General features: G+C 37.7%; 1 protein-coding gene across 1 annotated transcript; it reads right to left on the reverse strand.

Moving 5' to 3' along the window:
- Positions 1–41,177: 41,177 nt before the first annotated feature.
- On the reverse strand, positions 41,178–402,198 carry TAFA5 (TAFA chemokine like family member 5; the record flags this gene model as incomplete). The annotated part of the gene is made up of 5 exons (XM_082310220.1): positions 41,178–41,360; positions 49,455–49,582; positions 166,800–166,949; positions 296,098–296,184; positions 402,087–402,198. The coding sequence occupies 5 exons, from the start codon at positions 402,196–402,198 to the stop codon at positions 41,178–41,180; spliced, it is 660 nt and encodes a 219-aa protein (XP_082166346.1).
- Between the last annotated feature and the right edge of the window lie 174,518 nt (positions 402,199–576,716).

Genomic DNA, 576,716 nt, shown 5'->3' on the forward strand with positions numbered 1-576,716 from the left:
ACTGCAGGCTTAATTTTTGAAATTTTATTCTCTCGCACCACTATTTCAGTACACATGAGGTACACATAAAGGAAGAGTTATCAAAATGTCTATTGCATAAATGCCTGGCACTCACACTCTGCCATACAGTTTTTATCTCCCCTACATGTGAGATACCATGTTCAAAACAAAATTTTAAACATATTTTATTTGCATAATCTATGTGTCTCTACCAAATTATGACTTTGAGATTATTCAGCATCAAATTTCTCATTTCTTCCAACAATTAAACAGACAATGTCTTTTCTATGGGATGTTCTTTAGTTTTTCTTGATTGCATTACATAATGTAAGAGAAAAATCTTTGTGCAATATGTTTTTTGTCAAAGCTTCATCATTACTGACACAAGGTATCTTAACAATCTTCATGCTTCATAATGAACCTATACCTTCTAACTCTTTTCTTGGCTTGCTTATACCCTTCATTCTCTTGCTATTTCTGACTTGGTCAAACTATTTTTCTAGTTGGAAAATGCAAGCTGTCTAGCACATAGTCCATGTATTACTAGTTTTAGTCCACAACTTGCAAAAAGTCTCAGCAAACTGTTAATACAGAAAAAGTGTTAATTGTAAAAGAAGCTTTCTGGTGAATTTTCTTTGGATCAGGCTGTGATGTTTTGGAGCTTTGCACATTGGAATATCTCTTAAGAAAACATTAACCATTCTGATTGGACTATCATTTCTCTGAAAAGGTCATATACACTTAAAGTAACAGCAAAATCCTCACAGTTGCACTCAGAAGGTGTAAAGACACAATATGCAAACAACATTGCGGAAGAAATAAACTGGAAGTGAATATGTAAAATAATGCAAATTTTAATAGCACTAGCTTTCTGTAATACAAACTGTGAGGTGCTATTAGCAAAACGAGCAAAGATAAAAAGAACAGTAATCTCATAAACACAGAGAAAAAATAGGAGATTATGTAAACAGAGTACTAAGAAAAGAACATAGCCTTTTTTTGAAAGCTCAGGTCATGATTTGTCTAGGAATATTGGTACAGAATACTGGACAATGCTGTGGTTGTGCCTAGTCATGTGGAAATTTGATTACTGCAATGAACATTTACGATTTCTGCCTTGCTAGCTTGACAGTGTCAGCTGTTAAGTGTAGAGGTCCATATATACAGCACTGAGATTTTGACCACACAGCTTTGTTGCTGTTGTTCTTACCCTGCTCCACGGCAACCTCCTGAGCTTTGGCTCTGCAGTATTTTGTACTGTAACATTTCAGGCTGACATTTCTTGTAAGGCACCTGATTCACTGCTCCCACAGACAGTATGCCTGAGCTTCCTCCATGGGCAGAGTCTTTCATGGTGCTGTTTCCCTGTATCAGACCTTGCTGTTTTACCAATTGCTTCTCATTATGTCCTTCTAACAGCTTGTAGGATGCTAGGGATACCAGTCACTCCCAGCTGAACCACCACCAGACCTTATTCCCAACTCAGGATATCGGGTGAAATTGGAAAAAGGTTTTATACTTCTCTGAATGTAAGAACTGTAATTTCACTCAGTCCCTAAAAGGTCCTCGCAGGCTTGGAAAACTCTGTGAGCCCTTCATTTCCCATATGTATCCACACAATATCAAGATACATTCTGGCATGTAAGAATAATTTTCAACTTTTATAGAAGTGGATTTATTAGATATGTATAGGAAGAAACATACTTGGCATGGATTGTCTGTAGTCATTTTTCATACAGAGCTTTCCTGGATTCTAATGTATACATACATACCATCTTGCAAGTTACACAGCCCTATTAGACTGAACAGAAAGTATCTAGGTCTGGGAGTCTGTTTCAGTATAGACTTTGAGCTCTGGGTCAGAGAGCTTGCTTTAAGTACCATCTGTATCATCTCAGCTATCTCCAGACACGGCATAGGACATTTTTCCTTCTTTCTCCAAGGATTGAATGACCTTCTGCCTGACAGTCATTCAAGTTATTCTCTTAATGTTTTAAAGTTAAATACAAACCATTTCTCAGAGTTATTTCCCACTTGATACTATACACATGGCTACATCTGTTATTCTTTCCTTGTATTGCCCCCTGGTACTTGAAGGACAGATGATAAATCTGGGCTAGATTGTATCTGGCTTTGCATGGGCTTGCAGTGAATCAGACAAAAGGGTACAAGGAGCTCTTCCTGCTTCCTTAAGCATCCAGGTAAGGGCAGACACAAGAGACAATCTCAGCCCTGATTTAGTAGAGCTCTGAATGTGCACAATTGGCGTATTTAATATTTATAGAACCACTGAGTGCCAAAAAATGAACTAAGGCCATAGTCTTCTGATTGGGTCAGCAGTGAAGTTAGGTGACATTTTTTCATGAACTTCACTCAGAAACACAGTCCAGAAGAGACCAAAAATACTAGGAAATGTAGCTTGAATTTCTTGACTAGCTTTACCCTGCACTTCAAAACCAAAACAAAACCAAAAACCCAAGTAAAACATTTCCCCTCAAAAAAATGGATACAATGACAATAAAGTTAAATATTCTGTTTCAGTTGACTCTCTGTCTTGATTTTTTCAATTGGATCAGCAAATTAAAAAAAACAACTGTTTTTTACACAGTATAGGCAACGAGAAAGGCCAGCTCTCAAGCAACACAAATTGTACCCTTTAAAAAGAGCAAAGGAATACAGGATTATAAGGGACCATCAGACTCCTGAATATATCAATTTCATCCCTTTCATATACTAATCACACAGATTACACTATACATTGAAATTGGTTATACTGTCTTAGCTTACTTCTCCTATTAAGAGGCTATTCCAAAACCTACTTCCATTGACAATCAGAAACCTTTTAATTTTAAGATCACAGTTGTCCATGGCTACTATTATCATCCAATTGCTCTTGTACCAGTATTGTCTTTAAAACAGTTCATTCTCTATGGTGTTTACTTCCTTGCCTATGTCTAATGTGCAATCATATACCCTCACAGGCTTCAGTTCTCTGGAGTGAGCCACAAAGACCATTTTTTTCAAAAAAGAAAAAAATGAACTTATTTTACAGAAGTCTTTCTTCTGATTATTATGGTAACCCTTTTCTTTACACGTTGTAGTTTGAAATAAACTTGAATGGTGAGTACAACTAACCATAGCATTCTAGATGAAGTTTCATTTGTGTCTTGTGCAATGGCATTAGTGCTTCTTTTTAACTCCAAGATGTGGTTCTCCTGGTGCTTCCAAGGGTAAGTAACATTTACCTTATCACAGCAACTCATATTTCTTGGAAGGCCTGATGCAGAAGTGATGCAGTGAATAACAAAAAAAGCATATGAACAGAGTACAGTCCTGAGGAGTTGGAGGAAACTGTTATAATAAGACTATTAACTTTGGGTTAAAGGAGAAAACAAATAAAAGACAGGTGTTGTTGTTAAAGCTTTGGGTCAGATAAGCTAGGTTAAAATAATATTTGTTTTAGCCGTGGGAAAAGAAAAGTAGCAAACTGGGAAATAGGAGTTATTATTACAGTTAGATAAATATAAATAAGATTAGCTAAGTAGTTTTAACCAAATAACAAAGGATGGAAACAGTCCTGCATTATGACTATGAGGTTACAATTGAAGGCAGGAGTTATGCATTTTTTAAGTTCTTTGCTTACTGTCTCCCAATATGCTGTTGGATTGATTAGCCACCAGTGTTTCTAATAAGGATGTAGTGTCCACTATCCAATTTAACTTCACTTCTCAAATAGAACAATTGAACACATAAAGCTTCCTATTTGGGACACTGAAACTTAGAGCCATGCTACCATTACTGTTCAACATTACTCATACTGAAAACAAAAACAAATCAATTTAAGGGCAATGGTTGTACTACTTTTTATGTCCTTAGCAATCCTTTTTTTCCTTTTCCTTCTTTAATTTTCTGTTTGCATGGTCAATAAACACATTGTCAAGCCTAATGCCCCATAAAAGTTTCATTTCAGTTTGACTTCTGGAAATTCTCATTTTATTCTACAAGATGTAAGGTTTTACATCCTTTGCAGTTTCCCTATTTAATCCTAATGTCTCATTTTTTTCTGCAATGTCTTCTAGCTCTCTGCTTGGGATATATGTTCAAGAACATTTTTGGACATGCAAGACAAAGGACTTCCAGGCCTCTTTCACATTGAAGCGAAATGTTAATCTGAGCTCTGTTGCCTATATGAGTAACTAATTACTTTTGTCTACCTTAGCTTGCCTATTCAAAAGTGATACCCTTCATTACAGGCCTCTATTTACTTTTCCATTTAATTAAAACTCAATTACCTTATGATCATGCAATCTAAGTCTGTTTTCTACAACTGACATTTTGTATAATGTCCTCACTACTTAAGAAAGCCAAGTTTAAAAGCAAATCAGTTTTGTTGGTTCATTGGTGAAGGAACCTGATCATATTCTGAGGGAACTCATTCTTTATGAGTAGCTTTTGGTCAGAAGCTCTAGCCAAGAAATGAAACAACTCTGCTGCACACGATTTTCCCAGGGTACACACTGGCAAGAGTTTGCATACGCAGTCTTAAGAGTGTGGTGGCAAACACTCTTTCATGACAGGTAAGCTTCTTTGAGGCATCCACTTCACTGACCGAGAGCCAAGGTTCTTGAATACTCCAGAGCAATTACCCTGGAGCCTCCTGGGATGCTCAGAGCAGTATCGGTGGGGCTCTTCCTACAGTCTTCCCTCACAACCAGGTGCTGTTTCATTTGTGTTATACTTTGCTTTTTTAGTTTTTGACACTGCAAAGTAAGAATGTCCTCCCTATTGCTTTTATCTTTCTTTTTTTTTCCTTTTTTCTTTTTCTCTCTCACACAATGAAATCCCATATTCTGGAATAAACTATAAAATATAAGCCTGAGTTTTAAATAATAGAGACTATGGACATAATCAACTAACACATATCTTTATCAGGTTTTTACTAGCCATGCTGTTACAAAATAATTTCAAAGCTGTTTTCTTTCCAATTCCCTCACATGCAAGATGAAGCAGGGTACTGAATAAAAGACAGGTATCTGTGAGATGCAGAAGGAGTGGCAGTAATACTTGTCTTACTTATTTTTATACGAGGCTTACACAAAGGAGGTGCTCTAGAATTAATTTAACAAATGTTATGCTCTTTTGCATTGCTATGTAATCTAAAAGGAAAATTTCTGTGTGATGCTCTTTTTCTGAGGGCTTTGGGTTTTCAGCTATGTAATTTTTATTTTTTTTTTTTAAACCATGTCTTTCTTTTTAAAACATTCAGTCAGACTCAGGGAAGATCCCATTATTGTTCCATGGACTGTATGGCTTCACATATTGGTACTGAATGAAAGACTCGATGCATTTCATCAGTATGAGTGCACACCAGTACTTTTTAGCACAACATTGGGAGGTTATACCACAACTTTTGTAGAGGATACTAGCAGAACACTATTAATGTTAAGAAGATTTCAAAATAGATTAAGATCACATAGCCAAAGACTACCTTTTGCACAGAGAGTGCTATCCTTTTCACTATCATGGATGCCTCCGTGCTGACTAAAAAAAAGCATTTAAGCGCATACTTAGTTTTCTGTCAACATGCACGTTCCAGTCTGAAAGCAGGACAGTGAATCACATTTCCCAGAATTAATTGGAGGTGACTGTTCTTTAGGGGTATTGCTTCAATACTACTCCATTTCTTTTCACCCCTCATGTGGGGTCCTGATTTACGCTTGTGTAATTCCAGTGTAGCACTCAGCCTCTGTAATGAGACTGCAGCATGAGTAAAAACACTTACAAGCAGATTTTTATCTTGCTGTAAATTAGCAGTTCTGCAAGAATGTCAAATGGTCCTGCTAAACACATTGAGCTGGCCATGTTTGAAATTAACTTTCTAGTCATTGCTCTAGCCCACGTGGCACTTGACAAGTGCTACAACACTCAGGAAAGACCACGTTAATTATCACATGACTATTATTTATATCTCTATTTCTTGAAACACTATTCAGTCATTAAAGATAGTGAAAAATGGCACTATCCAGAATGAATATGAAATGAATATTCATAACACAGCTAATTGTCACTGACATCTCAAATTTCATTATCATTTCTGTTTTGCTTAGCACTTTCTCATACTTGCAATAAACCCACCACTATGCCATTTAATTACTGACTGTAACAGAAGTCCAGAAAAAATTACATATACACAATAGGAGTATAAATTTCATAACCAGCTATATAGTTAGGATGTTTGGAGAAATGTTTCTTATATAGGTATAGATGTATTTATGTAGCATAACAGATCTTAACGTGCTTAACAGAATCTCCCACTTCTTTTAATAGGCATTGCATGTTTTAATTCACAGCAAATCTAATAATTCAAGAGTTTCTAAACTTGTTAGTGGAACTAAAATAAACTTTTGCCTTCTACTGGGATATTATAATAGGCTTTATTTCTTTGCTCTGTGCATTTCATCATTCCTTTGAAAGTGCAAGTAGGAAAATGCAAGTAAACAAAAAGGCTTGCAAGTGAGCCATTCTAATGTTTATCAAGACCATTATTTTTCTTGCAGGCTTGTTAAGCTCTTAAATATGTATTAGTATCAAGCTAATTTAAGCCCGTGCTTTTTGTGTAGTATCACCTACTTCACATACGCATAGACAATAAGGGAGCTTAATTTAAAAATGGCTACAGTTATAATTCTGGCTATATAAAGCCAAAGGAGGATTATTTTAGCTTTAAAAATTGACTTGGGGAAAATTAACACAGTGAAGAAGCATATTAAACACTAACTGCTTCAAACCATACTGATTCTTGTTGCTTCTAAAGAAAGGGCTATCTAATTTAAAATATTTCTCAGACTTTAAAGAGTACTTCTCTTACAAATACTTACCTTTACAAACACTATTGTTTGAAGTCCATTAAAAAAGGAGCTGTTTATTAGCAGCTGTTTAAAGCTGACATTTTTGAACAGGACACTGTGATGAGGGAGTCTGTCACGGACAGGAAAGCAGTCATTTTGGGAGGAGAAATTATGATGGTTTGATCATGATGTATTTACTGGGGTTCCTGGGACTGTGGGTCAATGGATCCTCCTTTCTGTAAATGGGAAGAAGTTGACCCCTAACTAGAGGGTGGTCAAGCCACACTGAACTGCAGGCCTAGCTGCAGAATGCCCACTGATTTCTGCTTGTAATAAATGTCAGCCTCCGAAGCTGTTATTTACAAGCTCTCTCTGTGGTAGCCCTGAGATTCCCAAGGCATCGTTGGTTGCAGCATTATGCACAACAAGTTCTTTCAATCAGAGCAACCAAGGTGACAGATATTGAAGCTGACAGATCACAACCCCATTACACTTTATAGCGACTGACGTTCTTGTCCTTTAATGGATACTTTAAAAAAGTCTAAACCATTTTAATTTTCCTAAGAAAATGTTTGTGTATCTATAAAATATAGCTTCTCTCAACTTCTCTTTGGCTATCATACTTTCTTTTTCTTTTCTGCTGCAGGATATTCACAGTTGTATATAAGCAGGAATGACAAAAGAGCTGAATGTATGACAAAGTTTTAGCCTGATTGTACATTTTAATTCTCTAAAAAAAGGGGAACAGGCAATATTTGAAAAATTCTTTAAAGGGAAAAATCAGTGCAGACACTCAGTTTAAATCTGATGCTGTCTGTATGGCTCTTAAAGAAGCCATCCATGATTATTCCAACTTAGATAAATAGTGAATGGAAAAAACTCCAACAACCAACTATATGAGAAGCACATCGTACAAAGATTCTTTCTTGGCAAAGAATTGCCTGGTGACACTCACAGGCCTAGTTAGCTGCCCCCCTCCTAAGAGGGACTAACAGCTAATGAGAGTCTGTCAATGAAGTTCTGCTGGAGGTCATATTTGATTTAACAAACATTTAAAACAAGAATGTAGGAAAAAAGATGTTAATACTGGGAAAAGAATGAATTAAGTGGAAAACCACACAAACTTCAGCAGAATTAATTTGTTAATTTTCATTTCTACCTACAATCACCAGTATTTGCTTTACCCCATGAAGCAGCTAGCTGTCTGATGCATCCTTATGCAGGAAGTGTGTTTAAACATGTTAAATATAAAGACATATTTTAAGTGAATTGAATACATTTGTGAGCATGTGTTTAAATGACACTTTACACAAGATTTTAAACAAGTGTTTCCTTGAACTGAGTCCTTCATCATCAGTTAATCAGCTGGGTCAGAACAGCTACACTGTGGGAGTGCAGAAGTGTGTGAAACAGGGCATAAGATTCAATTCATGACTAAAGTACTCCCAAAAATGCTGGAGTCACCGTTAATGGCCTGGATTCTCCAGATAGATCAAAGGCAAAAAAAGCAGACAAGATACCTTGAAAATTCAACTGAACCGTGGAAATTAGAAATGTTCTCAAGTGAGAACAATCAGGTTCTGTAGCACCATGCATTCACTGCATTTTTTCTAATCTTTGTGATTTGGAGATAGCTTTTCAAGTGTGATCTAGTAGTAAACTGGTGTTGTGTTTTCTTCTTCAGTTTGCAATCAGAGAGGTCCAGGAGGACTGTGAAGATATGTTTTAGAGCTTTTAAAAAAACACATGAATTTTAATGAGAATCCCTAAATTTCCCTTTGGTATGGTTGATACTGCTTTTCTGATTGTAGCAAATGTTGAGTGAAGCTGCTATTAAGTTCTTTAGGGCTCCAAACTGACAGTACTAAACTCACTATGGGAAAAAGAAATCGGTTGTCGGAAAAGAAATGGACAAATAAATAAATATACTGGTGGAAGTCAGAGAAAATTATTTTGCAACAGTGTTACTGGAATTGCTGCGAAAAGCATGGCTTTAATCTATTAGAGAAACCCATTCACTGTGAAGACGAGATTTTGAAAAGTACGAAGAGGGGACAATGTGAGAGAAATTATATACCCGTATATAAGAGATTATACTATTAAACTGGCACAGCTGTCATGTTTGACCTCACCTGTAGGGTAGCTTTTTTACAAAATAAGCAACGAAGAGAACAAAACATAGTACCTGTAATAAGCACAATGTAGAGAAAAACTATTTAATTGCAAATTGTGACCAAGGAAAAGAAAGACAACAAAAAGTAAGCCAGGTGGTGAACCCTCCTCCACTAAATGTCCCTTGTTCTACTCAGTACCTACTGGGTATTTTAGTTCAGATAGCAAAATATCACCTCATCTGGTGGTGAGGTTCCTCTCATTCAGCTGTAGACATGGAGGTGAATGAGATTTGACTCACAGATTGAGACACCAAATTTAGGTATCTATATGTGAATTAGACATCCAAGACCCCAGTCTAGTCAGTAAAATGGAGTTTCAGTCAGCTGTCTAACCACAGATGTCTATTGCCTTCCATTTAAAATGTCTTCTTAGGGTATCTGAGACAACCTCATGGGACTGGCAGATATGACAGAGGACTTCAGGGACACTCTTCTGAAGAAGAGGCTGGAGGCTAGGCAGGTATACCTGAGGCATCTCTAATAGCATCAGACATCTATGCATGGACAACTGAAGCAAAGCCTTAGTCCATTTGATCCACGGACCCAGAGAGCTATTCAACCCAATCCAAAGTGGATATCTACAGCAGATCAACTGAACTGTTCCCTACATGCTCTTGTAGAGGACCAGGATGAAATCAGCATTATGAATTCAATGGTGTGCATCTTCTTTCTTCTCTGCATACATATTAAGTGGTTGGTTAAAGGTTCTTCCTCAGTGCACATGTTCTACAAACGAGCCAAGCTTTGGATTCATTTGTTAGCCAAGTGAACTTCCACAGCAGTAAATTTTACAGTCTAGCAGGTAAATCATTGGAGAGAAAGACGATCATCGTCTTGTCTTATGGAGCCACTTTATTTGGAATACTGTGTTCAAATAAAGGAACTGCATTCTTAGAAATAGATTGGCAAAATGGAAGGCATTCTTTAGAGAACAAAAGAGATTAGGAATAAATGCTTAGATCTTTACTTCTTAAATCATTTAAATATTCCAGAGAACTTAGTGCTCTAACTACCATGGACAAGTGATGAAAAGGAGGAATAGTATCAGCTTGCAACAGCGGAACTCCCAAGAAAAGAAGGGAATTATAGTATACAGTACTCTGGGATGCAATTAGAAGCCAGAGTGTGAAACAAAGACAAGAAATATAAAGAGAAACTTCCCAGTCAGTGACACTTTTCTAGTTATTCAGTAACCTCTGAAATGTAGAAATCCCACTCCATGGGATACTGAAATCCAAGCTTGATTTAGTAATAGAAAATGTACTTTAGAAGAGTGTCTTATATCAACAGGGAGATGGATGGGATAATCTGAAAAGCTCGTCTATTAGCAACACCTATGAATTTTTTCACACACCATTAGTTGTCAGATATTTTGTCAGAAAAGCAACTATCCTGATAAAGAAACAAGATTTGTCAAGAGAATACCAAATAACTCTTACACAGAACTCACACTGGTAGGCCCTTAGCAGCACTGCCTTAAATCATATCTACGCACCAATATTTCTGTTTAGCCAATGCTCATTGGCTAGTACTTATTTTGGACTGGCTTTAAAGTAAAAGATTAAAGACACTGAGTATTGATAACTAAATTAAAAGGGCTGGCTGCCAATAGCTATAACAGTAAGTAATGAATAAAGAGCATTGCCTGCTCTGTGTCCTCTTGACCATGCAGAACAATCATTAAGAATTAAATGCTGTGATTCAGTCCCCCTCCTCCCTTTTCCCCAAGAGGCAATGCCTCACACACCACCAAGTACGCAGTACTCCGGGAACAAAGCCAAAAGTAGCAACTCGTTCTCTGAATGAGAACAGCTCAAAAATAGGTCTTACCCAAGAAGGAGCAGTGGGGGAGGGGAATGACAATGTTTCCTACTATTGCTTATAATGCACTTTTTTTCAATGGAATTAAATTTGTATTAACACATCTTTTACTGTCTTTCTTAAATGAAGTTCAGGATTTTGGCTGAGAGGCTACATTAAAAATATGTAATAAAATGATGCTGTTTCCTTTACTCTTAACTTATTCTTTCACTTTTGTAATCATATACACAATGTAGCTAGAGTGACTTTTGTATAGGCAGGTCAGGTAAGTCACAGCAATTGATGATGTGTGAAGTTTTGAAGGAAATACCTTCCACCATTTCACATCCCTCCTTCTCTTTTCCCCACCAATCTCTGCTCCTGGCACATATAAAAAAAAACAGTTGCATGATACATATGACACATATACCAGCTTTATACACGTAGGCTGGCCTATATGTGTATATATAGACATAGACTTGCATTAACCCTTGTGGTTAACCTGAAGAGCTATGGTGATGATTTAAAGAAACTGTTCTACAGAAAACTGAAATGCAACTAAGAATATAGCTGAGAAACAGAGACCCCGCTGTTGGCCTGTTTGCTGTCTTAGACTGATTACACTAAAATAAGGACACTGAATTAATTGTAATTGAAAGTAGGAACAAACTACAACAAAAAATATGTAATGCTTGCATGTCTTTTTAAGTTACTTGATTTATTTTCCATAGAATGCAACACAACTTTTGAATGACTCTCAATTACATTTTCAAAGGGTTTCTTTCCTTTTGCTTACAATCACCTGCTGAATGCTTTAAACTACATGTTATTTTCCATTTGGAAAACATGTTGTGGGGGGGTTTTCTACATGCTTTCATTTCTAATGATGCTCAACATTGATGTCATTTTCCTATTTACTCTGTTTGCATATCGACCTTGATGTCAGCCCAACAGTTGTGCTGGATGTGGTTAGTTGAAATTAGTTCCCTCTGTTTACTGTGTAGCAACAGAGCATAAAATGGGGATGATACCTGAACCCTCCAAAAACAGTGGCTATTGTTTAGTTGGTTTTAGATGTTACGTCTCCATTAATGACTACAAGGTAGAATGGGCTAAACACAAGTGGTACTGAATTCAGTGGGATTATACTGGTGATTCATTTAATCAAGCATGTTCAGCATAAAGAAAACATTAAATACTCTCCAGGCTGTGGCTGGCCACACATGGATGTGCAGATGACAGAAAAAGCTGCTCTTTCAGGTGAGAGCCACAGGAATACTGGGGAGGGCAGTCGAGGTTAGCAGAATTGAGCTGCGTAGCGATAAACAAGCTCTGAACCCTTTCAAACTGTGGCTGAGCTCCTCCTCCAGCATCCCCTCTCCAGAGGTCTGGCACCCTCTGAAAAGGCTTCAGTATGTGACGGATGAATCAGAGAGTATTCCTTGAGGGAATTCCACTGTTGCACAGCTTCTCTTTGTCTCTTGTTCCCTCTAGTGTAACACAGTGCATGCAGTTACCACGTTCATATATTCAAACCCTGGATTTGCACACAAATACAGATGTTTGCATCTGCATAATGAACACACCTCCTTTTTTTAGGGTATGCTTACAATGACTCTAGCCTTTAATGTCTGATGAAATTAGGACGATGTGCATGATGACTTTATATAAACTTCATGGAACAATTCTCAGATCAACAGTGTGTGTATTTTAACCATTAAAATACCAATGTCATTCAGTTGTTCCAACATACACACTGGAATAGGGCATATCTTACATATTTCTAAGTAAGTAAAAAAGTATTACAGTAGGTATATGATAATTAATAAAATAAAGTGAAGATCTGAACATTTTTCTTGACTGAATTCAGTTTTCTTGATATCTGACTTTTAAATACCTTGGAACAAACTGGGCACTGAGCTCACATTGCAGTCACTGGAGATAAAAAAAACAAAAAACACCTCCAGAGAGCAATCTATCTTATTTTCAGATAAGCATCTGAGGTAGGTCAGCACATTACTAAGTGCTCATTTCTCTGTGTAAATTACAGGTAGAGGTTAGGGTGGATATCTCAGACTTGTACGTCTACATGTCTGTGGTTAGAGAAATTAGCACAAACCCAAATGTACAATGCCAGTTAAAAAATGTACCCCTGTGCTCATCCTCCTCCCTTTTTACATAGACTTCATCACAGAATCACAGAATCTCAGGATCACAGAGTGGTTGAGGTTGGTGTGGACATGTAGAACTCCTTTAATCAAACACCTCTGCTCAGAACAGGGTCAGCTAGAGCAGGTTGCCCAGGGCTGTGTTCAGTTGAGTCGTGAATATCTCAAAGGATGGAGACTCCACAACCCCACTGTGTTTGACCATTCTCAAAGTAAAATTTTTTTTTTTCTTATGTATAAGTGAAATTTCCTGTATTTCCATTTGTGCTTATTGTCTCTTCTCCTTTCACTAGGCACCACTGAGGAGAATGTGACTCCCTCTTCTTTATAACCCTTCCATCAAGTACTTAAAGATGTGGATTAAGATCCACCTGAGCTTTCTCATCTCCAGGCTAAATAATCCCAAGATCTCTCAGCCTCTCCTCATATGACAGATGCTCCAAGCCCTTAACAATCTCTGTGATCCTTTGCTGGACTTGCCCTAGTAAGTCCATGTCTCTCCCATACTGGGGAGACCAGCAGTGGACACAGCACTCCTGATGTGACCTACCAGTGCTTAGCAGAGAGAAAGGCACCTCCTTCTTACCTGCTGGTGATGCTCTGTCTAATGCAGCCCAGGAAGCTGTTGCTCTTTGCCGCTAGGGAGCTTTGCTGGCTCATGCACAACTTGCTGTCCATCAAGACTCCCAGGCCTTATTCTGCAAAGCTGTTTTCCAGCCAGTCAGCCCCCAGCCTGTTCTGGAGTATAAGGCTGTTCTTCCTTGGCTGCAAAACTCTGCATTTTCCTTTGTTGAACTTCACAAGATTAATACTTCAACTCATTACAGCCATCAAGAAGTCAATTAATCCAGTCCTTTAAGTCATCCCTACAATCAATTGGAAGAGTGAAACTGCTTCAAAGGGCAATTCATCCCTCTATTCAACCAAGTAATGTCTGAGAGAAGGGGGGACATCTCTCGCCACATGTGTGGCCAGCCACAGACTGGAGAGTATTTGATGTTTTCTTTATACTGAACATGTTCTCTTGCTTCACAAAAATTCACTCGTAATGCCTTATGCTTTCTTATCTCAAGAGAATGTGGATACTAAATCTCTGCTAAATATAGTTGTGATGGTGCTCAGCTCTTCTTTGATCCCTGGTGTCCAAGATGCAAATGCTCCTCCAAGTAGCAACCTTCCTCCTCTCTATGGCATGTTCTTTATTTGCTTTCTTATTTTAGTCTTTAGTTAGCTTATCGAATGTCTCAGAAAGTTTTACTGTTAGTCATAATATTTTAAAGGTATTTCTGGAATATTTTATAAAACCTATGTGGTAAATATTCACTATTCATACATCAAATCAAACTCCCTACCTTTAATCTGCCTTGATTTTTTCACACACATCACATATGTTAGGCTTGATTTTAGTTTGCTTCGTACAAACTACTTTTTCCATCATCCTTTCAGCAGTTTTAAAAGCTCATGTAATGGCAGCTTTCAGCAAAGATAGAACAGAACTGAAGTCAGTAAATTAAATTTTTTTCTGGAGTAAATGCAGAAAAAAGGGTTGTCTTTATCATATGCACAAGTCATTCAATAATGTCTGTGTTGCTATTGGCAGTTTAAAGTCCAATGACAAATTTTACATTAAAATCATAGCATGAAACTCACTTGTAATTAAATTATAGATTCTGTTACAAAACTATGAATTTTGGGGTCTTTTCCAAAAATTGAAAAATAAACATATAGCTATGTTGGTTAAAGGAAAAATTAGGCTAAGTGGAAATTTATATGCAAAAGAAAAAAAAGAAGAACGAACTATTCTTGCACCCGAAGGGTCCTGTAAATTCTTATCTCTAAAGTGAGAATTCTTGCACTACTCATGAAAAGTAGTACTGTTTCAAGGCAGGATTTTATGAGGGAATCCTATTACGTTAGACTCCTTCTGGAGCTCTTGTTCCCAAAAAACTTTGTCATAAGAGTAATTGTTACACAGACTGTTTCATTAGGCCAGGTTCTGAAATTCTCATTCGTTTTTCCATCTACTCAGCTGGTGGCCTTCAATAACCCTTTCAAAAAATGACAGGGTTCCCCCTCTGGCATGCCCTCTCCAGAGGTGTGACTGCCTTTGAAAAGAGATCAGCTTGTGCAATATACACTATATAATGCCAAAAGCAGACTGTTGAGATAGACCAATCATTGTACGTCATGCATGCCTTCCTCCACATTTTTGTCACCTTCCCATCTTAATTTTTTAAGGCTGCTAGGAACCAAAGTGGCCCCTGGCATAAGTAAGGCATTCTTGCTGGGTTTAATTATTGCAGTGATGCAGAAGGGCAGTGCATTTGTTTTAGTACTTTTACTGTCCTTGGTGGAATATTATTGAAGGACAAAGTAGACAATGTAATAAATGTTACAGCATATTACAGAATTTGTATGAGGCCTTAAATCTTTTTTGGAAGCAACTTAAAAAAAGGACTTTACACTTAATAATGTAAATCTCTAAGGAAAAAAAAAACAAAAAACAACCAACCAAACAAACCCACCAAACCCTAACTGGAAGAAAAAGACAGAGGTTGAGGATCTTACTGGATATTAAACAATATTCCTGCTAAGCCATATCCTGCATTCTCATAATAAAAAACAAACAAACAAACAAGCAAACAAACAAACCAACCCACCCAGAACCCCCCAAAAAACCCAAAATGAAAACCAAACACAAAAATCCCTGGTTTACATTCCAACTTAAAAAGAGTTTAGGCACATAAAACCTGGGTTGTACAGGTGTTTCCAAAAGCTCCTCAACTTCCTCCTTGATTTTAAGACACTTCAATTCTTTTTAAAAATTACCATTAACATTTTCACTAAATGACTTTCTCCTATGGTACATTCTTGCTTCCTTCATATGCGTAAACTGTACACTATTTTCCTTACAAGCATGTCCTCAAGCAATCCATGTAAGCACTTGCCTGTCATTGTTTCCACCTGAACAGCACTGATCAGTTAAGTGCATTTTTACATTACTTGTTTCCTTTTTATTTTTTCAATTATAGGAACATAATTTGGTGTCACAGAGGAAGGCTGTTGACATCTACTATTGCTACGATCCTTTGATGAGAGAGCATAGGACAGTACATCATTTTACTTGGACCAAAATGGATTGGTGGGACCAATCTAGAGTCAGATTAGGGTTTGCACTTTTATCGCTGATTAGTAAGTATACTAGGGCATGATGGCCAGTTGTATCCTGAGGCTGCCCATCTAGCACCCACACCCACAGCAGATGCAATGATGTGGGCAGTAGATGCTGCTGTTACTTCGAAATAGCAACTCTTTTTCCAACAACCCTTTTGTTTGGACAAGATATTGAAGCATCAATAACAGAACACCTTTGACTTGTATCTGGAAACCTATATTCTATAAGGGCTGTCTTTACCCCTGATTAACACAGCTGTTCTTCAGCAGTCTATCTCTGAATCATTTCTCTGCTGAGCTTTCCTTCTCTAAACCAAAGCTGCAACTGAAAAATGCAGATTGTAAGAACACGAGAAGGAAGGTTTGATTAGCTTTTATTTCTAACCTTCTAATTGGTTTCTGCCATAATCATGCATATAGTTTACCTATATCTACCTAATTCTAATGTAGGTTTCCATCAGACTGTCTGTTAACAAGTAATCATTTAAAGGGATAACTCCAGTCTAAAATTCACACTTCTGTATGAACTGTTTTAGCTATCATTCTTGAAAAGAACATTTGAGATTATCATCTCAGAGAGAGAAAAAAAAAAATTGTTCTGGGTTTTCAATCTTTGTTTTTTGCATCTAACAGCCGCCTTCTGCATCATTTTTCTGTTCCCGCACTGCCTTCAGTTTAAATCAGACTGTGATTTGGTTTATTTAAGTCCATAAGAAATGACAATATAATAATACATAGGAAAGTTTAAGTCAATTAATAGTATTTTTCTCCTGGAACTACTACTGTTAAAGCTTCACCAAATTCCTGTTTGTTACTCTACCAGAAAAGCAGAAAGCCTGCTTTGCCATCAGCACAGTTTATTCTTAGTGAGGGCCAAAGAATCGTGTCCTGTTTTAATCACAAAGTCAACAAAATGTTTCAGTTTATTTGAAAATATGTCATAAGTGAGAAACTGCAAGAGGTTTTGGTTTTCTTCAAAGTTATTGACATTTTGTCTCTGACTCTTCACAAAGTGGGATCAGTTATTTCATCCTTGTGCTCATCAGCATTAGAATCATTAAGGACAGTGAAATGCAGTTAAACTTTCTAAGACCTGGATATTGATCTAATTAAAAAAACCCCTCTTTTCAGATTTATTTTTATTAGATTACTTACTAAGAAATAAAAAAAGTGCAGGAACTATGCAACGGTCATGCCATTCTTTACTAAGGCTGTCACTTCTGGGAACATGTTCTCTATCAAGCCATGTCATTCAGGGTTGTCATATTTATCCCATGCACTGTTTGCCTATGCAGACTGTGCACTGTAGACTAAATATACATGTGCTGCACTGCGTACATGCTCCTTTTTTTCATCTAAGATTTTTTGGAAGGAATATGGGTGCCTTCTACATGATATATTCTATTATATTTTAACTAAAGTTAGACTTCACCTTACCTATACTGTATTTCCATCCGCAGATAGTCACACTCAGGCTCTCTTTACAGCCAAAAACTTGTAGAAAACTATTAATTTACCCATATACTATAGATACTCTAAGGATGAGAGAAATCACTCCCTGCTAGGGTCTCCTTCTCTCTGTAGAATCTAAATGGGATTCTCAGTGAGTACACTTCGATGAGTCCCATTCCATGTCTGTCTTTTTCATCCACAACTCTCCTAATGTGCAATTAAACCATGCCTTTATCACTCTACAGGAGTCTAGTCAACAACTGAAAACTAAAACCTCTTATCATATTTAATTAGGCAATTTAACCATGCTGATTTCAGAATTGCACTTCTTCCTGATTCACATTTGAAAACAAACCCCAGAATGTTTAGAAAGAAACTGTCACGTTGAACGGCAGCTCAGGGAGCTTTCCAAATCATAGTATCAGTCTTTCTTGATATATCAGCTCTTGAAGAGCCTTCTCCATGGCTGTAGTAAGCTGGGGACAAAGCAGGACCAAGAAATTCTGATGTTGAAGTCCAGGAATGCATGGAACTGGAATTATACTGTAAGCCCTGAGAATCTGAAATGCTAATCTACTTCTCTTGCCTTTCCCACAATAAAGGTGTTTGGTACTGGTTTGGGTTCAATGTAAACAGATTTTTTTAAAGAATCAGTACTGAGAGAGTATAATTTCAAGAAATAAGAAACATCTTCCATATGAGATTTGTTCAGCTTGCAGTTTACAGAGTTGAATGAAGATCAAAGTCAGTATGTAGCCTTACATTGGATATGGATAACTGCATGGCTCACTGATCTTACCAGAAAATAAAAAGCCTGAAATTCTATGACAAAACACTCATGTAATAATGTTCTCAAAAATCATTTTCCAAATGAAGAATACTGAAAAGATATGGCTCCTTCTAACCTCTCGAATCTGCTGTACTCAGGAAGAAGAACAAATGCAAAAGCAAAAATTCAGTGGAGCCAGGATAGATTTCTTGGAAACAATTTACATCAGTCTGTATCTGAGAGAAGATATTGCTGGATGAATACTGATGAAGCAAACCTAGATATAACTCTAGTAATTTTTAAATAAGAGATGCAGTTGATTATCTAACACCAAACCTTCTCTTTCTCCTAAGTCAAATTGTGAAGTTACAAAGAGTTATTAATGGTATGTAGTTAGATTAAAAAAATAATACATGTCATTACGAGAAATTTAGGAAGTTCAATTTTTTTCCACCTTGCACATAAAAACCATAATTTGGACATTTGGAGAGCCATCTAAGTAAATGCAGCCACCAAATAATTTTCTTTTGTTTAGGAGCTGTATGATTGACTGACTCTTAATAAGTGCAAAAATAGCTGTAGGCAAACAACAATACTAAGCTTGCAGTGCACAGAAGTGAGCTAAAAAACAGATGCCAGCCCTCAGCTCTTCCTGTATAAATTGTACGTGGTAAAGATAGTAAAGTGATTCCTTAAGCATATTTTCTAGCTTATTATTCACCACTATCTTATTTCATGTGGCACTTCAAAATGCTCTTTTATACCTGGGTTGCTAGAACAGGATATCAGCAACTTTTTGCTAGTGCATATAATTGAAAGGCTGTTACTTAAAGCAGTCGCCATTAAAAAATCTGAAATTTGCCAACAGTTACAACCCAATTCTATGACTAGAATAGAAAAGTAATTATTGTAAGCTGCTGCATTTGAAAATGTTGGCAAATCTTGATCTTTTAATGGTGGCTCCTGTTCACAATAAGAGGCATACACCCTTAGGCTCTTTCTGTAGTCTATGTATACATATTATAATACAGTGTAGGTAGGTAAGATGGAACTATTTTATCAGGAATTAAACGTTAAACAATAAACTCCATTAACTTTCAAAGGTCCTTTCAAAATTTTAAAAATTTTGTCGGTTCTCTTAATTTCAGTGGTGATGACTAAATTCACCTTCTAGAAATGAGACTAGAATCACATCTGTTTTTTCTCTTTGTGAAAGCACTCCTGGTGTTAGACATGAAGTACTTACTTAATATCACTCTTCAGCTTTAAAACGAATACTGTTAACAACTCCTGACTACACGTTGCTCAAAGGGGATGAAAATCAAGCGACTTTGCATTCTAATTTTGCCAGAACAAAATCCTGCTGCCTCAGGTGAAATCAAAATAAATTCTCAGTACTACAAAGAATATGTGTGTTCTACTATACAGATGTGTCCTAATGGCACTTCACACAGTGCAGCACATTAAGTACACTTACTGTCTGACAGCTTGTGTATTTTGTTAAAACGAGGACATATCTGTCATTTCTGAGGTAGAGTCAAAAGATTAGGAGGTTAAAATTATTAAAGTGCAGTGCCTTTTGTCGCTGAAAATGGGTCTTGAACGTGAAGGCACCAGTGAGCTGACTTAATTCCTATATTGTTGTACATAAGCTGGATTTGCACTAACAGTACAGTACTGATTATACCTTCAAGCAAGATTTACTTTCCTGTAGAAGATCATCCCTCTTTATTTACTGAGCTAAGCACTTCATGTGCATTGCCTTGTCTAGCATAAAATAAAAGGGATGGATAGTTTTTTAAAAGTCTTATGGTGAATGAAGAGTTATGTATGTCTTCATTTATTTCAATTAGTTACCATTTATGCATTGAAAATGATTGTAAGAAATACTGTTTTATGGAAAATTGATACTAATGTTATACAATTACTGTAAGTAGCCTTTGGGAATGTAGTGGCAATGTTTTCTTTCTCTGTGTTATCCCAAACTGGAGCATGGATGAATGTCAGCTCAATCAATCACATTCAAGTGGGTTTTTTTCATCCTAAAAGTTAAAATCACTGTTTTTTTTTTAATACTCACAATTCTCAAACCTTGTATTTTTATCTAAAGAAAGATGGCAATTAACCAGTTCATATAATCTTTGTTAATTCAAGGAATACAAACCATTAAAAAAAAGGCACAACAACAACTTGGAAATGAAAGGTAAAAATATTATCCTTTATTCTGTTTGCTAAAAGTGAGAAAACCAACTTGATGTCGTAACAGAATATAAGGTCACTGGAGATTGACCCATTTGTATAATACAGAGGTTTTTTTAATGTTTTTTTCTTTTATTGCTACAGCAACCTTCATCACAATAATGATATTTCTTTTACTTTGTCAATACTAGGTTTGTATTTGAAATGCAGTTGAGGCCACTTAAGGAGAAATAACTAAGCTAAGACAGGAAATTTTTGAGAACTCAGGAAAAGTGTCTCCACATTAGCCTGAACAGAGCTCATTCTGTTCCCTTTTTAGTGTAATTCCTGTTCTAGGAATTTAAAATACTGTGGAGTCACCAAGCTGGCACACAGAAATCCCACTAGCAGCACAAATCTGGAGAGTACAGCTCAGGTACTTTAAAAATAACACAAACCATAAGAAAGAGAATCCAGGCTCATTCATTTGATTTTAACACACAAAACAAGGACCCGATTCCTAGGAATTTACTTCATTTTTACTTAGCCCTAATTCAGGCCAGTTCCAATGAGCAGTCACATAGTTATTCTGGTTATTTTGGGTCAAAGAATAGAATGAAGAATTTCAGTTTCATGAGTGACCTTACATTCAGAAATCCAATACAGCAGTTCTACGCACATAAGTGGATAGAAATAATGGTAACAATGTTTGTGACTCTGTACTTCATTGGTATAAACCTGAGAGTCTACATAGACGGGCAGACCTTGCAAATGTCATACTTTGATGGTTAACACTCTTAGTAGGACGAGAGAAATATTTCCTCCTGTTCATACCTCTTCGCAAAAGTGACGCTGATCCCCATGAAATGTTGAGCCCCATTGATGAGGTCTTTCAATTCCTTATATCTTAACTGCAAGTTGAATATTTCACACAGTCTAACTTTTGATTTGGTAGATTAACTTACATCTTTTATTGTCTTTCTCATATTCATGGGTAGCTATCTAAAGGAATAGACATTCCTATAATAAAATCAGGATGGACAGGCATAGGACTGTCAAGATCCCCTAAGCAGTCCTCAAGGATTTTGCATAGGTTTTTCCCTACTTTTACTGCAACATTTTAAGCATGTAGAAAATATCTCTTATAGACTAACACTCTATGAGTTTTTCTATTCCTTTCCACAAAAGAAAAGCAGTGTGTGTTAAGTTGTAAAATTGTGCTGTAGGCATGAGATACTCCAACAGCAAAGCCAAATCTTAACTACCTTATCAGTTTTAACGTAGAGGTCTACAAATCTGTTATTTATATTAAAAATAAGAAAATCTAAAGCTAGAATTTTAGTAAAGAATCCACTTTTAGAACTAGAACCTTCTTACTTGTTATATGAAGCACTGCCAAGCTTTTATACAGATCAATGATATCTAAAAACCTCATGGAGAAATTACTAGCAACCAGCATCCAATCATAATTATTCTCTCACATTCTTAGTCACTAAAAGTCATACTATGATTTTTAATTTTACAAAGGAAGAAGTTTCTCCCACTAGCTTCTAAAAAGTATGTCTAAAAAACTATGTCTAAAAGACATGAGATTTTTAATGTAGTATAAATAGAAAGCCCCACTTAACTGTGTTTCTACCCAGCCTAGTGTTAAACTGGAAGATCATAAAGAAAGATACATTTTACATGAACTTTTATTTCATAGCATTTACATTTTCTCTCTGAATGCAAAGGAATTCCCGATTCAATCAAAATGCTGATAACCTTCAGTTTGGAAATTGTGCTTACTTGAAAGACATCTGGATTTTAAAAAGTAATAAAGGTTAAAAAAACCCCAACCCTTATTAAAATCAGCTAGCTGGCTGCCTATCAAATTGCAAATATAAATGGAGAACCTTCACCATCTGTGCTTCTAGAAACCTTAACCTTTTTCTCCTGCAAATAGGTCACTTATTGGCCCTATGATTTTTAACTTATACGTAAGTAACTTGCAACACAACAAACACTCCACATCATCTCCAATAAAATATACAGTAACACAAATAATGTAAGCAGGTAAATGAGCAGGTCTGATCCCTGCTACAGAACAATTGTGATTGCTTGGTAAACTGTGAATATGAAAAAGAGAAAAAAAAAAAAAAGAATATTAGTATGGGCAAAAATAAGATTATATCTACATGAATAAAGAATGATTGGCATTCTTACAGGATCTTATACTAGATTCTGGGCTAAAATAAGTCTGCAAAGTGCTGTGGGACTGTGACTGGGCTGAACATAACCTTCCCGTAAGAGGCTTATCTAATGTGCATATAAAGGGCGAACCTTCACTACTGAGTCAGTAGAGCACTGCTGTCCAAGATAGAACCAATTTTGGAACAGTCTGTTCAGTCCTGCTAAAACTGTCATCTAGAAGATCTCTGATAAAATGGAGGGGTTTCAGAGGACATTTGAGAAAATAATTAAAGGAATGAAAACAGACTTTCTGACCATTTCAGAGAGTCCAACATATCTTATCACAGGAGAAGATTAATGGGGAAGAAGTGACTCAGTCACAGCCTGTAAAGAACTATACTGTTTTTATCATGAATTTTCTCATCCAGCAAACAAAGGTAAAATAAGATCCCATGACTGGCAGTTGACAATAGACAAGTTTGCCCTAGGAGTATAGTGAAATCTTCGAACTGAAGACTATTAGAAGCATTTATCTAGTATTACTTTTGATTCTCATCACTTCATGTTTTAAAATCAATTTTGTAAGTAAGTTTTCCTAAAATTTGCTTTTTAGAGCATTGTTTAATAACATGATGGTCTTTTCTAAACTAATATCTACAGGCAACTTAGCTGATAACTAGTGCTCCTAATATTAGCAGGTAAATTAATTCAGTGAATGAGTCAGAGAAAATACAAGGCTAATTCACCAATACCCTGAGTGAAGAAGATAAGCATTATAAACCTTTATTTCATGAACAGATAAGTGATTCAAACACATTTTTGCAAAACCTCCTAAATGACGATTAATTTCTTTTTTGTCAAGAAGTCTATTTCTTTATTCATGCGTCCACAGTTCTTTAATAAATAGCATCCATTGTAATTTCATCATTTGGGAAGGCAATATTTTAAGCTAAAATCCTGTCTATTCAGGCTTTACTTTTGTTTAAATGTAGTAGGATGTGGACTACAGATAATTTGAACAACAAAATCTTCTATCCTTTGGCAAGCACTCATTCACTTTTAAACTCCAGGTGTCTGTGATTGTGAACTAAAGCACCATAATTAAAACATGGAAAGCTGGATATATTTAACAGGTTCAATTTTGTTTGCTGGTTAAAAATTGAGAGACCAAAAGATGGAGCCTATTAACAATACTGTATGAAGAAAGAGAAATCACTGCAGACGGAAGTAAGTCCCACTGGGGGCCTAACAAGCACCTGCCATTTCCACACGGTGAGAGATCAATCAGTCTCTGTATGCAGCAAGCCGACCTGCCAAAAGCAGAACCACAAGGGGGAGAGAAGAAAAATGATCAATTCCCCAAATTCTGTGCTCTGCAGTAATAAAATGCTGTGCTCTAAACACTTACACTGTCTTTGCAATTGTGGTATCTTAGTAGAGTTCAAAATCTGCAGTGAAACTCCAGTCTGATATACAGACAGAAAGGTATCCAAAGTGTATTAGAAAATGAATCGTCTCTATTGTTACTGTGCAAATTCAGTTGCATTACAAGGAAAATAAGTTTTGGGGTTTTCAAACTTGCATTTGTGAAGTACAAACACCCAAGTTTTTATTCTCATGTACAAGACTGCAGTTTAAATTTTGCAGACTTCAGTTCATTGCTTATTTGATTTCTGCTTGCAGTGGAGGACCGAGTTGGCCAATAGAACAGTAAAACATACTAATATGTACGAAACACAATAGTGGCAACTGGAAATGAAAACAAGAGAATTGGAACTTGGTATTTGTCTATTTGCTAGAAAGTGTAGTTATCAACACCCCTATAAAGTTCATTTATTATCAAGCAGAATAATCATAGAATCGTAGAATAGCAGGTTGGAAGGGACCTCAGGGATCATCTCGTCCAACCTTTCAAGCACAATCTAGACGAGACGGCCCAGCACCGTGTCCAGCTGAGTCTTAAACTTGTTCAGCATAGCAGAGTCAACCACTTCCCTGGGGAGATTATTCCAATGGTTGACTGTTCTCATTGTGAAAAATTTACCTCTCGTGTCCAATCGGAATCTCCCTGGGAGTAACTTGTACCCATTACCCCTTGTCCTCACCATGTGACTCCTTGTAAAAAGGGAGTCTCCATCTTCTTTGTAGCTCCCCTTTAAGTACTGGTACATGGTGATGAGATCACCTCTAAGCCTCCTTTTCTCAAGGCTGAACAAACCCAGCTCTCTCAGCCTGTCCTCATACGGCAGGCTTCCCAGACCCTTGATCATCTTGGTGGCCCTTCTCTGGACCCCCTCCAGCCTGTCCACATCTTTTTTGTACAATGGGGACCAGAACTGTACACAGTATCCCAGGTGTGGCCTGACAAGCGCCGAGCAGAGAAGGATAATGACTTCCGTATCTCTGCTGGCGATGCCCTTGTTGATGCAACCCAGCGTCCTATTGGCCTTCTTGGCCGCAGCAGCATCCTGTTCACTCATGTTGAGCTTCCTGTCCACCAGGCCATAATCAAAGAATAATAATAATCAAAGAATCATAGAATATTGCACATAGTTCTAGGTCCTACCAAAACTCCAGGCTGTTACGGGCTTGGGTCAGTGTCTGGGCACACAGATACAGTTACATGTTAAGGTAAGGAAAATGAACCTCAGTTTGCGAACATCAGAAACCATGAACAAAATCTCTATACCTTGCTGTTCTTTCTTAGGGAATCAAGTACTCAAATACATCCTAAAAGGTGACATGATCAAACAAAATTGTCCGGAATTCTAGGGAAAGCACTGAGGTCATGCACTTCTTATGCAATTAGCCTGGATCTTTTAGTATTTTCATGTTCTTTCTCAAGTGTTCTTAAACCACTTTCCTGGAATATGAAGTGTGATTTTTCATTTCCTGTTACACAGAAGACAGCTGTGGAGCAGTGGTACAGTAGTAAATAATACAGGACGGGAATCTGTTTGGTGTACAGAAAAAACCCAAAGAGCCTTATTAGAGGTATTTATTTGCGTTTACCCTTCACTACTGTTATGAAGAATGATGATTATAATGAAAACTCTCAATTAAAAAAGTCCAAAGCTGTCTTTTGATGTAATGAAAGAAGCCCAGACTGGCAAAAATGAAAAATAAGGAGGACAGCCAAAGAATTCAAAATAATATAGTATTCTTCATTAGTCGACTAGAAAAATACTTGTTTGAAACAAAACAGTGGAAAAAATGGTCTGATCTTCAGAGAAAATTGTTTGTTTCTCATTCACTTGAGAAATTGTTCCAGAACAGTTCATCCTTGCACAAATATTACCTTAGAAATATTACCAAAGTCACTGTCTGCAGAGGTTATCTGCTGAGCAAGTGCCTATAGTGTTAGCTCAGGAGAGATCCAAAGACGGCTATAACTTTTCCATCAGAATTCCAGAAGAAAGAACAGGAGTTTTATAATATACAGTCAGACTTTTAAATAGCTTGTTCAGTTCTGCCAGTTCCTGCTTTAGTCTGTTCTCTGGGACTGCATTTAGGTTTCAGCAAATCCATCTCCCCATTAGTTTTGCTCCTCAAATACCCTTGTTGATATATTTAATTTTAATATCACGTGGTCAGTTGCCTCACAGAGACAAATGCCACATGACACCATGTGGATCGTGCTGCTCTTCAAACTGAGGTGAAGTTCTGACTTCACTGAAGTGAACAGGAAGACTTCCATTGATTTCAGGGGAATCATGGTTTAACACACAGACTTTATAAAACACGCCTCTAGGGTCTGCACCATAAATCCTGTTATCACTCAGTGACCTGAACAAGTTCAGTACATTAACATTCAGTAAATTAACTTGTACATTAAAAAAAAAAAAATCTAATCAATGACAGTTATGTAGGCAATCTTTACGCAAATAATTAAAACAAGCACTTGATACAGATTAAAAAGAAAAAAAGAAAAAAAGATGAAAACACCCATAAAATACCCAACAGAACAGCATATGTGAGGAGGCAAACTGAAAATAATTTCTTTCACACAAAACAGAATACAACTCAAGCTGTTCTGTAATGTGTAGCATACTTGCCTATTAAATAAAACGCAAGAGATTCAGTCTTTTTGGCTTTCAAACGTCACCAAAAATATACCTTGTACTGCGTGAGAGCTAAGTACACAAACGCTAAACAATGCCTCAGTCTTTAGTGATTGCTTCTTTTTCAAAAAACTATTTCAGGATGACATAAACAACTTACTAGCAAGTTCAGCATCTGAATTCTGTGTCACTTGGGCTTACTGTGATACAATCCCTACAGAAGAGATTCAAAGGTATAGCTGTGGAATAGTACTCAGAATACAGACTGAATTATGTCTCTTTCTAGGAATCACTAAAATCACATTAATAGTAGGCTAAATTAAATTATGCCTTAAGTTATATTTAGATACCTTACATCAAGACAGCATTTTTACATCATCTAATATCCAGCTTTACCCAGTCCTGAAGCACTTACACTCTCTACCCATTTCTCAGTTTGATCGCAACTTTTCCCGTGTTGTTATATTAAATATCAATGTGTGTGCATTGATACTGATACACAGGGAAGCAGGTGTTCTGGGAAGAATCTTGTCTTCTGCCTAAGCTTCTCTATGATCTATTGTGTCTAACCTAAATTCCACCTAACTCCCTAGAAAACCTGCAAAAATTTTTATGGTCAGCCACAATCTGGAAAGAAATGGAAAATACAGTGTTTAACTTATAGGTAGCAACCTAATGGGTATCTTCTGTATTCCTTGCAATACATCTATACAACTTCACAGCCTAAAACATATTGAAAAGTTTCCAAGAGCTCAGCTTAGAATTTTCAATAACAAATTGTAAATATTAATTCTCAGATATTTTTAAAGCATGTCAACACATTTTTCCTAGATCATCAGCAAGCACACTGTCCAGTTTAGGCTAAAAATGACTTCTATTATAATTGGGGAATAAATATTTTAAAACACTACTTTGCTAAACAAATTAGAAGGACTCCTCTTAGTATTCATAATACATGTTTACCAACTATTTTAATTAAAACATATATCTCTGTAGTTAACTTGAAACCTATATTTCAATCTGGCTGCTTTATTATGATTTTCAAGTTTCCTGTATCACACGCACATACATTTTGAAAAACAAATATAAATAAAATATGACAGAATAAACACTGATTAGAACATTTTGGAACATCATTAACATACCCAATTTACATGGCATAAATCTGCTAACATCTGCAGTGATATAAAATCCCCCAACATCTTTCACACCATGAAGATGAAAGCAGCCTATTTTTTTTCCTTCATTTGGTACAGTAAGTAAAACAGTGTATTTCTTCTATTTTGCATTTAACGAGAAGCCAATGAGTGTCATTACAGCATGTTAGCACAGAACATTAAAAGGGAGAAGATGGAAATATGATGCTGAGCAGTTCAAGTAATCTGTTAGCCCAGGGCCTAGAACAAGAAATTACCTCTATCAGACAGTAATTCATTGTTCTGGGAGGCTCCAAGATAAATAACCTGGACTACAGCATCACCTCCCTTGGCATTTTTCACGTCCTGTTTTCATCACTGAAACTGAACAGTGGAAATTTAAACAAGGAACAATATATTAAACTGAGGAAAAACATACACTTATGCATATTGATATGCAGAAGGTTCTGAAACCATTGCTGTTGATTATCTGTGACCCGTATTAGATCCTGGTTTACTCAGATGCACATTGTAATTTGGTTATTTTTTAACTGGGGAAAATGTTTTTTTAAAAAAAAAATAATTTGCCAGAAGCTTACATTTATTCTGAAGGTTGCCAACTGCTGGTGTAAAATGCACTTATATTACAATTATATTCATAATGTGCTTGCACAAAGGTGCAATAAGTATCATCCACTTCAGCTCATTCAGGGCCTAAAAATTAAAGCCCAGCCTAATATGCAACTGCCAGATTTCTGCTTCAGTCAAACTCAATGTCCATTTGTATGAATAAATCAAATACTTTATTCAGGCTGAAAAAGCACCTGTAATCTTACCCTACTGAGAGACTGTACAACTTAGCTAATAGTAACAGATTTGTGTTTTGAAATTATAGTATATCCATCTGAATTTTTTTTTAAAACAGACAATTCAGATCCATTCAGGTCTGTAGAGGTTCATCCAACAAAATGTTAAGTCTTTAAAAACCACCCTGCTCTGCAAAATCCTACAGACAAATAACTGTTGACAAACTCTTTAATTTACAGTTCTTTACTTACATAGACCTACTGTGGCAGCAACCTATCACCCACAAAGTTTTTTGCCTCTGCTTTTTTCCCTTGTCCACATCCTTTGCCCCATGCATTCCTCTGCTTCACAAAGAGTTAGGGAAATTCCTGTTTGTATTTCAGAACACCTGAATGCAAAAAGTTATGCATTTGTAAGCTTCCAAAAACAACAAAGCCACTGTACCAGAAATGAGCACTCAGATTCAGGAATCTGCAGCTAAATCACCAAGACCTTCAGCTCCTAACCTATGCAAACTAGTTTTGAAACCAAAAAGACCGGAGACACTTTGTACTAAACCACTTTCCCATGGGCCGCTGCAGCTGTCAGCATTGCAGTGGCAGTCACTGGACTGGATGTTGAGCAGATAATGCTTTTTCTCTTTGTTGCACTGTCTGCCCACTTTCCTCTTCCACTCAGCTGAAACCGTCTCAGCATGCTCCCTCCCCTGCCATCATCTCTGCCCCAGCCACCTCCTCCCCTTTCCATGGGTATATTCCACACTCTACCAGGTGTGGAATCCTGCACCCTATCCCACACATTTCCCAGTTGAAGAACTATTACTATACATTATGGCTACCTACAAAGTAAGTATCTAATCCTCAGATCAGCCTGAAAACCAGCTTATTACTGGCCAAAAATAAGTTCTTTTTGACCACTTATCCTTTGTAACTTAGGGCTTTCTCTTTAGAAGACAAGTTTTAAAATCATGTTTCAGATACATTACCTACTTTTCCAAGGACAAAAAATGAAATGTATGCAAAAACTGATTTAAATGTGAACGTATCATTCCTCACATACAGACTAATGTGAGACCTAGTCTTAGGCTCTTCAAATTCTTGCTTATTTGCCTTTATTACAGAGTATTACCAATGACATATAAGATAGATCCTTCCCTCCTATTTTAACCAGCATTTTTACTAAGATGATGTAATGATGTGTTCTTTATCTTTATTATGTGTTACTTCTTTGAACTTTTTACATCCAAAAATGTTAACAGCAGTACAATCTCCATTGCTAACAGCAGGCCTCTCTCCACCACTAGGCAACAGAAAGATAGCTTCACCAGAGCAAAGAAAGTAGTAAAAATGCTGTTTTTATGAAAGGAACTATAACTGTTGCACTTCTCATATCAGTTATGTATTTCTTGTGTTTTCTGCATTCTTCATGTTTATCCTAATTTTAGAGGGATTGTTTCCACAGGTCTGTAAAAGACAAATCATTCACCCTAGAAGGCTCAAACTGCTACTGTGACCAAGTCAAGTAAGTCAGCTGGCTCAGGCTCTAGGGGAGGCAGAGCACTGGAAGAGCAGCAGGTCCTTAGACTGGGGTCACTGAGTCACTGCCCTATATGAGCATCTAACTCAAATAGCCCAAGTGACTAGCCACACACTGTAGATGAAAACTCTCTGATTAACCCTTACCAGGGCTGTGCTATCTTCAGGGGACTCAAGAGTGTTAATGAGATTACTAATGTTTAAGATGCTGTTCGTGATAAAGCATCAAGGGGCATCTACAGCAAGAGCTTAACTGAAGCAACACTAGATGTCTGTCTGTGGGCCAACAACCATCTCACCTGAAAACTGTCTGAAAGTTGGCAGATGACACTGCAGGGTTTACATTGCTTTAAGGCAGCAGTAAGGCAATCTAAGATTTTTCAGGAAACTTTCACAAAGATTTTTCCAGAAATCTTTTAGGAGGGCATTGGCATGTATGCAGCTGTATTAATACTTTTTGTATTAATGTATTCATACTTTTTGCCCCTTTCCAAACCCTCTCTTCAGTTCCTAATCCTGTCATCTGCACCACAGAGTCCCCTCTAGGGGTCAGGTGCAGGAAAGCATATCATTTCATGGTGGCAATTATATCATAAGCGTTATGTGAAGATTCGTGGAGCTAAGAGGCACAGTTGGACCAAAATATTCAACTGAAACATATACTATAAACACTACAAACACAGACATTAGCCCTGCTTTAGGGGGTTAATAATCTTTGCTGCAGTTATCATATTCTTTCATCTTTTTCTCTTCATTGGCTCCTAATGGAATACCATTTTTAAAAGGGATTGTTCCAGAATTCATAGTATACAAAGATAGTATCAGAGAAGTAAGAAATATAACCTATTAGTTTCTTTCTGCACTGATACTAGGCCATTTAAGAATAACCCACTTGGAAATAACTTGTGAGCAATATTATCTCTATCTTGTGGGCTTTTATAGAGCTCAGTTTTATTTTTATGGATGTTTTTCATTTACTGAAAAGGTTAAAGATCTTCTCAAGTATTTGATTATTCATCAGCAACAGACCTTTTTTACACATACTATGAAGAAAAAAAACCAAAAAAACAACACCTGGAAATCATAACCAGAACATAAAGAAGTAATAGAATGAAGAGAACATCAGACTACCAAATCCCTTGCTGCAATTCAGTTACTGCTGCTATTATATACTAGCAGGGAAAACCCTAGATTTTTCTTACATTATACAGTACAGTTGTTAGTATAAAAGAGTGCAATATGATGAAATATACATACTTAGTGCTGGTCAACAGAAAATTACTGAACCAAGTCCAATAAATTCTGCTCTTCCATATCTAGTAAGACTCAGAGGAAACACCATCACCGTCAGCAAATAAGGTAAGAGAATGAATAAGTCCTGCTCTCACGGAAAAGGACAAAACAAAGGGAAAACATTTCTCAGTAATTGCTACATTATCATCTCATTCACATATGACATGCTTGGCAACTGCTTCCACACTGCTGAGGAAAAAGTCATGCAAAGTCCATGATCACTTCTGCTTCACTTGCTGGCTGCCCTGGAAGCACGGGCCGCACGTAAGGGTCAAGTCTTCTAAGGCCAGACCACAGTGTAGGTCAGACCCAGCTGTGGAGGAGAAGAGGCTGGCTAACTCCTGAGCCTCTCAGGTCTACAGAAGATGCTCTCATGCACAGAAGTATGTGGTTACAGACAAAGGTCTATATTCCTAACACAGTAATTGTCTACCTCTGCATTAGTAAGTAGGCATGAAACTGTCATTGAAAAGGAAATCTCATCTTATGAGAAGGTTTATTTGGGAACATTCTCCTCTCTGAATATGGAATTAGGGGACTAATCTTTACTAATGTACAGAGAATTCAGTGTAATTTTATTAATGCAGCATGCTGACAACTTAGAATTTGTACCAAGAATTCATAGTTGATGCTGTAGTCAATACAGTACAGTATGTCTTCTAGTCTTGTTGATGCTAGCAAAAATCTCACAACCTGTACATGATTTGTGAGTAGGCTGTGCCTGGAACAGGGCCTCATTAAAAATGAAAAAAAGAAAAAGAAAAAAAAAAATAAGAAAGAAAGTGGGAATTATTTATAATACTCTTGGGAGCTTCATTATGTCTTTCCAGTGCATTATTTTTTCAGCAAAGCTGTGACAACTTTGGACTTTAAAAACATATGATACATACAAAATCGATCAATAAAAATCAGTCTGAAAACATCAACAATAACACACTAACTTTATTACTTAACACTCCTAACCTGGTTTCTGATCATGAGGTTTAATAGTCCCTTCTCAAACTACTAACTTTTGAGTCTGCAGACCACTTTCAACTAAATTTGATAGAGATCTCAAAAACCCAGAGTCCCTGAATGTTTGAAAGGTTGGCAATAGGGCAGAGTAAAAAAATTACTAACGACAAATTAATGTTTATTGATGCTCCTAATGTGGGAAGGACTACAGCTGGATGGTCAATCAGCACAAACAGCCTGCTCTTACTGCCAGCAGGCCAAAAATGACAGATAGGGTATCAACAGGATTTTGTAGGAGGGAAGGAGCACAGGACATAGTAGGGAGGGGAGGCAGGGGACACAGAAGAGAACTAGAGGCATTTGTAGGTTCTGAGAAGGGCTGGGGGTCTTGGATTATTGGGTGACATGAAGGAAAACTAGTCAGGATTGCAGGGAATAAAGACTACTGCTTCATTAGTCCCACAGTTCACAGGACAACCTTACAATTAAAATACCACACACTTGAATTTGTAATGTAACGTATATTTAAAAAAATGACTTTTTACATCTTGTAACTGCAAATAAGTGTGGTTTTGTTTGCTGGTTTGTTTTTTTTTTTTTTTTTCTTTCAGATTATATGATTTTGGTTAAGCTTTATAACACTATAATGAAGATTTCCTTCAAAAGTCATATAAACCCTGCTGTGCAGATATTTCACTTTTTACAACCTAGCCACAATGCTCTTCTAAGATATGGTGCCAAGTTTTTATGCATTGCTTGGTTTCATGGCAGAATTCTTTGTATGAATAAAGACATTTATATGGCAGATGTTTCGTGCGTGTTTATTTTTTGTTTTCCTTTCAAAAACTGTGTTATGTCTATGCAAATTCCCTGTACTTCAATAATTTTGTTAAGAGCTGACAAATATGCTCAGCACTGTATCTTCCAATAGGAATAACACTCAAATATAGAATGCCTTGTCAGCAACTTCTGCAACACTTTGGGAGATGCTCCAAAATTTTTTGTTTCATTTTAAAGTTCATTAATTTGACACACTTAAAATATATATGCATTATAAAACCCTGCATTTCTAGCTTTCATTAAAATGTCTATATTGCAGGGAATGTGATTTTGTCAGTTCCCTTTATTTCCTTCAAGTGCACCATTAAAGAGACAACATATCTATTCTTTTATTAGAGTTAGAGTTTGATTTTATATGTTGAATCAAAAACGAATAAAAGCTTGGCACAAAATATACAGTAAAAGGATGTTTTGGCTCAGTTTTCTTTTGATTTTCCTAAATGAAAAATAAAATATTACTTCTAGGGGATAGAATGGGAGTGGATTTCTGCATTACTAAGTATATATATTGATCTCATAATACTCAGATGACAACCCATCAGAACAGTGTGACTATTTCAGTAATGCAGGTAAAGACATTTTCACACTCCCTTGAGCAGAACAGCTGCATAGTATGCTACCGAAGCACTCTTGGCTTGACTTACTAATACAATTTTAAACATCTGCCAGTGGTGTTATATTTTTTATCAGTTATTAAGAAGGATGAAGAGATTACTGATGAAACACAGCCATTTGATAAAGAATTTATATTGTAATTAGAGGACCTACTATCTAGCATTATTATATAAACACAGACATTTTTTGTTGATGTAATACCATTGATTTCAGTAGAGTTAGTTACATCAAGAATGAGAAGAAAGAGAAGACAGCAGTTCACAAATGAAAAAAAAAAAAAGCCTTTGCATTATGTTTAATGTAACACAGCCTACTGAAAAATGTGATGACTCCCTGTCCTGGTTTTGGCTGGGATAGAGTTAATTTTCTTCCTAGTATAGCATATACTATATATATGTAACTATATATATAGTTAATTTTCTTCCTGGTATAGTGCTGTGTTTTGGATTTAGGAAGAGAATGATGTTGATAACACACCAATGTTTTAGTTGTTGAGCAGTGCTTACACTAAGTCAAGGACTTTTCAGCTTCTCATACTGCCCTGCCAGCAAGAAGGCTGGAGGTGCACAAGAAGCTGGGAGGGGACACAGCCAGGACAGCTGACCCCAACTGGCCAAAGGGATATTCCATACCATATCATGTCATGCTGAAGAAAAAACTGGGAGGGCTGGCTAGGGGGGTGCAGCCGCTGCTTGGGAACTGGCTGGGCATTGGTCAGCTGGTGGTGAGCAACTGAATTGTGCATCACTTGTGTTGCATTTTTATCATTATTGTTATTTTCCCTTCCTTTTCTGTCCTATTAAATTGTCTTCATCTCAATGCACGAGCATTACCTTTTTTCCGATTCTCTCCCCCATCCCACTGGGAGGAGAGTGAGTGAACGGCTGTGTGGTGTTTAGCTGCCTGCCGGGTTAAACCACAGCACTCCCATACCTAAAAAGCGCAAGTACGCATTTAATCTCCCTTCCCCAAACAACTAATGAAATGGATGTGAAAGCAAAGCTGTCCTCCTCCAGGTCAAATTGTTTCCTGGAATGAGAACATCAGGGGATGATTTGACTTAAAAATACAGACATAAAATGTGACTATAAAAATAAAGCTAGGCATCAAACTTAAATGTTTGGAATCTGCCTCCCTCAAATGCATTTTGCATCACTCCCCCAGCCTCCACTGAACATGCTTACTCCAGTGCTGTATGGGTAAATCTGATCCTCTGGATTGCCTGCAGTAGCCGAGATATGCCACAGCCTGGGTTCGAATTCCCTAATGGCTCCAAGTTCTTCTTCTTCCACAAATAGCAGCTTATTATGGAAAAATTTCAAAAGTCTGAGTAAAAAACTCTGCAATGATCACTTGACAAGTAACATGAAAGGATAAGGCAAGCCACTGAAAACCTTAGGTTAGGTCATAAACATCTAAACCTGCCAAATCTAATCTTTTAATTTGCTTGTCTTTTAGAATTTATATTTATTAGATACCTCTGAAGTTAGTATGCAATTTGCATTTTAATGAAATTCAAAATTTTCATTGGTGACGCATACTTAGAAGTATTTATTTTGAGGAGATGGACATCTGTCTTTCTAAACTAAGGCCCCTCTGCTATCCAGATTTAGGCAGGCAAGAATGAAGTCTGGCTAAACCACCAGGAAAGACATGGCTGTACCTCAAGTAAGGATGATGACAACAGGGCCATACATCTTTTGCATATCAGCCTAGTAGTTAGATCATCTAGGATGCATCTAGGCCTATTTATCGCCAAGGGGACTGAATCCCCAGTTCCTGCATTCCAGGCAAATGCCATGATCACCAGGCAAATATCTCAAATCAGACTATTTTTCGCTCCTCCACCAAAAGCTAAACAACTGTACAGCAGATCTTGAAGTCCCACGGAGAACAGACAGGATAGTATGTCCAAGCCCAGTAGATGACACTCATCAGGGAACAGAACAGAGGATACAGACCTCCCTCCATGAAACATATATGCATTTTTATATTGACATTGGATAAACAACAGCCTGAAGAGATTTAATTGTCTTCTGGAGATACCTAACCTGTCTACATAGCCACTGGGGACAGAATATTCAGTGTCCTGTTGGAGATCTACATAGGCACCTACTCTGGCTAGATAGTAAAGCTGGGCACATTTGCTCATGTCCTTGGTTCAGATACTTAGGCTGTGCTTAGCTACGGATTCAATGCAAAATTTGCATTTCTTGGAAAGAAATCCCATCGTATAATTGATGTCCTAGTCCAAGCCCCAGGTGTGTCAAGTCTCACAAAGTGAAAAATTCATATAATTGGCTTGTCCCTGATCTTTTCCATGCTAGAGCTGTGTGTCAAACATCTAGAGGATGTTGCAGAAGGAGGATGTTCCCTCTTCACCCAAAGCAGCTCTGTGCACCTTCTCAGCTATAGTAATCCCTGTACCTGAGGTAGTACCATTCCTTAAGACACCACCTAGACCACTAAATGCACCTTCAGTTGTATAACTCACTTCAAATGGAAGACAAGAATTTACCCCAGAAGTCTGCAAAATACCATCCGTCATTAAAATATATCAGTGATTAGGCATAATAAACACCACCATTCAACTCAGCCCACCTAGCCTAAGGTGTCTTTCAAATGGGTGACAAAACTTCTTTAAGGGCTATCTATAGGGAAAAGGATTCAGAAGGCTACCTCTACTGTTATAAGAACTAAATATCAGCCTTCCCACAACCCTGACAATTTTTTTTTTCTTTTTACGTATTTGGCATTGCCACACCACAGAATGCATACTTCTTTTGTGGCTGGAACAATTATAAAAACTGTTCTGTAAGGGGAAAAAAACCTCTCAAAAGAGATTCTCAGGACCTCATGGAGAAAGAGAAAAAGAAAAAGAGGTAGGAAGAAAAAGGAAAAGAACAACAAGAAGAAGAAGCCCTCAGGGATACTGGCCTATGTGGAGATTTACTGATTCTCACTTTATTTCAAAGTAATCAGTTGGTCATTTTATTATTGCTAATGATTTCAAGGATCTAGGAAGCGAGTTCATTGTGCCTTAAGGGAACATCTCCCACACCAGAGTGTATTGTTTCCTGCCATTTAGTGGAGACACTCTCAACTTTCTATTTAAAGGCTTGACTCTGTACATTTTTTACTACTAAGTCCAAACTTGCTGTGATCATAGACTTATTCTACTGAAGGCCTAATTCTGGCTACAGGATGTATAAGACTGATGTAATACTGAAACAAACCCTACCATCTATCCATACCCTTTCAGTCACATCCCCTTCAGTCACATAAAAGAATATTTTATATTTTACTCCACAGCATAATTCAATGACAAGTTTCTGTGACCAGTGTCTGGCTGAACAGACAACTAATCTCTGTGAGAAAAACTAAGTCTGTCTGATGACTCAAAGCAATCTCAGAGTATCACAACTCTTCCCCTCATATGGTTTATGAGTTATTCCACTATGGCTTTTATACAGATGGTTAAAAAATAATCAGAAGAGCTGATTAGAAGCTGGTGAAGAACAATCAGTTAATCTATTTCATATCCTACCAATACAAGACTGACCCCCACAGTACTCTTTCTAGATCTTTGTTCAAGCTAGCTTTGAGCTGAACAATTGTTGGAGTTTCCAGCTCTGAGAAACTATTCCACAGCCTAATAGACTGAACTGCTAATTTTTTTTCTCCTAAATTTTTCTCTATCCACACTTTGGTCTCTGCAGGCCACCTTCTATGCTTCCTCTTGCTCTATGATTTTACAATGTTGAATTAGTCATGGATTGTTACTGGCTTCATCTCTGTCTCCCCTGTTAGCCACCATTTTGGCCAGTTCAACAAATTTTTGTGCTTTTTGTAACTCTACACAGACAATTCTACATGTGTTTGGTTGTTCTTTGATTTTCCTGTGAGATTAGGATGCGTTTTACCTACATTTTCACAGGAGCTATCATCAGTTACATTTTAGCTCCTTCAGGGACTTTTACATTATCTTTCATTCTTTATGAGTATCCTTCTTTTAAATTCCATTTAAGTCTTAACTTAGTCAGACTTTAGTTGCCAAGCTTCCATCCAAAGAAAAATTGAAGTAAAATAATTTTGGGGGCAGACAGAACAGGACACAAAGATTCATAAACACCTGAAGAGAAGTTCCAGAGGTATTCAGAAATGCCTTGGTTTGAGAAGCAAGGTGAATAAGCTCTAACACTATCTGAAATGAGTGTTTCAGCACCTAAAATATGCCTGAGCCCCAGAGGACCCCTAATCTGCTACCAATGCTCAAACCATGCCTAAGTCACCTGTACAGCTCTGAATCCAGCATAAAAACATGATCAAGGGAGAGGAGTACATCTCTCAGATCTAACAAATATTCAATTAAAAAAAAAAACCCACCAGCAGTAGGATCAATACTCAGTGCTTCCTTCTCATTCAGTGGAGTCCTCTTCTTACCAGGACACAAACTCAGGTTCCTTTTTACGTATTTTCGCCATCTGGACCCATCAGTCTTGAATTGCTTTCTGCACAAGAATTTCCAAAAGGACTACAAAGGGGCCTCACCTGGGATATGCCCCAGTCTGGCAAGTCATGTGATCTGTGGAATAGTGTGGTAACCTACTCTGGATGCTCTGTGGATACTCTGTGAATGTCCTTATCTTGTTTCCTTGCTTTCTGCTGGGTTGATATGGATCTCAGGTAGTAAAGGAAACACCTTACTGGGCCTACATGCTTCCTTCCCTCAGTGCATTACCTTCTTAAGTTTGGCCCCCATCACAAGATTTAGGGTCTTAGTTGTTATTTGCATTTGGCCTCCAAAATTTACAACACACTTAAGCCCTGCAGATCTCAGCCAACTGCTTTTTAGCTACTCACAGAGATTAAATACTTAATTTTCACTGACACCATGCTTTTCCCCTCCCTCCCCCTTTTATTTTTATGACTCATTGGTCAGAACTGGCTCCTTGCAAGCTGTTTTTGACTGTATTATCACATGTCCAGCTAGGGCTCAGGAATGTTCCTCCAAAAGAATTTCCCCACAACATCCTGCTTCCATTCCAAACATGAAAATTATTTCCTTAAGGGAATATCTTTCAGTCTTAGGTGAAATCCAGATTTCTTTACTGTACGTAGAGATGTCCAATATCCATCAGGAGGAATAAATATTTCTCCAGAAATCAATCTGTCACCACATTATTCACAGAGGGACAGTGTACAAATTTAGAATTGCGACATATGTCCTTATAAATGCTTTAATGTAAATGGAGAATAGTATTAGAGAGTAGAAAGGCTACCTTTAAAATGCCTGCTCCAGAAAAGTACAGCATCCTCCACAGTTTAGGACATGGGCTTTCAAATATCTTGTCTCCTTCACATAGGGTACACCAGTGCATTTCATATGAGGCATGTATTTCATATGTTTTGTCTGCATCTCAGAGGCAACTTTTAGAATTCTTTGGACAGTGCAAATGGGGAAGAACAGCAACGTTAGCTGAAAAAACTAACTAGATATCCAGCAGCAGTTGTTGATGGCCCAACGGGCATTGGAACCACATAATAAAGGCAGATATACCCCATAGGTTTTGTCCTAGAATAATTTAAACTGCTCCATACCTCGGTTATTCTGGGTTAATCTGCAGTATTGTAATCAGAAGTTGATGTGGCTGAAAACTAGCCTCGCAAAAAGTGATGCCTGTTTGGCATCCCAGACATTTCCACAAATGCTTAGTGCCTGCCCAAAATGGAGATCAGGCATATACAGCCAGAGTGGGGTGGGAGAACGAGACTGGGGCAGTTTGGATTTAGATTGGTTTAGGCTACCATGAAGCTGCACTGTCAGTTGAAAGAAAAGGTCCTATTCTATATTTTGCTGTTTGATTTTACTGTCCCACCCTTGCCTGGTTTTATTTGGATCAAGGATCAGCCAGTTTTGTTCACTTCCAACCTCCTGTCTCAGCCATGTAATGACAGTGATAACCTCTAACGAAGCACAGGAATAGCCCAGTCTTTGGGCTACCCTTCGCTATGACTCTGTAAACTGAATTGTCTTTCTGCTTGCCCTAGCATGCTCATATGCAAGTGAACAGGAGGAGTAGGTAAGAACAAAGTCTCACAGGCAGGAGTTAACTAGATCGAAAAACAGGCAACCTTATCCTTTAGGTCTGCCCCCAAGGTAAAGAAACTTGTGTGCAGACATAATGTTACTAAGTATCGGAGCTCTACTTCAGATGCTTCATGAAAATATAGCAGGGGAATATTGGAAAACAGAAATATCTGTTATGTGTCTACCTTCCACAGATTTTCAATAACATTTAAGAGCTTAACATCTTTTATGCTTTTGAAACCATTCTTAATAAAATAACATTAGAACTTTCACAAATCTGTCACTTCCTGGGCCACCTTGACCTAGATCAATACACTCCTGTTAACTGTTATTATGTGCTGTTCACGGGTCCTCCATCAGTACCTTGTTGAAATGGCAGTTTTCAATGTGACAGGTCTTTCTGAATTAATTTTCAAGTATGACTTTAAGAAATAATGTGTCAAATGGATTATAAAAATCCCTGTACTATAACACCTATTTAATTTTCTTTATTCACTACTTGTTTTGTTCAGTCCAAGAATTCTAGCTTGCTTTGCATGATTTAACAGAAATCTTTAGGGGTATTCTTAAAAAAGAAATGTTCCAAAATGGATATACATGTGCAACAGCTTCATCTTCTAACACTTGTACCATGAACATTCTCACTGTGAGAAATGGGTGTGTAATAATTTTAGCATCATTTTAAATTCTTGATATTGATGTGACATACCAGTTTCCAACCTTCATAGTTTTCCATTACATATGCCGACAAAAACCATGATTTAAACTAGATACTCAAGTTCTCTGTTGTCTTTTCCAGCTTTCTTCCTCGTTTCCATTCCCAAATCTATTTTTTCTTCCACATGTACAATGTATCCTGTAGTCCCCTTCAGTTCAACTACATGGCATATAGCATCTATTGAATTACTTCTTACAAACAGTGTGTTGTACTACTTACAGTGAATCAAGAAATTGCACAAGTAATCTTCAGGGTTGTTTCCTCAGATAGCCTCTCTTTGCAATCACTTATTAAATGAAAATTGATTTTCTCATATTCATGCAAGAAATCAGAACCTTCAGACAATGTCAATCCATTATGAAGCACATACAGTAGGACTGGGCAGCACTGTATCAAATTGTCTGGTTTAGCAGATGAGGAATGAGATTTAGTTGCTTAACACAGGCAGCTAGTGAACTACCATCTCCTGTATGGCTTCCAGCTGCCACCCCACAACGGTACTGGTCTATAGGTTCTATGTCATCTATGCTCACCCTATGCAAGATGTCTTCAATACCCTTAAGTCTCTGAATGCACTAAAATGATAAGTTGAGGAAACGAAATCCCATTTAGAATGTTTATCTGTTATGCTAAGAGTCATCAAAACACAAAAAGACCCAATATTACCATTACTAATATGAATGTGGTTTAAGTCTTCTTGTTCCCTTTCTGTCAATCTCAGTTTACTAACATGGTAATTTCTTAGACCAGTTACAATGCTATGTCAGTATTTGGAAAGGCCTATCTAAAAGTTAATAGTGACTAAGGTGCTAAACAATAGTAACAATATCTAGTATCAGCCTCTTCACATCCAGTCTTTGATGGGCCTGCAACTTACTTTCCCATGCAGAGGCCTGAATCATCCATTATAGATCTCAATTGTCTATGCCCCGGGCCTTCTGCTTTTAAAACTCGGGTTCTTTTTTTGTTTTTGAGGAGATTGATGAGAATCTTACCTCATATAAAAATATAATTTTTACTTATGTACTGCAAAATTATGGAATTTGGAAAGAATTTCAAATTAAAGTTTTTTTGGTTTTTTTTATCAGGACGAATTTAACAATTTCAGCATTCCTTAAAATGCAGCTTTTAAAGTATTGTATACACTTGAACACTTTTAGATGTCCACAATTTATTGTGTGGGTTCATGCTATGACATAGTAGTCAATGAACTCCCCAAGTTACAGATGTGGTTTTATATATACTTCAGAATTCTGGTTTCAGTGTATAGAAAAAAATAAAAACAACCCATGCAGTTTTGGGGGTTTCTTCTACTGAAAACAAAATTCACTCCCCAAAACCATGAAATAGATGATTGGAAACATTATTATTGCGTGGGGTAGAATATGCTTTTCTTTACTTACTCAAAGTGACAGTTCAGGACTCAAATGGATCAGAATGTAGCTCATTTTACAGTGAACTAATTGGTTTTAGATACAGATTAACCCATATCACAAAAAAAAGTTATAATTCCTAAGCATTAATCAGTAAACCAGTTTTACATCACTGAATCTAAATCTGTCCTGTCCCTAAGTTAGCACAGTAAGATGGGACTGAATGCTAGAAGCAAACTCTCAATATGAATATGAGTTAAGAAAAAGGAATCCTGAAAGAAAAGATATATCTAGAAATCTTGCCTATCTGAAAATTGAGTTTATTTATTTTTACAGGAATTGCAATATCTTTAAAATAGACCACACAGACCACGTGAGGCTATTATAATTCCCCATTAAAATCTGAAAATATGTGTTCTGAAAGAGAAGAACAAAATCTATGCTTCCCTATTTTCTTCCATGGAATTATTTGAGATGTTAACAAATTTCAAATTCGACATTTTACTCCAAGTTATTCTCTACGACACTGAACATCAGTAGAACCAGTATTCAGCATTCAGGACAGAGCAAGGCACCCAATCTCTTTAAGGTGGTTCTTCAAGTTTCTGTCAGCTCCTTTCAACATGAAGTCTACAAAAACTGCAAAACCTTTGCTAGCACTTTAGATTTAGGACTTGAAGATCAGTTGTTTGCCACAAAGAAGTGTATTTTGATAAGGATGATGCAGAATAGAATGGATGGGTTTCAGTACACTGGTACCACAAAGGAGTGCACAGCTTTGAAAAGACCGTACGAGTTGAAGCAGTACTAATATGCAAGAGAACTTGCATATTACAAAGCAATAGCATGGCCCCACTCCATTTAGTTACCTCAGCTTCATGAGGATTTTATTTCTATTTAGCTTCCTCAGTGCATGAAAGACTTAAGACATGGGGCCACAAAGACCATCCCACCACTCTACTTCTAAGCTTGTCTTGAGCTCCTATTCTTTTCTAACACAAGAATTAGAAACATGACTTTTAACCTCTTTGAGACTTGAGACATTCAACTCACATGCTAACTTGCTTGGAAATTAACAGAAAGGAATCTAGTTCCAGTACTACAATGATGACCCATTTGTATATTATGACACCTTTTGCAAACAATTAGAGAAATGGAAACTCTGTTTGGAGCATAAAAATCTCTTGAAAGCCATGGAAATAAACAACAGGTTGAATCTAGGTCTTGGCATACAAATCTATAAGGTATACACTGAAGCACATGGCTATGACATGTCAAGAAGTGGTATTTTCTCTCATAATTAATGCTAGTACTACTGGGAAGAATATCAAATTAATAAAAAAAAAATATTAGAAAGCTCAGTTAAAGCACTGGACCATGACTAGAGCTGATCCTGTAGATATGCAGTTACATTAGAATGAGATGTTAATTATGAGCAACCTAGTTCTGGTAGTTCATATGTAGTCACATATCCAAATATTATGACTTTTTGATCCTAACAATATCTGCAGAAGATATTCTGCAGAGTGTGTGCATGTTCTACCCTTTCTCAACTTGGTATATAAATATCAAAGGTAGAACATCTAAACGTTTTGACATATAAAAGATATTTAGGCTAGCTTCCAATTCTGTGGTAGTGGTCTCAGAAAACTTTATTCAAATATCAATTTCAGGACCACCCTACTGAGACCTGAGCTAGTTTTAGAGGACTTTGTGATGCACAATGCTTGATGAAGCAAGGGTCTCAGAGCTCATGAAGCTCTAACTGGCTGACAGCAGGAGTTAAGAATACAGATGGTTCTTAGTGACAATAAGGATAGTGATTTTCTGAAACCAGATTTCTAGAAATCCAACAAGAAATTCAGAGTCAGCATGGCTGAGGATGATCTGCAAGAGAATCAGCCTGAGTTAATGATCTGTTTCACCACATAAGGTTATTCATGAGAGACCTTTCTGCTGCTGCTAAGATCTCTCACGAGGCAGTGGCAAGCATGCCATCAGGAAGAGGGCCACGTAGAAAAAGAGAAGACAGAGAAGACATTGGCACTCACAACTGTGCATGTATATGGACTTTGAAGCAAGGATGTACTCCTGGTCCCATAGCTTAAATATAGCCAAAGATTCTGATTCCCCAAGTCTTGACTGTGAGTAATGGAAAATTCAGGATCATAACTTCCTGCTTGTTTCTAAAAGCTATTCCTTGGACTGGGATGAGGGGATACATCAGCCTCCTGCAAAATACCCTCTGTAATCTTGGTCTGTATGTAGTGTTCCTGTTACAGTTAGGACAATGAGGGAACTTGGTAGACAAACTGCTGACAAGTAGATTTAACGTATCTGTTTCATAAGTTGACCACTTCTGACAAAGGGGAAGAGGGAAACTTAATTTGGCATGGCATGCATGCCTGCCTCATTCCACCGCTCTACTTCGGTGCTGCCTAAAAGCTTATTTTGGTGGGTATTGTGTCCTGGAATGACACAGAACTAGAACTAGCAGGATTTAAAAAACTTCCAAAAACAGCTTCATCAAATAAAATCAGCTGACCTGTGGAGATGTGAAATGCACATTTGGAAACACTCAGAGCTGGAATGTAGGTGAGGCTAAGTACAAGAATGCCAGGGTTATGTGAATATCTAACAACAACATGAATATCACCAATAAAGACATTTATAAATAACAGTATTTTTATTTTTAAGTTATTCTGAATTTCTAAACCTTTTAAAATATTAACTCAGGACTCCCAAATTCACTAAGGTGGGTAGCTAAGGATTGTTAATCTTATTTTTACTGCTGGGGAAACTGAGGCAGAGAGTTTCAGTGACTTACCCAAGGCCACAGAGGGAGTCACTGTCAGAGCCGGGATTAGAGCTCAGGAGTTTCTGGCTCCCAGTCCCAAGCTCAGACCACTAGACCATGGCCTCAGGACATTTCCAGCTGGTCTTCAGTCTAAAAAAAAGTAAATTCTCATGTATGTTACAAATATGTAACATATATATATATTTATTTTTACTTTGAATGTAATAGTATGAATGAGAACACATTGCTTGTAAGTCAGTGATGAAAAGCAAACCAGTACATTTTATCTGAGTTACCTTTGTCATACATATGTGTATGATACAGCTCTGTGTACATACATATCATACATATGTGTATGATAAAGCTCTGAAGAAAAATCTTGATTTAAATTGCAGCCAGTACAAACAGCTATTGTATTTTTCAGGGTAAGGAACAAATTGCCTTTCCAACCCAGCCAGCATGTCATTTATATTAATGGTGAGGAATGCTAAGTTGCCTGTGTGTAAGTAAACTCTATTAAGAAAGTCACGTCCCTTGGTGAAGCTAGATCCTTAGTAAATTTTACTAGCTAAGCACTGAGCTCCATGTCAGAGTAATTACACCTTTTATCCACTGTGAGCTCTCTCTTAGCTTCTTCATACTCTTTAATTTCCCACTTCAGCTAATTTAGCAGTAAAATCGCAAAGGTTTTAAAAGGTTAGCTACCGAGCAACTGGCGCATGAATGTTCTGTTAAGCTCCATGCATTGAAATCACATCATGTAGAAGAAGGAATTAATTAAGTAACAATTAGGTAGTGATGGATCATTGACAACATATATACACTTTGGTGCTAAAATTAATTTCCCCTGTAAATCCAATACTTTGTGTATCTTATCATCTATACACTGGCAAGTTTTATATTTGAAATATAAAATGATCAGGCCCTTCAGCAATATCTTAAAAAAAAAAAGGCATACCTTCTGGCACTATTGAAACTACACACTATTTTAAAAAATCATATAGCTTCATTTTTTTTTAAAGAATTGAAAGAGTAATGAGAATAGCAAAAGGAGAAGAAATTTTTAAGGCAGGTGGTTTTAAAGTGACTGTAAGGACATTTGTTATATGAAAGTACTTAGTATGTTGGAAGTGCTAACAATTCTGTAGTATTCTCTTGCTATCTTCTTTTACATGTTGTCATATTGCTTCCTTGTATTGACAGTCAGCTGCTTAATACATAGATTGGCAGTTAGCCCGGTCAATCCTCAATTCTAAAAGCCTCTTAGCAGATGAAAAATCTTTGGTTCATTCACACCTTGTAGAAAGGATGACAGGGCAGAAGTGACATCCAGATCCATTTAGAGTATACTTTGAGTCTGATTTTCCTTTGCCTTGCACCTTGTGTAGCCATTTATAGCTGTGCAAAGTGAGCACAAAACGGATATAAAACACTGCTACCCATGTGAGGAGAGAATTCTGATTTGGTTGCATTATTTCCAGAGGTGATCACAAAAAGTGCCAGGCAGTGAAAAAATCTGGCTCTGCATAGAAAGTCTAAACAATTTTGATACAAAGCATAAAGTAGCAGCAGCGCTTTCCAAACAATTTACAGAAATTGCACTTTAGCTTTGGATCAATGGGTATTTTCATTTGCTGTTTGCTTGGTATTTTCATAGAAAAAAATACTAAATGTTAAACTCATCTACAGAAAACTAATCCTATTTCTTCCTTTTTCTGGTAGGAACATATTTAACTGTGAGTCCTAAAATATATTCTCACATAAGAAGGAACTCATGTCCTACATAAGATCTCCACTAGTTCTACCTTTCCACATGCTACTTCTAAACCCAGTACTTAAAAAGTTACACCTCTACACAACCTCTTGGAATCAACGCGAAAGCTGGTATTATCACAACAGCTGGTCTCAGTCCATCAGAGTTCAATACTGTTCTGGCTTTAGTATGGGTAGCAAATTATTGTCTCAGCATTTACCAAACAGTAATATCGCTGCTATATGATCTACCACCATGATAGTGCAAGACCTACTGTCAAGTATCTTCAAGATACAAACTAATATTAGCAGAAAAGGTCTGCAAATACTACATTAATAAACGTGTGCTAACAAATTAAGGACCTAATCTGGCTGCATTGGAGATGTGGTCAATAATTATTTCTACTTAATAACAGACATTTGGTGTGTAATAATTAATTCAATATATTTGAACATTTATTTCCCCATACTACTTGGTGGCCATTTTTCTTGCCCTTCCTAGTCAGAAATCCTTCCCGTTACACTTGGATGCCATGATGGGCCTGTCAACTCAGGTGTGTTGATTAGGAGCAGAAATAGAAATTAATTGACTGCATCAGCAGCTGTTGAGTACTGCTACAGTAAATAATGTCTCTTGGTGTTTCTGTTAGAAAATTTCTTTTCTTTTAATCACAGTCATGCACTTCATAGAGTCATCCTAAGACATAGTTTCCAAGCCTATTACCATTGTCCAAAGCTTCCCTTACCCTTCAACCAAGTGGCTAAAGAACAAATGAATATATTTTTTTATTCTTAATGTTTTAGCAATACTGTATTATAGATTGGGGTTTCTTGGGCTTTTTTCTTTTTTTTTTTTCCTTTCTTTTCTTTTTTCCCCCTTCCTCTTCTGGATTCAGAGCTTCTTTAAGTATTCTGAGTTGCTAGTCTGGCTTGACTGAAAATTACTGTGTGTTTGTTGTGTGTCTGCATGTGTGATACCAACTGCTGAAGACTGCTTGATGTTAGATGAGGGTTTATGCTCAGAGCTGTTCTACAGTTGGCTCTCTGGCAGAATCTCTCCTCACCAATGACAATGATGTCTCTGCGTGGGGGAGAGTCTGTTTTATAATATTACACTTTCTATGGCCTTAATTTTACTGATGGGGCATGATTATGATTTCATTTACGTTAATCAAAATATGAGTCATTCCATTCATGTCAATAGCATTAAAGAGCTATACAGACAAGTAAGAGTTCAGAATCGGGCTTCTGGTGTTTAATCTGAAAGGATATCTGAATCACTTCGTTAAAGATACATACTGAAGGATAGATCCTCTGCTTACTTTGCATTACTCAGTCATGCCATTAGCATAAAACATCAAATAAAGAACTATAATGACAGCTGGCAATGTGTCACAGTACGCAGGTTTTCTGTTTACCTTGGCTACAGAAAATACCCCTGAACTAACAAGATTTAAGATAATATTTCAAGTACGACAAAGTTACCATATTAGGCCTCCTTGCCCTTGGAAGTTGGCATTAATGTTTCAAAAAATTATTTCCTTCCTTTGTTTTTTTATGTCACTCTTACGTAACTTGAATGCAAAAGATCTAAAGGTAAACAATATTTAAGTAAGACCTCAGAGACTGCATTAAGTTTTATAGCCCCATCCATAATGAATATTATGTCTGGTAAATACAGGAGCATCAAAACAATGATCACCATTCATAAAGTTTGTTTTGTAGGTAACTCATAAAGTACTATCAAATCTTCATTCTTTTTTATAAAGTGAAAAACATGCTAATTTTCCAAAATACAGTCATTCTAAAACAATAAAAGGTTTTGTACTGCTGTCTGTCTCCTGCTCAGAAAGAGAAATTGTACAGGGGATGATGGGCCTTAATTTAGTCCTCACTGATAAGTACTTTTAAGACTAAATATTCTTGAAATTGCACTTATTTAAATTACACTCATGTAAATCTAAAAAAACATTGAGGCAGGGGGAAATCATTTCAAGAGGTCTAGCAAGCTATCAGAATATTGCTCTACTATACCTCTCCAGATTTTTTCCATTTTTGAAGTCAAAGAATTATTGGCATTTGAGAACATTTTCTATAAATCTGTTTGATATATTACAGGCCCTAGAAACTATTACTGTCGTATATACTCTCAGCTTCACTACAAGCACATGCCCCAACACACCAAATCAGAGAGCTGAGGGTTTTATCAACAAACCAGGACCAAAAGGAAGATGAAAAAAGGGATCTTTTACTATGCTTTCTATAGGTCTCACTGATTGTCTCACTGAAAACTAAAGATCTAGTTGTGCAACTTGCTTCTCCAGTACAGTGGGAATAGCAAAAATATTTTCTCCCCAATTCCCAATGAAAGCTTTCTTTTCACCCTGCTAGACCATGTGTTCAGTTTTATACCCTACACTTCCTCAGCATAAGAAAATTCTTGTACAGTGAAGCAATAAGATCCTGTCTTCAGGCTGAATACAAATGTTAGTTAAACCACTGGTGCCTTTTAAGAAAACCTTGATATAATTTCCACTCTTAGTAACTGTGGGAATTACACATTTTTCCTGTCTTTGTGATAACATTGCTGTGTATTTCAGCAAGCACACTTGGGCACATAGCTTAATTATAAGGCAAGAGACTTTACATATCTGTGCTGAAAAACAATTGGAAATCTCACTCTATGTTTTTCAATAAACTAAAGTGAATGAGAAACTGAAGAAATATAAAACAGAGCAGTGACCTACCGTGGTTGTCTTTATCCGTCCTCCTGGTTGTGTACAGGTCCAGCCTGATTTATTGATTAGCAAATCACAGCCTTCTCCTTCTAAACATGGAAGCATTTCACACCACTGTTTTGTTTTGATAATTCGTGCTATGGAACAGAAAAGAAAAAAAAAAAAACAACCAAAAACAATTGGCAGGAGAATTTACATTTCACTTATCTCTAAATACTTTCTCATTTGAGTTGTCTATTTTCATCATCTGATAATACAGCCATAGGTTATGATGTAGACAGCCCTAGGCAATTTACAAAATTATTTACAACACCTGCTGTGCCAACAAATTTCATAATAAAAATAGAACTTAAAAACCAACAATAAACCAAAAGACAGCCCTGTTGTAAATCAAAAGAACATTTGCTCATTTTCTAATTCCATGCTTCTAACAGTCAAGGAAACATTGTTGGGGGGACTAACAACTGAAGACTTACTATCCTAACTCATTATTAAGGTAGCCTAAAAGTGACCTATGACTGGGATCCATTGTGTTAGATTCTGTATAAACCTGAGCAGACGCTCCTTATCCTGAAGTGTTTACAGTGTAAATAGATATGAGACACACAGTGGAGAGAGAAAAGCTATAATAAATAGGGAGAGGGGTCAACATAATGACAGCAATTGTGAAACTCTGTGATACTTGCAATAGTAGGGGCATAGCTAGGGGCAGGAACTAGGAACATAAGAAGGACAGGTGTTGAATGAAGTAAAGGTTGGTAAATCATGGGGAAGAAGACATTAAGGGAAAAGACTGGAACAAACACCATCTTACCCTATTACTACAAGGGAAAAGAAGTCTAGTCAGGAAGGTCCCTAACTGCCTGAAAGGTGGTGTGTTGTGTGCTTTGTGGCTCCTCTTACTGCTTGCGTCTCTGGTAAGCTGGTTCTGCAAAATTTCCTCAAGGTCACACAGAGCAAGTAGTCTTGGAACAACAGAGCTCTGACTGCATTAAAGTAGATGCAGAGGAGCTGCAGGGAGAAATTTTTCTTCAAGGTAGGGAAAAAATGGGCTTTAATTCCCATAGACTTCTTTCTGGATTATAATATTACTTCTTTTGAGTTCACTTCTGTAGTATCTGGGTTCCTTCTTATGGAATATTAAGCAATATGATTAATATCTAATATTACGTTATTCTTTCACTCTCCCCCATAGGCAAAATTGGTGGAGTGTTAGTTTGGGATAGTTTTTATAAAATACATATACAGAGATGCACTCAGTTGCATGGTGCCATATACTCATGAACAAGGTAAGGCCCCCCAAACAATCTGTCTTTTGCTCAGACTGTAAGGCTCGCAGTCCACAGGAAATGGGCCTCAGCTCCTTCAGAGATCACCTCAACCATCCTGGGCGAGACATAAGAAAGCTTCACCAACTCAATTTGTACGTAAGTGTCCTAGGATTCAAGGGCAGAATGAGTTCCACGTACAGGGACACAATCACATCTTCCTCTATGTTGATGCGTGACACCATTACACGCAATATATCTTCAACAGTCATGAGCCCAACAAAAAGAGAACTACAGGAGAAATACTTAGCAAGATAAGCGTACAAGAAGCTTATGATGCCCCAAATTAATTTTGTGTCCAAGGAGCTTAGAAGTGGGCATTTATACCCAGTGGCAGTTGCAGCTCTTTATGCTCACTTGAACGTGTGATTCAGCCTCCCTACGCCCCGACTTCCTCTGTCTGGAGCTACTTAAGAATACAATTCCCAGTGCCACTGGATCATGGCAAGAAATAGAAGTGTAATTTAAAGTCTTTTAATAAAATCCTTTCCAATATTTTGATGTGAAACAACTTGTGTCCTCAGTCCCGGTACAATTGTTGGTAAGCTCTAGCAATATAACGAACACTGATTTCTTTCAGTGGAAGCTCAGTCTGAAATTCATATTTAGATTTTCATTAAAGAAAACACTTTAGCTCCCAAACATCTATATAGAAATTTGCACTGTTCATTAGGCAATATATATATTGCTGGAGGAATGATTCCCAAACAATTTTCATAACTACAATTTTTTGAAGCAAATCCACTAAGTTTTTATAGCACATAATATGCAGAAATCTGGATTGTGCTTGGGGTCCATAGGTACCCTCTACTGAGAACTGGATCACATCAGTTTTCAAGGCTAACATCTCCAACGTAGCAGATAATAGCCTCATCCTTCCTGAGTGAAGGCATGCATCCAGCTGCAGGTTTTACAGAAAAAGCTTAGTAAAATGTTAACACCAAACCTCACCCACTTGCATGCACATATTTGCAATTCATATATCGAAACGGCTATTTCCATCAATGTTTCAACAATATGAAAGATGACAGAAAGACTGAAGAGTCAGTTAAACTCAAAAATATGTACTAGATTGCCTCCGCTATCTCAGGTGGGAGGATTTACTGGAAACATAATTTGAACTAACCTTTTAAAAAATACTTCTCTCCTCTGTGTATTACTCTTAGTGTTTGCTTGGTTGCTACCTCAGAATGCAGTTATTGGTAATATCACAAATATATGGAGTCCTTGCTCTGGGTATTGGCTATATCCACACAAATTTAGAACACACTAAGAGTATTTTACAGAACATAAAGTCTAAAACATTTCTGTGTTAAGTGTATAGACTAGCTCATGCATTTAGGCCTTGAGAATCGGAACAACTTCTTTTTGTCGGGAAAAACTACTCAGCTTACATAGTTTAAAGCAAATCAGTATCAAAACGGTTTATTAATTTATTAATGACACATAACCAGCAGCAGTGTAGGATCAATACCAGTGATACGAAAAAGTAAACCATAGTACTACGCACGAAATGTTCATAAACACCTGGAAATTGCTAAACGCCCCCTCGGAACTAATCCCAAACGCTTCTAACCCCCACAGGCACCGCGCCCTCCCCACCCCCTCCCCGGCCCGCGGCCGCCCCCTCGCAGCCCCGGGGCAGACGCGGCCGCTCCGCCCCCAGGGCCGCCCCCGCCGCCCCGGAGCCGCCCCCCGCGCTGAGGCAGCCCCGGCGGTGCCGCCTCGCACCGCTGCGGCTCCCCGCCGCGGCGCCCGCCCCGTCCCGCCCCGGGGGGCAGCGCCCCGGGGGAGGCAGCGCCCACCCCCTGCCCACCCCGCTTCCCCCCCCCCGGGGTCCCTGCCCCGTTACAGATCTTCGCAGTTGTTTTATCCAGCTTTTCAACCTGACACTCGCTTTGTTACGAGAGCCTCACGAACACACGGGCTCTCACATTCCCGTCTTAACGGGCCTTGTTTTCTGGGCCACTTGCCAAAAGCAGGCCAGGCGGGCACCCTCACGCTTAGGTATAAATTGAAGTCTATACAGACACATTGTTCTGTTAAACACATGCAGCCACAGTTGCAAAAGGGAGGGCATATTCCTGCCTGCGGGATTACGTCTATTTTTGCATTTTCATTTTTCAGTTTGCCCACTATAGCAGAGTATCACAGTGAAGCTACATATATAATATAAGGAGCAAAGTAGACAACAATTTTATCAGCATAATACCAAGAATTTCTATCAGTAATTGAAACTGAGTTACACTAGTCAAAGCAAAGGAATACAATGTATTTCCTGAGGCAGTATAGTTGCCTTTTTACTGTGTATATTCACCAGGGGTGAAATTCAGCCCTCTGCAGTCAAGGCAGCAAAAAGCTAATCAGATTCTTCAAATCCACTCCAAGATCCATTATAAAGAATTAAGTGGCACTTAAATGGTACATAGGCTTTGTGCAGACCTTCTGCAAAGAACTGAATTTCATCTTAAGAATCTGGGCTGACACTACTTTGCATGTCCTCAGAAGGGCTGTGCCCCTTCACTTAAAACTGAAGTTAATAGGAACTGACGGTGCTCAGCACGTGGTAGAATTGCTTTCCCGGGTACTACCATTTGAACTGGAGAACAAATGGAGTCTATCCAAGGGATTTTCATACGAACGGTTCTGAGGTGTTGCAGGCAAGCAGAGGTTATATGAACACGACGCCAAGCTACCCACCAAAGTGTTTTTAACTGTTTTGTAAGAGAGAGGAATTCGCAATGGATTTCCAGTTATTAGTAAAAATAAATAAACAGAAGTCTCTATTCATGATCAGTATAGTCCAATTTAAGACTGTTCAACTGAGTAGTGTTTCAGAACACCACAGATTATTTTCTGCTAAATACTGCAACTAGATATGTTTTGTCACTAATCTTCTCACCTGGTTTAATATTACATATATTTTTTCCTATAGAAAACCAGCTTTATTTTCTATACTTTCTTTTCACACATTCACTCTACATTCAGGCAGTTATCAATTGCTGCATCTCTAGTCAATCACATAATTAAAAATCATTAATTTTTTGTAATAACAAAAAAGTGAGACAAACCTTGTTCAGCAGCAGTAAATGAAAAAACTTACAACTATATAAAATATGTTAGATTAAAACAGTCAGATTGTTAGTTTCTTTTCTCTCTTTTTTTTTATTTAAATGTTGGAGAATGAACTTGGAAATAAAAGTAAAAATGTTGGGGTTTGGGTTTTTTTTTTTTTCATCAAATAAGAATATTGATTAAAACAGCATTTGGACACTGAGACTTATGATTTCAGAATGCATCGTGCTCCTATACGTAAAAGGTGTTGTGTGAAATGAATATTTACAAATCATAATGAAAACCACGGTACAAGAACCTAAATAAAGTTGAAAAATAGATGGCTTAGTTGATGTTTATCAGTCAATTCCAGATGCCCGAAGTAGCGAATGAAGATTCTGTGTAGTGGGGATCAGGGAAAATTTCTTCTAAGCTGAAGCAGAATATACCATTTTGAAACATGCTTCTTAAATGAAAGCTTAGCTCACCTATACTTTTTATAAAATGATGTTCTCCTTCATGTTATTTTTTTCAGTGATAACTTGTAGCACTTAATGAAAGATGTAAAGTATGTATTGAATAAAATATTTCCTTATTTATTTTCATACATTATTTCACTGTTCTTTTCCTTGAACTTTGAAGAAAGCTGATCAGCAGAGCTGATTCCCAAAGTTCAGAAATGCCTTTGAATTCATCAGTTTAGATGTAGCTAGACAAACACATTTATCCTAGTGTTCCTCTCTTACCCTATTAACTCTGAACAGGACCCGCATCTTTTATTATTAATCACCTCCTACTGATCCCAACTGGTTCCATCATCACACTCCTCTCCCAACCCCCCTGTTCTCTTTACCCTATTTTTCCTTTTTTCTTCTTCCATTTTTTTCAGCTGTAGCCATTTGTCTCCTCTGCCTGATTCAGTACATACACACTATCTACCTATCAAAGATCCCAAAACACTTTGCAGAACTTACTCAGAACTTAGAACTTACTTAGAACTTAGCTAGTTTTACCTATGACTAATAAATGCTGTTCATTGTCCCTATTTTGCACAGAGGTTAATCAACTTGACCAAGGTCACACAAGAAATTTGTTGTAGAGCTGGAAATAAAACCTCTGAATTTTCAGTGGTTGCTAGCCTAGAGACCTTTTTATGTCCCATTTTCCTTCAGAAAAAGAGTGTGCTTTAATACATATATATAAGAAATTAAACAACAACAACAAATATGCAACGTAATAGGCTTTTAAAAACATATATTAGTTAAATTGCAGCAGCAGGAAAGCGACCAGCAGAAACACAGTACTTTAATATGACATTGCAATCATGAACTGTCTTTAGAGCAGCAATTTGACTGTAATAGTGTATAAGCCCCAAACGTTAATCTATTTTACTGTACAACAAGGAAACATCACAAACCTTGGATACCTTTTACAGCAGTCATTCTGCTCCACTTAAAAAATTGGAAGCAGTGCTAATTCACAAAGAGTTAGCTCGTCTCAATTATTTATAGGGCATCTAGACCAAAGACTATTTAGTTCTAAGAACAGCAATATAGCAGTGCTTAGGCACCCGTTTTATCATTTAGCTCTTGCTGTCAAGATTGGGAGGGATACTTGAGCTGAAGTTGAGAAATATATGGAAAACAGTGATCTCCTGCGGGCTGCAGAGAGGCCACAAATGGAGACCAGGTAACTAGATGAAGGGTAAAAGACTGACTGACAGGGCAGAGGCTTTTCCTGCAGCTCACCCCAATCATAGTTCCAGTAAGGGAGAAATCTTATTGCAACCCCAGGGTTGAGAAGAGACCTTCAATATTGACCTGTTCCCCGAAAAAGGATGAAAATCTTGGTAAACAGTGCAGATTGCACTGTGCACAACATATATTGGGGAGGAGCAGGATAACATACAGGAGATATGATCTCCAAATTGTGCAGACATCCATATCATTCTGAGCTAGGACTGCCTAAGAGGCACTCCTGCCAGTTACATGAATGGTCCCTAGGCATTCAGCTGTGGCATAAGAGGTTGCTGGATTAAGCTGTGTGAATATAGGAACTTACTTACTAAACCACAGCAGCATAGGTTTAACTTTAAAACTACTGGATTTAGCAAGGCATCCAGGCATCTGTTTAATTTTAAAAAGGTACCTTTTGCTGAATCTTCATAAGACTCTGTAAAATAAATATATACTGACAGCTTAGGAGGGAGAAAGTCCAAAGGTATTACACAAATCAGAAATAATTATTAATGCATAATAAATCCCACGAACACAAGGCAGAGGATAAAAAACCCAAACAAAAAAACCCTCAAACAATTAAGCAAACAGAAGCTGAAGTAGAATCCAGATTCTAGGAGCACTCTCATGAAATTCAACAGCTCTTATCTTCTTTCCTGTTTGTGTCTCCAAATAGCAGAATTTCCTCATTATGATGCCCCAGACAATAAGTAAATAAACAAACAATGAAAATAAGTATGTGAAAGTAAATGCAAAGGAACAAAAGATATCCGGCCTTTTTGTAGTGTAGAAACAAGCATGTATTTACCTGGCCTCTCTCTTTTCAGTTCTTTGAAAACCTTAATACTATGTTACCAAGTGATAGGTATCTTAGATTTGTCTACAGCCAGATGTGAAGAAATGATGTTCAAATATTTGTATGACAGAAGCATTATCTGGAAATGGAAAGTGTCCTACAAATCAGCTTCACGGTCAACTTATGTTTGTTTCCGTTTTAGTTTTCAAGGGCCAGTTTTCTTCTATTTATAATTGCCCTCATTTGAGATTGTAATATATCTCCACATTTGTTGTCAACCACTTAGCCTTTCTCTGGCAATTACTACAATTGCTCACACAGAAATGTAATACAGCAAATATAACACATATTTTTCAACTGCTTATAAAGCAATATAACAGAAATAGAAAAAAAAAATCCAGTTTCATTTACCAAATCTCACAGGGTCACAACAAGCACCCTGAGAGTCATAATAAATAATAAATACAGATAAAATCTACACGTTGAATTTTATTTAGGTACAATACATGTGCTCCTAGCCTCTTCTAAGTTGGTGGTTTCTGACTATATATTAAAATGCCAATGCTTTAAAAAGGCAGCCTGGCCCACAACTTTGCCCAGGATTTCAGCACTTGCCTGAATATCCACAGATGTACATATTCACTGGTTTTCAATCTGTGAATGATCTAGTGCTTCATTGTCTGTGGGTAGTTAGCGTTTGCTGTCTAATAAGAGATGCTAATTGAACACCTACCCCTAGAGAAAGCTTTTGTCAGGACTCAGTGTCTTCTGTTTCTGTCCCCTGCTGTTCCGCTCTGCTGTATTCAATTAGTGTGCTGGAAGCAAAGTAAAAATTACTAAAAATCTGATCTGTGATATGCCAGCAAAGAACCCTTCAGAGATCAGGTTTTCATCACATTTTGCTTTGCTGCCAGCACACTGAGAACAGCAAATTTAACTGCAGAGGGACAGCAATTTCAGACCCAAAGAAGAGCATCTGAAGACAGCAGTAAAGGATTGAGACAAGAGAGGGATATAATGGAAAGTAACACGAAAACAGATAATAGAAAATAGAAAATAAAGAATAAGGCAAGAAAGGAAGGAAAAAGAGGACAAAGCCCAGCTATATGTAGTAGCTACTGAAGGAGACGGGTAAGGTCAAAACTTGCGCAATTTGTTCAGTGGAGTCAGTAGGACAATATGGGTAAGTGAAGGCTAAAGACCACAACTGTTTGGGTTTTCTTCTCTTAAGTAAGTACACCAATTTCAATCCTCCTGATATGAGCAGAGTACTGCAGTGGAAGATCAGATTTACTGTAGTTAAAAGAAGAACATGAACTGGGCAGATACTCATGACCATCCCTATATTATGCAGGGATGGCTGGGCAGCTGTGGAAGAGGGTGAAGGACCCCAAGAACTCCTAGCTATGAAGCATGTGCACATATCAGAGTAAACACTGAGTAGAACGCAAAACAGGAATTTAAAGGAAGAAGCCACAGTAGGAATAAAATATGCTCTAGGTTATACGGTAGTGAGTGATTAGTGCCATGAAAAGAAGCTGGGAATAGAAGATTATGAGGCTGGTAGTAGAAAGGGAGTGAAGGAAGGGTGGCAGGAAGGTTATAAATCAACCTTACAACAAGTGTCTGAAAACAGACTGAGCCTCAGAGTGTAGCGAGCTATGGATCTGGATTCCTGTGCCCTTCATCCTATCTGCAGCTTCACATCTGACTGCACAGTATCTGATTCTGTACTCATGAAACACAGGCTAAAATGATGGCCAAGGATCAAGGTCCTGCCTGGGACTCTAGCTGTGGAGCGCTCATGTACCCATCCTAGGTATGTTTAACAAACTCTGCACATGGTCAGTAAGGAAAAAAAAGAAAAAAACAAAACAAACAACAACAGCAACAAAAAAACCCAAAGACCACTCCACTTGACAACTGCTTTTGCATGGACAAAGCAGTGAGAATCAGAACATGAGACTCTGTGCGCACAAGAACTGAAATAAGTTCTTCTTTGATCTTTTTAAAGCTATTTCTGAGAATTTTAGTTAATATGTTCTCCATGTGCATTCAAAAGACAAGCATTTAGCTGAGTGTTTCTGCTCTGGCCCTCATTGCCTTTGGTACTTTCCAAGCCCAGTGTCAGCACGTACGCTGCTGCTGTGACATGGTGGTGACATTTTATTGTGCACTGAAACAGAGAATAATTCAGTTGTTCTCAAGTACAATGGGCTTCCTTTGTCAACAACTACAGCAATGGGAAACTTTGCCCTCCTTCTGTCACGTATGTAAGAACAGAACATGCAGGCAAATTGAGTTGAAATGAGCTCAATGACTAGCACAGAAGGAGACGAACAGCTGCCGCTATGAGAACAATTAAAAGTATTAGAAAAGGAAACTCAGCAATGAGGCTGTACTTATCCCATACCCTCTGTGATTTCCCCCTATTCTACGTGGCTAGATGCTGTGTTACAGTAAACTGTATGCTCTTTGGGGTAAGCCTGTGACTTTTTGTTTTGATCAAATAATAAAAATCGGCTATGGTTATGCTGGGGATTTTAACACAAATTAATGCTACGTGAATGGAAATTAAGAAAAAAATTAATAAAATCAGCGAAACAGGTGAAAATAAAGAGAAAGGAAGACAATCATAGGGTATCACCTTTCACAGTGAGAATACAATTAGTACAGCCACTTGTGATCCTTTTGAAACTTGTGTTCATAAATATTATTTTGTCAGTGCCCTAGGAAACTTGCCATAGTGAACGGTAATGTTGACCTTTAGATAGCTTGGAAACTGGCCTTTTCTCATGACTTCTGCTTTCATTAGCCAGTGTTTGACCAATGGAGGAACAAATGTGTTTAAATATAGCAAAGATGTTAGTTTATATAACATGCACTGAACCGGTATGCTGTCCATGGGAAACCCTGTTACAGGTGGATGTGTTATATCTCAACTGCACAGTCAATCACACATGTTGTCAGACAGCAGTCCGACATCATGACTATGCAGAACATCATTGTTTCTGACTGACAGATGAAACCATGTGAATTTTTTAATGTAGCTTTTCATATATATATAAAATACTAATGTTCCTTACACAAAACTTACATGATATGTAACACACATCCTCCTTTTTGTATTTAATTTGGGCAATTACTGTTCTGAAAACTTAGCAAAATTTTCTCTGTTTATACCTCAGTATTAGGTAAAAAATAAAAAAATGGCAAATGACTGCCTTATCTTTATATAAGGTTTTTATTTTTAATTTATTTTTATAATATTGCATGTAATATCAGGAGACAGATACTTTAAAGAGACAAATAATGCAATTCATCTCCAAAACTCAGCTAATGCAAGGATGTTTTTACCTAGTGTACGTAATGCACAGAGGAACTGATTTTCAAAGATCCATCAGATTCTACTAGATAAAAATTCTTCAGATGTTTTACTTAATAAATACACTACAGTTCGGAAAGAGCTCTATAACAGAAATAGTCACTGATTAGAAGGAATAGCCTTTCTTCACCTCACAGGCAATATTTTATTTATTGGAACACATCCAGCAAATCTATGAACAGCCACAGAAGGTATTTTAAGGGCCAATAGTCTCCCTGTCTCCTTCACCATCAGAAAATATAATTCTAAATTTTCCAAATTATTCTGTGAAATCAGACTAGAGGGATTGGTCATAAGGTGAAAAAGGGGGAAATGCTGCCTCTTTCCTAGGGCAGGCAATACACGTGCTCATATGCTATGGCCACTGTGTTTGCAAGCAGGAGTCCTGTCCCCTCTCAGAAGCAGCACAGTGGAGGCTGGTTGGGCCAAAGGACACAGTAATAGCACAGATTTACTTTTTTAAACTATGAACTCTGAAAATAAGGTGTCATAAGCACTTGTGGTTCTGCAGCAACTGCTCACATCATTGTTAAAAATCAGACCATCAGACACAAAGCAGTTGGCCAGGACAGGTCACTGAGAGTTAAAACTACTTTTTTGTATTGCACTCCTTTACAGGATACATGATGGAGTCACACATTTAAGGCACAGAAACAACCAGTTACACTAATCTAATCTGATCTCCAGCTTTATGAAGGCCATAAAATTTAATCCAGCAATTTCTGTAATAATCATCTCAACAATTTCTTGTTGAGATACCACATGTCTTTTAGAAAGACATCCAGTACTGACTATCAGAGAATACTCACATTTCTACAAACTCTTAAGGCAGCTTATACAACTCAATAGCAAGGCAAAACTCCTCGGTTCTATAGATTTTAGTAGTATTTCTATGGGACTCCTATTTAACTCACATAGGAGTATACTTGTCTTCCCCTACTAAGCTCTAAATGACTGAGGAGTCTGCTGACAGCGATAATAAGGCCATGTGCCCGACAAAACACTCGGTGTCCCTAAAGGTTAAAAATATAAAATTTAAATGTCTTGCCTTTTTTTTTTTTTTTTTTTTTTTAAAACATTGAAAAGCATCTTAACCAAAATAAAATAAACCACACATCAACACTGGACACAAACAAAAGTTTAAAACCTCGCAAACTTAGCTTGGTTCAGTGTCTGTAATCTTAGCGTTTAAAGATACTGAGGGAAGCAAACTCCACCTGCAGGAATTTCACTGTTTTCACAGTAACTGCCTGCAAAAGAGCTTTCTCAACCAACTCTTGGTTTACAGAAGCAATGGGGAAGCCTTATTGGAAGTATTTATATTGTGTAACAATACAAACAGTATGAGTTTGCAGTCCTGACTCAGGCAAAACTTGCAATGGGTTTCTTGAGGGTTCCTCTCAACAAAGCACTGCTTGAGTGAGTCTGCAGCTTGGAAATAGCCCCTTGCAGATTAAGAAACCACAACTGCTAGTTCTCTATGCCTCTCTTAAGTACAATACTGAACTACTTAAGTGTTCATATAGTCTCAACATTCTAAACATACCAAAATAAAATAATCCTCAAGAGGTCTTCCCAGGGAAACTTCACAAATTTCCTATAGTTTCACACAGCAGATCTAAAAACAGTCCTTTAAATTATCCCTATATGCATAATTAAACAAGCATGTATGTATGCATGTATCTATGCATCTACTGTATTAGGAATAAAAGTTGCTGTTTTACCTCTGGTCAGCAGAATATCCTGTCTAACCACTGTAGTCATATGGGAAAAATACAAATATTTTTTATTAAATTGTAGAATAATGTGCACACTTTCTACTGTTGGACTGAAAAACCACTTTCATAATTTCATCTGTGTTCAAAAGTTTAGAGCCTAATTACATGGCCTAGTTGCTGGAAAATTAAATAGTGAATTTACAACACACTAGCCACTCTTCACTAACTCTGTTTTTTACAGCTTGAGGTGCACTTTTGTTAGCACATTTCTCCTCAATGTACATTACCTGCTGCTTTTATAGACAGATTTCCATGCCTGAGCAAGTTTGTTTAAAGATAGATCAGGTAGCCCTATCTATAAAATTTGCAGCACGTAGATTAAATCCAAGGAGAGGGCTAGTAAGTGCACTGGCTTTCTGGAAGTAGGGAGGAAAATGGTCACAGAGTTGTTTTAATTCCTCTTTGTTCATGAACAGGATTATGTATATTTTTGTTAGTAAACAGAAGATTATTCAGATACCTTATGCCATTATCAGCATATTCTGTATCCTAGAATAATCTTCAAATTCCTAAATTTTGGCTAGCCAAGTGAAAAGGTAGCTATTTTTGACTGTATCTTACTTCTAAGTTCATCAACTGTAAAATATGCAAGGTAAGGATGAATCATTTAATGAAAACAGACATAATAGTCTGATAATATGGAGACTGGCTATTTCTACCAGATGAACTAGCAGGCACTTCAGCCTGCTGAAAACGTATGCCTCACACTCGTTTCACTTGTGACAGAGGCATGTGTAAAACACACGCATACAAATTTGCCAGCAAATTCTTCATCAGTTTTACTGTAATATGAATGCTTTCTTTTTTTTTTTTTTTTTTTTAACAAATTTGTAGTGGACACTACAGCTTCAGTACTGTGTTTATTATATGTATGGTCTTGACTACTTGAATCTGTGCAACCCATTCAAAAACAGACTGCAAAATGCCAAAGACTTTCTTTCACTTCCAATCCTGCTTAAGTTTTCTTTGTGGCACTGCTCATCTGAATCATTGCCTGTTTCTTGCTTACAAAACATTCATATTCAAAGCACCATTAGCACAATAGCAATTAACAAAGAGCCTTTTATGCCAACATGCTACAACTTCATCTCACACACCCTTTACAGGAAAAAGGTCTTTTCTCTTCTCCCCAGTATCAGTGAAGCACTCATGCCATGTGAAAAGAATGCTCCCTTTCAGTGCAGAGGGGACATGATTGTGCCTTATGTGAATCTACTGTATGTACAACTGAGGGGAGGACTAGGTGACCTAAAAGATCTTTCTCATCTCTAACCTCTATGGAAGTTCATGGTATCGGGAATTGCATATTAACAACCAGATGCAGGATTTTGTGTGCAAACGGCAGAGTGCTTCCACAGGATGTTTTTCTTAATTTTTCCCTGCTGTAAAGGATAAGAAAAACACTTTTAAGTTTGTCACAAGTAAAATTGACAAAATACAGAAAGGACAGCGATTACCCTTGAGTCATTTACAGAAGTAATTCCTAAAAATATTGCTAATATCGAACAGTAAGTGAGGAGGGAGAACCTGCAGCTACATCACACTAGAAATTGGTGGATTTTGTTGCCAGTACTACATCAACTTGCCACATTGGCACTAAGATGAACACTGAGGTTCCCCATGAGGTAAGACTGCTCCTTTATAATATGCTGTAGATGCCACGATCATATTAATTACAGAAGAATAAGAGAAAATGGAAATGTTTTATACTTCCTCTTAATAATGATTTATAAGCAATTCCACAAGGCAAAAATGTGAGTAGCACAGAACTGGTCAGAAAAACACAGAACACAAACCTGTTTCCAATAATGGCATATAAGCAATACCAAGGCATTTTACAGTAATATAAAGATGTAGGATAGATATGAGAATCTTAACTGCCCCAAAAACATCTTCAGTATCAGATAGTCACAATATTTCCAAATACCTGAACTACACAGCCCTGTGACATGTTAATATACTTGATCATTCGGTAACAGCTGTAACATTGTCTAGAATGTTTTACCCCGGGTTCCCACTAGCACAATACACACTGGTAAAACAAGAAACAAAAAAGAAACGACCCCTCAAAGGCTCTTGTGTGCCTTTATTTCACATTGAATAAGCAGGCACAGTACAGCCTGCTGCTAAGCTTTTCCTTACCAGTTGGTCAAAACATGGATAGACTCTTGGTTACAGCTCCTAATGTGTTGATCAACTGACCCAGAATAACAAAGGCTAAGGCTAAGCAACACAGAAATTACTATACTGGATCAGACCTGAATCAGTCTAGTCTAAGATCCTGTCTCTGTGAGTAGCTGGAGGGATGTGTAAGAACCGCGCACCAGCCAGCCGTCTCTATTTCTGTATGTTCCAGCAAGAACTGTTCCAAGAAGAAATAACTTAATATGCCCAGATTTGTTTCTCCACATTTTCTCAGTTACTGCTTTGCAAGCTGTTGATTGAGGGGCAAAGGGTGGAAATTGTACATCTCTGAGGAACAATTAACTTCTTTGTTGATCCCCTGAGGTGTACCATAAGCCATAATACCATAAATTATCCCAAGGAGAATTTGTCAGAATAGATCTAAATTGATAGCATTAAAAAATGTTCATGCATTTGTATTTAAAAGTGCCTCTTTTGATTTTTAAAGGATTTTTCATAGCCAATTTGAGGAAAAAAAAAAGTATCTTTTTTTTCCATAGTAATACAGAAAGCATTGCATTTGCATCATACATTAATCACAGAAAAATTAAGGACACAGAAAAACAAATATGATAAATCACATATCCTTTTGCCTGAGATATAATTCAGCATCAGGCCTGTATACATCATTAACTACTGTGTTTGCCATTAATACTTCACAAAAATGTGTGAACATACAGCTGCATCGCAAAGCTGTTAAGAAAACTGTCATTAATTTTTCCTGCTTCACCTTCCTCTATACATTATATGAAAATCATCCACATTGCATACCTTTACTTGCCTGAAATACATACAAAAATTTGCTATATGATAGAATCTGCGAGGTTTTCTATTCACTGACAGTACTGCTTGCCTGAGAAGAGGTATGTCACACCTATATCACATTATTCTCCCTCCCCCCCCCGATATGAAATCTTCCATAAATAAGCCTGACTTGCTAATACACTGTTCTGTTCGATTCAGCTTCTTACACAGCACTCAGCAGTGCTGGACCTCAGTGCCTCTCGGTAGGCCGTGAGTAACGTGACTCTCATTTATCACGTGCTCTCTCACTCCCCAGGGCAAAAAGTATATGCGGTCAATGCTTTGTTCAACATTTTGTTGTTGTTTTTCTTAATGCACATATATATAAGTTAGGGAAAGCAAGTCAACGAAACAAATCTTGCACTTAGAGTGGAAGGTGCCGAGTCTTGTCCTTAGTTCTTTGGAAAATTTATTTCAGTCTAAGTTAGGCCATTGACTTCTTTCCTTAGCACAGCCACACGCCAAATGAGGCTGCCGAATGCACTCTCATTCCCGCCCACTCTTGTAAATAAATACATGTTTAATTATATTAACTTCAAGACACTTCTCCAAACATCTATCCTCTCAATCACAGCAGCTCTCAAAATAACTCTCAAATTTTGAAAGAAATCACATTTATCTCCTGCAATTCCTAAATATATCCCAGGTTTCAGGCATCTGAAAGCTCTGTCTGCACAGACTATTCTATTTGGCTTCATTGCTTCAGGAGAAAGAGCATGACTGCTCTCATCAGGCTCTCTGGCACTCACACATAATACTAAACAATTTTCAAGACAAAATCACATGTATTCTAATAAAGAAAAGTGTTAACACTGGGAACATGAAAATAAAATAATTTTAAAAATTCTGGATCTTAACATCCAGCTTTGTACTGGGTTACTCCAGTATCTTACCCCACTTGGGGTGCTAGTAGTCTACCACATTATTTAAGAGAGGAACCGCCTTAAGGAACTCTATTTATTTTTTTCTGATTCTGTTAAAAAAAACAACCTGTAAAATGAGGAATTGTATCTCCTCAGCAGACTCTCTGGGAACACACTCATATCCTTTAGTATGTTCTTTTACTTTTAATCTCATAATTTCATATATTTTTGATGCAGTTCATGCATAGATCATGAAAAATATTCATGCATGCAAGCACATGTGTAGCATGCTTATCCTAGAAAGTGTGTAGCCTCTACTTTATATCTCCTAAGCCTGCAGCTCTTCCTTTCTGTTTTCTGAACGCGAGGAGCTCGTGCTGTTTGTGAAGCTAGGGCCTGGAACTCAGAACCTCCTCTAGCTACTCTGACTATACTGGCTATATCACTCAGTTTCTTTAAGATACGGTGTAAAATGTAAATATGACTTAACATTTCCTGGTAAAGTGATATAGGCACTGGAAGACAAGTCTGCCTGTTTGTCTTGCAGTGAAGTATGTTGCCAAAGACACGTATCAGTGGAAGACTTTTTAAAGCACTCCAGGATTCGTGCTTCAGTTAAAGATAGTAAAACTAGCTATGGCCTTAACTCAGACAGTCAACTAAATAAGTAATTTGTCATTATAAAACTGACTAATTAAAACAGTGGGCCAGGATTAACCTTAAAGAAGGATTTTCAAAGATGATTTTTAAGATAAAGAGAAATGTCTGAATATAACAGTGGATAAAAATAAGCCCTGGTTAGGAAAAATCTCTTCACGTTTTTACTGAGTCTGATTTAACATCAAAGGCTTAGCAGAAATGTAATTTTCAATAACTATCCCACAGTAAGAACCACTGAAGTATAATTCCAAACTTCCCGCAACAGTTTTTAAGATCTCTGCTTTTATATCCCTTGTGATTCCTTTTAGCAAGCTACTAGAGCAAGATGCAACTTTATTATTACCAATATAAAGAGTATTTGTGCCTTTTTTTCAACTGGTATAAACCAGAATAATTCCACTGAACAAAAGAAATCCATTTACATCAGTGCTAAACTCAGAACTGCTTGTTATTATTAAGTATTGAGATTTTCCATTCACTAAGATTTTATGTTTAACATACACATGAACATATCTTACAATTAACAAAATTACAGATTTTCTCAGAAACTAGAAAATTCAAAATCTGTGTTACTTGAGAGACAATGCAAGCCTGCAATTCATGTCTTAACTGCAACACTTGATCCTAATACAGCAAATAAAAGCAGAAATCCATTACCTACAAAACTGCATAAATATTCACAATTATTAAAATGTATGAACTTAATTAGGTTAAGAAAGACAAAAAAGAAAATACTTTTATATATGGAAATATAAAAACAATACAAGTTGAGTAAAAAAATATGAAACTGGAAAACACAGGAGCTGCTAATTTCTTTTATGGATGACACTGTAAGACCAGCAAGATCCATTGTAATTCTATATTCTGATCTCCTGTACAATGTTACCCATAGGAATTCCCTGCATTCATCACTCTACCCACCACAGCTAGCAGTAGCTGCAGTAGAACTAGAAGATTGTTTTGGAAAACAAACAGAAAATCCTGAGTTTAAAATTTTCAAACCATGACTTTGGTGACTTGTCCCAAAGAATACTTGTGATTGCTATTAGAAAAATCTTGTGCTTGTTCTGCATTTTTTATAGTCAAAATCACAACATTAGTTCCTTTAACTCTGTATTGCAGAGTTAGGTCTGGAAGAAGCCTCAGGAGATTTCTAGTTCTCTTAATCAATGTCTTACTTAGTACAGAGTCCTGGAGCCTCATACAGCAAAGCATGTTTCTTTCATCATCATCAAGACTGAACTCTCTTCAATTTTTCAATATCTTTCTTGAATTGTGAACATGAGAACTGGACATACTAGTCTATTAAAATCTGCCCCATGTCCCAGATGTGTAGCAATAGGTTTTCCCATATTCACCCAAGGCTGCATTAGTGTTTTCAGGCTGTTGTCTGTAAGATGTTCACCTTTATGAGCATTGTCCCTCTTCCAGATCTTTCATTTCAGTGTATATACTGGATCTGGCTGGGCTGGAGTTAATTTTCTTCATAGCAGCTGGCATGGTGCTGTGCTGTAGATTTGTTACTAAAACAGTGTTGGTAACACACCAGTGCTTTAGCTATTGCTGAGCAGTGCTTGCACAGCATCGAGGCTTCCTCTGTTTTTCACTCTGCCTCTCGCAGTGAGTAGGCTGGGGATGGGCAAGAGGCTGGGAGGGGACACAGTCAGGACAGCTGATCCAAAGTGACCAAATGGATATCGCATGCCGTACAATGTCATGCTCATAAATAAAAAATGGAGGGTAGTTTTTCATGCTGGCTGAACATCGCTCAGCTTGTGGGAGGTGGTGAGTGACTGCCTTTGTGTTGCTCCCTCCCTCTCCTTCCTTCATTTAATAAACTGTCTTTATCTTGACCCAGAAGTTTTTCTTGCTTTTCCTCTTCTCTCCCCTATCCCGTTGCGGGGGCTGGGAGTGGGGGTCAGTGAGCAAGCAGCTGGTGGGTGTTTAAGTTACTGGCCAGGGTCACCCACCACAATATATTAAAAGATACAGTTCACATGACTACATACACTTTACCTTCTGACAATGCCCCCACAGCATTCATGGATACATTTCCTTGTCATTCCCATTTGAAACATTTTGGAGGAAATTGATCTGGGTAGTCTTTACAGCAATCTCGGCTGCATACTTTCTGGATCACCCCATGCTCAGAAGTGACTTCCTAGAGCTGCTTGAGTGCATGGAGGCATAATCCTCCAGTGCAATGCAGCAGATCCCACACAACCGTCTTTCCATATCATTCTTCCACATCCTCATGACTTCACATATGGTTTATCTTTTCACAGGCAGGATGTAGTAAAAATCTTACTTGTAAGAGCCCAGTACTGCATGGCACACCACATGAGACTGCACAGGAAAAGCACTACATGTGCAGCCGCAATTAGAGCCACAGCTATAAGAAGTGCCCATAATGATCACCAAGAATAGAGCAACCTCACACCTTCCAACACTTAGCTTCTACAAATGCTTAGCTTAGCTTCTATAAATGCTAGTCTTTACTTGGGCTCTTGCCCTGACATTGTAGGTTGAGAGCTGAAATGGGGGTTTCCCAGGCAACTAAAATCTGTCTAGCAACCACCCATGACAGCATGCATAACAAGGTCATCACAGTATGTTTGCTATTTCCCATGGCATCATCTTGTTCCTTGGCAGCTACAGAAAACAGATGCACATGGTGCCTGCTCAACCTTGGCTCCTGGTGCCAGCAACCAGAAGCCAGCTGGACCTGCAATCCAACTTTTGACAGCCAGCAGCACTGACCAATGCCGATACAACACACAGTAGAGAAAAGCTAACAAAAATGGTCCTTATTTGGTCTGTACATTAGATGCCCTGTGGACCCACCGCCTGGTGCTGCCTGGTCCTACCCATCTAGGTCTGCCAGCAGGCACTGGTAGACAATAGCACAAATCAGGTATTCAGAGAGGCAAGACAGGGAGAGCTTGAAGCATGCAGGGGAGCTAGTGGAGGGGCAAGTTCTGGAAAGGCCGTGTTGAAATCACAGCAATGGCATTGTGGGGTACCTGTCACTCTTGAAAGCTCTCTTTTGCAGTATGCAGTGACTGGGTTCATCTTAAGGGCTTGCAGTAGGAATTTAAATAGGTACTTTAGTATGTAGTGCCATCACAGGGGTCACATGAAGAAGTTATCCAGCACAGCAGGATGGGTGAGGCCATTATAACTACCATAGCCACTGAGGCTTTTTTTATCTCCTTTTAGTTTGTGAATCATCCACAAACACCGTGAGTGACTTTACATTTTCTTCCAAGTTAAGAACAAAGAATATTAGGCACCACAGATTAAAAGGCAGTTTTTCCATCAAAAATACAGCTGTTTGATGGGATCCTCCATTTACATGTACTTACCAGGACCTACTAATTAATCACTTTTTTCACTTATTACATGGCATGATTATTTTTAATTTCACATTGTTCTTGTTTGTCTCCAATTTTTCTGTCTATAGAGGAAGTAGCACATTATATCAACACTAGCACCTTCGTTACATAAAAATGTAATAGATTTTGGAAAAAAAATTAGGTGGGGAGCAGTATATTAGCTGAAAACCAGCAATTTAACTAGCCCAAAAGATCTGCAAATTGAACTCAACTCATTATCTTAATTTATTTTTGATATACGAATTGAAGCAAATATGCTATTCCACATCTTTTCAGAATCATTTTCACGTTTTTTTTCCCAGTGCAACGAATATTTAGTTATTTAAAGAAGATGAAAGAATTTCCGCAGGACTGATTACGAGAGCCCCCTCACAATAATGACTGACACAAGTAGTCTTTTGACACGTTAAAGATATAGGCATTGTATCACCTGGCATTCCCTTTTCACTTGTTGGAATTACTTATCTAAATGTTTACCAGACATTGCACTGTTTGTCCCAAGCTGCCATTAGATTATCAGGCAAAAATAACCAAGCTCAACCTCCACTCCCATGAATTCTTTCTACCTGTCCCCGGTCTTCTTCCATAATTCTTAGACTTGCTAAATACCATATTGATAGCCAGAGACGACAGTCTTCTACCCCAGTATTTTAAAATTATGAGAAAGAAATTATTTGCTACTACTGCTTCCAAAATAAACAACTCCAGTTGCTGTCGTAACAAGCTATTTCATTGTTATCACCTTCATTTAATATGAGGTTATCTTCTTCCATAATTCTAGACACAAAAGAAAAAGTTTTTGAATGTAAAGGGCTGTTATAATTAGAACTATTAGGTAAACTACAAGAAATACCTTGAGTTTATTCAGTAGTTGAGATAGCATTTATGGTGAAGATCTAATTTGTTAAGAAAAAAAATAAGATAAAACCAAAGTAAAGGCTGCTTGATAATATTAAGTAGACAAATACCATTGTTTATATACCCACAAAGGAAACTATTTCATCTGCCATTCATTGCTGTGACACATGCAAGCAATAAAATTCAAAACAGTGAAGACAAACACACAAAAATGCCTTCCATCTCACTTGACAGGTGCCTTTAAATAGAAGATTATATAAACAAAAATAATTTTGTTTTACATAGACTCAAACAGATCAGTCTGTGTATTTTTTTCTCAAGCAGTCTCTGAAAATAAACCTTTGAGAAAATCTCAGATTACCAAAAGGTTTTGATTTTAGTATTGTTCAATATAATTTTACTTTCAAATTAGGCAACACAGTCCTTTTTAAAACTAGTGAAGTAATAATTTATCTCATCATCTGACATCAAAACAAAGCTCTGGGAAAGTTGTTTAAGAAGAGATATATAATCTTTAGCATAGCAGGCTCATACCAGTTTGGAAAACAAAACGCTAACAAGAAAACAAAGAAAAAAGGCCAAAACTCAGGTTCCCATGTAGAAAATCAACTTTCCATTATATATTTTTTTATTTATTTTGTTTAAAATAGTGCTAATAATTTGGAATACATAAAAATATAATTGACCTACTGCATCACTGAGAGACTGGAATATTGATGAAATATTGATGCCCATTTAGATAAAACAGAGAATGTGCCTCTACATTTGAGGCAGCTATGTTGTTATCAGGATTCTTTCCCCATTGACTGCTGGAGACGGTTTACCGTTTATGAATTATACTGGCAGTCCAGCAGTTTTACTCCATTCACTGCTCCTTTTAGAGGACTGAACAGTAAAGTAATATTCTAGAATGCATTTTACCATTTGTCTTTACTGTACCAGGACTTCATATCCACATAGCCTCAGTTACCTCCACTCAAATCAATGCTTTAACTTTTGATCAATTTAGAAAGTAAATCAGGGCAAAAAGTGCCATTTGGCTTGGGTAATAGTGTTGTACAGTCACAGCGTGGCTCCAGGATTTCATGACCTGCACAGCTTCCACTTTGGTTTTAACTTAAAGTGAGCTTTGATCCAAAAAAGCTCCAAATGTGCTGCATTCCACCTACTTGAAATGATACCACAGCTAATATCAACAGAGAGGCTTAACCTAAATTCCTTCCAGTTTAAAGAAATCTGAGTGTCAATACATTGCTTTTTATGGGAACTTTCTGCTCTATGGGACCCAAATCAACAAGACCCTTGAAGCAGAATTACCTTCGTCTCCCTTGTCTTCTTGAAGTGAGCACATCAAATGATACTTGGCTTTCACTCCCTTAAGGTATGTTTTACTAGAATAATAAAAACCCCAGAACAAAATAACTCTTAAAACACAGAAAAATCTGAACTGCCGGGTGAAACTTGCGATGCTTGTAAATAAATCTATCCCTGCTCGCTGTTCTTAGAGTGAACTGACCTTTCTTCCAGGTCTCCTTTTCAGTGTGATAACTTTAGTGAGTTTTTACCTTGACAGGCTGTAGAAATGGGCTGACAGGAACCTCACGAAGCTCAACAAAGGGAAGTGCAAAGTCCTGCACCTAGGGAGGAACAACGCCATCCACCAGTACATGCTGGGGGCCACCCAGCTGGAAAGGGGCTAGTCAGAAAAGGGTCTGGAAGTCCTGGTAGACAACAGTCTAGAGGGCTAATGGTATCCTAGGCTGCATTAGGAGGACTGTTGCCAGCAGGTCGAGGGACATGGTTCTTCCCCTCTACTCAGTGCTGGTGAGGCCACACCTGGAGCACTGTGTCCAGTTCTGGGCTCCCCAGTACAAGACATGGACATACTGAAGAGAGTCCAGAAAAGAGAACTAAGATGGCTTAGGGACTGAAGCATGTCTCACTTGAGGAAAGCTGAGAGAGCTGGGACTGTTCAGCTTGGAGAAGAGAAGGCTTAGGGTGATCTCATCAATGTATATGAATACCTGAAGGAAGGGTGCAAAGTTGATGGAGCCAGGCCCTTTTCAGTGGTGCTCAGTGACAGGACCAGAGGCAATGGGCAGAAACTGAAACACAGGAGGTTCTGTCTGAATGTCAGGAAACACTGTTTCACTGTGAGGGTGGCTGAGAACTGACACAGGTTGCCCAGGGAGGTTGTGGAGATACCCTTGGAGTTATTCAAAAGCCATCTGGACATGGTCCTGGACAATCTACTCTAGGTAGCCCTGCTTGAGCAGTGGGGTTGGACCAGATGACCCCCAGAGGTTACTTCCAACCTGAATCATTCTTGATTCTGTGATTCTTCAGTTTTCACAAAATCTGCCTATTGCCCCAGAGCAAGGCAGAGATCAGTATTGCTCCCTACTAACCAGCACTTCTCTTTTTAACAAAATACACAATGTATGTGAACACATACTATAAAATAAATGTCAAACAGTTCTATTATTAGTCATAAATATGCTCCCTTGTACCTTTGAACCTTTAGTTCGTACAACAAGATAATATTTATTTTTACATGCTGCTCTAGAAAACATCATTGGTTGGGAGATCTATACGGTGGAGTGAAGTGTGGCGCTTATGAATATTGACTTTGGCTGACTATTTGCTTAAGTGGCTATTTCAGCTTCCTAGTATTTCTTGCAGATCGTGTTTGGAGTCTGGAACAGGTGCTTCTTTTTATTAGTGTTGCAGATAACCAGACACAGATTTTCTAGAGAAACTTAACAGTCCGCATTCACTTTGTATATTGGTACCGATTGGCATGGCATACGTTCCTCCTCACTTGATGGGTCACAGGGCTCCTGGGCAGGCAGAGGCTGTATCTGTGTAGGGTAGTAAGAATTTTATTTTCTGCTTTCTATCTCATTTAAATTACACCACAGATTCCATGGACAGAGGATGGGTACAACTCTTTTTTACCTACTGTAGGACTTGCTACATTGTTTGCTTAGTTCATTATGTAAAGCACACATCTACTACCCTGTTAATTGACAACCTTATTGCATTTCATTTTCACTTCCACAGTCCTTTTCTACCTAGCAGGTTTGAAATGGATATATTCTGCCAACTATGCCTTAACCTAGCAGTGAAAACAGCAAATCCTTTTCTCGCCATGTTTACACATCAGTAACACACATAAAATCATAACATAATTTCGCTGAAATTATGTTATTACATAGCAATAATTATCATCACTTCATAGCAATAGTGTAAATTACACTACTACTGCTACTACAATAAACCAACGTATACAGTATTTTGGTGCTGTATGAGCCAAAGGAATCCCATAGCCAAAATTAGATGATAATAAAATATTTCTTTGGAACTTTTTTTAATTTCAATAAAAGGTTCTCTTTCATTCTTTTTTAATGTGAATGTTCATTTTAAAGGCATCCAATTTAAACACTATAGCATTATGACAGTGCATTACAATAAAACATAAAACTGACAGAATTAATTAATGAACAGTAATTACTGTAATTTACAGTAATTCTGTCTGACAGCATCTAATTACCAACAGAGCATCCCTATGACTACAAAGGTAAGCATTTTATTGCTTCTCATTTTTTAATGGGGAAATTGAGGCAGAAATGTTAATTAAGCCCAGAATACTGAAAAATTAGATGTCCAGAATTTACTCTGGTATGTATCTGTGCTTAGATTTAAAGCTTCTCTCTTTTTATGAGAACGGCTCATTACTCTCTAGATCCCCTTATTGCTTCAGCATATTTTCAGAGAGCTAACAGTCTGATTGGGAGGGGCAAGAAAATTTTGCAGATGATATATTTTGCTAGGGTTTTATTTTTCTCATAAGGGGCCAAATCCCAAATATATAAGTGGAACTACTAGATTTTAGATTAGCTTGGAGGGATTAATTATCAGTAATTTGAGTATAACAGCTTTTAGGCTGTTTATAGAGATTATGCCTCCTTCAAAAAAAATCCACAGTGCTCTTTGGATACTGTTTCCTGAAAAAGTTACCACAGGCATGAGGATTTGCAGCATATTAAACTGCATGTGCCATTATTATGGACTAGTCTAACACCATGTAAATCTACTCCCTTGTTTCCCCATGATAAATAGAAGACATTTTACCTTCAGTAAAAGCAGGCTGAGCAGACACAAAGCCAATTACCTTAGAGTGGTTAATACAGTCTCAAACTAAATCTATCACATGCCATAAGTTGCTTATGACTCCTATCTTAAATCTCATATTTTGTATTATAATCATATATCAACAAATGAAACAACCTAGAAATAATCCAGGATGCTTAACTGGATACAGAGAAGGGTATGCAGAAGACCCTTCTTGATCCCATCTACCCAGACATGGATGTTTCCGTCATATTCAAGAACAAAACATGCAAGCTTGTGAGTGTGGGTGAGAATTAAGTTCAGGTAGTTTCTGATCATGTGCCCTTGGTCTACCCATTTATTATAACTGGGGGAAAAAAAACACAACAGGATGAGTTGTTCAGGCTGATGTACTACTTGTACAGTCATCCCACTCCTATTCTGCTCCTCTCCCCTAGATTATTAGCTTATCCACAGTTTATCCTTTTCTGTCCCAGCTTCATCTTTCTGTCCAGACATGTTTCCCACTACCGTTCCCATATAATACCATGTTATACCATACTTCTATCAATACTATCCTTCCAAGTGCCACTAAGTCTCTTAATTATTGACAATATGAAGTACATTACATTGATAAAAGGATGAATTAGTACATGTCCGTAGAGTTCTATATACATGTTTGAACACAGGGCAAAATATGCTTCTCACAAATGTATTCCTTGGGCAAAGACATGCCAGTGATGGAAGGAATTCTAAGGTTTATGTCTCCCCGCCCTGCTACTTTTACTGTCCGTGATGGTGGTACACATTCCTGCATCACAGGCCAAGGCTGCAACTGTGTTCTTCTTCAGTTCTGTATTTACATAAGAGTCGTACCTTTCTCGTCTCCTTAAAATTACCAGAATGCAACGCAACAAGAAAACAAGCACATTAAAAAAACATTGGAAATATAGCATAGACATAAATACTCCTGAACTGAAAAAATTATGGCTTTCAAAGCAATACCGTATTTCATCGTGCTATGCAAATTGAACCTATCCCCTTGGAGTTCATTGTTTCTTGGTTTCTGTTAACACATGAATCTGCTTACTTTAACCAGCTGGAAAAGATGAATCATCTAGAACAAGACCTGTGAGACTGCACTGAAGTTCTGCACACATCATTCCACAGTCTTAAATTCATACATGTCATAAATGGCAAAACTGCCAGTATTTTTCTGAAAGGCATGGAAAATTTACACACATTGTTAAAACATTCAAAAGTACAAATATTTCCTCTAACTTTGCGAACAGTAGAGCCTATGAAGTCACCCTTGCTATTTTTTTTTTCCTTTTCCTCAGAAAAGTCCAGAAAGTCAAAACAAAAAGCTTACTTTCTATTTTCCAGGACATGGATAGTGCCTAAATGTACAGAATCACCCCTGATTTCTCTCTGACAAAGAAGAGAGAAAACTGAGACAGCATAAACAAGATAGCAGTTTCAATAGTGTCTGGGTTTGGGTATAAAAGACATTTGCCAGGCTTTCTCATTGGCTTTGTTACACAATCCATTTACAGTTATAATCAGGGGTAATTAATAGATCGCCTATGGTCTCTCCTGCATCTTCTTCCCCCTTTTGGTTCACTAGCAGATGTGTTATATATACATGCTGATATTCAAACACACCTATAAGTCTAGGGAACTGCTGAAATTCTTACGATTCATACTCTTTGTGCTATGATACTCTATCTGAACATATAAAGAAAATGATGACACAAAATGACATCAGGATTTGGTATGAATTATCTGCTCACCTGCATGCACCTTTAGTGCAATCTCTTTCTTAGTCAAGTGTAAATTCTGCAGGATCTCCTTTTCATTTGAAAAAAAAAACAAGTATTCTGGGCCTTCTTTGTAGCATCAGCCACCCAAACGTGAACTGTGTGTAAATGGATATAGCTGGGACTCTGTAATCCTCACAACAGCCAGCTCTAGTGCCTCTGCCACTATTCCTAGTTTCACTAAGCCACAGAAGAATAAAACCTGACTTGAATTTTATCACGTTTACTTGCAGATACTGTGAACATTGTGGACAATACAGTCACCTAAGAAAAGTATCATAAAGGCACCTGAAAGCCATGATTTGGCTGCTTACATGCCACAGGTATAATATTTTGTGAAACAGGGACTTGGTTGTCAGCAGCCTAACTACTTAACTGTGCATGTTTGACAGGGAACCCCATCAGCCCCTGCATAAATAAGACGGCAATAAAAGGAGACACCTTTGAAAAGTCTAACAGCTGCTGCAAATTACAGTGTTTCTCTTGTATTACAAGATTATTTCCCATTTTATCTATGCAGAAGAAGGTCACTCCATTTCAGGGGGGAATTTAATATTCCAAAATCTAATTTCAATCTGATTAAGAACAACAACAACAAAATTCAAATACTGAAGTGCTCAGTTAAAAGGGACATACTTATTGGACGTTAAAGCCTGGAGCAGCTTGCATAAAAGTTCCCGGTTACAAGGTCAGCTCCTGAAAGGCTGCAGCCTCTGAAAACCCTGATTTCCTGCAGCTAAGAAGCTGTGTTGGCAATTTGCCAGTATAATTTGTTCTTGATATTTTGGCCAAATTGGACCATTTCTATGAAACATTCCTGTTTAACTATTCACAACATTACAATGAAGTACGCTGAATTTTTTTCCTTCTGACTTTTTCTTTACATTTCTGAGCTCTTCAGTTTCACTGAACTATGTTTCCACCACTCAGGAACCACTCCACTGCTTAAGGACAAAGCAGGCTGCCTGGAATGCCATATAACACTTAAACAAAGCAAGCTTGGTACTGAGAAGCAATACATTCTATTAGCTCTACTGATCAAACTTATCTAGATAAGCTAGCAGACTCAAAACCTCTTCTTTGGGACAATACAGGACGACAAAAAATTACTAATTTGAATTCAACTTGCATTTACAGTAGAGCTTCACTGTATCAGTCTGCTTAGAGGCAGCAGCCTTGGAATGCAGTTCATGCAGTCTTGCAGTAGCTTCGTACTGTGGCAGCTGCAACAGAGCTGCAGTGCAAATAAAATCAGGATTTTCTTTTCCTCACCATTGCAAGGATCGATTTCAAATCAAGACCACCTGTGAAATCAAGAACTTGAAAGCAAAGCAGCAAAGTACAGTGAATTCTAAGGCCTTCTGAAGCTGACACTTTTCCTTTTACCTGCTTTTATAGGTTTTATAAAATAATACAGCATAAAGCCTCAAAGAATTTTCAGAAAATATATTCTGCAGCAATACAAAAGAGCTGCATAATAAAATACAACACACTCATTGCTCAGCAATAACAGACATTTCTTCCAGTGAGGGGTGGATATAACACGGGTCAGGCCATGGATCTCATCTGGTAGCTGTCAATTTAAGCAAAAACATAAGGAATAAAGGGGAAAAAAAATCTTGGCTTACAAGCAACTTGCTAAAGCACTGCGCTTCAAACCTGCATCTTAGATGTCATTTCACTGGCTTTTTTATCCTCTGTAATCCATCAATATAATATGGCACATCAAAGCTAGACTCTAATCTTTTAAATTAATATTTTAAAAAGATTGCAAGTGGTTTTGTTTTGGCTTCTTGGGAATGCTTTTTATTTTAACGAATGGAAGGCAGACCTCAAGATGCATGTTTATAATTTCATTGGTGCACTGCTGACATTGTTTTCTTGACTTAACAAAACCAAGATACTACAACTGCAGTTAGGAGTTTATTTCTCTTATCACTTACTGGCTATCAGTAAACCTCAGATAAGGTTTCTCTGGATTAAAAACTGTCACCAGTGAAGTCCCAATAGCAGTATTCATAAGAAACAATTTTATTAAATTTTTATTCAGTTTGGAGCATTCTTAACAGTATTCTCAATTTATGGGATCGAAACACAACATATAGTACAACAGTGTTCACGAAACAGGCCACAGAAATTTTGTCATTTTCAGATTTGTGACTGCTACATAAAATACTTTGAAATAAGGAGGAAATATAAATTTGTTAGAAAACAATGAATGTGGAGCATTACAAATTTCCTATTTTGTGTTTCGTTGCAAGAAGATTTGTACCTAGGTGAATTTTGCCAAGATTAAAAGTTCAAACTCCCCTGATAAAAGAGAGGTAGTTCAATTCAGCTAAGGCAAGGTCCTTGGGAGCACATAGAGGCTGTATCTATATAAAAAAGTCAGTAATACTCAAGGGATCAAGGTTGCAGAGTAAGACAGTTGGTGCCAAGAGCCCAGTGTTAACCATATATGTATTTTAGGGCTTTACTCCAGACTACATCTATCCCGCCTCAATACACTGAACATCCACTCATAACTGGACCACACTAGATGCAATCATGGAACACATTTTCCAGCTAAGTTTCATCCGAAAAGAATTTAGCTTGTAAGCTCTCAGACTGGTCTGCAATGCAAAGTAAATCACGGTAAATGGGGATGACTGGGAGATTTGCTCTGAAAATGCTTTAGTCCACTATGCATCTCATCCGTGCTTGTTCTGGACACAAATACCCAAAGAATATCTTGATCCTATGACCCTTGCTTGTATTCAGTGATAGGAGGAATGATCCATGGGAAATGCAAGGTTTCTAGACCCACTGAAAGTCTTAAAAATGCCTTTCTATTCCAGTGCATGAGCATTACAGATCTCACCTGTCCCTGTCTGCTCCCCTTCTGGTATTTATGACAGCAGAGCAGCTGAGTTCATAGGGTACAAATAGTAAATGTTTTTACCATCCCACAATGTCCTAGAAACTAGTGAATAGTGCCTTCTCTTCTGACGTCCATTCAAAACTAATACGGCTGAAGAAGACTCTGACTGTGTCCCACTTCTTAGATTAGTGCTCCACCTACTACTAAGTGAATGGTGGGTAAGTGCTGCCGCTGCCTTGTTTTGTAAAACAAGCGCTGCCGCTGCCTTGTTTTGTAAAAGATCCCATCCTGATATTTTGAGCCTTCATTCAGTATGGAGATGAGATTGCAAGAGGACTGAAGTTTCTGTCACTGGTTCCTCATACTGTACAGTGTCCAACTTAGCTAGACACGATCATGGTCTGAAGATGTTCAATGTCTCTCCCTCTACTGGCTTTAAAGAGGACATACAGCATTTATTTTACAAGAACTGAATACAGAGGCTTGACTTACTCCCACCTCTCATGGTTAGTAATTTAAATATAGTGTGCCTTCCTAGATTTATACTAGAAAGAATTGGCTGGTGCTATTCTTTTCATTAAACAGGTAACATTTTTTCTTTCTTTGGTAAAAATCAAAGAAGTTTTGGGAGAAGGAAAAACAAGACAGGTATGTGATTGAGAAAAGGCATGGTCTTAGTAAGCATCGACTTTAACATCTTATAAATTCAGTCTTCACCTAGGTCTTCTAGAGTTCTTCAGGACAGAATTTTCTTTGTTTTGTTGTATAATAACCCAACTTTACCCTTCATTTGTATCATAATGTAGTTTTAGATCTATGCATGTTTTGAATCCTGTTCCACAAGGTGCACCCCCTTTTATTCAGAGGAAGATTCCTGAAAAAGGCAGGTTGAAGAAGAATCACCAGTTCTTACTTTGTAGCTGGTGAATGTTACAGCTCTAAATCACCAATCATGATTTCTTTCTTTTCTACTGTTGACTCATTAGTTGCATCCATATCTTTTCCCACTAAAGTCCCCTAAAATGGTTTCTAATTTGTTGGTACAGTTTCACCACTAACTGTGAGGGAAATAGGAAAGCTTTTCCTACTTGCAATTGAGTGCTACATCAGCTTGTCTTAGCAAATGGCCAAAAATAAATCAATCGTAGTTTGCACTACCTAAAGAGACAAATCATTCTAATCAAAGTGCTGATTTACCAGACTACAAGCTAGTGAGTTGGTTTTTTTTTTTTTCTTTCATTAGACTAACTAAAAAAGATTTTGTTCTTTTAATCTTCATTCATTATGTGATAGAATCCTATATGGCACTAGAATAAATAACAACTTACTCCTTACATTGTTTAACAAAAGTAGAATACTGCCCATTGGTCTTATAAGCTCTTATAAGCCTTCTAATCAAAGGAGTAACTTAGGGTAAAAAACCCCCAAACCTATCAGGTTCTTTTCTTTTGAAACAGCAAAAGACAGAATAGATAGGACTGCTCCAAAGAAGTGACATTTAGTGATGTTTCACAGCAGTTCTAAGAAATCCCTCAAACACATTCATCTGTTTTTCTATCAACACTGAAATAAAAGAAATAGGAAGCAGAATTCTTTTGCAAAGCAAAATATTCTGAAGCATTTTCTTTCATCAAAGTTACAACGTTTCAATGTTTATGGTAGAATTTAAGTTAAGTTAAAGCAGTGAAAAATTTTCAGTACAAGTCTATATGACAGTAAGGTCATTGTGAAGGAGATGATGCTTTCCTATTGAAATGAGTTTATGTATACGTTGGCTATTGCATTGACTTACGTTGTTTGATTAGAATTTGATTATGCTTGATTACACTACTTAAATTTCCTTCCCAACAATTGCCTTTTTGCAATTTTACAAGGTTTTTATTTGCATCTTGATTCTATTTGCAACTGCTTAAAGAATAACTAAGATTATATCATATCAAAGGTAAACAGATGATAAAGCCTCAATAGTTTTTCAAAGATAATTTACTTGAAAGTTGGAAGAATGCTTCTGCACACAGCTCAGGTCACTGGATAAATTATGATATTTTGTGAAAACCAGGCACACTTTTATCTGCAAAGGAGGTTATTCTAGTGTGGATAATACACAAATCTACAAAGACATTTACTAATCACCTTTAGTCTTTTGTGATGGTTATTTATGACAAAAAATATAATTCATAATTATAAAATTTTTTATTAAATGATAGTAAAATCATAACGGGATGCCAATCATACTATTAATGCTATAAGGATCCATCACAAACATATTTTAACTGTTGTTTCCTATAATGTATGAACATTTTCCAAAGCAGCAAGCGAAAGTATTCCTCTTAATTTTTTTTTGTCTGTTTTTGATAGAGTCTAGTCCCTTTGAAGACAATGCCAAAATGACTGTTTACTTAAACGGGTAAAGGATTTTACCCAGAAAGTAAATAAGAAACAGCTCCACACTGTCTTAAAATTTCACTTTTAAAATACGAGTAACTGCTGTCTGATCCCAATCTTCAATATGAAAGTATGCTATTGTTACTGGATACAACAAAACTCCAAGTTGAAGCTATTGCCCATTATATCATTTGGACAATGTTTCCTTAAAAATAAAGGCAAAAAAACAATTCAAACCTCTGAAACCACAAACATTAAAGGAAAGAAGTTCAAAGAAACCGTAATAATGTAAAAACTTAATGGGCCACATTCCCTGGAAACACTGCTCTAGGGCAGTTTCTGCAGAAGTGAATTCAGCCCATTTCTTTGTGTTTCACAACTTCTATTGAAACATGACAGGAATGACAAAGAAGTGAAAAAAAAAATATGTCTCTAATATGAGGCAGACAACAATAACAAGGAGATTTTAAACTGTATTTATGTACAAGTAACAATCATTTCCTTTTGGGCTTCCATCCTACCAAAGTTTATCTTTATATATCCCAGTAGTTTCACTAATGTCGATGGGATAACACATGTCAAAACTACAGACTTGAACCTTGCCTATACCAGAAGACATTTTTGCTTATAAGTATATTGGTATATTTAAACCAATCAGTCTTTTAAACAGTGGTGCTATTATATCGTGCTTTTACCCATCTAGCATATACACCGGAGGTCTGTACAAGCTAGAGGCTCCTTTGACTGGCATAAATTACATCAGTAAAAACCAGACATGTACATACAATTTTGTCTGCAGTGCCAGTTGAAAAATAGAAAGTGTATCCCTAACTAACACAATTGTGCTGGAAAATCACAAGTACACTTAGACTTATTTCTACTTGTTAAGCACTACACAAATATTTACAAATGAGAATATATGCTCCCAGAGGGAAAAAAAAAAAAAAAAAGAGAGAAAAAAATCCATTTTAATTCTGAATGCAAATTGAAAACCAGCGAGTCAGCTGAATAATTCTGGCATCTCACTGTGTCTAACTGTAATACTGAAGAAACTGCTAATAGTTCAAGAACAGACAACTGAGGAAGTAAAGAGCTAGCAGCAGGAGGTGTCTGCAGTAGAGGCAGCATTAGTTTCAGTGATAATCTAGACTTTCCATCCCCACGATATATCCTAAGCCCTTTATCTGATTATAGAATTCAGAAAGATAAGAAAAATGAGGAGTTCTTCAAACAGCAAGGTAAAATTCCTCTGTAAGCAATTGGTAATTCCACCCAGCACTGAACTGACATATATACATAGGATATATTTCAAATTTACCTCAATATCTTTACATTAAAAAACCAAACAAACCTCAGCCTGTGCTGGCCTCCTCCCCAAGCTTTCCTCCCTCAATGTGGAATTCTGTCTGAGATGCTATCTGAGAATATCTGAGCCATCTGAGAATGAGAAATCATTCTGCCTGAACAACTAATTTCCTCTCCCTTCAAAAACCCCCTGCTTATGTTCCGTTGGTTGTGGTGGTATTAATAAACTGATAGCCAAAGTGGTCCAGAAAAAAATACTGTGTGATTCAAAGCAAATTTAAATATCTCAAATTATGATGACCCAAAGTAAGAGCTCTGGATATTTATGAGGTATTCCATAATCTACTATTTTGATAAAATACTTTATTATAACACCTAAACAAAAAATATTCACCTGAAGATTTCCTTAATGCATAATTGCCTAGGGCTGATGGGGTCTGGAAAGTTTTAAAAGATTGTTTCAAGTGTTTCTAAGAGTGAAACTAGGAAAAGAAAAAAATAATGTCATCTGTATTAAGAAAGAAAAATGTCCTCCGTTTGCTTCATTGGGGATTTCTAACAGTTCTGTGCTCCTCAACAGGCAATTGATAGTGGGTTCAAATGTTATAACTATGTCTGCATTGTTCTGTGGGGAAAAACAAACAAACAACAAACAACCCATTCTTGAATTTGAAAAAAAAAGAATCTTTGTTTTTATTTAGTAAATTAAGGAGTTTGGCTGATAAATTCTTTAAAGATAAACTCTTTACTGAACATGTTCCATTTTTTCATGATTCGCCTATGTATTGATCTCTGAGCAGAGCTCTTTCATGGCCCAGGATAGCAGCCCCATTCCAAAGAAGGATTTTCCTCACAATTTACTGTTCTTAATATCGAAACCCCAAAGAGAGAAAACTGGCACAAGGTAGTGGAAGAACTCAGCATAGGAAGGATTCAGATGGGAAACAAGGATCAGGTGGGTTTGTAACCACAGCAGGATATTGCCTTATAAAACTCCTTCCAGTGACAGATAACCTGAAACACCTGAAAAATGTGTCATGTACTTCTTGGGGCTGGTACAAATAACCTAAGACTGTCACCAGTCACTTTGTGGGGAAGCTTGATTAAATGATTTGCAATATCTAGGAATGTTGTAGCACTAGCAGGAAGATCATCCAGTATCCTTTTTCACTGCCTTTGCCTTGAGGCTACTCTTCCCCCACCCTACCCCCCTGAAATCACTTGCTTCATATCAAATGCCTCCTAACATAGAAAAACTGTGGCATAGACCCTATGGGTTCTTCCATCATTTTTAACTTGTACAGAGACCATGTTCTGCTTTTTATAGTGAGTGGGGAAGAGGTGCTGTGGAAAAGGTAATGTGCAATGGCAGCCATCACTTAAAGGATGTACTCACTACCTTTCCTGACATTAGAATGATTGATTCATAATCCTGGCATTTGATGTTGTTTTGGGGGCTGGCTAAATCATTAATGAAAACAAGCTTTGGGAATTTTTAGTAGTTTACCTTGATTCAGAATGGAAGGGCCTCAGTTGACTTCTGTAGTTCATGCATCCTGAAATGAACTCATACATACGGTGTTTTTTGCATGCCTCCACATAGCTGGTGTCAAATCATAGTAGTTATGTAATTTATTTTAAAACTTTGCTTTTGGTCTCCTAAAGAATCTTAATCAAGTAAACAGAATTACTAGCTACTTAAAATACTTTGATATTTTTTTAAAAATTATTAATATACATATTAGTAATTAGTAATAATAAATCACCTAGGTTTTTCTCCAGTTTTTGCAAGTATCACCAAATGTTATTGTCATCTTAATTAAACTGATTTACCTGTGGCTTTCACTCAAAATATAATCTACTTTTGTTCTGATTTACAAATATAGTCATTCCTTTAAGAATAAGACATGTCGTACATCTCAATAGCAAAACAGCAATTGCAGACAATGATGGAAACGATGGAAAGATCTGCCTGGGTGAATGTGCCTGCCAGTGGCCTCAGGCAGGCCATTTCCAGTACCTTGGGAAGACATATCAACATCATGCCTCTAATGTGAACATCCCTTCATACTGAATCAGCTGCTACAACAAGGCAGCAGCTTACCTGCAGGTACACACAACTGCAAGGCTTCCTCCACAATTGATGACCAATATGGTCTTGGCAGCAGCAGCCAGATCAGTGATTATTACAGACCAACATGAGCATGACCTCAAGTAAAAAATAAGCACAGCTGCTTTCCCCAAATAGCCTTTTCTTAGACCATTACTAAATAAGTGCAACTTTGGTGGGACAGGCTTTTTCTCTCCCCATGCCCTTCACAAGTCATAGAAATGTGAATTAAATATAGGGGCAAGCTTTGGAATCGGATGCAGAGGACTTGGGGAGAGTCACTGAAGAAGCAGGTGGAGAGAAGCAAGAAGTGCTGAGGAAATGAGAGGAATAGGAGCTATGGCTGCTGGGGAGTGACTGACTGGACATCCTTGTCTTCAAATTCATGTATGGGTGACTCAAGGGAGGAATGGCACTTCTCACTGCACCAGAGGTTTCTGATAAGGGAAGACAGGAGAAGAGAACAGAAGGCACCTTATACCTTTTTTGGAGCACATAGCCATAAAAATATCCAGCAGCCTGACACAACAGATGACGAAGTATCCTGGGAGCAATCAAAGAGGGAGTAAAGGTCTGCCCTTTTTTGGTTCTCCAGATCTGTCCTAGGTGAGTTGCAGTCAAATTAAATTGCTTCTTTGCATACAAAACTAAAGAGCAATTCAAAGATTTGACTTAACATGTTAAGTAAATAATTTTAGTAACAGGAAGACTAGTTTTTTATAACCCTACCAAATTCTCTGCGGAAAAAGAAGTGTTTTGCTTTCACACACTAGAAAGTGTGTGATTAAAATTACTGGCTATTGGGTGAATAGACAACGCAGTCTCTGAACAGATTATGAACATACAAATATACCCATTAAACATGGTAGAATTTACACATTGTGAGGAACATCCAATAAGACAGAGTACCTACATATTTACATGTAAAGATGCAGGGATACTAACTTCTGTCCTAGTTTCTGAATCCTAATGCATGTGAAATTTGATCCAGAATCCACTGCAACTAATGGAAAAATATGCTTAACTTTTTGTCGACTTTAAACAGGTGATTAATTCTTCCTTGTATTTATTTGAATTGGAAGTTTTTGTCCATGATCTCAGGGAAGCAATGAGATTCAATGAAATGAGATGATGTAGCTTTTGTGAACCATGACTATCACTATACAATTTCAGAGGGAGAGAAAACTAGGGCATATACTGTGAATCCTCGCACTGTGTCACACTGCGGTAATGAAACAGCACAGTAAGACTCCGCTGCTGTGAATAAAGACGGGAAGACTGTTCTCACACTGAGGTGAGTATGGAGTCTTTTTCCAAAATGCACTGTGTTTCATAATGAACACAACACTCCTCATTATATCTTGTTATCACGTCAGGCCTTGACCAAAGCCAGCTAGAAATCTGGTATCAGTAATGGGAATCCTTTCAGGTGTTGAATGCTCGGCAGTGAGGAAGATACAATTCCCCCCTTAGTCAGTTGAGGGGAAATAAGAAATGCCCATTCCAACACGAGGCTCAGGACAACTGTTAGGCTCCCACAAACTGAGCGGCATTGCCACAAAGCAGTTTTCCTAATGACTGATTCATGCATATTCTGCAAACCCCTTCTTAGCTGATGAAGTAAATTCTGTTTCGAAACCATGCCAGCTTTCCTGAATTCTAGATTAAAATGGCCATTTACAGTCAGTATCGCTTTGCCTGAAACCAGCTACAAGGGTGGTCTACTAAATAGGCTGTGCTTTCCAGAAACAATTTAATGAAAAAGTAGATTCATTTAGACAGGCCTAACGTTGAGTCTTTTGCCATGAAATACCATGTGCTAGAGTCACGTTGCATCCAAAACTGATATAATTACATATGATTTTGAACAAGAATGATTTAAACAGTAAGGAAAAGGAAATGCATTGTGCACAGAATTAGATATACCCATTTTAAAATTTAATTTTTTTTTAATGCAAATTGAGTTATTTTTATATATCATGGTATAAATTGTTAGCATAATGAATTAATCTCTACAATCTTGTAAAAGGTAAGAAGGTTCTGTAATTCTTGTGCCATCTGATATGGTCATCTTGCCGGGTCCTGCACTTGGGTCACAACAACCCCATGCAATGCTACAGGCTTGGGGAAGAGTGGCGGGAGAGCTGCCTGGCAGAAAAGGACCTGGGGGTGTTGGTCGACAGCCGCCTGAACATGAGCCAGCAGTGTGCTCAGGTGGCCAAGAAGGCCAATGGCATCTTGGCTTGTATCAGGAATAGTGTGGCCAGCAGGACCAGGGAGGTGATAGTGCCCCTGTACTCAGCACTGGTGAGGCCGCATCTTGAGTACTGTGTTCAGTTTTGGGCCCCTCACTACAACAAGGACATTGAGGTGCTGGAGCATGTCCAAAGAAGGGCAACGAAGTTGGCGAAGGGTCTAGAGCACAAGTCTTCTTATGAGGAGCAGCTGAGGGAGCTGGGGTTGTTTAGTTTGGAGAAGAGGAGGCTGAGGGGAGACCTTCTTGCTCTCTACAACTACCTGAAAGGAGGTTGTAGCGAGGTGGGGGTTGGTCTCTTCTCCCTAGTAACAAGCGATAGGACGAGAGGACATGGCGTCAAGTTGCACCAGGGCAGGTTTAGGTTGGATATTAGGAAAAACTTCTTCACCGAGAGGGTGGTCGAGCATTGGAACAGGCTGCCCAGGGAAGTGGTTGAGTCTCCATCCCTGGATGTATTTAAAGAACGGATAGATGTGGTGCTCGAGGACATGGTATAGTGATGGACTTGGCAGTGCTAGGTTAACGGTTGGACTCGATGATCTTAAGGGTCTTTTCCAACCTTAACGATTCTATGATTATGATTCTATGAGTATGCATATGCATTGGGTTTGCGTGGCAAGGTTTTTGTAGCGGGGGGGCTACAGGGGTGACTTCTGTGAGAAGTTGCTAGAAGCTTCCCCCATGTCCCATAGAGCCAATGCCAGCCAGCTCCAAGACGGACCCGCCAAGGCTGAACCAATCAGCAATGGTGGTAGTGCCCCTGTGATAACATATTTAAGAAGGGGGAAAAAAACCCCCGTGCAATTGCAGCTGGAGAGAGACGAGTGAGAATATGTGAGAGGAACAACTCTGCAGACACCAAGGTCAGGGAAGAAGAAGGGGGTAGAGGTGTTCCAGGCGCCAGAGCAGAGATTCCCCTGCAGCCCATGGTGAAGACCATGGTAAGGCAGGCTGTCTCCCTGCAGCTCATGGAGGTTAACACTGGAGCAGATATCCACCTGCAGCCTGTGGAGGACCCCACACCAGAGCAGGTGCATACCCGAAGAAGACTGTGACCCCGTGGGAAGCCTGCGCTGGAGCAGGCTCCTGGCAGGACCTGTGGACCCGTGGAGAGAGAGGAGCCCACGCTGGAGCAGGTTCGCTGGCAGGACTTGTGACCCCACAGGGGACCCACACTGGAGCAGTGTGTTCCTGAAGGACTGCACCCCATGGAAGGGACCCACACCGGAGCAGTTTGTGAAGAACTGTAGCCTGTGGGAAGGACCCACACTGGAGAAGTTCGTGGAGGACTGCCTCCCATGGGACAGACCCCATGCTGGAGCAGGGGAAGAGTGTGAGGAGTCCTCCCCCTGAGGAGGAAGGAGTGGCAGAAACAACGTTTGATGAACTGACCACAACTCCCATTCCCTGTCTCCCTATGCTGCTGCGGCGGGAGGAGGTAGAGAAATTGGGAGTAAAGTTAAGCCTGGGAAGAAGGGAGGGGTCGGGGGAAGGTGTTTTAAGATTTATTTTTTATTTTCTCATGACCCTACTCTGATTTGATTGGTAATAAATTAAGCTAATTTCCCCAAGTTAAGTCAGTTTTCCCATGACAGTAATTGGTGAATGATTTCTCCCTGTCCCTATCTTGACCCACAAGCTTTTTGTTATATTTTCTCTCCCCTGTCCACTTGAGGAGGAGGAGTGATAGGCTGGCTTTGGTGGGCACCTGCCATGCAGCCAAGGTCAACCCACCACAGCATAAATACATGCTTAAGCTAGAGCAGCTTCTCAGGCAATTGTTTTTCACTAAGGTTTTATGTGTAGCAAAGTTCCTTTATATTTCATATTATAAAATTAACTGATAATTCCAAGATAGACTTTATCAACTTCTCATTGCACTGATATGTGAGAAAATTTGACAGTGAATACTTGTCCAGGTTAGAAATAATTTAAAATAAATCAGTCTATAATTAACTGAAAAAACTCATTTAAACAGGCACCTGTAATTCAATTTGTTGTTTTTACCAAACTGTTTATTAATATTAATATTAACATTAACGTATATACAAATATTACTACTTTTCACTTTTAGTACTTCTTTATAGCACATTATGAGAAAAAATTCCTGAGAATGTTTCCATTGGTAACCTTTACAGTAAGAATTGCATATGCAAATAATTAATTTTGAATATGAGTTGATTGACTGTACAAGCAAATTCCTACTTTCTCATTGTAAATATACTACTTAGTCAGGAAAATCAGCCCAGTAAACATACAAAGTTTTCACATTACATATTTTAAAACTGAGCCAAATACCGAGCCAAAGTGGGTTCCTGAACAGAATCAAGTAAACATCATTGATGATACAGATTCTCAGTGAAGACATAAACTACTCCTGTGTGAATTAGCTTCTTTACCGAACAAAAGAGATGAGACCACCGCTGAAAAGGTCTTTTATAATGCTTACTAATGTATCTATCTGAACATTTATCTAGGTGCAATCAGACAACCTTCTTAGAGGGAAGTTTTGGTTCCAGTATCATCTTTTGTCTCTATGCTAAAACCCTACAGCCAGCCTTTGTCTCTCTGCTGAAACACTCAACAGAAGTACAAATTTGTATTAATAGAAATGGTGTCCTGTGATGTCTTTCAGTGTGGGCTCCAGTGTCTGCTCATGGTTTTTACATATAAAATGGTATTGAAGTCCCCCGAATAATCAGTGGAGATGTAAACAATACAGCCAGGTAGTTCAAGGCAGTTCAGCTTACCTTAAAGCAGACACCTAACATTAGGTAAATTCAATTTCTCCTTGCAGTCCATTGTCTAGAGTAGGGTTTGCTTCATTTTTCACACATAGACATCCTGTGCCTTCTGAAATGGCACAGGGAGTTCTGCCTACCCTCCCTCTGACCTTCCAGAAGGGCACATGTCCTGCACATTTTATCTCCTATCTGCCAGACCAACCCCAATGTTTCAAACACTCAGGTATCCTGGCAAGAAATGCCCATGAGCGCACAACTAAATCAAATGCTAGAGCTCCATCAACCATAATGGGAGGTTAGACACCTGTTGACATGTAGATACTTGAATTTAAATACCTTCGTACAGATGTTTTCAACTGAGAGCTGAAACCTACCCTTGTTTCCTCTTAGCCATTGAACTGACCTCTCATTCTTTCATATCAGTTCAGATGGGTGTGTTTTGAGGCTTACACACGATAACTTGGATTTGAACAGAAGCTGATGACTTACAGAAAGCTCCATGAGCGGTAATAAACTTTTAAATTCAGAGACTTCAGGCATTATGTTTCTTTTTACAAGCATCAAAGGATCTTTTTCAAGAGCAAAAAAATTATACAGAAATGCATGGAGTCTGCAAGCACAAAAACACAAAACAAAACCAACCAAACAAAACACATGGAAGGACAATATCACTTTAAATATTCTGAACACATCAACAGAAATACAATACAATGTCATATGAACAATTTGAGGCTCATATTTACCCAAAACAAATCTGCTGGTCAAATGAGATGGTGATAACATACTTTCTGATAAGAAAGAAAGAAAAAACCATTTTCCTGAGAGGTTTTTCTAACTGACTGTTAGGGCTGTGAAATAAGGCAAAGATATAAAAGAAACTCATGCCTTGAAATAATGCAAAAAAATCGGGGAGGAGGGGGTAGAAGGGATGTGTTTGTTACAAAGATTCCTACATGGTATTTGGGAAACTAGAAAACACTGGTATTTTCCTCATTTTTTCTTTAAATCTGCAGCACTGCATGCTGAAAGTGACCTACATCACTCTCCATACAGTACATCAAATAACCCATTATTTAACAAATCAGTGAAGCACCTCTATTAAATGAAAGGAACCTATAGCTTTAATCCCACTTCGATTAACTTCGTTCTTCTCAGAAAGCAGGCCTTAATTTATATCAATTTGCAGTAATCTTTACAAGAAAATGCTACTTCACTTACACATGCTGTTTGACAGCAAAATGAATTTCTCAGGCATGTGGATACCCTATGATGGTTCCAATAAAAATTGCCCCTAGTAACAATGAGGAAGCTGAACACTTTCTGTCTGCTTAAATGATTTCTTTGGTTAGACAGATGATGAGGTTTAATGATGTATGTTGTGAATTCTCTCCACTAACAAATACAAGTAACACTTTGATCAGTGGGAAGACCTCAAGGACATTTGGTACAGCCATTTAAAGTTTCCTGGACATCTCTGTAGACAGACATTTTGCTACTGTATTCAGATATACAATTACAGATCTCCGTAAAGGACCAATTGAGTTAAATATTTCTGAAGGACAGAAAAACAGCATGTTATTTTTATCAATAGGGAAACCAAGGAAAGGAGTCTTTGAGGATAACGTTTTAAAAGTGGGGCAATCGAAACGTAATCAGTTAATTACATAATTAGGCGCTATATTTAATTTACGTGGCCCAATTTTGTTGAGTACCTATATTTCTCAAGTTGATTGATTATTTTTCAGAAGTCTTATATCTGCCTGCAATTTATCAGGGTCTCTAGACCAGGTCTTCAAAGACAGTCAAACATGTACCTCTTATTTATTTGCTTAAGTATCGTGGGACTTAGAAGATGAAGCAGAAATAGAAGCTTCAGTATAATTTGTGCATGTACTTACTTTTGCAGAATTAAGCCTACATCCACAACAAGATCTGCTCAGATGCCAATGAGATGCTCAAAAGTCCTGTTAAATTATTCTTGAATCCCATAATCATATCAAGCCCAAGAGAAACCAACATTTTTGCTGAATAACGTGTATACAACTAAGTTTTGATATGCCAAAGACATCTGGTGACCGAACGCCAGCAGATCAGCCTGTTCACTTTTGCACCTCAGATGTTATCACACTCAAGTAAGTGTATGTAAAACATACACACTGGAACAGGTTTGGCAGCAGGAACAGACCGCCTGTGAACTTGTTTGTTAGCACACACACAACAGCCAACGGCTCCATGGGATGGACAGTCAAAAAAGAAGTAGGATCCCTGTTTTCAAGTTCCCACGCTAACATGAAGCAGAGCCTGGATCTGTAAGTGCCTTAGCCTTCAAGCTGTAAGACACACATCTGCCTCTTCTCTGTAGCCTTCTTTATTTGAATGACTTTATTTGAATGACTGTCATTTGAATGACATAATTACCAAATGAAACATCTGCATCAGAAAGGACTGGGACAAGCTTACTCCAAAACAATCCCTGTCTGAAGACTGAGGAATTCCTTGCATCCTGAGATGTTGCTTCACTTCAGGCAGAACAAGATTACAAAATGTATGTTTGACCATGAACGGGAGACTGAAGTAACCACAGGGCTTCAGTATATTGCACAGGTGAGGGAATGGCTGCTTATTTTCAATTTGTCAGGACTAACTACTGGACTGTTTTAAAAAACAAACTTCAAGGAAACCAACGATAAGCACGAGCAGAACTAGACACCTCACTACCATCCATATTTAGGCAGTTTTAGAGTTGAATTAAACTCTAGAACAAATTTAAATATCTGAGTCCAGACTTCTATTCAGTTGCTCACACACAGGTATCTAGTGCTTTTTGAAGTGCCCTTAGGTTGTCTGGCCTCCAGCTGGTGATTCAAAAAGGCACAGATCTCCTGCAAGTCTGTTGCCAAAACTGCCAGCCTCAGATTGATGCTTTTGACGTTGTAGAGCATCTCAGGTGTGTTAGGTGCCTATCATGAGGTAACCGAGCAGAGCCCTTTGTCCATACATTCCAAAGAGTCTAGAGAATTATTCACCTGATCAAGTGTAGGCATTTATTTTATGCTGAATGGCTCTCTAGACTTTGTTGACTACAGATTAGGCATTAAGATACCAAAATTTAGGCAGTTTTATCAGAATACTGAACATCATTGCAACATTTAGGTTCCTCAGCAGATTTATCCATGAAATGATATGCCTTACCACAAAATGGTTGCCAAAAAATCAAATAAGTGAACTTGTTTCACAAAGCTGAAAAATCTCACTTCTGGTTTGGAATTCTGTGGTTGACATACGCTCTTAGAGACAGTGGTGAAACTAATACTCGGGAAATATTTTCTTAATGATATTTCTCACAGACTGTTAAGCAAAAGATACTCTCAGAAAAGTCAGCTTAGGATTTGGGATTTCTAACTAAAGAAAAAGATGTCAGTCCTGAAATTCCTTTTTATATCATCTTGGATTATTTCGCACTGTGTTACACTGTGAGCGCATGTATAATTAATGTGGCAGCAACAAATCCAAACATATGGATTTGTATGTTTTGTGTTGGTCTTTGTTAAAAGGATAACAATCTGTACAAACACAAACAGACCCTGTTGCCCTTCACTCTTCTCTCCCTCTGGGGTCAGCATTGTACTAAGAGTAAAGGCAGAGAGTTTACAAAGCTTTTTGATGTTCAAATACGTAGACACTTAAGCAAATGTTATAATTTTGCAGTAAAGTTTTATTTATCCATAACCTTTTACTGACATGTGGTCAATTAATTGAGAAGTGCGTGTCTGACTTAAGTCGGAATAAAATGTTGCTAGAGCAAAAATGGATATTGAGGGTTTTTTTTTAAAAATATCTCTCTATTTCATATATAGCTCAAGAAGAGCTATCTAATTGAGTTTCTATCAGTGCAAGAGATAACAATTCATTGCACTTTTAATTTGTTGTTTAGACATTGATTATTTCCTCTTTAAGATAAATTTGTAAGGAAGATATTTAGGTATCATAATACTCATACTGAAGTGATGATATTTTATCAAGGCCATTAATGACAACAGTACAATCTGGCTTGGATGATACTCAAGATCCAGGTAGAAGTTAATTCAAAAAAAAGCAGTAGCAAACGAACACAACCACAAACACAAACGCAAGCAGGTAACACAGGATTTGGCAGCACAGTTTTTGGCAGCACAGTTTTCGGCAGCACAGTTTTCATGTGTGAAGCCCACTCTGGGGCTCAAGTGTGTTCGTAGCTGAAGTAGAGATGCACCCAAGCAAATTATAGCTTTCCTGAGGACAAAAGGAGGGGGTGGGGGGAGCACCATGTGTTTAAAATTAGAAACTCTTCTCAAAGCTGATGATTACAGTTAAATATAAATGAGGGAATCCAGCCCATGACTGTCAAACAGAAACAGCTCCATAGCCTTAAGGGCCTTTCTTAAAACCATCTGAGTTCTAGCCTGCTGTAAGTTAAGAAAGGTGATCAGTCACGCATTCCACAATCATACAGGGGAAAAAATACTTAATAAGAGTCTTAAGATATTTGACCCAAAAGATTTGATCTAATATTTTTATATAATATAAAATTATCTTGCTTGACTTCATCAGAAGTCCCTGAGGAGCTATTGCATAGTCACTGCTACCCTGTTTTGTTAACTGCCCATTTTTTCCTCAAATGAACCTTGCTGAAGATGCCTATTCATTTCAGCTTTCAGAAAGGTCACTCCTGATTTTGAAAGCATGGATGAAATGCAAAAACTACTGATATTCTTTGTCTGGCTTTTATGATTTACTCATTTCCCTGTTCGCTTGTTCCTTTTCTTCCCTTCACTCCCCCTCTTTTCCCCTTTGGCTCATACTCATTTTGTGCATGGACGCCTGAGGAGAAAAAAAAAAGCCTCAGAGATGCTTTTTCTCTTTTAACAAGTTAATGAAGAAATAATAGTCCAGGATGAAGCTATACTGGAAACACACAGTCTTTTTCTTTATCTGACAGATACAAGCAGCCCGTCTCCTAATCAACAGCAAGATGTCTAGCTAGAAATTCTGCCAACGATACTTCTTTTATTCAATGGATAGTCATTCAATCAATATGAAATGCATCTCAGCCAAGAAGGGAGCTAAAATTTATCAATCTTAAGTGGTCTGAAAAAAACCCATGCAAACAATAGAACAAAAGTCAGGAAGTGTTTTCCTGCTTATTTGCATTTTTTTCCTCTGGTAATACATTATGCCAGTATAAATGAGTGCATGACCAATGCCTCAGATTCACATTTATTTTTCTAAAAACCTACAGGAAATCACTCAAGCTATTGCTCTTGCAACTAAAACATCTGCACTGTCATGGATTTATTTCATATTACACTCTTAATTAGCTCATATGTGCATAAAATTTGAAGATGAAAAATGTCTTTCCTAATACAAGCAGGCAGGGTTTTCAATGCCTCAAATCCCATTTATTTTTCTTTCAGATATGTTACAGCATATAAAAAATCTGGGGGCTGCCTGAAAGACTACATATATTAGAACTGAGGGTTCCTACAATTAAGATTTAATGTCACGAAGTAATAATAAAATCTCCATTGTGCAATTATTTACTTACAAGAATTCTTACTTGAAGTGAGAAACTAAACAATGGCTTAGAAATACCGTGGACACTATCATTGCTTCTACCAACTCTTCAAGCGCATGATGTTATATTTTGGGTTATATTTAAGTTTTGTCTGTTTGTTGTTTTTTTTTTTTTCCTGAAGATTGGACCCCTAAAGAAGCAGAGAAAGCATTTTAGATGATATACCACCAGGTTCTGAAAGACAAGAAACTGAAAAGGCCTTTTTTTTTTTTTCCTCAGATCTTTTGCAGTTGCTATAATCTTAAGTGATCTCTAGTTATTTATTTTCCAGGCAGAAGTGATTTTTTTAAGCCACCACTGACCCTTTAAAATTGCTAAAAGGTTTCCATCTGTTTCCAGATTTTAATGACTTAAAAAAATTCAGCTTCAGTTTAAACTGTCAAAGCTCATTCTCAGCCCAAAAGTAATTTAATCAAAAATCAGAAATGTCTTCCTGACAGTCACTAATTTGACATGACGAGACACAGTGATTGGGAGGGGTGGAAACACATGATTAGCGGAGCTTTATAGTGAAGCAACCACAGGACAGTGTGTGCAGATGGCTCTATACCATAGCTGCATCTCCCTCAACCCCTCAGTATCAGCTTGGCTGATAGGAGACACTGTCCTGATTTAAAAACACATCCACAATGCATCTACCCTATTTTTTTTCCAGAAGAAAAAAATTATCGAAATCAACAAGAGACTGCAACTTGATACTTTGCTTGGCTGACAGGGGAAGAACTGATTTCACCCATCAGTAGAGATGGGAATGCAGGAAATGAAAAATACAATACAAAAATAAAACAGACAGTGACTGAAATTTTACATCTGGACATGCTCAGTGATGATCTCCTAAGATTTTGGCAGAGCATAATGAAGAACCATCTTCTTTGTGACCTCACTGCACATTTTCTCTGCCCAGCTTGGCAGGCACATCTGCTCCTGGAACAATTTGCAAATTTTAATTGAGTCACTGAAACACATAGCCATAGTCCGCAAAAACCAAATAGATGAACCCTGCTTTTGCATCAGACACAGGGAAAAATGCAAGTGTGAGAAAATAATAATTAGTCTCGTAATATTAAAGTATTTCCAATCTTTGCTGTTTTACATATTTTAAAACTTAATCTCTTCCTCTTCCCTTTTCTAAATTTGTCCTTTTCTTTCCTCCTGCAACAATATTTTTATTACAGCATACACGGATATGTTTCTTGCCCTATTAACCTGTTCTTCCAAAGTGAATGAATCTTAGCAATCAAGTTACCCAGCAAAACAACAGCATTAGTAAAAAAGTTGGAACTTCACCCCAACTCCAACCAGTTGTCTCAGTAAAATGATAATTTCATCCCCAATTAAGGATGGTTAAATTCTAAAATAAGCAAAAGAATTTCTATTTCTCTCTTATTTGAAAATAACAAAGAAAATAACAATATAAAAACAATTACATTACAAGAAATGTTCAGCTAACATTTTATTTAAATCTAAATGCTGACACGAAGGTTCCTGCCCAAGTGGCCACACTGTGTATCCTACATCAAAGTTTTTGATCCTTAAACTAAAGTCTCAATCCTGTAAGCTTTCTTTAGGAGTATATATGTATGTTTGTGTGTATATACACACAGAGAGATCACACTGCCCATTAGGTACATAATCACAGAGTTCTCACAGCACTGTCAGTGATCAGCACTGTCTCAAGAAGACAAACAGGTAGCCACATACAGTTCATGAGCAATTCACATCTGGCTCCCATGCTGGGACTGCAGTATGTGGCCAGTCTGTTGACATGAAGATTTTGGGGTAATCCAAATTCTCTGTCAGAGAAAGTGAAGCAGCCAGGCTGTGAGAGCAACACTGCAGTCTGCCCTGGTACTGAGCCAGTCACCTAGCCCAGCCCTACACCACAGCACAGCAGACACTAGGAGCATTTTAATAGCCCACTTAAGAGCTGCTTTCAGAGTAACCCCTCAAAGCAGCCCCAGTAAGCACCCAGTACATAATTCTGGATCTTGTCCAGATGGAGATGTCAAAATGTGGCTCATATAGCCACAAAGGCTGGCCAGCCTAATCCACCCCGCAGCTGAGCTGGTTGACATCAAACAGTGGTCTGAAACTTGGGGAGCTCCCTGGCCAGCTTTGCCTATCCATGCTGACTCATAGAGATGGCCTGAGCTCAGGCAACCTACAAATGCTCTTTGCCCTAGCAACAACAGACACCAGTACCCTTCTAGGAAGGAACTTAGACAAGCTTTCTGGTCACATACCAATACCTCAAAAGCAAATATAATACACAAAAGTGGAGACACCAGACATGACCTATTGGTCTCATACAAGTTTCAAGGAGAGGTGTACTCAGCCTTAAGGTAGATGCAGCATAGAAACCAGTCTTCCTTGTCTGTCCCCCCGATGACATACCATGTATGTATGCAGAATGAGGGTATGCGTTTCTCCCACGGAACCCCCTGTTAGAGGTCCCTTACTGAGGACAGGGAACACCCACTATATCTACAATAGACTGTTACTCCTTTTAAAGAGGAAAAAGGAACTAGCTTCCACAACCAACACTTTTAGAAAGCATCAGCATTCTATTAGTGGTAGAACAATTTCTTTAATAATGAAAATATTTTTCACTGGATATACACAGAGTTTGTTTAACATGAAAATCTAAGTAGAAAAGCAAAACTCAGCAATACATTTAAGAAAAAGGGGTAGGAAAAAAAACCCATAATTGTGAAATGGAGCTGAAAGAATACTGCCATAGGAGTTCTAATTTTTGCTGTTTCTAATTCCATTCATAGTTGTTCAGTTTTATCAGGGTACTGAGGTGCTTAAAAAATGTTTTTATGTTTTGTGTACTATATTCCTTCCAGGCATATCTATAAAGTTCTCCTTAAAATGTGGTTATACACCTAGAAAAGAAGCCACCTATTTTTCATTTTGCTTTATTTAAGTATCCTGACAATTCATTGAAAATATTGCAATATGCACTATGGTTCTCATGCAGTACTGGCTGTAGACCCATTAGGAATAGGAAATTGAGTCAAGAAAGCATGCAGGTATACACAGTGTTTTCTAAATACAGAGATCAGGCCAAAAGCCAGCACACTGTAAAATGGGAAAGCATCCAAAAGAGAGCTTTATGCTGTTCTCAGGCATAAATATTTATCAACCAGTGCAAGAGAATGTGACATTCCTCTGCAAGCAAAGAATTTGCTCAGAAAGCATTCCAGAAGAGACAGAGGGGAGAGAGAAAGAAGAAGAAGGGGAAAAAAAAAAACCACGAAAAACTGTTGCCTTTATGATGTCAAGCTGGGTTATAGCATAGAGCCCCAACTAAGAAGCTGAACTAATCACTGTTACTTTTGTTGTCAGGGAGAATGAAGCCTCTTCCAGAACACCAGCCATCTCCATGACTTGCCAACCACTGAGTGTAGCACAACCAAAATGGCAAAAGATCATTACGCCACATGAAAGCTGAAGATAATTTACAAGTTGATGCATGTGCTAAATGAAAACAAGCAGGCTGTGTGCATGCACCACACTCATCTCATTAAAGCATTACACACCTTTTCTAGCTTTCATTTACCTTCCTCTTAGAGAAACACAATCAGCTTGCTTAGTTTCCTAATGAGTATAATAGACAATCATGTAAAGTAGACTATTGCTTGGTAAAAATGCAGTGGAGAACTGCAGGCAGTCTATTAGATGTAAACTTGCTTAATTCTTTAATTATGTGTCTTTGATCAAAAGCAGCTCACTTGGAAAGATTTTTTAAAAAGCGAAGTAATGAGCACTCACCTTTCATGTACAGCATTGACTGTTAGGCCAACCTGATATAACTGTGGTATCACTGATTGTATGTCAAGCACACCACTAAAAATTGAGATAATAAATGTTACTTACAGCTATTAAAGCTTTTCTTTTTTGGAGACACAGGCCTGTAAGAGCTGTTCTGCACTTTTAGCTTTTCTTTCCATCTCTGTCAAGAATCTCAGGGAATTTTTAAAAGAGATAATTGAGGCCATTTATCATTTTTTTTTTCTGCGTTGTCCTCAACCCCTTTCCTTTCCTCATTAACCTCAAAATCTCTACGGAAGATCTCTTTCCTATTACTTCCAACACCTTATTCTGTTCCTTGGACTTCGCCTTCTGACAACCCTTAATCTAGACACAATCTCTTCAAGCCTCTCCTACCTGGCAGCTATTTATCACATATGGCTATTTCCTTCTCATCTCCTTCCTTCCTGGTCCCTCAAATAATCTTCTCTGTTCAGGCTTGGTGTTGTTTTGTGAAAGGCACAAAAGAGTTGCAAACAAAGTTAATGTCATTTGCTATTTAGTTTTTACAGTCACACTAAATTATTGCCCTGGAAGTGGCATGACAACTGGAAAAGTTTCAGAAACCACTGCTCCAACTGTTTGCCTACTGAGCATAAACTAGTTTCTATCATCTTTGACTGGCCAAGGCTCCAGCCCACATTGTTAGGGACTGGCAATGAAATCAGCGGCCACACAACAAAAACAGAGAATTGAACATCAAATGGCTTTGATCCGAGCCTGAAACATGTCATGGCAAGTCGGGTCTAGAAGGGAGTAAAAAACCTTTTAAAAGCTGTAAAGCTGGGAGTTAAATTAATTTACCTAGATGTTTTGAATAAAGAATCGGAACTGTTTATCAGCCTATCAATCAAGTATATTTCTGCAAACATACCTAGCCATGAGAGAGTAAACTTACTAGATGTTTGTTATTATTTCTCCTTTATACTGAAGTATCATCAAACTTATGACTGATATCAATGCCAAGACTAATCCACGCTGCCTACTTCAATCTAACCTCCTTGTGGGAAAAAAAAAAAAAAAAAAAAAGCAGCTAAGAGACTGAAATTAGGGGGAAACTAAAGTACAGGAATGCATAGGAATGTTCTGTGCAGCATTCCTGGAGCTTACTGCACATTAGGAAAATCCGTAGCTACCGATGCATGGTCCTTTACAGAAATTGCTATTCCTCTCCTGCAAGTGTATCTTATACACAGAAGCCCGTGAGAATATTAAGTACCGCAACTTGAACTCCTTTTAATTGATCATTAACGTAATTTTTCTTTTCTATAAATGAAAACAAATATTTCTCATAAAAATCTTCTGCTGTATTCAGTTTCAATCCAAGATGTATCTAAATACTCCTCATGCCCTACACAACTGCATGATTTGCCTCCACAGTTCAGGTCTGCATTATAAGGTTTCTGTAAAAAAAAGAACTTACCTACACATTGGACGGAAAGTTCCTGATTTGTCTTACTTCTTAATACAGATAGAGTTTGTGCAGATTATTGTTTTATAAAAATAAGTGCTTAACAGTATTGTAGGAGGGCTTACCAAAACAAAAAATGCCAAAATGGAAAAAAAAAAAAAAGATATATACAATTCTGAAAACATGTTTCAACTCCATGTGTTCACTTATTGAAATTCTACGGTCCAGAATCTATTCCAGCTCCTAGAAATAACAGCCTATACTGTTATACTGTTTCTATTTGCAGTTTCTTCTCTATGCCAAACATAATGACCTAATTCTCTGATGCCCTTGTTAGGACACATATAAATCAATATCATATTTTACCAGACACTGCCTCAAAGTTTCCTTTTTGGGTAAACACATACATACAATTACTAGACCATCAAGATTTACTTGGATTTTAGAGTCAAGGAAATTTTCCTTGACTTGCATGAAATGTTGATCTTGTTCTTTTTTTAAGATAGATTTTTGGACAGTTTTCAGAAACATTTCCAAGACATTACTGGTTTCTGACTGTGATGACTGTTCATCATATAATTTACATTAATGTTAACTTTCAGAAAAACAAACAGGTTTTTATAAAAGATGAGAATGTTTCAAATATTCTCCTAATTCAAATTCCACTTGCTTCTCAGAATCATAAATTACATCATTAAAAATCAGCCCAAGTGCAAATACTGATATGTTAAAGAATAAGATTGACAAGAGTAAGAATTGCAATTATGACATGCACTAAGCAACTGTGTTCCAACGCAAATGAAAAAAAAAATTAAATTTATCACTGCAAATTGATAGTATTCAAAAAGTAAGACTATAGTTTCATATAATTTCTAATTGCCTCTAACTAGGATCTCTAGGAAATGGATCCTGTTCTATCTATTTTAAAATCCTAAAATTAGCACAGCTCTCCTGCCCCATATCTGTTTAGTTTCATATTTCTTCTTCTGACTAAGCTGAGTTTCATCAGTTGTTAGCTGCCTGTAGCAAAGTGAAGCAAATAGTTTTCACTAAATGAACAAGCACATTCCATTCCAGCTTGTTCTGTACTGAAATACCTGTGGTGTTTCAATTAATGACACATGTGCAAATCTACTGAAGGCAGTAGGAAGAGCAAAGAGTTACTAATATAAATTAAAGGCCAGGGTACAGATCCAAAGGAAAGGTATACTCTCTATTTTTTTCCTTTTCTTCATGTTTTTAATGAGGTGCAAACCACAGAATTTGTCTCTTGAGATTCCAGACTGTTTCCAGGGATGATAGTTAAGAGAAAATGTTTCTAACAGTAATCTAAGCACCTTTGATTACACAGCCCTCAAAGATAATATACAATTGTAACTGTATTTTAAGTTTAGAGTAAAATATTACATGGGAAAGCAGTGCTTTCTTCTACTCTGAAAAGTGACTAAAAGTATTACTAATATGAGATTGCAGAGTTACTGTTCAAAAGGTAGGTAAACAACAGTGTTTCTGCATTTTCTTTGAGTCACTAATGTATCCCAGAAATCTAATTTACCGGTGTCTTAGCAATTTTACAGAAGCAGTGCTACCCCATGATTTTTCTCACTTCATGATTTACTCATCTGTTGATTTCTGCACATCTTCCTGCTCTTCCGCAATGCTGTTTTTTGCTTCATCCTATGCATCAGAGTTAAAAAAGAAAACTTAAGAGCCTGATGTAATTCAGCTAGTCATTTCCTCCCTGCAAACAAAGTTAACCTGTATATGTAGGAAAAACTTCTATTATTTTATACATGCGTTCACGAAATATAGGGTTTTATAGCAGGAAGATGCTACATACCCACACTAACATAGTGGCAGATTCGCTTCCACTGTGGAAAGACCAGCTCAGACTTAGTCTTCATTGCATGTACCAGAAAGTTTTGCTTGCACATTCATTCAGTTCTCTGCACTAAATCCCTGCTGCAGCCTCTCGCCTTTCGCTGACTACCCTAAATGAGGAGCATGGTCAATCAAGTTTCCTTTGTTGTGCATGGAGAGAGACCCTTTTCTCCATAGAAAGTAACTCAGCACAACTCAGAACTTCTCTTTGGCGGTTCTTATTTCTCTCCACTGATGATAAAGGGTATTTAAAGAGACGAAGATCCTAACACTGGGACTTCTGAAAAACACCTGAAGTTAGGTGGGATCAACCTTGGCCCTAAGCACTGCTGAGATGCTGAAAGGGCTGCATGTAGCCATTGCATGGATGGTCATCTCATGAAATTTCATACAGATTGTCCAATCCATCTGAAAGAGTTCATAGCACACTACAAGTATCTTAAGTCTTCCAGTTCTAAAAGGCTGCCTGTTCAACCTATTCTTTTAAGTAGGTTTTAGAAGAAAGAAAGCTTTGAAGAAAGTGAGAAAGAGAGAAAGACAGAAAGATGGGGGGGGGGGGGGCGGACACAGACACAGAGAGAGAGAGAAAGAAAGAAAAAGAAAGCAAGCGAGAAAGAAAGAAAGAGAGAGAGAAGGAAAGAAAGTGAGAAAGACTGACAGACGTGCATCTATTTACGGGATTTCAGCACCCAAGTTTTTTTAAGTCTTCCCCTCACCCCCTTCTTTTTCCACTGACTTCTGCCTTAACCAGTTGAGTAGGGACAGTAACATAGATTACTAGAGAAGGATAACCTTTACTTAATAATGGGATGAGAAGGGTATGGGAAAACATTGCTTACCTAAGCTAGAACAGCAGAGAAAAGGGGTTAAGCTTCCTCTCTTTGAGGAAAAGTCATGACCTAGTGGTCAAAACGAAAGACTAAGAATATGGGGTTTGTCCCCTTTCTTTCTCCAAATAAGCTGTCTGAACTTATTTATCTGTTATCTTCTCTATGCCGCTGTTTCCACGTCTGTGTAATAAAGATCATAACACTTCCTCATAAGGTTACTGGAAATTTTAATTCATTAATGTGTGTGAAGTCCCGAATAATTCTTACAATGGTACTGTAGAAATGTGAAATATTATTAGACTGTCAGTTATTTTCCTATAAAATTAGACCCTTTTGTCTAAGTAAAAATAATTGGTATGACAAGAAGATTGAAAACTTTTAAGTATAACATAAAAGCTTGCTTATAATGATGAGATTGTCAATTGACACCACATACTGAAGAAACTGTGGTTCAAAGACTGTAGCACGACAATAAAGAATTATTTTGGCTAGTTTAGTTCACATTTATACATAGCCCAGTATTATAATCACACAAAAAAAAAGAAAGTACAAGGGACAAAGAAACACAGGCACCTCTGAGAAATCTTTACCAGCTTGACAGTTAAAAATATACAGCTCCACTGCTAGAGTTTTTGATGGGTATTATAGGAGTTAGACTTCGTAGTTCTTTAACAGACATTCAAAACTATTAAAGCACAAGTTTCAAGGAACTGCACCCAGAGAGATGAACAATCAGAATTACAGAAGATTATTAAAGAGATATTTGATACCAGTAAAAGAACGATAAGGTTTTATTTCACGAGAATTCTGGCAAGCAGTGTGCCTATGTGTTATAATAAGGAATGACTATGAGAAAAGCAGCATGCTGGGAATAAGCAGAAAGTCGACAAAGATGATGAAGGGCAGATTTTGACAAGGACTTTTTCAGTCAGGCTGAGTTCCTTATAACAGAAAGTGTGTTTGAAGAGCAGGTTATGAGCCAAAGAGTGGTAACATTAATGAATAATCCAGACAGGCAGAAAAAGTACCAAGTGTTCTTTTAACCACCCCACTTTAAACAGGAGCCATGGCAGAAACTCAGTCTGCCTCCTACCTTTCTAATCCTTAAATGTGAACGCAGAAGTTTGGCAACACCATTTCTTCCCTAGCAGTGAATCGTACTGTGTACTGAGGGACAAGCTAGTGTGTGAATGAGTAGTTAAAATTCCTCTCACCACATCTCTTACCTTCAAGGGAGTAAAGACCAGATGTTACCTTTAACATAGATGTATTGCCACTGAGTCTCAGCCACTGTTTGGTTCTGCAGCTCCCATAGCAACTGCTATTAAGTGCTAATAATATGATTAGGAGAAAAGAAAGAACTGCTTGAATGACTAAAAAGTAATAAAAACATTTTACACCAACCCTGATAAGGGTGCATCTCTTTACACCTGATGTTCTAGGAAATGCAACTGAAAACACTGTTGATGACATGAAGAAAAAAGGAATGAAGTACATCAAATAACACATGGTGGAATAAATACTGCTATCTCATATTTGCTGCAAGGTAGCAGTGTGCTAGATAGCAGAGTGACGAGTGTGCCTTAAAAAGTATAGATCGGCTGATAGATAAGAGAACTGAATGACTTGCAAACCAAGTGATCCTATCTACAAGCAAAAGAAATGGAATTCCTGTATAAAAAGTTCAAGCTGGGATATTTTATGATCGTACTAAAAAGGAAGAAACAGTGACAGCACAAGGAAAATAATACATGGTTGCAAAACAAAATTCAAGACTGTAATTCAGCTGAGGTCTGCTGATTCCACAAAGCACAAAAGCACAACTCAAACAACTCCTGAATGACAATGAATGAATGAATTCCAGCCTCAGTATTTCCGCTAAAATCAGGATGCAACATAAAACAGCAGCACAAGACTCTTAAATCTGTTTCTTACAGTCTGCAGGTGAAAAAAGTCAAAAAGCCAAAATGGCAGCAGCTACCATTTGTGAATTTTAAACAGGTAATTAAACGAAAGAAAGGCTCATGTACACAGACAGGAGATTTAAAAGGTTAATGAAGGTATAATAAAGATGGAGATCTGACTATGAATGCAATAGTGACTTGAAAAAACAAATGTTAATGACGGGCAGAAAAGAAAGCTGATTAAAATAATTTCTGTTGAACTCTTGCCTTCCCACTTCCATTGCACTTTTTCTGGTCATTTATTATACATATGTACATACATAAAATATAACTACATATAAAATTGATGTCTAAATACAAAGACGCATATCTAAAGACATTTTTTCACCACAAAAGATTGCTGAGCTGAAAATCCAGTCAGAATGTAGATATCTTTCAAAGAGAGAGTAATGTGGGATCTCAGACTGTGACCACCTCCCACGACCCATTCTGAATCAGTAAAGCCACTAAGAGAGCATACGCTTGTTTATCAAAAAACTAACAAATAGTTTTTATTTCAGCTCTTCTACTTCACCTTGCCAAGTGTCCATAACAAGCTGAAAGTTTATGTAGCTTTCAGTAGCTATTTTATCTTTTCTCAGTATTTTGAAACTATCTAAATGTATGGATGGCAGAAACAACTTCCACGTTATTATGATGTTTCACTTTTCCAGTCAGGTAACTTGGGTGGTAAGACTGCAGGTAAATACAAACTTCCTCTCACTGACTTTCAATTTGCTCAAGGTGGATGGAGCAAAGGTATTTTTTTCTCCATAGTAAGATGTACAAAAGGTATGACACAGTGTTTGGGTTAACATGATAGGTATTTGGGATAGTATCTTTGGGCAAACACCATCTTAGGCAATACTTTTCATTCTTCAGAGCTCTTGCATAAATAAATGCAACATATTTTGACAGTGTCACATTATCCTTGCGTTTCTCATTTTCCATAAAAGTATTTCTGTGATAAAGCACACCCTGTTTCCTACTCCTGGAATATCTCAAAAGATCCAAAAAGTCTCTAAACTTTTCTCTAAAGCTCTCAAAACTTACATTGGACTTAATGCCTCTAAGAAGTTATTTAAAACAATTTCAACTGCAATCTGGATTAATTACAAACACATAAAATGAGGACAAAAATACATATATATTTGGTTGTATACAACTTGTTTATGGTATTACTGTTCTCCCTCAGGCTATATCTTACAAAGTAAGCTTTGAAAGAATGAAAGCTCTTCCGAATCTAAAGTACCACAGTGTCTTCATGTGTCTTCATGTAGACCCTAATGTAACAAGTATTTATCCTGCATACTGTATACAGCTGTAATACTATTCTTAACCAGTGTAAATAATAGTTGCTTAAATCTACCTTCTTTCAGCAGAAAATAACCTCAGTGATGTTCCTGGAAAAGGAAAGAGAAGTAAGGACCTTTATAAAATAGTTTTACTGACAGAATAGCCAAAACACAGGGTTTATCTGAAAGATCCTCTGGCTTCAAATCCAAGTGGCACTATCTCAGGGGACCTGAAAGTCCTAAAATGTATGTTTAATTACATAAAACTTTTCATCAACACAAAGAGATACAAGTCAGCAAAACCTGCCTGGAATTAATGCATTGGGCCCAGAAGCTGAAATGTGTCTGCTCACAGAAAAGTGAATTTAAGACTTTTTTGCATATCCATCTTCTTTCTAAGAGTATCTGTTTACCAAATTGGACTCCAAATAGGTTAGAAAGGACTCAAGGTGTTAACATTTATGTCTCCTTGCCAAAGCATCAGACTGACTAAAATGACCACTAGCAATGGCTCCTCTTTCTAACCATGCCCCTTTACCAATGAATAGGAAAGCAGTAGTGTAGAAAATGTAGGAGTGGTTTTAATCCTCTGAATGCTTTCTGCATAGGAGGAGTTTAGGATTGTGGTAGTGTAGTATATATTACAGGAGGAGTGCAGAGCATCCTCAATAAATTTCAGCTTTGGCAAGCATATTCTCACTGATTTTGTAATTGCTGACAGTTGTTAGTTGGCTGGGACCAAGCTACAAGATGACTGGAGTTGAGAGTAAGCAAAGTAGAGAAACTGCTTAAAAAGGGAAAAGGAAAAGAAAGGAGTGCTCTGACATCAACCATGAAACAAGTCAGTAAAAAAGCAGGATCCCAATACTGGTGATTGAAATAACAGTGGAATAACCTATAATACATCACTCTGCAATGTCTAGATGTGGAAGAAAAGGGGCAGTCCCCAAGGGAGCATCCCAGTCAATCAAGCAACATACAGAGTGCATATGTGATCTATACACAAACACATAGAGTGAGCTTGTTATGGCATGCAGATGTCCTGGCCTGAGATTTAGCTAACTCAGTAGGCCACAAGAAACTACTGAACACAACACAAGAAAATGTTGGAGATGATAGTAAATAACAGTGTGAGAAGGTGACAAAAGAGACACAGAGGTGGTGAAGGGGAGTCCTGTGAGAAAGACCAAACTGTATAGTTACTCACAGAGGAGAACTGGGGACCTTTTGTGGAGGGAAGAGCCTTGCAATGCCATATCAAGTAATGCCTTAAAAGGCCAAGATTACCTAGGTAATGGTGTCAGAAATACCAAGTTTGGGTATGGATGTAGGACAGGAGCACTGAGGCCAGCAACTGGGGAAACAGGGATCTGGGTCTGGCCCCTGGATAGACTACATGTGTGGGGCCAGTTCCTGATCTGTTTGCTGCATGTGTGTGAGTGTCACCGCGTGACCACCAGCAAGCTCTTATCAGCTGGACAAGAGTGCTGTGGGTGTTCACGGGGGTGCCGTTTTGGGTACAGCTGTCTTTGTTGGTCCATGGGGCCGGTTGTGCCTCACGGTGTGTGTGTGCGTGTACACGTACACCTCTGGAGTACATGCTCTCCTCGCCACAGGCTGGACCTCCAAATGGGAATGGCAGCAAACAGACTGAGAAGAGAAATCACGTGGGCTGGGAAGTCCACCAGATTAGGTTTGCTATAACAGAGCTTATCTCTGGAAGTCCTCTGTTCCCACTCAATAACTGTGGGGTTTACACTTGGAGACAGAGAACTTGTGTTGATATAATAAAACTAAAAATCAAACTGTAAGTTTAAAGGAGTTGCAGAAGTGAAATATATGTGCTCTGTCTAGCTAAGAAAATAAAATCCTTTCTTTCTCTCTCTCACCTGCCTCACCTACCATATATGCATGCTTATGTATGCTCACGTGTGTGCGTGTAAGTAGGTAGATAAATCAATACATAGACTGACATGTATAAGAATCAATACATTTTTGTTCAAACATTTTTGTTCAGCTTGAATTTCTTGCTTAAACTTTACAGATGGGCAGGATATATTTCTTTGGGAAAGGGCAAAAGCCTCATGCTACAGGTGTCACTGAATGTACCACACATGCATAAAGTTTGTTTTTGCCAGACAGATAAAAGATTAATTTGTATTTCTCTGAGGGTGCATACGGTGGTGATTTTTGGGGGGGGGGTTGTTTGGTTGGTTGCTTTTGCTTTGTGGGTGTTTTTTTGATGAATCATTTCTTACTAATGTAGGCAGGAAGGACATGAACAATCTGAATAGATCCACAGCCATGCCTCTTCCTAGTTTTTGACACTGTTTTCAAATATGTCACTCAAAACAAGAGTAATTTAATGGTGATAATGTATAGAAACACATGAATACAAATACTTCGTGATTAACACCAGTTTTATCTCAAAGATGGGTTATCAATAGTACAACCTTGTCAGGAGAATATCCAGGGAAATCTACTGATATCAGCATACCAAAATAATTAGGCCATTATTACTTATTTCCTGCATCTGTGCTCTTATTTCTGGTTTTGCCTATGTGATTAGACAGAAATAGCACTGTAATGCCCAATAACACCATTCAGTTAGGAACTATATTTGTACAATTCATAGCATGTAGTTTTACATGAGAATCAAGTAAGTAAATGCCCTTAGATGGACACCCTGGGTGTCACCCTATTATAAAATAAATCAGAGGACTCAATCCACTGAAACAACTTCCTTCAGACCACATATATCTCAGCACACAGTGGCTACTTAGTGGACAAAGCTGTCACAGCTGGATGCCCAATTAGAGATCTCTGAGGCTGGCCTCCTAAAACTAATTTTTAATTCTGTTTCAAATACCTGTGGGATGTTTGCTTTGCTTCCTTTCTACATATTACAGCCTTTTCATGGAAATTTATATTACACTGTACAATTAAAGGAGATGATAAATAAATGGTACATTTGAAGATACATTGAAGCAATCTTGATTTTTTTTTTCATTTTCATAGTATTAATTTCAGATGTGCCTCTTATTTAAAACAGCAAAAAATGATTTCAGAAACATTCCACCTTGAATTTAAAACTAAAATGTCTTTATGGTATTTATAGTGGAATAAAATAGAGACTATGGACTCCAATATTAAATGTATATACTTCAAACCTAGGTTTTCCATTTTTCAGATGCTTGCAGACAGAAGTTTATCTGAGCATGGAACAGCATTTGTGGGGGAGGTAGTAACCGTATCTGTCAGTCATGATGCCACCACTGCACTGCTGCTATAGTCAACATTAAATCCTAGTGCTGGATGCTTCACAAAGCACTAAGCAATAAAGCACAAAAGAAGTCAAGAAAAAAACAAGTTTGCTTGTTATCCCTGTTGGCCAGAATCTCAGCTGGCATAAATCAGTACATCTTCACTAACCTCAGCATAACTATGGTGAGTGATATTACCCATTTCTTTAGAGATGTCATTCATGATGTCCTTCCATTCAGGAATACATCATCAGGTACACATGTATTTCCTAAAGCTGCATGAACTATAAAAATACACATACACATACGTATCAGAAGTATCCTATCTTCAGAATACAATTACTAAAGCTAAAGAAAGTGTAGAGACAGACGAGATGATAGTATTCAGACTGTATAATTTGAAACCAAAAGTCTGACTATGAAATTGGTTGGATCTGTAGACAAATGTGAGCTCTGTGCCCTATTAAAGTTGCTATTGTTTTAAAAGGACATATCAGTGAGCCCTGAGATTTTGAATAAATGTTAATTGGAAGTCAAAAAAATATCATGAGTAAAATAAAATACGCAAAGAAAAAGCACTTTCAATCTACAACACAGTAACAGCGGGATCCAAGAAAGAAAAACATTGCCAAATAGTCAGGTTCCATCATAGAATCATAGAATTGCTAAGGTTGGAAAAGACCCTTAAGATCATCGAGTCCAACTGTTAACCCAGCACTGCCAAGTCCACCACTAAACCATGTCCTCGAGCACCACGTCTACCCTTCTTTTAAACACCTCCAGGGATGGAGACTCAAACATCTTAACACAAGACAAGACAGATACTGGAAGATAGTTTAATTTTAATGAGCATAATCCTGATTTTTTTTTTTTAAGTAGCTACTATGAAAATATATTACTTTTCAAGATTTAATTGCATGATTACATTGATTGTTGAGCTACTTATTAGCTATCCTACATATGCTTAGCAGTGTAAAAATGCGTGGGATTTATGATTGCTATACCATAGTGTACCCAGGTAAAGCATTAAAGATTTGTATAATCTAATTAGAATGAGGAAATAACAATTTGTAATGTTCTACCTTTTTATTATTCGTCCAAGACTAAGTATTATGAATGATTTTTTTAAAGTACTTCAATCATTCTTCTTTGGAACATTTGTACAGTTTGACAGCAGCAATTTAAAAATGAAGACAGAAGAGGGATTTGATTTTTATTTTTAATTATGGAAATGCAATCTTCTTCACATCTACTTTCAAAATGATGACTAGAGGCTATTTGCTTAAGTGAATGGTGAATGGTATGAGGAGTGAATAATCACGCTTACTGCAGGTACTATATAACTTATGAAATTATACTAAAAGGCTGATAGATATAATACTAAAGGGAAAAACCATCAGAACACGGTATTGTATATCCTACTCGAGTAAAAATAGCATTTTGTTGGAATGCAATAATCACATCTTGTTGTGGGACAGCAGTCATGAATTTTATGGGTATACTCTTTTCTAAATCCTGCTACGAATTTTGTATCTTGGCAAAATATTTTAAAATATTTTAACCTTAATAATGAAACAAAACCTGATTATTTAAATGCATGTAGTATTACCAATCTAGTGCAATCTTTAAAAAAACCCAAATGCAGTACTTATTATAATATTGCTGGACAGAAAGAAAAAATCTAATGTCAAATGATACCTTGTTCAAAACAAATTCTGGTAGAATATGCCAACAAATGAAATAAACTGACATTGCCTATTCTGTGAGAAAACAAGACATAAAAGCTTGGTTTCATATGAGTCAGTGAGAAATTTCCCATTGGCACAAGCTGAGCAACTATTTGATTTTAGGCTTTTGTCTTTTTTTGTTAAAAAGGGTATTCACATTTCCAGTTCTGCTAGTCTGACACTTTGATTCTATGTTACTGAATTTTCCCCCTCTCACACTCTTGGAGAAGAAAAGATCTGATAAACCACTTCTGAATTTGTTAACAACAACAAAAAAGGCCCTCTTACTATTCATTTATCTTCAATATACAAGTGCATCTGGAGAATCATCCATGGGAAAGAATATAATATCTATTAAATTGTAATCCTTGGCTCACTACATATACAGACCTAATTCCCATACTCTCCAGAGAAGCTTTGGGTTTAGCCTTGAAATATAACCAACCAACTACAATGGAGTCAGTCAATCAATGTCATGAAGGCAGCTTCAGCAACCTTACCTATGAACTCCACTTATTTTTCACTGGTGGAGAAAAAAGAAGAAGAAAAAAAAAATCCCCCTTTCCATATTCTTTCCATTCTTCTCACTTTGTTAGGCCTTACTTGAGTGATGAAAAGTTTTGGTGTCCTAATGTTTTACTATAGCAAAAGTTTTGGGTTTGGTTTGTTTAAGTATTGATAACAACAATAAGCCTATGCATATTGCATGGAATATGTGCATATGAAAAAAACAAAGCAAAGGAAAAAATAACCCAAACCCCCCAAAAGCCCTCCACAAACAAAAAAACCCCACCCTGCTTAACCTTAAAAAAAAAAAAAGTGACTGTTTGACCTTAAAAAGCAAAGGCTTATGAGGAGTTACAAAAAAGTTTTCTTCTCCTTAGACAGTAATAATAGGATCCCCTGACAGATCTCCCTACATTTCTTGAGGAGTGCAATTCACAAACTGAGTAATCCTCTCGTAAAACTGGGTAACGACAGAGGGAAGAAGAAGAAGAGAGGAAATCGGATATAAGCTTTAGGCTGTTAACTTCAGGTTCCCCTACTGGGGGGCTAATCTCCCTTCCCACCCAAAGGAGAGAAGACCCCCTGCAGAGTATGAACTTGGTCTTCTGAACTACACTCTGAAGAAGCCTATCAGCTACACCGGGACTTTTCACATGAACCTTCAGGAGGCCTCACACTTCCTGTAGCATACAACAACATCCATTAGGGCTATGCATGAAGAGGAGAGTAAATTAGTAGTGGAGTTTCACATAAACATAGTATTATGAGAAAGAACTTGTTAATGATGTAGTTAATTAGTACAGATTGTAGCTTTACAGGAAAATGAAATGCCATGCAAGTAGTTGTCACAGTATGCCCAAGGTTAACATTTTTATTATATTTCAATTTATAGGTTGTACTTTTACATACAGGATAGCTGAGATAATTTGAGATTATATATATTGAAATGTAGATTCCAGGTTAGAGACCTTGAAGGCCTAGTTTTTCATTAGTTCCCCAGGTTATTCTGTTTTCTCATTTTGAGATACTAATACAAAACACCTGTCCATATGGTCAGAAGAACAGTGTCTTCTAACTTACTATATAATAATAATCTCCAAAGCTAGTGTTTTAAATGACAGATTTGGTTGAGCGCTACACAGAGGATTTCTGTAATGAGAAGCAGTGTAGCCAGGAGAAAAAATTCTTAATAAAACATCTTCAAATTGAGAATGCAAGCTCTTCCAGAGAGTGAGGAACAAGCTTAACTGTGTAACACAGGAGTTTACATTGTCCTTCAACTGTTAGCATCCATATATGTGATCAGCATAACACATATAACCAGTGTTTCTTAGTGGCACGAGTTTTAAAAAATCATTATAGAATTATTTCTCACTGCATATATCAATAGACTGCAATGATTGAGGAAAATGTGTCATCTCTGCATATGCTTATTTATGGCATTCTATATCACCTTCTTTTCTATTGTCATTTCAACTTCTATCACTGTTCTTAATCCAAAATAATCCTTATTTGGTGGGATGATCCTGCCACATTTTAGTTTTCAGCTGTCCTATCCTGCTATGCTTCATGGAGTGCATCAGCACTTTAGATCCATCTCCTAGTCTATAGTCATGTATTACTCATCCCATTTCTGTACCTTCCCTCTTTTTTGACTCATTGTCCGTACTGCTGCACATTTATGGGGACAGATAAATCAGAATCTTTTGGGGTTGATGGACTATCAAGGTTCAGTCACCTCTTACTATTATTTATCCCTTCTTATACGTTGATATGGCAGTTATGGAACAGCACCGTTTTCTTCATTTCCCAGAAGGGCGATGCAACAAAGGGGATGGAATATATCCTGTGCAACTTCAGACATTAATCTCATCTAAAAGTGGCTGTCTAAAACAGTTCAGATGAACCAAGTCCAGTAGTGCCCATTTCTCTCCAATGTATAGAGGGAGTTTAGGATGATTAGCTGAGATGCAGTCATTTGAAGTTAAGGGAGATGAATCCAAGTGCACCTGTCCAAGGTCATCCAAGAAATCTGAAAAGACATTTCAACTCAAATCTCAGGTTTATATTTTGTATGATGGAACACCTGAGAAGTACAGTGATAGAATAAATTTGTCAGACTAAGGAGAAAGGGTTAATGATATAATAGCATTCTTAAGAACTGAAAGAAAGCTTTTAATTTATGGATGCCACAATTCAGGAGACAAAAAAACACTGTCTTCAGAATCTCATTTGATATAAATTACTTTTATCCTCTTCAAAATTTTAGAAACTATAGTTATGGTTTATGTTATTAATTCAAATTCTTTAAAATAACCTGCTCCTTAAGAAGGAAGTGAATTTAAAAAATGTTTACAATGTTTACATAGTTTTTAAAATCAAATACACAGATTTGAGATCTCCCTGCATCTAAGCCCATTTATTATTTTAAACATAAACAAAATGAAGAGTCAATTGATGATTATGTGAATACTTGTATTAAGTAAGTGTTGTACAAGAAGAAGGGATCTAAATGCTATTGAAATAATTGAGCTATTGAAGGCTAAGATCTGACTTGTACAGCAATAAAGAATGTTTCTGTTACACTGAATGACACATTCTGTTGACTCAGGTAATGATATTTTATGCAAAGAAGTGTATTAGTGGATCCATATTAAAATCTGATACTGGTTTTACTGATATTTTTTATGTCTTTGTGACATTCCATGATCTAGTCATTTGAAAATGAGTTGAACAGTGCATATGAAAGCACCAAACAATGGATGAAGAAAAGATGTGGCTAGAAGTGAATAAAAGAAGATCGTTCCTCCTTTCATTCACTTTGATGTCCTGTTCTCACACTATTTTTTATAGTACCTACTGTCATTCTCAGTCGAAAATGTGACTCCTATTAGCATAAGGTTGAATTATTAGCCAACACAGAATGGCTTTAAATTCCAGTTCTTACTAGGGAAAGACAATGACAACATTAAAAACTAATTGACATCAAAAACTAATTGTTTTTTAAAGAAATTCTTTTTTTCAAATTAGCCACTTTCTTCGACCATACTGGTCAGGTTCTGGCCTGGCATGACAGTGTAACAGAGTGACTGACTGAAAATTAAAATCTCATATGCTGTTCACATCCACTTTTAAGGACTGAATTTATTTGTGCATATTTTTGAATGGTGTATTGTTTGCTTTGTTTCATCTTATGGATGGTTCTAATGTACTTTTACCTGTTTGCTATAGAAGACAAAGGGCTGCATTTTACTTGTAAACGTTAGGACCACTTAGCCACAAACAAAGCCTAAGCACCTCTTTCCTGCACAGCTGCTTTCTGTGCAGCTTTCATTGCAGGGGCGCAACTTTAACAGTTAGGATTGCTATATTTTGCAAATGAGAATTCACATATGTGCAGTGAAAGCTGAGTATAGACAATCGTGACAAACCCAATCTTGACTTGCACAAGGCATAAATTGGCCAGGACCCCTATAAAGATCAAGTGTCTTGTGTCAGCCATTTAGTTATTTAAACGGTGTTTTTCCTTTAACAATAAATAGCATGTTATGACAATCCTAATAGGGGCTAACTGATATGGCATTACACAGGTAGAGCCCTTGCATCTGTTCTAGCATCAGGTTCTCCAGAATTTCTTAACGGCCATTGCATAACTAACTCTTCCTCTCAACAGAACTTGGTATATGCTGGGGAAGCAAAGATATGACATCACTTTTTTCCTGTCACTTCTGAAATGGTTTTTACTTTAAATATTACTAAAAAGACCAGAAAGGCTGCAACTATGCCCTCTAATAGGGCTAAAAAAGGATGAAAGCTTTTTTAAAATCTTACATGGGAACAATTTAGCTCATAGAAAAGCAACTTAAAGAGGTTGCTCCTACCATCTACCTTATTTTCTCATGAAGCCCACCTGTACTACAATCTGAGAATAGATTTCTGTACCAATTAAATACATGTCTTCTCTAAACTACACTTATCAAAAGAATACTTGCCTACAAAAGGTAATAGAACTAAAAGCTGTAGGTGTATTCATTCTCAGAAAGTCTCCAATTTCCTCAGAAAGAAAAAAAAATATGCAGTCTTTCTGTATACTAAAACACTGGAACTGTTCTGGAATGAATAACATTTTCAGTCCTCATGATTATTTCTAGCAACTCAAAACAGCGTGTTCTGCCTGTATAATGAGTATTTAATTTAGACTCATATGCGCACTCACTTCTATACAAGCTGAACTCCATCATAAGCATCCTCTTCATTTCACTTACCTTGATTTACTCTTAGAATCACTTTGAAGACTGCAATATACAGAAGCGATTAAAAGGGATTAAAAGCAAAAAGGGACCAGGTCAAGAAATACATGTAGAAACAGTAAATAGTATCCTCAGGAAGTCTTTTATAAAACACTTTTTTTCTAGAATGGACATATCACAATATCAGATGCCATATCACAAGATGTGATGGATGGTCTACAATTTGCTAGATGGTCTATAATTTCAGACTTTAATTTTCCTCGTTGTTTTGACAAAAAAATACACCACCACCACCACTCCCCACAAAACCCCCTAAAACCCTAACACTTCAAATTATTAAAAATGGTGACAAGTGTCACTTTTAGTATTACAGGATGACTGGTAATCAACAAGGTCCATAAATCTTAGACTACAATTTCCTTGTTGTTAAATGGATTTTTTTTCTCTCTCCCTTTTAGGTTACAATTCCTAAGCCTCTTTTTCCCCCAAAAGAAAAAGTAAAACAAGAGAGAAAGAGAGAGACAGGAGAGAGAATAAGGATCATTCAACCCTTGTAATTCAGGTGGGAGCATACCAAATTCCTCAGTGTTTACCAGTTCCTATTGCAAGTGAAGTCACCCCTAGAATCGCTGCATATATGCTAACTAACAAAGACTTTTCTGTATTGACCTTCTTGTCTCCAAGTATGGTTTTTCCCATGTATGTCATTGTGATGCAATGATCACTGTTTGGGAATGTACTACCAAACTGACAAACATCTGAATTTGTACTATGATGAAATGTATCCTCAAATGCAAATAGGATATTAGGCATTATGACTATTAATTCTTGACTTCATATAATGACTTACTATGCTGAAGACAGGTAGTAGAGGAATTTGACCTCTGTGACCACAGCTGTGATTTGAACCAGGTTTTTTCAGTGCTAAAGGAAGAACAAGCAGTTTGTTATCTCTGTCATTCTTCTAAGACGTGTTTGGAAGGACTCAAGGATGTGCTCAGTAGATCTAACTACTTTTACTCCGAATTTCTGACTTCCTAATAATGAAAATTTCAAAGGCAAAGAAAAAATAGGAGGGTTATGTTTTCAAACACACACAAAAAAGGTTTTGTTATTCGTTAACTATGTATCATTGATTTCTATTTCAAACTTCTTCCCAGTGTAAAGTAAAATGCAATACATACTTACAAATATGTGAACGATAGGAGGGAGGGCTTGTTTTTTGCTGGTTTTGCCAATCACTGCTAATACAATGGTAAGTAGATTAACAGATGCTGCCAATAGTCTCTGGGGACGTGCAAGTACATTAAGATGACTTTGCAATGCATCACTCCTTCTTACCATGTAATTAAGTTACAGTTTTCAGTATATAATTTCATTAATATGGATTAGTCAAAATATCAATGCACAAATAAATGCAGACTTGCAAAATGTGTATGTCAATAAAATAAACATAGTGTTCTAGTAACAAGGTAGGAGTCTAACTTCCATAAGATGCCTATTCAATACTGCTACTTAGTTGTCATTCACACAGGTAACTGAGGTTATCGGAACTGTGCATTTATGGCCATCTCCTTTTCACAATTCCTCACTATTCTAATATACTGTGAGAAATGTTTTTTTCAGTTCTCTAAAGGTGGACTCTTCTGTTTACTTGAAAAAATTCTTTGGGATAACATCATATAAAAGCAAAGGTGAAAAGAAGCTCTATGCAGGATGAATTAACTGAGGTAAGGTAACTCATAAGTAAGCCAGCAGCCCATCACAACAGACCACAGAGTCAGCAAAGAATCTGTCACATTTATAGTCAAGAGGAAAATGAGATTTGAAGGAATCACTCATAAAAGAAATTGTGAGTGTCTACCTGGTGAGAAACGATGTGTCCAAAATTAATATGGTTTTCATACAGTACTTTGATGTGCACCTTTCTGATACTCAAATATTGTGATCTTTAGACAATTACTGTTCTTCCTTAAATGAACATCTTGCAAATGGGAACTAAATAGTAACTAAGAACTACAGCATCTAGCCACAGTCCTTTAAAGGCAGCAAGCACTGTCTTATGTTGAAAAAGAAATGAGCTACTCTAGGTTTATTTTCTCCCTTCCTCCTTTCCTCTCTCCTTCTTTCTTTTGTCCTTCCATCCTACTTGTCTTTTCCTTTGAAAATTAATTACCCTTATAAGTGTGTACAGTTCTATTTGTCACTTGTCCATGGTTTGCTTTACAGAATATTATTCAGAAAATAAAAATTGCATACAAATTGATGTTTCCATTCTTACCATACTGTCAAAGCCTTTGAGAGGGCAGAATTGTCATAAACTAATCAAGAAAAGGTAAGAGATTTTGATTTACTGACCTTTAGTTTATTATTACAGTTAATGTCACAGCAATAAATAAAAAGCAAACCATAAATGCTGTATAATATAACATGCTTTTAGATCCTTCAGAGAGTTAGGAAAAAAAAAAACAAAAAAAAACCCCACACAGATATGGGCTTCTAGTTATGTATTTTTATCTTGAAATATTATTATCTGTATCTTTTTCAGCCTGAGTTTATACAGAGGAATGACAAATAACATCTCCTAGCTCACTTGTGTTTGCAGATTAGTACTGTTTGAGTCAGAGAGAATTAAGCTCTTTCACCTCCGACAGCAAAGGTAAAGGTGATGAGTTTCTATTAATAAAGCAAATAAAATCCTACACTGCAGTAGACTATCACAAATAAATCATGCATTTCCAGCACCTCGCATTAAGATGTTGTACATTAAAAATAAGACTGATGCAAGGAAAAATGACTCAAATCTAAGTACAAAGACAGAGATTTACAGCATTGTTCTACAGAGAACAAAATGGCTTACAATCCTGTACAGCTGTTTAAGAAAAACAGACAAAACGAAAGCAAGCTGACTGCTGTTTTCTGAAAAGATAGGAGGGTAACACAGTCTTCAAGCATAAAATAAATTAATAACTATGATAATTCATTCATCTGAGCTTATTTTCCAGCAAGTTCCCTGTTGGTTTTTTAATGAGGCTAATAATGTATAATCTTTACAACTGAAAGTCTCAGAGGAAAGTTTACACTTCAGGAAAAAAGAAAAAGAAAAGAACTAGTAAAAGTGCCTTACGAGTAACCTAAAGTCTCACTGGGCTAGATCCAAACAAATGATATTGTAAGCCTTAGGAGAAACTTCTGTCCAAGTTGTGCAGCTCTGTGCAGTTGTGGCATAACTGCATTGACACACTAGAGCTCCTGATGCCCAGAAGCTCTCTTTTTAGATACCTAAACCAGATTGGGATCAATGACTAGGCAGTACACCTCAATACTTTGCCTCACACAATACAGCAGATATTTCCAGCTCAAATCTAAATATTACAAACACACACACATGCAAAAAACAAATACATGTGTATAATCTTACAATATCAGGTGAAATGCAATGTTGATAACACTTTTCTTTTTTAAAAGGGGGATAGTGGGAGACAGCACTTTTCACATGGTCTTGCAACCAGCCAGGTATAGATTCAACACTTGTCTTCCCTGCGATGCTTCACACACACCTCACTTGCTCGTAGGAGCACCTTATAAAACAGCTTCAGTATGTTCTCCATTCCTGTTGTTGATTATCTGTCATCATGATGAAAATAATGCAACTTACATCAAACACCAGAAAAAGTGACCCAATATCCTAAACTTTCCAGTACTACTGCTGTTCTAAAATATACTGGATTATTGGAAGTGCGAAAATGGAAACTAAAGCCCTATTGTGAGACTAGATAAACAAAAAAAAATATTTTATTTAAAATATTCTGACTATTCCTGGCCTGATTCTGATATCTATGATAATGACTACGACCATGACTGTGATTCTGACACTGTCAAGTATCTTGTCCTGAAATGACAATTTGTGAAATAGAGAGACAAGAGGGAGGCAAGGAGAGAGAAAAATGTATCTTTAAATGCATAATTAATAAACATAACCATGAAAGACACTGCGTCATAAACAGGAAAGCTACTAAGTAGGTATTGTTTCCACTAGTATTACTGCAATGTATAGTGTACAGACCCAACAGATGAATTAAATATGCTCTAATGGAAGTTGTTTTTTCCATTTCTACACAAAAACTACTCTCACACAGTCCTGGTGGTATTACTAGGACTGTAAGAAACTATACAGTAACTGAGAACCACCACTCCACATCTAAATGAGGTAGCAAAATTGTGGAGCTGCGAAACGTAAGATTAGAAAGTTTTCTTGCTGTTGCAAAATAGCTACAACCTGGCACCTAACTCTCTTTTTCCCTTCTTTTAACAATAAAAGGAGCTTTGGCCATTCCAGAAACTCAAATAATTAATTTGATCACTCCTCAGTTCTTAGATTTTTCAGCCTTTAGTTCTCTCAACACTGCTAACAAACAATAGGTTGTGGCAAAGCAAAAGACTTTTCTCTGAACAATCAAATGTTGTATGGATCAGGACTCAGTGTTCTGATTCATGGCTGTTGAAAACGTAATAACAATATTAAAAAACCCCTCTTAAACAGAAACAGAACAGGACTAAATACAGAAAAAGGATGTAACTATGATATACCACCAATGTTCTTTTCCAAGAGCGCCAGTGTGTTGCCAATAATTTATTAACATTTTAATGATATACTTAAATGACATATCTGTCCCTCTTGTTAAAGAGCTTGGAACTTCAGCATGTCACCTTTAAAATCAATTCTTACAAATGTAGAAGAGTAGTACTCACAGAAAGCTATCTGTTCAGTCTATAAAAAAAAAGGTTTATAACCTATATGTTTCCCAAAGGAAAGTTGCTGATCTAAAGATGCAGCAACGACAAAGCTATTTCTGACCATGCCTCATTCCAAAAATTATGAAATAAATGGTCTCTTCTCCTTCTGCCAGTCCTATGCCTCGGACAATTATGCAAGATTTTACCACAAAAAGATGTATCTTCATAATACTGGCTGATGATCAGCTTGTGTTTGAAGAAAGGGACTGACAGGCAGTGAAAGGTAGCCACCTGCCTGTAGAAAAGCAAAACTGGACATTCAAAAGTAAGTGCAATCACAGATATCATTTTGGATTAGAGAAAAGATATATAAAACAAAGAGAAGAACATTGATGTAAAAATTAAAATAAAAATACACCCTAACAAGCCCAGAGCACTTTCTCTTCTTTATGTCTAGAATTTTAATTAAAATCTTTAACAAAAATAAGCATGACATCAGACTTGTAGCTATTACAGTAGGGCAAAGGAGAGCGATGCTTGTTTGAAATGATATAAGTAAGTTAATAATGTGATAAATCTACTTATTACTTAGCATTAATCCCAGAAACTATTGAGAAGCACTTGATAAAATCTGCCCTTAGAGAAATTACTTTCTCCTTGTTTGAGGAACACATCTAATTGGGTTTGAAAATGGCGTCTGATCCACTAATCTGACAATTCAGAATGAATTGGTCTCTCAGGTTTTATATACTGATAAATCTACGACTGCTGGGCTTTCGGTAGCATTCTCATTTTTAAGTGTTTTTGAGATGAATCAATGCACATTTGGACAGATCACTCCCTCTCTTTCATCTTGATTAATCCATTAAAGTTAATGCTTTAGACCTCAACTGCAGCAGAATCTCCTTGAAAACCTGGGAAGGTAAGTTAATCATGGAAACAAGGTGATGCCACATCACAGTCCTTAATATCCGCATTCTGATAACCTGATTAGTAGATCTAAAATGTTAGGGAATTATTTTTAAGACCCGAGGATCTGAGTTTCCAATTTAAACTTTGCATTACTGGCTGCAAGAAGTAGATTACTTTTGTCAGCTGTGTGAGAACATAAAAGGAATTCAACTAAATGAGTAGTAGACTTCAGTGCAGTGTACAAGCAGTGAAGAACTTTTTTATTCAAGTAACATTTGTAATATAAATATACATCAGTGACATACAAGTATAAAAACTGAGAGTAGTATCAATGTTGAAGACATTTACTGATACACAATGAACACATATCAAAATAAAGAGCAGAAATACAAGACTATCCCAGTTTTTGTCTCTGCCTTGCCACATAAGAACCTCATTTTTATTCTCCTTCTGAACATGCTCAACTAAAGTTTTCAGTACTGCACAGTAGTAGCAGTTATTTAATATATGACAAAATGATAAAGCAATAATAAAATGTGATTAATAATTAAAATAAGGTATTTATAACACAGGACCCTCTTGCAAAATATAAACCACAGATATCAAAGAAACCCAGAGCAGCCACTTTCTGCATCAAGTAGTGTTTTAAAATTTAGGACACTTCAAAGTACATTTTTAGTCTCCAGAAAATACTCTGTTGAAAAAAGACACTACATTTTTACAAGGAGCTATTCAGGCTTAGGAAAGATGCTGCCCATCTTTATGAAACCAATGATGCACTCAAATGGATATTGTCTTATGTGAAATTTTTATTTCTTCAGATGCTCTCTTTTGGTGAAATCAGTGTCTTGGATAAAGCATAAGCATATATAAACACATGTAACTTGCTAACAAGTTATAATTAGAACAAGAAAGAATACAGGAAAGATCGTTCAAATTCTAACTAACTCAGCAGTTGTTTTAAGAAACTTTATTCCTTAACAGTAGATGGAACAGATGAAAGACATATCACACTCACAGGAATTTCAGAAGTCTCAATTATATAACTATATATTATATATATATACTATATATTATATAGATATATTTTATTATATAACTATATAATTATATAACTACACCTAGTATTCTTAACATTGCTTTGGTTTTCTATTACTAATAGAACTCTCTCCATATGCACACAGGAACGGTGGACTGGCACATCAGTAATAGATGAATGGATGAATTCCACTATTTTGAGAAGTTTTGATGGATGAAGGAATGAAAACCATCATAGACCACAAAAATTCGGAGCATTAAATTCTCGTCATTAAAAAATCCAAAATGTTAAGTCATTGCAGTTGGACCAGGATCTCATCCCTAAATTTAGAAAAGTTTAGAGCCATTCTTGTTCCTTTAAAAAAACAAACCAACCAACCAAACAACAAAAAAAAACCTACAGAAATTCTCATTTACCTCACTACAACCAGGTTGCTTTTTTTAGTCACCTGGATAGTGACTGGCCTCTAAAGCATTTTGTTTACAGCATTTTAAAGCACAATGGCACAGATTGCTGAGGTGTTTCACTGGAAAGAACCATACTATGATCAGCAGCTGAGTCACAATTGTAATGAACAATTATGAGAAGCACTGAGAGGCTTCAAAGTGAAAGAGAGAAAAGACAAACTGTTAAGAAAACCCTTCCTCTGAACAGAAATCAGCAGGACAGAGGAACCCTCAGAGACCTGCAGTAACTTCTCAGTGCATATTGCTGGGATTTACCATTTTGTAACGCTTCTTTTGAAGTTCACCACCTTTTCCACTGATCAAGGAAATTCACGGTAGACAATTCCTGACACGGGGTAACCCTCAGTGAAGTTAGGCTGACATACCAAGAAGTAGCACAACCTCAGATCTCAGGTTCCTCCAGAAAATGAGGAATACCTAAATGAATGATTTGTGTAAAGATTAGTGTGACTTGTCTAGAATGACTTAGAAATTTGTGGCACTGGTAGGAGTAAAATGCAATTTTTCAGGTTATCATTCAAGAAACAAACCTTCCTGCAGATTTTCTGCTGCTTTAATTCACCACTGAAGGTTTAACATCACAGTGAATGAGCTCTGACAACACTGCTTGCTCTGACCACATGATAGTATCTGCTCATATAAGTATAACCTTGCCGAGCCAAATGTACAGACAGCCCTGTCACAATTTTCCAGCTCAACTTTGCCACCTTAATAATATTCTTCTAGCACTTTTTTTTCAGTCTGACTTCCTAAAGACACAATACTGTAGAATAATGCTGACTGAGCATCCCTGCTGTTAACATTCGAAACCAAAAGTTATTTGGCTGATTTCAAAAACAATGTTGGCAAAGACCAACAAATATTTCTATAAATGCTGGGAAAACAGATAACTGGGTGGTTGAAAGAAATGCTATGTGCCCTTATAGAAGGAAAGGTGGCAGCCTGAGACTATCATGAGACATGACTTGATTGGAAACCATGCCCCACAGGTCCATGGCTTGCTTAGTAATTTTACTTTTTTTTGGGGGGAGCAGGAAAGCTAGCAATTAGAAAAATCAGAAATCCCCCTATATGACATCAAACCAACGTGAACACGGAAGAATGATTTTGCATCTTTGTGATAAAGATCTCTGCCTTTTGAATTAACTAACTACCAGCACCAGTCATGTGCATTGTCTACATCAACACTGAAATAAAATAGGCCCAAGGAACGTTTCTTAGTCCTGAAGTCAAATGGCACCAACTTAGATCTTCTCTGAGCCTCATATAGTAAACAGGGCAAAGTTAATATTTCATTCTATTCTTTTTTGTTTGTTTTGTTTTCTGGTTTGAAGTGTCAGAAATAATAGGAGAGTAGACTGCAGCCACTCACAGGGGTATTTTCTTAGCATGCAACTGCTTGTGTGCCATGCCCTGGGATAAGACGTGCCAGGACATGGGAGCATTTGATGGTGAAAAGCGTGCTGAGATAGTGATGGAAAACTGTGGAGGGAATCAAACTTGATTTTATGTTGTTCACACTGCTCCTTCAGGAATGGCCCCTGCCATTTACTCTCTCAGGTACTGTCTCAAAGATCATTAGCTGGCCCAGACCACTGATGTGTCAGGGACCATGCTAGTAAGCAGGATGGATGAGTGCAGGCCAGGGCTCAAGCTGGTGCTCTGGCCCTGTTTTACTTACTATAAAGATCCCTGCTGTAGAGCTAGCAGGACGCAGAGCTGGGAGATGGACAGAGGATCTGGATGTAGATGATAAATTGTCCAATGGGTTTCACTGATGTTGACTAACAGAGAAAGAACAGTAAAGTTTGGAAATAATAAATATATTTATATGGGAATATCCTCCTACCCATTTTCTCCAAATTAAGCCCATATGCCTAATTCTCTTCAATTTGACATCATACCAAATTGTTTTATTAATTTCTAGCACTTCACTGTTGTCCCTTTCTGCTCACTTAGTTCTCATCTTTTCTCCACTGGCCTCTCCCAGTTTAATCCCTTTCCTACCCATTCCTAGTATCATGCTTAACAAAGCAGAACATATTATTTCCCTAGTCTTTTTCTTGGAAACAGATGAACCATATTTAGCCTCAGGCAAGCAGCTGGAATGAAAAATTTCAGTCCAAAAGGATAAAGTTTAGTAAAGTTATAAAAAATCAAAAACAAAGACCCACGTTTGTGTTAGACAAATAATATGCTAAAAAACCTACATATAATACACATAGCCTAATGTATACTCAAAATAAATAAATAAAAAAACAAAACCCAACTATGCCTGACATCCTTTCAGCAGTATAGTCTGGATGGAAGGATTTATACTTTTGAGACTAGAAGTAGCTTAGAAAAACAGTTGCAAACACAGCAACGGGAAGTATATTCCGATCACTTGCAAAAAAAAAAAAAAAAGGCAGAATGAGATAACCTAATCAAAAGTAAAAAAATATTACCTGCTTCACAGGTCACCTAACACTCTGAACCCTGCCCTGCAATTTGTCTGATGCTAAGGGACCTTTGGACACTGGAGAATAAATAACACTCATTTCCTCTCCAGCATGTTGCTAGATGTACCACTAAATAGGAGAGAGATGTGGTACCACTGACATAAGAATTAAGATAACTTACTTCAAAAAAACAAGCAGGAAAAAAAGAAAAAAAAAAAAAAAGAAAAGGATCTAAAAAAGAAAAGGATCTTGTAAGAATCAGAAATCAATGATTCTTTCCTTTTTGGCACACTCAAGTTATATAAAGCAGGGAAAATGGAAGTATATTTTTCCTGAACACATAAGGCCACTCTTCCTAAAATAGTATGAAATCAGGTGGTACTATCACATCCTAAATTCAGTCTCAAATGGCAGCAAAACAAAGATCTGGGAGAAGATTTTTATAATGACTGGAAAATCTTAGAAAAAAATATGAGCTTTTATATCTATGCAATGTGAGACAACAATTTAAGCTCATTAAAGAATGAAAGAAGATTATTACACAAGTAAGGAACTTACTGACTCACTGACTTGCACAAAGCAATGATCTGAGTTTTAATGCACCAAGTTTTGGTTTTAATCCTCTAAATTACCAGCTTTGTGTTACTAGCTAAGGTAAAACTAAAGTGGTGAGCAGTGGCCTGATTACACAGGATAAATACTAAGTTGCTGCACACGAAAAAATGTAAAAAAAGTCAAGAACAAAACTGTCAAAATTAAATAGTTCATCTATAAAGTTATCAAATTAATGGAGCATCTGAAAGCTTAAGCCCTCAAGTGAATGTGATAAATCTGTCTAAGTTAGTGTGAATGCTAAATTCGGTATCTAAGATTCAACAAAAAGAACTTCACAGCTGCATCAGTGCACACAAATGGGTAACAGAAGTGAGAAGAATTAAGGGATGTGTTATTCATTGGATGTTATGAGACAGTGGTTATACTTATATTGCTAAAACAATTCTTTAACTCTGCTATATCGTAAAAAAAGTATCTCTTACTTTTCATAGCATGCCAATGAGACGTGGGATGGAAATGGTCTACATGCTCTGTTTTCATTGTCTCTTTGGCAATCTGCATTTTCATGAATGCACCAAGACTAACTCATAAACCAGATGGCATTACATGGCATTACAATGAAATTGTTTTAAGTTGACTAAAAGATAGGAAAGACTATCTGTAATACTAGAGAAATTCTGTAATAGTGCATAAATGGTAACACTTGGGCAATTGAAGATATTTTATCTCAAAATACTGCCAACTTTGTAATTGTGGCAGTATATGAAAGTACATATAAGAAGCTAAAGGATAAGTAGACGCATTTATGCAGAGAGAAAAATACTACCACCTCTAAGTTGTATTCTTATACTTCTGAGTATCAGACTTAATTTTAAAACTAAATTCAACACCAACAAAATCCCCTTTAAAAACTATAATGCAAAAAAACCTTTCAAAATATAAACCGAATATGTTTCCTGCAACCTAAGTTTGAAAATAAAGCGATGCCATTTGTTATGAGAGGTACGAACTACCCCATTCACCTCCCTACGGCATTATTTCCAATAAACCATTATTATATTTGAATAGCTTGATTCTGAAAATTTTTCCTGCTTGTCAAAGCATGGAATAAAAAAAGCAAACATGGACTACAAGCATCCATTAGTTAGTGTGATAAAAACTGTAATGCTATATGAGTAATTCTTGGAACTACACACAAACCACTAACAGACAGGAAAACAACAACAAAAAAAAAGGTCAAGGGGAAAAAAGTCCCCTCCATGAAGGAGAAGGATCTGAGAAACTGATTGTCTTTCTTCTGTACATTGCTTTAGGTGAGCAATATATACGTAATTATAAGTGGAGCTGCTATTAATTAATTCTTGCATACCATGTTCAAAATAGTTGAATGTCAAATAATGTTCAGACCATTTATTGTTTTAAATACACTCCTGTAATGCCTTGTCCTGATCCACAATTGCTTCACAGATGCTGTTGACTACCCTATTATATGCGCGAAGACAAAGGCACGCAGCAAGTTCCATTTCACACAGTAAACTTGTAAATTGTGCTGTATTTATTCCTTACTATTACATTGATTATTGCTATTTATTAATTATTGCTATAATCTGTTTTGAGTAAGCTCAAGGCAAGCACCAGAAAAGTCAAATAAGGAACGTAAGAAATACTGAATGGAGTTCCAGAAAAATCTCAGAAATACAATTGAGATTTCAAAAAGATAAATGAGTTCATGTCTCCTGCTTTTTTGAAAACATGGAGAAACAAGCTATTATATTAAAGAAATTAAATGTTGAGAGAAACTGTTTTATGAAAAGACAACCTAATTGGAAAATGTTCTGTTTGGTCTGTTGCAGAACAGGGTTTTTCAATCATAAAAAATCCAAATGTTCCTAAAGAGCATTTCTAAGAATCTGTGCTTTTTTTTCCCATCATAACCATAAGGCAATTTAAAAAAGCCAGTGCTTTATATACTGACTGACTGAAATTAATAACTAAAACCTTCATATGCATTTTCTCACGTGGCAGGGATGGTTGGACATAAAACAGTATCTGTGAACTCACATCTGCCTTCTCTGTATACAGACCACCTTTATCTTTCACACTTCCACTTTATAAATTCAAGGGATGAGAGAGTTAGTAGTTTTGAAAGATAAATTCTAAAAGGGCAGAATACTTTGAATTACTTTGAATATATTTTCTATACAGGGAATATACTCTTGATAAACCCAAATCAAAACAATACCCCCCAAAAAGCTCTGAGACTGTTTCTTACCAAATCCCTCATAAAATATATAAACATTTGTCACAGTCACATTTTTTTGTAGCACTAGACAATTTTCCTTTGTCTATGACAGACTTCTGATATAAAAATGCAGTAGAAATAAAGAGTATTAAGTAAAACAGGTCAAGCTTGTTGTTTCTCAATATCTTTTAAACAGAATTCTCACATCTAACATAAGTCTGTTAGTTTGTTCCTTTGTTTCTGTTTTGAAAGCTTATTGGTTGCAAAGATTGGGAAAAAAAATGTAAACAGGAAAACTAACTGGCAAAGACATATTGTCAGTAATCATGTTTTGTTAGTGAATATTCAATTTGTGCCCCAGACTCTCAAGCCACTTTACAAACATTTCCTGTTAAAACATTTTTATCTGCTGTACAGATTTACATGCCAACATGTGCCAACACATATGGCTATTATTAGCCAGTGGTACACATTTGTTTAGTGGTTCCAACACCATTTTTTGTAGACCTACAGATAACTGTCAACTCTCCCTCTCACTGGCATTTTTGGATTACCTTTTCTTGCTGTTCACAGCTCAGGTTCCAATCCTTTTAACAGGAGCACTTTAATTTGTTTAAAGCTTTTTAAAATTAGAAAGAAAGACCACTCCCTGTTAGCAGAACTATGAAAATGACTCTTTGCTCATGTGAAATTGTTTCATTTCTGAGAACAGACCATGATCAGACCTGGTAAATCACCTGAGAACTAAGAAAGACTTGTTTCTGATCCTCCTAATTAATGAAGACCCAAAACAAAAATGAAGTGAATGAAAGCTGAGATGAGCACCAGATCTGTCAAGGGCAAGACAGTCATGTGTGTGAGACAGATCCAAAACAAGCCTTAAAAAAAATATTAAGCATGGACAATCTCAAAACTGCTTAGGGGATCACCTCCTTGTTGCATGCAGTATTCATCTGTTTCATAGCACTTTTGGTCAAAACAGTTTTGAATAGCAAAAAGGAAAAAAGCAGCAAATTTGCATAGATCTAAAACATCTGAGCTTCCTTAGTGGGGAGGACACTTCAGAGTATCAGGCTCTGTTTAACTGAAAATGTGCCCTTTGCTACTACCTGTTGTGGAACTTGCTGTGTCCTCTAATGCACTGTACAAACAGTTACCTACAAACTTGGTATTTCCTTAAAAATAAGGAAAGAGACTATAATGTCTTTTGAAACTAAGATGTCTTAGAAGTGAAGTCCTAGACTCCAAGAAGTATGTTTTTCCTTTACACTAATCCCAGGTTACAACAGCATAGCTGGGCATTGGTACACTTTAACAGAAACGTGTACATACTGCGATTCATCTAAGGACTTCTGCCAGGTATATTCCTCATCATGTAGAGGAAAAAGGTTAAAATGAAATAAATTTCTTGGTTTAGAACTCATTTTTTTAGCTAATGAATTTTTAAAGATACATACTCATAATATAATTCCTGTGCATTTTGCAGTGCCTGCATCAGTGTTACCAGGGTAGTGCAAGGCATTATTATCATGTATTTCCACACAATTCTAAGAACAAAGATCCTCAGGATGATACCTTAGATATATTAGACCCACATTGACATGGCTATATGGCGTCCAGTACCTGAACTCAGTGCTGAGAGCTACTGTGGGTGGCTCAGAAAGAGTAAGGGTCACATAATTAGATATAGGCTGTGACTTTTTCTGAATGAGCATCATGCTTGTTGTTAGTTATGTGTGAAAGAGAGGGCGCTTCTACACTGACTTCTTGTTTTTGTGGGTGTAATAAAAGTTGGTAAAGTTGAAGCCAGCGCAAAACTTTGTGAAGAAACATAAAGACTGGGGGAAAACAAGAAACTCTTCTCCCACTACTCTGCACTTGATTGGACACAATCTGCCACGTGTTGCTTTAGAATAATTTAAACTTTGAGTTTGTACACTCTCTATATCTACACTTCAAGATGTTACTAATAACTGCATTTCACAAAACGTCCTCTCTCTGGGCACATAGTATGTTGTACCTCTCTGATAGGTCTAAAGTTGGCAGGCAGATGTTGCAAATCATCCACATTATGGCCCACCTCTCTAGAGCCTGTGTATGCAACAGCCAGCCATCTGTTTTCTGGACTCTCTGATCTCCCCATTCTTTTAAGGCCAGCCCTATGGAGAGTGGTGGCAGCAGTGGCTTGTCATCCAGTGAACAAATATCACACTAGCTCCTTCACTTTTTTATACTGCCTGGAGAATGTGGAATGGATTATTTTAATTATAAGTCACCTTGTTAATTGCTTTCTGTTTGTTGAGTTAAATCCGTTTAACCTAGAAGTTCTCTAAAGAGATCTAATACATTTGGATTATATAAGTATTTATCAGTTTTCCAGCTACAGATAACATCTGACAGGGAAAAAAAAGAAGGAATAAACCCCTCAAAACCAAAAAAGCCCTTTTCAAGTGATAGGATGGCCTGAACCATTTAATTCTACACTGTGATTCTGTCAAATGTCGCACGCTCAGCAGGTAAGCCCTGATCTGTGAAAACAGCTGGGTTGTAATTGTTCATTAAGAATTTCACTGAGCACCACAAAGCTCAGCATTCGACAGCGTATCCAGGCAGCCACTGCGGTGTAGTATGGATACACTCATGCTAGCTCAGAATATGATCCACGTATTGGAAACATAACAACTATGAGCTCTGCACAAGCAAATATTGCCCTCTATTTTTCAACTTTGCTGATCTGATGTGAGCAAAAATGTTAAGAGATGATTTTTTTTCGATCCTGACATTTCACTGCACTGTGATTTCTTCTTTGTTTCATCCCTCTCTACCACAATCTACTCAAACGTATGTAGCAACTTTTGTCTGCAAAAGGAAATACTGCTATGCAGATAAATGAATTATTCTTTCGATGGAGATTCCTTCATAATCTGGCCTCTAAATATGATCCACGCTTATAATGAGAAAGTAGAAATCAAGGACAGCACTGCTTCTATTAAACAAACTGTTATCATTATTTTGCATTCAACAAGGTAATGAATAAGGACCTGTAAGCAATACAATGATTTCTCTTCTTCTTTTGAACACTCTTTTTCAGTCTCACAGTTATGTTGGAACAGAAATGCTGTGGGGAAAAAAGTTTCTTCTTTCCATAGCAAAAATCAAATTGCCTACTTCCATCTTTTTTTTTTTTTCTTTTAAACTTGCAATTTTTCATGACAAAAGGGAAAATAGAAAGTGAAAAAAACCTCCAAGGAAAATGATAAAAAAAAAATATTTTAATAAAACATTAATCCAAACTTGGGAAATTGGCTTTCATGTATTTCTGTTTTCTAAAGCTGGAAGTTACAGAAAAATGCAAATGTCATATTCTTGGATGGGAAGTCTAACTTTTTTCAGAAAGACAAAGAAAATATAACTTAATTCTGTGTGCTACATTTATTCTTTCAAATGATGGTACCAGAGTAGCACATACCATACAATATTCTTTTTATTGTACGATGATGAGGATAAGATGACCACAATCCTACATGCAGTGCTGGAATTAATCTCAAACTAAACATTCTCTTTTTTTTTTTTTTCTTTTCCCAATGAAAGTCCTTAAAATACTTCTTAGTTACCTCTTTGTTTATGGCAAAGAGTTTATGAGAGTTACCTGGTCAAAAAAATTGGATTACACTGGAACTGAAGATATGCAAAAGTGAAATTTAGTCTTTGCTTTAACAGTCTCTGTTTTGACATTGTCTCTTAAACCAAGACCACAGTTCTCATGCAATCCATATCTATACAGCAACTGACTGTGTCACAGTCCATGGTGATTCTGGGCAATCACAATCTACCTTGCATGCTAGATCCAAACACTGCACATACTCCATTTTGTGCTTTGATGGCAATTCTATATGAATGTCTACAGATGGTGCCTGTTCAGCCATATCCATCCCATGCACTCCTACTGACTTCCACAATATTTTTTAAAAGGAGGTTGTGCTGCCCTATGGCCACTTTTCTGGAGTGCACAGGCAGATAAGTAACCCCATAGTAGCCAGACTTCTCCTGTCAACCTATACTACGCAGTCTTGCCCACTGCCCTTGCTGGCTCCACCTCTCTTTTCCCATGGCAGCCCTGTATTGCAAGAGCAACACAGTGCCAAAGGGCAAGCTGACATGAAGCTCCAAGCAAGCTACGCTGCCTCAACTCCTGACATCAGGGTGAGGCACGGGAGGGCTGTGCAAATGTCGCAACCAGGTCTGGAAGGGGTGTCATGCCTGAGCTGGACCCGCTCCAAATGGGGTACCTTGAACATGGTGTGGTTGCTCTTGTAGGGCTGCAAGAGCCTGCCACGTGGATATAGACAGATTGGTCTTATGGAGGGATCTAATGGAAGTGCAGACATAGCTCTTGATATCAACAGCTACTACAGCTAGAAAATAGGAACACACTTCTTCACTACAAGTTGATCAATGTTATGATAGTATACATTTCTCAGGAATTATGTTTCTAAGAGTAATGGGATGATGTTGTTTCTCAATATATATATAGACTAGTCAATAATTCTTTTAATTAACTTAATTCAGTAAATGAGTAGTGAATTTTTGTGTTTAGATTGTAGCCTTAGAAAACAACTGCTATACCACCACACTAGAGGAGAATCAAGAGTTACCTTCTGCCTAGATTACACTAGTATAAAATTAAAAATATATATACTTTCTCTTATGTAGTAGTTTCTCCTATGTAGGCCAGCACAGAATGGCGCTGAGCCATTACTCCTCTCAGATTGCTTTTCCCTGAGTAGGAGAAGTGTCCTGAGTGTGGACAAGAGGTCTTTTCTAAGAAAGATCTTCTGTGAAGCCTAATGGGGTAACAGGGAGAAAGAAAGGCAGGAAGTCCTGATTACTATGCTCCACACAATCTCTGAATACAGTCTCAAGATACAAACTAGACACTGGTACACAAAATGGAACTTTGCATTTGCACACGTTTCTATTCGGACATATACGTCAATCTCTTTTAATCTGGTTTTACATAAAAATTTTGGAAAATCAAAAACCTTGACAGGTTGCTGTGAGTGGACTCTTGCACTTTCGTTGATCTTTGTCTATATTTTAATAGGTGTTACACAGGTACTTTCTGCAGATGGCAAAGTGAGACTTCTTTTAAGGGAGAGAAAGAAAAACAAAGGATACTTATTAATGAACAGAGAAAAAAAGAATACAGATGTGGTTCCCATTACAACATCATTCTCATTAGACCCAATCTCCTGTATTAGAAACTTCAAATTGCCAATATCAGTTAGCAGCAGAAAATAATCTGAGGTGCTGAAATATATATCGTTTTCTGGGAATTACTTCCTCTTAATATATTAAATAAATACCAATGTTTTCTGACAACACAGTTCCTGGCCACAAAGTAGTTAAACAAACAAATAAATAAATAAATCCTACTGAATAGGGAAAAAATTGGGAGGAATTTAATGTAGTATTATGCACATAATACACTATTATGCACACCTACAGAGTTAAACAGAGAGTGTGCTTCTTAAAGACAGTTAATCTCTGTATAGTATCCTACATTAAAGGTACTTATAATTCCACTTCTTTCACTACTTAGCTAAAGGAGTTAAAAGAGTGTGACAGTACTGCTCAGGACCATTGTGCTAGCACACAGAACAAGGATGTAAACATTCTAGGCTGGGTTACTGGAAAGAGAAAATGTGCTAAGCCAGTAGTTATTTGATCTGATTGCACAGTTTTCAAATGCTACGCACCTCAGATAATCTTCTTGTTGTTGTTATTTTCTATTTAGAATCATAGAAATTTCAGTTGAAAGGGATCTCTTAAGGTCATATGGTTCAATCTCCTGTTTCAAGGAGGACTATTTTCAATTCCAGATCAGATGAGCAGTGGCTTTATCTTAAAGTCTTGAAAACATCTAAGGATAGGTAACCTGTTCCAGCTTCAGTCTACCACTACTGAGGTAAGTTTCATTATGTCATCTCTGTAACTCTCCTTCAAGTACTCATACTCTTTGTTCCACGATATCTATCACACTGCTCCTTAGCCTCCTCAAACTTTCTTCTTAAGTCATGCTCTATTTCTCTAATCATCTTGGTTGCAAGTTTTCTGCAAGTTTGCTAGAAAAATAATTAATATTATATTATTAAATGCAGTAGTTAACATTAACATAATAGAAATGGTTCTGGACACTAAAAAAAGTCACCCATAGAACTTTAGCTTGTTCAGCATCAACCTGCTCTAGCAAGCCTACTTTATAGGGATAGCTCTGTCTCAGGTAAAATCTACCTCATCAGTAAGACCTTGCTCTGATTTACTTTTCACTTCTTCATTCTACGTTACTTCTGAACTTTGGAATAGACCACAGAAATATAAATATTATATATATTTCATAAATTATAAATACCATTCTAAGATTTAAATGTGACACCTTAAAATAGCAAAGTTGTTTGGGATTTACACAGAAACATGTTTTTGTGTCCAAGAGATTGCTCTAAGGCTTTTGTGGACTTCAGTGTTTTCTTTCATCTCTTCTAAACTGTGGCACATAGAGTGGTGATTTGATCAAAACCTCTTACAACTTGATCCCTTATAAAGACAGATGAAGGCAATGTCTTTGAGAGAGACAGAGTGAAGACAAATTGAAGACAGGGAAAACAAACAAACAAGATAGATAGTTAACTGCTTTACTAATAAGAAAACCCTGAATTCTCTTTTTAGGCATGCTTAAGACTTTTATGTTCTTTTAGTTGATAATCTGTAGAACTACTTCATTAGAGACAACAATTAAAAAAGGAAATCTCACACAGGTTTCAAATAAACCTTGTTGCTTTATGATTCGTAAATCTTAAGTAGAAAGTGATCAGCAACCTGCCAGGAGCTTATGAATTTACTTTTAATGAAAGTTAAAAAAATATGAATGTTGGAAACAGAATCTTTTGTTTATCTATATTCTATTCTGCATATAAGAAAGGATAAGCTTTTTCAGTACACTTAATATCGTAACTCCACAGGTGTCCTGAATGCACCTATGAAGTAAATCAGCTTGTCTGCTGGCTGGGAATTAGGCTGTCTTGCCAAAAGTCTGCCAGTTCAACTGAATAATTCATGATGCTTTATGATGTGGACTACTGTCCACAGGAAAGACAAGCAGACTCATTTTCGTTATGTCCTGAAACTGGACTCAAAATGTGAGCCAAAGGAGAGAGGAAAATACGGTTTTACTCCCCCATTTAAATAAGTTTCTCACCTTGTGAGAAATGCACTATATTGCTACTAGTGAGTAATTGTGTCCTATGGTAAAATTGCTCTGATGAAGACGGTGAGGAGTTTGTAAGAATGAGAGTTTTCTGAGGAAAAAATAGTTAAAACCCAGGAGGTAAACTGTAAAGGTACAAGTGACAGAAAGCAGACGAACTTTTGTAACCCGCTATATTTAGAATACTGCTATCCTACTTAATTCATACAATGGAATGGTTATAATGGTTTTTTATTACGCATTACCTGTGTACCCAAAACCTTTCTGCAGGATTGAACCAAGTGCAAAGATTGATTACAGGCCAAAAGGATGTAGCAATGACATTTCTTGGATGACAATCTCTTTCTCAGTAATTATTACTTTTAAATTCTATGACAATTTGTTTTATCAAATGACATATTTTTTGTGCCAGGTATCTGTAACCTTTTACACATGACTGCACTTGGTACAGAATTATTTTGATAAGAGAATGTTAGTATAATGTCAACACCATCAATGTTTTCATCTCTGAAGTGCTCCCATCAGAGATGCGGGGTGACTGGTATAATCTCATTACTAGAAAATAATTTCAAAGATGTCTATAGCACTAATCCACTGAATTCACAGGGAATTTCATTGGGCTAAACCATCAAAAACTCAAATATGGAACTGCATGTAGATGAAAAGTAAGATGAGAAGTAACATTTCTATTTCTAAATATCTTATATTTAATACTTATTACCTGTTTTTCTTTTTTTTTTAAATAAATAACTACTACAGAAGATATATATTTGTATAATTCAATGTTTATAAACTTTAATGCCTTATTGGTATATGCACAAAGGATCCAGAGTTATGAAGTCAAATTGTTCTTTTTCTATTGATTCCAACAAATTAAGCCAGTTATTTTGCCCAGATTTGAGCAACATTTTCCTCAGATCTATAGGCTGTTTAAAAGGGAAATAAAAGTAATAATCATAAAAAATGAAAAATATGTTGCTTAAATGCCTTCAAAATAAAAATCTTTATATTATTCCTTTCATTTTCTGAACTCCAGTGTTCAGATTAAAAAGCAAAAGATGATTTGTCACTTAGCTATACAATAATCAAAGATTAAAAATCTGTCTTCATACTTCTGCATTGCAAATAATTTATGCTGTATTAATAGGTAAAAGGAAAATATCTTAAAATGCTCTAAATGGATTACCCCAGCCTTCTACGTTTCCTTTCCTCATGAGATAAAATGGTATAGGATAGGAAAATTCTTATTCAGAATTAACCTTAAAAATTTTAATGCAACTTTAGTTTCTAGCACTGTTCAAACTCGTGTGAATAATGTGCATTTTCTACAGCCATTCTGATACTTGCATTACCATTACTAATTTACCTATGAATCTATGAAAAAAAAAATCACTATATTTTGTAGGGGTGCATTCTCTTCTCAAATTATATTTCTGCATAAACTCTATTGAGTGGGGTGGGATAGCGGGAAGAGGAAGTGGGGCTAAAGAAAAGCAGGCTGGAAAAGGACTCATCAGACTTCAAAGCTATCCAAAACTTGACACCTAGTCTAAAATACTTTTATCAACTATTTTTATAAGGGCAGCTAAGCTTCTCCAAGGCAAATGTATTACACTCTAAACCACCTTTCTAAGGGAGGTGAGACCAAGAGCCCTCTGGAGGTACTTGATTCTTCCCAGTAAATATTAACAAAGCCTAGATGATGAGCTCAGATGAAGTGCTAAACTTTCTAAAACATAAAGTTAAATTAGACTAATTCTACTAGCCCTAATTGCAGACGAGTGATTGCTGCCTTCAGAAAGTAAGAATGGGATTCATCTCATGCAATAATAGATTTATACAAGTTAACATGCTTAAACCTGAGCTTATCACTCTGGGCTTTCTTAACAATCAAAAAAGACATATAGATAAATGGGTAATATTTCATAGGATCATAGGCTAATTCAGGTTGGAAGGGACCGCAGGGAGCCTCTAGTCCAACCCCCTGCTCAAAGCAGGGGCAGCTCCGTAGTCAGACCAGGCAGCTCTGAGCTTTATCCAGTCAGGTCCTGAAAACCTCCAAGGACGGGGAGACTGCACAATCTCTCTGGGCAACCTGTTCCATTGTCTGACTAGCCTCATGGGGAAAAAAGTTTCTCCTTATCTCTTGTCCTAACCACTGCCATTTTAACTTATGTCCGTCGTACCTTGTCTTCCCACATTGCTCTGTTGTGAAGAGTCTGGCTCCATTCTCTTGACAATCTCCTTGTAGGCTGTTGTTAGCCCCCTTGGTCTCCCCCAGAGCCATCTCTTCACCATACTGAATAAGACCAGCTCCTTCAGACTCTTCTCACAGGGAAAGTGCTCCAGCCCTCAACCACCATGGTAGTCCTCTACTGAACTCCTGTTTATTGTTGTCTGTTTATATTGTGAAGCCAAAACTGGATTTTACATATGGCCTAATAAGTACTAAACAGATTGGGAATAACCACTTCTCTCAATCCAGTGGCTCTGCTCCTGTTAATACAGCAGAGGAGGCTGATGGCTGCCTTTGCTGCCAGGCAGCTGCTGATTCCTGTTCAGCTTGCTGTCTGGCAAGACCAGCAGGGCCTTTTCTTCAGACCCATCAGTCACCAGCCTGTATCACTGCAAAGGACTCTTCCTTCTCAGGTGCAGGACTTTGCACTTGCCTTTGTTGAATTTCATAAGGTTCCTGTCAGCCTGTTCCTCCAGCCCATCTAGGTCCCTCTGGATGGCAGCCCTGCCTTCAAGCATATCAACTGATATGGAAATCAGGGGAAACCTTAACGCTCTCTACAACTACCTGAAAGGAGGTTGTAGCGAGGTGGGTGTCGGTCTCTTCCCCCAAGTAACATGTGATAGGACAAGAGGAAAGGGCCTCAAGTTGTGCCAGGCAAGGTTTAGATTGGATATTAGGAAAAATTTCTTCAGTGAAAGGATTATCAAGCATTGGAACAGGCTGCCCAGGGAAGTGGTTGAGTCCCCATCCCTGGAGGTATTTAAAAGACGGGTAGATGTGGCAATTAGAATCACAGAATCATAGAATGTCCTGAGTTGGAAGGGACCCACAAGGATCATCGAGTCCAACTCCTGTCCCTGCATAGGACAACCCCAAAATTCACACCATAGGTCTGAGGGCGTTGTCCAAATGCTTCTTGAATATTGCCAGGCTTCGTGCCGTGACTACCTCCCTGGGGAGCCTGTTCCAGTGCTCCACTACCCTTTGGGTAAAGAACCTTTTCCTAATATCCAACCTAAACCTCCCTTGGCATATCTTCCAGCCGTTCCCTCGGGTCCTATCATTGGTCATCAGGGAGAAGAGATAAGTACCTGCCCCTCCTCCTTCCCTTGTGAGGAAGCTGCAGACTGTGATGAGGTCTCCCCTCAGTCGTCTCCTCTCCAAGCTGAACAGACCCCGTGACTTCAGCCGCTCCTCATACAGCTTCCCTTCTAAACCCTTCACCATCTCCATGGCTTAGGGACATGGGTTAGTGGTGGACTTGGCAGTGATAGGTTTACAGTTGGACTCGATGATCTTAAAGGTCTTTTCCAACCTAAATGATTCTATGATTCTATGACTGATCCTCTCAGTTTGGTGGCATCTGAAAACTTGACTGTGTGCCATCAGCTCCTCCAGATCATTAATAAAGGCATTAACAAGACTATCCACAGATATTTGCATTTTGTGACCACACCTGGTGTTCTGGTTCCTCCTGCCTGTTTTACAGGTTCAATGCCTTTCTGTACATACACCTGTGGTAGGTATCCCTTTGCTATTTTTTGTCATTTCTGAGTTCTTCCTTCTTCCCGTAACTCAGAAGCCTTTGCTTTCTACCCTCGATTACAGCTTCCTCACTTGTGTCCCAAATTGCTAGTTTAAAGCTCTCCTTCCCTGGTTGGCCAGACTGTTGGCAAGGATGTTCTTGCCTCACTCTGTCAGGTGGATCCTGTCCCTCCCCAGGAGTCCTCAATCCTCAAATTGAATCCCATGGTCATAAAAGCCAAATCCCTATTGTTGGCACCAGCTGTTGAACTAGGTGTTATCCAGCAGGATTCATCTGCTGCCACCTAAGCTTTTCCCTTTTACCAGCAGGATTGAAGGGATAACATCTGGGGTTGTTATGTCCTTCATCCCTAGAGCCCTGTAGTCACTCTTGGTATGCTCCAGTCTTTCCCTGGCAGGGAATTTTAGACAGTTAAATTTAGACAGTTTCCATACTAGCTATTTTCACCTCAGATATCACAGAAAGGCTTTTAATGGGCAGTGATATCTGAGACATTCACTAGCAAGTGGATTTACTATGTGAGTTTTTCCCTTGTCTTCTCCGTTTTCTTTCTAACTTTACTTCTTTGGAATTACTCAAGCTGATCATAAATTATGAGGCTGTTCAGGAAATACTGCTTCCACATATACAAAGTCATAAAACAAAAAGCTGATTAAGATCAGCTTGGTTTGCTGAAGCTAACATTACTTAAATGAATACTTTCACTGAAAACCTCAGTCTGAGTTTACCACCCAGCTATGAGGATATTGCAATGATTTAATCCAATAGTGAATTTCTGTTCACACCATGGAGTGTGATTCCATGGAGAACATATTAATACAATTATGCTAAAAGGCTATTTCATTCCTTTTGGAGGTATGAAATTCAAGATAAATTACTATAATAAAACCTAGCTCTCTGCAACTTGTCTGTAATAATCTGGTTAAGAAACCAGTTGTATCATGGTATATGTAGTTGTTTCACTGGACAATATGTGAAAAGAACCTGAGTAATAAATATTTCTTTGTAGGTTGAGACATAAATGGTAAGGAAAGAAAAACAAATAATAAGCTCATCTGTTTTCCCATAAACACAGCAAATGAAAACTACCTGTTTCACTTTCATTGCATTGGACATGGAAGGAAATATTTTTTGATTCTGATGACAGGAATTCCTACTTTAACTGAATGCTGTATCTGACAATGACTCTGAATAGCCATAATATTATCAATATCATATTATGTTAGAAAATTGTTCAGATATTTTAGTTTCCAATCAGAAGGTGCAGATTTTAGGCATAAGCATTAAACTAAATAGACTCAATATTAAAATGACTAAAGATAACGCTGCATCAAGTCCAATGAAATTGCTGTTTTCTCATGTAATCTATAGTAATCCTGCTCTCATTTAGAAGCACAGTAATTTTTATATTCATGCCTTGTAGCTAATGCTATCAATGCTGTGTAAAAATAATAACGTTTCTGTAGACTTCAGAAATAAATTGTTTAAATTGGATTTTGCCATTCCTCTTATTCTTCCCAATTCTCTTCTGTTTATGGGGCACCTCTGGCAAAGGTTAGATGAGATGCAAATTTGATTAAATGGCTCCAGCTGCCTTGCTGACTTCATTTGTGTTACAGTCCATGGCAGTAGAAGCACCAGGGTGCACTCTGTATTGCATTCAAGCAGTGTAAGAGGTAAGGTGTGTGCTAGTCTGGACAATGCCAGGAGGGGAGGCAGCATGTTGCACAAAGGGACTTCCTTATGCTGCATTTACTGCAACTTCACTTGCCCCTTCCCCCAAACTCCCTTGACTCTTTCTTAAACAACCTGAGCAACATTTCTGAAAATCAATTAAGTTTCAGAGTGCCATTTCAATCTAACCAACAGTTTAGTTGACTAACAGATTCTCCCTATGCCACCTAACAAAATACAGTTCTATTGGTAAATATATTAAACTTAAGGAGACATTTTTAATCACTCATGTCTAGCTGTGACAATTAAAAAAAAAAAAAAATCATTGCCCTTGGTGCCGCCTGTTTTCCAACATACACTAAGTGTTGACACTCCATTTAGACATTAAAGAGCTGAAACAGTATGGCAGGACATGAAACAGGCTTACTATTTTTTGGGTAACAAAAACAAATTGTGCAGGCAGAGCATGTGCTATGGCAGTGTTGAGCACCAGTGCTGCATATATTGCTACTGCAGATAGGTGTTCATGTCTTTCTTCTACACAGACACTGAGATTTGCTAGACATAGTTTTTATTCCTTCATGCTTGTTTGTAATAACTCTGTAGAGAAATGGAAATGGAATATATGACTTCTGCCAAGTGTTTTGAGTTGTTATTCACTCCACCTCCTGCTCCAGAAGTGAGGTATCTGCTCTTGTTAAACATTTTGTCCCAGCATCGTAATACCAGTACTAGTAACCCCAGAAGAACAATGTCTGCTACGAGACACCCAGATTCATCTCAACTACTGTCATCTCAGCTGTTGTAAGCAACTAAGAGCAAAAGAAATTATAATGTTCTGTACTCTCATGTCCTATAAATTGTCAAATTCTAAAACATTGAATTCTAAATCAAAATGTAGCAGCATGAATGAAGGCTGTAAGTGCTGCATATGTACAGATCTAATTTGTACGTGAAGGATTTGAGCACGAAGTTGGCAAATATAGCTACTGTATCCACAGAAACAAATGTTAGATGTGATTGTCCTCTGTTAGGGTGTTTAGCTTGGTTCTCTGTAACAGTGTTACATTTCAGTATGCACTGTGGAGTAAACCATAATTAATGTTTTACACAAAAAATCACAAATGTTGAAAGTCTCTAAAAGAAGGAGAACATATGAAAAACATTAAAGTAACCGTAGCTTTCAAAATTAGTCTTACCTTATCCACAAAAAGCTCTGGTTCATTTTGACTGATGAATCCTCATAACTCATTGACAGATTGCTATGATCTCCCAAACAGTGAAACGTGGTAATGAGAATGCAGTAATCAATATTATCGGCAGATCACAATCTCAGATAGTTACTCTGTGTTGAGATTTAAGGGGATATGATGACATTCCTGCAGCTGACAGCCATACAGATCTTTCTTTTTTTCAAAGGACACACCATTCATCTTTCATATAAAAACATTACAGCTGCCTCTTCAGGAAAGTCCTACAAACTGAGCAAAATTTGGAGAATCCTCAGATCTTTAAGTACTATATTTTTGCATTATTTAAAATTTCTGATTGCTTTTTTTAGCCTATTTTTCATAAAAAGGAATGGAGTGATCTTGCAGAAAACAGTCAAAAATCACCAGTCTAATATTAGAATCACTGCCCAAACAATTTCAGGAATTACTTTTAAAAGAAGAAAATAAGCAGGGATCAGAAAACTAGTCCCTGTTATTCCCACATCTGAATTTTAGATCCCATGGGTATAAGAAAAGACTGAGGTGTTCTACTGCACAGGAAATGGGATTTGCACATAGAAGATCTCTTAATTAATTGTTCATACATACCTATAGGTATGTATGATAGGTAATATGTTCATACATACCTATAGGTATGCATGAACAGGCCCACAGTATTACACAGAATTTCTGTATGTGACTCACTACATCTTATTTTTATGAACACCATCATTTATCTTTATTGACTTAACTACATTTAAAACAGACCACTGCATCTTTTTCCTGTTTTTTTTTTTCCCCATGCTGTATTTCCTCTTCTTTCTGCTTCTAACTTACATTGTCTAAACATAGCATTCCCTTACATTATGCTGTCTACTTCTTCCTCTGCTACTCTCCTTCCGTCTCCAAAATTGACTCCAAATCTCCATTCCTTCCTACTACCTTTTGTAGAAGTTACTTCTTCCACCTTTACCGCTTTTCTTGTGCCTCCCTCAACAGACATTCATCATCTATTCATCATCTTATAAAGAAGTATCTCTAGTCACCTAAAAGACAAAATAAATAAGTCTGCAAACCAAAGAGTTGCTTGAAATCCAGACTAACGTTCAGGCAGAAACCTAACTCTGTCCTGTTCAAATCATCCCCCCTGCTGGAAAATGGGATTGTGAAGGGATTTCTACCAGCACACAGTAGTTGGAAGGAAATTTGGGGGACTAATATTTCTTATCAGCTATAAAAAGTAAGCTATTTTAGTAATGCTTTAAGAGACTCATATTTTCTAACATCATATGTAAAATTAAGGTAAGCTTATAGGGATATATGACTATGTTACTTTGTTAATATGGATAGCAAACGTAAAGCTAACCGTTGAGAAATTAAATCCCTTGGAAATACTTTATAGATCTACTTCTCTAAGTTTCCTTCAAGAGTAGCTTAAACAGAACCAAAAGAAAGTATTTGCATGTGCTGATTGACGTAGCACTGGTCCTGGAGGAGTTTATACTTGAGCATACAAATGTGAAATAAAATCAAATTAGCATGCTAAGGAAATTAACACTAATATAAATACATTCCTGAATAGTCCCAGATAGCTAATCCCTGGGAAGAATAACTTAAATTCTGTTTTTATTTATGAAAATGGATTCTATTACAGTTCCACTTGCTAAAAATGCTTTAAGCCTTAGGCTATGCCTAAAGGCAGAGACATTGTATGTGCTGTAAATGCCAACTATTTCAAGTATTTCTTCTTAAAGTTACCTTAAATGTGGCAAAATTATAATACCATTTAATGAGTTTGACATTCAATTACATTAACAGTATACATATATATGAACTAATTTCCTGTTTGATTTATTTGATAGATCTAATTAAATTATAATTTAAAGTACTATTAATCTTTGTTAATCAGCAGCAGTGAATGAAGATGTGTCAAAAGTAATAGGTTTCATATTCTCTTTCAAAGCTTCAAACAAAGCTAAAACAACTTGTAGCACTAATTCAGTAATGAACATAAAAGCACTTAGCATCTAAAAATCTGAAAAAGGAGTGCAAAAAAACCATTCATAATGAAGAATGAAACACTGGTAATACATTTATAAAACTTGCCCTTTTAAGCTAATAGATTTAAAATAATATTCTTCTACAATACAGATGCAAAAAAGTATAATCTAGTTAAAAAAATAATATAAAAAAAGCACAAAAATAAGCCCAAAAAGTTTTAGGATGCCACAGAAGGAACATTTCTTAAGAATATGAATTCCCCAAATTAACGTTTCTTTTGTCTCTTATCCCGGAATATGTTTTAATGTCTTTCTTACTAATCCAAAAACTTTATTTATATTCAGTACAGATGATCTCCAGAGAGTTGTTGTAAACTCTCACACACAAAACCCAAAATAAACAAACTGACAAAATAACTCTTTATTCTTATCAGGTTGTTTCAAACATGACAACGTGCCTTATTAGAGATACAAGGTCAGAAGTCATTTTGGCGAGAAGCTCAGATTTACAGAGTCAATTATTTTACACAGGCACTTAATAGATTGTGAGATCATTTATAACTTTGCTGATGGTTAAAAATCCTACTGTTCCAGTGTATTTTGATTTAACAGAAAAGAAATAATCTTGACTTGTAAGGTTTTGAACTAGGACTCATGCGGTAACTAAGGAATTGCCAGGTAGAGAATTTTTATTAAGGGTTAAGGGTTCTTGTAAATAAGCAGAGCACATTTTTTGTGTGAATTTGCATGAACTAATATTATAAGTTATAGGCAGCCTCACCTACATTTCCAACCACTTGATAATCATAATAATCTTTCATCTTCCAATAAATTAAAGCTTTCATTATAGAAAAATGACAAGGGAAAAAAAAGTAAAAGTAAAAGCAAAAGTAAAAGCAAAAGCAAAAGTAAAAGCAAAAGCAAAAGTAAAAGTAAAAGTAAAAGTAAAAGTAAAAGTAGAAGTAAAAGTAAAAGGAAGAGGAAGAGGAAGATAAAAAGAGAAAAGAGAATAGGAAAAAAATCATAATGTGGAAAGCAATCAGGTTAAATACTGGTCCACATAGTCAACTGATTATTCTACAATAAAGAGAAATTTTCCAACAGCAATTGACTACTGACACCAGACTGCAAAAAAGACCTGATTTTGGAGCTGCAAGGCTGATATACTGACAACAATTCCCAACCCATCTCAGAAATCCCTGTTTTCAAACAACAGGGGGTGATATTATTTCTTTTTGTTAAATTAACTAAGTTATCACAGGTATGTTCTCTCTGCTTTTAGCATCCTTGCCCTAGAAAGGAACACAGAGATCAGAAAAAGTAAATTAGAAAAAGCCAAGGATAACCTGAAGCCTAATAATCTTTCTTACACTGAGAAAACAGCACAACTGTAAGGCTTGTTTAGTATTAAGTTTACTACCAAACAGGGCAAAGTACAGATGAACAGGGCATCAGAATGCCCAACAACCAGGAAGCTGTGATGCTGCAGCTTTTACTGAGCTGGAACTGTGAGGTGCATATACTGATGGAAATACATTATTCTGAGTGGTAGAAAGAAAACTGTGAAAGCTACAAAGAGATCTTATACTGCTGTGAAACCAGATGATAAAATGTCAACTGAAACCCAACGTCAATAAAAAACAAAGTAAAGCACATAGGAAAAAACAGCTCTAACTATAGATATACAGGAATATACTCTAAATTAGCTATTATCATCTGAGAGAGATATCTGGGAATCAAACTAGAAATGTTTCAAAAGAAACATCAACGCAGCACTCAGTAGCTGTCAGAATTGGAAGCAGAATGATACAAGTTGCTAAGAAAAGAACAGAGAACAAAACAGAAAAAAAAAAAAAAAGCCCACCATTACGAAGCTACATAAGCCATACTACCTAGGCAGTTTTAAAACTAAAAAGATACAGTTGAACTGGAAAGGTTCAAAGAAAGGAACAAAGAGGGTCAAATCACTGGCACACCTGATGAGGACAAATTAAACTGACTAATCTACTAGAACACTACATATATATGCGCCCACACAGAATTATGAGTGCCATAGGAAAAGTGAACCATTGCTTACAACAACACGCAATAAAAGAACTAAGGACATAATATAAAATTTCCTGACACAACCGACTTTGAACTAATTGGCTGAAGATATTATGACGGCCCAACTGTACATCAGTTCAAACAGCAACTATTAGAAAAAGCCCTCAGGGACTACCTAGAAAGGAAGAAAGAAAGAAAGAAAGAAAGAAAGAAAGAAAGAAAGAAAGAAAGAAAGAAAGAAAGAAAGAAAGAAAGAAAGAAAGAAAGAAAGAAAGAAAGAAAGAAAGAAAGAAGAGAAGGAAGGGAGGGAGGGAGGGAGGGAGGGAGGAAGGCAGGAAGGCAGGAAGGCAGGCAGGAAGGCAGGAAGGAGGATGGAACATGCAGCCTCTTCACCACTAAGTGTTTGAGGGTACTTCTTGCTGCCTCTTAGGCTTCCTTCCCTCTGGCACAACAGGATAATGGACTACACAGAGCCACCATCTTCTTACTTTGTCTTATAAGCCAATATAATAATAATAAGCCCTTACTGGACACATCACCCTTCACTCCTCACTGGTAAGGTTTTTGTGAATTTAGTTGAAAACTCCTGACAAGATCACTAGTCCGTACTATGACAGGGGCAGAAGGATGAGTAATAATGGATTTTAGCATTTGATTAACTATTCTAGAGTTATCAGCAAGCAAATACTTACTCTGAAGCAGATGTGAGATGTTACTCCTCTCTCATTATGGCAAAACTGCAAATTAATTTCTATTAAATTACCTGTCTCTCCACACGAGAAATCTAGTATTACATCTTCTGTTTTCCCCATCCTTAAATTCGACATACTTCAGTCTCCTCAACCCTAAACACTCCATCCACTCTCCTTGTCCCATGAAGCTCAGGAGTGATCCACATTTTTTTAAACCAAAAAAATATATAAAATACATATATATAAAGCATACACAGGGGATAAAAAAGGGGGCAAGAAGATCTACGTCTATGGAAACATTATCTACAATGTCCTTGTCCTACTGCCCAAGCAATGAGGAACAGATTTATTCATATAATTCAGAGTAATTTTAGAAATATGATTATCTATTAAGTACTTTGCAACAGAAGAAGGACACCCTGGTCTGAACAGTCTACCCAAGATAAATGGGAGAAACTGAGCTGAAGAAACTTCTGCACAACAGTTACTTGAAAGAAAAAGTTTTTCTCACCAAAATTGTCAAAACTCTTTGTCATCGAACACAAGGTGAAAAGAAATGAAAATAAAAGTCCTGCACCAATTTGGATTTCAAGTAACTCTTTGGTTAGGAGGCACATTTATCTTATGTTTTAGACAACTGGTGGTATTTCCAGGTTGTCTTCATAAGGTGATGAATAATTGATGAATATCTGTTAATGGGTGTGTAAGAAAAGAGCTTAATGGTGAAGAAGTGACTTTTACAAAAGAGGGCCAGAAATGAGGAAACTCTGGAGCTGCACCAACATGACTAAATTAACTAGTTCACTAATATCTTCCTTTAGGAGACTGATTAGTCCAGCTTACTGAAGCATGCATTATGGGTAAAAAGAAACATTATTCTTCTTATACAAAAAAATTGAAAAGCAGCTCAGTGGAAGGCAAAAGTAAGGATATTTTCAGAGACGTATAGTAATACTGACTTCCTCTGTTTCACCTTCCTGGTTCTCCCATCCATCACAAATATGAGAACAAAATGGGCTTCTGTTTCTATCTACAGGTGAATCTATACCTGTTCTTTTTATTTCGGATATATTCAAAGCTAATTACAGCTTTTACTCTCTTGGAAATGTGTGCTATTACCACGGCAATTATTCAGTTCCTCTGTATTGCCTTTTGATTCACCTCATTAGCCAACCTCTAATTTTACTTAACCAGGCCACAATGTTTAGCTTCTTGTCCTTGTCTCCGCCCTCTCCTCATCTTCTATGCCCCTCTATGTCTGTCTTCTTTCTTCTACACTCCTGCTTCTTTTTATAAAAGTACAGTAGTCCAGCATCCACTAATGCTACTAAAAAAAAAAAAAAAAACCCAACAAAAAACCCCCCAAAAGTAAATATCATGAAAACACCACAGTCTAGGATAATATCCTAAAACTAACAGAAGGAAATATATAAACAGCAAAAGAAAAGATCTTTGGACGCCCAAAACAGTTGTTAAAATGTTGCTAGGACTTCCTCTGCTCTATGTTGACTGGCTCCAAAGTCCTTCCCTCTTCCTTCTCTTATGCATGCTTCACTGCATACCCACACTGCTTAGTGTCTTTTCTGTGGTTGTATCCTCTTCACACCTTTTCCCTTCAGAATCTCTTTCCATCACAAATACTTGTCATCTACCTCTACCACCTCTCAGCAGAACTAGTTCCTCTACAGCCCTACAGAAATGAACAAAATTGGAACAAGATTATTTGTCTAGTAAGTTCTGGCCCTTTCCCCATCTTCTTTCTATTTAACTCTTCAGGACAGGGACTAACTACTATTTTGAGTTTCTACAGTGTTCAGCATAATAAAGGACTGTGATTGTTTGTCCTTGTGCACCACCAAGGCAGCCATGAGTAACAATAACAACAAGAATCTTGCCAGTCATTATTTATAAAGCACTCATTTTCTTTCTAACCTTACTAATTTTAACTCACCTAAGAAGTCAAAGCCTTTGCCCTGAACCCGGTCTCATTTCGTTCTACAGGATGTGACATGCTTCTCATGATGGGAGAACAAAACAATGACAGACTAAAATATGAACACATCATTATTCTTCCTAAAATGCATTTATGAAAACTAATGTAAATAGGCTAATGAACACTCCCCCAGTCCAAAAATTTTTTGAGTAAGGGTATGGAAAGTGTTTTCTTGTTACGTTGATGGAGTACTGATACAGATGTATCCAGCAGCAACACTCCATTTGCAGAAAAGATCTGTATTCATGATTATATTTGCAACTGTACTATTGAATGACTACCAGAAAAGGGTAGCTATGCAATCTACACCTGAAACAGAAATCAGTACTGCTCTACTGAAAGCAATGATAAAAAACTTTGGTAGATAAAGAATCCTTATAAAACATAAAAGCATAAGAATTTGGATTCAGCAGCTCCTGAATATTTTACAGAAAACAGGAAAGGCCTTCAAAGATAGTTATGCCTTATTTTTCTCAAAATGTCTACAACTGTTCTTAATGGAACTCTTACAAGCTGCTAGTTATCTCTACTTACTCAGCCACTCTGCCTCTGCAGCATAATGAAATTCTGGTATGAAGATAGTACATCCTATTAATGGAAGTATTATGGACACAGATGGTTATCAAGGCTACAGATTGCCGAACACCAGGGCCCATTTTCTAGCTGTTATTATATAGTATTTAGACTCAACAAATCTGGAACACAAATAGCTTTGTAGAAAGCATACTTCAGTATTCTGCAGAAGCCTTTACTGTTCTAATCTGGGCAGGCGAGGGATAGGGAAAAGAGAGGGAAAGGAGTGTCTACCCCATTCTCAAGAATAACTAAATTTTTTTTTTTTTTAATCAGTAAAATCTTTTAAAGACCATTCAAGTGGTTTCGGCTTTGCATCATAAGGGTACAGTCTAGGAGGAAAAAAAAAAAAAAAGTCTTCATTCCAATGATAAAAAGTGTGCTAATATCAATCCATTTTTTATTTATTATTGTACATGCTTACTAATATTCTCATAATTTTCTTACACCTAATTTTCACAGACATCACAAACATTTTATACTGTAGTAATTTCAATCTGTTTACCTGAATTTTTTCTTTATGCTTATCATGTGTATATATATATACCCTGCTGTATTTTCAAAATAGATATCCTGTGCTTATACTACTATTATACACAACTTTTCTGTAATTTATCATTTAGGCTCAAATATCTTATTCAACTGTTCATCAGTAGAGAAAATCAGGACATTTTATGCTATGGGAAAATAAAAATAAAAAGCAACAACTTCTCTGTGTTAAATATAATACGTAGGTATAGTATGCTTAATAACTGAAAATTGAAATCTTAAATATTGCACAAATTAACATTTCAGTTAAGTTCCATAATTTTGAAAATTCCATAGTTAGTTAGTCAGTTAAGTTCCATAATTTTGAAAAAGACTCAAAAATGGAAGCTAACAGGAGCGCACTAGCAGGATATAACACCTCTAAATCTCATCACAATATGACAGGAACCCCAAGGTCAAAGGCCCAGGAATGCTATTTTTTATTATTTTAATAAGCAAACTCAAAGAAAAAAAAAAAAAAAAAAAAAAAAGCACCTTATGTTAACATTGCACAGTAAAAGTAAAAAATTCCAGAGTAGGGAAAAGAACCCAAGCAAAACTGAAAGGCAATCTGAACTATTATTTTCTCTTCAACCAAAACCAAGTAAGATTTTAGAATACTGTGCAATCTTTGTCAAACCTGACAGCAAATAAATTAAATTCAAAATATATTTTTTATGTTACATATTTTCTTCATATTTTTTTTTAAAACATGAACTGAATCAGAAATATTATTTCAAGTTTTCCTTAGCATTAGAACTGAAAGAGAATGTTTTCAGCTACAACTTCATCTGAGCCAGAATCAAAAGCCTTCTGGCTTGACACCCCACGCAAAGATGAGGATATAACAGAAGCTCCACCCCAAATCTTTCATCTGACCTACAGACATGCTCTGAGAAAACTGTGCATCCAGACTTCAATAGCATGATTCAGAATTACAGTGTAAGCAAGACTATCAACTTTTTTCAAACTAGGATGCTCAAGGTGTAATACTTTCAAGTTAAAAGTGAAGTTGGAAATTCAGCTTTGTAAAGTTGTAAACAGAGAGTGTGTATAATAAAATTACATTATCATTGCTCCTGCAGTATTCACCTTTGCATATTGCATCTTAAAAAAAAGTTACCTTGAGTCTTTTTATATGCTTTTTTTTTTAATTTATGTGCTTGTTTTATGTAACCTCTTTTTACATAAGCCAAGAGATTACAAACTGCCATTTGCAGCATCTCCCACATGCAGTCCATTTCACCTGTATGCCAAAAGCTACTCCATGTGGCTCGTTCCATAGCATTACACAGCCTAAATTACTCCATGAAACACGTATCTGCTATGAAAAGCTAGAAAAAGTGAGAATTTCATGACTTAACTCTGGTGTTTTTCCAGAACAGTCATAAATACACACAATGAGGGAGAAAGAAATAACTTGTCTGAATGAAATATGACTTCAGAAACAAACTATTGTGAACTTGGAAGAGTAAGAAAGCGTGGGTAGGGATCTAGTACTACTGTGGCAGGGATGCAGAGGTGAAAGTCACATCCCTAGAGGAAACAAAGTTTCATTAATCCCACAGTTGAAAGAGCATTTTTTTATAATTTTGGTTTCTGGTTTTCATCCAAATTCATCCAGAACATTAGATCCAGAAGTGATCCAAGGTTCCATAAGTGTGCATACATATTAATGTTTTTCATACAAAACTCGCTATTCCAAATAAAAGCCTGCAGTAGAATATTAGTAGATTACAGTGAAAATTATACTATTTAAAGTAATTGTCATAAAAAGTTAATAAATGGAAACCGTTAATACAAGGAACTTCAGAATTCAAATTATTTTATAAACAAATTCGATCCTCTTCTCCAAATTTCTTTCTTACGGGAAGCTTGTCATTGCATTGATACCATCATTTTTTTATTATATCTATCTATCCAAAAGAGTATTGATCCAGTAAATTCAAATTCAAGGAAACAGGTTCATTAGCTTCAATAGCGTTCTTAATTTGACTAAGAGGTTAAAGTATGTGAACCTTAAATTATAAGAATCTCAAGATAGGAATCATGTCTCTCTGTCTGAGTAGGTTTTCTTATTAATTTATAACAGGATCTAAACTTATGTCCATGTTCCAGATATAGTCATCAACATCTGAAAGAGAAGCAAAAACTACTTCAAGTACAGAAACCTTTCCATAATCTTTGTTTGCACACTGGACACAATGTCATTTTAGAATTTCCTACACAAAGAACTGGCACCACTTAATTCACAATAAATTAGTTTAGCCATTGTAATAGATGGATGGCCTCTTACACTGGTTTAAACCTGACTTGAGTCCTCTGGCTTGTCCCGGAAACTACACTCATGGGTATAATTAACAGCTTAGGACAATTATGACGGATAGGTTACTTTGTACAGTACTGTCTGGTCTCTATCTTAGAGACTTTTTGACTTGCAAAGTCATCCTCGACCAGGCAAGTAATTTTGTAGCAGAAACACTAACTGTTGGGGAAGAGTTTTGTGTTTTGGCCTTTCAGCTCCTAATTTATTCATTCTGATGCCACATAATAGTCGTAATATAAAAAGATTTTATGTTTACTATATATTTATACATAAAACTTTTCTATATATATATAAAATTAATATAGAGGTAAATCTGAAAAACACCATACAATAACTACAGAATATAATCTCATGCTGTGTAAAGTACCTACAGAACTGAAGGCAGCATGATACTCAGCATATACATTTTATTCCTTAATACATAAAACAAAGTGTTCTATAATATGCAAAGAGGTTCAAAACTAGCCAGACACTATGTTACACATAAGAATACATCAAAATGTGCTAGATCAGTACCCAATGCTGCCAACAAATGCAGATAATGCAGTTCATATCACAGGTAAAGGAAGCCAGCACCAACACAGCACTTTTTAGTATATGATGGTGAAATCACAAAATAAAGCCTGATTTGAATCAAAATGAACAAAGGTCAGGTACTTAAAATATTCATACAGACTGAGACTTCCACTTCTGAGGTCTGACAAATGCAGAATTGCAAAACCCAGTTCTTTTGCATAAAAACTCTAAGAATTGCTCTTCAGGAAATCTGGTACTAAAAGTCTAGCAGTATTTTCCTAACAGTGAAGACCCACCCCACTATTCTAAATCCAGATCTCCTCCTGCCCCAAAACTGTAAGGCTACTATGCTTCGGCAGTTTATCTGCCTGCTGCCCACCACTTCAATAGAGAGCTGTCAACATTCAAACTGAAATTACTAACCAAGCTGTCTGCATTTGAAAATCTGAACTTCAGATAGAGACTGTACAAAAATACAGATTAAAAGAGACAAAAAGACACCTGTGGGAGTTTTTGAGGTCCTCTGACATGAAAGGCACAGAGAAAACCTTGATATTAGTAGCTAAAATACAGTACATCCCTGATCCAGTTTCACAAAGTCATATCACATTAAAATTGGGTTCCAGCTGCTTTGTGGGAAGCATTATTAGTCTTACCAAGGAAGCTTACACTCCAGCTGGGCACAAACTGCTGATGCTCTTCAGGCAGGCAAGAGACTCTTCTAGAGGGACCTCATCAGGTATCACCCCCACATGACCACACAGTAAAACAGAGGAAGGAGATGTCAGTGCATGTAAGCAGTTGACACTGAGTCTGGCTCATATACAGTATAGGCAGGGCTATGCTGGGACCTACACTCAGGGCTCCAGTCATCTTTACCACACTCCAAAGTTGGCATTTCCCTTGGCCTTATACTTGTATATAATGATCAGACTTCCAAAACTTATGTCAAAATTGAAGTATTCTGACCAAAGGCTGTTAAAGCATGAATGCAAATACTGAGTCTAGGGTAACTACTTACTTTAAAAAAGCTAGTCAGAATTGGTCAGTATTCTTAGCAAACATTCAATGTTTTATGCTTAACAAAATTAAAAATTCAGTAATTCATGCAAAGCTGAAGCCTGAAGTTTAAAATATGCTTGCTGCTCTATGTAGAAGACATCCATGTTACCAAAAAGAGCCTGTTCTTAAAATCTTTTAATTTGTATTACATATACCCCAGATATTAAACTTTGAAAATATTAAAAAAAATAAGCTGATTATTCTCAAGGTCAGGAGGACTGAGTCTTCCAATTATGTCAGACTGTTAAAGGAGATATTTAAAATCTAAATAGCAAAACAGTAATGAAGGAAAACATTAAAATTATAATTGGATAGAAAACAGGTGATTTTTTTTCCTTTGGCTATTGTTATTGTAATGTCAGTGCTAGTCAGTGCGTCAAAACATCCTATTACAACTGAAGAAAAAACAATTCATAGACTTTTTCTTTTTTTTTTTGAAAACTCAAACTCCAAATCAGTTTATTCGTTATCTGAAACGCCCCAAAAATATTAATTTTTTTTCTACCCCAAATCAGAATTTATTTCTCCATTGTGATGTACAGTCTAGACTGCTACATCTCTTTGTTGAGATGAGGAACTTCTAGGTTTCAGGCTGACTTCATTCTATACTGCCCTCGCCCACTCTCTGCAACCTCTTTGTCTTTTGCTCTTCCCTCTTCCAGCTCTTTCCAACCACTCTATATCAAGTAGCTCTGTGTGGCTATCTCTCTTCCTGCCTTTGCTGTGCTCCATACTAGCAGCGTCTTCCCTGAAACGCCACCTTTTCACTTTGAGAATGCACCACTTCAGCAATACTGCCCCACAGCTCTTCAACTGTTTCCCTTCTGTTGGTCTTCTGATCCACATCTTCCCCTCCACAAGCCACTAAATCAGTGAACATTAGTGGGGAGTTATGTGGGAATACTATGTGTGGCTTGGAGGAGATTTGCATTGTGCAGTGCAACGGATAGAGTCTGTGCCCTGGTGATCATAGAATCATAGAATCGTTAAGGTTGGAAAAGACCCTTAAGATCATCAAGTCCAATTGTTAACCTATCACTGCCAAGTCCATCACTATACCATGTCCTTGAGCACCACGTCTATCCGTCCTTTAAATACCTCCAGGGATGGAGACTCAACCACTTAATATACAGTGATATACAGCAATAGCTGCTTAGTACAGTGTCGGAGAGGCAGAGGAACACCACTGCTGTAGAATAAAGGTACTGAACAAAGTGGACCATGATGTGCAGTAAAGGCACTGGGCACGAAGTTTGGAAAGTCAGTGTGTAACACAGGATGCAGGGAAATACTGAATAACTTCGGAGTATAATATGGAGATAGGGGAGAAGACGGGATGCCTCCTAGTTAACACATAGCCCGTCAAAGCTATTGTCCAATTCTGTTACCCTCAGTGATTAAAAAAAAAATCATTAGTGATTGCTGGCGGGGGGAAGAGGTTCAGGGAAGGAAGTGGGAATTAACTGGCTGGAAGGAGAGTCTGACTCAGGGAGGCTGGTAACTGCCCAGCTTAATTTATTTCTTTATGTAAGATGAATTTACCATGGGAGCTCACAGAATGAACAATAAACAAAAGGTACTTTTCGTATGCTTTAGAAAATATGGAAAGGACAAGAAAATTATCACTTTCAGGCTTACCTGAGTTTTGTACTTCATCTCTTTACTTCATGTATTCTGCTCCCTTCTTGTTATATGTGCCACTCTCCCTTCAAATTAGAGTCCGTTTCACAGTAAATCACCCTGTTTTGCACCAAGTCAAAGTCACATTTGCTTTCAGAATACCACCTTTTTTCTTGCTGACTACAGCCTAGCTCTGATATCTTCTCTCTCCTTTCCTTTAAGGAGAGGCAATTCTTTCCTTCATCCCTTTTCATTGCTCTCCTACCTAATCCTTGGGGTCCCACCTTGACTAGTTGTATAACCTCCTCCTTCATATTCAATTGGGGCTTAACTTTGCCCTCTCAAGAGGGATGAGCAAGTGTAGAGGTCCTCTGTGTATCCCATCCTAGGAAGAATACTAGAGCAAAGACTGAAACTCTCAAAGAAATACTCTGAAATAAGTGGATGGAAATGTCACTTTCCCACTTCCACCTCATCTAACACTACAAAGAAGTTTGGAGGTCTTTCGTCCTTATCCTACTCCCCACACTCTGGGTAATTAACAAAAGGAAGCATCTACATGTCCTTATTTCCTTGTATAGCTGTACCAACAAGGACTCAGTCTGTCATTAGACTGCAAGTGCTTTCAGTCTAGGACTGTATGAAACTTGCTTATGAAGCACCTTGCATGCCTTTACAGCAGTAAGACAAGCAAGACAAATAAGTGAAACAAGTTACGCAAATAAAAAATACAGTCATACCAAAAGTTTACTTATGATACAAAAATGCCAGCTTTAATGCTACAAACTTTTTTTTCTTCCTGCAGGATGACCTCAACTCTTAACAGCAGGAGAAACCCAACTCCTTTCATCACCTTAAATAGGTAGCTTTCTAAGGTTATGTCTTCAAAGAGGGTATTTTCTCTGAATCAGGCCTGTGCAGAGTATTGTGAAAGAGGCATACAGAAGTGCCTAGCATTAACTACTTTGTACCAGGTGCTGGATGTAGTACTGCTGTTCATGTTGTCACTAATTTAGCAATCAATTTTAACATTTTCTAGGAGACTTCTGACACATCATCTATCATCACAGATATTAAATCTAAGGTAAGCTAAAAAGAAAGTGGCATATAGCTTTAAAATGCCATTTCTAATCATATTATAGTCTTTCTTGGTTCACTTTTATGAAACATATTGTTTCTCTGTTTCTAGGTCTCTGTGCTTAATGACATCATCTGGGGTGGGGGAGAAGTACTTCCTGACCATGCTGCTTTCACATAGTGCCAGTGTCATTTAGCTATAGTTTTATCTCACCCATTGATAGTAGGGGTATATACAAAGGCTCATCTCTCTATATTCTCTTGCACACACTGGAGACAAATATGTTGCTCCGACAGTAGCCCACCCTCATACATGAATAGTTTTGAAAGTTTCTCTTTCCCCCTCTTCTGGGAATAACTAGAACCTAGGATGACAAGCAGAGAGGGTAATATAAACATGTTACATGTTTTCCTTGAACTGCCTCTAATCAGTGAAGACAGTGGCTTTTCCAGAAGGCAATGTGAGCAGCTGATGGCCTGAAGTGTTTACATGCATTACATTCAAGCAGAAAACCTACTCTGCTAGTCATCCTATGTTCTCTTCAATCCCATAAGAGAGACAAAGAGAGAAGCTTTCAGAAGGCAATTCCAATATTGACACTACATGACCTCTGACATGCCCATCTCATGTCACTGCCTGCAGAGGGTGCTTACAGTGACCAAACTCCGGAACTTAGGAATGTCACGTTGACCTATTGCCTGAAGTTAGCTAATGAAACAGACTGCAATCAGACTGCTGTTGCTGTTGGTAGTGCTCTGCCACAAGAAATCAAGCACAGAAAACTATCCAGTGATGCAGTGCATACTTATGCTAATGCGTAATATGTTCTCTAGCATTTTGTCCAGTTCAATTTAAAATGTCTGTAGTAATTAGGCTTCTAGCCACTCCCTCAGAAAATTGTTCCACAATCTAATGTCACATAACCTCCAACTATTTTTCTGTGCTGAAACTGCCATCAGAGCATGCAGATGAAAGAGGATTAGACTACATGGGTGACTGCTTAGGAGCATCAAGGAACTAAAGGAAACGAAGCTGTTAGCATTGATGAACTAATGTGTCCAATGAAGCACCAGGAGGCTGAAGGTGTTGTCTTTCAGACGGAATGTGAAAGCAAGGCACTAAGCGTTAGAGGCAATTAAAGTTCTCTCAACAGCCTTTGCAACAGTACCAGTGTTAACCCCTGGTTCCTGGCTACCTTCCAAATCACATAATTAAATTCTGCTTTCCTAAATATTTCCCTGCACTATCATTTAGAAAGACAGCCGTCACTTAACCTGAAATAGTGTACTGATGCCAGGTTTAACCTCAAAGGAGGATGCTTTTGACTGAAACGTAATTCCAGTTTGGTCACTTTGTTATAGGTACAAGGCTTAGAAAAGTATTTTATCTTCAGCTACATTTTATTTACACTTATCCCATACATAATTACTTAAACCTAATTCCTCTACATCCCTGATTTGTTACTCCATAAACATTCTTAGATCATGGAAGGAGATCTATAGATCTATTTGCCATTAGGAAGCAGTTGCTCTCTACCAAAAAAAAAAAAAAAGTACTCAGCCTGAGAACCCATAAACCCATACAAGGCCTGACTTTCAAGCTGTGATCAGTACTCCCTCTCTACTACCTCACTGCTGAAGAGTGAATTATTCTGTGGAAAACACTAGCATTATGCAAAATCTTCATCTGCATCTTTATGTCACATCCAGTCATAGAATCATAGAACCATAGAATATCTCAAGTTGGAAGGGACCCATAAAGATCAACAAGTCCAACTCCCTGCTCCTTGCAGGACTACCTAAAACTAAACCATGTGACTCAGAGCGTCATCCAGATGCTTCTTGAACTCTGACAGGCTTGGTGCCATGACCACATCCCTGGGGAGCCTGTTCCAGTGACTGACCACCCTCCCAGTGAAGAACCTTTTGCCAATGTCCAATCTGAACTTCCCCTGATGCAGCTTCATACCATTTCCTCGTGTCCTATTGCTGGTCACCAGAGAGAGGAGATCAACACCTCCCCCTCTGCTGCCCCCTTGAGGAAGTTGTAGACTGCCATGAGGTCACCCCTCAGCCTTCTCTTCTCCAAGGTGAACAAGCCAAGTGACCTCAGCCTCTCCTCCTAAGTCTTGCTCTTGAGACCTTTCACCACCTTGGTTGCCCTCCTCTAATAGTTTGATGTCCTTCTTATACTCAGGCGCCCAAAACTGCACACAGTACTCGAGGTGGGGCCGCAGTCATTTGAGTTTAGGTACTAAACACTTCATAACATAGTGAAGACCTTAACTCTTGTTCTTGGTGAAAATACTCCTTTAGGGTTGTTACCGATCTGCTTGTTACCCTCCTAAGCAGTCGGGGTTTTTTTCATTGGTTGGTTGCTTTTTTGTCTTGTGTTTGGTTATTCCTGTTGTGTTTTCTCAGTCAGGAGGGGAAACCTAACTTATCTCACTGTATTTCTTATAGACACATCAGTGTTGCCATTGATGCTGCAGCTACTGATATATTTGTTTTGCCTTGTTCACCTTCTGTCTTGGGGTTGAACAGTGGCATTTCTTCCCCAGCAACACTTCAATCTCTAACTGACACTTGACATTCATGACCAAAGAGAATAAATGTATTTTATGTGATCATGTTTATAAGATTTTACTAAGTTTGTGATATTATTTGGATAAGAACTATTACTCAACTTGATTTGGAATGTCACATGTTGTCCTTAACAGTTTGGAGCAGGAAGCAAAGCAACTGGAGTGAAATTCAACTTCCTGTGCATTTCTAAATGAAAAGTGACCCACAAGGTGGAAACTGTCATAATGTGCCAGTACCATGCATAGGATGGGGAAGCTCATGAGTCACAGAAACAATTTTACTTCCATTGTCAGTAACTGGGAAAATCTACAGTTCTGATGGGAGTTGTCCAGAGGCAGCTGAATGAAAATAAAAAGTGTTGTACACGTTTTGGTGCATTGCACAGATGCAATTGTGACTGCATATATGGGAGTTGGTGTGAGGAAAGGGAGAAAGGAATTATTATTTCTTTAAGTCACATTGAAAACTAAGTTGCTGGCAAAGGCATAGTTGCTATCCTTCCCCCACTGCCTAAGCAAAGATATATAGTTAAGGGTACATTTTTTTTTCTTTTATAATTTCTGGGTAGGAGTAAATAGAAATTATTAATATTCTAAGGTACAGTACAAGACAAGTACCCAATGGTTATTTCATAAATGAGCATATACAGTGTTTGGAACACTTCAGGTACATCAAAAAACCACTAAGAGACTGCCAAGGCTCAAGAAGGTATATGAAAACTTAAAATAACGGCATATAAGCAATGACCAAAATATTGTTTATTGCATTCCTTGAAAGATATTCTAATATTGCAGTGCATTATTACATTCTACCAGTAACATATGCAGTATTAAATAGGACCACTGGTTAACAAGTTCTGATATTGTTTAAAAGCCCTGATTATAAACAAAACTGGTTTACTCTTTGGAAATTAAACTCATGACCACAGTCAGAATATTCCCAGGCAAATATTAAACCATCACATGCACATTTCTTTACTATTCCCTGGGCCCTCTGACTCAGTATTAATATTAAGTACTTACAAATTAGGGATTTAATTTTCAGGGGTGCTAGAAATCTGCTAGACAGAAGGTCTTCTGTACACACTGGCCACTCAATGAGTTTAACTGTTCAGTGTACCTGAATCTTCAAAAATGTAAGAAAGTTCTATCTTTTTCTGTGATTCCATAACTGAAATGTTAGTATTGTCAGTATTTTTGATACCCAGGCTCTCTATGCAAATAGAGAAAGGAAAAACAGAAAATGGGTGATATTGTCTTTCAGATCCCAGGGAACTAGCAGACTTTTATTAGGATAATTTTTCCAAAATGTTCATTACAGGCAAAATTTTCTCCAGTTTAAAGTAACTGTCACTCTTTCCAATCTGTTAAGAATAGCAAGGCAAGCTACATACATTCTAACCTGTTTAACTTCATAACTACCTAGCAGAATAGCCAATTGTTTTTCTATGACCATAATGTAATTTGCCCAGGATCAAATAGAATCATAAAATCATAGGATGGCTTGGATTGGAAGTGACTTTTAGAGATCATCTAGTCCAACCCCCCTGCCATGGGCAGGGACATCTTTCAGGTGGCTCAAAGCCCCATCCAACCTGACCTTGAATGCTTCCAGGGATGGGGCATCCACAACTTCTCCATTCTTCATGGAACAACCTGTTCCACAACACCTGTCTCACCACCCTCATTGTAAAAAAAATCTTCCTTACGTCCAATCTAAATCTACCCTCTTTTAGTTTAAAACCATTGTCCCTTGTCCTGTCACTACAGACCTTGGTAAAAAGTTTTTCTCTGTCTTTCTTATAAGCCCCCTTTATATATTGAAAGGCCACAATAAGGTCTCGCCGAAGCCTTCTCCAGGATCAACAACCCCAACTCTGTCAGCCTTTCTTCACAGAAGAGGTGTTCCAGCCCTCTGATCATTTTTATGGCCAAATAGTCCCACTCTCCTCCTAGACTTAAATCTTCCACACTGTACAGTACACCGCTTCAGGTCCAGCAAAATGCCTACATAGTATTGTTCAGTCTCCTTTTAATTTCATATCCACCCTGCTTTGCATTTTGGTTTTATCATATTTACAGTGAGGAAACATTTGCAAGTATCTGCAATAAACCCAGGATAAAATAATATAAATAGCATATTAACAAACATGAAATATTGTAAATGTAAAAGCTAAAATTTCCATTTCTGAAAATCATTATAGTCCTTTTTTTCTTTTTTTTTTTTTCCTTTTTTTTTTCCTTTTTTTCCCCCAGTATGGATAAGATACTTTAGAATGATGAAGCTCTCGACATTAGGCAGTTTTGTTTCAAGTGCATGACCTAGGATTCTATTAATGATCAGTTCTGACCCCTACACCTCCCCGTAGACTCCTAGAGATAATGAGAAGAGCAGGGAATTATTGATCGAAATTAATGTGGCTTCCTTATGGATTCTCAGTTTCTGTGTTAAACAAAATCAATCAATGCCAACTGAAAAGCATGTTAATCATAATGTATGAACAAGTTATACCAAATAAGATTCTATAGAAAATAATATTGTTACAATTCTTGCAAAAGAATTAAAACTTCATTAAAACTTTAAAGCTTAAAAAAAAAAAAAAAAAAAAAAAGACTTTGAATCACAACATAAATTGTCTGAACACTTTGAATTCAGTTACCTGAGCTCCAGCTATTCCAAATTTAGGAATTTTGGATATCAGTATCAATGTCCTGGGATTTCTCATAGCCCTTTGTGGACATAAAAGTAGCCAGAACTCAAATCCAGAGCATGAGAATCTTCTAATCACAGAATTCAGGTAAGCAAATTAAAGATTGCCATCCTAACTTTCTCAAGCAATTAAACCACTTCTCTCATACCACTTTTCCTCTCATCAACTGTTTCTATTTTCTGGAGAAAATTGCTGTTTATTTTTGAGCTATAAATATATATCGGACAGAATTACTGTAATCTATTGAACATTCAAATGTTCATCCCACTCTTCTCAGGTTAGTACACTTGTACTCTATGAAACGCTTTGGCATATCAAATTTTATTTTCAGATAGATACAATACTTTTAAAAGAACTCAAACCATGGGTGCACTGTACACACACTGTTATCAAAGACTTTTTGTCACTTGCTTTAAAACAAGTTTAAATTAGTGAAGGTATTGGACAAAAATAGAGTGTAATTGCTATCTTCCAGTCTCTCACAGGCTCCAGCCTAAAAAACTGATGAAGCTTGACTGACATACAGGGAAATTACTCCGGTGATAAACCAGATGCTATGTTGAAACATAATATCTTATCAAAGTAATGCAACTGAGGTCATTTCTATGGAATTTGCTCTCAAAAAAGGGACTAGGAAATGCTAGTTGTAAATAATAATAATATAAGTAAAACTGCAGGCAAACTACTGTCATAATATCACAAAACCTACATTCATGAATAAAAATTACATCACAACCAAACATACCAAATATACATTATGACTCTGTGGGTCTAGGAATGAAGCAATCAACACTAAATCAAGCTTGAAATCAGGGTGAATATTGATGCCATTTTTTCAGATTACATTAGCAATCTGCCATACTTAAAGACTGCTAGAAAAAAATGAAGAGTAAATCAGCACTCTCCGTCATAGGGAAACATTTCAAGAAAACCTCTGTTCTTCATGCACTGCTCAGACCAAGCCCTAAACACTGCATTTTCATTTTTAAGAATTCCAGTTTTATCTATCTGACATCTACTGTCTTTCAAAGACCTTAGCTGATATAGCAGTGGAAATCGGAGTGGATTCTGGTAATCAACTCAGGACTTACTCTAAGAGCTACATTGACAAGCGCAATCTCAGACAATGCTTGTGAGGTTTAAGAGCCCTTCAATTACTTACTCTTTTTGCTGCAATAATTGACACTTGCATTTCAGAGCTCCAGGAAATCTACAGCATAACTGAATATATTCAAAGTCACTTCTCTCCACTAAACAATGAACAAATGTTAGCCAGGTACAATATGATGCATTTTAAGGTTGTAAAAATTACCACCTTTGGTACTGAATCTTCAAAACAATTTCTTGCCAGAAGCTGTAACACAAATGTTAGCTAATGTTTTCTTGGTAGTAGGTTAGCAGGTCACACTTACTATGCCTGCTTCCTTCACAAATGATTTTGCATTAATTATTAAAGTTCTAAGGTCTAATTCCGCTACTTTTACTTCAAAAACAACCTCATTAAAATCAAGACTATATAAAGAAAAAAACTAAAAGAACCAAATCTTTGGAAAGCAAACTGGCATGAAAAAAAGTACTGCCCAATGAGATTTTCTTTTTTTGATAGCAGACATGAAATGTCAAATAGCAATTACATTCTTAACATCAATTATAATATAAAGAAAATTTGCAAAAGCATACTCTATGTCCTATTTAAGAAAGCTTAGAGAAGGACTTATTTGTTTGTTTGAAAAATGGGATTTATATGAAAAAAGTTAATGGAAATGTCTGCTAGATGGAAGATTTCTGTAGGTGAAAATATCCTTCTTTATAAACAAATCATGTTTGGTTGTTGCATTCATAAAACAGCAGTACGTGACTTAATATTAGAGACAAAATTAGCTTTTCTCAGACATTATTTTATGCAGATTTCATGTTCTGTTCAGAAGAAAGCATTTAGTAGCTGTGTTTGAAGCACTTTATTCTAGAAATTAATATTAACAGTATGGAAAAATTCAGTGCATATTCCTTACACCATGAACGTGGTAAATTCACAGATGGATACTTGTTAGTCAATGGCCAATTTATCTGCCAGCTTTATTTGCAAGTGAAAGATCAGAGAAAAAATAAAGTGCTCATTTATTCTTTCCTATATAATTGTGTTTATGGTATGTAAAACTATTTTTTTAACTTCATTCACAAATAAAACCTACAGATCAAAGATTTGGCTTGTGCCTTCTTTTTAATTTGTGAACTTGGTATACCATTCCAGGTATCATTAACCTTTTTGAGCTTTGATTACAAAACATCCCTAACAGCGTCCAGGAAAGCAAAGTAGCACGTCCTACATGTCTTGCAGTTATCATTCCTAGCAAATGGCTCAGCATCCTAACTATAAACATTTCACAGAATAATAAAGAACCATGTTATTAGATCTTATTAGAACTATGTAGAAAAGCTTTAAAAAATGCATGATAAAACTTGGACAAAAATGTTAATGGGAAGCTCTATTTTTCACCTGATGATCTTCCCACTTATTTTTCAAATGTGGATTACATAAAGAGCCCTCTTATTACACAATACCTAACCATAGATCTTGTCATCCAGTTCTCTGTTTTCATAAAATTATTATCAACTACACTGAAAGCAAAAGCAGAATTTGAAATAGCTCTTCTTTGCGAGTTCCCAATAAATAAACAAACAAATAAATAAATAAATAAAACATTTATTTTTGAATATTAAATGACCTCAAACCTTCCATAGTTGGAGACTAAGCTAATATAGCAATTGGAGGATGAAGTGTAGTCATGTCTTCTTACTGACACATACGTTCTAGCTATCTAAAGTCTCATCACCACAGGTGTCTTAAGGCAAGGCAGAGAAACAGTGAGTACCAGAGAGTGCTACATCTGATTTATCTTAGGCACTTAGGATGAGATAAGTTACTCCGAGAAGGTGCCTTTTGCTCTCCATTTGGTATAAAGAAAAAGTGGAGTTACTAGGTTAGACAACTAACTTTGGATACACAAGTTACAGCAAATGAATCTCACCACAGGCCATAACTGAGGAAAATTTGTGTTTTGTTCCCACCGGATGATGCAAAACTTCTATTTTCCCTTAGAACTTTGCTGCTTTAAAATGGGAAACATGTTGAATTTTTTAATTGCTAAAAAGTATTTTTGCTAAAGTTACAATTATAAATAACACAATAAAACCATTCCTTTCTTAAGCAATTAAGACTTATGATCTTACAATAAAACAGGAAAGAAGAGAATTACTGGATATAATATCACATTACAAAAGAGACAGCTAAGAAACTGTCTTACAGAGTACCAAAAACAGTGAAAGGAAAATGCAAAAATAGAATGTGCATGCTGTTCTATATTTAGTTTTGTGGGTAGGCTCTAAAATCTTTGAGCTGTCTTCTTTGATAATCACTGGTAAGACCAAATTTTGAGGCAACAGTAGGGTGTTCTCAGCAATATTTTTATTCGAGGACTCAAACCAGTCAGTATTCAAAGGCAATCTGTGAATTTATTGTCGTTCTAGACATAAGCATCTTCTTTTTACTTTTGTTAACTGAGCCTAGATCAAAACATAGCATTTTGCATCAACTATTTTCAATACATCTCCAATTTTACTTTTAATATGAATTCTTGCTAATAGCCTTGTACTGGCAGACCTGTCTTGAAGATTGTCCCATTGTTAATGTCTTATTTATCTGTAACACAGAAATTCATTTGTCTCAAAAAATGATTTCAAAGTGAAACATTTTCATACCTCCCTGTATGTCAGCAGTTTTCCAGCTGCATGCTATCACTGCATCTGCAGTGAATCATACAGAATCATCATTTTAAGGAGAGAAGGAATGCTGGACATGTGAGGTATATTCAGATACTATATTCCAACTATAGTATTAGTGTTTTCTTTAACAACATTAACTATCACACAGGAGCAGTCACATTAGCTTCCCAGTGGCACAAAATTTTGAAGCTCTTTTGCACTGTTTTTTTAATGTTATAAGGAATAAAAAGTAGGGGAAAAAAGAATGCCATTTCACTACTGATCCTGTTATCACATGCAAAATATAACAGCACCATGGCCTTAACATTCAACTGCATATCAAGCTAAAACAAAAGTGAAAATGCCAATTAAAAAAATTGTAACTGAAATATCTATACTATTTAGTCAGTAACACCCTTTTGAGGAATTTCAATGGTATTGTCATTGCTAGTTGGGACACATGAAAATTTCTTCTATAGAACTTTTATTTTTTTTATGAGACACTACCAGTTTACACCACTCTTGTATTGGCAGAAACTGATAGAATAGATCTTTGTTTCTTACCATCAACACAGGCTGGCCTTGCTCTTGTTGTACCGGCAATCTGTCCTTTTTTACATGCACAGCGAGCTGTTTGTCGGGCTATAGTCCTTCGGGGCTGACTGCTATCTCTGTCCAAAGTAACAATCTCACATGTACCTGCAGCCAGTTGACCTGGAAAAAGAACCAGCAACAGGTACCAGAGTCACTGAATGCACTACAGGCAATCTATTACAGCCGAATAGAGTCACGGCCCTATGTCACAGCAGACACTCCACAACAAATGGGCAGCCAGCTGATGGATATAATAAAACTGAGATGACACACAATTTTTCTTTGTTGTGGACATATGAAAACCCTGCAAACTGGTTCTGTCAGAAAATGATTATTGTTCCATAAAAGCCAGAGAGCTGAGGTCACACAGGTTACTTTTACTTAGGTCGGCTAAGTAAAGGAATAATCTGCTTTTACAGCAATGAAATTTAAATGGTGTGCTCTTTACGTACTTTCAAAAAAGATATGATAAAGTATATGGAAAACAAAAAACTTCCCCACATGTCCATGAATATAATGAAGTCTTAACTGCTTTGCGTGGTTTTTTGGAAAGAAAAAGTCTTTCAAAGTATGCCCATGTTTGACCAGATTGTCAGTCCTTTGGCTCTTGCTTTATCTAAACTGAACAGTCATTCATTCTCTACCTGACTCATATTTGAAGTAGCTGGTCTTTTTTCTTTTACTAAATTTAGGATGTAACCATTCTGCAAATGATAGTAAAATGACACTGCCCCGTTAGCTCAGTAACATTGTTTGCTTTTTATTGACTTCTCCAATATACATAGCTTTTCCTGAATACTAAGGAAATCCACACCACCTAATTCTGAATGTGGACCATGCTATGAAAAGCAAAACAAAAAAGTTGCCAAAAATTATTTTATATAGAATATTAGTCTGAAGTAAATGTTACACATTTAAAATGATGCACTTCCTCTGGTACAACCAATAGTAGGCTACTAGTATACCAAAATACTACCTTCTACAAGCAAGAAAGATACATTATTGAATTTCAACATGTAGTAAGACTGAAAAAACTCCCAGCTATCACTTTGTATTACATATAATTTCTGGATTTTATGGTACAGTAGTAAATATAATTTCTATTGGATTTTGTCTTTGTAGGCAATCGATTACAGACATTCAAATGAATATTTGCAAAAATATATCTGCAAATCACAAGCTTACTATATTTTGTTTTCATAAAAAAAAGATTGGAGCAAATGTAATATTGTATCTATAAAAACGTTACGCAGTTTAAATAATATTAACAGTAAATTATTTTTATGCTGTTGAAATGTTGAAAAAGAATGATGAGACAAAAAGCAGAAATTTTAAATTTATATTAACATCAAACTTAAAAAAAATGCAAAAACCCCTGAAATACATATGAATGGCATTTAATTTAAGTCTAAAAGTGTAATGATGTTTCTGTATATTGCATTCTTTCCATTCAGAGCACAAGTTTACCCAGTGTATTCTCAGAACCAGCTTACGATGCTTCCCATTGTGTGGATACTGTTTTGAAACTGCCAGAATAGCAAAACATTGTAGGCTGTCAACAGCATTGTGACTGGTTCACTGCTAAGCCACCTAAATTGTATGTTGCTGTGACTCCTACAGTGCAGTGAATTACAACATGGTAAAACTGAGGATCTCAAAGATGAATATGGAACAAGGTACTCTACAAATTCATGCAAATATATGACATATATGTAAGTTACATACATTAAGTATTTATAAATACAGATATGATATTCATGATAGTGAACACTATCACCATAGTGTTTAATGGCTGCTGGCAACTGACTTATGAGCGACAGTCAGTCCTGGGTTTCTATTCTTTTCCACCCACTCTGTTAATAAAAACATCTTAGGATAAACATACTGATTAAAGGATTTTTATCTATTATATGCTGGGTTTTACTTTGTTTCCTCAAAAATCTTGGATTAGACAGCAAAGGTTTCGTAAGAAAGATAGTGGCACATGATTTTCCAGATTGGGACAAGGGAAATCCAGCTACACTGAAACATTTTGAACCAAAAAAAAAAGCATTCTTTTTTCCACCATCGCTAAAATATTTCATTCTGGCTTGCAGGAGACGTATTGCTCCCAAGGAATACAGCTGTCTTAGTAGATCATGTAAAAAAGACATAATCAGAGGTGTATTTAGATCTTGACCCCTTAGGCATTTGAACATCATGATTACAGTCCTGCATTGAGAATAGAAATTGAATGGAAACCAAAGAAAAGGAGGAAGCATAAACATGATATGTGTAAGTGTTCCTGAGAGTATGGGTTTCCATATTCTCCACTATCCGTAAGTCTTTATACTATTGTTACTTTCATTAAAAGATATGGTAAATCATATAATCTAAGTGGATCACTATATAAAACCCCATTTCAGAGGAAAGGAACCAGTTTTACAGCACAGTGAAGGTGAATAAGGACTATACTCAGAGAAAAAGAACAATGAAGCTTTATGTCAAGATAATTTGTGAAAGCAAAAAGCTTTCCAGGGCATGCAAGCAGTGGCTACCAGTATGAATACCTATAGATAATCTTTTCTGCTTTTGGACCTGTCCAGTTTTAGTTCTGCATAGGTTCATTTTGAGCCAGCTGGGCTACTTGTTTTTTATGACTGTTTTTAGCAGTTTATTTTGTTTAGAGATGACAATTTCTTCCAGGCATAGTGACTTTATTTTTTTTATGAACTTCAAAAACTGGGATATCTAAATGAGAGCAATTGCTATACAAAGATAATGTCACACTGCCTTTCAAGGAATTTTGTGCAGCTATTAAAAATAAGGGAAAATTGGAAAGATTTTTAAAACATTTCATAGAATTCTTTTTTTTAAAGATCATTTTTCTGTTGCCATTCTTGTCTCTATAGCATAAGAAAATTAAAAGTTATTGTAGAGCTGCAGCAGCTCTTCCCACATATATGACATAAATATTTCCTGGTTATTGTGTCACAGGGTGCAAAGATTGCAAGTATATTGAGCATTGCAACATAGTGTACATCTACTGTTACTTGGCTTTAGACGGCTATAAAGCATGAAAAGTATTAGTTAAGGTTATGGAGGCCCACCTCCAGAGAGAGAGTCATCATTTTGTAAAGCATGTCCTCTCTGTCTCTCATTAAGTAGAGAGTAAGTCTACAGGAGTACCTTACTTAGATGACACGTATGCTACTTTTACTTTTTAACAATTTAATCTAGAAATGTAAGGTACAAAATGATGGAACAAAAGGAATATACTTCTTCTAAGTACCAAGTTTCAAGAATTAGGATACCCTTCATTTTCAGGGAAGTTGACATAGTGACCTCTTTCAAAGATATTAATGAAGAAAAGCCATTCATCTGTGAGCCTCTGAACACTCTCCACTCCTAAGCACAAAGAAAACTCAAGGCAGCAACAGGTGGAGTTTCACTGGAGCTTTTCCAGCTGAGAGACTAAGAGCCACAGTCTATGGAACAGTCATAAAGACTCCATATTTTAAGTACATTGTATTTATGTACTTGCAGTCCACAAAGCAATTCACCACCTTCCAACCTGAATGAAATAATCTTGGGGAAAAAAAAAAAAAAGGCAAGCATCATCAGAGAACTCTGCTTCATTCTAGCCTTGTCTGAAAGCTTTTCTTCCAAGCAAAAAATGTCATTTTTTATTATTTTATGGACCAAGCATAAAGATTGTTTCAAAGTTACCATCATCCGGTTTTCCAAGTAAATGAGTGGGTATTTCTTTGTTCCTGTTGCTGTTTTAATATTTATTTTATATATACAAATATTTTTATTTTATAAGTTTATTTTAGTAATTAAGACCCCACTGGAAGTTATTTGATTTTGTGTTGTCACCATCTCGTTATGAAACAGAGAAAAGGTTCAGGTTCTTTAATGCTCTTCTATAATGTTGTACCTCATTCTTAAAATGCCGACCGATCTGTCCCCCTCTCTCTCCCACCACAAGCACACATGCCTCTATATGGAATTCTTTCAGAAAAAAGGAAAACTGCAGGATTATGAATTAAAAATGTAAGTAAGTCAAACTAAACCAAAACCAAAACGACCCACAACTGTTAAAATTCCAAATACATATATATATACCCATATATACATATTCCAAATATTTTGGCTTCTAGCTTGCACCCATGGACTTGTTAACAGTAATTGCTGTACTCAGCACCTGTTTTGGTTTTTTCTGAATTAAGTCCCATCGTGATCAGTTCTAAAACTGCTCGCTGTGAGACTTTCATGGAAGTCTGTAGGAATTGGTGAGTTTAGGTACGTATACTTAGCAAATGGCACAGGAAATATCTCAAGGTAAAACTATTATATTCTTAGAAGGTTTTTAGTACTTACATTCTTGAAAGAAAAGAGTTTGTTATTGAAAAGTTTAAAAGTAAATGGCATTTTTTATGTGTATTACTAAAAGCCCTCTGTCAACTATACATCATTGCTGAAAGAATAAAGCTTTTGAAAGATCTGTATTGTCTGTCATAGGTAAAACCCTCAAATAGTAAATATTTTCATATTACATGAAGGGTACCTGGGATAATATTTTAATTTTCTGTGGAGAAAAATATTTCTGTTCTCTAACAGAAAACAAAATCTGCCTAATCTGCACTGATTACAGCAAGCAAGTTATAGATATTATGAATTTTTAATTTATGCATGCTGAAAAGCTAAAGACTTTCCCTCAAATTTGTTTAAAGAAATAAAACCAGATTATGAACTCATGGTATCTGTGGGTAAAATGAAAATAAAAATTGGTCTAAATATACGTTTATAGGGTTTTAGATTTTATGCTCACCCAGAAAATCTACTTCTGAATTGTACATGCAGGCTTATATTATAGTTTCAGTGAACAATTTTTCCATGCATCACCAATTTGATGCCTAGCAACACAAGTTCTTTTAGTTCAAAATGCATAAAGTTAGATGGCATTAAAAATCTTGGCTAGATTCAGATACTCTTTTGTCAGTGAACACAATGCAGGATTTGTTTCAAAATCAGATCATAGGAATACATTCAGTATTTTTCTCTTACAATATTGAAGTTTTTCTGACAACAGAGCCATGCCAGCTCCTGAGCAGAGCTGAATATCAACAATTCCTACTGAAATAAGGAGGAACTTAAGTACTTAGTGTCGCTCATGATTTGCAGTTTGACGTTAACTTGAATAAAAAATATTTAAACATATTTCAATTAAAAAAAAAAAAAGCATATATTTAAGTGGAATTTGAAATTCTTTGTTATATATCCTTCCTCAAAGAAAATGTCCTGAAAGAAGATCTTACACTGAACATCATCCAATTTCAGACAGTCCCTTTACCTTTTCTTTTTCAATTTTAGTTCAGAACGAAAGAGATTATGGCAAGGAATTGTTTGCCCCAAAGAACCACACTCGCTTTTAAGCTACAATAGCAACATTAGTGGAAATCTGACTAGTATAAAATAAGAAAGAGTAACTCCAACAAAGCTTCTGAAAAAATGTATTTAAGTTAAAGTAACACACCAGAATTGGCTCAGCTTCTGTAACTCAGTATGGGAAAAAATTTTCAAATGAATCAGCACAATTTCAGAATAACTATCAAATAAGAACATTGTTTCAATCTTAATTTATGCAATACAAGGGCATTTCAATTTTTCAATAGAATATATTCTTGGAAATACAGTATTTCCCTTTTCTGTTGCTAAAGTCACTGACATTGAAAGTATTTGTTTCCAAGATGCTTTGTGTATCATTTAGGACCTTGTATCTTTCTATTGAAACAAATGTTGTGGCTGTTTAAGTAGCAGACTACACAAAGCAATTGTTCATGCTAGTACAGTTAGACAACCTGTTTAAAATAGTCTTTATCAGTTTTTCTTGAAGGTATGATTAAGCTGTCAGTAGAAGAAGACAGGACAATGTGACTGTCTGAAACAAAAAGTAACAACTAATTTGGATAACCCATAGGTGCCCAGTAAACTAAAAAATAGCATACCAAATTTTTCAAATTTTTCCATAGATTTACTTCATTACAGGTTCAGACCTATATTTGCCTGGAATCAACCTCACCATGTGACCGCTGTAGCTTCCTAATCTTAAAAGTAGTGATTCTGGATTCTAGTGGTATAAAAGAAAAGAATTTGTCCTAAAAGAAATGTTTTTAGTGCTCATTTTATGAAGGAAAACTTATTGTAGAACCCAGTTAAGTAAAACTTATGAATAACAAGAGAAAAATATGATGAATGCCTTCTCCTTTTAAGAGTCAGTTTAAGTATTTTCAGAGTTCCACTGCAACAAAACAGTACATTATGTCCCCTTAGTAATTACTAATCTTATTGCAATTTTCAGACTACCACTTAGCCATCTCAAGCACATAAACAGCACAGACATTAGGAGGATAGGAAAATAGCTTTCAGCCCTTCCATTCTGAGATGAGCAGTAAATTTTAATTAAGATAGATCCTACTCTTTAAATAGTTGCAGAGGAAAGAAAATAGAGTCTGAGGAGATTCAAGATACATTCAGGACCCATTTTGAAATTTCTTTTTTTTCCCAGATAACACTAATGCCCTAACTTATTACACCTGAAACTGCTATTGTACGTAATTGCTTAATATTTTGTTGTATAATTATGAATCATTTCCCCTATATCTTATTATTAAGAACATAACAGAAAGACAAACAAATGTAAAAACAAAATTCAGTAAAAAAAAACTTCAAGATTTAAGCTTCTGAGGGCAATTCTGAAACAGAATTGGTACAAAGGGGAATTCCAGACCAGAAAACGCTTGAAAAATCAAGCAAAGGATGTATAAATAAATGCAGAAGCAAGGCATTTATATATATGAACCTACTTCTAAATAAATTTTCCTATTTGGTACACTACTTTAAAAAGTAATTCATACTGATCTTATGGTTTTAGGACATGGCAATGTCATTTCTCAAATTCCTAAACAGTCGCAGGTCAAAATCGACACATTTGATATGCAGCATTTTACAAAAAAGAAAGAAAAAGAAAATGACGGCTGAAGTAGAGTATTGAGAGAGAAATTTATGTCAGGGCCATGAGGACTACAATAGGCCTCACTGTCCCTGCCCAGCACACCCTGCCCATGGCCCAGGATCCCACTCCAGCCCCCCAGGGCCATCAGCCCCCGCCCCAGCAACGCTGCAGCAGGGCTGGTCTCCAGCTCCCCACAGCCCTGCCCTGCCCGGCCATGGGCCCCATCGAGTCAGGCCCACCTGCGGGCCCACGGCCCGGGCTGTCCCCAGAGAGATGACTGGTGCCTGGGGCAGGGGCTGCCTCGGTGCCCCCCTGGATGCCAAGCCCTGCCCTGCTGGGTATCCTGGGAGGGATCTCACTGATTCTAGCATGGAGACATCAAGCTGCAGCACCAGGGGAGCCAGTGACCCTTGCATTCCTCATCTGAGTGACAGAGATCACAGCTTCTGTCTTTGAGAAACATCTTTAATGCATATTCACACAAAAATCAAGCAAATGAATCCCACTAATGTTGATTTCATTAATATTATAGAATTATCCCCCCTAGCCTAGTAATTTCTGGGGTTCTGTATCGTTTCCATGTCTCTTTTTGGATAGTGACCTAAAAGCAGACCTTACAAATAAGGAAACCATATAACTGATGCTACCAAAAGGAAGTAGTAATGACAAGGCGTTTGAGTCCTTTCTCTTTAAGTAAGTAAGTTCTGCCACTGCGTACGTCAGTGTGAACTGCAAATCTCAGCTACACAGAGCTCCTCCAAGGAGGACCTGTAGCTCTGAGGGCATCCTGTTCACTCCTCTTCATACAGGTTTAGTTAACTGCTTCTGGAGGCCTCTATTGGTTAAAAAAGGAAATAACTGCATGAATTCAGGACTAAACAAAGCTATGTTTATTTGCATAAGTTGGGAAGTGGCTGTCACTCTCTTACTTTCCTAAAAATATTTAAAACTGTTAAAAAAAAGAAAAAGAAAGAAGAAAACCACCCTTCCATGTCTTTACCGGCCTCTACATATAAAGTAAAGCTAGTCTGTTTATAAAACAAACAGAACAGCCACAGGGGGAAAAATGTTATTGGAGGGATGCTGATATTTCTCTTGAGAAAGACAGGAATAAAAAGCACAGGTTTGTCTAAAAGGCTACTGACATTTCTTGGAGCCAGAAGCTGTATGTTGGGAAGGAACAAGTCTGTTGTGTTAGCAAAATATGTCACTGTAGGGAGCAAGAAATCAGTTTGAAGGAACATGCAGATAAAGCCATATATCAGAACGAGATATAATGTAGCAGCACTGGTAAACAGTGTTTTTAACTTCCCTGGTTTTCCTTTTTACAATCAAACTATTTGTTATTCTAGAATGACTTGAAAACCATTTACATATGTAACACAGACTTTAAAAAGTCATCATACAAGTGTCCTTCCTGCTGGTGTCAAGATCTGTACTGCAAGATCCTGGGTTCAAAAGCAGATTTGGGGCAAAATTTGGTCCAGTAGGGGTCATGTGGGAAAAGAGAATCAATATGCTGAAATTTTGTTTTGCTAGATCTTGTCAACATATCTTAGTCCTTAAACTGCAGGAATAATAACCCCAAACTTCTAATTACCATCCACCAGGAAGTAAGTTATATCCTGTGCAACAAGAACTGTGTCATTACTCCGTGCCTGTGGCAGGTTTGAAAACCTGGAGGCCAAAGTATGCAGCTGAAAGCAACTGCTACCTAACAATATCCAGCCTTGTTAACATGCCATATGCTAACTCATACCTATGAATGAATAAAAAATTCAAACGATGGAAATTTTCTGTCATTTTTTTAGGACAAATGCGATCACACTAAACCATCCACTGTACTCCTAGCAGTTCTAAATACTTTCTTTAAAATAAGCCTGTTTATTTTGACTACTGCCTGTAACACTACTCTTCCTTTTTTTCAAAAGCCTATGACACAAAAATCCATTTTCTTTCCAGTGATGGCACTGTGATGCAGTTGTTTTTTTGGTAATCTAGGTGGTAGGTTTATCCTGAAATCACTAGATAACAGAGAAAGTGTTCTAGTAGCTAGTGTCATTCTTTTGCCATTTTTTTTCATGGAAAGAGTCCATAAATATTCTCCATACAAAATATAGTCAGTCAAGACTTCGTACTCTGTGGACTGCACTTACTGAGAACATATAGGTACAACAGCTCACACATAACCACAGGGAAATACAAGCTTGTATCTTAGTAACACTGCAAAAGTAAACACTGAAAAATGGAGGCATTGAAGTAGCATGGTACCCATATCAAAAAAGGAAACAAATTTCAATAATTTTGAATGTCTTATTACACCCGAGAAGAAATAATCCCACTGAATAATATATGACATTAATTAGAAGTATTATGGATGAACCCAAGTCAGGGTTTGATGCTGAGAATCTTGGGCAGACAAAAGATCCTTAGGCTCAAATCTTCAACAGGGAGAATTTGCACCTCTTGAAATGCCTCTCTCTCTGCAGTGACTGTAAAGGAAGTCTATGGTGCATAGGTTCAATTAATCTGGTTGCTAGCATGAATTCTCAAACCAAGCACATCACAAGGACCAGAACAGAATAGCATGTGTCTGATGCATCTACTGTTTCTTCTTGCTTAGCTCTCAGAGTTTCATTACTGAGCACACAAGAACAGTGTAATGTTCCTCAGCAGTACCTGCCTCTCCGTGTTTACTGCATGGAGGAATTAAGTCCCTCATTTAGGTGCTGTGCTGAGCACACGGCTAGATTTAGCACACAAGCCCCACTATTGCAGGTACATCACCAGGGTTTTAGACAATTACATTGTTTTAAAAGTTAAAAAATGCAGATGTAGTATGCTAAACAAATATATCCTTTCTGTTAGACTAATACCGAACTTCAGCAACAACTAGAGGAAGTGAACTTCACAGACTCCTTAACTAATGGATTTGAGTGACGGCTTTCATTTTAAAGGTTTGTCTAGGAACAGTGCTTTACGCAAGCGTGACTGAGAAGCATGAGTATGCTGGCTATTATTCTCAGCTGTTCTACAGACTTGGAGGAGTGATTTTCTATCTGGGCCAGCTTCACTGCTGCATTTTCCATTTTTATCCATTTTGCTCAAAATGACTTATGAAACAGGTGCATGATGAAACTAAAAGTTTTCATGGATGAAATCCATGATTTTTATATCCTCATTTCTAGTCCTCCAAGAAGATAACCATTTATGGGATAAGATTCTCTTCTGCACAACTCAGAGGAGGGTGACAGCAAAAGAAGTTTTAAGTTGCTCACATATATCCAAGGCTGCCCAAAGACAGTGCAGTGAGCAAGGACTACAGTCATCCCACCCACCTTTACAAATCAGTAAATGGCTCAAGATTAGAGACATACTCAATACCTCTTCATGTGTCCCATTTACCAGGAACAATGTCTTCCATTTACACAACTAAGTGTTTAATCACTGCATACTCACAACATCCATTACTTCTCCTCTACACTGTGTAGAGGGGCTTATGCTCAAAGAAGATATGTCATGTATGTTCACACCAGATGTAGAATTAATCTCAAGATACTGAAAAGCTGAAAACATTTTAAGTGTACAAATCCATTCTGTGCTAGACTTAGCAGCTATAAAATAGACACAAACAAAACTATTGACAGAAGCAAAACTTCAAGGTATGCGTTCATAACATAGAAGGCAATGTTAAAAAGTCTTTACACTGATGACCTTTTAAAAAACTTTAAATTAACCTTTTTTATTATTATTATTCCCTCTATAACAAGGTCCATCTTTTTATGTACTGCTTACCAGTTTTACTAGCTAATAAAGTTAAATTATGCTATCAATTTCCCAGTGAATGCCTAATAAATAATACTTCCTCAGATCAAGGTCCTTAATAAAAAGGAACAAAAATGAGGCTTGTCACTGTTTTACTCAGCATTTTGATGAACTAAGTTTACTGTTACTCATGGTGTACCATCCTGAAAAATGCTTCCTAAGACATAGAATAGACTGTAGTTAACAGTTTTCTAAACACAAAAAATGTGTACTTAGATAAACACACACACATATAGGCATGCACACATACTTCACAGAAGAATGTGCTGTACTATACGACCTTGAAGTTGAAGATGATTTGGGATGTATTGCTTCTCATATTGGTCATAAGATATAAGCAATTTGCCAAGATCCTTCACAATAGCTATTACACTAATACCACAGAGTGAATCAGTAAGTATGTTCTTTATGAAACCCTAGTCAGTGGATGCAATATTTTTACTTTACAATACAATTTTTAGTCCAACCCAGAGAAAAATTTCAGAGTAGAAACTACCTGTGTAAGGAGAATTCCCACTGATTTCTAAGGGAATGCCATATGCAAAAAAAAGTCAGGTCCAAGTCTGGCATGGGCTATTCTTTGCACTGTTTGTTCTCACCTACTTGCTAGAACTGTAACACCACAATATTGACTGTAGTAAGTATTTCAGTGTTCTGACTGTGTCTCGTGGATGACGCTAAATCATTTTTTCAAATTTGGGATTAAGTGTATCATAAACCATCATAAACTATATTCCACCTTTCATCAGCTAAGTCTTTAAGAAGAAAAACTAAGAGGATGTGAGATTTGATCAGCTCCATGGGTCACACTAAAGTAGCAACGACCAGAAGTTCTCTGGTGCAGAGGACAACGTGAAAGCTGTCAAGTTAAAGAGCACTGAGCATAACTAAGTGCTGCTCCTCATCCAGAGGAAATGCTGAAGGAGAACCATTAACATTATGGAGAAGCATTAACATTTTCTGCCTTCCTTTTGGTGAATATACTTGTTTTGATACTGATACAGTGTTTCTGCGGTAATGGTATGTAGGCAGGAGAAAGTATAAAATTCATGGACAGGAGAATGATCCCACAGGGATGAGTAAAAAAAGCAGCAAAGAGAGATTTATTGAATGAATGTTTGCACTTACCAGATATAATAAAACTTGAATGATATCAAGCAATTCATGTACATATATGAGATATACATAGTCATGTTGACCACTTATGGCCTGCCCTTCTTATTTTAATTTTCCCAATGGCAATATAACAGCTTGAATGAAAACTGAGGATAAGCTGATAGGAATAAGAACAGAAAAGCTGGCAATAAATATTTCATTAAAAAAGGGTTTCTGAAAGGCCATATAACCTTTTGTCTAAATGCTTCAAATCCAAAATGTATTAGGTTCAAACAAAATAAAGTTATTTTAATTAGTTATAGGTAATCTGAATTTATACAGCAACTGTTAAAAGGAGAGTCATTATGACACTAAGACAAATCCAATCATTCAGATCAAAGATTGGGTAGGGTATCTCTAGAGACAATAGGCCAACACTAGCGTGTATTACCTAAGGGGCAACTAAGGGTAGTCAACTGAATGATTAATCACAGCTGTAACTACACATCACATTATTTGTGTGTATATGTTGATGCACACACACGTGTATTTTGGTCTCATGCTGGGGAGGATAACAGTAGAGGGAGACAGTCATTTTCCAATAAAGAAGAGAACAACACAACCTCACTGCAAGAGAAACGTGAGCCTGGTTATATACAGAAAGTAGTGATTGTGTTATTATCATTAAGAGGAAGGAATGTATTAGGTAACAATTACCCCATCTTAGTTTAAAACAGGAATGACAATCAAAAGACTAGGACTGAGTTTCTGATGTTGCCATATATCTTTTGTACTGGCTAACCGTTTTGCTCTTGTTAACAGGAGGACACAGCACTATTTTCAGTGAAACTACACCACCATCAAACTCACAGTACTCCAGAGCTGAAGCCACGAGAATTGTTGAATTAATCAAAATTCAGTTCTTCTAATCTGCTGAAACCTAATGAATTAAAGAACTACAATCCTTCACTAGTCTTAAATGAAAACAGTTGTACATCTTCTGTACAACATGAATCTTCGCAAAATGACTAATCCTGCTCCCAATAAAATCAATGGAAGTTTTACCAGTAACTTCACAGACAGCAAATTCAATAGAATAATTACAAAGTCTCCACACTCCCAGCACTAGCCCTTTAGCAAATTTGTGTTGCATCTTAAATAAGTGTGATTCTGACCAAGGACATTTGTCAAATGAATTCTTATCCAAGTGAAAGCTTGGATAAAAACCATTCACTTTATATGACTTTGTATGTACCACAAGTCACAGCAGCAGCTCTGAACAAAGGTGCTCTGGGATCAGGAAGCAGAGAGAGATGCAAAGCCAAAGGCACACTCTTTCAGTGTTGTACTCGGCTATGCACTGTATGACAACTCTATGGTCTCTATAGCTTTTTTGGACCAGATGACCTCCAGGCACCCCTTCCAACCTAAATCATTCTATGATTAAATGATCCAAACAATGTACCAGTACACTCTAGTGTACGCTGTGTGTATACACTAGTACACACTGTGTCTATACTCTCGTATACATAGCTGCTTGGTTATGGCTGTTGATGCTTTAGTCTTTAAAATGTGTGAATTTGGTTCACCACTTGTATTCTAGCAATTTCAAGGAGACAGTTCCTCTTTTCTACTGCTTCCCGATTTCATATATTAATATCAATTTGCTGCAACAAAACTGCTCTGTTGATATGAGATAAGCTTATTCCAATACCATTGCATTTAATACCTGAATTCTGGTATCTTCAATCAAACGAAGATGATCACTGCTGGAAAAGCAAATTCAGTAAAAGATCCAAAGACCTTAATAAGAGTAAAGTGTATATGTGAACTATTGCTGACTATGCAAAACTCCTTAAGAGAATATATAACTATATGTATTATAGAAATAGTGTATATATATAGTATCTGTTTGTGTAATGCATAATATAAATTGTGTATACTTTAAAATTGTTAGGGTATATTCCAGACTCAAAAACTTCAGAGATGATGGACTATTGTTTGACAACATAACTGAAATCTGCAGTAGTATCCAACCAGAACGCACTAGTAAAATTATTGCCTGAACAGCAAATATACACGACTTGTGTGTGTATATATATATATGTATGCATATATATGTGTGTGTTTATATATGTTTTATGGATGGATTACAGACGACATCTACTAGGAAAGAAGAGTAAATTATGGATGAAATATATAGATTGTGAAAGGATGTTTTGATGTACATATGTTGCATCAAGTTGACATGTATGCATGGCTCATATAAACCTTATGCACAAAAATGTATATATTGCTACTAATTCACATTTTCCTAATGAGATCAGCAATACTATTTCCCATGCAATATGCCTAGTTGTAAATGGCTATACAAACACAAAGCATTGAAGAACCACGCCTTTCAACTGCAAGGAAGGGGAAATTTGGCTCCACTCTCAACAATGAATATTTAATGCTTCCCTGTTCCACTTAAATCTGACAATCCTTCCTACCAATTATCCTTTTCACCAACCCTAGCAGTACAGACAAGAATAAAAGATTAAGACTGGACTGGTTGTTTAAGCCTTCACATAAACCTCTGCACAGTCAGGCAAATGTTATAAAGTTAGAACACTTCTCCTCTTTTTTAATACAATTACGTAACTGATATGTTGCATCCTCTCCTATGCAGTGAGAGTTTCATAGCGATTACTGAGATTCTATACACAATCTTATACAAATAAATGCATGCCCATACACACAAACACACACAGATGCATAGCATATCCTATCATACCCTAGGAGAAGAAATGTCTCAATTTTTTTTTGCCTTCCTCTTGTTAGAAAAATTCGTTCATAGAAGTTACTGTGTGATCAGTACGCAACTGGGAAAAAAAAAAAAAAAAGCAGTAAAAAAGAGAAAACCCTCAAGATATCTAGGCAACCAATCCTTTCCACATTGTAACAGCTCTCTTGAGTGAAGAGACTTTCTTGGAGTTGGTGAAAAATTAGTCTTTGCCAAAGTCCCTTGGTGACAAAGGACAGAGATTTTTATATTTCAGCCCTAAACACAAAGAAGTAGAACCAGAAACACATAAAAGAGAATAAATCTATTTAATAATCTGATTAGTTTTTACCTTCCATTTTTCCAGTGATGGAGCTGTATCCAGCGACAGTGTAAACATTTTACTTTGCACAATATAAGAACCACAATAGAAGAGTGTAATTAGCACTGGAAAGACATTCTCAAGGAAGTACTTTGATTTCAAAAGACTGTTGGAGTGATTGTCACTCCTGCTGTGCTTGGATTCTCTCTTGATGTGCATAAAGTGTGAATGCAGAACGCATTATTATGAAACTCACTCGTCCTTGCATTTGTGTGCTCATTGCTTTTGCCATCTTGTGGTGACCAAAAATAGAAACCTACAGAGCAGCATATAATTCACACTAGAATAATGTTGCTGCATTTTTTAATGAATTCTTCAGCACACATGCTGAAGACCTACAACTCAAACCATGCTCTGCATTTTGTCATTTATTTAACAAATGTGCATTCATTTTCCTTTTAAGATTGAGCTCACTGAAAAATACAAACCGTAGTCTAAACACTTAAAATAAGCACAAACATGAAATGATTTAATACTACATAAATATCTTCCAAAGAATTTTATCAAAATACACTATGAGATCTTTTTTTAAAGGAAGGAAAGTGCTTCTATTCTCTCAGCACATATAAAGGCAATACCTTTATAAAAATTGCCATGTAGCCCAACTACAGAACAGTTTAATATGTGATAAAAGAAATTGGATTTGAACTTCATAAACCAGTCAATAATTATTTATGGAACAGAGTCATTTGCAGGCTTTAGTTTGTGGTTTCTTCTTTAAATTATCAAGGAAAGCAATGCATATAAAGTATCTATCTACCCCCTCCTAACTTTAACTTTTAAAAGAAGTAGCACATTTTTGAGTTAGTGGTCCCAAGGGAGATAAGATGAGGCCTTCTGTTGCTAAGCAAGAGTTTGCCAGTTATTTCAAGCTTTAGCTGAGTACAAGCAATAATCACTACTGCCTGAAATATATTGGAATGGAAGTACATGGGACCATTCATGACACTTCATCAGCATGCAGGAGGCAAACAGAGTGACTGCAGTGATTGAATACAGGCTCAGACTACTGGCTTTAATCTCCATCTCATTCATTCAGCCTTTACTTTTGGCACAGCTGTATGATAAACACACTGACATTCTTCCTTGCCCACCCTCCTTTGGAATCCCATGATTGCTGTGTGCATGTTTGTTACGTATTTAAGGTGGGGAAGAGAGTCAGGCTTTTTTTTTTTTTTTTTCCCCCAAAAAAAAATTGCAATAAATATTTAGATATGGGTAATCTACAGGTTTACTACTGTTACTATCAAAGCACCATTATTTTACTGAAGGGGAACTAAGTCATATGTTTACTTTGCCTCTGCAGATATCTTAAAACAAAACAAGGCAAATCCATAATTAATACTAATTCTTTCTACTACCTTCTTTGCAAAATTGCATATACACAGTGAATGTATGTGTTTATAACAAATAAAGTACAACTGGCTTACAATGGTATTTCACGGAATTTTAACACTATTGCTGATGTTAACAAAATTCTGATGTTAAAGAAATTACAGTTCATTACTCAGTACTGGGTGTTTTGTTTGTTTTGTTTTGTTTAATTTTTGTTGTATTTCACTCACCTTCTCACCAAGAAGAGCTCATATGCAGTTCCATATAACCAGTTCCCTGAATTTGCCTTGGCTTTACACCCAGAAGGTACTAAGGGTCCCGAATAGCTTAGGGTCTAATTGGTAGCTTAAACATACTATGGTAAAGTTAATGGAGTTACACATGTAAAGCCAGTAAGCAGTAGTAACCTCTGCAACTGGGTAGCAATTGTTTTGTTGATGTGACACTTGTGTAAAAAAAAAAAAAAAAAACAACTTCGATTTTATATGACTCCTTCCTCATATTAAAATACCTAATAGTTTTGCGGAAATCTGTCTGGTCTGCTTCAAGAAGTTAGGATGAATTCTCCTGCTCAGTATGCCTGACATCCCTGAAATCACAAGCCTGCTACATAAAACTATCACAGATTTTCACTCACTTTTTGTATTGAAATTGATGCTGTTTGATCACTACAATGGTTGTAATTTAATAAAAAAGGTAATCTTAAGCCAAACAAAATACTGTAAAAAAGAACCTACTTAATACTCTCTGCTCTGACTAAGACGGGAAACCATTTGCAGTTTAGCTGACTGAAGGCCTGTGGCCATCCCTTAATGTTCAGAGATAAGTGGGACAGAGCCCTGTGGAGGGCTGGTGCTAGTGCCTGTTACTGATGTGAACATGCCATTTCTCTTACACTAGGTTTTATCTGCTGCCAAAGAGTTACTGAGCAGCCAACATAGCAAAAATAAAGAGAGAGAGGAAAATAAAAACCCACACCCTGTTCATGCAACATTCAACACCATCTCTTTCAACTAAGTAAAGAGCAATTGATCGGCTGCATTGAAATCTGGAGACAGCAAACAGATCACTGAGTGAAGGAGACAGAAAAGATGAACTTTGCAGGTTCCCAGGGAGATGCAGAAATATCCTTGGGATAGCTAAAATAAATCTTTTAAAGAAAAAAATACTTAGTCAACTACAATGCCACCTAAAGGAAGGGATCTAAAATCTGTCTCCAGAAAACAAAGCAAATTCTGCATTTTCTACTCTCTCCTTATATTCAACTTGAACTTGCAATAAAGTCACTAGATTTCTAAAGCATATGAAACATTCTGTGATTCAAATGTTACCAAAGACAGCAACAGAGAAGTGGAAAACTAAGTATTTGAAAAGATCCTCTTGAGCTTCTCTGTACTTAAGCAGCTGCAAACAATCCAGCACCTTCCACTCCTAAGTACTCTTACTATATTATGCACTCCTAAGGAACTGGTTTCATTACCTATTTAGTTCAATCAGAAAAAAAAAAAAAACCTTGAATCTGAAAAAAAATCGGCCCATCAATTGTGAGAGATGAAAATCTTCTAAGCAGCAACAACAAAGGAATACAACACACATAGTAAGGCAGACTAATCTTATGACCTGTATATCCTTATGGAAAAGGGAGCTAGGATGACTCCATCTCCACTGTAGTGCAAATCCATTGAACTGTCAGCTAAAGACTGATACCACTATATTTATTCAACATTTTCCTACTGTGACAGTTCTAGCTTTCCTGAAAACAACCACTCACTAGTAGCAATTGGTCAGTAACATTCAATGATGTGACTGTACTATCACATTATGATTTTTTTATTCATTATTTAAAAACAGAGAATGTCATCACCACAAAAACACAACAAGTTTCAGAGCCCACTCCAAAATGTTCGTACTGGCTGCTTAATTCAAATAATTTCTCCTTAATTAAAAACAACAGGTTTCCTTGCCAAGAAGTTAAATGTACTACCAAAAACCAAAAAAAAAGTCACAACTGTTCAACAGGGTGCACAATCTGATTTATTTATGACAGATAGGAAAAAAACATTCTGTTCATGAGACATCTCTCTCTTAAAGTAACTGTTCTATCAACTGTTCATATTTTTAATATAGAAGTAATTTAGGATATATTTTAACTGGTCGGCTAACAGGCTAACAGACTAACAGACCATAGAAAAGGAAAACTGACAAGTGATTGCAGGTAACATGCCAGCTTACTGGAAATATAAATGATGAATATACAGGAGACATTATCAGTACATTGTCACCTGCTTAAAAAAAGAAAAAGTCTTATTTTTTGATTCCAGCAAAGTTAGATATTCCTTTTAACACCATCAGGCAAAGCAGCTTGCTCTCTTTCTTTTTTTCCTCTTACTTCCTTTCCTTATTAAATGTAGGGCAAGAGCAACCTTGCTTCCCAATGTCAGGATTTATGAATTCCCATTCACAGTATCCAAAGATTTGCAAGACACCTGTCCTGACCTTGGTTAAAAAGAAAATCGCTCTGAATTAGTTTAATGAGGATTTGAAGAAATGGTGTAGTTTGAATGAAAATATAATAGTGTCTACATTTTGCCTTGCACCTTAACAGGAGGCATGAAACAAATTATATTTGGCATTTTGCATTTGCTACTTTCAAACCTCACACTAGTTGCTTACATACAACAAAGGAGCTAATAAAAATTGCCCAAATGAGTCATTATTTCTTTCATCTGCAGTATTTCATTCCATTTTTTTCTGTTGACTCCACAAATAATATATTAAGACAACAGAACAGTAAGTCAGTATCACTGTGGGTAAACTTAAAATTTACGTTATCAGATTTCAGAGGCAGCTGATGATTGTTCATGACAGAAATGTTTCTTTTGATTTTAGCTGAAAAGTTTTTTTTTTTTTTATTGCTCTACTAACAAATTGAACAAATTTTTTTGTTTTTAAAATATTTTAGGGAGATTGTGCATTTGTTTTAAAACACATATCACTGCTCCACTGAAATTTAGATACCTAGTCTGCCTTTAAAATAAACTAACTCAGCAACTAAAGGTAGCTAGTGTAGTTTAGTACTTTTCCCCCCTTTAAATACACTTCAGACATGTGGTCTTGTTTGCCATGTCCTCTTTTTGGATGTCCTGGGCTATAAATGCCATCAGTCTGAATTTCAACTGATATTGTAGAAACATGTCAATGTTAATGACAGGAGAGATATTTAGTTCCCTGAATAAAATTGTGTAGCTAACTGCTAGACATAAAGCTAAGTAACTAATTGCGTAAGATACAGCACAACAAAACCACAGGCTTATCAGAGGACAATCAGATCAGATGACATAAAATGAGATTTGGTGAGTAAGATCTCAAAGTCCACAATGCTCTGCAGTATTGCTCAGGAAGACAGCAGGATTTTTCACTGTCTTCAGTAAAAACTGGGTAAAACCCGGTATGATACTATTTTCTGCTCATATAAACTAGTCCAAATTCAGTGTTGAGAGATTCATACCGCTGACACAAATGGTTAAACGTCATTTTCAACATGTGCTTCCATTATACTAATTTACATGTCCCTACAATCAGAGTTTGAAAATTCACCAAAATGGCGCAATTTGAATGTAGTCTTGTTCTCCAACTGTTTGGAGTGCTCTCAACTGCTTCAGCATCCGAGCAGAAGAGGACGAGTGAAAATAAAAATATTTCCACCTCTGTGAAATAAAGCTGGAAAATACAAATATGTATCTGAGGAATGCTAACCTATATTCTGCAGGTACAAGTTTTAAAACTACATGCTAGGAGAAAAACTTTTAAGCAGAAGTCAGTGCCAACCTTAGCTGGAATAACCTGTGTTCTTTAGACTTCACAGCTTGTCTCTTGAAAGTTCTCTGGCAACATGTGCTTTTTCACATTTGTCAGCTAAATCAGAGATCCAAATGCAAAATATAACATTAAGGAACAGTGAGTGCATTTGCGACACTCCTTGAAGAAACCAGGTACACATAAGGCAATGACTATATTACATGGAAGTATAAGTACACTCTAATGTAACTTTGTTAAACTAATTAAGGAAGATCAGTATTCTCTCCTAACATCAGTGCATACTACTAATATTCTCCTTTTCAGAAAACTTAGCTATGCCTAGGTATCCATGAAACAAGATACGTGACAACTTGGCACAATATTTCAAACAACATACTATTACCCTAAGTATTCACAATGCTGTACAAGTACAGACACAGAAGTATAGAAAACTGTCTACTCAAATTGTGTGTCCCTTCATTATGAAATGGAAAACAAGCAACTTATCTACATTTCAACTGTGACACATCAACTGTGACACATCAAAAAAATACTGAAGAACTTAAACCAGTAGTTTCCAGGCTTTTGAGACTAATTTCTCATGGCACTGCAAATTTCTCTGCAAACAATCAGTACAGCTTCAGAGAGGTAAATAGTAAATTTTACAGTATTGTGGTTGAACATACCTGCTGCAGATTGTGGGCCAGTGACAGTCTGTAGACGAAATTTGGGGATCACTGGCTTATGTGGCCTGCCACAAAAAGTTTATTTGGAATATAGTTCAGGTTTTGTGGAATTTGCCATAATGCTAGGCAATCTCTTTGCCAATGAAATAATAATCCAGTACATCATATTGCTGAGATATTAAATCTGGTGTTCAGTTTCAGAAATTAGCTGATGTTGAAGAAAATTTCTGAGGCAAAGGGCTGATGATGCAGCAACATTTATACACGCCTTATACAGAAAAAAAAAATATGCAAAATACATGGTATGATGCCTTAAGCAATAACTTTCCCATCATACTGAGATAGCCCATATGATAATGATTAGGTTTGCATCTAAATGCTGCCAAGGATCACTGAATCCTAGGCAACAAAACTGCTTTTTAGAAAAAACTGTTCTGTGGAGTGATAGCCTTTATAACAGTGAATATCATCAATGAAAAGTACTTTCATCAACAAAAACTACTGCCTATCCCAAATAGTTAAGTCAGAAACAACAAGCACTAAAATGAAGTAAAATTTTACAAAATGTTTGAAGGGCATTGCAGCTGCAAATCCAGCTACATACTTGCCATTCAAACCACAAAGTACTGATACGGACCTCACTGAGTACTTCTCTCCAAATCTCTTCAAAAGCCACATACAGAGTACGAATTTCATAAATACTTTGTGGTTTTATGAGACATAAGGTATATAAAATTTTGCATCAGTCACCTTTTTTTTTTTCTTTTTTTTCTTTCCCCCGACAGCAATTTAATAACATATATACATTAGTCATGCTTACAGAAAAGCTTATATTTCAAACCTGGACTAAATGGGTCTAATCCCATCGCTATTATCCTTTACAGCCTTTTATGGAACGAAGCTTTAAATCTCAGGCTTTAGAAGGAATCTTGATCTTTTCTTTATTATGCTATGACAAAATCAATTATTATTATCATGAGGAGAAAACCACATTTTTCATGAAAGCATTAACTGAATATACCTTATATATGCCTTAAACACATAAATTAAGAAGATTCTCAACAATAAGGTCTTTTATCAGCAGGTACACCACTAACCCTCGTCTTCTCTTCTGGGCAATACATTAGACAAGAATATTTTGAAAACTTTATCTTTCTCCATGTTACTTAAAGATTTGCAGCAGATTTTGAAGATTACTACAGGAAATTGTGACAGATTCCATCTGGTGTAAGTCAGTGCCATTCTGCTAAAATAAAATAAATTACAAACCCAAAAATCTGATCCTTTGAGGGAAAGCTTTAAATCACCTGAAAATATATGTATGTGCTTCGGTATTAATCCTACCTTTGTAAAGATATGGTTTATATCTTCTTCAACTTCTTTAAATACTTGTCGCATTTACATGTCAATCATTTTTGACTAGCAAAAATAGTACTTTAAAAATTCTGTTGAACTAAAAATAAAAATTTCTTTCCAACAGCATCAAATGGTTATTTTGTTTTATAATGATTCTGTTTAAAAAATACATAACTAGAATCTTTGGATAGAATGCAAATATCACTTTTGGCAATTTTTCTTCCTATGTATTATTTACTTTTCTCTGGTAAATCTAGCATACAGCTTCTGAAGGCCTCTAGTGCATTTATTTTTGAGCGCCTACTCTCTAATTTGTATTGAACAAATTCCCTTTTCTTATTTTTCTATCACATAAGTGCATTCCCTAGGACGATTATGCTCAGATTCCATTTGTAGGGTTTTTGTCCCTCTCATTCATTCATCTTGAACATTTTCAAATGATGGAATCTTATCTTCTTAAACATGTATCATTTCATTACATTTTAAATATTACTTTGGGCTTTAACTATTATTATGCATAGCCTAGGCAAGCAAAAAAGTGAAAGGAAACATTTTGACTACGAATTTACCATGCATTAATTAATCACAGGTTTGAGAAGTAAAACAATCTGCATATCTACACAGTTACATATATAGGATTGTCCAGCAAGTAACTGAGGCAATGCTCAGGTAAAGATGTTGTGAACAATATCAACTAGAACAATAAATAAACAGAGATTAATTTATACATAACTGAACTTTAAGAGCTTTGCTTTAAGAGCTTTGAACTTTAAAGCTATTGCTGAACATGAGCTTATTTCAGTAGGAAACATGCCTTCGGGCCCATAAGTGCTCTGAGGTTTTGCATTTGAATCTGTCCCTGTCTTACCTAAGCTAAAAATAAAGGGGGGGGGAGAAAAAAGAAAACCAGCTTTCAGTCCAAGAATGTTACGAATCTCAGATTCCTCTTCCAGTTGCATCAGGTAAAAGAAAGGTATTACACTTTCATAACTGAATTAAAATCTACTGTACACTATATTTTATACAATTCTGGGTATTTTTTAACTTGTACAAGAGAAACTGCTATGGTGAAATACAAACTTTTCTTCCTCAAACTGAAGATTAAATTACTGTATCTGCACATAATTGTTTACAAAACAAACAGATAATGTTTGTAGATATTAATGTTATATGTATACCCATAACATCGTAAGTTACTTTAAGTAAAGATTCAAATGTATTCTGTTTGCTCTTTAATACAAAATTCAATACATGCTCTATATGTTATGGAAGTAATTAAAGGGATTTATGAGGAGGAGAACAATCTTGCCCTTGTCACTTGCCTTTAAATAGTCTATTTTGAAAGAAATAAATTATTTAGGACACAACATTAAACTGTGAACTAAAGCATAATTAATCTGAATCCTGATTTTGCTTAGCTGTAGGAAGGAACAGGAATTGTTTAAACACATATTCTAAACAGTATCAGAGCCTACATGGCCTACAGAGAAACTCAGAGAGTTCATCTTTGAAATATCAAAGTATCTTATAACAACATTATAAGAGCTCTACTGACAAGCGTGATTAGCTGGAGCATATGCTGACCTCTTTCAGTTAACATCACTCCATTCTGCTAGTACACATGAGATGAGACAGACCAAACAGCCCAGAGGATCTCTTCTAACTTTGGAGGAATATGCACATTCCCTTTCTTTTTCATTTATAATCCTGCAGCAAAGTAAAAGAAAGGTTATTCACTCTGTAATTCCTACTTCAAAATATTTTGTCTATATGGGTATTCACAGTGCAGTGTCTATATGCCCATGTTGCTTCAGAAGCACACAGGGCAAATGAGTACTAGTCCCACACCTCTCCACAGTACTGGTAATGAATCAGAACTCCACCCAAGTCTTAGGTTTAAAATGTCCAAGGGGAAGGAGGGAAAGTTGTGAATTTACAGTTAGATAAATCACCTGAGGAAGAACTGCTAGAGACAAGTGATCTTTCTTTCTCTTACGATGTTCTGTTACACAGTGGTGGCTCTAAGCAGTAATCCCCACAGAACATCATATAACTGAAGAACACTCTCAGGATTCAAAGTTGAATAAGGACTGAAAAAGGTCTCCTGCAAAAGCATCATCACCTCAGCAGGTCTGTAAGGTTTGGTGGATTTCAGAATGAAGCTCTAGGTGGCAGCTAGATGTGCAGCCTGCATATGCTAGGGATGGAGGCATTCTGAAGAAAATAAGACAGCTATGTTAATATAAGGTGGCTCCAGTTCAGCAGACAAACTGCTTCCCACACAGTTAGCTATCCAGTAAGACAATCTGTTGAAACAGCTGATTTCTAGCTCACTTTGTTGTCATACGGACAAACAAGGATTCTTCCTGAAAGGCCTCATCCTGGCAATGTAAAAAGAGACAGCTTGCCTGGGAAAAGTGTAAGAAGAACCAGCACATACACTGGGGCAAAGATAGGCAGCCTTGGCTTAAATAAAAACCAGTGCTGTAGTTAGGAAATAAAGGGTGTTTTCTGAGGATAACATATCACAGAAAAATGTGGGGGAAGAGGGTGTAAATATGTATATACATCATATTTGTATATAAAGAATCCATCACAAGAATCCAGATTTCTCCCTCTCTCTTGGTTGGAAAGGAATATCCTTAAGGAAAGATGACAGAGGCTACAGCTGTCTGAAGGTTCAAAGGGCTGGCCCACCACTAATCTAACAATTAGGTTACGGTATGGACTATGTTAACGTACCGGAGGAAATACTGCAGCTTCACAAGTATGTTTTGCAGGACCCCTGAAGCTGGTCTGGCTCTGTCATTTCCTTTTGATGTTCCAGCCAAAAACACTGACTTCAGGATGCACCTCCTCCTTCTTCACCTTCCATTATGTTCCTGTTTGCAATGGCTCACACAGTTTACAATTACTTAACTGTCATTACAAGGGGAAACCCCTGATTAAGTTATTTGGTGACTGATGCAGCATTCCTCAAATCTCCTAGTAGCTTGTAGTGAGCCACACAACCAGAAAGAATTTCATGTTATTTTCCTTCCTCTAGTACAAGTTTGAAAATATGAATTTGGTGCACATTATTTGTAGCTGAGGTCCTTCCTACACATGGACAGAAAGCCTGACACATCTCATTAGTGTGAGCTCCAAGACAGTGATGTATATATTGAATTTCAAGGTCAACTACAAACTCTGATCTCTGAGATCACTGAAGTGAAATACCCATCCAAGGAAAGAGGAATTCGTCACTATTAACTTAAAAAAAGTAAAAGTGGACCTGAGGACCAATCCCTATATCCACTGTGTGCAGGGGGATCTTGCAGAGCTCTCCACTACCCCATCAGGGAAGAAGGATTAGGCAAATAAACCATTAGGAGCTATACAGACACACACTCTATAAACAAATAAGAGTTCACTGTTGTAGAATACAAGCCCCATAAACAGCAAAAAAACAAAAAAACCAAAAAAACCCAGTTAATTTGACAATAAGTTTAGTTGTTTCAGCATTCAAACAGTATATGCAACTAAACAGAAAGGAGGCTCTGGCAAAAAGAAAGCTGAGGAAAGACGATGTTCACTCAAAATTTCGAGTCAAAACTAGAAGGACATTCAGTCTGTTCACTTTGAACCCCAGGGAACTGAAGAAAGGCTGAGAGAGTTGGGGTTGTTCAGCCTGGAGAAGAGACGGCTGCGGGGAGACCTTATTGGGGCCTTTCAAGACTTAAAGGGGGCTTATAAGAAAGATGGGGACAAACTTTTTACTAGGGCCTGTAGCGATAGGACAAGGGGTAATAGTTATAAACTAAAAGAAGGTCAATTCAGACTAGATATAATGAAGACATTTTTTTTACAATGAGGGTGGTGAAACACTGGAACAGGTTGCCCAGAGAGGCGGTAGATGCCCTGTCCCTGGAAACATTCAAGGTCAGGTTTGATGGGGCTCTGAGCAACCTGATCTAGTTGAAGATGTCCCTGCTCATTGCAGGGGGGTTGGACTAGATGACCTTTACAGGTCCCTTCCAACCCAAATCATTCTATGATTCTATGAAATGTACATCAAGACACTTGACATCTTTGCCAGAGTCCATTGTTCGGGAAAGAGCATCACTCCATTTTTACTGGTGGGGAAAGACTGTTATCAGGATTCTTTTTTTTTTTTTTTTTTTTAAAGACATTTGGTGCCAGAGAGGCTCCAGTGTTTGGATCTTGTACTGACATGGTAGAGTCTTCACAGAGGCAATTAATCTCTGCAGAAACAAAGATGCTTTCAGTCTAAAAATGTGATTGAGACCTTGAAGTAAGCACCTTGCTGGTCAAGATACACAGAGCAATGATCCCTTTTAAAGCTGCAGACTGTCAAGGTCACTGTTCTGAACTTGAATTTCTGAGCTTCGTAATAGGTGTTCAGCCTCTTCAATTCCAGGAATACCCTACTGTAAAAAAAAAAACAATTTAGACCAGATCTATTATTCCCTAGTCCAATCTGCCATTGAAACTGCTTATAGTACCTATCACCAATGACCAATTATCAAAATAAAATTGTTGTCAAGTCTCATTGTCATCAAGCAACTATTTTTCACTAATAAATGTATTTTTGCAACATTTTTCCTCTATATAACTCAGCCTAACAACCCCTGTTATAAACAAAGAACCCAAAACACTCTCATGATTATACTTCTGTTCAATTCTTGTCACCATAGATTGATGTCTTCTCACCAATAATCCTAAAAATGTCACTGAAACGGGCTTTTCTACAGCAATATGAAATGACATTTTTGTTTAAAATTTCCTGTCACCATAATTTATTTTCCAATTATGCTTCATTAAGAATGCAGGATATTTTCTGGCTAGGAATTAGTCACATTAAAGACTGGCAAACTATGTATACTGATGGTAGCTGAATAGCCTTTGGGCCATTTATACTACTATTTGCCATGGGATATCAATCTATAAGAATGTAATCTATAAAAAATGTGCCCATCTTACCTTAAAACAAGATTTGAAAAATAACACATCCGTTTACTATATCTGTACTTATTTGTCTTATGACAGACTACAGATTTGGGTACAACGGTCATTGCAATGGGATAGACCAAAAGCATCTAAGCCAAAGGTTGAAAGTATGAAGATCTACAGTAATGCAGAAAAATATTAATAATAATATGATGTTTTAAAAACAGTATGATGCTATAAAAATAGTATGATGCTATAAAAGCTCATTGTTAAAGATCTCTAATAAAGTTTATAGTATAATTTCATGACATAGGCAGTGGTGGCATCTTCCCTGGGGAGATTTAAAAGTAGAAAATATATGGTGGGAAGTTCACTGAAAAAGTAACTTTCATCTTTAATTTCTACAGGGTATGATCTACTTTAAGTTGCCCTGTTGTAAATGACAAAAAAAGAAACCAGAATTGCAAATTCAGATCTTTCTTTAGTACTTCAGTACACCTCTTATAATAACAAGGGCACATCAAGTGATCAAAGACTGGATATTCGTAATTTGGGACACCTTTTGCCCTGCTAGCTGCTCTGCAGAAAGCAGATTCTTTAAAGATCAGTAAATACATTTATCACACTGTAACCGATGCAGTATAAAAGCCTATGATCCAAATAGGAAGAGATTTCTAAAATGTGGGCTCAATGATAGAAAGGTATGTTCAAATTTAATTTTCCTGCATTGTGTTCAATCTGAGGAGCATCATTCCCTAAAAGTGATCTGGAAACTCATGAAACGGGTTATTAAAAATAAATCGTTATTAAAAAATCTTCCAGCAGTAAGTAGGAGGCTGGAAACTTCTTCTAACCCAACAGTAAAGCCAAGAAGTAAAGGAACATACACACACAGGTCTGGAGGAATCTGCATTTCACAACTGGAAGAAAAAAATCTACAACAGATTCTAAAAAAACCCACCAAACCAAAACAAGTAAAAAAGAAAAAGGACTGTGAAAACACATACGGAATCTTTAAGTCATACATTTTCAGTTCTATTCTATTCCCGTTTCCATACACACCTCTTCACTCATGATAATATCTGTCATGCATGTGCACATAATGACATTGTTGACAACATTTCATATCTTGTCCAGCGTGATGCCATCACTGGTAAGAGAACTGCACCATCACTACCATCTTCTGAATGCTAAGAAAATGTGGTCACTGTGGGACTCTGTCTTTAAAATGGTGGGCCAGAAACTCCTTACGCTCTGAGTGGTACTTCATAATCACAGAAAATGTAGTGACTCCATCTTGCCATCAAGATGAGCAGTAGGACCAATCGACAAAGGGAAAAAAAGGTAAAACTGACAGATAAGATAACTTGTGAACATTTGTTGCAGCCTTTCATGTACTGTTAAGTACCTGCGTTTCAGCACTCCTCTCAAGAGGTTGTGTGTGTCTGTGCATGTAATTATGGTATAAAACTGATAATATGAAGACCAGATAGAATTAATAACCTTTACTAATTTTACAGTACAAATAGCAATGTAAATATCATTCAGCTTCAAAATTTATGTCCGATGGTGTCTTGCAAGCCTATCCATTAATTCAAGGAGTGAGTTTATTATTTTTTCTAATAGCTTGGAAAGCACAGGCGTGTGACTGCTAAGGCTGGCAGATGAATCCAATTCACTTTGCATTACTCTCCCTTTGACATGGAACAATACTGTTGCATCTCTGAGACATATAAAACTATATTTGAAATAAGGCACTGAAATGGCTGAGAACTTAAGCCCTGTTATTAAAACCCTTGCAGTGAAACTGAGACACAAACCAGTTTTGCAATGCCTACTGAAGCATCACCGAAGATCAGTCTCCACGGTATTCTGCTCAGGGCACTCCCACCGGATGTCCAGGGACTGCAGACATGAGGCATCTACTAAATCACATGCTTACACTTGGCAACAGACTAATTCAATCTGGAATTTCTCAAGCAACCGCTAATACAATACCATCACCTGCCATTTAAATATTCTTATGCACTTAATAGACACTCCTTCAATGAATCTTTCAAGCAGTTAAAGAGTCTTAACTTACACTGCAGCATTTAGGTGGAAGCACTGAAGAAAATCCAATGAAAATCCAACTGAAATACACATATAATCACAAAAGGAGAGTTGAAAAGAGATTGCAGGATTTCTGCACTAATTGTCTCAATTATTTCTGCATCACATGCTTGCATATTGCAGTAAGATGTGTGCGTCCCTCTCATTTGACCCAGCACACCAGTATTAAATAAATTTTGCTGACTCTCAGTGATTCTGCTCCAATAAGACAGTATTTAGTAATTTTGCAGTGGAGTAAATTACTGACTTTACTTCTAGCGACAAAGCTATTGCATCTTTCCAAACAGTTGCTTCTCCAAGACTTAATTAAGTAAAAACAATAAATAAAAATTTCACCATTGAAACTGGACGCGACCGAGTAGATAACGAGAGCATCTCTTGAATAAGGCATGGGAATATGAATGGGAATATGCCATGAAATAATAATACTCTACCAACTTGAAATTGTACCATGTTGCAATGAAGTTCCTGAGGTGATGATTCAACAAATGGGAGTTAGATAAAATATTCCTTCTGATTGTACATTATAAAACTGAAGAATGATTTGATCTACTATCGCAACCACCTGCTTTAAAATTTCATCTAGTTAACAATGTACTGAGACCAATAATTTGTTCTTGGCAAGAGTCAAATAATTTCCTGAGAGTTATTTAGTTCTAATTTGACAACCTCATGTGATGGAAAAATCACTTGTTTCTCTTGGCAATTTGTCCCAGCAGTTAATCACCTCCCTACTGAAAGTATTTGCCACATATTTAATTTGAATTTCTGGCTTCAGCTTCTACTAACTTGCTTTGCTAAATTAAAAAGCCTTTTATTACTAAGTGTTTTAGACACAGTTAGCAAACCACCTCTCAATCACATCTGTGATAAGCTAAACGTATTCTGATGCATGCGAAACTGTATGTCATTTTCTCCTACCAAAAGCTCAGGTTTAGTATTCTTCTTTTCACCCTCTTTATTTCAATATTAAAAAGAACAGCCACAATCGAGTATTAATTCTGCCACTGCTTTATAGTGAAGTAAAATAACCCCACAATCATTATTTATTACTTTGCTTCACTCCTTCAAATAGCTCATTTACTCTGTTGTCACTGTTGATGTTCATGCTGAACTAATTTGAAGTTCAAAAGAAAAAGCCTCATTTAAAGACTTACTGATACCTTTTTCTCCTTTGTTTCAAATTTCCCTCCCAAAAATGTTTAGTGTCTTATTCAGCAATTGGTTCTGCAATTTAAAAACTATATATGATCAGCAATTGGGTATGGGCTGGCATGAAATGAAACATCTTACAAAGGCTAAAATATGTTATATTTGCATTGCCATTTATTAACCAAACTTGTCATCTCATTAAGAAAACCAAATTCATTGGTGAAAGGACGAGAGTAGGCTGTTGCACCTGGGAAAACATAATCCAGGAGTACAGCTCAGACTGGGATCCACCTGGCTGGAAAGCAGCTCCGTGGGCAGGAAGCTCCACATGAGTGAACAGGGTGCTGCTGCGGCCAAGAAGGCCAATAGGACGCTGGGTTGCATCAAAAAAGGCATCGCCAGCAGAGATAAAGAAGTCATTATCCCACTCGGCTCGGCGCTTGTCAGGCCACACCTGGAATACTGTGTACAGTTCTGGTCCCCATTGTACAAAAAAGATGTGGACAGGCTGGAGGGGGTCCAGAGAAGGGCCACCAGGATGATCGAGGGTCTGGGAAGCCTGCCGTATGAGGACAGACTGAGAGAACTGCGTTTGTTCAGCCTTGAGAAAAGGAGGCTTAGAGGTGATCTCATCACCATGTACCAGTACTTAAAGGGGAGCTACAAAGAAGATGGAGACTCCCTTTTTACAAGGAGTCACATGGTGAGGACAAGGGGTAATGGGTACAAGTTACTCCCAGGGAGATTCCGATTGGACACGAGAGGAAAATTTTTCGCAATGAGAACAGTCAATCATTGGAATAATCTCCCCAGGGGAGTGGTTGACTCCGCTATGCTGAACATGTTTAAGACTCAGCTGGACATGGTGCTGGGCCATCCCATCTAGATTGTGCAAATTCTTGCCTAGAAAGGTTGGACCAGATGATCCTTGAGGTCCCTTCCAACCTGGTATTCTATGAGTCTATGAAATGTTAACTCCCTAGACAAGACTGCTACTCTTTCTTAACCACATCCTTTTCCCTTAATGCTCTGTTAATTGAGTCTCTTATTACACATACTGTTATTTTGCCCATAACGGATACCAAATGAATCAATCATGAAGACACCTCTCATTTGAAATATTCAGAAACATTAAGAGTCCTTCTGTCTTCTGGCATCCCACCGGTGCTCTGAGATCTATTAAACAGGAAAACCATGAGGCTGGAGATACCCTTACCCAAATCACTGAAGAATGATGGCTGCAATCTATCCATTATAAATGTTAAGATACGTATTCCTCAGATTTTATCATCTTCAAGACAAGAAGAAGATAAAAACAATCACAGAGATATGCCAGGTACTTCTATGCTGTTAAATATAAGGACCAGGGAATGATCCATGGCCTTGAAGTCAAATGGAACAGAGTTTTCTACCAATATTTATGGATTTTGCTACCTCTTTCCAGAGCAAATGCACTAGGACACATTACCTAGTATTCCAGCCCGAGCCGCCTCTGGACCTATACGCTGCCCCTGTGACCCCTAAGACATAATTTGTAATTCAACTGGGGGTGCAAAGGGACAGTCACTTCAAAACATCCAGATTAATTTTTTTTTTTTTCTAGTGTCACACTGAAAGAAAATTGCATATTTCCTAGGTGTGATCTGAAAATCTCTTTTTCAGAGGGCAAAGTTTGCCTGGTTAGAGTTAAATGATGATGTGGGTAAAAAGAACTGAAACTGGCACGATTTTGTTTCTGCTGCCTGTTTGGAGTGATCTCTGAAGAAAACTAGGTTATTTATTATTAATATACATAGTTATGTATTGGAAATATCTCCTTCAAATGTGGGTAAAAAGACAGAAGGAAGAGCTGGACAGGGATTATGCACAGCTCTGAGATTCCTTGTATAGAAGATATTACATATATCATCCTAAACAACATATGTAAAGACTCACCAAGGTGATTCAAGGAAAAAGAACACTTAGGAAAACTGAGGATCTTTCTCTTCCTTTAGATAAACACCAGAACAAATGATTAATAAAGCACATGTCACTCCAAACACTTCAAAAATACTGCACATACATACAAAAGATTTACTTCGGACCATCTTATTTAAATGTTCAAAGTCATACTAATGAAAACACCCTATACGTATAAACATATTTGGTGCATGCATAATATTCTATTCTACACTGCAACCTTTTTTGTACTGAAAAAAAAGAGAATTTGTGCACCTCTGTGCAAAAAAATTACCAACTGAATGTTTTTGTATTGAATTAAAATTTGATGTTGATTACAATAAGCACAGCCAAGGGGTAAAAAACCCTATATATGTGATGATTTTTGTTTATTATTTCTGACTTAAAATACTTTTAGAAGTACCTCAAATGAAAGATTAATTTATTTTCTTTTAAACTCAGATAGAGGAGGAACTGTTCAGACAAACATTAAGTAGGTGAACACTTCTGTTTGTAATCTGAAGGATTATGTAGGCTACATGGCAATTTTTATCATCATATCACAGAAGTGCTTCATGATCACAGTATTTCCTGAATGCAAAATTATATCATAAACCAACATTGCTTTCCTGTAAACTATATAACATAACGTACAGAAACCACGTAAATAAAGAAAATAAAATGTTACTTTAATGTTCATGATTATATGCCAGACATCATTAATCTGGCTGCTTGACCTAGATTTGTTATATTGTATACAGAGCAGCTGTGTTCGTCTTCATATGGAAAATGATGGAAAAGAAACTATACAATATGAAATCTGGTTCCAGAAATAATTGCTGACTGTTCACTGAGCTCATTCATAGATACTCCCTATGAAAACAACAAAAAAATAGTTTCCTCTTACAAATCTAGCTTTGCCAGAACAAAAACAAAATTCAGGCATAGATGAAATTAATTTTCCATGGAAGGAAAAAAAAATAGTTTATTTTCCTTGAACAGTAGTTTCCCCGAAAGAGTAGGCTACTAAGAATTCTATTTTATTGATTCTGGTTTGTTGATTTACTTATAATATAAATGATTTAGTAGTTGGCTATTAAGCATGGAAAGGTGATGAAAAATGTGCCCATGCTAGAAGTTTTATGTTTTTAATAAACAACCATTAGATATATTCAGTGCTGTGCATGGAACCACGCAAAAGTAATTGTAGTAATGGCATAAGTACTTAAAACGTACCCAGAAACACAGGTTAAGAATTCTCTCTATAATCATATAATGTCTTAACACTAGCCAGTGCTTATATGTTTGCCTGTATCTTTTATTTCGGAAAGAGCTGTACTTTGCTTTATAAGTAATTCACATCAGAAAGATTCATAGCCTATGAACCAACTTCACAGAAAAATGCAAGAGTTTCTCAATAAATTGTGCCACAATTAAAAAAAGTGTATTTTTCTCCCAAAAGCCGCTGCCCTATAGTTTTAGACAAAGCAACTTTTAATACAATCTTTATCTACATTGCCTGATAAAGTTAATAGCAATAAGTAGCACCTCCCACACTCCATTCCAACAGAATATAAGAATGTCATATTAAATCACCTATTAACAGAACAGGTTTTGCTATCTAAACCCCATTTCAAGATACTAACATAAAACTATGCAAATATGTGTTCATACGAACCACATTATTAAAATATGTAAATGTAATGGAAACTCGAAAATACTGATAGACTACTTTCACAAATTCTTAAAAAAGTGTTTCACAATTGATATAATGACAAAAAAAGTGCACATTTAAATTGCATTTATTGCAATTCTTCATTGTCCTATTTTTTTATTTATTTGGGGATGAAATCACAGACTTGGAAAATAAGTCAGTAATAGTTAAATTGTCAACTGACAATTTGAAAAGAAGTTGTCCTTTTCTACCCACTCCTTTATTTCTTCATCTTAAAATGATGTTATTCTTTCCAGAACAAAAGCATAACTACCTTATCTCTCACAGGAAAAGAGGAAAACAAATTCCAAGAATAAGAACCCAAAAATTAAGAGCAATCATGACTCTCAGTAAAAACATACAAGGGAGCATTTACAAGAGACAGACAGATATATATACACAAATACAAACATCCTCACCCCGCACAGTTGCAGAACAGACATTTTCTTAACCAGATTTTCTTCAGTATGAGCAATAAATGCTCAGCAGTTTAAAAATTAGGTCATTCACAATCAGTTGTTTAAAGAGATTATCATAATATTGGTACAGTAAAAATATTATCAGAAAAATGAATAATAGTGAACAAACAGTATAAACACTGGGCAATTGACAGACACAAGACTGCAAGAGCATTATGTCATGATATAAGCTATTTTTGGAAAGTCCAGTCATTTTCTGGGGTGGGTGTTTTGTTTGTGTTCTGAGGTTTTTATTCATTCATATAGTTAGAATATAAGTCTATCTGAAGAAAAGGCCAATCTTTTAAGCACTGAATCAGGACAGCTACTCATGGGATGAGTAGGAGATAGCAGATGAAAAGCCCACCTTTTTCTCCATGGTACAGATAATCAGGGTCTTTTCTCTCTCCTTTTGTTATTCAAACAAAGTGAGTAGAAATTAGGTTGCTTCTTTAAAACAAACACTAATATTTAGGTTCTGTCTTCAAGGCAATGTCATACAGTGTTTTGAAGGGTACCACTCTCACAAAAGCATAAGGAAATAACATATTTTAAGGAGCTATTTGTCTAGGAGCTATGGAAGAGAAAGTGCTAGGGTAACACCTACTATATTCTTTCTTTCTCAAATGCTGCAACTCCTTTTGATTTCCATGACTCAGCTTTCACTGATGGTTTAGAGGGATACAACATGGCTTGAATAATCCCACCACAGAAGTTAGTGCTGTCTGTGATTCCTGTGAAGAGTCCTTGTGCTGAAGGAGTGATGGGACATGTATCATACCAGGTCTTCACAGGGATGAAGTGATGGAAACAGAGGAAGAAAAGCTTTACATAATCCTTCCAGAGCTTCCCTGGGGATAGGAGAAGTCAGCTCCTCTGACTTCCATGCAAAAAGTCAGGACTTGCACCATAATAACTGATAAGAAATATAACTTTTTCCATTCCTACGAAGTTCTCTCAGGTAACTGCTGACTGAGGATGGTCTAATGAAAGCCAGAGAATGTTATAACAGTAATATACAGCCAGGATAAAAAGCTACTACAATAAAAAACTAGAAATTTATTGTGAAGAGCAAATTTTCTAAGAATTCAACACCTAAATGTTTTCTTATTTTAAACAAAAAAAAAAATTCTGACATAATACATGACAGTACAGGATCTAAGATATATCTAAGATATATATATATATATCTTTAATCCTTGTTTCATTGCACAGAAATGTGCCGTGCACACCATACATTGTGACTTCTTAATCCATTCCACACATATTCAGCATGCAGATTAAGACAGCTACTTTGAATTCATCCAGCCCTGACTATGTTGATGACATAGTAACAGTAGCAGTACTAATGTGCAGTCATATCACAACAACACATTTCTGAAAGAGAGGAGAGCTGAGCATGAAGGCTCTCTCAAAATGTTTCTGCATACTTCAAAATAAGAAAGTCTGTTTCTACTGATTATCAGCAAAAGGAAAACAAACAAACAAACAAAAATATAATAGAAGTATTTTGGATTCTTATGCCGCTAACTCACAAAGTGAACTGGGGCAAATCACCTGAGTTTTTGTGAAAATAAACCAAATCAGAAAACATAAAGTGTTAAAGGAAAATCTAACTTTAAAAAAAAAATGCGGAAAATACCCAACAGATGGTACATCTGAGCTGAAGCTTCTGAGCTGAAGGAATTACAAAAGCAGGAGGAAAATCAGCACCTTTTGGTTTGTTTTCATACTATCTGTACTAAATAGAACTATTTACATCAAGCTGCATGAAATACCAGAGCAAATCTTTTTCAGGAGATTATTCTATTAGTTCTCAAAAATCTAAATTAAAGGAAGCTTTTGTGAAGCCTTAGAACACCACTCAAAGAATAAAAAATAAATTACCAATGACAGTTGGCTGCATCTGAAGGAATAAATTTTGCCCATCAAGTTTTAAAATGCAGCAAAGTCCAACAAAAGTCACTCAAAACTCACAGTGCAGAATTGGATTATCTGTTCTAAAATCACTCTGTTGAAGTTCACTTGTTCTGTATTTAACACAGGAATATTACAGGCCTGTGCGAAGCAAAGGCCTCGATAGATCTATGTAATGAGAACTAGAGGAGCAATAACATCAAATACTTTAGGTGACTATGCCATTCCTACGCTCTAGTATATTATGCTGATAACACTTTATAATGAAAGTGCATAAGGGAGATTACGGTGGAAATTGGTGATAATAAACACAACACTATTACATTGTTTCTCATTTGTTGCAACAGACTTTTTATGTGCAATTATGTAATTATGATTCCTAAAGAAAATTGAGATCTTCATTCCTTTGCTGTTGAGAGGTTTAATTCTTACATAATCCAAAAAGCCAATAATCATAAATTTGTTGTCTCTAGTCCATTATATTCTACAGATACGATGTGATGAAAAGTTCATACAAATTCAGATTTCAAAAATACATTATTCTGAAGATAACTCTGAAACAACTACTAGATGATACACTATAAACTTGAGGTGTTATAGTTAATATATTTTTAAGTACCTCACCACTAAAAGGTAGATTCATACATTTGGTATGAAAAAATGAAACCAATTTGATGGCTAGACACCATCAAATATCTTGGAAACATTAGTGTGAGATCACTTACCTTTGAAATACCTATAAAAATAATGAAAAACACCACCATATGTGATACTTTCCCTGATCTATATCATTTCTTAAAAAAGATGCTGACCAAATAAAGCCTCTGTTCAGATGGATAGCAGTTATTTCCTAAAAGGACGCACTGTTACTTGTAATAAATTGAAAATTGCTGTTGGAGTCCAACTTTTAATGGAATAAAATCAGCTTTTATTTTTGTTTGCTCTTAAAATTTTGATTATAAATGAAACAGGCACAAGAGACCTCAGCTACAATGAACTCTTTGCTCTATTTCCTTCATAAAATTTCAGTCTTGGAATTAATAGCCCTAGCAAACTGGAGAAGCAGAAACTATGAAACCCTCATGTGAACATATCATTTTGTTTGCTAATATGGCAGCATTTACTAAAGGGTATTAAAAGAAAATACGGACACTTTTATTGTTCTCCTTGAGGCAGAAAATACTGCAGTGAAGAGGTTCATTACTAAATACTTTACCACTGTCCAGCTGCCTTACAGTCAATTATGTTCAGTTAATGTGCATCTTAATGAAGATCTTGACATACAGTTATAATCACAAACTGTCTGCTCCAATGTCAGTCTTCAGTTCATGATTGGTACTTTGTTGGCACAATATAACAAACACTTTCTAATTATGTTTCAGTTCATTAAAATTAAAACAGAGTTCAATAAAAGCAACTTGCATGTTATTTATTTTAGCAAAGAGATAATCCTATTCTAGAGAAGAAAACTAAAGAAGTAATAAAAAAATGAAAAATGCACAGACTAAAACTATTAATATTGTGCCTGGTCAGTATCAAGGATCACTTTCAGTTGGCTATTGAAGTTATTATGCAAATATTCCCCATAGCAAATCAACACACTCCAGCAACGTTGTGTTTTGGAAGAGAAGATATATGAAAAAAAGAATACCCCCAAAACACAAAGGTACTCCTGCAGCAGGTTTCTCTTTGATTCAAAGGCCACGGAGGTTGCTATGCATGAAAAACAGACAATCACAGATCTAAAAAGATTAATGTATTCAGGAAATGAGAATACTGGGAAATGACAGAAAATGAGATATGTAGCAAAACATGCTCCATTGTTTCTTATGTAGATTTCCAATCAGAATATATCCTCTAAGTAACCACTCATGAAACCATGAGTACTTCCATGTTGCAGGCTATGGGCACAGTATGAACTAATATCAACACATCTGTATCTCAGTCACCAGGGATGAAGGGGACGGCAGTCCATGCCACAGGAGAGAGAACACTTCTCAGGAAGTATCACTGACTACCATGGCTTGAATACAGATTGTGCACCATACAACCAGCCTGACTTTTATGCCCCTTTTTAGATGAAGGTAATTCCATTAGCTTCACACTGGAAGAGAAGAAAAGAACATATTTTTCAAGGCATTAGGAATAATAGGTATGCTTTGGGGACAGAAATGGGACAAGAAGCCAGTCCTCAGCTTCACTGCTTTATGAGGGTACAACTGAGACTTCAGCATATTGTTACGTCACAATGTTACTGATAGGAGAAAAAAAGCCAGCCTGTAATCAGGAAATGACTGTGGTATGAGGAAATTATATTTCAAAATGCCCTTCCAATGAAAGTCATATCTAGTTACAGCACTATGAATAAAAATATTGTTGCTCCAAGAAGAATATGTGAATTTTACATGAGCATTTTTACCGCAGAAAATCGCTGTTTATCACATGTATTATGCAGTTCTCTAATTTCATCTGTTACCATGGACCTCTTGTATTAAATCTTTCCTAGTTTCCTCATAAATATGTTTCTAATACAGTGGACTCTAATTTTTACAGAAATCCAGGCATTAATACCCCAAGAAAAACAGTTCCAATTTCACAAGAAGACATCATCAATGTGCCAGAATTAACAGATAACCTAATTTTAACTATTCAATATCCAGAAAACAAAACAAAACAAAACACAAAAACAAACAAACAAAAAGAAACTATTAATTCTCTCAAAATACTAAGTAAAACAAAGCTGAAATTCTTCCCTCCCCATCCTCACCTGACCCTAGGTGAAGAGACACAATAAGAGCTTGCTTAGACTCTTTGCAGCCGGGATATATGCATGACAATTGTATTAGCATTGTAGACTTCCAGTCAGTTAAGATTGATCTCAGTAGGCAAAATACAAAAATGCACAAGAATTCAGATCACTGGAGAATTTAGAAAAGCTGGGTCTTGTTCATTCTGCACCTTTCCTGCTTCGAAGAACAAAGTAATAGCAAGATGTGGCCACAGACTTGAAAATCCATTCTCCAACTGAGTGTGACTCAGGTTGTGAAAGAGTTAAAGTTTAATCATTTGAAATACAAAGAAAGCATCAACAGGAAAAGTATATTTTTTAAAACTACACAAAAGGTTGCAAAGGTATGACTGATAGCATTTTCTGATTGTATATTTTTTTATTGTATTCACTGAAAAAAAAAAAGCTTGGCTGGCATGTGTATCCAAAAAGTATCGTTCTTGCTTTAGACATATCACCTGAATGCCTGTAAGTGTTTGCAAGGGTCTTAAATTAACGGGAAATTGATTTTTTTAACCTTTGTGTTATCCCTATGCTAATTTTCTCCCTCTTTTTTCTTCTAAAAGACGAGATGGGATAAATTCCCTTCACCTAATGACGGCAGCATTAAAATGGGTTTGATTCACCTTCCAATTGCAAGTCTCATCATGGTAAATGAAACCAAAGAAAGCAGATTTCTCCCTTCTGCTGATACTTTGGTTCGTACTGTGTTCTCCAAATCTGGCCTACCCAGGCAAGCAGCAGATGCCACTTCCCCTTATCATTGCATGGGGAATAGTTACTTTTGTTTTCTCATTGCAAGTTCAGAATGTAGCCGGTGCTGTAGAATGAAACAAAAGTCTCAAACACATGCTAATGTTTAAATGATTCAACATTTTGTATGCTTCATTCTTCTATTGTTCTGCAAGAAGGATTAGTAAAAAATGTGCTAGTCCTCTCATCCAGAAACTAAAAATCGTTCACAGAAAGCTTTCCTGGCATAAACAGAATACCAAGAAAGAAATACTGGTAGTGGTTAGGCCCTCTCTGCAAAATAAAGCTGTCTTCACACTGAAATATGAAGCTTAATGTGAAGCTCTACTGGGGACCAGCACACCAACTAACACAGAAAAACTGGAAGTTATGAGGCATGTGAGCAGTTGAGTTGACCTCAACTAAGAGGAGAGTACAAATTACCTATGCTCTGCCTCTACTACATAATTTTCAAATCAAGATAGAAAATTCATGAAGGAAACACTGATTTTAGTGGGAAGCTACAGCCTAAAGTATTGTAAGCATTTACCGAGAATCCCCAGGAGCAACTCTAAACTGCTTGAAACATTTTTTTAAATCCAGAAAAGCAGTATCCAATTTCAGTTTGTAATAGACATCAGACATTTTTGCTTCTCTTTTTAGCATGCAAACTTGCAGGCACACACACATGTACACACAAACACACACCTTCTTTCATTAGCAAGGGAAGGAAAAAAATATTTTTAAACAATTCAAGAATAAGCTAACGGTTCACTCAGAATATCTTGTGAACAGAAGAAAAAAAATCAATGAATATTTTCAATAATAAAGATAAACATTTTAAAAGGTTACAAGCTTGTGAAAACAATAAGGGCACCTGCTTTATAAGGTACTACATAAAACCAATGAGAGAACAAAAATCACCTAGTGACACAAAATGTTTTGGCCTCTCTGAGCTGTCTTCATGTACTGCACATACAGGCTGTGTGCCTGAAGCCTGCAGCAGAACCACTGAGCCTCAGGAACCTTCTACAAACCAAGGCTCAACAGGGCTAGGAAATCATTCGATGACATTATGGAATAACCAAAGCCAAGGTTACATACGTTGTTGAGTCCTGAAGTGAACAGCAGTGATGTAGCATTTTTGGTCCATAATTATGAAAAAGACCAAAACTATGCAAAATTTGTCAACAAATAGCTAAACTGATGAAAATTCAAACCCATGCAGAGAAAGAATTTGTTTCGCAACCATGTGATGCACACCAAACACCTGAGGAGAGCCCGCCTTTCTTAATGTTCTCCTGGTCTTCCACATAATACTGGGTAGCAAACAATTACCTCCTTATCCCCAGCCAGCTTTGCTGGCTAAACACATCTGGAATTGTAGCACTGTTTCCTATTGTACAGGGGCAGACCTATCTAAAAATAAAGTGAGTGACCTTAGTCTATGCCATACTACAAAATTTACCAGCAGAGAAACTGTATGAATCAGTTGGCCACTGAAAGCTTTTTTATAGTAAGATACAAAGTGTAAATTTGAAAAACATTTAACCAGCATATTTTAAAACTGAAACTTGAATCATATAAAAAGCTCTTATGAAGCTAGCTGTATCTCTAGATTACCACTTAATGAAGACTCCAATGAGCAATGCAACTCCATAGCATCACTTTATCAACCTGTATTGAAATTTACTTCAATTCATACAGTTCCCAATGAAGCAGCATTATCTACCTTAGCAATTCCAAGATTTTAGAATTTACCTCCTGATTTGAACAGAGAAGTTCTAATAAAAAATTATTTTTTTACTATTTAATGTGCAAATTACAAAAATACGTGTATCAGGCATCTTCTGCTTTGCTACACGGTAAACAATTGTGTTATTAGCAGCGGGCACCCAGAACACAGTATGTTAAAACCTGGCTTGGAGAAGGCAATTCTAGGCTTCCGAGGTTACTTAAGAAAGGGGCTTATTCCATACCAAATGCAATGTGATTTTCAGTTGCTTCAGTTTACTAAGCAATAGACAAAAACAAACCTCCGTCATATAAGTCAATAAACAGGCAAAATAAAATTATTTTTCATCATAGTTGATCTAAACTGCTTTCCTTTAGAAAGCCTGTAATGAAAAATATCTATTCTCTTTGTTAATCTGAGATAATAAAATGTTTTTTTCTTTTCTTTTCTTTTAAAACATAACTAGCAGTTAGGGAACACAGGTATTTGAAGACTATCCTAATTCTGTGGACCAAATGCTTGTAAAGTTTGCAAGTGATTTTGATTCCAAGGTTTTTTTCTAAGCTCAAGAGCATTTCTTTCTCTGGAAAACTACTGCCACTGAAAGCAGAAAACTGTCACTGTGAACCTGTCCTCAAAATAAGACTCTGATAGGGCACTACTAATTTGCTAACTATAGAATATTGTGGGCATCCTGCAAGCCTTAATGAGTGCAATAAACATAGGAGCACAAACAGGCAATTAACCTCCTTTTCTTTGCAAACAATGTTCAGAACTGTCTTTGTGCTGTCATTTACCATGTAATAAAAAAAAAAGTGCTGCTGGGTTTTTAAGATACAAACAATAGGTTTATCTGTCAGCAACATTACTTTTAAATATCACATGCTGCTCTACAAGCTTGAGAAGTGGGCTCATGTGAACGTCATGAGGTTCAACAAGGCCAAGCGCAAGGTCCTGCACACAGGTCGGGGCAACCCCTGGTATCAATACAGGCTGGCACATGAAGGGATTGAGAGCAGCCCTGAGGAGAAGGACTTTGGGGTACTGGTAGACAAAAAGCTGGACATGAGCCGACAATGTGCGCCTGCAGCCCAGAAAGCCAACCGCATCCTGGGCTGCATCAAAAGAAGCATGGCCAGCAGGTCAAAGGAGGTGACTCTGCTCCTCTACTCTGCTCTGGTGAGATGCCACTTGGAGCAGAGGGTCCAGCTCTTGAGTCCTCAGCACAGGAAAGACATGGACCTGTTGGAGCAGGTCCAGAGGAGGACCATGAAAATCATCGGAGATATGGAACATCTGTCCTATAAGGAAAGGCTGAGAGAGTTGGGGTTGTTCAGCCTGGAGAAGCAAAGGCTCCGGGTAAACCTTCCAGTACCTGAAGGGGGCCTACAAGAAAGCTGGAGAGGGACTTTTTACAAGGGCATATAGTGATAGGACAAGGGGTAATGGCTATAAACTAAAAGAAGGTCAATTCAGACTAGATATAATGAAGACATTTTTTTACAATGAGGGTGGTGAAACACTGGAAAGGGTTGCCCAGAGAGGTGGTAGATGCCCTGTCCCTGGAAACATTCAAGGTCAGGTTTGACGGGGCTCTGAGCAACCTGATCTAGTTGAAGATGTCCCTGTTCATTGCAGGGGGGTTGGACTAGATGACCTTTACAGGTCCCTTCCAACCCAAACCATTCTATGATTCCTTGACAGATATAGACAAACCCTAGGCAAATGCCCTTTACCTGGGCAGAAATAACTTCATGCAATATTACAGATGAGGGGCTGATTGCCTAGAAAGCAACTCTGTAGAAAAAGATGCAGGGTCCTGGTGGACAACAAAATGAACATGAGTCAGCAGTGTGCTCTTGAAACAAAGAAGGCCAACAGCCTCCTGAGCTGTATTAGTGAAAGTGTAGCGAGTAGGTAAAAGGAAATGATCCTTGCACTCTATTTACCACTTCTGAGACCACATCTGGAGTGCTGAGCCCAGTTTTGGGCTTCGCAGGACAACAAAGACATGGATGTACTGGAATGAGTCCACTGGGGGTCACCAAGCTGGTCAGGGATTTGGAGCACAGGACCTTCCACGGGAAGCTGAGCACGCTGCATCTGTTCAGCCTGGCAAAGAGAAGGCTCAGGAGACCTTTTGGCTGTCTACAACTACCAAGTTGGAGGATACAGAAAAGACAGAGCCAGACTCTTCTTGAAGGTGCACAGCAATGGGACAAGAGCCAATGAACATGGGAAGTTCCAGTTACATACACAGGGGAAAAAATTATCCTACAAGTGGTCAAACAGTGGAACAGGCACTCAGAGACACTGTGGGATCTCCACGCTTGGACACATTCAAATCCTGGACATGGCCCTGTGTAACCTGCTCTAACTGCACCGGCTTTTTACAAGTAGCTGGACTAGATGGCATACGGAGTTTCCTTCCATCCTACACAATTCTATGATTCTAAGACCATTTTTGGTTTTATAGTGCTCAACATTACCTCTCAGTAGTCACGCGTTAGTTTCTTTGCAGAATATTAACTAAACAAGTATTTTTGCATATAATTTTTTCTTAATAAATCCTGTCCCAGATGATAAGAGAAGTCAAAAAATTACAGGATGCTTTAAAAAAAACCCTATGTATCTCTCATGGCACAGTAATGAAACTGCTTAATTGAATCTTAAGTCAGAATAGATTTTTTTTTAATGCATAAAGTCAGCACTGTAAGTAGTTATCCAAAATATAACACTTCTTATAATCTTAAAAAACTATAAAAAAGGCAATATATAACAAACCTGTAAGTCAGATAAAGAAGGAAAGTTGACTAGTTTCCAAATAAATGTTATATTTGTGTACGTTAAAACCACCTCATGAACTCCCAGATACTACCGCTGTTTCGTAGTTGAGTGTGCAAATATATAAACTCATTCTTCATAACAGAATTTTTTTCTTTCTCTCTTGTTGCTAATTGTGTTTTTAAAAGTATTCTTTTTTCTGTTAAAATTAAAGTCAGTCTCCACATAGTTTATCAGATTGGTTGCAATACACTCAAAAGAACAAAGCCCCTGTCTTTGTTATAATGATATATCATACAGAAGAAGTGAAAACTTCCTAACAGAAATCTCTTACAGTGACTCAGCAGAGAGTTTATTGAACAATAGGTGGATTTGTTTTCATTTGTTTGCAATATCTGGCCTTTCTGATAAAAACTTGGAAGAAAGACAAGAATTAGTAACAAAAGTCCAGAACTTTCTGAAGCATGACTAAATCCAATAATCCTGAGTGACCAAGGAAAGGTTTCAAATTAATTTGACAGAACTAACTAGTCATTAAGCAAATTTTTGATATATATTTATATAATTTAAAAAAAGAAAAGAAAAAAGGTTTGATACAAGGATACATTTGAACTAGTTACATTTTAGTCAGGAATTTGGTGCACAAATGTACAAAAGGCTCTGTATGCCTCAGTAAGTGTCTTATTTTTCAATGTAATGATCTCTGGGCACCTAGGGTTTTACCTCTATCATGCCTACCATTACCTCATGATCTGTGGACACCTAGAGTTTTCTCTCCCTTGTTTCTACTGCTGCTTCAGTGAGAATGTTTCTATCCTTACATTAATACTAATGTAGGACTATACCTAAGCTGTCACTGCTGGAACAGGAATTGAAGCCAGATCTCCCACAGCCCAGGTAAAAACCTTAATCACCAGACGTTGACTCGTGCTGCTTCTCACCCCCCTTGGCTCCACAAATTGGCAGTTCTTGGCTGTGCAAAGGAACAACTGACTTCACATAGCTGCACAGGTGCCGGGACTTCCCACCACATTATACACAACAGCTAGGTGCCAGTCTCTGTCCTTAGAGCTGCAACTGAACCCCCTGAAGGTGAAAAAGAAGCCAAGCCCACTAAAAGCCATAATCTCTAAGATACAGAAAATGTAGGTATCACCCCCTCTCACATTAACATACACACAGATCTCCTCTGCTTCCAGTTCTTTAAGAGCAACAATAAGATTTGATCAGGACTTCAGAAGTGCTGTGGTACCTATCAGGTTGCAGATGGCAGAGGAAGGTGCCATCCGGAACACCCTGCAACAATCTGAACAAGAAGCTTCGTCTCCATGGAGAAGAGGGGTTTCAGACAAACCAGCTGTGCTTATTGTTTCCTACAGGTTACTCGTAAGCAGTCCCAGGCAGGCTAAGCAGGTCGTTATCCCATTTCTTTTAGACCTCATTCCAAGGCACCTATTTTTCCCCAGGAACATACAAGGAGTCAAGAAATCATAATGTAGGTTTCTTACCAAAGGTTCTTTACCAAAGGTTTTTTACCAAAACCTTTTCCTGTACCTTGAAATCAGTATTCACCAATAGTGAACTGTGAAATTTTACTTTACCTTTTTTTTTTTTTTAATTTACCTGGCAACTGCCATGTCCAAAATCTGCAGAAAGATCTTCTACATGCACTAGCTACTGATTTCACAAGTATATTTTTTCTCCTAAAATCTACTTCATCTGTTCAGTCCTGAACCACCACAAAATAGGATTGTTACCCAGCTTTCAAAAAGGAAATGCACAAGTGACTTCAATTTTACTCCAAATGATAATAAAGATACTAGAAAAAAGATAGCGTTCTTTGCCTATGTCAAACAATGAAAATAGAGAATATGTATTACTATAAGCACAACGCAACAGTAGGTCAGTAATTTATTTTTCAGCAACTGCAACGTATTCACTCAGAGGATATCTCAGTAGGGTACTATAAAATCATAACAACAGATATCCCATAATAATCTTTAACATCACAGTGCAAATGTAGAAAACATCACCACATAATTCCACAAGAAGAGGCTTTTAGTGGAGAGAACTGGCTACACAAGCAAGAGTCAGATGACACAGATTCAACCCAGCTCCTCTACTGATTCAGGGCTTATCTACCCAGGGAAAACAACACATAATAGCTTCTCCTACAGACACTCCTATTCCATTAGTCCTAAAATTCCTTTGTTCGGGTAATTTAGTTCACTTTAGAATTTAACTGAAGACAGCACGGAATAGTTACCATGTTCAAATTTCACATCCCAGTTTATTTTGCAACAGGTTCGGTGTGTAAACAGGATTTGATGACAAGGCTCAAAAATCATTTGGTGCTTTGATTTATTCAAAGGATAAATGGCAATAATTTATGTTACATAAATCAGAATAGTACTTTGAATATGCAAATGTTCAAGACCTATGTCTAGATCCTCAAATAATGTCATACATATCTAATACAGACATGTAATTGGCAATTTTTTTTTTCTTAATTGTTTAACGATTATGTAAAACACTATTTTCTGACTTCTGTTCCTCAGCAATTCAAAGAAACATTAGCTATTTCCAGAAACAAAAGAATTTAAAGAGATATTTCTTGAACAAGAAGGCAGAAAATTGGCTTCCCTTATGGGAAAATTAAAGACGCTTCAATTATCTACGCACAAAATTATTTGTTAAATTGCATGTTAGGGTGCAGTCAATTAATACGCTGCATTTAAAAAATCTTTTAGTTCAGATTGCACTTATCTATTTTTATGAAGCATCTTTGAAATGTAATTTAAATTAACAGCAATTCATAAGTGAATATAAAAAAAATTTCTGCTACTTCTATACAATACAAGGAAACAAAAATAGGCAATTACATCTTATTCTTGATCAAAACATAATTTTAACTTATAAAGGTGCTTAATTTCCATCTGAATGAAATGTCTTAAAGCTAGAGGTAGTCTTATGACTTATTCATGTTTTTTATGGAACTGACATGCACTAACTATATATGTTTCTTGGCATCCCTGGCATTTCAGTTATCAAAATGCATACTTGCTTGTTTGTGCAGACTAAAGCTAAGACTACTTAGTCTGAAGAGTTTGTTTTCAATGGAAACTACAAAAGAAAAAGACAGTGGCATTGTCTGATGGAATTAAAACAAAATTTATCTACAACTGAATATCACAAACAAAATAGCACTAATGAAATTATTAAAGATATATATTCCTGTTGAAGACTTGTAATATTCCTGTAAAGAAGTTTGAATCCATAAGTATTATGCATTAAATAAAAGCCCTACTGGTTTTGGCTGGGATAGAGTTAAATTTCTTCATAGTAGCTGGTATGGGGCTATGTTCTAGATTTGTGAAGAACAGTGCTGATAACACAGGGATGATTTACCTATTGCTGAGTAGTGCTTACACAGAGTCAAGGCCTTTTCTGCCTCTCACCCCACCCTGCCAGCAAGAAGGCTGGAGGTGCACAAGAAGCTGGGAGGGGACACAGCCGGGACAGCTGACCCCAACTGACCAAAGGGATATTCCATACCATATGATGTCATGCTCAGCAATAAAAGCTGGGTGAAGAAGGAGGAAGGAGGAGACATTGAGAGTTATGGCGCTTGTCTTCCCAAGTAACCATTACACATGATGAAGCCCTGCCTCTTTGTCAGATGCCTCTGACAAATATGATATGATAAAGCATTGCAAATTGGTAGTTACATTATTTAAAAAATTCTTCATCTATTGTCTTGTAACAGTGAGAGCTTCTCATACTTTTTGCTCATTTCAATAAATGTTATTTTGAATATAAACCAAAAAGTCTAGGTCTGCCTCACAGAATAGCAAATGAGTTTTGCTTTTACATCACATAAAGTTTCAATGCGGGATACTAGAAGGAAAAGGAATCGGGATACTTTTAGGAAACTGACTATTTGTGTCCTGTAAGGATTTCAAACATTTGATAATTAATACCTACTCAATTTCCATTTTATCTAAAATAAATTTAAAATGTGGTGTTGCAAGTGAGTGAACAATCTTTACATTTATGGACTGCCTCCAGGAAGCTACTTCCTCTTCCCTTAACACTGTTCTACAGACATTTTAAAAATTAAGTTCTCACAACAGTCTTTCTCTTCCCCACCAAAATTAGACTGATCACTGTTACCACTTACCGAGAAAAAAAAACATATCTGATTTAGCAATAGTAATATTCACATGTTCAAGTCTGCCTTCACTGAAATAAAATTTGTGGACATCCCCTCTTGTGTTCAAAGTTTGTTTTTTAAAATCCCAAACATGTATGCAGATTCAATGTCTGTTTATTGCTAGAATAAGGCTAATAGCACCAGTATGGCTTTTCCTGACCACAATCTTAGTTCTTCCTTCAAAAGAGGAGGAGGAGGATAAGCAGGAGGAAGAAGCAGCTGTAATTCTGTAGCACCCTAATGCTCTTGGTTCCAACATTATTTCACTTTTTTTCATGTTACCAGATCTTCATTTCATTCACTGACTATTTTACTGGTACTATCGTTAGACCAGGCTATCAAGGCTTTAGACAGTCCTTTCGAATAGTGATGAATGTTCCTGGTATTCCATATGTTTTGTGACATTTGAGACTCCCAAGTACTACATTTAATCAGTGCAATATGCTTCAGTGGTTCTCATCATCACACAGTCTCGAAGTCAAAAAGCAACAAAACAACCTCCCCCCAAATCCTTTTAAATGTGATACTTTATCACAGTTGCCAGCATAAATTTTCCGTTAGTGACAGTTCAGTTTTTCTTCCAAATCCACATATGTACCACTTTAAAATATTCATTCTATTTATGGAACACACAGAATTATGCAGTGAGTTATAGTATGTGAACACTGATAGCCAGATTTAAAACATGTGAATGGATTTCATTGAAATGTGTGGAACACTCCTAACGGATTTCTTTTTTTTTCGTGATCCAAAGATGGTATCTCTTGAGTAGTTTAATAAAATTTCACTTAATTAGCTGATCAGAAGATATATTTGAGTCTTACTGACTAAGTATATTTTACTATTCATGTCAAAAGACTACTTGCTTAACTCTCTCCATTAACAACTCCTATAAATTTCAACTCCAAAGATTAGTTAGGCACATTTGTTTCCAAATCACTTACTGATGATTATTCATTACCTCTTCAATATTATAGGTTTTCTCCTCTTACTTCTATTCTTTACATATATATTACATAAAAATTTAAAAAAATAATAGTCCTGCTAACATGAAGTCTTATTTACTTGAATCACCATGTCAGATAAAAGTTAGGTGTTGCTGTTCAGAAAATATTTAGTGCTGAGGGTTTTTTTAATTTTCTAAAGATCAATATAAAAGCCAAAAATCTTTCAGAAATTATTAAAGAAAAATAAAATCATAACACTTCAATGTTCTTACAGTTTTGGAATTTCTACAAAACACTGGAACCCACATAGATCCTAGAGCACTGTATGATGTAAAACCTGTTTCCCTACCTACACTCACATTTGGAGGTCTCAATCCATTAAATCAGGCACTTCCTGAAACTCAAGGCAAGAATAAGACCATAGAAAACTGAAACAACAACACTCAATCCCTTTGTGTTGTAACTAATGAGTTTCTTGAACTCTGTATCTGTAAAAACAAATAAACAAACAAACAAACAAACAAAAACCAAGAAGGAATTTGTAGTCTACCTTATATATGCATCATCACAGAGGTGCTCTACTGACTGCTAAAGTGAAAATAAGGTAAAATAAGGATCCCTTCCTTCATTCTTAGCATAAAAATGTAGGCATACAAGAAGAAGCACAAGAAAAATAATAAAATAATTTAGTGTGAACATGAAATAATGAGAAATGGTTGCACAAAAATAAACATAAATATCAAATCCTTATTAATTTCCTCTCCAAATGCATCACTGAACCTTTGGAAGTTCTCTTCCATATTCTAAACAGAGAAGAGAATTACTGTGATTCCTTGTTCTAACTGGAAATGTCCATTAATCTTTTGCATGAGCCTTTTTCCAGCAAAGAATGATGGTCCAATACAAGCAAAATGTTATAAACAAATCTATTTATATCTCAAAGCTTAAGACCAGTATCAGGACTATTTCCATCAGCATTGCTGCCAGCTGGTCTGTCTGTCCAGGGTTTCCTTTCTCTGCATAAGGCTGCCAAGAATATTGATGTGAAGCAGAGCTTGTAAGGTTTCTGGGCTACTAAGGAAGAAGGGCAGCCAGACCCCCAACAAGCCTGTTTGCCTGTTCAGCAAATACCTGTTGAACTAAGCCACAGCTGACTCTTTTCCTGAATCACCTAGCTGCCTATCTGGCCATCTCTTCATTTAGGCAACCAGCCCTTGGCCAACAACATGGACACTTACACTACTTCTCCAAGGCAACAAGACTCTGCGGCAGCCTAGGAAGCAGCTCTGGCAGCCATTCCGCTAGGCAAAAAGATTTGTCTTTTTTATTTCTGTCATAATTTGAGGTGGTAAAACATAGAAGTTAAAAACTTAACATGGTCATGAAACTACATCCGGTATTCCAGCAACACTCAATACAATAATTTACCAAAATAAAGAAAACAAAACAAACAAACAAAAAAGCCCCAAATCCACAGCTAGAATAGATAATAGAAACCAGAAATTAAGAGATAGAAAATCATGTATCATAATCAAACCATATAATTTTTTGTGCACCTTGTTGCCTTGTATCTAGGTAATCAACCTCAATCTATACAGGCAGAAACAGAATTCTACTGGCTTCAGGAAGCACAGAGGAGGCCACATGCCATCTCCTTTGGAACAAAAGATCTCTTAAATATCCCATAAAAGCCCTCTTAAACATTGCAGCATACTTACTGTAACTGTTCATATACTATTTTGTCAATATCAGGCCCTCTCAAACGGAAGACCGGATTTTCAAATTGAAATAGAAACCATGGCTGTTTAATGTGTCTCGGACAAGCCCAAAGATTCAAACATACACCTTTGTGTATGTCACAACAACTGGCAGGAACTCTTCTTCCAAAACTTCATTATGCTCTTTGAAACGTAGGCTTAAAACTTTCTTGTTAGGATGCCCTCTCTCTCCCTTTTGCTAACTTAAAACTGTGCTCAACAGAAATACCTACTATTGCCTCTTGAATCATATGACTAATTATTCAACTTCAGAGCAAATTATTTCAGCATGTACTTAGCTTCCGTTTCAGACCTGCCATCCATCTGAAATTCTGGGTTTTTTTTCCAAGGGTATAACTTACTCTAGTAAGAGATACTTTCCCTTCTTTCAACAAAGCACCCAACAAAAGTCAGTAGGCTGTCAATGTGCTGTAACTGTAGCATGTTGCACAGAGTAACGCTATCCTATCTCCTTCATCTCTTCTTCTCTCCTCTTCTCTTACCTTAGACTGTAAGCTCTTTGGGGTGGGAATTCTTTCTTTTTTTTCTGTTTTTGTACAGCACAAAGAGATTTGGGCCCAAGGCTGGGCACTATGGTATTACAAACACTCAGGAATAACATTTAATATGTGACTTTGAGCTGAAGTAAAATTTTATAGAAATATTTATTAATATACATGCATTGCCTGCTATGGATGCAAGAATTTTACTGTTCAGAAGAAAACATCCAGTAAAATTTGCTTTATTATATTTATTAGATCAGATTTATTAGGATTTATTAGATTACCATTATATTATCTATGCAATAAACATGTCCGTGTAAGTAGCAACACAATCTATACTTGGCAGACTTGAAAATAGTAACCATTTGTTTTTAAACACATCTTTTAAAGGACTTGTTCCAGGAGAAATATACTATTTGAATGAGTAAAAACAAAAGAATAAAAACTATGATTATTATTGGATGATACTGTAAAAATAATTGAAGAACATTGTATTGAGCAGTAAACAAACCTTGGCAACATAAGGAAATTAAAACTAGAAAAGTAAAATTGAATACAGCTGGAAGGCTGATTTACAAGTGATTTCGTCTTACAAAGTAACCGCAATACTGCAATAAAAAGCTAGAGGTGCTAGTAAACAGTGAGTCCAATATAACCGTATAACAGAATATAGCAGTCAAAGAGCAAACCACTCCTAAGGGTATCCCATCATCTGCCTCCAATGTGATAGCCTGTCTGTGGTATAATAACCAGTGTAATTTAATTTAAACTATGGCAGGCAGTTTGGGTACCTGAACTCCATAAAAAAAAGATGGAGAGAAATTGGAAGTAATTCAGAGAACAGCTACTAAAACAATGGAAAAGTTGAAGGGACTGAGTTTTGTATAAAGGTCAGGAGAGTTAAAAAGCAGGAGAAGGCAATGTGGCATAACTGAGAAAGGACTTAACTAACACAATAGCTTCACCAGTAATCCAGTGTGTAACCTTAGGCATATTTCCCTCCTCTTCCTTCTCCACCTCCCTTTTCTTTTACTTTTTTGGCAATTTTAATATCTGCACAGATGTGGACAGGCACTGAACTCATTCTGACTGTGTTGCACCACGGCTGAATGGGAATCATCTCCAACCAGAAAGAGATTTAATGACACTGTGGTGGGGTGTCCAAGCTAACAAAGCATGCTGACATCTTCTCTCTGCATTTACATTCTCACTGGCCCAACTGGATCATAATGTTTGGTTTTGTAATGTAAATAAAAATATTTCAGACATCAGCAAAATGACAGCAAAATTAAATTCATCAAAATACCCATATACAGTGATCTTCATCTGTCTACATAGAGGGAGGGTAGCCAAAGAAGCATAACATGTGACAACGCTATCATATCAATAGACATCTTTGGGACAGGCCTAAAACACAGCCCTATTTGCAGTTTAGAAAATGACCCATTGGGGAGTATATTTTCAGATTAGTACCCTCTGTGCCTTCATTTATTTTGGACAGTCCAGCATCCTGCTATAATAGTCCCCGAGACATTACAGGTCCTGTAGACAGAATCAGGCAGTGTTGATACTACCTAACTTAAAACCATAGTGTGCAGCTAAGGCAAAGGGGAGTCCAGTTCAGGCTTCAAAGCTTTTAGGCTCAGGTAATTTTTGTGTCTAGTGAAAGCCAAGCTCCCTGCTGCAGTGGTTATACTTTCACCAGTACTCATACCAGCTGGTTTAAATTAGGTTGAGCATAAGATTTGAGAGGCCTTAGTATCTTGTCTGTATCAAGACCATCATCTTTCCAGTTGTCTCTTTCTGTATCTCTCAAATCTATTTGTTATCTTTTATTAATGACTACTTTCACTCATGTCCTCAAATTACAAAAAATTCAAGGAGTTTCTGTTTCCTTTCATGAACTGGAGAACCTCTGGCCTTACTTCTGCAAATATGGGTTTTGAAATGCAGCGCTTATCTAATAAATCATGTAGAAATTGTTCCTTTGCTAATTAACACAAGTCGGATGGCTAGGAAAATACTAATAGACCGCATGCAAAGCCTTTGCATTACGACAATTATGCTAATGTTCTATGATGCATTTTTCTTATTTTCTTTTTAATTGTAGAGACACAGAACATAATCCTGTGAACACCAGAAACTGATGGCACTTATTATCACACTGAACACTAGGCAATCTCCTTTCTGACTTCTAACATTTTATGCTGCCAGTATTTTTTGTTTTGTTTTGTTTTTTAAACAGTTGTCTCTAGAGACTCACAGGCATGAGCAGCTCTAGAAAAGATCCTCTCTTCCAATACTTGGCTCCGTAATTTAAAAGATGCAGCCAGCATCCTCTCCCTACAGACATTCACTGAGGCAAATGGGAAGACTCCTATGAGTCATGGTACAGTGCAGGCTAAGCCAGCCAGTCTTCCTTCACTTACTTCATAAATTTTGCGATCAGAAATGTAGTTGCCATCTGCACAGCAAGTGGATTACATACAGATTTGCATCATGCGTGCCTATGAAGGGCAGAAGCACAAACTCCCCACAGCTGTCTACGTATGAAATTCATAAAATTTTATAATGTTTGTGCACAATGCTATATATAAACACAATGCCTAAAAATCAGTTCTCAGAAATGGAAACTCACAAAAGAGTGATGATCACGTAACTGCAGAATAATCTACCACTGAAGCTGTTAACTGTTAAGCAATGCATTCCTATTTTCACTCTCTGTGTCAGCATTTCAAGGCTCTGTTCCCATTTCTCCATTTGTATATTTTTCCAGATCTGTAATTCTTAGGGTTTATTTCCATTGCAGAGGTAAATCTGGCTCCTGCTCAGCTGCAGTGCCAGTGTTGTTTGTATTGATCCAACAGCACCTGGGCCAAAGATAGTAAAATACCCAGTCCCAGCAGCCCGTTCTGGGGTACAGGCGAACTCCCGCAGACGGCTGCTTAATAACATGTTAGTCCTAAACTTTTCTCTGTAATTCCCTGCCCATGCCCAGAGAGGCTGGAGAGGCTGCCTAATTCCAACAAGATTTGTGGGGGAAGAACTAGTGGTTACACTTCTCACAATGCTACAGCCTAACGTGAGTGCAGCACTAGTGTGGATGTCACACTTGTCTTTAGAATGCACTTAGTCTTGGTATTTAAATTGCATGTGGCACTGCAGACAGGTAACTGCCTCACTTGCCCTTAAACCAGTTTTTACAGTTTTCACATTAAAACACTTTGAAATTTTGCTGTGCTAGTATAGGATTGCACCCAGCCTGCTCTGCCAGCAGGTACATCAGCCACAGCAGACTCAGCGGGACAGAACCTGTGGGGACATGCCTACCCTTCCAGATCACAATATGCCTTTGCCTTAATGCAAACCTGCCTTCAGTTTGACGTTTTAAGCTAAAATGCTGGGGAAATTGCTGGCATAGTTGAAATACAGCACTGGTGTGATTGGTGTATGTTCTGCGCTGCCAGTTCTGCTGCAGTGAACAGTAACTTCCAAAAGAAGCCTGTTATTACCTGAGAGCTGTAACATTTTACAAGGCTGCAGCCGCATTTACTTCAGCTTGTCTATCAAAGCACGCATTGCCATGAAGGCTTAAGTGCAAACCCTTCTCTCCTTCAGGTGGCCATGACATAGACAAATAGCCTTTTTAAAACCAGTCAGCAAGTGAATCTAGAAGCCTTTTTTCAACAAATCGAACAAAGCATTATAGAAAATTAGTTTAAAATAACAAAAAGCCTACACGCTTACCTAAGCTTATTAATCTTATACTTCAACATAGCCTATGTTATACAGGCTTTCCTTTGAGTTATGGCAATATAAATGATTCAGTCTGAATTTCTGCAGAAAATCTCTATCACTGGAGATTGTTTGCTCGCTCCAAGGGACACCTCCTTTTCAGAAAGACCAATCCTGCCCAGGTAAAGCAGAGCTCACTTTTTATATGCGGCGATGGCTACTATTACTGGGCTTAGACGTGAAGTCCTTTTGTCTCAATGTGGTTTTCCATCAGGCAGTCCACCATGGCCCGAGTGGGTCATTCCCTTTGACTGACAGCTGAACCACTGTAGAATTTACACCTTGCGGTGGTAGCCCTTGTCCTTGCAGCAGGGCATGCGGCAACTACCTTTCCTCTCTCCTTCCATCCTTCGTTTCCAGACATGCTGCTGGCAACATAGCTACACACCTACTCTCAGAACTGATAACAATTTTCAAATGTTCATACAGAAAGCTATTACAGGACCAACCATACCTGCATATTGTCTTTCTCCTATTAACATTATAGTGACTGCTACTATTTTAAGAGCAACATCCTTCTGCCATTTAGCCAGAATGTCCTTTCCATTTATTATGACTAGAAGGGCAAATAATCACGACGTCTGTGTTCCTCAGACTGAAGGTTCCTAATCTATGAATAAAAGACCTTCTGCAACGGATTATAGCTACGTCTTGAAATCATTAATTAGAAATTTTTTTTTTTTTTTATATCTTTAGCTTGGGATTGCTTTAATTTTGCTGTATTGAAATGTGTGTAAAAGCTAATGTTTACTATTGTCAAAAAACGTTATGTTCTTTCAGAAGATGAGAAGGCTTAAACCACTCCTGGGTTAATCATTATGCATTAGTACTTTCAATAACAACTAAACTTGATTTAAAGACTTCATACCTATGAATTTAAGGTCGAATTTTCAAAAATTGAGAGAATGACCTCAGTGCACAAGTCTCATTGAAACTAAAGAGCTAATTAAGAACCCAAACCTCCTCACATGTGCCTAACTTTAAAACAACCCTCCACCTTAGCAGACTCATCATCGAAATTGCCATCAACATACACTGCAGCAAACAAATCTTCCCCAGAATGAAAAATCTAAAATGTGCTACTTCACAACTGGGATAAACACCTGAAATAACAGAGCCATCAAACACATGGATCCTATGCATGCATGCACACGCAGCGTATCAAATACTATTATAATATGTAGGTCAAAGTGAACAGACCTTCCAATACCAGAATGAACTCATATATGAAAAGAGTAAAAGGCAGGACGTGCAGTTAATGGAAGAACAGTTTCCACAAAACATTTATTACATTTCTGATCACTCAGCCTCTTTCTCAGCAGAGACTTACCAAATATCTCCAAAAGATAAGCTTGGGAGTTAAAACTTATGACTTTGCCAGATACTAAAAATCATGGACCTAACAGCGACACATTATTATTTCTCTCACATCCTCTCCCCAGATAACTCCTTCATATTCCACAGGTAATAATTATCTGTCTCTTTTCATCCCACAGAGCTAACAACTTGAATACCTCCAGCCTTGCTAGCAGCTTCTACTGTCCCACAGGTAAAAAAAACCTGCCATTGTTTCTCAAACTGTATATTAAATGAACATAATTAAATTAAACAGAGCAACTATTTTCAACATGTAGTGTTTTATTTCAGTTTTGAAGACATGGTACCCAGGAACTGGTTTATTTTTCCAACATCCCTTGCTTACAAAACTCACACGCGCACACACACATTATCTATTGAATCATATATAATGAAGACTTACAAATATATATTTGCACATTATAATGTATGTATGTACATGCATATTTATATATTTTACATATACATATGTAAAACCTTTTAATACATCTTCATAAAAACCTTGCTGTACAAAACCATTAAAATATTTTCAAAGCTTACATTATCACACCTCACAAACATGTACTGGTTTAATTAGGCAAGAAGAGATAAAAATCATAAAAAATTAGGACTGAGAAAAATAAAGGTCTCATCTCATCCATCCCCCTTAGGCTGGCAGAGGACACCATACCCTGAAACTATTCTTGATACAGTTTTGCCTCACATATTTTAAATCTCCAGAGACCCAGATGCCCTACAGTTTTTTCAAGTATTTAACTGAGTCATATATAAAGAGTTTTCTTGTCCCAAATCCTCAGTGTTATAGAGTATGCTGATTATTTTTGTTCTATTTGTTATGATTTGGGAAACAGAACCATCATTGCTCAAAATTAGAAGGCAAATTTTTTCAATACTATTGACATATATACCTCTCAACCTTTCAATTCAGTACTAATAAACCTTCTTTTGTCCTTATAATATCTAGTGCTGGTTATTGTTTGTCTCCTCTGGACGCTGTCCAATTCATCTATTTCTTTCTTTAGACCTAATGCTCAAGACCAGGCAAAATACTTCTGTGACATCCCACCCACTGAAGGAAGCTCAGTAGCAACTCCCATGTGTTGCAGATGACATTCCTATCTGCATGTCCCAGGGCTATTTGCCCTTTTTTATGCAAAAGAATCACATCATTAATTAGTTTCAATTTGCAGTCTTTTCTAACACCAAGATATATTTACACACTACTGCTGGCTACACATTGATTTCCCATTTTGTACATAAACATTTGATTCCTCATTTCTAAGTTGCAATAGTTAGCATTTGTCTTTATTGAACTTCATCTTACTGATTTCAAAGCATTCCTCCAATTTATCAATCTCATTTAGAATCTGACATGAAGAAGTGCTTAGCACTCTTCCCATCTCCATGTTATCTACAAAACTACAAAAAAGCTTTCTATTCCAAACACAGGACCTTTTTACCATTCTCTACTTGCATCTAATGACACTATGGATCAAATGGAGTAAATTTAATGAATTTTTAATGAATAATGAATTTAATAAATTTTGTGATCACAGTTGAGTTCATGGAACGTACAGTTTCTAAATACGGTACGTATGTTGTAATACACGTATTCAGTCTATTATCAAAAGTGCTTATATAGCACCAGAAAGAGAACTGATAGTAAATACTTTAAAAACCAAAGATAGTTCAGTATACAAAGGAAAAAAGCATTTGTAAAGGAAAGAAAGTAAACAAATTCAGAAAGCACAGATTATGGCAAATAAAATAAACAGTTATGACTTTCTACAACATGGAAACACACTGCAAAACAAAAACTGACAAATAGTCCCCAATAATGACAAAATTCCACAAAAAAAACAAACAAAACAAAACAAAACAAAAAAAAAACACACGAAAACAACAACAACAAGAAAACCAAAATGTTTTCTTCAGGGCATAGTTCCTTGAACATGAAGGAATATGTACCGTCTACAGGAAATTCTACATATCTATCACCAAATCCACAACTAGATGTGAAAACAACCTCCAAAGCAGATTTTTAAAGAACTTTGTATTACCTTCAGGTTTTCAAATAAATAATTAAGAATACATAGATGTGACCTGGTCAGCACAAAATTTCTGGGAAAAAAAAAAAAAATCTAGATAAGCTTTTCCTATTAAGGTAAAACAGACATAAAAAGAAAAAAAAAAAATTACATGATAATTTTGCACAGCCTTGAGTTTCTTTTGTAACTGTACATCTCCAGGTAGTAGAGGGATAGAAGAGGAGATAGGAACAGGAGGAGATAATTCATGAGGGACAACTGTCAATCACATCATCTCTAAGAAAGGGAATGTTGATTCAGGAAGGTCAGCAGGAAAAAGTGGAAGTGTAAAAATTGGAGAAAGAAATTTAGCTGAATAAAAGGGTATGGTAAAAGATTTTTGAACTGCACAGGGCAAGGAACGGAAAACAGATAAGTAGATCTAATACCAAAAGAACGCACATAAATACCCCAAAAATGCAGTCTTCCCAGTGAGTGCAGTATACCGCAATAAACATTCCTCCACCCTAAATCTTATTCAACACCTACAGTAAATGATAGTTTTTTTGGTTCAAATCTCCCAAAACACTATTCAATTACCATTTGTTTATCTTTAATAAATCTCTACAAGGTAACTATAATTTGTATCATTTTACAAATGGATTGACAGAGACAGTGTGACTTGTTCACAGTCTCACACAATGAATGTGGCAGGATGAAACTATTTCAAATCCCAGCCCTCTTCATCACCTATATCATCCTTCCTCTCCACTTTTCCAAGTATTTTCTTAAGATTGGCACTAACACCACCACCTACAGCAGAAAATTCTTTTTTCATGATGTGCCCTCAACTGTGCCACTAGAAATGCAAACACAGTAATACAATCCACATTTTTTGGCATAAAAGACCTGCTGAGAAAATTCATTTATAGGTGCATAACTGAAGCTTGGCAGTATCGAAAATAGATGCATATACGTTCTGCCAGGTTTACTACGCTTAAGCCAAATGGGATTCCAAACACCCCAGCTCATAGTCACAGCAAAACATAAGTTAACTCAATCAACAGTAGAATTAATTGCTTAAGAACAGTTCATTGACACTGATCTTTGGCAGTCATCTTCATACCCTTCCTCCAATAGAAAATTTGTTTACATGCTAAACTGAAAAAGAGGAAGGTTCAAAGGTTTCTATGTTAAGCATTTCAAAATTGCTATAAATGATGCATTCTGTAACCACTGAATGAAACAGTTCTAGAATTAACAGTTCAAGCATTTCACAAGTTAAGAAGCAAAAAATTTATTCCACCATGGGGAGCCATAAAGCAGTTAATACATAGAAATATATCAATACAGAAAAACCTATGCATATGAAGAAGCAGTAAGTAAACTAACAAACAGTTTTCTAGGAAACTCAGGTCCTACATTTGATGGATCATTGATTCTTAATACTTGCCCATAAATCAGCACTTACTAACAAATGAGCAGTAAAGCCCCATCTATTGCCTTTAGAACTGGAAACTGGCATAATAAGCTGACACATGTTTACACCTACACAAACACAAGGATTTTTCCACTGCCACCACGCACTGAGCAGGGTGCAGTGATCAGCTATTGCTGGGAAAGGAGCTGGTACTGCAGTGCAGTGCAGCACAGCAAATGAAAGCTGCCACTTTCATGTTTTGAAGCTGTTGCTTCTGAGGGTAAGGCTGGATTGAGGTATGCTACACCTCTCTCTCAAACCCAGTCTGGGATTCTGGTAAGTCTTCCTAGCTCTCTTGATTGGAAAAAGAAAGAAATTAAAAAAAAAAAAAAGTGTACAGAGTCTAAGTGGTAAAATACCATTTCTGTCTATCTGCAGAAAGCACAACAGAATACTTCCAGAAGAATGTCTCTCCATATTAATTTACCCTCGGGAACTCAGACTGAGGGAAGCACTGCTATTTTCCAGTGCAGAACTAAAGCTAACTTAGGGAGAGATTTCCCAGTTTTGAAAATTTGTGAGATTTCAATATTATTCCAACTTTGAAACAAAACTTCAAATCAAAGCTACCTCTTTACAAACAAGACATAGGGACTACATAAGCATTGGAAAACTGAGGAAAATAGCATGGTTCAGAGAAGCACTTTGGCTTGAAAATCAGCTTCAAGCCATCAGTTAGTGCATTAAGGATATATTTTTTTACATACCAATTTCTTCTTTGCACACTGCTACAATCAAATATTTTTTAAGATCGTATATCCTGCTCTACTTGTCTCCTGATATACAATTATAATGCAAGTCACACCAAGAGTCTTAAGGGTTAATGAGAATAATTTTTCCTGAACCTGGAAAAGTGTTTCAGAATACTATACTTAACAAAAATAATATTGCTATTCAAGACTCCCCCCGAAAAGTCACATATTGCCCCCTACTCCCCCAAAAGACTGACCCCCAGCTCATGACACTTTTCCTTTACAGAAGATAAAATTGTTCCAAGAGAAGGGTTAGTCTACCTCCTGATTTTTTAGCTCTGCTGATCTTCTCTACCACTACGTATGTACAATAACTTAAGGTTGAAAAATCAAATTTTAATGCACTCTAATATGCACATATCTCTGGCTGCTCCACAGGAGACTCCACTGGCCCACTGTTCACCCTCAAGTTCAGAGAAATGCCATTAATTTTCTATTACTGTCCTGACTCTTTGCCATCCTGTATTAGGGCTATTAAACAAAGCTATCATATGATTAAGCAATAAAAAAAAACAAACTGTGGATCTTACATAGGGAAGGAAGCTCATGGGCATCAAGAGGCAGGCAAGCTGTGCTGCTGCATCTGAAACTACAGCTTTTACCCAGCACTCTTTCCATTTCTACACATCTGGAAACAGCATGAGAACTTCTGCTAGTCATCTCTGTTGCAGATTCCCTACACACACACAAATGCAGGCATCAAATCCTGATTCAGTAACAACAGTCTGCACCTGACCCATCCCCAAATACTCATTCCCTTCATTGCTTCAGCAGTGCTGAATTGCTAACCACCCTCTTTCATCCTATACCTGTATCACTGACTTCAGTTCCTCCTTTTCACATACCTAAATCCATGTCCTGTCAGCCACCCACACATCGCTCTTCTCACTTGCCACGCACCTTTCAGAAGGATTTCAGTATTCCTTGCAGTTCCCATCTTCTATTTCATGTTTCTTATGCTGCAGGTAGTGCTTATAGGCAGCTCTTACACCCGAGTTCTGCAGGAAATAAACTGCTGCCATAAATTAAAACTACTCGGCTAATTCCAGCATAAAGAGCTTGTATTTGGAGGGAATGGTGAGACAGACCACGACACAAACTGAAACAAAAAATCCAAAATGTCTTGGAAATATAAACCTGGCTCTCTGAACCAGTGGGGCAGATGTTTTGTTTGAAGTGTAGTTCCATCCTCACCAAAATCAATGTGGCTGACTCTATCCAAAACCACTTCTAAAAATAAATTGTAGCCCAGTAATAACAACTTCTGCCATTCCTAGTAAAGGGCCACAAGCCGTACTCTGAGCTGAGAGCAGCCAGAAGGTAGCAGCCCAGGGCAAGGAAACACATAAAAATAAACCCAAGCAGGTCCCAGGACTGAGGAGGAGGGGAATCCCCCCATGAACATCACACCCTGCCCAGCAAAGACCTCAGGACGGTGATTGTGCAACGGTACTCACTGCGGGCTAGGAGAAGCCACGAACCATCAGCCTGGGGACCTAAAAGGAGGGTGAGCACAGCACCAGAGAACAGACACTAGGGTGGGTTTTTTCTAAAACCATTTCTATAACCATTTTAAGGGTGTTATTAATGAGATAATAAGTGTTTGTATTTTTGTATCTGGATTAATAACTATTTCTTGCATTTTGTTTAGATACAAACATGCTTGTGAAGATATTAATCAGACTAAGAATACGTTCTTATATCTCTCTATGTGGTATGTTCTTTTTTGACAGTAACAGGATTGTATTTTGAACAAACTTCATTACGACAGGAAGCTAGAATGGTTTTCATCTCCTTGACTTTAGCAGGTAATGTGAAGTAGTGATTAATGCAAGCATAAGAAACACTATATGATGGCATCTTTTCATTATGTTTCCAGGAGACACATTTAAAAAAGAAGGAAAGTGGAAAAAACACAATAGCACATATTTTCCCAAACGATGAGTCACAGTAGTTGTAAGATGGTAACATAGGAAAAAAAAATGTAAAAATAATCTTAAAATGTAAGTAACAGAGGTTTCATAAAAGGAATGCAAATAATTAAAATTTAGAAAATACTAATGTTTACAAAGCTGCAGAAGTTAACAGAGATTCAATTCTTGGGTGTTTCTGTCTTGACAACTGCTTGGAAGAAGGAACACATTTGGGTAAATTAGTCTGGCTGAAGAAAAAAAACACAGGAAAGAAAAATTCCTAGATCAGGCTAGGAAAACATGTGAAGATATCTAAATTAGTGTTGTCTTTAATATATCCAGGTCTAAATTCAAGCTTCACATAGCTAAGGTGTTTTAAAGATGCCTTATTTCTAGAGTTGTAATAATGTAGCAATTTATTCCTTGGTGTAATGACTCCACTAAGAAGTGTCTTGATGCCTTCATGAGACAAAATGAACCTCCAGATTAAACCTTTATTTCAGGATAGTATGAGTGCTTTTTGGTCCTCACCTCTGCAAGCTCATTAGAAGACTAAAATGAAGTAAGAATGGTTCTAGCTCCTTCTAGGGTTTGACACTCATCAATTTTAACTTTGGATTTCCTGCAACACTGAAGGTCTGATAGTACAAATATCAATTGCTTGAAACTCCATTGCCTCATATTTTTTGTAGTCTTTGTCATATAAGCATGCCAGGTTTGAAATTACTTTAAATCATGGCAGTATTATATACATTCTCACATAGCTATGAATGACCATGAGAGGTGGCAAGGCAATGGATAATTGGGTCCATAGTGACTACCAAGTCCAAATGAGGACACTTACTTGTTTTCAGCCAGCAGCCAGGTTAGATCTAGACTTCATCAGCATATATGCCTCCCCTGTATACTATAAAGCACATGAGCCGGCTTATAAGTGATAGGCAAAGAGCTACTGTGTCTGTTACTCGGGGTTGCAGAACTTCAGAATACTGCAAGGGTAAGAGACAGCTGATGGAGTTAAATTCATCCTTCAGTGAGATGAAGGCGGTAGCAAGTATAAGTGTATAAACCCTTACTAAGAAAATTATGGGCAACTAAGACGGTACCTGTGCTTTTTTATTGCCACACCACAGACTGTTCCACTGAAAATTAAGTGTCTCCCCTACCAAACAAACTTCAGGGAAGGAAGAAGCGATTTCACCTTCTACAGTGCAAATGATATGCATGTCTACTTAACTATTTCTTCTTGTTTTTCTTTTCTTTTTTTCTTGCTTAAAGCTCTGAATATATTCTTTTGATTGGAAAGCTCTGTCACCAACATTCATTCAGAATAAAGAGAAAATAATTTATGGAGCCAGATGGGATAAAGTATTCCTTTAGTAAATCTTAAAAATAAAGGGGCTTCATAAGACTGTTATATGGACACAGACAAACTGTCAAAGTTCAGAGTTTTTCACACATGAGATTCTGGCTTGAACTATTTGATGTTAAAATGAAAGTTAACCAACAGAAATTACTTCCCCATAGTGAGTGGGGTTTTCCTGGCAGTCGTAGACTATTGTTGAAGGCAGCAGTTATTGCCAGGGACAGCAGCTGTACTGTGCCAGAGCTGTGCTCAATTTTATCATTTTTACTTCATTGTGTTGCTTGTTTTCACACTTCTAAAGGTGTCTTTCTATGCCAGCTACTTTCATAATAAAAGCCTGACTGTGATCAAAATGTTGAGGCAATTTCTTCATGAATTGCTCACAGTGGGCATAGCTTGACATTTGATACACTTTAGAGGTTGCACCAGAACCAAGAGAATACATTTTGGGACTTAGCTTCCTATTTCATTTTCTCTACGTGACAGGAAAAGACAAGTGAGGGAAATGTGGGGGGAAAAAAAAAAAAGATTCAGGAAGAAAGACCTCCTTCCCAACAAATGCTGAATTTAGACAGAAAGACAAACACCCTTATCCCAAAGAAAGTCACGAACTACAAATTCCAAAAGTTTAAAGTACAGAAGCTCAAAATCTTCTCTTTGCCCTCATTGCTTAACATATTTGATCTTATGGGTTTTCGACAGTGAGAGAAAGCAAGAATAATTTAAAAAATTGCTGCTATTAATCCCACAGAACGCAACACATTTTCTGCCATACAAGGAGGTATATTCTCATGTGGACTGAACACATTAAAAAAAGATAGCAGACTGAGGTTCACAATTACATACAGAAGAGAATACATTACCCAGCAGGTCATTATATGAATAGTATAGTCCAGAAATACCTGGGGCATACTTTTCTAAAAAAACAAATATATACTTTCAGTCCACAATCACAAGCAATATAAAAGACAGACACTGGAATGTGTGCCAAGTACTATGCAAAACCCTACGAGTTTTGCAATTTATCACATTAAAAACAACATATGCTTTAAACAGTAACAAGAAACTGACTTTACCTTACATTTGTAGCATTTTTATTACACTTTTGTCCAATAATCCATCTGTGATCCTCCTAATGCTCTGACTACTAGGGTATTCTATCACATAATGCTTTACAAATTTGCCTTTTAAAATTAATTTATAACTCAGGAAGAGTTCTCTAACTCTTATTTAGAAAAAAAAGTTCTATGAAATAAAAATGAAGGGGGAGAAGCTGGTAAGTTTTCTGGCTAGAATCTACTGAATTAAAAAAACAGAAAAAAGTTTGTAACAAAAGTAAATAAAACATTTATTTCAACTAAGTATGTTTCATATATATGTATTATATGTGTATGCATATACATATAACAGACCTGCACACACTTAAAGTAGTAACAGATTAGTTAAAACACTGAGCTCAACTGTACTGTAAAAACAGAATCCACATAATAACTTTTGATTAAAAGACTAACTGTAAATTTACCCCTGCACTTTCTTCCTTATGTTACCCAGCTGTGTTTCCATGGTTACTCAATTTTAGAAATCACTGAGTCTTACTGTAACATGAATAATGAGCATACTTCTTTATCAATACATTTAATGCAAATATCAACCAGGCTAGATTTCTGAGTAGTACAAAGTAATTTTCCCTTACTTTTTTAATTATTATTTAAATACTACATCAGGCATATAAACAAAGCAAACAACTGAAATAAAATGTCAAAGAAATATTGTAATTAAAATTGAGTTTGAACTTCAATTCTAATTCCAAATTTGAGTAATAACTTTCTCAATTTCTTTTTAATGCATGTGTATATTTATTAAAGTAAAGATGATTTTGTTGGTTTCTAGTGCTGACATTAGGGAAAGGAGAGGAAGAGAGAAGTGTTTTATGCTTGATAGAAGTATGGCTTTGCAGTTTACAGAACGTTAATTCAAGCAACTATTCTTGATTGAAACTTCACTCTAGAGGCAAGTTATTATTTTCATTCCATTGCTAAACAGATCACAATAAAAGCAGATTTGTTCAGCTTCTTAGCTGAAATCTATATGTTCTAGCGTGTGCACAGATAGCAAGCTATCTGTAAATCTGGGTTGTCATGATACAGATGCATGGAAAGAATCCTTTTTTCTGAGCCACCATTTTCAAAGCATTACTCATGTAAAAAATTCCTTCCATGCGGAAGGATAGTAGGGATAAAGAAAAAGGGAGAGACTACAGAATCATTGCTTTAAGTAGCTAAAAGACCAGGGTTAATTGCTTCCTCCTTTTCTTTCCCAATGGTATCACCTATAAGAGTGCATTTATTTACACATTATTTTGCAGGCACAAAAAACACCTTTTAAGTGTAGGCTTCCAATGTAAGCCATCTACATATTCCTTTTAAAGAGACAGGCTTATTTACAACTCTAGTGATTGCAATTCATGTATTATTCCCTCACCATGGTTACCAAAATAGATAAATAAGAAGAAAATTATTGATAATTGGCTAGAGAAAAATAAATTAAGAAAAATGTATCTTTTTCAGTATTATGCCAGCAACTGAAATACTGGAAAAAATAGGCCAATGGCAAACCGTTATTAAAACATTATATATTTATTTACATATATATATATATATAGTTTACTGAGTCTTCTAATTCACACTCGCTCTCAAAGGTACTCTATTACCATATCTTTCATATCTACCATGGTGACATTTAAGTACTAAAATAACATAAATTGTCAGTGGTTCAGCTATAGTTATAAAAAAGTGGTGGTTAAATGAAAGAATCATGGAATCATAGAATGGTTTAGGTTGGAAGAGATTTTGAACATCTTCTAGTCCAACCCCACTGCCATGGGCAGGAACATCTTCAACTAGATTGTGTTGCTGAAACCTCTGTCCAACCTGACCTTGAACACTTCCAGGGATGGGGCATCCACAGCTTCTCTGGGCAACCTGTTCCAGTGCCTCACCAGCCTCATCACAAAGAATTTCTTCCTTATGTCCAATCTAAATCTACCTTCTTTCAGTTTAAAACTATCGCCCCTTGTCCTGTCACTGCAGGCCCTGGTAAAAAGTCCCTCTCCACCTTTCTTGTAAGCCCCTTTTAAGTATTGAAAGGCTACAATAAGGTCTTCCTAAAGCCTTCTCTTCTCCAGGCTGAACAACCCCAACTCTCTCAGCCTTTCTTCACAGGGAAGGTGTTCCAGCCCTCTGACCATTTTCGTGGCCCTTCTCTGGACCTTGTCCAACAGATCCACATCCTTCTTATGTTGGGGGCCTCACAGCTGGATGCAGTACTCCAGGTGGCGGTCTCACCAGAGGAGACGGGCAGAATCACCTCCTTCCACTGGCCGGCCACACTTCTTTTGATGAAGCCCAGGATGTGACTGGCTTTCTGGGCTGCGAGAGCACATTGCCAGCACATGTCCAGCTTTTCATCCACTAGTACCCCCAAGTCCTTCTTGGCAGGGCTGCTCTCAATCCCTTCATCCCCCAGTCTGTATTGATATTGGGAATTGCCCCAATCCAGGTGCAGGGCCTTGCACTCGGCCTTGTTGAACTTCATGAGGTTTGTATGGGCCCATTCCTCAAGCCTGTCAAGGTCCCTCTGGATGCCATCCCTTCCCTCAAGTAAATTAACTGCATCACTCAGCTTGCTGTCATCTGCAAACTTTCTGCAGGTGCACTCCATCCCATTGTCTATGTCACTGATAAAGATATTAAATAGTATTGGTCCCAGTACGGACTCTCGAGGGACACCAGTCATTACTGGTTTCCACTTGGACACTGAACCATTGACTATAGCTCTTTGGACATGGCCATTCAGCCAGCTCCTTATCCATCTAACAGTCCAACAGCCAAACCCAAATCTCTCCAATTTAGCAGCAAGAATGTTCGGGGGGACCATATCAAAGGTCTTATAGAAGTCCAGGTAGATGACATCCACAGTTCTTCCCTTGTCCACTGATGCAGTCACCACATTGTAGAAGATAACTAGGTTAGGCATGATTTTCCCCTGGTGAAGCCTTGTTGGCTGTCTCCGATCACCCTCCTGTCTTCCATAGGTTTCAACATGTCTTCCAGAAGGATATGCTCCACAGTCTTACTGGGCACGAAGAGTGAGGCTGACTGGTCAGTAGTTCCCGGAGTCCTCCTTTTTACCTTTTTTAAAAATGGCCATGATGTTTCCTTTTTTCCAGTTAGTGGGGACTTTACTTGACTGCCACAACTTTTGAAATATGATTATGAGTGGCTTGGCAAATAGATCAGCCAGTTCCCTCAGGACCCTGGGATGCACCTTGTTGAGTCCCATGGACTTATGTACATTCAAGTTGGTCTCAAACCAACCAGTTGTTCAAGGTGGTCTCAAACCTGATCTTCTTCTACAATGGGAGGCACTTCATTCCCCCAGTCCCTGCCCTGAGAGTCAGGGGCTTGAGAGATGTGGAAAAAGAGATTACCATTGAAAACTGATGAAAAAAAAAAAAATTAATAAGTGGTCCTCAATTCCATTTACTGTCTACAAAATAAGAGTATATATTACTCACTCTGTTAAGAAAATCAGAATTGGTATCTTTTCAGCTACATGAGACTTAGATACCAAATTCTGAATAAAATTACCAAGAATGTACACAAAATCTCAGCCCCAAGCATTCCAAATAACCCAATAAATAAGGGTCCAGTCTGCTAACTCAATTCCAGATAAACTTTTAATCACCTCCCTACCACCAGATTCAATTTGCAGTGACTACTCACTCTCATTCTAGTTCCCAAAACTTTTAATATATTTGTATAAAAATGCAACATACTCATACAGGCTCAAAATACCATTGAATGAAATGTGTTAGGATTTTATCAACCTGAATCTGCCTCAAGGGTCAAGCTTATGTCCTTCTACGTAAGACAAAAATAAATTCTTACAGAAAGCAGAAATAGCTGACTGGATCAAAAGTCAATTGATACTTCAAGGACTGAGGAGGTTTTTTTGGTTGGTTGGTTTGGGTTTTTTTCTGTTTTTTTTTTCCCCTCTCCTGTGAACGTTTGGTTTGCATTTCAATAAAAGAGCAACTTGAAATTTTATTTCATTAGTTCTCTTCAGAGATGTCAGGACTGGAAACTGTTTATGAATCAGGATGCTCAGTCTTCAGCACAGTGTTACTTCAGTATGTCAAGCAAGAGAGACTCAGCAGCTTTCAAGGCAGCACTACACTTTAGTGGGACGTAACTCCAAGGTCTTTCTGGATAAATTCTTCCAGCACTATCAGCTGATAAACTGTAGAATGAACTTAAGGCTCTACTGTACTCCATGTAGGTTCACATGGAGCATGAGGCTCCCATCACTGTGGTGTTTGAACCACAGTGCCACTGTCATCTCCAGTGGCACAGGAACAAACATCCATCACATGCAAAGCACTGTCCCACCCCTCACTTGGGTAACTGCCTACAAATGTGCATCGGGAACAAAGGAAAGAAGAGAAGGAAAGATGACAAATCACTTACCACAGCTATTGGACAAAATCAGTTCTGGTCCCCTGAACAGGGTTTCTGTGCCCAGGTGCTGGCAGCGGCGGCGGCAGGGCGGCCTCTGTGAGGAGAGGCTGGGGCTGCCCTGTGCCAGACACAGCCGGTTCCAGCCGGTTCCAGACAGCTCCAGCCGACCCAGGGCAGGGCACAGCTGAGCCCCTCAGCCAAGATGGCGGCGCCTCTGGGAAAACGTATTTGAGAATGGTCAAAACCACCAGAGACCAGTGAAGGGGGCGAGGAAAAAAGTGTGAGAAATAGCCCTGCAGACACCAAGGTCAAAGAAGGAGGGGGAGGAGGTGCTCCAGGCCCCAGAGCAGAGATTCTCCTGAAGCCCCTAGAAAGAACCACCGTGAAGCAGGTTGCCCCTCTGCAGCCCAGGGAGAGGACCATGGTGGAGCAGATATCCACTCTGCAGCCCGCGGAAGACCCCCATGCCAGAGCAGGTGGATATTTCCTGAAGGATCTGTGGCCATAGAGAGCCCATGTTGGAATAAGTTTATCCTGAAGGACTGCAGACTATGGGAAGCACCCATGCTGGAGCAGGGGAAAAGTGTGAGGAAAGAACTTGAATTTTAGCTTTCAGCTTCTGGTTAAAAAAAGTTATATATTTTTCTTTAAAAAACACCATGCTGCATGTGACTTCAAAACTTTCCGGAAAAATATATTAGACAATGAAAAAACAGTACATAAAGAAAAACACATGAGATCTCTAAGTAACTTACTGGACCAGCTGCCCTGTATTGGCTTTTTACAAGAAGGGAAGGCAGTAAGGAATTAGAGGCTTTTGTAAAATGAACTTGGTGGAAAGAGCTCATAGCGCAGGAAAGGAAGAAAGTAAGAACCATCAGCAAGTTCAACATACTAGGAAGGGAAAAATAATTTTGCTTCCACACTTATGATTGACTAGACAAGGGAAAGTACATTAAAACTAATTAATGGAAGATGTAATAAGGTCAGCTACAATTCCAACAGGGTACAAAAAGAAGTAAATTCCAAGAAACCAGTAGCTTACCACAAACTTCAAGTGGTCCCTCTAGGAAAATCACATCAAGTATTTCATGTTAAAAAAGGAAAAAAAAAAAAAGAAAAAAAAGAAATAATTCAGTTCAGTAATAAATAGTCTTATGGGAATGATACGGCTAAAATCAAGAGGCTGGGTCTCAGGGCTTTTTGCAAAGTGGTCTTGATATTTTAGAAGGTCTGAGGGCCAAGATGACAGCTGATGACAGCCTCATTTTTCTATTAACTCATTCTTTGATTTACTTTGCTTAAAATAATTTGTATTTTAAATCACTTAAAGGGAGCTAATGACACATTTTATTCATCAGAAGGAGGGTTTTTTGAGGGAAGACATTTTTACAGCATATTATTGAAATATTAAGCCAGGATGACTATTCAACCAAACAACTAAGTCTACAAATTCATAAGAAAAATATTTTGGTTTCTGCACACAGACTCATATTTAAATGCCAGTGAGACCATGACTTTCCAGATCCCATTATAAGTCTATCCTTCTTCAAAATGCTTTGCAAGCATAACTCTTCTGCATCTGGACCTCTGCTCTGGTCTTCCCATATATCTAAAATACCTGCAAGTACTAGTTTGGATGTTTTGCTTCTTCCATTGTGTCTGGAGAATGAGACTATCAATGACAAGCCCTGACTATAAAACAGTGGGCAACCAAAATGTCCGTTCTTTTGGGAAAGCAGGGGTTTTTTTTGTTTGGTTGGTTTTTTTAAAGTAAAAATGGGAAAAAAAGAGCATATAATAATTAAATGGGAAAAGATGTGAAAAATTCCCAAACCATGCATTTAAAAAAATCTCAGTATAGTTCAATAATGAGCAGAAAATTACTTATGCTAAATATGAGAAAGCATTGGCTTTAACATAGTTGATTTCACAGTAGAAGCCTTTTAAAGGTCATGTGAGCCCAAGTATTAATACAGCCTCATCTACAAGAGACGAAACAGTGTACCAGCAAGGACACTTGGTACAATTGCAGTCCTTAGTGCTTACCCTCCTTGCTCTGTAACTCAGCTGGAGGCTAGTAGAAATAAAACGATGCTTTAAAGAGAAACAGTAAATTGAACATCACTCATTTTTAAAAGATAAGTTTCTCTCCATGTTATTACTCTTCTGAATTATTGAAACCACCATAACATTCACTTTTGTCACATTATTGATTGCTATAGTTTTTTGCATTATACATTCATCTTGAATAGTAAGACCTATCTAGCCATTTTCTTTTTATTTTATATCAGTTTTTACTTTGTCCATGAGGCTAGCCAATTTTTGCAGGTGAAATTTTAAGACAAACTAAAAGATATTCCTCAGTTATAACTGACATTTTCTAATCCTTTGGAAACTCCTTGCTGATGTCTGACTCAAGGTGACCGTTTCCCTTCACAGCTTCACTAACCATCGTGATTCCAAACAGCTCTTGATCTGCTCTACAAGTAAACAGACCTAGGTGCAACTGTAGACTAAAAGTTTCTGTATTCTCACTGGTATTTGCTGTATTTATTAACAAGATACATGACAGGTTACTCATCATGTGTCGACTGGTGGAACTTAGTTAATAAAAACAACATGTAAGAGAGCCAAGAATAGCCCTGTTTTCAGTAATAATTAAAGTTATTGATATTTCACCCTGAGATCATTTTATCCAAAGATGACATCTCTTCTTGCAGAGAAATCCCCGTATTTCATGACAAGTATGACAGGTACATACATAATCCATCTAAAAGCAAAGCATATTTGTAACAGTCTATTTTAAACATCAGAGGGTGTGCTTTGTTTATTATAACATGCATGTTTGCAACATGAAGTGTTACTAGAAGAAGGTAACTCCTAACTCAAGGAAACAAGATTACTGACACAAAATGGTTTTGAAACACATGAATTTGCTTTGTTTACCCAAAATGAGCAGCATTAGTATTAACAAATAAATATAAAATCTTATTATTTTCACTTGCTTCAACATCTGCTTGGGCCTCAAGAATAATACTCAGCTATGTTAAATAGCTCGCTAATAGGAGCAGGTTTTCTCATTAACAGTCAATTTCTTCTCACTGACTTTGAGACAGAGCAAAGTTCTAAGTAAAATGTCCTAATTATTAGAATTATGCAAAGATAACTTCCATTCATGAAAATTAAATCATTTAACAACTTGTATATAGTTAATGAAGAGTAATAAATATTAAACTAAGGACACTGTAAGCCCACAGAAGATAATAGGCCAAAGCAATTCACAGCCATCATTTGCTACAAAGACAAGTCTAAATTTTCACAAGTGTAGTCAACTCCCCAACCAGATATGAGAGATTTATTATTACTACCACTATTATTATTATTATTGTTGTTGCTATTGTTATTATTATTGCTAGTGGGGGTTATTTTTTTTCACAAAGTTTTAAGTTTATTACACAGCAATGTTTTAGACACCCTGTGAATAGATAGCAGTATGAAAGGAAAATTGGAAGGCTAATAAAATTTATGATAAAAATTTATTATAAAATCCCATCAAAACATCTGTTTACAGAAGATGAGGGACAAAATGAGTATTTTGAAGAAAACATATATTAGACAGCCTTTAATTTTCTTTTCAGTCTTGTGGAGAAGCTAAGCCATTTTCAACTGGAATTAATAATGTGTTTTATCAGTGTTGGGCACTATTTTATACACAGCAGGAACCATCACCTGTCTACCTACAAATTAAGTACTTCAGTGTGAACCCAAACACTAAAAGCTTTCCCTCGCCTTCTCCTCCTTCCTCAAAGCCAATGAGAATCAAGTCTTGACTGTCAGCTGGGAGACGCAGTGATGTTCTGCCACTTAGGGAAGCAGGTCCCTCATCTTTGCTATCTGCCAAAGGACACAGAAATGCTGCACCAGGTAGGAAAACAAATACCCACCCCAGCTACAAGACACTGCATTCTTGCCAGTGCAGAAAGTGGATCTTTGTTCCATGTGAGCAGGCAGAGGCCATGTGCTCCAAGAACCTACACCATTTCTACCGGCAAGAGGACACTGTGCAGCTCTGGCAGCATCACAGGAGCCCTCGCTGCCTCCAAATGGACCAGCTGCAGCCCGGTCACAGCAGCTGAGAAGACACAGCTGCCAGCCTGCAAGCAACAGGTCTGCAGCAGCCCAAGAGCAGGAGCCAGAGCCCTCATGGCTCAGAGGAAACAGCCTCCAGCAGTGCTCGGAGTAATCAAATCAGGCAATTCCTCGTCAGTGAAACTTCAGTGTTCATGCAGATGAATTCATGAAAGCCTCACAATTTTAATAAAGTTGGCGCATGCTTGAAGTCCTTATCTGGGAAATGGCACTTCTCTTCTGACTCAGGTTATGAGACCAATAACGTAGTTCACATTAGTATACTGATGTTCCTCCACGTGCAGGGTATCCATTTAGTCGTATAATAATAGAAAGAATCAAATAACCTTCTCTTTTGCCATAGGTCATTACACATCAAGCAAAATTAATATTTAAGAGCTACCCTCACATAGGAAGGTTTTCAGATGGTATAAAACTTAGAAAACAAAATACAAAAAAACTTTTTAGTAAGAAGAAGACGACTAAAGAAAGACTTAGGAAGATGCTTAATGTTTATATATGTATAAAAATATGTATATAGATATAGTATTTTATACATGATTGTATGTATATAATTTTTATAAATTATATATCTTATAATTATATGACTGATTTATGGTTATATAATTTATCATAATTATAATTTGTAGGTTTCACAGAACCATAGAATCATACAATCGTTAAGGTTGGAAAAGACCCTTAGGATCATCGAGTCCAACCGTTAACCTAGCACTGCCAAGTCCATCACTATACCATGTCCTCGAGCACCACGTCTATCCATCCTTTAAATACCTCCAGGGATGGAGACTCAACCACTTCCCTGGGCAGCCTGTTCCAATGCTTGACCACCCTTTCGGTGAAGAAGTTTCTCCTAATGTCTAACCTAAGCCTCCCCTGGCGCAGCTTGAGGCCATTTCCTCTCGTCCTATCACTTGTTACTAGGGAGAAGAGACTGACCCCCACCTCACTACAACCTCCTTTCAGGTAGTTGTAGAGAGCAATAAGGTCTCCCCTCAGCCTCCTCTTCTCCAGACTAATAAAGGTATAAAGAAGGTATAGAAGAAGAAGGTATAAACCTTCTCCAGGTTTATACATATATATATATATATATATGTGATTTTTCAATGAATATGTATCTATTCCAAAAAATAGCATGCCCTTTCTGGAATACTAACATCTTATTAAAAATTTCTGTTGCATAGATTTTTTTTTAAAAAAAGAGTTAATGAAGTTTCCTTGTCTTCCCAAATTCCTGTTTTTATAGTATTATACTGGAAGATATCTTGTCAGGAATTATCATGTAAAATCCTCCTTTGAATCACCCAATGGCAGAATGAGCATTACTCCTTTGGTCATCACTTCCACCAATCTAGAAAGGAACCTTACTACAGTGTCCAGATATTAAAATAAAAAAAACCACACCAAATTAGTTAGGCCCAGATCCTGAAAGATACATAACTACATGCACACATACACATATATTCATACAGACTATATTACATGCACTCCCTTCTAACACACAGAGTCAGTCTCTACATCTCTAAATACTTATAGAGAACTTTTTGTCATAGATTGTACTCACTTTCTTTTCAAACCGGCCAGAAAAGGAGAAATTTCAGGAAGGTTCTTGATGTTCTCTGAAATTTGCATACAAGCTCTAGAATCCCCCTGATAAATCCAATGGGACTTTGGTTCAACAAATGTATTCTACTATTGCCTATGAGTACCAAAATTGTGTTTTTAAATATATGCCACTGATATCTCTGACTAAAAAAGCCACTGCTGTGTCCAAGGGACAAGTTTTGTAGTCAGAACCCAAAGAATCCACTGAATTCAAGGAAGGTTTTGAGGAGAATATTTGTGTTCATGTTTGTTTGAAGCACTGAAGGCCTGGAGGATTACTCCATTACTTGAAGGTTTCCTATCTAAGTTTGCCAATGACACAAAATTGGGAGGAGCTGTTGACACTCTCGAGGGCAGAGAGGCCCTGCAGAGAGATCTGGACAAATTAGAGAGCTGGGCAATCACCAACGGTATGAAGTTTAATAACGGCAAGTGCTGGATTTTGCATCTGGGACATGGCAACCCTTGGATGTACGTACAGACTGGGGAACGAGAGGCTGGAGAGCAGCCCCACGGAGAGGGATCTGGGCGTTCTGGTCAACGGCAAGTTGAACATGAGCCAACAGCGTGCCCTGGCAGCCATGAGGGCCAACCGTGTCCTGGGGTGCATCAAGCACTGTATTGCTAGCTGGTCAAGGGAGGTGATTGTCCCGCTCTACTCTGCACTGGTGTGGCCTCATCTTGAGTGCTGTGTGCAGTTTGGGACGTCACAGTACAAAAAGGATACAAAGCTACTAGACACGTGTCCAGAGGAGAGCCACAAAGATGGTGAAAGGTTTAGAGGGGAAGCTGTATGAGGAGCAGCTGAAGTCACGGGGTCTGTTCAGCCTGGAGAGGAGACGACTGAGGAGAGACCTCATCACAGTCTACAGCTTCCTCATGAGGGAAGGAGGAGGGGCAGGTACTTATCTCTTCTCCCTGACGATGAATGATAGGACCTGAGGGAACATCAGGAAGATATGCCAGGGTAGGTTTAGGTTGGATATTAGGAAAAGGTTCTTTACCCAAAGGGTAGTGGAGCACTGGAACAGGCTCCCCAGGGAGGTAGTCATGGCACGAAGCCTGGCAATATTCAAGAAGCATTTGGACAACGCCCTCAGACCTATGGTGTGAATTTTGGGGTTGTCCTGTGCAGGGACAGGAGTTGGACTCGATGATCCTTGTGGGCCCCTTCCAACTCAGGACATTCTATGATTCTGTGTTTGTTTCCTTCTCTTTTCTTGGGAGGAGGGGGGAACAAAATGGCTGAAACTGTTAAAATAAGTAACTCCTGGAGAAATGGTTTCCTCAATAGTATGGCTTCCTTCATGCATGGTAGTCTTTGGCTCTTAGGAGCAGATTGTGAAATCTGTGAATCTACACAGACTGCCAGATTTTCTGCAGCATCGAAAATCTGCTGGATGCAGCAGATCCATGATGGGATGCAGCCAGGAAGTGTTTTCTGTCCCAGGCTCAGAGAATACAAGGGCTACACAAGGAAATGCTTTTACTTGTCACATTCAGGAACGACATCCAGTCATAACACAACTAGGGAGACAGCCAGAGTATGCTGTGCTCCAGCTATTTCCCTGGCATCTCCTTTACAGGAGTAGTAGGGGAGAAGGAGGACTAGCATTGACCTACTATAGCTCTACAGCCACTAGAGAAGTTAAAATAGGGAACTACCCCGTGATTATCATCTCCCCTGCATGGGAGATGCTCAAATGGGGACTTTCATTCTCACTTCTAATCTTGGGATGAACTCACTGAAACAGCTTCCCCAAATGTCTTATATGATGCGCTCCAGTTTTCTTTAGCAGTGCAAATACAAGCACTTCAGAATGGAAAATGAGAGCCGTCTTATGCAGATTTGCAGTGGCAACCTCCTGAGCTAAAAAATATGAATGCCACATTCCTGGCATCAGACATATAAAGTCAGGCCGACTCTGCCAGAAAGGAAGAAAAGAAGTCAAGTAGCTAAAAAAATGTCCGGTTTAAAAATCATATGAGCCTGAAAATGACTTGTTTAGTTCCTGCAGTCACTGGACCATGTCCAGAAGAAAATAGATAGCTGTTTACAGTAATGCAACAACTCTTGAAAGCCTTTCTGAGACTGTCTTCTTTCCTCTTGATCAAAACTCTCGTTATTCTCTCCCCCCTTCCATGAGGATACTTATTCTTTTAGTAATGCTGCCAACAGTTACAAGATGTTGCATTCTTGGCTCTACAGCAAATATATTCACTTATTAATCAAAGGGAACAGTCTCCTTAGCAGTCTGCTTTTCAGATCTACTGATTCTTGAACCAAAAAGATAAGGAGGGGGAAAAACTTCCTAGGAAGCTGTCGGAAGCCAGAAAGTAAGGGGCCACAAAAATGTTCAATAGGTTGCACTAATATTCTGAAAGTTTCCTGTTTGATGCGTGTGGATATGGTTTCCTCAGACTGAATTCCCTTTGATCTCTAAAAAAAAAATGAGTCAGAATATTACTCCTTCTGATGCAGAAATGTCAAGAGGAGTAGGAGGGGGAGGAGGAGTAAAACTGACTCATCTTGAGAGTCAGATTCAACAAACTCTAGATACATTATCCATCAAGAAAACTATAATCAAAAATATGAACAATAGATTGTGCCACGTGGTTGATGAACAAGGAATCCGAACTAGGCTGGATGCAAGGACACTAAACGCACCAGTCTATTGTACTAAGAGAGGTCATTTTGATGTGATTAGAGATTATATGGTTAATATAGCTTTCCATCTCCTATAGTTAGATGAGATGGTAGGATTACAGTACAGTTTCAATACAAGAAAAGCAAAAAGGGAAGCTATTGAAAATGATGATTCATATTCCTAAAGAAAGGAGGGAAAGAATTGGTGGGAGGAATGCAGAAAGTTTACTAGTCAGAAAAAAAAAAAAAAGAAATATTGTATTCTGCCCACCTGCTGCTTAGACTGAGACAAAACATCAATCGACAGCAATACATAAGAAAATTTTAATGTCTGTTGGCCATACCACACCACAACAGGTCTCAGTTTCCTGCAACAGTGCTACAGAGAGAATCAGAAGGATAATGATCACATTTAAAGTAATTAAAAAACTCTGAAGGTCTTGGAGATCCCTAATGACCAAACATTTACTCAAGATCAGGGCACAGTCTATTTGCAAATTATATGATGCCCAGTAGCTTCATATTCAGTCAGAGAAGACTAGTGTAACAGAAACACAAAAGAGCTTTGAAAAGCCACTGGGTCCTCTGACCATGAACATTTTCCATGAATACTTTGCTTTTCTGGACCCAGGAGACAAAGCAGCTAAACCAGGAAGAGGTGTTACTCCCTACGTGTCTCTGACTCCAAATCCTTTACACCTGTCCTCATGAAGAAATAAAGCAAATAAAGTAAAGAAACAGAACAGGAAAAAACATTTAATGAATAACAAACAGGAGCATCTAATAACGGCAGAAAAAAATGAGTTTGTCTTTGAATGTTTGAAACACATCTGTACTGCATCTCACAAACAAGTATCTTTTCCTTTTAATCTTTACACTAAGTTTGCCTCCTAAAACTAGGTGTGCTTGTCACCAAATTCAAATAAAGAAGTTTAATTACTTCTGCTGGCACTAATTTATAGCCTGTAGATTCTTGCTAATTAAGAACCCTAATCACTGTTTCAATCTTCTCCGTCATACCTCTATCACCTGGTGTGATTCATACCTGCTGATTCCCTTCAGGCACTAAAGCCATATATCAGAAAGACATTTCCTAGGATAAAAGTAAACTTTTTAACTATATAAGAGTCAAATGGAGGAGATTTATATGCCAAAATTTTGTCCTTGCAAGTTTTAAACAAAGCATCACGATTCCTATATTCTATAGAAAGTCAACGCTCTGAAAAAGTCTGCAATTCAACTTGAAAAGATTTTTGACTTCTAAAACAAGATGACTTAAAACAACTGTTTTTCATCGATTTGCTAGTTCTTCATTGAAACCAAAAAGTCAATAGCAAAAATCATTAATACCAAGAACACCTGTACCAATAATCAAGAATACCAACTCTTGCCAATGAAGCAAAGGAAAAGTTTAGCAATGAAAAAAAACAAATTTCAAAACTGAAGCTTTTTTTTTCTCTATTTATTCATTCCATTTGTTAGTTTCTAGAAATTTCCAAACTTGCATAGTCCTGTTCAGAGAATTTAGGGTTTTTTAAAAATATCGCCATGATAAGACTTTGATAGTTTCTGCAGTATTTCCCCAAAGTTTTGCCTATATTGAAGCTTAAATGCACACTCATTTAAGCTTTGTATGTATGTTACTGTACTCCTGGAATAGCGTGTACTGTAATTCATCCTTTGTAGCTAAGTTTCCATTTTTTCACAAGCATATCTGCGAGTAAAAAAAAAAATCGGTAATAACAAAAAGACAGTATAATCAATATAGATTTTACAATAAAAATAAAGGATGTCCTAAAAGAGACCAACACCATCTTCTTTTGCTGAAATCCTTACAATGTTATTCTCATTTTTTTTGTGCAATGAAGCATTTTTAACTCTTCTATGCCTTTTTTGATAATACTTTAAATTCAATGTAATATACAGTTCTTCTTACTGATAAGGAGTTTGAAATAAATAAAGGGGTGGTTTAAAACAACTGAGATGTTTAATGTATCTAGCATGATTTGCTACTGTTATCAAGCAAAAGCATAGAAACTTCACCTTGACAAAGTATGCTGAATAGGACAAAATTAACACAAAATCCTTCTTACTTTTGCCAGTCTTGATTTGAAAAAAAAAAAAAAAAAATTTTTTAAGTCTAGGTATTTTATAAAAGCACAGCAATTAAAATGTAAAATTAATAACTTTAAATGTTAATAAACACAGTAAATATAAATTTGATAAATGGAAGTAAGACTGAGTTTGTTTAATTAGAACCAAAAGGTCTTCTGCTGGCAATATTCTGTTGTGTTACAATTTCTTCTAAGACAATATTTTTAAGAATCAAATATAAAAACCTAGATCTTCACGTGTGCTGCAACAGGACTTCCATAACAATCATTCAAAACAAGCTGAATAAGAGATATCCACGTTTAAATAAACATTATTACACTTGGTAGAACTTTACTTTTCTCATTTACAAAATTTACATAATTCTACACTACTACATGTGGGTGGAGTAGGAGTTCAAAACAAATGAGTCAATGTTTTTCTTCAGGAAAAATACCATTAGCAGAGCATTCATGAGCAATCATATAATCACAGGCAACTGTCCCAGACCCATAATATATGACACAAACACGCTTTAAAGAAATAGCTCAGACAGAGAGAAAGCTCTCAGTATGGAAAAGCCAAGATGTTATTCCAAAAACAATGAATTAAAGTAAAGCTTGTCAACTTTCCTGCAACCAATTATAACACAGTCCCCTCAGCTGTAAAGTGAGATTATTAACATTCCCATTCTGCTAATCTTTAAATATTTTGCCTAGCCATACTTGAAGCTGTTCAGTGCAAGAACTTTCTCTTATCCTTTTCACTAAAATCTACCTCAGTGGGTTCTGTCATATTCTGCTGAAGAAGAGGAAAGGCACACTAAAAACACAAATTCCCATTGTAATATGTTGTAAGAGTTAATACTTTAGAACTGATTACATTAAATGATCAACACTACTATTTATTTTTTACCATCTCTTGTATGTAGGCATGTATGCTTAACACTCATAAAAAGGACAGAAAAGTTCAGGTTAAATAGATTATTTTATTCTGTAAAAAGTTACAGAAAACCAATCCACTATAATATTTCTAGCTCACTTTTTGCATGATAAATTTGAACATCATTCTGTCAAAATTATGTGGAACATTTTGCAGTAAATTGCCCCACTGTCTGACAGAAAGTATGCATAACCTCAGCTAGAACAATCACCGAACTGAGTTCCATACAGATTCAGAAGTGGCTGTATTTGTTTCAGTGAAGATACTTTACTACCAGCTTTTAAACAACAAAGTCTTCGTGCCACGGTGTGGCAAACAGGAAACACTCAAAAATGGTAGAACAGTCCGGATATGGGCACTCAAGTAACAGCTTATTCCTACAGCAGAAACAGTGGGCCCTCCTCAAGTCTTACTTCTCTTTGTCATCCTTTCCTTTACAGACTTATCCCTCCCTTTAGACCTCTGCAGCCCTGCAGCCCACTAAACACCATATTGCTGCTGCCAGTAACAAGCCACACTGTCTTTGCAACTACCTTTGCATGGCCTTGGGACTGACGCCTGTCAGACTTGCTTTGTCTGAACTTGCCTTGGTCTGCTTGGAGCTTTGCTTTAACTTTTTTTGGTGGAAACAGCAATTTTCTAAGGCTTAGGTGACTACTGCCTAATTTATATTTGAATAATTGTGTGGTATAATCATAATTTTTGCAGACAGGAGTAACAAGTAGTTATTTTCTGAAGAAGGAAATATTTGGCACCCTAGCATAATGGTGTAACATAGAGGAATACAGGCATGACATGATAACAGAAGCCTCAATAGCGGGGACATAGGATGCAGCGTAGCAGGGTAAAAGCATGAGACGATAAAAAATTGGATCCCTGAAGACCCCAGGACTGTAAAAAAACCACCAATGGTCAGGTAAAGGAATGCAGATCTGGGAACTAGGCAAAACCAGATGCCGGTGTAACAAAGAGCATAAAGAACAGTACCCAATGTGTTAGACACTCTGTATGTAATAGATTTGATTGTAATGTGGGTTTGCAGACTGAAGAGTAAAAACAAGGTGTAATGCATGATAAGGAACATGCAATAGTAGTCCCAAGTGCACACTAGAGTGAGGAAGAAGAAACCATCAACATCAACATCACAGTCCTCCTGGCAGAGGACAAATGAACCCCCACCACAGACATCATACTCTCCCAGCGAAGCACTGGTGATGGTGGTGGCTCACCACAACTGAAGCCAACAGCCTTAGGATGCGGAGAGACATGGGAAGGATGAATGTAACACTATTGAATGGGGTAGATAGCAGGAAGTGTGCATATAATAATAACAGCATTATTTATTACCAAATTTGTTCCTTTACTAGTATTCTTTCCCTTATTTTCTTTACTCTTTTTCTGTGATAATTAGATCTGGACTAAAAAGAATTCTTTGATTAGACTGTTAAGATTTAAAATACACTAAATTTTTCACATAACATTTGTCCTTTTGGGCAATAACAAGAGTAGGAGTACAACACCTTCCCAAATTTATTTTCTGACTTGGTTCACATGATTGCAAGTGTTCCCTTTTTTTTCCTACGCCTTCTCTTGTGCTTCTCACTGTTCAAGTTCCTGACCTCCAAATTACTCCAAAAATAACTAACACAGATTTGGAAGCCAGATGCCACCAAACAACTGACCAGAGTATTCAACTCGTTAAATTCAGGTTACTCTGGCTTCCTTTACTCCTGCTACAGTGCAGTACTAGTCCTACTGAACTCAAAGCAAATTTCTCACTGACCCTTTCAGTGTAGCCTAAGTTCTACCTTGTCAAACCTTATGTTGATGAGCATATAATTGTTGTAATTTTTTAGACAACAGATAATCTCTCTCTTTCAAAACAACCCAGTTACTTGTTCTGTACATCAGTCTCATCACTAATTGGAAGCCAAAAAAATTGACACAGAACATGTCACTCAGAGTCAGAGTCCCCCAGGAACAGACATGTGCAATGCCACTTTGCCACCCACTGTTGTGAATCATAACATGTCATGATTACAAAGAAGCGCTGAAGACATGTGGGATGCCTCTTAACAGTAGGAAAAGTAGAATCTTTTCAATAGCCTCTCTGATTACTTTTATTAGACATTAGTTTGAGAAATTTCCACACAAAAGGATGTCATGCATTCCTGTAAATTACAATTTTAACTTGTGACATCTTTGCTTAAATTTCACCTTCTGGCCTACCCTGCACATCACTGTCCTTTTTGCTAGACTCATGTCAAAAGAGCTAACTAACCTGAGAGGACAGTATACAATATTAAAGGAAAAAAAGGAGACTTGTTAAAAAGAAAAAAATTAAACATGGTCCCAAGACAGGACCACCAGGGAGAGGTACGATTATTACAAATGAAATTACCTATGAACTTTGGCCTATATTTGCATATTGCTTTAAGGCAAGATGCTGAAAGATAGTAGCTTGATTTTCAGGGATGCTCTCGTAACTCAAAGAGAAACGACCCAAGTCAAAATTATGAGTCTCCACAACCTTCAAAGAGTTGACTATTGTCTTAAGCGTCTCTTTCTGGGTATAAGTAATCAGACATAAGTACTTACTTGAAGCATTTGCCTACTGCAGCCCAGTGAATATGATTTTTGCTATTCCTAGTAGTGTCACAGGCTCTGCCCTGAGCTGAAAGCACAGGTCTCAGGGCTGGCCTGGGCTCACCTTAGCTGGAGCTGGGCTGGGCTGGTTTCAGCTCCTGCCTCAGGGCCAAGTGCCTGTTGCCTCCCCTGCCTGAGCTTGAGCTCTGCCAGTGCCTCTGTGGGAAGGGTCTGGAAACACAGTTACTTAGTTGCTGTCCAAGAAACAAGAGCCCACAGGGAGGCTGAGCCTGGGGAGCTGCGCGGCCATGCTCACACTCAGCTGGGAGCAGCCAGAAGGCAGCAGCATGGGAAGCACACTGAAATAATGAAGAGCAAACTCCGCTGCTGAGGAGGAAGGAGTTCAACCAACATTGAAATCCCCCCAGCAAAGGTGAGCATCCTGTGGTCTCCTCGTGATCCCTCCTATCACCCCTCTGCCTGGGGAAAACTGACACCATCAACCCAGAGAGATGCTGGAAACGTGAGCACAGCACCTGGGAAAAAGGCAGAAATTAGCAACTTTTCCCGTATAACAATTTTAAGGGTATTTTTATTAAAAAGGCTTTTCTCTATTAATTTAGACTCACATTTTTGAACCTGCTTGTTGTCTTTTGACTAGATCACTAAGATTTTAAAGAGACCAGTAGTAAATTCTTGGGTGCCTGTATGGTATGTTCCCTTTTGCCCATAATAATACTTTGAGTGTAACATGTCATGTATTTATTTTTGGTACAACAGAAAAAAATCTCAGATTAAATAATTAACATTTATAATTAACATAGGAAATACTTATTAAAAAAAACCTCTAGGCTAAGCTTTATCACAAGATACTGCTTAGATGAAAATAAAAAGGAATACCTAAGTTAGAATTATATCAACAGTAGTTACTAACTTTTACAAGACTATGCAAGAAGTACAAAATGCAACAAAATGAGTTTGGGAAAGCTTTTAATGAATCCCTGCTCTCAGCATAAGCACAGAAGTACTTTTCATTTAACCTTCAGGGAGTAATGTTCTGTATTTGACAGTGAGAGAGAAGGAATGGCCAAAAATCCTCAGATTTCTGGTGAACCTAGCCAGACCTTACATCCATAAGAAAGTATTAGCTATAGTCATGTCCCCAACACCAGGATCTATTGTGCAGAATTTACTGTAACACATTGACCACATCTGTACAGAACTACCATATATGATTATAATTTAGAATGTATAAATGAAAAGTGACAGAAAAAACGGTGCACATTTTATTGGCCCATATATGCTGAAGATATGAGCACACATAAATAATGAAAAACTAGCTTTGCTGTTAGACACTTGGTTCTTGAAGCGCATTAAAAATTAAAGGAATACTATGGATGAAAGAGGGAAATTACATGTTTGCATATGAGCAATGTACAGTATGACACTAACAGGAAAACAATTGAGTTGTCAATTCCAGTAGGTCGTACTTAGTTTAGTGAAAAGGTGTTTTTGTAATTCAGTGGAGTATACTAACTTTTCCTCTGTGCTGCATTTTAGTAACTTTAAATATTAATCCTCTGGACTAGCTAATTTAACTACTTGTCTCTCATTGAAGTAGTTATAAAAGTTTCTATCACAATAGTTTTATTTTCATGCTAAGATATGTACTGTGTTTGTTTCAACAAAGATATTACTATGCAATATGTATAAACTTTGGAATGTAAATATTAAGATTTCTATTAACTGAAACTATTACTTGAAAGCACTAATCAGTAGGAAAGGACACAATGATGCATAGTCACAGTGTCTATATGTGTTCCATCTACCCACAGATAGGAATTCTCCAAACTCTCATCAGCACTAATCCCTGGACAACCTCTGTATTTATGCAATGATTGGTAAGTTGCACATGAACAATGAAGGATCAGGGACCAAAGTTGATTTCAGTCTCTTCAAAAGACTGCTTGAATCACTAGTCTGAGATCTAGTGACCCTTATACAGGCTTTTTCTTTTTCAAAAATGCCTGAATCCCTGGTTCCACTGGGGTTCAGCTTTGACAGGCATGAGGGGTGCCTTTAGGGGTTTAGTCAGTCCTTCACAGGCTGAGAAGTGTGAATAGCAAGTTGCTCTAAGCTAGTGTGCAGAGAGACAGAAACCCTTCCTCCAGAAGCTACCCAAAGGTCTGCTCATGTACCTCAGACAAGTACTGTAGTGCAGGCATTTAAAAAAAGAGAGGTGCCCGATATACAGCCTATGCCTAATATTCTCTTTTGGTCACTTCTGCTGAGGCTTGATGAACTTACACATCTACTTAGTCACTTTCACCACTGACTGTATAGAAATCCTGGTAAACCTAGCTTGCATAAACTACCTGACACCTTCTCTGTAGATGCTAAAGTGCCTAAAGGGGTCTCGTGCTTTCTCTTTCTGATTCACCTTCTTGCTGTTCCCAGATTTTCTTCAATTTGCCAGCACTGAAAACAGACCTGCTATTCAGGGTAAGATTAAATTTATGGATTAAGCTGACCAAATTCAAGTTTCTATTTTAAATTAGTTCTATAGACATACAGACAGCTACATGTCAACACTTAAGATGTCTTACTCTGTGAGCTGAATGGCAAGCCCTACAGAAGAACAGTAAAAGAGTAAAGCTAAGAGCAAAGTTTCCATAAATGTGAACCTCAAACATTATGCCTGAAATCTTTATTCCCTTTCCAGCTGTGAATGAGGAGTAGTACTAGGAGTTCAGCTGACATACTATTCCCCAGATCTTGACTTGCTATTGGACTCCCCCTTACATGTAGTGCACCAAACTCTGCACATCTCACCTAAATCTTTTCATTTCCACAGAAGTAAGGGAACATTTCACTTTTTCTGCAGACATTAAACATTGCTAGAAGAGAAGGATGGAAGAGGTCACCAAATACGTTTTTTCAACATAACTTTCACCACTGCTTTTTCCCTCTTGAATCTTCTTGCTCTATAAATAACTCCAGGTACTACACAGAAATGACAGTAGCAGATGTCCAAAACGTGCAGGTTTCAGTTTTGGAGAGAGATTTCAAAATAGCAAGGAAAAACCAAGAATGAAACAAAGGCAAAAATGTCAATCCTGTGCACATGGGCAAAGATAGGGGCTGTAGCATCAGCACTGGATTTGCATGTCTTCAAACTTGAGAAGATACACTGGTAAAGGTTCATATACATTTCCTATCTGATAACTATAACAGAAGCACTAGGATATTTCTTTACTGAACCTAAATGTTCAAGCCCCTAGAATCTGCAATTCCATAAAAAAAACCAAGGACCTAATACCAGCCTGAAATTAAGTCTTTGTAAGAGGTTTTTATCTAAAGTAAAAAGTTGTCAAATTTATAAAAAAATAAATCTGCTACTTCTTGTGTCTTTTGCGAAATGTATTTTGGAAAAAAAAAAGAGGAAAACCAGTAGAAAAACATCCCAGGAAAATCCTTCTAGACTTTTTTAGATCCTTCGCATAAGCAGACAAAGTTTGCAGTCAGGAAAATTCAATGGTATCTGATTATCACCTCCCACGGCCACACGTATTGTTACTTGTCTATTTTCACTGAGCAAGGTGGGAAATGCAAACATTTGTTTTCATGTGGAAAAAAAACATGATATGCAATTTTTTTTATTTCTATGCAATGAACTAATGACTTCTAAAAGCGAAACTTAACACTGAGAGAGAAAATGCCTTCTAATAAAAAAAAATATTGTAATAGCTTTGTTTTAAAACACCAAAGACCTCCAAGAAGTTTTCCATGATGGCCCAGTGAATTTCTCTACTTCTTTACTAACCAAAGAAAGAAATTAATGTAAAGGCTTTTCTATTTTTCATAGCATCTTTCCAGCCAGTCTTGTTGGCTTTACTAAATTCCATTTCTTTCAATAAAATTTCAAGATGTAATGAATTTTCCAGTCTCAAATTGGGAACAGAACCTTCTGGCTATATCAGCTTCTTCTGAAAGAGAAATTATGCTGCATAAAAAGATCAGTGAAAATTAGAAGTCAAATCATATCTTTAGAGGGATGTTTAGAGAAGGAACCCTGAACTTCTTATGGAGAACTTAAAAAAATTTTCAGTATTGTCTCTATTTTCTATGATTTCTTATGGTTTCCTTTCATAATATGAACTGCTCTAATACCAGTAATATAAAAAATAACTATTTTATGTGCATGTCATAAATTCTTTGTTAGCAAAGTACAGATATAGTAAGTTATTGAATATTTTGACAAGCCCTCAGGAACGTATTCAGACTTTATAAGTACGTGTTTTATTTTGGCAATGTAATGCCTATGCAATTAAGATAAATGAGATAATCATGCACTTATAACATATAACACTGAAACTTTAATTGTAGATATCACACAGCCCAATAACAAGTTCCTACTCCAAATGGAGCATACTAATAGATATATAAGAAGGTTCCCAAAAGCTCAGTAGTGGCGCAGTCATGTGAACAGAAATATTGCAGCTCTTTATTGGTTTCACACTGTGAAAGCCACTAACTTTCAATTTTGTGATGTTATTCAACACAATTTGATCAGCTATTTTATGCCACTGTGCATAACAACAACAAAAGATATAAGACAAGTAATAAAATAAGAATTTGTTAAAGCCAACTGCCTTATCCCATTATAGAGATGATAGGCTGAGAAAAAGAGGCAGTAAGTTAGATTCAGAATTGTCAGGATCTGTTAAGAGAAAGTAATTTTGCTCTGATTTTGCCAATGAGAGCAAAAGAAAGAAAGAATTAAACAAGACAGCATATTTTTCAGTAGTTTAAAAAATACATAGTTACATAAAGAAAAAGAGTCAAAGAATAAATTTTACATCTAAATGATAGTCTCTACAGAAATCTTACTTTTCTATCAAGTGAAAATTCACTTTCCTAATTCATTCATTTTTAGCTCGTTGGGTGTGATTCTGAGGATGCGCTCCATGCTGCTGACATGAACTTTGCTTCCTTTTTACTAATATATATCGGTTTCTGGTATCTCAGATACCAATTTATGTCTTCCTAGCAAAAAAAGAAAAGAAATGAGAAAAATCCTATGGCATAACCTATATGTGTTTTCTGTGTTTTGTAGTTTCTGCTTTTGATTAATAGTTTGGAATATTTTAAATATAACTAAAATTTGCAATTCCATATTGGCTTTAGATATGCACTAAAAGCAAATATCTACGAAATATAATTTCCAACTGTTATGACTGCATTTTTGCAAATCTTTAAAACATCTGGAAAACACACAGGGTAATGCATTTTGATTTTGTTTTTCAGTGAGTTGAAAAAAAAAACCAAAAACACAGCAATCCAAGGTCAGCAAAATGCTAAAAGGTCTCTGTATATAGGTATTACTGCTAAAACTACAATATTTAATGCCTGCAGTAGTGGTCTAACATTATTCACTAACCAGTCTATGTATGAAAAATATCAGAGAAGCAACTTTCTTTCCATAAACTACCCTAACATTGAACTGGCAAAAAATGATTAGCAAGAATCTGGCGTTTTATTTAAAACATTTTAATACCAGTCTTCACCACCAAAACCCTCTAAAGATAGATTAAGTACCTCATGCTTTAAAATGCCTCTGAGAGTCCCCTCAGACATTTACAGAAAGTAGCTCTCATAAAACAGCTTTACAGCTGAAGAGTTCATCTTTTCACAAAGAAAGAGAAACATTCATTATAACATCATATGACACATATAACCAAAAGAAAATTTCAAATACCTAGGCTAAACTACAATTACTGTTGTTACATTACTAGTAATCTCAGAGTTAATGTCAGAAAATTTGTATTAAAAACATGTAACTTCACAAAAGTCAATTTATATCTATCAAATCTACCTTCAAATGCACTCAAACTAGCAAAATAATATCAAAATGAACTTCCTGTATTGGGATTTCACGTGAAAATATGTTACATAATATATTAGCAAAGGTAATGTTTTATTGAGCAGTTTTTAAAAAAAACTTAATTCCTATTGTAGGCAAGTGACCCCAAAAATTTCAAAAGGAAGCAGAAAAAAAGGCCAAACAATCTTGTCAAACCTAAAACGGATCACAGAAATCACAGATCACATACAAAAAACCTTATGAAGAATCCAGTCCATTTCCTTGTCATTCTACAGTTCAAATCAAAACAATATATCAATCATCTCTTCTGGTTTTTAAGGATCTTATTTAATAACAACTCAGCATCCTGCTCATTGTTTTAATGTTAGACAAGTCTTTGTAGAACTGCAACTTCTTTGTCCAGGCACATATGATACTTAAGAAGATTATTTCAAATTTCTGTAACAGAAGTCATACATCTCATTCAATAACATCCATTGATTGCTGTGTGTTCATAAAGCATGCTGTATTTTTGTCTCAGCAGAATCTAATAATTTTCAGTAATGCATTATCAGCAAAAAAACCTTGGTATGTCCCCAGGTGCCTTACAAGGAAAATTATGAAAAATGAGCCTCTAAAAAAAATTCAATATTTCTAAACCATATAGACAAACTGATAGAAGCTAAGTTTGCCAATGTTAATTTGACCTTCTGGTTCCTTAGGAATTTAATACTCCTTTCAGAGAGAAGCAAACATAGCCACTTGGGCTACTCAAAAGGGTCATGTATTTATGTTATGACAGGCATTGATTACACTATTTTGATAAGTCAGCTAATGAATAGCAGTAAAAACTAGCTTGCAGGGGAAGTCTGCCAAGATTCTATTTAGAAAACCACATCCAGATATATCAAAAACTCTTCACAGATTAATGAAAAGCAAAAAAAAAAAATATTGGCAATATATTAGTTATGCTTCAAAATTAAATTTTCCAATTAAGGGAAACAAATGTACTTCTCTTCACCACATATTCTCATTTTAGTTTTAAAAATAACTCCTTGTGTGAAAGGAAGATGGGAGCTAGTAAAATGCCCTTCAGGTGGGAGGGGGGGAAAGGCATTTTTGAATCTTATATTCAGAAGCTTGACTGACTATTCAAAACTTCTGTGTGCATTACAATAGTACAAACATACCAAGTACATGCCATCTAACAAGATGTGTTCCTGTGTTTATGATCCAAATTATCCCAGTGATACCATGTCATCCCAAAACAAATGGAAATAAACTGTGAAAAGACAATTACATATTACCATTAATCCAAGAAGAAATAAAGGCAGCATTCACTGGGGCTAAAGTCTAATCCCAAATTTGGTGTCAAGAACAATTGTTTCTCTGATTTGCTTCTGGAAACAAAAGTCCCATTCACAAGACATCATTTCAAGCTCTGGAACCTTTTATGCCTTTTTCCAGTACAGACTCTACCTCCAGCAGAGACTAGCTACATCTCTAAACCACAAAAAAAAAAAACCAGTCCTGCATGGATGCAGTTTCTTGGCAGATATACAGTGCACCAACTAATTTTGCATCATTGCTCTAGAGACCAAGGTACTTCCTGGGACAGATTCAAAACTGTGAAAAATCTACAAATATAGGCATTACATGCCTCTAGATACACACTTACTAATTTAATAAAGGAATTTCAGTGACTCCTAGGTAATCCCATGTAACTATATGAAAATGTAACACTGAAAGTATTGTCTGCCTCATAAAAATATTAAGTATTCAGTTGTAAAGCAGACTGTATTATAGATGAATTATGGTATCCTTTAACTCTCAAGGGCCACAGAAATAAAAGACTGATTTGGCAGAGCTTTTTATATTAATCTCAAACAATGGCATAATCTTCCTCTTGTTCTTCTTTACCTTCATCCTTATGCATTAATATCCACTTCACTTCTTTCTTTGTTCAGCCCTCCACTTCATACATACTTAGCTCTATGGCCTGCATATCCACTACTCTCTAGGAGCATCTTCAGAGGCAACCACAAGAGCAAATCTACAGCTGTGCATACTGCCTAGCTGCAGAGCATCTGCAGGAGGTTGCCCACCTCCAAGATCCAGCCTTCTCTCCAACTACTGCATCCTTAAAACCAGGGAGAGAACACCATCCATTCACCTGATCTGCTCTCCACCACAGCACGTGCAACTAACACAGTTTTTGGTCTGTACAGGCAAGCTGCATTTATCCATGGCAGAACCTCCCAGTCAATCAAAGCACAAGACCAAACACAGCAAGGAAAGCCAACCCTGCCCCAGGTTTCCTACAGACAATTTTTTCAGATGGGGGACCAGGATTAGCACAGACCACGCTGCCCTTGCTGTCTCTGCACTGGAAGATCACCCAGGATGTGCCGCCACCAGAACATGCAGAACCTGCCTGATATGAAAAGGACTGCTATGAAGCAGACTTCCACCAGGCCCCAGAAAACATCACTGTAGGGAGAACACCGAGGCAGACTACAATTAGAGTAACAGCAGTGCCCATCTAATGAGCAGCTGGGAATACTCCAGCACTTGCAGTGATGCAGCACAGGCAGCCGAGCACTGAAGGGATCTTCACAGTCTCCATGTCGACATCCTGCCTGGGCCATGGTGATTTTTATTTCTTCTCTTATTGCTGACAGTACACCTTCACAAGCTGGCCTGTTGAGAGCCAATGGGACAGGAAAAACACCCAAACAGGCACCGAGGAAGCTCCTTGTATTGGCAATAGCTAAAATAGTCAAAGCAGCAGCAGTGGGAGAGGAGTGGAAGCATTTGCTTGGAAGGTTCTTGTAAGGAGTCACTTTTGTTAACTGTAATAAAAGGGTAGGTATCTTCTCAGGGCAGGATAGGCTGAACAGTTTCTTTGCAAAGCAAACCTTCAGCTATCACAGGCTCTGTCACTGGGCATGCAGTAAGAGCTGAGGAGGTGGCTCAAGGCCTTGTGAACACCGTAATTCTTCAGAACAGACATATCTAAACCATTCTACAGAACCTATGAATCTGAATGATGAACAAATACTCCAGCATGAGACACTATCACTAGCATCACAGACTTTTAGGCTGTACTTCTAAATAAGTAAAACAAGCACAGCCACAAATTCTAGGTGAACCTTAACTGTACATGCATTCCCCATGCTCCAGTGCTCCTTACACTTTCTTTGCTAGAAGTGCATCCATCTGATACTATTAATTTCTCTCCACACAAGTCAAAGCAAAAGAGCAAAATCAGAGGGCGACAGTTTCAACAGGCCTGTGTTCTATTATTAGCTCTGTATAGACCTCCCATGGATAACTCGCATATATTGTAGTTTAATCTCTCAAAGTGTTATAATAAAGAAAAAACACATACACGAACCTCAAAAGGTATTGTGAAAATTAGTTCATTCATTACAAAGTATTCTGAATTCTTCAAAAGAGAAATGCTGCAGAAAGATATTATATTGCTGTGAAACCGTAACAGTCTACACAGGACAAATGTTGACAAAGGACAGAGAGGATTATGGCCTTCAAGTAAATAATTTTTATTTTATATCTTGGCATTTTTATGGACCTTATCACTGTAAGGTCTAAACAGCTCACAAATACTAATTAACTGAGCCTGTTTAATTATTCTCCCTGCTTACACAAGGGAAACCCTAGACCCAGTCCAATCTAAGTTCTCCTTTAACAAGGAATGAGTCAGAAGGAAGGAAGGACAAAGCACAGTATGTAATGTTGATACTCACTGACCTAACACATTTTTCCAAGAAGGCTGTGTGAAGCAGAGCAACCTCTACGTTACCTGAACTCATACACAAGGTCTCATGGTGCCATACGTGAAACATTTATAAGCCTCTCAGCGGTGGGTGCAAATGCTTTATACTGTGTGCATAACCACTAAGGCTTAAACTTGTAAAACAATCAACGCTAATAAATATTCAAGCCCCATTCCCTCAAACCCAAGACTGTTTCTTGAACCATTTGTAATAAATAATCATGGATTTTTTTAAAAAACAAAACAACACAGTATTATAGTTATAAATCCATCTATCAGATAAAGTTATTTCTTGCTAATAGCAAGGTGTACAAATCTGCCTGATTCTTCTTGTACATGCTTCACTGAAACTACAAAGTAAGCACTGGTGCAATCATTCTGTTTCATTAAGCTGCTGAAAAAAAACTGCATATAATATGAAAATTATCAGGTGGACTACAACAATGGTTAAAGTCCTCAACCCTTTTGTTCTAGTCTTTGGGAAAAAAAAACAACAGAGAGATTTAGCTATCTGAAAAATTGAAATTTTTTATCTATAGAGGGAGTTATATTACTCAGGAAAAAATTATATGGTATTTACTCAGCCAGTCAACATGCATCCTCAGTGGTTTGGTTTTGCAACATTTTAAAGCCTAAGTCTCTTTCCCCTTTTCAACAGTGAGGGACTGATCCTGCAAACAAATAACTTTAGTGAAGTGCCAAACTGCAGCTAACATTTCAACTAGGAGTAGGAATCGGTGATGAAATACCAGATACACTCTTTTTCTTTTTAAACACAGAATATACGGGATGGTCTCACCTGTGCCTCTGAACACAGATGCTTCCTTTTCTCTGTTCTTTCTGACATCCTTATTCAGATATCCAAGGCAATAACAGTTTAACTGATCTGCCCATGCCTTGCCTTTGTCTTCCTTTTAGCATGATACGTCCGCCTATTTTTAAGGCAGAGCCTTTGGTGACAGTAACATTGTTCCTATCAATCTGCAGACCATAACTAATGTAAAACATCATGATCATATGAAATAATGTCAGGGAAAGATAGCTATGACAAGCTTGGAATTCAGTACTTACTAGGCCAAAAAAAGAAATATAAGGTTACTGATAGTGTTTTTCTAGATATATTTTCAATTTCAATGCAACACAGAAGTTAAATAAAAGCACTGTTTCTAAGTCCCAGATACAGCTCAACTAATCACAGGAACCGAGGGACTGATGCATGTCCTTGCAATTCAGGAAGAGCTTTGTAGTCATTTTTGTATGAGATGACACAACAGTGAGAATTCAACACTACCTTTGCTAAAGCTCTGAGAAGCATAACTTCCTCCTCCCCTTCCTCTTCACAAGCCCATGTCCATACATAAAAAATGGTACTTCTTCATGAAACAAAAATATCAGCATGCTGGATGCTACTGGGCAGCCTTCTCATATACAAATCCCTATAAACTGGCACCCACCTCCCAACAAAATTAAAAGCCATCTTTTTACCTCGTCCCATGCCCTGGCTTTGGGGTGGGGCTGTGTGCAGTCCTGAAGATACACTCTCAAAGCAGGGGTACCCCCAAGGTAAAGTTACTGGAGTGCTGCAGGGCAGGGTACACAGCCCAAACAAGAAGCTTCCCCATACAGACCCATAGCTATGGCAAACGGTAAACCGATCATTTTCCTGCATTATTCTGGTTATTTTGAGCTGAAAGCTGGACAGGACACTGTCCCTACACCAAACCGTACTGCAGAAAGGTGGCTGTTGTCCCCGTATGTCCACCAGAGACTGTTTCCTGCACTGGATATCCAAGAGAAGAGAAGGGTGACCTGGTTTCGGCTGGGATACAGTTACTTTTTTTTTCTTAGCAGGCAGCTAAACACCACAGAGCCATTTGCTCACTCCCCCCTACTCCAGGTGGGATGGGGGAGAGAATCAGGGAAAAAAAAAGGTAAAATTTGTGGGTTGAGATAAATACAGTTTAATAGGACAGCAGGGGAAGAGAAAATAGTAGTAGTAGTAATAGTAGTAGTAGTAGTAGTAGTAGTAGTAGTAGTAGTAGTTGTTAGTAATAATAATAATAATAATAATAATAATAATAATAAAAGAATATACAAAAAACATGATGCACAATGCAATTGCTCATCACCCGCTGACTGATGCCCAGCCAGTTCCCGAGCAGCAGTTGCTGTTCCCCCGGCCAACTCCCCCAGCTTCTATACTGAGCATGACGCCATACGGTATGGAATAGCCCTTTGGCCAGCCTGGGTCAGCCCCCCCGGCTGTGCCCCTTCCCAGCTTCTCGCTGGCAGAGCATGAGAAGCTGCGAAGGCCTTGACTGGTGTAAGCACTACTTAGCAACAACTAAAACATCAGTGTGTTATCAGCATTATTCTCATACTAAATCCAAAACACAGCACTATACCAGCTACTACGGAAAAAAAAAAAAAAAAAACTCTATCCCAGCCAAAACTAGGACAGGTGAGCAATTACTAAGTTTTGGACAAAAGGCTGTTCCTGCTCCTTGGTAATGACAACATTGCAGTTGTTTGTGATATTACTTCCTCCCTTTTTATTCCAGTTCAGAAAATATTCCATTTCAAATTACAAAACCCATTTACCTAAAATACTGTCCTTACCTTCCATTAAAAACAAACAGGTGCAAACCAAGTTATCTGCTGGTTTAATTTGGTTAGCGAGCATTTTCATCTGGAATTTTTTACTGGAAATTAGTTTTTTAAACAATTTAAAAACAACAGGGCTCCCTCAGTTCTTAGACCGAATACCAATGGTAAAATAAGAAGGTGAAAACTTTGGCAACACTCCATTCCAACAACTTCTAATCTTACTTCCATCTAATGAAAAGATAACTACCATTTCATATGTATACAGTGAAGTTGACTGTGAGCTCTAGTTTAAAAAGATGATGACAAATTCTGCCTCACTCTCTCCAATTGGTTGCATTATATGCAATTAGGATTCCAATCCAACAAGAACCAATTAGATCTTGCTGACGGATAGTATCAGTATCTTCAATATACTTTGTGACATTGAATATCCTTGTTTACAAGGGTACAAGTATCTGACAAGGCAAAGGTAACTAAAAGAAGGCTGACAAGCTTTGTATTTTCATGATAGCACACAAGGACGGATCCTGTTATACCTCATGTGCATGTTCACAGCTGGCACACTGTGAAGGGGCACTGTAATATGAATTAAGGTCAGCATATGAATCACAGTGTCAGTGTGTGCACAGCTGGACTCTTAAAAACAGATGCAAAGGCTCATGTCTTCCTACCACTATATTCACAGATAACTGAATCTACTAGTTCATACTTTCCAAAAATAACTAGCAAAATAGCAAAAATAACACAACAAAGTGTCTTTCTTTGCCTGCTACTGGTCTCTGTGAGTACATTTTTCTCAAAACAAAGAGTAAATAGGTACCCAGATAATCTCAGATTATTCAATTTCAGATCTATATATAGAAAGATCCTTCCCCATGTGCATCATCCTTCCTGTGTAGTGTGGAAGAACCTGGGCTGTCAGCAATTCTTTAAGATTTTCCAGGCAATTGATGGTTTCTTTGCTTACATCTTAGCAGCTGCCCTGCCAGCCTGAGTCCCTGGCAGGAGGAGCACAGAGGCCATGGGAAGTGGACCTCTCTGGTCTAGAGCAATAATCAAGGTCCTTGTCCCCTGTGTGGAAGACCCTGGATACTTGGGTTCACTGGGACTGAAGTCAGCTTTTCTATGACAGTTAAATGAAGAAGGAGGATAATCTCAGTTTAATATCCTGGAGTCAGTTTTTACTGTTTGCCATCAAATAAAAGGAACCCTCCAGGGGAGGTGAATCTCTAACCCTATTGATTTCATAGCAATGAAGCAGACTTACATGAGGTTTTTTCCACCTGCTGATGTTTTGCTGCAGACTATTGGCACAGCAGCACAGGTGCCGCAGAGACCTCAGCAGCCCTTCGCTCCGGCTGCCTGCTTCACTGGGAACGGTGAGGCAGCGTGGGCCAGCCCACCCTGAACCCATCTGTGCTGGGGCAGGGAGGGGGCAGGGACGGGCAGGGGAGAGGGTGATGGCTCACCTCTGCTCTTCCATCAGGTAAAATGGAGCTGCCGAACTGAAGACCATCAGGAAGTTTAGATTAAATTAACCCCCATTTCTGAAGGGCAGCCTTTCCCTCTTTCTGCTTGACGAGCAGCGTTAATATGCCAGCTACATTCCAGACTTATTCAAAGCCTAGTCCTGTACAGACTAAATACACTGAGTATTTGGTAATATTTCTTATTTAAAAACATGTCATTTGTGTTAATATCACTTTCTTCTGACTGGAATTAGTTTACACTACATTGAAAACCCTATTCTATTGACCCAGAAGCAGAATAAATTGAGAAAATTAATGACATGTTGAAATAAATGACTTTTTTCCCTCTATTAAGCACATTGAATTTAGAAAAAAAATTCAGATGTATGACACAAACTTGGAGCATGCTCCTCTTAACAGTAATAGATGAAATAATTGAACAAAACCATGCTAATTCTAAGTGGAAATGGACTTAAATGTTCAAAAAAATGGAAGATAACAGCACAGTAATGATTATATGGAAACGCCTATTTTCATACTTTTCTATTTTTGCATAATCACACCACTTAATAAAGCTCCAGAAAGATACTGTGCACTGCAAATTTTAATTTATGCAGCATGTAATTCAGCTGTAGTTCAAGACAGCCTTACTTCTTAGAGGATTAGAGCACAGTATTATTTTAATGTTGCTCCACAAAGACATTAATTAAACAGTATATAGATAAGTTCAAAGCTGGTTGAATTTCAGGCCAAGAAAGCTTTCTAGCTATCTTTTAAAATGTCTTTTGTAGACATTTATCAAATTCTGCAGGTTTGCTTGCTGAAACTGATAAATCTTATTTACATTTGAGGAATTTTAACCCAGCCTGTTCAGTGACTCAGATGAGCAGTGTTTAGATCAGTTCCACAGCTCTCCAACCTGCGCAAACTTCTTCCTTTGCGAGCTCTTACTACTCCTGCCAGAATTAGTCTATGTATCCATTTTCTATGAGCCATGTTTGTGTTAGAGAAACACAAGCCAGAATCTTGTCAGCTGAACTCGCTACTTGCTGTCTAAGTGCTGCTACTGCTGCAGCCACTGAGCAGAATATTTTGATTCCAAGGATAAGATTTATAGCATCCCAAGTTAGTAAATAATGAAAAAGTCATAGCATATACAAATCACACTTGCAGGGTTTAAATTCTTTAACACTTTTACTTTTTTTTTTTCCTTCAAAGGATTCAATAGAAAAAACTCTATTTGAAAGGCATAAAGATATCTCCAGCTTTTGCTGCAGTATTTGAGAAACATACATTACAGTAAAAAATCACAGCCTAAAATAGAAATCCTTAATCAGCGATTACTGTGAAGCAATGTAAATACTGATGTATTTACAGATGAAAGGAGGTCACACAACTCAGCCAAAATACTCCATTTTCAGAAAATCACAATTCTAGTTTAGCTTGTAGTATTAAAAAAACCCTGTAAATTTACAGTCAGATTATAGGCAGCTAGGGTCTGCTGCCTTCTCCAGTAAAATATGTACTTCCATATAAATCAAGTTTATAGTTTGCACTGTGCTGTAAATGTGTTAAGTCTGTTCCTTTTAAAAGTGTATTAACAATTTTCAAAAGAAGATAGAAGATGCCATTTATAAAGCACATGCCTCTGAAATCCTCCTGAGGGCAAATGATACAGTGAAAGGGCCAGCAGGAGGTAACACTTCCATCACTCTCTTTGACACAAGGAACCAGGACAGAATTTTGAGATCGGTCCATAGGATAAAGGACATACTTCATGAGACAATTAGACATGGAAAACGGCTTACAGAAAAACAATGGTTTTTTCTTTGCTCAGTGTAGTTCATATGAGTTCACAGCCCTAAATTCTGCAGTGAATTTCGGGATTAGACATCTCAGGATCTCAGATCATCCAATGTATGCTAGCATTGAATAAAATCAGAAACCTCTCCTTCATATATGGTTTGGTTCAAAGCTGAGCCATGGTTCACCTAAAAGAATCATGAACTGTTAACTTTTCAGTGAAATTAAGTCAGGCAACTGGTTCCTATAAAAAAAATGGAAACTAGAGTTTCACACCATACAACTGCACTAATCTTCCACTCCAAAGCCAGTAAAATGTTACTATTTGCAGCCATTTATGCTGGTCTGAAAGAGAAAGTTGAGATGTTCCTTCACAAATGACAAAGGTGAGCAATGTGAAACAATCCTCCCTAAGCAACAATATGTATTTGGGAATCTAATTTCACCTATCCAATTGCTAAATATGTTTTGTTTCTTTTTTTTTTTTTAAATCAAGACAAATATTTCATGACCAAAACCCAAAGCTTTTCTGTCTCAATTTATGTTCAATAATTTCCACTTTATTCAGTAGGGTCTTTTGGGGCTCCTAAATTCAAAGGGTTTCTTAAATTTAAAAAAAAGAAACATGAGAAACTCTGAAATTATTCCTCTCCTACACTCTGATCATATGTTTACAGTAAAAATACTTAAAAATACAAAACCAACTTGAAAAGCCCACATCCCTAATACAGTGGAAAATATGCAGTCAAATTCATAAGACCCTAAGCTTTTCTTTGTAGAGGTAAAAGCCGTAGAAATTCCAAACTACATTTCTCAAACAGCAGGTATCAAAAAAAAGAAAAAAAAAAAATTGTTGTGCAACTGTCAGAGAACAAAAAACCCCACTAATTCTTCTGCTGATACTTCTCCTAAACCAACTAAGTGAAAACCATCACACATTTGGAGTGGTTTTATAGCTACAAACAGGAAGACAAAATGCAGAGTATAAAATTAGAGGTGATTCATTGAATATTAATTGCCATAGCTAAACCAACCACTATGAGTTCAGTTCTGTTAAAAAAAAAAAAAAAGAAAAAGAAAGAAAGAAAGAACATGTTTTTCTAATTCAATTATGAAAGCCTGGAATATTGTTTTATGAGATACAAGTCCTAAAAAGGTGAGCTAGCTATACAAGCTTGTATTACTTTTGATTAAGTCTTCAGACTGGTAGGCACCGGTTTTAATTTGGAAATCTAACCTCCAAATGTCAGCTTAAACCTACATCAGATCTTAAATCTTGCTTTTTGGCCCAGTGCTTTTTTATGTGCAAAATAAAATGTTATGGCAAATGTGGTTACTGAATTCTTTTTATTGTACATCTAAATTAGAAGCTCAAAAGAATTCTGAGACACAAATTTCAGAGGCATTGTTAATACAGAAAAAGCTCAAAATACAACATAGGAAGAAACTGAATGCCTTTCTGATGATGGGTTTAACAGAAGTGGGATGAGAACAATGAAGTGGAAAGCCAAGTAGGCAGGAACTAAAAATAATTTATAAGAAAAATTTGGGAATTTACTAGTTGGAAATGACAGAGGAGGAAAAAGGACTAAAATGATGAACTGATGGCAGATTAACTGTACACTATCACCATTATGAGGCTGTGAAAGGACAATTGCTATCCTCACAAATGGGAACAGGAGAGGTGCTGCTAAAAAGAGGGAGGCAAGCATAAACATTAGTGCTCAATGCCACTGCAAGATAGCTAAAATTCAGATTATACCTTTTCAAGCCACTGTAGGGGAAAGAAGCAATGACAAGTGTACTCAAGTACACAATCTGAAGTAATGCTGGAAAAATAACTTTTTTTCTTCAGTATGGCAAAATAAAGGTTAAAAAGGAATATGAGTATATTAATCATTTCAGCAGGGATAAACACTGGAAGGAGGGAAAGTGCAAAATAACAAATGGATACATGTTACAAATAAATTAAGGCTGAAAAAAATCAGATTTCCCATAACAAAAGCAATGAAATTCTGAAACAGCCCATGATAGAAGTAAGGGGGAAAAAAACTTCCCACAAACTCAGTTTCTAGACAGAATATAAGGTAGTTGACTGTTATGGTCGATGATTGAAATTCAGGTGCTTAACTTGAAAAAATTTAATTAGATTAATAAAAGGTGGGAAGGGGAAAAAGAGAGAGCAAAAGGACTTGAGCAACAGAACAGTTGCAGAGCTGATCAAAAGGCAGATAGGACCTACAGTGTTTAACACTATTAACTTTTCATTTATAAAGAAACATGTAATACATATAGTTAGGGCTGAAGCGGCTTTTTGCCAACAAATGCTTCAGTCTGCAAGCTCGGAATTTACCGTTACTAACTGATAGGCAGCAATTGTCTTTGACTAGCTGACAGGGGTATAATTATTCTCCATCTTCCACCTCTTGTTACAAACCTTTGAAAGACAAAGTTCCTTCAAACTAATGACATTTACTAATAAGCACTTAGTCAGAATATTCAAGTCCCTTGCATACCGCATTTATGAAATGTTCTTCACTTCATATTCACGGTATATGTACACCTAATACCACAGAATGCAAACATGCACTTTAAACATGTTTACTCAATTTTCATGATGTTGAACATTAAGGATATATAACTAAGAATGTTTTTGCCTGTACAGCATATGAAAAGCATGGGTTCCAAAATATAAGTAAACCTTTCACCACTTATTTGAACTAAAGATTCAATAAGTATACCATTTATGGGGTCACAACATTTCCTATCTTCATCCAAAATCCAAATTGCAGTCATTATATACAGCTGAAAATCAAAAGCACGTTCCATATATGGAGGTGCAAATGAACATGTATGCAAGCTCTCTTAGAAGTACAGCACATCCACACTGCTGCAAGCAGTCACTCTTGCAGCTAAAACAAAATTTGGTCAGACCACCACCCACGAATGCGCATTTAAGCCTGTCAAGCCTCAGAACTGTACGTAAGCTTCACAAAGCTTCAGGACAGCTGGGATTGTGATACAACCGAAATACAAAGTAAAGCCTTCGTAGCAGAGGGGCGAGGGAAAGACAACTACTGTTTCACCAGCAAAGATTCATTGCACATATCTGTACACAGAGACCTTCTGAGATACTTGCAGAATTTTAAAAGAGTACACACTGTTCTAGCGGGATGGGTTAGAAAAGAGTTCTGGTTACTGATCTACCAGCAGCACATCATAGCGCTGTCAAATGTCATTTGAGAAGAGAAACCATAATTGCAAACTACGGAAATTATCCCACAGAAGGACAATGTGGGTTTCATTGACATAGCAGTCTGTCTTTTGTATACAGGAATACAAAGGTGTCCTGGTTACTGCAGTTTAAATGAATCGGTACGTTTATTTATGATTCAAGCATGACAATATCTAAAATATGAGCTACTCTATCACATTCACAAATACAGTAAAGTATTACTTTACTTGTGGGGATGCAAGTCATATTGTTGTAACATCATAGTAAGCAATACAGAGAAAGGAAAAAGCAATTTAACCACACACAGTTTGCTCCTGATTTCTACAATTTGTTTTAAGATTACTGTGCATAACTACATCTTTTCACTACTTCTGAGCACCTCCTCCTGTGTGATACTACAATGATTCCTAACCTCTGTGTCATGGCAACACAGTCCATTGCTGTAGATCAACTATGATGTCCCATATTCAATGTTACTCAATAGCTGGAAAATCAGGTGGAAGAAAAGACACCGGAAAGGAGACGAGAGTACTAGTTTAAAAGTATCCTGCAGTGGTATAACATTGCCTTTTGAGAAGCATCCCAAGGCACTTCACAAATTCACATCCATGGAAGACAACATTGTGTCTTTCTAAAACTTTCAGGTACTACTAAAACGCAACAAACTTCTTCTTGTACACAGCTTAGAGAAGGAGGACCTAACTGATAATCGGTGATGACTTAGAGAAAGTCCAGTACAGTTCAATTCAGTATTACCTCTACTCTTTTGCATTCCTTTTCTATCTTTCTGAAGAAGTGGTGTTTTCAGAGGCACAGATCCTACTTCCCTGAAGCACTAACATCAAGCAGCGCCATATCCATCATCCTAAGCACAGGACTCGAGTTCTCTTCAGCTGCCAGTCCAGATCAAGCTTGTTCAGGACCCATTACCACATCCATAAAGTAATGTGCATGGTCTTTAAAACACAAGTATATGTCTGCCACATAATATGCAAAATAAATCACTGTGTCAATGCATGCTGGTATTCTCATGCTGCATTTATAATACTTTTAAGTGGCTTTCTTACTGGATCAGTTACAAAAGCAGATACAACGTCAGGGCCCTGCAGGCACTAATGTACCTGCCCAGCACACCCTGCCCACAGCCCAGGACCCCATTCCAGCCCCCCAGGGCCGTCAGCCCCCATCCCAGCAATGCCACAGCAGGGCTGGTCTCCAGCTCCCCGCAGCCCTGCCCTGCCCAGCCATGGGCGCTGCCGAGCCAGGCCCACCCGTGGGCCCACGGCCCAGCCTGGCCTTGTCCTGTCCCTGTCCCCAGGGACGTGCTCAGTGCCAAGGGCTGAGGCTGCCCTGGTGCCCTCCAGCTGCCCTGCTCCTGGCTGGGGTGTGCCAGGCCCTGGCTGCCAGGCCCTGCCCAGACGGGTCTCCTGGGGAGCCCCAATGCCCCCCACACCCCAAGCCCAGGGAGCCACCAGCCCTTACAGCACCCTGACATACAAAAATGCAGAAGATGGATGTTAGTTAGTGTACGAATATTTAGTTAAGCAATGTTTCCTAGTAGATTTTGCACTCTAACATAGTAGATTTTGCACTCTAACATACAATTTAATTACCATCTCTATCATAAAGAAATAAGCTATATATTTGCCAAGACTTTTGAAAACAGAAACACGAAGTTAGACTTTATAGAATAGCAATTAGAGATGGATGATTTTCAAAAATATTCAAGATTGACAATAGCAGCAACTGTGTGTCCTAAATGCTTCCAAGAACCACATATTTACATAAAAATTGATTTAAAACCTGATTTTTTATCCTATGATTTCCCAGTTTTCTCCCATTGGACAGAGGTTTGCCAGTGACCTCCTTCAAAACTGTCAGAAATCGTACTGCTGGAGAGCAAGGTGTGCTTCTTTGAATGCCTTCTCTGCCTCAAACAAAGAGGAACTCATGTATTTTTAAAACACGAAAAAAAAACCAATAAAAATTCTCCCTTACACATTTACCTTTCCATACGAAGCAAAGAAAAACGAGAAAGATATTAGTCGCAATATCGAATGCATTGTTATGAACTGTGTTCAGGAGACATACGTACAGCAAGTCTTGCGCAATCACAGTAGGTGGTCAAGAGCTTCATGGATGCTACTCCTAAACAGCGACATGCATGGACTCTGCATTTAAAAACTCTGAAATATCATTAAATAGCGATCCTTGGCAAACTCTAAAACCATTAGTGGTCTGTTGACCTGCGATATTTTGGAAAAGCAGAGGAAGAGCACTCAGGGCAGTACCAGAAGCCATTTTGATGCTGCAGTGATGTGGAGTAGGGGACCCCCAGGGTGTAAGCACCAGATGATGGCAAAGGCAGTCAGTTACTGGTTACTGAAGGAATGTAGTCTTGGGAGTTCAGCAGACCCAGCATAACAAGGAAAATAAGGAACATGCATCTTACATATGTAAAACATTCTTGTATGAGGTGCAAATACAAAGGTGGCAACGAGCAGGTATAAAAAAATGGCTGCAGCCCTCTCAAGGGCAGGAGCCAAGGAAGAACAGTGAGGGAAAAGAATGGTCCCAGCACTGTCTCCCCAGTTAGGGATGCCACACCTCACTGCTGATCCTCGGTGCCCTCAGCAGGTCCTCCCTCCTCTCCGGCAGGGACTGAACACTGCTTTTTGATTTGCCGTTCACCACATTCTGCAACTGCAACACAGCAATCATACACAAAGTACTATCTTTACAATTTAATTGGGTTAAGTATGTTAGGATTTCAAAGAGCTCTGTGTGTGTGTGTGTGTGTGTGCTTTCTGCTCCAGCCTTCCCACATGACAAAATGATTGATACCGCAGCAACCACTCAGAGTAAATGCAGACATAATAGATGAGTGCAGCATGAAAATCCAGGAAAGCGGTAGAATCTCCATCCTCAAAGGTGTTAAAGCAGGCCAATGGTTTAGGTGTACTCAGTTCTGCTGTGGGCTTTCAACTTATTTTTTATGATTCTGTAGAAAATAACTTAAATGGTACTTAAAAAAAAGATACTGGAAATACATATAATGGAAAAGGAGACTTTGCAATAGAACTGCAGCTGAAAAATGGTGGAATACCTTAGTGCTGTCTAGTGGTAAGTAATTTCTATTATTACATTTAACATATTCAAAAATGAGATCTATTTTTAAATCTAACATACCAGTATGCAAGAATTATTCAGGCTATAACACTCAACTGGACCAGGCATCAGCAAAAACTTCACCTTAAAAAGTTAAATAGCTCAGACATCCCATGAGTCAAAAGGTCACTGGCCATCATCAGCAGAGCTAGATCCAACACAACAATATTTAGAAAGCATTAGCTGATGATTGGGGGCAAAAGTTATTATTTCTTATATAATTCTTAAAACAGTGTAAAATATATAAGTAGCACTGAAAATAAAAACTGGTTGTTTGCTGAGACTTGAGATAGGCAGTAAATTAACTAGTTAAACAACTGATCCTGCAAATTGCTACATAAAAGTAATTTGCTCAGTTTGGCTACACATGGAGTTAGAAAGCTAACAGGGCAGTCCATGGCACTTAGAACTAGAGTTTACAATACTCATAGTGCACAGTACTAAAACTGGCCTCTTAAAATAGCAAAAATGGATCTCAGTATTAACTCTATCTTTTGGTCTGTTTACCAAAGCTCTGTTTCATACAGAAAATATTATTGGTAAGTTTGTTCTAGAAAAAAGAATTCATGAATTAAATGGAATTAAAAAGCAATTAATGAGAAAAGACAGAATATACTGCCCTGCATATTTAAAAATCATCAATATTAAATGTACAATTGCTGAACAACAACAGAGCTGCAACAAATTCTTATACTGAAAAACACCTACATATTTTACTATTTTTTAGGAAAAAAATCCAAACAACAGTTATCTTAGGAACAACATAATTAGAAAGCTGATTGGAAAAGGCTCAGTTTGCATAACTTACCAATGCCTTCATATTTTCTAATGTTTTGTACAAATGTAAACTATTTGAGGCCAAACCCACAAACGCACAGAATTATGTTCTTTCTTGCTCACAAAACTTGAGAAACATGCCATGCAAATTAAGAGTTTCCTCAAGCTAATACATCAGATTTAGAAAATTTTTGCAACCTACGTGTTACTATGGCAACTTTTTGTCTTTTCAAAATGTAAATTAACAGTGAGGCTTCATTACAAACTCTTTATTTCCTTTGTGTTTGTACATAATCTTTTCTCATATATGGATTCACAATAGCTCTTTTTACTTTAAATGGCTACAGTTTATATTAAAAGATGAAGCTACATTGAGAAGTCAGGATTAAATCACAGTTAGTAAGCACATCTCTGCTTAACCTTGACCACTTTTAAACCATAACATAAATAAGTGCAGGAGAAAGCAATCAAACAGATGAGTAGTTCCATGGCAAAGGTTTCTCTGTTTGGCTTTTATAATTATAAACTATTAGAAAATGAAAGTATGCTGCAAATTGCAGTCCTTTTCTTGCTCTTTTTACTGCTAATTCAACTGAAATTTTACTGTGTTCTTTTCTCTTTTTCTAAAAAAACAAATCTGGAGAAGAAAATATGATTGCTCTGTTTTCATAGGAAGAAAATTGTGTTTTGACATGCTGCTCTAGCACTGGACAGCTTTACTGAATTCAAGAACCTGCCTGCCTAAAGATGCACAGGTGTCTGCAGTTCCCATTACAGTGAACAGGAATTATATAAGCCTAGAGATAGATCTGACATCTTCAACATCATGTCAGAAAGTCATAGCATTAGAATGAATCTGAGAGACAAGCTACTCCTTTTAATTTGACTTCCATCATTTGTCTACTGAAAAAGGGAGGTTTGCAAATCTCATCTTGTGAACTGAAAATAATTTTCAAACTACTCATTAAAATACCTGTAACAAATAGAGACTTTACTTTCATTTTACACCATAATACTAATTACTAAACATACATTTCTATGAACCGGGTTTATTATTAAGAATTATTATAAATAATGCATTTTAGCTCTCATTATGATAGAGCTCACAAAACTGAAGAAGAAAACTTAAAAGGGTAACACTACAGTAAAATGCATGTGAAAATACGAGCTTAACTACATATAGACTTGGTCTCCCCAGTGTGGGCATCTAAGCAACCTGATGTAGTGGAAAGTGTCCCTGCCCATGGCAGGGGGGTTGGAACTAGATGATCTTTAAGGTCCCTTCCAACCCAAACCATTCTATGATTCTATGATCTGTACTGGCTTCCTAAGGGAGCAGTTGCCTGGAAGTTTGCAACTGAGTTATCTAGTGAAAAATTCCTATCTAACAAAGAAGAAGCAATTATAAAAAGGGCACAAATTCCTTGTTCATCTTAGTTCTCTGTTAGTACTAGAGAAGAAAATTTGCAGACTGTATTCTAAAAAAACTAAATCAGAATACTGGTAATTCATTAGCTAATACAGAATGCCCTAATGCTCAATGAACTAGATCATATGGCCATATTCTAACCTAAAAATCAGACTGGAAGAATTTTTATCATGGGTAGAGGGAAAGTCAAGGCTATACATATAGAAGCATACAGGAAAAACTAATATGGAATTTATTTCTAAGAGAGACTAGAAACCAGGGAAGAAAAGCACGATGTTCAGAATCATAACAGATCCCTTGACCATCTCCTTTTTTGCCCATGTTCTGACACGTGTGTGCAGGATGAAGCTGCATTCGCCTGGGAGAGCATGCAAGACAGAAGGCAGAAGGAGTGTGCTGGAAGTGGACAAGGACCACTGAAGAAATTGGGCAATTTGAGCTGGAGAGAAGCATTAAGCCTGTGAATAGACACTGAGGAGAAACGATAGTTCGTAACTTCAGTTATTTTAACTACTTGCTCATGTATAATTTAACAATCTTTTTCTTGTACTTCTTCTGTGAACTGCGAGCATCTCTAGATTTGTTAAGTGACTGCAAGGGTACGGTTCTGGCTCTAGGTAAGGCCTCAGTGCATAATTAAACAGAAGCACATCTCTAATTGCAGGCAATGGGAGTTCTCGGGTCTTCAGTCCACTTGAAAATCATGCCACTTATTACCTAAATAACAGGTAAAATACATTTTTAATGTTGTTATAGTCTTTAGGGAAGACATAAAACTTGTTATAATATTAAAATATAGAAAGTTTTACTAAAATGTTAATCAAAATAATGGAAAGGTGAAAAGATTCAATAAAACGGGACTGTTACTATATACTAACAAAAAAATAACACACAGCAAAGGGATTTTTAATCCCCCTTTAAGGGCTTGACTCTAAGACTCATCAGCATCCATTATAATTCTATAAAATAAGTTATGGCAGCATCTGGTACAATCTATATAGTTTTATAGCCAAGCATACAAAAATGCTTACAACAGTTACGAGATCTTCTCACAGTAAATGAAGCTGAAGATTCTTTACTTCATCTACCAGCATGTATTTAGAAAACAAAGGCAAAAGCTAGAAAAAAAGAGGAACCCAGAAGCACATCCATTTTTTAATGACTAAATAATACTTTTAAAGCATTAACAGATAGTGGGAACTGCCGATGCACAGGAAAAGGAAGCATCTCACAGTCATTTTAGTTTAATCTCAATTAGTTCATAGCCGTAAGCAAGGTGATATTCAAGCAGTGACCATTTCAAACAACTGTTTGATTCTCTCGAGGCTAAATCTATTCCCAGATCCACGATGCACATCTCCAGAACATTTACAACTCCAAATAATGGAGCAGTGGTTTGTTTTTTTCTTCCTTAAAGCTAGAAATTTGTATTGAAAGAATCGTGTGGAAAACCGTGTAATTTAATATAATAAAAACTGTAGCAAAGTACAAAAGATATCATATAACATCATTGTCATGATTAATTAGCAGTCACCACAGAACTGCATAAAATGTGAGTGCTTTTTGACAAACTAGTGAAAAGGGGTAAAGAAATTTTAACTTGCAATACAGTAACTTCTTAAAACTTTCTTATTTCCTGTCTTTAAAGAAATGTTAGTGCTGCTCAAGGAAACAATAACTAGTACCCAGCTCTTCTACACCTCTAAGCAGAACAACTTTGTAGTGCATAACTGTTCCAGAGACATGAACAAATTCCAGACAGGACTTGCTCCAAGCACAAGTTTTGGAGTATGACTGTATTGGGTTTGCATGGCAAGGTTTTGGTAGCAGGCGTCTATAGGGGTGGCTTCTGTGAGAAGCTGATAGAAGCTTCCCCCATGTCCCATAGAGCCAATGCCAGCCAGCTCCAAGATGGACCTGCTGCTGGCCAAGGCTGAGCCCATCATTGACAGCGGTGGCACCTCTGGGATAACATATTTATGAAGGGGGGGGGAGGGGAACTGCTGCATGGAACAGCAGCCAGGGTGAGGAGTGAGAATATGTGAGTGAAACAACTGCAGACACCAAGGCCAGGGAAGAAGGAGGGGGAGGAGGTGCTCCAGGCGCCAGAGCAGAGATTCCCCTGCAGCCCATGGTGAAGACCATGGTGAGGCAGGCTGTCTCCCTGCAGCCCATGGAGGTTAACACTGGAGCAGGTATCCACCTGCAGCCTGTGGAGGACCCCACACCAGAGCAGGTGGATGCCCGAAGGAGGCTGTGACCCTGTGGGAAGCCTGTGCTGGAGTAGGCTCCTGGCAGGACCTGTGGACCCATGGAGACAGGAGCCCACACTGGAGCAGGTTTGCTGGCAGGGCTTGTGACCCCACAGGGGACCCACACTGGAGCAGTCTGTTTCTGAAGGACTGCACTCTGTGGAAGGGACCCAGGCTGGAGCAGTTCATGAAGAACTGCAGCCTGTGGGAAGGACCCACATTGGAGAAGCTCATGGAGGCCTGTCTCTCATGGGAGGGACCCCATGCTGGAGAGGGGAAGAGTGTGAGGAGTCCTCCCTATGAGGAGGAAGGAGAGCCAGAGAGAACATGTGACGAACTGACCGCAACCCCCATTCCCCGTCCCCCTGCGGTGCTTGGGGTGGGAGGAGGTAGAGAAAATCAGGAGCAAAGTTGAGCCCAGGAAGAACGGAGGGGTAGCGGGAAGGTGTTTTAAGATTTGTTTTTTTTCTCATGACCCTACTCTGATTTCGATTGGCAATATATTAAATTAATTTCCCCGAGTTGAGTCAGTTTTGCCCATGACAGTAATTGGCGAATGATCTCTCCCTGTCTCTCCACGAGCCTTTCTGTCAGCACAATTTGCTCATTTTCCTTTTGCTACTGGATTTGAAACCATGCAGACACCATAAAAATTGGACAGTATTGCATCAAGGTACACACCATTACAGACAGCAATGAACAGAAAGCTCTTAATCACCCATAGCACCAAATAGGCACAGGTTGAAAGAGAACCACTCTGAAGCCATTTGCAGCTCACCATATTGTGGGGCTGGTTCTGTGCTTCCCATTCCAGAGGTCAGACAAGCCACAGGGCCACCTGAAGATAAGCCCTCCAGGTGCTGGGGTAACAAGAACAGACTGGCAGAGCTCAACAATCCTTAACGCAAATCTTCATCCCATTAGAAATACCAGAAAGTGAATGATACTAATACTCTAATTTCACTGCTCTTTGTATATGAAGAGTGAACAGAGCAAGTCCCTGATTCAGGATGCCTTCAGGTCCTAAAGAACTTGCAACGTAAACAGCACTTAAAAGAGTGATCTTTAACTACATAAATAATGAGATTTTCTGTTCTTTTTTTCTTTTTTTTTTTTAATTACATCTGCAACTCAGTAAGTGGCATGATTTAGATAATAAAATACTTAAAACACTGGTTGTTTTCTTGAGGTTTTATTTGTCCCTCGCATACTTTCAGATCCTAGTGTGTCTTCTCATGAGCCTATTGACTTCAGTCGTCAACAGAAAACTGCCCTAAAGTCAGATGTTTAAATATCTTCCACCTTTTTAAGTAAGTTTCAGGTAAGCACACATTTCGGAGTATAAGACTTGAAGGGACTTCAAGAAGTCACCTAGTCTGCCTGTCTGCTTCAACTTGATGTTACTATTCCCAACAGATAATATTTTAACCCAAAAGTAAAACTCTCCTGTTTCACAACTTCCCAAGAAAATCCATTCCAATGCTTAACTGTTCTTGCCATTGACAAGTCTTCCCTGATGCACAGCACAAATTTGCCTTGCTGCAATCTTTCCTAAATCTCCCTCAAATCAGTTTGCACTCATTGCTTCTTGTAATCTTCCCACTTTGCAGAAAGAACAGTTTGTTACTCTTAAGGCAGAATTTTACCCACTGAAAACTCTTATCATGCTAGTAATCTCTTCTCTAAACTCAATAAGTCTAGTCTCTTCAGTACTTCTTTCTAGGTCATATCTTCTAAAATTGCAGTTATTTCCTTTGTTCTCCTGTGGATCCACTTAATTTGGCCTACATCTTTCCTCATGTGTGACTGCAATTAAACATCTAGACTTTGGAATACCATATAGCCTTGTGGCACATTAGGAATAAGCTGACATCCAGAATATACTGGTCTATTATAAATACAATATTTCACCTGACGAATTAACTCAATCTTCTACTTTGCTCCATACAGTCAAAAATAATAAATCACTTACATGAAAACACACATTAGTACAGCATCTGCTTTTAGAAAATATTTCAATAGGTATTGATCCATTATATTATTTTTTTCTGGTTATTTATATGTTAATTTGCTGTTTGGATATATTTCAAACACGTTACTCATTGCTTTTCACAAGACTAACAACAATTAATAGGAAGATCTATTGTTCTGACTAGCATTTACTTGTGAACTGATGTAGTGCCAAAGGTAAAATATAATGAATAGGCAGATTCATTACATTGTGTTGGATTTCTAGAACAGGCATAAAAAGCACATTTAGGCAAATAATTGGATTTTGTTATTAAACAGAACCTTCTATCACTATGGGTTATAAGTGGCAAGAGGATATAATTTCTGAGCAAAATAAATCTTTGCTAAAAACCAGATACTGGATGGAATAGATCCCTGGCTTGGACTTGTATGAACATACACTACAGTTGGCCAGTCATACTCGGCTGAGCCACCAATTCCAACTGGGATATCTAAATACTACCAGAAAACAAATACTGTTGTTATCATTAGTACAAAAACTTGTGTTGCCTCTTTTCTTCATAGGATTATAGAAAGTTATTTTTAAATACATATGAGAAAATAATATACCTATATTTTGACTAGTGAATTAGACATTTATGGCTTTTCTTACCAATACCATACTGAACTCTTGACCTCTAAATCCATGCTTTTTTTTGCAATGTCCCCTTTTAAATTCAGCTGAAAAAATCTCAATTGTGTGTGTCTGGTTTTTATTCCAGTTTTATATTTGATACAGTGTACGCCTGCTAAGAAACAAGTAAAATAAATAATAGTCAATAGATCTAAAAAGCATGCACTTTTGTATGATGTGACTCACATCAGTCTATAGTACTGCCTTTAAGAACAGGTAGTGCTGATAAATGCTGAGAAAGGTCAATAATTCCTCACTTGTGCTCTTGGGGCATGAAAACAGGCAGTTGTAAAAAGGCTACTGAAAATCTGTTACTAATTCCGTTTTTCAAGTTGCTCAGTCAGGAAAAGTAGGTGGTTTATACCATCTATGGTGCGCTTCCCTGTGAAGACATATGCATCTTTCATTTTCTTCACCCAAAACCAAAGACTACTTCAAAGCTACCTTCCATGGGTAGAGAAACTGTCAGACTCCCCTTCTTGGTATATCCCGGCACAGCAGATGCCAGACAGAGAACATCTTTCTCACCTACCTGAGAAGAAAATTATTGAGAACTTTTGTCTGCATAGCTTCTTCTCACTGCTGTACTTCTCTAACCCTATCTCAAAAAAAAAAACCAAAAAAAACCAAAAAAAACCACCACAAACTCTGAAAATATCAAAAATTTTCAAATACAAAACTATTTTATCTCAAAGCAGGACCTTCTCTCATTTTTGTGCAGTCCCGATGTGCCACACGCTATCAAACAGCCACTGAACTAGGTCTTCTTAATTTTATTTATCTGCCATAAAACTATAAAAAAAATTGCAAACAAAACCCCCAGATTGGCTACCTTTCACAGGTTCTTTCCTTGTGCAGCATTTATTCAAGCTCAGGGCTTTTTAACTGCCAAATCTGTTTCCTGGATGGGAAGAGAAACCTTCCACTTCTGCATTCTGTGCTTCTCTCTAGCCTGATGTGCTGCGCGGATCATCTCATTCATATGTGCCTCTCCACAACCCCCGCCAAAAAAATGTATAGAAGACAAAAAGGAGAAAAGAATTATACTATAGTATGTTAAAAGTAACAAACCCTTCAAAAGCAGGCAAATTTGCAGCTGGGACACACTGTCCTCAACTCAGTTTTACTATATATTGGTAACATATGCAGCACATCTGGTATGCAAGGTTTCTTGCTGTTTTGAGACACAGGTTAAGCATAAAAAGGGCAAACGGGAAAAAAACCAACTCTAACATAAACCCAAACTTTTTTCCCCACGTTCTTAAAAGCAATTCTCTTTCTCACTTTGTTTGTTTCAAGTCTTTATTTTTTTTAATGTTTAAAAGATAAAAGAAAAATAAATTTTAAAGCAATGAAAGGCTGGCAATATTATCTGTCATAATAAGTCATATTCAAATTCTTTCCAGGAAAATTTTGAGGGCCAAAGTCTCAAAAAGTTTTAGAAGATGACAACTCCTTTGCTCAAAATGTTCTACACAGCAGTAAACATTAGTTTTACCAACTTTATAAAGCTACCAGGTTATATGAACAGAAAGCTCTGAAAAAAAATACCTTGGGTATACTGCCAGTAGACATTTTCAAACATTAGCAGAGGAGTAGCAGAGCTGTTTGGGGTTACACAGCTAAATAGAATAATGTTCCTTATTATTGTCAGTGTCAAAAATGTACACCCTAAGAACATAAAAATATGCATAAAGCTTTTTCCATACTTTTAGAGCAGACTAAAATATTTACATCTGTAAAACGTGACAGAATAAAGATATTAAGCATAAACTTAACGAAGTTATTATCTGTAATAAATGCATTCTTTTAAAGAAAGTGCTGCAATATTTTTTGCTATTGTGACACTAATTCCTCTAAATGTGTTTGACAGAGAAGCGCCATCAAGAGTGTAACTAATAATTGCTAACTTTTGCCTAAGGCAGAAAAAAATTATAATTATTTTATAAAAATGTGCTAAACAGATACCCTATTCATATACATAAGTATATTTTAAATCTGCACAAGTGATACTAAAATTCTGGTTTATAGCCATAATTATCTGGTTATAACAGAAGTATCAAAATTCTCTTGTCTCTACTTAATCGCTGCAGAGCATCAACAGAAAATCACCCTATTTTACGCAGCTTACCACCGAACATCTACCCAACAGATTAAGAATGTGATTCTGAGATCTGAATACTCCAATCCTCTATACTTCAAATAAGATTCTTGAGACTGAATCCATGTTTCTGTGTAGTCCCTCTCCAAACAAGGCTCACACCACCCTAATCTCATAAACCATTCAAAATATTAAATTGCCCTTGATAGATAAGACATTCCAGTCTCTTCATGAGCAATCACAGGATAAACAAAGCTTTAAAGTATGTCCAGGGCTGTAACACACCCTGTCTGGGGATAAATACATACCCTTCTGAAGTTACTCCCTAACCGCCCTACTTTCCACGGGGTTCAAAGACACATTTAGAAATTGTATCCTTTACCTTTCCCCATCACTACTGTGTCTGAATGGTTAAAATGTTCTACTAGGTGAAAGGGGTACTTCTCCGGGGGCAAAGGAGTTCCCACAATTAATGTGTGTAACAACAACTCAATGTTTTTTAGTTCTCTTTGAATAAATGTGTTAAACAATAACAAATTATAAATCATTTAAAATCAGACGTGGGTAGTGAATGCAATTCCTTACTTTTAATTCTCAACGGTGTATGCAAAAAGTTTTAGATATTTCAGTTTTTAACATCCCTTCATACTGACTGCAGCTGACTAGAGTATGTTAAACTGCTTTACAGGAAGATCAGACAGGCATGGGACTGCAATTATATATCACAATACCCTGTTCTGGGTTCACAGCTCTATTCATCTTTCAGAAACACTGAAGGACACATTGGACATAGGGGAACGGATTAGCCACAGGACGACCTGTATTTCCACACAAAAGCCTAAGTGTGGAAAAATGGCACCCTGTGTCACCCATTCTTCACTTCCTGAAAAAAACATATTCATGAAAATAGGCATTTAAACAGCTCTTTCCCACTCATCTCAGAACAAGCATTCATTGTTTCTTAACATCATTTAAATGGCAGTAATGTAATGCTACTACTAAACAGCCTTAATTCAAAAATTTATAGAAAAATATTTAAGAATTAAGACAGGGCTACTTAAAGAAAAATCTAAGTTCAGCATAGGAACTAAAATGCAAAATTAACAGTGTGAAAACTCTTAGTTGACTGTTGCAACACACAGTCTCATATTTATGAATGTGACTGAAAGAGGATTTGGTTCTGGTAATAAGTTTCAGCTGGATGTAATGGAAGTTTTACACACTATAGCCATGCAGTACAACTGAAATTATAAAAATATCTTGTGTTAATAGGTGATAAGAGTTTAACATAGCAGATAACATCACTAATTCCAAGCAAGTAAAAGGAAAATGAATACAGAAAAAGACATGTAGTAATTATATCATTTTGAGATGTTGTAAGAGGTGAAGATTATGTCAGTTTTCTATTAAGACATGCCTCTGGAAAAATAATAAGCAGTAAATATTACGAAACATGCAAAAATGGAAAGAGGGTGCATTAATAAATTAAGTCAGACCTTTAATTAATTTTACATGTCAATTGTCTTGCATACAAAAGAGATATTTGGTGTATGAACTTGTACTGTCAAATTGTCTCAGGAGAGATGTGCTATCAGCTAATCTGATCAAGCTAGGCAAACTGGTGGCTTACTTGTTTGTTCTTTGGGACTACAGGAAATTATCCTTCTGCACAAGAAATAAATGACAATGTCCAAGCATTTAACTTAGGAATTCGACCACACAGCTGAGTTACAATGAGGCCATGTAGTTCATTAGGCTCCGATGGGAAATTAATCTTTTTGCCAAGAAATCAACAGTCTAACAACATCATGTGCAATGAGACATACCATTCCTAACTTTTTTTTAAATTTTAATGTAGAGGGCTAACTCTGATATCAGAAAAGGGTTTCAAGTCTTCTGAAGGTAAGGTAACAGCCATCTCACGTGTATTCTTCTTTATACATATTTACTTAATAAACTAATGTGGTAGGCATATGGTTAAATGATTTGCTAGTCCTTTCCTCACACTTCTTTCCCTCATTTTCTTACCGAAAAGCAGGTTTTAAAATGAAAATGAAAGGAAATGTAAATCTTGCTTTTGCAAACTGTTTACAATATGTAGCTTAAATCTTCTGTTATCTAGTCCTCCTTCTCTTAGATACCTGCATTTGAATATATTGTGCTTAAACCAATCGTTTTTTATTGGATACTTTAAAAGTTCTTTGTAAAGAAAAAACTCAGTTATACCACCTAGACTTCCAGTCAATTCCACTAAACTATTCAGTGTCATTATTGAAACTACAGGGAGGAATACATACACTGCTGAAGTAATTAGACGAAAGGGGTCAAAATGCTGTCGTGGAGATTAGCACCCACCACGAAAAGACTGACAACTAGCCCAATACACACAACCTGTATTTACAGTAAGTACTTAGTCCTCAGTGTTAAACAAAGCAGAAATATTTTGTTCACAAATATAAACAAACTGATGCAATTAAGTTATCCGACAAGCCCAAGAGCTTCAGTTTTCTCTCTGCAGTCCACATTAAGAGTGGCTATAAATCCTGGAGGAGAAGCAATGTAAAATGTGTTAAAGTGCTTGGGGTATGGCCATGGTTTCTGTTTTTATATATTAATTTGCCACCTTTCTACTCCTACAATGCAAGAAGAAATATTTTAAGTGAAACAAAATGCTTCTTTCTTTATGGATTATTTACAGTAACGCAGGTCTCAAAATCAAGCAGAAGGAAAAAAAAAAAAAGCATAACGGCAAATACTGACAAAAAATAGCCTGAAATGACTGGCAATATTTCATTCTGCAAAATCTCCTCAAAACGAGTCATCTCATTAGACAGAGATGTACAAATACACTAGTCCAAGCATTTTAAAAGAATGTTAAATAAGTGACTATGTGGGAGGCATTGCACACAATGCAATTAAAGCATGGGTAGGTTTCTTAAAGGAAAAATCTCTGCCACTGGAGATATCCAGCTAATGCTTCTTAATTAACCAAATCAGGCAAATCAGTGTTTATTCATTTCAGAAAAGAGATGTGAAAATGTAGTCTCGTGCTTTTTTTGGACTGACACTAAATTAAAACCAGTAGCGATACTTCAGTGGTTGCAAGGTCTCTGCCCAGTCTCGAGTGAAACTTTGTCCCAGCACATAAAAGTTTTTTTCCATGCTTTGCACAGCCAGCACTCCAAGCTGAGCTGGGCTCCTTCTTCGGGCAGCTATAATCTCAACTATATTACAATGCTAAAAAAGAATAAATGGGTTCACCAAAACCCCCATATTGTTGTGTCATATTTGTTAACACTGTTTAAAGAAGAGCACTGGGCTTTCCCAAACACCACCAAATATATATACATCCCTCAGGATTCACACTTGAATCTCAGACTACAGTTTGCTTTACAAATATGCAGTAGAATCATTATTTTAGTGGGGGGGGGAAGCAATTTCCTGAGGAAAGAAAACAAACAAACAAACAAAAACAAACAAAAAAGAGCAATACGAGGGTTACTCCGCAAGAAAATTCCTCTATCCCGTTAATCAAACATTTTTTTTCACCCAACTCATGTAGGAAAAAAAAGCAGAAAGCCTGCGACACAATCCAAACTATTTTCTCCCGTAAACTGTAATCACAATTTTCTGACCACAAGGTGGAAAAAACAGGAGCCTTGAAACCATGCAAAGGCCTCTTCCAGTTTTGGGGCAGCGAGGAGGAGAAGGAAGACGCCGAATGCCCAGGATTTGCTCTGCCCTGCCCTTTCCATAGAACTTTAGTGCCATCTATTGAAAATGTACTGAATAAGGAAGAGGGAAAGGATGCCTATTGATTTGGTATAAAAATAAGACGTTTACTTGTTAAGGGTTTTTTGGTTTATTAATACTCCCATGATGACTACTGTTCTGTGGTCATCTGATAGCAACAAATATTTTCTATGCACTATACATGCCCCATAAAGAAATGAGACGTTGGCTAAAACATTGAATACAAACATCATACAGATTTTATATATATATACATTTACCAAGAATGTAAGTCTAAAGCTACCTATTATCTAAAGGAACAAAAATGAGAAGGCTTTAACGGAAAGGAAAAATAGCGTGGAAGCACTGCTGTAAATAGAACATACTGGAAACAGTAAAAATAATTAAGGCACCTCGTAAAGACCTTAGTATTAAAGAACAGGGTATGTAGACATGCAGATATAATTACCTTCTTTAAGAAACTGTGAGTGGATGACAAATATAAGAAAACAGCAGATCGCTGCTCCTGCTAGTGCCCATAAAGCTTTCAAGAGCTGCATCTCGGTCTGAAACTCAGTAAATACCCAGAAAGTCACACAATGAATTTCCACAGCGATGCATCAACGGTTCCCTCTGTGCGCCAGGCGCGGCGGCTCCCGGCAGGGACCACACTCCCGAGCAGGGCGGGCGAGCCCGGGGCTGCGGAGGAGGGGCCGGGGCTTCACACCCCGCGCGGGGGCAGCGGCAGCGGCAGCGCCGCGCTCTCCTCGCCGAGGCAGCCGGCGCGGGGCCCCATGAATCAGCGCTCCGTCTCCGCGGGAGCCGCGCCGAGCCGCGCCGCGCCGCGCCGAGCCGGCGGCGGGGGCAGGGAGGCCGGCAGCGCCGGGCAGGGCTGCGCAACAGCGCCCGCTGCGCCGCGGGGGCGCGGGGCCGCCGCCGCCCGCTCAGGGCGCGCCGCCGCCGGGCGGCGCGGGGCGTGCGGGGGCCGGGCCCACCCCGCCGAGGCTCCGCGGGAGCCGCTGCAGCATCGCCGGGCTGCGGGCGCCGCTCGCTCGCTCGCTCCCTCTCTCGCTCCTCCGCTCGCTCCTCCGGCCGCCGCTCCGCTGCGCGCTGCCACGGCTCGGGGAGGAGAGAGCGAGCGGGGAGGGGAGGGAGCGGGGGGAGGGAGGGATCTCTCTTTACTGCAACTTCTCCCGGCTGGCGGCAATTTGTTGCACCCCCCCTCTCCGCCTCCCCCGGCTCGGAGATCCTCTCTGGTGCGGGGGGGGACACACACTCAGTTCATCCCGCCATCCCCGGCAAACGCGGGGCCGCTCGGGGGCTCTTGCAAAGGTCGCTGGCCTCCCCTCGGGCTCGCGCGTCCGCCGCCCGGCTCCGGGAGCTCCCCCGGGCGCCGCGGCCGGCCCCGCTCCCTCGCCCGCCCGCGGGGTCGACCCCGTCCCGGCGCCGGTCCCCGGCGGTGGCACCGCAGAGCGCCCTCCGAGCAGCTGCGCCGGGCTACGGCGAGAGCTCTCTCAGTCTACAGGTTGATGCCTCCGTTGCAGCCATCCCCGCGGAAAACAAGAACGCAAATGAAAGAATGCCATAAATCAAAAAAAAAAAAAAAAAAAAAAAAGACGAAGGCTGTGATTTTCCTGCCGCCCTCCCACTCCAGGGGAAGGACCGAGCCGCGGCGGCCGGCTGCCGTAGAGAAGCCGAGCGGGGGGCGGGAAGGCCGGGGAGGTGCTGCGGTGCGGAGCCGCTCCGCGGGGGCTGCGCGCTCGGCGCCGCCGTTGTGGGACGCGCTGCAGCCCAGGCCGGGGGCAGAGAGGCGGGGGCCGCCCCGACGGACGGGGGCTGCCCGGTAAGGGCACCGAGCTCCGTGCCGCACACGCGGCTCCGGCGGCTCGACGGGGCGGTGCGGGGGCAGGGGGAACAGCTGCGCGCTGAAGCGCTGCCGGGAGCGCGTATTTGGGCGGCAGAGGGGGTTGCCTGGGCCGGGCTGCCGCCCGGGTGCCCCTCTGCCCGCCGACGCGGTGCGGCTCCGCGCCTCTCGCGTTCAAGGCCGCCGGCCGCCCCGCGCAACTCCCGCGATGCGTGCGGGCCTGGCACCGCGGCCTGCGCTGCCTCGCCGGGAGAAACCGCGAGTGCGGCGGAGCGGAGCGGCGCGGGGAGGAGCGCGGACCGAGGCCGGCGGCGGGCGAGCGGGTGTCGGCAGGGTGCGAGCGACGGCCGCGTAACCCGGGGAGAGGCGGGTAAAGCAGAGCAGGACCGGGCAGAGGCAGGTGCGGTTCGCGGCACCGCGGGAGGCTGCGGGCAGGAGGCGGCCGGAGCGCCGGGCGGCCTCGGAGGGGCGGGCGGCACTACACGGCACGGCCGGGCACGGCACGGCACGGCACGGCACGGCATGGCACGGCGGCGGGGCGGCCCCGCCGTGCAGCTCCGCGACAAGCTGAAAGTTGCGGTGCTCCTCAGGCTGGCGGTAGATTTACCGCACTACATGAGCACTGATGGTAACGCACCGATGGCCAATGCGTTACCCCGGGTTATCCGGGATAGACATGAAAGCGCACCCATAGTTTTGAAGATATAAACCAAGTAAGGGAATACTTGCACACTAAGAGCTATGTTTTCATAGCTCTTTGGTTACATGTTTACATTTATGTTATTTTTTGTAATACTTAATATTTAAATATTTTCTTAATTTAAAAAAAAACGGGAGGGTTTCCAGATGCTTGGAAGGACAGATTAATAAAAGATCAATATTGTCATTGGGCAAACATCTCCCTTGTTGTTGATGATGTGTATTAAGTTCATCCCTGTGCTTTTTGGTTTTTCACTGATAGCACAGAGGAACATTAAAAACAACTCTCTTTTGAATTTTAAACTTCACACAAATCCCTATAAACCCATTTATTGAGTTTACTGTATTTGAAGATTACAGCAATGCAATGTTAAAGCAATGTCATAGCTACACTAGAGATATTCCACTGTAAATCTTTCATTCTGAAATGTACACTTTGGTGAGAAATTGGCCATGCTTGGGCGCAGTTCAAGTTGGGTTTTGTTTGTTTATTTGTCTTCTGGGTGAAAGAAAAAAGTGTCAAGTAGCTAAAGAAAATTTGCACATTTTATACTTAAGCAAACGTTAAAAAAAAAAACAACCTGAAATAGCAGCTTTTAAATCCACAGATAAGTGGATTTTAAGTGTCTCAAACTTAAGAGTTTATGCAGTCCAGGAAAAGCAATACATATCTTTCAGTTTGAATATGCTAAGTTTGGAGGGAAATCCTATGAAAAATTTTACACGTTACTTCCTTTTTGACTAAAAGCATGTGAAGACCCCCTGTCAATGGGTGAAAATCCCCAAAGTGCTTGCTCCTTTTGAGGTGCAAGATGATAGCCCTTCTCTCCAAACTAGTCTTACTTCTTTGAGCTTCTGAATTGGACAAATACTCCTGGGCTTCTGTGAGCTTTAGATCAGACCCTTTTGTAAGCCAGACATCTGAATGCGGCACTGTGGTTCCCGGCCACAGGGGAGTCACTCTACGTGCACACTAGTGTAAGTGGGAGCAAAATCTGGTTCAGCGCTCACACTGTGCAGAGATATTTAGTCTCATAGCAACAAGGGATTCCAGAAGACTTCCCATTTGAGAGGACAGTGGTACCTGGCAACGCCACTTACTGTACTAAATATGGTTCACTGTGGTTTTTGTATTTTCTAAATAGCTTTGGACCTTTCAAATACAGTGAGTCCTATTCAAAAATATCCTTCTTCAATTTCTTTACTTGTCACCTGCATAAAGATTTATAAAATATTAAAGATATCTCAAGTTACCAGTGTAGACTTCGCTGGAAAACTTTTCTGAATAAATTTCACTGACAAAAATTCCCCCTTATCTTTCAGCCTATTAAGATTTGCATCCCCAACTAATGGAATAACACCTGTCAAACAACTTCTAAGCTGCTTAGGCCAAGAGAGATTTACAAAACTATCTCACTGTGAATTTTCAGGTTTTTGCCAGAGCTCTGACCTCATACGTCTCCAGCAATACAGAGGCAAAAGGCTGTGGTCCCAGCAGTAGCTCCTGCCAGGGAACCACTCCACAGGAACTTTCCCAGTTGTGTTTTATTGTTAAAGGAGGGATGCTCAGCACCTGAAAGCTGGTAAAGGATGCTGATGGCATTGGAAGACATTTCCAATACAGAAGATAGTTGCAGCTGGAAAAGGTAGTGAGGAAGTGAGGAATGCATTTTCCTGATGATCAAGGAGCAAGAGCAAATGTGTATGAGGTAGAAGTTCTTCTGATTTCTTATGGGAAAGCAGCACAATAATGAAGTGCATAATTTCCAAATGTGCGTTCCCTTTTGGAAATACAGCTCATTTGTTCTTTTTACCAAAACTTCAATCTAGTTCTACAGAATTACTAAAACTGGAACTCTCTAGCAAAGACAGCAGCCTTTGCTCAATTCTAGAGATTTAAAAATATTATCTATACTCTGCATTTAATTCTGTGAAAAGATTCTACCAAACTTTAGAAGACTTATTCTTCACTACTGAGATATTTTATAAATAAAAACATGCTAAAATTCCTGGAAAACAATCATGTTCAGATTGCACTCCATATACCTATTACTAAGCCCCTAGTATTTTCAGTTGTGTTGAACGCCTTTTGCATAATTTATTCCTCTTCATGCAATAAAACCCAAAATTATGCACGGCCAATGCAGATCTAAGTGCAGGAGCACAAGAGATGACGTTAGCCCATTTTCACTAATGAATTTGGAAACTACTACTGGCTTTGAATCACAAAAAATAGAGCAGACGATATCTATTATTAGGTTATCCAGACCAAACCTTTGCCAATGCCCATTGGATTTCATTTTTGTTACTTTTGAGTTACTCAGGCAATAGTCTGTCACCAGTCACTCGAGGCGATTATTCCAGCCCAGTGGTTCTCTCAGCTGGAATGTTTCTCCTGATGCTAAGTTTAACATTTTATTTTGCTGAAATTCACCCAGTTCATCCTTCACATATGCCTGAAGTGGCATTATCACTCTGTTCCATTTTGAATCTAACCAAAACAGATGATATATTGAATATATAGTAATGAATACAAATGGATATATTTCCACCGATTAGTTTTTGCAGCCTTTAAGTATTTTTTTTTCCCCTCTGTTCTCTGCTTGCCAATGGCTCGCTCACATTTCTTTGCTACTAGTCACAACTACAGTAGTCCTCAAAATTGTATCACTGATCTTCAGCTGATGCTGGGCACGTGCCACTGGACTACAAATTAATCTCTAAAGAGATTTTATTAATATCTGTTTTGTGACATGATGCAGCTACCGTAAGAACCACAAATAAATACACATCCATTTGACCATCTCCTTCCATGAACACCTAAAATTTTCACTTGTTTTTCCTTCACTTAGCTAATTAGGTGATATGCTAATGTCTTTAATAATTTTTGACCAAACCCTGCTTCCTGTTCTTTCTCCTAGTGGCAGATTCATAAAAGGGATAGCTCAGCCTAGATAATTTAGAATAACAAATGTGCAATTTCCTTGCTACAGTGCATCATGTCTACTTAGAACTTTGGATGTTTTGAGGTTTTCTTAAGTCATTTTGTTTCCTTTTGCTTTTCAGTTGTATTATTTTGCTGTTCTTGTCTTCTTCCTACCATCTTACTGACTTTCTATTCAGGTGTGATTTTCTTCCTCTTTTCTATTTATAGAGAAAGAACTGTGCCAGCGGTTCATGTGGACAGTTGCCCATTGGGAAGTCATTGCACTTTCTCTGACATAGCAGTCACCAGTTGGTAATAGCTTTTGGCCACTACTGACAAAGGCTGTATAGGAGCTGCCTAAGAAGAAGCGAAAGGTTCTGTAAAACCCCTCTGATCCCTTGAACCGCTGGTAAATTCCCCCAAAACACAAGTCTGAAATGACACAATATGCCCATCACAGGTACTATGGGTGGTATAGTCAAACTATGTTACCATCCATGTGGTACTCATGGATCATCTTCCTCATATCTGCTCATCAAGCAATCTTCCCTTATATAATTCAAACCTTTAAACAGCTCGCTTCTGAAATGTTGCTTTTGTTCTCTTTCATTTTACCTTATACACTCAACCTGTTACAGGGAGCACCTAGCTTTGCAGGAGCTGCTCTGACACATTTAACAGCACAATTATAGATGACTTGGTAACCACCCATTGACTAAAAATAACCTAGCAACTGAAGACACACTTAGGTATTTATACTTAGATATCCCAGAGGAACCCTTCACAGCTCCTGTAGCTGGGGAAAACATATGTATCTCACCAAATGCAGTAGGCTAGGAATCCTCCGGGGTGGGGGCGGGGGGACGTAGGGGAAGCGATAACATTGCACAGCTGAAAGATTTTCCAGACAACACTCTGCCAGCTAATCCAACTCTTATCCAACTAGCTCTGCAATTAAGGTTTCCTACTGAGAACAATGACAGCATTATGACCTGGGAAATCTTCAGAAAAACCCCCAACGCATCCGGGATTACAAAATTTAGAGCCTTAAAAATCCAGTTCCTACACTGATGGTACTTACAACCAGTACAGATCCAAAGGAACTAGTGCCAGTATGCATATGAGAAAATAGATGAGCTGAATGAGCTGCCAATGAGGAGGGAGCGAGGGCAGCATATCCTGTGTGAAGAACCTGCAGTGCTGAAACTCATTCTTGCCTTCCAGAGTATGGCTATTTTTTTTATACGAGATGTACCAAGTTTTCACTCAACCTGTTCAGGAAGAAATATTCTAATGTCTGAAGAAAGAGACATCTCAATGATGTGATTTAATTTCTATGATACATGATTACATATGCTATGGCTGCCTGTAGGTAGTTTTATATATTTGAGGGTAAAAAGAAACTCAGTATTAAATTGACAGAACCACATATGTCTTAACGGAGAACTTGTAATACTACAGTGTCTGTCTGCCCATCCTTTCCTACTCCCATTTTTTTCTGGTTTATTTCTTTATGGCCTTCATCTATACTTGTTTTCAAAATACACCTTCATTCAGCTAAAAAGACCTGAACAGGCAGCAATTTACACCCAGGAGGAGAACTACTAGTCTGAAAAAAACTGAGGAAACCTACATGGTCTCAAGGGCCTTTCTATCTGCCTCCAATTGTAAGACTATTGCCTTGAAATGATAATGAAGTGTTCAAAGTCAGGCTGGACGGGGCTTTGAGCAACCTGATCTAGTGCAAGATGTCCCTGCCCATGGCAGAGGGCTTGGATTAGATGACCTGTGAAGGTCACTTTCAACCCAAACCATTCTGTGATTCTGTGATAACTTAGAGAGAGGATATAACTATTGAAACTCACAGTTAAGACTGGTGGGCAAGGCATAGGCTTGAATGTTCCAACAATTAGAGGGCTATTCACAAAAATCACCATGAAATTGAGAGGGCTTATCCTCATATTTTTACTTTTTATATATTTTAAGATCATCTGGATTTTTTAACACTTCTCAAAATACAATTGTTTACTCCTTTTTTAGAAAAAGGATTTGTATTATAAGCAGGATGATTAAACACATGAAATTAACAGAATTTAGTTATGATCCACAGTTTCTAGTATCAATTCCTGAGGGTCTAGCCTAAATGCACACGACTAAAATGCTGTAAGATTCGATGAATAAGTTCTTAATTGAAAATGAGACCCATGGAGAAAGCCATGCTGAATAAGCAGTGACTCTATGAGTCAAGTCACAGCAAACCTTTATGGAATGGCCAATTGCAGTGTTGTATGGAAAAGTTAATAAACTGATATAATTGAGGTTTTGATGCTTCCTCCCACCTTAGTGGAGGGGAAAAATAAAAAAACCTACAAATTCTACAGGAGTGAATTTTAGTATACAAACTCATACTCACTGGCAACTTAACCAATAAGCTGTTTGACCTATAGCTTGAACTTTAACCAGAGAAGTTTCTTTACATTTATTTAGCTGTTGACTTTCCACCTCAAAACCTGGATATCACAAAAAACGATCAGGAGATGAAGTCAGGCCACAATGGACACTTTTAATTCTTTCCATTAGCGATTCTTACTGTAGTAAGTAGGAAAGGGAGTTGCAGCAAAAATGGAGCATATCCAGAACAAACCAGGCACCTCCACAGTTAGTTAGAACATACGAGGAAGAGACAACGACTGCCTCTGTAATGTTTGAGCACGTTGGGTGATATTACTGAGGGAAGAGGTAATCGTTGGTTGCTAATAAGCTAGTGGAGGGGAAACAAATATTTTTCAGACATGTGAAGTGCAGATGCTTTAAAAATTATTCAAAACCTCAAATAAACAGTTGAAAATTGTTACATGCACAAAATGAACAATTATTACATTTTAAGTATAAATTAAAATGGGTTTACCACTATGGCACTCTTTTTTTATCCTGAAAACTCTCACGTTTTCAAGAGATCTACACCTGCATCAGACTGTGATGTTATAGGAGGCCCAGAACTTTGTATATTGTTTCTTTTGGACTTCATTCCAAAATCTTGAATAAGTAAAGGAGAAGATTATTTTTAAATTTATAATTTTAAATCTTAAAACAAAAACTTGTTTGTCATTCTGAAATATAAACCAATAATTTTACAAGCCATTCATGTATAATATAGTTCACTAGTTCTTGATAGTAAAGAGAAAAAAAAATTATTAGCCAATCTCTAGCTTTTATTAGATATGGCCAGTTAATACTAAATGGTATAAGAAATATTTTGTTCAGTAGGATGAAAATGGATTACTGCAAGCTGATCTGAGATTTATTACTGGACTCTGTGGAATTAGCACACCGGAGGCCCATCTATGTATACCTGGGGTGGGATAATAGCAGGAACTGCAGATTAATATAACCTTCCCTTGCATGCACAACCTATTTATTATTTGCTTGTCTGTTTGTTTTTGTGGGAAGTTTATTTCTTCTATTTACCAGATACATCAAGCAGCCTATAGCTTACTACAGTTAATGAAGTAGCCACTCTATAGCAGCTTCCCACAAAGCTTTTTGTGAAAAGCATATTTTTAAAGGGAAACATCCTCTTTGGTTTTGTTTTGAATTGTGCTGTTCTAATAGGAACCGTTTTTCTGCATGCTTACATTGTTTTAAAATAGAAAGCTTTAATTACAACATGAAATGGAGCATCTAAGATTTTGGCATTTAACAAAAAAGCCAGATATTAAAATAGTACCCTTGGCACATGGGGCAGTGACAGTACGCAGCCTGAACTAACTTCTGTAAAAATCCTGGAGACATTGTAGCTGATTCAGCCAGATTTCAGATGAATTAAACATTACAAAGGGCGTTATACAAACACTGTAAGAGATAGAAGATCCTTCTCCACAGCAGAATATACACTCTCCCTGGGCATTGCTTAACCTTAAATAGAGAAGGAGTGAAGTGGATCATGGACCCCTCTTTGTGCCAGCTCCTGGGAGATTTTAGTATCACACCTGTGCTGGACTGTCCCAGTCATCATACTCATCAGCAGGTTTTTGAACAAGAGACAGAAAGCTTTCTCTGATTACTTCACTTAATGCACACTCAGTGAAAGCCCCACACCAACACCACACATCTGTACTGTCCTTCATGCACAGGTTCAAGTTCAGTAGCCCATATGTGTTTAGTTGCCTGTGTCCATATCCAAAAGGGCAAATGAGTCATGATAACTAATTGCTCCTGACTGAACAAGAGTGTATAAAGTAGTATGTAGATAGTAGAGATGCTCATGGAATTACTGTTTGAATGTGAGCTTAAGTCTTAAACTAGTGTATTGGTTAAGCCATGCCTGCAGAAATTCTTTGACCCTAAAGTCACAGTAAAAAGCTGAGCATGGTTTGCCTCACCAGTATACTAATATACTGGTAATATTATGACACTACATTAGTATAATATTATACATTGAATGGCTACTATAGAAAAAGTAGACACATCAGAAGTGGGTAATGATGAATTAAAGTTTTTGTGTATGAATTACCACATAGATTAGATATTGTATTTAATTTTTTAAAATACTTGTTACTTTTTTTTTTTTTACAAAAAAATGTTTATTTGGTTTTGGTTAACATTTCAGAGGAAACTGGTATAGTCTATTCTGTCAGCAATACACAGAATAGGTCAGTAACACAGTTTATAAACTATATGCTCTCAATCCATGCCATAGTGCTTTGAGAATGTGTCAACACTCGGTGAGTTCCTTACCCAGCTCAAAAGCATCTTGGAAGCACCCCGGGCAATGTCTCATATACAGCCATTGAGGGTTATCCGCTCCAAAATAGCTGTTATAATCTGAATGGAAGAACCATAAATGATTCAATTGAAATCACTTCTGAAAATGCAAAAGGAAATGAATACAGAATAAACTACAACATTAGGGGGTCTAAGAGCCCTCACACCTGAAGACTTAGAATTGACGACTTTGGTGTTTCCCCTTACAATCATCCTACTGTTTGTAACAGCTACTTTGAGATGCTGAGAACAGTATTCATAAGATTGACCTTCACTGATTTTAGAGGAATTGTTTGCATCATTTCAGATATAAGTTGACTAAACGCATCCAACTGCATCTGACATAACTGAAACTTGGTAAAAGAGTCTCTCTCTCCCCGCCCCCCCCTCCTTCTCTCTTTGAAAGAGGTGAAGTATTTATATCTTCCCTATATAGGAGATACAGTATAGTACATAGCACTTATCTAGTTATAGCCTTCATAGTAAAACCATGTTAAATAAAAACTTAAAATCTAATGCCACCAAATGTTGAATCCACAAGCAGCTTGCTTTGTGGGTTTTTTTGTCCTTTATGAAGAAACAATGCCAGAAAAAAAATCTTTTTTCACAGAAAACTAATGGAATTCTATAAAACCAGAGCAAATCAAACTCCCAAAACACATGACAATTACTTCTAGAAACAAGGGACTAGCAAAAGACAGTATGCTAACTAAAATAATTCTTATGGTTAAAAAGTATATTTTAGTTTTATTTTGAATGCCAATCACATTTTGTATTGTTTTCTTCTCTTTGCCTACACAAAACAGATTTTTTTTTCTTCCACTAGGTATGATTAGGTTTTAATTTTTTTTTTTTCATAATCACTTTGGAACAATATAGAGAAGATATGAGAAGCAGGTGTGTACTTTACGTAGTAAACTGAAATATCAGATAGTATGAGCAAGATAACATCTAATTGTATATACTAAGTATTGCCTGAGGGATCACCAAGGGAGAACTTATTCTGTTGATGTAACCATGTGCAACTGGTATCAATCCTAAAGACATGGCATAGCTATGAAGGTGCTCATTAATAATGTTGTCCTACCGAAGTGGATAGAATCAGTATATGACCAATGACCTCCTGCTGTGAGACATAGCTGCAATGTACTTTGCCATAAGGAAAAGGCCTTACTCTTTCCAGATTATGTACCCTGCTGCTTCTCATACAGCAAAACATCCTCAAGAAGGCAGTCATTAAAATATAGCAATGCAACTGTAATAGCTTGAGTAGGTTAAACTGTTTTCCAGATATACTGTCAAAGATGTGTATCTTCCTTTTGACAGACACAACATAGAACAAAAAATTTTTAACAGAAATTTGAATTTTCCACTGTCTGTGGTGCTCACCTTTTTTAATTGGCTGACTATCAGAACTGAGTTTTGCAAACAGGCATCTTTTGTTTTTTTAAACTGCTTTTTCAAACTATATTAATCTTTATCATCCCAATTACTTTTTGTGTGTGATGCATACAGTGTATCAAAGAGGATTAGTTTGACACAAAATGTAAAATACTTCCTATTTTTTAAGAAGATAAAAGTAATCCTTTGAGTTACATTTTTTCCTGAATATTTTGGTAGAGATTTTGTTGTCATTGCAGTAGCCTACTATGAAAATATATTCATACAGGAAGTTTTTGGTAATGAAGGATTTGACTTAAATGATGCCTAATAAACAGAAACATGAATAAACTAAAAGTTGAAAAGAGATGTTATGGTATAAAACAACTGAAAGAAAATAATGTTTCATTAACAGTTGTTAATGATGCTTCCTCTCCTTGACTTTATTGAACCTTTTTATTCAATCCTGAATCAGGTTATATTACAAAATCTGGAATTCTGATTAAGAATCCCCTAATATAGATCTTGCATTTACTGACAAACTGAAAGAAAAGATAGCTGTACTGAGTCTTTACCTAAATCCAGAAAACAGGATACAATACATGAGGTTGGGAGCAGCCTAATGGTTGTGAATCCAAGTTAAAATTAGGAGTTGATGCTCGCAGCTCCTTTTGTAATAAGTTTGTACAACGCTGCAATAGTGTACTTTACTTCTTTCTTTCTTTTTAGTTCTTCTGTCCCGAGTATTGTATGTTACCTATGTGTATTATAGAGGACAATATCAAACCCATTTGATCCCCAATACTCATAGAGAGAAAAAAAAATACTGACAAAGCTCTCTTCCCCTGCATTGTGAGGAAGCCCTAACCATAGCTTAAAACAATATTCATCTGGAGAAGCCATCACCTTGAGAAGCATTTCCACTGTCACTCACATGGGAACTTTATTAAAAGTAATCTCATTCAGTACGTATTCAAATGACAGCAGTGGAGGGATGGACTTCACAGCAAACTGCAAATTAGTAACAAGCAATCCCACGAACCCCAGAACAAATGAGGTGTATTTTCCTATATGTTTACATCTTGTAATTGACTGCAGGCTTTGATTTCCTACAGCTGGATATTTATTAAGACCATGTTGATTCTCTACATTTAATTTGGTAGGAGAGGACATAATATCTGTTCCCACTATTGGGACATTTATAGGGTCTCTGTCTTCTGATGATCACCTATATTCATAAACCTTTTGAAACTTCTATTTGATACTTCCGTCTCTCTGAGAAATTTAGTTGAACTCAGTCCCCAAATTAAAAAGTTTTACATGGATGAACAACAGATATCTTGCTTCCTGAGCCTCAAAAACTGCAGAGCCCTATTCACTGTCCTCGGGGACTGCTCACACTCTTCCAAATCCCTTACTTCCATAATTTGTCTGCTGCCACTAGTTTTGACAAATAAAAACAAAACAAGCCATAGCAAAACAAAATCCTTTATGAAGTCTTTGCAGCACCTGTTCCCCCTATTCTCACCAACAAGTCCTCCACAAAGGCCTTGGGAATATTGGATATTCTTTTCCTTCTCCTTGGCACTAATGTTCTGAGCCCCATATTCAGATTTTAATAGTGTACAGCACTGAGCCAGGCAAATTATCAAATCAAATTACAGTGGCTTACCAATTTACCTCCCATCAGCTCTAAAGCAATACCTTGTTAACCTGCTATAACTGTGTTGTGTGTCTGAACTGAACACGTATGAGTGAAGGTTATTTCAGAAAGAAAGGACAGACTGAAAGAGCAGCTTATATCCACAAGGAAAAAATAGGATAGACATTTGAGCAAACTGTTTAACTTTAAAGGCAATTAGGCAATGGAATGACTTGCCTGAGGAGGTAGTTTAGACAATGTAATGAAAGTGCTTAAAATAGAATAAACTATTTGCGAGACAGATACAGATGTAAATAATCCTCCATGTTTTGAACCAGATGAATCAGGAGAGGTATCTTTTCTATTCAAATGTCTGACTATAAAAATTCTATTCTCTTTCCTTGGGAACAGCTTTCAAACTTATGACTGTTTACACCTGTTCTGAATACTAAAGTGAAACTGCACTCCAAAAGGCAGTTTAACCTCACTGTATCATTATAAAGTAGATTTATTCATAACAAGCATCTATGAAAAACTTCCAGTAAAAAGTCCTTAGTCAGGGAGATGCACATTGTTGCAAAAATGGATTGTTTCTCTAAGTGCTTATATGGCCCCATCGCTATAGTATCCAAGCGCCTTACAAACACTAATGAATGTATTCTCACAACACCCCTGGGAGATAGAGATAGTATTATTAGCTAATGCACAAAGAGTAGCTTGTCCAAAGTCACACAGAAAGTCTGTGGCACAGCCAAGACTCAAAACTGTGATTTCCTGCCCACTGCCGTAACCATGACTATATTCTCCTGGCCATATACAGCATTTCAAAATATGTTACATATAACCTCAGATCTTTATACAATAAGCCTTTCTGTTCAGCTGTAGATCCAACCACTGACTTAATAAATAAAAATAACTTTGTTTATCGGGAAGCTTCATTATGGCAACAAATTTGCAGGTTACTGAAACAATGACAGTTATATGGGCCATAACTGGTTCTGATATACGAGAGCAGTGAAGGAGAATTCCCTGATCGTCACATTCAGAACAGGAGGCATCATATCCAGAACAGGATTTTGATACCGAAATATTTTCCTTCAGATAATGTAAAGTAAGTGTTACATTATAGAAAGAACTCTGGTTTTGAGAAAAAGAAAAGAAAAGGAAAAAAAAAAAGAAAGGCTAGCTGTATTCCCTACATAGTTCCTTTTGGATAAACTATTTCTGTAATAAGGTGTATACAGTATTTTCAGTTTTAGTGAGGTCAAATCTGGAGGCACAACTGCAGTAAGTGTATTTACCCCTGAATATCGGAGAACAGAATTTGGCTTATAAATTTAATATTACAATCATGCAAACATATGATATTTATAAATATGTATAGTTGTGCAGTCATTTAGATTCATTTCAATGAATTCAGAGATCTGATCAAATGATAACACGATTCTTCTGAATCAGGAACACAGCAACTTGTCTTTCATTTTGGCAGCGGGGGAAGCATAGGCACTACATTTTTCCTCAAATGCTAAACAATTTACAAAGAGAAAATAGAGGGCAACTGCATAAATAATGGAAAAGGATATGAAGGTGGAGTAGATCACAAAGTGAATAATGACCAAAAAAATACCGTATTGTTGCAATGAGGTGAAGTATAATTTTGGAATTCATTGGCAGAAACAAAAGACAAGGTAAGTAGTGTTTCCTGAACTTCACTCTTGAAGTTCCAACAACAGCACTTTTCTCAGTCTGTGGCTTCATGTTTTAAGAACGATGTATATGAATTAGACCTGGTTTTAATTAGATCTACCAGTATAGCAAAGGGGATTTACATTAGATGCTAATTGAAAACAGCCCAGCTATCAGGACAGTTAAATGATGGAGCAGATTATCATTAATAGGGAATCCACATCTCAACACGTGTTTAAGAGCAAGTTAAATAAATATCCATTAGGGGTGATCCTAATTCACATAAAGGGATAGGCTAGACTGTGTCCTCAGATCCATTTCAGTCTAACACATACATTTAATCACTGTACAAATAGTAAAAACAGGTATTCAGATCACTTATTCTCCAAGAACCCCTATTTTAGAATGCCGTATTCCCTCCTTTTTCTCTCCCTCTCTCCCCCGACTCTCTCTCTTACTCTCCCTCTCCCTTTCCCTTTTTCTTTCTTCCTCCCTCCCTCCCCCATCAGCTCTATCTCTCCCTTTCTGTTTTTCTCTCTTTCTTCCCTTGCCCCTTCATCCCTCCCCCTGTTCTTTCTATATGCTTTTAAACTGACACATCCCTAGTTGGACTGGAAATTCCTTAGGTGTCCACCTTTAGCAACCTTAGCATGTTAAGGAACATCGTATTCTGAGAGACCAGGCATCTCTTCCCTACAAGACTACATAAAGATCCAAATTTAGATAAAATGTGATTTAAGTTCCTATCATACCTTCACTACAGGACCAGAAAACTGCAATGACTGGGTACTTCTGGGTAATTGTTATTATCATTTTTATTACCACTGAGTAATTGAAAAATTATGAAGATAGACTGTACATTAGCAAAATTATCAGATTAGAGAAACAGAGACTCTTGCTATTAAAGAGCTTAGGTGCTCAGTTAGGTTGCAGGAATAGCTTTTAATTTTCTCTGATTCTCCCAAGTCCAGGGCAAGGTTTTTTTGTCTGTTCTTGTGAGCTACCTGCTTATGTTTGCACATGCAAAAAACATATTCTGATTTAATATGATGAGTATAGATCATTCTGTTTCATAAAAGCCAAACAAATGTCACAAACTGTACCATCAGTTTGTCTCCTTTCATTTCTTTGGAGACTGTTGAAACAGGGACTGGATGGAGATAACTGGAGCTGCACTCAAATAAAAGAATAATAGGATTAAATAGTTCCTAGTTCCAGGTGGGATGCAGTGTTTAAACAGTCAAACAGGATTGGAGGAAATGTTTCTAACAAAAGACTAAAGGAAGACTTTAAACTTGGAGTGCTCTCTTGGAGATATAATCCCCTCTGGGACTGCTTTGTAAAAATGAGATCAGACCATGTTATCTGGTTAGAACAAGTTACTGTATTCTTCATCCTACTTTGTCCCCAGAGATATACAGCTGATTGCAAGAAACTATTCAGTTACCTAAAACTGGACAAAAGCCGTAATAATATCAAGTGTATTTTCACTATGTGAAATGGCAGCCTACATAACTGCCACTAAGAAGGAGTATGGCCCCTTACACAACCAATTTATATTCACTGGAGTACAGCTTATTAGAATGGCTATATTTATGTGCAGTTTAGCAGTTACTGTATAAAGGATTCATTAAAAAAATGCACCATTTGGCAAGTCCAGAAGTGCATACATGGAGCAAAGTCCTCATTCAAGGAGAAAATGAACCTTTGCCTAGAATGTGGAGGAACCTGCAGGATGCTTTTCAGAAAATCTGGAAAGAAAGACTACTGAAGCTAAAAGCGGGTACCAGGAGCCCACTTACAAGATGTTAGCAAGGCCCCTCTGCTGTGAAGTTTGCAGACTGCCTGGCCAAACACTAATGAAGAAAGCCACAGGAATCCCATACTGGAAACTGAAAGTTAAGCTGTTAAATATGAACATATGGACCTAGGCAAGCTGTAGGAGTCCCATCTAGTTGTGATGGTTTAGACAATAGCACCTGTCATTCCTCATAGGAAGATCATATCAACGAAAGAAGTCTGAGAATTGTATCAGTTAAAATGGATGGCTTCACTTAAAATGGACAACCACCATCAACATAACCAGCAAAGGGAATGATGATGACTCAGTGAACAAAAAAATCATAAAATGTTACTTGACATTTGGTCATGAGCAGCATTGTGCTAATTTTACCAGGAGCTAACAGATTGTCAACAACATATAGAGGTAAGATCTTAGAGAACGGAACAAGCCAAGCAAATTCATTCTCTCTTGTGAAAGGTCTCACCTTCATTGCCTACATTAATAATCTCCAGTCTGGCAAATGAATTCTAAAAGATAGTCAGAAATCTAGTTGTGGGGTGGTTTTTTGTTTATTTGCTTGGTTTTTGGTTTTTTTTTGTTGGTTTGGTTTGTTCTGTGTCTGTCCTTGACTACAGGAAAGCACACGGTCTTTCTGACTTTCACTCCGAAAACAAGAGCCCAGTGAATGAGAAAAATCTGGGGAATTACTGGTAATTATCATATAGAAGCTCAAAGTGAAAATATGAGACTGCCTCATGTAGCCTCGTTTCACCAGGAAACACAGATAATTCCCTCTAATTTCATAGTATCTTAGAATCACAGAATAGTTGAGGTTAGAAGGAACCTCCTCTGGAGATCATCTAGTCGAATCTCCCTGCTCAGAGCAGGGTCAACTGGTGATGCAGGTCGCTCAGGACTGTTTCTCTGTCAGGGTGTGGATGGCCACAACCTTGGTGAACAACCTGTTCCAGTGTTCAATCACCCTTACAGTTCAAAAAAAAAAAAAAAAAAAATTCTCATGTTTAAATGGAATTTCTTGTATTTCAATTTATGCTCATTGTCTCTTGTCCTGTCATAATAATTTGCACAAAACTTAACCAAAGCTTTGGCAAAATGGAAGATATCGAAGTTGATGATCAAATGAAGATGGTGCTACTATATCTTGTCAGATACACCCTAAAGAAATCAGTGAGTAATTCAGTCACAAGATGGGAACCCAACTGGAACCCAACAGACACAGAACTATGCATCTTGTATTCATGTGCTAAGCATACAGACTAAACTATTATGACCCAGTTTTCCATCTGCACCACAGTGGATGTGGAATGGCAAATAATTCAAATCGAAGCAAAGAAGTAGGACAAAGGAACAATGCAATAACATGGCCTTTCTTCATTTCACTCCAGTTGCAATAAAAGCTACACCATAACAGTAAGTGAATCCAAAGAAATCATATTAAACCTGCACATAACATATATTTCTGTGAAGTTTTATTGTAGTAGACCCATTTTTCATTATAAGCTGATGGGCTTTGGTAAATTAAAACAAATACTGAAAAAATTAAAATATATTCGAAAGAAGAAACTGAGCCCATAGTTCAGTCTGAGAACCAAAAAAAGTTAGAAATAACCAGGATATTGCAAAATTATGTTATTGGGCTGGTCACCTACTTTCTCAGTTAATTTTGCATTCCTTATATTTGAGTTATCTTTGGTGTATAGGTCTAGTTTTATGATCCTGCCTTTTGTGATTCTGTGAAAAGGTTCAGTATGTGCAGATAAGAATTTTCATAGAAATGCAAGTGACATGCAATGGTAGGGAGCTCCGGGGAATAGGTAAACTGGAATAAAATCTTCTGAAAGATAGACAACTTAGAAAAGTCTGGTGCCTATCTGCTCCCAAACCTACTGTGAGACCACTTGCGAAATGAGGTGAAGATGCTGACACTTTTCTGTCCTACTTGCACTGGAAAAATAAACATTTTTAAGCCTGGAATATGCAACAGCTACATTGTTATAGATTATAGCATATTTAGTTATGGTGAGTATGTATAGTTATAGCATACTTTTTGTATTAAAACACAAGTTGCAGGACCATCTTCAATTTACCTGTTTCTGATACTGCCACTATTAAAGTAAGATTTTTTTTTTGCTCTTTGCCAAAAGTTAATGGCTTGTGTTTACAAGTTTAATAAATATGTTGTATTCAATATGGTAAGAATGAATTATTCAGATTCATAATATCGAAAGTCTCAAATCACATGACAGACAGCATTTCACATATGTTTCTTGCAGTCAGGTAATTTAACTAACTGAAACAGGGCCTTTGATCTGTATTATTTGCACTTGACACTGGCTCAATATTAAACTAGAGAAGAATCATAAAACACCATTCCAGTTCAACTGTGACTGGGATCTGTATTGTTCTTGATCTGCATCTTGGTAAAAAGAGAAAGTGATGGCTATAGCTGTCTGCAAATTAGGAAGGGGTTGCTTCCTTGGAGTTAGTGATGCAGTCACAAATTTCTGGAGAAGTTACTTCAGCAATTAATCATGACTATATAATGGCAACCTTTGAATGACAGACAGAAGGACTTGGTTCTAACAAATAATACTTTTAAGTGGGGTCTTGCTCTTATTTCTGACATAGGAAATGGTTTCTAACAGAAGAGGGTGACAGAAGGTTAACAGTAGCATGCAATGCTAGCTAACACATGTATCTACAGGCCACCATGGCAAAGATGTTTCTTCCATGGGCTTCCATGTCCACAGAAATGATACTGCAGTCAACTCCACATGAATCCTGGCAATAACCTAAGTAGATAATGTGTTCTTGCTCCACAGCTTTATATAGTATTTATGTTATATGTTCAGTATGAAAATGACACCTACCTGACTCTGTCTAAGAATCAGAGATTTTCAAAACACTGACAAAAGCCTGAACTAAGGCAGCTAACAGTGATTATTGCTAAAACTGGAGGTTTAAGGCAACATTTTAAAGCCAGTGGCATCATGGTCCTGTCTCAAACATGACAATTTGACATCTTGTTCATATGCCAGTTCCTAAAAGGCTGATATATTTAAGAGTAACTCTAGATGACATTCTTACCAACAGGGCTATTTCACCATGGTAATTAAGAAGAATTTTTAAAGAAAATACTCAACGTATGGAACCAACCAAACTATGCAAGGATCAGCACTGCTCATTTGTCAGAGAGTTGGAAAATATTGTGTACTTGTAGGATTAATTTTTTTTCTGCTTCTTCTCATTCTCTTATTTAATAAACTCCTTCCTTAAAACTGCATCTGACTTAGAACTCTATGTGCAATTGCTAGCAAAACATAAGCAGTTTCAGCTTTGAAAGCCAATGTGCACAGCTATCCAGGAGTGGTCCACCAAAATAGATAGCTGAAAATGTCAGATTTCTTCTAAATGTACATCCATTTTATGTTGCTTTTAAAGATGATTTCTTAGATCTCTCTCTGCTTAGCCAAAGGTTTTTAAATGGCTAGAAGATGAATAAAATAGAATTCTGTGAAATCTGATTGAGATTTTAGAGTTCTGTAAGTATATTGCCTCATTAAGACTTCTTACACATATAGGTGGCATTTTGCGTAAAAGCAAGTTTAGCTCTCTAGTGAATGATTTTTTTTAGTTTTGTTTTGTTTTTTTTTAATATCAGAGAATTGACTGAGTCTGAATTTAGCTAATGCGTTACTTTATGGACTTGTTAGGAATTGCAGCAATATTTAAAATTTGAAAAGACAGAGACATGAAACTTTCATTTAGAAGGATATAAATATGGCACATGGAAAACAACACACTATTAGAAATATTTCAATAACTAATCCTTAATAAATAGTGATATTAACAGAACTGCAACTTTCATTCAGGAATTTCAAATATAAAAGGCCAAATTTTCTTCTAAAATCTGTTTTTGTACTAGCTTCTGCTTAAGAAAAGTTGGGCCCATATACGAAGCAGAGAACCTGGTCACACAAAGTGTGATAGATACTTATTTTAAATATTTTCAGGACAATTTGAGCTCAGACACTGAACACACTGTGAGTCATTTAAGGCCACAGAGAGAGCTAGTAGCTGAGTTAAATTAGAATTCTTTCTGTCTCTGCCCATCAAGACATCATTCCTGGTCATTAATCAGATCATCTTCTATAATTACAATAAAAAAGCTCTCTTTGTCCCTAATAAGCATATCCTCACATTTATATGTGTTCCACTACTGAATTTAGTATTCATTCACAAGACTATTTCTCATGTTTACCTCCAGAGCAAAGTTTGTTTGTTTGAGGGGTTTGTTTGCTTGTCTTCTAAACTGAGAAACATACCTATAGCATACGAAAAAGAAAAGATCAATAGGTTTTTCAAAGTTTGCCCAAAATATCAGAGATTAAATTCCTAATGACTGAGTAAACGGGTTAAGGAAAATTAGAGCAAAGTGTTAACTGGGTCTCTACAATTCTGCTGGTTTTGTTTTCTTCAATTAAAACTTAATAGTTTGAACTTTTCATCACTACTGAGCAACATAACAGATTAAAATCATATTGTGTGACATCCCAAAACAAGGGATTTGCAGGGAAGCTGAGGGACAATATCACATCATGCTATAAATTAATGCAACAAACTAAAGGGGGGGGGGGGGGGAGAGAGAGAAACGAAATAAAATGATACCCAATATCTTAGTTTGCTTCCTCTCCTAAGCATTAAAGCAGAAACATTTAAAGAAAGGACTTTATCACAGCCCTCCTAAAGAACAGGTTTGCACGACCTCAGAGGATGTAGTGTATTCCATAAGGAACAAGAACACTACAAATAATTGTTTATAATCAATAAGATTTATTCTAAATGCACTTTTAAAAACTTCACCTGATCGTTTCTCTGTAGCCGTTCTATAGCCCTGGGACAGACGCTACCGGGGCAGCAAGGCTGCGTAGCGCGGCCATGAGCTGTCCCTTCAGCACCACCGCCTCCCACAGCACCCGCGGGTCGCGCTGCTCTAACTCCTCCACTTCACTCCAGCACTTAATTACCTTATGAGACAAGAGGACTGCTGCATTCGTTTTCAGACTCTAAAGCTTATATGCCTAAAGACACAAGTTAAACTATTGAAACTGAGATCTGAGTTACACATATGTAAAACTAGTCATTTACAATGAATGAGAAACACTAATAATTTTATAAACCACTATTTTTATAGGAGACAATAAAGAAATTCCTTTAAAACTACATATTTGCTAAATCTATATGTGTTTGAAAATCCTGTCAGAGTTGCAAAGCAAGAAATCATTTCAGCTCAACAACTGAGCATGCATAATAGAATTCCTTTAAACAGCCAACTAATTATATCAAATCCCACATCATAAAAATTCATTGTTTATATAGGTGATAAGTGTAGATGGTGTTTTCCTTCCAGAAACTTTAAGTGTCTATGTGACAGGAAATTCCTTCTCTGTAGGCACTAATAAGATCATCTGCAGCAACATCTTTGATGTGCTGCAGGACTGTGGTTCTTAGTGAATAGAAGAAAATGGAAAAAATACCTTTAGAGAGTAAATCTACTACCTTTTTTTCCTTCTTTTTTTTTTTTTTTGGGGGGGGGCGGGGGGTGGTGGTGGTGTCAACTATGCATGTACATGACAAGAAAAGATTAAAAAGTCCAGGTTTAAAACCAGCACAAACTACACATTAAAAATCTATTTTGACCATAGAAATAGTTCCAGTTACTGCCTTCTTATGTTGAACGTTTATACCTATAAGCACTCCTGCAAATATCAGATATAATTGAAGTATAGTAGTTAGGAAGAAATTATGTTTACTCCCTGTTGATATAATGAAGAGATTGTTCATGCCGGAAAGTTCAGAACTCCACCTTGTGGTGATAATTTTAACTATATGTTGAAAATAACTGGGGAGAAGAAAAGGAACTCGGAGATGCAATCAGGGAAAGCAAGAGAAACTCAGGTCTGAACTATGGTGAATAAATTCTGTGGGGGTTCATTTGGAAAAGTATGCAAATTCACTTAAGAAATGTGAGGCAAACCAAAACCATAGAATGTTCTATTTATTTTGAGAACAAATTTGCAGGACAATGTAATGCATAATATTCACTGTGAAGATAGATAGGGTTCCATCACTGCTCAAATACCTATATTTACAGTGACCACTCTATGGGTTCCTTTATCTTTCTTCTAGCAACAAATGCTAAACTTGCATGGACTGCAAGTCTGCTGGACTTGAATTGTTTAAGGAAATCCAGACTGACCATCTCCCACCACAGACTGCAATAAAGAGCAGATAATCAATAGCACAGATTCCATCACTCAGTGTTCCTCTATGAAAAGCAAATACTCTGCTAGTAAAACATCCATCTCCTTTTATTACTAAAACAATATGAAGGGAAGAGAGGATCTAAGCCCCTGGAAATTTTCTCCAACTTAAAATAAAATGATCATAGAATCAGGCTGATGCACAGAAGCTGAAGAATGCATATGCATATGTAAAAAAATTCTCAGACACTGCCATTTTCTTCTCATGGTTATGAAAAAAAGCAAAAAAATTGATATTTTCATTTATGATGTGATGTTTTAATTTTTCATTAGACTATAGAACAGGAGGCTTAAGGGTGACAAGTTGGCTGAGCAAGTTAATATGCTGAATTCCTACAGTTCTATAGATGCATTGATTTATTTGTTTGTTTATTTGGGGGCAAGCACAACAGATTTTGGGGCTCCCTTCCTTTTGCTATACTGCCAAGTTGTAATTGAGCATCATATGCTCCACTGCTGATGTGTCTTTGTAGAAAACATAAATTGAATTAGCTCAGTTATTAAAAAAATAAACTAAAATTCCACAAATTTCTCTACTAATACTGTTTGTTTGTTTGTTTACAGTGTTAGTTTAATTAATTAATTTATATGGAAAAATCACTATCTTGCCACAGAAAGTCTTTTTTCTGAAGAAAAGGCCACTATTTGAACCTCTCCAGTCACAGAAATGCTTGAGGTAAAAAACAACGAATCTAGGCTGCCAGGGATCTTCAGCTTTTCAGTGTAAGCAGCAAACCCCCATTCCTGGTCAGACATGCCTTCATTTCTGGCAGTACCTGTGTGTTGCAAGATATATGAATAGCTTTACATATCATCACATACAAACTGAAGGAGGAGACATCATTAACTATTCCTTTGTCTGAGCCCTCATACACCACCAGGAGTCTCCTGCAGAAGGAGGATGCAGATAGCAAAGTAAAGACACTCTGCTAATCTTCTTACAGAAGACACTAGAAATAGAGTCTTACAAAAAGTCTTCCTGTGTTTACTGTACATCAATTCATTGTCCCCTAACAGCTCACACTAAAAACAACGTCTGCATGCATCCCTGGAATATCTATTATTTCAGAAGACCACTGTGTAAAGCTTAAAAAACAAGGACCAAACCTTTTCCACAAATAAATTAGTTCACACCTGTCCCTGAAATACACCCTCATGGAACACCGTGTGAATAGATACTTTAAAATGAATCCATTACTATAAATAAATGTACACAAACCAAACATACAACCCACATATACCCTGGTACATATCTATCCTGACATGATACTAGTAGCAAAAGCAATAAATAGCTTGCTTACAAGGGTTGCATACAGCTATAAACAGTCAGGTCATGATAGAAAAAAAGTTATATCCGCCAAAGGAGAGTCAAATGTGTAGAGCAGCTATAAAGAATAGTAAGCTTTTATTAGTTTTTAGCATGGCTGCCTCTTAATGAAATGTTGCTACCATTATTCTGTGCTGCACAAACAAAGCAACAAGAATGAAGGCCTGCCAAACAAATGCATGCAATTGCAGCAGAACTCTGCAAGACAATAAAGGTTTTAGTGGAAGGAATTAAATACTTTTCTTATCTTCCTTTGGCTCCTATAATGACCAATGCACCCTACCTTGAAGCAGTTGATTTAAAATTGAGCTCAGGGTATGACTTATTGAAACATAATAGACATTAGGCAAAATGGGCAGGCACAAAAGCACATCATACCAACACTTCTCCAAACCCCAAACATGTAAATTTGAACTTTTATGTATGTCAGTTACCAGGGTCATAAAAAGTTTCCTAGATCCCCCCTCTTCTCCGTCTCATCTTTTCCCCAGCACAAAGCCTCCCTCTCTCTGCTACCCTCAGATTCCTACGGCCAACCCTGCCCACAGCTCTCCTCACAACAGCAAAGTAGACAGAACTTTCCTTTGGGACTTCCACATCTCTGTATCTTATTTTCTGAATTTCCAAGTTCAAAATACCCATGTATCTTTTCTACATTTTATGTAGCTTTCTCTCTGGTGGTAGAGAATAGCAAGTAAAGCCCTATACTGGGTTATTACCTTCTTGGCTGTGATGGCTTTACATAGCTTGTAAATGCATTATTTTTGTTTCAGTATTTCAAATGCCCGCTCTTAAGGATGGTTTATGTACGCACTGTGTCTATGAAAGTACTTACTTTTTATTACAATTTTTATGGTACAATGAGTTCTAGAGAGGGAATCCACTGGCAATAATTTACAGCCAATTTCTAAGTGAGAAATTCTTTTCTCAACAAACTTAGCCTACATGCCTTTATCACTGCCAAATTCCTACACGATACAATAATCAGAGTTCATATAAGTGGTTGCTTTCATCGGTGTAATTGGGTATGGACTGTCTGTAATTACAGACTTTCTTCAACCCAGCAAGATTTTTTTCAGTTTTGCAGGGATTCCACTCATCCGCTAAGGACCATGGAGCTCAGCTGGGCAGTGCCGAGGCACCTTCTACCACGTTGACCTCAAGTATTGCGCTTGCTCTGGTACTGTCACTTGCTGACTGCAAGATGCTACCCTTTCTCACTCTTTTTGCAAAGCCACCATTTATGCTGTACGCAGCACCATTAGCTGGCATTAGTTACTGACAGTCCCTTGCATTAGGAAAAAATATAAAAGTAGTTAAAGAAAGTATACTTTACAGTAAAAATTCCATTGAAAATTGAAAACAAACCCCTACAAAACTAAACAAAATAGAGTCCTGTAAGCAGAACTTTTTGTTTCTTGAACAAAAGAAATTAAGAAATTCTAAAAAGCAGATATATAAGAAAAGGATCTTAATAAGGCTTGTGCAATAAATTCCAAACACCATTTTTGGTGAAATACATACTGCTTTTACTTTTACATTTTTACAGAAACTATATGGCTTTCTCGATGATCTTAAGTTGCATTGCCTATTAAAGTTCTTCAGTAGTATCCTTGTTAGGATCTGTATATTCTGTTGTGAACTCCAGTGAACCACAAAGTAAGCCCACAATTTAGGACAATTAGCTATGACAATGCATAGGTTATTTGCCCATGGTTATTCACCGTTCTCAGGTAGCCAGGATAACCGTTCACACTGATGAGATTTTAAGTCCAACACTTTCAATTTAATATTTGTAAGCATACCCATGCAAAACTTTTAGAACATATGTGGCACTTCATATATGATGTTCAGTTTCCAAAGATCAAATATTTGAACTTTTCCAATTTATGAAATATTTCTGATATATATGGCTACAGTCATAGGTACCTTTCCTTTCTGTGAAAAAAATACAGGCAATAAAGCACAGCAACACATTAGACTACTATTCCTAAAGCAGCTTCATTCAAAGCCTGGAAACTTAGATGCTTTTCCCTTTAAAAGATGGTACCTCATCAGACCAACATCTCAGTTGGTATGATCTTATTTCCAAGAAGCAATAAGTATTCCTGCTTATGGATGACAACTTTAAAATGACTGATACTGTAGAATGGCTTTATTTAGACTTAAAAGAGCAATCACAGAAACCAACACGCAGGTTAACTATGACTGCATTTTTAAAGTATTTCAGAATTTTACATATATACACTATATATGAATATACAAAGAAGGAGTTTTCTTTATGTTTAAAACCAAGCCAAATTAAGTACCAACTGAATCCAAATATGATAATCAGATAATTTACTTGTTTATTTGGTAGTTTAATGTTGAAATAAATTAAGAAAATAATAATTTCTTTTAAAGATCGTATTTTGATTGCAAATAACATAATTTATGACCAAAAGTATTACCATTCATTTGACTCAAAATCTGGTTTAATCTTATGTCTGGTTTCAGATACATGTTACAGATACGTGAACTGTAATACATTTTTTAAGGAAAAGTAAATATGTCTCAACTGAATTTCAATTTCCAAGAAAAATTAATTGCTCTTTTTCTTACTGGTTTGCTTAAACTAAGAGAATTTATGTGATAAAATTGTGCCAATACTAAGTAGAATGCCTTTTTTTGGTAGAAAATTACTGAGCTTAGTACCACAAAGCCACATGTAATACATAGAAAACATTATTACTTCCAGGAAAGGAGAAGGAGGTACCAGAAAGTCATTTGAAAATGTCATGGGAAAGTGTAGTACTGATCGCTGCATTTATAGTAATTACAAAGGACATGAAAATAAAAGTCAGCAACTACAGCCCTTCTCAAACACTTAAAATATTCAACGTGAAGGATGAATCTACTTCTGCAAAGTTGTTTTCTGGCTTCAGACAAATTCCTATCAGCTTCTCAATTCTTCCCACTACCCTATTATTCCTAACTTCAAGTTATCCAAGATTTGCTCGCAGAATTTTCTTAAGTTCCCAGCTCTGCAGTAAAAATAATTAGGCATAAAAACTCCCATATACTCTGAAGGGTAGTTGTCATCAGTCAGTTGCGCAGGCACAATATAAGCACAACAACTGTTTCCAATTTGGTGCGCCGCTCAAAGCAGATGCAAACATTCCGTTTGTGGTTGTTGGCAGAGGCAGGGTAATAGACAATATCTAACATCTACTGCTGTTAGCAACGTGCCAAAACAGAATTCTGCACAAGAAAATGTTACAATTCTCTTTGGAAATACAGAATCCAAGGGAAATCATGCTAGTAGAAAACAGCACTTACTCATAAAATACATGTACTCATAAAAACTACACTGATTGTTGGGCTTATATTTATGAAAGTGTCATAAACAATGTTTTATTCACACTTCAATCATTTAAAAAAATCAATTTTCCACACTGCTTTAATAGCAGTGATGCTGTGTTGATGTCCAAGAGCCACTACCTAAAATACCCACTTCAAAAGCACAGCATTGAAGTGTAACACAGAGGAAAATATGGAATTTGTATATCAGTGAACTAACAATAGAAGACAACTTGAGAAATAATGGAACATAACTTCCCTGTCTTTATATGCCTTTTACATATTCCTATTATTTAGAAGAGCACTTTAATGTAAAAAAAACCCAAACTTTAGACAGACAATCCTAATTCATATTTTCAGATAAGAAACTACAGGAAACTCAAATTCCTCCCAATACGGTACACAGCTCAGCCATTCAGCTGAATTACTGGAAGACAATTGAGGTTTCCCATCTTAAAATGGGAAGTGGCGGGCTAACTGAAACACTGCCAAAGGTAGAAAGCTTACTGAGCCCTGAACTATACAGCTCAGTATATAAGGTCTTCTCAAGAAAGTTGTACAAGTAGGGTGATGTGAGAATAGAAGTGTACCCAGCTCCTAGGTCAGTACCAGAATATCTCTAGCATAGTTTACAACACTACAAATAGAGTACTCTGTTAATTGAGACCTTTCCCATACGCATTTCTTGCCATTAGCCTATAGGCTCAAACACTGGCTGCTGGTTTATTTGCAAGGCAGACATACAGTACCATTTATCATGCAAACAGTAACTACGCAAACATCAGTAGTTTTTAAAAGCAATTTCTGCTTACACCATCAATACTCCTACCCCATCAATTTATAGAGAACCTGGAAAGCAAGAATAAATAAAAGAAAATATAATTACAACTTATATAGGTGGTTATAAAAAAACAAAGTCTACTTACTTTGTGGTTATTAGCCTGGATACCTTTGCCTAATGTTTTGGGGCAGATGTTTTAACTTGTAGAAATTAAAAAACATATTAATATAACCACCAAAACAGGGATCATTGTTAAGTCACAAAAGACAACATTTCTGAGCGGTAAGGATTTTCAGTCTAGAAGAGGGAAAATTTGGGAGTATGACAGCAGTTGACAAAATCATGGTGACTTGGGGGAAGTAGATAGGGACTAGCTGTTCCTTGTCTCTCCCGGTACAAGAACTTGAGACTATCAAATGAAGCTAGCAGCAGTCATGGTTCTCAACACAGGTAGACCTGTGGAACACCTTGTGATGTTGTGGATGGATTCAAGAGAAGATAGGGCAAGTATGCAGAAGAAAGTTTCTTTGAGAGTTACTAATGTTACAAATCACATCAGCCTCAAGAAAACTCCTAATCTGGGAAAAGCTGGAAGAGTTGTACTGGGAAATACTACATATGCTTGTCTTGTTTTCACTCCCCCTGAGCACTGACCTATGAGTGCTGTTGGAGACAGGATAGAGGAGGAGATGGAGCATTGCACTGAACTCATATGGTCATTCTTAGGTTCTTACATTCTTGCTTAAAAGCATCTATTTTCTTCGCAATAAGTAAGGGAATGAAATAAAAAAAAAAAAACCACAACATTTTCCTTAACACTTTACACTTGCATGTTACCACTTCAGTGGTGTCTATTCAACAGACTACATTTAAAGTACTCCTGCTTATTAATATTGGTTTAGGATGGCCATGGCATTTTGTCGGTGCATTTTCATTTTTATCAGAAATATGATCAGAGTCATAACGGTTCAGGTTGCAAGTCACTGACATACTTCCACACATTTCTTCTCACTATATACTTTAAATAGGTCTCTGATGCCCCTATAGGGAAAGCCTGACTGCCATCAAGGTACAGCAGCATGGAAGCCAATGGTGATTTCATATGGGAGTACTACACTCATATCCTTTTGTGGCCTTTTGCAGTGAGCATCACACTGAAAAAAATTCTTGGCATTTAAAATCCAAGCCAATTTTTTACTGCCACTTTCACTTACCTTTGATAAATTAGAAAAAAATAGAGACCTTAAAGTAGTTGTAGTCCAAGATCAGATGTTGGCTTATGGTATACATCATGTTTAGCTGACTCTTGTTATTATGACTGCAATGAAAGTTCCAGGGTGGTGCACAAAGAGTGTAAATCAGTTCTCCAGTACACAGATAAATCATTTTCTGTAATTTGAGGCATGCAATTTTGTATTATTGGAAATAGCTAACATTGCTGGTATCTGTTCTCTGATTTAACTCTTTGCTGGTTTTGATTTGAATGCAGAAGTCCCTTCTGTGGAAGGCAACTTTTAAAACATGCTATTTTTGCATTTAGACTGTCAGATTATCTACTTTCCGAGTTTTTAGTTATTGCTGAATTTAGGTTGAGACATTACAAAGACAGGCATTTATTTTTTCACCACTGTGTAAGATGCAGCTTTTATTATTAATATTATATTCACATCCTAGATTCCAAGAAATTTTACTTTTTAGTAATACTGAGAAATACAGAATGGGTTTATGATTAGTGAAAGGTCTGTTAAGCAGTTTTAGTTCACTCCTGTGTCCTCAAATTCAACAGATCATTTCCATGACTGAATTGTTTACAGTACATGAAAGAGGATTTATGAAATGTATACTTCACTTTCAAAACATTAACCATACCTATAGATTGTTATTAAAGAGAAAATACATTTCTGACTTCAACAAAAGTCATGTTTTAATATAATAGTTCCAGCATTTAATATGTTATGCTGTTAATATTATTTCAAACATAATGTAAATGCTTTAAAAATGCTGTAAAAGTAATGTAAACAGCATTTATGGAAATTAGAACAAAGTTATGTTTTATGTCATACACTTACAGTAAATACACATTGCAAAGTTAAATGCATAAAGAATTTTCTTTCACAAAATGTCAGCTTTTGTTATTAAAAAGAAAAGGTCATTTGGCATTTAAAATGTTTCTATAGATGGATTCTATACTTTGGATGGACTGAATAAATTCAAATATATGTTTTCTAAAAGTTAGCAAGAATATAAACAAATGTAAATAAATAAACTGATCCATATTTTGCATTTTCCCCAGAGATACAACCCCCAGATAGAGCAGAAAGTTGGCAATCTGAAAATACATTGTTACATATGCCTAATAGTGCTAATCGTAAATGTTAAGTGCTTCAAAAATTGCTATGATTGGAAGTTTGTTGAAGACATTTGGGAATCCTTCTTCTTTGGTAAAATTAATTAAATTAGGAACATTAGACTTTCATAGTACAACAGAGGGAAATTTTATTATAAGAAAGCTCTCTACAATCGGTTTATTTAGGAGTACCATGTGTCAGATGGTACCTATTCAAATCATTTTATTCTTTAAACAGATCATATATATCCTTCCTCTATGGGTCATCATGACTAAGCAATAAATCATTTAAATATGCTTAATTTTTTTATGGTTTTATTTGATTCATTTACACAGAGTGACTCAGAAGAAGAATCCAGAAAAATTCTCCCTAAACCAAGATTTAAACATATACATTTAATTAAATCAATTTATTTTTTAGTAAAGTATACTGTAACCTAACCTCATGAGGATATTTGCCCATACCCATATTTTTAAGGCAATAGATTCCTTTACATCCATTGCTATCCTGGCTTAGGTCCACACTGCCTGTGTGTCTCTGAAGAAGATGAAAATATTAGACTTAGCAGAAATTGTATTTGTTGTCATATAACCCATCTTTATGTTTACAGCATTCATACTGGAATTGTGAGATGGGTTTCCATCTCTACTCAATTCAGAAATATTGAATCTCTGTCTCACAAGACACCCATAGTAATCACCTTGTGTGAAATACTTCCTATCTATTTTCTTGAAACTAGGCTACTGCTAACCAGGAGAGCAAGCAATGCTGATTCTAAAATAGTAGTAGCTAAAACCAGAAATGAGTTCATTTGTTTAATGTCTAATGTTAAATGGATATGCATTCAAGGAACTGTATTTGGGACCGAATCCATAGCTCATGCAAACTCATTGCTCATACCATTAGACTAAAATGAGATCTTTTCTACTTTCTGTCCTGGTACCATGACTGTTGCATCCTTTGTTGGCATATGGGTTCAACTTCAAGAAGAGTCAGTTTAAGTACTCTTATCTGTGACACCTGCAGCCTGGTTATTAGACCACTTGTCAGAAATGCAGAAGACAAAATTTAATCTCCTACCAAACTATTTCAATCATTAGCTATTATGCAAAAGACTAGTGGTGTAAGTACTACCACTCCCAAAGAAAAGTAGGCAGATAGGATCTTCAATGTATGGGAAGATATTTCTGATATTTTCCTATGGACTTGATGAAGAATGAACTAAATAGCCTTCTGGATACACTGTCAAAAGAGAGGTGTCTAACTGAGAAAAACACAAATTCTGCCTACAGATCTTGAAAGTATAGTTAATGTATTTTTGTGTTTTATATTTTTTTTGTGTGTGTTATATTTTATGTGTTTTATATTATGCCATCTTCTAGTACTATTGATTGCAATGAATTCAGGTTGTTCAATGAGGACAATTGTAAATATGAACATGGAAAGTGGAAAGGGATTTGTTAAGTTCCATTTAATTTATTTAAAGAAGGAAAACATCATGAAAGAAAAAGAAAAGAAGAAATAAACCCATAGTTGATTTTAAATGTAACCTACAAGTCCAAGAATTGCAAATACACTGGTGCTATGTGAGAATAGGTTGTCTTTCTAAGTGTTACGTTTCACATACTTAACAAGTTAAAAACAACACAAGAAAGAAATTACACTGTCAAAATTAATTACTTCTCCCAGCTATCCATTGGATAAAATTGGTATCTATTTTCCATATGACCATCTCAGAGAAAAAAAACAACAAAACAAAACAAATATATCTTCAATTATCTGTGAATTTCTCAGGGTCTCGAGTACACTTTCTCCTCCTGGCAGTTCAACCACCTGTGTTGAAGGTGAGTGCTAATATGGCACAGCTGCATAACCTCAGTTCAGACCGCCGTGAGAAGCAGTGGCCTCCCCACTCCTTTGTTGAGAAGCTACATTTGAGCTCAAGCTCTCACCCTTGGTTGCTGCCTGAGTTATAGTACTACCATGCCTGCGCCTGGCCATGTACCCTGCTGATCCAGACGCTGACCCTAACCTGGGGAATTGACTTCTTGGCTTGTGTTTGCAAGGCTTGACCTGCCTTCTCACCCCAGACTTGCCTGGGCATTACTGCAGTGGGGCTAGTCCTGGTTATTGTCACTGGACCCGATCCTGACTTGCTGACTTCACTTCCCAGCTTGACCTGGGACATCCCTCATCACTCATCCCTCACCAGTTTTGCCTGGTGGTCTAGACTCTCCTCTGACTCTGGTTAATGCAACCGGACCTGCTCTGCTCACCTTGTTTGGGTATTGTAGGACTGGGCCCTTGCTGCTAAGGTCACTGCTGCCAAGGTCACTGCTGCCCACCTTCCTGTCACTTGGTTCCCAACTTGCCTCTCCTTATGGAGCAGCACATTCTTCCTGCTCCCTGATGTTACTGATAATCACTGTTTATGAAGCTAAATCAGGGAATGGTCCCATATTCAGTCATTTTCTCTTCCTACAAAGTCAATTTCTTCTCCTGCATTTTAAAAGACATCATAGAAACTAACAGGGTGATTTGTTTTTCAGGTAATGAAATAACTTATTATGATTATTAGAAATAATGAATAGATTAATAACTAAAAGAACAAGTAAATAAGTTACATTAAATTAGAATCAAATGAATGATACAGTGAAGGGATAGTTTAGAAACAATACTCAAATCAGATGTGGAATTCTAGAATTCAAGATGTTTTTGGGGGGGAAAAATAAAAAGAGTATTTCACTCAAATAGTATTTTCGACAGGAAATGTAGCTTGATAAAAGTAATATTAATTCAGTTACTAATGGCACTGGAGCTATATTTCTATTCAGCTAAAGTAGACTAACTGACAAGCAACAACAGCATAATCCAGTAGCCACCTTTAAACACACCGAATAAAAATTCACTGGAAGTAAAGTATGGATAGTATCCTATAATGCAATTCAATACTAAAGTTCTTTTAAAGAAAAAAATGAAAATGCAAACTCCTAAGACAGGCAGGATAATATAATTAAAAGCATTGTTACCATATAAGGTCTAAGCTCACAATTCCTCTTAGTGTTGTCTTAAATGTGAAATATGTCTACAATTTCTAAAATAAGCACAGAATTTAGGAGAAGTTAATGGTTATCTAAACACTCCACCTTGAATTTATACATGGTTGACATACATAACCCTGGCTAACGACTGTAAAAACAACAAATTGAAGGAACTAGCTTTATACATACAGTATGATGGTTCTAAGAGCAATGTAGGGTGTTTCAGCTTTTACTGACTTGATGTGTAGTTAGTAAGAGAGCTTCAAATGGTGTAAGTAAATCATAACTCAATCACATATGATGTAAAAGATGAAATTATAATGAGATAAATTGAAAAAAGTTAGAAATAGAGAGTTATATGCAATTAGGGACCCTGTCATGAAATTGAATTTTTACAGTCAGAGCATTTCTATAAATAAACTTCATAAACTTCAGGAAAGCTAATGTACAAAAAAAGATATAATGCAAAGCATAATGGTTTTTTCTATTCAACTCAGATAAAAGTAAACTGGTACAAACAGGATTAATCTCACCAAACTTTCAGCTTTGAAAAGCCTAGATGCCTGGCCTCAGCAGCTCATCTAGACTCCATCCGACCTTAGGGGGAAGGCAGGCACCCTAGGTGGTTTCACTCTATGTTTGACTCCTACCTGAAGATGCCTACCTCTCCTCCAATTTTAAGTGCAGCCTAGATGTTTAGCTGTGCTGCTGTACCTATCTACCTGTGGTCTAAGAACATAGATGAAACAAAGCTTCTAGGTAGAGACATAATACCTTTATCTTTAGAGGACTAGTATTCTAATGCATTGGTCATTGGTCTAGCATGTCACTATTCTAATATGCTTGACCAATGACCAATGCATTAGAATACTAGTTAGTATTACAGTTGGTTGGTGTTATCATGCTTTCATACATTCTTCAGCTTAAGCTAGATCCTGTTGGGAGCAGCTAAAGATGAGGTGAGTCACACTCAGTGAGCGCACTGGTATGGAACTTCAAAGCACCAGTGCCCATACTTGCAAAGAAAGACTAACTTCTGTAGTTACAGATATATAATACAACCTCAGTTGGAAAAACAACAACAAGAACAAAAAAGCATGCCGGTGTTTAGGGTACACATAAATGAAGGTTAAAGAAGCACTGACTGCAGTACTTGGACAGTGAGAAAGGGCTGCACAACAATAAGCTCCCTAGCCCATTATAAGAAATGTAGGTCCCTGTGGTGGTAATGAGCAGGAAAGAGGATTATAATATCCTCACCTACCCTACCTACCAATCCAACTGTACTGAATACTGAAACAAGGTTTGCTCACAGTCAGGTAGCTGTACAATTTGTACCACAGGAGCCAGAGATCAGATCTGATCTGCTTTCTTTCTGTCTTGCACTTCTGTGCACGCACACACATAAAACTACTTCTGCACTATATACCTAGTTTGACAGATCAGGTGTCACCACCTGTTCTCTAGTCTAATAGGTGGTATCCACACTTCTGAAAAGTTTATCTTTTTGCACAGGGAAGATTTGCCCTAGAGTTATTTTGTTCTTATTTAACACTGGACTAAAATCAGTAGTACAGATGAAATTGGTTCAAGTAAGTCCTTAATTCAGTCATCTTTGTAAATGCCCAGCAGTAATGTGTTCCATATTTTCTGGATTTTTGATCAATTTCATAAAGTTTCCCTTCTGCTAAAATTTAATTTTTAGGATTATTTAACCTCACTTATAGGGAGGTTTCATGCATTATGAAGTTAATATTCTAACTTTAGATTCCAGATCTTGATATAAGATGGAAAAGGGCGGGGGTTGGCCTGATAACAGATGCACAGTATTATTACTTCCATTTCACTTATTTTCTGTTTCTAAGATAGCAAGAGATACTTGAGTATGATTGTCCAATACTGGAAACTTTCTCAAGAGAAAAAAATGTTCTCTTAATTTGGTTGTTTGCGCATGTTTTTGTGGGCTTGTCTAAACAGTTTGGTGTAGAAAGCAGCTCATAAGCACAGCCCACGCTGCAAGGTGTCAGAGTGGGATTGTCCATGATCCAGCAGCTATTAAGTCGTGTTTGCAGGGAACTGTGCCTGTGTTAATGAATCCTTCCTCTTACCTGATTCTCTAGATACCCAAAAGAGTATAAACTATGAGAACTGTGACATGACTGGCTTATTTTAAGATCAGGGAGCTTTCCTTGAAATTGAAACGTCTGCTTACAGAAATAACTGCCCATATTCTTAGTGGCTAAATATGCATTTATCTACAATTGTGTAGAGTAAAATTAATCTTTCTGAATTATATTATTTTAAGCTTATATTTTATTTCCATCAAAGGAATATTATTAGTTGAGCATTAAATATATGCAAACTGTCAAAACAGACACTTAAGCAAAGTAAAAGAGCTAAAACAAAATTTGCTTTTTGGGGTTCTTCTGTTTGGATTTCATGAATGCTTCAGATACAAGGAAGATAATTTTTCTATTTTCCCTCTCAACATTACATTCTGTTCTTGAAAACTATATAGTTGTAGGGATGTAAGTTACAAGGTAGAAAAAGAGTCAAATTAAATTTCAGTTAAGTGATTTTGCCCTAGGAAATTCAGGATTTTATTCAACTTCGTAGAAGTACATCCATGCAACCTATCTATTTTTAATTGAAACAAGTAGTTTACAGTTTCAGCTGAGAATGATAAAAATTGTTTTTTCAGGGAAAACAATGATTCCTTAGGCACAACCAAAACACATTTTTAGAACTCCTTTTAGAAGACCATGCAAAGTCATTTAAAATGTTCATTAAAAAAAAAATCCCTAAATAGAGTATTCTTGAATCTGTAGATAAAAGAGCCAACTTAAACTGAACTGCATGTGTATGAGGACAGCTGGTCAAATTCTAGAGCAATCATAATTTTGTGGTTTAATCTGTTAAGACAACAGTTTTTATTAATACTCATTTGTTACTTGTGAGAAGTTGCTGACATAAATTGATGATTAAGCTGCTGTGACCTTCACTGAACCTTAGTAATTCTCATTTGCATTCTCATTAAAGCTGGGTTTCAGTCTCTGTTTTTTTCAAATCTGTAATACCATCCTACTCAAGTCTTTATAAAGCCTTCCTCAAGAGCAATTAACTGGTCTGATAAAAAATGTTTAATTTATATATATTAATAATGAGAAAATGTTTAAAAAGCTACAGATACCAAGTTAAAATATAGACAATTACATATCCTTACACTGAAGCTTATAGATTTTTTTTTTTTTTCTTTCTAAATCAAGAGAAATTAAGAGTGAAATACTGGAATAGTATTGAAAATGGCCATAGGGTAGTTATTATTTGGGATAATACAAACTAGTTTGGTATTCTTCTGTGAACTCAGTACTCCTGTTTTATATGTACCTTTTAATATGTTTGTTTAAGTATTTTATATGATTTTGTGGTGGACAGTTAAGCTGAGCAGTTTGCCAGAATTAATTTACTGAACCTTTCTTCATAAAGGAATGGATCTCTTCTCAAAAACAGGTCAAAGAAGACACAAGTTTAGTGATAAAGGCCTGGACCCGATAGTTTTCTGCATTTCAGTAAGAATCAGCAATGGTGAGCCTGGTGCAAGTACTGTGCATTTCCTTCTCAAACATAAAGATTAATAGAACTATTTTTAAAGGGTCCTTGATATCAGCATATAACAATTCTTTACAAAGGATGTGATGTCATATATCCATCTGAATAATTTTGGAATCTAAACAGGATTATGGCTCCATATATCTGCAATGCACAAAATTCATCCTCAGAAAAAAAGTGTTTTCAAAAAGGAACAGAAAATTTTGTCTTCATAATCTTAGCCTTTTCCATATATTAAAACAATCTACATCTTATTTCTAGTGGCATGCTGACAAGTGAACTATATGACAAAATATATTCAGAGAGTCTCTGGTGTAGTAAAGAATGTCAATATTCTTAATTTTGATTTTACATTACTTTCGAAGACAGAAAATCTGCAGAGGACTTATATGGACAATCAGTATTTAAACAGAGACAAATGTAATAGCTGTTTACCAAGCCTACTTTAACATTCATCTTTAACTTACTTAAATTCATTTTTAAGAAATAGAAGTATTTCTAGTATCTCTATTAGTTTGAAGGACCTAGAGAAGTCAAATATAAACACCTTATTTTTCGAAAAAAAGATTCTCTCTTTAAGGATTATAAAAATAGGCTGAATTTTTCTTAAGACTCTTTCTTTTATGTCAGTTCCTCTAAGAAAACTGAACCTTGACAAAAATAATAATTAAAAAAAAAAAAAAACAGCACAACCCCCAAATAGGTTCAGTTAATACATATTAGAACATCCTGAAACTATTTTAAGCATCATGTGCTTAGTGAAAGTGCTGATAGGGTATTTGAAATGATTGACCTAATTAAGCACATGTTAAATGTACTCAACAAATTCTAACTAATTCAATATCCATGACTGAGCAGAAAGGAAAGTTAAGAGCTAGATGAGTAAGGCAACAGAAATATGTATACCAATGATGCCTAAACTGGAATACAGTGAAAAGTATTATATTCCAGCCCCACAAACTTAAACAAAATCCCAAACCCAAATGACTAGATATTATGACTTTATGTTGCAACTTTAATTCAGATATACTTTCAGAAGAATTAATAAAGCAATTGAAATCTATGTATGTTCAATGTCTGTGTATATATAATCCAATTTACGTACTTAATTAGGTAAAACTATCATGAAACTGGCTACATTTCTATGCCTAGGATGTATTAAATTTTAATAATTTTTTTTTCTGTCCAACACTGACAGTTTCCGGTTAAGCATGGATGGAGCCATATGAGTTATAATGCCTACATTTAGACCTCAGTTTTCTGCCTGCAACACAGCAATGCATATTGTGCATCCTGACTCTCTACCAGGGCCATTCCAGTAACCAGTTTTATCTTTCCTTTCACATTTGTCTCTTCAGTCTGGGCAGCAGGAAGAAGAAATGTGCTAAGGTAACATCATCGGTAGATATTGTAAAAATTTTCATGATATCCAACTTTTTCCCAGTAGGCACTCAAGAATAAGCATTTACAGTGAACAAAGAACCACCCTTCTGACATTAAAACCAGGAAGAAGAAATATGGCGTGTCTTCTAACTTGCAGTTATTTAGAACATAATAGTTTTCATGAAGATTAAACAACATTTCAAGCCCCTCACCCTCATGTTTTTCAGGGGTGGGAAACGGGGTCTATGTGAGTGTCTACTATGTATGTACCCAGGTATCACACTGAGCAGGACTGCATTCTTATTTAGGTCATAAAAAACTTACCTTGTCTGAAGTTAATAGTACTAATTAGTATCAGTACTAACAGGAGAAAGAAATGAACACTTAAAGACTGATATTATATCACTATTCTGTAACTGTTGTAAAGATCTATGGAATATGAGGCCATTTAGTTTAGGCTGCAGTATTCCTAAATACCTTGTGTCACTTCCATTCTGAATTATTTTCCTATTGTAATTAAATTTATTAGGTTAAGACCTGCATCTATGGGAGTTTGCACATTATAACAAATATATAATTTCTAATTTTTGCATATTCTAATATTAGTTTCGTAGAAAGTCTTCATTTAAAAATAAATTGATTATGCAAGTGACAATATACTGATATTCTGTAGTAATACATTATCATAGAGTATGCTGAATAGTTCAATATAAGACTTCTTTCTCAGATATGAATATGATGCTTTAACAGTACAGAAAAGTGTATGCATATACAGAAAAGTTATGTATAACTGTGCAGCACTAAATTACATTTTGTTGAGATCTTTGCATTCTACATTTTTGTTAAGTTTTACAGCTATAGATGATATTTGCATGATTAAAAGCTGCTAATGGCGAAAATGTTACATGAAAGGTACTTTTCTGAACAACAGAATGAGGGCTAAAGCAAGGACTACTTCCTAAATACAGGCTTGCAGGCAATTATTCTTCAATAAAAGCTAAAAAATAATTTCGCTCAAATATTCAGATGGAATCTGGTCACAATACTTGCAGAGGATATCTATGCATCATTAGAAAAGTGAATGGGGTATATTTATTGTAGAACATTTTTAGTCACACAGTTCATCTTCAAGAACTCATTTCCTTTCATATTTTAAAGTTAAAAGCTTGAGATAGATTGCACATTTACTGATATCCAGGCAATCTTGGTGAGTCAAATGAGTTTGAAACCTTACATTGCTAAGAGCTTTGCAGCTGAATATACCCTATGGTTCAAATATTTTAATGAGAGTTCAGTGTAGTCTGCACTCTGAGGGACCTGGTCTTGCCAGACCAGTGACTGAGACACACCAAGTTTTTAAGCTTGGGCCCAATTACCTCTCTTTTATACCAAGTTTTACTTAAGTTAAAGCCAACAAGAGTAGGAGTAGTAGTGCACTAAGTAAACTGGGCAAACTGATCTCATGTCAGCATTTTTTTAGAGGCAAAGATTACTAGGAAGAAGATTAATAATAATCTCTGAGTAATAAATAGAGTGATAAAACCCTTTAAATAATAAAAAGTGATGACCATATGAATAACCTAGCCCTCATGTTGTGAAAATAATCTAAAACCTTATAAAGTACTATTTTTACAGAATACATCTGTATTGCCAGTAAACAGATTCATCCAACTAGATTTAATGATTACCCAACATGCTGCAATATTTTCTTGATTTTATGTATTTTTACATTGGTGCCAAGTTTTTAATAGTTTAGAATACAGTTTAGTAATCACAGACACAAAATACTACAGGCTTATTTTGTGCTTATAGAATGTTTGTGCACATTTCATATATTATAGAAACTTCAAAAAACAAAACACAGGAAATACAGTTTAAAAATATCAGTTCTGATTTATTCCTAAACTTCATATACTCTAGGCATGATTGTACTAGTTTATCATTTGGAAGATGCCTTTTTTGTTTATTTAATTGCAACCAAGAGGCAAGATACATAACTGAATAGGCATCTAAATAATGTCTGTACCTGATATACAAACCTTACAGGATAAGGCAGTCATTGGAATCTTAAAACAAATAGGGGAAAGGAGAAATAATTTAAAACAGGAAATTCCTCAGACAAATTCATCCCTTCAGTTTTGATTCCACGCCAGTTCTGTACATGCTCATTTTCAAGCCGAGTTGATAGAATTCTCACAGAAACAACCCAGAAGATTCCAGTAGTAACTACTCTGAATACAAATTTTGGACACGATTCAGCATTAATCTCTCATCTAATCTCAAAGTGAATATCCTAATCTAATTTTATGCAATACGTAATTGTAGGAGAATATTATGGAAGCCCATTTTGCCTCTGTAGTTTAAATGAAAATTTTATTTTAATTGGTGGCATTGTAGTTATGTTTGTTATTTTGTAAATTATAAAGAGTAGGATAGCTAACAAATACTAAGGTCTTTAAAGGAACAGAATTCAAAAAAATACTTAAAATACCATTTTTAGAAGATTGTTCCAAAAGCAGAAAGGAAAACTGTCTGTAGCAGTAAAAAAAGAACATTGCTGAAACCCATGGCAATAAAACACAATATATCTCATGACATGTCCTTTTACAGAAAGATAAGAGGGAATTAACGTGGAGTTAAATATAATTAACAATGATTTCTCTTTCTTGCTTTAGTGTTCATTGTAATTAAACTGGAATCTTTCTTTGCAGCAGTTTGTGTACTGAAACCAGGCATCCTTCTTTGTAGGATATTAATGACCGCATAATTACAATAATTTCATGTAGGCTATTAATTAGGTACGGAGTACAATACTAGTAAGTGAACCACTGCTTTCTGCAGGAAAGAATCCTAACTGTTCAAATCGTGTAACTTCTCCCTGTTTTGCAAGAACTATCATCTAACAGTTAGTCATCAATTTCTTACTGACCTTGATGCTTCAAGTCCTTAACATACTCACTGTCCACTCCTCTTTTAATCATTTTAAAATGCTGGTAAGTAAAATAATTTTTCTAGATTATCACCTACTACTATATAATTGTTTTAATTTTATTTACCTTCATTGGATCTCACTTCTACCTTTCAAACCCAGAACTTCTTGGCTTAAATTGCAAAGCTCTCACAAAATTAATTGCACCTTCCCTATCATATTATCTTCCTGCAAGGCGAGCATCTATGTTTTAGCTGCCAGTCACACTAAAGTGAAAAATCAGATTGTTCTACATGTAAAGAATTCCTAGTCAGAATCTATGAAGCCAGCATCTCCTCCACTCTTAAGTTTCTCCCAGGGTCATACACACTGGCAGAAAAGGAGTACTAAAAAGCTTAACAACCAAGTATTTCACACTACTTGTTTGTACTAAAACCTCTAATTATCTTTGTTATCCACTCTCCTTTCTTTCAGCTTATCTGTTATTTGTCATCTTCTAATCTTTTAAGTTATTAGCTCTTTAAGGTACCCTGTTTGAATGGTGTCCTAACAAATGAAGTCTGAACTAATTGAGTTATCCATTACCAGCCATTAATGCAATACATACTAAATATATTATTATTACCACAACCGCGAAAGTTATGTGCATTCCTTTATTGCCATGCCTCTACTTTAGAACCCTCAAGCAACAATTAGGGGATATTTGAGGTAAATGAGGCACAAAATAACTACTGTGCCTTTCTGGCCTTAGCACAGAAATGTTGCAAAGCTGCTTAAAATGAGCTCACTTGAAAGAGGACAAATTCCTGACAGCAATGTCATTTCCCCATCCTCCCTTAGAAAATGGCCCCTCTTTGACTGTTGGTCCAAGCAGCAGTGACTAACCATTTCTAAAATTTGGGGAAGGATGCTTTCTGGAAGCAGCACAAGCAGAAAGGCAACCACTGCCTTCCTACTTAACATAGGGAGAGAGCAGCTTAGGAGGAGGCAAGCCATTCCCTTTGAAGAGCTCCCTGCTGTGTTGACTCAGTTCTAAAAACCACAAACATGAATCAAAACATTAATATCTTGCTGAGAAATTCAGATAATGAAGAAGGTTGGTAAGCTGTTTAGCATTAAACTCAGTAGTGAATAAATACTATATCTCATAAACATAAACACACATGACCCTTTGTCTCCTTCTGATCTTAATGAAAATATTTCCCCTCCCAGTTTCTTGTCTTTTCATCATTAGTTAAACTATTGCTGAATTGTTGATTTTTGCATTTTGGTTTCTGTGATTAATATTTTTTTCTGTTTATGGACATTAATAAAAGAAATTAGCACTTGTAAGCATGATTTCTATTTATGAAGTTTTTCATCTTACAGATAAAGCAGCATTATAAAATGTCACTGGCTATTTAACAATTGTTATCCAAGATACAGTATAACTATGGGTAACTCAAAGCTAAATGTGTATTAACTCAGGATAAGTCCAAAGTTTAAGAAGAAAACCTGAGTATTAAGTTAACTGGAAATAAGAAGATGTTTGATGAAGAACTTGACAGAAACTCTATTTGGAAGTACCAAAATGACACAAGATAAATCTCTTTTTCAGAATTGATCTAAGATACTTCCCGCATTTTAATTACTGAACTCACACAGCTCACAAAGATGTAACCTAGATAACTTCAAACATGGTACAATTAACACAACAGTCTCAGAAGCCAGACCTCAGCATAGACTACATAGCAGATAAATATTTATCCAGCTTTTCAGACTCTGTAGTCTGCTCCAAGCCACATACGGCCATAGCAGAATCAGTAAAAGCTCTTCTCTTAGACAGGTTACAGCTAATTTGTACCTAGATGTAACCATAGGAAAATACGCAGAACCTCATGTGTTTTTTAGGTGATTCAGTGACCTGGTTATGCATCCCACATGACAGTCTCTGGACAGACATTACTTGGAGTAAGGACAGAGTGTGGTTTTCACCTGCTTCTTCTCTGCCCCAAAGACTCTTCAACTCCATTTTGCACAGGGACACCATTACCCCAGAAGAGGTGGAATAGTTCATCCCTCGGCTCTTCCATGAATCCTACTTTACATGCGCCATTGTTTGGAGAGGTTTTAGGTGGGCTTAAAAGCTCTTTTAAAAGCAGAGAAGGACAATGAATGCTATTGGAGAGTTATGCGTTGACAGCATGTTCACATGAAATATTTAAGAAATAAAGTATATATTATTTGGATCAAGGACAGTCATGCAAGTTTACAAATTCATGTACTAATTACCAAATTTACATTTAAAGGAATTTTTACCATCCAGTAAAAAAACAATACAACTGTGAGCCCCGCATAGCTGAAAAGACAGGCTGCAGGCTTGGGTGAAGGTTTAGAGCGGGGCCTACGAGTGCAGAGTGGCACCACTGTGCAATGCTCACCTCTGCCCCAGCATTTTTCATCTCTGTATACTGCCTGTTGGCTGTTAAAAGTCTTGCTCTCACCCTTTTACCAGGAGTATTTTTAGTCCTGATACCAGTAGCTGTGTAAGTATAGTTACACTATAAGAACATAAGAACTTTTCCTCCACCTCCTTATGGAGTAACCTGATATTGAAACGGTAGCATTTCTTATCATGAACCACTACATTTTGAAGTTTAAAGATCTAACAAAGATTTTCTACCAGATTAATAGCTTTGCTTCATGCCAGCTAAATTCTTTTGTTTACCCGGCTAGCCTGAGTAACCTGCCCGCTCAATGCCGACTGCCCCAAGGAATCTGGCTATTTCTGTTTTAAAGAGTTGACTGACTTTTGTGCAAAAGTGTAGCATCAGGTTAGAAAGACCACTTCATGTGACTGATTTGTTACATTTCTAGGTGAGACAGTGCTATGGATTTCATGTAAAGGAAGCTGAGATGGGAATTACTGGAATAAGAAGAGAAATAAACAACTTTGTTTAAATAAATCAGTTCTTTACAATAATGGAACCAGAAGGATCCTTTTCATTTTAAATGAACATCTTAATCATTGGGAAATTTTGCTGCTAGGGCAGTGGGCAAGGAGAGCAGTTTATGTTTTTCAGACCTGTCACTGTGTTATACCTATATAACCTTGAAGGCTACTTTCACTCAGCATCTAAGCAAAAACCACTGTGAACAGCATTAACACAGTCACTACTGTGTATTACACACTTGGAACTCCTCTGTTTCCAAGTGGTTGGGATTTTTCTACAGAGACCACATTAGTGAAAGAGGAAATTCCATGCACTCACAATTCAAAATATTGTAGTTCAGATATCAACTGTTCAAAGCAATAATTATACGTCAAGTATTCCTATATTTTCACATAGTAACAACCTTTTAATACAATATTTAATAGTTGGAGAGATATAAGAAGGAAGCACAAAACCAAGACCTGAGAAATTTAAACTACAGAAAAGGATGAAAAATCACGTCCTAGTAAAGTCCTAATTCAATAGTTCAAATTAAAAATCTAGTCCTAAGCCAGGACTGCAAACATACTAATTTTGTTGCAAATTGCAAGCATATAAATAAATATCAACTCAACAGATCCATATTTTTTCAAATTGTTTTATGCAGACATGTGCATCTGTGCTGTTTACCATGCTTTCACAAGTAAAACATACACAGCAGAAAGAAGGATCAGACAAGACATCTTGTAAATATACTTCAGAAATAAGCAGAACCCTGAAGTTTGAAGGTTGTCAACTGGCAGGTGGTTTAGACATCTCTGATTTTCAGGAGAACATGTGCTACCATTTGCAAATTTGATGCTTTTCTTAGCCCACAAGTAAATATTTCATACGCCATCAATTCATGCCTTATTTCTATTGTGGTTTTACTTAATCTTTTTATATAATCACACTAATAAAATACACTCTGTGTTCCCTAGTGATCAAGTACAGCAAACAGGTCCATACTGCATCCTGCTGGCTACGAACTCTTGTCAGGCCTTCCAGTATGAAATTACGAGTTAGGGACACAGGATTTATTTAGTGCATTCTTAGCATCCCCTATCATTATATACAGCTGAATCACTGGTATCCCGAGGCAGTGAAAAACCTCAGTAACCAACTCTTCATACTGTTGGTGCACGACGTTCTGAAATACACAATGAACTTCTGATTCTCCTTAGCCTCAGGCTAGGCTCGTTACAAAGGTTGTTCTTTCTCTGCCCTACTTTCAGTTCATTTTATCATGCAGAGCTTAAAGCCATTCTTCTAATTTATTTATTGGTCTGAACACCAAAGAAGCTTTCTAATGCTATGTGCAACCATAGCTGCTTTTGAAATAGATTTTAAACTTAATATCCTGCTGAAACTAGTAGGCATAATACTTGAGAGTGTGTGAAAAATACTGACCAAGCCAAGGATTTAAAAATATGTATACTCAACAACAGAAGGTAAAATTAAAGATAAGAGAGCGGCACAGTTGACTTATCTATTGAATTCAGAATTCTATTTGCTTAGTAGCACAGATAGTAAGTTAAGTAATGGAGATGTTAATTACATATTTTCTCACACCACTGGCCCTGCAAGGTAGATGGAGATTGCAATTAGCAGACTTTCTCCCTGTCATCCTGTTGATTGTTCTCAACAAAACTAAAACCAGAGAGAATTAGGGTGACTGCACCACTGAATCCACAGCAGAATCTGAAAATAATAATTCTCCAATAGGGACACCGAAAAGTTCGGCAGTTTTGAAAATGCCAGTAAATGCCTACAACCACTCAAGTACAAGAAAAGAAGCTGCCTTTGCCTCTTAGGAAATGGATTTACGTATATACAGTACTTAGTGTTGTCCAATAAAATGGTTAAACAAAACAAGTCACTTTAGCTGAATTAAAAACGTCTTATTTCCAACAATATTACAGAGAACATTTGTTTGAGGATGAAAGTGTATTAAAACTTGCCGCTTTAAAAGCACAACCTGCAGCACTACTGTCATTGATACTGGAAACACAAAATGTGAGGCTTAAAACTAGTTCCAATTTAAAGTAACTAAGCAAAATCATTAGAAGTTATTAAAAAACCTCATGTGTACTATATTAAAAGCACACATATGTATGCATAAATATATATATACCTAAAAAGCCATAAAAACTCAACACTACTTCCAGTCTTTATGACAGATGTTTAAAAATGACTAAAAGCCCCTCCAAATGGTGTCTTAATAACAATCTCAGATGAAAAACAGTATGAATATTCTCTTAGCTAAATACTGTCTCATGCTCACTCTTAGAGGCATTACTTGACGGTCTATGTGTTGAAATTTATGAACAGTATATTCCAAACATACAGAATGCTTTGGTATAGGAAAAAACGAGTCTTCTAAGAACTGTGGACTGCATTTGGGTGTTTTTCCTATTTCTTAATGACAACAAAGATACAGTAATTCCACTTTTATTAAAGATAATCAAAGTGAAAGACTTTCACATTCCAACCTCCTAGTTCTTGCTAAAAATGCGTATTTAATTTTAAGTTATTCCAGCACCACAGCACTTTGCTAAAACTTTAGTGAAAAATTGAGGTCAAATTTGCAAAACCCATTAGTGAAAAAATTCCGACTTAAAACATTTTAAAAATAAACAATTGCCAAATTTTCGGGTTTCTAGAAGTACTGTATTAGGAAAGATGAAAAAAAGAAAAGATTCAGTAGTCTGAATTAAGTCACCTTTATGAATTTCATATCCTAGTAAGACAACTTTTGTCCTTCCTAAGTGATCTTAGGCAGAAAAATGACCTCCTTTAGGTTTACGCTCTCCCTGTCTGAAGTCTAACACAACTGATTTTTTTATTGCTGAAAGGTTTTGATTGAGCACTGACTGGAGAATCAGATTCCACTTTCAGTTGCAATGGCACAAAAGCAGTCATGACTGCGAGTTTTTCACAGTTCTTTGTGGAATAATGCTGAGAGATACTAAGATTGTTTACAATTCACATATCAAATATATGTTTTAGCCTGTGTTCTTCACATCCTTCCTTAAGCAATTGAAGACAGATGCCACAAACTCAACTCTTAAAATGTTGTGGGCTATCAGAGATGGGTGCTAGAACAGTTGGAAATTTCTGGGTTGTGTTTATAGCATGACTGGGGAATGAAGATGGGATAGGTGTCCACAAGTGAGCAGTACCTGGGAGTGGGTAGGATGGGAAAATTTTGTCTGGGATAATCTCAGAGATTGTGGTTTTAGCAGGACTGTGACCAAAGTGTTTGATATCAAACCAACAGAGAGATCAGCTGAGCTGTTGCCTCTCTGCTCTTCTCATCCAGGAATAGACATAAAATGAAGAGCATGACCATAGTGTCTGAAGTCAAATCCCAAATGGCCAACATCATTAAACCTATTTTCTATCACTTTGTAATTTTTTACTCCTGAAAAATGGTACTGTCCCAATCATCACAATTAGGTAACAGTTTTCCCGTTTGCATAGTACATAGAAAATAATGACCTAAATTATAAAGGAACAGAGGGTCACTGTCAAGAAATAAATTCACCATGTGGTAAGGTGGGTAGGTAGATACTTCATAGTATTGCTGGATGCTGATAAGTAAAAAGAGGATTGGGTTATTCAGGCAGCAAAACAGAACAGAACCTGACCTCTATTGCTTTCATGAAAATTAGTGACATTTGCTTTTTCTCTACTCCAATGTGAGTTGAACTTTAAAGGCAAGTAACTCCGTCTCTTTACCTCACACTCAAACATCAGTTCAGGTTCAACTAGTTTCTTTTTGTGAGTAATAAAACATTTATACTCAGAGAAGTACACTTCAAAGAAATGAAGAACTGAAGTCTTCTAAAGGAGCATGTCAGTGCAAGTCTTTGTTAAAAAGCAATTAAAAAATAGAAACAGGGCACTTTTATTCTATATACTGTTTGTTATTAAATTAACAAAAATGTGGGTTTAATTTGGTTCATCAATTCAGGGTGAGGTAGCCCATAAAAAAGTATAATAGCAGTTACACAGCACATGTGGGACAATATTCTCAACAGCACTTAATACTGGTATAATTCTGCTACCATTAATATTTACTAGGACAAAATCATAGGTGCTTTTGAAACCACGGTTTCATCTCTGATCCTTTCTGCTTTGGACTTCATATCACTTCATAACAGGTAACTTGCACACGGTATAGCTTAATATAATATTTTCTGCTCCTAGATGCATCACAGCCTTTTCACCTTTGAGATCTCACCTACTCCTTAAGATATCTGAACACCACAGTAAAAACTGAACTTTCTCATGTTAGATTCTATGGTAGAAACAGCGGCAAAAGAAAAATCAGGCATATGAAAGAAGTAATACTGATTGCTATTTTCTTGTGCTTGTTTGCACTGTTTATATTTTATGAACCACGTTTCAGTGTTTCTGCTGCTTGCAAGGGTTGAAAATGATCATTTTTCTTGGTTCATTATGTGGCTGTTAGGGACTGCTTTCCCTTGAACCAGTGGGCATTGACTGCTGTGAGAGAGAAAGTAAAGTAGGTTATGCTGGTACTTTTGCAAGTATCAGACTCTCTAAGTACTTGTTTTTTGTGTCTTACATGGTCAGGGCTTAATCACACACAGGATTCTCAATCAGGAAAAGGATTTCCTCTTGTCAGATGGACAGAAAACCTAGGCTCGTCTATTGTCCAGGACACAGTCTACTTTGGCTTCTTATTTGGGAAGTACACCTAATAAAACTCTGGTTTGCATTCCAGGATAAAACTTGACTTTTTAAGAGACTGAGAGCCTTTGCAGTACCTGAATTCCTCTTGCTGTATTCTTAAAGCACATTTTTGTTGTGCTACTTCATCTTTTACCAGGTCTAAAGTTCACTACAAAGTGTTGGGAAATGTTCTACACTTTGCATCTGGTTTCATTGACCCTCCTGAGCTAAATTTTTATGGCATTACTGGCTAAAATTACAGGAGAGTGAACCTGAAAACTGGCTTGGTTCTGTTCCTTTAAATTCTGTATTCATACAACAAAACAATCTGAATTTTTACAGTAAATTCAATGTTTCATTTCATTCTTGTTTCCAAAACATGATATAACATTCCCTTGGCTCAACATCAGTTTGTACTGAAATAGATGTGAATGAACCTACACGCACTGAAGATTCAGAAGAAAAGCTGTCAAGCCTACAGAAGCCCTACAAAGAGACTGAAAAAGAATCTTTAATGTTGGCCACTTGGAACAAACTGCATTGCTATTATTGATCAGGATTGAAACTAAAAGTATTACAATTTAATACTAGCCAGAGAGGACCAAAAAAAAGGAAAACCAGAAAAAAGCTAAAAGCTAAAACTAAAAAGTAAAGCCATGCCAAGAAACTGAATTATTTTCCTGGAAACAATTTAAAACTAATGACTAAAATGAATAAGGCATGGCCCATGACAGGATTTTATTATTTTAATAATATCCTTTTAAAATGCAGTTTCATGATAACGTTAGAGGATATTTTAAAGACCATATAATTTATAAGCCAATGAGACAACATGATCCTACTGTGGCTCCAGATATTTTGTTTCTGAAAAATACGAATTGTAGATTGGCATACAAATTTGTACAGCAGAAATTGAAATTGAATTGCAGAAATCCTAAAAGAAAAACGCTACATTAAAGATAAAAGGAGTTGTGATAGGATATACTCAGCTTTTTCCCAATACTTTTTCCCAATATGGAGAAACGAGGCTACATTTTGGTAATTATAATCCACGAAGCGGTCAGTAAAACTAAAATCCAAACAGCTTGTTGAGACTAATGTTAAATTTATGTGTTATGTATGGCACACCTATGTTCTCTCTCCACAGTTCTGATCCACCAGTAATGACACTGTAAAATATAAGAGGTCAGGCTCAAAAATTATTCAATGTTCCATCAAATTTTTGTTGTATCTTTATAGCAAGTACTTCAATAACTTAGAGATGATAGAATTTTACTCTTCTGGAATTTGAAAGATTAGTCACATTTCCATTTGATCTATGTTGGTTAAGGCACCCTTGTCAGCAAGGTTTCTTTACATCAGATAATTCACAATACAATGAACTTGCAAAACTAGGGAATTATTAACAATTACAGTGACTCTACATAGTCACCATTTCAATTCATTTGCATTGCTTTCTCTGTTTACTGTGAATGAAAAAATCTTGAATCAAGCACTAAAACTGAAAATGGAACAATCAAATACAGTTAGGGCTGAATCTCCAGGCTATCAAGATAACTGGGGTTTCGGTTCAGGAAAAGTAACCGCAAACACCAAAATCAAGGCCACATTAGAAAAACAAAGGACAAACTTTTAGTTTAAATTTTATTTATTTTGGCAGAATATACATATATAATAAAATGGTAATATCACAATCTAGCCCTTACATAGCTTATCTTTCTAGCATATCTCACTTATATAAGTAATGGAACAAGTCCCCTTAGAAACTATCACAAACCAAATGAAGCAGGTGACTGGGAAAAGCCAGCATGTATTTACCAAGACAAATCATGCCTGACTAATTCGATCACCTTCTACAACAAAGTCACATCTTCTGTTAACATGGGGATGTTGTTTACCTGGATTTCAGCAAAGCGTTTGACACTATTTCCCACTATTTCCTAGAAAAACTGGCATGACACAAATTGGCTGGGTGGTCTGCGAGACGGGTAGGAAACTGGCCAACAGGCTCTACTCAGGGTAGTGATCAATGGTTTTTACTCAGGCTGGCAGCCAGTCACAAGTGGGGTCCCCCAGGAATCGATACTGGGCCCCACACTGTTAAACATCTTCATAAATGATCTGGACGATGAGATTGAAAGCACCTTCAGCAAGTTTGCTGATGACACCAAACTGGGTGGTGAGGTGGACATGTCAGAAGGGAGAGCCATCCTACAGAGAGACCTGGACAGGCTGGAAGAGTGTGCTAGCAAGAACAGTATGAAGTTTAACAAAGACAAATGCAAGGTCTTGCACCTGGGACAGAATAACCAAAGAGCCTAGAACAGGCTAGGATCTGTGTGGCTGGGAAGCAGCCTTGCTAAAAGGGACTGGGGGTCTGGTGGGCAACAAGGTCAGCATGAGTCAGCAGTGTACTGCTGCCCCAATAAAGGCAAATCGGATCCTGGGCTGCATCCATAGGGGCATTACTAGCAGAGATACAGATGTGATCAACCCACACAGCGCTTGTCAGGCCACACCTGGAGTACTCTGTCCAGTTCTGGTCCCCACAATTCAAGAAAGATGTGGACAGACTGGAGAGGGTTCAAAGGAGGGCCATGAAGATGATCAAAGGGCTGGAGAACCTGTCCTGTGAGGAAAGACTGAAGGAGTTAGGTCTTTTCTCCCTGGAGAAGAGAAGGCTCTGGGGGACCTCATCACAGTATTCCAGTACTTAAAGGGTGGTTACAAAGAGGACAGAGGCTGTCTCTTCACAAGGAGCCATATGGAGAGGACAAGGGGCAACAGGTGAAAGTTGCACCAGGAGAGGTTTCATCTCAATATAAGAAATACATTTTTCACAGTGAGAACAATCATTCACTGAAACAACTTCCGCAGGGATGTGGGAGAGTCCCCATTGCCAGAGGTTTTCCAGGTGTTGGACTAGGTGCTAGGTAATCTCATCTAGACTCCCTTTTCCATGAAAGGTTGTACCAGAGGATCTTTCGATCCTCTGTTCTGTGGCTCTATGATTCTACATCTCTAGATCTCACCCTCTAATATGGAAGGCAATATCAACGCCTCCACTTTCAGATGGAAAACCTGAGGGAGGAGTGACTTGACTATCTTTCAGTAGGTCACCAGCAGAGTTGGGACTAGAATGTCCCAGCTAAAGAATGTTCAGTAATATTCTTTTCATGTAAATTTTGAAATGTTATTGCGAAGAGACGGTTTCCACCAATTTATTTTCACCTATTTCCAAATTCATTGATTTGGCCAGACCAATGCAGAAAGTCTAAAAAATCTTTTAGATTTCCAGTTCCCTGGGGAATCTGTTTACTAAATAATTTTCTCTGTAGCTGACTCAGCTAAATAGGATCTAAATTTTTCCAGAGCCAATATTTACATGAACAAGTGACAGATTTTAAAAGATTTAAAATGGGAAGAGGAAACAATTTGGTGGGTTTTCAAAATGAGGCAAATGAATCCCCATGTAGTAAGATGGTATTTCAAACAGATGTGGAAAAGAACTTAATATCAAACACGGTGAATCCAAGACATAAACATGTCTGCAAGTAAAAGATAAATTTAAGACTACTGGGGATGATTTTGTAATATGTTTAATCTCAAAAAATGATAGGAATATTAATTTAGAAAAAAATGTCCTTGATACCTCCCCATTTAATTAGAGGTTACTGTACAGGTGGCCATCATTTATGATAAATATTTTTTATTAATTTGTCTATATAGGAAAGTACCACACATAACTACTCCCAGTACAGCAGTCATTTAAAGTCTCTGGAATCTTCACAGTTTTGATTGGAATTATATGAATGTTTACACAAGGCAGGGGCAACAGCCAAGTTGATGTCAGCAAAAATGTATCCCCAGTAAGGGTCTGTAGTCATTTAACTATTTTGAATGAAAAATTGTAAATGAAAAGTTAATAACACAATGTTTATAATGGATGCCATAAATTGTTAAATACAAGAAAAAAGGCAATCTGGTCTTTCAAAATAATTGATGTGAACTGTGCAATTTATGAACAGCATACTTATGGTTCTACTAAAAGCTATTTTTATTGGAAAACTATTTACAATTTTATTCATTTAACAAACGTTACTCACCCATCATTCAAAAATCCCAGACAGATGCTTTCCATTATGTCCAAAAGAGCTGAGAATTATTTTATTACATTATTTCAATTATTGTTTGCGATGCCATGTGTCCCATCTTAGCATCTTTCTTTTAAGGAGTAATTCCACAATTATCTATTACTGAATGTATTATTTCTTCTATTACTGTTATCATTTAAGCCAACAAAATAATTATCAAGCACTAGGTCAAGTGGAAAGTCTTTGCAAAAGCAAGAATTGCCTAGTATGAGGAATGACAGGGATTTACTGTTTTGGATATGTTGCAAGGTTAACAATAGTGACAGCACATGAAATATTTAAAGAGTAAATATATTAATATATTATCTCTCATGTCAACTAATTGTATGAATTCACAGACTATTTAGACTTTGTAGCTACATACAGCTCAGTTAACTGAAGGAAGTGTTTGAAATTAATTCATAAATATTTTAACACTTATGAAGTCTTTCATGTCCCTGATTTTTTTTTTTTTATTTTTTTTTTTTTTTTTTTACTTTTCCAGTCAGTTTTTAATAATAATAAATTATTGGTATAGTCTAGATGATGACTGGACAGGATGCATCGTTGGGCTGGGGCCAACTGTGTGAGATTCAACAAAGCTAAGTGCCGGGTCCTGCACTTGGGTCACAACAACCCCATGCAACGCTACAGGCTGGGGGAGGAGTGGCTGGAGAGCTGCCTGGCAGAAAAGGAGCTGGGGGTGTTGGTTGACAGCCGGATGAACATGAGCCAGCAGTGTGCCCAGGTGGCCAAGAGGGCCAATGGCATCCTGGCCTGTACCAAGAATAGTGTGGCCAGCAGGACCGGGGAGGTGATAGTGCCCCTGTACTTGGCACTGGTGAATAAATAAACTATTTACAACAGTACTAAAGAACAGCAATAACTATATTAACAAAGATTCACAGTCTTTCTTGCAATGTATAAGCTTCACTCACTGCAAGGATAATGGACTATAACTCAAAAGCATTAAAAGTTTAAACTTGTATTTAAATAGTAATTATACTGATTAAACTATTGCACATTGTCTTTAATATCTGCCTTTTTTTTCTTCAGAGCAGCTGAGTATCTTGCATGATTAAATACCAAACTCTGCAAAGAAGTCCACTGTATCTAACCACAAATAACATTTTATAATTGCAGTTATTTTAATTTTGAGACACCATGTAATCTGTTAAACACAAAAGTTGAATAAGATCTTTTGACTTTCAATATGCTGTAGCAAGTCATCTGCACATTAAATTTTGTGAAAACTCTGTAACGTTACCATAAAACATGAAAATTGCCTTTTTAAAATCACATTTGTATGGAGATGTGTCCCTGTGGCTTCCTCACATTGGCTGCCAATGACAGAATGCACACCAGAGGTAAATGGAACTGAGCTGCCTACCTGTGTGCTTTAAACACAGTTGTGTGCCAACAGCTAAGAAGTATACATACAGAGATACACATATAGAAGTATGTAACATCAAGCTGCTTCATCCTGGAAAATACAGTTTGAAAAGTAAAACCACAGTAGCAGCCCATGACTGTCATCTAAGTTAACAATGCATCAGTTGCAGCACCATTTGCAGCTTTGGGACAGAAAGCATTACTATTACATTGCCTCCAAAGCCCTGCCAGGATGAACATGTGTTGTCAAGGCAGACTTCACTGAAGAACAGAGCTTGACAAGCAAGCACCGATTCCACCCTCTTGGTGAGAATTACTTGCCAATTATGCTGTATCAGTGAAAGGAATTTCTGAATTACATACATTAATTGCTAAATGTATAAAAAATTTAAAAAAAGAAATTCATGCTCTTACCTTTTATTGCTTCATTCTAGACTCAAGAGGTAGCTCTTTCCCACAGATTACATTAATACCCAAGGAAGTATGGCCCAGATTAACACAGATTTAGATAGATAATTAAAGCAGTTTTTGATTGTATTCTGCTACAGTAGTGTTCTAATTGTATCTGTAACCTTAATAAGTCAGGAATATTTGCAATTAAAAAGTTGAAAATACTGAAAAAAGCAACTAAAATTTCATTATTTTTTTTTTAGTACTTAATCTCTACTTCTTCATATATTTATTTTTCTTCAATGCCAAGTCTATTTGGCAAGTATCTATAAAAGTACATTTCCTAAATATCAATATAGTCAAGATCCAAATGAGTTTGTTACCCATTGGCCTACTTCCACCAGTTTTTCATATGAGATCTTTCATTATGTATTGTTTAGAGCAAAGGTTTTAAAGTGAAATACTCTTCCTTCTTACATACGGAGAAATACTCTTACCTCTAAATTTAAAGCTATCTTTTGCAAGATATAAAACATCCTTAGCAAGTCACATTCACTTCCTAAAGTGAACAGATCAACACTGACAAAGCACCCCAGCAAGCAAGGGTTTGATGTCTAAACTTCCTCCCTTCACAGCTTTAGATTCACTAGTTTCTCCTAGAAGCTGTTTCACTCTATTTCAAGCTAATTTTCTAATGTCCAAAGAAATCTTAAAACTCATCAAACAAATGATTTCTCAATAACTATAGTACTGTTTTTTTCAATAACTACAGTACTGTTTTTTGTGGTCTGTGTATCATCCCGTTGGCCCATTCATTATCACTTCCCCCCAGAAAAGTTGTTTGACTGTCTTCATGAAAGGTAGTGTTTCACCTCAACTCAGATTGATCCTCCTTCTATGAACTACAAAATACATTTTAAGATCAGGGTACTAGACAGAATATAGCGTACAAGATTTGTGCTAAAGGAAGCATCCTTGTCCCGTCAAACATCTAAAATGCAGTAGTTAACATGGCGCAATACTGAAATACTCTTGTATGCAGGTTGTAGGGCTAATTTTGCAAGTATCATTTACTTTAATGATACTAAGTCAGTATCAAACTGACCAGGTGTAAAACCCAGAGAAGTCCAGGTCTTAAATTATGTAGATAAAGGAAGGCAGAAGACAAACACTGGCAGTTAGCTGGTAATGAGGGGCAATTTCATTCTTCATAGCCAGATCTATGCAAAACACATGGAACAACTGTAAAGACTCTTTACTAGATAAACTGATGCATGCCCACAAGCAGGCTAATCATTGGAAAAGATTAGCACAGCAGCAGAATTTGGAACTCAATGCACAAGGACAGTACCTGACAGGATAGAGGCATCCTTCCTGCCTACACATGACCTGCTGGCTTCACTAGTGCTGCTGTGCATGAACAGCTTTCAGCTTGGCTGTAAGCACACCATGCGTGTCTGACTGCTCTTCTGCCTATTCTGTCTTGCACCTTCACTTCTGGCTATCTCTTAAGTCAGTAGCCCATCTGCCAGCCAAGTGAGGATGATCTTAAGGGTGAAATTGTGACATGCAAATTAAGTTTTCTCACCTAAATTGAAACTTCCATGATACAGATATTTGAATATCTTACCTGCCTAGATTCAACTGATTGATAGCCAATGGAGAGAAATGGATCCTTCCGGAAATGCCACTTACCGCTTCTCATAAGGCATGTCTGGGAAAGGCTATATGTGAATTGCCCTCAGAAGTGCCTGCTTCCTTTCATTAATTATAGAGGAAACCTAGACAACTAGCTCAGATGTAAACATCTCCACTGTGATTGATACGTTAGGTGAGATGAAGCTCATCTGTCCCTACATTTTGTCATTATAGTGTGGATCATATGTTCAGAACTCTGTAAAGAGGCTGAAGAGCCCCACCACCGTATTGAGGATCGTTTTGCCAGTGCAAGTACTACAAAAGACAGTTTTAATAATGCTTGCTAAGGAGTCAGATTAAGGCTTGGCTTACAGAAAGTCCCATATAGAGACAAGCTGACAAGATTCTTGAAACCAGCCAGTCCCTAAAAGAGTATAAGGAGGCTCTGAGGACTTGACAAACAATACTGACAGACCGAAGTTTTAACAGGCCAAAAGAAGGAAGGGATGGAAAGGGCTTCTTTACAGTTGGGTTTTTTTCCTCTCTAGGCAGTAAATTTTGTCTCTCATATGATATGTCTCCATTGAAAAAAGTTTTTTAACTATGTATTTGATCCCATGTTTATAAAATAGCGAAAAAAATATATGGCTTTGTGTATATCAAAATTTTATGGTTATATAATATCTGTGATTAATTATACTCCAGCAAAAATATATCTTTTTTAGTCATGAAGAACAAACCAGTCTTTTATTATTCTACCACACCAGTGAAGTAAGATACTAAATATGAAGAGTGTCTGCAAGAAAGGAGACTACCAATTGAGACTACAAATTGAGTCAACATAGAGCTCTTAATTACCAGAATATAATTCTAGAACTAAATCAGTAACTTGATATCCATGTCATACTGCCAACATTTAAACCGCTTGATCTCCTCATATTAAAAAGTTCTAATATTAGGGCATTAGGCCTGGTTTGCCTGAAAAAAATTACCAGAATTATTCTTAATACAATAACATATTTTCCAGAACAGAAGGTCCATATGGCAATTATTTGGAAATAATTACAGCAGAATAATTTATTCTGGTCTATTTCTCTTTTATAGACAGAACTTTGCTCTAATGTACTTCTACTGATTTCAGAAGAATTAGTCTCAATTTTCCCGAAGTGAAAGATGAGACTCAAGCTCATTGTTTTCTGATCACCTTCATACATTACACCTACAAAATGGTATTTAGTTACTAATCTTTGTTGTCTCTACACTTAGAGGTTCCATTCATCAAACTATAATCATCCAGTAGAGAAATTTTCAAAACATCTCTGGGTCTAAGGACAAGACATGACTTTATCCCTTTATACCCTTCAGGTTTTTTTCCTAAGTATGAAATAATCTCTGCACAGAATATATATGCACTACATTCTTCATTGTCAATTTGGAACATAAATGTGATCATCCCTCTTATCTAAGGGAAAAATAGGACAAGGAATGGATGAATGTCATTTCAGAAAGATACACATTTTTAAGGAAGCAAAAGGAACCATATTTGCTTCAAGGAGCTATTTTTTTTACATATGTTAGTAGGATATAGATTGTCAATCGTTGTCTGCATCCATCTTGATGTCCTCCTTGAAATGCCTGACATTACACCTATCAGGTGTCAAAATCAACCAGATTACATGATGGAGGGCTCAGAAGGTGAGGTATGTAAGAAATGTATTTCCCTCTCAGGCAAGTAGATCAGCTAAATTAGAAGCAATGGCTTAGATGTCACGGTACAAATTGTATCAAATCTGAAATGGTACAGTTGATTTAAACAGTCTAATGTCTGTCCGTGAAAATCTTTACTCCAAAACTCCATTTGATATACAGAAGGCATCATAAATACTTATAGTTAATATTTATTTACATAAAATATAAACAACAACAAATGATAAATTTTACCCCCAAGAAAAGAGGGGGCTTTTTTGGGAAAAATAACTGAAATGGCATGTAAAAATGGCCAATAAGCAGACAGTTAGCTGCCACTTATACTGTTTTTGTCTCACAATGACCTTAACCACATCAGAACTAATATTAGGATTTGCAAACCTTTTATTCCAACTCCCTATATCTACTTATTACAGTGAAACATATTGCCATTCACACAAAAATTATGAAAAAATTCAGCATTCTGTGCTTAAATTCTAAGTAAATCAAACTTAACATAGGTCAGTGCTCCCTATTGATTTCAGTTAGAGTAACCCATTTACATCAGTTAAATGAGAGCAGAAACAAACCCAATCAATAGCTACTAATCTTAAATATCTCTGCAAGAATTACTGGTACTTTAAAAGAAAACACTGCCAGGATTTTTTTTTTTGTGTGTGTGTGTGTGTGTGTGTATGCGCGCATTTAACTGCAAGAACTTGAATTTGGGACTTTGGCATGTGTATGTGAAATCTCAGAGAAATACATAAAACATATTTCAGCAAGTTGCAGTCCTCATAATTACATAAATTCCAGATGCCAATGTAAAATACAGTACGTTATCAAACGGTTAATGCTTTAAAAACGGCATATTCATAAAGTGGTTAAAATCACATTACGGAGACAATCTTAATTCTTATGTTTTCTAATTTCTGAGTAGTTGACATTGAGACATGAATAACATTGATGGAGTATATTTCTAGCTTATTTTTTACAGGAAGAAAATGTTGATCATTGCTTTGAATGTCTGTCTTTCCAACTGGCACTCCTTAACTTTTTAATGTTTTGGACAATTTCTGCCTATCTGAAAAACATAGTCCATTTCTTTCCTAGATGTTTCATAAACATGGGTCGTTAGGTAGAGAGTTTTACTAAAAGTGAGATCCAGGGAGAACAGAGCTCATAACACACTGTTTGACAGCAACCAGCTGGCCAGTCAGATATGTGCATTGGTCAGCTGATCAATATATGAGCAGCTCTAAATGAGCCACAGTATGTGCTGTCTCTTGCCTAGAGGTTTTCCCATAAGGAGAGAGCTATGCGTATTGCAGCAGGAAGGAAGGAAAGATTAGGGATAAAGAATATAAATCCCTAAGAAACCAAGTGTCGTTAGTTCCGCTTCTCATGGAACAAACCATTTTCTATGTACTTTTTATTAACTGTCATCAGAGAAACCAAATCTTAAAGCACTGGTGAAAGAGTTAACAGGTATTTTCAATCTTTTATATTTACATACAAAGCACACACAACCCACAGAGGAAAAATATTTCTCACTCTAATACCACCAAAGTAGGTTCTGAACACATGGGAAATGGTGCTTTGTCTTCACACGGGGGCAATATGGAGTGCCTGCGCATGTGTCTGCATCACCTGCTCAAGGCATTCAGAGTCTGGTGGTAATGTATGCAGTTCTATAGACACATCTGATTTCTTCTCTTGTCTTGCAGAGGGGAGAGTGTAGCAAGCTTGGTGCAGCCCTAAGGCAACAACAGTGACTACAGAGTGAGAACAAATGACACTTTCTCTCTCCCCATTCTCTGTTTTTTTCTGAGCTGGAAGGAGATTGATTACTTCACTGTGATTTTCTCTGGTTATGATAGTGGTAAGAAGTTGGTTTATTTATTTATTAGGAAAGACAGATAGTGTGTGTTTGTACTTTCAAATTCTTTTAAGTGAGACCTGAAGCTGCTCAGCACTATGAAAATTATTCAGTACTTGAAACTAAGCATCCAAAATCAGAAGCACGCAGAAGAACCCAACACTTTTGCTTACGGTTACTCATATCTCACAGTTAAGAACAGAAAATTGACCTCTGTGCTCCTAATCGGGTTATTATATAACCTACTTTAAAACTTTGCTTACCTAATTGTTGACATAAAGTATCATTGAAGCCTGATTATTAATTTAATCAGGCTGATTGCATAAAAAATATGCTGGCCTTAGCAATATAAGATAGTTTAGGTACTATACAATTTACACAGAGCAGTAATTGCAGTTCTGTGAATTTTCTGAAGTGAAGATGAGGCAAATAAGTCTCGTAATGGTTAAACATAAAATAGTCTGCTTGGTAGTTTCATGAATGGCAAAGCTAAATCAAGAAGACAGTGAGAAAGAAGAAAAGCTGTTGGCATGGAAACATAACAGTTAAAAATTTCTCATGCTCTCTCAAAACATGAAATTTTGATAACCAGGTTGGATTCCCTGCTCCTCATAGTAAACTATTTGGTGAAACAAGTGCTGGCATGAATCTTTGACAACACATCATCTTCAGTGGTTGAGCAAAGCCATATGTTTACACTGCACTGTAGTATAACAGCAGAAGTTTCTCAAATTCCTTGGACAGCGTAGTGGGGGGAAAACATCAACATTATCACATAAAACTCAGATTTTGGACATCCTGTCATTTTTGACAAAGGTATCACTTGGGTTTTACAGAAGCTCATCTAGCCTTACAGTGCTCAAACATAAGTTAAATTCAGATCCTTGTTTGCATATGGAATAATGACCATTTAAAATACTTTTCACTCTAAAGTTCCCAGCAGTGCAAATTTCTGCTAGTCACACTTTTTCCTAAAAGGCAGTTATTGTATGAATTGTGGCCCTGAATAATTGGGAAGAAACAAAGTATTCCAACACCTGCACATCCGAATGTACCAGTACTTATTTATTTCAAGAGGAAAAAGGAATAGGAAGCCATTCCAAATAGCCTGCCAGCACTGCTACAAATTGACTTCTGCTTAGCTCAGCTGTTTCTTCTGCTCTCAGTGCTCTCTAGGGTTGGCTCAAATGAATGGAGAGTCCTGTGAAATCAGCCAGAGAAGCATGCTTGCAAGAAGCAGAATATTCTTCCATCAAGTCTTTTATGAATGGCTGCCATAGCAAAATGGAGAATAGTACAATACTTAGATGAGGTCTGGTAATGAACAGATCTAGAGCATACATGCACATTTTCTCCTGCATAACTCTCATCATTTCCAGAATCATCTGTAGGATGAAGCAGCTTGAACTGGAGATCAGTTAACTTTAAAATAGGAAATAACCATTTCATTGTCTCCTCTCCCTCTTACAAGAAAGCAGCAATGGTCTAGACAGAGAAGAGGAGAGGGTTCTGCCACTATAGATTTGGCAGAACTACTAAGGAATTATACATTATTTTAATTTTTAGAGATGGGAAGAAAGTGTCAGAATTTTCACTAGTAGGTAATTTCTGGTTGGATACTGCTGGGTTTGCAAGAGTAGAAATATCTCCAGGACCTCAACATTTTATGATAATTCACAACAAACAGTCTGCTAAAGTACAAATATACTAAAACCCCTTCACATTTATTGCTGAATAATGATTCTTAAAATGCCTTATGCCTTCAGAGTCAAGGACACCCCCCCTTTTTTTTTTTCTTTTGCAAAGCGAAATGTATGCCATGCAGAAGTATTTTATTTTATGACAACTGATTTTCATATGAGGAAAAGATTGTGTCTAGCTCCAAGCCTGGCTGCTGTATTTAAAATTGCGGAAACAGATTCCAAGTATACTCCAAAACTGGGGGGTCCTTCTGCTATGCAGTAGGTCTCTGTGTGAAGGGCCTAAGTATAGAAGGCAACATTTCTCATCACTATCATTTCCCAAGGCTAGCATCATGAACAGTACCATGATACAATAACTGAACAGTAGAAAAAGAAATTATACGATAGTATAATGAATCCCTAAGAGAGGAGCTGCAACCAATCATTGCCTTTGGAAAAGACAGAAAACAACTGCTACACTTAAATGTGAATGACACTAGAACAATACTTTTCTTTCTAACCCAAGGTCCATATATTGTCACACTTACAAGTAATGACAATAGAAATCTATGGACAAACTGCTTAGCAATTCTTATCCTAATCTGTAATCACATCAGAAAGCTAGATCAGAAAAAATATCTTCAGGCTTCCTTAGAATTTTATTCTCTTCTTCAAATGCACATGTAATTCAATCAATAGAAGTAATGTATGCATCATATTATTAAGAGAAAATAGACTCTCAGTAGTTTCAGCAGATGTTTTACTCTAGGAAGGAAGGATCATTTTTGCTAGTTTGGCTGCTTAACATTTAAATGTAGTGTTCCTGCAATGTATCTTGTCTTTACGAAGAAATAAAATACCAGTAGAGCAACATAAAATTGTACTAAACAACATGAGAATAAGATTAAAATGACTGTCAAAATGTCTTTTTTAAAATGTTTATTCTACATAGCCATCTAGCTTAACTCTTTAGAAACTGAAAAATAAGAATCTAGGATGTTGGCATTTATCATCCATATTTGGAAAGACTGACAGATTGGAGCATTTTTCTTTCAGAAGAAGAAAGCTATTTGATTAGATACTTAGTTGGGTGAACCATCAGCTGAAGTTTTGACCTGTAATGTAATTAAAGAACACTGCAAAAGATGGATATTACCTAATCCTGCTGCATGAATCAAATGTAAGTTGACATACAGGACATTCAGCTGATACTTGCATTAGCCACCACTTCACAATTTTCTAGGGATAAATGGTTAAGCCATAGCTGCACTAGACACATGCATGCCTAGGAAAAAAAATCAAAGCAGATAAAATTTAAGGCAAAACAAATATAATTATATGTCCTTTAAAAATTTTGATGCCAAAAAGGACTGTCTTGGTACATAATAGAAGACAACTCACCAACTCACCCAAACAACTGGAGGAAGGCGAATGTTACCCTTGTCTACAAGAAGGGCTTAAGAGAGGATCCGGGTAATTATAGGCCCATCAGTCTTACTTCAATCCCCGGGAAAGTCATGGAATGGATCCTCCTGGGGGCCATCACAAGTCCAATGAAGCACGTGATTGGGAAAAGCCAACACGGCTTCACAAAAGGCAGATCGTGCCTGACAAATCTGGTGGCCTTCTATGATAAAGTGACCTGCTCAGTTGACATGGGGTAAGCGGTCGATGTTATCTACCTGGACTTCTCCAAGGCCTTCAATATGGTTCCCCACGGCCTCCTCCTGGAGAAAATGATGCGTTATGGCCTGGACAAGTGGTCTGTGCAGTGGGTGAGGAATTGGCTGATGGGCCACACCCAAAGAGTGGTGGTAAATGGCTCTTTTTCAAACTGGCAAGCCGTCACAAGTGGGGTCCCCCAGGGATCGATATTGGGCCCAACGCTACTCAATATCTTCATAAGTGATCTGGATAACGGGATCAAGTGTAGCCTGATGAAGTTTGCAGATGACACCAAATTAAGTGGGGAAGTAGACGCTCTGGAAGGCAGAGCCACCCTACAGGAAGACCTGGATAGGCTGGAGGAGTGGGCTAACAAGAACCTTATGAAGTTTAACAAAGACAAGTGTAAGGTCTTGCACCTGGGAAAACATAATCCAGGAGTGCAGCTCAGACTGGGATCCACCTGGCTGGAAAGCAGCTCCATGGAAAGGGACCTGGGGGTCCTGGTGGACAGGAAGCTCCACATGAGTGAACAGGGTGCTGCTGCGGCCAAGAAGGCCAATAGGACGCTGGGTTGTATCAACAAGGGCATCACCAGCAGAGATAAAGAAGTCATTATCCCACTCTGCTCAGCACTTGTCAGGCCACACCTGGAATACTGTGTACAGTTCTGGTCCCCATTGTACAAAAAAGATGTGGACAGGCTGGAGGGGGTCCAGAGAAGGGCCACCAAGATGATCAAGGGTCTGGGAAGCCTGCCGTATGAGGACAGACTGAGAGAACAGGGCTTGTTCACCCTTGAGAAAAGGAGGCTTTGAGGTGATCTCATCACCATGTACCAGTACTTAAAGGGGAGCTACAAAGAAGATGGAGACTCCTCTTTTACAAGGAGTCACATGGTGAGGACAAGGGGTAATGGGTACAAGTTGCTCCCAGGGAGATTCCGATTGGACATGAGAGGTAAATTTTTCGCAATGAGAACAGTCAATCATTGGAATAATCTCCCCAGGGAAGTGGTTGACTCCACTGTGCTGAACACGTTTAAGACTCAGCTGGACATGGTGCTGAGCCATCCCATCTAGATTGTGCAAATTCTTGCCTAGAAAGGTTGTACCAGATGATCCTTGAGGTCCCTTCCAACCTGGTATTCTATGATTCTATGAAAACTTATTTGTTGTCAAAGCTTAAAAATAAGTAAGTAAGCAAAGAGATGTCCAGGTTTACTACTGGCAGAAGAATGCAGAACCTTACTGCAATATGTGATGTTGCATCCATCTTTTTGTAGCAGTAATGAATTTGGCTCACCCAGTTAGTACTGCTGTTAGGTATCAGTATGAAAACTAATATGAAAAAATGTTTTGGGAAGGGAAAGCATCAAGAAGCTCAATTCACGTTCCAACAGAAAAATTAGGGAAACAGCCAGTTTGGGGCAAGTTGTATAGAACATACACTTTGTAGCTGAAGAGTATCCTCTCTTGCAAGGCTTTTCAAAAAGAACACCATTCTAACATGGCTTTACTGAAAACCTCACTATTACTATGCTTTCTTCTTGCCATGATAAGAAACAAAATTTACTGCCTGTTTAAATTGCACATTACCAGGCTCATGCAGCAACAATGATAACTGCTTAGAAATTGGATTGCATGCGACTCTGAAAGTGGGACATATGAGTGAAAGCTTCTGCTTCTCATATGTTTGCAAAACAAGCTTCAGGGCCCAAATATAGAAAAGTAAGGTAGGGAGGTCTGAACATATGTGCTTTGAGAATGTTTAGAAAAAGGATACGCTACATCAATGAACTGCAAGATGGTTTACCTCAAGAGAAAGTAGACAAGCTCACACAACTCTGTGTCTTTTAATTCCCTTGGTTGCCAGCAGGAGAACTATCACATTCTTTTAACTTCATTTTCACCAAACTCTTTATTCACCTTTTTCTTCAAAATAAGAGTTTCAAAAAAGAAAAAAATATGAATAGATGACTGAAAGGAAACAACCAATTTTTTTCAGAAAAAAATGAGCAAGGGACTAGGGGAAGACATTCCACTAAAAAAAAGACTGTTCTTTTAAATGACATTTCAAGATCTAGCCTAATCCAAAAGAGACCACAAGCAATCTGTTTTCAGAAAATTTATTGTCTTCTGTGAAAATCTTTCTGTAAATAAACCTGCCTAAATTATTTAGATTCGTTTGGCAGATTAAAGTTCTATTTTCATGGGATCTCATACAAAGCTTTTACCAGCAAGTGATCACTTCTGGGACAACATTTCAGAAAATCTCCACATAAAAACCTTTAGTACTAAATGCATAATCTTCCTGACAAAAACATCCTCTCTCCGCCTTCTGCCTCCATTCTTCTTAGAAACAGAAAAAAAAAGTTTAAGGAAGCACTTCTCATCTGTTAAGTTTATAGTTGCTATTATTAATCTTTCCTTAAAATTTTTATTTTTAACAATAATTAATTTACTAGCAAAAGATGAAAGACATGAAAATTTGCACATGGTTGCATAGAAGTGTTTAGAAGGTGTCACATCCCACCGGGGGAGGAGCGGGGAGGAGTGACCAAGACTCGCAAATCCTCTCGGTGTGGATTAAGGTGGGCCAACACTCAAGGTCCGTACACAAACACCAGCTTCAGTAGAAAGGTTTTATAGAGACAGAGATGGAGTACAAATATTCAATACCTGCCAACCCTCTCACGATTATCTCTACCCCAGCTATGCGGCTAAGCTATGTGGCTTTATGGAAAATCGAGGCAGGCCATGCAGTACTCTTACCTACAATTTATCAACTTTGACGACTTAATTACCTTAGGAGTAGTGAAAAAGAGAGAGGGGGAGAGATAAACAGGGAAGAAGAGGAGAATCACCAGTCCTCGATCCAGCATTGCACCTGCCAGCTGGGGTATTCTGTGGAGAGAGCCCCTGAGAGACAGCGAGAGTCCCTGTTCATAGATTTCAGTCTGGAACCTTCTCTCTTCCCAGTTCCAGGAGTGGTAGGGATACCAGTTGAATTAAGAGAGGCGACCGGTCAAACCAAGAGGGGTGATACCAGGACCGTTCCCCAGGCAGTAGGTGTGTGGAGGGGGGGAATAAGAGCTTCGCAGACCGCAGGGGATGGGGCCGAGGCAAGGCCGCTCTGTCTCCACAGAGCTCCCTCCCTCACCCTCACTCCAGGTACCGTCCGGTCCTGGGTCCGAGCCACCCTCGCTCTGCATTCTGGTTTTAGCACCAAAGCTGTTTGAGACATCTCGTTGTTTTGCACTAGCAGTTCTCTGCAGAAGGTATAACAAAATGCATAAGAAATCTATATAAAGTACATATCTTAAAATAGAAGAAAAACCGGATAAGTCCTGAATTACTGACTATTTTTCCCCAAGTCTTTTTGAGGCAGAGTTCTCACTGGGGTTTGTTGAACTGTGCACCAGAATCAGAACAAGATGACCTAATTTTATGTTATGCTGAATAATGTGTGATTTCAGAAAAAGTCACTTAATTTCTTACAACTTCAGTTTTCACCTTTGAATAATAGGGGCAGTTTTTTACATTATCAAAAGATGCTCCAGTGAAGTGAAATACATATTATTTCTCTTCTCAGTTTTATGTTTTATACTTCAACTACCTCATCATGGAAAAGGAAAGCCATAATCAATTCCTTGACGAAATAAGTGCTGTATTTTGCTACACACTGGCAACTGAATAAAACACTGCTATTGCCCTCTCCTGCTTCTTCTTCTCTTCCCTCCCCTGAAGGAACAGTTGGATGTCAGGGAAAATCACATTTATCTGTCATTTTTGAAGTTAAAAACATGGTGAGAAAATGGGAAGTATCCTATCCAAAGGGAAGTAAAAAGGCATTAGGATATGTCTAATGGTGAAGCATGAGGACAGAGTGTTGCTAAAGCTACACAGGTAGCAGTACAAACAGAGGTATCACAAGGAAGATCAGTTATTGAGTCATTTTGGTTCAATGACCTAATACAAAAAACTTCCTAACGGATAAAAATGCTAACTCCAAACTGTAAATACAGGTGGTAACCATGTTACAATTTAAATGTCATTATCTTACTTTTTCAACTCTAAAAATAAATATCCAACAATAAATACAAAACAAGAACAGGGCTGACTGACCCTGAGCCATGCAGGAGCACCAGGAGAAAGTGGCAAGTGATAGCAGTGGTGACTCCCTGCTGCAGGGGACAGAGGCCCCCGACTGCTGACCTGACCTATCACCTACAGAAGTTTGCTGCTTGCTGGGCTCCTAGATCTGGATGCTGTGGGAAGACTGCCAAAGCTTGCCTGAGCCTCTGCTGACTGTTTCCCCTTGCTGTTCTTCCATCTGGGCACCAATGAAAGGTGGTGCCAGAGGCCACCTGGAGAGTATCAAAAGTGACTACAGAGCACTGGGGGTAATAGTCAGGGGCATGAGGGCCCAGGTGGTGTTCTCCTCAATCCTGCTGGTGAGGGAAAAGGGTGTGAGGAGGATGGGACTGATACTGCATGTCAACAATTGGTTGCACAGCTGGTGTTAGAAACAGGATTTTAGTTTCTACGACCATGGGACCCTGTTTGAGGATCAATGGCTGCTTGGGATCCACACCACAAAAGTATCTTTGCCAGTGGTATGGCTGACCTTGTAAGAAGGGCTTTCCACTAGTAACAATGGGGGAAGGAGAGACCTTCCAACACCCCTGTGAGGGAGTGATGGGCAGAGTTGACAAGCAGAGGACCTGGCATGACAGGAATGAAAGGGAACATAAAATCAACAGAGCAAGGCTTCAGTGGGGTTACCTTATGCACTTGCATGTAAGCGAGGAAGTGCCTACAAGAATCATTATGGGGAAACTCCCCAAACCCATTCTGGGAAATCAGCATGCTGGGGTGTCTCTCTGAAGCGCCTTTATGCTAATGCACACAGCATGGGGAATAATCATGAGGAATTAGAGGTCCATGTGCAGTGGCAGGGCTGCGACCTTGTTGGGATCACGTAGATGTGATGGGATGGCTCATATGACTGGAGTGCTGCAATGGAGGGATACGGGCTCCTCAGGAAGGCCAGGCTGGGAAGATGAGGTGGAATTGCATTCCAGCTGGTATCCCACAAAGGGCATAGAGCTCTTCCTGGGGATGGACGATGGAGCAACTAAGAGCTTATGGGTAAGGATTAAAGAGCAAAGTAATACTGGTGATATTGTAATGGGTGCCTGTTATAGGCTGCCTGTAAGAAGAACAAGTGAATGAGGCCTTCTACAGACAGCTGAAGTAGCTTCACGTTTTCAGGCCCTGGTCCTCATGGGGGACTTCAACCACCCTGACATCTGCTGAAGGGACTACACAGCAGGCATAAGCAACCCAGGAGGTTCCTGGAGAGCATTAATGACAAATTCCTTACACAAGTGATAGAGGAGCCAATGAGGAGAGGCGTTTGGCTAAATCTCATACTCACAAACAACTAAGTGCTCATTGGGGATGTGAAGGTCAAAGGCAGCCTTGGCTGTCCTGACCATGAGATGGAGCCCAGGATCCTGAAAGGAGAGAGTGGGTCAAAATGCAAGATCACAACCCTGGACTTGAGAACAGACTTTAGCTTCTTTAATTATCTACTTGAAAGAGTCCCATGGAATAAGGCCCTGGTAGAAAGAGGTGGGCCCAAGGAAGCTGGCTGATATTCAAGAATACCCCTGAAGGGCAGTCCATCCCAACAAGCAAAAAAGGCAAAAATGCTAGGTGGCCTGCATGGATGAACAAGGAGCTCCTGGCAAAACTTGAACACAGAAAGGTAGTAAACACAAGGTGGAAGCAGGGCAGGTAAGATAGAGATGTTGTCTGAGCATGCGGAGATGCAGTTAAGAAAGCCAACCTGAAGCTGAATCTGGCAGAGGATGTCAAAGGCAATAAAAAAGGCTTCTGTAAGTACTTGGGTGACAAATGAAAGACTAGGGGAAATGTGGGCCATCCTGAGAGACCTCAATAGGCTGGAGAAATGGGCTGATAGGAACATCACACAGCTCAACTTGCCCCTGGGGAGGAACAACCCCATCCACCAGTACACGCTGGGTGCCAAATAGCTGGAAAGCATCTTGGCAGAAAAGGATCTGGGGATCCTGGTGGACAACAATCTGACCATGAGCCAGCAATGTACCTTTGAGACAAAGAAGGCCAACAGCCTCCTGGGTTGCATTAGGAGGAGTGTTGCCAGCAGGTCAAGAGAGGTGATCCTTCCCCTCTACTCAGCAATGGAGAAGCCACACCTGGAGTACTGCGCTCAGTTCTGTGCTCCCTAATACAAGAGAGACATAGACATATTGGAGAGAGTCCAGCAAAGGGCCATAAAGTTGATTGATAGACTGGAGCATCTCTTCTATGAGGAAAGGCTGAGAGAGCTGGGACTGTTCAGCATGAAGAAGAGACCACTCAGGGGGATGTGTATATACATAACTGAAGGGAGGGTGCGAAAAGGACAGAGCCAGACTTTCTCAGTGGTGCCCAGTGACAGGACAAGAGAGAGGAAACGGGCACAAACTGAAACACAGGAGGTTCCCTCTGAACATCAGGAAGCACTTTTTCACTTTGAGGGTGGTGACCAAGCACTGGCACAGGTTGCCCAGGAGTGGAGTCTCCATCCTTGGAGATACTCAAAAAACATCTGGACATGGTCCTGGGCAACATGCTTTAGGTGGCCCTGCTTGAGCAGGTGTGTTGGACCAGATGACCCCCAGAGGTCCCTTCCAATCTCAACGATCCTGTGATTCTGTTACGTTTACATTCAAAACAGTATATAAAAACCATCATTATCACAGTCCCCGTTTGAGGATAAGAATACTCAGGCACAGAGAAGGGGAAAAAGCTTTTTAACCAAGGTCATTTAGTGGACTACTGCAAAAAAATAAACAAAGGTTTCCTGATACCAATCTAATACAGTGTTCACACTGTCATAATAAAATAAACTTATGACAGTGTCGAGACTACCAGGTGCCTTGTACACACGTCAGTTGAATCCTATTTTAGTTTTTTATCTTTAAGTGTTTCTACAAAACTGTTTAGCCCACACACATTTGAGTTAGAAAGAATTGCTACACCATGATTTTCAAAGGAAGTTCTGTGCATGATGACCAAATCAAGCTTTCTATTGAGAATGTAAATGAAATAAATAACGTAAAGTGCTTATGTGCAAATTAGAACATCAAGTGGATTTAAGGAATTTTGTGTCAAAAATCCTCCTTACCAGGTCAGGATGCAATAATTTCAATTGCGATACAAGATGAGGTCCTTCGGATTAAGGTGGGGGAACTTGAGAACTGAAACCAGGACAGTCTGTTATGCAGTATGGTCACTGCAGAACAGTAAACTACTTCAAATTAAGTACATAGAGTAAACAAACAGAACTAAAAGTAGTGATGCCGAACAACTGGGATATCACAGTTCCTATATGATATAATGTATCCTCTGAAGATGACAAATATTTTTTAGTGTAAGTGAACATTTTAAGATCTGGAATTGTTCTAGACATTTTATTACTCAAAGCCAGTACCTAGTCAGAAAATCAGCAAAACAGTGATATTTTAAAATGTGACTTAAGCCCTGGTGCTTCTGCAGGATAAATTGAGACCTGATGAAGAAAATGGAAAGAACAATACATAATGAGAATAGCAATTGTTCTTGTCCAAGTATTATTTTTATATTTATTCATCTTCCTTCTGTTTATCATGAGACTTTGGTACGTACAAAATGTTTTCTGAAGAGAGATGAGACTGCATTCTGGAGCGTGGAGAGATATTTTTATCTATTTACATATATAAATATCTAAGATACTATATTTGTAGATATCTATAAATATACAAAAATATGGAAAATATTCTGTTCAAGAAATTAAAAATCTTAGGCCAGCTCTGCCATTCTTAATGCTACAAATTTGTCTCCTCTGTAGAAATTACAAGTCAATGAATGCATTTAAAATTCTGACTTTCACTGACCTAAAGTTTCATTTGTAGAGTTAGGTGATTACAACAAAATTAGCAATAATTGAGGCTGGTTGGAAGGAAGAGGAAGGGATTGTCTGTTCTTTTTAAACATATTTCAAAGTTTTAAATACAGTTCTTTAATAAAAAACTTCAGTAGAGTACATGGTGAAATAGAAAATACGTAAATACATTTTGGTACTCCAACGTACGCAGTAGTGAGTCGCTAACAGCTGTATTTCTTAAACCTGTCCCCACATTTCATTGTACCGCAGCACATAAGATTGCCATTAGTAGAGGCAATATTCATAAACCTCTAATAAGAATGAAATGCCAATACATGTTACTATAGCCTTTGACATGATGCATGACAGAGACCTCTGCACAGCTTTAAACTATGCTGAAAGACAATGCCAACTAAAACCGCAGAGTAGTCTCCAAGTGTCCTAAGGTATGTCTCTGCCAGGTATGTCTCAACAGCTTCATGGCATAGGCTCTAGTACTGCTCTGTAGTAATCCCTGGTGGTGAATTGTTAGCCTGCTCCCTGGCATGGTTTCACTTCATGCCAGCTAACACTCCCACACAATGACTTAGGGATTAAAATGTGCCAGAGCACATTGATAGACCAATATGGATGGGACCAGGTATGCAACACATTCCTTTAGTTTAATGCTATAAGCACACTTTTCTGATGAGCTTCACTACAGGCCTTGGATTACTTCAAATACTTTGAATTAAAAATAACCAGTTTAAGATATTATACTTAATATCACAGGACCACAGAGACATCACATGAGGCCAGTAGAGACCCAGGGCTAAGTGTTATATAGTGTGGGTTTGGCCAGTCTGTTTCTTTTAGCCTCTGTTCTCTGTATTATTTAGAGACATAGCCATATATCTAAGTCTTGGAGAACTGGAAAAAGAAGATTTTAGCAAAAGCCAATATGGCCCTTGAACTCTGACAGTCTCTGAGACTTTTCTTGCTTTAATATGACCTTGCTTCCAGCAAATCCTGAGAGCATTTCTTCTCCAGACCAGAAGCATGACTGCATCTTATGCAGATGTACCAGCATTAAACTAGCCAGCTCAAAGCACTAACAGCTGCATGCAATTCAGTGCAAGTTGTAAAACTGTTCCAAGGCTCTGGATACACTCTCAGGTAGTCAGCCTGTTCTGAACTACACAGTCCTTTGGCTGAACTACTAACCTGTCTGGCACCCACAGCCTAACATAACTTTATAAATTATGTTTACAAGTTGCATTCATGTCTGTGGCACATACAACCCATAATTCCCTCCCAACACCACTAGGGCTTGCTGACCATCAACCAAGTACTACAGTTGATCTAGGTCTTGATAGATTAGACAGAGCCACACTACACAAAGACAGGACACAAGTGCTACCGTGTGCTTTAGTAGAGATTGTAAAGCGCTCATTCTCACAAGGAAGACTACAACTTTTTGGAATATGGCAGTAATGAATGAAAGACAAAAATATAAGGCCATGCTTGATGGGTTCTCTCTCCCTTCAGGACTGAAAGACCAGGATGTGCTTCAAGGATGGAAGCCCTTGGCTATGTCTACATCAGCAAATAGTCTGATAGAAAAAGATCTGTATTGCGAAACAGATGGTATTGAATATCTGATCCATATTAAATCTCCTTGAAAAATTTATATTCCTGACCAGATCAAACCTGGTTTCACATCTTCTAATTCCTTTTGAAAGGAATCCAATTCCCAAGCTCCAGGACTACTCTACAATGTAAACAGTAAGTGAGGATTGGGAAACCTTCTGATGTACATTAATGTAGATAAATACCTTTTATCTACAGTATTTACATCTGTATCTTTGTATCTTCATAGTAGTGATAGTGGTTTAGGCATCCCTTCTTTCCCAAGCCTTGTCTTTCCAAAGAAAAGTAATGTTCCATCTTTAAGTACTCACACTGGAGGAGAAAGCAAGTCAATTACTTGTGAGGAACCACCTAGAAAAATATGACAAGAAGCAAAGAAACTCCTTGTTATAGTCTCCATGAAAGCACCACAGAAGTCGCACTTACATAAACTGCAGTTTAGGAAAGCCCTATTAGAGACGTGTAGTGATTAATTCATCCCTACCTGGAACAAACTACAATTTCTCTAATCCTTTGGTCCAGCTTTTTTTTTTTAATCATCACAGATTCTTTCCTTATCATCATAGATTCTTGATGTCATGATCAGAATTCAGACAGCTTACTACAGAAAGCTTGATACATGTAAAGTGTTCTTATTTTTGTTTAAGGGAAAAAGAGATTGTAGTGCGTTGACCCTGACAGGTGCCCACCAAAGTCACTATCAAAGTCACCCACTTATCATTACCCTCCTCAGCTGGACAGGGGAGAAAAAATATAATGAAAGACTCATGAGTCAAGATAAGGACAGGGAGAGATCACTCACCAATTACCATCACAGGCAAAATAGACTCGACTTGAGGAAATTAGTTTAATTTATTACCAAACAAATCAGAGTAGGATAATGAGAAATAAAAACAAATATTAAAAACACCTTCCCTTCTTTCCGGGCTCAACTTCATTCCTGATTTTCTCTACCTCCTCCCTCCCACCTCAAGTGGCACAGGGGAACGGGGAATGGGGGTTGTGGTCAGTTCATCACACGTTCTCTCTGCCTGTCCTTCCTCTGCAGCTGGGGAACTCCTCACACTCTTCCCCTGCTCCAGCACGGGGTCCCTCCCACAGGAGGCAGTCCTCCACAAGCTTCTCCAACGTGGGTCCTTCCCAGGGGCTACAGTTCTTCACGAACTGCTCCAGCATTGATCCCTTCGATGAGGTGCAGTCCTTCAGGAACAGACTGCTCCAGCATGGGCTCCTCTGTCTCCACAGGTCCTACCCGGAGCCTGCTCCAGATCAGGCTTCTCATAGGGTCACAGCCTCCTTCGGGTGCATCCACCTGCTCCAGTGTGGGGTCCTCCATGGGCTGCAGGTGGATACCTGCTCCAGCAGTAACCTCCATGGGCTGCAGGGGCACAGCCTGCCTCACCATGGTCTTCACCATGGGCTGCAGGGGAATCTCTGCTCCGATGCCTGGAGCACCTCCTCCCCCTCCTTCTTCACCAACTTTGGTGTCTGCAGAGTTGTTCCTCTCACATATTCTCACTCCTCTCTCTGGCTGCAGTTGTGCATGTTTTTTTTCCCCCTTCTTAAATATGTTATCACAGAGGTGCTACCACCATTGCTGATTGGCTCAGCCTTGGCCAGTGACAGGTCTGTCTTGGAGCCAGCTGGCATTGGCTCTATCGGACATAGGGGAAGCTTCTAGCAGCTTCTCGCAGAAGCCCCCCCGTAGCCCCCCCGCTACCAAAACCTTGCCATGTAAACAGAATACAGAGATCTTTTAAAAATTACAATCATATTCAAATAGAACTTTATATGAGGAAATTTAAAAATTTTGTATCATTTTGAGTACATCTCTAGGGTAAATATATATTATGGTAATATTTAAAATAATTTCTCTTCTAAACCAAATCAGAAATATTTTCCCAAATTTTTGACCAGAAGCCTATGCATCCTCAACTGCTGATGTATTTGTATTATTGCCCAACAACTGATTGAAACTAAGATAACATGTTTCAAAAAGCATCTGTTGTTACACTTGTTTATCCTATTTCTTTAAACAGGCAAGTAAGTTAGCCATCAAGGTTAATAAAATTTCTCACTTAGAGATGTGCTAAACAGATTACTGATATCCGATTTCAGCAAAATGCTTTAGGGAAAACCCAGCAAACAAACACTATGTTCAGTACACAGGCAATTTGGTGACATTATATGGCCTACTTAACATGAGAAGTGATTAGATACTGTAATAATTCAGTCTGGTCTTCCCTCTATGGACAAGGAGTGTGTTTTCCAAAGAAAAAAGAGGAAAAATACAAAATTTCACACTTGATAAATGTTCCCTACAGACTACATTTGGGTCAACTTTTTCCTCTTCTGCTTCTCTTGCCACTTCTTCCACAGTTGCAGTAGTACTAGTTTGAAATGATTAAGCCAGACCCCCAGTCTCTGATTTACTTGCTGTTCCAAATATACCACCTAGTCCTAAATATTCAAGATGAGAAGCACTGCATTAGTAGTAATGCACTCCTCTCGTAAAACACTAGCAGTGCATGTAGCAGGCCTGAAAGAGCCTCTGCTATCATAAAGTTCTGATTACTGCTGAAAATAGTGACTACTGAGATCTACTGCAGCTAACTTAATGGCTCAAACTAGCAAACAGGTTCTGATCAGCAACAGAATATCGATACGGTGGGAGGAATATGTAACTGTTTAAGATGTGTGGGATGGACAAGTCAAGATATCAAAAAGTTAGTCCAAACCTTCATTCAGGAGAAAAAAATTACTTGGAAAAGTATGCCTGAGTACATGATGATGTTGCTGTCTCCCTGAAAGATCTATTGGTCAGATTAATATTCTAGTGCTTAAGTACTTCAGCACAGTACAAACATTTTATTTTCCATACATTTACAGAATAAATCCAACTATTAGTCACAAATTCCTTGCATATGTCCTGCTCTCTGCTTCCTTTTGCAAAAAGTATTTATTCTTTGGCATGCAATTCATGGTAGGTTTTTTCCAGCATTCAAAGAATATTCTTTAAGTGATTAGTCATCTTCTTATGAAAGGTCATGGCTGAGAAGTTCTCATTATGTAAAAGAAACTAACAGAATGTGAAATGAACATACAGATGACATAATCCATATCATATACTGAAATCCAATTATCTGAAAAGGAGTAGGATGGTTGGGTAAACACCCAATTAAAAAACTGTTTTCCAAACTAGCAGTAAAATGGTCAAGAGTGCAGACTGTCAATCCCTTCTTTGCCATAGGGATTTTTAATTTCCTTCAGCAAAACATTTAGCTGATACTTAACTGCAGCTACTTTAGCAGTCTAAAAGACATTTAGCTGACATTAGTCTTCTTGGTTCCACCAGTGGCCACCACAGAGACATCTCCAAAGAACTATTCATTTTGTCATAAGATATATGCCCAAAATAACAGAATGAATCATAGCTGGTTGTGCCTCTTCTTTTCCATTAACTCTGGAGAAAGTCTAGGGAAATGGCTTAAATTGGACACTTATATTTTTAGATGGCTACAAATTGTCCAAATCCAATAAAATTAATGACAGTTTAATATTTTGGTTGTTTTCAGAATCAAAAACTGTGAGGCCTTCCAGAACAGAAACCAAAAGAGTAAATAAAGCAAAGCCACCTGAGGTACCTACGTAAAGCTAGACACTAGGACAATGATGAAAATGATGAAAAACAGATGCCTCATTCACAGCTGGAATCTCCCGAGGTCATGATCTTTCTCCCAAAGAACAAAGGATGGGGTTATCTTTCAAGAAAAGTCGAAGGGGATATCCATAGCAGTGATCATTGTTCATGCCATGGCTTAGTGCCTGTCAGCAGGAAACAAGCCAATTTCTCATCAGTGAACACTCCAACCAGAAGGCTCTATTGGCTAGGGCTACACCCTTTCTCTGACTTAAGGCAGGCAGGAATTCATCTGGTAAGATTCTGGAAAGACAGAAAGTGTAAATGGCTGCATAAATAATGAGGTAAGACACTTAAAAGGGAGATCCAGTTCCTTCTTCAAGCCATAGGAAGGGATTGAATGCTTGTGTCTCCAAGTACCCTTAAGAGGTGGGACACCACTACAGCTTCCTCCTAACAGCCTGTAGGTTTAGGTACTGCATAATGCTGTGGCTCACTGACCTAAGCAACTTTTATCACCTTTTCAAAAGAAAAACAAGAGGAAATACAACCACTGTGTTTAAATTACACTTAGTTTGAGACGTGCAAGCCCACTGCTCCCAAATTAGAAGTTACCACACAGAAAGTGTGGGCCCTGATCCTTTGCAAACTGTCAGATAAATTCCAAGGTACAGCTTTTGGTCCTCAAGTCACCAAAGAAACAGTAAGAAAAAAGATCAAACTAAAAGAAGACGACCAGAGATTGTTATCTATCAAGCTGACATTTATTTCCATCACTAAGAACGAACTGATGAAAAAGGCAGCCTCAGACAGAACAGGAATTAAGCAGATATGAGAGTCCAGACTTTATCAGAAAGATTCAAACTGAATTTCAAACTGAGCATAAAAAATAGTATTGACTGCTTCTACAACATAACATAATATTTCTTTATGTTATGACTGCACCAAGTGAGCCTTCTAAAATTCCAGAACTGTAACTGTAGCAATCGTAACCAGAAGACCATTGTGCATTGAGGAGTTAGCAATCCACACAACAGTTAACCTGAGTAGGCGCGTGCCTGTGCTGTGCTACAAGTATAGCTGTGCCATCAGGCCTGCACTGTGCTGTGCATATCCCTTGGCTGCAGGATAAGCTTAGCCCATTCACAGTAACAGAGGAGTCTGTAGGCAGCTCCCACTCAGTACCGGTGATTACACCACCTGTGTGTCCTTGCATTTATCTAAAAATGCGGCAAGTTCTCATGTGAACATCTCTTTTTTTTTTTTTGACAGTAGAAATTATTAATAGAACTGTCTTCTTTTAAGAAAATCCTGTAAGAGCTCAAAAGACCTTCTTCTTTACATTGTTAGCTCCAATAAATGGCATTTTAAGCGATGTTTTACAGAGTGTGAGTGCCCTTCTTGTTACAATCATAATGGACCAGCACCTCCAGATGCAACACAGTAACCAAGATACCTTATGCTCCAGTGGAAATACAGTCTTTAGACCTTGAAATAACAGATTTATTTCATCTAACATCTATGGTGTTAATAATACTTTATCCAGAACACACCATTGTAAAGCCATCATTTTGCTTTTTGAAATACACTTAAGATATGTCCTAAAATGAAATGGTGAAAGTAGAAATTTTTGAATAAGTTTCAGGTCCTATCCACACTTCTAACATTCATGACACTTAAAAATCTGCTTAAGAGTGAACTACCTGCCCAGCTTTTTAAAAGTACACAGTCCCTAATATTTCCTTGTTTCTGGCACCATTTTTAGGAGCTTCATACCTAACATACCTAACTCTTTAACAATGTCATCATTTCTTACTTACTCACATGACCAGGAATTACAATCTTCACCTGCTTTTTACATATAGTTAACAGAAGCATATGCCTATGAGGATTACAGACCCTCATCTAAATCATTCCAAGTTTGTTATGAGAGCTCATTTAAAGTGAGGTCCAGGTCAGGGTGAAAATCCCAGAGACCACAGTGCAATTTACTCTCCTTTCAGCCATTCCAAACATAGCTACTTAATTGGATAATAAAAAATACATATGTATTACATTCTTACACACTAACCTCCTTTTCTCAAGGAGTTCCCAAGTCCTAGCAGCTGAAAATGCATGCGTATTTGGAAGGAGTGGCAAAGTGTAAGAGAGTTAAGAAGGTTTGAACATAAAAAGTCTGAAGTAAAATTTGGTTCTTACATCTCTGTAAATTCTGACTAACCCACAGACTCCAGGGAAATACTCCAGATGTCTAGTAAACACAGATCAGGCACTAACACATAAAAATCTTCCCTAATAATTCCAGCGACTTCTATCTTCTCTAAAATATGCAATGACTTAGGGTTTGGGAGAAGACTTGGGCACCTTTTTTTTCCTGGAGCTGTGACTCCCACTGATAATTTTTTTTTTTTAAATTTTTATTTTTACCTGCTCTATAAGCAGGTACAACAAATAATTAGTATTCTTTATCTTAGCTTCTTAAAGATATATGCCCCTATCTTAAGGGAAACCTATAGTCTATGAAAAGGCTCTTCCTTCATCTGCATGGTAACTAAGCACTACTGATGGTGCTATCAGAGAGCTTTCCTTGCCCTACAACAACATGGCTACAAGGCAACATGTCACAATTGCAACTAGGGAACAAGTGCAAGAGAAAAGACCATTATTTAGCTATCTGCACTGGACTGGAAGTTTAATCCTAAGGTTTTTTGTGAGTACTTTTCTGTCCGGTTCAAATTCTTTCACAGATTGTGATACTCACTGAATTCCTAGTTTGTTTTATAAAAGTTGGCCAGTCAAAATACAGAAGTATCAAATAAAGAAGAAAGAAAAACTCACAGAATATAAAAACCACTACAATGCCTTGAGCGCTCACTGTCAGACAAACCACAGTTCCAGCGAACAGTAGATGTCTGTTAATTTTCCTAAATGACACATTCAAGAAACAAAAGCAAAATAAAAGGAATCATCAGTTCAGCATTTAAGAAAAACACATTTCATAGTATATTTTTAAATGAAATCTCCTCGTCCAATAAAAGTGCCATGTTGCAATCTTGTTAAGTCTATTCACAGTATACCAACTTGATCATCTCATTCTTCTCCTGCAAAAAACCCAGAGCACACATAATGACAGTGTAATCAACATTTAAATGAATTCACAAGACATTGTCTAATCTTGTAAAGACCAGGAAAGATGTAACAATAAGCAGCATAGAAACCCTCTTCACTATCCTGTATGGATGAGCTTCCTAAAAGTGACAATCTCAAAGTTTAAAATGAAATTAATGAATAGAGAGATAATGGAGATAAACAGCATTTACAGACTCACCCAGAATGATGCTGAGTCTCCTCATCTTCCATATCATTCGTTATAAGGTAAAGGCACTTAGCAGGATTGGTATGCAAGATGATTATTCACTTTAATGTTTCATACAAATCCTGCTATGTTTATTTCTACCTATCTCATCACATAAGAGAACCTAGAACACACCTACTTTTCATTTTTAATATGAACTGCATTTATTTTTTTTAAAATGCATTTGTTCAGAACAATGAAGTTACAGGTTTTGTAGCCTCATCTTTTTATATGAAAAATGGATATATCAAAACTACTGATATAAGTCATCCATCAAGATCCATGTAACTAAACTCTCCTCTAACCACACAAATAAAAATCCTTTAAGAAAAGGAGTACATTTTGCATCAAAGCCCTGAAAACCCGAAGAGTCTATCTGGTTGCATCAGACAAAAGGATGTTAATCTAGCATTTAGGATCTTTAGTCTTTATCATCCCTCAATGAAATACACAGAGCTCCTAGTTCCATTTAGAAAGCTGCTAACTGCATTGCCTTGGAGGAGCAGTTTCTAGGAAGTCAAGTTTCAAGCTTTCTGGAACTCATAAATCAGTATCAACTCCTTATATTATACACTGTCATAAATGGGAAAAGCCCCCACACTGTCATTCCCCTTCCTTACATTACAAGTCTCTATAAAGAAAATATTCCACTTTAAGAATGTGCATGGTATTCTGTGACTGTCATTCTTCATGCTAACTAACATTATTTCCCTCTGGTCCTCTCAGAATTTATTTTCTTATCTGTAGTCTTACAGCTGAATTATAAATTCTCTGGAAGGAAATGTCTTTACTAACAACTTGTTCAGTACCTAAGATGAAATCAAGTTCCTATCTCATGACTGTTCCAAGCCCACAACAGATTTGGACAAGGCACACTTTTAAATCTTTACCTTAAAGTGACATTTGTCACTTTAGCAACACAAAACAGACAAATATTATTTTTCTTTCATTATAAAGAGAACTAAAGGTTAGGCTGTATGTCATGGCATAACACAAAGGCAATGGATTAGCTTATTCTAGAGAGTTTAGAAGAGAAAGTGTTTCTCTCATGTAGTATTCATTTTGCTTGTTGAAAACACATGGTGGTTAGGGATCCAGGAGAGATGGTTACCGCATCATGTACAGAATATTTCTAGACTGTCCGGAGTGAAGTCTTGTCCTAGGCAATAGCAATTCCCAGTTAACCTTTGGAAGTCTAATCTTTTTGAGGTTCCATCAATTTTACATAATCTTATGAAATTTAACAACAGCGAGTGCCCCACCTGGGACAGGGTAATCCTGGTTACACGTACAAATTGGAGGGCAGCCCCACAGTAAGAGATCTGGGGGTTTGGGTTGATGGCAAGTTGAAAATGGGTGAACCGTGTGCCCTGGCAGCCAAAAGGGCCAGCCGTGTCCTGGGGTGCATCAAGCACAGCATGGCTAGCCAGTTGAGGGAAGTGATTGTCCCACTCTGCACTGCACTGGTGCAGCCCCAACTCAAGTACTGTGTGCAGTTTCAGGCACCTCAGTATAATAAGGACACCAAACTATTAGAGTGTGTCCAGAGGAGGGTGACCACGATGGTGAAAGGTCTCGAGGGCAAGACTTACAAGGAGAGACTGAAGTCACTTGGTCTGTTCAGCCTGGAGAAGAGAAGGCTGAGGGGTGACCTCATGGCAGTCTACAACTTCCTCAAGGGGGCAGCAGAGGGGGAGGTGTTGATCTCCTCTCTCTGGTGACCAGCAATAGGACACGAGGAAATGGAATGAAGCTGCATCAGGGGAAGTTCAGATTGGACACTGGGAAAAGGTTCTTCACTGAGAGGGTGGTCAGTCACTGGAACAGGCTCCCCAGGGAAGTGGTCATGGCACCAAGCCTGTCAGAGTTCAAGGAGCATCTGGACAATGCTCTGAGTCACATGGTTTAGTTTTAGGTAGTCCTGCAAGGAGCAGGGAGTTGGACTCGATCATCCTTATGGGTCACTTCCAACTTGGTTCTATGATTCCCTTTTTTTTTTCCTTTATGCTGCTACTACTACCAACTTCATGCTTTTTCTCCATAAAATGAAAAGCTAATATCCGTAATGAATTATATTATTAAACCAGGAGAGCTATTTGGAGAACAAATACATGTAGTATATGCTTAAGAACCATACTGAAAAAATCATAAATAACAAGCTGCATATTATCATTGTGTAATCTATTGGTTTTATTAAATTCTGCTTAGATGTTGAGAAAGAAGAGGCTAAACTAGCCAAAGAGGATTAACGCCATAAGACAGAAGAAAAAGGATTAATTTAAAAATGCTGGGAAAAAAATTGTTTAAGAAAAGGATATGACTCCATAGTTTGGCGAGCTGGTAGCCTGAATCACGAAAAGAGCAGAAGTAAGGGGCTCCTTGGCTTGGAGTGCTACATCTGTTTAACTGACTATCCTCTTTCCTTCATCCTTGCAAAAATTCTAAACACAGAATTAAATAGTTTCTAGTAGACAGCCAAGCTTATATATTCCTCAGAAGATCTCAGGTAGCTTCATGTATTTTCACAGCTTATGCAGACAAAAAGTGGTGATGCATTTGGTAAAAGACAGCTCTGCACCAAATAATAGGTACTCTCCATCAGTGAATAGACAGGGTCACAGTTAAGGAGAATTCTGCCATACATCAATCAGTCCAGGTGGGATCAGCTTCCCCATTTCCTTTCCTGATTACTGAGTCCCATGAGTACCTAAAATGTTCTTAGAAAGAATCACTGAACTATGTAGCTTCTTCCATGAAGTCCATCCACTACAGCAGTGAGCTGATAGTTTGGTGAAGTTATAAATACATGCTATGCAAGAGTATCAGTGCTAGCTTATATATGCTGGGTTCTTCTAACATTTGTGACTAAGAGTGATTTAATATACAGTATTTCTGATTCTCATATAGTACAGTGATGGATGCATAAATAAGCTCAGATCAGCAGCTACAAAGATTTTTAATACTAACTCTCCACTTAGTTGAGATTGGCCTCATTAACATCTAGATGACTTTCTTATCAAGTCATATTGCAAGACTAATTTATATGTAACAAGTTTATCATGGTATTTATTTTCTCTGTTTCACTGTTTCTCCCATTTGATCTGTTTCTGCTAACTGGATATGATAAGAAAAGTACTTAGCCCTATGCAGTGCTTTTATCAATACCTACAAAATATTTTACAAAGAAGGTTTAGTATTGTGATCTCTATTGCTATCGATGGAGAAACTTAGGCACAGAAAGGTCAAGTGCCTTTTAAAGTATACTCAGCACATAAATCACAGAGCTAAGCTAACAGGACTCTTGAGTCTCAGTCCTATACTATATTAATATAGCTACGTTCCCTCCCCTAGAGAGAGAAAAAGCCAAAATCAGGTGGCTAATTACAAGTAACCACAGACAACCAATAATCCTTGAATAATCCAGTTTCAAAACCCCTGAATTATTAGATTCATAGATCCCTTGTAAGCCTTTGAAGTAATTAAAGCCTGACTGAGGAGCAAAGCGATCTTTAGCTCAAATCCTATGAATAGACTAGCTCGTGAACATAATGTATGCTGGCTATTAATATGCTATTTTGCTGTATAAGCAGCGAGTGTAATTCAGCAAAACCCTACCCAAATTGTACATATAATAGATTCACATCATCTTTACAAAGCTAAAGCTAATGTTAGGAGAAAGCATCAGGAAATGTGATTTTATCTCTTATTATACCAATGGTAACATGAGACACTCTAATTGACAGAACACAGCCAGATACTTCAAGGCTCCAAGGGATGCAGATTTGTGAATCTTTCCATAAATGAAGAAATGGAGCACTGTCTGATGAGGGCAGTCTAGTAAAAGGAGTATGAATTGTTACTCTTCCACCATTTTTAAACATTTGGAAAGAAATCCTACAATTTAAGGTTTTCTAGAATTCTTAAACTACTGTTAATTTTGTATGTTTTAACACAAAGTATCCTGAATTCTCCTCTTGGAAATGTACTATAGTATCTAGAGTAAGTTAAACATACTTGAAGTTACCTGGAATGTCTCCATTGACCATGCAGGGAGCAAAGACCATTCATTAAATAGACTTGTATTTAAACTGCATCCGTTGAGCAACAAAATGCTTAGGAAGCATTTCTTTACCAAGAGGGTGGTCAAACACTGGAACAGGCTTCCTAGAGAGGTGGTCGATGCCCCAAGCCTGTCAATGTTTAAGATGTATTTGGACAATGCCCTTAATAATGTGCTTTAACTTGTAGTCATGCCTGAATTGGTCAGGCAGTTGGACCAGATGATCATTGTAGGTCCCTTCAAACTGAAATATTCTATTCTATTCTATTCTATTAAAAATATTTATATCACAATCATTGGATGCTATTTGAAAGGAATGTTCATTAACTCAACCCTATGTCTGAGCTCATTAAAACCCTCAGCACTTCATCAGAGAATAAGAGATTGGTTTTCTTAAGTGAAATTGGACTGAACCTAAGAACTCATTTTTAATAGTCACAGTCACTGGATTTCTGCCAGTCATTGAGACTAGAGCATCCCTTTGAGCCATTAAGTACAACTCAGCTTAAGTGTGAGTTTGATGTAATGCGAAAAGAACAACATCCATCTCTGCACAAATTCTTGGTCTTTTTTCTATTTTCTGCATCCATTTTCTGTAGGTTTTTAGTGCACATTTGGAAATAAATTACATCTATCTGCATGTCTGTCCAGAAAAGACATCATTTGTAACAAGACTATGAGGCTAGAGCCAATTTGGGCGACAGCATAAACAGACCAGTGTTTGGGTTTCTCACATCCCATCCTCATGAAGAATCGTCTTTGCTGACGATTCATTACAGAGTTTTCACAGTACAGAACCCAGGACCTGAGACATTAATGAGTAGCAGCACCAGCTTACATTACTAACTGCAGTATACACGAGTGCCTTAGGAAAGGTGGGAATGTGTATTGCTCTCTTAAGCTTATCTTCCCACCTGCCCAGATCTGCAGCTTCACACTTCATGCGGACACATCTTCCATATTCCTTCCTCCCCTGACAAGAGAATCTAATGCCAAACAGGAACAACAGAGTTCATCTGCCCAAGAAAGGGGGAATAAAAATAAAAAGCTAAGCCTCACAAAAGTGTAGCAGAAGGCCATCATGGCTACAGATTCTGTTTTGAGCACTTGTTCCACCTCTGTGTTATGATGCCTCTTCAGTGAAATAAACCAGTTACACAAGAAGTTCACTTTACATATTGGCCTTGACGTTCTGACTCCAAATAGCATCATCACTTCTCTATTCTAGTCACAAATGCTATATCTTCTCATGTCTTCTCTTTGCTATTCTAAATACCTCCAACCTTTTTGTTCCTTCTCCATTTGGAGGTCCTGAGGGCATTTCCTAACTCTTGGTAGCATTAAGATTAGTCAGGTGTACGTACATGTTAAGGAAGTTTCTTTAAGCAACCTACCTCCTTTTCTAGAGAGCAAAAGAGGGGAAAAAAAGTCTCATTTCTAAACATACAATGCAAACATTATGTAGTTCAAATTTAAAAAGTGAAAACTCTATTTCATTTATCATAATTGCTCAAAGAGTTCTTCATGCCTATGTAAGAAACTAACACTTCTGACCTAATAGCTGCGGTCCTGAAAATATGTAGGTGATGAAATATTTCTAAATCTCCATTAGAAGCTCAAATCACAAAGGCAGTTTAATGAAAGACTAGAATTAACCTCGCTGAAATGCAAAATTATCCTAGAAGACTCTTTATATTACACTAACAATGAGGTGAGATTATATAAGCTTTTGAGATAGCATACTGTTGGGTCCAATTTTTCAGCCGTGCCTTGCAAAGATGAGAAGAAAAACCTAACTATTGTATCTCTGGTGCACTGCTAAGAAGCACAGCATACATATAGTTAAAGTGAATAGGAACAATAGGTCAGCATGATGGAACTTGTGGAGAAAAAAGCTAGGAAATGTGGAGGTCTACAAAACACTAAAATATATATATGTCATCCCTTAAATGATCTTGGGACTCATGCCTTATATTAAAAAAAAAAAAAAGGGGGAAAAAAAAAGGAAAGCAGATCTTTGGCAAAATAAGAGAGTAACATAAAAGTGCAGATAGAATTTGCAACTGCGCTAATTTGAATCAAACCCTGCAAAGCTTCAAAAGGTTCCAAGAACTAAACTTTACAGAACTTCACTGTAGAAATTCAACAATAATCTGACATCTGCTTCTTTCTTCTGACACTTACTGTTACTCCTTCAGATGTACATCCCATGTATTCAGTTAACACCAAGAGACGAGAGAAAATTTAAGCCAACTGACCTCTATCACCTCTAAAGATCTCTCACCAAGTCATCCTATTATCTCCCAATAATCCCATAAAGCATCTCATGAAAACTGGAAACATCACTCACTTATTTGCAATACAAGAAGCAAGTTACTACACATGATAAGGCTGGTGATTCATCTAGTCTAGCACCATGCTGCTGACAATGGTCAGGTTCACCTTCCTCCAAGAGGAAATTCTGCTTCTAACACATACAGAATATAATGTCTATGTGGAGGCCTCTCCATAGCCATCATAAGCTATGGATAGGCTTATCTTGTAAATCATGAGGTTTTTAAGTGTAATTTTATTTTTATTTTGCCTAGAATTAACTATGTTTACATTTTCCATATAAAGAAATAATCATACTTTCAATTTATCCAGCTTTCAACCTCCTTGATTCCTTGTTGCAGTTAAGTTGAATGGATTCATCATATGCTATCTAAGAAAAAGATGATTTTATTAATTTTGAGTTTGGGGTTTTTTTCATTTTTGTTAAACATTCGTTCATTTTTTAATTATTAGCAAGGAAAGAGGAAGCTACAATACTCCTTCTATACAAAAATTGTTATCTTTATACCACTGTTGTGCATGTAAACTCTCCACAGTATAAGTCTGTCCCTTTTTGGTCAATATGCTTCCCACTTTTTCGCTCCACTTATCTGTAATACATGACAAGCCCAGATCCACAAAAATATACATGCAACTATCATCCTGCGTGGATGCTAAATTCTCATTTATCTAATAGGAAATAGAAAACAAAACATGTAAAGATTTGATTCTTTGTATTTTAGAAGCTCAAGAAAAAAAAATAATAATAATCATATTTGTAATTCATCCCATTGAATGCAATTTGAAACAGATATCTGAGTTACAAACTGTAAATTCAAAGAAATAAATAGAAACCAACTGCTAATAACAATGAACAGCCTGGAGCAATTAACGATTTTTTTAATGACAAATAGAGTGAGTCTAACTATAATTTTAATCCCTCTGTCATATTTTTCTTTCATATTTAATAGATTAGAACCATTTGCTGCTGTTTTTTAGTTACAGCTCTAAAGATGTATTAGGATATGACAGATCCAAGAAGCCATACTTTTAAATAAAACTTCTTCATCTTGTAAATAGTCCTTTAGAATTTCTGGCTTTAATCATCAGTTTAATGAAGTCTAATGGATCTGTTATTATCCTTTCCCTTTAATGTGGTGATAAGAATAAAAATATAATTAAGGGTGTTTGAAATAAAGGAACAAAAGCTGAAGACAAGGGAGAAAAAGAGATAGATACAGCAATACTACATGAATGAGAGGTCGAACAAGCTGCAAATAGCTTTTCTATAGGCAGCCACTCTAAAACATACTCTTCTATGATTCCAAAGCTTTTTCATAAACCTGCAGCCTTCTAAACTTGATACAGAAATGCCTTATGCCCCATTGTGTTATGAACAAAACAAAACAAGTCTGAGTGACTTGGTGCATCAAAATTCATTTTCAAAAGAAAATCAAGCCATATTTTACTAAAAGCAAGTTGTCTGTATGAAGCAATAATTGTCAAGGAGATGATGTGCACTTTTTGCATATTGTGATTGTGTTTTATCTAAATTAGGGTGACTCTACAGGCAAAATAAAGTCTGATTAGTTTCCAGTAAGATGAAGAGAACACTAAATTTATGTTAAATATCTACTTTCAGGGAGCTTCTTGTTTGAATTTTGTTACTTTTTTATAGTTTTGCTATGTTAAAGATGTATTGGGTAGCAGACAAAATCTTAATTTGAAGAAAAATTATTAATAAGATGAGGACACATATGCAGCACGTGCTTTTTAGGCAACAAAATAAATTGTTTGTAGGGTCAGTATTTTCCTTAGAAGTTATCCTAACCTCATAAGTTTCTACATTGTACATTTCAAGGCATTATATCAAAATACTTTTCCTCTTGTCCTAAAAAAAAAAAAAAAAAGAAATAAGCATTTAGTTTTAAATTCATTTTGGATTTTTATGGCAAACGGGAAATAAAATTTCTTGGATCTTAGATCCAAACAACAAAATCTTCAGTTTTATTTTTCACATTCTTGGATAAGGAAAAAGCATAAAAGCTATTTAAAAAATAGCATGATCTTTCTTTACCTTTCTTATCTAACACTAGAAAACACATCATATATCTTGTGTTATACATTTCTCATTAATAAAATAAATAATCAGTTTTATCAGAAGCCTATGACTTCCCATCATAGCAGTACAGTTTAAAAAAACCCTGAAAACTTGTACTATGCCCTCTTTGTTTCTCAATTTAAATATGATAATCAATGGTTTTAAAACTTAACATCCTGCAGCAAAGTTACTTCGCATTCTTTCAGCACACTCAAAAATGAGTATGGGTTTAGAAAACAGTAACAGGAAAAAAACATGGGTTTTGTATATGAAGCAACAAGGCGGACAAGATTAAGTCATTTTACTTTGATAGATGATATGAACCTGTTCAGGAGCTGTGTAGGAAAGCTTATCTTATTGGTCTTCTCCTTCGACACTTTTAGCTGCACTGCTTGTTAAAGAGTAGACAGTATCTGGAGGTAGATCAGGAGGTAGATTCATCTTGGTTATTGTGTTATTTCAACTTATCGATGAGATCAATGAAATGCACAAGAGATTTATTTAGTCTTTTATACTACAAAAAAGCAAAAGCTACCCAACTCCCCACACTATTTCCTCCCTACACCACCACTTGAATCTCTTCCTAGGTTTTTGCAATGCATGCTACTCTTTTAGTTATTAACTCCTTTGGCTTATCATTTCCAGTACAGAGGATCTACACTTTTCCTTGAAGCCTAAGGGAATTTTGCCAGTGGAGTACAACTTAAAGTGCTGAGCAAAATGAGCAATGAACCTACAGTAATCTTCACATACAACTAAGTCACCTCATTTTTTTTCTAAAATGTGTGAGTTTGAAATAAGATAATGCCATTTAGATTTCTACTCCATGTTTCAGAAGCAGTTGAAAACAGCGTATTTTTTGGCAGAAACAGAAAATTAGTATGAAATGAATGCTATTTTTCAGCAAAACATTGCTAAAAATTTTCAACTTGTTTTCCCTTCTAATACACAGACAACTGAATTTCATCCAATTTTTTCCCATTGTCATACATACCTAAGCTCAATATAGTACCAAAATAATTTTTCTATGCCTTTTGCCTATTTCTCCTTTTGATGGAATAGTCGCATAAAGGAGAGCATCAAGGTGGACAATTTTGAATAATTTCTTCATGACTTCTTGGTTCCTGTAAGTTGAATACATGGCATCACAGCATGATTCTTGGGTTGTCCCGTATATGCAAGGATAAGGTAATTAGACATTTTGTAAAGAATAAAAAGTTAAGCAACTCCTCCTTCCCTCCCTTTCACACAACAGTTGGAGCCAAATGGTTGTTCAAGCTTGTTATGCACAATCCTGTTGTTATAGGGAGAACTATTCCATAAGAAGATTAGATATTAGCTTAAGCTGCCTTGGTACAACTGAATAAGCATGAGCCTGCAGATATACAAATGCTAAATCCACTGGCATTATCATTTCTTAAGCATTCAGAAACCTCCGAGCTTTTCTAGATGGTAAAGCATCCTACTACACATAAGTCTATTTCACAGACATACTAAATCTGTTTATTTTGAATAGAAGCAGCATTGTTCAAGTTAAGTTATAGTGTAATAAACAGATTAGGGCATTAGGCAACAGAATTATTAAAAGTGAAAGATCCTCAAGGTGAAGGGAAAGAAATTAATGCCAAATCCTCTTTTTCAAACAAAAATGCAATGAAATTCAAATTAAATCTAGCTCAAAATAATTTACCTTTTGGCATCATACATCAGTATTTTAAGGACCAGTTCAGAAAGTAAATAACACTCCAGGTTGAATGAAAAATTACCCTGTCTCTTTTGATTCAGTGTGAATTTTCAAATTTAAAGTAACCTGTAGTCATTTATTCAAGGCACTTAGTTAAAGTACTGTTTGTTACACCAAAGTAGAGACAGGAACTTCTGAGATTTTAACTTGCTCCTGGAAATCTGACTGCATTTCATCTTTTTTTCTGTTGTCCTCAACGGCTTATCGCAAATTGACAATAATGCAAATGGGCTATATCTAACATTTTCCTTCACCTGCAAGGGTAAAATTCACAGGGAGGTTCATCCACTACCTCTCTCTATCAGAGTTTAACTAATAGGAGGATAGGTCCTATGCTGGACCTTGATACAGAACTCTCTTACTGTTACTACACCAATTGCTATTATAAAGCAAAACTTTGCATCAAAAGTCAAAAAAGTCAGTGATCTTTCCTGAGTAGAAGGTTTCTTTATTATAATATAAAGCTGGCTATAGCTGTGTTTCTGGCAGTATGTATCAGTATTTCCATACCAAAGTACAAAGCCTGAAGACTAAGCACTTCTAAATTGTCTTTGAAGTGGTTCAGTTTTTCATAGGAACAGATTTTGCAGATACCACCAGAAACTGCAGAAAAAAGGTTGGGGGTGGGAATGTGGGTTGCTTTCAAAAAGTTAATAAAATCTAGTTATTTATAGTCTCTTCAAATAAAAGGGACTTTATAGCTGCCCTGCTTAGCTTTAGAATACTATGCCAAATACAAAATAAACAGTAAATTTTCTTACATTCAAACACCATTGACCTAAGTTTTGATCACTTTTTAAACTCTGACCAATATTTAAAATTGAGTTAAATGTTGAGAAACCATAAAATATACAGCTTACAATAGAAGACAATAAACACAAGAAGCTCAGGCATCCTGTCTAAGCTCTTTTAAGAGAATACAGTTTGCTGGCAGGTTTATGTCTCAATAATACATCTATCCCCAACTCTAGTCAACAAATAGCTAAAGAGCAAGCTACCTTTGTGTCAATAGTAGAAGTATCAGACCTTAAGAAATTGAACAAAACAAACCAGTAAATATTCATGGGAAACAAGAACAGGTCTTCTCCTAGTTGCACTATTATGCAAATGTCTTAGAGATATGTGTTCAAACCATATTTTAACTCAAAAGAAGGTCTTTGTTATATTTAGGCTGTGTGCTTGTCCTAAGAGAAATGGGGGAATATCACAGTGTGCTCTTCAGATAGCATGGAAGTCAGAAAACCCAAATACATATGAAAAGTTATTGCCTTGGGTTATCTACTGTGAACACAGATACTCAGTATACATAAATCATGCTAACTGACTCCAGACTGCAGAAAATGGCCAGGCTCGTGTGTGCTCCTGCCATTGTCAGAGACAGAATACTAGACTAGTTGGACCCTTGGTCTCCGTCAGGGGCATTTTTTATATTATTACCTCTGAGTTCAATTTTCAAGTGCTAGATCAAATGAGAACATTATCTTGTAGGTTTGGATACTCTATGGCATTCTATACTATTTAAATATTTCCGGCACCTTTGAAGAAATACAATGAATTGACTGATGATGTTTCAGACAAATCTGGGGAATTTAGAGTTAACTATAGTAGGATTTTTCTGTTCTTTCTTTTTTTTTTATTTTTATTTTTAGTGAGTTCTTTTCTGGAAGACTTCTATGTGGAGTTTTCATTGAACTACTTCTATGTTAGGAAGTCAGGGAGAATGCTTGTCATTCAAGGATTTGCTGTCCCCAGTCCTTCTAATCCAGAGCATCAACAAACACCTTTAGCATTCAATTTGCCACCTCTACCTTATCTTGTACATAAAACAGAATACCTGGAACTGAAGAATGAAATATCTCTATAGTAAGTTGTATTAATTCCTCCTCTTCTTCTGATGCTAGCCCTGTCGTTTCACTGCATTTATTCTTCTCTTTATCTCATTGTTCTGCAAGGTGGGAAACTTCTGCCTACTGTCGAGAGTAATAGTTGCTGGGAAACACACTGCAGCAAACAATTATCCACTTGCTATTTCAGTTTTCAAAAATGGAGTTTGAGAAGAAAATTAGACATCCAAACAGAAAAATATTACTTTGGTCTAGACCCAGATTCCAAAGAGAAGACATATTTATACTAACAGTTGCAGTTGTTCGCTTAAGATTTGTGGATTTGCTTGTTTGGTTTTTGTAACATCAGCAGTGCTTTACCATGCTATTTAATGAAACACAACTAGCAATGTAAAGACCCCTTCAGTGAGAAAGCAGGCTTGGCATAAACATAAGTTCTTAATTTGGCTGTCTATGCAATTTGCTGATATGCTATGAGATTCAGTCTGCTACTGTGCACTACTCTTTTCTCTCTTGCTTACATGTCTGTCATATCATCTTTCAAAAACAACCTTGTTTTTCATAAATCAGGATGGGTCTACTTGAAATCAGCATTGACTTGTTTGTAAAGAACTAGCTTGCACTGATTTTATTAGTTTACATTTGAATTACCTTGAGATAGTATAAAGGGCAGAATCATGCAGTGTTTAATGCTACACGAAATGTTGTGTTATATCTTTCATATGAGTATTTTATCGCAAATCCTTTACAGGGAAAATCAAGTAGAAAGACTAACATAAGTAAGTGAACAGAACTGATAAAAGAAACTAAAAGGTTAAGGCAAGGGAGAAAAAGTAGCTTGGAAAAAAGGTATCTATTTCAGTGGGCAAGTATGCAAGCTCTTGAAGTATAGGCTGGATGAACAGACACTGTGGTGGATTGAAAAGTAGCTGAACAGCCAGGCCCAGAGGGTTGTGATCAGTGTGGCACGAAGCCTAGCTGGGAGCCAGTAACTAGCGGTGTACCCCAGGGGTCAATAGCGGGTCCAGTCCTGTTTAACATCTTCACTAATGATTGGGCAGAGTGCTCCCTCAGCAAGTTTGCAAATGACACAAAAACGGGAGGAGTGGCTGATACACCAGAAGGTCATGCTGCCAAGCAGAGAGACTTCAACAGCCTGGAGAATTGGCCTGACAGGAACCTCATGAAGCTCAACAACGGGAAGTGAAAAGTCCTGCGCCTGGTGAGGACCAACCTCATGCACCAGTACACAGAAGGGGCCAACCAGCTGGAAAGCAGCTTGGCAAAAAGGACCCAGGGCTTCTGGTAGACAACAACCTGACCATAAGCCAGCAACGCACCCTTGCAGCAGAGAGGGCTAATAGTATCCTGAGCTGCATTAGGAGGAGTGCTGCCAGCAGGTCAAGAAAGGTGATCCTTCCCCTCTATGCAGCAATGGAGAGGCCACACCTGGAGTATTGTGTCCAGCTCTGGGTTCCCCAGTATAAGGCATGGACATACTGGAGAGAATCCAACAAAGGGCCACAAAGATGATGAATGGACTGAAGCATCTCTCCTATGAGGAAAGGCTGAGAGGGCTGGGACTGTTCAGCCTGCAGAAGAGAAGGCTCAGGGGGATCTCATCAATGTGTATAAATACCTGAAGGACAGGAGCATAGAAGACAGAGCAAGGCTCTTTTGAGTGGTGCCCAGTGACAGAACCAGAAGCAATAGGCAAACTGAAATACAGGAGATTCCTTCTGAACATCAGGAAACACTTTTTCACTGTGAAGGTGACTGAACACTGGCACAGGTTGCCCAGGGACGTTGTGGAGTCTCCCTCCTTGGAGACATTCAAAGTCATCTGGACATGGGCAACCAGCTCTAGGTGACCCTGCTTGAGAAGCAGTGTCGGACCAGGTGACCTCCAGAGATCCCTTCCAACATCAACCATTCTGTGATTCTATGATGCTGTAACAGAAACTTGTGTCGTATATGACTGAAGCCCAGTGAAGGTACAGAACTTATAAAACAAAAGTGTTTGAAGCAGAATAAGAAGTAAGGTGGCAACATCCTATATGGAATCAAATTGAAATGTTAATTGCATCAGGCTGAGCTTTACCTGATACTATTAATCCTCCACTTAAATGAGCATTAAATCCAATAAAATAAAGTTCTTTGCCATGTACCAATACCAACACACTTACTTGTTGGGCAATACGTTATGTGCAAATTTTGCTGATATAAATGCCATGATATAAACGCTGATATAAATGTCCTGATTGGCGTATTCATAGGAAATTGCTAAACCTGTGAAATATATTGATTTATCTTTTATCACATTGTTTCTACATTTAGACACAAACAAGGGCTCAAGGGTCTTTTCTGTTTAAATTAATCTCTGTACTTTATAACATTAACATTATTAGACTGGTTGACAACTCATACTACTACTATGGACTTCATTATAACTAGAAGAAATTTAGGACTGACGAAAATAACAGACAATTACAGATAACAGATGACAATGATTTTTCTCTCCCACTTCAACCATCTGAAGCTCTCCCAGCAAAAAATCCTAAGTAAGGCTCATCCAGTCACAACAACAGATATTCACTGTTAACTCCACATTCTGCTAGTTGATTGAACAGGTAGTTGTGGCTAAGGAGTAGGTTACACTAGGAAGACAGAAGCATACAAAATCATCAAGCTAATGATAGCTCATTATTCACAATCCCCCACAAAATCGAGATACAGTAAGCTTGATTTTATGAATCTTTTGCAGTGCTTTTAACAGCACTAAGGATAAGAAGCAGATGTGAAGATAAAACATTATTCCATAATGCTTTATGATCATAAATCTCATTTGGGTGTTTTCACTCTCATTTAGTTTTATATCAGTTCAGGCAGTGGGACTACGTATTTCCATGAGCTGCATTCCATTCAGCGGACAATCTTCAGGAGGGAAACACTGTCAGTGTTTGAAAAGACTTATTGGTATGACAAGGGTAATTATAATAGTGCTTTATGCTTTGGGGAATAATGTAACACAGCTCTGGTTCATGGGCAGCAGAGAGACTTTAGTTATAACGTATGTGGTGTGGTGTGTTATTCTGCATTATTAGCCCTGCATGGCGTCGCTAAAGAGAAATGGTGGCAAGTCAGGACTGATATAACAGGAACTAGAGTATTTGTAATTCCCTCCTCAACATCTGTTGCATAAAATGTAATTTGCTCATTTGTGCAAGCTGTGCTTCTTTAGAGGCAATCTCCAAATCCTTTTTTGGATGTACCTGCCCCAATTTGTACAATTTGAATGTGGCCCAAAATAGCCTGCATTTCAATTTCACACAATTTGAGAATGCTGCAGTGAGCAACCTGTTTATTTAAATTACATCAAAAACAAAGTGACAGAGGGGTATAAGTGACCGGAGAGTCAAAAAGGAAGAATTTGAAGAGGGATTGGTTTTTTTGTTTTTTCAAGAGGCAGAGCTCTCAGATCACCAGGAAGAATATTAAGGAAAGCAGTTAATATGTAGTTAAAGGAATCGTAATGCACATGAACATATGCTGTTTTACCTAATTTTGATCAACTTAAAAGTAAAAATGTCTTTATTCCTTCAGTTGGGTTTAACACGCCATCTGGTTTAATTATTCCTTAGGTAGCACACTATAAAGTTAATAGTAACAGTATTGTTAAGCCAATCAGAAAGAACGTTTCTGATGTGATTTTTCACCAAGGATGTTTCTCTTAAACCCATTGACTATGAGGTCAATGTAATAAGCTTTTGCATAAGTATTACGTTACTGCCAGTGCTTGGCAGATGTTAGCTGAGAATTGTCACCTCTAGATTGACTCAAATCTGCTTACTCAGTGAAAGAATTTAGTCATAATCTAAAGTACTCCTTTAATTTAGAGTTTCAGGCAGAATTTTAATTTTAAAATTATTTAAATAATTTTAAAATAGTTGAGAAGATATGATGGTATTAAAAACACAAGATCTTACAGGATTGTATGTTAAAAGGAAATAAACCACAGTTTATAAAAGTCATGTTGATCAAAGAGTCAAAATACTAAAGTCAATCTCAGTCCTCATTTCGGCAAGGAAAGATATGCCCAGTGAGACTTCTGAAATCCACTGCTTTGAACAACTAGGCAAGTGAAATATGGAGTGTTCATTATTCATTGTAATACAAGAGGGAAGGTAGGGATTTAGGGATTCACTTCAACATCTTTGAGTTGAAAAGTGATCTGAAGCAGTTTTGCATAATCCCAATTTTAGAGAGTCCTAGTGAAGTTCACCATTCCACTCCTGCTGACTTTCAACAGGACCTAATTATTGTTTAAAATCCGAGCTAAAAACTACTTTGTGTTGTTTACCTTTAAAACTATTATTCCAAAAAAAATGAATGCTGTAAGAAATTCTTACCGAAATGAACATTTTCCCATGGCCCTAAAAAAATCTGTTTCCCCTGACGGTGTTTCTAAACTGGGCGGGGAACCCAAACAAAAACCCAGAACAGAATTTCATCTTAATGGATGCATAAGAAATACTTTAGGAAACACATAAACACACAACATACTATTCTGAATTTAGCAAAAGAAAGGGAGAATATTTAGAACACATTATTGGTAGGGGAGTGCTTGATATTATCATCATCATAACATACATACTTCTATTCTCAAATGTAGTATTACGTGTTCTCATTCCCTATTCCAGATTTCAGCTATGTATGTGATAAAGAATGTTACGTGATGATCATGAATTAACAGACCAGATACCAGTCATACTGAAAAAAAAATATTAAATCACTTTAAGACAACAGGTGTTTTCCTGATTCTTATGCTTTGTTGCCCATTGCAGCTGGATACAATTTATGGCATAATACTGCTATTCTAAATTACACCAGTTACAGTGTTATCTGGTGACCCCATGAAATACAAGAAGCAAAAAATAACTTCATTTCTCAAGATCCATATTAAATGGAGTTAATGGAAATCATCTGTGGTTTACTAACTGCCTCCAAATCTCATCCAACCCAGGACTCCCGGAGCAGAAAACAGCTGGGGGACAGAAGGGCTTTAGGGACAAGTGTCATATAACCTTGTGCTGTCCTTAGATTTCTCTAGGTATCCTTTTCTGGCTACTGCTGTGATTGTTAGGCTGAATGACTTGTTGATATAACGAAGTAAATTTGTTCCTATGTTTCAGTATAAATAAAGAACCGAACTAAATAGACCTGTAATCCATAAAATGATAAATAAACGGTATCAGACAAGGTTGGGTACTTGAATGTGTTTTATCAACAGGACAAATGTTACCTAAAAGACAGAGATCTCTCCCAGGAATCATTTTGGAAAGTTCTAAGGATAAGTACATTTCCTCTGGACATACAATATTGATAAATAGAAGAGATTCCAGCTGTAACTCGAAACTTGAACTCAAAACACCTTATCAACCAGTCCAAAAGAACTAATCAGCATGTAAGAGATATCAGAAGATGAAGACAGTAATCCATAGGCAATTCCATTATTTTAGTGCAGACTGTTATCAGAAAGGGTAACCTCTCCCTTACCCCAGCCACATGTTTCTACATACCCTTATGCCAGCCATAGCACTCAAGGTCTGTCTGAAAACCAATTTGACCAAAAGAGGAAGAGGAAGGAAAAAAAGAAGAAAAAATGAAAAGGAAAATATGTTGGATGGGGATAATTTCCATGATGTGGTTTTCAATGTGGTAGGAGCTCAAAGTCACAGTGACTTGAAGTGATTGAGAACCACGGGCTTAAGGGCTGTAAAATATTCTTGTTTGGATACTGCAGATTGTTCTAATTTGTACCAAGTAAACAAAAATACCCAGGTATGAGAACATTTAATAAATGTTGCTGGCTGGCTATTCTACTGTATATGATCACCTACACCATGAATCACTGGCAATCAGTACTGGCAGTAGTTTAGAACCTATTACAGCATGTCTTCTGCTTCAAGGGAATGGCACCCTGTTCACGTTCACCTCTCAAATACAAATAATACGTGCCCTAAAAGTAACTTATTCATAGTTTTTCTCCCCCACTGGCTTGTCCACAAGGGGCACAACCCACAGTCTGGGAAACACAGTGTTAGGGAAATCTTCAAAGCTATAGTTCCGATGAGATGCTGCACAACTTTGTCCCATAATAGCTTAAATAAAAAGTCAACAATTGAGTGATATAATGGACTGGTTGTTGGAAAAGAAAAAAAAAAAAAAGCAACACAGAAAAAAGGCAACACAGAAATAAGTTAACAGCTAGATATTACCATCTCACAGATGCCTAACATCAAGAACAGCAATATCATTAGAAGAACAAGTCTTGAAGAGATCTCTTCAAGTCATCAAATCCAGTGCCTTGCTATCACAGACCCCTATGTATTAAAATCCTTTTTCTAAATCAATTCAATCCCACTTCCATTTAATCCTGAGCTAACATTGTCCTTGTTTTTTTTCTTTTTTCTTTTTTCTTTTCTGTTGTTTATTCTTCTGATGTACCTTATTATATCTCTCAGTTGTTGTTTGACTAAACAAGCCAAGCACTTTTAAACTTCATTTCTGGAGTGGACATTCCATTCTTCTGAACATCCAACCACTTTTCCACCTAGTTCAGTATGAGTTTCTGAATAAAGGGAATTATACATAGCTTTGCTGATGAAGTCTCAACAATGCTGTCTATAGCGACATTAATATTTCTCTATTTTCTAATTCACCTTGGGGTCACCCATCTTTTTCACAATCCAAGTAATGATTCATAGCTAACATGCAACTAACCAACATGCCAAGGATCTCTGTTCCTGGACAATGATAGATGAGCTCTCATTTTACTGCAGACATTCATGCTGATAATTAATAAACACATGATGTTGTACTTCATCCAACTCTAGTTCACCCCCTTTCTATTACTTAATTCTTCAATATCATCCACTGGCGTTACACCTTTTCTTATACTCTGACATATCAGTGGGATTTTAAAATGCAAGCTAAATGAGATATGTGCACCCTAAATATATTTCCTTCTTGAAGCATTAGATACAAGGCATTCTTTGATATTATTTAGACCCTTGACTGCAATACAAAATATGCCAGACTTGTATCAAATGATGCCATGGTCGAATCATTTGTTCTAAAACAGTGAAACCAGTCAAACAACAAATTCTACATACAGAGACTACTGCAACAGCTATTTGATTTGCTATGTAAAAGAAAATGATTAATGCTTTTCATTTAGTAGGAAACAGCTGCACTCCTAACTTTACTATCTGGAAAGCAGGAGGAGAAGTAGCTGTTTAAAAAATCATATCATTTTTAGTGAAAAATGGCTTCAACTTTGGGAATAATTGCTGTTGCCAGTAGGTTGTTAGGAAATTACAAGCAAAGCGTTGAAATAAAATGTATTAAGATTCAGAAGATTTTTAAATAATTATCAATGTGAAAATTAATTACAAATATCAACTGTTGGCCTGTTCACACATATCAGCAGTCAAGAATACACAATTCCAGCTTAAAATAATTCTCCTGTCACTCACACACTACAGTAGCTACCTAAATGTGTTGGAAGCTGTTGAATTGGGGAGCCTAAAATATAAACCAAAAGTAACCACTTAGTCCCCTTCTGTCATTCTCCCTCTTTTATTGCAAGTTCTAACAACCTGATCAATTAAACAAGAGATCACGAATTATTACTCTTTTTGCCATAATTTTTCTAAGTGGAGAATTACATAGTTGAGGAACAAAAGATGCACTGGCATTCAGTAAAGATTAACCCTTACCCTGTTCTTTCTGCTCCCATGACAATCAAGTGCAAGAAAATATTGATAGCTTTTCTACCATTTTAATAACTGTACTGTTCTTTAGAAAAGGGGTCAAACCACTGATTTTCCTCTAGAGAATCTGGCACAGTATTTTCTAACTAGCGAAGTAATTGTTTTTCCATAAATGCAGTTACAAGACCTTGATCTTGAGTTTTAATGTGCATGTACAGAAATGTACATCACATTTATTTAGCTCAGAAAAACTGTTCTTTTGATTATGCCTGCTGACCAGGCGCTAAAAGTACTAAACCATGCAACAGTCTGACACATCAGTGCTGGAAGTGTTCCCAGCTGCTGGCCAGAATCTGATCACCTTTTTCTAAGCAAGGTATTCAAGAAAGTAGTAAAAAACGCTGCTGTCTAACACCACCTGTCAGCTGGGCTTCAGCACCTGTGGCTCTGCTGGATGACCTCCGCATTATAGGGAAAAGGAAGACAGTTGTATCAATTCTAACAGACTTGGCAGCTTTGGTATAGCTGATCTCCAAATACTCCTACTTTCATCCCAAAGACAGCTGCAGAGGGCAAACAGTAATAGCCTGAAATGACTTAGGTCATTTTTCTCAGACCACAAATGCAGGATAGTATGGGCATTTCTTTCCCCTACCATCTTCAGACTCTCACATTGATCATACTCCTCCTATTTACTCCTCATCAGGATCTAGATCTAGAGTGCAAGCAGCAGAATGCACATACAGCATTCAACTCTACCCCGTGCCAAGTGTGAACATAATAAACTCTGTAAAAAGCTCCTGTTTAAACAGGAGGCGGTAAGAACTGAATCCAGGAAGGCCAAAATAATGCTGGAAGCTTGACAGAAGTGCTCCAAAAAACAAACTTTCTCTAGAATCACTCCCATTTACAAACATGTTTGTCTTTGGGCCACTAAATAAGGTCACAGCTTAAAGATATCTTTTCTTCCTCATCTTTGGCTCAGACAGCCATGGCAGCAAAAATATCCCCCTGGCTTTCATCTAAGACTTACTGGAATTTACCTGCTTTTCAGGCATGGGTTGGTCCTGGTGAAGCGGTCACTCGTATCTCCAGATTTGCACTGCATGTATGGAAGGAAGAGGATTTTATGTGGAAATGAAGCTCCAAATGAGACAAAATTCAAAAGCCCATGCTCAACAACAGAAGATATCCACAAAGCAGTAAAAATGTGTACAAAGTCCAGTTCAAACTTTCAAAGGCCTACTACTGGTCTGTGAAAGTAACTTCTAATGTCATTGCCATTCCAAGAAAACAATTATGTTTGTCATTCTTGACAATGAAGGGTAAGAAACAAAAATTTTATGATTGTATTAGCATCATTGTGATACTAATTCCCACAAGATTAATGGAATAAAATACAAACCCAATTTATTCAGATTAACTTACCCTCTTTTTCTTCTTTTACATACAAAATGAAGAGACTTCTATAAATTAATTGAGCTATTTACTCTACAAAAGAGAGAGGGACATGCTTGTTGGCAGTGTTTTATGAACCTGAAAGGTAATGGGGCCCATAAAACTCCTTGACACTTGTTTTTGAGCTTCACAAAATTAGAGTCTGTACCTCATACTTGAAGTGTCAAAAAGACTAGTTTCTTTTGCCTGATTCATCTACCAGCCAAATTTGCCACTCACAAGAATTCATTTCATAGATTTTTACTCCCTTCTCTTTAAAAAATAATAGAGTTTAAGTTCCTTGAGGTAATAAGTCTTTTATCAAAGGCAAAACTAACAAATGCATTATGCCTATCCTGCAAAAAAACATGCCACATCCACTCTTTTCAACGTTATTGAAAACATACAAAAGAAATGAATTTATGTTTAGAAACATGTTGTTAGTGTAAGATCAATATTCTTCATGAAAAACTGAGATTCATCTTACATAAATCTGTTTTTTCATATGTATAGAAACTAGTCACGCAATGGAGAAAAAAATCTACTATAAAATGAGGCTTATGCCGTGTATATGTGTACTCTAATCAGTACAGATAGAATCATTCATAGAATCATAGAATGTCCTGAGTTGGAAGGGACCCAGAAGGATCATTGAGTCCAACTCCTGTCCCTGCATAGGATGACCCCAAAAATCACACCATATGTCTGAGGGCGTTGTCCAAATGCTTCTTAAATGTTGTCAGGCTTGGCGCTGTGACTGCCTCCCTGGGGAGCCTGTTCCAGTGCTCTGCCACCCTCTGGGTGAGGAGTTTTTTCTCTAAAAAAGACATTGCAGGAACAAAAGATACTAATTTACAATATTTGTAGAAGTTCCACATATAGATGAAAGTTTTCAAATGTAATAGCGCCCTGAACTGAACAGAAAACTGAAGCACATTTTAAGTGATACCTCAAAACTACCTTTAGAAATCTAGCTGGTTTCAAAAAAAGCTGAATGCTTAATTTCAACAGAAGTAAGAAATATCAAGAGTTTGGTAGATATTTGGATAGCATTTGCATGAATTTCACGTGTGGAAGCTCTTCTTCCTTTGTTAGCTTCACTGGCTCAGACACTCATGCAAATTTCCAATGTGTTGTTTCAACATTAGTCATCTTAAATCCAAGTTCAGGGAAAAAAAAAGAAAGAATGTCTTCTCTTTTCACCATTAATTCTCTTTCATTATCTGCAATTGATTTAAAAGGAGTCTTTTCAACTGTTTACAGACAATAAATCATTCCTCATCTTGTGTATTTAACCCTGCTCAAATTCCTTGTTCTCAGGAAATAAGCATTATGGTAATTTTCCTGGAATAATATCAACTGATAATATATGTAGGTTTTAAATGTATCAAACAACATTCTTTCTGCCTGAGTACAGTCCCAATAACAGCTACTTTCAACGTGAAACAAAATACATTTTTATGGTTATCCCTGTTGTATTTTATAGAGCTAAGCACTGCAACAGTAGATGAACATCCTGGCCAAGATTTGTGTTACCACGCACAGCAACTGAAAGAGTTAGCCAATACATTCTGTAAGATCTTGATTTTCCTGCCTCTCAGCTAAAATATTGTTATTCCCAATGTTGGGAACTAACATTTTGACAGTTTGTTAACAGCTTTAATTCCTCCACTCTGGCAGCGCTTGCATTAAGCAAAGAGACAGAAGCAGATGCTCTCCTTTTCAGCAGGTACAGCTTCCTGACTAGCAGTAACGTTTCAGGCGCAGGTGCCTGTGGAAAACAGAGGCAAGTCTCGACACAGAATCCACTACCTGAAAGCAAGCACTCAACCCAGCTCTCAGCTTTTAAATGATTTGCAGCCATAGACATAGCTCATACCCTATAAACCAATAAAGCTATTTATCTTACAGTTCTAGAAAGAACTGCTGTTATCAATATTTAAATATTTAAGTGTTTTTACATAATTTTGGAGGAAAGACCCACAGAAGAAAAAATATTACATCTATTTACTGATCAAACTACTCCTAAATAAACAAAATTACTCCTCTCAAAAATTCCAGACAAGATATAAATTAACCAATATGATACATTTGTTTCCAATGAAGCAAAACTAAAATGCATGATCCAGAGTATCACGTGGTTTTCTCATATGTGTATCCCTGTGTTTACATATCAGTCACTCCTGGGATGTAGGTAAGAGGAAAAGCAACCAACACATAAACAAGCCTCAGTGTGAATTTACAAGCTTTTATTTTTTAAGAACAGAATTTTCTCCGATGATTGTCCATCACATAGTTGTACCTGATTTGAAAGGTGCTCTGTTGACTTTTAAAGAAATGCTGTCAAAGTCTGCAAATCAAAGTTAATATCCAACTTCCAATTCTTTTCAACATGTCAGCAAGCAAAATTCAAAATTTTATTTCCTCTATTTCTTTAAATTTATACTTTTTTTTTCCTTCTAACTGAGGTTTCCATATTACCTTCCAATTAAAAAAAAAAAACAAAACAAAACAAAAAACAAACAAACAAAAAAACCCACCCACCAAACTCATGGCACTATCTCTGCTCTTCAGGGAAAAAAAAAAATCAATAAATTCAGAGATGTGGGAAAAAAATGTTACATTTTGATCAGTTAAGTTCAGCTACAGTGCTACATCCTGAGAATAAATATATGCATTATGGAAATATACACTGAGAAGAGTAAACCAGAAAGCAAAATAAGAACATGAAATTTATTGAAAGCATACTTTAAAAATGCTGCTCTTTGACTTTACAGTAGAGCTCTGAAATTTTCATTCCATATGCTTTATGTGACCATCCCTTTCAAACAAAGACCAAAACCAACTAGCTCTGGTTTAAGTTCTACCTTCCTGCCACCCACTTTTAAGAGAGCTGTTCCTGTTCCACAACTGGAAAAATGCATATTATCCAGCCAAAACACAGCTGTCCTTTGTCGCACAAAACATACATGATCTGAGTAATATTAACATGCATTTGAAATTTAGACACCTCTGTCATGACAAATGACGTATACCCATCATAGCTAGAAGGGCTCTCCAGCATTTTGGCAAGTTAAAATGTTTGCTCAAATTACATGCACTGAAACTGAAAGCATATTTTTGCTCAACAGTTCAGTTCTAACCCTCTGTGCATAGTCATATCTGTTGCTTTAGTATACTTTTAAAATAATTTAGAATGACAGGAGAAAAATTAAACTCTAATTTAGGATGTATTATATTCTCTGTGCACTGTCAGTTTACTAGTTCTAATAAGGTACATACATGCAAGCCCACAGTATGCCATATCACAGAGTTTATAATTGGGCTCAGAGAACCTGATGCATGTGGATGAAAAACAACCAAGACCAATTCTCAAATCTCTGCAGATCTAGCAGTTGGGAGAAAAAGTCTCTACACATATATCAAGTTAATTTGTCTGGCAAACCGTGATTCACATAGCTGTACTTGTCAGACCTAGTAACAGAAAAGCACTTCAGAAAGTGGCAAGACAAACAGTAGGGTCAATTCACCTGACCTTAGATAAGAAAAATAAGAAAGCAAAACTGAAAAATATAGAAAACTAATATCGGGACTCTATGTCAACATGGAGCACTAAATTCTAAAAGATCAGGAAGGAAATGGACATCAGTTACTACCAGCGGTGAAATGAAAGGCAGTGAAATATACTGGGAATGTGCTCTAATAAGGTAATGTAGGAAATATTTTCATGAGTTCTACAAATTTGGTCTTTGATGGAGACAAAAAATGCCCTATAAATTTCAGGGAATTAACTAAAAAAATGAGATAGGTAGTTGCTTCATTTTATTTTGCATCTGTGCTTATATTAAAATATCAAGAGGAAAAGACTACTTTCACTCTGTGTAATTGAGGATTCTGAAGGACATCCCTTTCCTCTATATAGAGACAAATTATCTGAAAAAACATTAAGCAATTGTTCGTGGTATTACATATGCTCAATACAATGTCAGTCTTATGAAGTCAATGTGATATTTGTGCCAAAGAATATACTGGTTTACCTATATTCCTGTCAAATGTCAAAATGGAAAAAGATAAGCATTAAGCTGTTTCATAGGAATTACTTTTGAAATGCCACCAACTCAAGCATTATAAGTTGCTTTTAAACTAATTCCTTGGAATTGTATCTGAAATACCTCAAATCCATTTATCGTAATTACAAGTGGCAGTACATGCAACTTATCACCCTAAGAGTTCACAGCAGCACTTTACAGAACTCTGCAAAAGCATGGGAAAGGGAGCCCACATAACACCATAAACTGTTAAAAAGTCTCTTGAGTAAGGCATTGTAAAGAAGATTACATTAGAAAATAGTTACATTTATAGACAGAATTAAGGTAGAGATCTCTAGTTATACAGGCAGCACAACCAGATTTGGCCAGCTGTTAGACGAAAAATGTCCATGAAGATATATACCATGGAAAAAGGTGAAATGCAGCAATATATTCCTTGAACAAAAACATATTGATAAAAGAATGAGGTATAGAAGGCAACAAATCTCTCCAGATGAAAAGGACTGTAAAAACAGCACTTACACTGAAGAATGTAGAACTGGAGGAACAACTCAGCTCATAAAGCCCAATACCCTACCAAAAATAACCACGGAACATAAACTTTTTTCATATATAGCTTTTATTTTTGAGCTGAGGGGAGAAGGAATGGCAGGAGGAGCTGAGGGAGTGGCACTTCAATGCTCAGTGCAATTCATATCTGCTCTTATATTCAAGGTAAGCACTCCTAGTCTTCTTCACCCCTGCAGCTTCTTATATATATGTACTCATCGTTCACCTTTAAACCTTTTCCTACCTAAATCACTAGTAGATGAAGGTGATTCAAATGTATTAATCACACTATAATAGGCTGCACAGTGCAAATGTGTTTTGTATGGAAGAGGCTTGAAAAATGAGAAAAAGAATGGTAAAACTGATAACCTTTGGTACGCTCATATAAAATTCACCTAGTTTCCAACTTTGGGGGAAAGACAGTATCTTTAGAGTGCCCAGAGTGTGAAAATACTGGCAATGAAACTGCAGAATTTACAGTAAGACAAAACACATTGCAAAAAATGTTCAGGATACAAGCTGTTTGCAAAGATGTCTTCAGAAAATCCCAGTAATTTATGCCAACTACATCCCTCAATTTGTACAAATCCTTTGCTGCAGTAGTTCAATATCTTGACCTACAATCTTAATTAATCTGTATCACAAGCCTATTTTTCTATGTTTTTTCTTCCCTACAGAAATACCGAACCAGTTACTTGACTTTAAATGTTTAAATATTAAGTGTGGGCCTGGAAAATAAAATAAGCAACATTCTAAAGACACTGTAACGAAGGACTGGATTAACATGATAACATATATGTTAAAATCTTAGCAAGTTGTCTAATCTGCTTTTTAGCCAACAAACACTTCTGCAGCACAATTTACTTCAAACTACACCATGTATGTAAAACAGGTCACATGAACTGCACGGTAAAAATGTCTATGTTTTGTCATTGACTTTAAAAGGAGATTATGGTAAATATAGATGACTACACTGCAGAAATCTAAAGTAAGGAAAGAGCAGTCCTATTCAGATGGAATTGAAACTATTTGTCAGCCATTTCTTTTAACACAATGGGATGTGAGTTCCAGAACATACATGTTTGCTTTTTTCTAGCTGGAGCTGATAACTTAGAAGAAAAACATTTGCAAAAATTCTTTAAAACGATATCTTAGAAGAATCATTATTCCAGGTATTAGGATATACAAAGACGTTAGGTCAAACGCCTTATAGCAGGTAATTTCAGGGAAATTACCACCTTTAAGTAACATGCAGTGAGAACAATTTTTAAAGCCTCTCAGTGTTTTTTACTGAGCACACATATACACAAACACATACATATACTCTCATCTTAAAATGAATGTTCAATAAAGCACTACTGACAGTGTATACTGAAAAAGCTCTGGAACACCTTTCTGATATTTTTCAATAAAATGATCTTGAAGATTAACTCAGATTATTATATTAGTTCAATTCAGAAAGGAATTTTATATTTTTATGATTCCAGCCTATATACGGAACTACTTTGGAATTCATTCACTATACAAAAAATAATAGAAAAAGTCACATTTCTTTTAGGTTGCACAGAAGAAAAGTGTCTATCCAAGGCACAACTAAATATAAAGTCCATTTTGGTTCAAAAAAATGAGAAACTGGTGAACCTTTTCAGTAACACCAGAGAATGCTATCAGTAACAGGTAACCTCTCACAATATGTGTTACGCTTGTATTCAGTTTAATTTAAAGCAAGAGAACAAAAGTCATAGAATGGGTTGGGTTGGAAGGGACCTTTAAAGATCATCTAGTCCAACCCCCCTGCCATGGGCAGGGACATCTTCCACTAGATCAGGTGGCTCAAGGCCCCATCCAACCTGACTTTGAATACTTCCAGGGACAGGGTACCCACAACTTTTCTGGGCAACCTATTCCGGTGCCTCACCACCCTCATTGTAAAAAATTTCTTCCTTTTGTTCAATCTAAAACTACCCTCTCTCAGTTTAAAACCACTGCCCCTTTTTCTGTCACTACAGGCCCTGGTAAAAAGTCTTTCTCCATCTTTCTTCTAAGCCCCCTTTATATATTGAAAGGCTGCAATAAGATCTCTTGTTCTCCAGGCTGAACAACCCCAACTCTCTCAACTGTTCTTCACAGAAGAGGTGTTCCAGCCCTCTGATCACATTCATGGGCCTCCTCTGGATCTGCCAGAAGAAGTGCCAAAGTCACTGTTCCCACAGCATTTCTGCTTCCAATTGAACAATTTAATGAACAGTGCAAGAGTTTAGCTTAAACCCACTTCCATCATCTGGCTAAGCTGTTCTGCCAAACTTTGCACTGGTGTAGTTCAATGGAAAAATTAAATATTCCGCTAAAAGGGATACTGACATCTGAGAGTATCCAAAGTGATACAGGTATTTGGGTTTATCTCATACTGTCAGTATCTCATACTGTCAGTGTATCATCTCTTAGAACACATTTGTCAACATCAGAGTTCTAAGATAATCAGAAAAAAAAAAAAAGGGGGTTCTATAAGCAAAGGCAAAAGCCACCATAAATTAAACTATGATTAAAAAAACACAGTAAGAATTCCCTTTTACTTTTTGATAAACTTCAGAAAAATTTCTTTTTCATAGGTAGTAATTTCTCATTTCTGTAAGAATTAAGGACCCTTTTCTCAGGTGATGCAGCTTTGTCAGCTAACGGAACCAGCGGGTTCTACTGCTGTGCTTGAGTACAGTCAGTCACTACAATTCTTCTGAGCAATAGATGAAAAATCAGGATTAGTCCAAGCAACATAACTTGCAATTTGAAACGTTACCAATCTCCTAGGCATTCTGCTCTGGGCTTTTATTCAGTTTTTGGTACACAAAATACAAACAGAGCACGTCTGTTAACAATGTTCTGGAATTAACCTCTACACAAAACAAAACCAGAGACAGTCCCACTTCTGGACCTTCAAAACACCAAACCGAACAATGGGGTCACAGCTCAAATTGCTACTTTCAGTCAGAGGCAAAGACAGAAGGAAGCTTTATTTTGCCAGCTATGTGATCCTAAAAATATTGGAAGATCCTGCCCTGTTAATACACTTTCTGTTAGAAGAGAAGGAGATGCCAGTGGTGGAGGACTCTTAAAGACAAGGGTCAGCTGAAAGCATGTGTTAACTTGGGCTGCAATGAGGCAGAGAACATCAAAACTAAAAATAAGTCATACCAACCTACAGCCTTGAAGGGAATTGTAACCACAGGAAAAATAGTAGCTAGAGGTGTCTCTAGATACAGTTCATGTTTTCTCCAACAGCAGCATATCGTTTGGCAAAATAAATAACATTTTGTTCTAGAGAAGTAACTTCCTTATTGCTGTACTGGGCCACAGGCACTTAAAAGCGCTAGGAAACGCAAAACCAGGGATGATATTGTGTAACTAGCTCTGGCACAGACTCCTTTGAAAAACAGTCAGTTATGCTCCTCACCCCAGAGTTAGACAAGGTACCTTCCTGTTATCTGAGAGCAATCAAGTGTTTGAAGAAAGGTGTCAAAAGAAGCAGTCCATCCAGAGATCGAAATAACCCATAGGACACAAAGCCTTCAGATGAACAAATCACATGAGTGCAAAAACCTCTACCATTATACTTGTGATTCCTGTAGTATAGCCAAAGTCCATTTGTTGAAAAGCATGCACAAAATCTTTGAAATAAACCTCTACACTAAAAATATTGGAAAACATACTCTAAATACGGTGAAAACATACTCTAAATACGGTTCATATATTTTCAAATCGTCACCGCATAGCATAACATTTTCCTATTTGCGGGGCTAACATAAAAGCATATCCATGAAGAGATGACTTCCCAGAACATCTACAATAAGCAATTTTGCCAGCCATCTGTGCAAAAAAGCAGTGTAACTTCCCTTTAAACAACAAAAAAAAACTAAACAAATCCCCAGCCCAACAGCAGAACAACACACCTGGTCAATACGAGCCTAAGCATGAAAACATTCTGGTTTGAATTTAGCAACAAAGAATACACAGACCAGGAAGACTGTGGTTAACAATGCTATCTAGATTTGCCTATGTATTTGACACTTCTGTACATAATTCAGTATCCAAGTGCATTTTTGAGTTATTGACAACATTCAAGGCATACCTCTAATAAACATTATTTGGCGTGCCAGATGCTAGACTAGCTGTCAATGTGTTTTTTTTCACATAATAGCCTTCTGTTTAAAGCACTCACTAAGAAAGCACTAAATTACATCTAGAAACTGAGAGATTTCATACCCCCAGCTTCTAGCAGAGAAGAACAAGTCGGAAAATACCCACTCATAAGGCTAATCTCAGTGAAGGACTTCCTATTACCTCAACTGAGTCACTAAGCAAAGAGTGAAAAATAAATGGAACCCCAGTAAAAGAAGATACAATCTATCTAGCCCATGTTTACACACTTAGCTGGAGCAGTGGGGCTCTACTGCATGCTCCCAATGCTGTTTTCATAGTATATGGTAAGAACAATACAGTATATTGCATAAACAGAGAAAAAAAAGGCGAGTCAAAGTGGTCTCAATCTCTCTCCTGTCAAACCTGCTGAAAGACATGGAATACTCCTCTGCCACATATTTAATTGAAAATATCCATTTCTTTCTAGTTCCCCCTCCCTACCTGTTTCCCATTATATCCACCTGTATCAGTGGTTATACTTGCAATGGAAGTAAGAGTTACCAGAATTCAAATACATTTGAGAAATTGTAAATGGTGCTTACTTAGCCTTAAAGGGTTGAATTCAACATTAAAAGCAATAAGAAGACATTTCTTATGTTGATGCCAGTGACTTCTATGTAATACATGATCTGGACAGACCACAACATAACTGGTGAGACAATCTCAATGTCAGTTCAGCACCCACATTGACAGGTAGTATGTTGTAGAGGCCATTAAGTTCAAAGCACTGGCTTTAATTCAAAAAATGAACCTTCTTAAAAAGGAGCAGCTGGGATGTTATATAAAGAGACAAAATTCTGATACCTTGCTTTTCTTATTTAATGTCATGAAAGCATTAGTTTTTATATCTATACACAAACTAGACTGAAAAAACTTTGAATAATGGTAGTTGTTCTATATGTCAATTTATTCTGTCTGCAGAGTTTGGGAAAAATACAAGCACAGTAATTCTTGCAGAAAACATAATAAAATTATGGATCAGTTTGGACAGATTAAAAAAATATGTCTTTTTCATTTGTAAAAACCAGAGAAAGTGATTTGAATGATATAGGATCCGTAACAGGAGCTGTAGGCCTTCATTCAGAGGTGACTTGTTTGCATCCAACATAAATCAGCAGTGACCATTTATCATCTAACGGCTGTTCAGTAGCCAATGCATGATGATATGGTAGCTCCTGTTGGAGAGGTGTCCAGGTGACAGTCACAGCCAATTGTCATCCCTGCTGGCAGTCTCAAAGAGCATAAAGGAACAATTAGACCTCGAGACCATAGCAGCCTATGTCTTCTAGACAGAAAGCAATTCCAGAACAGGACAATGAAAACGTGTTTCTCAAATGAGCAGTGTCCACCCAATGTGTAACAACAGGATCTCAGTTTAAGGTGAGGTCAATAAAGTATTTTTCATGGGAATTATCTGCATTTTGTACGGTATCATGCAAAATCTTTGAGACACTTCTGTTATTTATGCTAAGGGCTTGATTTTTCTGCTCAACAAATGCCACAGATTTAAATGGTAGACTGCAGAATCAGTCATTTAATAAAACCTAGCAGTATTTCATCATTACAGTGTTCTTGTTTTGTATTCTGCAAGCAAAAGAAATAATGAATTAGGAGAACATTTCCTCTTTCCATTTCTTATTACTGTGAAAGAACCTGCACTTACAATGCAGAACTGTAGAGTTACGGGAAATATTTTGCATTTTAGACTTTTGAATTCTTTTTTCCTAGTACTATCACCATTTAGTCAGCATAAATGCTGGGCTTCATATTGCTGTCTTCCATACACAATATTTAAAACAAGAAGATGAACTTTCCAAGTACCATTCAGTTCTGATAGTTCTTTTCAAAAAACCCATTTGCTTGCCCTTAGAAGTATTACCTTAACAGGACAGCAAAACCTATAACACCATAGGGGTCTAATGTTCTACTCCTTATGCTTACAAAACAGTATAAAATAAGGAAAGCCAAAAGCTCATAAGCACCACAACTTTGCTAAAACTGAATCATATGTTGTTTTAAAAGTCACCATTTACATTTAAAAAGCACCTCAGTATTTACAGCAAAGCCAACTGAATAAATGCATGAAGAAATAATTCTGAATCAAAACCATGTTATTTTTAGATTTCTGATGTAGCATGCAGCTTTGATGCCACAGAAAATTCCTTTAATTTGACCAAACTTTCTAACATGGAAAAATGTAAATCCCAGTTACAGAAGGAGAAAAAAAACAATTCAATGTACCTTCACAACATAAAAACAGTAACTTAAAGAATTCACTGTAGGTACTTCTCTCTGGTCTACCATTGTTCATTAAACAAGTATGCTGAATGCATGTCTGGGATCCAAAAATGCCACAACTCCTTTAATTCTGAATTGCCATTGAAGGTTGTCACACTTTACCAGGATAGCTTTCTGAGACTGTTTTTACATATACTGATGCTTCTGTTAAGTAAACGAACTCCTTGGTGGTCACACCAAGGACCATAAACAGCCTATTTCTACTACTTCATTTTTGCCTTCTCCTGTTGAGAACCTACCAAATCAGACAATTTTTCTTTGGTTGGAGAATATTACATTATATTTATCACTATAGCAACTAACCTAATTGATTTGATGCAGGTTTCTCTTCCACCATAGGATGGAGCCACTATCCCTAAGTATAATCTAAACATTTAAGAAAGAAAAAACGATCAGTTTATTATTTTACCACGTCAGAGAACATAATTGGGTTTCAGAAATTAAAGTACAAATGAAAGTCTAATGGAATGTACATGTACATCCAGAGCACGCTTTATAAATATGCTTATCTGTCAAGTGGAACTGAGAGTATGGTGTTTACTGGTTGCTCCCAGTAATAGGGAAGACTATCGTACAACAAATACATTCCCAGAAACAAAGATTCACAAAGTAATTAGGGGAAAGGGAGGAAACATTCATATAACTGATTCAGAAGTAAGCTTTGTCAGACCAATAGATTAAAAATTAAAATAAGCAAGGTAGATCTAAAGTTTTATTTATAGTCCCAAAAAAAAAAGGAAATATGCAAAAGTTCTGATTTTATTTTTTTTTTTTGAGCTGCAGGGCTTGATGTAAATGTAGTAAAATGAGAAAGTAACTGATAATCAGATATGAGGTTCCTGTAATTACTTTAATAATGTATTCAACTATATTGTTTTTTTACAGAAGTCTGCTTGATATCAGAGATTTAAGTTGGTATACTTCCATGTACCTGAATATAAGGTGTGTGGAAAAATACAGAACACCTTACATTGTCAAGTTCTTTTCTTTTACTGCCCAAGAAATATGGCAAGGCTGTTATTCTTAAAACATAACTGACACACACACCCTCTCCCCAGTTATGCTTTTCTTCAAAAAATAAAGCATCGGATGAAAAAAAGACTGAATAAACCCTAGATGATTTTTAAAAGGATACATAACATTTGCAGTACTCCTTCACCTAGAAATAGCCTCACATTTTTTTCCTTGATTTTTAAACAAGTTCACCCTTTCCACAGAGCAAAAACATTTTTTGCAGTTTTTCAAATACTACCACTGGAGAAAATGCGCATGGTGCTTCATTAACATTTGGAATTGCAGTTGTCAAATCAGTGAAACATTACATAAATGGTGGAGTGTTTTGACACTGCATATTTTAAGCTGTATGGTGCTTTTCAGCACTATACGGAATGAAGAGCCTACTACATGTTTGAGGAACACCATCTACACTGGCTGAGAGAACTAATTAGAAACTGGTTATTTAAACACACCAGAAATTGCCTTCATATTACCAGCTAACATTTGCATCGTTCAGCATCAGTAAACAATGCAAAAAATAAATAACAAACAATATATAACAATTCAAACATTCCTTTGGATAGAACATTATCAAACCTCTCACTGTTGAATATAAATAATTTTTAAGGTGTCAGAGTTTACAGTTAACTCTTTCTGAGCCTATGCTGATAGAAGATATCTGCACAGAAGAACTCATATCTTCTCATAAAAAGTCTAGGATCCTCCAGACATTTCTAGCACAAACTTAATAAAATATTTCCTATTACTAATATCCAGCTGAATTCCCTTTAAACTTAAACTATTCATCTTGTAATATGCATTTACTGAGTCACTTATCTCACCATATGCACATAAATCCTTTTAAATCTCAGTATGTTGTTTAGTATACCCTCTATATTAGCACATTGACTATAGCATTATGTACAAATTGAAATTATTTAAAAGTGTGGCCTGTTTGATACGATTTTTTATAAGTGTAACGCAAACTGTGCTAAATTACAAAAAAGAATTACAAAATACGTTATTCTTTTTAGAATAAGCCTCTCTCACTGTTGTCAGTATGAAGAATCCCTGTAACATGAAAAAAAGTGAATTAAAGGTTCTCTTAGCTAATTACAATCTTGTTTCAGGGAAAAAAAAAACAACACTCAAAACCAGAGAATTTAATATGGTTGGAGGGAATGGAATAGAGGGTTAAGAAATGCAGCAGGCATGCTCCTGAAAACCAGAATCCATTTCCTATTCATCATAACCTATACCTATTACAGCTCAACAAGACAAGCCTAGTGCAAAGTCTTTTATGCTACAGCTAATGAAAGAAATATGCTCTATGGGCAAATTACAGACCACATTCAGCTCACGTTGGGAAAATACAGTGTAGATTCATTCTGGCAAAGTTGTGCAGGTCCCTCCTGATAAATTACATATTTTTTTATTATTGCATAGAAACTGCTTTTTCTATTCTCTTTGAAAGATTCACACTCTGGTACTATGGACTAACTTGCATGCCCTAGAAGTATGGGCATTAACTGTATTTATATTACATAACTGCTTCAAAATTACTCTTGCCGAGAGCAAAAAAACTAACAAGAAAAAAAAAAAGACCTTTAAACGTACTAATAGTCCAGGCACTTGATTCTTACAGATATCTTATCTGCAACTCAGTGTGATTAATGGACAATCTATCAAGCCTGAAAAAGAATATACAAAACTCTACCAATAACCTGTGATGCAGCTCTAAAACTGATAGCATGGGCTTACTAAACTGCTGAGGATATGCTCAGGAAGTGCCGGGGTGTTCCAATGCAATTTCACAGTCAGAGAATCACATATGATCCTGGTGATGTTAAGACATCTGTCACTTGACTAAAGATGTGCTTCCTAAAGGAATGAACATAAGGAAAATAGTTCCTGTTCATGGAAGGTGGACAGGGGTAGGACAGTGTGTACGCAGAGGGAGCAGTCTGGGAGAGAGCTGGTATCATCTGATAATAAACAGCGAACAGTGGATCACGGTTACTACCACTAAAAAGTTTGTCCTAAAGATCCAAGAGAGGTTTATGTTTGGACTGAAAATGCCACATCCACAACCTAAGGACATCTCACGCTCCCAAGCAGCGGCAGTATTAAAGTGTCAGTCTACCTGCTTTACCATGGGGGAGAGGGGGAGGATGTGTTGAGGTGGCAAGCCTAAGGCACAGTACCTACGCCTGCCAGCTTCAGAGCTTAGCTTTTGCCAGAAGCGTTACCTCAGACGGGAAGGGCGTGGATTTACGTCCAGCAAAAGCACCAGGACAAAGATGTACTTACTGCAGTAAGCGATTAGGAGACTAGCCAGGATCATGATAGCCCAGAAAGTTGAGGACATGCTTGGCAAGGTGCTGGCATCTTTCCTACTGCTTCTCCTGGGAGATGGAGCCATTGAAGCCACTTCCCCGGTGGGGGGGAAAGTCAGAGAGTTTCACCAGCCAGCTCTCCCCTTGACTGATGGCCTGTCTCCACGTTTAATCCCCAAGGAAGGCATCTTCCAAACACCCCGCGGTTCGTCAGCAGCAACACGGTCCTGTTGCAGGAACCATCTTCCAGCCAGAAAGCCGAGGCGACTCTAAAGCCTGCGGGACTTCAGCACAGTGGCCACAGCCAGCTTTCCTCCTGTTACTGTGGCGAGATTCACTAGCGTGGTGGGTTTTACTGGGACTCGGATGCCTGACGTGCTGCTGAGCTTTGAAGGTGTCCCACGAACGAGCCTCTTTTAATTTTTTTCTTTCCTTCTTTAATTTGCAGAAGTTGTTTCGCTTGTTGTCCTTTCCCCTGCCTCCTCCCCCTCCCCCGGGAGGCAGACCTCCGCAGGCAGGGGCCCGGGCCGAGGCGGTGCTAGCGCGGGGGGCCTCCCCCGCCGGCCCGCCCGCCCGCCCGCCGCTCTAGGGCGACCCCGGCTCAGGCCGCCGCCGCCTGCCAGCGCAGGGCAGCATGGCCGCGGGGGCGGCGGGCACGGAGGGGCGAGAGCACCTCGGCGGCCACGGCCGCCCGCCCGCGGGGGAGGGCTCCGCTTGGCAGCTCCGCGGGGCGAGGGCGATCCGCGCCCGAGCCCAGCACCCGCGGGGGAGCGGGGGGCGGCGGTGCCCGCCAACGGCTGAGGACGGCGGCGGAGACGGACAGCCCGGCCCCCCCCTCGGCGAGTCCAGCCTGATCTCCCCTCCCAGCCGGTTCTGCGGGCCCGACGGGGCGGAGGCGCGAAGGGCGGCCGGGTCCGCGGCGGGCGGGACACTTTACAAGGAGGGTCGGCAGCGGCAGGTCTCCTCCTCTCCGTGCGCCGCCAGCTCCGCTCTTAGGCTCTGCCGCTAGAGCAGCGCCGGCCCTTCAAGTAAAAAGAAGGAGGAGGAGGAGGAGGAGGGGGCCGGCGGTCACGCCCACAGGTGAAGAGCGCACGGAGCCGTCCTTCCCCGGCGCCGCGCCACCTGCGCGTCCCCGCCGGCGGAGCGCCCCCGTCCCCCGGGCGCACATCGCCCCCGCACCTGCCCGCCGCCGGCGGCGCCTCGCCCCGCGCCTTCGCTCGCCTCCGCCGGTGCGGCACTGCGACCGGCGGGTTTAACCCTTGGCGGTGGGGAGGGAGGAGCCGCGGGGGGACTCTCCCCGCCGCGGCCGCTCCCAGCCTTGCCGGGGGTGGGGGTCGGAGGGGGCCGTGCGGCGGGCAGGGGCCGAGGGGCGCGGGGCGGCGAGGGACGAGCCCTGTGGCTCTGCAGGGGTAGAGCCAGCGCCGGCCCCCAGCGCCTCCCCAGGGCCTTCCTCGGAGAGGCGGCGCGGAGGAGCCACCGGGCAGGGAAGGGAAGGGAGGCGGCGCCCGCCCGGAGCCTCCTCGGAGAGGCCTCGCTCTTGGCTGAGATGGAGTGTGGGCAGCAGGAGAAGGGGCCCAGAGAAGCACTTCCCGCCCCCTCACCTGCACGGTGCTGCTCGAAGTCTCCACGGTGTGTTCTGCCTAGGCACGGCCTTAGGTGTTAATGGTAACATTCCTCCTTCTGTATTCATCTGCGGTGCTTACAGGGACTGTTGGCACGCAATTTCTGTCACTGTAGGGACAGGAACACATTGATGTGACACCCAATTTAGAGGGCTCCAGTCCAAATGTGCGCCAGTAGCCTTTATGGCAATAATAAAAAAGTGAGATGTTTTAAGAGGGACCAGGTAGTTGAGCGTTTCCATTCGGAGTCTCCATAGCAATGTCCTCAAATTAATATTTTAAGTTCTGCAGAAGGTAGTCACGTTCCAAGTACAGGCAGGATTGGCAGACTAGAAGAGGAGCTTGGTCACAAAATGTCCCAGTCATCTCCTCCTGTGTTTTGCTTGCATAATAAAAATACCATGAAAAAATAGATCCATATTCCTGCAGTAGCCTGAGGTTTGTCTGATTGTTTGCCACTTAGGTATCTGGACTTAAAATTGTATATGAACGATGCATTATTTGCAAGACAGCACTGTAGTGACTTTGTTAGTACAGCTGCACTTCACTAGATAATTGCAACCAAGTTCAGTTTTGCACCACGAGGACATCGTCAATGTAATCTCTTTGATTTCAGATCTGATTTTCCACCAGAGTAGTTTGCATCCTGAACTGGTGGGGCAGTAGGCTGATGTATTTCAGTATGCTTCACAGAGATGAAGCTTTAACTATTGTTTGAGTACATGCACAACATCCCCTTCCAAGACAGGACTTTGTTTTCCCTTATTTTCAGTAGGAATTTCTTTTATATTACATTTAAAAACTAGAATATATCACAACTCAAGCATTAAGGCAACATGCTAAGCTTTATTCTTCTCCCCCACATCATTTAAAAGAGCATTTTATTATTATTTTGTATTTAGAGACTAAATCTTTGTAACACCTTCTATCCCTGACTTATATACTAGATTTTCTTTGTAAGTCAATATAAATTCCATAGCTCCTTTGGTATCCTGAAGTATTAGTTCAATTTGATGTTGTAAAGTACTACTGCATAATGAGATTTTTTAAAAAATAGGACTTTCAAACTTCCTATTCTCAGAACAAATGTAAATAAGTATTAAGCAACAAAAACGCCTCAGCATGATGTGCTGCTGTTCATTGCAATTCCAGGACTAACATGTAAATTAAGCAGTTTTCTGTATGTATGAAAAGAAATTTGATTTCCTTTACAGCTGTGAGTATTGAATGTACAGTTGAATAATATATTTTAACTATTACTAAAAAGAAAAAACACGAGTATCTTGACAAGAAATATATAGTATGCTGTATACATTAAGGGACTTTAAAGCCACAAGGGATAGCTGCAACAGTATTTAGGCTGCTATACCTTTCAGTATAGTCTATAGAATTTTATATAGTAAATCTTATAGTTTATCCATTAAGTTGTGGTTATACAAGAGGATTTCCCTTGAAAATACATCCAGCTTTCAATCTGAGGAGTGGGAGTCATGATTACTGTTCACCTAAAAAAAGCCTGAAGCTTAATGTAGAAACTAAAGTATTGCTTTGCTAGTTCTGAAAATTGACATTGTTCACTTGAGACCAGGTTAATTCTCTTGTCAAACTACTCTGTTACTCAGAAAGTAAGGTACCACTCCCTGAGAACAAGGACCACCAAGCTGGGGCCTTTGTGTTTCTATCCACATCTATCTGCAATAGTTTTACATAAGGCGTTTTATATGAAGAAAGATTTTCAAACATTAAATTATTTGATTGCCAAAGACGAGATAAGACTTAAAACCACTCTTTAAAAATGTAATTTTATATCACTGCTGATTTGTTCTGTAGGTATACGTTGATCCCCAGTAATGGTCTGGCTGTTCTGCATTGTCTTGTATTGAAAAGTACCTCACCCTAGAGTGATGCTACCCACAGAGTAAAATCCTACTCAGTGAAAAAGTGGCAGAATGTGACCTTAAATTAATTTGCTTGCCTCTTTCTTGACATGTCCCCTTCACATTGATTTTCAAGGAAAATGTGTGAAGCCTCTGTCTTTAATGCCTCCCTCATCTCCCAAGAAATTCCCAGTATTCAGACCTTTGTGTGTGCAGAGATGGAGAAACAATGATTAAACTCATGGACAGATGCCTGAAAGCGGGCAAGAAAATAGAAGCCCAAGTTAAAGGCTTTATATCAAAGTGAAATGAGCTTGTCAAAAATCAGATTTATTCCCATACAATCAAAGACACAGATCTCTTGTTCTGCTGTTGCTGCTGGCAGAGTTAATATCTACAAGGAAATTAAAATAATATTTAAGCTATTTGTTGAGATAGGGTGTGCCATTGCTCCAACTGAAATTACAAGCAAAATGTTTCTGTTGACTAGAAACAAGCATAGTTGGAAGCCTGTTGTATGCTGTATCTATGTGTCAGACAGTTTGTCCATGATGTGTATACGCTCTGCTGCTTTCTGCTAGGATGTCAGACCTGTAAAGCCTGTGCAGTCATGTTGACCTCTATTACAGGTGCAGCCTACAGAGGATAAATCCTAATGTTCATTTAGCATCAGGCATGTACATGGTAGAAGGAAGGTAACATTCTTTAGATCTTTACAGAGAGACTTTCCATTCTTTTTGAGTTTGCTTATTTACTTTGAAAAGAGAAGTTTTAAGTAAAAAGTGGGTAAATTCTGTGGCAGTACACTGATTCAGTGTACTTCATGAAGAATTACCAACCAATAATATTCAAGCCAACAAATGAGTTTTGGCTTTAGATAAAGTAAAATGCTTCAGTTGATTCTAAATGTTGATTTTAAAGAAAGAACAAAAAAATCTCTGAATGGACGTTATTGTTTAGATTTGTTAATTTTGAGATAAATATGAGTAAAATATATGTAAAAGAGTAGCGTCAATAAAAACTATTTTTTTTACAATGTTAAAAACATGAGTTACATACAAGAGCTATGTAACATCAGCTTGTTTTATCTCAACAGAATTTTCAGAGGAAGAGCAGCAGAGCTTAATACTAAGAGAGTAAGCTCTTCAACTTTATTTAACCGTTTACATTTTCAACAAATTAGTTAAAAGACTGTATGTCTCTTCATAACAATTTATAGCACCTCTTTAACAACCATAGCAAGTATCAGAAAAAATGCAAGGGAATTGTAATTTTCTTCCATCTTCCTTGAGAAGAAAGGATCAGTGGAGACCGATCAGGTGATACAGATTCATGGTTAAAGTAAAACAACATTTTTAGTTAGCTTTTGTGAGAAGATCTGCTATCTTTGTATTTAGTAATCTTAGCCCATATTTGAAAAAAAGGTTTAAACTAGACACATACCTCAATAATTTTTTTAATACCTTGTTTAGTGCCCATAATATTGACCATCTATTTAATAGGGAAGGTTTTGTTATTGGTTTGCATTAAGCAGAAAATTACTGTATTTGTGAAAAAGAAAGAGGAAGGAAGAGAGACAGAGTGTGTAGATGCATGCTGATTTCATCATTGTCAAATTATAATTTAGAGAGTGAGTTCAGTCCTTCAATAGCAGAAATCATATTTGAGTCTAAATGGCAAAGAACTGCATATATACAAAACTATGCCATCAGGAACTTAGTTCTGACCCAGTATTTCAGTAAAAGTATTTCTTTACAGAGTACTTAAAAAATTCATAGAGATAGATTTTGATACATGTTCATGCAACAGGCTTTTTTAAAGGTCAGTAACAGTAATGTCCTTAAGAACTGTCCACAATTCTCTTAATGCATAGTCAAAATACATTTAGAGGGAAGCTGTTGGCCATTCAGTGACCAAAGCTATGTCATGTTGCTTTATTGCATTATATTGTCTATGTGCCAGGTGCTGTCACCGATGAGTGCTTTTGTTGGTTATTACAAACCTATACTATGATGTGTTATTCGTAGACCGTGCTTTTTCATGGATCTTCTTTTTGTGACAGATTCAAGCTTCCAGTTAGCAGTGTTTTTTTTCTAGCAATTATTAATATAGCTGGGCTTTTTTCTTCTAACTTTAATTGCCTGCTAATGACATTATAGATATAGTTTGATACAGATATAGTTCGAAAAGCTGCATGTGTTTTTGATTTAACATAAAAGCTTTCCTAAGTTATGGGAAATCCTCACCCTATAAAACAAAATACCTAAAGTTGTTCACTGACAGCTGTGTTAACCTATCCAATTATTTGCAAAGCCAAACCTAAAAAAACCAAGAAAGTGACAGTGGAAATACGCTGCCAATACAAAACATTTTTATACCTGTCTGTATAACTGATCTGTTGTCACAACATCCACATTATCATTCTGACCGAATATGATTTACAGACTTTACACTAAAATGCAGAAAAAGCATGAAGGAGCAACACTTAAAGATGCATTTTAGTTCCACTTTGTGTCAAAGGCAAGTTTGCAGTTTTTATAAAAAATTGGCACCAATATAATATCCTATCAGAATATTTCTGCCATTTTTTCTAAGAAATCCTAGCTATAGATGACCAAGAGACTAAATGAACTTTTGTAAAATTACTGCATTCTCACTTAGATCCTTAAATATTGAGATTAAAAAAACACTTTACTGTTGACATGCAAGAAGCCCAAATATCAGAACTAAGGTTGGGTTATAATAAACTACAGCTCTTTATAGCACGTACTAATAAAATGTTTATTTTTATGATGTGGGTGTCTAAGATTGTTTCTTTGCACTGAAATGCCTACAGCTGATGTGGTAGATAAGTACGTTTCTGTCACTTAGCAACCTTCACTTGTTCAGAAAAAAAATTTTGGGGGTATCTGGAATGCTATTATTGAAATTGTCTGGAGTTTAGCAAATTACCAAATCATTCAGAAGTGAGTCATTACCTGAGCTACAGTGATGCAATATACTGGATTTGATAGCAAGAACAGAAATAACTAACTTGCATATATGGATAATTTAGGAAGGTGAGTTATTTTAAAAAATTAGGAAAGAAATCAGAACATGAAACAGCAAACAAACGTGAAATAAATCCAAATATGGCAAATTACTTTCATTACAGTAAATAGATAAAGAATAAGAGGGATATGAAATCATAACTATGAGCAAATTTCTGTCTTAGAGATTACATAAATTATTAATCAGATCTGTTGTGAGTAAGGTCTAGTTTCATTCTGTGTATTCAAGTGAAAGGGACACTGAATAGAGTACCTGTTCCAAAGTGTCCAGAAAAAAATGCTTTTGATACCTAACCAATAACATATGCAATTCTTTTACAATAGATTTAAAGCAAGGAAAGAATAAATGACTTGTTCAGGAATTTATTCCATTTTGTCTTTTTTTGCTCTGATTCCCTTTTATTAGTTTTCCTTCAATGCCATACCACAATTTGATAACTTACATACCATACCGGTGTTAAGAAGTGTACAATCAGAGAGACCTCTTTTTTTTTTTTTTTTTTTTTTTTTTCTTTCCCCACTCCCTGGTCTTTTTCAGTCTTGTATCAGGTAGTTTCCCTGCACTGAGTTCTCTACGAGAGAGAAATCAAGGTATCCTATACATGTCTGTACGTACACTCAGCAACTACCCATTCAAGAGAAAAAGCATCATTACAGGTCTGGCAGCTGCATGATCCTGTCTTTCAGGGAGTGTGCTCCAAAGCCACCTATGGATTTACTATGTAAATCATTTTTTCCTTTGACATTTTATCACACACCAGAGAGGTAAGGGCATATGTGGCTAACTCTGTGTCTTCCTGGCATTTTCTGGAAATCTCTCTTCTTGACAAACCTTGCTGTAGGAGAAGACAGGTGGTATTGTCTGGAGCTAGAGTACAGGTTTACGTTCTGAGAGCTGACTTCTGTTGCTAATGAAGCCAATAAATTTTCTGAGCAGCTCTTTGACAATCATTTCACTGTTTCTTGTTGCCTTAGTTTCTTCTGGAACCATGTATGGTTAATGGTTTTTCTGTAAAGATCTAGAGCTTTTTGATTAAATGTTAGGTTTGAAGGTGAGGCAAGGCACAAACATTTTACAAATACATTGTTAAGAACTTATCTCAATGATAGGGCAGTGAATGCAGTTGTGCTCTGCCTAAGCTGGTGCTTGAATTGTTAAATTCGCCATACAGCAATCTGGTTGATCAGTGAATAGTAGGAAATTTCCGCAGGAAAAAAAGAATCTTGACAAACTAAGCAAAGCTGCAGATTTAAAAGCTAAAATTTTCATCTAGATCTGATAAAACTTACTGACAATGTGGTTTGTTTGCATTCTCCCATTTGCCAGTTCAACTATTGGCTCTTTAGAGTAGAATTAAATGGTAGTTCTGGTATCATTTTGCTGTCTTTCAGAAAGCAGCTAACTTTGTGTAACCAGGAAATCCCTCAAACAGATCATTGCCTTCCTGAATGGAGATTAGAAACTATTGGTTTACTGTAAATGATAGTGTATGAACTGCAGCCTATGAACCTGGTGGACTTTTTTTGAGAAGCAGACGAGCTGTCACTTAAGTGATATGCTGAGGAGCAGACAAGGGATGAAATTTCCAGTGGCTTTTCTGGTCAGCTGAAATGCATAGTTCGTCATCAAATACATTCTGTTTCTGTCTTCTAAAATAGGATTTTATATGTAAAGGGTACGAGAAGAAAAGGTACTAGAAGGTCGAATGGACAACAGTAAATTACAAAAAGGAGCAATTATATTTTCTTCGGAAGGCTCCAAAGGTGAATCAGTGATTTAGTAGAGATCTTGCTGGCAAAATCATTTTTCCTTTGTGACTACCGGCTTTGGGTGCAGTTTTTTGGGGGGCAGTGGGAGGCAGGACAAGAGGTGGTGGGGTGGCAGGGAATTCTGAATTATGGAGGGGCTATTTTTTCATTAGTCAGTGGACCTATTTGATTCTGAAGGTGTCACCTCCATGCGCATCCTGCAAAATTATGTCCATGTTGAAGGACAGCTTTTGTCTTTCACAGAGCAGTATGCTCATGAAGTTCAAAAATCATAGAATCATAGAATGTTGTCAGATGGAAGGGACCTTTAAAGGTCATCTATTCCATCCCCCCTGCAATGGGCAGGGACATCTTCAACTAGATCAGGTTGCTCAGAGCCCCATCTAGCCTGTCCTTCAATGTTTCCAAGGATGGGGCATCTGACACCTCTCTGGGCAGCCCATTCCAGTGTTTCACCACCCTCATCATAAAAAATTTCTTCCTTATATCTAGTCTGAATCTACCCTCTTTTAGTTTAAAAACATCACCCTTTGTCCTATCGCAACAGGCCCTGCTAAAAAGTCTGTTCTCATCTTTCTTGTAGGCTCCCTTTAAGTATTGAAAGGCTGCAATAAGGTCTTCCCGCAGCCTTCTCTTCTCCAGGCTGAACAACCCCAGCTCTTTCAGCCTTTCCTCATAGCAGAGGTGTTTCCTCCCCCTGATCATTTTTGTGGCCCTCCTCTGGACTCGCTCCAACAGGTCCATGTCCTTCCTATGCTGAAGGCTCCAGAGCTGGACGCAGTACTCCAGGTGGGAGTGAGAAGTGCAAAGTCCTACACCTGCAGAGAAATAACTCCATGCATCAGTATGGACTGGGGGCCAACTGTCTAGAAAGCAGCTTTGCAGAAAAGGACCTGAGAGTCCTGGTGCATATAAAGGTGACTATGAACCAGCAATGTGTTCTTGCAGCAAAGAAAGCCAGCAGCCTCCTGGGCTGCATTATGGAGATCATTGCCAGCAGGTTGAGGGAGGTAATCCTTCCCCTCTACTCAGCACTGGTGAGACACATCTGGAGTGCTGCGTCCCATGCTGAACTGCCACAAGATGCAGCACAAGAGAGTATAAGAGATATATGTCCATCTCTCTCTCCGGTACAAGACAGATACAGACATACTGGACACAGTGCAGCAAAGGGACGCGAGGGTGATTAAGGAATTAGAACATCTGTTGTACAAGGGCAGGCTGAGAGAGCTAGGATTGTTTATCCTCAAAAAGAGAAGGATCGGTGTGTCCTGATGGGTGGAGACAGACTCTTCTCAATAACATACAGTGAAAGGACAAAACACAATAGGCACAAATGGAAATACAGGAAATTCCTCTGAAACATAAGAAAAAATATTTTACTGTGAGGACAATCATACACTGCAACATGTTGTTGCAGTGACATTGTGCAGTCTCCATCCTTGGAGATACTCAAAACCTCTCTGGACAAGGTCCTGAGCAGCTTGCTGTAATTGAGCCTGCTTTGAGCAGGGAGGTTGGACTAGACAATCTCCAGAGGTCTTTACCAACTTCAACTATTCTCTAAAAAGTAATTGAATAATGCTAAATAAAAAAAAAAAAAAAAAAGGCAATAAAAGTTAGATGCTGCTTTGCCTCTTTTTAAGCTAACTGACTATTATCTAAGACTTTGAGTAACATTTGTGCTTTCAGGCAGCATGATGAGGGCTAGGTACCTCAGCACAGGATCTGAACATAAAGTCAGCAAATGGGTACAGCTTAAGAAATAACTAGTAGATAGCCACTTGAAAATGCTGAGAATGAGGGTAACTCCTGTCCTCTTATTAGAACTCTAAGTGTTTTTTCTCTCCACCTGGATCTTTATCCCAGACCCTACTTCTGAAGGTTGTCACCTGTAATCCTTCCTTCTAACCAAGTATTGTGTTTAGAGGCGAATGAAGCAGTGGCGATAGGACAGATGCCACACAATGTCCTCAAGGCATCCTAGTCATTATAACATTTGTTCAGGATGCATGGGAGCTCAGTTCAGTTCTCTTCTCTGCCGTGGGCAAATCTGCATCAATCAATGGTTCTATAATGGGGCACTTACAATCCCCTTGTTGAAACAGTGTCACTGTACATATAATAAATCAAGACTTACAGGGCAGAAGGAGAAACTATAAAAGTGAAACTGATTCTGTAGCTAAATATTTCTGTGGGTGCTCACCTTGAGAGGAGACCAATCTTTTCTTGCCTGATCCCAGGACAGTTTCTGTAATCTTAACAATGACTGTGTAATGTGCTTAATTATGAAAAAGGCCATTGAAGCTTTGTCTGTGGATTGGATAATACCTAGTGTAAGGATGTAACTTTAATGGCAAATTTGGTATCAATATAATACAATGAGCATATAATGAGATAACCCATGGCATTGACTTTCTGGCATTGAATCGGTTTCCAACCAACACACAGCTAATTTTGCTGAATAGTTACATCCAGGACAGGTTTCATTAAATGAACCAAAAATAAAATTGTTACATTAGTATTCACAACAGTGTTTTCTGACAAGATCAAAGAAATGTTACAATTAATACACTGCTCTGAACTCTCTCTTTCTTTAGGCTCACATTCTTCTTCATCCTACCCAGACCAAATTTGTTTCTCTTTTATTAACATAGACACTTAATTAGGAAAGTGAGGTTACTGGAAATAATAATTTTCTTACAAAAATAATTTTCAGCTGTCCAAAACTTGTTTGCCTTCTCCCCCACACTTACTCCTACACCTTTTACCCTTCAAAATCTACAAGTTTCAGAATGAGAAGTCAGATGCTTCTTCACTGTATTTGGGATTATTACAATCTGAATTAAGCAGTATTCTGTAGTGTTCATGCCTAGCACTTCTGTATATAAACTGTACTTGCATATAAACTACACTTGCTCTACACAGCACCCACATCTAGTGCTGGAGCCTCTGTGGAGAGCAGGGACATGGACACGCTGTGCTATGCCACACCTGTGGCCCTGCATTACTGGTGCCAGCCCTATTGGGGACCCCCCCCCACCTCTGCCTCACCTTGGTGGGGTCCTGGGTTTTCAGAGCAGAACTTGGTGGGGATGCGGGGTGGGGACCTGGCATGGTGGCAGAAAGGGATGGCAGAGTCAACTGCCTGTGGCTGTTGTGGTGGCAGCTGGCTGGCTGGCTGGCTGTAGGAAGCTGCAGAAGACTATCCTTTGCAAATCTTGCCCAGAAGGGTTGTAGAGTTCTCCATCTGTGGAGATACTCAAAACCCAATTGGACAGGGTCCTGGGCAACCTGCTGTAGCTTACCCTGCTTGAGCAGAGGGCTTGGACTGATGCTCTGGAGAGGTCCCTTCCAGCCTAAACCTGTGATTCTGTGATTCTGTGAATAAACAGCATTATCTTTCTTCATTATAGAAATGTATGTAGTATCATACTGAAACCTGCTGAATATACAGCAGTGTAAGTAGGAAGACAGAATGGCTCAGCTGTGCACGTTAACTTGTCATAGATACATTTGATTCACAAGGCTTTAATAAGTGATAATTCTCCAAGTTGTTCAGCTTATTAGAACTGGTTCCTCAGTACCCTAGAAAGGGCTCTATGCCTAGGGCAGCTTGGTTCTGCTTCCTGTTGGGCACACTAACAAAAGGCTGGGAATACTGATTTTGCAGGTCTCTGAGACGTCGCTTTGTTGCTCCCCTATGGAGCTTCATTGCCTCCATCCTGCCAGTATCCTGCAATACTGTCTCCAGTTGAATAGAACTGCTTTGTGTTGGAATAGGGTGAGCCACACAGTTTGTTAATCCAATTTTAGGTACTGGACTGAAAAAATGGAGTGTAAAATTTTAAAAATATTGAGCTGGCCTTGTCTTAAAATAAGGAAACAGTATACTTGTTTACAAGAACTGATCTGAATCTGAATTCTCTCAGTGCCAGGAGGCACACAAGGCGCGAACATCATTCTTCCACTTTGATCGGTCTGCGGCTGCGTGCTCTGGAATCCCAAGGGCCACAGCGCAGTCTTCTGTTGGTTTTTTCCTCATGACATGACCGATCCAGTTCCATTTCCTCCTCCTCACTTCATTACTGATTTTCTCCATCTCCTCCATTTCGTTTATTTTTTTGAAAGTTGGTGCTCGTCGTTTCTGCTACTTTTTATTTTTTTTTCCAGGAGGAGGTAGTTGGGGCCTCCTGCCCAACCCCCATGACTTGGAGGGCCAGTGGTTGTTCTGTCAGGGTGGCCTTCCCTTAGGCTGCGTTGGTTCGCGGCACCTTCTTCAATTTTATCCGGTGCACCCTCCAGAGAGGGATCCCCTATCCACCACCCAGGGGACGCGCCTTCTAGCCGTGTAGCCCCAGCCGAAGGTGTTTACGAGAACACTAATGAATATTTTAATTCATTTTTATTCTTGTGCTGAGGTTAGCAGGACAATAAAAATGGAACCCAAACACATTTCTGTGTCATCATGAATTAAGGCAATCAGTAGAATTCCTTGACAAGTTGCCAGCCTTCATCGTTAGGGGGTCCTCTGATGCTTATTCCACAATGGATTTTTAAATCTCATCAGCTGTGTGAGCCATCTTTGTCAGGCAGGAAGGACCTTAACAATGTCTCTATTTATTATCTGGACATCGCATGAAACTAACAAGACACTTCAAGTCTGTTGTGAATGTCTGTATGTCCATAGACTCTCTTTCAAACATGCTTAGTGTTGACATCTGGTATGACACAAACTTTCAGTTATCTGTGTTTCTTAAAATTGCACAGAATGGTTCCCCTATCCCCGCCGCAACACCTACTATAACCAGAATCCCCTTTCACACGCAAAAATCTCTGTGCTTTATGTCAGATCTGCACAATATTTTGAGAAAGTCATAAGAAGCATTGACTTTGAGAACAGACTGAGTAAAAATCTTACATATTTTAAAATGCTATTCTGAGAAGTTTTGAGGCATGAGAACTGTACAGGTTTTGACTGACCTGGATGTTCTTCAGGCTTCAGAAGTGATAAAAATTGGAGATAAAAGAATTTTTTTGGACAGGACATTTCAATGGTGTCTTCAGAGGTGATTTCTCCTGCCTTATGATTAACTGTGGTGCTGGATGAAGCTTTTCTACACAGTATTCTTTTCTTTCTGTCTTGTCAGTTTTAGTTCCAATATAATTTTAAGAGATAGCTTTTGAATCATTAGGCTTTCCACCTAATCGCAAAGCCATTACAGGCTTAATATGGCAAGAGCTGAACCTGTCAATGCATACATTTCTTTTAGTTTAATTGCAATCCATCCACCTTAGCTTCTTTCTAAGGTACTTTTAAACTTAGATAACATTCTTTATGAGATTTCCCATAAACTAAAATGTCATTCTCGGAAACTGTGATACTTTCCAAATGTTGCAGAATCATACACGTTTTTCTAAGGTGATTCTGAGGCCAAATGGGAAGCAAAAGAGTAGGTATCTTTTAAATAATGTCATAATAAGTTGTCATCTTGTCTCTTTCAGGAAGACCTGGTGAGAATAATTTTGACGAAACATTTTTCATCAAAAATTTTGACTTGGTGAAACCAAAGCTTTTCACAGAAATGTATATCTTTTCAATAAAAGTTTCATTAAGAAGGTTTTTTTTTTTTTCAAGTCCAGGATATAATTTCTAATCAAATTAGATTTCTAATTTCTAATCAATACGAAGTTGAGATATACGTACCTCATGGTCATGGCAAGTTAGGAGACTGAGGTTTAAATCTCTTACTTTGAGCTGCAGCAGGTAGCTGAGCCTGGGCTTAGCACTTTAAAAGTGATTATCCTCAGTGCTTGAATGCTGTTTTTTAGGGTAAATCTGTCTCAGTCTCCCTTAATATCTCTTGACAACTTTCTAAATATCTTAGGTTTTCCCCTGCATGGAGGTAAAACAAATTAAAAAAATGACAAGTATGTTTACTAAAATAAAATTTTTTTGTTTTCAAGTCAGTCTACTTGTCAGAGTGCAAAAGAAGGTGCTGTTTGAATGTATTTAGATAGGAAGACTCATATTGTATCTTTGAAGCTCTACTTAGAGGTTCAGGTCCCAGCTCTTTGTCGATTCATAACACATAGTTCTCCTTGGTTTAGGTGGAATTATCTCAATTGGTACAGGTAGAAAGCTTGAACATTTCTGGTCATAAGCTTTCACAAAGAAAAAAACCTTTAGTCTTAATACTAAAAAATTATTTGCGCATGTCATTTGAGTAGACAATTTTATGCACATTTTATATAGCAATACAAATTCTCTGCTTACAATACTATTCTGGTTCCTTCTTGGGTAGATTTTAGTTTCTAACATTCCATGTCACAATAATACAAAAGAATTTAGATCAGTCAAGGAATTAACAACATAGTTGAGGACTTAAAGTCCTCAAGTAGGTTCTAAACAATGAAGAAGAGTGTTAACATCGCTGATAGCTTCTGTTACAACAGTGAACTAAACACAAGCTACACAATATCATTTCTTCTAAAGTAATGTGAGGCACTCAAAATTGTGTGAGATGACTAGAGCTGTCAAGTCAGCAATTGTACATATGAAAATATCACGAGATATATGACTTGAACATAATGTTTGTGAAACACCTTAGCTGTTGGGAATGATTTACTAAAAATTAGCTATTTAGAATGAAATTAACTTTAAGAACATACTCTGTGAAAGTCAAATTATTTGTATTTTTACAATTGAAATAAGCTATGATATGATAGATAGTGCTACTAAACATACTTCTTTTGGTATATTTAAATAATCTGAATTCTCTCAGTGCCAGGAGGCACACAAGGCGCGAACATCGTTCTTCCACTTCGATCGGTCTGCAGCTGCGTGCCGTGCCGCTTCCCAAGAGTTCCAGCCTGCACCATTCCTCTCAACCTCCACCATCCGACGCCAGGTCGTTTTTGGGCGACCCCGCTTTCTTCTTCCCTCTGGAGTCCACCCAAGGGCCACAGCGCAGTCTTCTGTTGTTTTTTTCTCAGGACATGACTGATCCACTTCCATCTCCTCCTCCTCACTTCATTACTGATTTTCTCCAACCCCGAATTGATGTTCGTCATTTCTGCAACATTTTTTTTTTTTTTTTTTTTTTTCCCCCCCAGGAGGAGGTAGTTGGCCTCCTGCCCAACCCCCATGACTTGGAGGGCCAGTGGTTTTTCTGTCAGGGTGGCCTTCCCTTAGGCTGCGTTGGTTCGCGGCACCTTCTTCAATTTTATCCGGTGCACCCTCCAGAGAGGGATCCCCTATCCACCACCCAGGGGACGCGCCTTCTAGCCGTGCAGCCCCAGCCGAAGGATATTTAAATAAAGGGAGTATTGTATTTATTTAGAAAATAAAAAAAGTAAAGTAGGAATTGCCTTTTAAACTGGACTAGACATTATTTACACCATGAATAAAATGCTCTTTACTTTTTCATATACCAAAATAAGTAGAGCTTCTTGACAATCAGCTTTTTTAATGCATTATGGCTGAATGGGAACTGACTAGCAGTAGTCGAGATCTGTACATTCTGAAACCTGAGTTACTGAAATAAGGAAAAAGGTGGTTTAGTGTAAAACTGTAACCTTATTAATTACTACTTAGCATCCATCCCAGTATCACTGAACTGCAGTAGGCAAATCGTTGTTTAGCCTACTCCCAATTTTCACTAAGGCTTTAGAGTTCTGCATCTGCACATAACCACAATTCCCTTACTTTGTACAAGCACCTGTCTTCTGCCTGTGCCCTGCTGGAATCCATGATCTGACACAGTCACTTCAGGGTTCAGATCTGCTAAGTGGTCTCACAGCATATCAAATACACATTATCATAAGAGCTATTACAAAGTGTAATCATGTCCACGTTCTTTCTAAAACCTGTGAACACAATGTAGAAGGGTAAGTTGTTAGTTCTCACCTTTGGATAATATACAAAGGATTATGGCCATTCATTCATGAAGCTTGAGATAACTTATATTCTAAATCTTTCTCCAGAAGAGCATCTTCAAATTCACCTTTCTTGCTTCCCTAGAAAATGAGTGAGTTTTACTGCACAGAAAACATTTTAAGCTGAAGAGTAACTCTGTGACCAAACAAAGTATTCTGCAACAAAGAGTAGGTTTAGGTCACTTTCATTTACTGTCAGGGTTGGTTTGTTTGTTTGTTTGTTTTTCTTTCTTCTTTTTTTTCTTTTTTCCTTTTTTCCTTTCTTTTTTTTTTATTTTTTTCTTTTTCCCTTTCTTTCTTTTCTTTTTTCCTTTTTTCCTTTTTTCCTTTTTTTTTTATTTTTTCTTTTTCCCTTTCTTTCTTTTCTTTTTTCCTTTTTTCCTTTTTTTCCTTTCTTTATTTTTTATTAATGGTTGTTTAAGAGAAATTTTATGTGCAGCCTGAGATGCAAGTACTGTGACACTTAACTCCTTTAGTGAATCCATCTCTTAATTTCTCAATTATCAAACGGCTAAAATAATTACACCCTTACCCGAACACTTTCTTAATTATTGATGAAAGACACTATTTAAAAATGCATACATCAAAAGTGCAAGCATCACAGTACTTGATGGCATTTCATTCCAAAATAAATTGATTATGAACATTTTTTGTAACAGTGTTGATCATATTGCCATATAGAGAATTAATTTTTTCACTGTTCTCCAATAGGCAGGCAAAAGGTGACACACTGATTGTTTTATTCTTGCTGGATGTACTGGTTTTGGCTGCAATGGAGTTAAATTTCTTCATAGTAGCTTGTATGGGGCTATGTTTTGGATTTGTGCTGAAAATATTGTTCATAACACAGGGATGTGTTATCACAGTTTTTGCTAAGCATTGCTTATACAGTGTCAAGGACTTTTCTGCTCCTCAGACTGCCCCACCAGCAAGTAGGCTGCGGGTGTACAAGAAGCTGGGAGGGGACACAGCTGGGACAGCTGACCCCAGCTGACCAAAGAGAGATTCCGTACCATATGACATTGTGCTCAGCAATAAAACTGGTGTGGTGGAGGTGGATGGGGGCTGCTGTTGCTCTGGGACTGGCTGAGCATCAGTCAGTTGGTGGTGAGTAATTGTTTTCTTTTGCATCACTTGTTTTTCTTAGGATTTATTTTCCTCCCTCTTTGTTGTTTTTTTCCCCACCTTACTTTTTTCTTTCCCTTAAACTTATTAAACTGTCTTTATCTCAACCCACGAATTTTCTCACTTTTACCCTTCCAATTCTCCCCCATCCCACTGCGGGGGAGTAAACAAGAGGCTGTGTGGTGATTAGTTGCCAGCCGGGGTTAAACCATGACATGGGACTAGGCACTGCCTGTCAGTCTACTCACTTCATTCATGACTGCATGGGAAGGAGGGAGGCAAGAAGGAAGGAGGAAAGGAGAAAAGAAGAGTGAACCAAGTGAAAAGCATTTTCTTCTAAGACACTGACAGCAGTGTGTTAGATTCTGCTGAGACTCTAAGGTGAATTTACATGAAGTTATGAATTCAGCTTTATTTTTTTTGAACACTTAGTAGGACTACACCTTTCACTACAGATTGCAGTATCCATCTGAATGTAAGGGTTCAATGACCCTTGATCATGTTGGTTGTGCCTCTGCTTCTGTGAAAGAACACAATGCCATAGTGGCCGTATTATATTTCTTTCTTGCCTTCCACCTGTATAAATGGCAGCAGGTAAGTTAGTTTGCTAATAAAATTGACTAGTCAGTGACTGAACAATTGGCTTATTTCAGCTTGGTGCTAACTAGTTTTGTGCACACTTGGTCATAGGAAAATCTACATGTTCTAGAAAAAGTATTTATTTGCACTTGTGACTCTACTTTTAGGTTCACAGTTCACATTGTAGGTAGGCCAGATATTAAACATGGCCTTTGGATACCCATACCTACGCTGCCTGAGAAACTACAACAGTTGTCAGTACTGAACAAATCTTAAATGTGTTTTCTAGTCAGCCATTTCTTGACTTTGAATGTTTCCATGTAGAAACTGTTGGATCCTCTCCCTTTCTTGTAGTATATGATTAAAAAAATTTGGGAGGGGGTGTTTCCCTAAGGAAAGGAGAACATTCTTCTAGAAACATGTCAGTCAAACCAAATTCAGAGGGGTTGCCTGGCCTAAAGATTGAGACCCAATTCAAGACTCACAGGGTGAGAGCAGACTGGGATTTTTGCATTTAGGATCCTTTAGTTTATTTTGTAACTTGCTTGTAACGCATACGTGTAAAGAGTTCATTGCTAAGAAAAATTGTTGGTAAACCTGGATTTGTAACCAAGGAGCTAGAGCTTCCTATAACCCAGTGTCATATGGTGGACAGAAACCTGGAACGTGTCTAAGGAACTGGGAAGGACTGGTATGAGTGGGCAGCGTATGGGCTGTACTATGCTATTAGGTCAGAAACAAGGTCCACACACCTGTGGCTATTTAATAGACTCAGAACTCAGGACATTGGGAAGTTATTATTCAGATCAAGAGGTCATTAAAACAAGTGGAAATACATGGTTGGCTTCAGACAAAACAGGTGTTTATTCAGTAAGTGGAACTGGAACACCTTCTGTAAGAAAGTGATGTTTTCTTTTTAAAAGTTTGCTTTGATTTTCTGTGGAGTCACATAAATCCATCTCTGCAGGGATTTCACTTTTCAGTAGTTTTTTCCTGTTCTAATATGATGCTCACTTCACACTTCCAACTCAAATGTTAGAAAGCGAGTGTTTGATTTTGACTTTTTCTATGATACCAAGGGTGGCAGGAAATGGCCCACTGCTATTATACAATAAATTGAATGGGTAGCTGCAGGGTGTTGGCATACCACAGCTTGCGGCAGTGCTGACAAAGAAACAACACACACAGTGGCTGTCTTGGAAAATGTACAAATGAGAGAGAACGAAATGACCCAGAAGGGCGTATAACATTTAATTTGTAAATAGGTGTGTTGGTTTTGGCTGGGATAGAGTTAATTTTCTTCTTAGTAGCTAGTATGACACTATGTTTTGGATTTGTGCTGACAACAGTGTTGATAATACAGAGATGTTTTCATTATTGCTGAGCAGTCCTTTCACAGAGTCAAGGCCTTTTCTGCTTCTCACACCACCCCACCAGCATGTAGGCTGGGGGTGCACAAGAACTTGGGAGGGGACACAGGCAGGACAGCTGACCCCAACTGACCAAAGGGATATTCCATACCACATGGCATCATGCACAGCATATAAAGCTGGGGGAAAGCTGGCGGGGGGAGCTGCTGCTCAGGGACAGGCTGGACATTGGTCGGTGGGTGGTGAGCAATTGTTTTCATTTGCATCACTTGTCTTTCTTGGGTTTTATTTCTCTCTCTTTTTGTTATTTTCCTTTTCATTACAATTTTTAAAATTATTATTATTATTATAATACTTTATTTCAATGATTAAACTGTTCTTATCTCAACCCATGAGTTTTCTCACTTTTACTCTTCTAATTCTCTCCCTCATCCCACCAGGTTGGGGGGAGTGAGCATGCGACTGTGTAGTGCTTAGTTGCTGGCTGAGGTTAAGCCACAACAATAGGATCTAACAGTACAGGCAGTATTGTAAGACACTTGCTTTCTTCTACAACATAGTTTGAAGCACCATGAAAACCTGCCCTGATATTCTTGTTCTGAACTGTTCAATTCTAGATGCCAGCTCTTTTTAGGCCAAAGGTCCAAAAAATATGTTCTGCATGTTATTCACGTGTATCTGCCCAAGCAAAAAGATATCTAATGCACTAGCTGTCAAAGAGCACACCATGGGGGATATGCAAAGTGATGATCTGCCACTGGCTTCTTGCTCCTCCGTTCTCATGCCAAACACCTTTTACAGGTGTCCAAACTGTTCCTTGCAGAAAGGGAGCCTGGATGACCATAACTGCTGGCACATATGAGAAATGAGACATGAAACAGCAACCACCTGTGGCCCAGTTTTACATATAACTTTTCTGATTATATTTTGTTTGCTTAAACCCAGTACTGTAGCTGCTATGAAAAGGCTCAAGAACCTTCATCTTCTGGTTAGTAGTCATATAACAAGGTAATAGGCAAGAAAGAAGGAAAATAGAAAGAAAAATATCATTTAATTGAATAGACTGGGTTAACCTGGAAAGGTTGAAAGATACGATAGAGAAGGAAGAAATGGAATGCAAGAGTATAGCTCTTAGGATAATGAATATAATTAGTTTAAGCTCCATTATGTTTTGTTTCCCTGAAAGGGGAACCCTGGATGAAATGTTGCTTCCATCAACAGCAAGAACTCTTTGAAAAAAAGATCGGATTACAATTTAAATCCTATTAATATAATATATCTATATTATCACTTACAATAGTTGCGTAGTTGTAGCTCAATAGCAAAGAAAATCACCAGGATGTCTATATACTCTCAGAGCATGTAGACTGAACAGTTCAGTGGAAGGCAGTATTTTTTTCTTTGTTTGTATTTAATTAATATTGGTTTATATTCTCAAAGGTAAGTACAAGTAACTTCTTGAGAATGAAACTAACCAATCAAGAGAAGTGACTGAGAACATGTTTGTTTGCCTCCCTCTCCCAAATGTTCTTCAGAAGAACATAAGGCACTCTATTGATTCTGAAGACTAGCAAAGGTAAAGTTAGTTTTGTAAGGACCCCACTAACAGAAAGCAATTTCCTTTCTTGACACTCTGAAGTCTGCTATTCCAATGAGATTCATGCCCAAGAAACTTTCATACTATTACTCATTTTTTGCTTGTCACTGTGTGGCTACTTCAGCTACTTTGGGACAAATCAGAGGAGCTACATTAGGAGTAGAAGTTTGTCAACAGACAGCGCTGGACACTGCTCCAGGCCAGTTCAGAATACTTAAAATTAATTAAATTGGTATTCAACTAGTCACTATAATCAATGGAGACTAAGGCACAGGTTTTATCATGCCTTCTTTAACACTGGTGAGTTCAACTGGGAGCTAAATATTCTTTCTATTGATTACAAAGGTAGCCCACCTGTGACTAGATCAGACATTATAGACATTTAAAGTTAGATGAGATGGACTTCTAAACCTATCTCTTTCCTCATCACAGACAAGCCATAGTCAATACATCAGCTCCTGAATTTGCAGCCAGGGGAGCCCACATTAATATACCCAGGCCTGCCTACATGGATCAGTGTAGGTGACAGCTTTGATCTGTCTGCAGCTGTTCCCCTGCTAAGGAGTTTTAATTTCTCCTTTAGCAAAGGCTTTGATTGCTGTCAGGTCCCTCAACACACATCCATTCTAGTAGTCATTTAGCATAGAACCACAGTGAGAGTTAGAAAATCCAAATCCAGGAAGAGCAGAAATAATAATTGCACTGGGGAAGTGGTATTTGTGGAGACACGATAACCCTGTTCTGCAACTTCATTTGAGAATTTCAGTCTGTCTCATCTCTAAATTCTCAGAGACTTACTCTTTTCCTGGTGCAGTTTGCAGAACTCAGGTTTGGTCCATACCAATAGTTGAACAACCACTTGGACTTTGGACTTAATTCAAACCTTTTAATGAATTTAAATGCTTTCTTGGGAGTAAAAATTGGAATTAATATTCATGTGTCAGTAGAATTTATAAGAAATGATTGCCCTCAAAACCTTAGTTCATCTGTTGTCTCTACTGAGGGTCATATAAAGTCCAAAACCCATATGTAGTTCCTAGTGAAGTACCAACATTAGCTGCTGGTCCTACGTGGAAAGAAAATTAAAAACCTTTTATCCTGTTGTCCTGTTTTCCTGAGGTGATTTAAAAAATAGTTCCGTGAACATTTTGACCACATTGTTCCCATTGGAAAACTGTTCCAGACTCTCACCTGAATTGAATTTGCAATCTCAATATGTTAATGGTAAGTCTGTATTTAACTGCTTATACTTAAGCAGTTTAAAAGAGGTTGTTTTTCCTCATTGTTTACCTCTACCACATATTTACAGAGGGTACGACTATCTCATCTAGGCCTTAAATAAGCCGTGTTTGTATATAATGCCATTTTAACTGTCTCTCCAATTAGGAGGCTTTGCCAATTGAGATCACAGTGGTGTGAAATACTGTAAAAGTTTTTACTTCCATATAATGCTAATCCTATTTATAGGCCTGTGGTATGTTTAGAGCATGATGATAGGGCACATGAATAATTTGTCAATGAAAAGCCATTGTTGACTGTACTGTACTTTAAATCCTGAACTTCATTATTAGCAGGAAGTAAAAATGTTGGAAGTGATGTTCAGAAATGAGGTACACCAGTTTGGAATATAAGAGAAATTATCTAATTGAGAAAGGCACATATGAAGTAGAGTAAATCTGAAAAAGGAATAACTCTGACTTGCTAGAAGTCCAATCGAGTCATTACAGGCATCTTCCTGTTCTAGTGCGAGTTTCATAAGGCTGTTAGCCAGTTTCCCTACAAAGTCTATGTTGATTTAAGTGCCACTTAAGAAGGTTTACCTTTTTACACACACACTTATCATGCTCCTGCCTACTCTGCTGATATATAGAAGAGTCTGAGTGGATGTAACATACAGGCCAACAAGACATGAGGTTTGGGTTAAATACAGTGGAGTCTAGATAGCACACTCACACTGCAGTTTGTAAAAACATGGGATGTTGGATCTGACCTGCCTTGTAAAGCACCTTGAAATGTAAGTGATGTTAGCTCTTGTGTGCTGCTGAGATCTCCTGAAGATTAGACAACCACATAGCTTTATTGGGGTCTGTTGTGAGGAGGCAAACCAACACACACAGTTCCTCCTCCTTCACTGATTTTGTTCTGTTATCGCATGTAACAAAAATAATTGGGGTTGAGAACACTGTTATAGATGAGTTTTTTGAAATCTTTGCTTTGAGAACTTTGCCTCTGGGGAGACAGGAGGAACACAAACCCTCATGAGATTCGTGATTGCACACGTGCGTTATGTCAGGGTGCCGCAAGGACAGGCAGCTGCCTGTAGCTGAGTGCCAGGAGACACAGGGGATCCCCATGGGCCTCACCAGCCAGGGTCCATTCCACAGCCCCCAGCCAGGGAGCAGGGTAGGCCAGGAGGGCAGCCGGGGGCAGCCGCAGACACCATCAGGCACCTCTGTGGGGACAGGGAAGTCAGCCTTTGGGTTGGGCCTGGCTCATCAGGGCCAGGGCCTGGCTGTGGTGGAACTGGAGAGTGGTACTCCTACAGCATCACTGGGACAGGGATTGGCAGATCTGGGCTGAACTGAAATGGGGTCCTAGGCCATGGGGCAGGGTTGGGGGGAGGCCCCAGGGAAGGCTGGATAGGGCCATTGAGGGCCATTATTGCCCTCAGTGCCCTGACATTTAATGACCCATATGTAAAACATAAAGGTCAGTGAGTCTTTGTCAGAAAAAATGGTTACATGCTTCTTGATCTTCTAGGCTGATGACCTTTTTTTTCACATTGTTTCCACAAAGATAAAAGAAACTGGCAAGGAAAAATAAAGAAACATTAATCCGAGGAGCCACTATCCAATGTTTCCTACCTATGCTAGGAAAAAAAAAAAAGGATGAAAATATACTCTGTCATTGATTTTTTTAAAATAAAAAGGTTAATTTCAAAATAAGGCACTATAGATTCTGGTAACTTCAAAAGTCAGAATATCGCACTTCTTCCTTATCTCTTGGTGTTCAATAATCAAATAACCCCCCCTTATTTTATTTAACATGGGGATCTGTTTCTCCTGGATTGTATTGAAGATTGCTTAAAACAATGAGGTATGTTACCCACTGAGTTATCTGTTTCTTACCTTTTCTTTCAGAAGTTCACTGCTATACAAAACCACCTTTTTCTTATCAACAATAGTATATCGAAGTGTCAAGGGTGATCTATATATACTTGTCATGACCGTTATTAGAGAATATCTTTAAAATCTCAGTAATAAAAACCATCTCTTAACCTATTCATGGCATTAGTTGTTCACAAATATAATAAATCAGTATTTTTTGTTTACTTATCTACGAATCTTTTTCATTTATGATTTAATTTCACAGCTGCATAAATGTAACATCAAAAATCAACATATTTAAAACACTCAGGTAAAATGAGGGACAACTTACTACCACAAAATGGCAAAGCGTATGAGAACAGATAAATTTGAATTGTGAGCTGAGCAGTAGAAGAATCTCTCTTAATAAGGAATTACATATCTTTGGAGTTTAATTACAATAGGGCCTGTCACTATAAGATTAATGATGAGCAGTTTTTCACTTCAAACGATTGCAATTGAATTAAGATAGTACCATTATTCTTAGAGAGATAAGGTCAAGCAAATGAGGCAAAAGTGGGGAAAAAAATGGTAAGCCAAACTGTACTGAAATGAGAGAACATTCTAGAATAAGTCAGGACCTTAAAATGCATTACAAGGCTTGTATTTACAAATTTTATAAAATGCTATGTAAAATATTGAAGTAAGATGACAAAACGCTAAGAATTTTTATATACTTTTTTGTTAACCATGCAACACTGTGGGATCTAGTACCTTTTTCAGAACTGTGAATCAGAAATAATTTGTTCATTTACATCTCTCCCTCCTTTCTGGAAACGGGAAAAACTTTTCTAGAACACATGTGTTACTTCCTCAGTTAGATATCATATACCGGCACTCGTAAGCAGGGAGGACATTTGACTTTGTAGTAGGGATAAACTCTAAATTGTTGATTGTGAGGTTATTTTTTAATGCACAGGGTAGCACGGCTTCGGGAGCCACCATCGATTGTCTTTATACCTTGCTATACAAAGGCAGTAGCCATTTCCCTTAGGGAACAGACGTTTAAAGAAAGAAAAACTTTAATCTTTGTTTGTAATCTCTTTTCTGGAGTCTTTGTATTTGAGTGAGCAGATTCTCAAAACTATTGAATCAGGAACCATAGTTTTCACATGCTGTACCATAAACTCTTGGCCATAAAACTAAACCACCTGAGGACACATATAGAGGAAGTGGAAGTGAAATGCTCTATCTGCTAACCCCACTAGTGGAAAATCTTCCGTTAGGCATAGACTGGTTTACTTGAGATTTGTTTCCAAATTCTTTATTCAGTGTTAAAATAGAATTTAACAAGGCCCTAATAAAAGTGTTTAAGGGACCCTGATTTGTAATCACATTTCTTTTTGACATAACTTGTATTTCAGTTTTCTGTATTTGATATCATCAGAGTTCATCCTCTTCTGCTCTTCTTACTAATTCTGGTCTTTCTTTTTTTTTTTCTTTTTTTTTTTTCTTTTTTTTTTTTTTCTTTTCCCTTGGTATTACAATATCTTAAAAATGTATATTTCTATTTGCTTTATGTGGACTTTATGTCAACTTTTGGCCAGTATTGCCCTGACCTCTTTTGATATCCTTGAAGGTCTCTGTTATCTTTATTAATGTAAATATATATTCAAAACCTTGTAAAACATGTGGCGAAATATGCCACGGTTCTTCTTTTAGAAATCACATCAAAGGTTATATATTTTGAGAAGGAATCAAGTTCTTCAGCTCATGAGGATAACTCAAAGAATAATAGTGTAAAGATTGTGATAAATATGTAGAAATATGTTTTCTGTCTTTATTCATACCTCTAGCTAAGAGAAAGTCTCTAGGGAGAGAGCAAAATCTGTCTTAGCTCTAGCTGTATGCAGAAGCAAGCATAGGTAATGTATTAGCAATTTACCTTGTTACCTTTTAATTCAGTACATAACCTCACATTGCTTTCAGCCTATGAACTAAAGAAGCTACTCAATCTTCCTGATTGCTGACAGAATAAATTAATTAATAAACATGATTTTAGGTTTTAATTAAATTAATATAATTTGGTGTAATCTGCATGAGAACAATAGGGCTAGTTTTTCAGCCCACTTTGTTAATGAATTAGTTTGTCTAAGATCTGGTGCTTATTCTGAGCTCTTCTGAATATGAATCACTTATACAGACATTTAAAACAGAATCATCTTTCAAATTCTCATTACTTGGGAATAGCTGTTTCACCCTCTTGTTGAAAATAATGCATACACCTTTTTACATGCAACTGCATATCAGGAAAACACAAACAAACCCTTCTTGTTTGCTAATGTAATCTCCAAGAATAAACTGTGTCTCTCAACAGGTATTATGTAAAATATAATATGTTTCCTTTTACATAAGAAAAAGAATGAACACCTAAACCTTGAGTGATAATGAGCTGAACACTGAATCCCAGAGGATACTTAGATCTGAAGATGTTATAGACTCAATGAACAGTGCCAGGGTAGCACAGAGAACATAGCTCAAAGATCCTGATAAGAGACTAATAACTATATAAAGAATTCAATGCTTATTTATATATCTATAAGAATTTCCACCACGATCCAGCAATGTAAGAATCCAGATAGGAATTTTGTAATATAAACTGGTGCAGAGTTAAATTTGGGATTGTTGCTTTTAAAACTGATCCATTATGTGGCAACATAAATGAGTTTCCTCTATAAATTGCTGTAGTTTGGGTTTGCTGAAAATATTTCCAATTTATATCCTCTCTTGTGATTGTGCTGGAGTACAACAGCTTCTGAAAGGTAATTTCAAAAAACCTTCTTCTTATTGACAATTATAATAAGTATTAAATAATAATTACTATTGCTAGCAAAAAATATTATCAGTAATAATAATCTGTCTGACAGTGTCAAATGTAATGTCAAATACATCAAAAATGTATTTGTCTCATTACCAGAAAGCTGGTAATGAGACAAGAACCGTGATGTTCTCAGCGTGCACATGCAGTTGCTATATTGCATGCTATGTGATGCGACATGTTGCAAATCCCTGTAGAGTCTTAAGAGTTTAAATTAAACTAAGAACATGAACTTGAAAGAGATGTCCAAGAAGATCTGTTAGTCTTTGGCTAGCTCAGGATATATTAAATAAGGAAAATACCTTCCACAGGAGGCTGTCCAGAATGCTGTGGTCCCATTGTGGGGAGACAGAAAGGGAGAATAGGGTTTGCCAGCTATAAAGCAGTTTTAAATGTAAACATAACAGAAGCTTAGGAAAGAGTTTCTTCATTAAAATCTTTCAAATAAAATATAGTACTTCACAGAAAGAATGCATATAGGACCTAAGGAACCCTGTGGTCAATAACAGAAAGCCAAAGATGTGGCAGCAGTTTCTGTTGTCCTTGTTTATAAGGACATGCGCGGTTGGCTGCTTCTGTTTACCGATAGCTTTTCTTATCAGCGCTCCAGGCAATTGTTAGGGGTTTTTTCAATCAATTGGCCAGATTTTCCTGTCTCCTCTGACTGTTTGCTTTAGACATGAATCTGTGATGTGGAATGTTGTCAGGTGTTTCCAAAACTCTAATTTGTACCGACTGCTCTTCAGAGGTCTGATCTGACCAGTTGTTACATGCATAGGATTACTGTCAGTAATAGTATCATGTCATATCTTTTCCTCTTATTTATTTTTTCTTCTGGACTACTGTAGACATATTTGGTTTTGGATTTTTTTTTTTTTTTATTTTCCCCAAATACACATGAAAAATCTTTCATTAACATTTAGATATATTTACACTTAATTTATTTGGTGTCTGCGTTGGATTTGGTTTTGGCCGTATAAAGTTTACCTAAATTATTATTCTGCGGCGTCCCTCATATTTCTTAAGATTCTTTCATATGTGCTGAATCTCCACACACAGAGTTTTCAAACAATATTAGAATTGTTGTATAACATCAGTTTGAACATTTTTCCAGGGAATAGTTAAGATTTCATAGAATCATAGAATCATAGAATCGTTGAGGTTGGAAAAGACCCTTAAGATCATCGAGTCCAACCGTTAACGTAGCACTGCCAAGTCCACCACTAAACCATGTCCTCAAGCACCACATCTACCGTCTTTTAAATACCTCCAGGGATGGAGAGTCAACCACTTCCCTGGGCAGCCTGTTCCAATGCTTAACTACCCTTTCGATGAAGAAGTTTTTCCTAATATCCAACCTAAACCTGCCCTGGTGCAGCTTGAAGCCATTTCCTCTTGTTCTATCACTTGTTACTTGGGAGAAGAGACCGACCCCCACCTTGCTACAACCTCCTTTCAGGCAGTTGTACAGAGCAAGAAGGTCTCCCCTCAGCCTCCTCTTCCCCAAACTAAACAACCCCAGCTCCCTCAGCCTCTCCTCATAAGACTTGTGCTCTAGACCCTTCACCAGCTTTGTTGCCCTTCTCTGGACACGCTCCAGCACCTCAGTGTCTTTCTTGTAGTGAGGGGCCCAAAACTGAACACAGTACTCAAGGTGTGGCCTCACCAGTGCCGAGTACAGGGGCACTATTACCTCCCTGGTCCTGCTGGCCACGCTATTCCTGATACAAGCCAGGTTGCCATTGGCATTTACATTCCTGATAGCTACAGTTTTTACTAGCAACCTCATAATATGGCATATTTGTTTTCTGGGGTAAGATAGGCCATTATTATAATTTTTTACTTAATAAACTATGTAAGAATATGTGTACATTTTAATTTTAGTGATGCCACATCCCTTTGTTTCTGTAATATGCTGAGCTGAATTGCTCATTCAGGGCTTCCTTCAGTGTTAGGTAGAGAATCTTCAGTGGCTGAAGACAGCAATTATTTCAGGATCAGATTCCATCTTTTTATTTGCTTTAGGGTTTTGGTAGCATTACATCACCAATAGCAAAGAACTGAATCAGAGGACTGACAAATAAAAACTAGGAGTGACCCTACTATGGCCTTGTATGTTCTTGCAGATCATGAGGTGTACATGGGTTACTCCCACCATGCCTAGGGAGTTGAAGAGACCAGCATCACCATGGGACTGGCATACTCTGTCCCACACCAGAACGCAGAGGGTAGATAAACAGAATCAGTAGCAAAGAGAGTAGTGAAACCACCTACTTCCAGTGCATAGGAGCAGCTAAGGCAATGCAAACAGCCAGAAGATACTCTTGGTACACAGCTAGCACAAATCAAATCCACTCAAGGAAAATGTGAAACAATTACTCTTTTTCTCTCTTAGACCATAGCTTCTAGTCAGCTCTCGCAGTATACCTAGTTTAGTGCAAATTTATTATTTTAGTATTATATTTAGAAATATGTATCTTTCTTTGCCTCTTGCACATTATCTTGAAACTAAATCTTTTCTATTGTAAAATGGACAGTAAATAATAAACTAATTAAAGACCATGAGAATAGCTTATGTCCTCATGGAGATTGCTTGAAACACATAAACCCCAAAATCCTTTGCAGAAACAGTGTTTGAGGAGGGAATTGGCCTGTAAGTAAATGGGCAAATGATAATGTTCATAATTAAATAGAATACTATATATAAATTTTCTTTAAAAAGGTATAATGCTATTCTGTGATTAATGTTCAATCCAAACTTATTTGTCATGAAATGACAATATAAAAATCTCTGGACGTAGAGTAGAATAAAGAAATTTGGATTCTCATCCCAATATCTCAACTTTGTACCCTGCAAGACAAATAGTTATCAGTTCAAAAGCCTAGCAGAGATCCTTGGCACAAGACACCCTCCAACTCTTTTGGCTGATGAAGCTACGTTATATGTTTCTGTGGATGTAGTGGAGATAAGTTTTAGTAAAGTAGAATAGCTTCTGAGACAGCTAGCATGGCCAGGTGTGTACGTACCCATGCACAGTGTAGATGACCTTGTGTGCATCAGAGAAGCCCTGAGGCCTACAGAGAGGAATGAGCTAGTCTGTGAACTCAGACTTCGAAGTCTAGACAGCACCTAAACACTGCTACTGAGAACACCACAGTTGCAACCTGCATGCTCACAGATCATCTGTGTAAAACAGGTGGTATTCCTATGAGGTCTGACACAGTTCTGTCTTCTTCAATAAGGCTGAGGTATGTTTATGTTTAGACGATATTTGAACTAGGTATTTATTGAGCATATTGCTGCCTTTCTAAAAATGGCCTTACACCCTCATTTTACTTGTATTATTTCGAGGGCAAAAAAACCCAACAGCAAAAGCCCAGTATCCCTGTCCTTTCTATACAATTGACAATAACAGCTAATACTAGTGCATGATAGGTGACAATACCGGTTATGAAGATAGCATTAATCACAGTGTCTTGAAAGAAAATGGAAAAAAATATGCAACAGCATATTGTCTATAAATCAGAAAGCTTCATTTACTAATTTATGTTGAAATATTTTTACTACATACATTGCATTGCTAATGCATACAAACCATATATTTTCTTTGCCTGGGGTGGTGTAAAGCTCTGATGACAATAAATCTGGATATACAGGTAGTACTACTCTCTTTAGCCCATAAATTTAGTAAACAGTAGAGTTTCTGAAAATATATATTGCAGATATAGAACTCCCTCTAGACAGAAAAGCAATATAGTAGAAATGAAGTTCTCCTTTTGCACAGTCCTTTTACGAGAAGGTATATAGCTCCTTTCATTCAATATATTCAAAACTGTGTCTTTCACTCTAAATCATCTGACATGGTATGACCAATATAAGTTATATCAGTTTGAGATTATATTAAATGAAATGCAAACAATAAGATAATCATTACTTTAATATCACTTAGTTTTTGAGGGTCAACTAAAAGTAATTCAGAAATTGAATCCCCAGTTTGAGCATCTATATTGTGTAAACTGTAATTTGTAAGTTTATAAAAAATGAAGGAAAAAGTACAGATTTAAGCAAGGTTGTTTTAAAATACCCTGAAATAAAAATATACCCCATACATAGCAAATTTTCAGTACTTTTTTACTTTCTTTGTGATATAATGGATGTAAAATGTCCTCTGAATTCAAGCTGCCCGAATACCATACTTTTCCCAGTCTTGCCCCAAGTCAAAACCATTAAGCAATCCAAACACAAAATACAGAGAAGAATTTTGATGAATTATGTTTTTTTGGTCTATAAAATAAGACCTATGTTAAACAGACTGTACATTCAACCTTTTTTTCTCCACTCAGCTCCTCCTTTTTCCTTTTTCTTTTATGGAAATACACTGTGAAGTAGGCTAATAATGTACCAAACAGTCTTTCACAGTTGTGTACATACAGTGGTTCCTTACAGCTCATACTGGAGATCAGCATATGGTCTGACTTTCACATCTGTCATGCTTCTGTAGCTCCAAGCAGTGGAACAGGTTGCCCAGAGAGATTGTGCAGTCTCTCTCCATACTTGGAGGCTTTCAAGACCTAGCTGGATAAAGCCCTAAGCAACCTGGTCTGAGTTTGCAGCTGACCCTGCTTTGAGCAGGAGGTTGAACTACAGACCTCTTGAGGTCCCTTCTAGCTTCAATTGTCGCATGCTACTATGATTCTGACTGAAGTTTGGAAGTTATTCTGGTGCAAATTCACATATACACATAGTGTACCTCAATGTCATACAGAGACACTAGAGAGGCATATCTTTGGAGCATTGTATTGTGCCAAGTACCTATGCCATAATGTGCCACTTTTGAGGATATTTGAGCTGCTATTTTTTTAAGCCAATAACAGATGACTTCATAATTTCTGAATGAAGCCTATGATTTTAGCTGCCTTCCTCAAAGAGACCTGGAACACTCAAAACTTGACACTGCTCATGAAAAATTGCTTTTATTTCTTATGTAACAATAACCACTGCTATGGTTGAAGGAGCTGCTCCTGAGGTGGAACTTGGGTGGGTGAAATAAAATTTTATTTAAAAATTCCAGTGTTTCATTTTTTACTTACAGCCTTGGTTTAGATTACTTTAGTACTGTATTACTTAAGTTGCAATGAAAGTAATTTTGCAATTCATGGAAATCTTCATTAAATAAATAACAATTTACTTTTACTCCTGCTTTGACATCTATGGATCACAAACTGCTGTATCTCTTAATGGCATTTGCCCATTCCACCATTTTCCAGCTTCTCATCCTTCTTCCTTTCATGTCCACTGAAGCAGTGCCTTTGGTGACATTCCATCTCCATTCTTCATGCATAACTAAACCAGCTTTCTTTTTCTTACTACTGTTGTGAATCATGACTTTGCTTCCATTGTTTTCATTTAGCTCCTGACCATGTTATTAAAAGAATTGCAACAAATTCCTCTGCTTTCTAATTCAAAATATAATCTGTAGTTGTTTGGGTTTATAGATGCAATTCAACAGTGCTGAAAAGACCTTGAGTAACCTCCTTTTGTTGCCATTACTGTTGTTGCCAAAATAATCTTCTGAACTACCAAACAGTATTCATGGAAGTTTTCAATGGCCAAAGCAAGGTGAAAAATCTGCTATCACATTATAAGGATATAGAAACATCTGTTTCAAGAGTTTTGCCTCTAAATGACTATTTTTTTACTGAAAGTCATGCCAGTTTAGAGTACAGTGATAGTGATATGATCTATCTTTGCATGCTGTTTAGAGATTGCTCATGCTAAAATGAAAATCTCTTTTTGCTAGCTTCTTTTGTCTCATCTTGATCTTTATTCTTGTCAGAATTTGCAGGTAAAACAGGATTAAATACAGTAGTCTTCCCATGAAAGCCTAGGTTGCTGTGCTCTATGCCATTGGTATTTCCAGGAACACCACTTCTGTTTTTAACTCATTACTGAAGCAGTGCATCAACATGGTGATAAACTATTTTTTGTAGTGAAGTTCTTTTCTTACAGAAAAAGGATAAAGCCAGGCTCCTGATTACCCAAGAGCACTGAGAGGTACTTTAAAAAATATAGCCTCCATGATCCAAATGTTTTATCTGAAAGGAATTTTTTAAAGTTTAGTGTAAGCAATTGTACACAATGCTGAAATTTACACTGACAACACTCATTTGAATATGTAAATTTAGAGTTGATATAAGCTATATTTCAGATGTAGTATGTCAGAAAAACAATAATTTCCGTAGAAACCAGACCGTGGATATAGAAAATCACCAAAGCCTTCAAAGAGCTGCATATTTCTAGAGCAAGCTTCTCAAGTCAGTGAAAATAACTGCCACTGTGAAGCTCTTGTTGACTTTATTGCTTGTATGTCCCAGTAAAGAGCTGATTGCCTTAGTATAATTCAAATTAGCTAAAGGCAGTGTGTAATCTATTAAATAGACACCCCGCATTTAACCGACTGGCACTAGTCTAAATAAAGACAAGCCTTAACTTTCATTACATGACCCTATCCATTTTATTTCTAATCAAAAAGTATTGGCTTTCCTACTTTACTTTCCTTATAGCACTGTGATTTCTAAAGGGAAACTAACCATAGTACTTCAGGGTTTTTTCCCCCTATCGCTTTTCCTTTAAATGCACATTATGGGTCTGATTTCAGCTGAATATTTGACACTGCTTGCAAAAATGAGATAACACATGGCATTAACAACATGGGTATCCTGCCATTGCTTTTGTAGATACACTTTTTCTTTGTCACAGGTTTAAATGTTCTTAACTGCATTGTTAACTCCAGATTTCAAGGAAGAAACTTCACAAAACCTGACACGAACAGAAGGATGAGGTGCAGTTTTTTATTTCCATCTCAGTAAGTACTATTGTTCTGTACTGACAATTCAATAACGATCCACTGTTCTCCTAGCAAGAATTGTCCAGTGATAATTTGTTAGCATGAATTCTGCTGTGATCATGTGTAAACATCAGGCTTCAAGCCCACCACAAAATCTTTGCAAAGATTGATTGATTTTATTTCTTTTATGTCTTTTTCTCTTTTAGCTTTTTATTATTTGTATTATTTACTTTTTATTACTGAAAGATATGTGTCCTTGTTCGAGCTTCTTTGAAAATAGTTATTCTTATAAAATATTTCCTGACAAACAATTTCTGACTCATAATTTTATGGAGGCCTAAGAATAAGATCTCAAAGTCTCTAAAAGAACCAAATGAACAAGAAATATGTGTTAACTTCTTCAAAGGAAGTCTAAAACTGAAAGATGAATATCCAGGGATGGTAACTCGCCCTATGAGCACAGAAATCTTTCTCTTATTGGGTATTTAACTATTAACTAAGAAGTGGAAAAGCCACGGATGCTAAGGGTAGTTTCATGTGTTATCAGTTCCCGCTTTGAAACCAGGCACATTTTCTAAATGATAAACACACAGATCATGGAGTATATTTCAATACTAATCCTTAAGTAATCATGAGATTAAACCCTTGAGGGAAGGGTCAGATAGATTGTACACTAGACTAGGTAAAAAACCCTCTTCATCCAATTTCCAAAACTGATTCTGGAATAATAAACCAGAATAAAGTGAAAAGGAAAAAGGCTTTTTTTTTCATCACTGCTGGAGAATATTAGTAACAGAATTGCCTGTATGTTCATTTTAAATTACTTAATATCCTGACAATATAACCTAATACCAGAAGGGCTGTAAAGGAAGCAGATCTCTGAAACAGTGTGAAGCCCATTCTCACAGTATCTCAAGAGCTAGAGTCCACACTGTGGCCATAGATGTTAAATAAAGTCCTTGGGGACATTGGTAGAGGACATTTTATCTTCTGGCTTCCAATCAGTCTTAAGTTCAAGCTATGCTGTACTGTCAAGACATTGACAGTTATATTTTTATTGATTTTTGAGTGACTGATTTTTAGGTTATTTTTCTACCAAGGTCTACCCCTCCCATCAATATAAATCCTTCATTTCTTCAGCCACAACCAGATATTCTGTAAGAATTGTCACTCAGGTTTCCTGACTTCAGACAGTATGGCAATTAGCAAAATGGAGTAAAATTGCATATTACCAGCCAAACTGCAGCCAAGAGCTGTAATAACTGTCCAGGTTCTAAAATCTGAATTTGACTAACTTCCTTCTTATATAATTACATTGTTACACATTGCTCAATTTGCTAATTGGCTACAAAACTTGTCTGACATACATATACACATTAATCAGTAGTCTTGCTATGCCTTTGTCATGGGCATACCTGCAATGTTTGGTAACATCCTGACTTGAAAGGGTATTTTGAACTGCAATTGTGTGTATGCATTTGTATATGTATGTATGTATATATGGTTTTCATCAAGTACAGATAATTCCTTTGAACTGCAGGCCTTTTGTTTTCACCAACCTGTTAGTATCAGCATGACCCAACATTATTCAGCACTCCTCAACACAGAAAAAGTCCCAGCAACTTCCCTGTTGTTGCCATATATCACTTTTATGGTCAGCTGGGCCCACATCTACAGGACAAGATATGTCCCAGAAAAACAAGAAAGTAAAACAATAAAGGCCCTTTGCATTTTAGCTTTCTCCAGGTGCAGAATGCAGTTTTCAGAATTTGAATCAGGCACCTAAATGCCATCTAAATCCCACTTTTTGTACATACTTCCTTTACTGACGCAAGCCCATAGTAAATTTGGCCTGAGATTTGGTCAGCACATTAGAATATTAAGAAATATTCCCAAAAGGATTGTTGAAGGCAAGAAAGGAAGCAGAGAAGGAAAAAGCAGAAGAAGACAGGAGATATGGTTAAAAGCAAGGAATTTTGGGATGCTGAGATTGCATGGCAAATAGTCCACAGGCAATAGGTGACCATGGAGACAAAGGGCGAAGGGAGGCAAGACCAGAAAGGAGACTCACAACAGAGGAGGAGAGTGGCAACAGGAGAGGGGAGACTGTTGCCTATACAGGGTCATGCTTCATTTATTCCAAAAGCTGAAATACATGAAGCCTGATGTTACATTTACAGGAGCTGAATGTTTGTTTGGAAACTAGATTCTGTCTATGCCTCTGCTGTTGACTTTCACTGTATTTGATGAATCACTTCAACTATACTTTCTAAAGGTGCATGTTCATAATAGTCTGTGTATGTTAAACCTCAGTTACATCAATATTGACTGTTCACAGATGTAATTAAAGTTGATTTGCTGTGCTGTGAATATACAAAGATCCATTAATGCTAATACCATGAAAAATGAGGTCATAGGTATTCCAACTAGAGATTTTTTAATCTCAGTCCCTTGGTGTCTCAGTTGTCTCTCTCTAAAATGGTGACAGTACCTATATGTGGAACTGAATTTATTAATGTCTATGAAGCAGTAACACTCTAGTGATAAGTGTGGTAGAAAAGCTTATGGTGAAATTAAGAATTCCTTCTCCACACCAGGCTTTCAGTCTTAAGGAGAAAGTAAGGGGGAGGGCCAGGGGGAGGATCCAGAAAATCCAGAAAATGTACATCTACCATCTTCCCTTCATCCACTAGGCAGGTGACCTTATGATAAAAGGATATCAAATTAGTTAGGACTTTCCCTTTGTGAACCCATGTTGACTGTGCCTGATGATTGCCTTGTCCTTTAAATGCATGTCAATAGTACCCAATACGATCTTCTCCATCATTTTTCCAGGTACTGAGATTAGACTAACAGGTCTGTAGTTTTCTGAGTCTTCCCTCTTGCCCTTTGTGTAAATTGGAAGAATGTTGGCTAGCTTCCAGTCAGTGGGGACCTCCCCAGACTCCCAAGACCTTTTGTAGATAAGTGAGAGTGGTCCTGCTGTAACATCTGCTAATTCCTTGAGTACTCTGGGATGAATCCCCATCAGGCCCCATGGACTTATGAACATTCAACTGATACAACTGGTCCCTTACAATTTTAGTGTCCACAAATGGAAAGTCACTGCACAGTCAAAGAATCATAGAGTCATAGAATAACTCAAGTTGGATGGGACCCATAAGGATCATCGAGTCCAACTCCCTGCTCCTCGCAGGACTACCTAAAACTAAACCATATGACTAAGAGCATTGTCCAGACACTCCTTGAACTTTGACAGGCTTAGTGCCGTGACCATTTCCCTGGGGAGTCTGTTCCAGTGACCAACCACCCTCTCAGTGAAGAACCTTTTCCTAATCATAGAATCATAGAATGCTTTCGAATAGAAGGGACCTTTAAAGGTCATCTAGTCCATCCCCCCTGCAACTGGCAGGGACATCTTCAACTAGATCAGGTTGCTCAGAGCCCCATCCAGTCTGTCCTTGAATGTTTCCAAGGATGGGGCATCTACCACTTCTCTGGGCAACCCATTCCAGTGTTTCGCCACCCTTATTGTAAAAAAATTCTTCCTTCTTATATCTAGTCTGAATCTACCCTCTGTTAGTTTAAAACCATTACCCCTTGTCCTGTCGCTATTGGCCCTGCTAAAAAGTCTGTCCCCATCTTGTAGGCCCCCTTTAAGTATTGAAAGGCTGCAGTAAGGTGTCCCCGCAGCCTTCTCTTCTCCAGGCTGAACAACCCCAGCTCTTTCAACCTTTCCTCATAGGAGAGGTGTTTCCTCCCTCTGATGATTTTTGTGGCCCTCCTCTGGACCTGCTCCAATGGGTCCATGTCCTTCCTGTGCTGAGGACCCCAGAGCTGGACGCAGTACTGCAGATGGGGTCTCACCAGAGCAGAGTAGAGGAGCAGAGTCACCTCCTTTGACCTGCTGGCCATGCTTCTTTTGATGCAGCCCAGGATACGGTTGGCTTTCTGGGCTGCGAGAGCACGTTGCCGGCTCATGTCCAGCTTTTTGTCTACCAGTACCCCAAAGTCCTTCTCCTCAGGGCTGCTCTCAATCCCTTCATCACCCAGCCTGTACTGATAGCTGGGATTGCCCCGACCCAGGTGCAGGACCTTGCACTTGTCCTTGTTGAATCTCATGAAGTTCACACAGGCCCATTTCTCCAGCTTGTCCAGGTCCCTCTGGATGGTGTCCTGTCCCTCAGGTGTGTCAACTGCACCACTCATCATGGTGTCATCTGCAAACTTGCTGAGGGCACGCTCGATCCCGCTATGTCGTTAATGAAGATATTAAACAGCACTGGCCCGAGTACGGACCCCTGAGGGACACCACTAGTCACTGTTCTCTATCTGGACATCAAGCCATTGACCACTACCCTCTGGATGCGACCGTCCAGCCAGTTCCTTATCCACCAAACAGTCCACCCATCAAATCCATATCCTTCCAATTTAGAGAGAAGGATATTGTGGAGGACTGTGTCAAAGGCCTTACAGAAGTCCAGATAGAAGACAATGTCCAATCTGAACTCCTCGATGCAGCTTCATTCCATTTCCTCGTGTCCTATCGCTGGTCACCAGAAAGAGGAGATCAGTACCTCCTCCTTCCCTTGAGGAAGTTGTAGACTGCCATGAGGTCACCCCTCAACCTTCTCTTCTCCAAGCTGAACAGCCAAGTGACCTCAGCCACTCTTTGTAAGTCTTGCCCTCGAGGCCTTTCGCCACCTTGGTCACCCTCCTCTGGACACAGTATAGTTTGATGTCCTTCTTATACTGAGGCACCCAAAACTGCACACAGTACTCGAGGCGAGGCCACGCCAGTGCAGTACAGAGTGGGACAATCACCTTCCTCAACAGGCTAGCTATGCTGTGCTTGGTGCACCCCAGGACCCAGCTGGCCCTTTCAGCTGCGAGGGCATACTGTTAACTGATATTCAACTTGTCATCAACTCAAACTCCCAGATCTCTTTCTGCGGGGCTGCCCTCCAGCCTCTTATCACTCAATTTGTACGTATAATCAGGATTACCCTGTCGCAGGTGGAAAATCCAGCACTTGCTCTTGTTGAATTTCATACAGTTGGTGATTGCCCAGCTCTCTCTGGTCTATCCAGATCTTTCTGTAAGGCCTCTCTACCCTCAAGGGGGTCCACAGCTCCTCCTCGTTTAGTATCATCAGCAAACTTGCTTAATGTACATTTGATTCCTGATTCCAGATCATTCATGAAAACATTAAAGAGCACTGGCCCTAAAATTGAGCCCTGGGGAACGCCACTGGTGACTGCCCACCAGCCTGATGTAACCCTGTATGCTATAGCCCTTTAAGTTCAACCCATCAGCCAATTGCGCACCCAATGTATTATGGACTTGTCTAGCTGTGTGCTGGACAGTTTCTCTGGAAGGATACTGTGAGAGACAGTATCAAAAGCTTTGCTAAAATCTAAAAACCCCAGATCTACTGGCTTCCCTTGGTCCACTTAGATGGGTGACCTTGTCCTAAAAGGAAATTAAGCTGGTTAAGCAGGACTTTCCCATCATGAACCCATGCTGGCTATGACCAATGACTGCATTGTCTCTCAAGTGTTTTTCAATAGCTCCCAGAATAACCTTCTCCATAATTTTACCAGGCACTGAAGTGAGACTGACAGGCCTGTAATTACCAGGGTCTTCCTTCTTACCCTTCCTGAAAACTGGGACAACATTTACCAGCTTCCAGTCAACTCCAGACTCCCAAGACCATTGAAAAATAATGGAGAGAGGTCCCATGAGGACATCGGCCAGCTCTTTCAGTACCCTGGGATGAATCCCATCGCGCCCTGTAAATTTATGCACATCCAGCTGGAGCAGCAAGTCTCAAAGAAGTTCAGAGTTGGCTGGGAGTTTATCATCCCCCCAGTCACGGTCTTCCAACACAGAGCTCCAGGGGTCCCAGGGCACATCATCAGTGTTGAAGACAGAGGCTAAGAAAGCATTAAGCATCTCTGTTTTGTCTACGTCCCTCTTTGTGAGCTGACTGACCTCATCAAGCAACAGACCAATGTTATCTCTGATCCTGCTTTTGCTATTAACCTATTTGAAAAGCCCTTTTTGTTGTCCTTCACGTTGATGGCCAGCTTGAACTCTAATCGAGCTTTGGTCACATGAATTTCCTCCCTACAGTAACAAACAGCATCTCTGTAGTCCTCCTGTGTTGCCTGTCATTGCTGCCAATGTCCATACACTTTCTGTTCCCACCTAAGTTCTAGAACAAGATCCCTGCTCAGCGAAGCCGGCCTTCTGCCCCACTTGCTTGACTTCCAACACTTTGGAATTGCCTGCTCCTGTGCTCTTAAGATGTGGTCCTCCAACTCAGAGGACCAGCCAGCCCAAAGTCTATCATTTATATTAAAGACTGAGGCAAAAAGACGCATTAAATGCCTCCACATTTTCTTCATTCCTACTTGTCAGGTGACCATCTTCGTCAAGTATCAGTCCAATATTTTTCTTAGACCTTCTCTTGCTATTAACATACTTTAGAAAGCGTCTTTTGTCATCTGACACAACACTGGCCAGTTTCAACTCTAGTTGAGCTTTTTCAATATTGTTAATTTAGCATAAATTCTTCAGTTAAAAATAAAAAATCCTTCTTCTCCTTCCTATGTAGTCTATTTTCCAAGACCATATCAGATATGCAGGGAGTTGGGGACACATGGATTTTGATTATATTTTCTAATATAATTGTAATTTGCTAATATAATGATAGCTGAAATGAGTGGCTAAGCTGGTGAGCTCATAAGTGGTAACATAATAGATTTATGTTCTGTTACCAGTTCCATTACTAGGTAACTGATATTTAGTCAATCACTGCTGGTCATTTTGTCTCAAGTGTCCTGTCTGATTGATGGATAAAAATGATGACTTTCTTTGTAAAATACTATGAGAAAAACTATATGAGAGTACACTGTTAAGTAAAATCATATTAAATACATTTTGTTTCCTAAATTCATACTGAAATTAAATGTTCATTCTTTTATATTTTTATTTTTATTTATTCTAATGCAGAAAAACATTAAGTACCTCATCTCCTAACCTCAGCTTCCTTTGTTTTTGCCATGGGTTACACTCAGTCCTACCCAGTTCCTTTGGGGAGGTGACAGGTGGTGCAGAAAGTTGGAATCAGTGTCTCTCTGCTCTTGGCTTCTTGTTCTCTGCTCCAGCATGCGTTGCCCTCAGACCTGAGCCTCAGACCAGGCTGCAGACCCTCAGGCATGTCACTGTGCTGGAGTGGGTCACCCACAGCCACAGACCCTCAGGGGTGTCCATATCCCAGGATGGGTCACCCATGGACCATGGTCCCTCAGGGTTGTCCCTGCTGTGGCATGAAGTGCCTCCTTCCAAGAGTGCATCTCTAGCTGTGTCCTCAGCAATGTCTCCTTCCACCTATGTCCTCCATGTCTCTTTCATGTCTCCTCTGTTTTGTTTATCCTTCCAGCAACTGCCACTCTTAAACATGTTTGAGCAGCAGTGCTAGGTTCTCCTTGGACTGGTGGCAGATTTGGCAGATGATGGGTGGTTGAGGTCTATTTCAGAGCAGCTCCTGGTTCTTTCCACATGGGTGACCCTCCAGCACTCTGTCACCAAGACCCTGCCAGGTATGACCACAAGACAGACAGTCATATAAATGTGTTATTTTTGAACAATACGTCTACAGAAGTTAAAGCTAAAGGAGATTATGAGAATAGTTTTCCTCACCTCACTGGCCCACTTTGTGATACCTTTTCTGAGGAATTGGATTATTTCTATTTGACTGCAGACTGACAGGTTAGACAGCTTATCCACACCTTCATAAAGTATGATTATTAAATGTCTGAATGAATTGTCTCTTGCCAGGTTTCATCTCATTTCTTGCTAACATTACTGTGTTTTTCTCACTTATGATTATTGAAAATGAAATTGAAAATATAAGGTTAAAAAGGGAAATAGTAAATTGCACATACAATAAACATCAGGGAAGTGAGCAGAGGCAGTAAATTAAATATAAACAGATGATACAAGTAACCTGATGGATTAATATGTACGACTGTGCTTCTCTAAAGATGTCCAATATATTCTGGAATGGAAAATCAATCATCTACAAAAATAATACAGTATAAAATTTCTACAATTATGATAAGGGTACTAGACCATTTTTTCCCTGAAAATTGGTGCAAAATTAAAAATATATCCTTTGTACAAATTCCCGATGGATATGTATTATTGGCCAGGAAATGAAAACCAATTCATTAGAGAATAAGAAGGACCCAGTATATTCACAATCAAGAAGCAATTTCTTGTTCCCATGAGTGGAGCCACTTTGCCCATGGTAGGGAAACACTTGCTTTGCTTTATTTCACAAAAGAGAACCATGAAGCAATTAACTGATGTGTCACAAGAACTACCTTGTTAGGACTCTGTAGCAATGTTTTGGTCTTCTATTATCAAATATGTACTCCATAGAAATCTCTTCTAGAGCTTCAGCCTCTAGCGAACTGGAGTTTTCAGATGGCCTTGCAGTGCCCTGATAGATTGAGGGCTCAAACCTGACTACTTGTATCATAAAGACTGGTCTCTGTGCCTCACTTACCTCAATCTCATCTGACTTTAACCCCATGACCAAACCACTTTCTGAAGTTGCTATTCAAATGCTAGTGAAGAGCAATTATGAGCCTAATGTTGGAGCCTGAGTGAGGTACATAAAACTTACACAGAATTAATCTAGGCCTTTCCCTCCTTTGTTGTTGTGTGAAATCCTACCAACCAGACTCGTTGACGGCATATTGGCATAGCAGGCTGCAACCATTCTCACAGAGTTTTTTCAGCTCTGAATAAATTCCTAAATATTTCTTTTTAGAGAAAATCTTCTTACTTGTGCTATCATTTTCTAGTTAGCAGAACAGAATTTCAAGCTGATATATATGGGCTATTGTGTGATAATATTTATTCATAGATTAATAATTTGATATTAAAATCCATAATCTGTTGATTTTATCACATTTTTAAAAAAATATCAGTTCTCCAAAAGATTATGTCAAATTAATATGCATATGAGATCATTAGTGGAAGAATCAGTTTGAGTGGTGAATTATTGATTTGGACCTGTAATTAAGAAATAAATTAAGTAAGTTCTTTACTGTAATTTATTTTTTAAGATTTCCATATTCAAAATGAAAATATGTAATATAAATTACCAGTTTTTTATACCTGAAATATCCTTACATGCACGGTTTGCCTGTATGTTGGCATTCTGTATTTCCTGAAATGTCTGGGTAACTTGGCTAGTGTTCAGATAACTAAGAATGTGTGCAAACCAAGTAAAAATCTATAAAAATATGTGTAACAAGGTGTAAGTGATAAAAATGTGTCTTTTTTTATGTGCTATTATGCTTTAAAATGGATAAAACTAGATACAGGTGCAAAAACAGGAAGAAAATATATGTATTAAAACATAAATTTAAAAAATCATATAATAGTATAATTAATATTCATGGGGAGACAATAAAAGATTGTTAGCCAGGTTCTGCAATTTCTGTTAGATTGAGCATTCAAAAATTATCACAGCCATTCTGTCTACTTTCAGTGTACAAAATTAATTTTTTAGAAATTTTGCAACTGGTGATTAATCCTGATGTAATTAATAAACCTTGAATCATTCATAAATAATGAGTAAATTAGATCAAGCTCTCTCTCATATAGTTACTTAATTCCCTTATTTTAGTGCCATTCCAATCTCCTTACAACCAAGCGTCTAGGGGATTTTCAAGTTATGATTGTCTGTGTTTCTGCAAAGACTAACGGTGTCAGTCATGTCTGTGTTATATGCCATGACATCAGAAGGTGGAAATTAAAGTAGGATAAAGTTAACCATCTTGATTTTCAGTTTTAATGTTTCAAGTCATCAAATTGACCATCATGTTGAGAATGAGATGAAAAACAGTTTTTCTGCCAAGATGGTTCGAGTAACAGCTGTGTTCAGATAAACTGACAATACATGAAGGAAAGAGTAATAACAAGAAGAAACAAAAAGCACATGTCACAACAGTACTTAAACATTATTGGATTTTATTTTTTTTTTAAAGAACAACAAGCACTGGGAGCAGAGATCAGAGCCCATGTCTCTTCTTTCCACAGCAAGGGCTATAACTAGTGGGCAATAGAGTAAAACTCTCTTTTTCAAGTCCAATAAATCTTAAATTGTTTTCTGCAAAGAAACTGCCTTCAGCGAACTAGCTTGATAATGCCACAATAACAGAGCAACTCAAGATAACATTTTCAGGAGCTGGGAGATGTGAATGTTGATCCTTAAAAAGAAGAAAATGGTACCTTGGAATCTGTAGTATTAGACTGGTACGTTATCAGGGAACAATTCTGCTTCTCCAGTATGCTTTTTCTTTTGGTTTGAATATTTATGCTATTGTTACTGCTCTTAAAGGTCAAAGTGGCTCTTCCATGGAAAACTCTGATTTTCTGGCAACTTGGTATTCTATCTTACATCTACAGTCATGTCAGTTCATGGAGTCAGTTCAGTTTCTGTGAAGGCATATGATACACTGGTTGAAGTATATCATGGTATGGAATGCAAATGTATAGAATCCATAGATTTGATAATTCCATGTGTGGGGTATTTGGGTAACTTCATATAGAGTAAAAATTAAAATGTCTTGTCTAAAATATTTACAAATCCATACAGCACGAGGTTTTAAAAATACTACTGTCAATATCCTGCCCTTCAAAACAGAACTCTAAGGTATTGGGCTGAACTGAGTATCTGCATTTTTTTCCACTGCAGTCACTAGAATGAAGATGAGAATGCAACTGGATAAGCATGTGAAAGTGGCAAGCAATTAACAAATTGACAAATGAACAAATTAAGAAACAAAACCTGACAAATAAACCAATTGGTAAACTGGAAAACTGACAAATTGGCAAATAGCTTGGTGAGAAGAGAGACATGCTTGAAGTTTATTACGAAGGGCAGCTTAGGTACTGTAGGCTGGGAAAATTGATCCAAGATCCTTTTAAGCACTGGGTAGTAGTCTTTCACTGACATGTTGTGAATGAGAAAAGGAGGAGTGTAAGACTAGGAATAGGGGCTTGGACATTCTATAATCAAGTCATGTGACAAGTAAATATCAACCAAGAACTTGGTAATCTTTGGACAAAAAGCTACTGCTTTATCTTTACTGCATATAGCATTTTGATAAAGATAAATAACTATCCCACACTTCAGTATGTGATAGCTAAATAGCAGACTGAATATCATGAGTAGCTCCTATGTGGAATATGCAATGGCATTTAGTAAAAGACAGCTTTACAGGAAAAGCTTGCCCTCTGCCAGCAATCCTTGGGCACCATCCTGAGCCCACATGGTAGAGTTTGGGGATAATGTGATTCACATCACCTTTCGTTTTAGGTTGCAAGTTTTAAATTGTTTGATTATTTGTCCATGTGGTGGGTTGACCTTGGCTGACTGCCAGGCACCACCCAGCTGCTCTCTCACTCCTCCTCTTTAACAGGACAGGGAGAGAAAATAAGATGGACAATCTCATGGATTGAGATAAAGACAGGGAGATCGCTTACCAGTTACAATCACTGGCAAAACAGACTCGACTTGGAGAAAATTAATTTAATTTGTTAAAAAAATAAAGAGTAAGATGGTGAGAAATAAAGGGAAAACTAAAACCACCTTCCCCCACTCATCCCTTTTCCCAGGCTCAACTTCACTTCTTAATTCCTGACTCCTCCATCCCTCCTCCCCCTACCCCAAGCAGTGCAGGTGGGATGGGGAATGGGGGTTGCAATCAGATGACAGCAGTTCCTCTCTGCTGCTCCTTCTGCCTTACACTTTTCCTCTCCTCCAGCATGAGGTCCTTCCCACAGAATACAGTCCTTCTCAAACTTCTCCAAAACAGGCCCTCTCATGGGCTGCAGTCCTTCAAGAACTGCTCCAGCATGAGTCCTTTCCATATAGTACAGTCCTTCAGGAACAGACTGCTCCAGTGTGGGTCCCCTACAGGCCACAGTTCCTGCCAGAAAATCTGCTCCTGCATGGGCTCCTCTCCATGGGCCACAGCTCCTGCTAGGAGTCTGCTCCTGTGTGGGCTCTCCATGGGCTGCAGCTTCCATCAGGACATCTCCACCTGCTGTGGCATGGGGTCCTCCACAGACTGTAGTGTGAATTAATCCGCTCCAGCATAGTCCTCCATGGGCTGCAAAGGGCCAGCCTGTGTCACCATGGTCTTTTCCAAAGGCTGCAGGCGAATCTCTGCTCTGGTGCATGGAGCATTTTCTCCCCCTCCTTCTTCACTGACCTTGGTGCTTGCAGGGTTGTTTCTCTCATATTCTTCTTGCTCCCCTCTCTCATAGCTGCTGCATATTATTTTTTACCCTTTCTTAAATATGCTATCACAGAGACACACCACCAGCATTGCTGATGGGCTCAGCTTTGGCCAGTGGCAGGTCCATTTTGGAGCTGGCTGGAACTGGCAGTATCTGGCATGGGGACAACCCCTGGCCTCTTCTCACAGAAGCCAACCCTGCAGCTCCCCCACTACCAAAATCTCGCTATGGAAACCTAATACAGCCTAAAGTCACCCAGCAATCCCACCATAGCTGGGAAAATACTGCATGACTCCCAAGGCAGGTGTTTGCTCCAGGTACTATATCACACCGTGGGCTCTGGGCTTTAATGGCATTAATTATCCTGTCTCTACTGACTTCAAAAACTGCATATCACTATAAACAAACTGAGGAATGTATCTTGAAAAAAAGATATACTCCCTAAGGGAAAGATATGATCTGCAGTTAATGCAGATGACTAGGTTCAGTTTTGTAAGAGAGAGAGATTGTTTAAATATTGCAATGAGCATTATCTAAAAAAGGATAAAATTACCTACAATCATCACTTCATGTATTAATTTTTTCCTTTTTTAAAATTAATTTCAATTATGCCTTGTCATAAAAAAGTCATCATCAAGTATAAAAAATAAAATTAAAATATAAAATATGTAGAGAAAAAAATAGTCACAAGAAGGTATGTCATAAAAAAGGAATGATAGGTGTTCAGAGGAAGAAACTACATCTAAAACTTATGCTTTTTCTGCCACAACCTTGTTAGAACAGTAAGCTAGAAAAAAAGAAACACATCAGAAGGATATACCTCATTTTTCTTTGGAAAGAACAATTTTCATTTGTTCATGAAATAAGGTAAGAGACTCCTTTTGTCACCTCCTGCTAGTGTCACAGTAGCACAAAAGCAAGCAAAAGTAAGAACTATGTAATCCAACATGTTAGGTGAACTCCAGGGCAGTACTGGGAGATATAGCAGATCTGGCCTCACACTTACTAATGTCTGATCTATGTTTGGGTGATTGCAGTAGTTCCTGAGAAGAACACAAATATTCAGTAAAAAATCACGTGGCAAAACTCAGGAATATTATAAAATAGTAAATGGACTACCAAAAAAAAAAAAAAAAAAAAAAAGACATTGATATAAAAAAAAAAGTCTGAAAACACTACTCCAAAACACTACTTCCAGTTTCATGGCTTTTTCATGCCTTGATGATAATTATCTAAACTAGATGGAAATGGAGATACCTACAGTCATGCAAGGTGATACAATACCTTACTTTCAGGGGCCAGACTCCTGCTCTCTAGCCCTTCTGTTGAAAGCATTGGGAGAATAAGACACTTCCAAAAGCAGAAGCAAAAATGCTGGATGGGCAGCTGGTTTATCTTGCCAGTAAGAAAAGCTGAACATGAAGGATAAATCCAGTTGACACAGCCAGGCAAAGTCTATGAATGCTCTTCCTTCATTGTCTCTGCAAGGGAACTTGTATCAAGGTCCTGAGGGCATTAATGGGCTTTAATGTTCCTGAGGAGCCTCAGCTTGGGACCCTCACACCCACATCCATGGGTCTGGGAGCCCTGTTTCAGGTCAGCCTGGGTCCATCAGTCCCTATTGGAGATAGGCTGTACATTTACTAGCCTCCAGCTGCTTTGCAGCTGTCCCTGGGCCTGGCTGTGGCCACTGCTGATCCTGACCCCAACTCATGAGCAAACTTCTGAGCCTGGCCATCCCAGGGCTATGTCTGACACTGGGTACCCTCACCGGGCTGGATCCTGACTTCCATCCGTGGGGTAATATCCCAGCTTGGTCTCTGCATATCCCTGTCCCCAGGGAGGTGCCCCATGCTGGGGCTGCCCTGCTCCTGGCTGGGGGCTGGGACAGGCCCTGGCTGCTCTGCCCTGCCCTACTGGTTGCCTTGTCCCCCTTGGCTGCTCTCTCCCTGCCCTGAGGGAGCAGCTGGCCTATGCTATGCCCTGGCAGTTTGACATCCTCAGTTTCTAAAGCCTGACTAAGCTGAGGTGTTCCCTAAGCTGTTTAGTCAGGGCAGAGCTGGGCATGCGCAGAAGTAGGATTTTAGTAAACTAGACAATGTTAAGTTTTTAAAAGGGTGTTTGTAAAATCCACTTACCATGTGGGTTGGTAGCAAGTGACCCAAAGATAAGTGGAAAATAATTTTAGATTAGGTCCCTCAGTTTCTCTTGAGCCTTTCTTTAGGTGATTAAGTCCTTGACTGGGTCTAAGTACTAGCATATTGCTATCTTTCAATTTTACTTTTTATGAAATTTAAAACCCTTGTTTGGGTTAAAGAAAAAAAAGTGTGGTAAATGAAGAGAAGCCAAGAATCAGATGTGACAACTGGTTTATCTTTTATCAGATATGACACAATTATCAGAATGTGTATGATGATATTTGAGAATTGAATTACTTGATTTCCAAGTTTTACGATTTTGACTTTATTATTGCTTAGAACCAGGTATTTAGAAGTGGGAGTTTCAACTATTCTCTGTTGGGCCATGCTGCTGTATAGATTATATGCTCTGAGGCTACGATGCTGTGTCTAAACTGTGAGAAACCTTCAAGTAAGTAAGTGCTTCACCATTCTTAGGACTAGGTGCATGCCATGCCTGTGACAAGTATGTATTGTGTCATGACCTATGCATGCATCATCCTTCTTGCACCACAGTTTACATGGGAAAAAATGAACGCAGAAGTCAAAAGGATACATGATGAATTCCAACTATTTTCCATTTTGGTACCTGTCTTTCAATAAAAACAGAGTAACACAGAGCCATACTCCTGGCTTATCTGGGTCAAAAAAATCATACCAGATATTAAATGATCAGGAAGTTCTGTGCAGTGAAAAGATAGGGATTGACTCTATTTAATAGTATATAGTTGTCTTCAACACTGATATAAGTTTCAGCAGTATTGCTATAACGTATAAAACTGGTGTGAGTTAAAGAAGAATTGCACCTACAAAACAGGCTGGGATAAGACTGTTTCAGGTTTGCTTTAATGAGTTCTGTCTGTATCAATTGTGAGCTCTGATTTGGCATTGCTATCCAATATCTCTCCTCAAAAGCATACGTATTTGAAATAAATTTAGACTAGAGTAGGATGCATTGTGTTCTTGTCAAGCACTTTATCTCCCAATAAGAAAATAACCCAATAATGAAGTTTAAATGTTCAGCTACTCAAAAAGTGTGACAGTTGAGACAGGGAGGGAAACAATATGATTATTGTTTCATTAGTGCACAACAGAGTGCTGAAAACTGGGATTTGGTCTCTGTATGGGTGCCTGACTGTAATACTTAAATATTTTAGAATGATGCTTGTTGGCAACCTGTCATCCTAAATAAATGACTGTCCTGAGAGTCAGAACCTTATTTCAATTGCTGCAGCAGGTATTTGGATTAATTATATTGAAGCAAATGAAAACATTTTAGTTATTCCTTGTCTAATTGAAGTAAGTGTTCCCTAAGAAACAAGCCATAAATACAAAGAAAATCTATTATATGAAAAAGACCAAAAAAGAATCTAAGTTCCACAAGGGTTTCAGTCTACAGTTGCCCTTCTATACTTTCTACTTTCACACAATCCTCAAAAAAAAAAAAAAAAGCATTTTATTATTAAATACATCTAGAGGAAAAAGCTTGTAGTTTATGTGCATAAATGCTTATCATAGCATTGTCATAGCATCAACTGCAGGTATGAACTCTTCTCAGCTTGAGGAGGAGAAAAACCACAACCGTATTGAAAAATTAACCACCAGCTTATAACTTATCTGAAGAGAGATATCCTCCTTTCGTTTTTTCAAAATCATATCAGTCAGTGGGGAAAAAGCCATCAAATTTAGTGAGCTAGCAAAAGTGCAAACTAGAGCATGTTGACAGAATAATAACCTGCATTTTGTCTTGGTACAGAGTCTTCATACTTCCCTAACAAATCCTTAATGCAAATTATATAAAAACTATTACAGAAAAAAATCTGGAATCTAACATTGTTTTCAGCTGTACAATAACCATTCTGCCTTTCAGAAACTCATAATATTTGTTGAACTGTGACAGAGCTTCAACAAAACTACTCTTTCTGCATATTTTGAGAGAAGAATGAGTACTGTTCACCTCTTTGAAACAACAGATTCATTGCACTTTTACTGAAAAAAGTATCAGAGGGGCAGAGATGCATGACTCTACAGGCTTGTAGGGTAATAACCAGGCCTAAGAAGAGGATGGCACTTCAGAAACATTCTGACCTTCATATGTTCTACTCATAAGTGATTAAAAATACACTGGCATTAACTGCATTAATTGTTGATGCTATGTGTTTCAGACCCCATTCCACATTGGTTCTCAAGTGTAGCGCAGGGAGCGCAGGTGCCTACCACAGCATTCTGGGTTCTCTTCCAGGGTCCTGTTGTCTAAAAGTTTCAGCTTCTGTTAGGTCAACAAGTTCCTTTTTGGGTCTGACTCTTTAGTACAGAATGAACCTTTCTGTCTTTAAAACAAAAAGGCATACCCCATTCTTCATACTTATTTCACTCTTCATCAACGTTAGCAACATCTCTGCAATAACTGAAATCATTGGAATTTTTGCCTTCAACTTCAGTGGGAGAAGAAACATGGTTTTTGTTGCGGTGACATCCAGAATTAAGTAAAACACTTTGCCTTTCAGCCAAATTGTTTCTCTGGGAGATGTCCCAATTAAGCAAATACTCCAATGAAGTGTGTCCCATTTAAATTGGGATGGCAGTACTTCATCCTTCATACAGGGTAAGAGTAACAAAAGCAATACAGAAATAATGTCAAAGAAACTGTTTAGTCTTCTAGATTAGTACAATAGTTTTATTCTCTTATTCAGTTATCTTTTATTAGGTTAATTGGTTCAGAACTGAATATGCATTCCTGATAGAAGCTTGCGTATTTTCCAGTGTTTCCTGGACTGTAAGACCATGTTATTTGCCCTCTCTGCTAACTCTTTTGTGTTAACTGCCAAGCAGTTATTGATGACTTTTTTGAAGCTGCCATTGCAAGAACTGTAATGAATTGCTCTTTTGCAAGGTCATATATCAACTCAAAGATCTCCAGTTATAAAGACTGTTTAAATCTACCATTAACATACTAGGTTGCCTAAGAATCATGCCCTCTGTGCATTCTTACCCTCTGTCCTTTAACTTATGGGCTTTCATTATTGTCAAAAAACATAGGAAAACGCATTTTGAAAAATCAGCCTTGATAACTCCTGGCGATAAATAAAGACAAACAGGTCACAGAAGAAAAGTATGTGGAAACCTCAATTTGCATTATCGACTGCCACTACCTCAGAAGACTCCACTTTAAAGCGACCGACAGCTTTTTTTCTGGTAGCAGTATGTAAATGAGGAGAGTATTGAGGTTATGCACTAGTTTCATCTCACACAAAGTCAAATGTCGTTGTACTGGATGTCAGGAAGAGCAGACAGGTACAAGTTGTCCTTTTCACCTATATACAGTCCTTGAGGATTTATAATTAAAGTGACTTTAGAGCTTGCCAATGGTACTAGTGTATCTACAAGATTTTCCTTGTGATAGGCTTCACCAAGAGGAAAGGTGTTAGATTTGATTATTACTTTATCTAGGGCTTCTCTGATATACTAAATAAACAAAACCAAACAAAAAAGACCTCCCAAAACTTTATCTATCAGAAAGGGTAAATGAAAACACTTTGAGAAATTGCCAGTATTCTTGCTTCAGCAGTGACTCAATGAAAAAACTGTAGAATAATCATGGTAGTATAAAGCCTTTCTATTTTCCCTCATTACTGTTGACTTCTCTGGAAGAAAAAAAGGATGTCAAGATGAAAGAGGCTGTGGTAGGGAAGCAAACAGAATAAGCGGAATCTTTTTAAGGATGAGGGCAAGGAAGAATGGGCTGTTAGATTTCCGTTTCGAAAGACTAGCAAACTGTCATTCATATTGGCAGAAGCTGGTTGTTATAATGTTGATCCCACCCCTGGCGGCCTATGTGCAGTAGCCTCTCCTGTGTTACTGAAAAATTTTGCTTTCTCTTTGCTCTCATAAGACGATATGATTCACATGTCTATGAATGATGGATGAAAGAAGAGGGAAGAATGGTGGGAGTATAACAGAAGAAAAGTTGTTTTGGATTGCAAATGTCCTGGCTCTTGAGACACTGTAGGACCAAATACTCTAAGTGGACACACTGTCTAGCCACAGGCACACCATTAGAAAATACCATTTCCTTACATTAGGAGTCAAAACCATGCGTGTTTCTGGCCCTTACAATTCATCATGTCCATTCAGACCTGACATACCTCCATCCCAAATTGCCAGAACCTATTCTAGAAGCCAAGCTCTTCATGCCAGCCTTATATCCCCAAAGAACTTTTCTCTTCAAAGACTTATCAACAGAGCTGCCTGGTGGAAAAGGACCTGGGGGTGTTGGTTGACAGCTGCCTGAACATGAGCCAGCACTGTGCTCAGGTGGCCAAGAAGGCCAATGGCATCCTGGCTTGTGTCAGGAATAGTGTGGCCAGCAGAACCAGGGAGGTGATAGTGCCCCTGTACTGGGCACTGGTGAGGCTGCACCTTGAGTACTGTGTTCAGTTTTGGGCCCCTCACTACAACAAGGACATTGAGGTGCTGGAGCGTGTCCAGAGAAGGGCAACGAAGTTGGTGAAGGGTCTAGAGCACAAGTCTTATGAGGAGAGGCTGAGGGAGCTGGGGTTGTTTAGCCTGGAGAACAGGAAACTGAGGGGTGACCTTATTGCTCTCTACAACTGCCTGAAAGGAGGTTGTAGCGAGGTGGGGGTCGGTCTCTTCTCCCTAGTAACAAGCGATAGGACGAGAGGAAATGGCTTCAAGTTGCGCCAGGGGAAGTTTAGGTTGGATATTAGGAAAAACTTCTTCATCGAAAGAGTAGTCAGGCACTGGAACAGGCTGCCCAGGGAAGTGGTTGACTCTCCATCCCTGGAGGTATTTAAAAGACGTGTAGATGTGGTACTCGAGGACACGGTATAGTGGTGGACACTATAACTATACTATGTTAAGCTGAGTAGCTCTTGGGTTTACTTTTTCCCTACTGCTGGACTTTGGCTAACAAGTATATGCTCAATTAATGCACCATAATGACAGTTGACTTCATTTCTGATCACAGTACACACATATTCAGAGGCTAGCTTGTGGACTAACTTATTTATTTCTGTGCACAAAGTGAATGTATTGCAGAGGACCAACCTGATAAAGGTGGGCATTCTTGGCCAACATGATTGCTTAGACTGGAATGGAAATATCTTCCCAGAAGGAGAGCAACAGTGTGATCTAATAGCAGCCTGCAGCTACTTGAGGGACAGTTACATGGATGGTTTGCCCAAGCCCTTTCCAACAGAAGCAGGCAATATGATAAGGAACAATGGCCAGAAGTTGCAGCATGGAAGGCTCATCATAGTAACTGGGGAAAACCATTTTCACTAGGAGAGAAATGTAACGTAATAACAGGTTTCCCAGAAGGTTATCCAGAGAGGTTTTATAATCTCTACTCTTGAAGATTTTTCAAGGACACTGCTAGACAAATCTGTGGCTGAACTGATACAGTGTTGGTGACAGTCCTGCTTCTAATATCAGGCTGGACTAGATGTCTTCCAGAGGTCCCTTCCAATGAATACTTCTATGATTTTGCAAGTGTTGAGGCATAGCTTGGAAAAGAACTCACATCATGGAATATTCTTAGCTGACAGTTTAGATGCAGCCACTCTAGGTTTGGTGGCCTATTTTGTTTGTATTTTCTTCTCATGTAGAGTTGGTTTTTTTGAGACAAAGAGATGGTTTATCTGTATGTACATGAGTTGGGTCATGCCTTTAGAGTTGGGTTATGCCATGTGTCTTTAGAAACAGAGGACGCTTCCTGTCATATTTGTTTTAGTTGCTAATAAAGATGTAACCTGTTGAGGTCTTCATCTTTCCCCTACCTTAAGAGAGGCTTTCTGATGAAGGTAGACCACTGTAGTTGTTAAGGAAGGACAAAGTCCTTTATAAAGTGGTTCATGCAAAAAGTGTTCTGAGGGAGGTACAACAAATACTATTATGACAAATGTTTTCATGCATGTGCACTACATGGATCTGTGATGCTCTAGAGATGCCCTAGAACCTGCAATGTAGAGGGAAATGAGCATTCCAGCCAAAGGCAGCCTTCAGGTACCCTACAGTAAAGCATGTTTAGCGTAAATTATAAGATCAAGATTTCTTCTTTTCCACTGCAGTATCTTAACAGTGAAAAAAAAAAAATGCCATGTCCAATTAATGTCAAGAACAGATATGAATTTTAGGGTTTTAAGTAGCCAAAAGAAAATAGCAGGGTTCTCTTTACATAAACAAAATTTCTTAATTGTGATTTATTCTACATACTGTCTATAAATAGAAAGTAAATAGTAAGTTAACATGTAATTGTAAATGTAGTCTCCTGAAATCTCAAAAAGAGCTAAACAAGCATGGGCTAACTTTAAGACCTAGGTAGGAAAGCTTCAGAAAATTTGTAAGTGTCACAGCAAATGAAGTTGGCCATTTAGTGTCATTTCTCTCCAATGCAGTCTCTCCAGCGAACAGGATGGCACTAAGAGACATACCACTTTTTCTGATATGAAACAACATTTTCTAAACCCTTTCAAATTACTAAAGCTCCTAAGATTCATTTCATAAAACTATCAACTTGCATACATTGGCTAAAATCCAATATAAGTAATTATAGTTTTCTTAGGTAATTCTTCCCATAATTTCACTGGATGAGGTATACTCATTACCTGCTCTAGGACAATGTTGACATGCCTTGTTTTAGAATTCTGATAAGAATAAGAAAACATTGATTTTCTGAGGCAGAATTAAACTTTGTGGTAGCTCAGATTAAGTATTATATTTTAGAATTATGCCACAGACTGAAATGCTAGTCAGTTTTGTTCCTATTTTCACAAAGTATACATCAAAGAAAAGAACTATGGAAATGTCAAAGAATATTAAAAAAACACATACGAGCAGCAAATGCTTCTGAACTTTTGTATTTGGAGTGTTGAAGAAGTTCTATTACAGAGATTATTTCCATTTTTTCTTTTTTAAATAAACATCTAGACAACAATTTTTTGAAAAAACTATGGGTTAGCTGACATGAGATTATTTTCATTAAGAACTAAGTAAGCGTATAAATACTTTGTCAACAATGTTTTTTGGAAGATAGATTTTGTCATGTTAAGCTGAAGAGATCACAATATTGCTTAGAATATTACAATGGTCATGGGTTAATCGTTAGTTGCTAGCTAATACATCTTCAGCGAAGATGGGCCCAGTAAAAAGTTTTAATACTTAAATTGTAGCATTACTTTCATTCACTTTTAAAAGTTAACTGTTAGGGTGGAGTCCTGATCTAGTTGGAGATGTCCCTGCTCATTGCAGGAAGGTTGGACTAGATGACCTTTAAAGGTCCCTTCCAACCCAAACCTTTCTATGATTCTAAGTAAACCACTGGGACACTTACAAAAATCATGAAAGAACTGGACACCTCCAAATAAGATCCGCAGCATGCGGAGCAGAAGACCAATACACATTTAGCAAATATGAAGTAAGGAGTGTTGGGATATACATATTGAGAGTAGCCCTGAGGAGAAGGACTTTGGGGTACTGGTAGACAAAAAGCTGGACATGAGCCAACAAGGTGCTCTCGTAGCCCAGAAAGCCAACCGTATCCTGGGCTGCATCAAAAGAAGAGTGGCCAGCAGGTTGAGGGAGGTGATTCTGCCCCTCTACTCCCCTCTGGTGAGACCCCACCTGGAGTACTGCATCCAGCTCTGGGGTCCTCAGCACAGGAAAGACATGGACCTGTTGGAGGTGGTCCAGAGGAGGGCCATGCAAATGATCAGAGGGAGAAAACACCTCTCCTGTGAGGAAAGGTTGAAAGAGCTGGGGTTGTTCAGCCTGGAGAAGAGAAGACTGCGGGGACACCTTACTGCGGCCTTTCAATACTTAAAGGGGGCCTACAAGAAAGATGGGAATAGTCTTTTTAGCAAGGCCTGCTGCGACAGGACAAGGGGTAATGTTTTTCAAACTAAAAGAGGGTAGATTTAGACTGAACACAAAGAAAAAATTTTTCACGATGTGGGTGGTGAAACACTGGAATGGGTTGCCCAGAGAGGTGGTAGATGCCCTATCCTTGGAAACATTCAAGGACAGGCTAGACAGGGCTCTGAGCAACCTGATCTAGTTGAAGATGTCCCTGCCCATTGCAGGGGGGATGGACTAGATGACCTTTAAAGGTCCCTTCCAACCCAAAGCATTCTATGATTCTATAATATCTGGCTGTCCTTGAGGCAGAATTGTTTAACTCAGATGTTAAACAATAAATGTTTCTATTCATGGGGGATCAACAACACATATTGTTTCATCATGGTAGGTCAGAGATAACTACACAAATAAAAGGTTCACTTTTTTCAGATGTGGCTAATGGCAATGATGACACCCATAGAATGAGAACAGGATTTTCTTCTATTTCACAATTGCAATCACCACTAGGCTGTGAAAGTAGGGTTACTACTGTTTGCTTTTCTCCTGAACTTATGAACCTGAATACTTACTTAGCAACATGGATTTGATTCACACGTACAGACGTCTAACTTTGAGGTGTAAAGATTCTGAGCAACTATAACACTTTCCTTTTTGAAGAGTCCATGGAAAATTCAAAGTTTGAAGATTATGAGCTCATTTGAGCATAATACATATGTGGAAAACAGGTATTTGGTAGCAGAGTGCCCTTCAAGGTACTAGACTAAAAATAAACCAAAGTTTAGTATTAGGAAGCATATTTAGATGAGAATTAAGATACTATTTTTAATAGTGACAGCAATTAACTGGTGGAATAACATAGGAAGAATTGCCTCTCTTGATGGCAAATTTTAAATAAAAAAATGGATGTTTCTCAGTCATGATAAAATTTCAATATATTTTATTCAAACAGGGAACAACTGATAAAGCCTGTAATACATGGGAAAAGACTGGATGTCCGTTAGCGTTACCTGAGGATTTGTAGCCTTTGACATCCTCAGAATATTTAATTGAGCTCTATTAGATTGTCTGTCTAGCACAGGAAAAAAGAGATGTCATGTTTTATCGGTTGGAGATCTGAACCAGTGTAGCACTGAAAGTAATTTGAAATTTTGTATTATAGCCAATTAAATGAATGATGGCATTTTTTCTATTATTATAGAAGGACAAACAACTTTTACCTGAAATTTGTCATACATGATTTAAGATAAGGAAAGATAATAATAAGAACAAAGGTTGATTTCAAAAGTATTTGAGTGAGAAAAAGTAGTGATAATGAAATGTATACTTTTCTGTACTAATTTAAAATTCAAAGTGAATTAATGATACAAATAAGAATACTAAGATCTCCGTCACTGCAGGACTTGCATTTTCTTGTTCCTTACCATTCAGGAGATCTTGAATGTATTAGATATCCCAGTGCTTACATTTACAAAGGGTCAGGGTTTCACCTGTCCTGTAAGCCTGTGGGACATGAACCATCTCCAGCTCTGAATCTTTATGGCCATGTTAACATACCACTTATCTCACTTCAGAGACCTGACTAGCTGTTGCAAATAGTAAGTCCTGTAAGGTTATATTTACATTAAAAAGTAGTACAGAAATATAGGAGCATTTTTGTAGAGTAAAACAGTACTATGGACCTGATGTCCATTCTATCTGCCTTTTGGTGAGTTTTACTTCATTTCTAGTCTTGTCTTATGGATTTAGTGTCCACGGTAGTTGGAGTGCACTAGTTGCACTCCAGTAGTCCGTCTTCTAGTTCTGTTTGCTCTGAAAGAAATCCTGCTTTGAATCCTAACCTTTGAAGTTGTTTCTTGCTGTGAACCTGGTAAATGAGGTTGATCAATAAATTCACTTTAAAAATGCATCTAAACCACTAAATGCTAACAAATTAAACACCAATTAATGAAAGCAGAGGTTACAGTTAGTGTTCTAAGTTATACAGCTTTAAGACAAGTACTTGTGAGACTAGAAAATTGAACAGCTGAAGAACTGTCTGCATCTCATCATGTAGGTCTGCAGTGAGTAGGGGTAGGTTTTATTCTAGCTGAGCTACCTATACTAAAACTACATTCTCTGGGTATTTAAATCCTGCTTGAACTGCTTTCCTTTCCTCCACTGGATAATGTTTATCAGGAGAGAAGTCTTTATAGCTAACAGTTAATACAGCCAGATCCTCAATTGCAAAATGATGTGAAACAAATACTGCTTCCTGAGACACCCAAATGGGTACCTGATTGCAAACATCTTGAGTTAACCTGCAATAACATTTGATTTAAATTCATGTTTTTTTCTGAACAGATGCTGTGTCTTATTCTTGCCAAAGTAACTTGTGTTATCACACACAGCACCAATTAAATTTACAGAAGTCTATTCCAGTATAGGGTTAACTTTTTATTACAAAATCAGAATTACTCTTTCCACAAGGAATAATAAAGCCCTACAGTTCCTCTTTACTTGGTCCAGTGACTTAACTAGCTTTGAGGGGAATTGCTCCTTTCTGTCACAGTAAGTCTAGCTCCCCAATGGGGGCTTTGTTTCCCAAGGACAAATCTTGTCTTCCCCTGTGTTTAAGATAGCTTCACAGCATCTCTTACTTACCTGCTTTTATTTTTAACCCAATTAATGCAGTTAAAATGTAGAAGATAGGGCATTTTGTCTCCCAGAGGGCTTCATTGACACATGATCCTATTATTTATGTGTTTAGTTTAGTACATTCTTCTGAGCCTAAATGGCTTTCTTAGCATTCACATTTTCAAGAGTGTCACAGCATTTTATAAATTGAATATCATAGAGAAAGTATTTATTTTACATATATCTGATAAAGTTAACAGGCTGTGGTGTGACATGACACTTAGCAGCAGGACAGTCTTTCCATTCACTCCTTATCAGTTCCTTAATTTTTTTATTGTGTTTGCTTTAAAGTAAAAAATAAACAAAAAACCTACAACTCAAAACCACACAATCCCCCCATATCAAACTACAACAAAGTGATTTTTCTGCTTAATTAAATTTTCCACAGACTGCTATGTCTACTCCTTTTCTGAACAACAATTTTTAAAAGTTTTTTTCTGCATTTTTTCCTACCCCCTCTCCAAATCAAGACAGTTGGCAGCTCTACTGTGATTTGTGCACTGTGACACAGCTCTGCAAAAAACAAACTCTGTGAAAAAAAAACAAATTAAAAACATTATCAATATGAAGTATATTGAGTAAAAATATGATTTTTTAATTAATCAATAAAAAAGAAAAAAGAAGATAAACTATATAGAAACTGGGTGCAGAAACAGAGGGGTCAAGTCCCATATATAGGGTCCATAAAGTCTCATTAGTTTAAAAATAATATATAAGTATTAACTGATGTATTCTATCACTTCATTAAAATCTGGTGATGTACTTAAATGAAAACACTTTCTATACTTATGAATATATGAGTAAATATATACTTACTTTTCTTCTCTTTCCAAAACACTCCTATTTCTATTAAGCAGAGTAGAAACAACTGCTCAATGTACTAGATGTAGCAAGTTCTCTAGTTGTTAAACTTTTAATGAAACCAAAGCATGATCATTCCTTAAGATTTCCTGTAGTCACTTATCTTTTGTGTGAATAAAGTGCTATTAATTGTATTTATATGCTTTAAATGAAGTACATCTGATGCTTTTTACTGATGGTTTGCCAGCCAATTTGCATTATAATTAATAAAATCCCAAGGATCTTACATATGGTGGAGAATTAATGTGGTCAATATGCAAATATACATATGAAGTTCTTGCATCTTAGATATTGCATAATCACACTTTAAAAGACAGACAATGAAGAAAACTGTAAAACTTAATTAAAATTAGCATTTCATTAACCTGAATTCTAGTAAATCCAATGTCAATTAGTGTATTCCACACAACAGGTTTGCTTTTATTTGGCTTTGACCATTTAAATTGGGGGTCACCACATGATCAACTTGAAATCACTTTGAAAAACAGGCACACATTTTCAAACAGTTGTGTTTTGCCATAGCATAACTTGTTCTTTGTTATATAATTTTGTTACATAACTTGTAACACAGGTTTTGCAATAAACTTACCATCTAAGTCAACGACTCAAATGCATACTTATAGTACCCAAAATGGTGCAGCATATAAGTGCTGCTACATTCAAAATGGATGGTATTGTAAGCTGTTGGATGTCTTAGATAATATTTGCTATGTAAAGGAAAACACTGTTTAAACACCACTTTCCTGTGAAGAAAAGCAATGCTGTGTTACAAAATGTCTGAATTCCATATTTGCTATGAACAGATGTTAACAGGAACAGTCATTATATTAAGCTGCATTAATTAAATATTGACAGAACAACCTTAGTAGATGAATTTATTAAAACAGCGTGGGGTCTGATTAGCAATTAGTAGATTGATGTATTCATGATTATTTGCATGTGACAGCAAACAATCACACTGTAGAGAGAATATTTCCCACATTATAATGCATGTTATCCTTTCCTACCGTTTGAACCAGGAAATTCCCCACTGGATTAGCAAACTGAGTTAATGACTCCCTTAAATTGTTCAAAAATTTGTGGTAATTCTTATGACATTCTGTTACCACTGATTCTGTTAACAAGTTTCCTGACAAAAAAAAAAAAAAAAACCAAAAAAACAAACCAACAAATTTGTAATGCAGTTAGAGGTAACAGCCCCAAAATGATACATTGGGAAGAACTGAAAACAACATTTTAAGGAATGCTTTTCCCTCTACAAAGCAGGTAGATAAGTTAGTCAAAGCAAAATAAGATTCCTTTATTATAGGAAGACATTGTTCTCTTAGTATAAGAAAATCAGCACATCCATGAAGTTCCCTTTCTTTTTAATAACTTTAACCTTTCACAAGAAGGTTGAGAGGTTTCTGAATGGTGCTAGCTGTGATTCTAATCAAAATAATTGGATACTAGCTGCTTCATTGATTTAAAGAAGGTAGGTAGTCTTAACATATTGTTTCTTTGAAATAAACTGTTTCTTTCATTTAGAATGTCTCTGGAAGATGAATAATTATCTACTGTTAGTTTAAATTTATTGTCACGACTTCCAAATGTAATAGATGGAATTATTACAATTAGGTCATAGAAAAGTACAGTATAAGCCTGTGATTATATTGTTAAGCAAAACTTTTAAATACCCTTCTTTATTGCTGTGTGCATGCATATACGCAATTATGCTCATATCTTTGTTATCTTCCACAAGTGCCTGTTCAATGGCAAGTAAAGCAGCCAACGCCTACTAGCAATGTGCACCCGAATTGCCAATCCACAATCTAGTGCTGTCTACTGCAGATCTTCTTATTGTGGCTGATAAAGTTGAAAGAAAGGTTGACGTGATACAGAGTCCTAATCTATGGCTGGTTGCATCTGAAGAGAAAAGTGTGAAGAGTAGAACTGACAGAGGTAAAGCACATCCCTCTTCACAGTGCATTGTTCCTAGTTCCCAAAAATGGTATTTATTTAACTGAAGACGCTGGTCTGTGATGATACTTTTGTAGGATTTCAGATCCAAGAATCTAAATGGTTATAAGCTTGTTTCTAGGACAAGGCAGAGGATCAGTACTTTAAAGTAGTTGGTGCTGAAGCCCCTGCAGCTACACTGTATGAAATTCAATAGTTTACTTCAAATCAGTCTGGGTTTATTCTGGTCCCTGACACTGAATGTCTCCGCAATGTACATGGCTCAAATGTAACCAAACGACCAATGAATGCTTGACCCCTATATTCCCTTCAAGTGCTAAAGAGCATTCAGTGTCAACCCAGAGAAAAACTTCTGGTTTAGTTTCTACTTAGAGAAATTTAGCCAGAATACACTAAAACTTCTGCTGAACTGAAATGCTGTAAATGGGGACAGCCAGGGGACTTGCTACAAACTTGTGCTATTGCTCCAAACTGAATTGTTAATGTAGTTGCAGGGTTATTAGCACAAACAAGGCACTCTGGAGAAGCTCCTTTCCCATACTCTATTAATCATTGTTCAAAACAGCTATTTCAGGAGGATTTATGAGAGTTGGGAAGAACCAAATGTTTCCCTGTACACTATGCAGTAGTACAGTGGGATAGTGGAGCCAGGAGACAATTATTCTGTGTCAAGGCCTTGGACAGACCCTTTTTATTTTGAATAGATTTTCTGATTTTTATTTTTTTTTTTTACCTTTCCTGCTGCTTAAATGTGATGCGAATTGTCAAGTTTGTAGCTTTGATTCATCTTTGCTGAGGTGCCCTGTGGAGAAAACTTTCTGAAACTTGTTCTATGAAAACAAACAACTGAAAAGGTTAGCCATGAAGAGGTCTTTAAACATCATCTTTAAAGCGTGTGTGTCTTCATAGAATCATAGAATAGTTTGGGTTGGAAGGAACCTTTAAAGGTCATCTAGTCCAACCCCCCTGCAATGAACAGGGACATCTTCAACTAGATCAGGTTGCTCAGACCCCCGTCCAACCTGACCTTGAACATTTCCAGGGAGGGGGCATCTACCAAAAAAATTTCTTCCTTATATCTAATCTAAATCTACCCTCTTTTAGTTTAAAGCCATTACCCCTGGTCCTATCACTACATGCCCTGGTAAAAAGTCCCTCTCCAGCTTTCTTGTAGGCCCCCTTCAGGTAGTGGAAGGCTGCTATAAGGTCTCCCTGGAGCCTTCTCTTCTCCAGGCTGAACAACCCCAACTCTCTCAGCCTTTCCTTATAGAAGAGGTGTTCTGTCTCTCCGATCATTTTTGTGGCCCTCCTCTGGACCCGCTCTAACAGGTCTATGTCTTTCTTATACTGAGAACTCCAGAGCTGGACGCAATACTCCAGGTGGGGGTCTCACTAGAGCAGAATAGAGGGGCAGAATTACCTCCCTTGACCTGCTGGCCATGCTTCTTTTGATGCAGCCCAGGATACATCTGAAAGTGATGGATTCATAAAGGTCAATAAAGTATTTAATAGTTGTACTAGATGGTCCTAAGATTTAGATGATGACCACTGAATAGAACCTAAACATCTGTTTGAAATGTCATAAATAACAAGGACTTCCAAGGCTCATTTGAGATACAGGAATTCTGAAGAGTCAGTACCTAAAGCTGGCACACCAGATTTAGCCAGAATGGAAACACTGTGGGTAAAAGCAATCTCTAATATGTTCCCAGATGCCTACTTCAGGCTGCTCCAGGGCATCTCCATCTACTTGGGATCTGCAACCTAGACAGCCTTTCAAGGACTGGAGAAGAAGTCAATGTTTTCTGATAAAATGAAGTGAAAGGAGGAGGCTTTCTGCTTGTATAATATTTTTTGTATACAGGCAGAAGCCATTTCATTTCAGGCTCTTCGCTGCTGAAGTAAATGCAAATCCACTTCTCAAACCCCAGCAGTGCCTGCCTGCCAGCATGGGCAGTGGGATGCTCTCCACTTCTCTTATTTATTTTCTGCCCAGTTAGACAACAATTCAAGACATATTGCTTTTGAAAGCAAATTCAAGGCTAAGCATGCCTCTGTTGCCACAAAGGCCACTTGCTTGCTTTGAGAAGACAGAGACCTGGCATCTGTGCTCCAGTGTCTTAACATTAATCAGTCATTGGGAGGGGACTTGATTACATCTAAATTATACTGCAATCAGAAAATAGATACACTTTAGTTAAGTGAACATTAGCGATACATTTTGATTAGCTCTTTGAATGGCAGAGCTATACTGAGACTTAGCTAAAGTTGAACTTAATATTTTTTCTGTAAGTCTCTGTGGCAGAGTATTTGTTCTATTACATCAGAGCCCAACATCTCATTTCCATCTCTGTCTGAAATGATCTTCCGAAAGTTCTTACTTGATCTGTGAGATTATATTAGTACCTTTAACCGGTCACAAAAGAGCTATGAAGGCCACAGGCATATTAATAAGTCAGCAAAATTTCAAGGGGTGGAGCTCTTGGTTTTCATAATTAAAGGCTGCTGTGTCTTTATTCCTGTACGAGTTTTGAAATCCACTAGACTAATGAGTATTACATGAAAAAAATGAATTTTGCTTTCAGTCTTGCTTTGCTATTCAATAATTGTGTGAAGGCTGGAATTCTTTTGTCTCTGTGAGATTGTATGAAGCAGTGAGAGAAAATAAGGTAAATTTGGAACTTAGCACCAGTAAATATAGATGTGTAATTTTAGTGGTTCTGACTAGTAGTTCAAACATAAGTAAGTCTACCCAGGATTAATCATTATATTCTAGAGGAAACATTCTCTTACAAGTGTATACCAAGAAAACAGATAAGAAGTGACACAGTTTAATTTTAAATTATAATTTTTTAAAGGCATAGAATATATAGGCTTTGTCTTAGGAAAAAAGTCTAGCACCAGGGACTGGTGCAATAAGTAAATAAATACAATTAAGTGATCCACTGAATGTTGATGTAGTTCCCAAAAAAGTATGTAATTTGATTTAGTAAGTTTTCAGTGATGACTGTTGTGTTTTTTTAAACAAAACTTGCAAAATTATAAATTTTAATGGAACATTAATATAGTTCCTCTCTTAAATATAGTTTAAAAATAATAAATACAATAGAACAATATATGTAGTTTCTAGCTATGCATATGTTCCAACCGTCAGTAAAATTCAGCTTCATTTTTGACTTTATCATCTGCTTTTCGGGGTGTATGTTAACTGTGATCCTACTTATACTGGTTTTACTTAAGTAAACCTCTGACTCACTTAATTAAGTTTTCTGTTAAAGAGCTCAGGATTTTCCCTTAAATCTAGCAATTGGTAGAAAGACGTAAGCAAGATCTGCAATTCTTTGTTGGTTTTGGAGATTTTTTTTTTCTTTTTACAACTCAGTAATATGTTAATAGCATGTCATTAAGTCATCTCTCCATCCAGAAAGTCAGTGCATCAATCGTACCAAGGGATTCATGTTCAGAGAATTTCTTTTGACGTTATAGCTTCTCATCTTGAACTGACACTACATACCACTCATCAGTGTCAAAATCTGTATCTGTAGAAATCACACCATCATCTTTTGGAAACGACATATTCTATTTTTATTCATAGGTTAAAGTGCCATTAAAATGCAAAAATCTGCAGAACTTATTCTAAAAATCTGTCAAAGGTTAGAAAAAAATATTTTTCCTATTAAATTATCCCTTACAACTTAACTAAGGAGGCTATTTCTCATACATAAGCATGGAAAACAATGGAAGAAAATTACTATGAACTTCTATTATATTCTGCAAGTGATTTCTGTAGGGTAAAAATATCACCCATCCCATAAAGTCAGTTTTCAGAAGCATGTACCAAAACCTGACATGAACAAGCATGAATAAGCATTGCTGGAATTGTTTAATGTGCACTTACTTGTAACAGAATGAAGGCACATTATGCCATTCCAAAATAGGAATGCAAACTATGAGAATTTAATAAGGTTTGTTTTTTTAAAAAACTTTTTTACCATTTCAGTAGAAAATGGCTGACACACTAAATGTATCTTTTGAATGTTACTGGAGCAGTTATGCCATTGGGTATGAGATGCAATTTACAGGAACACTTTAGACAAAGCATACCTAAGAAGAGAAAGAGCTTTCTGGCAAATTAGTTTGCTAAAGGTGAAAGTGTCAATATTACATACTTTTATAAACTGCTTAGGAACACTGTATCAGATGTGGTCTGCTACATTACAGACTCAAGTTCTTTGATAAAACTCTTAAATATAGTTAGGAGATTTTTTGTCTCTTAATACTCCATTTGGTGAACTATTCCAGAATTCATCTTGTTAGAAATCTGTTTCTACTTTCTGTCCTAGCTTAATTAACAGACAGTTTATATCCATTTTTTTCTAGTGCTGATATGATTCTTTGGTGTGATCAGTTCTTTCTCTCTGTTTATCACCTGCTATATTTATATGGTGAAATCAAAGGTGAAGGTGAAAGCCTTCTCTGGCTTTATTGAGCTAACCTAAGTAACTGAGCTCTCAAATTTCTTCCTGTATGGTTGCTCATGGTTTCAGTCATGTTAATGGTTTTCCCCGACACTGTTCTAGTTCGAACTCATTTTCACTGAAGAACAGTGGCCAGAACTGTCCAAACACTTTCCAGACAAGGTTCCACCAAGTGACTTGTACAATGACATGAACACTTTCACAGTTCCACTGGACATGATGTGGCTTAAGTTGCTGTTTAAAACAAAGAATGATAGAAAATCAACATGACACACTTTAACTGCACTAATAAATGGCCAAGTGACTGGAGGCTAAATATGACCCTTAATGGAATCCTTGCCAGACAAATATATTTTCAATATTGATCCCAAGAGATCAATTATAAACTATATACTATTTAGTATCTATCAATGATATGCACAATTTTTAGATAAGACATTTAGAAAATGCCATAATAATGAAAATAACAGGTAAAAGATACAGAATGGTATGATTTATTTAATGACAGAGTCCAAGAAAAACAGAATGTTTCAAAATGGACGAGTAAAACTGGATATCCAGGACCAAAAAGGTTCAGCCATACATTCAGAATGGGAATGTTATTCTAACAAATAATGAATCTTATATGTGTAATCATTGTATAATAGCTCAAACGACAATCCAGTGAGAGGCAGAGGTTCAAAGGGTTGATAAATGTCTGCTACAGGTGCATAAGCCATCTGTGATGCACTCATCTCATTCAAGAACAATAGCTATTACTAAGGTCCACAGCCTATGAAATGTATAATATAAAAGGGCCACTACTGCTGGAGTAGCTTCTAGGAATTTGACAACTGATACATTAAATATTCTGTTGGAATAAATTTAAAACCAGTTCAGGAAAACTGTAGGAAAAATGAAAGCCAAGATTTAAAAAGGTAGAAAACTGGCGTTGATACAGTAATATCTAGCTAGAAGAGCTTTTCAGCAGGTAAAAATAGCTGCTGGTGCTTACCAGGTATACCACTATGCTTGCATAGCTGTTCATTGCTGTCTGGCATTTTATGACATCAAAATTCATTATGTGAAAGAAGATTTCTATTACTGTAATAATTAATTGCAGTGATATGGTAATTCCCATGTTGAAAGCATCTTAGAAGTAATGATTACATACAAGATCTTTGTGGTTTTATTATTTCTGCCAGTAAAATAGTGGCCATCGGAAATGAGATTATAGTAGGGCAGCTCAAATGTAAAAGCTGAACATTTATTTTTATAAATGAAATGTAGCAGAGTCGTAAACATGGTAGGCAATGTGTCAAAACCTGCAAAGGTCAGATGTTGCACAAACCAAAACCAGTACCTTTTAAAATGATAATTAATTTCAGTGTATGCAATCAAATGGAAATTGCAAATTAGTCTTGGAGTAAATTCACCAGAAGAATGTATGTAGGTCAGGAAACACTCAAGCTGTCAAGAAAAACTTCCCCCCTCAGAATTAAATGGAACAGGCAAATATAGCTACACATATTTGAATAACAGCATTATATGTACATTTATACTCTGAAGTTACTGATTGCCCAGTATTAAATTCAATTTTGAATAGAAAGATTGCAAAGCTATTTATGCATCCTTGCATAAATATTATTGAATAATATATGTAAAAATGTAAAAGAATGTCTGCATTCTTGCTCACTCACCAAACAATGATTTTGGTAGAAATTGTTGTTTATAATTATCTTAGTGCTCCACCTTGTCTTTCAACCATTGTTCCCAGTGCGGCAATAATGACTCAGCTAATGACTGATTTCAGGTGTACTGAAGTACAAACTGAAGGATTTAAGCAAAACCTATGGAGATTACTGATTGCAATTTTAATTTTTTTTTTAATACACAGATTTTTCACTTTATAAAGTGCAGGTAAATGAGGTGTTTCAAACTCAATGTTTCTTTCACTTATTCATGAAATCTATACAGCATTATCTGAAGACGTTTATAAGTTTGAAAATTAAGCATTAATTGTCCAGACATCAGCCAATTATTTTAAAACTCTTACATCGAACTTATCCAGATTTGTTGATTAAAAGATGTCCAGCTTCAATAGTTGCTGTTGAACATGTTCTTAATTACTGCCCTAATGCAAACTAATCCAAAGCCCTTATAATGTTTACATATACATATATATGTATAATCTGTCTTTTCCTCAGCTACAGAACAGAAATATTTATTGAATGGTATTATTATAATTTGTTCTATTTCTATCTGGTAATTAGCCATTATTAATGATTTATTAAAAATTCTAACTATTCTCTGTAACTCTGCTGGCCATATATTTGTCTGTTTTTCCTTATGAGTTTTCTGCAATTTTTAGCTTATAGTTTACACTAAGTATTATCAGTTTTCTCTTTATTGAATTCTTTATTGTTGCTTTCTCTTTGCCTTTTAGGCAAAGCTGGTTTTTTATGAAGACTGAGGCTTTTGGGGAATCTAGTAAAATCTTTTTAAGCAGCTCCCAAATATTGATTGTATTGTGATGTTTATCTTCTCTCTCAGTGCAACTGGCTTATAATTGTTTTCCACTTTGTGAAATTGGCACCTCTAGAGTATAAAACAGGCATATATTACCGCTTGAGATTTCAGTCTTTTTGCAAATGTAGACAAGTTAAAATCACTTGGAACTAATCAATGACTAGCTTTCAGTTCTGTGATCTGCTCCCCTCTATTTCTTGGAATGAAGTTTGAGGTAAAATTCAAGTCACAGAGTATGTGGATTCTTGATTCTCCTTAGATGTAGCAATTGTTTGATGTAAGTGTTTACAAATTGCAAAAACCAGCTTTGTACCAGTAACCACAGGCTTTTAGAGCAAACTGAAGTTCCTCATGAGTTTTTTTTCCGTACGTTATTGAGAGTACTTAATGAGTACATCTATTTCCTAATGGGATGTTGTGGTCTTTAGCACGCACCTTCTTTAGTACAGCTTGAGTTTTATCCATTAGGATACCACTCTGTAAGTATTCAAGAATATTTGGAACTGAGTTTTCAATGAGCTGGCGATAAGGCCTTCCATTTCTTTTGTTTCTCATTTTTCCTGTATAACCTTTCCTAAGCAGGTTGTAATTTGTGACTTTGACATTCTAATCATGTGATTCTACCTACTACGTTTCAGTGATACCAACAAGATTGAATTTATGCTCATAAATGAGCAATTTATGAGCTCAAATTCTCCCTGTTTAGAAGCCAGTCTCTTGGCAGGCATATATAGGATATTAAATACTGTATTCTTTTGATGTATAATAACGATTTAGTGAATTTTCTTGACATCTGGATTCGATGTTAAATGAGGGATTATTTTTTCTCTTTCTCCTTTTGTTGCTAGTTTAATGCCACGTTGACTCAATCAACCAGTGGTCCCCTAGAAGATTTTTTCCCCCTTTCGCTGCAATAAAGCCTATTCAAAATTACATGCTTCTCTTTTAAAATAAAACATGGCCCATTTACCAAAGCTTTCTGTCTTAGTCTATTCACTGATAGATGTTTGCTATCAGAATCTTCACTTCCAGGAGAAAAAAAGATTTCTGAGACGATACCTGGGACACTGGGTTTCCAAGTGAAGAGGAAAACTCATTAGTTCATTTCAAATTGATTTCTCGTGCTTGCATCTGTAGAGAAGAGAAGTCCTTACTGCATCCTCACATGTTCCTTCATGGTATTATAAAGAGCTAAAGACAGGATGTAGCTTGTTTACAGCAAAAGCGGAACATTTTGAAGGTTTCTGTGATCAGCTCTAGATTTTAAACAACAGAAATGTAAGATGGATTTATCCTCTGCTCCCTTGATCACAATTTCAATTTAGAGCAGAATTGCCAGCAAAGATGGAGACATTTATTATCTGTTCTGGGATCACTTACATTGTGCAGAAGCAGTCTCAGTGATATTCATTACTTAGTCTGTAACTATCATGGACTTTGTTGTTTACATGTACATGTTGGATGTGAGTCAATATAATCAGCCTAGTTATTACTGAAATCCAGAGTACATTCTTCTCAAGCCATTACTTTTTACCTTTGGATCAATATCAAGTTCTATAGGACTAAATCCAGGAAGCTGCATGACCCCCTATACTAATAGTGCCGAAAGACGAGCAGGTGGGGAAGAAGACCGGCCTGGCTGAACAGAGAGCTTTGGCTGGAACTCAGAAAAAAAAGGAAAGCTTACCACCTTTTCAAGAAGGGACAGGTGACTCGGGAGGACTACAAGGATGTTGTGAGGTTATGCAGGGAGAAAATTAGAAAGGCAAAGGTGCAGCTGGAACTTAAACTGGCCATTGCAGCTAAAAATAACAGAAAATGTTTTTACAAATGTATCAGCGACAAAAGGAGGGCCAAGGAGAATCTCCATCCTTTGTTGGATGCAGAGGGAACATTGCCACAAAGGATGAGGAGAAGGCTGAGGTACTTAATGCCTTCTTTGCCTCAGTTTTTAATAGTCAGACTGGTCATTCTCAGGGTTTTCAGGCCCCTGAGATGGGAGATGGAGATAGGATGCAGAATGAAGCCCCAGTTGTCGAAGAAGTGACAGTCACCGACCTGTCCCTCCATCTGGATGCCCACAAGTCTATGGGGCCAGATGGGATCCACCCGAGGATACTGAGGGAGCTGGCAGAGGAGCTTGCCAAGCCACTCTCCATCATTTACCAGCAGTCCTGGTCAACCAGAGAGGTCCCAGATGACTGGAAGCTAGCAAACGTGACGCCCCTCTACAGGAAGGGTCGGAAGGAGGATCCAGGGAGCTACAGGCCTGTCAGCCTGACCTCGGTGCCGGGGAAGGTCATGTAACAAATCATCTTGAGTCCCATTACATAGCACGTGTGGGACAATCAGAGGATCAGGCCCAGCCAGCGTGGGTTTATGAAAGGGTGGTTCTGCTTCACTAACCTGGTCTCCTTCCATGACAAGGTGACCTGCTTAGTGGATGAGGGGAAGGCTGTGGATGTTGTCTACCTGGACTTTAGTAAGGCCTTTGACACTGTCTCCCACAGCATTCTCCTGGAGAAGCTGGCTGCTCATGGCTTGGATAAGTGCACTCTGCACTGGGTTAAAAACTGAGTGGATGTCCGAGCCCAGAGAGTGGTGGTGAATGGAGTCAAATCCAGTTGGCAGCCAGTCATGAGTGGTGTTCCCCAGGGCTCAGTGTTGGGGCTGGTCTTGTTCAATATCTTCATTGATGATCTGGATGAGGGGATTGAGTGCACCCTCAGTAAGTTTGCAGATGACACCAAGCTGGGTGGAAGTGTTGATCTGCTGGAGGGTAGGAAGGGTCTACAGAGGGACCTGGACAGGCTGGATTGATGGGCTGGGGCCAACTGTATGAGGTTCAACAAGGCTAAGTGCCAGGTCCTTCACTTGGGTCGCAACAACCCCATGCAATGCTACAGGCTTGGGGAGGAGTGGCTGGAGAGCTGCCTGGCAGAAAAGGACCTGGGGGTGTTGGTTGACAGCCGGATGAACATGAGCCAGCAATGTGCTCGGGTGGCCAAGAAGGCCAATGGCATCCTGGCTTGTATCAGGAATAATGTGGCCAGCAGGACCAGGGAGGTGATAGTGCCCCTGTACTTGGCACTGGTGATGCCGCACCTCGAGTACTGTGTTCAGTTTTGGGCCCCTCACTACAAGAAGGACATCGAGGTGCTGGACCATGTCCAGAGAAGGGCAACGAAGTTGGTGAAGGGTCTGGAGCACAAGTCTTATGAGGAGAGGCTGAGGGAGCTGGGGTTGTTTAGTCTGAAGAAGAGGAGGCTGAGGGGAGACCTTTCAGGTAGTTGTAGAGAGTAATAAGTGAGGTGGGGGTTGGTCTCTTCTGCCAAGTAACAAGCGATAGTACAATAGGAAACGGCCTCAAGCTACGCCAGGGGAGGTTTGGACTGGATATTAGGAAAAACTTCTTCACTGAAAGAGTAGTCAGGCACTGGAACAGGCTGCCCAGGGAAGTGGTTGAGTCTCCATCCCTGGAGGTATTTAAAAGAAGGGTAGATGTGGTGCTTGAGGACATGGTTTAGTGGTGGACTTGTCAGTGATAGGTTAATGGTTGGACTCGATGATCTTAAGGGTCTTTTCCAACTGTAACGATTCTATGATTCTAATCTGTGGGAGCACAACTGTGAGTCCGAAAAGACATACCTTTATAGAACTTTCTGAGTGATATTCAGCTTTGAAAAATTATGATGCTTCAGGCAAATTCTTTCGCTTAAGAGGAAGAGATCTGTTTTCACTTTCTGTTCTGTTTATGCTGTATTTATTTCTAATACCTCAAAACTGAGTGAAGCAGAGATTTGGTGTGATAGCTGTATGGACTTTTTCACATTTTTTTTTTTCTTTTTTTAAAATTTTTTTCCTTTTATATTTTCCCCTGGGCTTTCCTCCTATATCTCCTGAGAAGTTAGAGAACTGAAACATTAGTTCAAGATCTCCTTCTGGGTAAAGCTCCTTGGTTTACTTTGATATAAAAAGATAAAATCTTAGGTCCAACACATAAATGAACTCAGGCACCTTATTTCAAACTGCTATCTGAAAACTCCATTCCAGATTCTAAGGCAGAATATAACTAAAATTCTGTAGGCATTGCTCATTTTTTACTTTATGTTTCTGTAAGCGTACAAAGTCACAATTTTTTCACATCCACAACTAACCTGATGTTGATTTTCCTGAGGAGCCCTACACTCAGTTCATGCCCAAGAAACATACTAAATTCTTCCCCAGCCTCCAAAAGGTCTTGTTACACATAGAATACTGTGCAAACACCTAAATCACCTGTGTAGGTTTGTAGTACACTTCAAATGCAGTGGGAGATCCTCCCTCTAAAAACATAACCATAGGAATTATTTTATTATAGATGACACCCCCTCTTATGGAAAGGTCTGTTTGTTAGAGCATTCATGGGTGTGATGCCCAGAGTCAGTAGGTTCCTTTTCCTGAAGCAGACTTATTTCCCACTGACTGGGAAGGAACCCTTTCCAGAAAAAAACTACAGACTTTTCCTGGAAAAGTGAATACTGTCCATTCTGTCAAGTCTCTACCATCAAACAGGAGAAAAAAGAAGCATTGGCAAAAACACTAAATCAAGAAGTGCTTTAGGGTGCTGTGATAGTCAGATGGCTGAAGATGTGACACACTTCAGAGACCAAATTTAAGAATTTCTTTTCCTAATTATCTCTATTTAGTTACCTTTATTTAGCAGCATCTTGAGTGCGCTGATTTCAGATATCTCTCAGCTTAGGCTATTGATCACTTGGGATACCATTCTAATTTAACTTTCCATGAAAACTATGGGGAATCTGAGAAAATAACATAAAGTTTTGGATCTCATTAAAGTGTTACAATGCCTACATCTTCTATTAAATCCAACACTTAGAAGTCAGCACTGCTATTAACTGTGTTTTGAAGGCTTCTCAGATTGTAAAAAGACTAATGTATGCCAAGTTGAAAGAGAGCGTCTTAGGTTTGAAGAAAACTCAAATGAAAATAGAATTATATTGTTCCAAAAGAGCTAGGTTTGAGTTGCATTATTTTCTCTACTTGATTTCCATCGCACCGTTTAAGCTGTTTAAGCCAACACATTACTTTATTTACAATGCATCACTACAATATTTATCATTCTAATCAAATCTGCAGCTGGTTTTCTTAACTGGAGATTCAGTACTGGCTCCCTCATAAACAGCACTGAATCTTCTTAAATTTAAATATAGTGCTCAAGACAATATGCTCATCAAAAAAAAAAAAAAAAGCCCATTCTGTTTCCGTTTTAAGGGATGTGTTTGCTGCATGTTAATGTTGAGTTCTGTAATGTTTTCTCTTGAAATATCATATAGACTGTATTTTGCTAGAAAATATGTCATAATGTTTTCTGATATTTTTAGATGAGCTAAAGTGTATATCTGTTCTTAATCTATTCCCTTTGCTGAGGCAATGTACATCCTCAGCAGCATATTTAACCAAATGGATTTTTTTCCTTAGCAGATCAAACTGAGTTCTGCTGCAGGCACAGAACTTCCTATTTAAATGACAAATGTCTCTGCTTGCAGATTTGAAAACTCACTTATTGACTCTTTCATCTTGTGTAAACAAATAATCAGCCCATCACCACTATGGTGGAGAAAGTGGAAGAATAAAAGGGAAAAGGAATTTTTGGGAGTACTGCCAAATATTGCATTACTTGGAATGAAAAATGACTTGTTTGCTGTTAATGTTGCCATTATACACAGATAGTAGACAGCAATGCTGAGAAAGAACAAAGAAAAATCTACAAAGACTCTGTAATACCAAATATTTCTTCACACTTAGAAGGCAGTGAGATTTTACTTTTTTCTCAAATGACAGCAGAGAAGTCCCAATTTTTTAAAAACATATTTTAAGCTGCTTTCCCAATTAAATTCTGAAAGCTGTTTATTTAAGAAATTTTCAATTTGGTCTTCAAGTGTCCAAAGAGTTTAAATACATAAAGAAATGATGTCCGAGTTGTCTTTTTTCATATAACAGTGCTTTGAAATGTGTTATTGCTGAACCGCATTTACAGGGTAAATAAAAGCAGTGGAATTGCTCAAGGAATAAGGTGCTAATCAGTGTATGTAAAAGTAATCCTGGAGTGAGATAGGTCCATAAGGAAGAAAACATATACTGCAGGTTTTAGGCATAATCTGAAGCTGCTATATTTACAAAAATCAACTGCCTATACTAAAGAAAAAACATTTCTCTTAGATCCATGGAACTGCATTGGTAAATGTTGTTTTGGGATCTGGACAAGTAAGATGCTGCTTCTGAAAGTAGGGTTTGTTCTTTTCTTACAATGTTTTATGGCTCCCCTAAATTAAAAAAGAAACTTCATGAAAGCAGATGTTACACCAAAGTCTCTGAGATCCAGATTCAGTGAAATTGCTGTGTTCTAAATTTGGGTATTCCAGCTGCAGTCAGAGTTGCTCAAAACAGTAAAGATGCACAGATTTGCTGTTACAGATGAGCTTTGCTCCCATCTAAGAATAAAATCTGTATTCTTTAGAATTAACATTTACATTTACAAATGTAAAGTTTTACAAATTTAAGTCTCCTTTCACAACTAGACTGTATTGCAATGGAGAGATGTAGGATAATAGAATGGATGTTTGTCATAAAATAACTAAATTTTGGGGAATCTAAGTCATTGCTATGAAGTAGTTTATTTATAATGCACAGGAAAACAAACCTGAATAAATTAAACAATATGTTTGCTCTGAATCTTACAGTAAATAACAAGTTTGCAAGCTAGGAGGCAGCAATTTGTTAATTTTACATACTATTGATCTATCTGTATTTGAGATTATTATTTTTTTTTTTCTGTGTATGAATGACTTAGGCTAAGTCAACTGCATTTTTAAACATTAAGAAACCCCCCAAACTCGTGCTGGATGAAAGTAGTATCAAACACATTGTTAACTCACACTGCAAAAAGTTCACAGAAAGATGAAAAATGAACATTTCTCAATCTATGTGGAGGATAAAAATGTATATATATACAAGACCTGCAAGGACGTATCTATAGAGTGGTAAATGAATGCTGTCAGAATACTCTGTGTTACTCTTTTTGAATATCTCCATTTAAATCTACATTTTGAGTTTGACTTCCTCACTAGATAGGTGTACTTATTACAGTAAGTGTTGGAATAACCTTAAACAGACATTTGTGACAGGGATATTTTACTTCTAGTTGAAAAAAAGCTTCACCTATTCCCCTTAATAACTTTTCTGTTCATTAAAGAAACCTCTGAAATCCTCAATGTTAATTACCTTTTGCACTTTCTTTCTTGAGTCTAACAGCGATTTTGCTGCCTATTTACAAATCTATTAGTATTCCTACTGGAAGCCTGTGTGGACAGATACAGGGAATAAGATGGGATAAGAAAAATAGGGAAAAGTTATTTATTTACTTATTATAATTAAAAAGAAATGTAACTTCATAGCAAATGAAATCCACTGAATAAAGTCATGCTGTGTCTTTAAAAGGTCTCGAATAATGTTGTACTTCTCCCTTCAGAATCAACAAGGATTTTATCTCTCACTCTTTCAGTGAGAGATGAATAAGTTAATTCAAAGGAAAAGCAAATAAAATAACTTAATGATAAAAAATAACCTGGGGGGCAACTTTTTCTGTCAGATGTACTGATATAAAATCAATGTTATCTAATTAGCTTCTTTCTCTACACCGTATTTATCTTGGAATAGAGTAATATTTAGCCCATAAGACCTGTTACAGCAATATAGCTCAATTGATTGAAATGGGAATGATCTATCATGCTAGCATAAGTTAGATCTGGAACATAGTCTTTGTTTTCAGTCTTCTGTAGATACTTCTTACAAAGATAAAGAGGCTAGAAAGAAAGTTATTTTGGTATGTTTTGTAGTCTCTGCAGAAAGCCACAGTTAAACTAACCCAGAGAGTTTTACATATACAGTCACCAACAATCATTATTACCATACCAGGGAGACACCACCTCAGTTTAAAATTAATTCGTTATTTATAAAATTGTTAGCTTAGTTTGTTATGTTGACTGGGTGAAGAAGCTAATCAAAATCTCATAACTTTCGCTCAAGGACTCCTGGATAGAAAGTAGTCTGTAGCTTGGGAATGCTGGAAGCCAAAAGCTGGACAGTTTACATAATGATTGACAGCTCAGGTATATTATTTCACTAAGGCTGGAACTTATGTCCCTCTGCTATAGCTGAATCACATGGGAGATTATGTATCACAGGCCAAATGTTCAGTTTATTCAGGCAACCAGCCCACTAATGTGGAAGTTCAAATAAGTAAAAGCAGCAGCTAACTTCAGTGAACATTTTGCTTCAAGAGGACCTTCAACATCATGTGCCTCTAATGGCTGTGAGTACATTTTAATCAGGAAAGCTCTCCCGATAAATCTCAGTTAAATGACTTGTATGAGTGAGGACTACTCGTGCAAGTATCTACAAGGCTCCAAATCATGGGGTGGAATTGGAAGTGTAGAATAAATAAATGCATCTTCTTGACTAACTGTCCAGTATTAGTATTCTAACAGTTTGTGCTTGATCTTGCTTTTAAATAAATAAAATTTAAACTTGGAGAAGGAATTTTAATTTTAAATCCTGGACTAGTCAGTCCATCAGTCATGGGATACAATTTGCATATTATATACCTTCTTGAATAAGCTGTGTATTAGTCATGCTAATTTTCCGTGGGCATTTTGGTCATCAGGAAGAATGAGAAGCTGCAGTGAAAACAGAAAGGAAGAGATAACTGAAAGTGACGGTTTTTGTTTACCATTTCCTTCACTGCATAACTGAAAGCGTTATGTATGAATAAAAAATACCCAATACCTCCAGACTCTGAAGGTTTGTGGTGTTGTATAGTAATCCATGGAATAGAATGGAAATTTTGTGTGAGATTTTAAAAACAGTTGAAGTGTAAAAGCATCCCAAAAGGACTGACATTCAGAAAGAATTATGTGCCTAACCCTCCTACACTATTTTGCAAATAATTTGCTTTAAGGTAGATAATTAGCTTGGAATCATATTGAGAATTTAAGTTACAGTTTCCTCAGCAGCAATCTGCAATGAAAAGGGTAGACTGAGAGGGATGCAAAAGATATATGTGGATCAAAATGTTACTGATATCACTACTATGTATTTTTAACAAGAGTTCAAAGAAGTTACTTCATATCACGCGTTAAATGCGTTTCACGATTATTTATTACTCCAACATGCTGGCAGTAGTATTAACAATATCATAATATTGGTATAAACCCTCTTAATGTATCTTCTGTTGTGATAAGCTTGATATGTCTAGGTATACAATCAATCTAAAATATAGAAATTAAATAATACAGTGTGTGGGGATCACAGAATGTTACAGAGGGTATTATTGCACTTTGGTGATAGAAAAGAAATATTGGAAAACCTCTGAATGGTAGATCAGTAGTCATAATATACAACTGAATATTAAACTGAAATTCAGGCCACAATAGCATGGTTGGCCTACATTAATTACCCAATCCCAAAGGGACAAGAAGAGGACAACTAGTCCATCTTTCTGAAAACACCACCAAGACAGAACCTTTAAGAAAGGTTTCCCTCTAAGAACGCTAAAGATCTGTAAGAAGAAGAATCGCTCTTTGGTAGATACTGCTGAATATTAGAAACATTAAGCTCTTTGTTGCTAACAATTCCAAAGAAGAGTTTATCTATAATCAAAAGCCAGGCCACTGCTGCATTTTTCTCCGATTAATTTTTTAGTATTATTTATTACTCTATGTTTTAACCAAAGTGCTTACTGCTCCTTTATTTGCTTATTTGTATGTTTATTTATTAAAACCCTTGAGTGTCTTTTCTCTCAGAAAAAATATATTTAATAGCATGCTCTTTGAATGTACAATTGTTTATGTCCTGAAGAACTCGGAAGCTGAGTGTGATTATTTGCAAAGGAAGCCTTTAAGCATATAATTATCACCCATTGCTGTGAGCTCCCCAGGTACATTTAACTTTTTTTTTTTTTTTTTAAATATGTGGTAAGTGAAGCACTGACACTTCTTTTGTTAGCTGAGTATTTGTTTTTCTATTGTCAGTTCTATCAATGGTCAAGTCATGTTCGTATGACTGGCAGCATTACAGTTAGAGGTAGTTTTCTCCTGAGTGCTGATATTGTGCTTCCTGAGTCTCAATGTCTTCCACACAGACGTATTACTTGTGTTACCTGGTATCCCATTCTTTCCCTTTTCTTTCCTTTCTGCCTCTTTGACTGTCTTTCTTTGGAGGTGTTTCAACAACATGTATCACCATGATGTCCATGACCTTTATAAACATTAATGAATTTTTGTTTACTTTAAGACTTTCCTGAGCGTAGTGAGTCAGGTAACGTCATACTGGTAGCCACACAAAGGAGGGAAGGAGGAAAAGAGGTTATGTATATCCTGAAGACGCCCCACTGAAGCTGGGACAGATTGAAATTCCAGTGTGATGAATGTTCCTTATGTTTCTATAAGCTTGGAGTTCATGTCCATGTGTTGAATAGCTGAGGGTTTTCAAAAACCACATTTTTTTGACCGACCCTGGTTTGGTTTTGTTTGGTTGATTGTTTTCCAGGAGCTTATTACAGATTCCCTTTTCCTTATTTTTTACCAGAAATATCCTAACTAATCATTTAACAACACAAACAGTTTACTGTGTTGGGTAGCAGTTCTCACAGCTCTGCATAAGACTTGTGAGATTCAGAACAGGTGTTTTCTTTACATACCTTTCCTTTTATTTCTGATGATTTTTCCAACAAAAATATGAATTGCTTCCAAAATAAGACTCTCATATTTTGTTTTCTGGCTGCAAAGGAAAACTTTAAAGACAAGCCCTGAAAACAAAGATGTAAAATTTTTTTAAATGTTAGATTTATAGTCTGCATATAAGAAAGTTTGTTTTGTTTTGTTTTTCTGTGCTTTTAAGTCTCAGGTGGGAGTAAAGGGACCCAAATCTTCTGGAGGAGGATTGAAGGCAACACACAGAGAAAAAGCGCAGATTACATTGCAGTGTTATTGTTTCCTGCCCTTCTGTGATTGCTTTGAGGGAGCTAGAGGCTTGAATTCTACAGTCCTAGGTAAATCTCATATTATGTTCTCAGCATAATATTAGAGCTCCTGTCAGTTACTAACATTCACCCAGATGGGGTTAGCAGTATGTATAGGTTGCGAGAACAGATTAGGAGTATGAGAGCTACCACTATTTGTGAGCCAATGAAATGTAATGGTTCTGTACAAATTTTATGAATCTTCTTTGTGTTTATTTTTTTTAAATACAGTTATGTTCTTAAATTTTAGGACATTGCCACTTGTGGCAATAGGCTTGAACAAACAAACTTGAATAACAGGGAATGACATCCTTTAGGATGCCCTGACGTATTAGCATAGTTTTCCTGCTTGTAAAATGATATGTTCTGATGTCCAGAAGCCACTAACTTTCTTCAGAGTATCACATTTTGCTGTATAAGTTAATTAGAGCCATTTGTTTACATATTGGTGGATTAATTTTAGGGAGCAAATGTTGCATAACAAGAAAATAAAATGGCGCATATCTCAAAATAGTAACATTCAATTGAATAGAGGGCTTGGATGATTTTGAGAAATGTTTAATCTGGGTTAGTAAGTGTGTTTTTAGAGAAATGGGAGATATGGTCAAGCTACCAGTGGATTTCACATGTCATTAGGAGACATGATCAGGTATTTCTTCTCTACTTCCTCCTTGTGTTGGTTTTGGAAGTGAACATTCTTTTCTTGACCTGTCAGATGCAACTGACCCTTACTTCAACTGATATAGCCCTCTCACCTGTCTGTTTTTAACCTACATGGAAACACTATGTAGCAATATCCATGATAAGACCAGAAAGAGAGAGTAGTGACAGAAAGAAAGTGTTTTATTGTATCCTGTTCCCAGGATTCAGAATATTCGAAATCACAAGTATAGGTACCGTCCCTGCCCACCTGAAATTTAATGGGATACTGGATTCATAGGAAATGCAGGAGGAAGAGGAAGAAGACGAACAATAAATAAACCTAACAAAGTCCCCACTAAGGGATACTGCTTGGGAGCATTTTTATGTACTTTCTGCATGTTGTGTTGCCCAGACTGGTGCAAAATTGCCTGCATGATGATCCTCCAGAAGAAATTGCTATTCCAAGGTTCACAGAAACAGGTAAACATAGGCCATAAAGTTACAAAGGGTAAGAGCTTCTCCTGAATTTGCCTTAAACACACACCTCAAGATAGCTCTGTTCATTGGGGGAGCAGAGTGAAGAACACTATTTTGGCTAGAAGTATTTGCACTGTACCAAGAAGAGACAACGAGCAGCCAGCTTAGTTCAGGCTTAGGGACTTGCTCATGCAGCAAGAATGATTCAGTGGTTTGGCTCTGACACAGGACTAAGGTCAGCAGCTACTGAAGTGGAAGAGAGTGTAGAACATCTCCACTCAGCAAGCAAGCATTCAGAATTAATAGCTTAAAGTTTGGTGCATTATAAAATTACTAGGTGTGTGTTCCCTTGACTTTTCTTCAGTATTCTGTTTCAATTATGATAGGTACATTTTTCAAAATTCATATAATAGGCTTCTTTGTTAGCTTCTAAGCTTTGAATATCCTTTCATCATTATTGGCAGCATTATAGGAAAAGCTCTTAAATGGGTATGGCACTGTATTTATAAAAACATGCAAAGTCATGAGTTTAGGCATGTTCAAATATATATTTGAAAGATTATTTCTTTCATACAACAGTAACAATTTTGCTCTGCATTTTAAATGTTGTGATCCTAGTTTCAGAGATATGCTGCATATCTTAAAAAAAAAAAAAAATCCACAAATTCCGAAGATGCCTGTCAAAAATAGATTCAGTAACAGAAGAGAAGGAAACTTTCCAACTGGTTTCTCCAGAAATTCCTTTTATGTTTGATTGATATGATCTCTGAAGGAGTAAGGGGACAAGAAAGAGCCACACTAGTAGTTGGGATAAGAGTTGTTTGAGGAATATCTTACTCCCTGTTAGAATGCGATGATACAGATAGTGCTCTATATCTTATCTCTTAAACCGCTCTTGTGGCATCAACAGCAAAGACTAAATTTTTATTTGATGAAATTGAATTGCAGGAATTTTGTGTGCATGAACATTGCAGATATTCTTTCTTCCAGGACATACTGAAGGAATCTGAAATCCCAGAGTTTCCAAGGATAGAAGTCCTTTTTCCTGTCCTCCAAAAAACACAAATCTCATCGTTTTTGAGATATGCAGCGTTTTAATTAGAACAAATTATAGACCACTGAATACAAATGTTGCACTACACAGAACAGTAAACTGAATAACATTTCAATATTCAGTCATGGTAAGGAAATGGAAAAGTGTGCCATCACTGTTCATATCTATGGTAAATGATCGGATAAGCCATAGGTTAGCCCTGAGAGAACTATTAGTCATTAACAAAGATCAACTATTTAAACAGACTTTTTTTTCCCCCTGAGAACTAACTTTTCATTAATTATTTCATTCTTTTTAACATGTATTTTTTTTGTATTTTAATATATCCTAGTAATGAATTATAGGAGTACTCATGAGTGTAAATTATTTTCTAGAAAACTGTTTTCTGAGAAAAGTATGACAAATTCATCTGATAAGTGACAAAATTTTTTAGACAACTACAGGTATCTAGTTCTTTAGAACATGAAATTAAAATATGCTATTTTAAGATCAGCCTATACTAAGTTTTTCCATAGAGAAAAACATATACACTGATGAAAGCTATTAATGAACCAGCTCAAAGTTTTCTGTAATGAAAACTGTTTTAAAAGTCATTGTCTCTAAGACAATACATCCACTTTCTTCTTCCAGTCAGATGTACTATCATGTTTTTTTTTTATTTCTGGATAAATAAGATACCCATGAAACTCTTTGAAAGAAAAAAAAAAAATCTGTAAAGAGAAACTCTTGTAATATAACTTAGAAGAAAAAGGAAATCCAACAATCATGATGATATACTCTCAGTAGATCACAAGCCACATTTTGAGAAGCAATGATATTACAAAGAATATGGTTAATATTTAAAAAAAAAAAAATTGCTTGGGTTAAACCTGGAAATATTTAATAGCTATGCTACATTTTCCACCTATATCTTCCAACTAAAACAAGAAGTATAATGCAACTACACAGTTGCATGTGAAAATGGAAAAGAATTTTTTTTTAATTATTTTGTGAGCAGACTGTCCACAGTAATTTATGAACACTGTGGTTTACAACTGCTTCTTAATCTCCCTCAGTGTGATATTGAAAGTTGGGAATAAATTATCTTTAAAACGTTTTCTTTTTTTAGCTGAACCTCAACTATGTAAATGTTAATATAAAACTTATAGCTCAAGACTGAGAGAGCCCAGAGGTAATATGAATGGATAGATACACTACTTATATTGCCTTGGTATGTATAGACTCTTCTACCTACTTTAAAAAAGAAAAAAAAAAAAGAAAAAAAAAAGAAGCCGCAACATTATTTCATACAGAGGAAATGAATATTTTCAGCTCAAGATGAGAGACGTGCAGAACCTGGCAGTTTATGTTCACTGGCACTTCACATGACTTATATTACTCTTACCTGCATGGACTCCATTTGTACCTCTTTCCTCATATTTCACTTTATATTTAGGACCTAATCAAAGAAAATATAGTGGAACCCATAGAGGTGGATCCTCCACCCTGATGAGTTGAATTTATGCTAGTGTAATTTTATAGACTTTGTTATGGCAGCACAGGGAGTCAGGTTCACTGAGTTCTGTTTGGTTTCCATTAGAAACCATAAATCTTTCTCCAGTGCTAGAAAATCAGCCCAGGTATCTCCACATTCAGTTCCAATTCACTATCACATTTGCAAGTCAGAAAAGCTCTCTGAAATGAATGATGAATGAATCATTTTCTGTCAATCACATGATAAGCTAGCTGTGAAAGCCCAATATGTATGTATTTATATCTCAGACCTTCACAGCTAACTTCCATAAAATGTAAGAGAAATAAAGAACCGACAGATTGTTGATAATTTATGTGACAACCAAAGGAGCGAAATTATTATAAAATGTTTTTATTTAAAAAAAAAAAATCAAGCTAGTTAACAGGGTAATCATAGTCCTAGCTTCAATACTGCAGAAGTGTTTTTCAGTAGAGCCCCAGTGATTTCACAGCAGACTGGGGACAGTTGTGGGAACAGAGCACTGCCCCTGCATGTAACCTTCATCTCAGGAGTTCAGCTCTTTGTGTTCCAGAATCCATTTTCTTAAAGCATGGTCACATACCCTTTGCTTGGTTTTATTGGGAAAACCGTTTATTGGGGGGGAAAAAAAAAGATATAAGAGTACATAAGCCATGCAATATAAGAAAAATAAAAACGGAAGTGCAATTGCTAAGTAGGGAATTGTTAGCAGACGAAGGATTCACAAGGAAAATACTAGCATGAGAAGATGCAAATCCCTAAGAAAAGCAGTGAATCAGAAAAGAGCAAATCAGCAACATGAAGGATCAACCCACTCCAAGGAGCAATGGAAATCAACCCTTCCTATCCTAACTAACAACTGCCTGGCCAGCTCAGACTCATCACCTATCTCACTGAGTAAGGCAAGCTTATTAATGCCTCACCTACTGGTATACTTAAGTCCCAGCTAGCTACTGTGTTAACTAACAAATAATTTCTATGTAGTCTTGAGCTGTTTAGATCCTGCTTGCAGAATCTCTTTGCAAATGGCAGAAGATCCAGTAACTAAAATGACCTGTGAGGGTGGGCCACAAGGGGCTAAGAATTCCCCTGAGTTTGTGTTCCCTAGGGAAAGGGTGAGCAAGGGAGAAGGATGTGAACAAATTTATTACCTGTTTTGAAGCCTGGCTTGGGAAGCTGGTATAAATAAACCTCTAGAAGCTGACTGTCAAATGTCCTGCTGCCTCATATTTTGGGTCTTCCCGCAGCTTCCCCTTCTATATTGCCTGGACGACAGAAAAAGAATACGCTGCTTTAAATATCTCTTGCTATCTTTTGGTACCTCATCGGTTCAATTTTTTATCTAAGTCTTTTTGTTGATCTTTTCTTCCAGGCATTTTTCATTTTTGTGCCTTTGTTCACAAATAGCCTTTTACTTTCTCTGAACATAGTAAGTATTCGATGCTTGCTGGACCCTTTACAGCTATTCAGCAACCACATGTTTCATAGCCTTACCATGAAAGCTGGAAAAACATTATCTCCAGCTTTCCTTCTCACTCCCCTCCCTTCTGTCATGTAATCAAACATTCTTTGTATGGCTTTGTTCATGGCAGGGTTTCACAGAATGATTTAAAAATGGATGATAGTTTTTAGGATGCTTGAATACACTCTACATTTAGTTTCCTTTGTCTGTGTGATGCCTTGCACAAGTATTACCACTCCCTTTTATCATTTCAACAGAAATATACTCAGTAAAATATAAAATTTTCTCCATTAAGAATAATACATGATTTTTTCTACTTTATTTCAATCTTGGACATTAAATTTTACATCATCTAGATTCTTTTTTGTTGAACATTTCAAGTATTTCCTTTTAATTTGTCTCTATTTTTTCAAATAAAAACATTAATTTCCTTAGATTTCTTGATTTACTGTACAGTTAAGCCTAGCACCACAATTACCTTTAAGTTCAGTAGTTGTCGTGCAGTACTAATAAAGAATCAGAAAGCTATATGCTTTTAAAATGTCACAGTTTATAAAAAACAATAGGCATACCCAATGAGTCACATCCAGCAATAATTCTTTTTTTTTTTTCTCTCTAATCTCTGATCAGATGAATCTACAATCTACCACTTCTAGAGTTTTGGGGTTTTTTTTTCTTTCTGTAGATGTTTGAAAACTAATTCATTATTCTGTATTTCTGTCAAATTGCTTTTATAATCTATTCCCTCAGATTTTATCACCTCAGATACCCTATTGTTTTGTTCTCTGTTAGAGAGTTAACATCCATAAACATGGATTTTATAATTTATTTTGAAATTTCAATGCGAAATTCAAACTTACATTCTTATCCTCAGCCATATTCAATTAGCTTCTATCTATCTTAAATTTTACATCATTCAAGTAGCATAAGAAAAATTTACAGGAAATTTTACTCATGATCCTGCTGCCTGTCATTTGATAAAATCCAGATCTTACAAAGTAGAGCTTCAGATTAAATGTGCTTTAATAGCAAAAATCAAGACAAAGTTTTAAGTGGGTGCATTTCCTTTGTACATTTTATGTGTCAGGCACCATTAAGAACATGGTCAGTCCAGATAACTTGAAATAACTTTGATATCTTCTACTTAGCAGGAGGGGTTTTTAATGTTAAAAAAAAATGGTAATTTTTTTTAGTACGTCCACTTTAAGGAGATGATAGGATAGTTCCCCTTCAAAGCTATGACCTGTTTTCTATCCACTCCCTAAATACAAATGATAGCATATTTCATGCAACTATGCTTCTTTAAGTAAATTTTATTTTCATTGCTCATGTCTGTAGATCCATGATTAGTTACAAGTTTTGTTGGGCTTCCCCCCCACCCCCCCAATGCTTTAATAATCAGATTGTCAAAGTACAGAGAAATGCCACTGCAGCTCGAAATCACCTGAAAAGTTGGAATTTGGCCACATGGGCATTTTAGAAAATGTAATAACTTTTTAATAGCTTAATTGTTGCCGGAAGTCAAACACAAGAGAGGCCCAACAATGGATGAAAGGTATTTGTTAAAAGCAAACATGATTATTTTCATTAGACAACTATTATAAAAGTTCACAAGAGCAAAAGGAACAATTTACCCAAATTGTTATTTTAGGTGAAAAGTAGTGAATAGAGCAATACACAGGAATAACAGGATGGAAGAAAGTATAACCCCAGCCGCATTGTTTTTCAGATTAGAAATAACTTTGCAAAGAATATGTACAAAACAGTAACTGGTCAAACCCACAAATTATGTTCTCAATGACCCCCACGAGGGATGTCTGCACTGTTTTTCTAGCCTGAAGCAAGATCTTACTTTCCATATATATGTCGGTACTTACATATCCATAGTTTGCATTACTTTGGTTTGTAGAACAAACTCAAAGGGTGCAAACAAGTCTGAATAAAACTAAACTGAAAGATATTCTCCACTAGTGAACCATAAGGAACTGATATGAATAGCTGAAAAAACCCTAATTATCACAAATATATTTCAGATCACAGTAATAAAGCCCGTGTTTGCTCCTCTCTTCTTTCTCTGCTTCCCATCCCTCTGACAGGAATTACCACTAGCAGGAAAAATGAAAGGTGCTTTGAAACTCATCATCCCCACTCTGCCTGTCAGATAAATTTGTTGAGACAAATATTATAGCCCTCCCAAAAATATTTTTTAGCCAGAGGGTAAAAGTATTTGTTTCTACTTTCCCTATGGCTGCCTATCAGTATGTTTTATCTTGGCTAAGAAACAAGTAAAACTGAACTTGATAATGGCCAATTAATTTCTTCTCTTCCCTTTTTTCTTCTTTAATTTTATTTTTTATGGTGAGCGAGAACACATGTTGAGGAGTTTAAAAATCTTGCTTTACAACTATTTAAAATAGCATCCGCTATTAAAAAAAAAAAAAAAAAACAAACAAACAACCAAAACCTTAATGTTTTTACTGATCTTGACTTTCAGTGTCAGCCTTTTCAATGTTTAGAAGAAATACAGAAAATTCTTCCTGATGGATAATACTCATTTAATGGGTTATGCACTTAAGTAAAGGGTAACATGCAAAATAATTTGAAGCCTGAAGAGTGTGCAAATGAGTAAATGATGACCTGTCAAGGTGTTCAGGAGCTAACTGTCTTTGCCCATACCATATTCCTCCAGCCAGCCTGTTTCTGCTGTATGATTTAGTTGATCTTGCCTACAAACCCTTTTTCAGCCCTGTAAATATTGATTTTTTTTAAAAGTAGTAATTCACAGATAAGGCTCGATATCCACGTGTCTGTTGGATGCAAATACGAAAAAAACCAATGATTTTGGTCTTATCTAGAATCTTAAGGAAAACTAGTGAGTGTATTGATTACAAACAGTAAAACCTCATTGCTCAGTTAAGACAATAACGCCCTCAAAAATCCAATAAACAGCATAAGAAAATAAGTAAATAGGAAACTAAACAAAAAAAGGCTAATTAACCAAATTACTCCTTTTAGAAAATGATGGGGAAGTCAAGAGTTTTATACTAGGCTGTAATTACTAAGTGTGTTGTATGAGTAAAAAATACACCATTCTGTAACCTTCCAAAAGACATCGTTTAAGTCCTCCTCACTTACCAAATAGATGATGATTTGACCCTTTTAATACAGAAGTGTTTCATATTTTATTATACAGAAACAAAGAAAAGACAGCATTAGAGAAAACTTCTAAAAAGTTTGGCCTTCTTTCTAATATACTGCATTAGACTCAGAGTCATAATTTTATGCTTCAAAGGAGGATGCATCAATGTTAGAAATTAATAGATTTCAAATTCACAAATTTTATTGGTGTGACAACCAGTAAAAATGTTGCTAAAGTGTAAAAAAGAGGCAGATCCCTTAGGTATTTGTCAGAAATTGGTAAAATCCAAGTAGGGCAGGACGCAGTATTTGCATGTACTGACACTGTCTTATTTCAGCATGATAGCCAAGTAGCTCATGGTTCCTTATAATGTATTTTGACTGATAGTTATAAGATAAAACATCTGCAATGCAGCCACACGCAGTATAGGAAAAATACATTCCCATCCTATGCAACTTACCAAAATTCTTAAGTTTCTTATTGCACACAGGAACAAAGCCAAAGATCTTGAAAGGTTTGTGTTTGTTTGTCTTTTTTTTTTTTTTAATTTTGTAAAAACAATATGTACAAGACAGAGACCACACATCACTTCGCAACTGCTAGCTGACAGATGACTCTCCAATTAAAATACAGGAGGGCAGTAGAAAACTATTATGAACATGCTGATACAAGCCTTGAATATCTCACAAAATTGTAGGGAACAGATGGGGACACCCGCTAAATTGCAACAGTGAGTTTGGGGGCTGGTACCATCAAATGTCAGGTAAAAGGTAGAAGTCTCCCTGGGCTGGCATAATTCATTGCATGAAAAGGGATCATCAACAGAAAAACAGCTCTGAACTTTTGGAAAACCACCTACTGTCATAAAAAATTCTTCCTGCCACTCCCTGTTGACTTGGCTCAACCACATGTTTTCCTTCACATCTCGTTGGTGGAGACTATCATTATTTAGATTTGTTATTATGGTTTGACTTCAGTGTTCTTTGCATACTTGCATAGAATTGAAAATCTGTCATGACCCCAAGCAATCTGTAGGGAGCTTGGACAAGTAGGTTTAGAAGATCTCAATTTCAGTATTTACAGAGGATAGCAGGAATTAATTTCCCACCAAAGGGAAAAATATCCCATCGAGAATCTCCGCAGTATGTTTGCTGTGGGCAGTTGTCTTACTGCAAAACTTATTTCCACAGGTTTTGCAGAGAATAAGATGAGATAAAAAAAGAAATTTTGAAAAACATCGTGAAAGTCCATATCTATGAAATATAGCTGAAGAAGTTCCTAAAAGCCAGGGGAGATACAGCAAGAGAAGACATACTCTTCTACTTTGTTTCTTTTCTATTTCTTTAAGAATGTGGTTTAGAATGGATTTTTGTTTTCTTTACCTTGACTATTTTTATAACCTTAAATAAAGCAGAACTTTCTGCTATTGCAGTTGAGTTACAATGACTCATTCCTCCTCTGTTTAGAATGCAGGATCTGATATCAAATTGATCTTTATTGAAAACAATAACTTAGAAAAGAGAATAATTTAAAAAAATACATCACACTTCTGCAAGGAAGTTAATATTAAAAAACTCCAATATGTCATCATAGAGAAACAAGTTCATTTTCTAAGGCACATAAAAGTCAGTTTTAGCAATAGCTTCCTAAGGAGTTCATGACAATAATGGTGTTAAAGGTCCCAGGACTTGCATCGTACCACCAAGATAAGGATCACCTTTGTAAAGATTATATTCTAATAGACTATAAATATTTCAATGCCTTTTCTAATAAGATTTCTTGAGAGACTTTATAGACTGCTAATGTCTCCAAGTAAACAAGGAATTAATTGAAAATTAAGAACACAAAAAGATATCACATATATTTCTATATACAGATATATATACAAATCTGTAAATATACAGACTTAAATCTGAAAATTGTTGAAGAAAAATTAATATCCTTATACTATATTTTAATCTCTTACCTACCATAATAATACTATATACCCAGATACCTTAAATGCCAAACTGAATTTCTAGGAATACACACATTGCATTCTAGGAATTTCACATTGCATTACCACCTCAACTGGACTATTTTGACAATCCACCTTATCACGTCCTTTGTTTCAGTCTCAAAGAAACATTCCTTGTTCCCTTACTATAAAAGACTGTATGTATCTGCAGAAGACTTTGCTATGCATTAAATTTCTCTCATTTGATGCAATTCTGGGTAGATCTTTGAGGTTTACAATTGAATCCAGCTAATTGAAATATTTGTAAGTGCAACTTTCATGTCTTTTTAGCGAGGGGGAAGGGCCAAGAAGAACCATAAACACAGTTCAGCAGCTGGTAGAGGCAAGCTCATAGCAACACTGAGACAATAGGTAAGTGGGTGTTAACCAATGCATCAATATTTAGTGATATTTTGAATAGATTCTGTTCCAAATGCTGAAAATGTACATAAAAGTGTGAAAACATAGATTATGTGATCCTGAAAACTCTCTTTTTAAGCATTGGTATCATAAGATCAAATGCATGTCTCCAGCTCTCCTCCGTGTGTTCCATGGAGTAGCATTTAGGAGAATATGGGTATCTTTGCATAAATAAATATGGTGATATTCAGTGTGATAAGCTAGTGAAACGGTCTAGAGAACAAGTCTTATGAGGAGCGGCTGAGGGAGCTGGGGTTGTTTAGTCTGGAGAAGAGGAGGCTGAGGGGAGACCTTATTGCTCTCTACAACTACCTGAAAGGAGGTTGTAGTGAGGTAGGGGTTGGTCTCTTCTCCCAAGTAACAAGTGATAGAACAAGAGGAAACGGCCTCAAGCTGCGCCAGGGGAAGTTTAGGTTGGATATTAAGAAAATCTTCTTCACCAAAAGGGTAGTTAGGCACTGGAACAGGCTGCCCAGGGAAGTGGTTGAGTCTCCATCCCTGGAGGTATTTAAAAGAAGGGTAGATGTGGTTCTTGAGGACATGGTTTATTGGTGGACTTGGCAGTGCTAGGTTAACAGTTGGACTTGATAATCTTAAGGGTCTTTTCCAACCTTAACGATTCTATGTACTTTTCAGCAGGTGAAAAGCAGAGGAGCATCGGACTGCTTTTACTATTTAGAGATTATGATGATGGAGACATATCAGGACTAATAGTATATAAGAGTTAATTAGGCAGAAACAGAAGACACTTCTGGTCAGGCTGTTCTGTACCAATAGCCTTGGTACAAATTTAAAAGAAATTCAGAGAAAAATTAGTTATTCTCAAACAGTAACTGTGTTGGGCCCCCCATTCAGGCACCACTTTAAGGTGCATCTGCATTCTCCTTTAGTAAGCTCCCTTGAGATGAGAATGTTTTTTAACTCAAAACTCCCTCAAGTTTTCATTAGAGAATAAATTAGAATAACTAGCCTTTTAAGAATAAAGACCTAGTAAGATGGAACAAAAAGAGAAAAGGGCTTGTAAACACACTTTTATTTACTTGATACCACACTTAGCTGTAGGCAGCTCATTTCTCACAAAATTTGGCACAATTTCATCCACCACCAAGAAAATGCCCCTATTTACATGTCCCACCTGTGGGGTTTTTTTTTTTTTTTCCTTCTCAGTAGTACCCTGCAAATCTCCCTCCTGTATTCTCTCCTCAGCTTCACCTTCCTGCCACGTCAGCTAGAAGTCTCTCCCCACCACACATGCAAGTTAAACTGCTGTCCTGGGATTGCCGCTCTCCTTCACAGGTTGCCAGCTCACCGCCATGCCACTTGTAAGAGAATGCAACATAGAGGCTAAGGACAGATGAATGCAGGTATGTAAGGATGACTTTAAGAAAACCAAGGCTCACCTAGAGATGACACTTACGAGGGATATCAAGGGCAAAAAGAAGGGCTTCTATTGCTACATTGGTAGTAAAAGACTGAACAAGGAAAATGTGGGCTCTTTGCTGAATGGAGCGGAGGACTTTATGAGAGCAGATACAGATAAGGCTGAGCTATTAATTGCATTGTTTGTCTTGGTCTTCTTCATCAACAAGGTCTCCCACGCCTTTGTCCTTAGAGAAGGGGTTAAAGGAGGATGAGAATTACTAGCAGCAAGTGAGGGTCGAGTCTGGGATTACTTGAGCGAAGTCAACCCCTATGTGCCCATGAGACCCAACAGTCTGCCTCCAAGGGTGCTGAGAGAACCAGATGATGTCCTTGATAAAGGAAGGTAAAGATGAATAAGCCTGTTAAAGAGACCTTAACCTTTGTAGGGGCAAAGATTGTTCTCTATTCTTTTCTCAAATCTTATGGCCAGAAGCATAGGGCAGATTCTGTATTGTTAGTGGATTGCAGAAGAAACCTTCATACTGAGATTCAGAACTCCATGAAAGATGAAAGTGAGGTTGAATATTTGCATTTTTTAACAATAGCATTCATTTCCATGAAAGAACAAAATGAGATAGAGTTATTGTTTGTTGCTGTTATCTTTCTGTTTACCTTAGGTATGTCTACTGGTAAAGGAAATTACAAAGACAGACAAAGCTAGCACTGGTCTCAGAAGATGCAGTGTAATACAACACGAGGTGGGTTAATTAGGTACTCCAAGAAGCCCGAGAAACTGGGACACCAGAGAAAGCAAGATCCTAGCACAGCTCCTCTCCCTGTGTTGTTGAGGACTGACAACCAGAACTAGCTCAGGTATACCTTTGTAGAGCACACAGAAATAAACACTTCATTGCACATCATTAGTGCTTCATTCCTAATTCATCTAGATAACATATAGGTAAGTTGCCATGCATTCACAGAGTCAACAAACAAAATAATTTTCAAACATTTTAGTAGTATGTTAGCATTTACATGCCTAATTTTCTACAAACGGTGATTAGTAATAACTAATGCTATTGGTCCTATCAGTACAAGTTATGGGAAAATTGGAATCTGTTATTGATCATTGTGACAGTTATTTGAAAAGTGTTAAACGTGCTGTTCATTGCAGTAGGACAAACTTATTATCAATAGCAGTCCACAAGGGAAGAGATACACAGCAAAAAGTGGATAGTCTGTCACAAAAATCTTAACATATATTTTACAACCTGAACAGAAACCATTTACTGCTTACAAAAATCAAACCTCCTTTTGAAGAAATCAGGATGCCTTAGGAGTCTAAGTAGTTTTAAGGGGAAAAAAGGATCTTTAATAAATGGAATTCAATTGAACCACAAAGCAATAATGTATATTCAGTAAGCATTCAAGAATTAAACTGATAAATATAACTTTTACTCAATCTTATATTCTCTAGATTTAATTAAAAGTTAAATGTGAACTTTAGAGTATGAGCAAGTGAAAGAACCACGAAAATTGACTTTGAGAATATGATAAATGTGTGCTGTACAGCTACCTGTTAGTCCTGTAAATCTAATTACAGCAGAAGAGGAGATAGTCTGAATTCTTTGAGAACACATCTTCACTTGATAGAGTGGCACACTCTCTCTCTCTCCTTCCCCCACTGGCTTTCTACTCTGTCAGATAGCAGGGAAATAATTTCAAAACTGAAAAATTTACAGCACAGAACAATATCCATAACACACAACATTGCTGCATGAACATGTTGTTAACCTTTAATATGTAGTCATAAAACAGAAAGCTGATATTAGAGAGGATTAATTTTGGGGCTGATTAAAGTCAATAGCAAACACCCTATTGGCCTCGAAGAATCAGGGTTTTGACTGTGCATTCTGTTTGGCATTTTAAGACAAAGATACAGATTTATAACATCAGAAACCTTGGCTCCATCCTGGCATAAATCCAAAATGTTGGGCGTGCAAGGTATAAATGAGTGCATTTGCAAGTCCTTTGAAATAAAACCATTTCAGACTCAAAAGGTCATTGCAGCTTCAGAATGACAGCACTGAACCATATATACTGAATCTCTCTTTTTCAGTTAAGAAATCCACTAAAGGTAAAATTACAATCCTTTCAAACATGCTGTGGCATATACCAACAAGCTGAGGCCAACTGTAATTTCTAGTAACTGAAAAAGCAATGGTAAGAATTTTACTTTAGTAGTCAGCCACTAGTGTGGCAGAAGGACTGTTTAAACTTATGTTTTGAATGTTCTTAGAATACCAGTGGACTATTTTAAGGCTATTCCATAATTCCTTTCCAGTGAGTGCAGCCACATGCATCCTTTTAGGTCTTTAGATATCCACTGGTAACACCAATACCACATGCTAGCAGCAAATAATATATCTATTCCAACTTTCAGAGGAGAAAGATGTAAAAAAAAGTTTCCTAATGGCTAACTTCTTCCTGCCTCCAACTGCAACACTCTTTTGGAAGGGGTGTAGGGGAACAATTTGCCTGCTCTGACTTCTGTCCAACAGCTGATGATCTTTTTGATTTCAAACCTTATCTTCTCATTCGTTAGTCAGTTCTTGCAAAAGCTTCAAAATGTTACATTTTTGGAATGTGGTTAGAAGAAGAATAGGAGTTACAGTACATTTATAAGAAAGAGATTGGGAATCAACGATCTCAACCCTGTTGTCACCCAAAAGTGATTGATTGAGACCAGACATGACTGCAGTCAAGAGCACTTACTCTGCATATAATTAATGTGTTTTAGCATTGCTGGCATGTGTGGTTTTAATGCTTGGGCAGACAGAGAAAGAGAGATCCAATGAAAGATGGCTTCCATCAGTCAGGAATGCCAAACAGCCACAGAAAAGGAAAAGCTTAACATCTCATTGAAATAAACAGCTATTTATTAGCAACTGCAGTGCAGATGTTGACTTCTGGTAGAACAAAGAATGTACCTATACTCATCTGTGGAAAGGAAAAGCCTCAGTCTTATACAAAAGAAAAACCTCCTTTTGTCCAAAAAGCGGGACTTGGGGTTTTCTGGTTTTGTTAGCGGAAAACTGGACCAGATCTGACAGCCTGAGAGAGGCAATGCTGCCACAGCTCCTTGCCCCCGTGTCCAGCCGGTAGCGAGACTGAGCACGCATTCCCAGTACACACATGCAGAGGTATATAGAGCACAGGTATATACCACTTATATATAGGTCCGGCCACACAGATCAACACAACAAACTCATGGAACACTCACACGAGCACAGACAGCATGAATGGCCTCATCCTGCTCCTCTCTCTGGCTGAGCAGGATGGAGGTTTACTAGTGGGAATATGCATATGTAAAATGTGGGTGGCCCCACAGCTGGGCTCAGACACCCAGCCTGCCCAGCTGCTGGCACCTGGATATATGAGCCTCTGAGGCCACAAACACACACAGCACCAGCTGGGACTCCCCTGGTCCCCAATAGGCACTCCCCACCCCACCCCTGTGGTCTCACTCTTAGAGACCAACTCACTCCCTGGCTTCCAGACCACCTCACCTACTCACTGGCTCACCTGGCTTGATCTTTGCTGGTGCTCACACACTCATTTGCACACCCACACTTGCTCAAGTGGCTGGCACCACAGACATGAGTCCCTGCAACCTGAGGTCCCACTCCAGTTGCTGGCGTTGACACCAACTCACTGGGGTCTCTGCAGTTGCTGGCACCACAGACACACAGACCCTCCAATCCATGGCCTGGCTGCAATCACCCCCCCCATAGACACAAGAATCCCCTCACTCAAGAAAACAGTAAAAAGGAATTTTAAAGGTATAAAAGGAATTTTCAAGCCAGCACTTGAGTAAGTAGTTTTGGTGCTTTATGTAAGCAGTTTTGGTCCTCTCAAGTTTACCAATCACTATTCTCCAGTTATCAAGTCTCAAAATGAACACTCATATACTGGAAAATACCAATATGGACTGGACAGAACCATAATAAGTCTCAGTTTAAGTGGTATTTCACTTGGAACATAGAAAATGTCAACAGTTCGGATTCAGTATCTTTCCCATGCATTCAGAATTCTGAGGGGAAAAAAAAAAAAAATCTCTTCTGAGGAAGCTAATTACCATTTACAAAAAGTTTAAACACAGTTTTGAACCAAATTTAGTCCCCAGAAGTCTGTACTTGCTTTTGCTACTAGCTGTCTTCTTTAGGAAAAATGCCTGGTGTGTGCATGTTCTTAATTGGAACTTATTTGTGAGTTTGAGGACCAAGTCTGACAAAACAAATTCATATTTAGTAAATAACTTCAAAGGCATTTTTAGAATTTATTACATGACACAGGACTTCCAAGAGGTCCAGTTCCTTCTGGACCAACAACTGCAAGCCAGGTAAGACACCCCAGAGTATCTACATTTAGGATAGTGAACTGAGCCTTTAGCTTATCTGTGGAAATCTCACTTTAGGTGAACTCAATCTTCCTCTACACTGATACTTTTGAATTAACTGGAGTGCTAGCGTATTCAGTATTTATCTAACTTCTCAGGTGAGGTTTGAATCAATGCTGTATTGCCACAGCTGCTCTGTGGCTGATACTTGAGTTATTTTGAAGCTGAGTTACCTATGGGACTTCTGGCAGGAACAGACTGTGGTGCTGCCATACCCAAAACCAAGCGCAAACAAATATAGATATTTTGAAATCGCCAGTTTGGAAACAGAAAAGGTACGGGGAGTGACTGTTTCCCTTCTCCTGCTTTACGAAAATTTAAAACAGAAGGCAGGATTCAGGGGAGAAGAAACTGAGTGGGGCCTCATTTCAAACTCTGCCTCATCCACAAATTCCCTTGCTGGTTCTCTTCATTCACCCTGTGGTGGTTTAACTCTTGTCTACAAAATTAAGATGGTATTTCATCATAGTTTTGCTGTGAGCTTAAAGTCCATTAATGTTAAAGTGGTGGTAGTGTTTACTAAGAGGAAAATATTAGTTGAAAAGTACAGTTGAACAGTGTGTTGTGTTTATGCCAATAAAATAAGGATGTTTATGTTGGCCATGACTAAAGCAAAAATCTATTAAAATGAGTTGATTATTTTTGACAATATTTTTAGTTTTTTATGCCCAACTCTAATATTGAGAACCTCACTGAGACAAAGATTTAAACTTGAAGAAAAATGCCAGACTGGTTGGATGAAAACCACTTCTAGTAAATCAGGACTTCTTTTAATAGCTATAGTCAAATAAGTGATTTCCTTTATGCTTCCTTCTAAATTCTTGCATTTTATCAAACCTAATATGTTTATAGTTACTTTCCCGCATTTTGTCCCTCTCCTAATTGCAACTACTAACTTTGCTTTTCTTCAGCCATTAAGTACGAAACCTGTTGATAGGTTTAATAAGAATCCATGTTACTGAACTCAGGTTTCATCTGCCAATTATTCAGTATCTTTCATAAAGATTACCTAAACTTCCTGACTCCAATACAGCCATGTGAGTTTTATTTCACCTTAACTATTGTAATTTGCATTTCTATAGTCATTCCCATTAGCCATCCTGCCTTTGTCCCTGTGATATAGAGCCCTCTTTATTGAAAACTGAGATGAAGTACTCATTTAATTTTTGAGCCAGACCCATATTATCTTTTAGACAATACCTACTTTTCACACACTGCAACTCCACTTTTTTCCTATTTTCTAGAGAACCTTTTTCACTTGTTGCAATTTCCTTTGCAAGGTCTATCTCTGCCTGGCTTTCAACAATTCTGAATTTATGAATAAGAATTAAGTGAGGTCCACCCTGTGAATAGTCCTATGCAGCCACTGAGATATAGCCCTGCCATTTATTTATCAACAGCACCTTTTCTGTTACAAATCTAGTTGACAATGACTCTTTTTACTCAGTAACCTTAATCTTCCATTGCCTCTTGTTTATTATCCTCTCAATGCCACATGCTCTCCATTACATCTAGAACAGCAGGAATTTACAAATCATATTTAGCAGAGGCCAGCTGAAGATAGCACAGGAGTCACTTGTACCTGGCTGCTATGAATTGTGAGCATCTTTGGAGAATCAGCAGTTTTCCATGCAGACAAGTTCTGCTGCAGCCTTTCTCTACGATCTGATTTTGACTACAGCTTAGATGTGCTCATTCACTACTTATTTTTCTTTAGCTGAACAAGACTTAAAAAAAAAAAAGACAGCACTGTCCTTGAAACAATTGATGCAGGATTTCTAAAATGGAGGTGTCAAAGAAAAAAAAATCAGCAAGAGGTACCACTTGCTGCTAGATACCAGTGGCTACAGAAAACAGTAGTCACTGGAGTTATACCTAGCATGGATATAGAAAAAGAAGGAAGGCAAGCCAAGATGGTTCTGATTCTCTACAGTAGCTTGGGTCTGTGAGAGAAAAAGACAACCTATGATCTAAGTGTTTTCATTCCCCAGTTGCATAAGATCAGAACAAGAGCAGTGCTCAATGGTTAAGGTCTAAAAGGATCTCTTATGCTGCCATACAACAGGAGTAATTTCAATACAGTCAGATCAGACAGACAAGCACAAAGCTTTTGCTATGGCTCCTGGCTGGCTAAAATCAAAGATGCAATAGCAAGTGGCAGAAGCACGATGTGGCCTCCTTGAGGGAAGCTCTAAGCTCAAAGTGGGAGCAGGGGACCAGAGCCCTCTGAGGTATAGTTCTTCCTTTAGACCACTCACTTGAGTATTATGAAGCTCCAAGGTGTGCCTCAAGACTGGGCATACTCAATACATAAAAACTCCTTCCTAATCCTAGCCAATAGCTAGAAAGCACTCTTATTTTCTTTACAAAAGCATACAAATTGCACATCTCAATGCTGTTAATATTTTTTTCATCTATATAAATGGTATATTCTTTAAAGTAATCTTAAGGGGATTATATGTAGTCTCTATACTCATGTCCTATACATTGAAGAAAAGGTATAAAGTCTTTGATGTTTTGCTACTAAAAGGGACAAAAGTGTCTCAGTATAACTGCCATTTCCCTAGTGAAAATGTCAGACAAAACTCCCTCTGTTTCTTTTTCTCCTCAGTTTCTAATAATACACTGAGGAACTTTTTAAGAGCTGCATATTCACCATCACAAATGAAACTTCACATTTTTCTGGCTGTGGAGATGGTAATTATAGGTTTGTGCTTCTAATTGAGGCATTGATGAACATGCCCCACACTGCAGCAAATATAAAATAATTGTTACGCAGAGTATGTGGTGTTCTGGAGGAAAAAAACTAAGAAGAAATTGAAAGCAGCAGCATGAATCCTAATAATGACTACCCCAATGGCTTATTTCCTAGTATCATTTACTGCCAGGGGAAATTAAACCTGTGGGGGCAGGATATTTTTGAAGAAAATGACAAGTTTCTCGTTCTTCCTTAAATAACGATGCACCTGATGCCTGAAGGCCAGTTCCAACCACCCTATTTGCAGGGCAGTACAACCTCTCCTGAAGGTAAATCAAAGGGGGCAGAAGCAAATTATATTTTTCTTCTCTGGCCAAAGGGTCCCCAAATAACCAAACCAAAAACACCCAACAGGAAACCCAAACAGAACAGATTAATAACTTCCTACATCTCTTAGAAGGACAAATCCAAGTTTGCCACTTATAGTACAGAACAGAAAAAGAACCTTTGGTTCATGGCTGATTGCTCCCTTTCTCCCCTCCAAAGCACTAATATCTAGCTGCTTTGTATTTGTGCCTCAGTCTGAGGCATTTGTTAGCAGCACACTTGAAGCTAACAACAACAGAGATGGCAAAACAAAGCAACTCACCTGTGGTTCCCTCAAGAGCAGCGCTAGATCCACAAGCCTTCTTCTCAACTAAACAACTACTTTGCACAGTTTGAATAAGGGCAATAAAGTCTATCAGTCTCTGAAGTTACTAATATTGAGGGTCTGTCTGTATAACTTAATGAGATCATTTATAGCTTATGCAAAACTATGGCAGTTTATGTCAGCAGAAATAAAAACTCTAGGCCTGGATTTTGTTTGTTCGAAACAAGAAGCTGGAAAGTTAGGAACAGTATATAGCTTACTAAACTTTTGTTTGCATTTCATTTGAGTGGCTTGGGTTGTGGATTATCATCTGTGTTCTCACAACATTTCAACCAGTTAAAAATTTATTTCATTCAGGACAGGAATAGGAAAAGAAGTGATCTCTATAGTTCTGACTGTTGCTCAGTTTCAATCTTTGTTGAAAACAAATGCAAAACTACAAGAGTAACAACCAGAGGGAGTTCTGCTGTAAGCTAATAGGAGTTAGATCAGACAGTTGTTATTCCAGATATTCAGCTCATAATTATTGGTAGGGAGAAAAAAAAAAAAAACAAAACAAACACCAAAAAAACAACAAACCAAGCCCAACAGCTTAAAATTAATTACAAAGAAAAAAGTTTAAATACTTTTCATGGTATGACTAACTAAAAGCATTTGGAATTACAAGGGGAAAAGGTAGGTGATGTTCAGAACTTCTATATTCAAAAATAGAAGTCTATTTTTTAATACTCTTCATACAAAATTTCATAAAAGAAGAAGCCTTGTTCTTAAGTATCTTGAATCTGACAACCAGTTAAATGAAAAACAAACAAACAAGCAAGCAAGCAAGCAAGCAAACCCCCCAAAAAATCACACAGCAAGAAAACCTTAATAAAGAGAAGAGACTGAGAGACATACCTGACACTAAGCATACTTTAGAGTGTTCCCATTAAAGGCTCCTGTCTTACTGAAGGAGCAACATCACAAACCTCCAGGAAGCACTTTAAAGCACTTAGATTGAACCTCCTGTGCTCAGCTGCTTGGCATTTCTGAACTAGCTAATTAATGCCAATATTTAGTACAAGAACAGGCGGGAAAACTAATGACTAATTTCTTTTCTCTTCCAACTCAACAATGACCACTGTCTTTTAAAAATACAATTCTTAACACTGCCTGCTGATTCCATTTCTTGTCAGCCTCATTGCTCCGACATGGGGCTGCAATAAATGAACAGCTGGATGCAGCATTCTACTGCAAGTGGAACAGCTTCCTTTCTGCTACAAGAGCCTTGTCTTAATCTGTTCATGTTGCCTCACTTGGATGGGTCAAAAAATGTGAACTCTTCTAACAGGAGGACCAACAGCATATGTGCTGCAAGTGCCAGTAGTTCAGTTTGATTGCTGAACTAAGTAAGCTCCATTAGAAGAGGAAGGGAAAAGGAAGGTACACAGTTTTTTGAAATTGTATTTTTCAGGTATATGTAATAAAAGTGGAGGAAGACAGGACATGTCATAAAATTTAGGCTTTTTATTCAGCAACTCAGTAATAAAGGTATTCCTTTAAGATGGTGGGTGCATACAAATGTCTGCTCTGAATCAGCTGAAAGAGGACTTGGTTTAATTGTGCCTGAGTTAAAGCCCAATCTTTTCAACTTTTCTCACTCCAGCTTCTTCAATCTGTCTCTATTAAGTACATTGGTAGTATTTAGCAACTGCATAATTTCCTTTTTCTGGTTGAATGATCTTGTCAGTGGTCACAGAAGTTTTGACCAGGCAGGTCTAGGCCTATGGCAGCTTCTTCATCTTTAGTTCTGACATGCTCCAAGGTTCATGTAAACATTCCTTGAGCTAAAGAAAATGATTAACGCTCTTAGAAGAAACATATGATCCTAGACCTTTCTCCAGTGACACATATAAGAAATGTTGATGGGGTACTACCAATCCCTACTAATAGAAAAGATAAGTGAACTTGCTTTCACCATAGTTTAAGGGAGTGCAGTTCATGCTGGGTAACTGTGCAGGGGCATTAGCTCTTCTTTGGCCTTGGGCTAATCAAGGACTGGCAATTCTTGCTGGGACTTCTTTGCTCTTGACAGCAAAATGTCAAGGTATTTTTTAATTGCTTTTTGTTAGACCTAAAGGAAGCAATTGAAATGTTTCAAAAATGTTTTCATTACAGCAAAAACAATTCAGCAAAATTCCCATACCTCTGCAAATAGTTTTAGCTGCTACAAAACAATATTTCTGGCAGCCTAATACCATCACAGTAAAACCCTGTGTATCAAGGTTTTGAACTGCATACACGACAAAGTTTGGTAGAATATTGTATTGGGTTTGCATGGCAAGGTTTTGGTAGCGGGGGGGCTACAGGGGGGGCTTCTGTGAGAAGCTGCTAGAAGCTTCCCCTATATCTGAGAGAGCCAATGCCAGCTGGCTCTAAGACAGACCTGTCACTGGCCAAGGCTGAGCCAATCAGCAATGGTGGTAGCACCTCTGTGATAACATATTTAAGAAGGGGGAAAAAAAACATGCACAACTGCAGCCAGAGAGAGGAGTGAGAATATGTGAGAGGAACAACTCTGCAGACACCAAAGTTGGTGAAGAAGGAGGGGGAGGAGGTGCTCCAGGCATCGGAGCAGAAATTCCCGTGAAGACCATGGTGAGGCAGGCTGTGCCCCTGCAGCCCATGGAGGTTACTGCTGGAGCAGGTATCCACCTGCAGCCCATGGAGGACCCCACACTGGAGCAGGTGGATGCACCCGAAGGAGGCTGTGACCCCGTGGGAAGCCTGTGCTGGGCAGGCTCCTGGCAGGACCTGTGGAGACAGAGGACCTCATGCTGGAGCAGGTTTGCAGGCAGGACTTGTGACTCTGTGGGGAACCCATGCTGGAGCAGTTTGTTCCTGAAGGACTGCACCCTACGGAAGGGACCCATGCTGGAGCAGTTTGTGAAGAACTGCAGCTTGTGGGCAGGACCCACATTGGAGCAGTTCATGGAGGACTGTCTCCCTTGGGAAGGAACCCACACTGGAGCAGGGGAAGAGTGTGAGAAGTCCTCCCCCTGAGGAGGAAGGAGCGGCAGAGACAATGTTTGATGAACTGACTGCAACCCCTGTTCCCCATCTCCTTGTGCCACGCAGGGGGAGGAGGTAGAGAAATCGGGAGTAAAGTTACGCCCGGGAAGAAGGAAGGGGTGAGGGGAAGATGGTTTTAAGATTTAGTTTTATTTCTCATGACCCTGCTCTGATTTGATTGGTAATGAATTAAGTTGATTTCCCCCAAGTTGAGTCTGTTTTGCCCATGATGGTAATTGGTGAGTGATCTCTCCCTGTCCTTATCTGGACCCACAAGCCTTTTGTTATTTTTTTCTCTCCCCTGTCCAGCTGAGGAGGGGAGTGATAGAGCAGCTTTGGTGGGCACCTGGTGTCCAGCCAGGGTCAACCCACTACAAATAAATATAAATGTGAATTTTAGCACTAGCTAAAGCTGCAGTGAATGGAAATGCTGAAATTATAAGTGAAGTCTAACAAAAATAAATGGTTGATTGATAAAGAATAAATTTATTGCATTCATACATGATTTCAGCTGCACGCTCAGTTCACACCATCTTTGAAAAGGGAAAGGTCTTTCCTTACTTAGGTCCTCTTGGAAAGCTGAGTTTAATAGCTTTACAACAACAAGCCATGAGAATCTAGAGGGAATTCATATGTAATAATTAGAAAAAAATTACAAGGATTTCACTTCTTCAAGAATTATATTCAGTCACTCTTGCTCTTAAACACCATGTAAACCAGATCAATTTTAAAGTGCATTATATGTTGGCTTGAAATTAATATGGCTGGGTGGGGGAAGCAGATGGAAGAGATGTGTCTGAAATAAGCATTTGTTTAAAAGTATCAGTTTAATACAAGTAGGCTCTTTAACAGAAAAAAGAAAAAAAAAAAAAAAGCATGAAATTACAGGAGCTCAAATTTATGCAGAACAGGCTATTTAGGCAGGAAACAAAAGGGCAATGTAGTGACCTTAATTCTGCACAAGACAATTCCAAATTCATCCTCTTCCCTCAGTGACCATTGTGTCCCCATGCATAAATAATTTTTAGGAGTAAAGTTTAGTAAGCGTTGTGTGTATGAATACATCTACCCTTCTTTTAAATACTTCCAGGGATGGAGACTCAACCACTTCCCTGGGCAGCCTGTTCCAATGCCTGACTACCCTTTCAGCGAAGAAGTTTTTCCTAATATCCAACCTAAACTTGCCCTGGTGCAGCTTGAAGCCGTTTCCTCTCGTCCTATCACTTGTTACTTGGGAGAAGAGACCAACCCCCACCTCACTGCAACCTCCTTTCAGGCAGTTGTAGAGAGCAATAAGGTCTCCCCTCAGCCTCCTGTTCTCCAGACTAAACAACCCCAGCTCCCTCAGCTGCTCCTCATAAGACTTGTTCTCTAGACCCTTCACCATATAGATATAGTTTAATACAAGGCACCATATTACTACTGCATAAGGTTCTAGTTCTGAAAGCTTGTTATTTATTGCCACTATCTTTTATTTGTCAACCTCAAGTGAAAAATGTCAAGCCTCGGTTGATTCATCAGCTGACATTAACCAATGGAAATGAGGTGTATCACAGAGCATAAAGATAAGTGTTGCCTGCATACTTAGGACATTAAAGATCATATTTTCTTTTTTTTACCAATCATTTAAAAATAAGAACGGTTGGGGAAAAAGAAACCCTTGTAGGATTCTATGAATATGATATTTATCCACAGCATGGTATATGTCCATAATATGGAAAAAGATTGGAAAATTTGAGCCCATTAAGGGCAAGTATGCTAGATTTTTCCATTGTCTGTCAAAATAGTATCAGTTTTCCTCTGACTGTGAAACTGTCTCTTTAGAGATAGATAACTCAGTCCACTGCATTATAATTTAGTGTCTAGTTGTAATAATTCAGTACTAAAATCTGAAAGGTGGCACTGATAATGGATAATTAATAACAATTTTTGAGACAAGTTTTATAGCCCAGTCCTACAGTCAACATCCAGCCCATCCCCAGTGCATGAACTATTTTGTTCTGATTGGCTTTGTACTTGAATCAGTTTTTTCATCTTTAATTCCCAGGGCCTGGTTTCCTGAACCTTGGTCATTATCTCCTCTTACACAACATGCAAATTCTGTACAATCACAATGCTATACTTCTCCCATTTATTGGCATTGATATTAATTCTTTAGCTACTGGACTTTGGAATTGCAAGTCACTCAAAAGCTGTAGGAAAATAATGAAAGCTACTGTAATATGAGGTCCTTTCCAGAATTTCTATGGTATTATTTTTCCATAGTATCACTTCTATTTGTTGATCTGTTCTGCTCCACTGCTATAATTAAAACATTTTAAAATGAATGGCAACTTTTTAGTAGAAAAGTTGCTGAATCTTTAAAAAAAAGAAAAGGATAAAAACTTAAAAATTTATCGTGATATCTGATGCTTAGGTTTTGGTAGGATTTTTAAGCATGCAGACATAAATGACTGCATTCCAGAACAATAATTTTTCTCATTTGCAAGTAGGTCAAGTTAGTCATCTAAGAGCAGTTAAAGCAATTTAACAGAAACAATGACTAACTACTTCAGAAATATAACAGAGGTGTAAATTATGACACTTACTATGTAGTGATTTTAATATGTCCATTCATTGGGCAGTTACTAAGTGATTAGAAGGAAGAACAACAATGTTTTCTTCCTTGTTCTGCCTTAGCTACACTGATAATAATCCACAATGAAGGACAGTCTCACCTGCAAAATGGGAAAGCAATTTATTATGAAGCTGGGCACCAGAATATTTGGTATCTGTGTGACATATACAAGCAAAAAGACAGAAGTACTTGTGATGGGACAGGACTTCAGGTAAAGTCTTTAAATTAGATTTCATCAGAACATAAACTAATATATTTAACTTTGTAAAATAACAGGAAATGCAGAGAGATCAAATAGAAATAAAACAGGTTCATATATCAGCACATCTCTATCTCCCACATATCCTTACAGAATAACTTTCTTCAGGGTTGGACTCAGGTGACAAAATGCTCCACAGTCCCCTCTAGGACTTCCAGCAGCGTGTTTCTTTCCAGCACTTTGGAAGAGTGAGTCCTTGTTCCTTGCAGGGCTCCCCTCCACCCCAGGAGCTTTCTCTCATATCTTGCAGAAGGTGCACCCTCTGTGCAGAGATTTAGATACCAAGAAAATGTTCAGGGACATTTACTTTGAGCAGTAATCCTAGTTATCTTATTTATTTAATATTTATCCTATTATATCTATAAAAAAAAATTATCCTATTTGTATATTACATCCTAGTTATCCTATTTGTAAGATCCAGTTATGAGATTGAAAGCAACAGATTAAATACCACAGTTGAATGGATTACAACTATAATACCTTTTCAACCTGGCTAAGCCTCCTCCCATTTATTCAGTTGACTCCAGCTAGAAGCCGTAGCATGTTCCAACTTGTCATGGTATCTATCAGTCAACAGAGTAATAAAAGGATGTTGCCAAATACAAAATTAAACTGTGTTTATACTTTTATCAATAGGCTTAGCTGGAAAGGAAAAAAAAAAATTGTAGCATTCTTTATAATAGGCATATGAATAGTTTTATATTATGAATATAACCTGGTTTATACATCCTGAACTGTCACTTCTCAAGTGACTGGTATGTGGTTAAGCATCTAAATTTATGTTACTTATTACTGGGAGAACCAGCTTGGAAAAATTTGCAGATGAAGATGGTGGTTCCATAGCAATTCTGTGATTATTATCTGCCAAACCATTCATCCTCTGCAAATAATGTTAACAGAGCATGCCAGATCAGAGCTTTGCAGAAGCTGCCAGTTCTATTTTGTAGTAATTTTTGAGACTTTGACATTTGTTTAATTACAGACTGGAATAAAAACAAGATTTAAAAAGTATTTAAGTGAAAATTAAATCTCAATTTATGGATTTCACCATAAGATTTTCCACTCGGTAAGAGCATATATATATATCCTTATGGTTAGAGCATAGGCTTCAGACAGACTCATAGTCATGACATTTGGGTGCTGATTCAGAGGCGATTTTCCACATGTCAATTTATGCTGACAAGAGTGGTAATGTAAGTCAAGATCTCCCATCTTGCACAACACAACCTTTACCATGAAGTTGCAGAGCACTTAAGTGTCTTGTGTCAGCAAAGTCAGATTTCCCAGCAAAAGTGAAAAAATCACTGAAGCTAGAACCCTTGGACACCGATCTCACTGCACATTTAGATGACGTTTTAACCAGAAGTGCCTATCAGTTCTTCCATACTATTTCAGCTGGATGGACATATACTTATTATTCACTTGAAAATGAGCTCAAACCCATGCAATTTCACTAAAACTTTATAAATAATGTTAAATTTTTCAGTTCTTCCTGTACAACCATTTTTATTGCCTCTAGTGCAGGAACAACAGCAGCACAGCCCTTCAGTTGAGACTCCTGATATGTAGACCACTTCTTCAGAGTAACAGGCATGAATTAGAGCACCATTTCTGTTGATCTAACTTGCAGTAGAAATTTGAGATGACAGATCAGCCCCACAATTCATGGAGCAACATTACTGTTAATTTCTTGCACAGTGGGAGTAGATGAGTCAAAAGCATTGTGAGTGCAGATGACTGCATATTGAGCTATAAACATAGCTTAAATTTACCTTTATCAGTCATTTTTTCCCCATTTTCCTTTATTAGACTTAAAGTAACCAAAATCATATTTTATGGAACAACAATACACGCTTTCATAAAACATTTCTTTTAGGGACAGATTCTTTTATATTAGAGTAGTCAGATGCTTAGAATAAGACAATCCCTAGATGGAGCAGAAGGAACTGATGGTAAGATTGCAGAAGAGTTTGGGTTGTGTAGGAGTCTGCCATCAATGGGAAAACAGGCAACTTAATTACTTGTTAGTGATCTGAAGGAAAAAATTATGGTAAAAATTTACATAAATAAACAAAACAAAAGGAAAAGCCTTTGCTAACTATTAAGGAAAGATAAAACATATTTCAGCTGAGCATTCAACCACAGAGTAGAGAGAACAGCTGTGATTATGATAATAGTAGAAACAGATTCATGAGCAAGACCTATCAATGTAGCTGCTAAAAGCTACTGCACGCTTTGCCAAATTAAAAGAAAGTACAAGATCTTTTTTGTGAATATTCTGTTGCAACTAATTATTTTTAAATTCCTGAATATGTTGTCTTTCATTTTGCAAGCCATAAATGAATCATAGATTTATGAAGTTAGCAGAAAAGTTTTCTTTTTGTTAGGTTATTTCAGAACTGAATATTATGGGGTTCCTTGGAATGTTTTCTACTGTATTTAAAACAGACACTGACAGAAACAGTTGACCATACAATTATATCTCATATAACAATTACCATATTACTATTAATAGCTTTTTCTTGGAAGCAGAAGAATGTGAAAGAGAGGTAGGATTTACTATCTCTGATCAGAGAGCAGAACAGTCAGAGCAGATATTTTGCTTCTCAAGTTACATGATTTAATAAGCTTTACAGGAAAAGCCCTCTTAACATGCACAGAGTGAGTTATGTGCTAGTATTTATGTTGGTAGGTGAAGAAGTTCTGACCCATGCAATAATCAGATGGCAATTCAGAGTGGAGATAATTCGGTCCTTGGAAAGTCTTGCTATTGATCAAAAGATCATCTATTCTAAAAAGTACAAGAGAGAGACAAAACCACTGTAAATATACATCAGTATGAATCTTGGTTTAAGAATAGTAGGTCTTCTGGATGTTTTAAGTTGTTTATTGGTTTGCTAAGCATTCTTCATTCACAACATGCTATTAGACTTAAGGCATAGTTTATGAACTCAAATTATCTTTAGATACAAGAAAGTAATGCTTCTGAGACTTCTTATGGTGCTTAAAGGTTTTGCAGTGATAAGCCAGACTGAAATCTGCAGGGCCAGTGTTTCTAACTGAACAACCTTACTACTAACAGTTAAGTAGAATACAGGCTGACTGATGTCTTGGAGAATTAGATAGAGTCAGCATGTGATGGTGTGAATTATAATAAGGAAAAAGACATAAAAGGACACAAATATTTACTATGAATAAGATTTTTCTTTAGTCTTAGGGTCCTTCTGCTATTATGGTGACAGTCTGAAACAAGTTTGACAAATTCTGGGTTCCCGGAACCTCAGCAAATATGTATTTTGAGATTTGTTAACATTTAGTCAGATAAGGCCTTCAGAGATCCCTTTTGTCTTGAAGTCTCTACCTCATAGTGCATGGGCTGACCAGGATTTCCTTACCTGCTACATTTTCCATGGATCAAATATTACAACTGAAGTGATGTTGCTGTTGCTACCAGAAAACTGCTTGTGCTGGTTTCGGCTGGGATAGAGTTAATTTTCTTCATAGTATCTAGTACGGGGCTACATTTTGGAATTGTGCTGAAAACAATGTTGATAATTCAGAGATGTTTTCATTATTGCTGAGCAGTGCTTACACAGAGTCAAGGCTTTTTCCTGCTTCTCACACCACCCCACAAGTGTGTAGGCTGGGAGTGTACAAGAATTTGGGAGGGGACACGGCTAGGACGGCTGACCTCAACTGACCAAGGGGATATTCCATACCATATGATGTCATGCTCAGCATATAAATCTAAGGGAAGAAGAAGGAAGGGGGGGGACACGTTTGGACTTATAGCCTTTGTCTTCCCAAGCAACTCTTTTGTGTGATGGAACCCTTCTTCCTTGGAGATGGCTGAACACCTTACTGCTGGTGGGAAGCAGTGAATGAATTCCTTGCTTTTGCTTTGCTTGTGTGTGCGACTTTTGCTTCACCTTTTAAACTGTCTTTATCTGAACCCATGAGTTTTGTCACTTTTGCTCTTCTGATTCTCTCACCCATCCCACCAGGGGGAGTACATGAGTGGCTGTGTGGTGCTTAGGTGCTGGCTGGGGTTAAACCACGGTGCTGCTTTACTGTTGTGCATAGCCTGCTACATCCAAATAAGAGAGTTAGAGAAAAGCGAGTGTGACTGGAATACAGGCAGGTAAGCACTAATAAAAATTCAGGCTTCCACCCTGTGTGTTGTAACCACATATTGTAAAGTAACTGTGCTGAACTTTTGCATTATGTACAGTTTTCAAAAGTGTAGGAGAGACTCATTTTACATCTCAATGACCTAGTTTTCCAGGAGGACGGACCTCATATCGTTATGCATAACCCAGCAGTTTTGAAAACAGCTGTAGAACAGAAACCTAGAGTAACGAGGGGAGGAAGGACTACAGGGATTCAAGAGTCAGTACATTGGTGAAAATGCAGCTAAATATGGCTGCAGGCAGCGGCAAGTCTAATGCTTTTGTGGGAGTGAATTAAAACTCAGGTCAAAGGATATTAAGTTCTGGCAGGGGCTAACCCCATTGTTCCCAAGTAAGATCTCCCCCTGCCTGCAGTGCATGAGGAGACAGAAAGAGGTGGCCAAAGCATTGCGAAAAGCAAATTTTCATCCTTTAGCTAATTTTTCATAGCAAAAAGAAGAGAGCAAGGTAACTAAACAGCAGTGTCAAAGGACACAAAGATAAAAGCCAGGCCTCAGATTCATAAATATGATTTCCCAAGTACTTTTTGACTTTTGAATGCTCCAGATCCTCTTCAGATGTGTACAGTTATCTCCCTTTGAAAAAACAAACTATAATACTGTCCCAGCTGTTTAGAAGGAAATTCCATTTACCACCTCCCTGTAGTTAGAAGATACAAGTCCTTTCCCTGACTTGCTCACTTTCTGCTATCTCACTTTGATCCTCGCATACTGCTCCTGAGTGAGGATTATGCATGCAACTGGGTAATACAAAGCAGTCTTCCTTGGTATGAATTTTTTGATTATTTTTCCAAAAAGAGCGTAGTCACCAAAGAAAAGATAAACGCCAAACCAAAAATGTCTTTAAACTTGAGTCAAGTTAATAACCACTGAAAAAAACCTTAGGCAAAGCAGAGCTTTTTGTAATTTAGTAACTAATTATTATTTTGAATCCAAACCCATGTTTTGAAACAATCATTTTTTTGCATTAAGAGATAGGAGGGAGTGGAAGTATAGACCCAGGGTGAATCCAGTGAGTGTCCCTAATACAGTGAGGAAATGTATTGTTTGGAAGAAATTGGATTAATATACTGTTCCATATTTCTGCTCCAGAAAAAATATTTTCATAGTCAATCTTGCTTTAGCTCTTATTTCCAAACAGGCACCTCACTGCAGAAGAGCAGCTGATACACTCTTCCTAAAGGCTGAGCCCAAATGAACTCTACTCTTGCCTTTTTAACTCCTCATTTTACGGCTAACACTGATAACAGGTCAGAGAGAGAAAGGCTAAATGCAGTAGTTGTAGCTCGTGCTTTCCTAATAGCTGCAAGGCCTGTATACTTAAGCAGGAGAAATTGTAAATTATGTTTGTGTTAGCCAAATTCTGGGAAGTTTCAGTGTCAAAATTATTTAATGGCTTTGGATTAGCCACATCCTATCCTCTCTGAGCTTTGCTCCTTATCTTTAATGTCAAGGGCTGTGAGTGGGAACCATACTTGTATGAGAGGCCCAGTAATAGCCCTCTTTTGCATACAAGAAATATTGGTTTTGCAGCCTTTTTCTATGTTGGCAGTACTTTGAATGAGAATGCTAGTGCTAGGACAAGAACCAGCCCTTAAATATTTATTAAACTTTATTCAGATGCCTCAAACACATACTGTATATTTTATTTAAATATATTATAGCACTGTAAGCTCTCTCTGCAGCCTTAGCATTTCAATTTTTCACACATTTTTAAACAATTTTATGATTCTATGATTTTCTTTCTCATTTTGATTTAATACCCAGTGAAGCCTCACCTTCTTGATAGATTGCCACAGGCTGTCAGGTTTGTATGTAACATCTGAGACTATTCCAGAGGAATAAACACAGGTAGCATGAGGGAAAGGCTTTCTTTCCCTTTTCCCAAAATAAAAGTAAATTCTGTTGATCACATGCTGTATGTAGGCCCTTTAGGGCCAAGCAATGGGTTCAGCAGAAATATACATAGACAGAAAGGCAAAAGATTAAAAGAACCTCAATTAAAATGAATAATACCTGTTCTTCTGTTAAGATCACTGTCACTGATATGACAATCAAAAAACACCAACACATTGTCAGTGATAGATAAGAGCTGGAAAAAACTCATACAATCTGTTACTCATGGCAGAATGTCCACTTTTCCTCCCACTTCAGCTTTTCCATTAAACAAGTCACCAGCAGACCCAAACTCTAGATGTAAAGAAAGAGTTTTTTGAAACTAGGAGATTGGTAGAGAATTTCAAATTTAGGGAGGTGTTTTTCCTAAAAAACAATATTTTAATTATCCATCAGAAGATTCATAGTTCCTCTTTTTTCTGTCTTTTTTTTTTTTTTTTTCTATTTTAAATTTTTGGCTTTCTGAGAAAGGCCCCTTACAGTCAGATGTGCTAAAATTCAAGAACCTCTAGAATCCATTCCAGGAGCATCTATGATTATGGTCATACTGCACTGAACCTTTGATGCTCAGATGTAGAGACCATGAAGCCTGTTATCATGTCATCTTCTGTGACAAGCATCACTTGTCTCAGTGAAAGACATTAGAGGAGAGGTGGCAAATGAACCCTCTAATGGGGGGATTGCCAAATATTTAGATCATGGTAGTATTTAGTCTAGGAGTATGGAAGCTTTGCTTATAATTCTGTCTTATTCTTCCTGTTTTCTCTACAATTATGGATATTCTGGCCATCTGTAGAAACACTCTCTTCCTGAATTATTTCAGTTTTGTCTTTGACATTTTTGTGCAGTTGTGTTTTTCTGTCTAATCCTGAGCTGTATGAAGACAAGTGTTCTATTATCAGCTTCTGAACAGATCACTTTTACCAGCCATTCCCTGTTTGTCATGCCATGCACACAGTTCAAAGTGCTCAGGGCCAGGTTAGCCAACTGTCCATATGACCTATCTGCATGTGTATCTTCATGGCTAGTTTTGACTGCTAATACCTCCTGTTCCCAAGAAGACTTTAATGAACTTTTGTCATCAGTAGATGCAATAAAGCAACCTCTAATTCCCTCTTGAAGACGCCTTGATGGCTTTCCTGCAATTGCTTGGATATAGCCTACTGCAAGGTCAGATGGGAAGTACAGGGAGACTCAAATGAAGGGTGAATTTGCTCTGCGAAGTGCAGATATGGGTGTCACATTCTGGGCTATAAACTGTAGGCAGATTGGGCTGTAGAAAAGCCCTAGAGCCAGACAAGCAAAGCAAAACCACCTGCCCTCCCTGTCTAGACCCTTCAATAGATCAATGGAAGGTATATTTTTGTCATTTTTCCTCTACTTTAGATTACTCATTGCCAGTCTCAGAAAACCAATGGTAATGATAAACTCTTCCTTTTCTGTGTTCAAAGAGAAAAAAGGACAAGTTTGAAATTGTAGAGATAATATGAGTGATTTTCAGAAAATCTTTAGCTCATTGCTTCATCAATCTACATCAAAAGTTGCTGTGATTTACGGTAGGAAGAACATTAAATAGGGTTTGGCACAAGTCACTTAAAAACACTCAGGCTTTGAAAAATGAGGTTTTGTAAATCCTAAACATTTTTGTTCTATTTTGTGTATAGAAATACCTAATTTTTAGTAAAAAAACATATAAAATATTTTTCACAAGTTATATGTTATGAAAACACTCATACTTTGAAACTAGTTAGTCATGATAGAAACAAGACTTAAAAAAGCTCTTTCAATGCACATACTATTTTCTACTTTTCCAAATTACTTATTTATTATCAGTTTTACTGAGCCAGAAATAAAAAGAACAAAATATTATGACTGCATTTGGACAGAAAGTCTCATTATGCTGCTTACTAAAATGTTGGACTTGCACTCTACATCCAGTTTGCTACATATGCTAAAAAATAAAATTAAATGGGACAGAGCGGTATTTTTTCTCCTTTCCATCTCCCTCCAAGTTTAAAGTATTTTAATTTAAATCTGACTCAGAACTTACATGCATTACAGCACTGACAATACAAAATAATCTTTTTTATAGCTATGGAAAAAAAATCAAATAGGAAATGCTTTATGTATCTCTGTTCAAAGTGAGACTGCTAGGTACAAATCAAGTTAGGTGAATGCTTTTAAGAGCCCTAGTAAAAAAATGAGCCCCATCAAAGAAAATTCCAACCAAAAAAAATTCCACCAAAGAAAATAATAAATAGGGTGGGTGGGGGGTGGGTGTTGAAATAATCAACTGAAAATCTGTTTTTTGAGCAATGGAAAGCAAAACACAAAACCAAACAAACAAAAAAAAATCTTCAGTCACTGTTGGAACTGGAAGGAAGCTAAATTTCATAAAGCTGAAGCACTTCAGTGCCATCTAAGGAGACATGATATAATATAGCCTGAGGTAAGCTCCTTGAAAAGGCAATGAAACTTCTCTAAACAAAGAAGTAAGTAGTAGATTAGTCTGAGTATATACAAATATTTGCATATGAAAAACTGACTTCTTACAAGTAATATAAATACTTTGCAAATTACAGAAGGTAATTGGCCTGACAATTTCTCAGATTGTTTTTAAAAGAAGATCTTTAAAAGATATACTTATCAAACCCCAGAAGTCCTTTTCTTACCACAAAGTTACAAGGCTATGTGTGGTTTTAACAGATACATCTGGTTTGTGTGGCTAACAAAGAGGTATTCTTACAGCTGTCTGCCACTAATGTGAGGTCAGAAGGGTTAAACTTCTTGGGTAATTACTATACCGGCAAGGGATTCATTTGCCTCAGGAGAACTGAGAGTCTTGATGCCAAATATTACATAGTCCCAAGCAAACCAGAGTGAGGTTCTGGCAAATGATGGGTTAGCAGCTATGGAGGGAAGCCCTGTAGAAGGCATTGGGAACACTCTTGGAAAGAGCCAGTAAAATGCACTGAATGTGTTTATAAAATGTGCCTCCTACAGATTTGTTTACCTTTCTCTATATTTACCCTTTTTTTCACCTGTTGTGAAATGGCAGCTACATGAGATTAGAGAAATGGGTTGTGTAGATGAAGAGTTGCTGAGTAGCTTTTACGTTTCCATATTTCTTGCCAGAAGGCGAATTTTGGAAAATCCTTTCAGAAACATTTAAGGAAATACAAATATGTTGAGACCATCTACATGTCCAAGTGGATGCAGAGACATTACTTCTGTTTTAGGCTGAAGAGCATCAAGCAGAAATTGAAACAAAGAGTCACCTTGTGATTTAGCAGGTCTGGCACTTTTTCTTCCCATATCTAGAAGTCCAAAACATGATGCCTGGGGCAATATTTTCTAAAGGATATTTTATTTTTGAAATCAAATTGAAACAAGTCTGATCATTTGAATTAATCAGAGGTCTCTCATAATTTTTCATAAAAACAAGAATTCTACTCTCTTGTAGCACAGCTGAATCCTGTAAATTTTCCTTTTCTTCTCATTGAATAGGGTATTCGGCTTAACTTCACATGTTAAATGTTAGAATCATAGAATCATAGAATCGTTAAGGTTGGAAAAGACCCTTAAGATCAAGTCCAACCGTTAACCTAGCACTGCCAAGTCCACCACTAAACCATGTCCTTAAGCACCACGTCTACCCATCTTTTAAATACTTCCAGGGATGGAGACTCAACCACTTCCCTGGGCAGCCTGTTCCAATGCCTGACTACCCTTTCGGTGAAGAATTTTTTCCTAATATCCAATCTAAACCTCCCTTGGCACAGCTTGAGGCCGTTTCCTCTCGTAAAGAAATTATTATTAAGAATGTGGTATGCCTCCTAAACCTTTCCCCACTTTCAGAGGGTGGCTACGTTCATTTGATTAAATATTCTGTATGCAAAGTGTGTACAGCAATTTGGCATGCTCACCGAGAAAAGGTGCTACGTTAATGTGATATTTAATATTGTTCTAAGTAATAGAAGTAGGCTCCAGGAAAAAAAAAAAAAAAAAGGGAAAAGAACCCAACTTCATTTAAATAATGATTGATGGCAGCACATGATGATACAATAATTAATTTCCTGACCGGTAAAAACAAATCAATGTGTAATTTTAGATACTATTCTTCAAGACCAGGAGATATTTAAGGCTTGATCTTAGTCATGTAGTGCAGACAAAATTCCTACTGATTTCACATACAGTTTCTGTAAAAGGGTCACAGCACTGACCCTAAATAGAAGGAAGGTATAGGAGAATTTTATATCAAAAGGAATCCCCACCCCCAGTACACAGTAACTCCTTTTATCTGGATAATTAATATACTTTATGTAAATGACAAATAAATATGCTTGATTCAAGGACTCCCCTGGAACTTTTGTGGCATTTAAGAAAACACTGATGCTTTCCTCTTTTAGAGGATAACCAATTATCATAAGAGCCTCACCTGTCCTTGAGTGCATCTGCCTACTTGTGGAAGCAGGATAAATGTGTTTTCCAGTATTAACTCTTCCTACTTTTGACAGTGCACCTTTAAATTCCTCCTCAAATATCTAGGAAGTTGCCACATTGCACAGACTAATCTTACGTCCTTAGTCACATAATTAATTTGTGGGGCAAGAGGGTGGTACAATTTACTTGGGGTGGGTCAGGGTAAGGCTGGGATTAGAAGTGACTCCAGGATTCTTGTTTAATGCCTTACTACACTCTGAAGTCTCTCAGCCTTGGCTGGAAGACCAACCTGAAAAGGCAAATTTATTGTTGTCCTTTTTTTTTGGTATTATTTTTGTGGTTTTGTTTGAGATTTTTTTAAAATTCCTTATAGACTATCTTTTTTTAATTTAGGGTGATTAGTAACGTGCCTCAAAGCAAGCACAAAGACTTTATTCTAGGCTCTGAGAGAATTAAACCCATTTTATTTCTCTTCCAGACTAAGTCACTAGTAAGTTATTCATTCTTTCAGCTAAGAGAGTGCAATTTGGCCCCACTTTCCTGCAGAAGGTTTGCTTTGCTGCAGAGCTGTTTGTGTCTCAGCCCTGGTAAAGTGAATCATAAAAACAGCTTCTTAAGTAGCTGTAGGATAAATCTCCAGGAGAACTCTAGGAACTGTGACTAGAAAAATCTCTGAGCAAGCAACCTGGATTAACTAAAGTTGAAAATACAGTCCGTGGCTTAAAAACTAATACAAAATGACTGGCTGATTAACTGGTAAAGCAGATGTCTCAGGTGAATAGCAGAATAAATCATCTACCAGCTGACAAACAAGATGACTGTGCTTTGTGGATAAATTGACACATATACAGAGTACTAATCCACGTCTGCTGGTTTAATTGACTAATGATAAAGTCTAACTCCAAATGTAAACAACACATAGTTAAATCTAATCTAAGTACAGGCACTGAGGAAGCCAGTGGTTCAGCTCCTCTAAAAGTTTGTGCCAGACATAATGCAACTCCTGCAGTGAATGTGCAGATTAGGGAAGGCTTGAAAGGCAATCAGCTCACTGGTGGTAACAAGTTAAAAATCATCACCCCCCTACTACATTTCAGCACAGGTTGCCACTGGCAAACAGAAGGGAGAAATTTGGCCAAGAGTAAAAATGAACAGGATCCTTAACTAGACTACAACAGAGTACTGTTTCTATAGCTTAGTATTTACCTTGATAATGCAGTCACACTTATTCTACTTCAAAATAAATATTTTATAGGTATATGACAGATCACTACCAGTAACAATTGGAAATTTCATATACAGCTTCAGAATAGCATTTCTGTTTCAATGGGAAGTCATTCTTTCCATTCAGTTATTAATGTCTGGTTGTTTGTCATTACATAAACAGGTGGAGCTGACAAATATGCAATGAGAGAGACTGAAGCTGCCCATTTCTCCTCAATATGGCCTCCTGCTGCCCCATCCACCTGCTTTGAATTTACTTCCAGAATGCAGCATTTTTCACTATTTGCTCAAGTGCTTTCTAAGGGGAGACTCCATCCTGACCACAATTTGTTTTCCAGAGAATGCAGAATATGGATCCCCAAGCACACGACACCATTCTGTATAATTGTTATTAATATAAAGTATTCCCCAACTGCACAGAGTAGTGTAAAGTCGAACCACACTAATAAATACCATCAGTTAAAGTGTCAATATAGAAAAATCTAAACTGAAACAGCTTTGCCTAAGAACTAGAGCGTGTAACCCTTTTGCTGTCAAATTCTTTACTAGTTGAGTAGGTCCTTTCAAATTAAGGAAGCTTCATGGATGAGTAAAATGGGACTATGCTTCTGAATTAATGTTGAATCAACTTGAATGAAGGTTTTACATTGTAGCCCAAAAATAGCATGACAGAAAGGGAGTTAAATTAGATAGAGGCATAATGCATAGCTAAAATGACCCAATTTAAATTTATATCATCAGACCAAATAGTATTTGGATTTCCACAGTTACTGACTTCTTAAATTAGAGCATTTAACTTGCAGTCTTGCAAATCATGATTTAGCATGGCAAATGCTGCACGGAGGCAGAGATGGAATTACATATCTGTATGTTTCAAAGCAGGTGATTGTTACCTGACATGGAACTACAGTACCTGTGCTACAGTTCAGGCTAACACAAAGTCTGGCACTCCAGAAGATTTTGAATTTATGGAATCATATAGTAATTTAGGTTTGAAAGGACCTTCAGAGGTCATCTTGTGTAACCCACTGCTCAAAGTAAGCCTACATAGATCAAGCTGTTCAAAGATTTCTCTAGCTGAGTCTTCAACATCTCCAGAGGTGGGCATTCTTGAACATCCCCAAGGATGGATGTTATAAAAAACCCCCAACATTTTAATAGAAATACAAAGTATAAAGACTGGGTTAGATTGAGGAAGCAGAAATTAATACAGGAGGAATAAATAGAGATAAAATAAAAGATTTCTACATGAAAGAGTATCTCACTGAGTTGCTTTGATTAGTTTTTGTATCATATTGTAAGTGACTTCCCACCTGGAATCTGTCCATAACCTCATTCCTCATCTTTTTGTATTGATTCCTCGCACCACTGTCCACTGTTGGTATTACTAGTGACTTCATGCCAGCAGAGATGAAAACCCTTAGAGGACATGTGAACATGGCAAAACCACCAACATAACTAATGCAGATATATCTATGCTGTCACTATGTCTGTAACCAATTTCCAAAAGTCCATGACAATCCTGAGGGATATGGGCCAGGTGAAGAGTAGAGTCAGGATGCTGAAATTTAGAAGAAAAAACTTTCAGATGTTTAAGTAATTAGTGGATGGGATCCCCTGAAAAACTGCTTTTAGCGACAGTTTCTGAACAGAGCTGGCAGCTCTTTAAGGACATTTTTCTTAAAATGCAAGAGCTCTTGATTCTCATGTGTAAGAAATCAGACAAGGAAAGAAGGTGCCCAGCATGGTTTAGTAAGGACCTCCTGGTCAAACTAAAGTGTAATAAGGACATGCAAAGGCAGTGAAACCAGAGATGTGTACCTTGGGAAGAATGTAGGGACACTGGCCAGATGTGTAGGGATGAGATCAGGAAAGCTAAGGCACAATTGGAGCTGAATTTGGTAACGAATGTGAAGAATAATAAGGGCTTTTACAGGTCTGTTGGCCAGAAAAGGAAGATTAAAGAAAATGTACAGACCCTGATGAATAAGACAGGAGAACCAGTAACAATCAACATGGAGAAGACTGAGGTATTCAACAATCTTTGTGCCTCAGTTACCACTGGAAATCGCTCTTCCCACATCTCTCAAACCCCTGAACCCTCAAGGCAGAGACTGGGAGAATGAAGTCCCTCCCATAGAAGGAGAAGATCTGGTTCGAGACCACCTGAGAAACTTGAACACACATAAGTCCATGGGACCTGACAAGATGCATCCCAGGGTCCTGAGGGAACTGTCTGATGTAGTTGTCAAGCCACTCTCAATCATATTTCAGAAGTCATGGCAGTCAGGCAAAGTCCTCAGTAACTGAAAAAAAGTGAAACATCACACCCATTTTTAAAAAGGGTAAAAGGAGGACTCTGGGAACTACTGACCAGTCAACCTCACCTTCATGTCTGGAAGATCATAGAGCAGATCCTCCTGGAAGACATGTTTAAAGCTATGGAAGACAGGGAGGTGATCAGAGACAGTCAACGTGGCTTCACCAGGGGCAAATCATGCCAGACTACAGAATCATAGAATCATAGAATCATAGAATCATAGAATCATAGAACCATAGAATCATAGAATAGTTTGGGTTGGAAGGGATCTTTAAAGGTCATCTAATCCAACCCTCCCTGCAATGAGCAAGGACATCTTCAACTAGATCAGGTTGCTCAGACCCCTGGCCAACCTGACCTTGAATGTTTCCAGCGATGGGGCATCTACCACCTCTCTGGGCAACCCGTTCCAGTGTTTCACCATCCTCATTGTGAAAAATTTCTTCCTTATATCTAGTCTGAATCTACTCTCTTTTAGTTTAAAACCATTACCCCTTGTCCTATCGCAACAAGTCCTACTAAAAAGTTTGTCCCATTTTTCTTATAAGCCCCCTTTAAGTCTTGAAAGGCTGCAACAAGGTCTTCGTGGACCCTTCTCTTCTCCAGGCTGAACAACCCCAGCTCCCTCAGCCTTTCCTCACAGGAGAGGTGTTCTGTCCCTGTGATCATTTTTGTGGGCCTCCTCTGGACCTGCTCCAACAGGTCCATGTCTTTCCTGTGCTGAAGGCTCCAGAGCTGGACACAGTACTCCAGGTGGTGTACCACCAGAGCAGAGTAGAGGGGCAGAATCACCTCCCTTGACCTGCTGGCCATGCTTCTTTTGATGCAGCCCAGGATACAGCTGGCTTTCTGGGCTGCAAGCGCACATTGTCAGCTCATGTCTGGCTTTTCATCCACCAGTACATCCAAGTCTTTCTCTACATTGCTGCTTTCAATCCATTCATCCCCTGGCCTGTACGGATATTGGGGATTGCCCCAACCCCAGTGAAAGACCTTGCACTTGGCCTTGTTGAACCTCATGATATTTGTATAGGCCCACTTCTCGAGCTTGTCCAGGTCCCTCTGGATGGTATTCCGTCCTTCAGGCATGTCAACCATACCACTCAGCTTGGTGTCACCTGCAAACTTGCTGAGGGTGCACTCGATCCCGCTATGTCATTAATGAAGATATTAAACAGTACTTGTCCCAATACTGGACCCTGAGGGACAGCACTCATCTCTGATCTCTATCTGGACATTGAGCCATTGACCACTACCCTCTGGATGCAACCATCCAACCAATTCCTTATCCACCAAACAGTCCACCCATCAAATCCATATCCTTCCAATTTAGAGAGAAGGATATTGTGGGGGACCGTGTCAAAGGCCTTACAGAAATCCAGATAGATGACATCCGTAGCTCTTCCCTTGTCCACTGATGTAGTCACTCCAGTGTAGAATGCCACTAGTTGGTCAGGCGGGACTTGCCCTTGGTGAAGCCTTGCTGGCCATCTCGAATCACCTCCCTGTCCTCCATGTGCCTTAGCATAGCTTCTAGGAGGATCTGTTCCATGGTCTTCCCAGGCACAGAGGTGAGGCTGCCAGGTCGGTAGTTCCCAGGGTCCTCCTTTTTACCCTTTTTAAAAATGGGTGCAATGTTTCCCCTTTTCCAGTCATCAGGGACTTCACCTGACTGCCATGACTTTTGAAATATCAAGGATCGTGGCTTGGCAACTACATCAGGACTCTGGGATGCATCTTGTCAGGTCCCATAGACTTATGTATGTTCAGTTTTATGCATGTTTGGTTTCCTCAGGTGGTCATGAACATGATCTTCTCTTACAGTGGGAAGGACTTTGCTCCCCCAGTCCCTGTCTTGTGGTCCATCCACTCGAGAGGTGTGGGAAGAGAGGCTGTCAGTGAAGCTGTTGATGACCTCAGCCTTTTCCTTGTCTGTTGTTACCAGTTTGCCCGTCGTGTTCATTGGAGGGATACGCTTTCTTTGACCTTCCTTTTCTTGCTGACATACCTGTAGAAACCCTTATTATTCTTTGCATCCCTTGCCAAGTTCAGCTCCAGCTGCGTCTTGGCCTTCCCCTACACAACCAGGCAGCATCCCTATACTCTTCCCAGGATACCTGTCCCTGCTTCCACTGCCTGTGCATTTCCTTCTTGCCTTTTAGTTTGACCAGCAGGTCTCGACTCATCCATGCCAGTCTCTTGCCTTCCTTCCCTGATTTCTTACACCTGGGGTTCAAGAGCTCTTGCTCTCTATGGAAAGTGTCCTTAAAGTTCTGTCAGCTCTGTTCTGCTCCCTTGTCTCTGAGGGCAGCTTCCCAGGGAGTCCTATTGACTAACTCTTTGAAGAGCTGGGAGTTTGCTTTCCTAAAATTCAGGGTCCTGACTTTACTCTTCACCTGACCCATATCCCTCAGGACTGTGAACTCCACCAGTGCATGGTCACTGCAGCCCAGGCTGCATCCAATCTTGATGTCACTGATTAGCTCACTTGCGTTGATGACCAACAGGTCCAGTATTGCATCCCCTCTGGTAGGGCTGTCTATTACCTGGCTTAAGAAGTTATCCTCAATGTATTCCAGGAGTCTCCTGGATTGCCTACAGCTCACCATGCTACTTTTCCAGCAGATGTCAGGGTCTTTGAAGTCCCTCAAGAGGATGAGAGCCTGTGAGTGCAATGGCTCCTGTAGTTGGAGTAAGAAGGCTTTGTCAATAGGCTCCCCTTTATTGGGCAGCCTGTAGTAGACAGCAACCACACGGTTCCCTTTATTGCTTCGGTCTCTGATTCTTACCCATAAGCTTTCAACTCGTGGCTGTTCTTCAGAGACAGCTTTTCACACTGTAACCATTTCTTGATGTAGAGGGCAACACCTCCATCCCCCCTTCCTTGCCTGTCCCTTCTGAACAGCCTGTAGCTCTTGATAGCTGCACTCCAGTCATGGGATTCATCCCACCAGGTTTCAGTACTGGCAACTAGGTCGCAGCTTTCTAGCAGCATGGTGGCTTCCAGCTGCTTCTGTTTGTTGCCCATGCTGTGTGCATTGGTGTAGAGGCACTTCAGCTGGGCTGTTGGCCATGTCACCTTCTTAGAGGAACACACCTTAATTCCTTTGAGGTATTTCACTGGTGTTTTCCTGTTGGCTCCTATTACCTCAGGAGCCCCTGGGTCATCTCTGTAAGACTTCAAGCGTTCTGCAGTGTAGCCAGCACGTGTCAGAGCAACAGGCTGAGGGCCCTTGCTAGCACCCCGTCCCTCTAACCTTGTCGTGCCATTCCACAGCTTGTCACGGGCAAGCCTGATACTATCCCCCTCCCCCTTCAAGTCTAGTTTAAAGCTCTGTCAATATGAGCCCCGCTAGCTCCTGAGCAAAGACCCTCTTCCCCCTTTGAGAAAGGTGAATCCCATCCAATGACAGCAGGCCTGGTGCTGGGTAGATCATCCTGTTACTGAAAAACCAAAAACTGTGGTGGTGACACCAGCCATGGAGCCATGTATTAATAGACTGGGCTCATCTGTTTTTTCCAGTGTCACTGACTACAACTGGAAGGACAGAGGAAAAAATAACCTGTGCTCCAGATTCCCTTGCCAATTGTCCCAAGGTCCTGAAGTCTCTTTTGATTGCCCTTGAACTATGTGTTACAGCTTCATCACTTCAGCTCCAGAACAGCTTCCCTTGGCAACTCAACTAATCTAGTGGTCTTATACAATGTGGTGACTGCATCAGTGGGGAAGAGGAAGAGCCACGAATGTCATCTACCTGGACTTCTGTAAGACCTTTGATATGGTCCCCCACAACATTCCGGCCTCTAAATTGGAGAGATATGGGTTTGATGGATGGATTGTTGGATGGATAAGGAATTGACTGGATGGCCACGTCCAAAGAGTTACAGTCAATGGCTCAGTGTCCAAGTGGAAACTAGTAATGACTGGTGTCCCTCAAGAGTCCATACTAAGACCAGTACTATTAAATATCTTAATTAGTGACATAGACAAGGGGATTGAGTGCACCCTCAGCAAGTCTGCGGATGACACAAAGTTGGGTAGTGCAGTTGATTCGCTAGCAGTAAGGGATGCCATCCAGAAGGACCTTGACAAGATTGAGGAATCGGCCCATACAAACCTCATGAAGCTCAACAAGGCCAAGTACAAGGTCCTTTACTGGGGTTGGGGCAATCCCCAATATCCGTACAGGCCAGGGGATGAATGGATTGAGAGAAGCCATGTGGAAAAAGACTTGGGGGTACTGGTGGATGAAAAGCTGGACATGAGCCAACAATGTGCTCTCACAGCCCAGAAAGCCAATCGTATCCTGGGCTGCATCACAAGAAGCATGGCGAGCACATCAAGGTGGGTGATTCTACCCCTCTACTCTGCTCTGGTGAGACCCCACCTGGAGTACTGTGTCCAGTTCTGGGGTCCCCAGTAGAAGAGATGGACCTGTTGGAGGTGGTCCAGAGGAGGGCCATGAAAATGGTCAGAGGGCTGGAACACCTGTCCTATGAAGAAAGGCTGAGAGAGTTGGGGTTGTTCAGCCTGGAGAAGAGAAGGGTCCACGAAGACCTTGTTGCAGCCTTTCAAGACTTAAAGGGGGCTTATAAAAAAGATGGGGACAGACTATTTAACAGGGTCTGTAGTGACAGGACAAGGGTAAGTTTAGATTGCACATAAGGAAGAAATTTTTTACAATGGGAGTGGTGAAACACTGGAACGGGTTGCCCAGAGAGGTGGTAGATTCCCCATGACTGGAAACATTCAAGGTCAGGTTGGCCAGGGGTCTGAGCAACCTGATCTATTTGAAGGTGTCCGTACTTGCAATCTGGGGCTGGATTAGATGACCTTTAAAGGTCCCTTCCAACCCAAACTGTTCTATGATTCCATGATTCTATGACCAACAGTGACGAATTTTAGCATATTACAGTCTTTAATTCAGTACTCCACAAATGATGCTCACTTCAGCTGGCATCATATTATCACTGCATTACATTATTGCAATAACATCAGTTGATCTTAGGGTGCTTTCTACACACCGTAAGTGTATAGAAATGCTACATTTGTACAAGTAGTATGCTGTAAAAAACCCAGAATTTCTAAAACTGTTCAGATTTATGTTGTTGGAAGTTGTTCCTAGGTGTGTGAATATACTGTATATTGGATTAAAATGAGACTAATTTTGGGAACAGGATTAGGACCATGTTGATCCAAAACCAAATGCTGTAACATTTAGATCACAGTTACACTCCTCTTACTTTTTCCTGTCTTGATGGCTTTTGTTTTCCTGGCTGCCCGGTGTCTTAGCTTTAACAGCAGATGTGGACCACATTTTTAGCTACAGAATTAATCTGTGTGATGGTTAGGGAATGCTCATTATGGGTACTGTCTCCAAGAGGCTATGAATGATCTAGAACCAATTTCCTACTTACAATATTAAACAAACCTTGGGATGCTAGTCAGTACCTGCTGAAATCAAAGTGCTTCGGTAGTTACTGGATAAATGTCTTTTGAAAATTTTGAAAATTGAAATAGATATAGTCTACAAATACACTCTAATTTTTTGGTTTAGTGTTCCAAAAATGTTATCACACCAATGCGCTGCACATTTAAGTCAGGAATTTTCCTTGTTTAAGTGTTTGAATGTGGTGGAGAATGAGATAGTTGACCTTGTTGGAGAGGAGGACAGGAAGGTCAGGACTGGCAGTGATATATGGAAATGAGAACTAGAGGGAAAGAGTGAAAAGCTTGAGGGAAAGTGCCTGTGCTGAAAGACAAAAGTCTAAGTTTATAAAACGGACCAATAAATCTCTTAGAGTTGAAAGTGAGGAAATAAGGCTTGGAGGCTACAAAGAAGTCTGCTACGGTGCAGTGTCATCCTTATTGAAATAATTGCGGTGAACCGTGGGAAATGAGGTTTCAACCACCCTATGAGATAATTTTTGGAGACTGTGGAAACCTGGGAGGATGCGACTCAGTACTAAATCAAAGCTGTAATGGTTTTCTGAGTTCATTAAAGAAATATAAGTGAAATATTTCAAAGTTTATGAATTAATTTTTTTGAATACTCTGTTCTCTTAGAGGAGTTGATAGCTTGATTATCTGCCTCAGTTCAGGATGAAAATAAATTTGAAAAAGAGTAAAATATTTCCCACATGTTCTGTAACTTTAAGTTCAGATCTTTAGTTATGGTCCTCATTAGACATGGAAAGGGTAGGAAGCCTGATGCCGAGTGAAAGAGGCTCATTTCTAGGGGATGAGTGGGTCACCTTTATCGAACATGTAATGGTAAAGGGAATGTAGCAGTTTACTTTGAACTCATAATTAGCCTCATGGGTTCAGTAACGTGGAAGCAAACCTTACTGGGCTAATGGAAAATAGTAATGGAAGGTAGCTGGCTTTTGGGTCATTTGTGGAAAGCCTATGTCTAGGGGCTGGATGAGGAATTTTGTATCTGCACCAGTGCTGGAATGTTTAGATTTGTACTCAAACTTTGCCACTGCTACCAGTCTCTATTTAGAGCTGTATGTAGTTCTGCCACCTGCAGTTGTGACATTCCAACTTGCGTTGTAATCTTCAGAGCTAAAACTACACAAGGGAGAAAAAAGCAGCAGATGGAGTCACGTCATTTACACTGAATACTGCAGGAAAGGCAGCCAGATCGCAGCAGATCAGGAGGAAAAATCCATTTTTGTCACTAAGCAGCAGAAGAAAAAATAAATTGCAGATAGAAAAGGATTAATTTCTAAGGGACGAGCTATTAAATGTAGCATGGAAATTGGACTCTATCAGAAGTTTGAAGAATTTAACTTGACAAACTATATGCAACAGTGAATTATTACTTTAAACTCATAACCCAAGGCTGCAATGCAGGGATAGACAAGGTAGAAATTAATTAATCAGCAATCTAAGCTGAGAGCAATATTCACTTTTAGAAGTCTGGTGAACAGAAGTAAGGACACCAAAAGGACTTACATAAATTATAGGTCACTCGAGATAACAGCACTCAAATCTGTGAAGGTCTCAATGTTAAATGCAGAAGTGGTGTAACAAGATAAATAACAAGTGTTTAATGATAGCAGAAAAACAATAATAACCTGCAATCAGATGGATAATAAATTATGGACAGATGGTAGTTGGGATCTGCAAATATTTCACTGTCCCATCTGCCTTCATCCATTGGTATCATTTTAAATTGGATTCCAGAAAAGATGCTTTTATCCCCCCCCTTTTATTTTTCAAAATTCATTATTAGCATCATGTTGTGTGAATTTGTTTCATGGTTTGTTATGATACATCACCAACAGGCCTTCGTATTGTGAATTTGCAGCACTGGAAAAAAGCCAGGGTAATTTTGGGTTTGCACATTTTTGTCTTAAAAATTTCATAAAGTGAAACTTCCTCTGTAAAGAGCATTTTTATTGCAGAAAACGTATTGGAAGTTTTACCTCAGTCAAGCAATGGTATGACTTTGAAAGTAAAGTAGATTTTCCTGTCCAAATAAATATATTGTACAAACATAGTAGCTACCTTGACAAACAAATAGCATTCAAGGACAAAGTGTATATTAACATTCATTTAGTGATGTTGTTAAAATTACCAATAGATATTTAACTTCATGGGTCATGAATGGAGAATAGGAATTCTTCTGACTTGTGGTTAAAGCACAATTTCTCTCTCAAAAGACCAAAATGAAACTTGGTCTTTTTTTAACATCCTCTTTTTTATGTTTTCATATACATTGTTTTTCTCAGCTTAAGGATGCTGAAAAATCTCTCTTAAACTGAAACTTATTTAAAAATAAAAGACACCCCCCTTGCCCCCCTTTCTAAGAGTTTGTACAATGCGATAAAACAGTAGGAGAGGGCAGTTTCTTTGTAATACCACTCTCCCTAGCAGGCAGGAGGGGAAGGAAAGTAAGTGAGAACTTCAACTCATTTGAAGCAGGCTGTCCATCAAAGACACCTGCAGTTCCTCAGACACAACCATTCATCACCACCATCCTACTAGAGGAGAAAAGGGGTTTTATAAGCAACTTAATGAGCTTAATTCCCAAATCTGACAGAGCTTAGCCCCAGGTAGCTGAGTTCAGAAATGGTGGTCTTACATTTAACAGCTTTATGAAATTATATCTTTTTGTAAAGTGTGAGTGGGGATTGAAAAAGGGAATTGTGAGGGCATCTGTTTTATTCCTGTAGTATTCAAGGATAATAGATAAAGTTAAGGGTCAGTTTTCTTTGATTTATACATTCATGCCAAACTAATATGCTAATATCTTATTTAAATCAAGGCATATGAATTTGCATACTGTAGTGTTCTATATCCCATTGAGATCTTCACTGCCTCAATGCTCTGTGTTCTCCTTGTGCTTCAGTTTCAAGGGCTCTTTAACCTCTGGAAGAATTTATTATGTGCCTTCCAGATGGAGAAGAAGAAAAAAACCAGTTTATTATAACACATCTAAAAGAATTATTAACCTTTCACATGTGAGACACAAGACAAAATCTATAGTATTCATATGCCAAAGAAATTTGGGTAGATTAACTAAATTTTTGAATTGAGAGATTTAGCTGTATGTTAATGGATTTCTAATAAACTTGCACAAAGGCATTAAACAGTACAAAATAATCAGGAAGCAGGAGATATCTGTGGGGTTTTTTTTCCCACTGATTTGGTTTTTTTTTTTGAGAAAATAATATATTTAGCACTTTAAACAATGAATGGTATGTAGGAATGAATGGTAGCAAACAATATTCTGAAGTGCTTCCATTTGTAAGACTTTTGCAGAAGCATCTCTATTTGGTGAAAGTAGCATTGTACCTGTGTCCCAGAGCATTCAGGACGGTGACACTGTTTGCATGTCAGGTCTGAGGAGCAGTGACCCCACGGAATATGGAAACAAGTAGTTAAGGAAAGTCATTGCAAAACTTTAAAAAAGCCACAAACCAAACAAAACCCCATGTATTCAGTTAGGAGTAGTTTGAAAGAAATCCAGTTATCACTCCATATATTTCTATCCACAATTCACAAGATGTCACTCTAGAAAATGAAACCTTCAGGAAAAAAGTAGCCTACTTGCAAAGAAAGAGTTGCCAGAAACATAAAAGGAACTAGATCCCATAAGGTAAGATGACTTAGGAAGAAATAAAAACCATTGAAAACTCAAATGGAGAACTAAGGATATTGAAACTGTGATAAATTGAAAAGATTTATGAAGCCCAGCAGAGAGATGGCAGAGAGACTTATTTTGGAGGGCTTTTAATGAACCTCATAATGAAAGAGGTGAGTTAATTTTGAAGGTAATAGTTGAATTCTTATATGCTGTTCTGAATAACAAAAGATAGAAAGTTAATTTGGGGTTGGTCCAGAAATGGATTGGAAGAGACCATTAGAATAAGTTTGGTGTAAGATGGTGAATCAGTATCTTTCCTGATGACGTGTGATCTTCTGCAGCTCCCAAATTTCAAAATCTGTTTAGCTGAATTGTGTAACCTTGTTGAGTATTTAGGGGTTTTTGTGATTATTATTAAAATGTAATATAAATATGCAGAGACTCATTTTTCAGAGGTTCCAAATATTGGTGGCTTCCTCTGAGAATATAATGCATGCCACCCCTGCTTCAAAATGTGCATACAAGAGATTAGTTTTGAAATACTTCAGTTAACATTTTTGCATTATTTATAAGCAATTAGATATAACAACGAGTAGAGGTGGCGAGTGTCCACTGTATTTTCTATTCTGTCCTCCTGACAGCACTTTATTCTATCAAAACTACAATACTTTTCTAAGATCCAGCCTATCTTTTCTTAGAGCATCTCCCATCCTCCTAGGAACAAATATGGTCATATCCTGAAGCTGTAATACTGAAACAGATCACGGAGCTTTTCCAGATTTTTGACACATGCTACAGTCCCTCTCCAATAAGATTGTGCAGCTTGTCTTGCTTTCAGTTTTGCATGTTTCAAAAACTTAAGTGCTGACTTAAGGCTCTGGATGTTTTGGTTTATGTCTCTGCACTTTAATTTCATTTACCTATCTGTTTCCTTGCCATAAAAAGCATCTGACTTGTGTGCATGCCAGTTCATTATACTCACTTAATAACACTAGTTTGGTTTATTTTGCCATAAGCTATGCTATTTTGGTACAGTGTTGCATTTCACACCCTTCTTTCTCTACGATACAAGTCTGCTTTCTGTCTCATTGTTTTTTGGTAAATGAAAGATTAGTTAAGATTTAACAGAAGATGTCAGTCTTTCTCCTTACCACCTTGTTTAATGTCCAGCTATTAAATCTTAATAATGCTGATCTTACTTATATGAAGAATATTTCCTTGAAATATTTTCCCGTTTTTACTGTAGTTCTAATTTTTGATGATGACAAACCTCCATTCACTGCTTCATTACTGACACTTCCCTTTTGTCACTGGCTCTTCTGCCATGGGAAGACCTATGATCATTCTTTTCAACTGAGAGAAATATTTTAAATTATATTTTGAAATATCTTTTTCTGGTTTAAGTTGTAAGCTAGACTCCTTCTGTCTATACATGAGCTTCACATAAGTCTTGTTTAAAGTTCATATTTTGTGTCAAGAGGGCAAAATTAAACCTTCTTTAACCTGCATTTCTATAAAATATTTTTTTAAAAACAAGCTTAGTAAATAGCAGGGTTTGGTTTTTGGGGGGATTTAGTTTTTTGGGGGGGTGGGGATTTTTTTTAATATATTTACCCTCAATGATTTAGATGCACTTCTATTCTTCTGATTTAAGGCTGCCAGACAGTAATAGTGATTATACACCAGATTTTCTGACATTTTTGTAGTTCTGTTTTTCAGATAAACTGGTGAACCAGTTGGTTGAATTCTGTGGAATGATATGTTGTAAATACAACAATTCATCTTTTCTCATTTCACCTGCTGCAACACTGCAACAACAAGATTTGTTTGCTTTTTAAACTGTGGGAACAGGCAGAGACAGAATGGCATTTTAGTAGCATTTATACACTTTTTTTTTCCAGAAGCTGAACATATATGAGAAATCAGTTCATTGACTAATACCATGTATTTATATTTTAAGTCTTTTTTATGCTGAAAAGAAGTCTGGTACACAATACTTTTGTTTCAGTTTTACGAATTAATTATTTTTTTTTCATATTAGTCTTCTGGGCTTTAATTTATATTCAAAATAGTAATCAATTCTCATTCTTTATATAAAAATCGATAAACTAAATTTCCTCTTTTAACACATTAAACAGTTAAATTATTTCCCACTGATATTTTAAAGAGTAGTTTCCTCTTTCTTTACAGACTTTGGAGGATAACGAGGTGCCTAGTTTTTTAGAAGCCAAATGTAGACTGCAGTGCCTTGCTCCATGCATGATACTTCTGAACTATACCATTGCATCTCTTTCTTGTTTTTAAAAAAAAAGCTTTCAAATACAATCAAAATGTGAATAGGTGTAAACTGTTGCATATAATGTGTTCCTCATCAAGTAAAAATCAAATTTCCCTTCAAATTTATAAAAGAAGAAGTAGTCAAGATAATCAACTTGTGCAAGTCAAGATAATTTTTGTGCAATGCACAACTAAGCTTCCAGATTCCTGGTTACAGAATATGATGGAGAGCAAATACATAAGCGGGTTTACTAAGAGCTGAAATGCAGATGTAATCTTCAATAGGGTTATAAATGGAAGAGAGGGCCTACTGGAGGAAATAGCACTCTATCTTGACCTGTTCTTAAACTTTTTCTCTATTTGGTGTCAGTGGTCACTGTCACATGAGAGACTGGGCCAAATGGATACCTGGGCAGACATGAGGGCCTGTTCTTCTCTCCATTAATTTTTACCTTGGTGATGCAGCCAAGGTAAAAGCCAAAGCAATGTGTAGCTGCTGATGCCACAAAACCCGGAATGGGCACTGATACGGTGGTAGGTGGATGCTCAGCTTCTCTCAGGGTGTTCCCTTGGTGGTCAGGGAAACCCCTCACCCTACTCCCAACCTCATCTTCTGGATATCAGGAGCAGGTTTGACTCGTGTGTTATGGTCATAACAACAGTTCTGGTTTATTGTCCTGCTCCAGCTGTGGTGATCAAGCACAGGGCTGCTCCACAGGTACCCCCCGACAGCACCAGTCACATGGCTACATGCTCTGTTGTCCTTTTTTTCCATCTCTTGATCTCCCTTTTCACTGTTGTTCTACATCTCTTTCTCCTCCCTTGTCTTCTCCCAGATAAACAGCCAGCTCTAATTATTTTTTCCTTATTTTCCCAGCTGTGGTACCACAGTACACAAATTCGGTATTTCTGACATTACCTAGGTAATCTCATCCTTATATGGTATTGCTGGTACAGTTACCTGGCCATAGTTGCTCTTGCAATACTGTACTTTCCAAAAGGTCCCCAATCCTTCCCTCCAAGTGCCTATGCAGTTTGAGCTCCCTTTGACCTGTGAAATCCAGCCAGCCCTCGTAGCACTAACTGTAACTTATGTCAGCATGTTGCTGGGTTATTTGTTATGTCCAGCAGTTTCACATCCAGTAGTTCTCCATGCCCAAGCCAGTTAGCTCAGCCTCAGGCCAGGGACAAGTAAGTGCCCTAGTCATTTGCCTGCAACCCTAACAGAGCCCATTGCCATTTTTTCCCTAAATCAGTTTATCAAAATGCTGCTTAAGAGATTAAGTAGGTGGTATTATTCTATATATAATTGCTAATTTAATTAATCCCACCACCTTTCCAATTTAATGATAATTATTAAAGTGGTAAGAACAGCATTTTATTCTGTGAATGGTGTCTTAGTGAAGGCCAGATTGCAAATTCCTCTTTCATACTGGAAGGGTCCTGTTTGATTCCAGTCAGTGGAGCTATATGCTCACCAGCAGAAGCAGCTGAGGATTGAGCATCCATGCACATCTGCTCTCTGCATTAGTTTACCAATGTTGACTTATTGGATGTCAGTGGAAAAATGTTAATGGCAAACAAATGTGAAAATCACAGAAATTAATATTCATGTAACCTTTATTTTATATTTGCATATGTGAATATTCATTCTGTGACCATTTCCCCTTAGTTTCTTCCCTCAAACTGTGGAAGAAGAATAACTGATATATAAAAATAGGATAGGAGATAAGAGGAAGGTTACTAATTACCTGGAAAAAACTTCTGGCTCAAGAGCAGCAAAGGGCTGAAGACTAGAACAGCTGAGTGAGAATATAAGTATCACATATGACTGCCCTGTTCCCTTCCCCTGAGGATCTCCTACTGCCCACAGTTAGAAGCTGGGTACTGGCCCAGGCTGATCTTTGCTCTAAGAGTACACTACTTGTAATATTCGTATGGTTTAGAAACAGTCTTCCTCCCTGAATATAAGCTTCTTTTTGTTGTTGTTTAAATAGTCTTTGAAATTCCCATTTAGGGTGGCATCTAGAGAAAGAATGTTCAGCCAGATAAACTGTCAGGTGGTTGGGATTTTTTTTCCCATCTACATTAATAATTATGATCATTCAAATATGGGACAGGAAATGCAGCATGCAACTTACCTGGGCAATCACCTTAAACAAGAGAGCTTGATTTCTGGAAAAGTAACATTCCATGCAAAAAAACCCTAAGGTTTTTGAAGATACTGAGAACAAATTTGAAAAACAAACAAGCAGAGAAAATTGTGATCTGATTTTTGGCAGGTGGAAAAAAAAAAAGGAAAAAATGTCAGATATCTTGTTTGGAAAATACACATCAATCAAGAATCAAAATTAAATGACACAGACAAAATGAAAGATGCAACAATCTGAACTCTATTGTTGAAAGCCTTACAATACTTTTCAGTCCTCTAAATATCTGTAAAGTTCTTATTCATCAGTATAACTTCTCTTTCTCAGATTTCTATTCATTTTTACTCATGCTATATTTGAAACCCAAAAGCAACTGCAGCTTACCTTACTTCTGGTTAAGAATATAACTTATATCACAATTTAATTCTACCATATTACCATTTTAAAATAATCTTATTAACACTCTCAATATGCTTTTGCTCACAAGATATACTCTTATTTTGAGCAGCCCGTCTGCCAATGTAATTCAATGGTTCAACTTCAGAAGAACATTGGCATCAAAACAAGCAAGCTGAGATCTGTCCATGTTTGTATCTATGCAGACGGCATCTGCAAGATAAGGATTTTTTTGTAAGCAAATGGATAGTTAACCCTATTTAAACTTTGCTCTCATGGCAGTGTTTCAAGACTAGTAAATTTAGCCATGTTCGTCAGAGAAGAAGCTACCAAGTGAGAGCCGAATTCCATGAAGGAAGTCTGCTGAATTGGCCTGTCATTGCTTTTTCAAGAAACATCCAGCACTTGAAATCTCTTATCCATATTGGACATTTTTAGATGCTTCATTTTAATTAAGTTGTGGGCTAGGCACTGATATTGTATAGTGTACATCTGTCTTATGTTCTGCAGTAGTTCAGATTAGATGCTTTTAATGCTCTCTGAATGCTTTAAAATGTAGTGCAGATCTTCCATCCTTGTTAACACTTCACATCCTGTTTAGTACATACAGCAAACCAAGACAGAGTAATTAAGCCTTGCAGAAGTAACAATTATCAGTCCCTCTGATAGCAGCCAATAATGAATGTCTAGCAAGACGTGGATCTGTTGGAGTGGGTTCAGAGGAGGCCCACAAAACTCACCAGAGGAATGGAACACCTCTCCTATGAGGAAAGCCTGAGACAGTTGGGATTGTTTAGCCTGGAGAAAAGAAGGCTCTAGGAAGACCTTATTGCAGCCTTTCAAGACTTAAAGAGGGCTTATAAGAAAGAAGGGGACAAACTTTTTAGTAGGACTTGTTGCGATAGGACAAGAGGTAATGGTTTTAAACTAAAAGAGGGTAGATTTAGACTAGATATAAGAAATATTTTTGAAACTATGGAACACGTTTTGCAGAGAGGTTGTAGATGCCTCATCCCTGGGAACATTCAAGGTCAGGTGGGATGGGGGTCTGAGCAGCCTGGTCTAGTTGAAGTTATCCCTGGTCATTGCAGGGGGGTTGGACTAGATAACCTTTAAAGGTTCCTTCCAACCCAAACCATTCTATGATTCATGAATACAGTAACACAAGCATTTATGGATATTTTCTCAAGCTGCAATATTTTGTGGTTCAAATTTACACATACTGAAGATAATGTCTTTGGGTTTAATAATTCTGAATTATCTTTCTTCTAACAATTTATCTAATACCTTTCTGAATCCATGTAATCTTCCCATAATCAAGCATCATGTGAAAAAGTATTCCATTATTTAATCATCATCCTGTGAAGAAGTGTCTCCTCTTGCTTATTTTGAAACTGCCACTTAGTTTCATTTGTTCACTTTCTCAAGTAGGAATATCATACTCTCTTCAGGTATTGAATGTTATTCATGATTGTGTAGACATTTATCACACCTGTTTTTTGTGCTAAAGAGTTCTAGCCTATCTACTTTTTCCTTCAATGGAGGCTATCTCTGGAATTAATCTTACCAGGTCAGTGGAATGCTAATACCCAGATGGTAGCTTCTGGAAGTGTAATTTTCAGGCACTTCCAGTTCTTCTTGTGAATCATGTTCTTTCTTTCCTCTCCCTATGCAATGACATTTCTATGTTCTTGTCCTGGCCTAGTGCTTCTGCCTCATATGCAGCCTCTCACACTCTAAAATTCTGAGTTTTGAGGACCATGTGAGCAGATATATTCCGGCTAACAGTCTACCATCAACAGGGTTAGTGTGGCAGTTTCAGGACTAATAAAAGTCTTACATTTGTGTATCAAACAGAAGTTTTAAGGATCCTTAAAGAGTTTCATCTTTTGCTTCTGTTTAAAGAAAGCAGTCATTGGAAGGAGCAAGCCCAAAGGAACAATGTGATGCTAAGAGTATACAGTTCTGCTTCCTTTCAGACATATTTTCACTGTGCAGAAATGAAACTGTGTCTTCTTCTATTTTTTAACACAGATCACTTCAAAACAAATTCCATTGATTAATCTGTCATGGCTTGACTTGTAAAGTTGCCTCTATACTAGCTTGCCTGGAAACTGGCCCTCTGCTTCATCCTGAAAGAATGCTCACCTCTCACTGTCTCAGACTTCTTTTAAAACTGTGTGGGTCTGTCAAACAGGAGGGAAAAAAGAAGGCTAAGTCCCTGCTGGGGAGTCCATCTGTCAGGTGGTGATGCTAAATTAACTTTAGAGCTTTTCTTTCCCAGTAAAGACTAGTTGTTCTGAATTTTCAGACAAAACATCAAATTTATTTTCCTTTCTGTGTAATGCTGGGAGTAGTAGTTTTTTGATACTGTTATCTTTTGTTTTGTTTTAGATTTTCTTTTGTTGTTTTATTATTTTTAAAGTGCCTGTGTGGTTTTCAAAACCCGTGGGAAGACATACAGTGCTTCAGAAGTCAGGCACCCAGATCTGGGAGAGCAGTTCATAGCGTGCTAAACTAGGCATCAATGCTCTAGATACATGTATGCGGGACAGTAAAGCTCTGACATGCAGCTCATCTGATTTGGCAAAGAGCGACTGAGAATCTCTTTCCAGCAGAGCTTAGGTATCTCCCTAGAGCAGAGGTTACATTCCTCTAGGACCAAGATTCAGTCTGGCAGAGTCCTGGCACCGCTTCCAGCCCTGAAGTACCCAGCACCTCCCTGGGAATGGGTTTCTGGCAGTTCTTACCCTTTCTGTCATAGTTATTTGGTTTTAATTGAGTGGTATTTCCAATTTAAAATAGAAGAAAAGCCCTGGGAGTTGATATTGATAAATAATTGCCTCAAAAGTTGAGCATTTCAAGATCTTAAGGATGTGAGGCTTACTTTTCCTGAATTTGTTTCCTGAACTTAGATTTCTAAGTTTCACCTGCAGTACCACTAGCTGTCCAAAGGTTTTGCTGCACACCTGCCCAGCTGTTCTGAGAAATGTACATGAATAGTAGGCAATCTTTACCTGTGACTTTAGGCATTCACATAACTAAAAAATCACTTTCAGTGTTTCACTTGTGTATAATATGGGTATCTATTTCAAAGCATTGTCTCTCCCCACTTTTATGGAAGTTGGTCTTTTTATTATCATCTGCATTGTTATTCTATAGCAGTATTCATCTTTTTGCTTCATCTAAAGGAAAACAGAAAAATTACATCTGAGTTGTATTTATTCCTATCAACATAGCTGCTTTCTTTTTCTAGAGGGAAAAATTGAACTTCCAGAGATCTTGCTAGCCATAAAACTGCTGAAGCAAGGTCAGGCATTTCAATATGGAGATAAAATGTTAATAAACGGGGGCCATTGTCCCATACTCGAAAATTTAAGCATTACATCAATATGGAATCATTCTCCTCTTGGTTAGATTCATCTAGTAATTTCTGACTATATTCATTGCCTAAGAATATATTTCTTTACAGTTAAATATCACTAGCTGTGCATTTTGATAGAAGAAATGCAGACTACAATTTATAACCTACACAATAATAAGTGAATAGAAAGTTGCCCCTTGGAAGAAATGCTACAGAGTATATAAAAATACAACATTCTGTTCCAACTACTTACACTGAACTGCATTGGAATTCCCCAATTGGAATTTTAATGCCATTTCTGAGCTTCTTCATTCTTGCTGCTCTGAGAACATAAAAACAATAATGTATTGACAGTCAAGGCAATACAAGATAAATACAGTGCTGCAAAAACCTTGAGACGATCAAAGTAAATTTTGAGAGCACACACTTCCCTATATTTTGTACATTTCTGGATACACTGTTATAATAAATATCTTTCCTGTGGCCCCAGTAATTAAGGAACACATAAGTAAAATGACCATTGCTCCTCAAATTTTATTATTTAAATAGAAATCTCTCCAAGGACATTGGAACTTTGGATCTCCAACAACACTCTCTCCAAGAACTCTATGTGGTAAAAGAATGACAGAAAAAAAATTGCTTTTCTTCCAAATGTTTATGTAAAAATTATATTTCTAGGAAATAAAGGTTCATTAAAAATAGAATTAAAATATCTTTTGATGGGTGTTGTGATTCATACAAGAAGTAAAATAATTCTGAAACGTTTAAAAAAAAAATTAAGAAATCATACTGCAACAATTGATTTGGGGAGGCTGTAGTGGGCAAACAATTTGGCAAGAGTTCCTAAAGACATGCTCAGAAAGAACTACAAATAGCAAAAAAGAGCTATAATGATCTTTGGCTGCACGTAGAGGAAGTAGCAAGTAGAAAGATGTTTTCACCTCTTCCTACAGGTACAGAAACAGTCCTATAGGGGAATACCACACAAATACTAGAGTACTACAGTTCTAATACCATATTTTACAATGGAAGGAAATGTTGGAAAACTGTAGAATGTCAGAAATCTTCAGAGACACAAAAAATATTTAATGTTAACTAAGAGTCTTTAAGAGATCAATGTATTTATCTGAACAAAAAGAGGACTGAGAGGTTATTTGATTATAATTTCTAACTACTTTCACAGGGAGAAAGTACAGGATATTAAAGAACTGTTTAATCTAGCAACAAACAACACAATGGGAACAAAAGATGTAAGAATTCAGGCAGACAAAATGAAATTACTTATCAGACACTTTTTTTTTTTTTTTTTGCATGCAGGGTGAATATCCACTACAGCAAAGTGTGAAGGCAAGGGTAGATTCCCCATATCTCAATGTCAACAAAGCCAGACTGAATGCTTTTGTGGAAAATCCCAGTCAGTGAGTCAAAGTTGTGGCCTTGAAATCAAAATTACCCTACATGATCTGCCCTAATCATTTATTTTCTTAAAAGAAATCCTTTTCTCTTATTTGCCATTCTACCTTGCCTTATATAATACAGACTATTTTCTTCCTTTACTTTTAATTCATATCTTTTAAATACTGCTGCTATTCAGGCCACTGTATGTACAGTGATAGATGGACAAACAAGGGTGGAAAATATTTTCCTATGTATCCTCTAATTTGGATAAGTAGATATATGGATAAATGCATGCACTTAAAAGCTGAGATAGCCTAAGGAAGTTTAACAAAAAACATGTGAGGAAATAATTGGCAGACTCTGGAAGATTACATAGAATAATAGAGGTTAACACTGAAAAAAAAAAAGTCCTTCTGATCATTTCATTCCGCTGTTTTCTGTAGGTAGTACTCAACTCCAGGCGACAACTCGTAGCTGTTGCAGTTGACCTTCTACCAGGTTAATACATGTTTGTAACCTCATGTGTTTGCATGAGGGGAGCCTATTGAAGAAGCCTTCTTACTCTAGCTACAGGAGGCATCAGGCTCTCATCCTGCTGGGGGACCTCAACCACCTCAACATCTCCTGGAAAAGTAGCATGGTGAGCTGTAGGCAATCCAGGAGACTCCTGGAATGCATTGAGGTTAACTTCTTAAGCCAGGTAATAGACAGCCCTACCAGAAGGGATGTGATACTGGACCTGTTTGTCACCAACGCAAGTAAGCAAATCCATGACGTCAAGGTTGGATGCAGCCCGGGCTGCAGTGATCATGCACTGGTGGAGTTCTCAGCACAGGAAAGGCATGGACTTGTTGGAGTGGGTTCAGAGGAGGCCCACAAAACTCACCAGAGGAATGGAACACCTCTCCTATGAGGAAAGCCTGAGACAGTTGGGATTGTTCAGCCTGGAGAAGAGAAGGCTCCACGAAGACCTTGTTGCAGCCTTTCAAGACTTAAAGGGGGCTTATAAGAAAGAAGGGGACAAACTTTTTAGTAGGACTTGTTGCGATAGGACAAGGGGTAATGGTTTTAAACTAAAGGAGGGTAGATTCAGAATAGATATAAGGAAGAAATTTTTTACGGCGACGGTGGTGAAACATTGGAACAGCTTGTGCAAAGGTTGTAGATGCCCCATCGCTGGAAACATTCAAGGTCAGATTGGCCAGGGGTCTGAGCAACCTGATCTAGTTGCAAATGTCCCTGGTCATTGCTGGAGGGGTTGGACTAGATGACCTTTAAAGGTCCCTTCCAACCCAAACTATTCTATGATTCTATGAAGGGACAGATGTTTGATTGCCCCAGTCTCACTACACTCCAAAAATAGGAAAATATAAACTTGAATGCAAAGTGAACACACATTCCTCCCAAAAATATACAACCATCCCTTCGTTTCTTGGAAAGGGATCACAGGTTCATAGGCAAAGAGGTATATGTAGAGGTTTCCAGCTGGTGTTCCCTGACAGCTAACAAGGGGACCACAAATATGTGGTGCACTGCAAGGAATGTCTACCTCTACCTATAGAAAGAGCCATTATTGGTCCTTTTTCCTATGATATTTAAGTCATGGATGGAGATTATTTGCTCTAAAATATCCTGTGGAAAGTTGAATTTTGGTTGGGGGACACAGTTGCTGGAGACTGAGCTGGATTTACCATCAGGGTAGCATGGCTGAGTGGTCTAAGGTGCTGGATTAAGGCTCCAGTCTCTTTGGGGGCATGAGTGCGAATCCTACGGCTGCCAGGAATGTTTTCTAGGATGGTGTAACACTGGGTACAAATATAAATTGGGAGAGGAGTGGCTGGCGAGCAGCCCTGCGGAAAGGGATCTGGGGGTGCTGGTTGACAGCAGGCTCAATGTGAGTCAGCAGTGTGCCCTGGCAGCCAGGAGGGCAAACGGCATCCTGGGGTGCATCAAACGCAGCATCACTAGCTGGTCAAAAGAGGTGATTATCCCACTGTGTTCAGCGTTGGTGTGGCCTCACCTGCCATACTGTGTGCAGTTCTGGGCCCCACAATTTCATAGAATCATAGAATCATTAAGGTTGGAAAAGACCCTTAAGATCATCGAGTCCAACCATTAACCTAGCACTGCCAAGTCCACCACTAAACTATGTCCCTAAGCACCACGTCTACCCTTCTTTTAAATACCTCCAGGGATGGAGACTCAACCACTTCCCTAGGCAACCTGTTCCAAAGCCTGACTACCCTTTTGATGAAGAAGTTTTTCCTAATATCCAATCTAAACTTCCTCTGCGCAGCTTTAGGCCATTTCCTCTCGTCCTATCGCTTGTTACTAGGGAGAAGAGACCAACCCCCACCTTGCTACAACCTCCTTTCAGGTAGTTGTAGAGAGCAAGAAGGTCTCCCCTCAGCCTCCTCTTCTCCAAACTAAACAACCCCAGTTCCCTCAGCCGCTCCTCATAAGACTTGTGCTCTAGACCCTTCACCAACCTCGTTGCCCTTCTTTGGACATGCTCCAGCACCTCAATGTCCTTCTTGTAGTGAGGGGCCCAAAACTGAACACAGTACTCGAGATGCAGCCTCACCAGTACTGAGTACAAGGGCACTATCACCTCCCTGGTCTTGCTGGCCACGCTATTCCTGATAGAAGCCAGGATGCCATTGGCCTTCTTGGCCACCTGAGCACATTGCTGGCTCATGTTCAGGCGGCTGCCAACCAGCACCCCCAGGTCCTTTTCCGCCAGACAGCTCTCCAGCCACTCCTCCCCAAGCCTGTAGCGTTGCATGGAGTTGTTGTGACCCAAGTGCAGGACCCAACACTTAGCCTTGTTGAATCTCATACAGTTGGCCTCAGCCCATCAATCCAGCCTGTCCAGGTCCCTCTGCAGGGCCTTCCTACCCTCCAGCAGATTAACACTTCCACCCAGCTTGGTGTCATCTGCAAACTTACTGAGGGTGCACTCGATCCCCTCATCCAGATCACTAATGAAGATGTTGAACAAGACCAGCCCCAACACTGAGCCCTGGGGAACACAACTCGTGACCGGCCGCCAACTGGATTTGACTCCATTCACCACCGCTCTCTGGGCTCAGCTGTCCAGCCAGTTTTTAACCCAGCGCAGAGTGCACCCATCCAAGCCGTGAGCAGCCAGCTTCTTCAGGAGAATGCTGTGGGAGACAGTGTCAAAGGCCTTACTAAAGTCCAGGTAGACAACATCAACAGCCTTCCCCTCATCCACTAAGCGGGTCACATTTTCATAGAAGGAGACCAGGTTAGTGAAGCAGGACCTCCCTTTCATAAACCCATACTGGCTGAGCCTGATCCCCCAGTTTAAGAAGGATGTTCCTTGAATGGCTCCAGAGGAGGGCAACAAAGCCATTGAAAGGGCTGGAAGGAATGTCCTATGAGGAGCAGCTAAGGACTCTGGGTTTGTCTAGTTTGGAGGAAAGGAGGCTGAGGGGCGACCACATTGCTCCCTACAGCTTCCTGAGGAGGAGAAGTGGAGAGGGAGGTGCTGATCTCTTCTCCCTAGTATCCAATGATAGGATGTGTGGGAATGGCTCAAAGCTGCACTGGAGGAGGTTTAGACTAGACATTAGGAAGCATTTCTTTTCCAAGAGGGTGGTCAAACACTGGAACAGGCTTGCTAGAGAGGAGGTTGATGCCCCATGCCTGTCAGTGTTTAAGAGGCATTTGGACAATGCCCTTAATAACATGCTTTAACTTTTGGTCAGCCCTGAATTGGTCAGGCAGCTGGACTAGATGTGTTGTAGGTCCCTTCCAACTGAAATTCTATTCTATTCTATTCTATTCTATTCTATTCTATTCTATTCTATTCTATTCTATTCTATTTCTATTTCTATTTCTATTTCTATTTCTATTTCTATTCTATTCTATTCTATTCTATGGACTTCATGACTCCAAGCTCAGCTCAATGAGGAAATCTGCCTTCCTAACAAGGACAGACATGAAAAGCCCCATGAAATACTGCCATTCAAGATGATTTCCCACAACTCGGTCTCCAAGGACAACCAGCTTCCCCAGTCCATGCACTAGTTCTGCATTGACATCATATATGAATTTTGAAACAAGCCCATCACCTCAGGGTTACTATCAACTTCGAACTACAGGTATCACAAGTAACTTCCCATACCTATATGCCAAGTCAATCAGTCTAAGAAATCAGACCTTCTTGCAGAACCACTCTATATCTCAAACACTGAGCTTTCTGTCTGTTGTGGTTTAACCCCAGCTGGCAACTAAGCACCACAGAGTCGCTTGCTCACTCCTCCCCCTTGGCGGGATGGGGAAGAGAATCAGAAGGGTAAAAGGGAGAAAACTCATGGGTTGAGATAAGAACAATTTAATAATTGAAGTAAAATAAAATAAAACAGTTAAATGGTAAAGCAAAAGCTGTGCACACAAACAAAGCAAAACAAGGAATTCATTCACTACTACTCATCAGCAGGCAGGTGTTCAGATCATCCCCAGGAAAGCAGGGCTCCATCACACATAACAGTTACTTGGGAAGACAAACGCCATTGCGCTGAACATCACCCACTTCCTTCTTCTTCCCCCAGCTTATATACTGAGCATGACGCCATATGGTACGGAATATTCCTTTGGCCAGTGTGGGTCAGCTGTCCTGGCTGTGCCCCCTCCCAGCTTCCCGTGCACTCAGCAGAGCATGGGAAGCTGAAAAGTCCTTGACCAGCGTAAGCACTACTTAGCAACTGCTTAGCACTACTTTTAGCAAGAACCAAAACATCAGTGTGTTATCGACATTGTTCTCATCCTAAACCCAAAACCACAGCACTATACCAGCTACTAAGAAGAAAATTAACTCTATCCCAGCTGAAACCAGGGTACTGTCTTTCCAGGAATAGCTTGAATTCTTCCTGTGAATGTGCAATAATACCCTCATACAGGCCTAAATGCCTGCTTTTACAGGAACTTGATCTCAAAATATGTCTGACTGGCACAGAGCACTTAGTGCTTAAAATGCCAGCAAACTTGTGCTAGCCTTCCAGTGCTCATGATATTCAAAGGCAGATCCATCCTGAACAATTCCTGTCATCCTTAACTCTTCCCCACCCCCTTCCTCAGCATCTCCTTACCTAACTGCCTACAGAGACCTTATTTTAAAATTCAAATGATCATGTCACTGGAGACACTTTTACTTCTCTGATACCACTAAATATTTTTCTTTATTGTTTGCCATAGACCCTGCAGCACCTCCTCTCCCCCCTCCCCAGCCTGGCTCTTTTTATCTTCTGTCCTCTTGCCTTTCCCCACCTCCAGAGATGCCTCTAAAGACATCCCCACTACTTTTGCTTGGCTGTGGAAAATTTATATTTCCAGTTGATTACAAAGTATTTGAAAAAATGGTTGTGTTTTCATTAATTAAAGACCATAAAATATCCCAAATTATGCCATAAAGAATATGACAGCAAAGAACATTTTTGAGAGTACTGGGCTGTTGTCACTGATGGAAAGCCATCCCTTTAGCCCAGGTGAAAGGGACGTAGCTGAGGTGTCTGGAATCGCAGCTCTGTGTCTTGTCAATTAGATGGCACTACTACTATTAAATAAGCTAATAAAGTCCTTCAGGAAGGAATGAAGGTATATCTTTTTGTAATTATGGTATCTGCACATTGTGGTATCTCCCTATGGCAGCAGTTTCCAGGCTTGCCAGCAGTTACACAGAAAAAGAGAGACTATGTCTGCTTCTAAATGTCATACCTTCACTGTGTGAGCAACCCATAATGATACCAAGGCTATTTAAGTTTAGACCAGAGCTCCCTATTAGATGGCAGGCAGTAATACCTTTTAACAGTACTGCAGTGCAGAAGACTCAGTCAGCACCTAAATCATGTGAGACGTTTCTCCCAACAGTAGTATTCTGGCGATTACACATAGTTATTTTTAAAGAAAATGAGGGACAACGGACTGGATTTCCCTTCTATGTTCCTAAAAACCCTCCTGTTGAACAGCTTTTCAATCTCTTCACCATCTAACCTGAGGCATGAGGAGATTATTATATTAATTAAGACAACATTATGATTAATAGCTCTCTGTGTCAGTCAAAGGGAGATAACACACCCAAACAGCTCCAGACGTCCAGCAGCTCCTCATATTAGACTGGCAATCACACCTAATTCTTGATTTTCCTCAGATGCTGTTAATGTTCCATTGTGATACTCACCTGATCATCTCATTCCTCAGACACAAGCACTTCTGGTGTATTTCTTGCTGTCCTCATTTGTCCCAGTCTCAGCTGCCAGTTTGTAGATATGTACCTTTCACTTCTCAGCTGTGACCTTCAGTACCATCAGTTATGTATATAGTTTCCACGTGCATTTAATCTTCACGATGGAAGAGACTAGCTTTATTGTCTGATCATATTATCATTGCAGTCTTTAATATAAGTGCTTTAACGCATCATGAGTTCTTTGGAGTCAGTGGGTCATAGGAGTAACAGGACAAAATCATTGTTCAATCTCTTATCAGCTGTGCAGGACAGTGTTTCCTACCTGTCCTATTTAATTTCTCAGCTTTAAAATAGCCAGAAAACTTCTGTTGCCTGATGCAGCCATATTGCAAATCATAGGTTGTATCATCTGAAAAGTTTTTCAGCTGTTTCATTAGCCTGGGGGTGTCCATGACTTATTTTCTTGTTCTAAAATAATTCAAAAAGTCAAGCATTTGTCTGCTTGCAGAAGGAGATCACTCAATACCTATTTCGGGATGCCATGTGTTGAAGACAACACTCCGTTTAGCAGTGGCAGAATGGACTGACATGTCAGGGAGAGACTAAAGTTTTGGAAAGTGGAAAAAAAAGTCCTTAAATGGGTGTTTATGTGCCAAAGTAAAAACAAAACCAAAACCAACCAAACAAAAAAACCCAACCAATCAGACAAAAAAACCCTTCAGCTATTTTGTGTAATTGGAGAGATAAGGATCTTTAGAGACTATAATCTCATGCAGAAATTGTTCTGTATGCTGCGTCACACTAGACCAGCACATCTGCCTATCTCAAGATTTGTTTTTCTGGTAGTTCTACGTGATTTCTGAAAAAATATTTATTGGTAGCAACAAATGATCTGACTTAAAAAAATTTATTATAAAGTCAAAGTAGGTTTCACAGCTGAATAAGGTTCATGTCAGGGTTTCTCAACATGGCCACCTTTATTTGTAGAGTAGATCTTAAATAAATATAGAGATTAATTCAATGACATAGATTACTTTTTTCTGAAGGAATTTTATTATCTGATTCCTGTATTACTCTGGATGATTTTATTTGCAATTAAAGTTTCTGAATTATGTGAGGTTTCGAATCTATTTCTGCAAATGAAATATCTAAAATAGCAGTTAAATGTTCTTCCAAGGTGTTTTAAGATTATCATCTACATTGTGTGTGATCTAACACATGTGCATATTTATGAAATATCTTTGTGGCAAACACAAGTGCTAGTAGACTCTTCTCAATTTGCACATCATTTTCTTTTCTCTCTGTCAGTGCACAAAAGACGTATGAATCAAAGATTCCACTTGGAGACAGGCCCCTAAATCATATTTGAACTTGTTTGCTTGAGTGGTAACTGGCTTAGTGGGAACATTAAATGTGAGTACTGGGGCATGTCAGAGTGTTGTCTTTATTTTCTGCAATACTTTGTTGTTTTTTTCATGGCTGTTGCAAAGTTGTGGTCTCACAAAACAATTTTAGAGGAGCAGTTAAAGCTGTTTCACCTGTGCAGTACTGTACAGCAAGTTCTCAAGGATCTTCTACACATTTCTGGGAGGCTTTTCATGTGAGCTACAGCTTCAATATGTTCTTAAATAGCTTGATGAATATACGTGACCTGTCTATTTGAATGTTTTTGTCATGGATGGGGTCTTTGGAGAATGAACTTGGTATATCATCCTTGTGTCCTTGTCACCATATTCCTCAGTGTCTGCGTTCATCTGGGGCTGACACAGCCTTTATCACGTCGTCATGTGGCTGTTCAAAATATCTGCAAGTATTTCCTTGCTCTTTTATTAAAACATTCCCTATATCAGTTTATTGCAAGAGGTAAATGGATAATCTTGCAGCTACTGTATGGTGTTTGAAATTGCTCAGTTCAGCTGATTGATTATGTAATCTGGCTTGCTAGGACCTGTCCTTGTTCTCAGTAAAAATGTTTTTATCAGCCTGTTGGTGCTCTATATCAAATAGTGTGCAGATAGGATGATGCTACCTCAGGATAAACCTGATATTCTCTTGTGAATGCTTGTGAATACAGAATTTCTTATCTGCCATTTCTCTTCCTAATTTTGATGAAACTGTTAACCCATGTGTTTGACTTTGTGATGTTTTTGTAACACTTTTTTTGTGAATTCTAATTGGAGTTCCTTCACTATTCTCTTCTTAGGCTGTTTGCAGCAGGAGCACTAAACATGAGCATGCCATTCTTGGTATTTCCAAATTCGGCATTTTTTCCCCCCTTCAGCTTTGTTACATGTTTTATCTGCTCTTCTCCTAGGTGTAGATGAGAAAAGGACCTGATTTTGATGAAACATAATGCTTTTCTTTGATTACAGTAGTTCCTAAGTATTAGGATTTCATTCTAAATAGAATATTTTCAGTTGTTTTCTAATAAAATGAGTTAATGCTTCCAGGGCTTCCTTGCCCACTGTGTGCAATAAAAGAGAGAGTTGTAGGTCCTCTTCTCTGTTATGTTCCCCCAAGGCATTCACATGGATATGGAAACCTTGTTTCTATTATTTCCAGTCCTCAGCAAGTTCACTGTGATAAAGATAAGAATGTTTTCTAGGTACTCTTCATTTTTCTTTTGACTTTCATATACTGACAGGGTTTCAAATAAAACAGCAAATCCTTGCTTTGTGTGGGCTGTGGTCGCTTCTGACAACATGTTGTGCTGTCCTTTTTATATATCAGGAAGACAGATTGTGACCAAGGATATAAAATTTAAAGTAGAGCTCACTCTGTTATACACAAAGCACAATAGCTTCCTCAGACACACCTTGTCCAAGATTCCTCTGGTAATTAAATATAATTGATTTTAAACAGAATTTGAAGAGATGTAACTTCTGTAATTCTGAGTTGTCCCTTAAATTCAAGCCTAGGAGGCCTATGTCTAAAGTTGCCTTTCGTGAGTATGAAGTTTGTGACCTTTTAGATAGAATATAGTTAGAATACTCTAGTTCACTATCAGGATAATATTCTAATGATCTCTGTGCATGTCTTTAGTTATAAACCCTACAGTATGTGAGGCTTTGTGACTTTGATAAGTACAGCTTGTTGTTTAAGCACATATTTTGCCAATGGGAAGCTATTCTACAGAAATCTACCAACATACTAGATAGGTTTAATTATTTTTGCTTATATTTATACAGGTTTAAAATCCTCTAAAAGGAAAACCAACAGGCAAATGAAAGCCAAGAAACTATCTCTGAAATCTGGAAAATCAAACAGCCTGTGAATCTGCTTTTAAGGATGGTATTTATGATACCATTATATTGCATTTATTACTCTCTTCTTTTTTCCACCAGTCACAAAAAAGAGCAGCGTCAAGAGAAAATCCCCACACAATTTAACGTAAAAAAGTATCAAATTATTTAACAAATGCAATACCTCTATTGTTGCTTTGATACAGATCTATATCTCCAGCTTCTGATATTTCTTTCTGACATTAGCCTTTGGTCTCCGATGCATTTGAGTATAAAATGCTGAGTATACGTTTTGCTATACATGTCGGACAAAAGTATTAGCTACTTTAGCCTTTACTTAGTCTTCTGTGCAGTAGCCTCTCTGAGAAGAATCTTACAGTTTATTTCTAGTAAATCATTGTTCTTGTTGATGTGATGTCATTTTTACTGGAAGGGCTGACTTTTGGGGGATTTCTTTAAGACACAATTTCTTTAAAGATGATCCATGATCATTTAAAACAAAGAGTCATTAACTCAAGACTTTTTTGCCCTGCTGCAGTCTCTGCTGAACATGCTTTTATTTCTTATTTGAATCTTGAGTTAGGTGTATATTAAAGAAAAGAGGTCTTGTCATCTATCGCTACGAGCCTTTTTAAAACATCCCACCCTTCCCTTAGGTTCTCAGATCTGCTGTTGCATGTTTTCTTAATAAAAGTTAATGTTTCAGGGATTTCCAAAATTATTTCTTTTGCATGCTACCCCCTAAAATAGAAGCAGGTCTTCTGAGCACAGAGAGTCACTAATAGAGAAAATACGTGAGGAATTGCTTTCCTCAATGTGTTATATAGAGTACCACATGATTTTGTTGTACAGTGTTGCTATTCCTATTTTTTAAAATGGGTTATAAAATCAAGTTAATATATGAATATAAGAGCAGTATACTGGTTCAGACCAAAGATCTAGTGGAGATAGGTAAGTCTCCAGGAAGTGGACACCTGGGGAAGAATAAGAGGAGGACAAACATATAGGGTAGTAGTTCTTAAAACACTCCAACTATTCTCAGCTGCAGAGGATTCCTGAGTCTCTTGCAGTTTCTCTTGGTGACCTCCCATGAATGCCTCTTCAAAGAAATTGTCTGGTCATCCTTTTGGCTCAGAGAAATCTTTTGCATTCACAAATCTTTTGGCAAGGAGTACTACAGTTTTACCTGCTGGGTGAACAACTACCTCCTTTCCTAACAGAGAACATTTGGGATAACAAGAACATTGCATATTTAATTGATTTTTATTTTTTTATTTAATGTTATCCAACACTTAGCTGATGCTTTCATAGAATGGTTTATAATAATCCCAAAGTTATGATTCTGTGTGCTATTGGTCAGCTGAAAACCTCTCATTTGTATGTGAATCTAGGATTGCTTTTTGCTGTGTGTATCAATTTACACCTACCTGCACTGAATTTCATCTGCCATTTGTATATCCAGTTACTCAATTTGTAAGATCCTTCACAATCTGCCATCATCCCTAGTATCTTGAATTACTTTGCATCATCAGAAGCACAGCCACTTCTTCAATGTCCTTACTGGACTATTTATGAAGATGTTGAATAGCACAGCACTCCACTACTGCTCTTCCTGCAGCACAGGAATTAACATTTCACTCCTGCTTTCCATTTCTGACCTATTAACAATTTATTCATTGCATTTGTCCATGTAAGGATCCCCTGCACTGATGTGATGGCTGCTTGTTTTCCTCAAGAGTCTGCAGTGAAGGTCATTGTGAAAAGTCTTTTGGAAATCCAGACAGGCTATATTAACTTAATCACTACTATCTCTGTGATTGTTGACTTTGTCAAAGAGTATCAGTATATTTCTGGGGCAGAACTTCTCTTCACAGAAGTCTCTGGATTTCATTGTCACAAACATATTTACAGAGACATTAATTTATGCTTTCCTATGCTATTTACTGATTTGCTTGGTATGGAAGTTTTTTTTGTGGTTTTTTTGTGGGTTTTTTTTGAAGATCAATATCATGACTGCTACCCTCTAGCCTTCATGTATTGAGCTTTAAGTGAAAGATTATGTGCTACATTTAGTCATTCACCTATTTTATCATATTAGGTGAATACCATCTTCTTCTGGTGAGTTGCTGACAATCATTTTGTCTCTTTGTTTATAATCACATTAGTTCAACTTCAGGTATAGTCTCTCCTGAGTCCCTCCATCCCCAAACCTGTCAAGGGATTCCAGATGGGAACCTTCTCTGTTCCTATTATGGCAAACATCAGTTAAAATCATATATTCAGCTTCTGCAAAATTATTTTGTCCTGAGTGCCCTTTTGTATCTCAATGTGCTGTATATGTCAGTACAGAATCCCTATTTCACCATTTGTTCCCAAAGGATTGCAAGGAGGGTATGAAAGGAGATTGATTCATTTTGCTAGCTGACTTCAGAACTTTTTTTTAGTCTGCCTAACTATTACAGTAATTATAAGAGTTTATCATCTGTAAGCTGTTAATGTGTACTTGGTTGATTTTTTTTGTCTCAGCTTTTCTTCATAATCATATGACTTCTACTTATTTTTAGCAAATGCTGAGGTTCCAAGTGATCAGATGATTCCAGGAGATTTCAACTATAGCAAATATTATGAAACTTACAATAAATTCACATGAACAAACAAAAAGGATAAAGTGATTCTTGCATACACTTCTGTTGTTTTATATTTCAGTGTACCTCAAAATGTTTTTAATGTCTCTTATTTAGGTTATATTATACTGTTTTCAGATTAATCAATCTGAAGTATTCCAACCTACCTTAAGAAACTACTGACTAAGAATTTCTGAGAAAGATAGCTGATATCGCATTCATTATTTATCTTGATCCTCAAATGCACATAGCTACGATTTTTGTTTGTAAAGATTTATATGTATATCCATTTTGCAAACCGTTTTGCTGTCTCCCACCTTTTATCTCTTCCTCCTTGCCTACTTGTCATTAGCTTTCTGCTGGACATGACTGCCCACAGCAGGGCTTAAGAAAGATATCATGTGTGTATCCCTCATTAGTTTTAGTGCAAAATCTGCCACATTAGTTGACACTGCCATTGCAGATGGCATGAGCTAGCAGGAGCGACTTTGCCTTGAAAGAAAATAGGAGCTCCACACATACATTCTTCGTCACAGTCTGCAGAGGAGCAGCTGGGATAATAGTGTTTTCAAACATTTTCTCTACAGACATCTATCAGCAACATAATAAAGTTATTGGGAAGTTACTGTGTGGCTCAGACTTAGTCTGTCATTCACTTTCAAACCTTTAAGCCTTACTGACCTTAGATCAGTGTTACCTACTGCTGAGAAGTCAAGAATTTTTGACTATTGCATGTTTGCGATCCTCTTCCAACTTATCAATTCAGATGTAATTTGTTTATGCACTATCTCTCATCATCTCAGAGAAATCAACCTACTTAAATACCCTGTCTTGTCCTAGGGCTTTGTTGCCTTTGATTTTATAGACAATACTAGGGTAATCATATTCAACAGCATAATGCTAACTTTCATTCTGAGTATATGTTAATAATATAGAATTTTATATTTAAATAAAATTAGTTTTTTTTAAATCACTGCAATGATATCTAAGTGTTCACAGCTATAAGGAAAGTTGAAGTCTAGCTTCTCCTCCAAATCGTGTTTATAAAATGGCCTACATAAATGGAAGGTTCAAGGTCAACTGCTAAACATTGCTGATCACCTGAAGTTTGGATAGAATTCCCTGCTATTTCTAGACCGTATCCCTTTCAGAGCTGGAAAGGAGGGGTGCTGCTCTTGGCTAACTGGCAGGGCAGAGGATATTATACTGACTTTGGCCATTTGTCACTGGCTCACAGCTTCTAATATGAGTGCCATCACTACATTTCAATTTTCCATTCCTTCCAAGCTGTCTTATGTATCATTTGCATTCCACTGATGGCTGTCATTTTATTCTTCTCTGTCTTAATTTTTGTGTGTGTGTGTGTGACAGCTGCAATGGGCACTATCTTAAGTACAAAGCAGAGCATCTCTTTGCCAGCCATCTGGTAAGATTTTTTTCCCCCCTGTTACTTGTGTCCTCTCCATTGTATCACTGCATTACACATAAAATGTCCATGGCTAATTTTTTTTCTTTCTGACCAAATTCTGATTCTATTCCTGGCATTTATTTTGTGTTTGAGTGATGAGGATTTAAGTTGGTGAAAGAGGCAATCAACTGACATTGCTCCACATAAGCCATGATCCTCCCTTTCAACTCAGCAAAGTAATTTTATCACAGTAGTCAATTGTGAATATCTAGGCTAATATAACTTCTCTGAAAGCAAACTATGTTCATTCTAAAACATGATTCAGAGTCCAGTTTTAACTGGCTGGTCTCCAATCATTATTAAGGAATAAAGTAAACAAAAAGGTGGTTTTAAAATAAAGTAGATGATAGAAATTATAGTCAGTTCATATATTCACACTTAAATGGCGTCAAGCTGACCCTTAGATGGCGCATGAGGGTATAGTTCTAAAGAAGGCAGTGAAGGAGTATATATAGCCCCTGCTTAAGATCTGACTACTGTGTTTTACTTCCTAAAACTTTCAAAGAACATAGGGAAGAAAATACAACACAAATATTTACAGAATAGTTGTACCTAAAGCAGAAAAAGATCTCACAGATTTCTCCTGAATTTGTACCACATTGTGTCATGTTACTATGGCAGGGTACTATACAGACATTATTCTTAGTGGGAGCAACTCATCAGGTTTCCATGAAAGCTGCAATAATAAGAATCCAGGAAGATGGTTTTGAAAACCACATATATTTATTTTGAACATTTCTTTTTTTGAATCAAGCCATGGTTCAGAAATAAAATCTCAGATCTAGCCAAGAAGCTAGCTCTTAACATTTCTTCATGTTTACTTGAATGGTGCATGAATAAAAAGTCCATCTTTTGAAACGATTCAGATATTATCAGAGATCTTTGCTTTCTACCTGTTAGAGTGTATGTAAAATTATCTTCAGACTGACAGCATTCCAGTTACCTAAATGCAATTTGTGCACATGCATACATTAGAGAAAATTAAATACCATATGGTGCTGAGCCAGTCACAGTTTGTACTGCTTCAAAATAGCACACTTTTGAAGCCTGATGACAAATTTTATGGGTTTTCGCTCTTGCTAATTTATGGAAAAATAGCTCTTAACCATTTATCCACAGAAGCACTGCCTAAGCTGTGGCTGTAAAAATTCACTGCAAGAACTATTTCTAAGTAAATGACTGTCTATAAAACATAGAAGACCTATGAAAAAAGATTTTTCCTCTTAAAATATATACAACGTTTTTTTCATTTGCTGGCCTCTCTGGGTGATGCTGTGTTTTTACTGCTCACAAACATCCCAAACAAAGGAGGTAAATTGAGCTGTTTCTGCTACCCCTCGGACACACTAATGTCATTGTGTGTCAGAGGGATTCATGGTGAAGTGAGTAACTCATTTCTTGGCACAGTTTCAGGGTGGTGTTTGTGCCTTCTACTGGTCAGCTGACACAGCTGGGTGGTGTTAACCAGAGGTTTTCTTTATGGTAAAATATCAGGCAATAATGAAACAGAATTATTATGAATGTCTGGGTAAAAAGAGTGCCCTTGGCCATTTTTTTTAGAGTAAACTTTAATGCTCAGCATGAGCAATGACTTTTTGTTTGTTTTGTGTGAAAGCTGTAAACTACGGAAACAGCAAACAGAGCATTTAATCTTTGTATTTTTGTGGCACATCCATGCCCCATCTGAGACTGGAGGCTCCTCATATGAGATACCGGTACATGTGATAAGAAAACCTGGAGAGATATTCTGTATCTCCTGAGACAACCACAAGTCTCTTACAACTTAGTGGCATTTCTCCCTGATCTGAGTCAGCTGTTGCAGGTCCTTGTGTAGGTAAGGGAGGAAGAAAGTGTTATTATCCTTAATTAATACATAAGGAAAGTAGTACACTGATTAACTTGTTATCTAGTCCATGAGCACACAGGAGCCTTTTCAAGACTGGTAACAGACTCAGGTTTCCTGAGCCACAGCTTGTTACCGGCTGAACCATCCATTTTACAACGCAAACAGGCCAAAGATTCAGCAACTGCTTCACAAGCTGGAGGAAATGGACTTTGATAACCTTTTAAATATGGTGGGTTTTTTTCCCTCTCCTTGTCTCTAGTGTTGATTACAACTTCTCTCATTTCTCAGTCTTACGTCACTGTGAATCAATGAAAGATAGTCTGTGCTTTGCGTAATAAATGCTGCTCATTTTTTTCCCTTCTCATCTTTATATAAGAAGAATATGGACTATACTGAAAAGCCTGTTCTAAAAATGAGTTGCAAATGTTTTGATATTTCTCAGCTCTAAAAGTGTATATATATGTCTAATTAGAAAAATTCCTTTTGCTCTTTCATGCAGTCGGTTTGACTTTGCCTCATTTTCACAACCAAAAAAAAGATCATTTAGTAATGGTAGAAGTACTGTATTTTGGAGCCCTATATCAGAAATATTCCATATTTCTTTTTTAGGATGATTCTAATTAAAATGATCATATAAATTAAGTAAAAATAAAAGCCGTGGTCAACAAATATAAGGACTTCAATTGTAAGCAAAACATCTATTTATTTTACTGAGACTTTTTATTTATGTAAACACTTCTTACTTACAAAAATTTTGTTCATCAGTTTGATGGAATAATCCACACAGAGCAACTTCTAAAAGAACCTTAGGGAGGCTACATTAAATAGGGTCCATGTTTTCTGAGTAAAAAAAATGTATTAAAATACATTCCTTAAACCTACATGTTTGTGCAGTTGGATGTTATTTCTCTACCATGTGTATCTTGCTGCCTTTCGGGTCTAAGAAATGTTCCCTTGCTACCTGTTTTAAAGGTCAGATTGAGGCTCTACTTTTTCTTATAGCTCTTGTCTGGACTCTTTTGAATCCCTTTAGAGCATACAGTGCCTTGGGGTGTGTATGACAAAGGTGCTTTGGAAATGGGGTGGTGTGGGGTTCTCTCTGTCTCTCCCATCTTTATTCTGTGCACTCTTGTTATGCTCCAAGGTATTGGGCAAGGAAGAATTCACTGTATCTATGGAGCTAAGGATTTATTGTTAGTCCAATTAATGTTTTAACAGCCTAATAGACCAAATTCTCTAACACAAAAAAGTCTTACCAGTTTAAATTCTTATACCAAAAAAATCCCACCCCAATCCCCAAAACTTTCCTAGTATCTACCTATTTCCCTGGTGCTGTGCTTGCTCTTTCAGTGTCCCTTTAGGTCTTAAGGCTGAGCCTTCCAGACTTTCTCAAGAAGAACTGGAGGTAGTGGTGAGTTTTTAATAAGCTCTCAGTGTCTGGAAGTCTTTGCTAAGAGAAGGGTGACGTTAATGGTGGAGGTGTCTTCCTCCTTAGTCCTGGGACCTGCTTGTGCGTATTTTCATGTTTCCTTGCCCCAGGCAGCTGCCTTCTGGCTGCTCTCAGCTGAGCATTAGCATGTCCCCACAGGCTCCCGATGCTCAGCTCCCTGTCCCAGGGATCTTGTTTGTTGGGCAGAAACCCCGTGGATTTTCCAGGCCTTTCTCCTGGAGGCACTGGCTGAGCTCAAGCTCAGGTAGGGTAGGTAAGAGGCACTTAGTCCGGAGGCAGGAGCTGACACCAGCTTAGCCCAGCTCTGGCCAAGGTGAGCCCAGGCCAGCCCTGAGACCTGTGCTCTCAGGTCAGTGTAGAGCCCGTGGCCCTTTACTAGGAATGACAAAAATCTTATTTATCCAGCAACACTGTGAGCTTCAACCCCAGAAACTATTTTTAGATTTTTCTTCTGTTGTGTTTATCTTCTGTTGTTCTGTGTCTTCATTTTCTTGAAGTGATCAAGGGCTCAACAAAAATGGATAATGTAGTGTGTAATAGGATAAGGAAATATTTTCTTCAATTTTTAATTAATACATCTTGTTAGTCTACATATCAATCTCTTATAAAGGAAAAAACATTACTGGAGTGAGCTATTAGCTTTGACTATTTATGCTATATTGTCAGTAACTTCCTGAATGCTAACAGAAATGTTTTAAGACATTCTGGCTGTTTTTTTTTTCAAATCAGTTGGTGTCTTAAATATTTTTCTGTTGGTGTTTCATTCGGTTCTGTTGCATCTCTTTGCCCTGATCCTGTAAACAATTACTCTCAGTGCTTATGGATATGATTTGTCTCTGCTGTGCTCTCTACCAACTCTGACAAAGCCTTGCAAGGAGATGTAGCCCACTCTGTTTTTTATATCTTCTGCCAAATTGTTTTGGCCTATGTATTTTGCCACAGTGTATGCAGCTTCGTTTGTACTTGGCTGAGTTCATGCTTTGCCAGACTTTGGTTTTCCAGTTGTCTCCCTGAATTTTTGGTCTCAAATGAAAATTACAGATTAGTATTTTATTGCATTTATTTAACAAATTCCTATCCACAAACTTTTCCTCACATAACCAAACATGACAGAGTAGCTCTTTAGCTGCTTGATAGTCAGTGATTTGTTTTTGTTTTTTTTTTTTATCTTAACCATTCTGTACATTCTTATTAAAACAAACAAACAAACTCAAAGCTTTTTACCTAGCCTTATTGGTATGATTGCATCTCCAGATACTTAGTCACAAAATAATATCTATAATTACTATTGTTCACCCTCCTTTGGCTTGTGTGTTTGATGTCCTCCCAACTCTCACTCTGAAATTAATGTCCTTTGCCCCAAGGCCCTGTGTCCATGTGGAAGGATTGGTGAGATGGTAACTAGAAGACGCCACCCGAATAGTAGTGTTACTCCTGGGGTTGAAAGGCAAACACATGGTTCTTCAGTCTCAGTGGTTTTATACTGATGAAACTGCATTTACCACAGGCAGCTATAGTTGCAGTAGTGAGCTGGAGAGCTCTGTAGTGTACAGTGGAGAAATGTCATGCTCTCAGGAGGGGGAATGGAAGATGACATGCAGGCTAGGGAAAGAAGCTACAGCCAAACTGGAAGCATGGCATCCATTTAAAATATAGAACAGTTACCAAAATTCCAGCTAAATAATGTGCCACAGTTATCAAAAGGGTTAACAATCAACCATACATTCAGCATATGTCTCAGTGGCTGTGAACATTGTTGGCAGCATGTATTGACAGGAGAAGTCAAAGCTTTCCATTGAAGTGAGGAGACAGAGAAAACAAAGTGATTTCTAATCCCCATATAGCTTTTATGATTTGGATGAACTTGATTTTTTTCCCTCCACTAAGCTTTTATTTTCCGAGTAAGAATGTGAGGTTGCTTACTCAACCTTCATTTCAAAGAGTCTGGTGTCTGGGTCTCCTGAGGCGTCTTGTCATAGAGGTGTACTTGCAGCAGATTAAGCCACACAGATCTGAATTTCATGATCTCTTACTGTCTGTCATCTTCAACATTCTTCATTCAGAAACTGTAATGTTTCCCATGCATTCATCCCCTGGTCTAAACATTGTCCCCTTGGTAATCTATACAGCACTGATGAAAGTAGTAGACTGAGTTGTCAGCACAGTTTGTATCCGTGTTAAGAAATACAGTTCCCTATTGCTGCTCAAGGTCAGCATAGTCCTTCAGAAAGATTTTACAGAGGGAACAAGTGTCACCTGACAGAGAATATGAAGGCAGGTCATTTGCTGGAGTACACATTATTAGAAGCTTGGGTATGAAAGTCTTAACCTCATTCCATAAATTACAATGCAGAATGTCCTCTGTGTTCTAAAATTACACCTTTTATGTGAGGTCAAGATTTCTACAAGGTTTTATAATGAAACAAGTCTTTGAAGAACAACTTTATTTTCATTTTTTTTGTTTTAATTTTTTAAATTGGCATTCAGTAGTTAGCCTGATATTGGGAAATACTTCAGGACTGCAGATTGGGGCAGTAGATATAGTACACATTTTTAAATTATTGTAAAATAATAGTTTGCACTGCACTTGGAGCTATAAAAATCACAAAAAGTAGTGATTATAATAATGCCTATGGAAAGGCAATATTTTCAGCCTTAAACAAAAAAGAATCACTTCACTGTCATTATGAAGCCATTCACTAGAGTCATAGAGACTGAGGTGTTACAAAGAGGAATTATAAAAATTGTGTTAGTAGTAGTCATAGTACAGTCATGTCTGAAATCAGTTCTGAAAGAGAAGGTTAAGTGATGAAAGAGTAGATTTATTTTAAAAGTAATAATTCATTGAAGCTCTTCTACCTAGTGGGAAAGAATATATTTTGTTCTTATGAAAATGAAAGTTGTAGGTATTGTTACAGTTAGAGAAAAGTTGAGGCAGTATAATTTTAGAGATCTGCCATTTTTCATATTTTTCAGCCCTCATTGCTTTTTGATATGTTATCTTGTGAATGGTGGCAAACAGTGTTAAATAACTCTTGCAGTTCTTAATGGGTTTGAGTATGAAAGCTTAAAGATGCTGGTTTTGAGAGGAACTAATACCAAATATTATAAGATTATATTTAGCAAAATAACTTAGGAAACTGTAGAAGGCACAGAATGGGGTTATTCCTTAGGAAAAACCCTTCCATCCTATTGTAATGCGATTTTCAGTCTTGTCATGAGCAGTCTAAAAGGAGAAGAGGCTGATTTTGCTTCTTTGCACACAACACTAGTCTGAAACCACAACTGGCTGCTATAGCAGAAAGTCTTAAAAAATTAATCAAGCTCAGTGATGAATTAGCAAAGGCATATATCACCTAACCTGTAGGCGCACAAAACTCAGGACAAACAGCTGTTTTGACATTTCTAGCTGGGAATCCTGCCCTCCACAAACATATTTGATGCTCAGACATGGTCTCTTGGCTGTTTGCAGTCGTCCCCATCTGTCAGAATGGCACTGTGCCCACACACAAGGTGGTATGTCAGCTTCGCTAGGGCATAGGTGCCAAGTAAATTCTGTTGTTTGCAGAGCTTTGCATGTGCTGGTTCTTCAGTAGGAAGCCTCTACTCTGTCACAGCAAGGCTGCCTCTCAACATGACTCCCTACACTTGATTACACTTGTTGACACTTTGGTATCTAAGGAAGAATACTTAAATAGTACAAGCAAGAAACATCAGTACACAGGAATGGATTTAGGAATCTATATTGCACACACATTGAACATTCATTGCTACTTTTTTTTTTTTTTTTTTTTTTTTTACCCTGATCCCACAAGAAAAGCCTGCTTTTCAATGTGAGGCAAAAATAAATTAGATTTTTGGAGACAGATCACCTCCTGGCTCATCTTTCTAGTCTGGAGAGAAGTATATTGGTATGATTTATGTCATCATTATTATCACCCACAATTTATTCTCCTTCTCCATATTCTTCCCCTGCCCCTCACCCCAAAAAGAAAAAATTCCAGTTATCATCATGAACTCAGTCAAAAAAGAAAATAAACCACAATGGAAAATGGTTGCTGAAGTAAGGAAAGAGAAGCTTGACTCTTCTGTCTTATTGATTTTTGCAGTGGTGAAACTGTATTTACCACAGTGGAATAATCCTTGCTTTATCCCCGTGCATGAACTATGAGGGCAGAGAAAACCCAGGCACTTAAATTGGGTATTGTGCTTGGGCAACTCTGTGAACAGTCTATATATCTGAGAAAGCATAGGGATAGCTTCCTTAGCAATAAAGGACAAAATCACCTAAAATATGAGAAAATTGTGAGGCTGCAGAGACGTTACTGTACCTTCTTCTTGTAACAGTCTACATAGCTGGTGTAGGGAAGAAGGCTGCACTTCCTGGGGGGAACTGAGTTGTTCTTAGTTCTATTTATTATTGAAATTATTTTCTTTAATGAAAAGCTGAATGAACTGAATGAACTGAACTGAACTGTCCTTTCAAAAGACAACTCTGTCTTTCAAAAACACTTCCTCTTATTTGCACATAACTGGTTATTCATAGAAGTCAGAAACAGAAGTCTTCATCGTTCCTTTTACATCTTGTAGATTTTAAATTTCACAGAGATGTTTTCTGTAACAACGATGAGACTTTTAGCAACCTTACCAGCTGCTCAAAATTCCTACTTGTCTTTTCATCTCTTGTTGCCATATAACTACTCTGTTTTATGTGTGACTCATCCCTCTGTGTTTCAATCGTTTCCATTTCTGCATGTTGCATTGAAAAAGCTCATATAACCTGAGTTTTCAGCAGTATTTACTCTTTTTTCTAATAAAAAATCCAATTTCCAAATACCTATTCTATTTTAAAAACCTCCAATGTCCTGATTAGTCATAAATGTCTTTAAAGAGGTCTTTTAAAAGCTGGAAATAATCACAAATTGAAACCTTCCAGAAACACACATTTCTGCTCTTATCTATTTTATTTTTTCTATCCACTGATTGTAGTGACACATGTAAACTGAGTAACTCAGAAAGATTTAATCCAACAGAATGATACATAAAATAACTTCTTATTGTTTTTATTCCCTCCCTTGACATTAAGAGTATCCCTTACTCTGCTTTTCTCACATGTATCTTTTTGATTGGTGTATCTTATTTTCCCTCTATTTCCAAAATTCCCATTATATTTATTCTTAGGCTTTATTTGTACTGTAGCAGAAGTATTCCAAGCACTCATATTTTCCTAAATGTTTCTCAGTCCTCTAGTTCACGGTAGTGTTTGCCCATTTCTTTATTTTTTTTTTTTCCTACTAAGTTATTCTCCAACCCTCTAGCACTATATCATATTATTCTAACTACATAGTGTATCATTCTACCTCACCTGCCCTACCACTCTATCTCTTAGCGTTTTTGACAAATTATCACCATTATTTCCCTTCTAACTGTTCGTGTGCCATTCATCACCCATGACATTAAATAACTGCTCTTCTATCAAAATAATATACCTACATCATCTAGCCAAGTGAATATTCAACCATTTTCTATTAGAGATGGCCTGAGACTGACATATCTGTCCCACCTGGGTATTCATGTATAAATGGACGGACTGAACTGTTACCCAAAAAAAAAAAAAAAAAAAACCACCACAGGTGTGATGAGGTTTGGGTTTCCAGTTAAAACTTCCCTAAAATGATTTAATTTTCCTGCAAATGATATTCCATAGGTGCTTTAAAAGAGAAAACTTCATCATGGAAAATGTCACTGATGTAAAATATTAAGAGTGCTTTAATTCAACACTTTTCCATGTGAAAGACTTAACTTTTATTTATGTGTGTATTGAAGTAGTTTAATATTAGAAATGTTTGACTTCTTGTAATCACACCAGTTTACAAAATTGATCCATCTCCTTTAAGGCAAATCCATTCCCTGTACCTAAAAGAGAACTAGCTGAAATGGAGTATTTCACTACCACTCATGCTAATAGTTCATATTACATTTTAACTGCAATTAGAAAAAATCCCTCCAAATTTCCCTAAGCTAGAAATATTGACAGGAGCCATGTAGACCTTTTGAGCTGTGAGAATTATGTCTTATGCCTTTTATTGCTTTATGATTTTAAACGTTTGTGGTTGCATTCAGTACATGTAATATATATCACATTTCATTCATTAAAGAACTATGTTAATACAATCTGAAACTCTAATTTTATAAATCATAATATCTGGCAATTGCACTGAAATGATGATGTTAGACATTTAGAACTTTTTAATAAGAGAATAAGTTGGGCTGTGAGCACTCAAAGAAACAGCTTGCTGTATTAAGGAAAAGTATTTTAGGCTAGCATTTTTAAACAAGGTGCTGTACCAAGTGTAGAGACCACGTGAAAAAGAAGGTTTTGTGACACTCAGCACTGATGGTCCTGAAAATTAAACACCCTATTATGTTCCCTGTTACTGTCATGGCATTCAACAGGCTTGGATGAAAGAGGGAACGACCACAAGCCTCACTCGTCCCAGATTAACAGACCCGACCCTTAGCCATTAGTATAAACCAATGGAACTTGACTTATGTTTGCTCAGAAGCACAGCTTCAACAGAAATTTCACTTCTTAAGACTAATGCACAGTGACGGGATTTGGACATTCTTGAGAATTCAACTCCATTCAGGCTGAGCTGAGCGTACTTTTTCTACCTTTATTAAGTGATAGAAAAGCTTGCTCAGTTCATGAGAGAAAGCTACCTCCAGAAGAAAATTTCAGGTGTGGAACCCACATTCATATATCCTTTTCTGCATTCCTGATTATGGGTTTATGCCATGAGCATGGTGGTTCAGACTGGCCAGTTTTTCAATTTTACTGAATCTTAATGAAATTCATACAATTCAAATACAATCTTTAAGCACTCCTTTTGTGTGTCATTGTCCATATGACCTCTTGTAAATAGTTATTCATTATTAATTACCTTATTCACCTGAATTAATAAAGACCAAATCTCTCACCTGTTCACAATATAAAAAGAATACATTTCATCACTCTTCTTTTTTCCTTTTTCTCTTTTTCTTTGGTGATAAGGGAGAGGTCCTCTGGAAAAGAAAATCTGTACAATGATTTTGTTGCTGCTAGGCACTACTGTTGAAGGCAATCACGACACCAACTGGGTTTTCACATTCCTCTGAACAGTCTTGCACCTGATGACATGGAGTTATGCAGCTATTATTAAAGCTTGTGTCCTCTTCTTGGCCAGTGTTAATAGAGACATGCCAATCTCTGGAAGCAGTATGGGTTATCTATGATTACAGCAATTTTTCTCCTAACAGATGTAAATGGAATGGCATTACTCCAAAAAACAGAGCTGATTGCCTCTTGCTGTTTCCCATGATTGATCTCTAGAAGCAAAAGATGAGTTTTCTTTCCCATCTTCATATATGTAAAATGAGATTCCAATTAGTGGCATATCACTGGGTGCGCAGTGAGGAAGCTCTGTTTCCAGATGTGCATGTATTGTGAGTGAGAGAGAGTGGCAAAAGGCAGTGGTATAGTATCAGGCCAAAGCCAGACCTTCTGCAGCTAACCTGCCATGTCATCTGGCAGAAAAGTGCCTGTAGCCGCTTGTTTTTCTTGACATCCAGGAGGGCCCCACCAACCTAGATGGGCAACCTAGACAGGCAATCAATCTGTCACCGGTGCCTACCTAACCAACTAACCCTGCTACAGTTAACAGTACAGCTAACTTTAGCTACAAAGGAGTAACAGGTCTGCCCCCTTCCCTCTGGTGCTTGACCTGCTACTTCCTTTCTCCTCTGCTACCAGGTCTGTCAGAGCTATTCCCTGCACTAAAGCTGTTCTGTTTGTTCTTTCTTTCCCAAAAGCATATTTTGCTTCTCATGCTAAACCTATTTTGCATCATTCAGAATCTGTGAATACTAAAAAACCAAATAATGAATCAATTTCCTCTAATATTGCAACAATTCTGAAAGAGACCTCAAGTATTAGGCACTGGATTGTGAGGGGAGAGGGTTTACAGTCACATATTCTATGGGTCTCTTGTTTTTAAGGGAGGTATCCCTTTTACCTCTGTGTTGTGCCTCAACTAAGAAACTAGATTTGGGGGAAAAAAAACAAAACAAAACAAACTGACCCATGCTTTCCTCGTGCTTTTCATTTTCCAACAAGTAAAACCCACCCTTTTCAAAGCATCTGGCACATCTACATGGACAGATGCAGATAGACCCAAATTTATTCTGCCCACCCTGCAAGCTGTCTGGCCTTACTCCAGCTCCCATCCAAAAGCCATGTGGCTGTGATGGAGCATCACTGAGCCTGGACTAATAAACTCGACCTCTTGGGAGCTAAACACAACACCGTGCAGCTAATGCAGCTCTGCGGCTTCTGGCCAGGATGAGGCTGGCTGTTGGCTTGCTCAGAACATGAACAGAATAGATTCAGGTCGGTCTGTACTTGTGCTTAGAGATTTCTTTCGTGTTTCTCTGTTAGGTTCCTTTTTTACCAATACCTCATCCAAATAAAAAAATTCAACTCTTTAACCCTCGGCACACCTTCATTCACATAATCTGGTGAATATTTGTACCCATACACTGTTGTTTACAGTCCTAGCAAGAAAACAGCTGAAGCTGATTCTTATGCCAATTGCATCTTCAAAACTCTACTATACAAATAACTTACATGATGACAAATTTGCCTAACTGTACAAATAAAACAGTATAAAACGTTGGAATGAGGAAGGAGAAAATAGGTGATTTTGTTATTTAATTTGAATCTTCCTAAGCATTTAATTTTTGGATCCCAATCTGTTAGTCTCACACACCTTCCAAAAATTCCTCCATGCTCCCTATTTCTATACTGTGGGGCTAGAAAAACATCAGAATAATGGAGGAGGTGAGGAATTAGAGGAGATTTTAGTGACTGATGGATATTCTCTGTAGATGAATAACTCTGAAAGCCCATAGTTGGGGCAGGGTGTGAGAAGTTCTTAGAGTTATTATTCTGTTTTTTGTTTGGACAGGTGAGCTTTCATAGATGATACTAGTCATGATAAATATGTGTTGAGGCTCTCAAAATAGATATAGATTCATTTCCAGACAGAATCTTTTGGAGTTATATTCCCTGCATATTTTAATGTCTTCACCAATCTGGGGAATCACATAAGTAATGTCAGTAAAATTTGCTGTTCACTCCAAGCATGACAAAATTTTCTAATGAATTTAAGAGTTCTGTGTGCTCTTAAGACACAGCCCTTGTCTGATGGCATGCCTTCCAAAATAATTCTTTCTTATATGAATGGTGCTTAAAATACTATCTTAAGTCAGGATGTAAACTTAACCAAAGTTTGTTTCCTCAGTATTTCAGGATTTATTTTCTCTTTGATTTATTACCTACTTCTGGAATGCTATAGAAAAAAATAAGGTTAGATCTTGCTTGTTAGTTTTCTTCCTGAACAGAATAAATATAAAGACTTAATGTCAGAGAAGAAAAAAAAAAGAAAAGGGGGTTGAAACAGACACGTTTGGAGGTAGGAATCTTTACATATCTAGTAAGTAATCAACCTTGATGCGGCTTGCTGTTTTGTGTAGTTTGTATAACTGAGCGGTAAGGTTAGACATGCCAAATACGTAAAAGGCCTTTCACTAGTACCGAGGCTCTCCACCAAATCTCTTGAAGCTGACAGAACTGGAAAAAACTTTCACGTATTGCTGAAAAGTCATAGAATTAGAACCAAATTCTTCTGTGTTCCCAGCATGTTCTTGGCAAAGGTCAATGGACTGTCTGGGTACCAGATCAGTGTTGGTATACTTCAGACAGACTGAAAGCTGCTATAACTTAATCCTGCATGCTGAGGCACAGTTGGACGGTGGAAGTATGCTGGACTTTCTGTCCTTCCACTGTAAAATTATTTAAGAAGGTGAGCATGTTTTACAGCAGCCCTGCTTCCTTAGTAGCCATTTGATTTTGGTCTCTAAAAGAATACATACAGCAAAGACTGAAAGCTTGGGTTTGATACAAAGCTCTTTCTAAGCACTTCTACAAGCCTTGTAAGCTACTTTATCTATTTAGTACAGAAAATACAATTTTAGCTTTTACATTTTTCTACCCAGGGCTGTGGAAACCCAGTAATTCCTTAGCACTGCCTTTCGTAGAAGTCTCTTCACTTTCTTTGAGTCCCGTGCTTTTGCTCACAATCCCATACCTGTAACCAGAGCTGTTATGTTTTTCCACACCTGAAGGGCACCTGTAGACAACACTGTCATTTTGTATGAGTTTTATTATAGAGTTAGAGAAACAAGAAAACAAGAAATAAATCAAGCAAAGACTCCCTGAAGGAGAGAGTGTGTGTTTCTTCACTCGTATATCACAGCAGACCTGTGAATACAGCTGATTGATTGATAGAAATACAGTATGTGGAAAACAAATTCACTTATATTTACCTAAAGCTGTTTTCCTCACAGATGTTTGAATTGTCTACGTGATACATGAGACATGCTGTATGATTGGCAGAACTTGTAATTTACTTCAATTAATACAACCACATGCCTAGCAGTAATAGCAGAGAAACAGAAAGAAATATTTGACCTCAAGTGTATCTTATTATATGGTTTTAAAGAGTAGTTCTACACATGAAGAAATTAAATGAACTCACCTTAGATTGTAACATGCTATCATTCGGTTAGATATGAATACCTTAATGAATATTTAGAAAGCTAGACATGAAAGCTAAGTGCTTGGTCTCTGATACATAATCACTGCAAGACCTGAAGAGTTTACAGAGATCAGTAACAGGGCTAAAGAAGCACAGTGGAAGCTTAGACACTAAAGAAGTTGTGGGTTTGCCTTAGGGAAAAAAATAGATTTTTAAATTTTATTTTTAGGTTCTAATCTCTGTAAGTACAAAGCATCCTCAGGCCTGCAGGTTCACATTTCTACAACCTCATTCATTAAACAAGTTCTTTAATGCCAAATGGAAGGTATGTCTCAAGCAACCACATATTTTCAAGATCTATTTAGTGCAAATAAGTTCAAAGATTTTGCATTGCATGGAGAAAGCTAGACATTTAGGAAGAGCTATGTATTCAACAGGAACATATGTTGACCTTTGGCCATTGTGGTTTATTGACATAGCTGTTTGATACGTAGGAAGAAATTTCAATAATACACAACTAAATTACACAACTAAATAAAATACTTAATATTTACCACACAGAAGATGGGAAAAATACAGAAGTGCTAACTATGCACACATATATCAGAATGGACTAAATGAAATTCTGAAAGCTTTCATTACTGTCTCTAAAGCCTTTATAAACTGAAACATAGAAAAACAGGGGAGTAAGACAAAGCATAAGAATATGTGCAAAGGATACCTTGGATAGAAAACAATTTCAATGACCTTCTGAGCATATTTCTCTTTTGTCAGCAGTAATATTACAGCATTGGTGGTTAAATCTAATGAAATGAAGAAATTAAAAAAAAAAAAAAAGAACTATTCAGAGAACAAGAATAAAGCAAATATCCAAGAACTGTAAAAAATGTTCACCCAGTTAAAAGAAGTAATCCTTTAAATGACATGGAGGATTATAAAGCTTTACTGAATTTTCTCATACCTTAGACAGACACAGACACGACTGTTCTGAGCCTATCAAGGTCAATGAAAGCCCCTGAAGAGATGCCAAGAGTTCACTGAAGAAGAGCTTGAAGGAATGAACCCAAGTTTCACTTTCAGCTGTTGTAAAACTCATAAAGAATATTGGCTTTTTGGAGTTGGAGGCAGTCATGGAATTGGTCAACAGATTAGTAGTGAGGACTCTTGAGGAAGAGAATCAGTTGATTCTGTGTAGAGATGAAGAAAATGCTCCTGCAGACATAAACAATGTACTCTTGATGAAAAATAGTAGTTTTCTTGTGCCAAAAAGTTCCTTTCAGCGTTTAGAGTGAGATGTGCTCAGCAATCTCTCCTTTAAATACTGAACACTGCCCATGACTTAGCTTGGTGCTGTATAGTGATGTAACCTGGACTGTAAAATGCAAAAAGAATAAAAGCCTAGGTAACACAAAAAATGAGAACTAGAAAAAGAGAAGGGACATGCTATGAGTAGGATCTGAATGAAGACTGGCAGACTGCTCAGTTGCAGTCAAGAAGGAGTGCTTGAGGAATCCTTCTGCTTGGCAACAATAAGAATTTGTGATGGAGAAGCAGCTGGAAGCCAGGCATGCTATCTTAGGGAAGCTAAAATAAATCTAGAGACTTATTAGAGACATCTGAATTGCTGTTCCTTAGGTCTTACTGAAAATCCCAGAGAATATCAGACATCATTAACTAAAATGTGAGACTCCAAATAAAATATTTTGGCAAATTCTGAGTAAAATGAAGAAATCTGAATAAATGTTAGGACTAGTTTTAAGAAAATCCTCAGCCAGCTCACAAGTCAGAATGCAGAATTCAGCCCCATATTTCTAATGTCTGAGATGTATTAATTATTACAGCTTTATATACCTATCCTTTAATCTCCATTAAAATAATTAAAAGTGTACTAAATTACATGGTATTATATGAAGTTACATAAAAGAAAATTCTCAACAGAACAGAGCCTTTTAAATGCTGTTACTACTAAATGTGATTAAAGTGTGATTTCTTCCATCAGGACAGATGAAGAGCAGAAAATTTCCCACAGTACTTGTAAATCGAACAGAAAAACCTGCTTATTGGCCACCTAAATTGTTTTTGTAACAGACTGATACATCTCAGTTACTTATGTGAATAAATATCAAGAGAATAAGCCTCTTATTTACAAGAACTCTCAAGTGGTAACTGCCTGGAACACAGAAAATTATCACAATATCAGTTCTCTACCCAACAGCACATATGCTAGATACAAGCATCTCGGGACAGCATAGCCGATAACGTGCAGCTTGTAAAGCGTAGCATAAAAGCATCTTCTAAAGTCAGGGTCAGACTATTGCACAAGAGGGTGACTGAAGATGAAAAACAAGCAATACTTTCAGGAGGCATGTTAGGTAAAATTACAAATTTATTTTTAAGAACTAAGGAAGCATTCTGAGCAATAATTTTCTGAAATCACAGGAAAGAAACAGCAAATTTCATCTTCTTTTAAAAGTAGAAAAAATTAAGCTTGCCACATTTCTGATTAGGACATTGAAAAACTAATCCTGCCCGTGTCATGACATACTGCTAGGCATTCATAACACATAAGAAAACTCATTGTACCATCTGCTGCAAAGTTTATCAAGTTCATAATGGTATTGCATTATTAGCCAATCTGTTAAAGGAATCACCATTGTCCAGCAAAAAGAAAAATTATTAGTTTTTAAAGTTATATTTTGTCATTTAAACCAGAGCAGCAGTTGGGTTTTGTCTAAACTGGCAACTTAGATGATTCTTGTCCTAATTAAAATACCTGCACAAGGTACATAAGAAATGAGTGTCTGCAAGATATTCCAGACATTTTATTACTTTACTGCTGAAAGATTTAGATTAAAAAATAATATCTTTATTGATGATCTGGATGAGGGGATCGAGTGCACCCTCAGTAAGTTTGCAGATGACACCAAGCTGGGTGGAAGTGTCGATCTGCCTGAAGGTAGGAAGGCTCTACAGAGGAATCTGGAAAGGCTGGATCGATGGGCTGGGGCCAACTGTATGAGGTTCAACAAGGCTCAGTGCTAGGTCCTGCACTTGGGTCACAACAACTCCATGCAACGCTACAGGCTTGGGGAGGAGTGGCTGGAGAGCTGCCTGGCAGAAAAGGGCCTGGGGGTGTTGGTTGACAGCTGCCTGAATATGAGCCAGCAGTGTGCCCAGGTGGCCAGGAGGGCCAATGGCATCCTGGCTTGTATCAGGAATAGCGTGGCCAGCAAGACCAGGGAGGTGATAGTGCCCCTGTACTTGGCACTGGTGAGGCTGCACCTTGAATACTGTGTTCAGTTTTGGGCCCCTCACTACAAGAAGGACATCGAGGTGCTGGAGCGTGTCCAAAGAAGAGCAACGAAGCTGGTGAAGGGTCTAGAGCACAAGTCTTATGAGGAGTGGCTGAGGGAGCTGGGGGTTGTTTAGTTTGGAGAAGAGGAGGCTGAGGGGAGACCTTCTTGCTCTCTACAACTACTTAAAAGGAGGTTGTAGAAAGGTAGGCATCGGTCTTTTTTCCCAAGTAACAAGTGATAAGACAAAAGGAAACAGCCTCAAGTCGCACCAGGAGAGGTTTAGATTGGATATTAGGAAAAATTTCATCACTGAAAGGGTAGTCAGGCACCGGAACAGGCTGCTCAGGAACGTGGTTGAGTCTCTGTCCCCGGAGGTATTTAAAAGATGTGCAGATGTGGTGCTTAGGGACATGGTTCAGGTGGACTTGTCAGTAATAGGTTTATAGTTGGATTCGATGATCTTAAAGGTCTTTTCCAACCTAAACAATTCTATGATTCTATGATTTATTTAGCCTCAGATACTGAAGTCTTCAACTAGTATGTAAATGGATGGATAGATGATCTAGTTGAAGATGTCCCTGCTTATTGCAGGGGTGTTTGGACTAGATGACCTTTAAAGGTCTGTTCCAAACCAAACTATTCTATGAGTCTATGATTAGACGAATCATATTTGTTATTATGAATAGATGGATGGATGGATAAATGAATGGGTGGATGGATGAAATCTCTGTGGCCTGAACTTCAGTCACCCCAGCCATCTCCACATGACTGTGAATATCTGAAGAGCCATACCAAGGTGAATGAGGAATTGTGGAAGACAACTAATGGCAAGGCTCTTTTGTAAGCAGTCCTTTGCAAACATCAATGTAAGGGTTACCTTATGCAAGGTACAGCTGTCTGGGGCCATAGAAAAATGTTACTTGGTATGGGCCTGTAGCTTAAAGCAGTTTAAGGAAGCCTAATATTGCATCAAATAGTCCAACGAGGTTATTATGACCTGTGGAGACCACTAGGACACTCTCAACTATAGCAAGACCATCTTTCAACTCCAAAATTGTTCGGACTTGAAAAGACACAAAGACACATTAAATCTCTCAGGTTCCTCAGCTCTGTCAGTTCTTACAGAAGCCTTACAAAACTTCACTCCTGTGCCATAAGGGCTCTACCATAATATCTTCCTGTTTTGTAGCTCTGTCTAGCACAATACCAATGCTATTAGAATACATATATTATATATGACAAATGCAGATAATAAACAGTAATGATGTGTGCTGAATAGGACAGTATTTTTCTAACAGTTTCTATTGGGTTTGCATGGCAAGTTTTGGTAGCAAGGCTCTACAGGGGTGGCTTCTATGAGAAGCTGCTAGAAGCTTCCCCTATGTCTGACATAGCCAACGCCAGCCAGCTCCAAGATGAACCCACCGCTGGCCAAGGCCAAGCCCATCAGCGATGGTGGTAGCACCTCTGTGATAACATATTTAAGAAGCGGAAAAAAACCTGCTGCACGGAACAGCAGCAGAGAGAGGGGTGAGAATATGTGAGAGAAAAAACTGCAGACACCAAGGTCAGGGAAGAAAGCAGGGGATGAGGTGCTCCAGGCACCAGAGCAGAGATTCCCCTGCAGCCTATGGTGACGACCATGGTGAGGCAGGCTGTTCCCCTGCAGCCCATGGAGGTTAACAGTAGAACAGATATCCACCTGCAGCCTGTGGAGGATGGACCCCATGCTGGAGCAGGTGGACGCATCCAAAGGAGACCATGACCCCGTGGGAAGCCCGTGCTGGAGTAGGCTCCTGGCAGGACCTGTGGACCCATGGAGAGAGGAGCCCATGCTGGAGCAGGTTTGCTGGCAGGACTTGTGACCCCGCGGGGGACCCACACTGGAGAGTCTGTTCCTGAAGGACTGCACTGCATGGAAAGGACATGTGAAAAGAACCCAGGCTGGAGCAGTTCATGAAGAAGTACAGCCCATGGGAAGGACTAACATTGGAGAAGTTCATGGAGGACTGATTCCCATGGGAGGGACCCCACACTGGAGCAGGAGAGGAGTGTGAGGAGTCTTCCCCTTGAGGAGGAAGGAGAGGCAGAAACAATATATGATGAACTGACCATAACCCCCTGTCGAGGACTAACCAGAATTGTCTCGACATTGCCATTCTACCGCCATCTTCTGGGTCCGACATCCAGCCCCCGACGAAACCACCACAGCCCATGCAGAGACCAGGACACGAAAGGCGGGACCATGGACTGCACACACGCCTGCGCAGACACCAGGGCGCAAAAGGCAGAGGCCAGGGCGCGGAAGGCAGGGCCATGGACTGCACGCACGCCTGCGCAGAGACCAGGGCGCGAAAAGCAGAAGCACAAATTACATGTACGCAGACCTGCTCTGTGCATGTGCATGGCCCTATAAAAGGACCGCGTGCGCCTTTTGAGGTCCTCTTTTTCTCTTCTCGTCCTTCACCGTGCACCTCCTTGGAAGCTGCTCCTGCGGACACAGAGGCTGGACCGACTGGACCTTTGATCGACGGGACAACGCCGGACTCGGAGTGGCAGTAGCTAGTTCCCCTACGTGGCTCTTTTCTCACCCGCCTGAGCACGCTCTTTCTATTTTTCTCTCTTTTCCTCTCTCTCTTTTTTTTTCTTTTTTTCCCCCCATCTCCCTACCCGGTCCTCACCCCTTCGTTTGCCAAAATAAAGTCAAAAGGTTGTACGGCATTTGACCTCATTTGCGTCTTAATCTCATCCTTGGGATCGTATCGAAACCTCTCCCGACATTGGATCGGGACACCCCCCATTCCCTGTCTCCCTGTGCTGCTGCGGGGAGGAGGAGGTAGAGAAACTGGGAGTGATGTTGAGCCTGGGAAGAAGGGAAAGGTGAGGGGAAGGTGTTTTAAGATTTTATTTTATTTTCTCATGACTCTGTTCTGATTTGATTGGTAATAAATTAAATTAATTTTCCCCAAGTCAAGTCTGTTTTGCCCATGATGGTAATTGGTGAGTGATCTCTCCCTGTCCTTATCTGGACCCACAAGCCTTTTGTTATTTTTTCTCTCCCCCGTCCAGCTGAGGAGGGGGAGTGATAGAATGGCTTTGGTGGGCACCTGGCATCCAGCCAGGGTCAACCCCCCACAGAGTTATTAGGATTTCTAGTGTGTGCCCTGCTCTTATTACCACAGTCAGTCAAACATTGGCCCGATAGGCCTGTACAAGGGCCTTTCCTAAGGAGTGGTTAATTCACAGATTTCAACTATTTAAACTCTAGCTGTTTTTTCTGCTGAGCCTGAGAAAGGTATTCTGACAGGTGCAAATTATTCGAGAGATGATAGATTTTTGTGAAGCAGTCATTTTACATACACAACAATATATACAGACACAAAAACTCTTTAGATAGAAATGGTCTTTTGTCTTAATATCAAAAGAATTCCATTCTCCCAACTCCCTGAAAGTGTTAGAGAAACAATTTAATAAAAACTTTTCAGAAATGGTCCAAAAATGTTTGCTACTGTACCTTTGCTGCAGGGAGAAACTTTTAGTTTGTCATGTTCCTCCCTGGCCATCCCTGCGGATGTGAACAATCATTTTGACAGAAGGTGATCAGGGATGGGATTCATCTTACAGAACTTCGGTCATCCAAAAGTAGGGCAACTAGTCTAAGCTAGCTGCCTAAGCTCCCTTTGTAAGACAGGAATAGAGGGCAATATGGGCACAGCGTGCCTCATCCCATCTCTCAGATACTGTTTTGGAATGGGGTAAATCATCCACCAGCAATGCACAGTTCCTTCAGGTGCACAGTTGAGAGAGCATAGATTATTAGTTTAGACAGCTCAAGTTAGCTATTAAGGCTCCCTCCAAATGTATTGCATGCTGTAGAGGAGACAGGTCTAATGTGTTTCATAGTCCTCACCTAAACATTAGCTGTTTAGTTGAATGGTTGAAGAACTCAGTAGGTTTCAGTGACTGTGGCACATATTTAGTGCTTGTTCCTCCACTGACTCCAGAAGAAATTAACACAGACACTGTGTTATCATGGATTATCATAGATATGATAGCTGCTGTGTTCTATTTCCTGGCGATTCCCAAATTTGTTTTAGAAAACTGAAATGAGCTTCATACAAAAAAAGTGCTCTGGAGAAATATATGAGTGTCAGGTGAGGCAACCATATTTTACCATATACCATACCTTAAGCTACAGCAAGTTGTAACACAACATAAAATTAAAAAACAGGAAAGGAAGTTGAAAAAAAAACCCCTATTTACTTTCATCTCTGTGATTCCAACCCTGACATTAGCTTTTATGTGGGAGCATATGGACAGTATTTATTAAGAGAAGCCACTATTATAGATGTCAGATGAAGGTGTAGGGTCACTTCTGTAATGCCCTTTTGTCAATGTAACCATTTTCAACAAGGCTTATTCAGGAGAATAGAGGAGAAATTACCATCTCTATTACTGAATGTCAACAAAACAGTATAGATGGAAACAATTGTCTCATCATCTAATACTGGCTCAAACTGCCCTTGACATTTCTATTTTGACTTTTTGAGCACATAAGATGTACATTACCACAAGTTAACTCTTTTGGTTGCTGACACTTTATGGGTTTAGCGTATCATAGGTTACTAAGATACACCTTGGGAAGCAGAACGTGCAATAACTACACCTGCTGACAAATGTCCTTCCCTGCAGAGCTGCAATAGTTGGGGAGGCAAAGAAGACTTGCATGTATCTTTTTGTTCAACCGCTTAAGAACATTGCTTTGACAAAGCCATTATTATTATTTTGAGGAATAAATACACAATTAATAGATAAAAGTCAGGACAAGTTCACAAGAAACACTTTATTCAACAGTACAGTAGTGTTTCTGCTGGGTGTTCTTGCCAGAAGTCAATTTTACAATGTTTAGCTGTAAACTGTAATAGATATTAAAACATGTCAGCAGACTTCTTTATGTTAAAATATTACCAACTGATTTTTTTACATTTCTGTTATGAAACACATTTTCATCATATTTAGCACAGTGCAGTTGTATTTCAAACTTTCTATTAAAAAAGTGCAAATATATGTACTGCTTTGAAATGATAATAAATTAACATGCATATTTACTCTCATTCCTTAAGTTTTCAGCTGCAGCAATGTTACAGATCATAAGTTCTTTCTGCCACTAATACCTAATCATCCAGGTAATAATTTATACCACAATATTGAGGTGAACACACCCTATCCAATATATCATTGCTGCAGACCTGTCACATATTTCATACACTTGTTGAAGGTTCAGGTCCTGTCCTGTGTTTTCAAGCTCACTGAGGCATTAGGATACTCTTTTCTCCTTTTTTGCCCTCTAAAAGTCTAACTCTTGAATACAACAGAGACAGAACAAACCACCTTTCTTGAGAATTTTCTATAATAGCTCACTTTGAGCTATAGAAGACAAACACAAGTGACTGAGATAAAAGTACTCTTTTGCGAATGTTGAATAAAAATTATCCTTGACTTCTGTATAGTAAATTGTTTACTACTTTTATTAATAATTATTGGATTTAAATCTTGCTTGTTTGCATGTGGGAGTGAGGGTTTCTATCTATATGTAAAAAGACCTAGATTTGGAGAA

Source organism: Platalea leucorodia (genome assembly GCF_965183815.1).
Source record: "Platalea leucorodia genome assembly, chromosome: 4".
Lineage (NCBI taxonomy): Eukaryota > Metazoa > Chordata > Aves > Pelecaniformes > Threskiornithidae > Platalea > Platalea leucorodia.